Genomic DNA, 487,587 nt, shown 5'->3' with positions numbered 1-487,587 from the left:
ATTGATATCTCTAACCATTTCCATGTTATAAGCCATTAAATATGGCTCATTTAAAGTAAAAGCACAGTTCTCATAATTCAAAAATTTGTTAAATAAATAAATAAATAAATAAAATAAACAAATTCAAAATTTCTCAAAATTGTGAACAAACTTTGTAGATATTGTTGTCCTAAGGAAGCTACAATAAAAAATTTGTTTCATCAGAGATGTTTGAAGAAATTGCTAATGAAGACAACACCGGACACGACCTTCACAATAGCTCATGGTCTATTGGCCGGTGAACTAATAAAAATGGCTTATTCATCCATTTTTTACTTATTTTCTTTGCACTGTGACTATAAATACTACTTTGTGTGTAGACATATATATCTATTTATAATAATTTTACTTGTCTTATTTCCTAAAAATGTGATTGGCTATGTGTACAAACTTGTTAATATCATTATTATTATCCATTTTTTGTTAACTAATTTCCTTTTTTTGCTTTCTTTTTCTTCCTTTCAGTGAACATTATTGATATACCCTTCCTCCTTTACAAAAAAAACCCTGTACTTTATACTATAGTCCTGTATAATGTCTTATGAGACTGTTCTGAATAAAAATTTGAATAAAAAAAAAGGCTTTTTCAGCAAAATATGATTAATTGAATGTAAAAACAAATGTTTCCATTCACTGTCATTTATCCAGCTCCATGGGTTTTACTGGTGAATCAATGTTGTAGAAGATGACCATGTTTCCACGGAAACTACAGAGCCTCTGAACATCCACATGGGTCATATCTAATGACGGTGAAAAGATGACAAACTGTATTTTACACCATTTATTTACATGTATTAGTGGTTATTATTGTAGTGTAGTACTGTGTATAGTATTGCGTGTAGTATTTTAGGGTTAGTGGTTTGAGGACAGTTATAGTGACTCAGAATAAATCCACACTGAACACAGATCAAAAGTGCAAGTAGTTTAATTTAAAATGTATAAAAGTAAAAAAACAAAACAAAAAAAAGTTTAGCTTGTGTCTCACCAAAGAACATAAAAAAGCTGTGGTGTGTTATGAATCACTGTTTTCCGAACTGGAGTCGGTGGAAGTACTGGTGGCAGATTCTGAAGAACTGCTGCTGCCGAGATGGTGAGAAGCAGCTCGACCACTTTTCTCTGGACAAGAAAAAGAAAAGGAATTAAAACAAATACTTTTAAGAATAATAATGTCAAGCATATGTTTCTGCTCTTCTTGTTCCAGCCTTTATCTCACAGGTACAGCTACTGAATGAGTCATTAAAACTAAAACTTTACATAGTTCTTCATAATGGTCGACGTTTCTGTATGCTGTGTCATTAACTACCCACTCACAGCACCGGTACTGACATTTCAGTTTGTACAATGGTTTAGATGGTAGACTCAGGACAAGCTCAAAGAAAATAAAGTTAGATAAATAAGCATACATATTTATTTCTCATTCTGTTTTCTTCAGGTACAATCAGAAAATGCTGAAATTCTTTGAGGTATAGTTGTTTCTGTAGGTCTAGTTTGACCATGACATGGTACATACACAGCCCTGTGCGCGTCTTAGGCCACAACCACCTTTAGTTTTGTTGTTTTCAAGGATAAAATCTGCATAAGTATTCATTTCTCATTCTTTCTGCAATATGCAACAAGAAAATGCACACCATGTTTTCAGTCTTAAGACACACCATACAAAACAACAAATGTGTTGTAAAGGTTCAAGTCTGACATGTTGAATGAAACCTGGACTAAATCATCAGAAAACTAGAAAAGCACTCAGAGAGTGCAGACCTCCGCCAAGGCAGATCAGTCCCCCCCACCCCACACACACACACAGGTTGTTCTTAAGACGGAAGAAAAGTATAAACCAAAATCAAGCTGTTGCATATTAGACAGTTTTTAAAAAGCATCCAACTCCTTTGTTCATCAGCCAATCAGACAACATGCTGAATGAAATGAAACAAACATGAAAAAACATGAATACAAAAGGAAACTCAACACTACACCCAACAGTGACAAAATAACACAACATGTGTTCGTAAGTCACGACTTCATTCAGAACTGACTGCTTAAAATAACAGACAAAAGCTGTGAATGCAGCATCAAGAACTTGTTTGAAGCAAACATTTCCAGTAACCTTCAGAACCAGATGAAACATTGCTTTCCTTTTACAAAGATGGTTTCACACATGGTAAACTGGCAAACCTGACCACTTTCCTGTCGATCAGAAATGAAATAATGTCCCAATGCTGTGTTAGTCTGCTGACATTCTCTGATGGTCAGACATGAAGCAGGCTGATGGAAGTCATCAAGTGGTGAACAGATGTTTTAACGACGAAAACACTGTTAACTAGAAAACAACTTGGAGAGTCAAGACCTCCGCCAAGGCAGATCACCCCCCCCTCATCATCACCAAAATGTAATCTTTTGCTCCTTGTGCCTGTATCAACATTTCCTGAAATTTTCATCCAAATTCCTCCATAACTTTTTGAGTTATCTTGCACACGGACAGACAGACAGACCAACGCCGGCAAATACATAACCCCCTTGGTGGAGGTAACTAATGCAATAAATCTCATATTGTCTGAGCAAAAGGGTTAAAGACATGTTAGGTGCAAAGGGAGGTCAGACTGAATACAACCACTTAATTTTATAGAAGCTGTTTTTCCTGCTGTATATACTTTGCATATATCCAGATTGGATTGATATACAGAGACTGATAAATGCATGGGTGTGGACATTAGAACTTTACTAAACCAACAAACCCAATGTTGGACTAGGACTTTAACACAGGACTGTATTTGACCGTCATGTAATTATAGAATATAGGTGTAGGGTCATTTAAGTATAGTCTTCTTCCTGTTTTAATGTTACAGATATGGACATTAATTCAGGGTTTCTGCAGGTATCAGCAATTCTAATTCAATGCTTTTTAATGCCACTTTAAACAAATTTAATGCCCATGTCCAACTGCAGATACAGTTTTATATATACATGACTGTTTCCTTCGACAGGCGTTAACCAGGTTCTGAATAGTTCCTCCTCCAATCACTTCTGCTGAAATTTGCATTTTCCCAATTTTCCAACATTTGCTAATATTCCCTCTGCTCTTTTGCCACAGAATGCTGCATTCCAAACATCCAGTGTTGTGACTTCGTGTATCTGCCATAAACAACAGCCAATTAAAGGGTTCCGCCTGTCAATCATCACACTATGCTTCCGGTCAAAATTATTAAAAGTTTATATAATCAAACATCAAGTACATTTAATTTTTTAATGCCTCTGGACACCGAATTTAATGCTTTTTTAATACCATTTAAGGCCTTAATTTTCACAAAATCTATTTGTCTTTTTAATGACTCACAGACACCCTGTAATTCATTTATTTGTATACTAAGAATTTACCGTACGTTTACTCTCCACTTATTTTTTCTTGTTTGTTTTTTTTTTTTCCATATAATGTATAAATTATGCGCAAGTAAATCTATTCTAAATCAAAATGACTGGTCAGGGTCTGTGCCTTTCCATACTTAAATACTCGGATACAACTTGTAAAGAATGACTTGAACAGGCAGAGTCTGTGAGATAATACTAGAAACACTAAAGGGTATAAACACAATAACACACAGAGGACTTACTTTGAAACTTCCTGAACTTCTTGTACAGACACGACTTGACATACTGCTCCAGTTTCCGCAGAGTGGACGGCTTCAGTATCTCAAAGTCGATCTCAATCTCGTCTGGGTTGGCGTCGCACACCGAGGGCTCCCGTGTCTGAATGATGTGCACCACTCGACCCAGCTTCATGCCGGGTAACCTGTTGATGTCCAGGCTCAGCTGGTGCTTCTCATCGTACGTCATTGGCAATGAGTCATCGTCCGAATCGCAGTCCCTGCCTCCCCTCCACGAGCAGCTGGAAGTCAAAAACCAAGCCTGTCAGAGTCTGTCTGAATGATGGATGCTGCTGTGGCTGGAGTTTCACTGCATGCGCGTCAACATACCTGGAGTTGTCCTCTCTCTTTTCCTTCTCTTTCTTCTTCTTCGGTTTATTCACAGGGGCTTCAGAGAGTGCAGTGAGCTGGTCATGAACGACTTTGAGCTGAGAATAAAATCAAAAGACAAAGGCCAGCATGGTGCCGCCGAGTATTATTAGGGGATTAAAACTTATCCTTGTATTTTTTACTGGATCACCTGTTACATTTATTACCATTGTTCATTCAAGCTCCTTATTTTCTTCATTAAATTGGTCATCAGTAAGCGAAATAAAATTAATTACATCTACAATGTAATCACATACAAACACAGAAAATGCACTGGGGAAAAATGGGTGCTGCTGAGGACATTGTAAAAATGTCTTACCAAAACAAAAAAAGGTCGACAGTGCCACAGACTATTATTTGGGAATTAACACTCTTATAGTATTTTTTTTACTGGATCACCTGTTACATTTATTACCATTGTTCATTTAAGCTCTTTGTTTTTTTTTATTACTAAATTGCTTTTTTATTGCTTTAGTCACTGCTGTTTGTGTCCTCGACCTCAATACACTCTGTGATGAAATATAGGTTATAGGAGCCTCATGAGAAAAGAAGGAAAAATAATCAACCTGAGATATCTCCCAAAAGAGTGGAACAAAGAAGGAAAGAGTAGGAGAAAAAAATCATCAAATTAAATAATCAGTGAGTGAAGTAAAAATGATATTTTCAATTCTGTGTGTTTAAATCTATAATATAATGACATACTGTAAAATGCACAGAAAACGCATTGGAAAAAAACTGATGCTGCTGAGGACATTGTAAATATAGTTTCCATTTGCTTTTGTTTCAGACACGGGTTCATTGTTGTCAGTTGACAGATAAGCGAGTCGTTGGTTTGTGCATGAACCCACCTGTTTTATACCCACCTGTTCCTGCAACTCAGCGAGTCGACTGGCATTTTGCTCTGCAGACTCGGACTTATCGCAGGTCTTACTGGACAAAGTGGCCGATGGTGAAATATACACGGGCTCCTCGGGCATCTTCGCAAACCTCTGCTCAAACACACCCTGAGTGAAAAAAGACCAAAATTACAAGAACACAGTAAAGAAAACTTCAGGTCATAGAAGTGATTTGTTGTTTAGGAATTCAAACCACACCTGAAGTTTTTTAGCTTTAGCGACAACGTCAAGGTTTGGAGGGTTGTATTTGTAGCAGTTTGAAAAAATCAATCGAACATCCGCAGCAAAGGCTTGCACATCCTTGTACTCCCGTCTGTCCATCTTTTTCTGAAAATTAACAACTAGCTATTAGCAACCCAAAGTTAGTATTGAAATAAAATGAAAATGAAAGTAAATGTGACTGTGCATACTTTGATGGTGCTGAGATCCATGGGATACTTGATGATGTCGTGGTAATCGTGGAGCTGCAGCGCCTCAGCATCCACTGGATTGCGGAAAGGCCACGCGTAGGCCCAGTGTTTCCTCGAGAGCATTTCCTTTAAGATATCGTTGCAGTACTTGAGCTGTTCACTCAGTCTGCCCTGTGTAGCCTCTTGTTCCAGTGTCTCCCTTTCTTCAGAGTCATTCGTTGTGTAACCCAGGGCTCGATCGGCTCCTTCACGCCTCCTCTTGCTGTCTGATAGATAACCATCTGAGGGCAAATCAGCATCGTCGAACTCCTTCCTCTTAAGCACTTTCTTCTTCATTGGCACACAAAACACCACAATAAGGAAAAAGCGCACCATTGCTGTGTCATTTACGAGTCAGCATATGATTTGGGCTCAGCCGCACAAAGGGTGACTCACTTTCATGGCAATCTGTGATGACTGTTTGACTGATGAACTTGTCATCCCAGTTCCATCTTGTCTACCTGCATGTGCACAAAAAGGCACAAATTTAGGGAGACAACACCAAAATATAAGAAATACAGCTCGTATTTGTCATTTCTTGAATCTTATTTTTCTTGTACTATCACAATATTGGTTCCCCTGCTGTGGCTTTTCCATAAATTTATTTTAAAAAAAAACAAAAAAAAGACACCCCCCCCCCCCACACACACCAGTAGAGCTGTTTCTGTCCAATAGTGTGAATGTTTCCTCACCTACACAGCCCTATAATAACCATAAACTAAAGTGCGACATCATTAACGTGACATGAGAACCTGAACCTGAGTGGACTGACTCTAATTAAGGTTTTACCAGGAAAAGGCAGATAATGTGACTTATGTTTTGTGGAACCCAGAGCAGTGGCATTTCCAGCTAAAGTAATGGGGTCACCGATGCGGTTTATCACTGCTGCAGGCTTAAATGTCACAGACTTGATGGGTCACACTGGTGTTCATACAGGTCAAAGAGTGTCACAATGCATTTAAGGAAAAAAAGCTGTTTTAATGGCACCTTCTGACCTTTCTCCACTTTTTCCTCATTCTAATGGAAAATAGAGACGGAAAATAGGATCAGTGTAGGCTGATAAAACAGAAATGATGATGGGTCAAACAAAGCAAAAACATCCACACCTTTTGCTGGTCAAACCTATAACAACAAATAGTCAGTTTTCCATCTATTTGTTTACCAAAAGGCGGGATTAGATCTAGCCTCCAATTTATTTAAGGCATCCGGCATGAGGTTGCTAAACCATTCCATGAGGGGAAATTTATAGAGTGCTTTTTTTGTGCTAATATTTATGTGAAACTCCATGCATGTTGCATGAGTTCTGTTGAATATTTCTGCAGTTCTTAGCATCGCTGGCCAAAAAAAGTCATAATTATCTTTCAGTATTTTACAATTCCACTAGCCTGAGAGGATACAAGGCTGCTGCATCTACTCCTTCCTTGTGTTTTGCTGTAGAAAATCTACTCTGTGATGCAGTTTTTTTGTCAAATCACACCCCTTTTCAGACAGGTAGGAGGGTAACCTACATGATTGACAGCTGTAATTGCCAATCACTGATCTAAATTGGTCAGGCAGGATGTGAACACATTTCTACTGCTCTACTCCATGTCTCAACATGAAAGCTTGGAAAAGTAGCTACACTTAGCATTACAGGGTGAAACAGCATCAGGTTGTCTATCTTTGGATTTAGTCTTTTGGACTGAGAGAAGAGAGTTGTAATAGGAAGGTGTGTATTCTCAATTTCTAGTATTTTTACCTTCTTTCAACTTCTGCAGCTGCAAGAGAAAAAGTCACCTGTATTTACGTTACATTATAAAAAACAGGCAAATAATATAGAAATGAGTTATTTTCTGTTCGTTTTCTCTGTAGGCATGTGTGTAGATATGTCAGGCTACTGCGTCTTGTTTAGGGAAATTAATTCTGGAAATTAGACACTGAAATTAGCAACATAAACTGCATGTCACTGTCTATATTACTTTGATCTGAAATAAAGCTATAACTGTATGCTACAGTGAAGTGAAAAACACAAATTAAAATATTGCTCCAGTCCAATTTAGTTAAGTGTTTTTTAATGGAATGAATTAAACTTTCTCATACAAGTTTATTTCCACAATAACCAATTTGTGCTAACGACACCATTTCAGTGCAAATAGTTTTCACACATGGCCCCTGGCTGCTACGTTCAGCATGATAATCACCAATATCTGGATGTGGAAACAACATGGGAAGTATCTATGTGTAGCTCCAACAGAAATGATGTGTCATTACCTGGAATGCTACTTTTTTTGACCTTCACTTTACTGCCATGAGGTAAAAGCTCCACTTCCCCTTCTGGCATCTGGGCAACTTTTTTCAAGAAAATCTTTTCCAAAGCCAGAGCCATGAGCACTATGTCATCTGTAGGCTAAAGGGCAAAAGAAATGTGTCGGAATATAGTATTAGTCACAGTAGATCATGCTGCTTTTTCCTCTTCATTTAGTGACTCACCTTATTGTAGATGTAGCAGTTAGTGAACATAGTGTTGATGTCTTGCATACATTCAGAGGCACTCCAGTAATAGTTGTTTTCTAGTCGTTGCTTTATGGTTCCCAGGTCCATGGGAGATTTTATGATATCATGATAGTCCTGGTTATGACAAATAATGTGTCTTACAATCACTTCATGCAGTTAATGAACTGTCTGCAACACATTTCCAAGTGAAACTTTAGAATAAATGTTTATTAATACAATTCCTATAATTGACTTTCCACAAAGCAATACAAAACACACAGTACTCTAGGAATTGGGAGCTTTTTGTATATACTACAACACAGAAATACAACATTTTATTGCCTGTATATACAGGGGTTGGACAAAATAATGGAAACACCTTCTATGATGCCACAATGTTAGGTGTTTCCATTATTTTGTCCAACCCCTGTAGATGCCAACACAACTTCAGGGATTTAATGTTTGTTGGAATGAGTGCCTTTTAAGTTTAATAATATATATCTAAATGAGGTTTATCCACTACTTACTGGCAGTCCAAGAGCAACCGCATCAACCGGTTGATGAAAAGGCCAGGCAAACTGGTGACGCCATAGTGCCTTTATCACGATGCTCTGCATGTACTGCAGCTGGTTGGTCCTTCGGCCTGGCTTGTTGGGATTCGTCACCTCAGGGGGTAGAGGGTTCACAACCTGCGGACGATCCAGAGTAGAGCCATGAGCCGCGATGGCAGCAGGATCCGGCTTCTCCTCAGCCAGGTCCATTACTTGTGCTTTGTTCTGTAACTACGGTGTGTCAGTTCAGCCTTGGAGATGCTCCAGGTCTCTTCATACATAGTGTTAGAACCACCCAGCTCAACCTGTTGGCAGAGGGAACAGTTGATTAAATGAATTCTGAGTGTTAAAACATAGCTCAAAAACCAACAAGTTTGACAACTGACAACAACTTCTTTTAGGTGTCTGCAGGATTAAAGACTAGTGTGGAGAATATTGTTAATATATTGGTTCATATTTTAATTAATTAAAGTGTTGCAGATTTGAAATTGTTACCCCGGTAACAGTGACATTAAACAATAGTGCAAAGAACAAAAACAACCAAGACAAGCAAATTAATCACTATTTATATCTGTAATTCCACACAGTGTTACCATCTTGCTAATATGGTACAAATACATTAAAAGCTGGACTAATGTGTCTGATTTTTTTTTTTTTTTTTTTTGGTGGAAAAATAAAATCAAGCTAATCCTTACGATGCACGTGAACATATAAACTGTAAGGTCTGTCTGCACGTGCAAAAAGTTTAAGCCAAATGGACGTCCCTTAAAATGTCAACAAATTTTAAACTATTGCCCAAAACTCATCCTGTAGTCCTCCAGAAAATGTGCATATTAATTTGTTAGAAAAAGTATTGCTTAAATGTCACAACAGACCGACCGCAGGAAGAACTAGCTTAGAGAAGCATATGAAGCTAATGCTAACAAAAAGTGAGGACTGTTAGCTTTGATTAGCTAATTAACTAACTAGCTAATTAACTAACTAACCAACAGTGACATAAGTCGACAAAAGTGAGCATGAAGCACACAAAAACGACAGCTGTCATAAAATAAACAATAATAAAAAAAAAAACACGACTAAAATTTGACTGTTATCAGCATAATGTAATTGCTAGCCTACTTCTTGTTGCGTTTCCAGACAAAACGTGCTGGGTTAAATCCGAAAGTCGTGCTTGGTTTCAAGTCAAGTTTCTCCGTTAAAGCCACGGTGAGCTCTTGTTCATCAGACTAACAGGCCTTTTAGCGAAAACACGGTCACTTTTACAGATAATAACAGAGGCGACGATATGTATTTATTTCCGGTGAGTAGTGGGCGACACACGGGGTTTCAGGTAAACTAAGTCAACTTAAGGTTTGACGGAAATACATTGCTTTACGAGATAATGCTGATCTGAAACGCTCCACATACCCCAAACTTTGGCACAGTAAACTTTCTGATAACAAAAACAAACGTGGAGAATCAGACTCCTCCTCTGCTTCCGGAGGGGCAGGCCAGAGGTTATTTATACACACCACTGCCCCCTAGAGGACAGGAGTGTGACCACTATTTGCTGTTTCATGATGCTACACAATTGAACAACACTTAAAGAGAAAAAAAGACATCTATATTAGCAAAATACATAAAGAATTAAAAAGTTGTCACTGTAAAGCAAAATGGTCCCTGACTGTTTACTAATTTATTTGAAGTTTTTGGCTATAATATTACTGTTGCATACACTCGTAAAAAAAAAAAAAAAAAAAAAAAAAAAAAAATAATAATAATAACCCTCCGGTATCTGGGTGTGCTTTTTAGGCACACTTTGCACTTTATGTTAAAAAAAAACTTCATATTATTTTTCATAATTTAAATAAGGTTAGAATTCAAAAGTTGTTCATTTTTGCATGATCTTTAAAATTCCGGCCACCAACTAAAATTTGCACATTGTAAACAAAAGAAAATTACAAGACTAGCATCTACCTCCCAAGTGTGCCTAAAACACACTATTTCTTCCATTATAACCACTGTTTTTGATCCGTAAGCCATTAAGGCATAAATCATGCTTTTACTGATATCTGGGTTTCATTTGAGAGGTGAGGGTCTAAATTAATTTGTTACTGTTGTTAATGTTGCTGTTAATCATTGACATATGCCAGGCTGCAAAAATCAAATAATATGCAATCCAATTTTTATGTAGTATTTTGAAAAAAAAAATCCCAAAACATATTTTGTGTTTTTTTCATCAAAAAATGTAGTGACATCATGATGAAAAGAAATCATTTAAAAGGTTAAAAAAAAATCTAAAATGAATGATTATTTGATATGTATGATTAGGACTTTCCTTGATTTACAAAAATAAAATCAGATTAGAGCAGAAAAATAAATCAATATATAATATTTAATAGTTTGATTTATAGGTGTGCATTTTACGCTCACTTGGTGACAGATGCTAGTATTTTTGAACATTTGACCTAGCGCCAAAAATAACAATGCAAATTAACCAGTGTTGGAGTTAATCACTTACATATGACAGGCTGCAAAAATCAAATAATATGGGATCCACTTTTTATGTAGTGTATTGAAAAAAATTAATTTTTTGTGTTTTTGCATCCAAAAAAATGGTTTGTTTACATTACAAACACAGCATTTAAAGGGTTAAAAAATGTGCCATTTATTGAGTATTTGGTATTTTTATTTACGGCTCAAGTTGATGAAATAGAAAAAAGTGTAAAAGAATTAAAAACAAACTGTATGAACATTTTTTTTTTTTGACATTATTCCACAAGTGTGCCAAAATGACGCACTTGGTGCTTAGTAAGGGCCTTGCTGGACGGGATACCAGAGGGTTAATAATACATTTTATTTGTATAGCGCTTTTCATAGAACTCAAAGACACTTTACATGCAGCAGATAAAAACAGAAACCAGACATATTAAAAACAGATTAAAAGCAGGTGCAAAAGGCAGGCATACAAATATAAAACAGTTAAACATTAAACATAAAGATTAAACATTAGAAGTATTCTTAAATAAATGAGTTTTTAAAGGGGATTTAAAGGTGTTGAGGTCGGAGCAGTGTCGGACAGAAGGTGGGAGGGGGTTCCAGAGGGTTGGAGTTGCAATAGAGAAAGCTCTGTCCCCCCCTATGAGGTATTTATACACTGTTTAGGTTAATGTAATCTATTCCAATGCACATTACATTACATCTCTGTTTGTCCATGACTAATGTTTCTGCTGTTAAGGTCTCATATGTTCATTGATTGGAAGCTCTAGAGATGAGTTCAGGCTGTGTCTTGGTCTCAGTTCACAATTTATTTTGGTCACAGGCAAAATACAAACCATCAGTGCTGGTCTCAATATACAAGATCTCATGCAGGAACTTAAGCAGAAAGAGCCCTGATTACCAGGTCCGATTCCCAATTTTCTTCTTGGGCGATTCCACCCCAAACAATAGATTGGACTTTCACAACATTGTCCAACTCCATCATGTGACTAGACCTCACCTATTGACGCGACTTGTCAACCATCAGTTCACGTCCTGCTACTGGAATGTGCTTTGCAATGTGTTATGAGTGTTGTCTTAGACGTGTATCTGTTGGAACACAAGGTCTCACCTCCCTGTAGTTACAATGTTTCTTGCTATTATGAACAGTCAGTCCTTCTGGGAGAACAAACATGAGTTTATCTACAGGGAAGTGCATGAGGTTACTGTGAGGTGAAGGCCAGTGCATAATACTAGTAATACAATAATTTATAATTAATGCATTATATTTAACATAACACTATAATTATTCTTCATTGCTGCTGTTGTTTAAGCTGCTAAAGCTCATTTCTGAACCACTCCATCCATGAATGATAGTTGCAGGCTCCACTTAGTCCCATCTCCATTAGGTTTGAACTTTGTCTCCAGCTTTGTGACTATGTACTGTCCTATAGGGATTTTCATGGTCTGTATCTGGCAGGAAGGTGTTGAAAAAGTAATCTGAAACATGAATGAAGCTGTCATGGAGTATAATACTGCCAATGAGGTAATGAAAAAGTGTAATGTTTCATGAAATGGAAATACTTGAGAGAAAATCCTGAAATTTGCACTTTAATTGGAAGAAAGATCTTCATCACTGCCAGACGGGTTCAGATTAAAAAAAAAGGTAAAAAAAAAAAAAAAAAGAAACAAAAAAAGAAACAAAAAAACCCCCAAAAAACCCCCAAAATGGACACATGCTATTATCTGTATGCTCTTGTGTGGTCTGTTACCCATCCTATGTGTATTTTTTAATCATACTCATGTGTTTCCAATGATCCCTGCTTTTCTTCTTCACAAAAACCGTGTCCTCAAAGTCTTGAAAGCTATTGTTCACAAGACATTTGTTTACGTTCTCGACCGAAACACATTTAGTGAATTCAGAAAATAAGCTTGTTCTTGTGTCTTAACTGTTACAGTGAAACACTCCTCGGCAGCTGTTCGCTTCCCCTAAACATCATTCACTATTAAGACATACTCCTTACTGTATAAAATATTTATACAATGATTATAATTCATGATCACATGATTATTGATGGAGATGAATCAACCGATTATGCAGTAAATCTTTCCACAGCTAAAAAACTACAGAACATGGAATAGAAAATAGTTGTGCAACAGGTTAATGTCAAAATTTAGTTTAAAAATGTCTCAGAGAAAGTAGAGAAACCTTTCAAAGTAAAATAACAGGAAAATAGTTTTTGTTTTTTTGTTTTTTTACATTTACACTCTAATGAAGCATCTGTACACTTTACTTTTTATACTTTCAATACAGGCTGTTTTGCCTTTGAGGGGAATTATAGATTATTTATATATTGCATACGTTCCAGACCAAGGTATGTTTTTGTTTTTTGTTTTTTTGGTTATTAATGACACGTCCAGTAATTATTCACTCACTCACTTTGAGTTCAGTAAAGAAGTTAAATTGCTACTTTTACTAGTGTCAGATGAACAAATATCTGCACTTCTACTTAAACAAATGTGAAATATTGGTATTTCTGCTCCTCTTACATTAAGTTTTTAAGATATATAAATTAATATTGATACACATAAACACCTAATAAACAAAATACAAAAATCGGATGGGATTATGCATAAAATGAAAGAAACATTCACAAATTACAATCTCAAATATTCAATAAATTATGTCTTTTCACAGACACCATTCAGACAGTTTTTGCCTTTGACTTATTTGTCCTTTCTTGGTTTCCGTAAAGGTTGAGAATACTACGCATGCGCACAGAGGCACCACCGCACCACATTCCCCGCCTAGGCTTCCTCCTAGCAGGCAAACATCCAGGACCAAGCTGCAAGATTTATACGCTCTCCATGATCGTGTGAATAAAGGATACGCGGGTTTTTCTACCAAATCCAATCGAAGACGTCCGATCGTACCGAGAAACTGCTCTAAATAGCGGTGAGTGTGCGTTTATAGGCGAGTCTTCATTGTGTGAATGGAGGCCTCTCAGATCAGCCAATTTGTCAACAGCATCAGAGCGTTTTCATCCGGCTCCATGAGCAGCCTGATCAGAAACCCCCCACGAAACCCACCATCAGCCCTTCAACCAGTTATCCATCACTGTTTGCCATCTGAGGCTTTAGATCCATGGCGCAGACACGATTATTCACAGTCAGAGTAAACCTGCCCTGTTTGCTAACGGGTTATCGCTAGCTTTTTGTCTGACTTCGTTTTTTTCCCGATTTATTACCGAAGCACAGATTAATGTTCACATGTTTAACTGTGGAATATCAGCCATTTTCACGTGTGGGTAGGCTACATAACGGTTGCTTTCCTGTTTTTATTTATTTTGTCCGAGAGAAGCAAAGTAGCAGCACCTAGCTAGCTAAAATTAGCTAATAAAGCTAAAAATCAGCAGTAGGAGGAAGAAAATTAAGTTTTTTTTTCCTCCTGTCATTCGCATAATACATGGGTTTATCATGTACTTACTTGGATTTACAATGCCATTCTTACTGTTTGCATGGTTAAATGGTATACTAAACCAAATTAATACATTTAAACAACATATTAAGCAAGAAGTTACTGTTATTATATCTGTGAACTGACAGTAGTAGGCCTGAGCCACATGGATTTAAATATAAAAGTTTCTGGTCTTAAAATATGAACAAAATAAAACCTAAAGACCAAGTAAAAGTGCATTACAGTACTGTTAATTATTACGATGTAACATTATTTAGAAATAATTGTAGCCTTTGATTTCAAAGGACAATTTTCTCAATATAATACAATTAACACCATTGTTTTATTGTGTAAACCTAAAATCTGAGCCTATGATTATAGATAACTCACATGTGGTCTTTTTATATCAGGTAGTGTTTGCATGTCATCTGTTCACAATGGACAACATATAATATAATTAATTACTAATAACTATCAGTAATAGTTAATACCTGTTTATTTAACCATGGTTTTGTTGCAGTAAATATTGAGTTGAAGGCATAATTTTTTGTAGATCCTTAGTAACCACCATAAAATCAACATTGGTGATTAAAAAATGTAAAACAATAGACCATATGAATAATTGCCGCAATTAGAATACGAAACAAATGAATCAACTAAAATAGAACTGCAAGGTTTCTTTGTAATCTATTCTGGTGTGCAGGTGCAAAGTGACTAAAATGTGATTTCTCCTAAAAAAAAAAACCCTGCTTGCACAGCAATATAATACAGTCATTTAGGCTTGTTTATTAAGGGCTTTCAGAAAAAGAGCGCAGCGCATTAATACAGGAGTGGAGAAAACCAGTAAAGGGCTCATAAATAAATCAAACCCAGTGTCTTGCCTTGTACAGAGGGAGGACCAGTGAACCTCCACCAGCAGCTCACACAGATGAGAATTAGTGTTATCATCAGAAAAAAAAATTGTACTTCAGATAGAGGGATTAAGAGTCATAATGTGGTGTCAGAAACCAGTATTTTAATCAAAAGTATTTAATTTGTATTCAGAAGTATTTAACCTGTATTCATTTAAATGCCAGTAGTTATTCTTAGTGTAATGTGAAGATTGTACCAGAGTAGCTGACATTTTTTTTTTCCTGGGAGAACTGCTACAAAAAGACACATGCGCTAATGGAAAGTTTTCAGATCATGGTGGACAAAAGTACACATGCGTGGAAATTTTGGACATTCTGGGAAATAATTTACATACTCTAGGAAAAAGTTACATAGTTATAAATGAAAAGTAATAATGGGAAATAGTTGCATGCTGCCCAATCCAGACAGACACCAGTAAAAACTTACCCTATCGGAGATAAAGCCAAGAAGGAGGGCTTCTGACGTGACTAGATTAATGTTCAAAATATGGTAAAAAGGGAACATAGGAGTATGGTCTATACCTAAAACCCAACCTGTATTTGGTCAAATAAAAGCTGTCTCCCAGAGCGAAAAGTCAGTTGTTTCTGCAGATGTCAACTCAGTGTTTATTTTGTGTATAGATAAACACTTTATGCGGCTCGAATTCTGCTCGATTTCCGACTTTGACTTGACTCTGTGTGCAGTTACTCGATGAAGCTCCACTACATAGATGAGAGTACTGAGACATAAATTGAACTCCCAGAGTACAACTGGGGAAGACTGTCAAAGAGACCAGAGATGTCTTCCACTTTCGGCCGTGAATTTTACACGACAGTAGATAAAGCCTTTATGTGTAAATGTACAGTGAAGTGTGTGTGTTTCTATAGTTGATCCTTAGATTCATCCTGTGCTGTTATGTAATAACGTCTAAAGCCTTAATATCACGCATATTAGAAATGTATGACTTATCCGCTATGCCCTTCTTATATCAGTTTGTTCTGTTTTATAGTAAACTGTCGATGCTGATTTTGTCACCATGGCAACAGAAGACAAGAAACCAGAGACTGATACAAAACCTCCAGTTGTACCTTCAGCCTCTGCCAGTCAAAGCAAGGTAAGGGTGTCCTGAACGTACGCCCGATAAAGTCGGATAGATGTTACAGCATGTGGGCAAAAGCATTGGGACACATTGAATTCAGGTGTTTCTTTTCTAACAGGGATATGGGATACAAAACAATAATGACAAATGGCATAATATAGTTTTATATTGTGGTAAATATCATTGCATCGGTTAGTTTGGTTTACATTGTTATCTTTGTTTCCAAAATGCCTCAGAGATGATTTTTACTTCATTTCTCTAAACATTGATTTTTTTGTTGTTTTTTTTTTATCCATGACTTTGATTTTAAATGTTCTACTTCTAAATTTCTAAAATATTTTTCTTGCTCTGACTGTAAATAATAATTTTTAACCACAACCAACCAGCTACTTTCTTCACATCTCACTTAGGAAGAAAAAATCTCCCATTAAACTTTCAGAAAATATAGATGTTTCTAAACTATGTCTACTCCTTCTGATATTTGGAAATGTTCAATCAAACCCTGGTCCCATGCACATTTTAACACCTGAAAATTTGAAATGCAGATCAGGCCTTTAATGTGAGAAGTTTGCTGCCTAAATTTGACTCTATAAAGTTATGGGTTCTTCCAACTGATCCTAATGTACTGGTATTATTATTATTACTGGTATTATCAGAAACATGGCTGAAAAAATCTGTATCTGATAATTTAATTACCATTGACGGTTACAACGTTTTTAGATCTGACAGAGCCAGTAAAGGTGGTGGAGAAGCAGCTAATGTAAAATCCAAATTTTGTAGCTCTGTATCATTATCAATATCGAAAGCCAAACAATTTGAATTACTTGCTGTTAAAGTGAATCTAACTAAATCTCTTCACTTCCCCATAGTGGGCAGCTATAGACCACCGTCAGCGGAACCAGAAGCACTTGCTTCACTCTCAGATGTCTTACATAAACTCTATGACACCGAACTCATACTAATGGGTGATTTAAATTGGAATTGGCTGTCAGCGGTGTCAGATAGTATTAAGGAACTGTGGAATACTTTGAATCTTTCATAAATTATAGATGTCCCTACCAGATTATATCCAAATGATGTAAGCAAATCTACATTACTGGATCTTACATTGACTAACAAGACCCGTAAGTATACTTCCACCACAGTTTTTTTGCAATGTTGTTGGTGATCATTGTGCTATTGCTGTAGTCAGGGATGCTAAACTACCTAAACCATGCTACGTTCTTAAAAGACATTTCAAAAATTATGAATTGCAGGTGTTCACTCATGATTTATACAACAGCGATACTGACCGGGTCAGTTTAATCCACGATGTTGATTGTGCCTGGCAATATTTTCAAGACTCATTTTTGTTAATTTGCAATAAGGATGCCCCTTTGAAGAAATTTAGGAGATAGGGAGGAATAATCCCTGGATCTCCGAAAACTTGCTAAATATCATTAGAGAAAGCCAGATCAATGAATTCCACAGCAGACTGGGAAAAATTCAGAGCTCTCAGAAATACATGCACTCTTCTGATAAGAAAAACAAAATTAGAATACTATCTCAAATCTGTTTCAGAAAACTTTAATAACCCAACAAAGTTCAGGAAACAGATCAAATCCTTATCTAATCCTAACACTAAGTCAAACCTACCACAAAGTATCATTGTTAACTCAAGAGTGATAGGGGACAAAGGTGAGATTACTAAATGCTTTAATGAACATTTCACCTCAGCTGGTTCTGTCTCTGATGCTGCCCATGCTGAGCCTACCGTTTCAAATGATGTGATACATTTATTGTGTTCTGTAACATCTCATAGTGAATTTACCCTTCAACCCATCTCCACCGCTGAAATCAGGAAGGCTCTAAAAGCTATTGACTCTAAAAGGCCTCTTGGACCTGACAACCTAGACTCATATCTCCTAAAGATAGCAGTTGACTTCATTGCAGAGCCTATAGCTCAAATCTTTAATTTAAGCATTCAAACTAACATAATTCCCAAAATATGGAAAGCTGCTTATATACTGCCTCTGCTAAAAAAGTGGGGAGCCAGCAGATCAAAACAATTATCGACCAATATCTAAACTCTCACTACATGCTAAAATTCTGGAATCCCAAGTCAATTCTCAACTAAAGCAGTTCCTTATGGACTACAACCTCCTGTGTGAATCCCAATCAGGCTTCAAAGCTGGTCAGAGTACAATAACAGCCTCTGTATCTGTAACCAATGACCTAATCAATGCCTTGGATAGAAAACAACATTGTGCAGCTTTATTTGTGGACCTTTCCAAGGCTTTTGATTCAGTAGACCATCAGTTACAACTAGGCAGACTCAGGGATACTGGGGTGGGTGACTCTGCTGTTGAGTGGTTTAGGAATTATCTTTCAGATAGAGCACAGTGTGTTTGTGTTGATGACTTAAAATCTGATTTTATGGAGATTACTAAGGGAGTCCCCCAAGGTTCCATTTTGGCACCCACCTGGCAACCTGCTCCAGGTTTCCTTTTGCCATTTGAAGTTGGCCCTAAATGCCAAGAAGACAAAGTTTCTGACTTTTCCAAAAGCTCGTTCTCAAAACTTCAAGCATAACAGCATTCAGACCCTGGTAGGAGAAAACACTGAAAAAGTGTCACACTCCAAATGCCTGGGTATGTGGATTGATGACAAACTGTCCTTTACACCCCATGTGGAACATTTGTTAAAAAAAGCTTAAAGCACTAGTTGGCTTTTTTACCGTCATAAATGCTGTTTGAAGACTGATGTTAGAAAAAAGCTTGTACGAACTACATTTCTAAGTATGTTGGATTATGGCAGAGTTTCTCAAACTGTGGGGCGGGCCCCCCAGGGGAAGCGTGAAGACTTGCCGGGGGGGCACGGGATCACTCCTGGGTGTTTTTTTTCCTTCATGTTAGCAGTAGTACATGTAGCAGGTAAAACTAATGTTTTAGCGTTGGAACACCCTGGGCTCATTTTAGGGATGCACAACAAACAAATCTACTGCCATGATGATCTTTCACTAGACTAGACAAAGAGTTTAGGTTTGGACAGTGGACAGGAATTTTACAGCAATGTGTCTGTTTTTGCATAGTTTATACAGTTTGCACTTTAATGTTCTGAGATGTGCAGTGTAAATGGGCTCATTGCAGCCACTGATATTGTTATAATCTTTGTTACCAAAATTAGTTTGTTGTTCTAAAAAAAGTTACTTTATTGTCATAGTTGTAAGATAATTGCACATTTCTTATTTTTATTTGGAAAAATATTGCCTCAGGGAGCAGTCTGGTTGAGTTTATTTGTATTATTCAAGCAAAAATCTAAGTTATTTTTAATTTGCACACCAAATTATTCAAGGAAAAGCAAAAAGTATTTTTACGATACTGATGTTTCTTTCAATAAAAATTCTAATTGCACCACTGTTGCAATGTTGTTGGGGTTGAGGGGGGCCTGGAGATTTTTCGTCCTCCAAAGGGGGACCCGACAGAAAAAGATTGAGAACCACTGGATTATGGGGACATCATTTACAGGAAGGCAGCTGCAACAACTCTCCACTATCTAGACACAGTTTATCATAGCGCTTTACGTTTCATTACAAATGCTGCATTCAGGACCCATCTCTGTGAGCTGTATGCTCCGGTCTCATGGCCTTCACTAAGGCTCAGGAGGCAGCTGCATTGGCTTGTTCTTATCTCCAAGGCTGTATTGGGCAAACTACCCCCGCAAATCTGTCGCCTCCTGTCTCCATCCACCAGTGGTTACAACTCCCGCTCATCACATCAGCTCCTCCTTAGAGTCCCCAGAATCCACTCAGAACTTGGTAAAACAGCTTTTCCTATGATGGACCTTGGTTATGGAACAATTTGCAAAACTCAATTCAGCTTCAGCATTTCATTACCTTGGGTGAATTCAAATCTGTTTTGTCAAACTGTCTAACAGAAGTGAGCAACTGCTATGCTCAAACTGTTTTTCAGCTTTTTATAGTTTTAGCCATTTTATGTTCTCTTAATTGTATGTAAGTTTTATACTCTGTTAGTTCATTTGTATTGGACTGATGTGCCTCTTGATCAGGCCTCCCTCTCAGGGGACTTCCTGATTAAATAAAGGCTAAATAAATATGGACAAACATTTTGGGACGCATCATGGCTACAGCTGTAAGATGTCCTGTTCATGCTGATTTGAGATATAAACATCAATATTGTGTTGAAGTTTAATGGGAAATTTTTCTTCCAAAGTGAGATGTGAAGAAAGAGGATATAATAAAACTACATTATGTCATTATTGTTTTGTATCCCAGACCCCTGTTGGAAAAAAAACACCTGAATTTGACTAGTCCAAATACTTTTGTCCACATAATGTTAATTCCCAATGTCCGGTATGGAACAATTCCTGTTCAGACCTGAAGTAACCCTTGATATCATCTTATGGAATCCCACTGTCTGTGTCTTTTCAGTCTGCACCTGCCAAACCCAACTACAGCCTGAAGTTCACGTTAGCTGGTCACACTAAGGCCGTCTCCTCCGTCAAGTTCAGTCCTAGCGGGGAGTGGCTCGCAAGCTCATGTCAGTACAAATCCTTCTCATTTCTTTATGTTTTGACGTGTTTTGACTTTTCAAATTCAGTCACCTGTGATGATTTCTATTTCACTTTGTAACACTTTCTCTTATGTCTTTTTCTTTACAGCTGCTGATAAGCTCATTAAAATCTGGGGAGCTTATGATGGCAAGTTTGAGAAAACCATATCCGGACACAAACTTGTGAGTCCAATTTATCTTCGTCAGCAGTATATACTGTTCATTCTATTTTTAATGACAGTAGATGTTTGGTTTGTGATTTCTCTGACTAAGATGATCTCTTTTCATGTTTGTGGAAAATGTCAGTCAGTTATATCAGCGTTTGTTGGTCGTCATCTAGGGTTTTCTCTGGGTTTCTTTGAGGTTTGAGGCGGGTTTACAAAAGATGATGCAATGTTGAAGACAAACTCCCCTTTTTTTGTTCAGCTTTATTCCTCTTGACAAAGAGCTGAAGCTTGACTCTTAGATGATTCATTTCAGTAAGTTCCCAGTTTTATTAGTTTTCAGAGGGTTGAGCTGTTCTGTGGGGGTTTGGGAGAAGAAAAGTTGAGATTATACATTTTATTTACTGTTGTGGCCACAATTATTAGAACACTTGTCATATTTAAAAGGTTTCATCTGTTTTTTTTTTTTCCATTTGGCCATTAAAATACCCATAAAATGAATGAGATATCTATAAAGTTATCATTATGTTCTATAAACCGTAGAATAGAACCATCATAAGGAGATTTAGGTCAAAACATACATTTGGTTAAAAAGGAGTGGGAAGAACTACAACTTATTTATTTCCATCCCTATTCCCTACTTGTATATTTGTTAGTTTAAATTTATTCGGGTGCTTCCTTCAATAAGTAGAACATATATACCGTCTGTCATGGAGGCATAAACGACAAAGAAATTCGTGGAGAATGGATTGGTTGTCAGTCAGGCCTTCCTTTATTGTGCACAAGTGAGAAACTGACAGACGAAGCTTCGCCGTTTCTCAGAAGTCAGTTCTGACCTGTCCAGGAAGTCAGTCTAACTTATAGTAGCCTGCGCTAAGCTTAAATGTGATTGGTTAATATGATGTATGACGCTGTCGCTAAGCAGAAGAAAGAAAATAAGATAAAGACAGACAGAATGTAAGACCTTGGAGTTGTCCTGGGAAGTTTTGGGGAGTTGGGTAATGCTGTATCTTGTGGTATCACTAGAGATAAAGTAGCTTACAAAACATGCGGAATTGAGAAACTGACTGAGAGTAAACATTCATATCTAGGTCTGTGGTTAAAAAGAGAATGAAAACTGAAGAGCTATCATAGGTGTCGTATAAACTAACAGAAGACTTATGGTCAGTATTAAAATCAGTATTAACACATATTATTGTATAAGTCAATATTTCAATGATATTATTTAGATTGGAACAACCAATTTTACAGGTTGATTAACTTTAACTTGTGGGAATGGAATCATGGGAGTTTTGATGGAGTCGAGGTTCCCATTTTCTGGGTTTGTAAAGTGTGAGGTTGTTGTAAAACTCCTAAGTTGGGCTTTTTTCCATCTTAGTGTTGAGACAAAATCAAACTCATCGAGTATTATTTAGTTTTTATTGCCGTACCCATGTCTGTCCATCAGTGTCAGCGCGGTTACTCTTCACCAAATGACTCTTCCTCCTTCATATTTGGTTTTTAGGTGCTACTTTTGAAGCTCTGGAGCGAGTTCTTTAGGCATCGACCTCGACCTTCATTTTTAAGGTCAAATCGGGGTCGATGTGTCAAATTTAGACAGCCATGTTGATCTTCATTTTTCAGGTCTTTAGGGTCAGTGCATAGTCGTGGGGGCAGATAGGAAAAGTACTGATGGGGTGAGGGGATAATGGTACTGATAATACTGGTAGGGGATCAGGTGGGTGTAGGTCCTAGGGATGTGACGATATGAAAATTTCATATCACGGTTATTGTGACCAAAATTATCATGCTTATCATTAGTACCGCAGTATTGTTGAAATTGTGCTCAAAATGTTCAAAAAGTACTATACACACACTGAAATAATTTAACCAAGTTGTATTAAAAAAAAACAAAAAAAACCCAAATAAAATAATTGGCACAATGTACCTTCTGTTGGCAGAAACATTCAAATATTAACCCTTCGTGGTCTGAGCCTCTTTTGGCTGTTTTCAGTCCTTTTGATTTTGCCTTTATATACTATATAAACAAATGTTTACTATACCCATGTTTGGTATCTCTTTTTTCAGCACAACTTCATCTATCTCATCTGCGTATTATTTTTTCACTTTAACGTACTATATCAAAATAAAAGGCCAGAAAACACAAAAAAATATATAAAATCCGATTTAAAAAAATGTGTATACTTTATTGCATAAATAACACAAAGATACTTAACGAACCTTTTCAAAGACTTTAAAAGTGAATATTGGTTCCAAATATTAGGTATATACAATCAAAATTGTAATAAATTAAAACTATACTCAAATATTTGACATAAAAGCAGATCTTTACATAGACGTTTTCTCCGGAAAGGTGCGGTAATCAAACACAGTTATCATGATAATTAGAATTTAAACGGTAATACTAACCGTCTACAATTTTAGCGTAGTTTATCGTTATACCGGTAATCGTTACATCCCTAGTAGGTCCAGGGCAATTATGATGTTCAACGCTGGTCTTATAAGTCTTGGCTCATGCAGTCGGTTGTGTGAACTTTGTACATACTAGGGATGCACAATATTGGAAAAAAATTGACATTGCCATTTTTTTAACCCTGCGATATATATTGTGATATGAAAAAATACTCAGGAGGATATAATAGCTGTGTGGTAAATGGTCAAACAAATTATTTGTGTCGCGTGTCGTTGTGTCAATAGGTGCAAGGCACAGTCAACACAGAACATGTGTTTCAATATCATCCTTCTTGTAGCTGAAATAATTCCAGATAACAGAAGTTGGTTTTCTTTTTGGCACCAAGTATTCTTTTTTTTTTTGGTGATTTTCTCATGTTCATTGTTAATTTTTCAATGTTGTTGCCAGCAACTCATTCCATGTGCAGGGGCATGGTCTGCTTCGGCAAACTGATTAAGAACAATTTTGATTGGTGGATCGCTGTGCGTAGTGTGTGTCAGGTGGAAATTGGATGAGAACACATTAAGCTAATTTGCCTCCTACATTGCGATGTGACTATTGCGCACACATACATCGTGATGACAATGCTCAAACGATATATTGTGTAGCTCTAGTACAGAGTTATATCATATTTAAAAGTAATGAAACGATAACTACAACATCCAAAATGTAATTAAATATTTTAAACATGACATTCACAATTTAAAATTTGTTGTAAATTTGTTCATTTTATTTGGAAAATTTCATATACATAAAAATAAATATACTAAAGCACACCCAAATTTTTAAATCTTCCTTTTGGAATTTGAAAATTATATTAACTCTTTACAATTTATCTATAATAAAAAAAGCTCTAACACTCTGGCTATTTATAAACAATTCTTTAATATTGACTGAACTCTCTGTTGCATGTATTCATTTATTTTTGTTAGATTTGTTATTTTTTATTTATTTACTTTTTTATACTATTATTTGTATATTATACTTTGTGTCTTTAAATCTTTGCATTATTTTCTTAAACTTATATGTTCAAATGCTTTTCCCTTTTTGACATCTTGTTGTTTGTTCAAATTTTTGTGGTGTATACTCAAATGTTTTCAATAAAGTAGAAAAAAAAAGCTCTAGTACAGAGTAGGGATGTAATGATTACCAGTATAACGATAAACCGCGGTAAAATTTCAGACGGTTAGCATTACCATTTAAATTCTAATTATCATGATAATTGTGTTTGATTACCGCACTTTTAGGGGAGAAAACGCCCTTGCAAAGCTATGCTTTTTATGTCAAATATTTGAGTATAGTTTTAATTTATTACAATTTTAATTCTATATACCTAATATTTGGAACCAATACTCACTTTTAAAGTCTTTGAAAAGGTTTGTTAAGCATCTGTGTGTTATTTATGCAATAAATTATATACATTTTTCAAATTGGATTTTATATTTTTTTTTGTTTTCTGTCCTTTTGTGTTGATATAGTAGGTTAAAGTGAAAAAAATAAAAGACAGATGAGATAGCCGAAGTTGTGCTGAAAAAAAAGATCCCAAACATGGGTATAGTAAACATTTGTTTATATAGTATATAAAAGCAAAATCAAAAGGACTGAAAAACAGCCAAAAGAGGCTCAGACCACTAAGGGTTAATATTTTAATGTTTCTGCCAGGAGAAGGTACATTGTGTCTATTATTTTATGTTTTTTTTGTTATTGTTTTATTTTTTTTTCTTTCAAAATACAACTTGTTTAAATTATTTCAGTGTATGTATTAGTACTTTTTGAACATTTGAGCACAATTTCAACAATACTGGGATACTAATGATAACCGTGATAATTTTGGTCACAATAACCGTGATACGAAATTTTCACATCGTTACATCCCTAGTACAGTGTTGTGCTGGAACTGATGTAATAAGTAAAACACCTGATGGCAGATGTTAGATTTAACCCTTTAACAATGGCAGTCTCTCCGATGCTACATTTTGCACTTTACAGTATTCACATACCTGTAACTCCTGAACTGTTTGTCCACAAAATTCAAACGGCATCACAAAGCTGAGATCCTGAGCTTTCCGACACTATATAACACTTACTGGCAGCAATGTGGGACTCTGTTACAAGTAGAAAGGAACTGTTTCAGAGACTTCCACACAGGCTAAAAAAATGCCTGGAAATAACAAAAAACATGAAGCCATGATATTGATACTGAATGCTCAAGACCGAAAAGCATGTTTGAGCAGATGTAAAATAGTTGAAAGTTTATTTCTGCAATCTCAAAAAGTTTTTTTATGGACATTTACAGTTGTTTCTGATAATAAATATACTAAAAACTTCAAGTCAACACACTGTTTTAAGCATTTATTTTATATATTAATGATAATGAATGGCCAGATTTTAAAAGTGAAGTTCTTACTGAAAGCAAAGATGCAAAAGAATTGACAAAAAAGACATTTTCTGACACTTTTATTACAAAGAAAACATGAAGACACCTATGTGGCCTTGTATAATAGGTTTTTAATCATCACTGATGTTTCATATGGTCTGTGCGTGAGATGTTTGGAAAATGTGTAAGAACTGTGAAGACAAAAAAATGAAAAAAAAAAAAAAACACCTGCGTGTGATGAGTTCTTGACGTAATCTGTGAGATGATCAGTGGTTAAAGAGTGTTGAATGGATCTGAGCAGTGATTAGACGCGACCATAAATGATGAAAATACTGTATACTATATACTAGAAAATTCTCAGTATAGTTGTTTGTCTTTTCCTTTTTCATCAGATGCTGTGAAAACATTTAATGGTCGGGAAAAAAAAGGAACTGATATAAGATTGAGATCCTATAGACGATGTGAAGGGTTTACATTTTTTTTTTTTTTTTTTTGACTCTTACTTTACTCCTCGGGGCCTGATTAGAATCTGGAGTACTACCTTACAAGCATTTCCCATGATTCCACAGGGTATATCTGACGTGGCCTGGTCGTCTGACTCCAACCTGCTGGTTTCTGCATCAGACGACAAAACCCTGAAGATCTGGGACGTGAGCTCGGTAAGAGACGTGGATGTGAACTCGCTATCGCAGCATCAGAAAAACCTGGGCTCGTTTGTCTGAATCTGACAGTTTGACGTTCTCTCTCTCTCTCTTTTTTTAATTCAGGGAAAATGCTTGAAAACTCTAAAAGGTCACAGCAACTACGTCTTCTGCTGCAACTTCAACCCTCAGTCCAACCTTATCGTGTCAGGATCGGTGAGTGCAAAGCTTTTGGCGAGAAACAAACGTGAAATGGAAACCAGATGTTCAGAGTCTCTCATTCGTTGCTATTATTCATGTCTTGGTGTCCTTTTGAAATCGACTAACAAACGGGCAAAATGATGTTTTGATGCTCGCAGTTTGACGAGAGCGTAAGGATATGGGACGTGAAGACTGGGAAATGTTTGAAAACGCTGCCAGCGCACTCGGACCCCGTCTCCGCCGTGAGTTTGATTTTCATTCCAGGCTCTGGGTGATTCTGTTCCAACTTCACATTAGTCAGAGATGTAATATTTAAAACGCTTCATCTTCGCAGGTTCACTTCAACAGAGACGGATCCCTGATTGTGTCCAGTAGCTACGACGGCCTATGGTGAGAACATCAGGGTTTATGACGTAGTTTTACATCAGTTTAAGGAAAGACAGGATGCGTTAAAGCAACGAGTTGCACGAGTTCTGCTTGTATCGGCCTCAGTGCAGATGTCTTGAAGATCTTTAACCCTGTAAAACCTGAACCATTAAATCATTGGCAGAAAATTCCAGTTCTTTGAAACTGAAGCCTTTATTGGTCCTTCTGAACAATTCAGTTTTTTTTTTCAAACATCAATTTCCATGTATGAGTTAGAATTTTGTATCATATTTGATAAATCGGGTCTCAATGCTCAAATATGATTATTTTTGAACAAACAAAAACAATATAACACAAACATGTCTAACAAATTGGTAATCCCTTTTCAAAATTGTCAAAGTTCTGCCTCTTTCCTCATTAATGACAATCTTGTAGTGTCACTGGAAAGGCCTCTGGTGAATGAATTCCTCCCCCCCCCCCTAGTGGATTATCTGTGTATTGCATGTATCTAATTGTATACATCAGGTTTTTCAAGAAAAAATGTATCACTCTGATCATGTAGAGGGCTTCAAAACTCATGTATCAAACATGATACATTTAGTGCTATAGGGTTCAGAGCTCTGAAATTTAAGTTTTAGGCCTTAAAACATCTTAAGCCTGTAAAACCAGACCCATCAAAAACAATTTTTTGGAATTGAGGTGTTTATTAGACCTTTTAACAATATCCAAACAAAACATTCTGTTATATAATTTTGTTTACGATATATTTTTGTATCACGTTTGATGGGTGTTTTTATAAAATACCTTATACACCTGCAGTATGAAATTTGATACACACGTTTTTAACACAATTTAACTGCACTATAAAGAATCAATTATCAAGTAACTAATTGTTTCAGTACATGTAGTACTTATTTAAAAAAAAAAAAGAGCAACAATATAAATGTTCTTCTTAACCCTAACTTTTTAAAAATTACCAAAGACCTTCCTGCAAAAAGCGTGTGAATGATTTAGCGTTAGCGGCCATATTTAAAAAGGCAAAAAAAAGTCCTTCCACTGGCTTCAGTGGGATGATAATCCACCAGGGGGCAGAAAACACGTATCAGGTTACCTACGACAGGTTTCTAAGGCAAGTATCGATCTTGTGGATAAGATACAGGTATCAGAACCTGGTGTAGCAAATATGATACAAATGGTTTTATAGGGTTAAACGTCATCTTGAAGTTGATTTGAAACCTGCAGAATCCCTCCAGTAAAAAATATATATTGAAAATACTCGCACAATATTAAATGTAAACTTGATACGTCTGATCAAATTAGTCAATTCTGTGACGACAACATTAAGGATAAATAAATAGACTTACCTCACCTGTCAACCTGAGGGTAGATGTGGCTTTGTCTGATTGGCTGAAGGTTGACATGCTCAGTGTGATTCAGGTAGTTCTGTGTCACATGTTTAATATGAGCCGTTATTGTAATGATGATGAAAAACAACATGCTCATGAGCTCACATTATGGAATTCAAATATCAACAGTATTTATTATAAGGTGTTTGTAGTAGAACAGTTTTACTGTAGGTAATTATTGGTAGATTATTTTACATTGTGTTGAAACATGAATTTTATTTTACACTGTTGTGAATGTTACATTCAGGGTTTATCTCGTTAAAAACACACACAGTGCTTTAGGTTTTATTTTCCTTAATTTAACTTTATTCTAAATCTAATCTTACAAATAAAAATAAATATATATCATTATTATTGTTTTGAAGGTTATGCGTCTGTTCTACAGCCACAAATAACTTTCTCAGGTACTTAGAACCAATAGTCAGCCTTTAATATTGGACAGAAATAATGATCTTATGTTAATCCTGATAATCATTGATAAGTACGGTCATAACAGTTGTACTCTGTCGTTACAGTTCTGTCCAAAAAATAAGCAACAACTAAAGTTCAGTCTTGAATTCATCCTGTAATGTTTAGATTGGAATATTAACTGGGATCCTACATCATGCCATTTCCTGATGAAACCAAAGTAAAGTGCGTTTTTTTTTTTTTCCAGTCGGATCTGGGACACTGCTTCAGGACAGTGTCTAAAAACACTCATAGGTGAGACTGTTTTATGGTTTCGTTGCTTCATGCCTGTTATTTGAATCAGTCTCACATTCCATCTTTTCTCTAATCTCTGCTGTTCTCTGTTGCTCCGTTTGTGCCCAGATGACGACAACCCACCGGTGTCATTCGTCAAGTTTTCCCCCAACGGGAAATACATTCTCGCAGCCACACTGGACAAGTGAGTGATTATGACGTAATACCACCAGCAGAGGGCAGTAGAAGCCTTCAATAAAGACACAGTACAGTTTACATAGAAGTGGATATGACAGTATTGACTGTGTTTATTTGTTACTGGATTAACAATGTGCTGCTTTTGTTTCCGTGTCAGTACGCTGAAGCTGTGGGACTACAGCAAAGGGAAGGTAAGAGCACAAACCTGTGTGAATATTGTTCAAATTGCACATTTCAGGTTGTTCATCTTTGTTTTCATTTATGTATTTATTTGCATTTTATTGTGAATGAATAGTTTTATAAATGTAAATATTTTTACAGTGTAATGTTATTGTTTTCACTTCAATTTTTTCCACATAATTTTTCACAAAGAAAATTTGTAGTTGTCATTATTTCTGGGTTATTGTGTTGTTATTTTTACTGGAGATCACATTGGTCTGTATGTGGAACCTGAACCAAAACAATTGTGACAATCTGGACTGTTCAGCTTAATTTTTGCACTTTCATCCCACGGGCCGGAATGGAACCTATGGCGGGCCAGATTTGGCCCCTGGGCCACATGTTTGACACCTGTGCCTCAGACCATTTTAGTTCAGGGGCCACATACAGACCAGTATGATCTGAAGTGGATTAGACCAGTAAAATAACTGCATAATAGTCTAGAAATAATGACAACTACTCATTTTTCTCTTTTAGTTAAAAAAAGCATTAAATTATATTAAAAAATGACATTTACAAACTTGTCTAAAGAAAAAATATGCAAATAACTTGTAAATAACCCTGAAATTTCTCGAGAAAAATATGTCAAATTTTAACGATATTATGCCTCAGTTTATCATTTACATGTGTATTACAGATCAGATCAACAAAGGCACAAAACATTTAGTAACAGGCAGAATATTTGTTAAACTTGCACTTTATTTTCTGTTGACATGTCAGGTTCATATTTGTTCAAGTTAATCACATTTTAATATTAAAGAATAATTTGTTAATGTAAATAGTTTCATAATTTAATGTTATCTTTTTAAAACTAAGAGAAAAATTTGGAGTTGCTATTATTTATAGGCATAATAAAATATTGTTTTCACATTAAACCTGGAACCTGATTTAAAACCAGTTCAACATCCTTGACTGTTAATATGTTCAGTGTCATTTTTTCATTTCACAAATTCATCCCATTGGCCAGATCAGAACCTTTGGCTGGTCGGTATTGGCCAGATGTTTGACACTCCTGCCTTAGACTGTAAAATCCACTCTGACATGGCTGTAGCTTTTATTATTTGACATTATTTTACTTATGTACACCTATATTTAATATTTCTACACATCTATATCTTATTAGTAGTGCGGTTTACCTCATTTCTACGTGCACTAGCTCCCTGTTGGACACCAAACAAAATCTGATCTAGTTTTGCTTGTAGAACGTACAAATCTGTATTTAATACTTTAAAAAGTCTTTAAAAGGTATTAAATTTGATCCGGTAGGTCTTAAGTTATGTTGCCGTAAAGTTGTTCGCAAGTTGTTAGCGAAGACTTGACTTGGTTACACCCGTTCCAAACCGAGAATTTATATTGAAATTAGGAACTAGTTATTGCTAACTTTGCAACCTTTGATGAGAAATGACTTTTAATGGTGAGAATCAAGGGGTTGGAGTAACTAAATACATTTTCCTAAAGTCTAGGAGTCACAAATGTTTGCCAGTGTGGCTGTGAAATGGGCATTAAATCCTGTTCTAAGTCGCCTTAAAGGGTCAAAACACAGTAGTGTCCCGTCAGAGAGCGAACTTTAATTGATTACCATTCCGTCATTTATTTCAGTATAAAGTAAGTCCTTGTTTTGGATAATTGCTTGTGGTCCAACTAAAGCAAAAATGAATTTAACCCTTTCATGCATGAATTATGAGAACCTTAATCAAGAGGCCCCCCCCCGACTAGTTTTTATTCCTTTTTAGGCATGAAAACAAAACAAAAAAATGTGATTTAATTTTTTTTATGAACCTACTTTTCATGGACTTACAAAAATGTCCACTCAGCTAGACACTGTGTTTAATTTTAGAAGAACAGAAACATGTATTTACTGATATACTGTGTGAAAATTGTGAAATAAAAACATGTTTAATGCTGCTAATCTGATGTTTTCTCACATTTTAACGTACCTGTAATACTAGTTATTAGTCATTTCATGGAGATAATATGCAAAAATAAAAAAAAAAAGATTAAAAAAACCTGTTAATTATAGTCTAATAACAATAACAAGCAATTTTGTTTTTCAGAAGTTGCAGGAAAATGCACTTCAGAGGTAAATGATCAGTATGTCAGAATTTATTGCAAAAAGTTGTTGATCTCCCATTAACCCTTACTTGCACGAGTTATGAGGACCCTAATCAAGACACCCCCCCCCCCCCACCGACAGTGGTTTTTATTCCTTTTTAGGCATGAAAACAGAACAAAAAAATGTGATTTAATTTTTTTATGAACCTACTTTTCATGGAGTTGCAAAAATGTCCACTCAGCTAGACACCATGAGTTTAATTTTAGAAGAAAAAAAAACATGTATTTACTGAGATACTGTGTGAAAACTGTGAAATCAAAACATGTTTAATGCTGCTTATCTGTTGTTTTCTCACATTTTAACATATTCTAATCCTAGTTATTAGTCATTTCATGGAGATAATATGCAAAAAAAAACCAAAAAACTTTTGGTTTAAAAAAAGATATGAAAATGATATGAAACTAAAACAACAAAACCCATACATACGCAAGAGAACACCTTTGAACAGCTGTCCACTGTAGTGACTACTATGCATGAAAGGGTTAAAAGTAAAAATGTGTGACATTTAGCAACACTAATCTGTCAAACTGTCTCTAAAATATCCCGTCAGAAAAATTTCGAATATTGTGTTATGACCCTAAAAAGGATTTAAAAAATCTTAAATTGAACGTGTAGGAACCCTGATGAAATGTCCACATGTCGTTTCAGTGTTTAAAAACATACACCGGCCACAAGAATGAGAAGTACTGCATATTTGCTAATTTCTCCGTCACCGGTGGAAAGGTAAGAGCTCATCAGCCCGCCAGTTTCCCCCGCCTCTGATTATTATACGTCTATTCGTACACAGTCGAGTGAAATAAGCGTGTGTTTTGTCGCAGTGGATCGTGTCGGGATCCGAGGACAACATGGTTTACATCTGGAACCTGCAGACCAAGGAGATCGTGCAGAAGCTCCAGGGCCACACAGGTACAGACAAACACAATGAATGCACTTTTACTGTACGTTATCGGTCTTTGGTCCAGTAAAAACACAGGGGTTTTGGGTCTATTTTCATGGAACACTAGCTCTAATCGTACACGTTACATCAGGGGTCTCAAACTCATTTTCTTTCCGAGGCCACATCTCCAGTGGGCCGGACCAGTAAAATAATAACATAATAACCTATAAATAATGACAACTCCAAATTTTTGTCTTTGTTTTAGAGCAAAAAAAAAAACCAACCCATTAAATTATGAAAATACTTACTTTTATAAACTATCCAAACAAAAAAGATGTGAATAACCTGGAAAAAAAAATTTAATTTCTTAAGAAAAATAAGTGGAATTTTAACAATATCATGCCTCAACTTATCATTTAAATTGTTAGAATTGTGCTTAATGTTTTTTTTAGACATTTCAGGTTCATATTTGTTCAGGTTATTCTCATTTTATTGTTACAGGATAGTTTGTAAATGTAAATATTTTCATAATTTTATGTTATTTTCTGCACTAAAACAAAGACAGAAATTTGAAATTGTCAGTATCTATAGGCATAATGTACATTTTTTTTTTCCACATCAAACCGAGAAGAAAATACGGAGTCATTATTTTTTGAAGGTTATTATGCTATTATTATTTGACTGTAGATCATATTGGTCTGTATGTGGAACCTGAACTAAAATGAGTTCCACAGCCTTGACTGTGGAATTTTTGCACTTTGCAAATTCATCCCACGGGCTGGATTGGAACCTCTGGCGGGCCGCATTTGGCCCATGGGCCGCATGTTTGAGATCCCTGCTTTACATTATCGGTGATTCTTAGACCCTTAACATGTTATTCCCAGTGTGTCAGAGTGAATGAACCCACTCAGTTTCTAACATGGTTTTGTCAATACTTTAAACACAACTCGGTGGTTTCTTCACATAGACTTTATCACGAGATGTGGATGAAGTCGTACATTCAGACTCACTAAAAACATGAAGTTTCGCCTTTTACCTGCTACTATAAATACTACTGGGTCCGATCAAGTAAAAGTAAACATCAACATGAAAAGTTAAATTTGGACACATTTATCAACTGGGCTCATTTTTTTTTAGCTAGAAATCTGTTTTATAGAACTGTTATCCTTTTTAAAATACCACTTATCGATTGTACTGTAGAATTAGACGCTAAAATTGTATCTAAAAAATTTGAAAATCTATTCAATCTGTTGATTATATAGATCACAGGTGTCAAACATGTGGCCCGGGGGCCAAATCTGGCCCACCAAAGGGTCCAATCCAGCCCGTAGGATGAATTACTGAAATGCAAAAATTACACTGAAGATATTAACAGTCAGTGGTGTAAACATCATTTTAATTCAGGTTCCACATACAGAGCAATTAGATCCCAGTTGGGTCAGATCAGTAAAATAGTATCATAATAACTTATAAATAATGACAACTGCAGATTTTATCTTTGTTTTTCATGAAAAAAAGTAAAATTATATGAAAATGTTTACATTAACAAACTATCTTTTTACTAAAAAAATGTGAATAACCCGAACAAATACGAACAACCTGAAATGTCTTAAGAGAAGTAAATGCAATTTTACCAATATTATACCTGGTACTGTATGTTTTGTGTGTTTGTAATTGTAATGTAAGTTGTAACGCACATGTGTAAATGATAAACTGAGGCAGAATATTGTTAAAATTGCACTTGTTCTTAAGACATTTCAAGTTGTTCATGTTATTCAGATTTTTAAGGAAGCGTTGCAGATGTAAACATTATCATAATGTCATTTTACTTTTTCACTGTTATTATTTTACTGGTCCGGCCCACTGGAGATCATCTTGGGGTGAATGTGGCCCCTGAACTAAAATAAGTTTGACACCCCTGATCTAGATGAGTGTTAAATTTCAAGTATTAGATTTTCATGATTTTGTGAATATTATTGATATTTATGAGTTTGAACATTTGTGAGTTGCTTCAAAGGCCCTGTCCACATGTTACCACAAAAATACCACTTTTTAATTTTCATGTTACTTATAATTCAGATATTTGAGTGGAACTGTCAGAAAGTAATGATCTTTTGATACATTTTGGGTGATGCATACAATGGTAAAGAGTCGACCACGTGTTGCTATGGCAGCCTGTCCATGTGTTACCACATTCTAAAGTGAATAAAACAGAGACTTTTCAATATTTTACTCCAAAATGTATTTTCAGCATAGTTGAACATAATATCTAAAAGGTTTTGTCCTACTTATATCAGTTTCTGTCGTGAACCACGTTTTGAATGTTTGCGTAAAGCTTAAAAAATTGATGTCTGTTTCAAGTCCATGTGTTAGAGAGCAGTAATTTGACATTTTGCACCTAAAAATTTTATCTTCCCAAATTTTGTTCTACATAATGTTAAAGTGTTTATAAATACCTACTCAAATATGTATAATACATGCATGTAAATTACTCTGCTTACATGACAGAGACTGTTGAACATGTTTTGGCATTTGTTGGATCCGACTGGACTGTGTTTTTTTTTTTTTTATATCATTAATGTTTGGGATTTCATGCTCATTGTTATTTTAATATTGATCTGCCTTCATTTTAGCCATTTTTCTGGTTTATTATGGTACTTTTTTTTTTTTTTTTTTTTTGTTAAATTTGATAATTGTTTGGTTGATTTTTATTCCTTTGTGTCAATTTATTCAATTCTTTTGCTCACTTTCTTGATTATGTGATTTGTTTTGGTCTGTTTGTGTTCATTTGAACGATTTTTTTGGTTTATTTTTGTTCAGTTGCATCCATTTTGTCAGCTGTTTGTTCACTTTGGTCCTTTTTTTGAAATGACATTTAATGATTTATTTATTAATTTTTGTCCTATTTCTTTTGATTACTTGCTTTATTTTTCTGTTGAATTTGTCGATTCTTTTGTTCAGTTCTTTAATTATTTTGTTCATTTTTTTTCTTTTTCTTTTTGTTCATTTGGATTTGGCTTTTACAGCATCAAATTAAAAATGGACAAAATAAATCCAATCTGAGTTCTTATTAAACTTGTATGATTTTTTAAATTTTCTATTACAGTTCCTATTTAATTTTTAGTCTCTTGTGTGTTTTTGGAGCTTTGTCTGATGGGTTTATGAGTAACATGTTGACGCAGTAACACTTTTTTTTTTTTTTTTTTTTACCACCAGAGTTTGACAGTAGCGTTCTTTTGCAGACATAAAATGTCTCCTCCGTTTGGCATCCGAGTGTTTAAAGCAGGGGTGTCAAACTCATTTCAGTTCAGGGGCCACATACAGTCTAATATGATCTAAAGTGGGCCGAACCAGTAAAATAATATAAATAATAGGATGAGAATTTATAAATAATGTCAACTCCAAAGTTTTCTCTATATTTTTGAGTGAAAAAAGTAAAATTCCATTATGAAAATGTTTACACCTACGAACCGTACTTTAACATAACATGAACAAATACGAACAACCTGAAAATTCTTAAGAAAAAAAAGTGCAATGTTAACAATATTATGCCTTAGTTCAGGGGTGTTGAACTCATTTCAGTTCAGGGGCCACATTCAGCTAAATTTGATCTGCAGTGGGCCGAACCAGTAAAATAATAACATGATAATATATAAATAATGTCAACTCCGAACTTCTCTCTATATTTTATGGTGAAAAAAGTAAAATTAAACAATGAAAGATGTTTACATCTACAAACTGTCCTTTCAAACAATGTGAATTACGTGAACAAACTGAAAGAATAAGTGTAATTTTAACAATATCATGCCTCAGTTTATCATTTCCACATGTTCATTATAATGTACAGATCACAGTGGATTTACAAACACACACAACATTTAGTATCAGGCAGAATATTGTGAAAATTGCACTTACTGTTCTTAAGACATTTCAGGTTCACATTTGTTCAGATTATTCACATTTTTTGTGAAATTATACTTCATTTTAGTGTAAATATATGAAAATATTTACATTTACAAAGAGAAAAATGTGGAATTGTGAGTATTTATAGATTATTATGATAGAATTTTACTGGTCTGACCCACTGGAGATTGAATTGGTCTGAATGTGGAACCTGAACTAAAATGATTGTTAATTTCTTAATATCTATTTTTGCATTTCACAAATTCATCCCATCTCATAATTTAATGGTTTTTGCACTAATTCAAATATGAAAAAAAATGGTGTTGTCATTATGTATAGGTTATTATGATATTATTTTTTTACTTGCACTTTGCAAATTCATCTCGCGGGCCGGATTGGAGCCGTTGGCGGGCCGGTTTTGGCCCCCGGGCCGCATGTTTGACATCTGTGCTTTAGTTGATCATTTATACATGTGCATCACAACTTAAAGATTTAATAACAGGCAGAATATTGTTAAAATTCCACTTACTTCTCTTATGACATTTCAAATTGTTTATATTTGTTCAGGATATTCATATTTTTTTGTGAAAGGATAATCTGTGAATGTAACTTTTTTTTTCTCTAATTCTACTTTTTTACACTAAAACAAAGAGAAAAATCTGCAGTTTTCATTATTTATAGGTTATTATGATAATATTTGACTAGTCTGATCCACTTTAGATTGAATTGACCTAAAATGATTCGAACATCCTTGATTATTAATATCTTCAGTGTAATTTTTGTATTTCACAAATTCATCCAAAGGGGCCAGATTGGACCCTTTGGCGGGCCAGATTTGGCCCCCGAGCCACATGTTTGACACCTGTGGTTTAAAGTTTCTCAAAAATACCTACCAGTTTCAACCGTCGTGTTTAATCAATCAGAAAAACCTTTAATATCCTCAATATCGCGTCACGTCTCCAGAGGTTTTATTACACTGTGAGGACATCATGTGCGTTTTATTTTTCTTCCTGTATCTATAATTTGTAGTTTCCTTTGGGTGTTTTCTCTTCTAATCCTCGTCTGTTTCTTTTCAGATGTGGTTATTTCCACCGCCTGCCACCCGACAGAGAACATCATCGCTTCGGCGGCTTTAGAAAATGACAAAACCATCAAGCTATGGAAAAGCGACTGCTAAGCCCTTTGGAGCTTTTGGGGCCATTCATATTTCTTTTTTTTTTTTTAATAATTTTTTTTTTTTTTTTTTTTTTTTTTTTTTTAATTGTTCAATGTTTCATTGTAAGAAAAGAGAACTTTTTTTCTAACAGAAAGCCCCCGCCGGACGCCAGAGGGTCTTTCAGGTAATGTCATTCAGCAGAGACAACCAAATGAGACACTTACGAGCTGCACATTCAGTCTTTCACGCCCTGGACACGTGAGACTTTTTCACTTTTTTTTTTTTTTTCTGTGCCGGTCTGAGATGTCTCATTCGGGGGGAAAATGGTGATTGTAGTTAATCTTCACTGTAACGTCGATAATCATACCTGGTGCTTCGGTAATTTTTTCATGAATTGTGGCTTCATACCAGCTCATACATTTAATAAATTCAGTGTTTTTTTGGGCCTGTATGTTTAGAACCTGTTTAATGACCATCGGCAACGCACTGAGCAGATTTAACATCACACTGAAGTTAAAAGGTTCACTATACGGACAAAAGTATTGGGACACGTTGGATTCAAGTGTTTCTTTTCTAACCGGGGTCTGGGGTACAAAACAATAATGACACGTTGTAATATAGTTTTATTTTGGGATAAATATCACTGCATTGGTTAGTTTTGTTTAAATTGTTATCTTTGCTTCCAAAATGCCCCAGGGATGGTTTTTACTTATTTTCTCACACCAAAGATTTTTTTTTTTTTTTTTAATCCATGACTGATTTTAAATGTAAATAATCACAACAGTGATTATTATAATATTATAATCAAAACAGTAAATAATCACTTTCTACCACAACTAAGCATCTACTACAATATTTCCTTAAAGTTTAAGGAAATATTGATGTTTACAAACTATATGGACAAAAGTATTGGGACACATCATGGCTACATGCTGATTTGACATATAAACATCAATATTTCTTTTACAGTTTAATGAGAGATTTTTTTCTTCCTAAGTGAGATGTGAAGAAAGTAGATGGTTAATTCTGGTAGAAAATTATTATTTACAGTTAGAGCATGAAAAATATTTTAGAAATTTAAAGGTAGAACATTTAAGTCAGTCATGAATAAGTAAAAAAAAAAAAAAAAAAAATCAGAGTTGAGAGAAATTAAGTAAAAACCATCTCTTGAGGCATTTTGGAAACAAATATAACAATTTAAACCAAACTAACAAATGCAATGTAATGATATTTATCACAATATAAAACTATATTATGACATCTATCATTATTTTATATCCCAGACCCCTGTTAGAAAAGAAACACCTGAATCTAAAGTGTCCCAATACTTTTGTCCATATATTTATCCTACGTATCCTTCTGGATCTGTTATTTATTAAAACGGTGCCACCTAAGTGTTCTTTTTTGTTCGTCACATAAAATGTCACATCTCAGACTTAAGTGTCGTGTGCCATAAGACGCTGTATTTTCTTCGTTTCCATGCCTGTGCTTATTATTAAAAACAAACTGCAGTTTTACCAAGCCTGACAGCTCCAAAGAACAACCATTACTCAGCACTAACAGTCTCATGTAAACGCTATGTATAATTTCACAGATGACAGTTTGACATTTTCAGAAAATCACATCGAAATGAACCTCCTTCCTGTTCTTCAGCATTTAACCGTGTGGGGAAGAAAAAGAAAAAAAAAAAAGTTCTTTTGCGTTCCGGGGTTTGTACATATTCCATCAAACCTGTATGGTGATTCGTTTCCTCTGTCTTTACGTTCTCATTCTGCTTAATTAGCTCCTAGTTCTGCACACAAAGCCAGACTCTGTTCTCCTGTAGCCAACCTGGATTTTGTGGAATATGTTTGCAGCTACAACCTGTGATTGAATAAAAACCTGTTTTTGTACGTTTTACCAGGGCGTGGTGTTTGTAGTGCGAATCAGATGGAGTCAACAGTCCACTTGTACTTTTTAGTTTTTTAATAACCTTTTTTATGTCCATGAAAGAACATCAGAGAACAAACCACAAAGAACAGATGACAAAATTCCATCTCCTTTAAAAATAGACAAAAAAAAATATAATGAAAGAAGACACCCCCGACTTGCAGTGACGGGGTTGAAAATGACAAAAGTAAAAGGCGACACAGTTACCAAGGTGCCAAAGCCAACTTTTCCTCTCACCTTTTTTCAGTCTCTTGCCGAATAAGCTTTTCCACAACGTTTACAACAGCCCACAGAAGAAAAGGGAAAGAACAGAGTACATAAGCAGGGATAAAATTACCTTTGTACAAAAATAGATCTTTTCTAAGTGTTTTTTTTTTCCTTTTTTTCTCTCTTTCTTGAACATTTTTACTGCCAATGCAACAAAGAAAGCAGTGATTGTGTCACAAGCTCAGCTTTTTCCTGATAACATTTTTTTTTTTACATACATTTGCCAAGCAACACATAACATTTGAGGGTTTAAAGTCTTAACCATGTAGTTATTCCATGTATTTTTTTTTTTTTTTTTAATCTTTGATTGTTTTCTGAGGTCCCATAAATGGCTGAGAAGCTGGTTCTTCTGTGTTTAAGAGCTGCTGCCATTTTATTTTTTTTTTTGCTGGTTGATAAAGAGATTCATTTCGTAAAGTCGGATGCTTTGTGAAAGGGAAAAAAAAAAAAAATCCGTAAAAGAACGCCTGCTTTGTGGAACAGTTTGGTCTTAAAGACTTGTCTCCCTCTTTCAATATTGGAAATACTCAAGGAACAGATCTGCAGATATATATTTATAAATATATACACATATACATATTAACAAAATATAGCTTTATGTTATAAAGCATTCGTGTAAGTAATCATTCTACGTGGGTGATTATTTCTTTATCTAGTCGAGATCATTGTTCATTTCCTGCAGGGGGAGTGAGTTTGTACGACTTTATGGCTTTAGATACCTGCGGTCACCGATCACAGTAAACTAAGACGAGGAGACATCGGACTAAAGAGAAGCAGAGGTTTGGATGGTTTTATTAAAAGCTAGCTGGGGGGGGGGGGGGGGGTCACCCTGTCAAACACTTGGAACATCTGTTTTTCTAGATTTTTTTCATCTGGATTCAAAGCTGCAACTTTCCTCTTCAGTACGTTTTGCTGTTTTAAAGAGGAAAAGAAAAAAAAAATTTCCTCTTTGCTGAAAAGTTTGGAGCGAATAAAGTCAAGGATTAGTTTTTTTTTTTTCCAGAATATAAATACTGTAAACGGAGCTGAAGCTGGCAGTCAATACTGTCACCTGGATAGTTTTTTTTGTAGTAAAACAAGCCAATACGTCAAACTTATTGCTTACTTTCTCAGTCTCATTAAGCACAAACAACAACAGGAGCATCGATTATAATAGAAAGTGCCGTCGTCTTCTTTTACTTTTTTATTTTTCCTGTTTTCTAATTAAATACTTGTAGAAAAATTCAAGTATAACGTCGCAGTGCTGACTCTGCTCCACTAAGGGGAGCTCACAGCTGGTAAATAACCGCTGCGTCCCTCACATGCTCTCCTCATCTAAAGCTCCTGTGACTGAAAGGAAATGTTTCGTATCGAGACGACGCAGGAGATCATCTGAGGAAAAGAAAAAGAAAAGGAAAGCTGTCTTTGGCGGAGGCCTTTCAGCGTCACGGCCTCGAAAAACCGCCAATAACCGACATGTGGTCGTTTGTGTCATCGTGTCTTCGTTGGTCTGTGGAGTCGTAAGGGCGCCATGAAAATATTGTGTTATATTAGTCCACAGGTGTCAAACATGCACCCCGGGGGCCAAATCCGGCCCGCCAAAGGGTCCAATCCGGCCCTTGGGATGAATTTGTGAAATGCAAAAATTCCACTAAGATATTAACAATCCTTTTAGTTCAGGTTCCACATTCAGACCAATTCAATCTGAAGTGGGTCAGACCAGTCAAATACTATTAGAATAACATATAAATAATGACAACTTCAAATTTTTGTTTTTGTAAATGTAAATATTTTCATGTATTTATGCTAAAACAAAGTATAATTTCACAAAAAATGTGAATAACCTGAACAAATATGAACAACCTGAAATGTCTTAAGAGAATTAAGTACAATTTTAACAAGATTCTGCATGTTATTAAATGTTTTGTGTTTATAGATCCACTGTGATCTGTAAGTTCTAATGTACATGTTTAAATAATAAACTGAGGCATAATATTGTTAAAATGACACTTATTTTTTCAGTTTGTTCATGTTATTCACATCTTTTGAAAGGATAGTTTATAGATGTAAACCTTTTCATAATGTAAATTTACTTTTTCGCTCTAAAACAGAAAAAAGTTTGGAGTTGACATTATTTATATATTATTATTTTACTGGTTCGGCCCACTTCAGATCAAATTTAGCCGAATGTGGCCCGTGAACTGAAATGAGTTTGACACCCCTGTATTAGTCGCACCAAAGTGACTCGATTGGAATTCGATAGTTAATAACGATACATGCTCCGATCACACGTCAAAAAAAATCGAAAGTTAAGGTTTTTAACCCCAAGAGCCGGGTTTTCCTTCCACTGTCACCAAGGGTTTGGTCCTGGAAGATTCTGTAGGGCATCTGAATTTACTGAAGTCTGGTCCAACCAGCTCTAAATGTAAAATATCATACAGTTATGATGTGGTGCTATATAAATAAAAACCTGATTGAAAATAAAAAGAGACCCTTCATGAGCAACTTTTAAAGTAATTCTATGATGGATTGGCAGGTCTGGATGCTATAAATAGTTTGCTAGTTGTCATTAAATGCGAAAAATCCATTCCAGTGGGACACTTCAGACTCCACAAACCTCAGTGTTCTATGGTTTTTATCAGTAAACGGATGCACGCTGATGCTGATTTATTTACCCTTAAGTCCAGATAGCGACGAGATGCTTCTGAAAAGACTCGAAAGCAGATAAATGCACATTAATGAAAAATGTGTCCCATTAAACTCCACGAATGAATCAGCACTAAAATGAAATATCTGAATTAAAAAAAGGGCTGAAATCAGATTAAGTAAGGTATTTAGTCCTGGTGATGAGATCATTACAGCAGGCCCACGTCCAATAAAATCTGGTTTTGTCCTTTAAAACTGTCAGACTGTGTTTTACTTACACAAAACCGCTCTACGGAACAATCTTTGGAAAATGCACTCGATGCATAGATTTGCAGCAGCTGCAGCATTTAGAGAAGAAGCGGAAAAAAAGCATACTACGGGCATTAAAGTATATTTATACATAACGCAGAGATATTAACATTTCAGTTCGACTCGAGCGACGCTTGTTTGTCCAGAGAAGTGCAGAGAGAGAGAGAGAGAGCGATTGTGTGTCGGGGTTTTAGGAGGAACAGGTAGAAAAAAAAAAAAAACTACAAACGGTCCCCCTACTTGCTCGCTCAGAGGTCATTTACATCGACACCGGCTCCGTCCAAGAACCCGACTCTGTCATGAGGTTAAGTGCCAAGTAACAATACAAAACAAAACAAATAATGGCTCTGCTGCAACCACGAGCGCGTCTCCCCTCATACTGTTAATGGTTTGAGCATGAAACGGATGAAAAAACAAAACCCAAAAAAAAAAAAAAAAAAAAAAAAAAAAAAAAAAATGGAGGTATTTGTGCATTGCAGTTGTTAAAATGAAAACAAAAACATCAATACTGTATTCGGTTGTAACTGTACAGGTCAATATGAGGTGTTTTTTTTTGACTCCCCTGCGTTGAAACAAAACAAACAAAAAAAAAAGTGAGGATTTTTTTTTTTTTTTTTTTTTTTTGAGTGTGGAGGTGTAAATGGTGTGCTGAAAAGTCACGTGAAATGACAAAACAGGAAGGAAAGTAGCTTAAAAAAACCAAAAAAAAAACCCCTTAAACAAACCCCACATTCTACCATGGCTGAGTGTGAGTGTGATTTCTCCCTGGTGGATGTGACCGTGCACTTTCCCAGTCCAGCCAAGATCAACTCTGGAGGTCGTAACAAAGGCCAAATGTTGAAACAGGACGGTGAAAGTTGTTCCTACGCTTGCTGGTAGTTTCACCCCTCCCCGAACATCCAAGAACGTGAGTGATGTTCATGTGACGTAAAGCTAAGTCCAATTTCCAACAGTCTGAAACGAGCAGAAAAACCTGCGTAGATTGTACAGAACACGCTCTCCCAACTTTTTCATCCATGGTTAACTGAACTCTTTTCTGATTGGTGGACTATCACGGCGTCCTCCCCCGATGTCGCACAGTGCTAATAGAGTAAGACATGGTTGTATTTGTTGGAATTGGGTAGAGACCTGAGTTTTTTGTGTTTTTTTTTTTTTTTTGTTTTTTTTTGTTTTAGGTTTTTTTGCACACTTGCAGCCTGGTTTAACCCACCTCTGTTCAGACAAAAAGCTTCAAATCAGCTAGTGCAAGACCTGACGTGTTCAGTCGAGTCAGGCAGGAACAGTCGAGTTCCTTAAAGCAGACCCTCCCCCTTTTCCCCCCGCCCCCCACCGACAATTTTCCCCAAAGTCCCTCCTCAAAGTATGTTTAGTCCTGAAAGACAGAGAGGGCTCAGGTCCAAGTCTAGACTGCCTGAGGCTCTTTGAGTCCACGATTGTCCCGATTATCACAACGCTAGTGTCCAAATGTGACATCGCTAGTTTTTTTTGTTTTGTTTTGTTTTTCTTTTCTGAATATACCTGCAAGCATAAACTGTGGGTGTTAAAAACCTGAACAACCTTTTCTTGTCAGATGTGAGAAAAGTTCAGATGAAAACAATGGCTCAATGTTTTTCATCCTCATTCCCGGTCCACTGTCGTCACTCGTGTTGCCGTGTGATTTTCATATATATATATATATTTCTTATTTATATATTTTTACAAGGTATAAAACAGACCCATAGACATGATGAAGTCAGTGTTCAGAGACACGTCGAAGGGGGCGGATCTCCATTCAAAGTCATCGTGTGATTTGTCCGTTACGGAGATGGATCTGTTTGATAAAGGATCCTGCTCCCCAGTCCAGAGCTGGCAGGACGGCTGATATGAGGAGGAGGAGGAGGAGGAGGAAGAGGAGGGTGGGATGAAGGAAGAAGGGGCTCAGCTCTGTCCACTATTATGTCATTTGATGAGGGGCTTCTAGCATCTCCATGAGGAAGGTGTCGATGGGCGTGTCACCGATGAGCTTGAAGAAAAACAAGTGCTCCAGACACTTGAGGCCGATGGAGCGAAGCGCCGGTAACCGCAGCAACAGCTTAGCAAACCTGCAACAGCACAAAAAAACAAAATGAATCATCAGCATCTCAAATCAGACAAAAAGGATGGGGGGGGGGGGATCAGCCTGGACTGCTGTAGAGTCAGTGGTGTGGTGGTCCCTGGAGAAGTGAGTATACTCTCAATATTTGCCCCCTTTTTTTTTTTTTTTTTTTAAAGTAGTCCAGAAAAAACGTCCAGTTTTAGAAACAGTGACATGTCAGACTACTCTATTTACACTGTAAACCCCAATAGGTTAATTTAACTCAAAAAAATAGTTGAAACTGATTGCATCAAAATTTTTAAGTAATGTAACTCTAAACCCATTGCCTTAAAAATTTAAGTAATGAGTAGTTAAAACTTGAGTGTATTAAACTTAAATGCTTGATTTGAATGGAATTGCTATTTTTAGTCTAACATAATAAATGCCAAGTTAATTTAACTTATTTTTTTTTGCAATGTCAATTGCTTTGTATAATCTATAACTTAATATCATCAGTTCATTGTACTCAAATCCAAGTTGATTTAAATTATAATCTTCTGCAATATAAATTGCTTTGCATAATTATTTAACTTAATATATTGTAGCATGGATGGAAATTAGGCAGGGAATTAGCTTACTATAATTTACCAGTACAGGAAGTGCTATTACTGTGGCAAAGCATTAAGATTTACACTTATCAGAAAAACTTTTGATGAACAGTAAAGCCATTGTTCTTCTTATGGCTCTCACTCATGGTGCACCTCTACAAAAATACAAAAACAAACACAAAATGCCAATAAACATTGCCAAACACACATTAAGTCCAAATTAACACTAACACCACAACCCCGCTGAACCCCTGCACAGAAAAAGAACACATTTTCAACAACATGCCCAATACCCACAATGCAATGCAGAGATAAAAAAAAAAAAGGTGTGGTCATGACTAAAACATATTGATTTAAATCCATTCAACTTAAACTGTTTTTGTACTTTTGACTGTTAGCCTACTCACACAGTTTAACTACTGGTGACAAAATCTCTTCTCCTCTAAATGTGCAGTCATATGGTCAGTATTTTAACCCTTTCATGCATGAATTATGAGAACCTTAAATATTTTTTTTTTCCTAAGTGTTTTTATTCCTCTTAAAGCATGAAAAAAAATGCAATTGATTTTTTTATGAACCTATTTTTCATGGAGTTACAAAAATGCCCTCTCAGCTGGACACCATGCATTTGATTTCAGAAGCAAAGAAACATGCATTTACTGATATACTGAGTAAACTATGAAATAAAAAAAACATTTTTAATGCTGCTAATCTGATGTTTTCTCACATTTTAACATACCTGCAAGAAGACAATATGCAAAAAAACATTATTTAACAAAACAAACAAGCTAAACAAAACTTAATTACAGTCTAATAACAGTTAATTTTTTACATTCAGACATGTTACTGCAGATCAGGTTTATCAAGAACAGCTAAGTTACAGTAATGGTCTGAATGTCAGTGTATGGGATGATGCATAAGAGTCCACTGTGTTGGCTGATTTGCAACTAAAACAACAAAACCCACGAATATACAAAAAAACAGCTGTAGAGTAGCTGTCCACTGTAGAGACCAGTATGCATGAAAGGGTTAAAAAAGTGACTCATTCTGAAACCACCTTAAAACTTACTTTACATAAACCTTTATTTAACATACATATTAAAACTGAAGTGACATATTTAGCTAATTGCAGAGCATATTTGATTAATAACTGGATTGTACAGAACCTTTCTATAGTCTTGTGCTGTTGAATAATTAGTTCCGACAGATTCACAGACTAAAAATATCACTTATTAGTTAAAGTTAATGGTGCATTTACATATTTTAGTCTGTTTGAAGTTCATTTTATATTGCTTGTGATACTGAAGTTTTGTACAACAGTTCCATAAAATAGAGTTCTTAAGCTAAAAAAAATGAGCCTATTTGAGAAATGATAGGTGAAATTCGAATTTTTGACAATGATGTTCACTTTCGCTCGATCTGGCCCCAAAATGATTTCGACACCTTTAACTGCTAATATCTTAAGTATAATTTTTTGTACTTCCCAAATTCCTCTTGCCAGCCAGATTGGAACAATTGGTGGACGAGTTTTGGCCCACGGGCCTTGTCTTAAAGCAACAACAAAAGATGTAATTTAGTCACTGCCAGAAAGTGGAAAATCTAAGTGATGTGAGTCATGGATTCACATTATGTCACTTTATTCTGATGAAATAGCTGCAATAAGCTATTATTAATAAGAGTGGCCAGGTTACTTTGGTGTTCTGCATTAAAAAAAAAACACAATAAGTGACAGAGCACTAAGTCAGATGGTATTAGCTTTATTCAATACTCTATTCTGATTGGTTAATTACACTTTCTGGACACAAATGACAAAACCTCTACATTGTTTGCCTCTCGTCTCTGAGTATTGTACATTTTTTGGGTCGGGACTCGGCCTATATATCACTGATCACAGATGCAACTGTAGAATCTCAGCAGCATCCTTTTTAAGATCAGTATTTTTTTGTGAAATTATTGACTGTTTAAGTTCGGAGAGTTTAATTAAGTAGCAAATCAGTTATTATTGTGTCCAATTTCAATGATCTTTGCCACAGGTGTCAAACATGCAGCCTGGGGACCAAATCTGGCCCGCCAAAGGTTCCATTTCGGTCCGGATGAAAGTGCAAAAATGAACCTGAACAGTCAAGGTTGTCCAAATCCTCAATTTCGTTGTACAATGACAATAAAGAGATTCTGATTCTGATCATCTTGGTTCAGGTTCCACATACAGACCAATGTGATCTCCAGTAAAAATAACAACACAATAACCCATAAATAATGACAACTACAAATTTTCTTTGTGAAAAATTATGTGGAAAAAAATGAAGTGAAAAAAGTAACATTACGCTGTGAAAATATTTACATTTACAAAACTATTCTTTCACAATAAAATGCAAATAAATACATAAATAAAAACAAAGATGAACAACCTGAAATGTGCAATTTGAACAATATTCTGCCTGTTACTAAATGTTTTGTGCATTTATGGATCCACTGTGATCTGTAAATGTGTTAATAATAAGAGATGTAATATTGTAGAAATTGTTCAAATTTTAGTTCCAAACTCCCAAATTTTCACAATATTCTGCCTGTTACCAAATGTTTATGTAACATTGTGTGTAATGTACATGTATAAATAATCAGTTGAGGCATAATATTGTTAAAATTGCACTAATTTTTCAAATGAAATTTCAGTTTTTTCAGGTTATTCACATCTTTTTTTGTAAAAATGTAAATATTTTCATAATTAATTTTTTTTTTTTTTTTTGTACTAAAACTAAAAGATAAACTTGGAGTTGTCATTATTTATAGGTTATTAAATCATTATTTTACTGGTCTGGCCCGCTTGAGATCAAATTGGGCTAAATATGGAACTGGACCAAAATGAGTTTGACAGCCCAGATCTCTGCAGTGTGGTAGTAATGCTTCTGTATTACTGCTACTATCTGCTGTTTATTCCCAATTAAACAGGCTGTTGCACTCAAAAAAAAAAAGACATTTTTCTTTCAATCTGCACTTTATTGGAAACACTTGACGTCCCTACACAACTCTTTTTTTTTTTTTTTAATTATTATTTTTATATATCTGTCAATTTGTTCATTTTTATTTCTATTTGTTCCACTCATGATCATGTGCAATTCCACTGAGAAAGTAATATAGTGGAATCAAAACCCACTTGTAGTTTTATCCACTGCAGCTGTGCACCAGAGACTGGAGGTGTGCATGATAAGTGTGTGTGTGTGTGTGTGTGTGTGTGTAGATGTTCCCACCTGCCGGGCTGCTCGGGGTACTTCTGTTTGCAGTAAGCCTCTAAAGACGCATAGACTTTCTCTCTCAGAGCTTCTACCTCACCTGGGTTGGACAAACCTTTAGAGTCTATGGACAGAAATAAATAATCATTAGAGCATTCATTCACTGAAACTTTAGTTTAAGCTGAAAATCACACACATCACCTATTTACAATGATGAGATACAAAAATGAAATGTGCAAAATTAAAAATGTATAAATAACACTTGGTTAAGGTACTTCTAGTGGCTTGCACAAAAAGCTATTACAAGGAACTGAGGAAGGACGGAACCACCAACACAGGACCAGTGGATCGCAATAATTGAAGGAATATAGACACTGGAAAGGGTGACTCACAGACTGCAACTACAGGAAGCTCAAATGGACAAAAAGTGGAATAAATGGACTGTTTACAGAGCTCAGAATGGTGGAAAGACTGGATAATGCCAATGTAATGAAATGTGTGTAATGTACCCAAGCAATGTTGTTTTGTTCATTTTTTGCTGTTTTGCTGTTAAATATGTGTGTAGAAAATTGAAATAGAACTTTGGTGAAAAAAAAAAGAATGTATAAATAACTGGAAAACCACTCTGAGAGCGCAGACCTCCGCCAAGGCAGATCAGTCCCATCCCGTCCCCCCCTGATCACCACCAAAATTTTATCATTTGTTCCTTGTGCCAGTATCAACATTTCCGGAAAATTTCATCCAAATCCGTCCATAACTTTTTGAGTTATCTTGTTAACAGACAAAAAAACAAACAGACAAACCCCGAAAACATAACCTCCGCCGTTCCTTGGTGGAAGTAACTATGTAAATATTTAAGTTTAAATCTAAATGTATATAAATATTTATATAGATAACAGACTTTTCATTCTTCTCTTTATATTTTGTTTTGCATGTGTATATTTCTGTTTTTCTATCTTCCCTGCACTTTATTTCTGTATGTGCTGCTGTCAACTCTGCAATTTTCCCATGGTGGGATCTTATCTCATCTTACTTTATCTTATCTTAATAATCAGTAGAAACAGTTGTGAAATCTCTATAGAGCACAGGTGTCAAACATGCGGCCCAGGGGCCAAATCCGACCCGCCAAAGGATCCAATCTGGCCCGTAGGATGGATTTGTGAAATACAAAAATTACACAGAAGATATTAACAATCGAGGATGTCAAGATAATTTTAATTAAGATTCCATCCACGTACAGACCAATTAGATTTCAAGTAGGTCAGACCAGTAAAATATTATCATATTAAACCTATAAATAATGAAAACAGCAAATTTTATCTTTGTTTTAGTGTAAAAAAGTAAAATTACATGAAAATGTTGATATTAACAACTGTTATTTTACAAAAAATGTGAAAAACCTGAAATGTCATAAGATAAGTAAATGCAATTTGACCAATATTCTGCCTGTTATTAAATGTTTCGTGCATTTGTAATTGTAATGTAAGTTGTGTAAAGGATAAACTGATGCAGAATATTGTTAAAATTAGACTTGTTTTTCTTAAGATGTGTCCAGTTGTTCATGTTATTCAGATTTTTACAGATGTTAACATTATCATAATTTAATTTGACTTTTTTCACTGTTATTATTTTATTAGTCCAGCCCACTTCATATCATATTAGACTGAACTAAAATGAGTTTGACACGCCTGCTGTAGAGAATTTGTCCATCAAAAAAGTTGTCTTTGTTTTGCGCTGCATGATCACCTGCCTGTGCGCCAGTGTCGCTCCGGGTGTTTTACTAATACTTAAAGGTTAACTGTGTATACTGTGTATGTGAACTAATACTATGTAATGTGTGTGTGAACAATGCTATGTGATGTGTGGGTGTAGCCTTAATTTTTAAAATGTTTCAAATTTTATGAATGCTGGTATTTTACATTTGACCCAGGGACAACAGTTGAAAAATAGCTTTTTTGCTAATACTGGCACATTTACAGAAATGTTCATTAATATGTACTGTCCCTGCTAAACAAACAAATAATAACTAACTAACTAACTAACTAACTAACTAACTAACTAACTAAATAAATAAAATATGGACCATTATCAGTAAAGGCATTTTGGTTATGCAATGTAAATACTGTCAAATGAGTTTATTCGAATTTGGTATAGGCCTATTTTGTTCTATTTTGTTCATTGTTCTGACTCGAAGTCAAAGGACAGGAGTGAGTATTTAAAAGTTATTATGTTAAGTTATTTGAAGATGAGAAAGGGGGTGGGATTAAATAAGTTTTTCTTCTTCCCACTCCTTTTTGAGTATAAATGAATTATTTATTTTTTTTTTTTTTTGAATTTTGAGTTTTCATGTATTCTGTGAATGCTCGAAATAAACAAACGAATGAATGAATGAAAGGGACATTTTTAATATTTCAAAAATTCAAACAAATTTTGTAGACATCATCCATGGAAGCTACATATACAACTTGAAATAAATCCAACCAGTAGTTTCATCAGAGAAAATGTTTTGAAGAAATTGCTAACGAAGACAACAATGAAGACGAAGACGGTGCTTTCACAATACTATAATAGCTAATCAGGGTTTCTGGTGATAGTTTTCTCATGAAATTTGAATCGCAGACATGTTTCTTGTAAATATTTTGTGATAAATGCCTCCTTCTACAGCTCTACTAAGGATCTGACAACTTGAGTTTTAACCCGACAGGACATTCTGGGTCAGTCCAACTATAATTTCAAGGCTGTTCTAATTTAAGCTCCACTGTGAGACTGGGCTTTGACAATCAACACAAGCATGCCATTGATTAACACTTGTGATTAACAAAGCGCCGCAGAATTGATTAACAATGAATGAACATTTCATGGCACTGGCTGGAATAGATGACACAGTGTGGGAACGCAGAGACTGAGAGGCTTTTGAGTCGTGCCATCCGCAGCCCCCACATTTTGGTCTCTCATTTAGAGAGGCGGTCTAGTGAACCCCTAATTAAGAAGGAATCAGGCCGAGAAGTGAACCGGGGCCAGTAATGGCTGGATGTGGAATACAGAGGATCAGTGTGTGTCTGGGGGTGAACGGATTCACGGTGACCTCAGAGGACGGAGGAGGACTCCCACAACCCAGACCTGAACAGTCACATTTAGGTTTGGTACACATAGGTGCTAGTTAACCCTCTCAGGACCACCATTAGAACAGGCTGCTGACATTTCTTTATTTTGTTTTTGCAATACAAATGTCAGAAAATGTCTTTTTTGCCAATTCTTTTGCACCTCTTTCTCAGGAAAAACTTAACTTTCTAAATCTGGCCTTTAATTATCATTATTATGTGTAATAAATTCTTAAAACGGTGTGTAATACTAAAAAAAGAAAAAAAAAAAAAAACTGACTTGAATTTTTATCATTCAGTCATGGGAAAAATGATCAGACCACCCCTTGTTTTCTTCAATTTCTTGTTCATTTTAATGTGTGGTACAACTAAAGGTACATTTGTTTGGAAAAATATAATAACAACAAAAATAGCTCATAAGAGTTTAATTTCAGAGCTGATATCTTACCATTTTCCATGTTTTCTTGATAAAAACAAAAATCATTTAAGTTCTTACATCCATATCTATGGCATTGTACTGACAAAAACAGTGCTTTTAGACATTCCATGTTTTCTTTTCTGTCTGTTTTAGTCACATGATACACACAGGAGTTAGTACTTGATTGCATAACCATTGTTTTTGATGACTTTTGATGGTCTAATCATTTTTTCCACGACTGTATTTATCATGAAAAACAACTGTAAATGTGCAAAACAAAACTTTACGAGATTATACAAATAAACTTTCAACTATTTTACTATTTTACATGTGCTCAGACATTGTTGTACTTTTTATTTTTTATTATTTCTAGTCATTTTTAGCCTGTGTGATACTCTCTGTAGCAATCTCTCTCTCTCTCTCTCTCTCTCTCTCTCTCTCTCTCTCTCTCTCTATATATATATATATATATATATATATATATATAAAAACATACAGGGTGGGGAAGCAAAATTTACAATATTTTGAGGCAGGGATTGAAAGACAGTGTATGACCAATTAGTTTATTGAAAGTCATGAGAATTTATTTGCAACAAGAAAATTGACATAATAGAAAATGTTTTTATTCTATGTGTCCTCCTTCTTTCTCAATAACTGCCTTCACACGCTTCCTGAAACTTGCGCAAGTGTTCCTCAAATATTCAGGTGACAACTTCTCCCATTCTTCTTTAATTGTATCTTTAAGAAAGTTGACATTGCTGTGTGATGTTCTATTGGTAGCATGTTCTAAAACGCCCCAAATAGCATAATCCAGAGGGTTTAGATCTGGGCTAGAAGGCGGTCATAAACATGATTCCCAAAAATTGCTAAAGTTGGATTTGTTGCTGTTGTCAACAAGTGTTTTGGTGTTCTTGTGTACGATTTTAACTTCAAATCATATTTTACTGCATTTCTAACGGTCTTGTTGTCTACCTCAAGTTCAATTGCCATTTTTCTCATGGATTTGGTTGGATCCTTTAGGATTTTGGATTTGAGAGCTTTAATAAAAGCTTTGGTACGTTTTTTGTTGCTTCCTCCACTTCCAGACTTTCTCGTAATAGTTTTGCTCATAGTCATTCTCTTCTTTCCATTATAAACAGTCTTTATGGACACTCCAACTGTTTTTGAAATCTCCTTTGGTGTGACGAGTGCATTCAGCAAATCACACACTCTTTGACGTTTGCTTTCCTGATTACTCATATGGGCAAAAGTTTCTGAAAAGGTATGGATAATAGTGTTAGGTATGATTATGACATCAATATATGTTTGGTTTCAAAACAATTGATGTAGTGCCTGCTGAGAAAAAACAACTAAATGTTCATTGTAAATTTAGCTTCCCCACCCTACATATACTACCAGTCAAAAGTTTTAGAACACCCCAATTTCTCCAGTTTTATATAGAAATTTAAGCAGTTCCAGTCCAATGAACAGCTTGAAATGGTACAAAGGTAAGTGGTAAAGTGCCAGACGTAAAAAAAAAAAATAAAAGGTTAAACAAAACTGAAAAATAATGCACATACTACTTTCTGCATTACAGTACTGTTCAAATAATGCTCACAACGGTATGGTACCAAAGTGTGTTCCAACACTACTTTTCTGCAGACAGAGGGGGTTGGAAGGAATTCTCAAATGTTGGGACACCTGTAGGAATTGGTAGCACTAACTTTTGAGGCTTGATCAACCTCCATTGCTGCAGAACTGCTTTAAGTTGTTAACCCATTTCTTGTTCGCCTTTTTGTAGAATTCTGAAATATACACTATTTTTCAGTTTTGTTTAACCTGACCTTTTTTTTTTTTTTTTTTTAACCTCTGGCAGTTCACCGCTTACCTTTGTACCATTTCAAGCTGTTCATTGGACTGGAACTGCTTGAATTTCAACACAAAACTGGAAAAACTGGGGTGTTCTAAAACTTTTGACCGGTAGTGTATATATGTATATATATATGTAATTTACAACTAAAATACAACTATCAAAAATACAGATAAAAACAACAAAACTCTAAAAAACACGCAAAATACTAATACACAATACACTGTACAATTATTTACAAGAATTCACTGTGCAAACATTACTAAAAGCTTTCTAAAATGATGCTGAGAGTAATAAAAATCTATTATTCTCTACTGTGATGTGTGATATAGCAATGGTAAACTCTAAATCTCAGTTTTCAGATGCAGAATTTCAGATGAATTTTGTCCGTAGTGCAACACAGTTCAGGAGTTATGATAATTTGAATAACAGCGTGTGTACAAAAATTGTGTCGCTGGAGACACAATGGTCCTAAAAGGGTTAAATGCACTTTAATGAGTGGCTTAATGATATGACAGTGACAGGATTAACCCCGGTCTACACAGGAAACCAGACGTGACCGTCACAGACGAGCTTTGAAGCGTTTATCTCAGTCCATCACAGTCCGACCTCCGTTTGATTCCACGTGTCCTCAGCTGTCCGTCAGCCCCAAAGAGCCGAGGGGACGGACTGTGTTTTCGCTGCGTTGAGTGACAGCAGAAATGGACGGCGCCCTTAAAAGTTTCCCCCCTAGATCGTTTCCAACCACTACAGAAGAGGTTGTGTTCTAGTTCACAGACTATCTGAAGCATTTCAACCAAAAATAAATCGGTTCAGAACCTGCTCATGACCAAAACAGAAGTATGTTTTGCTTTGAACTGAAGTGTGACCTGTGGGGGCTGAGTCATATTGTACAGGTTGGGAAAAGGACAGAGGTGATGACGGCAGCAAAGTACAACGGAACAACGGAGAAAGGAAGTAGCTCGAGAGAGATGGTTTCACACGAACTCAGGAACAAATAATAAACTCAGGGAAAGACATTTAATGATTACAGAGACCGACAGAAAGTGGAGATGTTAGTAGGTCTGTGCAATTATGCGAATCACAGTTGTAATAGCAGTTATATAACGTGCAATTATATAAGAAAGGCTGTCATTTAAAGGTCCACATTTCCCAATTTCAGACTGTAGAAATGGAAAGGTTAAGTATTTAGTAACACAAAAGCAGAGAGGGGTAAAGTACAGCATGCAAAATGACAGACAGTTCTTTATTCTTTTGGAAGATTTTGTAGTTTTTTTTTCAGCTACTTTCAGTTCATTGGTTTGACATTTCTAAAAGATTAATCTGTATTTTTGTAGATTCAAACCGAAATCGCAATTATTACCTAGAATCAGCGCAATGTGTCCTTTTCACTAAATTGCACAGCGCTACATGTCGCTATTAACGACACATCCTTAATTACAACAATTCTATTAAAACCAGTGGAAATGTAGGTTCTGAAAACCTGAACGGTACCAGTTCAAGAACAAAATCTACAGGCATTTATTGATAAACTTTTCATCATTTTTAATGTAACCCTTAATAATCTAGAACTATTTTTGTGGCGATTTCCAAGTTTTCTCTACATTTACTCTGTCCTAAATGATTTATCAGATTTTTTTTTCTTTTTTACAATATTATCCTTTGCATGTTGCATTTTTCAGAAAAATCATGTATTTTCCTATATTTAATTTACTGATTATGTAGCTGTTCATCAAAATTAAGACGTAATTGTATCAAAACAGAGAAAAGCAAAGAAAACCTGGATTTCCAACAAACTATATCATTAAAGGATCCTAAAAACAAACTTCTCCATTCACCGTCATTGATCCAACTCCATGGGTTTTACTTTTACTGGTGAGTCAATGTTGTAGAAGATGACAGTGTTTCCATGTTCACTACAGAACCTCTGAACGTCCAAATGGGTCATATCTGATGACCATGAAAAGATGACAAATTGTATTTTATCTCAATTATTCAACATCATTTATATGATTAGGAGATGCTTTTGGTCACCAGGGGCTGTTTAGGTTTTTAATGGTTAATGATACTTTCTTGATTCTGACATGTTTCTAGACCAGGGGTCTCAAACATGTGGCCCGGGGGCCAAAACCAGCCCACCAAAAGGTCCAATCCACCCCGCAGGATGAATCTGCAAAGTGTAAAAATTACACTGAAGATATGAACAATCAAGGGTGTTGAACTCATTACCTTCGTTAGGAGGTATTGTAATCACGTTGCTTTGTGTGTTTGCATACGTGAATGTTTGCGTGTTTGTTTGTTTGTTAGCAAGATAACTCAAAAAGTTATGGACGGATTTTCATGAAATTTTCAGGAAATGTTGATATTGGCACAAGGAAGAAATGATTAAATTTTGGTGGTGATCGGGGGGGCAGATCTGTCTTGGCAGAGGTCTGTGCTCTCTGAGTGCTTTTCTTGTTTTAGTTCAGGTTCCACATTCAGATCAATGTGATCTAAAGTAAAATATTAGCATAATAACTTATAAATAGTGACAACTCCATTTTTCTAGGTTCTAGGTTCAACTGGACTAGTTTTGATCTTTTGAAACAAAGCTAGTCCAGTTGAACCTCGAAAAACTACCAAGAAGAACAATGACCTGCAAATGTAAATATGTTCATAATTTAATGTTTTTTATTGCACTAAAACAAAGAGAAAAAGATATCATTATTTATAGGTTATGATGCTATTACTTTACTGGTCCGGCCCACCTGAGATCCAATTGGGCTGAATGTGGCCCCTGGAAGAAAATGAGTTTGACACCCCTGTTCTAGACTGTTCTGTACATTTCTCAGACCTTGTTTGACAGAAAGCCTCTACAGTGTGTACATGGCTTTAATTTTTTTTATCAACCTGTTGCTTTTTTGCAGTCTTCCAGTCACCCGTTGCGTCTGCCTCGTCTAACTTTTGCTCAGTGTCGACTGAACAGCTTTGCTTTCAGTTGTACGCTCTAGTTTTCATCCTGTCTTCTACATCCATTAGCCTCACTCTTTCCTCTCACAGTGGGAAACATACTGGCCATGCTGGCAGCCAGAAAAACACTCTGCTTCCACCAGTATGTGTTTGGAAATTCTCTATTTCAGAAACTTTACATGCTCTAATCCTAACTTCACGTGCTATGGGAATCATGGTAAATTCTAGTTACGAACTCGAGAATTGTACATGAACGCCACCTCATGTCATATTTCCCACTGGAGAACTGGGAAAAAACAGATGAAAATAACCTTTGGACTTTTCAATATGGAGGACAGCAATGATTGATTCACCGCAAATGATAAACACTGCTTTTATCAACGTTCTGCTGCTGTTGGCTGATGATTCTGCACATTTATAGTATACACAACTTGCAGAAAAAAAAAATTAAAAATGCTGTAGCAGATAAACTAGCCCATCCAAAATTATTATAGCCATTTTTCATTTCGCTACGACAACAGAAGCACTTGAACACAACACACTCATGATTTCAAATTCACAAGTGGATCAATCATCTTTCCGATAGCACGTGAAGGCAACATTATTCCACACTTTTCATACCGTGCATAAACCATATATACTGACAGTCAATAGAAACTTTGAGGTAGAAATGTCTGCATATTTCTACTTGTAGGGGGGTTGTAATTATTCATTGTGGATTTATTGATGACTTAGTGCTGGGGTAGTTGAGATAATGATGAGTTGTCATGTTGTCACGGTTCATTGCACATGGGTTGCACTTTGCAAAAGTGGACCAAATACACATTGAGCAATACTCAGTGGGTATCTGCACAATTTGAGGATTGGTTTTGAAGGCCTATATAAAAGCCCAAAAAAGCCCACCATTGTTAGTCCAGTGAACGGCATCATGCCACGTCTATCACATGAACAACGTCTCCGGGCACTGGGTATGGTGAAGGCCGGTTTGAGCTCCAGTGATACAGCCAGGCGTATGTATGGGCTGTTCCCAACCCACAATTAGAAACCTGGTTGAACGCCACAACACGACAGGATCTGTTGATGACAGACCACGTCCAGGGCGAGAGAGCGTGACAACTGCCGACCAGGACCGCTACTGTTGTGACTTTGTGTTTGGCAGGTGCCATTTTCTTTTGTTAAGTTTTTTGTTTTGAAATTATTCTTGAAACTTTAGATTTTTGTTTCTGTATGCCAATATCCTAAACAAATGATTCATATGAAAAAATTCCAGTTTAGGATTTCAAAATAAAAATTATGTCAAAAAACATGGTCTCAACGTTTTCATTGACTGTGAGTGTATTTCTGACTATAGTTACTTATGTTAATTGCGTCATTATTATTATTTTTTTTTTCCTGTGGACCTGCTTGTGTGCTTAATAAAGATTTAATTGCATATTCATTTTACATATTTAGTGAGTGAAGTTCATAAGAAACTTGGTAAATTATTCAGATATGATTGAAAAGTTCATGACGCATTAGGCCACTTATCAGATCTGATGTTAACACTGTTACAACTATCAGAATCGTTCATCTTTTAATTAAAAATACACTCTGGCTCAGATCTAGCTAAATTATTCAATAGAAATCTATGCTTTATTGGTTTAACTTTGAAACTCTTATAGTGATCTTCATAAGAAATGCCTCTGAGTTATATGTGTTTCATTAGAAGAAAACTTTTGAACATTGTGTTGTAAGTTTTGTGCAGAGTTTATGTTATTATAAATTTGTAAACCAAGGTTTTAGACTACAAGTAGCTGTGACCTTTAAGTTTCATTGAATGTGCCAATAAAAAATAAAATAAATGCTCAGCTCTTAAAAACACATGAAGCCTCAAGTGCCCAAACTTAGGTTAAAATGTAATTCGGTCGGTTGTGTGAAATGTCCAAGGTTAAAAAAAAAACCCTGCATTTCTGTGCAGACTGGGATGCTCACTGTGTGTGTGTGTTTTTTTTTTTTTTTCCCTCTCAGTAATATGCAATAATGATTGGATTGGATTTTTGGATTGGACATGATTGGATTTTTTTTAACAATACAACTCCAATTCTGGTTAAATAAGTCTGAAGTTAAGCTCAAAGAAACCAGCACTTCATTAAAAGCACACATCTTTGACATCCAATTTACATCCTCTTTAAACCGCTGCGGCGAATAAGAGCTCACATGTCATCATAGTTACCTGGATTGAAGAGAACGATAGCTCGAAGGCACCCCAGTTCTGTCTTATCCATCTGCATGTCCCTCATCTTCGATACCAGTTCTGTGAGGACCCTGAACAAAAAAAAAAGAACAAAAAAAGCCCAAAAATTAAACACTTGGCTCATTAAAAATATTTGAGGTTTTTTTAATCCTTCCTGTCTACTGGCCTTTTGCGTTATCTAGTACAGGGGTGTCAAAAAGTCCAATATGACCTCCGGTAGGTTGGACCAGTAAAATAAAAACAGTGAAAATAGTAAAATTACATTATAAAAACATTTATATCTAACAGTAACATGAGCAACCTGAAAAAATTTAAGAAAAATATGTGTAATTTTAACAATATTATAACTTAGTTTATCATTTCCACATGTGCATAACAACTTACAGATCACAGTGGATTTACACTACAAACAAAAAGGTAAGGATATTTTCAATTTTTGGGCTATTTTTTTCAGTTGGGATTCTTGCACAGTGCTTTTTACTTTTTTGTAAGTGAACTGAAAAACATTTTTTAATGACCAGACATTGTTTTATTTACAAATGGCAAAAATGACAACAAAAAAAAAGAAATATCCTTAACTTTTTGTTTGTAGTGTACAAATACATAAAACATTTAGTAACAGGCCGAATATTGTTAAAATTAAGGTAAGATAAGATAAGATAAGATATACTTTATTCATACCTCAAGGGGGAAATTCAGATATCAGCAGCACAAGACAATGTGCATAATATAAAAATAAAAAAAATATAAAAAATAGTGCTGGGCAGCGATTAAAATTTTTAATCGCAATTAATCACGTGGATTTCTGCGATTAATCACATAGTTATATGTGGGGGGGGGGGGGGTGCAGGCATCAACAGTGTGTATTGCCTTTAAGTGATATTTCAGACTTGAAGTACTCCGGTGATAAAAATAATTTCACACTGCAGTGCCTCCAGACTTTAACAGATTTTTATACTTTTTATTAAAAAAATATAAAAATCTATTAAAGTGATTAAAAATGGTAATAATAATAAAAAATAAAGTAACAAGAGTGCAGTAGGTGACTGATGAATGTGCAAGTGAGTGACACTGACAGGTGAATTACATTGACTTCTCTTAAGATATTTCATGTTGTTTATATTTGTTCAGGTTATTCACATTTTTTGTGAAAGGATAGTTTGTAAATGTAAATATGTAACATTTAATTGAACTTTTCTGCACTAAAACAAAGAGAAAAATTTAGAGTTGCTCATATTTATAGGTTATTATGATAGTATTTTACTAGTCTGACCCACTTGAGATCATATTGGTCTGTATGTCTGTACATCATTGATCGTTAATACCTTCAGTGTAATTTTTGCATTTCACAAATTCATCCAACGAACCAGATTGGAGTCTTTAGTGGGCCTGTTTTAGCCCATGGGCTGTATATTTGACACTGATCTAGAAGTAAGCACTGGAGAGATCACAGGAAACCACTGGTGCTTTTTTGTAAATAACACACTACACATGTAAATTATCCAGATCCAGACTATGGCATTAAAATATGTTTTAACCACAATGCAGTTCAAATCTATTTAAAAACAAACACACACGAGCGCACGCGCAGCCCATGTCGGCGCAGTTAGATCAGTGGAAAAGTTTACAACCCTGCAAAGTCATTATATTTAGTACATGGTTTTCATAAAGGGAAAGCCGCAGAGTAAACACACGCTGTAATCCAACACTAGCGCTGTGACCGTCTGTGAGTGACATCACCGGTAGGAGTGTCGGAGCGTGGAGTCGCTCGAACTCCTCACCCCTCTTTGACTCGGTCACACCCTCTCCCCGGCGCTCTTTATTTTCCCTCTCACTCAGTTTCTCCCTCCTCCTCCTCCTCCTCGGATACTAAAGTCAATTGTAGCTCTTAGCTCATTCTAATTCAATTTGCTCCGAGGGACAACGGGGCTAAAAAAGAAAAGGGGGGAAAAAAAAGGAAAAGACTGGAGCGTTTAAGTTAATCAGTCTCTACATTCGTGTGGTGCAGAGAGAGTAGTAGATAAAGAAACATTATCGGTACTCTGTATCTTAATGCTTGCCACAGTTAATGCTGGGATGTAATACGTCCTGTAGGCTGAGGACTGAGAACGCCGACGCTGGTGACCACAGATCCACCAAAACAAAAAAAAAAAAAAAGAACAGATTCACAGTTAGAGACACAGTGATTGTCTCCACCGCCTCTTTTGTTTGATTAGTAACACAAAACTTCAATAAAACAGACTCATTCTGTTCAGATGGAAGTAATATAACCACGGGGTCTCAAACTCATTTTAGTTCAGGGGCCATATTCAGCTAAATTTGATCTCCAGTGGGCCGGACCAGTAAAATAATAACATAATAACCTATAAATAATGACAACTGCAAATTTTTGTCTTTGTTTTAGTGTAAAAAAAACAAACATTAAATTATGAAAATACTTACTTTTATAAACTATCAAAAAAAAAAAAAAAAAACCCTGAAAAAAATTGAAATTAAAAAAATGTAAGAAAATTTAGTGCAATTTTAACAATATTCTGCCTCAACTTACTCATTTGTCCATGTGTATTATGGATCACATCTACAAAGACACTAAACACTGAGGAACAGGCAGAAAAATTGTTAAAATTGTGCTGAATTTTCTTTAGACATTTCAGGTTGTTCATATTTGTTCAGGTTATTCCCATTTTCGTGTTACAGGATAGTTTGTAAATGTAAATATTTTCAGAATTTAATGTTATTTTTTGCACTAAAACAAAGAAAAAAATTTACGTTGTTAATTCTAGATTTTTTTTTTTTTGGCTTAATTGAAGATTTTTTTTTTTTTTACTTAATTAAAGATTTTTTTTTTGCTTAATTGAAGATTTTTTTTAATTAATTGAAGATTTTTTTTGGCTTAATTGAAGATTTTTTTAACTTAATTGGAGATTTTTTTTGGCTTAATTGAAGATTTTTTTTTTTTTTTTACTTAATTGAAGATTTTTTTTTTTTGGCTTAATTCAAGATTTTTTTTTTTTTTTTTTTTTACTTAATTGAAGATTTTTTTTTTTTTTTGGCTTAATTCAAGATTTTCTGCTAAATTTGAGATTTATTTTTGCTTAATTGAAGATTTTTTTTCACTTAATTGAAGATTTTTTTTTGGCTTAATTGAAGATTTTTTCCTTAATTCAACCTAATATTTTTTGCTTAATTCAATTCTAGACTGTGGAATTTTTTCACTTGGCAAAAACATCCCAGGGGCCGAACTGGACCCTTTGGCAGGCTGCATTTGGCCCCCGGGCCACATGTTTGACACCCCTGGTTTAACCCATAAACACCCAGTACTATTTTTTTGGTAGCTCCTAAATGAATTTTTCCTCTATATTTAACCATTTTTAAGTCATTTATCACTATTTATTATAATATTATCCTCTGTATTTTGTATTTTTCTGTGTAAATTATATATTTTCATTTTTTTAATTCACTGATCGTGTAGATGTTCATGAAAACTCAGATAAAAGTTGAGGGTACAATAATAACAAAATATAGAACATTATCTGAATAAGTGAATATCTAGTTACAACATAGAAGTACACATAAAATAAGATATTATTGTAATTAATTAATTATCATGATAAGAAGATATCACATTTATTGATCATTGTATTTGTAGTAAATATTTAAAGTGCATATAAATATTATAGTTTATAGTGTGTGAGATGAGTAAAAAAGTGTATGTGAATGGTTTGTATGGATGTTTTGTATTATTGTAAGAATATATAGAAAAAAAGTGTGTTAACAAAGCAGAGGAAGCAGATTTAATTTAATTATTCATTTGTAAAAAGGGGTGGGAGTCTATAAGTTATACTTCTTTCCACTCCTTTTCGAGTGCAGAAAAATTTTGTTTGACAATGTTGTATGGTTCTTTGTTGTCTATGTGTGTATGTGTCCATGTTGTTTGTCTATGTGCTCAAAATAAAACTACACTACTACTATTGAATCTTATTGAATCAGAAACAGAAAAAAACAGAAGAAAAAGTGACTTTTTCAGCAAAGATATCAATAACTCAATGTAAAAACTATTATGTCCATCCACTGTCACTGATCCAACTCCATGGGTTTTATTAATGAATCCATGTTGTAGAAAATGAAAGTGTTTTCACGGTAACTACGGAGCCTCTGAATGTCCAAATTGGTCATATCTAATTATAATTTACACCTGAGAAACTGTATTTTACCTCAATTATTTACATGTATTGATAGGATTAGTGGCTAAACAGGTATTAAACGGTTTCTGTTTGGATCTTTATGGGTTGGAGGATGCAAAATTTATGACTTTTTAAGATGTTTTCAAAGCATATTTGGTCAAATTTCAGTCCTTACACCTACATAATAATACAATGTACTAGAAATGATCTGCCTCGGAGACTAAATGTGTTAGGTCTTACATACTTTAATAAGACGAATTGGAAAACAAATGATAAAAGTCCTGGTTAGCTTATGTTTTCAATGCACATGATAAAGTGTTATTACACATATACATTGGTTCATGCACATTTATACAATAAATGTATTCATCTTTGAGTAAAGAACCTGTAAAGTGAATGTATTATAATGTGCAGGCAGTGTTTTAAAGTAGATGTAGAAGCTCTAAGAGACAGGTATGCACCCCGGGGGCCAAATCTGGCCCGCAAAAGGGTCCAGTCCGGCCCTTGGGATGAATTTTTGAAATGCAAAAATTACACTAAGATATTAACAATCCTTTTAGTTCAGGTTCCACATTCAGACCAATTCAATCTCAAGTGGGCAGGACCAGTAAAATACTATTATAATAACATATAAATAATGACAACTCCAAATTTTTCTCTTTGTAAATGTAAATATTTCCATGTATTTACACTAAAAACAAGTATAATTTCATGAAAAATGTGAATAACCTGAACAAATATGAATAACCTGAAATGTCTTAAGAGAAGTAAGTACAATTTTAACCATATTCCACCTATTACTAATAGTTTTGTGTGTTTGTAGATCCACTGTGATGTGTAAGTTATAGTCTACATGTGTAAATGATAAACTGAGGCAGAATATTGATAAAATTACACTTATTTTTTTCAGTTTGTTCATGTTATTCACATCTTTTGAAAGGATAGTTTGTAGATTCAAAATGTAAATGTACTTTTTCCGCTCTACAACAAAGAATAGTTTGGAGTTGACATTATTTATATATTATTATGTTATTATTTTACTGGTTCGGCCAATTTCAGATCAAATTTAGCCGAATGTGGCCCCTGAACTAAAATGAGTTTGACACCCCTGCTCTAAGGCAAACATTCCTCTGGAGTCAAACCCATTCTGTTATTAATTCTCATAATTTCAGAATTTAATCCAAGACTGGAAACTACTACTACTTGGAAACTACAGCCAACCAGCATTTTGACTTGTTTTTTCTTTACTACTGGCACAAATGTGGTAAAGTGTCACTATTTCTATTCTGGAGCTTTATTTTGCTCTTCAAACAGACCTCATAGTTATTGTTTTGAACGAGTCTTAATCATATTTCAGTCCAGCTAACGTTGCATTTCCATTTGTCCATGACTAATGTTTGTGTTACTGACGTTTAAGCTGCTCATACCTGAACCCCCTGCACCCATGAATCATAGATGGAGGTTCCACTCATTCCCATCTCCGTTAGGATAAAAAAAATCTCTCAACAGTATGCAATGCAAATACACCAATATATTTTACTAAGTGTCCAGTTTAAGCATTTATTATCAATTTTAAGGATAATTAAGGCATTAATTTAGCACAATGACATTTAAGACCTTTTAAGGACACCCTAGAATATACTGTAACATTCCTACATATGTTTTAACTGAACTAAACTCGCTATGTTTTACCTTAAAAGCACCAAAAGACATGGAAGGGATGTAGATCACAAACAACAAAAGTGACTGTAGAAGTAATGGACCATTAAATCAGTGCTGATGGAAACTATTTATTGCAGAACGTGGATCCAATTGTAGCTGATGGCTCATATTAGGCCTCTCAACTGGAATTACTGATTTTGAGGGAAAATAAGACATAAAAAACTCAACAGGCGTACTTAAAATAACCCGTTCCTACGGTTGGTTTGATGTTCAGCTTCAGATGTGTGATTAAGTGTTTGAGTTTGATGCTCCGTTCAGCAGTTCAGTTTCTGTTGCTGTTTTGTCTCTGGATATCAGCTCAACTGGCCTTGACATGGTACGGCTTGGCTCGCTTTGGCCTCCAGTGCGTTGCATTTAACTGTGGCTGGTTGTCATGGCAACATAGCGAAAACAATTGTTATGTTGTCTTCCGTGTGATTGCAGCTACATGTGATTCAACTGTGTAGGAGGATGAAACTTCAACTGTAAGTCCAAATATATGCGAAAAACATACATTTTCAGGTGAAAATTAAGGCTGGTTGTCATAGCAACATAGCGAAAACTATTGTTATGATGTCATCAGCGTGACTGCAGCTAGGTTTGTTTCAACAGTGTAGGAGGATGAAACTTAAACCGTGAGTCAAAATATATGCGAAAAAGTAATTTTCAGGTGAAAATCAAGGCTGGTTGTCATAGCAACGTAATACAAACTACTGTGATGTTGTCTTCAGCGTGATTGAATTTATGTGTGATTCAACTGTATAGGAGGATGAAACTTAAACCGTGAGTCAAAATATATGTGAAAAACATACATTTTCAGGTGAAAATTAAGGTTGGTTGTCATGGCAACATAGCAAAAATAATTGTTATGTTGTCTTCCGTGTGATTGCAGCTACGTGTGATTCAGCTGTGTAGGAGGATGAAACTTAAACTGTAAGTCAATATATATGCAAAAAATATAAACTTTCAGGTGAAAATTAAGGCATGTTGTCATAGCAACATAGCAAAAACTATTGTTATGATGTCATCAGCGTGACTGCAGCTAGGTTTGTTTCAACACTGTAGGAGGATGAAACTTAAACAGTAAGTTAAAATATATGGAAAAAACTAATTTTCAGGTGAAAATGAAGGCTGGTTGTCATAGCAACATAATAAAAACTACTGTGATGTTGTCTTCAGTGTGAGTACAGTCACGTATGATTCAACAGTGTAGGAGGATGAAACTTTAAGTTCAAATATATACAAAAAACATTCATTTTCAGGTGATTTTAAAGCTGTGGTGGATTATCAAGATAGCTGACTCAAAAATGTCTAACTTTTTCAGAGATTTCATGTTAGTTTGTCTTAGTGTCTCCCACTGCAACATGATGACACTCATATGCACCGATGTAACAACAATTATGGATCGATCGGTCTGTGATCAGCATGATTTTATGTTGTATTTAGGATCACTTTGGCCTGTTTAGAGTCACAGAGAAGGGGAAAGTAGAAATCCAATCCAGTTTTTAATCAGTGCTGTAAAAGTCATTACTGGGCCCAAACACTCCATTAGTAGTGGAACTCATACAGTCATTTACTGTAACTTCTGTCTTGAATGAGGCACCAGAGGGGCTAAAATAATTTATTTATGTTGAATACAGTTTTTAGTGTCCTTTTCCAAAGTCAGGGTTTTGTGTCTTAAACACAGTTTCAGCTTCTGGTCTGTTTACAGCAGTGCATCACTGTACTAAATGATAAATAATTACTTTCTTTACCTTCCCCTGAACTGGACAGAGCGGACACAGTGCTGACAAATGAAACATGAAGTGTGAAAACGTGGAACACCAATAAAAGCCTTATTCTATATCAGGACAATCCATAACAGTCTGGTTTGGTAGATGCAATGGGAACCAAGGTTTTAATAGTTTTGGATTTTTCATTATAGTTTAGTTTTATTTAGTTTTGACTTTTTTTTTTTAATCTCTAATTCAGTTAGTTTTAATTCATTTTTACAGCAGGTTTGCTTGTTTTTATTAGTTTTCGTTATTTTCTAAATGCTTATTTTTAGTTTAGTTGTATTTTTTTTTAACATCTTCTCTCTTCTTCTCCGTTGTATTCAAATAAATCCCAGACAGGACTCTACTGCTTTCTCCCAACTTTAGTCTCCATGTTTCCAGGTAGAGTGGGGACCAGAAGACGACTGTAAACCACAAGTGACCACAAGTGACGGACCGTTAAATATCATATGGTGTCAGCAGCTGAAAGGGCTTGAGGGAAATAAATCGATTTTATATCAATCCGACATTGACAAAGATAAAAACGAAGGGAATTTTATCCATAATTTTTATATATTTTAGTTAGTTTTGTAAACACACAACACGGTGTCAGTTAGTTATCGTTTTTTTTTCTTTTAATGATAATTTTTATTTATTTCAGTTAACGAAAATGTTTTTACAATTCTAGTTTTCGTTATTTCGTTAGTTTTCGTTAACGATAATAACCTTGGTGGGAACATAATGAAACTAATGTTAACTACTGGTAATCCTCATTTTTCCCCCCTCCTTTATCTCAGAGTTGTAACTTTACTCATCAACTGTATTCACTTCCTGTACTCTGTGTCATCACATAGTCAACTAATCACAACTGGATGTGTTTTATGAACTCAGTGATACAGAACTGCAGCAGATTGATAATAGAGGTATGAACAGATGTGGATCCTGAAGAAGGAAGTGAGTCAAGCTGATACCAACGGTGAAAAACAACATAATAAGGCCAAAGATTTCATTTCCAATAAACACGAGAATGTAAAAAAAAAAAAAAAAATGTCAGGGTGATATTGTCTGAATCATTGGCTATTGGATGTTCCTACACATTAAGTTTTTCCTCCAAATTGCAATAGATTATTACATTTATTTTGTAATTTACTCACTGTTATGCATAACTAGTTGCTCCCAACAAGACAAATAAAATAAAACACTTAATATTTTTCTGGTCTATCTTCTTTAACGTTGCACATTGCATCTCTCTGTTTCCTTCAGGATGTCTTTCTGTCAGACACGGTGATGCCCTGGAATGTCAATAACAGCCGGTAGGATAGATCCTGCACTCATTGCGCCTGACTTGTACAAGGATTTATTTACTTTATTTATTTATTTTTCAACATTTTCTGAGTTTTTCAGTGTTTGGCTGTGACTCCTGATGCATACAAATACGCTGTACATATTTAATGTAATGTTGTAATGTTGGAGTCAATACCAGTTCTGTTTTTTTTTTTTTTTTTTTTTTTTTTTTTGACAAAGCACAGGTGTAACTCACAGCTGAGGTGTAATATTTCACTGTAAATATATCAGGTATTATGGAGGAAATGTGACACAAACACATACAGTAGAGTTAAAGGAATATATAGGAACTGTGACAAGTAAACTGCTTTGGAATAAAGCAATATGTAGTGTATGTTTTAAGCTTATAACATGTTTTAGTAAAAAAAAATGATACCACTTCCCTTATAATATGCCTTATATTTAACATGGCATGTTATATTACACATCACCAATAAACCAGTAGCAACTTGTAATATATTTGTTAAAAACATTTCTTATTAACCCATAAAGACCCAAAGCTACTTTAGTGTCTGTGAATTTTTCTCTATAATGAATTGTTCTCTATATTTAACCTTTCTCATGTGATTTATCACCATTTATTATAACATAATCCTCTTTTTTCTTTTTCTTTTTTTGCATTTTTTCAGTGTAAATCATGTATTTTCCTATATTTCATTTACTAATCATGTAGATCACAGGTGTCAAACATGTGGCCCGGGTGCCAAAACCGGCCCGCCAAAGGTTCCAATCTGGCCTGCGGGACGAATTTGCAAAGTGCAAGTTAGGGCATCAAACTCAAAAATAATATTATAACCTATAAATAATGACAACACCAATTTTTCTCTTTGATTTAGAGCAAAAAACATTAAATTATGAAAATGTTTACATTAACAAACTATCCTTTAACAATAAAATGTGAATAACCTGAACAAATATGAACAACCTGAAATGTCTAAAGAAAATTAAGTGCAATTTTAACAATATTCTGCCTGTTATTAAATGTTTTGTGCCTGATCTGTATTGCATATGTATAAATGAAAAGTCGAGGCAAAATATTGATAAGATTGTACTTCTTAATAAATTTCATTTTTTTTTTAGATTATTCACATCCTCTTTGTTTGGATAGTTTGTAAATGTAAATATTGGCATAACTGAATGTCATTTTTTTGCGCTAAAACAATTTGGAGTTGTCATGATTTACTGGCTATCATGCTATTATTTGACTAGTCTGGCCCACTTCAGATTAAATTGGGCTGAATGTGGCTCCTGGAAGAAAATGAGTTTGAAACCCATGATGTAGATGTTCATAAAAAATCTGATTAAAGTTGAGCGTTATGTAAGAAACAGCGATAACTGAAGAAAAATTGAAATTAACTGAACGTAAACCAAGTTTCTCCATCCACTGTCATTGATCCAACTCCATGGGTTTCACTGGTGGATCAATGTTGTAGAAGATGACGGTGTTTCCACGTTCACTATGGAGCCTCTGAACGTCCAAATGGGTCATATCTGATGACCATGAAAAGACGACAAACTGCATTTTACACCAATTATTTACATGGATTGATAGAATTAGTGGATCGACACTTATTTAACATTTTAGATCAGTAGATGGTTTTGGTCAACGGTGGACGTTTGGGTCTTTATGGGTTAAAAGATAATTGCAAAACAGTGTTGCATTATTATTAATTATTTGTTGCTGCTACCTGTGAGCCTGCAAACATCACACTATGAGAATAAAATAGGTACATGCATGATATGAGGTGTACAAAAGAGTAACCTGTCAAAGATGGCTCCCACCCCGGCACTATGGGCGCTGTTACGGTGGACGTGCAGCCCGGTCGCCAGCAAAATCCCGTCTTTAACCGCTATCGAACGGTGCGAAAATGATGCAATGAGGAGTTCATTCCAACCTGAGATAGAGAGAGAGAGAGGGGGGGGGGGGTTGAGGAAAAGTATGAGGTTAAAAAAAAAGAAAAAAAAAAAAGAGCCAATTCCAGTACAAAAGTTCACACAGCATTCAGACAAAATGAAAGTGACAACAAAGGGGGAATTCCAATGAATCAATTAAGCTGCACGGTAAAAGCGTGCAGCTTTCTCAAGCGCAGGCATCAGGTTATTACTAAGACACTTGAATTATGCTTTCTAAAGAGACAAGCGTGTAAAAGGGATGAACTGCGCCTGCCATCACAATGAAGACAACAGGCTTGATGTGCCAAAGCAGGGGCTTGACACCGAGAGCAGCAAAGACACAAGACGGCGCCGTATGAGTGACAGGGCTCCTTTAACTGTTCTGCCTGGCAACACTCGCCTCTTCTCCCCAGAGTTGAGTTGGGTATGAGAGGAGCTGGGATGCTTTTATCTGTGATACAGCAGAACTAAAGCGGTTATTTATAGAAAACCTGAGAGCTGAGAAGAGACGAGCTCTCCAGAATAATGTCTCTCTCTCGTTTCCTGAAGTCTCTCCATCATTGTACGTGCCGGGGATAAGGAATGATGGCTCAACTTCTTTTTTTTTTTTCTTTTTTCCAGCTATCGGATGGGTGTGTAATAGCATTTTTGCTCGAGGTGGATTTAGTATATAATGGAGTAATTTGGAGCGACAGGCAGGCAACAAGGGCAATGTGTTGAGAGAACCCAAAAGACCTTCCTGCTTGTGATGTTACAGAAGGGACAGATGATTCACTTTCTGTTTTACATTACAGCTCCTGTGATCCTGCTTCCTTTTTCCCACATGAGGCACATGCTCTGAACTCAGTGCATCTCAATCTTTCAGTTGCCTCAGTAACATGACCTGAGCATCATCTTTGACTATGGTCACATTTGGTTGTGCACAAGACAGTCAAACACGTGTTTTGATTGTTTTTTTGTTGTTTTTTTTTTACATTTTACAGACATTTTATGTGTTTACCAGCACAAGCAAAGAAGCAACAACCACAGCCACTCGACGGACGCTCCAAAATACTGAACAGAAAATAGTGACAGCCACAATTTTTTTCAGAAAAAAGTGTTTTTCTGTACAAAATATAATAATTTAAGAAAAAGCTGTAATTTTACAGGATTAAACTCACAAAGAAAGGAAAATATCAGAAGAGGAGTTTGTTTCTTGTGTTAAAATAATGAATTTATGTCACGCATCTTGCATTTCCTCAAGTCAGTATAGGTTTTACGAATGACAATGTACTCAGTTTGGTAAAGATATTTACAGATTGTAACTTCCAGGGTTCAGCTGACGGTGATTTTTTTTTTTCCCTTTTACCCGCATACAAATATTATTTTTCATTCATGAAATGTATGTAACATTATGGCTTTTTCCTTCAAACTTTATTCTCATAAAACCTTTTCTTTTTATTACCCAAAAGCTCTCACTCTTCCCAAAATGGTAACTTATGGCCCCAAAGTAATAAGATTTATTCTACATATATACACTAATATTACTCTCTCTCACGTGTATTTGTAATAATTTGCAGGATTTAGAGTCAGTGACTATAAATGTATTTATTTATTTGTTTTTCTCAAAAGAGTCACATGAGCTAATAGCAGCTAATGGTTCGCTAATGCATTGAGACCGATGGGAAATTACAACAAAAGTTAAAACATTCAGAGATTTGTGGTTGTAGTCCTGCTTATTATTGCTTGTGTATGTTACTTTTATATTAGTACAGCCTCTTTTTATTATAATAACGTATTTTGCCTTATCTTTATTCTCGCAAATCTATACATATATTTAACGTTGATGTTCCAGTTCAAAGTGCACATAATACTTTCACATTTTGGTGTAAATATGGACTATATGATGATAAAGTTGTATTAAATTAACAGACAATGTAGCTAACAAATATCTCAAAAGCATCATATATTAGATACCCTGTAGAAGCCAATAATGTAATAACAACCGATAATGTAATAACGGCCAGTAACGTAATACATTTGTCATTTTTAAAATGTAACAGGCCAATAATGTAATATCTGGCCAACAATGTATAAAAGTCCTGAACCGATAACGTAACAGCTTTTAGCCAATAACGTTATAACTTATTATGTTATTGGCTCAGATATTACATTTGCAAAAATTTTTTTTTTACCAGGCCAATAACATAATAACCAGCCAATAAGTTATAACGTTATTGGCCAAAAGTTATTATGTTATCGGTTCAGGACTTTTATTACGTTATTGGCCGGATATTACATTATTGGCCTATTACATTTTAAAAATGGCAAATATATTACGTTATCAGCTGTTATTACATTATTGGCTTCTACATCCCCTTTACGACAGAAAAAAAGTGTATTTGGAACCTAGAATACATTATATTTTGACATATACCAATATATGACATTTAAGTGGCCTCTAAAGCGTTTATTTCTGTGAGAAATGAAAACATGTTTTCTATTTATACTTTGGAACAACTTTCATCGTCAGTATTTAGTGTTTTTTTTCTTTCCATTTTATTATATAATCTGATGGTGTTTTTCTACAGACCTGCTCGTAGAAGGATGACCTGGTCGTCCAGTGGCAGCTCTGAAAAGTGGGGGATCCTTTTGGCCCACTCCACCAGGGTGAAGAGCTGCTTGTCGGCTGCCTGACAGATATTTGTCACCGGGTCGTTGGGCTGCAGGGAAGCAGAGACAGACAAAGTCAGATTCAGGTATGCATGAAAGGAATTGGTGTCATATTTTTGTTTTGGTCTGAGTGTCTGTCTTCTGGCAGCGAGCCCGGTGTCAGGTTGAGCCACCAATCACTACACACAGAAACACACACACACATTAATAGGCCTCCTATCCTGTGAATAATATCCTCCGAAGAGGAGCAAGTAAGACAAAACAAACAGTGATTCTGTCCCAGCTTGTGGAGGAAATACCTGCAGTGAGCTGCAAGTTAAAAATGACTTTCACCTTCAGCAGACTCACTCTTTGGGGACCTTTTAGTCAGAGCACAAATCAGGCTTTTGGACAGTTAGTGGAGCTCCTGAGGCCGCTCCTGACAGTCTACTGACACTTCAGAACAGAACGAGCTCTTAGCAGCTCAAATGGGACTTTATTACCAGGCTAAGCATGCTGTGGAAAATGTGGTAAACGTTTATTTTTCTTTTAAATTTGACAACAAACCTCATCGTGACGGGTGAGTGACTGCTAAAGAAAGCTGAACTGAGACATATACGTTTTTTAACCACATACACCAACTATTAAAGTCTTTTTTTCCACCTGTTTTTACTCTTTACTTATGCTGACCCTGTGTATGTCCTTCCTAACCACCAAAAGTGTGTAACCTGCATGAAGCCAGATGTTTTTCATAATTTGTTTTTAACTTTTTTTTTGTATTTCATTCACTTGAGCCATAAACAAAAATACCAAATAGTCAATAATTGACATATTTACAACAAACCATACTTTTTTATACAAAAAAAGTTATAAAAATTGGATTACTTATTTTTGGATTTTGCAGCCTGGCATATGTCAATTATTAACGGCAACATTGGTTAATATGTTTCTTTTTTTTCTTTTTGTTATTTATTTATTTTTTTTTTTTTACTTGCTTCAGAGAAGGGGACTAGTGTAATAATTTTCCAACATTTACAATGTGCTGGTTTTAGTGGCTGGGTCAGAATTGTAAAAATCATGCAAAAAATGAACAACTTCTGAATTCTGACCTAAAACAAATTGCGAAAAATAGAATGACTTTCAATAACATGAAGCACTATTACCGGAAGGTTAATCGACTAAAATTTACTTAGGGGGTCAAATGAGTGGCCATTTTTGTCCAAAAAAAAAAAAAAAAAAAAGTTGTAAGAAATGCATAGAACTGTGTTGAAATAATGCTAATACATTTGTGCACAGACTACTGATATTATTTGACAGTGGAAGCTCTATTTTCAGAAATATTGGATTTTGAATAGCACGCGTATGTGAAAACTTTTGCTGGTGGACGGACGTGACATTACCCATGATGATCTGGTCAGTACCAGTACTTTATTAGTAATAAACTTATATACTTACTATTGCTAATTCTCCTCTTATTCATAAATGTTAGTATTGTGGATCTAAAACAATAACAGCTGACACAAAAACACAAAATGTGGCAGTGGACGGATGTGACATGGTTGTTATGGATCCCATCATACTGATGCTCGGCAGCCATGTCACCGTTTCCACAAATGATCCCTGTGCAAAAACTAGTATCAGAATTATTTATTGTATAGTTTATCATCATTCTAAAGAGTAAATAACAATACAGAATTGTTATTTCTTTATAAAAATGCTTATTATTAGAAAACTGTTGATTTAAAAAGTGACGTGTGACATTCTTAATGTATGTATGTGTGTAACATAAGCAGGATGGATCAGCACCATACTCCATATTGCAACCTGTAAAAATAAAACATGTGATATGTAGTATATAATCTTGTAAGAAAAACTGGGGAATCTAAAAGAATAGAATATTTGTTTTTCAGGTAAATTCAGTTAAAATATAACTTGGCCATTTGTGACATGAAAATATAGCATTAACTGTGATGAAATTAGACATTTTTGACCTGAAAACATAGTTCATATGACCATCAACATGTTGCAACAGAACTGAAATCCTGTAAATTTGTATAACTTGCATTTACCAACACAAAGTTCCTTTGGGGATTCACTTATATTGATTTCTTATGCACAAAGACAGAAATAAGACCTCTAAGCAAATTTTAGCCGTAATGCATAAAAACACAGGTCTTGATAGTAGTGGTGGATGAGTACAACTAAGTCCAGATGAATCAATGAAAAAAGCTACTTGAGATCTACTTAACCTCTGGAGGTAAAACACAGACTGAAGGAGGTCGTACATATGGACATGCTGCAGCTCTTATAATATATTTGATGTGATGTTCTATATGCTTGTAAAAAGCCTCTCTTCACCATGGATTCTAAATGGCTTTGTAAATGCAATCTCTGTCCTTGTGGAAACAGTAAATTAATTTTCTCATCACACTGCCATGTCGAGATTCCCAGTATTCATGTGGTTACACAATCATCCATCTATTACAAAACATAACCATGGGATGGAGTTTGGAAAGACTTCCTTCCACAAAGGAGACCTGACACAAGTCTCTAAAACATGTTCAGTTTAGGATCTTATTTCCCATGTTTATTTTAATTCCTCAGTCATTGGAAGCTATTTAAAACCACTTGTATGTCTTTCAGTTTCCATTCATGAACAAGTGGTTCTTTTTGGTCATGAAGTTTTCTTTGTCTCCATTTCTACAGTTCTACAGCTGAGGGAATTAAAATATAGTTATACACTGAATTTAAAAGCAAAAATATATATATAAAATATGTAAAATATATATATTTCTCAACAAATTTGTGTCAGTATAGAGTGAGTTATAATGTGTTTATGTACAAGAGGTTATGGTTGTGAACAAATTCACTGATAAAACCTGATTTTCATTACATTTTAATGGGATAAAAACCTTTAGAAAACAGTTCATAGAATGTGTACTTTAACACCACTGTAAGACATATTTCCACTAAGATCTCTTGTTTTATATATACATATACATATATATATATATATATATATATATATATATATATATATATATATATATATATATATTTTTTTTTTTTTTTTTTTTTTTTTTTTTTTTCCCCTAAATCATAACTGATATTAAAATAAAAGAATCTGGCATTTTTTGGAAACTGTATATCCAAGTTTTTAAGGTTTTTTTTATATTACAGAATAAAAACACTATAACAGCAGTAGACTAGTAGAAATATGTCCTTGTGAATGAATGAAAGAAGCTGCATTAGGTCTATTTAAACCTCAATCAATCTGCTTACACACAGGGACTGGATCATCAACAAAGTCACTGATGAAACATGATCTCTATAACGAGTAAAACACATTTCCTAAAAAGTTCATACAACGTCTATGAAGTTGAGGAAAGATGCAAACTACACGTCAAGTGCACTGGTTTCCCAAAAGGATACAAAATCTGAGATGTGTACAAAAGCCTGTCCTGTAAAAATTACTCACTTGTATTTCTGTGTAGTTTAAACACCACAGACAAAGACATGGTGTCTTAAACTGTAAGACTCAATGAGTCAGAGACCACATAGTAGTGACTTGGATAATGTACATTTTCTGCAGACTAGTTTTTTCCTTTAGTTTTTCAAGTCCTCAGGTCGCACAGTAACACATCATCACAATGTCACATGGCAACAGTTTATTTGATTCATCCTTTATTTAACCCAAAGATCCAGAGGGATGTCTTCTTCCAGGGACTGATGGTCAACATACAATATATGAAGTAAGATGAAGAATAAGACCTGGTAAAAAGAAGAACATACACTAGATGGACAAAATGTTTTTATCTCAAATCAGCACGAACAGGACATCTTACAGCTGTAGCCATGATGTGTCCCAATACTTTTGTCTGTATAGTTTATAAACATCAATATTTCCTTAAAGTTTAATGGAAGATTTTTCTTCTTAAGTGAGATGTGAATATAGTAGATGGTCAGTTGCGGTAGACAATTATTATTCACAGTCAGAACATATTTCAAAAATTTAGAGGTAGAACATTTAAAATCAGTTATGGATAAAAAAAAAAAATCTATGTCGAGAGAAATTATGTACAAACCATCTCCGAGGCATTTTGGAAGCAAAGATAACAATTTAAACTAAACTACCAAATGCAATGCAATGATATTTATCCCAATATAAAACTATATTAGGACATTTGTCATTATTGTTTTGTATCCCAGACCCCTGTAAGAAAAGAAACACCTGAATTCAACATATCCCAATACTTTTGTCCATATATTGTAGGCCATTCCAGTGAAATGCATAAGGCGTATCCTCTCCAGTCAAGGATTATGCAAAGCTGCAACATGTTTCCTTCATGACAAATTGTAAATCCATGTTCGTATCTTTCATACAGAACGGCGATGGGGTAGTAAAAGCCCAACGTTTCCGCCTCGAACGGGCTCTGGAAGACGGTTTGTTCACTGAAAAATGTAAATTCATCTTGAGTGTGTACCCTCGATATGTGTGTGAGCAAACAAAGACTTGGTACACACGCTCTGGTGCATAATTTTAAATCAAGTAAACATCCTTAAATTCTAAACGTCCCTCTGTGAACTCGCACTCTGACAACAGGAGTCGGAAACTTCTCCCCAACTTCCTTCTCTAAATCCCAACGATCGATGGTGAAAGCTCGGAGGATCCCAACATCAACTGGAGCTCTCAGGAGAAGATTAGCTCAAGATGAAGGAGAAAACTCACACTCACACTCTCTTTTTCTTTTTTTTTTCCCTCTCCTCACACACAGGCCAAAGACAATTGCATCTCCTCCTCCATGTTCCCTCCCTACGGTGTGAAACTCACAGTGACTGCAGTATCACAGATGTACAGCAGAAATACCGAAAAAAAAAGTTAAAGTAGACACAAAGCCTACACTGTTTTGGAAAATGAAAGTCTTCTTTTTTTTCCCCTTCTTCTTCTTCAGGGGGAGAAAAGAAAACAGGCATCTTATGAATATTTCAGCATCTGATCTCCGTGGGAGATGTGGACGGCACAGCTCAGCGCGACAGATTTCCTCTAAAAAACACATAAACAGAACCAGCTAATTCATTCTAAAGGGCAGCCAGAGCCAAAACAAAGACAAACAAATAGAAACAGGAGGGGTGGGGTTCAGTGGGTGTCATGGTCAAGACACCCCACCTCATAAGAATACAAATCCCAGGGTTCTCGTTAAACATGGCGAACCTCATGAATGTTGTATGGCTATCGTAGCCGTGTTTACACTGACCTGGTTTCCCTGCCTCTGTCTGTGGAGATGACAGGGGAGAGGAGCTTACACTTTCCTGCGACAATCCTCGGGCATCGCATTACTGTACTTACTGTTCAAGTCACAAAGCAGCATTTAGACGGAGGAGAACACTGTGACCTGAGCGAGAATAGCATTAACCTTAATGTACGGACTTCCACATGGGAATATTGCACAACTCAGCGAAAACAGATCCTATCTTTACTGTACAGACACGATAACTTCACAGGAAGGAGAGAATACCCAAACACCCCCTCCTTATACAGATACAGCCATAGGTAGAGGAATATTTTCACCATACGTCTCCTGCCAGCAGATTTCTTAAATGGCTGCCACAAACAAATCAGAGAGTTTACAGCCCGGGCTCTTTCCGCCGCCGTCCACGGACGATCGCTTCACAGAGGAATGCCAGGCTTGCATACTGTCCTATGAAATTTTCATCACTTGAGGAGGGGAGACGAAAGATTTGCCTTTCAATTTTTCATTATTCTGCTTGAACCAGACTATACTAGCGTGACAACAGACGGAAATTGGGTTCTCCTACAGATTGGTATTTGTCAGTATGGAAATGAGTGCCCCAATTTTTTTTTTTTTTTTTTTTTTTTTAGATTAAAAAGAAAAAAAGAAAAAGAAACAGTCCTCACATGTTGGATCTGGAGGATGAATCATCAGCTAATTATCATCTAAATAACAGAAACGAGTCCCGCTTCAAGTTAAGGGGACAACCTTTGTTTTTTTTTAATATAAATATATATAAATTAACAAACAGGCATCCCAGAAATATAAAGAAAGAGACGAAGAGGAAAATGGAAAGAAAGTCCCCTGGGATTGGCATTGATAGCATGGTCTCCTCCATGGAAGGGTCTCTCCTGGTCTGATGGGAGGGACATTACTAACGCCTGTTTAACTCCTGTTCTAGGTCACCATGAGATAAACAGACTTGATTCAGCTGGGCCAGACCCTGGCCATTAGACAGTGCTGGTGGCCTATTCATGCTGTACACTCATGACCTGAGCCCTGTGATTAATTATAGCACGGGGCAGCGCCTTTCAATGAGCACCTCGCAGGGGGGGAGGGATTTGCAGAGGAGGGGAGTCCTCTTGGCCTGGGCTGACCTGATCCTCTGCCAACCTTCTGAGACTCTGCAGGGTTAAAGGGTCACTGCACCCAAATAGAAAATTAAAACGTGTAATGATCGAGCTCTGCCTCCTGGTAGTCACGCAGGTGCTTCTCTAGATACAGCAGAACCACAGGTTTGGGTTTTTAAAGAACATTAACCCTTTCATGCATGAATTATGAGAGCGTTAATCAAGATTTTTTTTTTCCTGCGTGTTTTTATTCCTCTTTAAGCATGAAAATTATCTTATGAACCTATGTTTCATGGAGTTCCAAAAATGTCCACTCAGCTGGACACCATTTATTTAATTTTTGAAGCAAAGAAACATGTATTTACTGACATACTGTGTGAAAACTATGAAATAAAAACATTTTTCATGCAGCTAATCTGATGTTTCCTCACATTTTAACATACTCTAATACTAGCCACTACACACTTCATGGAGATAATATGCAAAAAAAAAAACAAAACAAAAAAAAACCCTTTTATTAAAAAAAATTAGTCTAATAACAATAACAAGCAACTGACTTATTTTCAAACATGTTACTGCTGATCAGGTTTATCAAGAACAGCAAAGATACTGTAATGGTATGAATTATTATTTCGATAAAGTAAGCCAATTATCAGTATGAATCTGAGATTTTGCTTAGATTATATTATTTGTTTTATTCTATTATTGTTTAAAACTGTGCCATGTTATCTTGTTTTGTTTCTGCAACTTTCCTTCTTGTAAATAGGGAAGGCATAAAAAAAGCTGCTGCTTCAGCCTATGCCTTTTCACCCGTTCAATATAGAAATCCAAACTGTATGTATGTATATATCATGTTCTGTTCAATGGACGAATAAATTACTACTACTACTATTAATTGCAGTGTATGGGATGGTGCATAAGCGTCCATTGCGTTGGCTGATATGGAACTAAAACAACAAAATCCATGAATATATAAGAGAACAGCTGTAGAATAACTGTCCACTGTAGTGACCAGTATGCATGAAAGGGTTAAACTGATGTTTAGGTGTATGGAATCATGCTAAAGCTAGCTTCTTAGCATTTAATTAAAATTCAGTTATTTTAACCCTTAGATGTACAAGTGTCTGGACCCTACACTATTCAGTTTGTGAGTTGAAAATGTCCTGTGTTAAGATGAATGTGTTTTATGCCACTTCTGTCATTTTTTTATGTTAAAAATAATCCTTTGTATTATATTTCGGTTCACCAAAAAAGAAAAAATAATTTCATGTTTGAAATATTTTTAATTATTTTTTTTATTTTTAACAATTAAAACATTTTTTTTTATATATTTTGAAACTTTAAGAAGCAAAGCATAGCATACTTCAGGATTGTACTCTACTCTGCACTATTTTATTCATTAGTTATAGTGCGGTGGGCATGTGAATGAACGTTTGGAGGAACACTGTAAATATTGTATGTTTTTATAATGATACAGTGTCAATAAATGCATTCTATTCTATTCTATTCTATTCTATTCTATTCTATTCTATTCTATTCAGTTTTACTCTGTAATCATCAGTGTATCGTTTTGTGATCCATGTGACACAAATAGCTCTTTTCTTATCTTCATACTTTTTTTCTCCTCTTCCTTTGTGTTTGTGTTACGAGTATCTGACGTGTAAGAAAGTGTCACCAAAACTGAAAATTACAGCCATAAAGAGAATGATTTGTGTGATTCAAAGCATATTTTTTTTTTTTTTTCTGTTTTCTGTCATATCACACAGGCCTGATAATGTCATTATTTCACCTTCAGTTTTTAATGAACACCAGCCTCTACCTCTACCTCGAAGCCTGAGCTGTATCTTGATTTTTACTCAGCTCCTTGTGGAGTAGATTAAAAGCGGAGTACGTTGTGTTGGTGTTGGGCCTGCATTAGGCATCGAGGGACCCACCGGAACAGAACCCAGACACACTCGGTGCATTAGTGTGTCTGAGCCGCCAGTCACTCCCCCACTCCTTCTCCCTCTCCCTTATGTCAACGCTCATCTCCTACATTTCCATCTGGCCCCCCAAAATAGCTCCCATTTACTCACATAACAGCCCTCACATTTCTACCTTTGCTTCACAGGACATTTCCCTCCCCTGAAGCAGACGAATCCCACAAGAACCCCCTCCCCTCCCCTCTTCACTCCCTCCCTCCCTCCTTCCTGCCTCCTTTGGTAGACTGCTGCACAGCTCCTCTGTTTCTCATGTTCCAGCAGAATTCCTGAGAAAGCTGAGGCTTTGTGGGATGCTTTCAGGAACAGTCTGGCTGTTGCATTATTCATCACTGTTAGTCTCCTCTGTGTCAAAGACAGCCCACAGTGCCCAGCTGATACTGAAGGGATAGATGAGTAGACTCACAGCTGACTGAAGAAGATAATAAAAGGTGAACAGGTGCCCGAGACCACAAGCAGCCGCCTCCAAAGGGACTCGAAAGGGGAGGACAAACAGTACTCATTCTCCGAGATTCATCAACAATTCTACAAATGAAAACTCCAACATCCACAGGCTTCATTAAACAGGACAAAAAAAAGAGGGAAAAAAAAAAAGGGAAAGAAACTCCTCATTCAGTTCAGTGTTCCTGAATACTGTCATGCAGTAAAAAGGCACAAATGATGATGGAGGAAGAACTTACAGCTGGGAAAAATTAAAAAAACAAATGGTAGACAATGGTGGAGCCGCTCCAGAAATACTTTGGAAAACAGAAAATAAAGCACAAGTCTTAAGCTATAAATCTGAAACACATTTATCTGTCTCTTTTGTGAGTTTTGCCTGTGGAATCACCGTTTGACTTACCTCCCCTAAACCAGGTATTAACTGGAAACCATTCACTTCTCCAAAAACCAAACCCAAAAGCACCATGTGCACAAAGTCATGTTCCACATATTTTATAATTAATTCTTACACTTCATGATTTAAAAATACTTTAAAATGCAAATAAACATTTCCCCCCCAAGAACCACTGCACAAACATTTCAATATTTCTCATTAAATGGAAGGAGAAAACAGTTGTATTTTCATGTGTGAAAACATCATTGTCTCTACTGTAAAGTAAAATAGAACTTGTTTCTTATAATGAAATTAGATGAGATTGAAATAGCTCCATTGTTCTTATTATTCTCACAGTTAGAGACCTATGTTTTTAAAGTAAATATGATGAAAAACTACTGTTGTTATGGTTACATGTTTTTCAGTAAACCTTGGCAAATGGAAGATTGTGCGAATGGCCAGAACTATGGGGAAATGTCCTGTGATGAGATCTAATTGATAATTCCAACCATTTTGAAGCCTAACGGTTAATGGACCAGAGCACAGAATAGTACTAGCTGGGGTAAATATAATGGAAAAACATATTTCCCATCTGTGTTGAGCTACATCTAAACAAGTGAGTTACTGAGTCTGAGTTTATGTGTATGTACAGGACAACACACGCACACAAACTGTTGCAAAGCACTAAGATTAAATCAAAGTATGAACTCACCGAGTTGGATGGCACACCAAGGTTGGTCTCAATGTAGGTCTCGGTTTTGGGCTCCACCGCCTGCTCTGCTTCCAGGATCTTCTCCACGGGCATGTCCTCGTTGGCGCAGCTGGTGGACTCCACCTCGTTCTCACTTTTCTCCTTGGCTCGCTGGCGCTCCTCCTGAACGGCTGCATGTAATAACACTGGTTCCGGTCACTACTGCTGTTTTTGGTTTTTTTTTTTTTTACAATGTCAACAAAGGATAACAGCTACGTTAAGGTGCACACATTCACCGTTTAGAAGCTGTACATATTAATTACATTTTAATATTCAGTATGGGCCTGATGAAGTGGTAGTTGTTCTATCATAATACCACTTATAAATATAAGTTATTCTTATGTAAATAAACAATACATGTTAATAAAATGACTCAAAATGATGTCTTTCTAAAGGGATGTCCATGCCACACTCTATAACTATAGAACTTTAAGTGTAAAGTTTTAAACATATTTCTCAATCAGAATCTACAACACAACTACAATGTTAATAATGACAGAAGAAGAATATTGTTGGTACAACAGTCACAATGATTTAATGAAAAATAAAAACACTGACCAGTGAGTTCAGCCACTTGAAGTTAGAAGGAATCATGTTCAGAATGTCATGTTACCAGAACATTTAGCTTTTACTTGTCTCAATAAGTGAAGTCAATGGCAATGGTGAGGTCAGACTGGAGGACTTCCTCACCCTGTTTTGGATTGTATTGGCTTTTGTGGATAACTTTTGTTGACTTGTATGTAATAAAAGGTGGACTTTGTGGATAATAGGTAAGAAACACACACAGTTTTCATCCTACAACAGGTGGTCAGTGTTTACTTACATACTTATGGTATGAATGACAAACTAAGAAAATATTCCCGATGCTAAACTAATTCACTATTACCCTAGTTTTGACTATTCCTTGTGTACCGCCATACATAGCATTAGCATTAGCATTAGTCTTCATCATTACCTCATATCAATATGCAGTAACTGGGCGATCATTAGGAGTTAACTGTTCACAAAAGGCCTATTCTAATAACATGTGCCAAGGAACTACTTAATGATGACTATGTGTATTTCTATATGAAATGTTAGTACAGAAAAAAAAACGGAATCTAAAAAGTCAAGAAATTAACCATTTAACCCATAGAGACCCAGTGCTTCTTTTGTGGTAGTTCCCAAATGATTTTTTCCACTATATTTAACATTTTTTAACTGATTTGTCATCATTTATTATAAAATAATCCTCTGTATTTTGCATTTTTCCAGTGAAAATCAGGTATTTTCCCGTATTTAATGTACTGATCATACAGATGTTCATGAAAGATCAGCTTAAAGTTGAGGGTTATTATATTAAAAAACAGAGAAAACTGAAGAAAAAGTGACTTTTATCAAACTCCATGAGTTTTACTGGTGAATCGATGTTGTTAAACATGACAGTGTTTCCGTGTTCACTACGGAGCCTCTGAACGTCCAAATGGGTCATATCTGATGACCATGAAAAGATGACAAACTGTATTTTACACTAATTATTTACATACACTGATAGGATTAGTGGATGAGCAGTTATTAAACATTTTACAACAGTAGGTGGTTTTGGTCGCTGGTGGATGTTTGGGTCTTTATGGGTTAAGGTGCTTTAAAGGTGCTCGACTGACCTGGCATTAAGTAGGAAGTATCTGAAACTTCAATTTTTAATAACAGCCTAAACTCTAGATCTTTTTCTAAACAAAGTGATGGATCATTAAGTCCCAACCTTTTTTTTTTTTTTTTTTTTGGTAAAACAACCATCATCACTGAGCAATTACTTCAGCTGTTTATTCATACATTTACCCAAATATTGGATAATCTACAGCCTTGTTTTCTTCAATTTATTGTTCATTTTAACGCCTGGTACAACTAAAGGTACATTTGTTTGGACAAATACAATGATAACAACAAAAATAGCTCATAAGAGTTTAATTTCAGAGCTGATATCTAGCCATTTTCCATGTTTTCTTGATAATAACCAAAATCACTTCTGTTCTTACATCAATAGCTATGGCGTTGTACTGACAAAAACAGTGCTTTTAGACATTCCATGTTTTCTTTTCTGTCTGTTTTAGTCACATGATACACACAGGAGTTAGTATTTGGTTGCATAACCATTGTTTTTGATGACTTTTGATGATCTACTAATTTTTTCTGTGACTATACTAGCATAGCCCTTTTAGCATGATTGTAGCTTGAGTTTGGAACTTGCAATGTTGTAGGTTATTCTGGCTGTTTGGATGTGGATGTAGATTTTTATTGTATTTACTTACTCAAATCTCCTTTATAAGTACATTTCAAGTGCTCTCTGGTATATATGTAACCCTGGCTGGGAATCACTAGTGTAGATATACTTGTACCTGCCTGCATGACTGAAGATTTCCGTGCCCATTTCAAGTGTCTACACGTGTAAGTGATGGCTTCTACAAAATCAGCGAACAGTGCATGACCTCGTATGTCTTATGCCAGTAAACATATCCAAGAGAGTTACATTACCAATAATTGCTTCGACGGTGTGAATGGAATATATTTTAGGACCTAAGACCTGCATTATGCACATCGCAGCAGCGTAGAAATGTTCAAATGTTCTCTGAGCTTCGTTATCAAAGAGATGTGTTTTTCATGTAGCGCTCAATCGTAAACAGTCGGCTCCTTTTATACACAAATCATTTATAGACGGATAAATAATGTATGGTCTGTCACTCTGACGTTACATTTCGCACGGTCACTGGATATTCAAGACAGAACAGTTTCAATAAAAAAAAAAAAAAAAAAAGTAGATCAATGAGGACTTTGTCTGTATGAAAATGTGTAGTTGTAGCAAAACGGCGTTTGTTCTGTCATCTGATTGGTTTGGCGAAGAGACGCAGGAAATGGTTTGAGCGCTGAGCAGACACTGAGGCTCACTGTGGCTGATGCAGGAGAAACCACACCACCGCCCTCAAGTGAGGATGGAAAAGACGCGTGTGTGTGTGTGTGTTTTGTCTTTTCTAAAGGCTATAATTTATTTAATTCAATACGCCACAGAAAAAAGTACTGCGGCTTTTTATAAGTTTGTCCTCCACACTTGGATTAATCAAGATTTATGGACGTAATGTGGCTACGTGAGAAAGGGCTTTCCTGGATGTAATATTAGCGTGGATGACGGAGAACACACCTGGAGAACAGCCCCGCTCTGCACACGCATATCAAACACACATACTGCAGGATGATCTTACGTCTTATGTTTCCCCCTTTACTCTGGTTTCTATTCCAAGTCCTGAATCAGAGAAGCCGTGGTCGTGTTTTTTGGGGGTAGGGGGTGGGTGGGGGTAAAGGAAGCAGGGGTTGTTAGAAGGAGGAGAGAGAAAGGGGCCCCACTTTAGAGGAACTGCTGTCTGGCGGTAGAGGTCAGCCCAAGGGTAGAATACTTGTGTTGGAGTCAGAGAGAGGTGAAGAGGGCTGAAATCATGTTAGCTTTATCCCCCCCACACCCCTCCTCTCTTCTCCTTACTGGGAGAGCATAAATTCATTTAATCCTGTTTTTCTGTGGATTCGCTTAGCCTTTTGGGCTACAACTGCCTTGTTCTCTAACCACAGCCCTCGGGGTGCATGGGGGAGGCTTAGGCAGCGCTGTGAGTGAAGCAAAAGGCAGTAAATGATAATATCCTTGAAAGGAGTAAAGAACCCCACAATGATATAAATAAAAGCGAAAGGAGGGAGGCAAGTAAAGGTCAAGACAAATTGGACAATGAAAGAACAGACTGTAAAGTTGATTTATTCCTAAAAGAGTCTTCTTCTTCTTCCTCTTCTTCTTCTTCTTCTTCTTCTTCTTCTTCTTCTTCCCACTGCTTTGTGAAATGGCCGATTTTGTCCCCAACACTTTTTTTGGAGCAGAATTGTCCAAAACGCTCTAACAAATACCATGCACCAAGAAAAGTTTGCTGACAAAATGAGATAAGGTTGTAAGGAGTGTGTTGGAAGCTTGTGTATGCTGTTCAGTGCTGCTGAAGAACTGATGGGAGCCTGAGTAAACACTAAAAAGTCTAAATACTCTAGTGTGAGCTATAATTCACGGCCAAGACCTGGAAAAGGAGCAAAACAGACTGAATTTTTTTTTGTTGTAAATTTTAGTTGTGAATTCATTTTCTTTTTTGATCTGTACTTTACAGAACGGAGGTTAACACTTGGAAAAGGAAAACCCTGAACATATTCAGGTTGTTGGGAATATGTTTAAATAAATATTTATTTTACTGCATGAAAATGTGTTTGTTGCCTCTCTGTTTGGGTTTAGGTTTTATGTTCATTCACTGAACACAGGTGAAGTAGTCCATGTTTATCATGTTGCATTCTTGGCGACCTTGGTTTTCAGTAGTTTCTTTTATTTTTCTTTTAGGTTAAAACAACTAACACCTGGCTGACAACAACTAACAAACCAAACCTGAGTTCATGAACTATCACTGTTCATGAACTCTGATTTCTGTTTCTCTAACACAGGGGTCTCCAAAAGTTTTTCTCCTCAAGACCCCGAAGACAAATCTGGCATCTCCTTGGAACTCAAACATTCAAGGATCCATTGTGAACTAATATGATATTTCTGTTTTTACTATTTCACCCTAAACAAGCATCCAGACATCTGAGATGAACCAGTGATGCAAAATACAACCTTTTCTGTGACATAGACAGAGGTGGAAAAGTAAAGGAAAATTAACCTTTATCACAGTTTAAGTAGAAATAATACAGATACTCACATAAAAGTAAAATTACTGATTTTGTTGCAGTATTTTAGTCAAAGTACTGGAGTATTTTCAGTGACATTTATTCTAAAGGATTTCTCTCACCACTGATTGTTTTCCCCCCCATGTCTATGATTTTAAATATTGTACCTCTAAATTTCTAAAATGTTTTTCATGCTCTGACTGTAAATAATAATTTTCTACCACTATATAGTGGTCCATATAGTTTGTAAACATCAATATTTCCTTGAAGTTTAATGGGAGATTTTTCTTCCTAAGTGGGATGTAAAGAAAGTAGATGGTTAGTTGTGGTAGAAAATTATTTACAAAACTAACCAATGCAATGATATTTATCACAATATAAAACTATATGATGACATTTGTCATAATTGTTTGTATCCCAGACCCCTGTTAGAAAAGAAACAACTGAATTCAATGTGTCCCAATACTTTTGTCCATATCGTGTACTTTCTATCTTGTGCTGACCTGAATGCACTCATGCTTCTATTCTTCCATTGACGTGTTTTTTTTTGTAAAATGTTATAGTAAATATCTCCTCTGAGGTCATTTTATTGCCAGGGGTCACATAAGTTCAGGCCAGGCTGTGGTACTTTAGTTGAAAGTCCTTTACTCGTCTGCGCTCTGATGCCCTTACGCACAAAACCGCGACCTTCAGCACAGTCTCTGCATTGGATCTATGTTGTGTGACTGATGTGACCGTCGTGGCGAGAAGCAGAGATTGATTTGTGCAACGCGCGAAAGAGTGCTTAACAGCACTGCTGAGAGCGCTAATATTTTTAACACCCTCACTAGGTGTTAGAATTCACACCTCACAGCCTCTTTTTCCTCTTTCCCCACTCGGTAATATTTCCTTCACACTATCACACAAGATATCTCTGCATTCATTCATTCATTAGTCATTAGTCAGGGCCAAACTAAGATCTGCTTAGTGACGAGAGAATGAAAAGGACAATTTTAAACAGTCGTAAACATGTTCGACAACTCCAGTCGCGTATCAAAGGCCAAGACACTGTAATTGTAAGAGTTTCTCAAGGTTTTCACTCGGGATCATGTTGTGTGGGCGATGAGTGAGCACGAACAAAAGAAGAAGGTTGTTATTTCTTTACCTTCTTAGTGTTAGACATAACAGTCATATGAAAGCACAGATGAGCGATAAATAAAATGACAGGAATAACCCAGGTCATGATGCTGCTGGTTTCTTCTAACTGACATGGAATAATGACATGGCATCTTAACCCTGGGCTTCTTTTTGGACAAATTCACTTAAAGCTGCAGTTCTGCACAGTTTTTAGTGTCATTCAGAGGATTCCTGTGTTTTCAGGCTGTAAAATCGAACCTGTCACATTCATTTTAGCCAATCACAGGTGTTTTTACACAGATACAGATGTGGTTAAATATGATGGACAGATGTAATTACTCATCACTGCTTAGATTCTATCAACTCTACTCTCAATAAGGAGGCTCAGAAAAGTGACTTCACTTTGTTTTGTTTTGTTAATGGCATAAAATCACACCAGGGTCATTTATCATTTTATTTTGATTTGGATCAAGAAGGGGGAGCTTCACAAGGAGGGAGTGCATTTTCAGTCTCGTTTTGTTTTTCCTTCTGATTTCAGCTGTAGGAAGTTAATTATTAAAAAAATAGCTATGTGTGCTTTGTCTCATAGTTATTACATTACCCACTACAGCTTTAACAATACTAAGACCACCTGTGATTTTTTGTAAAAAATGCAGAATATTATTGTTTTACATTTATTTCTTTAAATCCGGGTTAAAGATCCACCTGTTCTCAGCTGCATTTGAATGGAGTTCTTATTCAGAAGTTCAGATCTGCACTGTTTCTTTTAATCTTATTATTTTTTTTATCTGTTTATCTATTTATTTGTTTGTTTTTTAATGCCTATACTTTTTATTGCTTCCCCTACACCCCGTTGTAATGCTTTTATGTTTTATGTAAAGCACTTTGAATTGTCTTATATGTGACATGTGCTATATAAATAAACCTGTCTGCCTACATCACATAGTATTTGTTACAGAGAACTCTTCTGATGTTAATAGAAATACAAATTATTTTTGGTAAAATATTTCAACATTTCATGTCTTTTGCCAGGTATTTGTGTAATATTTGCACTTTTCATTACTTTTATCACAGTCATGCAGCAATTATTTCCAAAGCTGCATGTAAAGAAATGTTTCAATACCCATTCTGTTGCTGAATATATTGTATACATCATAGTTTTAACACTTATTCTCAATAATTAATTCATACAACTCATTTTTTATTGTCATGAATCATTTCTGAAGCACTATATGGACAGAAGTATTGGGACATGTTGAAATCAGGCTGTCATCATGTAATAACATGATTTTATGGTGTGATAAATTTGATTGGAACAAATGTCATTTAGTCTTTAATGATTATTTATACTGATATCTGTGCTTACAAAATTATTCAGAGCTCGTTTTTACTTTTTATTTGTCCAATGAGGACTTTTTTTTTTTTAAATCATTATAATTGTTGTTAATGTTCTACCTCTAGATTTCTGAATTATAAGTCATGTTCTGGTCGGAAAAACTCATCCTAAATCACAAATAACTACTTTATTTAACTAGGAGGAAAAAAAATCACTCTATAGACTTAATAGAAATTTTGATTTGACATTTATCATCATTATTTACATTACATGAACTGACAAGCACATTTCTTGTCATCATATTTCAAGACAACAAGAATGACAAGTCCTAAAATCTGAACATGTGATGTGTCCCAATATGTTTGTCCATGTAGTGTACTTTAAGTTGAAGGTAAGATGGGCTTCAGAATCAGGTAAAAATTACTCTAGTTGAATAAATCCTGTCATAGGAACAATGTAGACTATACCTGGCATTAAGCACTATAATGTGTTGATGGTGAATAAAACAGAATGCATGCTCCCACCTATGATATTCAGTCATTTGTCCAAGGTAAAAACAACATCACTTTCCAAAGTAAGATGTGTTTTGGCTAGTTTCAGATTGTGAACTAAAATAGACACCATAAAATCACATCCTTCTGTGTGTACTATGGTTGTCTATGTCAGTTTGGTGCTAATACATAAACCATGTTTACATGGAAACTGAACTGGGTTTAACTGGTGGTCACAGTGTGTATGTGGTGGAACTGTGAGGCTGAGTCCATCCCTAAACCCATGTGGTGGTGACAAGAGCAGTATGTGCTCTATATCCAATCAGTGGCTTCTAATTTGAAGAATGTGGTCCACATTTTTACCATACTAACCAATTACAATCCATAACCTAATTTGGGATCTTTGATTAAATTTTGAAACAAGAATCTTACAAAATAAACACGCAAAACAGGAATGTGAGTGTAAAAATGAGCTGATTTACTGTAAGTCAGTAGGTTGTTGCACCAATTCTCTAAGTGTATACAATTTACTAGGAACATAACAAAACCAGTAAAAGTTTGCAAAGCCCTTTGTTATATATTTCTATATTTTTTTCACTGAAATCCCTCAGGATTGACTATTTACACAGCTCCTCACTCCATTTCCAAATGTAGCATTGCTGGACTCTTAGGGCTTATAAAACTGAGTGCATTTTTTCCCTAAAAGTACAGCTTGGAGCCAAAAATTCTTAAAATACAATCGAGCCGATGAATGCAATGCTCAGCATTACGCAGCTGGAAGACTCAGCCGTAACTTTTAAAAGGAAAGTGGTAGAAACTGACACTGTCTACGGTGCTCTACTGTCAGGCTCTGCTTTTCCTGTTCATTTGTTTTCATCAGCCCAGTTTAGTTTAAATTAAGTCCAATTTTATGGAGTTTTTAAAAAATTCTATATGTAGTATTTCCTCTTTGACATATTAGAAATGACTGGAAATTATCATCAGAGTGTTTAGAATAAAGAGCTGTAAAGTTCAGTGAAAGATGCCAATGTATTGGATTGTAGAGATATGAACAGAATTGATTTCAAGTGATGGGCTGGGATGTATGTGACCACTAGAGGGAGTAGTGAGTGACTCTGCTGGTCTCCTATGGTGATTTAAACACCATCGGAGACAGGGCCTTTGACCAAAACATCACAAAGGGAGCAGATGGGGTGAGAACAATTAAGAAACCACTTTTAGAGTCCAAGAAAAGGAGTGTTAAAAATAGAAGCCATTGTTTTCTCCACTGGACACAGCTTTAAAGGAAAACTGATGCTCTTGAGTTTGATTATGAAGCTTGTGAAGGTATAAAGTTTTTATGTGACGTTATTATTTTTACTAAATTGCTGTTTGTTGATCCACGGTTCAGACTAAACTGTGACAGTTCTGGCTTTGTTCAATTCCAGATATTTAGCGCCGCTACTGACAACACAAACTGTACAGAAAACAGAGGTGATTAGTGGTTTTACTGTGGCTGTTTTCAGTTTAAAAATAGAGCTACACTAACAGAGCTATAATGTAAACTATCAGCTGATGTGGCACATGAAAATTATGTCACTTTTTACCGAGTGTCAAAAGTATCTATGAGTTTTAGTTTGAAGAAGAAAATTTGATGATATCATAATAAAGATGTGTGTTTATACTTTATTCAGTGAGTGATCCAGTCTGTGGATACTTAATGTTGATTGGTTGGTGGTTTTGGTCCAAGTTGTGTCCTGGTACCAGACTGCCCCCTGCTGGTGGGACTTTGGAACATCAATACTACTCATAACACCTCTGACAGGTTTATAACCGAAAGAAAGTCCCGCATTTTGCCTCTGAAACTAACAAGATTTGTAAACTTCCACCATGTTTCCATATTTTCCTCTGCTACAACTGACAAGCTCCTGTATTTGTTGTGGATGCATCTACTCAGAGGATCATATTCAACAGCATCAATAAAAACTTTAAGAAAAATTCAATCAATCTGGCTTCTCAGCAGTAAAACGCACAAAGTTAAAATGTGTCTTTTTAATCTGTTGACATTAAATATTATTCTGCAGTAATTCAACACACTTCTGCTTATCACTACACCAAACCATTTATGGACCTCTAACTGCACTCTACACCGCTACTGATTTGCAGAAGTAGGACAGTTATTTGAGTTTTAATGTGTCTGTGAGGATTAGATGAAATTTAGGGGCTGGGTAAAAGGGATATTATCCTCAACGGTATGTGCTGTACCTTCTCTCTTCATGCCCATGGCTAAACACTTCTGGTAGCGGCAGTACTGGCAGCGGTTCCTCTGGCGTTTATCGATGACACAGTCCTTGTTGTCGCGACAGGTGTAGGTCAGGTCCTTACGTACTGTCCTTTTGAAGAAGCCTTTGCAGCCCTCGCAGCTGTATACCCCATAGTGTTTACCTGAGGAGACAAACATTATGTCTGATACATGCTGTACGTAGTCATATTATACAGACATATACAAGTTTTAGTGTCTTTAGGTCTGATTGACACATAAGCTCATAATTTTGCTCACATCTGAGCAGTCAGAAAAAAACAAAGCAGTGTTTTTATGCCTTGGAGACGGGACACTACATGGGGTCACCTGAAATGTCTAAAAGTAGATTAAAAAAATAAATAAAAAATTTACTAATAAAAAATATATGGTGAGTTGACAGAGACAATCTCAATCCATAAAAGACATGACAAACGCTGAAGCTGAAACTGAAGCGCTGTGGTACTGTTTATCTTTCAAATGTTCATTGTGGTCAGTTTCAGATGCTGCAGCTCTTTCATAATTCATAGTTTGAGTTCTTGTTTGTTCAGTATTAATTGTCAGCCTTGTAAATCCAAGCTGGACTGACTGTACATATCCTAACCAAAGAAAATAAAAATCCTCACTTTGTGCAGTAATCTACACCTGGCTTTTCTTCCTCCGTTCATAATAATATACATTATATAGACTAAATGTCACAGAAAATTAACGTTTATTTGCAACATAGCATAGCAAACTGTTACATGATGAAAAACAAATTAATTTTAGCAAAAAAAAAAAAAAAAAATTACCGTTTTGAATGTCTGGGACAGTTTCAAATCAGTTACACATACGAGGGCCGTTCAATAAGTTCATGGCCTCACCCAGAAGAGAACAACACAGACTGATAATTTATATTTTATTTTTCAACATAATCTCCATCTACAGCAATGCACTTGGTCCATCAATGTTCAAGCATCACTATCCCATCACGAAAGAATGTAACATCCTGTATTATAACAACCAGTATTTCTGGGTGAGGCCATGAACTTATTGAACAGCCCTCGTATGACACATCTTATTGTGGTTTTACTTTTATTTTAATGTTTTAATGTCTGAGCATCTGTCTTGCATGTTTCACTTCAGCTCAGTGTGGTCTTATTTGTTTTGTGTGTCTTATATTATGTGTTGCATATTTTACGTAGTATCTGACAATATAAATCAAAAGTGCAGAGCGATGTTTTTATTCACATTAATATTCTTTTTATTATTGTTCTGCAGTTTTATACATTCTTTCTGTACCTTTATAAATTTGTCATTTCAATCTTTTACTCTGTTTTTATCTGTCCAGGCATGACATATGAAGAACAGCTTCTGGGATATTTACAGTAATTTTTTATTAAAGTGGTTGTGGTTAAATAAGGCAGCACATTACTAGGATACAGATAAATACACAAATAAAATGCCATCATTTGAAGTATGCATCACTGTGGTTTCACATGCTTCAAACTGGCAGTTTGGGGTTGTTTTTTAAACATAGTGGTCTGTTAGATGTGTAGGATTTAATGAAAAGAGTTGTGAGAAGTTTTTTTTTTTTTCCCCTCAGTATTTAGCTCTTCATTAGGATGTTTATGGCAGAAACCAAAAGTCAAAGTCTTACTGATTCTCAATTACTAATTCCTACTCACAAATATTTGATTAAAAGCACCTTATTTGTTATGAGTTTCTGATTTTATCTGTTTCATCAACCCTTTAAAATACACTACAAATCAAAAGTTTAGGACATTTTTAATTTTTGGGCTATTTTTTTCAGTTGGGATTCTTGCACAGCACTTTTTAGTTTTTTTTTGTTTGAACTGAACTGAAACACATTTTTTTAATGACCAGACATAGTTTTATTTACAAATGGCAAAAATGACAAAAAAAGACAAAAAAAAAAAAAATAAATATCCTTAACTTTTTGTTTGTAGTGTATAGTAAGTACCATCAGTATTAGAACAGCGGCACAAATGTTGTAATTTTGTCTGTACACCACCACAGTGGATTAGAAATGAAACAACTGAAGATAAGATTCAATTCAAGGGGTTTAACAAATGTATTGCATTAACCATTTAAGAATTACAACCATTCTAAAAGGAATCCTTCCATTTTCAGAGGCATATGTTGTCCTTTTCCCATTATGAGATAAAACACATCAACTTACTGATGCATCTTTGTCAAATAGTTTGATCACAGATTTAGAGATTTAAGGTCAGAGCCAAAAGAAACATAGCTTCTATTGATACAGATTCAGAGATGCACAAACCTGAAGAATAATAAGGTGGAGAAAAATATTCAAAGTGCAACAAAAGAAGCACAGAAAATCTGAAAAACAGATGTGTAAGAGTGCAGACAAACACAGAGTCTGAAGTGAGAATATCATAAAAATATGTGAAGAAAATGTAAAATTTAATAAGTTACATGTAGCCTGACTTAACTTACAACCCCCCCAAAAAGCAGAGAAAGTCGCTTATTAGGCCACTAAGGAGCAATTATAATCATAGTCATTGAGTGTTTGGGGTTAAGCTGAGGTCCTGGGGAAAGGAACGAGGGGCCCACTCAGGGCAAAGCTGCAGGGGGGTCCCGTGGATTTGCGTTACGGTCCTGATCACACATCATGTTGTGTTGCGCCATGTATGATATCTCTCCTCAGATTTGCACAGCTCCTCTTTGTTAATTATGACGGACAAAGTTTCCATTTGCATTTTCTGAGCTACTCACACGGCTTCTTTCTTAGCGTTTCACCGGCCAGACCACCATGGAGGATAAATAAAGCCCTCGAGCGTGGTTAAATGAAGCATGACTCGCTATTAACCATTGTTTTGATTTCACCCGCAGGTCCGTGTAGCTGTGATGACGCAGGACAACACTAAAACTGTCCAGTAAATTCGATATCCGGCTTCATCCCGGGGCTGAAAACTTTTCATGGTTATCCCCAGAAAAACTTTAAAACACAGGGTTATTTGTTTGTTGGATGTCTTTGCAAAAAAGAGCTGCTGTACATGTTGGAAGCCCTGAACTCATAGTTAGTAAAAGGTTAAGTGATACAGTGGGTAAAGTGGTTTTAACTTGGCCCCAAACCAATAGTCTACAAATAACTAAACTCTATTGTAAGCATGTGATGTATGTTAAAGGCCAAAAAAAAAATCTAGCAACTGATGTGAAAAATGAGGACTTAGAATAGAATAGAATAGAATAGAATCATTCTTTATTGTCACGAGATCAATTTAAAATTAGTTTAGCAGTAGTTTCTGTTTAGCAGCAAACACTTTAAGTGTAAAAAGACTGTATAAAAGTATCACACAAACTTATGCTTAAAATATATACTGAAAAATATTGACAATATAGAAAAACTACAAAGAAATACTAAAATATACAAAAAGCCAACTCTATACAACAGATAAAAGAAACATACACAATATATAAAGGTAGTATATAGTTTGGACTTATCTGGAAATATAAACTAGAAACAAAAACCTTGCACTAATTTTGGATGTAAAAGTAAATACTCAGCACTTTGACTTATTTCAGAGGTAAACTGTTACTATGATTATGGTTTCATATGATATGCAGCTGCCATTTTTTCTCTGTTCTAGTCTGATGTAGTACTGATGGTCTCAAAATTTAATCTGTAGCCTTTTAATAGAAGATTTTTTTTTTTTTCTTTAATTGGGTATAAAAGTGTTTGTACACATGATTCACAGTTATTTAGAAAGTTTAGAACTTCCTTGTGCTCAGTTATCATTTCCCACCATTATAGTTGAGGTAATACATGTAAGATCTGCCTGTGGATGTAATACTTTTAGTCAAATACTGTGTTTGAATTCACATTTGATGTACTTAGACTTTCCTTGTGCATTCCCTTGTGTTTCTGTCACAGAACCACTGTAACACCCAACTACATTTTGATTAACACAATGACTAATATAACACATTTTGTCAATAAAACACATTATTAAAGAGCAACATTTTGGATGTGTTGCATAAAGCAGTGGGTAGTTGGCTCACATTTCAGTTGTCCACTAAATACTGATTTTCTCAAGGGCAGGGACCTCAGCTCCAAAATGAAGCCAATGCTGAAGTATGGAAGTATCTTAAAGTTGTAATACCACTGACGGCCACTAGGGGTGATTCAATGAGCCCTGGCTCCTATAGACTCACCCTGAACTCCTCTACAAATAATAATGGGTCAAGTCACGCTCCTATTGACTTTGAATCAAAAAAATTAGAATTGAGATAATGATTTCAAACTTTTTGTAGTTCAATAGTACAACATCTTAAGTTTCTAAATCCATTAAAATTTTTGCCAAAAAAGGATTTTTAAGAAAATTACGGAATTTTTTATATGAACTAAATTCAGTCCCTCAGAAAGTTCCCCAAGAATGAATAATACCATAACTTATCACTGCTATAATTTGAAATCTCAATCATATATTTCTATTTTCAATATAGTTTTATGAACTTTTATACACCCTTATATCATTATAATAATCATTTTGTCTGAAAAATTGGTGTGAATTGCTTTTTTAAGCATTTTAATTTCAGATGGTGCCGGTTATGTAGGGAATTTCACTTTTCTCAAAAACATGTTTTTTTTTAAAATCATGAATTAATCAAATGGTGTCATCGGGTTCATTTGATGTTCATTTGATGTCTGTTGTTTTTAGAATTGATCAAGTTGGATCAGCAGAGCATCAATTTATTTATTAAACTGATGCTCTATTATTACCCCACCCCCTTAAGGAGAGGCAAGGGATATTGTTTTTGGTTCGGTTTGTTTGTTTGTTAACACTCTAGCAGTAAAACTACTGCTTGAATTCATACCAAATTTGGTTTATAGATTGCCAGTGACCCAGAATAGATGTTACATTTTGGGAAAAGTAGGTCAAAGTTCAAATTTTTTATGAATTTCTAAAATCTTTTTTTTTTTTCCCCCATTTACTTATAATGGGTGTAATTTCACATGTCTGTAGCAGCAAAACTATTAGGTGAGTTCATCCCAAATTGGGTTTATATGTTGCAAGTGACCCAAAATAGATCTGATTACATTTTGGGAACAGTAGGTCAAAGTTCCAATTTTTTTATGACTTTTTAAAATCTTACCCATTTACTTATAAAGGGGTGGGGTTTGTTGTGCCTGGCACCACTTGTTTATTTATTATTTCCAGACAGCTCCATTGTAGTTGGGGTTAACAGATTTCACTAACCAGACTGTAAAATGACTTTGTTACACAGCGCTTGATGAGGTCTCCTGTTTAACCAAGTCAGCAATCTAGCATTTAGCATACGCTCACTCATGACTCGACCCCACAGGCTCCTGTAGTTCCACCCCTTTTGTCCAAATATGGTCACACCTCACTCCAAAATGCCAACATGGTGACAGACAAATCACTTCAGCGGTTCTCAAACCAATGGGTAACGTTATGTATTCTCCATCTGCTGATTATTTACAGTCTGTGGATTTGTTTAAAGCTGTGTCATTGCAATGAAATCATTAAAATATGAAAAGAAAAAGGCAGAAACTAAAACAGCTAATGTATGACAGCTTTATTTTGTCTTTTTTCATGTTCCATTCATCAAGTCACGAGTCCTTAGATTTATCTGTTGTCTCTGTTCATAAAAACTGGAAATAAAGCTGTTCGATGTAGGTCCATTTCCCACAGAAACAACAGTAACATGCAGGGAAAACACAGATGGATCACTATTAATAATCTAATGATGTCATATATAATGACATATCAGTCAGAGGGAACAAACCCTAACTTTTACTTCAACACTTTAATTACATTTTGATGCTTAATTTACTTTTACTTGAGTGGGATTTTCCATACAATGGTGTGTTTTTACTTTACTGTCTTGGTATTATTACTTCATTAAAGGTCTTGAAAACTTCTTCTACCACAGTGTCAGATAACTACATTAAAGTATCTACAGCCTTAGTGTTATAAATCAAACTTGGGAATTGTGACATCTTTTTCTGAACTCATTCCAGAACAGATTTAACACCACATGTGCCATCATTGTCGCTTTGAAACCAGATTCACAGTCGAACTCCCCTTTTTCGTCCCCCTTTGAGATGTGCTTCCAGTCGTCATTTTCGCCCCCCCTGCCTATGGAGCGACTCCTTCAGAAAGATGACCACCCACACCCTGATGATGCCGGCGTCACCACGCTTCACGGTAGGGATGGTATGAGATGAGTGATGGGTTGTGCCTGGTTTCCCTCAGACACAGCGCTTCTCTATTTCAGCTCGGGCTGAATTGAGGTTTCATTTCATCAGACCGTAGGATCCTTTGCCTCAAGCTCTCAGCTCCTTTCATGTGCTTTTCCATCCGGGTGGAGGTTTAGTCCTCCCATAGGTAGCGCTAATAGATATAGATAGTCTTTTGTCCCATCTGTTATTGGTTTTTTAAACAAACTATAACCCCACATGTCATAGCGTTTCTCATTATTTTCTCTATGATTCACAGTGACAGCGTGGGAGTTGTGGATCTTGTACGTGTTTGTGCATGATGTATTGTATGAATTAGTAAAGCCAATTTCCCAATGACGACATGTGCGTTACTCTCTCTTGCTGCTGCTGTTGTTGTATCTGCTAGCTTCCTCAGGAGTAGCTCCTTTTGTGGCGATACTGCCATTTATCCAGATTTGTGAATAAATCCTCTGACTGTTATCCCTCCAGGAAAAGAACCCACTGAAAGGAGGAGCAGTAGTGTGTAGTTCTGCCAGAGTGGCTCTTCCCTGACCAAAGATCATCAATGCATCTTCTTTTGGAGGTTTTTCCACAGTGGTTTACAGCACCAGCTGTAGCAAGAAACTCTTTTTTTTTCTGTTCCTTTGGTTTCTACGGAGTCTTACGTAATCCCAACCCAGAAATTATTTTTACATTCTTACCCACATCAGTAGCTTCTTGCATTTCCGTCCCTCGACCCCATAGGTGCATGTGTGTGCATGTATACACATTATTCTTACACTAATTCAGACATTCTTGAAATAGTAGGAGCAGAGGAAATGTTTCATTTGAATGTTGTACTGTTCTACAACCTTTATAGAAACATTTGTGATTTGGATGACACTAATATATTGGCTAGACATCGCTATGAGACCATATGAGAAAACTTTTCACTGATGGAAATGGCAGATTTTTTGATATATTCAAGTTTTTTTGGATAAATATTTGTGGTTGATCTGTGTTCATATGAAGACAATATGACGAAGGACTGAAAAGACTTCAAAATAGCTACTATTTTTATATTTATAATGAAGATTTCTTTGTTAGGAGGAGGATAAATAATGACAAAAATAAAATAAAGTAACAGAAAATAACAATCCCAATGGGCTCAAATATTTTAGATATCAGTATAGAAATTGCAATTTGGGCCTCCCTATCATTCTGATGACACTATGTTCTGTACTATAATAATAATAATAATAATAATAATAATAATAATAATAATAATAATGGATTAGATTCTATGGCGATTTTTTGGCCACTCAAAGCGCTTTACATTATTGACCCATTATTCATTCGCTCTCACATTCCCCCTCTGTTTCATTTTTAATGGTGCTCTTTTAAGGTTTGATTGTTGTCACTTTATATATTTATTCTGTTTTAAGTATTTTCCAAACACCAATGAAATGAGGGGATGTACTCAGCGATATGAATAATAGCTGAATGATTGATTTTATTCATTAATACTTTAATGTTTGATACAAGTTTCATGGAAAATCTGCTATATAATCTAAATAAAAGGAGACAAACAATCAAATATGAGTGAATATATTGAATTTATCAACTATGGTACTTAAAATGTTAAAAGAAAACTGTCTTTTCACGTAGTCATTAAAGTATTTAGCATTGAATAATAATTTAGCACTCACCTGAGGAGCGGTCACCACAGATGGCGCATATGTGTTTAGTGAGCGACAGGGCGGTGCCAGACGGCTGGGCGGGCACTTTCATCACACCGTTGAGGCCCAGCGGGGGCTTTATGTCCTCCGTGCTACTGACCGAATTCATTGGAGAGTTCAGCTGGAACATCAACACACACAAACACAGACAAACTGGTCACAACGCACACTCATGAACAGCATACACATATTACATATTCTCAATGTTTGGGCGTTTCGTCCACATGCAATATTCTTATGAACTCCATTTTGTGTGTATCTTTGTGGAAAATGAGATGGTATCACACCCAAACTCTTGGACATTGACTGAACACGCACTTAAAACATCAAATATATGTCATATATGTGTATAAGTAAGTAGTACTTCATTTATATAGCACTTCTCCAGACAAAGTTACAAAAAGTTGCTTTACTAGGTTAAAATAACATCAACAAAAAAAAAGAAAAAAGAATCAATTCATGACATAAATACACTATGAAATAAATAACCAGGTATAGATTTAATACAGTCAAATTCAAGATATACATAAATACAGTATAAACTGCAATGGTTGAATGCAATGTCAATACATAAAACAGTCAAATTATTATAGAATACCGATTTAAAATGCAGTTAAAATAAAAACACCAAAGTGTGTTTTAAGATAACTAAAAAGTCTTGAGTGATTCCACAGTGATTCCATGGCCTGGTTTCTGCAGGGTTATGAGATCCATAATTTAGGGGCATGTTTACTGCAATCTAGTACATGTCAACCCCATCACATTAGTAGATGAAAACATACACTGAATCAGCACTTTTAACTTCAGTTTATATCAGAACATGCTGTTACTGCTCATCATCCTCCAGACTAAAACCTCTGCATCTGAATCCAATATTATCTGAATATTTACAGTGTCCATGGTTTAAGGTTCACCAGAAACAATGGTTTGTCTGAGCATTTGTAGGTGTTTTCGAGTCATATTGTTGACAGAGACATTTAGTAAAAACAAAGGCCATAAACAGTCATCTATCCATCCATCTGGGGTACACATGGACCTTTGGGTGACTACGGATATAATGTGGCTCAAATCCGATTTTTTTCCCCATATGTGACCTGTATCCAATCTGTCAAAGACAGTTTGAACAGCATAAATAAGATTTTTTTCAAATCCGACCCTGGCCACTTTCATATGTCGTCCTAAATCTGAAACATATCTGATACTTTGCAATACAACTTCAGTCTGAATGACCAGATCTGACCTTTATGTCATTGAAATGCAACAAACGTCACAATTCCGCATCCCAGGAGAGGTGGGAAAAACATATTTACCTCCGTAAACACAGTGCGTGCCTACGTGGTCACGTATTACATCAGAACCTTTTTTGCGCATGCGGGTCACTTCAGGGTCGCTTTCAGTTCAAAACTGATAGAAGTCGCATTTAATGTGTAATATCAAAAATCGGATATCACCAAAAAATCTGAATTGTGCATTAAGACCTGCTGTCTGAACGTAGCCTTAAACTGACCAATTAATCCACAGGTGTCAAACATGCGGCCCGGGGGCCAAAACCGGCCCACCAAAGGTTCCAATATGGCCCATGGGATGAATTTGCAAAGTGCAAAAATTACCCTGAAGATAATAACAGCCAAGGGCATCAAACTCAAAAATAATAGCATAATAACCTATAAATAATTACTCCAAATTTTCTTCTTTAATGTGGGAAAAAAAAATGTATATGACATTATTCCTATTAATAATGGCAACACCAATTTTTCTCTTTCATTTATTGCATTATTATTATTATTATTATTATTTCATTTATTTATTGCAAAGAACATTAAATTCTGATATCCTTTAACAATAAAATGTCAATAAACGAAACAAATATGAACAACCTGAAACATCTAAAGAAAAAAACATGGAATTTTAACAAATGTTTTGTGCCTTGGTAGAGCTGATCTGTAATGCACATGTGTAAATCATAAGTTGAGGCATAATATTGATAAAACTGTGCTTATTTTTCTCTCTCTTTTTTTTTTCGATTATTCACATCTTTTTTGTTTTGGATAGTTTGTAAAATGTAAAAAGATTCAGATTTTAAGTTATTCAAGTTATTTTTTGCACTGAAACATTTGGAGTTGTCATAATTTATAGGTTTTTATGCTATTATTTTATTGGTTTGGCCCGCTTGAGATCAAATTGTGCTGAATGTGGCCACTGAACTAAAATGAGTTTGACACCCCTGAATTAATCTATTAAGTGCATATCTGTGGATGGTGGGAGGAAGCTGGTGTACCATACAGACATAGGGAAAACCTTCTTGTTGTGAGGCGATAGTGCTAACCACTGTACCACCACGCCTCCCAAAAAATACCCACTCAGAAAAACGATTATTAGTAGTATTGGCGTAGACGTGACATAAATCTATAACAGAGCTGTCTCATGCAGCAAGCCCCAATTTCTCCAAAGACAGATCTTCTGATGTTCGCTGCAGACGGTCAGCAGGCGTAGCAGCAGCTCTATTTGCCTTCCTTAACTGCAACTGTCTCTCTCCTCCCTCCTGTTTTAGATCTAAATCTGGCGCAGCAGGATCCTGCACCACTCCACCCCAGGAACTCTTTTATTCATGCCCTCAACAAGCCCCGCTGGCTCCCAAATGTTCAGCGCCAGCATAACTCTGATTTAAAATGCAACAGTACAGCAGAATAAAGAGACACTATTTGTTTTAGCAGTGGCGCAACGACAGCCTTAAGTCTTACTTCAATAGCTGCCTCCTTTGCTCTAGAAAAGCTTTGATAAAATTTGTCTAAAAGTGACCTCCCTTTGCCTTTTGCCAAAAGTAGAGAGCAAAGAGAGAGTGATTATCATAACTAGCTACATACTGTTTCCAGAGGAGATAAATGTTAGAAGTCAGGGTATGAACTATCCTAAATTGCTAAATGCACGGGATAGAATTGAAGTTTGCAAACTATTAGCAATATCTGATTTAAAAGAAAAAAAAAAAAAAACAACTAAAAAAAACTAAAACAAAAACTGAAGGAGTAAAACGTGCGACACAGCAGGACTTGCAATGTGTTAAATTTACCAAGCACAAGGAGAGAAAAAATGGTAAAGCAATGGAATCTATTCAGACCCCTGTAACACATCACAAACAGACTGGCAGCTGGCAGAGCAGCAACACAGGCTCATATAGCAGACGTGTTTCATTAAGTTACCACATACGAGACATGTTTGATGGCACAAACACATCTCGCCTCTAAATTTAGCTGATACATAAACCCCGGCTTTGTCTGCAGAAATCCAACAAGACAGAAGGACCATTTTGTTCCTATTGCAACAGGACAAACAAGATGCTATAGGATCCAAGGATGCTGCCGTCAGCTGTGTTTACAGCAACCTGATGGTGTACATTAAGTGCAGCAAACAATGTACTTTCTCATATACAGAATGTAAACCCAGCACAGCCACAGAGCACATATGGTTTCTGGCATGTAACTGCACACAGAGCACATTCATTATTTCTATGCAGCTACTATTTATTACGTTCGTCATAACATTCTGCTGATTATTCTGACGACTTATCAAGTAACCGGACAGGATACACAAACAGAGGCATTCCAGATGTGTTAGTAATACAAATCTCTGAAAAGAGCTCAAAATGTGAGTATAAAGATGTATGTGTAGAATTAGGGTTGGACAATATATTTAATTAATTTGGGTTTGATATAAATAGAAAAAAATGTTCTAACTGGTTTTGTCTTGCCTTGTACTTATTAGTTAATAAAGTTTTATTTAGTCTTTAGGTTTGGTTTTTGGCTTCAGTAAACTTTTACAAGTACGTAGTTTCAGTTTAGTTTTGATTCAGCTTCATTTAGCTTTTGTAGATGTAGGCGGAAAGCTTAGATTTCTAAAAGCTGAAAAGGGTCTCTGATTTCACTTCAGTTTAAGAAATTCATCCATTCAACCTTCATTTAACCAGATAAAACCCACTGAGTTCAGGATCTCTTTCAAAAGGGTGACCAGGCCAAGAGGTCGGCAGCACATCATGAGAACAGTTAAGAGGAAGTGATAGTTTAGATTAAAACATTCATTTCAGAGGTGCAATAGTGTTTTCAATAAGAATTGCAGGAGCTATAATGAAACAACAAACAATAATTTAAAATTTAAAAACACAGGCATTGTCCAATGGTCTCATGCAGTCTGTGCATGGTTTTAGTTTAGCCTCAGTGTTATTTTCAGGTATTATGGGGAAATTCTGGATTTGTAGAAGCTGGAAAAGGCAGGATCAGACATGCACAGTATCACATATAATTTACAAAACCCGCAGGTTCCAAATTGTGCAAAGCCGTTCATCCTGAACACCATGAACCATTAAAACAAAGTGGAAACAATGTGATTTTAACTGAAATTCTATTTCACATTAATCTGAGCTGCAAAGTCCATTTCAGTTTTTACATTAACTTTCCTGTTTGAAAACTTTCAGTTAAAAAAAATCTTTTTACTCACATCTTTTCACAGCTCGTTTTAGCCTTTGGTTTCTTAATATAATAACGTAGATGGTAACGTAGACTATAAAAGTTTCCGTGCAGATGGTGGTATGTGTACATTTTGTGGTCGGTAACAAACTTGTGTAATTACAGCCCGTGAGGATGAGGAAACAATGCCAAAAAGAAAGTCATAATACCTCCATGATATAGAAAAGATTTGGTTGTGCAAGATCTGAAATGGGACAAAGCAGTAAGCTGTGTAAAGTTTGTCAGTGTCAGATTTATCTCAGAGCTCTCAAGAGCTTTACAAAAAAAAAAAAAAAGCTTTTTTTTTTCAAAAGGCAACAATTTCTGACCTTTGACCTTTGGTCTGAGTGAGGAAAACTCTTCCAAAAACTGGAACAGGGAAAAACTCATAACAAAAAACAGTTAGAGCTAAATGTAATTGTATGCCATAACAGCAAAGGCGTTAAAACCTATTTAATAAATAATGCAGCTATTGTAAGTATCCTATAATGGTGCTGCTTTCATGTTAGTTTTACACTGGACATTTACAGTGCATAGTTTTAATAAAGGAAACCATTTTTGAATAATTTCTTTTCATGAGTTCATATGCACAGAAAAGAACAACAGAAAAGCTATTAAAAACATTATTCACATATAACACTAACACAACACTCATCTCTAGCTAGAATCCCCCTTTCTTTTTTTTTTTTTTATTTTATTTTGTAGAATAACTCAAGCTACAAAGATCCTACATTTCCCAAAATGCAACCTGACTGCAGGTGAATAAGTATTTATGTATGTGATGATCTGTGTCATGTCTGGAAGCAGCTGGTAACACATGATGTAGTCACGGTGCATTTGGGGAAATGTAGGATCTTTGTAGCTTGAGTGATACTACAGAATAAACATGTAAAAAACGTACATACAGACTATCAGCTGGCATCCCACCCCAGCTCAAACCCTACCATGCTGCTGTCCCGCATGTCAACAAAGCCATGTAGTTGTACCTTGAAGCCACACTGTATCCACCCTCCAGTGGACGCACACATTAATATCCAAAAACAGTATGCTTTAACCTCCCATTAAAAACAGAAGATTCCAGATGTCTTTTGCATCATTTAATAGACCATGTCATCGAATTTTGCTTGCCAAATGTTCTGTCATGGGAACTTGACTAATGAGCTGAACAGAAAAAGCACATGTGGGTTTAAGTGTTTCAGTGGGTTTGGTGATCAATCTGCTTGTGGTTTTACTGAGTTGAAAAGGTTAAAACCCTTCATCACATGAAAATATTACCTTCACACCCTGATTTTCACACCTGGCCTGCTCTTCACACCATTTGACCATAAACACACATACAATTGCAACATCTTCTGAAAGTCTAAGCTTCGAGATAGATAAAAACATCACCAACAAAGTGTCCCATGTTGTACTTGGAACAGTACTTTGTTATTCAAAAGGTATGTTTTGCTGTTTGTGCAGGTATGATGATGAGTTACAGAGGCGAACTACACGGTGCTGCAAAAGCCTTTCTTGTCGACAACTGTTACAAGCGTCTCCACGACAAAAAGAGCTGCATCATTTGTTTGACACATCAGCTTCAGGGACGCGTGCACACACCCACATCAGTCCACATTCACATGTGCATGCAACAACATGAGGTCTTACCTCAGTTAAACGGCTGGATCTAGTCTTTTCCCCCTGCAGCGCACCACTAACAGAACTGTCTTCTTTGCTGAGATCGTCTCAATCAAACTCTCTGTCTGCCTGACAGGAAAGACTCTTCCACTCACAATCTATTTTCAGTAAACGTGCAACTCAATCTGAGAAACATTGCTCCCCACGGTGGGGTGGGCTGTCTGGGGGGCCTTTCTTTCTCCTCTGCCCGTGGATGTGGAGGCAAGGCGGGGGATTAAAGTGGCTCAGGACTGGCTCTGAAAATAGAATACATGCTCCCTCCCCTAAAAAACATACATGTGACCATTCAGTGAGGTATGCCAGCTGTGTGTACACCCATATTATCTTGGGAAACCCCTTGACACTCCTCTCCTTACATGTATCGGGGTCTACTTTTTTCAGCGGAGGAACAAGCCTGGCTCCAAACTTGAGAGAGAAACAAACGAGAGGCGTTGAACATCAAGGACAGCAAATGTAGGACGTAAGATTCCCTACAGTACAACATATAACACAAGCGCCTGCGCATGTTTCATGGGCTGCTGTGTTATGTAACGTGTTGTGAAGGACATACGACTGGTACATCCAGCACAGTGGGGGTCTCTGTTTGCTTGTGGGTGTCAGATTCTGCATGGAACTGATATATGTGATTATGAGTCCTGTGCCACCCACTGGCTTCTGCAAACTGATGGAATAATCAAACATGTTAAGGTGATGAATTAATACCTGTTAAAGGCTTTCAGCAAGTTGCACCGTGGTTGTTTTCAGATGATGCTGCTGTCCACTCTGGTAGATGGATGGATGTAAAAATAGAGGAAAAACACTGTGTTCTAGGGGTTGGACAAAATGATCAATATGGTAATAGAGTATGTTGTGTTACATGTTCTTGTGATGAACACAACAACATTGGCAGCAAATAGATGGTATACACAACATGATGGTATACACTGTGTGAGGTTAGAAATGCATCCAACAGTAGGAATTTAGTTGCACTGTTTCTACTGCAGAAGCTATCATCACTGATGCAGACTGTGTTGGATTCTCATATAAGTGTAAGACTGAATAATTCTTGCAATCTCCTGAATCCACCTGTATCATAAGGTACTATGTTTGGGCAGCAGGATGGTCGAGCATGTTCACATGTGGTGGAAAAGCACCTCTGAAGTGGTTTGAGAATAGCTGTCAGATGAAGTAAGTAAGGATTAATAAATACAGAGCACTAAAGCGTCATCTAAGGTAAGAATGTGAAAAAGAAGTAAAAGTATGGCATGTTATTTTAACACATCTATGGAATATATGCTATTTACTCACTAAATTTACATTAAAAGTACTGTATTATGACATAGAGCTTACTGGACCACTGTCTAAAACAGTGTTTTTCAAACTTGGGGTTGGGACCCCATGTGGGGTCACCTGGAATTCAAACGGGGTCGCCTGAAATTTCTAGAAATTGATAAAAAAACAACAAAAAAAACCTTACTAATAAAAAAAATATATGGTGACTTAACAGAGACAATCAATCCATAAAAGACATGACAAACTGTGAAGCTGAAACTAAAGCGCTGTGGTACTGTTTATCTTTCAAATGTTCATTGTGGTCAGTTTCAGATGCTGCAGCTCTTTCATAATTCATAGTTTGAGTTCTTGTTTGTTCAGTATTAATTGTCAGCCTTGTAAATCCAAGCTGGACTGACTGTACATATCCTGACCAAGGAAAATAAAATTCTCACTTTGCGCAGTAATCTACACCTGGCTTTTCTGCCCCCGCCCATAATAGTATACATTATATAAAATAAATGTCACCTAAAATTAACTTTTATTTGCAACATGGTATAGCAAACTATTATATGATCAAAAACATTAGTTTTAGCAAAAAAAAAAAACTCTCTGTTTTAATGTCGGGGTCGCCAAAAATTTGTGATATTAAAGTGGGGTCACGAGCCAAAAAAGGTTGGAAACCACTGTCTAAAATATGTCTTGTGTTGCCATCAGGGTTTTCTTGTGTGCAAATGTGATCAAAAAATCTGGCAAAACACATCATTTTTTCTTTTTTTGCAAATAAACAAATCAGCTTTGTTGAAATTAATTAACAAAAAGCCAGTTTTCTCTGTAACAAGTGACATAAAATGGAGAATATTTGACCCTTTCACAAACTGTTAATAAACTAGTGGTATTTTTGACATAAAACATATCAAACTGGATTACCTCTATATCTGATTTCTTTATCATAATACCCGAGTATTCATTGTAGTGGATTCCATGAATCAACAGTTTAAAATAACATTAATAGTATTCATTTTCAAGCATAAACACATCAATAAAGCTCTTTCCACATGGAAAACACACCGCTGATTTATGAAAACATATCATTTCAGTGTAATATGTAACCGTCCACTGTGAATGTCATGAATCAATGATTATATTCTGGGAAACTTCAGTCACTGAAAGAAAATGACCAAAACCATAAGGATTAAACCGTGAACAAACTATTCCTTAAACTGTATATATTATAAGCAATTTCTCTGTTTTGAATTCATTGAACAATATATCAGGATAAGATAAGACTTAATTTAACCCACAGTGGGGAAATTCAAGTGACACACCAGCATTTATGGTAAAGTGAGTGTAAAAATTATTAGAAAACGCAATGGGACAGCAATTAAGAGTTGGAGTCATTACTGCAAATAATGTAGCTTTATTTAAAGACTGAATAACTGTCCGGTGCAGTAATGTCATGCATGAAAGGATTAATTGAATTCAGTTCAGTTCAAAGGTCACACAGTAGATATTCCACATTTTAGCGCTGTTGTCTGACAGAAAGAAGCTGCATCCTTTCTGTGTAGACTTGACATGTTTTCCTTCTGTCTGCATGAGACCAATCCAGTTTCTGTCCACAGTCTAAAGACGTGCACCTCAACTCTGTCTAACTCTGACAGTGACCCACTGGTTGTCTCTAAATGTCCACATGAAGGGATGAATCTGGGATGAACAGGTGACCTGGTGCAAGTCAAAATAATATACAATTATCTCAAAGTACTTCACATAATAAGGCCAAAACCGTACGATAATTATGTTGAAAATTAATCAATATCACAACCAAACAGAATTAAAAAAGGTAATTATTACTATTATTATAATAATTATTATTATAAGGTAATTAATATTATCTGTTGTTATATTCTTACTGTTAATAACTACTCTTTTTAAAAGTACACCATTGTAAATACTGTAAATAATACTCTCTTTTAGTACTATTATGGCTCATTATGTAGCTTTGTAACCTGTTACTTGCTTCTTTGTTTTGTTTTGACTGTTTTATCTGCCTGTTAGGCTGCCTCTTGGCTAAATCATTACTGTAAATGAGAATTGGTTCTAAATTGACTTACCTGGTTAAATAATGCTTAAATAGACTTACATAAAAATTTTAAGGATTATTATATTGAATATCATAAAAAGGTGGGTAAACATATCACCCACCCACAGCTTTACTCCCGCCCCTTTCCTGTCATGCCCTGTGAAACCTTATTTCATAAAAAAAGAAAAAATTGTATAACAGTTGATGATCAGAAATCGGTTATTTTTTATCCTATCTGAATTTCGCATCATTTACACTTTTGCAAGTCAAGAAAGAAAGAATTGAAAATTATGTCTCTCCCCATGATCTGTTCAATCACTGAAGATGTCTCTGCAGCTTCAACATGACCAGACTGGAGGGATTTCATCTGTTTTTATACTTTTCACAGATAAAATGTATCAGGGAGATGGCATTTTGGTGTTGGTGATGTGTTTCAAGTGTGACTAGAGGTCAAATTATGGTAAGATTATATTTTAAATTGACACACATTATATGGTGGGGCAGTGGTTAGCATTATCCCCTCACTGTCAGAAAGTCCTGGGTTCCACTCTGTGTTCTCCCCATGTCTGCGTGGGTTCTCTCCCGGTACTCCGCCTTCCATCCACAGACATGCACTAGTAGGTTAACTGGTGACTGTAAATTGCCTGTAAGTGTGAATGTGAGAGTGAATGGTTAAGTGTCTGCATATGTGAACTGGCGACACATCCAGGATGAACCCTGCCTTTGCCTACTGGTACCTAGAATCGGCTCCAGGACCCCAGCAAGGACTGATGCTGCCTTCAAGTGCTATTGGGAAAATGATATTTGCCACTTGTGAATATGAAATAACGAGTGCGTTGTGTTCAGGTGCTTTTGTTTCAATTTAATCGTGACCTGCTACTTGTGTAAAAGAGTTTTGGATGGGTAAATTCATCTGCTATAGCAAATTTTTATTAATTTTTTTGCAAATTGTGTGTACTCAATAAATGTGCAAAATCCTCAACTAACAGCAGCAGAATGTTAATAGAAGTATTGTTCCCTTGTTGCTCTCTGCCATGTTGAAAAGTTCAAAGGCTATTTCAATCTCAGCAGCTTGTGTATTAAATTTTTTTTCCAGTTCTCCAGTGGAAAATATGACGTGAGGGGGCGTTTATGAGTTTTTAACTAGTATTTACCATTTCCATAGCACATGAAGGCAGGATAAGCAGTTCAAAAAATGGATGGAATGGATGGGATGGGATGGATGGATGGATGGACGGACAGATGATGGATGGATGGATGTATAGATGGACAGATGATGGATGTATAGATGGATGGATGGATGGATGGATGGATGGACAGATGATGGATGGATGGATGGATGGATGGACAGATGATGGATGGATGGATGGATGGATGGACAGATGATGGATGGATGGATGATAGATGGACAGATGATGGATGGATGGATGGATGGATGGATGTATAGATGGACAGATGGATGGATGGATGGATGGATGGATGAATGGACAGACAGATGATGGACGGGTGGATGGATGGATGGACAGATGATGGATGGATGGATGGATGTATAGATGGACAGATGGATGGATGGATGGATGAATGGACAGACAGATGATGGACGGGTGGATGGATGGATGGACAGATGATGGATGGATGTATAGATGGACAGATGGATGGATGGATGGATGAATGGACAGACAGATGATGGACGGGTGGATGGATGGATGGACAGATGATGGATGGATGAATGGATGGATGAATGGATGGATGAAGGAATGGATGGATGGATGAGAAACTTAGCTAAGACAAGTACAACATAGTAAATAAATAACAGTTCCAGCTGTTTGCCTTTTTAGACGTATTTAGAAGACTGTCTTGAAACCTAATAAGTCTCTGAATCACTGTAGTACGATACCGCTGTTATCACAACTTACTCTGATTCCCACTCCTGAAGAACAAACATGGAATAAATCCGCTCTAACGTGAGTCATAAAATGCTCAAAACTGACTAAAACATCCACGTCGATGTAAAAACAGCTCAACTCACTTCTGGTTCATTTGAATAGAAACAAAGGGCTCGGCAGCAGAGCGGCTCCTGTAAACTATTAGTATTCTACGACGACGCACACGGTGGTGGAAAGAAAAGGATGGGAGTCGTCCCCTGAGTGAACAGAGGAGAAAAGGGAAGAGAAGTGAAGACAGTGGAGGCCTCTGCTTAAGACGGGCTTAGCTCGATTCACAGAGTCAGAGCACAGACTTTGCTCATAAAGACACTTCAAAAGGAGACATCAAATCCTGGCGTACCACTCCTCCATGCGCAAACCCCATGTGGAACTTCAGTGCTTTTCAGTTCAAGGGCACCTTTTTTATAACACACAAAGTTATCTTCAGAGTATTCTCTTAAAACACCCTTACAGAATTTCCTCATAAGCCTTTCCATTATCCTGTGGCACAACATGTCCCGTGGCCAGGAATAGAGTGTGCTACTTTACACCCTGCCGTAATAGATCTCATTCCACAAAACTGTATCAGTCCCCGATCTATGTCAGTCTGCTTAATTTTTTTGTAACTTTCATTTACTTTTGCTGCAAGTCACAAATTTAAAAATGTCCAAAGCTAGAATGTGAGGAGTTAGGAAGCGTTGACAGGCCAAATCACCTCCCCAGCTGTCCTCGAAAAGGTGACGACAGAGATCGGGTCATGATGTAACCTAATGATAACCCCGGGTCACCTTTCACCCCCGACACCTCAAGGCACTCACTCTCCTCCGAGACCGAACTTATCAGTGCAGATCCGTGGAGTAGTCTGGAATGAGTGAGAACCTTATTCTTCATCCCTGTTGTGTGTTTGTGTGTGTGAGATCTTATCCAGACACATATCAGCAGAGATGAGGATTGGGTTACACACAGCGGGTGTGTTAATGGATCTGTTCTTCTATGGCCTTTGGGGTATATTCACAGTGAGACACCCTTTGGGATCAATAACGGCGCTGGTACAAGTGTGAAAGACACCTGTTTTAGCACATGAGGTTCACAGAGATGCACAAATTGACAGGAGCGTGGGCGTGAGATTTGGACGCAGAACTTCAGTTATATTTATGGATGAACTTAGGGGTCAACAGTAAATAGCTGCAACTTTTAACCTGAATTCATAGCGTGTATGCAGAAATATACATAGGATTCAGGTACTGTAACATGAATTCCACATGTACAAACTGCAAATACATTCAGTTATTGTTGATTAAACCAGTTCAGTAGTATTTATAGCATTAGGTCATTACAAAATCATCTCAAGGCACTTTCAAATTTAGAGGAATTGCATGAATGGTGTCATTAAATAAATATTTAAAGACAGAAATGGTTATTTTATACGGCTGAAGATGTACGCATGTATTTTTAGCGTGTAACAAAACTAGCTTTTATCAATTTAGCATGGATTAACCTTCCTCTTGTGTTAGGGTCAGACTCATTTTAGGTTTTCAATGCATAAATGAACCATATAAAATCTGTGTATTGCATCAAGGCTTTTTGAAAGTTAGGAACCTCTATTTCAATTAAAAAAAAAATTTTTTTTTTTTTTGAAAAATGCTGAAATGCTGAAATTATGACTTTTGTGTTATTAGGATCAGTTTTGACCCAGATATATAAAAATAAGATTATAAAGCAATAATTAGAGCCAAAACTGAAATCATAAGAGCACAGTCAGCCAACACACTGACAGTCAGCTCCTCTAACAATCATGTGAGCTTTTGGGGATTCTCATTTTGCCTTGTTATCCAGTTTACCTGCACAAAAACAAAACAAGAAAAGACAGGCACGTCCACACTTGTGAGGTCAATTCAGTAAAGAGTTGGTGACTGCAGAGTGCACATAGAGGGGTATACTGACCAAAAAAAAGGCCAAGAGGCCCACACAGAAAATATTAAAACCAGTATTTTCAAGGATAAGGAAGCCTAACAAATTGGATGATAAATAATTGTTTTTAGTGTATTTTATAGTCGACCTGTTAACATAAAACACGGTAACACAACGCTAACACAAGATGAAGGTTAAGTGCAATTATAGTGGCTTATTTTGTGTCTGTCAGCACTAAAAGGTTGGTAAATTGGTAAATTAATCTGCAGGAGTTTGTATGATGTTATTTGCTGTCACTGCAGAAATAAAGTCATGATGATAAGGTCCTGATTTTACAAAGCAAATATTACATTATTGCACAAATCAATTCATGAGCCTAAACCCCTTGAGATCTTATCATACAGTACAAGGAAATGTATACAAATATTTTAGGGTTCATTCAGAAACGATTCTCCAATAAACCAATAAATCACTGCTTTAACAGTAATTATCTACAAGGGAAGTGGTGGTAACGGAAAACTGAAAAGTGTAAAATAAAATGATATTGTGAATATATTAAATATTTTACCTTATTTTGAGTTTCTCTTACACAGGTGAGTTTGATTATGAGGCTTATGAAGGTATAAAGCTAGTATGTGATGTTATTATCTTTGCGAAGTTTCCGTATGTTAATCGAGACTAAACTGTGACAGTTCTAACTTTGTTCGATTCCAAACAGATCTTCAGTTCAGCTACTGACAACACAAACCGAACAGAAAACAGAGGTGATTAGTGGTTTTACTGTGGCTGTTTTCTGTCTAAACAGAGCTAAGCTAACAGAGCTATAATGTAAACTATCAGCCGACACAGCAGGTGAAGATTATAACACAGTGTCATTTTGACTGACTGTCAAAATAAGCGGCTCTGAGTTTTAGTTTGAAGAAGAAAACTTGATGATACCATTATACAGATGTGTGGAAACAATGACTTTTATACTTTATTCAGTGGGTGATACAGTCTGTGGATACATAGAACCACTTTAATGAATACTCTTGCTGTTTACAGACATTATGACTTGTATTTACCTGTCTTTATTTGATTTCAGGTGTTCCTTGTCTACTCTACATGGCTATTTATTATCATACAGGCTCCTTTGTGGATTTGACACTTTCATCATATTCACAAACTGGGAAAAAAATCTTCTTATTTCTGCCTCATCTGCCGTGTTTATAATTATTTCTGAAGCATTGTGCATTAATAAAACTGTCAGTGACAACTTCCTAAGTAGCCTAAACTCCTTCTAAGTACGTCTTATTGTAAAATGATTACTTTCGCTCAGTGCTAATAAAACACTTCCTCCGTCTGTCCCAATGGAGGGAATTTAGCAGAAACAGACATTATTCTCGACAGCTCTGAGCTTTGCAGCTCTCGCCCCATGCTGTGCCACACCAGATAAAATGAATCACTGCAAACACTGCTGGCGCTTGTGTGCGTACGTGCGTGTTTTGACAGAAACTTTTGTTACAATGAAAAAAAGGATATTAAGACTATCAGCGGCATGAAAAGCACGGAGCCTTACAGCAGTGAAATGGGAATACGCACAATGACATTCAGCTGTTGTCTCACCTCGATGTGGCAGTATGTGTGTGTGTGTGTCTAAGTGTATTTGGCATCGGTGGGAGTGTGTGCGCACACAGGGGCGGGATGCGTACATGTATTTAGAATTTTCCCGTCTGCATGCATATGTTTGTGGGTTTAATAGGTCTATGCATGTGTGAGTTGTTGTTTTGTCTGCGGTGGTGCGTTCAGGTGCGTCTTAGGAGATTTGTGTGCACTGTGCGAATATAAGAGTTGGCAGTGCGAGTCCTCTGGGCGTTGTGTTGAGTCTGCCACTGACGAAGCAGACTGTGCAACCCTCAAGTCACACACTTTACCTTTTCTACCCCTATTCAGTGTCATAAAACTAAAGCTAAAATTGGAGCAAAAAAAGCATATTTTACAACATACAAAAAAATGAGTAAAAGCTAAAGGAACGATGTGACTAAATGAAATAAAACAGCAGGTAAAATCTGCTTGAAATCCTAAAGATGTTAATGGTTGATAAGGTGAATAAACACTGGTTTTAAGGGATCTGGGCCTATTTTAGCCATGAATACTTCGGCTCTTCCCTTTACATACCACATTAAAATGTTAACCATACCCATATTTGTTTTTTTTTCTTTTTCACCTATATGATCTTAAAACAATAATTTTTTTCTTTAACCTACTTTACTAACATATTGGGCCCCAAAATACACAAAATCATAAAACAAAATCTTCAAAAATCATAATATTTGTAACAATAAAAACCAAAACAGCTCAATGAACTATTTTCAAACTTGAAAAAGCAAAATAAAGGCTGCAAAGACATTTAAGAAAGACATTTAAATCTGCACTTCAGGTGTGATCATAGACCCTGGGGGGGGTTAAGTGATGTTCTATATTTCATTCTACTTCTTTCAGCTTCTGTAAATTAATTATGTCAATACCAGAAAAGCAGTTGAATACAAACTCAGTTAAAACTAGTCAACTCTACTAGGGCTGGGCTACAAAACTATAATGATGAAAAATGTATTGGAATATAAAATATCAGATTTTTGTCTTTAGGGTTTAAGGTGTTTAGGTTCTGTTTAACTTCACGTCACTCATTGTCACTTGATTGAATTCAATTGCATTAGTACTGAGAAAAATATTAAATAACTTGTTCAATCATGATTTTGCTTTCTGAAAATTGCGGAAAATGCCCAATTCTCTAGTATGGGTTTTGCGGATGTGTTTCTCCAGTTATATGTATATGGCAGAGTTTTAATAAAGAAAAAAATCATATTTTTTACATGGGTTTTTCTTTAGTTCTTACAGCCAGATTCAATAAAGAAATAGTAAAACACCCCTGACATTGAAAAAAGATTAAGTTTAATATTTAATAATTTCATTTTCTAGTTCTGTATTGCATCATTATGAATGTTTTGAAAGTTTTACCTCTAGGTGTTTGTGAAATTTTACACAGCTGGAGAAGACTTTGACAACTTCTAATCATCAAAATAGTTCCAACCACAAGTAAAAATCACTAAATGATGACAGTGGAGATTACACAGTGCTTTTGCCCGGTTTTGTTTTGTCCTGTACAGCAGCTTTGTTCTTTTACATGTTCTTCAAATGACGTAAAACCAAACTGTCAGGCCTTTAACCTTTAAACTAATAGTGATTCAACATGTTGATAATTATATACATCAACTGATATGAACATTTTTATCCTACAGTATAATATCAAAATAACAAAAAGCCTCAAAACTCGACTTTCCTTCTTAACTCAACATTGTGTCACCTGATGACTTTTGTACAGAATGGTGCAGAATTTCTTGATTGATGGCTGTTATGTATTTAATTCAAGGTATTTCTTTAACTAGTCGATTCACAAACATTAACATTTACATAGATTTAGTGTTTAAATACACTCCAACAAGTGGAAGAAAAAAACAAAACATGTCTTAAGCCTTCTACAGGTGTACAATACTAGTAAATGGATTTCTTCCTTTCAAAATAAAGTGTAATATTATTTTAGTGAATGAGAAAACACAAAGAATATCCCAAACAGTGGGAAGTTATATTCTTCAACTCGAGCAAATTTTAGTGCGCTACTAAATTCTAAATCAGTGTAATCTAGGGATGTAACGACATGAAAATTTCATATCACGGTTATTGTTACCAAAATTATCACGGTTATCATTATTATCGCGGTATTGTTGAAATTGTGCTCAAAATGTTCAAAAAGTACAAATACACACATTGAAATAATTTAACCAAGTTGTATTTTGAAAAAAACAAAACAAAAAAAGAACAAATAAAATAATAGACACAATGTACCTTCTGTTGACAGAAACATTCAAGTGTTAACCCTTAGTGGTCTACACTTATTTTGTCCGTTTTTCAGTACTTTTGATTTTGCCTTTATTTACTACATAAACAAATGTTTATTATACCCATGTTTGGTATCTTTTTTTCTGTCTCATCTGTCTATTATTTTTTTCACTTTAACCTACTATATCAACATAAAAGGCCAGAAAAGACAAAAAATATATAAAATCCGATTTGAAAAATGTATATAATTTATTGCATAAATAACACAAAGATGCTTAACGAACCTTTTCAAAGACTTTAAAAGTGAATATTGATTCCAAATATTACGTATATAAAATTAAAATTGTAATAGATTGAAACTATACTCAAATATTTGACATAAAATCAGATCTTTACATAGACGTTTCCTCCGGAAAAGTGGGGTAATCAAACACGGTTATCATGATAATTAGAATTTAAATGGTAATACTAACCGTCAGCAATTTTACTGCAGTTTATCATTATACCGATAATCGTTACATCCCTAGTGTAATCCCATCTGTACAATCAAATGGACTAACATTAAGGCTTAAACACAGTTGGAAATGTGAGTTTTCATTTGAAACAGCCTGTGATGTGACTTTTCTGATAAACGTCTGTCATCTGTCAGTCATTTTCAACATGATACTGATTGATCACTTCATCCTTTTCCTTACACATATGGTTTTCACTGTTTGGTGCAATGGTAAACACCTGTAACAGCCCCAATACACAGTCTGTGGTTGCCAGGTCATTAACAAATCAAATGGCATGATACTTAATGTGGTGGGCTGCAGGGATGCCGCCGCATTACTCTGTGGGTGTTTGGTAAAAATGGTAAATGAACTGAACTTATATAGTGCGTTTTTTACACCTTAATGGTGCCCAAAGCGCTTTACAATTATTCACACACACACATTCATACACCAGTTGGCGGCTGTTGCCATGCAAGGTGCTGCCAGACCCTACTGGGAGCAATTTAGGGTTCAGTGTCTTGACACAGAGTCAGGATTTGAACTGCTGACCCTTTGGTCATCGGACAACCTGCTCTACCAACTGAGCCACAGACGTCCCAGTGAAGTTTAAAGAACTGTGAATTGCTTCAGCGAGGCGTGGCTTCTCAAAATAAAAGCATTTCCAGTGGGAGTGAACACATTAAAGGCCACTTCCTGTTATCACTGCCAGAGCGTCACTATTAATGTGGGCCCCCTGACGGCTGTGGGGGCCTTAAGTAACCGTTTACTTTGCTTATAGGATGGGCTCTGTTTGATTTAAAAATGCCTTTCTAAAATCAGTATAATCCCATCTGTACAGTCAAATGTACGGACATTAACACTTAAGCACACTTGGAAATGTGAGTTTTCATTTGAAAAAGCCTGTGACGTGACTTTTCTGATGAATGTCTGTCATCTGTCATTCATTTAGGAAGACTTCTGCTACATAAGTGCCCATCTACTTTCAATTCCATTGTCCTATAGAAGACAATGGTCACTCTGTACTTATTATTTCCATTTTTCAACAGTAAATCACTGCTGGAGTGTCATCTGCTGATTAATGCACTGGTGCTTCCACTGTCCGATGTCCTTGTGTGAGTGTCTGAGATCATTATTTATTGTTCAAACTACTTCATTGAGATGAATCAAGAATATTGAGTATCTAAAGAAGTATGATGTGATTCATTGTCAAATGTGTCCATTATCCATATGTTATACATCATGTGTCCTACACTTTCTTTTGTTTGATCAAATCTGACTCATTCGCTCTTGAATTATACAAGCGTGTGCAATCAATTTGTTTATTTCACCCTTGTTTTTTGTTCTTTTTTTTCATTGTTATACATGAATATGATGACGCTGATGGTGGATAGTTGAGGTCTGTATTTGAATGTTAAGTCTATAGAAAAAACAGGTGAACAGACACTCCTTTTTGAACATGGCACTAATTATTTTTATTACAAAAATAAAATAAATGCAAAAAAAGTGATATTTCCTTTTGCTAAATAGAAACTTTCCACTGGAAATTTTTACTTAACCCACCAAGACCTCAACAGTCAAAAAAAGTATCAACTGATCAAAAATGTTTAATAACTCCTAAACCACTAATCCTATTGATGCATGTAAATAATTCAGGTAAAATACAGTTGGTCATTTTTTCATGGTCATCAGATATGACCTATTTGGACATTCAGAGGCTCTGTAGTGAACGTGGAAACACCATCATCTTCTGCAACACTGATTCACCAGTAAAACCCATGGAGTTTGACAAATGAAAGCAGCTGAGGACACTTGTTTTAATGTTCAGCTACTGATATATTTGCTGAAAAAGTCACTTTTCCTCAGTGTTCTCTGTTTTGAAACAATAACCTATGAACTGACTGAGCTTTTATGATAATCAGTAAATTAAATATAGGAAAATGCCTGATTTTAACAGGAAAATGCAGAGGATAAGATAAACAGATAGATCACTCAGCAAAGCTTTAATGTCAAGACAAAATTACTTAAAAGTCACCACAAAAATAGTTTTGGGGCTTTCGGAGTTAAATAAAACTAAGGCCAGTTACACTGAAGAGACTTTCAGTGCATTAAACACTAGACTGTGCTGTGAGGGTTTCACAGATGAGAATTAGTCATACAGTAAGTATTATTACACTTGAGAGAAATACCACAGTGTGCATGTCTGTCCACACACAGTGTTCAGTTGCAGTAAGATCACACCACCAGATGCAATAAAGCCCTAAAGGCCTTATTTGAGGGTTTAAAATAAATGTTACCCCTGAAGCATTTCAACCACAGCCTGCGTCTGGAGGCCGGTGTCTGAAACTCTAACCTAATGTTGCTCCTTCTGTCCTTTTGAGCCGCCACCTCCTAAATGGCTTATCTCCAGTGTGTGGATTGACTCCGGCCACACACAACGTCCACGCAAAATCAGAGTTTATACCGTCCAAGAAAAAAAAAACAAAAACAAAAAAAAAAAAAAACAACCAAAAAAAAAAACAAAACAAAACACAAGCCATATGTTCTAATCAAAGTAATAAGAAGCAGTTGTTGTTCCATTGTTGGACTGCTGATTTTAACCAGTCACATCACTTCCTGCAGATGTTTTGTATTTTTTCTGTTTTAATAAAACAGACTAGAAATTCATTAGATTAATCCAGATTTTGCTCTGATATCCTGAAAAATGCCCAAATTGTAAAATCTAGATTATTCATCTACAGACATTTCTTTAAAATACATTCCAACAAAAAACCTTTAAACTGCTTTTTGTTAAATATCAATTGTGGATGTGGTTTTCCAGTTACACATATAATAATAATAATAATAATAATAATAATAATAATAATAATAATAATAATACTGAAAGGTCTCAGAGTGTCTGTGTGTGTTTGTTTATCTGCACAGTTCTGAGAAATTGAGACGTTTTTAACTGGCCAATGTGGTACCTACAGTTGAAGAATAGTCCCATCTCCACATTAAATATTTCAGGAAGTTGATCGGATATTTATTTTGGGAGATATTAGTAATTTTGGAAGACAATAGCATTACAATCACATTGCATTGCCCATGCCAGTTGATGGGAAGCACAGTAAAACGCTGCATGCCGGTAAATGAAGTTACAAACAGAAATTTACTAACTTCAGTCCCTTCATGCCAGTATTAATATGAAAGTGCTAATAATAATAATAATAATAATAATAATAATAAAAATAATAATGATCATCTTTATTTATAGGACACCTTTCAATAAAATTGTGACTAAAATGTAATCAAATCAAATAAATAACAAGGTAAACAAGCAACTCAGATAGAACCAGCATAAACTTTCCAGCAAAAGTAAATTTAAAGAGAAGACTTTGGAGCCAAAACAGCAAAGGCTTGGCCCCTTTTAGTTTTAATCCAGGACCCTAGTACAGATCAAGGGAGGGTCTAGGACTGAGCATTGATTCATATGGTGTTAAAGGTCTAAAATATATACAGGAGCCAGAGAATGATCAATAAAATCTTAAAATTAATCCTAAAACAAGCAAGGAACCAGTGTAAAGAGGCTAAAACATGTGTAATATTATAATTTCCTTCATCCTGGTTCAAAAATGTGCTGCTGAAATCAACAATTTGTAGATGTTTCATAAATTTTCAATTAAACCACTTGTGTAATAATAAACCTGAGGAGATAATCATGGCACCATTATTTCTGCATCTCTAAAAGTTAAACTGGGTCTAGTTTTTTTAGATGATAAAAACATAACTGTGTGAGTTTGTTTATGTACTGCTCAAAGCTTGGGTTAATATAAAAAGGGACACCAATTTTTCCAGCAAAAGGTATAGTTTTAGTAAAGAAAAAAATATTTGATTCATGTTTAATCTCCAGTTCATGAAGCCGGAAAACACATTAGAAAATAATCCATAACATTGTAAATCAAGTAATCAATCAAATCAATTAAGTAAATTAGGATGTAATTTTTTGCTGCATTACCTCAGTGATTTATAATCTGTTTAAATGCACCAACAAGATTATTTTGCAGTTTATTCCAAACAGATAAGTATAGCCCTTTGGTATGTATAGTGCTACAATTGAATACTGTAAGTGCCTGTAATTTTTTTTCAGATATACAGCACTGTGCAAAAGGCCTAGTTTTTGCTGGGTTGAAATGAGCATATATATTTATTTATCAATTTCTTCAGATACAAAAACAAATAAATAAATAAATAAAATACAGGAAATATATGCACAGGCTTAAAAAACACACAAAAAACTGAACTAAATGAGCTGTAGTTGTATTTAGTGTGACCCCTGAGCACAAACAGCACAAACAGTTATAAACATCTGACATGTAGAGGAAAACCTGGTATAAAATCAGAAAATGAATGCAATAGATCTCATATTGTCTGAACAAAAGGACTAAAGCAACTAAGTACTAGCACTTTACTGTACAAACTTCACATGTATCCAGATTGGATCTCACTAATGTTGGTCTTGGACTTTTGCACAATACTGTACAAGTAAAGATCTGATGGAAACAGGCCTAAATTAGACTTTTTAGCTTTAAAGGTAGGGTAGGAGATGTTTTCCTGGATCATTTTTTACTATATTGCTTAAAATTCCCTTCACAACCCGATTACAACCAATTAATTAAATGCTCAAACAAAAAAATTAAAAAATGTAGTCACCTGTGGAATGGATAGGACTGAAAAAACACCATCCAATCATTTTAACCGGCCCATCGAAATGATTGAACGGTGATATGTCTATCAAACTCAACTGCCATTTGTCCCTCCCCCCTCTTATTTTCAAAATGTAGCTTGCTAGAACTGTTTTTCCAGGATCTTCTACTCTACCTTTAAATTCAGAATAAAACTAACAAAAAGGGCAATTTTCAACTTGAATGAACAACAAAGGCAACAGAAAATTGAACTGCAAAGGTAAAAAGTGGAAAATTCTGAACTAAAATACAAGCTACTTGTGTGCTAATGGAAACTAAGTATAAATACATTTCCAAAAGAACTGCAGTCTGTGAAAGGCACAACTAAATTAATTCTACGCATTAGTTACACTTCCTAAACCGCACAGTCCTGGAGGGGGAGAAAAAAGTGGAGAGTAAAACTGCTCTTAATTGCTACCTGGAGACAGCTTTGGCCAAAAAACCCCCCCCCCCCCCAACTCCCCTCCATCATCCATTTGAGGGTTGATTGACATTAGAGAGTCTTAACTGTTCTCCTGGGATGGTACACACAGCCCCTTTGTGCTGCCATTAGAGCCATGCGACCATGATGTCATGCCGAGCAACTACAGCGAGGTCCGTCAAAGCCCAGAGCAGCGGAATGGACCTTTATTACTCCCACACAGGAAGGGGGTAAGCGGGTTGGGGGTTGGAGAACTCAGGTTGGTGTGTGTGTGTGTGAGTGTGTGTGTGTGTGTGTATGGGGGGTGTTAAAGTCTACAACCCTCTCTCACCACTCTCACATGTTGTGTTTCAGTCTCCTAGCGACCCCCGTCTAAACACAACATCCCCAAAACCGACGCATGACATCATAGCCGCCGCTCATTTATAACTTATTAAGCCTATGTTGCATTTCTTGTAAAACATTTACACCTTTTCTACTTTTTTTTTTTTTTTGCATTTAGCATCCCGACTCCAGAATCGCTCTGACTTTATATGCATTTTTAAGGTGGACTGAGGGGCGCTGGAGGCCTGGTGTTGGTTTAGGAAGGTTTCAGTGGGATGGTGCGGAAACCAGAGCGGCACCGCAAAATGGATAATGGGACTTTGGCAGCGCTCTGATGATAGAGAAGTTCTTTTTCCTGTTAAAAAACAACAGCCAAACAACTGCTCCCATTGTCGTTGAAAGTGTAAAATGTGTTCCACCGCTGCATGTAATCACTTCCAGCTGCGAGGAGAGCTGCGCTGCCTGTGATGGAGACATGGTTTGTTTCGCAGGAGAGTCCCATCCCACAGACGTACAACCACTGATGAGTTTAATCCTAATGGGCATGGCTGTGGCCCGACAATGACCCCCCCCCCCCCCCCCCCCCCCCCCTACACACACACACACACCACCACCACCACCACCACCACCACCACCATCCTTCCACCCCCCAATGACCAGTCACCAGGGAAAGACGTCTCACTGTTTGTAATAAAAGCCCGAGTATACATTTAGCGTGCTGTCAGAATAAGTTTCTGTGACCTTCTCCAAAGTACAAATGCTCCTCTGATCTTCATTAATAAAGCGGAGGCGATCGCCGGGACGCACCCGACAGATGCCACGAACTAATCTGCACCGCGTTGAAAAAAGAAACAAGCACCAACAGCGCAGCCACAGTGTGTCAGCGTGTCTGGATGTCAGGGACAAGCAGCTCAAGGGAAAGTACTGTACTCTTGTTTGAGATGTAAGAATTGGCCGATGATAAAGGACCGTCTCGCTCTTTACATGTGGTTTGGCTTTCGGAGGATGCAAAATTCCAGTAAGAATGGGAGTTTTGTTCATCCTGTCTCCTGTTTTCATCATGTTGTCATTTGTGTCTTTGATGTAAAAAGATGGTTAAGCCTCATTGTTTTCTGTTTTAACAGATCTACATTGAAAATTATAAGAACCAGAAAGGTTTTAGTCTGATTTTTTTTGTAGTTCCCATTGACATGTTTTATGCTTACCGCTACAAGAGGTCTTAAACAATACGCTTTTATTATTAAGTATGTTCAATAACAGGAAAGAGGACATCCACTGAGTTGCAATAAAACGAAAAGTGGTAAACAAGGCTGTGCTTTTTTTTTTTTTTCACATTATTCATTGCAGCATTTGTACTTTAAAGCCTAATTCTAATGATTCCATCTCTTTTCAAACAATGATTGTTCATAAAAAAAAAAAACAGAATGATTGGACTATTTTTAGAGGTCAAACAGCAGGACAGTGCCAGTTAGCAGAAAAACTCATATTGTGATTATTGTGGGTTTGAAAATGCATTGATTACTCATTCTGCACCGTGTAGCTACAAACAAACTTACACTCACATAAAAATTACACAGTAGTACTTCCATTTGCATGTTGTACATGAGGCTCATTCAACTAACGGCCTTTTGGCAATTTTTTGTGTCTCACAAAAAGCAGCCTATGAATCAGACATAAAAAAAACAACAACATATGGTTAAAGAAAAAAACAAACAAACAAAAAAAACCTCAGGCTCACCTCTGAGATACTCTGAGACATCTTTGCCATTTGTACAATGCAACCCATCAGTCAAGAACGTGAGGAACTTAAGAAAATTGTGATTATGGCAACTTCAGCTGTAAAATGTCCTACAAGTGACAGTTAATCAACTAAACTGGTTCATTTGACTGTATTAATCTGGTTTCTATATTTGTGGATTACAGTCCTGCATTAAGGCATGTCTTTGGAATTAATTCTAATAGAATTAAAGTAGAAAGAGGCATGTGTATGCATGTAGTAATGTATCTAACATTACAGTACAAACAGAATTTATTTTTTTCTCTGCTAAATCCAAATTATCACCACACAACAGAAGTAGGGTTTTGTTTTGTTTTTCCCCCCATTTCTGCAGTCATCTACGTCTAGACAGCCTTTGCAATTACATAATTGCAGAAACTTATATTATGACAAAATGTGCAATCCTATCATGAAACATAAATGCAAAAATGAGAACTGAAATAATGCTCCAAACCTCCCAAAAATCACCTGATGGATTAGATTAGAATACATGATATTATTCTCTATTCTATTTATTTAATGTCACCATGGTCTAAGTCTAATAAGAGTTTAATTCTACAAGTAAAACTTATGAGGAGGAAGCAGTTTATTAACTCTTCATAAAAGTGTTTCTCAATGTACTGTCTGTTATGTCAATAGGGAACACCCCCTCAGCTTTGGTGCAAGTATCTAAAAAACAGAACATAATACATACATGGGATGAAACAGACGAAGATGGGGCAGTTAATTACCATGGTAACAGGGATGCTATGTCTGCCTGTGCTTGAGTAAAATTGTGAATAATTTGATAGTGAAATATGTTAATTCTATAGTTTTGGTTAATATCGTGCAAACAACAGGTTGCATCTTAAATCTTTCAAGTGTAGAAAACTAATGAAAAAAGGTTAAATTAAAATGGTCTTAACCCCACCAGTATGAAAGCATAACAATTAACTTGGGTTCTGGTTTTTTCATGTACCTTCTGTAACATGTTAGCAGCGGATATAAAATAACTGTAGAAAATGTACACATCTTTTCATGCCATTTCTTTATATTTTGCACCAAATTCTATTTTCTTGAGACTATGTTTCTGTTTTACATCTTTTATATATCCTTGTACTCCTATGTCAGTTTTTTCTGAACTTGGGAGTATCTGAAACCTTACAAATTTCCCTCTGGGATTCATAAAGTATTTTGATTTCGGTTATAGAGAGTAGTATCAATAAGGGGATGGAGTATTAGTATCGATACAGTGCTAACTATACCAAACCTTACTTAAATTCTCACAAGCATTTCTTGTATTGACACCAGACTTCCCTCACGATCCTTAGATCCAAAAATAATCATGTTTGACACTTTGATGTGTTAGCCTATTAAAAGTGGAGGTTATTTTTAGTGATATCTTGGGACATCCTGAGGATAAGACATGACATGACATCAAACTTATTAAAATATGGCTGTCTTATTGGATTCAATCACAAGTCAAAGGTTTTTAGTGGCTACAAACTTTGATAAATCTTTACCAAACTTTGCACTGATCATCGTCAGACAAATCTAATGCCCTGTTCCCACAGGGCTGGTATTACCTGTGAACCTCCGAAAAAGCGGACTGCAGAGGTCATATGTGCAAATTAACCAGAAAGTCCATCACAAATTCTAATATACAAATCTGTCGCTCACCACTGCATTTTCTAAGACTTAGGAGGCTGGACATCATTAGCCATCTGTAGACAAAAACACTGGTTTATGTTCATCTATAAAGCTCTGCTGGGTAAACTCCAAAAATACCTCAGTAATCTTCTATTAGCTCTAGTAGTTTTCCTTTACGTTCCTCTAAGTCACAGGTGTCAAACATGCGGCCCGGGGGCCAAATCCAGCCCGCCTAAGGGTCCAATCTGGCCCGCGGGATGAATTTGTGAAAAACTGCAAATATTACACTGAAGATATTAATAATCAATGGTGTCGAAATCATTTTAATTCAGGTTCCACATAGACACATACAGTCCAATTAAATTTTAAGTGGGTCAGAACCAGTAAAATATTATCATTATAACCTATAAATAATGACAACCCCAAATTTTCTCTTTCTTTTTTGGTGTAAAAAAGTAAAATGACAAGAAAATGTTCATATTACCAAAAAAAAAAAAAAAAAAAAAAAAGTGAATAACCTGAACAAATATGAACAAACAGAAATGTCTTCAGAAAAGTAAATGCAGTTTTACCAATATTCTGCCTGTTACTAAATGTTTTGTGCGATTGTAACGCACATGTGTAAATGATAAACTGATAAACTGAGGCAGAATATTGTTAAAATTGCACTTGTTTTTCTTAAGACAATTCAAATTGTTCATACTATTCAGATTTTTAAGGAAACTTTGTAGACATAAACCTGATCATAATATAATTTTACTTTTTTCACTGTTATTATTTTATTGGTCCGGCCCACTGGAGATCAAATCAGGCTGAATGTGACCCCTGAACTAAAATGAGTTTGACACCCCTCCTCTAAGTGGTTGCTTTTGACGGTTCCTCGAGTTCTGGCAGACTTTGGAAAAACTGCATTTTCCTACCATGCACCATGGTCGTGGAATAATCTTCAAAAAAAGTAAAACTACATACATTCATTTCTATTAATGATTATAAAAGTATTATGGAGAATGCAGTGAAGGAGGAATGTCACTGTTTTTCTTGATGCCATTATGGTTGAATAGTTGTTATTGTGTTTTATTGTTCATTGTGTATCATGTATGTGTTTTATATTTTTTGGACTTTGTATGGTTGCTGCCTTGACCAGGTCTCCCTTGCAAAAGAGATTCCTAATCTCAAAGGGAATTCCAGGTTAAATAAAAGTAAAATAAATAAATAAAATAAAAAATCAAGTACCTTATTTCAGTAAACACAGAGGTCCTGTGCTAATATGAATCCACATATATTTGGATATTTTTGTTTCCTTTGCCAGTTCATTATACTGCTGAGACCCAGGAAAGTAACATAACGTGCTGCTCACTTTTAATACCTCCCAGCCAGAATGGACAGACAGACAGATGACAAAATAATTACAATACCCCTCTGGCCAGAGTTGCCTGAACCGTAAAAAAATATTGATTGGTTTGATTTGAGTTTTGATTGGAAACAGCATAATGTAGCAGTTTGTTTCAGATACATTTTTTATTCATTTATTCATTCATTTTTAATGGAATGTCTGTTGCAGTGGTCTTTTTTTTTTTTTTTTTAAGTAAAGCTCTTGTGACAAAAATGCATTACCGGGTCTCAAGAGAGTATACTTATTTCTTGGTCGAGGCTTATGATGGGTCTGCTGATGATGATAAATCAATGTTTTAAAAGTGTTTTAGGTGGAATCCAAGAGAGTGGTATCATGATATAGCAGGTTTGTTCACTGAAAGAGCATCTGAAAACACGAGGAGATGATCATTTACATTATAGAACACCTTTCTGTCTTATCTGTAAGCAGAGAACCTGCCCCTGACATCAAAACCCAGGAATAATGTCAATAAAATCTACACTAAACCCAGACGTGAGGCTTTACTTCCAAACTACCAGGCGTCCACATGTCTCCTGTGAATAGGGCTTAAGTCAGTGATCCAAAGTTAACATGAGCATATGTCTCAGTTAAACCCACTCTTTAGTTTATCGCCATCAAACTTACTATCACTTCTCACAGCCACAGTTTTAATGTGATTAGACTGGGTTGCCGTGGCGACTGTTTATCCACCTCATCACTGCTAGCAGCTATATTTAATAATTAAATCCATCGTGTAGTGATTCATCTGATATTGGTTGTTCTGTATGGGAACATGAGTACCAGATAAAGCCTTCAGATGTGTGTCCGTGTGTGTGTGTGTGCGTGTGTGTGTGTGTGTGTGGTGTAAAGGTGTGTGCGCTGTGGTTTACATAGGCAGGGGTCTGCGCTGGGCTCTGGCTGGTTAACTAGGGAGGAGGCTGACCCCGTTCCAGTCAACTGCTTCTGAAAACAGCAAGTCAGCCGAGTGTTAAGAACAAGTGGCATACGCCGTCTGACTCAAATCACGTCTCGCCGCGCCTCACAACCACAGGGCCCTGCCACCGCCATTAACCTCTGAGCTCCACATCAAACCGCCGCCCTCCACCCTTGGCGAGCAACCGTCTGAAACATCGTCCATCTCACTTACGCCTTAACAGCTTAAACACTAAACAACAGTAACAGTGGTCAGGGGCGGTAAGGCCAAAAACACAATAGTTTAAGTTATTTAACCCTTAGATGCATTAGTGAGTCAAAAATGACCCGGTGAGGTTGTTTTCTAGCAATATCTTTGTAATGAATAGTTTTTATTATTTCATATTCCAGGTATTCCTCAAAAAACATGTTAATGACATCTTGCCATTTAAATTTTCTACTTACCTTTTATGGATTTTATAAAATTGTAGCTTTTGTATTATTATTATTTTGTATTATGTAATATTTGTATTACTAGCCCAAGCTTCCATAGGTGGGTCAAAATGACCAGCATTCATTTTCAGTGGAATTTCACATTAACCTTTGATTCATTCTATGTTCATTCATTTTACAGCAAAACCAAACCACTCACTCACTCACTTACAAAATAGATGCCGACATTGTTCTATTGCTGTTATATACAATATATTATATACTATTTATACTTAACATGTCAAAAAAAAAAAACATTGTTAAAAATGTTAAAAAAAAAAAAAAGAAAAAAAAAAAAAAAAAAAAAAATATATATATATATATATATATATATATATATTTCAAATATGAAATATTCTTTTGTGGCCCAAAATATAATACAAATGACTATTTTTCACATAAAATGAAAAAAGTGGTATAAAAACACATTAATTTTAACACGGGTAATTTTTTTTTTATCAATTTATGGAAGAGTATAGGGGGCATACACTGGTGCATCTAAGGGTTAAATAACACAGTAGATCTGGAAGATAAAATCATAATGACCACAACATCATTACATGTGTTTTGTCATTAGTTTTCTTATGTAAAGCACTTACAAAATGTTTCAGTGTTCTGTTGTTCTTCTTAATGTACCACATGATTGTCAAATAAGGATTTGATCATTCTAACTTTATCCGGTGGTCTGTGTCTGTATTGGTGAAATCGCCATAAAGAGGAACGCTACAAATAATCTTTTATGTCATTTTTATCTCGTTGTATAACTAAGCTCCAAAAAGAACACTCAATAAAAATTAAAATGAACAAAATAAGCACTAAATCACAGTTATGTTTTTATTTCATGCTAAATGTAAATATTTTGTGTTGTTTTTGGTCTGTTATTGCTTTTACAACATTTTTGCCTCATTACATCTTTGATTTTGTCTTGCTCCATTTTTTGTGATAATTTGTGGGTTTTTTTGTCTTGTCTGTTGTCGTTGTCTCATTACATTTTTTCCTTTTTTCTTGTCGTTACATGCATTATTTTCTTCTTACTTTTTTGTGGCTTTTTTGGTCTTATGTTTCCTCCTTTTGTTTTCTTCATCTAATGTCTTTTACATTGTGTTTATCTAATTACCTTTTTTTGCATTATTTTCGTCTCATTATGTCTTTTGTGTTGTTTTTGTCAAATTGTTTTTTGTCTCGTTATATTTTGTGTGTTGTTTTTGTTCCTTGTCTTTTGTACAGTTTTTGTCTCATTTTTCTCTGATTACTTTTATTGTTTTATTTTTTCTCGTTATGCCTCATGTTCTTTTTACCTTCTTACATCTTTCATTTTGTTTTCGCCTTTTTATATCTTCTATGAATTAAAGATCACAAATCACCTGGTTTCTCAAACTTTCAGGCACCAAAACTCTGTCTTTAAACTTATAAGACATTAATATTTGACACCTGTTGCACCCATATGACCCAGGCCTAGAGTGCTGTGTTTAATATTTACTACTCCATCGTTTCTCTGAGCGCTCAGAGCGCATTAAGGATCAATACATATCGATGTAAAGGTAAATCAAGGGCCTCACATTCTCATGATCTGAGTTTGAGTGCTGCTGTCCATCTGTCTGCATCTACAACATAACATTGGCATTCTGAAACGGGTGGGGAGGCCTGACGATAAATGAGATGATCCACTCCCCACCCTTCACTTCACTGCTGTTAAGTTCAATTTTCAAGTTCTACTTTCAGCTCCTGAGTGCCAACTTTTTAAGCTGTTTTCTGATGCGAAATGTAGCATCTTAAACACAGTGTGCACACAAATACAGCGAGGTCAGTGGCCTCTCCAGATGCACACTCGATGACTAAAAAGCATGAACTCTGCGACAGTAGCGACTGTGCAACACAAGCAAACATACACGATGCCAAGTGTTTCTGTTACACTGAAAACAATAAAACAGTTATGACCCATCCCACACACATACTGTAACCACTGGGAGGAGATGAAACCAAACCAGATGCCTACTCCTACTTTCTGTTTTTATATGCATGTGTATTTTTATACACATACGTATGTTTTTGGTTTTTTTTACCCATAAAGACCCAGTCTTACTTTTGTGGCAGTTCCCAAATGCATTTTTCTCTTTATTTAACCATTCTTAAGGGATTTGTCACTATTTGTTATGATACTATCCTCTGTATTTTGCATTTTTCAGTGTAAATCATGTATTTTTCCTATACTTTATTTACTGATCATGTGGATGTTCATAAAAGCTCAGATTAAAGTTGAGGGTTATTATCTCAAAAACAGAGAAAACTAAAGAAAAAGTGACTTTTCAGCAAAAACACCCATAACTGATAATAAACCAAGTGTTTCCATCCACTGCCATTTATCCAACTCCATGGGTTTTACTGGTGAATGAATATTGGAATAGATGTTGGTGTTTCCATTGTAATTACGGAGTCTCTGAATGTCCAAATGGGTCATATCTGATGACCATGAAAAGATGACAAACACCATTATTTACATGTATTGATATAATTAGTGGATCAACAGGTATTAAACAGTTTATATCAGTGGATGTTTTTGGTTGACGGTGGATGTTTGGGTCTTTTGGGTTAATTTATTTACAAATGTTACAGTTCAGCCAAGTTTATCCAGCTGTTAAGTCTGACTTTTCTGTTTAATGAGGCTTCATTCTAGTTTAGAAGAGGTTAAATTAATTTCACTAAAATACAGTGGTTCGTGCATTTTTCCATCATCAGTTTTTACCTGCAATTTTAAAATCTTAAAAGTATTGAAAATGTTTACAGCAGTGGCTCACTTCACTTCATGCTCAGCTGTGTATTGGTATAAATCCTAACTTTATTTACCTTCCTCTGGACTGGACTGAACAAATAAAAGCTGACAAACCAAAGATGAAGAGTGAAGATGTGAAACACCCCATAAGAGCCTTATTTTATATCAGAACAATCCATAAAGATTTGGTTTGACACATACAGTGGGAAACAATATAACATAAATAACACACTAATGTTATCGTTTCTCCTTCAATCGAGACTTGTAACTTTACTTCTCAGCCTCATCCACATTCTCTGCTCTTTATTATCACATGTAAAGTGGGAGAATAACAACTAGAATTGTTGTAGCGACTAGATGTGTGGAAACAATATGACGACTTCAGAAATAGTTAACAGTGAAGCAGAGAAGCAAACATAATATGCTGCATACTTTTAATCGCCCTCGGCCAAATATAACGTAAGATTCTGTTGAAAGTTACTGCCCTATAATTTAGATCAGATTGTCTTTGTATAAAATGCATTACATACATATTTATATTTGAAAGTACTCAGATAATATAAATGCACAAGGCTGTTTAACCTTGAAAAAGTAGATCAAAGTGACCTATTTTTAATAGGCTTCTGCTCCATGCCAAGTTGCATCCACAGCAGAAATTTGGTGCATATATGTCAATGCATTCTTCAGATAATGCAATTATGTCATTGAATGGATGGACAGACAGACGACAAAACAATTACAAGCCCCCGTTTCTGGCCGGGGGGTAAAAATAATTACAACCTACATTCTATAAACTAAAACATCAACAATGCATTTCTGTTTGTCTGTCACTTTCTCATCATGAGTAAAAGTTTGTTTTATATGTTTCCTACGACTACTACTACTACTACAAATAATAATAATAATAATAATAATAATAATAATAATAATAATAATAATAATAATAATAATAATAATAAAATAAAGCACTTTATAAAAATATGCCCTTTCTAACTTCATTTTCAGAAACATAAATTAAAGAAATGAAAATCAAGCTGTTCTTTCAGGTCAGAAGTGACAGATACAACCTCTCTAAAAGAGCCCCATTTTCCTTCTCACTTTTTTTTTAATGAACAGATTTTCTATCAGCAATAAAGTGTGTTAATGCCATTACAGAAATAGACAACACCTTTCACTCTGACGCTTTCCATGGAGCTGAAAGAAGCACAGCAGGCAGCAGGAACCACTTTTCTATTTATTCAATGACAAATAAAAATGAATTAAATAAATGCTCTCAAATGTGAGCTCAGGTGTCATTTGCACAATGCTACCTTTTCAATACCCCATGCATACACATCTATATAATCTAAAAGTTCTAACATGACTACTGAAATAAGAGCGATAGGCTGAATTTTTTGTTTTTTTTTTGCTATCAATGTATCCAACCTGAGTACAATGTACACACCCCTGGGACAGAAACAGCACAGATAGAAGTGTTGGAATTAAAAGTGTAGAAGAATTAGAAGGAAAGTCAAAAAAGGAGGAGGAGGAGGGAGGGGGAGGGGGGGCTTTCTAGTAATAAAAGACTCTCCGATTTCTGAAAGTGGCCCTAATCCACTCTTAACTCCATTACATATGGGACACTTTCATTAAAGAAGGCGGCGATAAGCCCAACAATAGTGAAGAGAGTCCATCCCAAATAGCATCGCATCGCAGACATAGTGTAACGCAATTATTAGCAAACACAAAAAGGGGCAGCAACTGCATTTTAGAGGGGGAAACAATTTCAATTTCAGATACGGCTCCAGACGAAAACTGGGCCAGTGCAAGCTTTGATGTCTTAATTGTGTGCTTTTTTTTTATATAAAGCAAAGAAACTGAGGCTTATTGATGGAACAAAAACGACCCAGATGAGACGTGAGGAGAGGAGAAGAAGAGATTGTGTGGAAAAAAAGACAACAAAAAGGGAAAAGGGGATGGTTATAGAAAGAAGGGATGTAGAAGAAAGGGAAATGTGTAGCTGCTGAGAGTGACAAATACGCCTCAGATATGTTAGAATGAGTGGCAGAGCTGATGTACTGTGGGATCCCCCCTGAATAGGACTTGCTTAAGTATGGCATGGGGTCAAAGACAGGGGCCTCAATCTGTCGGGGCCTGGCTTAGGGAAATGATGAGGGATGTGCTCAACATGCACCAGTAAGTGACTATAATTTGCTCTTGTAAGACATGTGAATAAAGGTAGTCCAACTTCCATTTGGTTCGTTTTTGGTTTACTTTTTCTGTCCCAGAGCAGAATAGTATAAAGGTTTAATGTGACATCTGCTCAACAGCCAGTTGATTTAACCCTTTATAGGGCACTCATAGAAATAGTCTGAAATTCAAAATTGGGGGACCTAACAAGACTCCATTACTTTTGGGAAATTTTGCAAAAATTTTTATTGTTATGCACAAAATCAAGGTCAATGAAGTAACCACATTTGGTTCCTTATCCAAAAATGGCGAAAAAAAAAAAAAAAAATCCAAAAAATTACTATAAAAAATACAAAAAAACACATGTAAGGTGAAAGGAACATGTACACTGAACAAAAATATAAATGCAACACTTGTTTTTGCACTGAATGGTTTGGTTATACATCAGACACCTTCTAGTCCAGTATGAACCATCCAGACCACTCAGGTCATCTGGTGCAGGTCTGCTCTCTGTTCCAAAACTAAACATGGAGAATCAGTGTTCAGTTTCTATGCTCCATATATCTGGAACAAACTACCAGAAAATATCAGGTCTGCTGAGAGTCTGAGTTCTTTTAAGTCAAGGTTAAAGACTCACCTGTTCACTGCTGCATTTGACTAAAAGGCTTTTTACTTTTTAAATTTTATATTCTCTTTCGAAACTCTGCACTGCAACTCTTACTTTAATATGTGTGTGTTTTTATATTTTTGGATTTTATGTGTTGTTTTCTTACTTGCTGTTTTTAATCACCTTTGACATGTTTCTTTTGTAATGTTTTAAATGTGTTTCTTTTTCCCTTGTCATTGTATTTCAATGTCCTGTGTGAAGCACCTTGAACTGCCTTGTTGCTGAAATGTGCTATACAAATAAACTTGCCTTGCTGTGCCTCCCATTTTTCAAGAGCTGAACTCAAAGATCTAAGACTTTTTCTACGTTCACAAAAGGTCTATTTCTCTCAAATGTTGTTCACAAATCTGTCTAAATCTGTGTTAGGGAGCACGTCTTTGCCAAGATAATTCATCCATGTCACAGGTGTAGCATATCAAGATGCTGATTAGACAGTATGATTATTGCACAGGTGTGCCTTAGGCTGGCCACAATAAAAGGCCACTCTAAAATGTGCAGTTTTACTGTATTGGAGGGTGCGGGGGGTCAGAAAACCAGTCAGTATCTGGTGTGACAACCATTTGCCTCAGTGCAACACATCTCCTTTGCATAGAGCTCATCAGGTTGTTTATTGTGGCCTGTGTTGGAGTGTTGGTCCATTCCTCTTCAATGGCTGTTCAAAGTTGCTGGATATTGGCAGGAACAGGAACAAGCTGTCGTATATGCTGATCCAGAGCATCATAAACATGCTCAATGGGTGACATGTCCGGTGAGTATGCTGGCCATGCAAGAACTGGGATGTTTACAGCTTCCAGGAATTGTGTCCAGATCCTTCAACATGAGGTGATGGTCGAGGATGAACGGCACAACAATGGGCCTCATGATCTGGTCATGGTATCTCTGTGCATTCCAAATGTCATCAATAAAATACATCTGTGTTCGTTGTCCATAACATACGTCTGCCCATACCGTAACCCCACCACCACCACGGGCCACTCTATTCACAACGCTAACATCATCAAACTGCTCACCCACACGATGGCATACACAGTCTCTGCCATCTGTCCTGTACAGTGACAACCGGGATTCATCCATGTAGAGAACACCTCTCCAAAGTGCCAGACGCCATCGAATGTGAGCATTTGCCCACTCAACTCGGTTATGATGATGAACTGCAGTCAGGTCAAGACCCTGATGAGGATGACGAGCATGCAGATGAGCTTCCCTGGTTTCCGACACTTTGTGCAGAAGTTCTTTGGTTATGCAAACCGATTGTTGCAGCAGCTGTCCAGGTGGCTGGTTTCAGACAATCTTGGAGGTGAAGATACTGGATGTGGAGGTCCTGGGCTGGGGTGGTTACAGGTGGTCTGTGGTTGTGAGGCCAGTTGGATGTACTGCCAAATCCTCTGAAACGCCTTTGGAGACGGCTTATGGTAGAGAAATAAACATTCAGTTCACGGGCAACAGCTCTGGTGGACATTCCTGCCGTCAGCATGCTAATTGCATGCTCCTTCAAAACTTGTGCCATCTGTAGCATTTGTGCTGTGTGATAAAACTGCACATTTTAGAGTGGCCTTTTATTGTGGCCAGCCCAAGGCACACCTGTGCAATAATCATGCTGTCTAATCAGCATCTTCATATGCCACACCTGTGAGGTGGATGGATTATCTCACTTGCACGTAACTCAGTTGCATACTTTTATTTCGATACATTTTTAATGCACAGTATTGTTAGGTGTTACAAAAAATAAATTAAGGGAAATTTGATGTTTTCACCACTGAGATTACCGGTGACTGCACCAAAAAATCAGGAAGCTGATTTGGGCCTAATCGCATAATGCGCAAATGCAAACAACGGTCTACACTCAACCTGTTGATGTGAACAGCAGCGTAATATTCCAAATTCTGACTGCGTTTGGTTATTAACATTTACTTGTACTTTTGCTTTCACTACTTGAGGACATTTAATTGTAGATTACTTGATATATACTTAAGTACTTCAACTCAAGTGGGACTTTCCAGTACTTTATACAACACTGATTACTACCATTACTACATGGTACCTAACAAAGCAGTTACACTCACTGGTCATGCAGAGGTGGACCTTGCAGACCACATTTGACCTGAGATTGTTGCCTCACTGTCCTAGCTGTAACTGTTGCTGTCACTGTCTTGTAATGTATACAGACATTACCAAAAATAGTCACTTGCCCGATAAAGGGTTAAGGTGGTCAGGATCAGGACTGGTGCTAAGGTGAAGGGTTGAACATGTAGAATCCTAAAGTCAACCTTATGCACCTGCTTATAGTGTAGCCTAGTCCGTGGAAAGTGGATCCTTTAAATAAAAAAAAGTCCACATCTGGATTTAACTCTGCAAAAAAACACCCTTCCACTGGATAATCACTGCAGTTATTAATATGTTTAACCCTAACTGATGCAGTGAGGAGCTTCTCAATTCTTAACCCTCTCCACACACCATCAGTTTGTATAGAGCATAAAGACTGAACTGTATTTTGATGGAAAAAAGGTCATGTGGTCTGATGGGTCCAGATTTATCCCATTTCAGAGTGAAGGGTGCATCAGGGTGAGAAGACAGGTGGATGAAATGATTACCCATCATGCCTAGTGCCTACAGTACAAGAATGTGGGGGCAATGCAATGATCTGGGGTTGATTCAGTTGGTCAGGTCTAGGTTCAGCAACGTTACATGTGCAAAAATCACCTGAATAAATGTGGTGACACTGCATTAGCTTATCGAAACGATGCTAAGGCAGTCCAGTAAAATGTAAGCATGTACAACTTTTAAGGATGTGTTTGTGCATGGATATGGAAAGAAATGTAATTCCATAAAAATGTTGAAGAAACGACTCCAGAATTAAAACTAACTAACTGTGGATGTGTGATTTTATGGTCAGATCATTGAAATTCAGCTTGATTTACACCAATGTATTGTGTTAAAAAAAACAAAACAAAAAAAAACAAACAGCAATGCCTTTTTTTTTTTTTTTTTTTTGCTAAAGGCCTTTAGCCACAGGGGGTTCACATATCAAGATTGCATTTGTATCATATGTACTTTCTCTAAGACCACCTTTTCAGAATGATTATTCCCAGATTTTGTACTGATCCCTGATGATCTGCCATTAGGTCCACTTCAATCCAACTGTTTTCATTTGCATTTAAAAATACTGTAAACACAGACAAAAAAAATTATATATATACTGCCAAAAACACTTGAAAAACTGGCATGTCACTAAAGGGTACATGTAAATAGGTGCAATGGAAACAGCTTTAATGAATAATTATGTTTGTCTGTATCTGAGGATTAGTAATGATACTCTACAGCTCATCGAATTAATACAAGAAACGGCAATAACAGACAAAAAAAGCAACAAAAAGCCGTCATCTATGAAGAGCTGCAGAAACAAATGTTAAACAGAAGCTTCAACAAACCATGTGAGAGTCTGGAACACAATTACATGATACAGACCAGACGTTCATATTGGTTCAGGAGGCAAAAGCTAAAGGTTTTGTATAATATTACACTAATAATCTGCTCAAGAAACAGCTCCGGCGGCATGATTTTGTTTGGAATATTGCATCTAACAAACCTTTAACAGTTCTTAACACCAGTAGATGGAAACATGCATAAATTTGCATTTACTTTTTCAGATTTCCTGTAAATCCAGCTAAAATTTGCATCACAGCTACAAAAAAACATGCTTTATTTGTTTTGTTTTCTTTCTATCTGTCAGTTTGTATCCATCAATCTTTAGCAGAAAACCCAGCTGAAAATGGAGTTCATGGTCTATTGCAGTGTGACAGTTACTCAACAGAAACGTCTGTGTAACAAACTGTGGTTGAAGAAAACAGAATCCATTGCATCTGAAAACACCTTCACTTTTGGGTTCTCACCGCAAATAACCACAAGCCAACAAGCAACAGAAACAAACGCTCATTCTTACAGTCAGACCTGCAACTCCAACTGAAAGTTTTATATATTTCTACATGAGAACTCTACATGTTTGTTGTTGTTTTGTTGTATTTCACAGGTGTCAAACATGTGGCCCGGGGGCCAAATTCGGCCCGCCAAAGGGTCCAGTCCGGCCCTTGGGATGAATTTGTGAAATGCAAAAATTACACTAAAATATGAACAATCCTTTTACTTCAGGTTCCACATTCAGACCAATTCAATCTCAAGTGGGTCAAACCAGTAAAATACTATCATAATAACATAAATAATGACAACACCACATTTTTCTGTTGGTAAATGTAAATATTTTCATGTATTTACACTAAAACAAAGTATAATTTCGCAAAAAATATGAACAACCTGAAATGTCTTAAGAGAAGTAAGTACAATTTTATTCTGTTATTAAATGTTTTGTTTATTTGTAGATCCACTGTGATCTGTATGTTATAATGAACATATGTAAATGATAAACTGAGGCAGAAAATTGTTAAAATTACACTTATTTTTTCACTTTGTTCATGTTATTCACATCTTTTGAAAGGATAGTTTGCAGATGTAATCTTTTCATAATGTAAATTTACTTTTTTCACTTTAAAACATAGAGAAAAGTTTGGAGTTGACATTATTTACATATTATTATGTTATATTGTTGTATATGTTATATTACTTTACTGGCTCGGCCCACTTCAGATCAAATTTAGCTGAATGTGGCCCCTGAACTAACGTGAGTTTGACACCCCTGTTGTATTTAATCAATGGACTGGATGTTAGTATTACTGCTGAACAATAACAACTACAAAATTTCTGTTTGATTTGAATTTATTTTATTCAGTATTTGTGTTCTGCAATATCAGTCTTGTATGGATGGACATGTAAAGACCCTGTGGTATGTACTACAGCTTTCCATGTGAGTGCAGTCAGTCTGCCTGGGGCTCACCTGGGGGCTAACGCTGGGTCCGTAACCCATGCCGGGCGAGGTCATGGAGTGGGGGCCCATGGGCGAGCTGATGACGGAGAAGGGCGACGCCAAGCCGTTCATGGGCGAGCTCAGCGTGCTGATGGGAGAGTGAAGGGAGCCCGTGGGCCCCATGGAGGTCGGGCTGAGCAGGGACGGGTGCATTCCTCGGTGGGACGTGGGTGAACCCAAGGGTGAGGACACCTGGCCTGAAGAGTCTGTTCAGAAAAGAAGAAAAAGATGATGATTATCATGATTAGAGGATGATCACGATAAGGAAAAGACAGAAGGAAGGTTATGTTTTACTTTTTTCATTTTGGTTTGATTTAAAGGGGTTATATGTTGTGTTTCTACATTCAATTATTTATAAATACCATAATTATTACCAGAGTGTAAAGAATAAAGAGCTGTGAAGTTCTGCCAAAGATGTCAATGTATTTATTGTATTATACAGATATGGACTGAATTTATTTCCAGCAACAGGATGAGGATTTATATGACCACTAGAGGGAGTAGTGAGTCACTCTGCCACTCCTCAATTTCCTGTCCTGCCCAAAGGATCAGTAAAGCTCTATCTAATCTAATCTAATCTAATCTAATCTAATCTAATCTAATCTAATCTAATCTAATCTAATCTAATCCCCAGTGGTGAGGAAAGCTAACGCCACGGGGCATTTAATCAAAGCGACAGAAAGTGACCAGATAGGATGAGAATCATTAAGAAACAACTTTTAGAGTCAGTGAAAGCGTCAGTGATAAAAGCTAGAAGAGCTGCTGTTGTAGAATGGAGTTTGATGGTGAAATGTCAGCGTTTCTTCCACACGGGTGGGTTTGATTATGAGGCTTATGAAGGTGTAAAGTTATTATATGATGTTATTATCTTTCTCAAATTGCTGTTTGTTGATCCATGGTTCAGACTAAATTATGATAGTTCTGACTTTGCTTGATTCAAATAGATCTTTAGTTAAATTACTGACAACACAAACTGTACAAAAAACAGAGGTGATTAGTGGTTTTACGGTGGATGTTTTCAGTCTAAAAACAGAGCTAAGCTAACAGAGCTATAATGTAAACTATCAGCTGATGCAGCAGGTGAAGATTATAAAACACAGTGTTATTTTGACCGACGATTGAAATAAGCAGCTACGGGTTTTGATCTGAAGAAAAAATAACTTGATGAGACCATAATACAGATGTGTGGAAACAATGCGCTTTATACTTTATTCAGTTGAGTGATACGGTCTGTAGATACATAGCGTTGATTCATTGGTGTTTTAGTCACCATAAGTGTGTCCTGGTACATGACTTCCCCCTACCTGTGAGTTCTTAATATCAGCACTACATAGAACCACTTCAAATAAAACAAATGCTTTATAAGTGCTCTTAGTCACATCTTAGGATGCTTTTTTAGATTTAGACAGCAAAAGTGTTTAATTTAAAGGTTTGTGGTTCGGTTTAAAGATAACGCAATAAACATGAGTTTTGATGCCTTCAGGCCGGCGTTACCATGCACCGCAGAGGAGGACTAACAGATATTCAAAATCTTTTATTCCTTCGGGTATCACGCTTTTAACTCTGACAGCAGCCATTTTAGTCATTTCATATGAGATTTTTTCTTTTTTTATGTTAGCAGAACGAGTACGGTCTTTTAGTCTGCATTGGTATTTATTGATTATTTATTACTGAATATTTAAATGCATTTATTCGTTGTTGCTTTCAATGATCTTGTATTTGCACACTGGTTTATTGATTTATGTTTGTCACATTGCACTCTAGATGTGGGTTGATGTCTGTGGTAAGCTGCAAATGAATTGCCCGTATGGGATAAATAAAGTTTTTTGAATTTGAATCTGAATGAGTCATTTTTCATCACATCCAGGCTCAGATATTGTCTCATAACCTGAATTAAGAACTGTCAAGACCTAAACATAACCACATGAACCTGATGTTTGAAAAGCAGAATGGTCAGTTAACTTAAATCTTTACAATATAAATTTGTATCCAGAAGTGTTGCTATAAAACACAGTGGTTTGCACAAACACACAATGTCAACACTTCTTGTGTGTTACTTAATCTTACCAACTTGGGTGCTTAAACACACCACATTCCACTGATGCAGATTTAACAGATGGAAATATTTACAGAGCTCATGTTCACCATGGGCTCTAATTTACAGTATCACACACTCTGTCAGGCTTTTCGGACGAGATGGACACACATGGATGCAGCGGATAGATTTTCTCTTGTGCATTTCCCGTGATCTGGTTTATTTCAATTTGTTTTATGCTGGAGTTGGTTTTAGAGAAATGATCTTTACTTGAAATGACTCAATTTTATGTAAAACTAGAGGCAAATAATGGAATATATGCTTTTAACAACTCATTGCGATTTGAAAAACTGAATGAAAATGCATTTACGTTAATTTTTCTTAAATAAAAACCAGATTTTTGGATGACATATGACATATCTAGTACTGTGTTGTTATTTTGCTGTGATGGGTAATTCTTAGTGTAATTTATTCAGTTGGACGTAATTACATACTTAATATTGTTGCAGAATGAAGGTTAAATGCTCTAATTTCTCATGAAATAACTACTAACTACTGTTTTACAAGACCATATAAAATTGAAATGACTAAAAGGGCAGAGCAAGACAAATATACTCAAAACTTGTATATTTTTGTTTTTCACATACACATTTGGACAATCTGTTCACACCGGAGCTAATTTGTGAGTTTTTTTCTTTCCTGCAGACCTGAATTGTTGGCAGTGAAAATTAAACACATCTGCTAGAGTGTGAAAGCAGTTGTTATATTTGAGCGCAGTCCAGGAAAATGAACAATTCAGCAGAAACACAATTAAATCCAACACTGGTCTGTGTATAAAGTGGGTCCATTACCCGCTGCTGTACTTGGTCCGTCCCTGGCTTCCCCCTGGGGATTTGAGGACAGGACGTACAGCGTATCTATAATGTATGTGGCCGGAGAGTGGGGTTGGCGACCGCTGGGGAATTAAAACACGACCTTGTGCGATGGCTGAGGAGAAATCCGCAGTGTGATTAAAGTCCGAGATGGTGACAAGCATGAGGTCGCGTGTGCGGATATAAGATGCTGCTTCAGTCTTTCTCCGACTCCGACAGCAGTCCTGCATATTACCTTCAAAGGGAAGCCCTCCATGTCTTTAGTTGTCAACACACGAGATATGGGACGGGACAGCAGGGCGAGCAGAGAAGGAGGGCACTGTACTATGTCACTGAGCATCTGCTGAAAGGCCTGTATATGCACTGATAAGTCCCTCTACCATCTTTCAGCACCGTCTTTCACTCTTACTTACTTTTCATTTACGATTATCTGTCTTGTTCCTCTAGTCCTTGTCTTCCTTTGTTCTTCTAGAAACTTAGACATTTTATTCATACAGGGAAAAAAATCCAAAACTGAGTGTAACTGAAGTAGGGCTGCACGATATTGGAAAAAACTGACATTGTGATTTTTTTTTAACCCTGCGATATATATTGCAATGTGAAAAAATACTCGCGAAGATATAATAGCTGTGTGGTGCCGATGTAAATATTCAAATTAGTTGTGTTTCCTCTCGTTGTGACAACAGGTGTAAGGCACTGTCGACACAGAACACGTGTTTTAGTATCATCCTTCTTGTAGCTGAAATAATTCCAGATAACTGACGTTGCTTTTCTTTTTGGCACCAAGTGTTCGTTTTTGGTGATTTTCTCTTGTTCGTTGCTCATTTTTCAATGTCGTTACCAGCAACTCACTCCATGTGCAGGGGCGTGGTCTGCTTCGGTAAACTGATTAAGAATGATTGTGATTGGTGGATCGCTGTGCGCATTGTGTGTCAGGTACCCAGGTTGTAATTAAATGAGAACAGGTTGAGTTCATTTGCCTCCTATATTGCAGCAGCTGCGATGAGTCCATTGCACACACGTACATCGCAATGACAATGCTCAAATGACATATTGTGCAGCTCTAAACTGAAGTCACATACATATTTATATAAAATAGGACTAACGGCCCTGTATCTCACTGGCACGTTCTATCAAGAATAAACAACTTGAATGTGCGAGGTTACCAGGTTCTGCCGCTATGTTAGAGTCCTGTGGTCTTGATGCAGGAGATCAATCTCCCAAGAGAAGTGGGTGCTTTTCACTTTCACTCAGCTAATTAAATTAAAGTCAATATATGACTTCCTATTAGTGCTCAGTAGTAACTATACTGATATCTCTAACCATTTCCCTGTTCAAACCCATCAAAATATGGACCATTATGAGTAAACGCATATTTGTAATATTTCAAAAATTCATGAAAAATCCAAAAATCTAAATTTCTCAAAACTGTGAGCCAAGTGTGTAGACATTGTCTCAAGGAAGCTACATGAAAAATTTGCAATGAATCCGACCAGTTGTTTCAGAGAAGAAGATTGTTGAAATCTAGACATTGGTGACCTTGAGTTCGACCCTTCTAGGTCACTCAAGGTCAAAGGTCATGGACCCAAATCAAAGTCCATATATGACTTCCTATCAGTGCTCAATAGTAACTATATTGATGTCTGTAACCATTTCCATGTTATACACCATTAAAATGTGGCCTATTATAAGTAAAGGCCAATTTGTTTAATGTTTAGGAGCAGTTTTAATAAAATGTGATATGTGTAAGCAATTATTTATTCACTACCTTTTAACTGCTTTTATATATGATTTACTTGTGATAGATTTTCTATGGCCCAAAAGGTGGAAGAGGAAAGGTACATATCATATTATAGCTCCTGAATTACAATACAATAGTAACAATGGGCATCTTGTCCATTGATGTCAAAAAATACTTCTCCTTCCCTTCACACTTACTTTGACAGTGTTCAGGTCCATTTATGGTCACTTCATGCATGTAAATAGGTACATCCATTTCAAACAGCATAAACTAGTCTTGTAGTACTCGAGATTGGTCTTGGTATCAAAACCGCTTTTTTTAAGGTCTTGATCTCGTCTCCGGTCTCGGGTGGACTTTTACTCGGTCTTGTCTCGGTCTTGGACTCTGCAGACTCTGGATTTTAAGACGAAACCAGTCGAGACCACCACTGTTAAGTTATTTGCTCAAGCCGCTGATTAGAGCGGAAAGGGATCTATTTCAAAGCAACCACTTATTGGTTGCTTGATTTGTTTCCTGTGGCTCCCCAGCAATGGCTACATACAGACACATTGCACAAGAGACAACAGGAGAGACAAAAATAAACTAAGAATTAAGATTTCCTGCATTGTGGTTCTTTGAAAAAAGTGCAGAGACTGTTTGTCACCATTACTGTAAATCAATCTTAAAAGACAGAATTCTTATGTTGTTCACTCTTCTAATCCTTTTTCATTGTATGTACAGTCTTGGTCTTGTCTCGGTTTCGACCTGCCTTGGTCTTGGTCTTGTGTTGGTCTTGAAACGTCTTGGTCTCAAAACCCTCTGGTCTCGGAAACGTCTTGGTCTCGGATGGCGCGGTCTTGACTACAACACTAGAATAAACGTCACCGCCTTTACACTTACGCATGTTCATGGAGTTGGAATGAGCGTTTGTCAATCCATCCACCAGAGGGCACCACTCTGAATTAACATATTGGCCAAACACCAAGAAGTCTGTACAGTTTGCATATTTGGGTTGAGCATAAATGGGCCTTTAGTGTAAATCAGTAACAGATACAGGATTTTTTCAAGTATGTGCGAAAATACGTTAAATTACGCCTTCATTTTTTTTACCTGTTTTTTTTTTTTTTTTTTTTTTATATAAATACATTTTCTCTCAAAAAGGCAACATATTCTGAACCGTATGTTTGTAACAGCAGACATGTATTCCCCTCAGACAACTCATTTGTCCTAATGTACCCTCTACTTTGACACTACCACTTTACTGTGTATGTGTGCTGTGGATACGAGGTTGTTATGTAATAAGCAGGAGTGTGGTCTGTGCATCACATTCCCTCATTCATAAGTGACCAGGGTCTTCTGTTTCCACGCAGTGGAACAAAGATGATAGATGGCTGAATTCGCTGTCAGCAGTGCGGAGCGATTGTCCGTCCTTTCCACCCAGCCCGACTCCGCAGATTCATGTTGTGTTTTGTTGTGTGTTAAAACCGAAGGCATCTAACTTATTTGTCCCCGTATCAGCAAAACAAGCTGCCGACTCACCGAGCTAAACGCTTCCTGCACATCCTGCTCGCCTCGTGAGCACTTCCTGTAACCCGCCGCACGTCCATATATGCATGGGCCGCATCCTTTTGAAAACAAACACACATCCTTCTTAATAAAGGGCTAACAACAGCCCTGATCTGGCTCTGTTAGTTCAGTGTTTAATCCTCTGACTGATACCCCTGGAGCTTCTATCCTTCTGATTACATTTCTTTTCCCTCAACTAAAACTGCGCCCACACACATAATTCCTGAAAAAATTAAATAAATAAATTCAAAAAACCTCGCTCTGAGCCAGCAATTCCCATAACCCTTCTCCAATTGGGGTTTAATTCAGGCAGATAAAGAGAGCTCTGGAATTAGAGTTGCCAATCTGCCATTGTAGGTCTCAGCAGGGGGGGCACTCAGATGCCAGAGCGCCAGAAAAGCTCCACCTCAAGAGGGATAACAGGCTTGGAGGTAGATCAGACTGTTTATGTTACATTCTCTTTGCCGTTCATGCCTTATGTATCTGCCTTTCAGTGGTATAGAGGAGAAAGTTCCAAAAAAAACAACAACCAAACAAAAAAATCCACAGACGCACTTTGATATTATTTTTCCCACATGGTTCTCAAGCAAACTGTGGTCAAATTGGATGTGATTTATGCAAAAAAAAAAAAAAAAAAGGTCCTGTAATATACAGACATCTTCCAGTGGAGTGTGTTTGTGTGTGTGTTTATTCCGTTGGAGTTAGGTTGTCTGTGTAGGATTACAGCAGGATGAAAAGACTCGGACCAAATCCTCCCCAGAGATGAGACAAGAGACAGGAGTGATGGAAGAGGAACGACGGGAGATAAACGTAAAGGAAACAGGACGGAAGTGGAAAAAAACAAAACGAAACAAAAAAACTTCACATGTATTTCTGCAAATCATGGATACAAATTGTTGTGAACCCAAAATAGGCTTCTTATCCACACTTCTACATATTTTAGACACATATCCTTGTATTAATGTCATGTCTGCTCTGAAATAATTTTCTTATTAAGTCAGAAATGGTTCAGGTTGATGGTATATATTTTTAAAAATCCTGTACTTTGCCACCAGATTTTCTTTTATTTCTACGTTTAGGCTATGAAAGTGCTTTAGCTATGGCTAGGAAAAGACTGGTTTGAATATTACTAAATACAGTGTAAGTCATTACAGGTTTTGTTTTAGTTTTTGGCAATAAAAGTGAAAAGACTGTGGTTTCATGTAAAGGTACAATTTAGAAACATACATGAAGTCATTTACATGCAACAGGGATGAGGATTTTACTTTTGGAACTCGAATAATCAAACCAGTTTCAGTCTATTTGTTATGACTAGTTTATTAATATTCAATCCAAAGTAAAAAATAATTTTAAAAAAACTGAACCAGCAAGGAGTGGGTGATTTACAGGTATATAACATTTAGTTTTCAAAACTCTTTAAACATTTTCTTTCCTTCTAGTCAGTAAATAAAAATACTCTTGTCCAATAGAGTAAAATAATGTTATACCACAAACTAAAGCACAGATGCATTAACTGAGCAGAAAGTTTAACATTAGTCTCATCTCTCTACAAAGTAAAACACAAATCTCCTCGACCCAAACTCCAAATAAAAACAAGTCCAAAAAACAAATAAATGAATGAATGAATTAATTAAAAAACGATGTTGACTAGGTTACGGTTATGTATGGAAATTCAGTGTCTGCATTTTACCTGTCCACATACACTCAACATAGACACCAGCTCCACTATACATTAAACCCAGAAACTTCCAGCTGTTTGGTTGGAAGTACTAGCCACTATACCACTGCCCAACTCACCATGTCCACTAATCGAATATCGATCGATTATTGGTGCAAATCTGTAATGTGCTTGTGAATTTTTTCATCTCCTGGATTCTAACCTTCCCTGACTTTCTCTGGTTACCTATACCCACGAAAGCTTCCTATTCACTGATTTCTATGCAGACGACTTTGGTCCAATTTTCTGTGAACATTCAATTGCCGCTGTTTCAGCTTTATGATCATTGACTCTCCTGTGCTCCTCTACAGCAACAATAGTATGCAATATTCAATCAATCAAAGTTTATTTATATAGCACTTTACAACAACATGAAGAAGACCAAAGTGCTTTACATCTAAAAACATGATTAAATTATAAGATACAAACAGTTTAGTCAAATACCATAAATATGCATAAATCAATAAGACACAATACAGTGATAAAAAAGACCAGATAAAATATTAATATTAGTAGAGTTAGCTTAAAAACTGACCTATTTTATTCCCAGCATGTCACAGAGTCCAATACAAACTTAATTTATGCACATGAACATGTCCTAATATTATATTTTCTGCATTTCAATATTACTAAATACACTCAGTCTTTATTTTTTTAAGATCTTTGCAAACTTCTTACGAATTAACCTTTGTGCTGTGAGTACCTGAACTTCCTCACAAAATTAGTTCTGTTACATATTCAGTTACTGGATGTTTGGGAGCTGTTAGTGGTAAAATGCTTGATAACAGGTGTAGATAAACACACATATATATATGGATATGTTGACTTTTTGGCTCTTAAATGTTTAAATTATATATGCATGTGGTTTGCAGAAATGGACAGTGGCAGAATTTTCACTCCATAACTCATCTGTCATTTTATTGTTGCCACTTTAGCGTTCTATTGATTGTCTCTTCAATCCCTTGCTGTTTATAGTTATATTCTATATTTATGATTATAATCTATTTTTTCTTTGTTTAATTTTTTTTTTTTTCCAGTATTTTACTCCAAAATTTATTGTCAGCATAGTTGAACATAATATCTAAAAGGTTTTGTCCTACTTGATATCAGTTTCTGTCGAGAACCGCATGTCTTGAATGTTTGCGTAAAGCTTAAAAAATTGATGTCTGTTTCAAGTCCATGTATTACCTAGCAGTAATTTGACATTTTTCACCAAAAAATTTTATATCCCCAAATTTTGTTGTACATAATTTTAAAGTGCTTATAAATACATATTCAAATATGTATAATACTGTGAAGGTAAATTTGTTTCTCTATTGCTATAACCAAAAAAAATATTTTCAATCAAAAAAAAAACTTCACTTCAATCAAAAAAGCCCTGTTCAATCAAAGAAAAAACTGCCTGAATGCAAAACAATATTTGAGATTAAAAAAAAAAAAAAATTGTATTCAAACACTTTTTTTCCCAGATTGAAAAGGTTCCTTGATTGATTATTATTATTAGGGTCCGATCAAGCGGTAACACAAGGACACATTTTGTGTTCTGTTTAATATATATTTTTACTATGTTCCTGTTGCACTGTGGGTTTTAGAGTTCTGCAGTTTCAGTCTTCTGTATGTACTGTACAATAAAACTGACATTTTTTTCTGAAAAGGGTGGAGAGAAAATGAGAGCAGAACAGAGGAAGGGAATGGGAGGAAAAGGAAATGACAAGATATGGGAAGTAGAGGAAATCAGGGGACTGCTTTTTCTCATGTACATATTCATTCATACAACTGTCATATTGTCGTATATACATACGTCTCATTAAACCTGGTGAACTGGAATGTGAAACACTTTCCACAAGCGATCTCAGAAAATACAGCGAGACGTGGCGACCATCTGCGTCACCTGCAGAGACCATCAAATAAACATGTTCACCAGATTAGATAAGAGCGTGTATGAGGTAAATCAAAGTGTGGAGTTAAAGGAAAAATGACTGGAGCATCCAAAAAAGTGAGTGGCAGTCGTCCAGCTTCCCTTTGCGCCAGTACACAAAACAGGGACAGACTTATGTGTTTAGACTGGGACTTAGAAAAAAAAAAAAAAAAGCAATGCCAATGCCACTTGCAGAATCCGCCTCTTGACTGGCCTGAATCAGCGGGCTGAGAGAAGCACAAATGACAGCTACAAATGAGCAAATTAGGAAGCATCTTACCGGCAGGTGTTTTCCACTTATCACCTCTACACTCCATACAAGCATCTCCTGTTTCTAAACAATGCCTCCCTGCAACGTTCTCCACTTTCTCACTCTTTGTTCTGCCACTGGCTGCGGTTACAATCAGGAAATTTGCCAATTTGCTTCCTGGCAATAGTTGTATTATGTGTTTATGAAATGATAAAATGAATGTCTGAGATACAAATCAGCAATTACATAAGAGGAAAATGAAAACCCTCTGACAGATGGTCTATTGAGGTTGTTGAGTAATGAGATTATTGTTATTATTATTATTATTATTATTATTATTATTATTATTATTAGATGCAATGTGTAAAATGCTTCAAGTTTACATGTGTTAAAAGTTAGACTGGCGTTAGACTGGCGTGGTTGTGAGTCAGGTTTGGTCATTTGGGACAAAAAACGTGCGAAGTTGTGTTTCCATCAACGTATATTTAACGTGCATTTTGAAGAGTTTAGAAAGACAGAAGTACAAGGAAAGAAGGAGGAGGAGGAGGGGGAAGAAGACAAGATGATTTAATTTGATTTTTTTCCCCAAAACTATTTAATTACCTCCGCCAAGGAGGTTATGTTTTTGCCAGGGTTTGTTTGTCTGTCTGTTTGTTTCTTTGTCTGTCCGTTAGTGTGCAACATAACTCAAAAAGTTATGGACAGATTTGGATGAAATTTTCAGGGTTTGTTGGAAATGGGATGAGGAAGAAATGATTACATTTTGGTGGTGATCGGGGGTGGGGGGACCCACGGGGGGGGGGGGGGGGGGGGCACTGATCAGCCTTGGCAGAGGTCTGCGCTCTCCGAGTGCTTCTAGTTTACATAGTTGTCAAAAACATATCATCAATCTAAAATAAGACAATGCAAGAAGAAAAAGGAGGCGAAAAACAAGGAGAAGAAGAAGGGGAAAATTAAGGAGGAAGAAAAGTATAAGCAGGAGGAGGAAGAAGATGATGTTGAGGAGAAGAGGAAGAAGGAAAAGGACAATAAGAAGGAGGAGGAGAACAACAACTTTTCTCCTTTTTTCTTCTCAATTGCTCCTAAATAGTTACTGGAAATACTATCTAATTACCATTTTCATTTTGTAAAGTGTAAAAAATGTGACTGAAGTCACATGACAGTTGAATGAGATTATTTTGACAGGATTATTGGACTATTATTGGATGATGCTGGCCTTTGTCTGTGGCAGATCAGACACCAACCTTAACCCTCAAATATCCACGGCTGCAGTGAAAAACTGTAAGTATGTAATGTGTCCTTTGAATGAGTCAGATATTGTGTTCCTCCAGTTACACCGAGTCAGTGTTTCACTGTTGGTGGCATCACACTGGGAGAGGAACACAGTGGAGGGTCTACGATCTGTCAGCCCTACAGACCCCGTGGTGAAAAGTGACAGGATGTAAAGTAACAGAAAACCAACTGACTTTCCCTCCTCCCTTTAATTCCCTTTATCTGCATGTTTTACAAAAAAAAAAACATCTCAGCTGTTGAGTCAATGTGACACTCCGAACAACAACATGATGTTTTAGTTTTAAAAAGTAAAAGTTAACTTGAATTCAACTTATACTTTTTTAGGCAGTAAATAAATCATCTTCTGTTAGTATTGACTGGTTGTGTAGCACCTGGCAAAAAGATATGTGTCCTGTTTGAGCCAAGGACAAGATAAATATATATACAGGGTGGGGAAGCAAAATTTACAATGAACATTTAGTTGTTTTTTCTCAGCAGGCACTACATCAATTGTTTTGAAACCAAACATATATTGATGTCATAATCATACCTAACACTATTATCCATACCTTTTCAGAAACTTTTGCCCATATGAGTAATCAGGAAAGCAAACGTCAAAGAGTGTGTGATTTGCTGAATGCACTCGTCACACCAAAGGAGATTTCAAAAATAGTTGGAGTGTCCATAAAGACTGTTTATAATGTAAAGAAGAGAATGACTATGAGCAAAACTATTACGAGAAAGTCTGGAAGTGGAGGAAGCAACAAAAAACGTACCAAAGCTTTTATTAAAGCTCTCAAATCCAAAATCCTAAAGGATCCAACCAAATCCATGAGAAAAATGGCAATTGAACTTGAGGTAGACAACAAGACCGTTAGAAATGCAGTAAAATATGATTTGAAGTTAAAATCGTACACAAGAACACCAAAACACTTGTTGACAACAGCAACAAATCCAACTTTAGCAATTTTTGGGAATCATGTTTATGACTGCCTTCTAGCCCAGATCTAAACCCTCTGGATTCTGCTATTTGGGGCATTTTAGAACATGCTACCAATAGAACATCACACAGCAATGTCGACTTTCTTAAAGATACTATTAAAGAAGAATGGGAGAAGTTGTCACCTGAATATTTGAGGAACACTTGCGCAAGTTTCAGGAAGCGTGTGAAGGCAGTTATTGAGAAAGAAGGAGGACACATAGAATAAAAACATTTTCTATTATGTCAATTTTCTTGTGGCAAATAAATTCTCATGACTTTCAATAAACTAATTGGTCATACACTGTCTTTCAATCCCTGCCTCAAAATATTGTACATTTTGCTTCCCCACCCTGTATATTTTTTTTTAAATGGGAAGATAATAAACTAGACAATTCTTTGACACAAACAGAGGTAGCTATGCTTAAAAACTTCACCAAAATCTTGCCTTTGCCTTGAACTTTTCACGGGTCAAAAGCCAAAAAACAAGCTTCAAAACAGGCTATAAAGATTTGATGATAGTATTCATTATGTCAAATGACTCAGCTTACTGCACAGCTAACACTACGGCTGCTACAATGAGCTCCTGTTGCCTCCGCCACCAGCAGAGGATAATACATTATAGATGGAAACACCACCAGCACTCCTGCATGATATTCTCCACCATCGCCAGCCCGTGAAACCTCCCAGGACTCCTGTTTTTTGAGTTTCTTTTGCGAGTTACGCCCCTAGCTTGATTTGTTTCTTTTTGTCAGCGTCTCTTTCAGTTCTGTCTCTGGGCTACCATTGTGTTTGTCTTCCCTTTTTTAGACATATTCGAGTGCACAAGATAATAAGCATGTGCCCATGCATTAGGAGGCAGATGCTCATTTTTCACTGCACTGCTAACTCTCCTCCTCTATTATTCATCTACTACTGATACAGTTGAGATTTAGTGGAACACAAGGGTGGGAGATGCAGCAAACCAGAAAGGGAGAGTTGATAAATCTCAGAATATTACACGCTGTCCAATAACAACATTTTGCTTTAATTCTGCACAATAATGATCAGAGGGATTCATGGTCAAGGGGCAGAATTAATGAATTCAGGGAGAGTTTCAGCTCATGAAAGGATGCAGAAACAGCAGCGCCAGATTTAGGTTAATACCCGTATAGCTTCTAAACAATCCCGCGATCTCCTGAGACTTTGTTAGATCTTTCACAATATAGAACAAACAAAAACATTCAGATTTCACTCTGTGTAAATCCTCGCAAGGACAATGGGTTTTCTATACCGCCACTGCCACACCACTGGCCTTGGGCTGCTGAAGAGTGATGCCATCGGCGAAATGGCAGCCAGGAAAAAAAGCGTTTCATGGATTGACTTTGGCGTAAATGAAGCAGTTGTGAGTCACTCGCACCTATAACTGAAAAAAGTCACGGCCTGTCAACAATCGCAAAAAAAACCCCGTTTATTTTACTGCTGATGTGACGGGACAAGCAGATTATTTTTATTTGTTTTATTATTATTATTACTTTTTTAGAGAGGCAGGTTGGAGTACACACAGCACCGGAGCACAGTCAGGTTGAAACGCTAGTCATTAGCATTTCTCCGGATGTGTTCAGAGGAAGAAGAGAGAAAACGGGAAAAAAGATTTAACAAAAACCCAAGAGATTCATGCGGTTGCGTAAACCCCAAAGCCCAAAAATAACACTTGAGTCAGTATAACGGCTTCATTTTTAGAGATTTTTCTGCTGATGTCTATATCACCATGACGACAGCAGGATGGCATTTCATTCAATCTAATGGAGCCTCTGTGTGCATTTCTACAAGTGTTCCACCTATTCATCAGCTTTTTTAATGATGTTGTTACTCTGTGATTATAATTAAGTATCAACATGTTTTAAGGGCTGTGTGTGCATGTGTATTAATATGCATGTGTGTGCTTTAATCAGACTCTCTACTGTTTTCCACTGTGTAAACAGACTAATCTGGCCTCTTCAGTAAAAGGTCCAAAGAGTAAATATCCCTCTCTGGTGTGTTTGCTCTTTAGCAAACCAAGAGGTGGCGGAGTATGTGTGAACGGAGTAAGTCATAGGTCGATAACACACCAATACATAATGGTTTTAATGTCTGAGTGTTTTAGACTCAACTTATATACAGTTATTTTTTAATGATCTTCACTCAGCCTACAATAAATAGCCTTCTAAAGCATGAGGTGACATCTTTAATAAATGCTTATTTTTATGTTACGATCAGAACACAGCTGATCAAGACACATTTAAGTACAAGACAGAAAAATAATTACACAATTAAGGCAGAATACAGTGATCAGCCATGACATCATGGCCTTAACCCTTAGGGGTCTGAGCATATTTTGGCTGTTTTTGAGTACTTTTGATTTTGCCTTTATATACTATATAAAGAAATATTTACCATACCCATGTTTGGTATCTTTTTTTTAAGCACATCTTCATCTATCTCATCTGCCTATTATTTTTTCACTTTAACAAAAGGACAAAAAACACACAAAAAATATAAAATCTGATTTTAAAAATTTATATAAGTTATTGCATAAATAACACAAAGATGCTTAATGAACCTTTTCAAAGATTTTAAAAGTGCACATTAGTTCCAAATATTAGGTATATAAAATCAAAACTGTAATAAATGAAAACTACACTCAAATATTTGACATAAAAGCATATCTTTACATAGGTGTTTTCTCCGGTTTTCTCACCCCACCGGTCCTCCCGGTTTCCACATCCAGTTCAGGTGGGGGTCATCCTCACTCTTACCTATAATGCTAATGCAGTCTGTGGATTATAATCAGCAGATTTGGCCAATTTTTTCCATTTTGAAAAAGGACAAAAAAATGACGACGATATGGTCAGAAATATAACGCTCACCCTACCTCATTTTCATGCTTTTACTCACGTTTGTTTGCTCCGGTTTCAAACTGTCATATGTCTGGTTGTATTTGCTCTATCGACATCAAATAAAAAGTAGGAGAGTGTCTCAAGTCTGCACTTTCGAATGCAATTGTCCCCAAAGGTGACGTGACCAACTTCCAACACTATGACACATTGACAGTGTCAGTGGGTGGATATATTAGGCAGCCAGTGAACATTTAACTGTTAAAGTTGATGAGTTAGAAACAGTAAAATGGGCAAGACTAGGAGTCTGAGCAACTCTGACAAAGGAGAAATTTTGACATGCAAATCACTGGGTCCGAGCATCTCCAGATCTTGTTGTTCTTTCCCAATATAAAGTGGTTAAAACTGACTAAACGTATCTAAAGAGCAATAACCTGATCTCAACCAATCCAGGATCTATGGGAGCAGAACATTATTACCACCTTTCTAATATTGTGTAAGTTCCCCTTTTTCTGCAAAAACAGCTCTGACCCGAGGCCTAGACTCCACCAGACCTCTGACGGTGTGCTGTGGTATCTGGACCAAGACGTTAACAGCAGATCCATGAAGTCCTGGAAGTAGAGAGGTGGACCTGCATGGATTGGATTTATTCATCCAACACCTCTCACAGATGCTCAATTGTCAATAAAATGACCAAAAATGATCAAAAGATGATAAAAATGAACAAATACTGACCAAACTAACCAACAAAAGGATAAAACAATTAACACAAAAGAATATGATAATCAACAAAGTGAACTCATTGAATAAATGGACAAAAACAAACAAAAACTGACCAAAACAAAATCAAAACAAAATGATCTGGGTCCATGGATCAGAGTTATTCATTCAACATCTCCCATAGATGCTCAATTGTCCTGAGAGATGGGGATGTCCATATTTGGTCGGTACTAACCACTGCAGACCAGGAACACCCAACAATACCTGAAGTTGTGGAGATGCCCTGACCCAGTCATCATTGTTACAACCTTGGACCTGGTCAAAGTCACTCAGCTCCTTATGTTGATCATTTTGCTGCTTCCAACACATCAGCTTCAAGGACTAAATGATCTGTTGCTGCCTACTATATCCAACACAAAGAAAGATACCATTGGAATGAAATAATATTAATAAGTGGCTATAATATTACCACTTCTACTGTCAGTAGTTCATACATCCAGGTGTGTAGCTATATAAAAAAAAACTATAAATACGCCTCAATAGAGTTATTAAAAAAAAGGCAACTTTTTATTCTTTCACACAATGTACAATGTATCATAGGGTATTTCAAGGTGAATCAGCTCGTGTTAAATAAATAACCAAATATTAATCTTTCATTTGCTTAAATAAACACCATGAAAACTTTGATCAAGTCTTCAGAGGTGCACAAGTGGTTCGTGTCGATTTTCTTTAATCTCCACTATCTATTGACTGAAGCATAATCCGCAGAGAAAAACATTTCAGTCACGCAGTTCTCTTTCTTCAATTCATTGTGAACATGTGCGGTACATATATATCGTGTATGAGCTTTACACACAATTGAGCTCTCTGCTTTAATTATGAAGCTTAAATGGGCGAGAACAACAATAACTGAATCGATAAAAACATGTGATTCTGCGTGTATCGCATCACCTATGTAGGGTTATTTAGTTGTATTTTTGTCAAATTGACTATAATGAACACAGTTTCAGCCTAGGGGAAGCTTGATTCTTTTTTTTTTTTTTTTAAGTTTTGTTTTGTGTTTGTATGTTTTTTTTTTTTCTTTTATGGTGTTGTAGAGTCGGATTTGTTAGTGCATAAAAAGGATGGAAAATGACTGTTAAACCTGGAAATGATCAGAGTAAATCTAGTGCAAAACAACAGGCAAAGCATTTGATCAGCATCTTTACAAAGGACATCACAGACTTAGTTAATGCACAAAGGATGTTTGACAAAAAACAGGTTTTTTCTAATCCCTTTGTTTCATTTCAAGTTTCTTCTACTCCTGATGGAATCAATGATGCGCTACCTAGATGGTTTACATTTTTTCTCCTACCTTTACCCTATTATTATTTCTGAGCCTACATCCCTACTGTTGTATGCCAAGCTTGAGAGAGGTGAAAAAAGGCATGTAAAGATGAGGGTCTTTATTCTAACAGTGATTCCTGTCAACGTGAGATACGATCACACACAGCAGCTGCGTTCACAATGTAACTGAGCCTTTCTGTGTAGTCGAATCAAGGAGTATCCAAGGCAACTACCTGTTAAAGCCCCCATTCTCCTGGCATCTGTGAACTGACTTGTACACTCAAAGGGAGCATGTAAGAGCAAAAGCAAAATGCCTTAATGTGGGATAAGTGGCAGAAAGGAACCAAAACAGGCCACCCATAATTTCACAGTAGGTGGGCTGCTAACAACCATCATTTGATACACAATGTTGATATAACCCGATTCTTTTTGCCTGCTGAAACAACTGCCCTCATTAAAGACTTAATTCTTTCCCCTCCCTCCTCCCGTTTACTCTTTTCGGTCTCTTGCGGGCTCCATTTATTTTCCATCCCGTTTCTATTCATCGCGGCAATAGTATGCGGATGAACACGCCAGCTCCTGGGGCACGCCACTGCCCTCGGTGACTCTTAAGTGTCTGGAGAGGCCGTGGAGCCGTGGCTGGCTGTGGCGAGGTGCCAGCTAAACCGCAGATTACTGGCGCTATTGCTTACTGTGCCCCGGCTGCCAACTCTCTGATCTGCTGATATGGCCTAATTGTTCTCTTTAGCTCAGAGGTGATAAACCATCTCTCGCTGAGAAGCTCAGAGCGGCGGCCGGGTTACGAGCAGCGCCGAGCGGCACACGCGGCTGAGAAGAGGGTGCTGGGAGTTTCAGACTGGATCTGCTTCAGTGTAAAAGATCAAACCTGTTGCACATCCTACACCAGACTGCCTGTAGATGACTCACTTCCAAAAATGTGCAATAACCCTGTGTCATGTGAACTATGTGTAATATGCTCATGCAAAATCCTCTGTTTTTGCAATAACAATGTAATATTAATGCACTATTTCTATAGACTTGCTCATAGATATTAGGGCTGCACGATAGTGGAAAAAAATGACATTGCGATTTTTTTTAGCCCTAGATTGTAATATAAAAAAATTCTCAGGAGGATATAATAGCTGCATGGTGCCAACGTAAATGGTCAAACAAATTAGTCGTGTTTCCTCTCGTTGTGGCGACAGGTGGAAGGCATTATCAACACAGAACACATGTTTCAGTATCATCCTTTTTGTCGCCGAAATAATTCCAGATAACTGATGTTGCTTTTCTTTTTGGCACCAAGTCTTTGTTTTTTGTGATTTTTTCTTGATCGTTGCTCATTTTTCAATATTGTTACCAGCGACTCACTCCATGTGCAGGGGTGTGGTCTGCTTCAGCAAATGATTAAGAACAATTTTGATTGGTGGATCGCTGTGCGCAGTGTCTGTAAGGTACCTAGGTTGAAATTGGAGGAGAACACGTTGAGTTCATTTGCCTCCTACATTTCAGGACTTGCGATATGACTATTGCGCACACGTACATTGCAATGACAATGCTCAAATGATATATCGTGCAGCTCTAATAGATATAAATACTGTTAATATTGTTAATATTTGTCTATTTTTATTTTATTCCACTTTAGTTCTATACTTATACTTTTTGTAAAATTTTACATTATATTTTGTTATTTTACTTTATACTTTTTGTAATTTTACATTCGCTCTATCCTTATTTTCTAATGTCCTGGTGTTTTTTAGGCCCGAGCTGAGTAAAGCCGGCGCAAGGCCTATTGAGTCTGCAGTGGGCGCATGGGGACGAAATCGCCAGTGACGCGGTCGCCTTTCGCCACTGTCACCACTCTCACACATTTTCACATTCACGGCACTGAGACCTTTCCAACGATGTATATGACATGTGCACAAATCGCATATTTACACCTGCTCAGAATGAATGGGAGTCAATGGGACACGCCCACTCGGGGTTAGTCACGTGGGTGTAAGTGCACGACACGTGACATCTGACCCCACACACATGTGGGGGACCTCGAGAACTTTCAAAAAAGGGCAAATACGTGGTTGCCATAGAAACGGCTATATTGTTCTTGCTCAGATTATTATTTTTTTTTTTTTTTCTTATTTTTCTTTCTCCTGCGCTTTGAGCTCAATTTTGACCCTCTGAACATTTACGAAAACTCACCAAATTTTGCCTAAAATTCAGAAGTGCGAGAAATTGAATTTACATATAGGTTTCGTAGATGTCGGTAAAGAAATGTTGCGGCAGCGCCCCGTTAAAAAGTGAAAATGCATTGCGCCAATGGGAGTGCATCCAACATAAAGTTTGTCGTAGAGCCACGAAAATCGGTAGACAGATTCATCATGAGGAGACAAACAAAAAATATTATTATGGCCACGCCCCTAAACCAACCCTTAGTCGGCCATATTGGATTGAAATTTCCAAAATGCTGAGTCAGCGTTTTCGCTGACGTCGTATTTTAACTATCTCCTACTAAGCCGTTTGGCCGAATGAGCTCAAAATCGGTGTACAGTATCTAGAGAAGTGGGGCATCAAAAGTTAGCCGAATTTTTTGAATCGGCATCACCGTTTTTGTGTGACGAGGTTGCAAACTTTGCGAAGTTTTTTCGAAAATTTACCATCACAAAAATTGCTTCAGCTTAGACATACGAACACCGATTTGGCTGAAATTTGACTCAGACGTCCATCTCCCAGGCCTACACCCATTTATTAAAAGAAATTGAAATTTCGCACTATAGCGCCCCCTACAAATGTACATTTACAAAATGACATCAGTTCGGACATACGAACACCGATTTGGCTCAAATTTGACTCAGACATCTGTCTCAAAGGCCTACACCTATTTATCAAAAGAAACTGAAATTTTGCACTACAGCGCCCCCTACAAAAATTTTTAATATTTTTTATTAAAATTGCTTCAGTTCGGACATACGAACACCGATTTGGCTCAAATTTGACTCAGACGTCTATATCCCAGGCCTACACCCATTTATCAGAAAAATTTGAAATTCGGCACCATAGCGCCCCCTACAATGTTACCTTTACGAAAATTACTTCACGTTAGACATGCGAACACCAATTTGGCTCAAATTTGAATCAGTGTTCAATCTCCCAGGCCTACACTCATTTATCAAAAGAAATTTCCACTTCGCTCAGTAGCGCCCCCTACAAATTTACCTTCACGAAAATTGCATCAGTTCAGACATACGAACACCGATTTGGCTCAAATTTGACTCAGTGGTACATCTCACAGGCCTACACCCATTCAATGGAACAAATTTAATTTTTGCTCATAGCGCCCCCTACAGATTTATTTATACAAAATTTTGTTCAGTTCGGACATACGAACACTGATTTGTCTCAAATCAATTGTCAATGTCCCAGGCCTACACCCATTCATTAGAAGACACAAAAGTTGGGGCTAGAGCGCCACCTGCTGAACGATGAGCATACTTCCACTAGACGTGCCCTTAGCGAGGGCCTTTAGATGCCGCTTGCGGCTTTAATTATTCATATTCCTGCACTGAATGGAGTATCACTCCTAATTTCATTGCACACACAATGACAACAAAGGCTAATCTGATTCTGATTTTGATGATCTGAACACATCGGAGTGAGCAAAAGGCTACTTGTTCTGGTTGATGTGTCTACAATTAAATATGCACTTTGCAAGTTCTGCTACTTTTTCCACCCCTCCTTCATTGCATCTCAACTCCTATACATATTTACCGGTTATCTGCAGGTTTGAGGAATCCAAATTTACAACTTTCTGACATGTTTCATGCCGTTTGATCAAATTTAAGACCCGCATTCATAAAAATAACAGTACAATGGGGCCTCATAGTTATTGCCTTGAAAAATTTATAACCATGTTTCAATCCAAACTAATTTTACAATCAGTCTTTACAATCAAATTTAAGACTTTAATACTTTTCAAGGACCTGTGGACAATCTGTTTTTAGGTTTAGGTAGTAAATGCACTTCAGTTAGGGTTAGGAAAACAGCAGTAAATGATCTGAGACTTAAGGAGCTGGTCTCATTGGACACTTTTAAGAGCATTTTAATACCACCAAGGCAGAAAGACCTGGCAGGAGATGTTCGGCCTAATTTGTTAAAATATTTTTACTCATTCCTTGCATTTATCATTCTATACTTGCCTTGTATGTTCATGGGGTTTATGTTTGCCTGTTTGCTGCCCCTTAGATAATCTTTTCTGATTAAATAAAAAATTTTAAAAAAGAACTTTGAATTAAATATGATACATTCCAATAATCTGCTGCATTTCTTTCAAACATACTCAGTCCTTCTCAATCCTTCTAAGGTCAGTTGTTGCAAATTCGTATTCACTACAAACACTGTGATACCTCTATGGCACAGGTGTCAAACATGCGGCCCGGGGGCCAAATCTGACCCGCTAAAGGGTTCAATCCGGCCCCTGGGATGAATTTGTGAAATGCAAAAATTACACTGAAGATATTAACAATCAAGGATGTTTGAATCATTTTAGGTTATTTCAGTCTAAAGTGGATCAGACCAGTAAAATATTAACATAATCTATAAATAATGAAAACTGTAAATTTGTCTCTTTGTTTTAGTGTAAAAAAAAAAGTAAAATTACACCAAAATGTTTACATTTACTGACTAGCCTTTTACAAAAAATGTGAATATCAGAAATGTCTTAAGAGAAGTATGTGGATTTTTAATAATATTCTCCCTGTTATTTAATGTTTTGTGTTTTTGTAGATCCACTGTGATCTCTAAGTTGTGATTCACATGTATAAATGATAAACTAAAGGGTAATATTGTTATCATTGCACTTATTTTACTAAAGAATTTTCAAGTTGTTCATATTTGTTCATGTTATGTTCAGGTATAATTCGTAGATGTAAACATTTTCATTACAGAATTTACTTTTTTCACTCAAAAGTTCTTATCCTATTATTTACATTATTTTACTGGTCTGGCCCACTTCATATGCCCCTGAACTAAAATGAGTTTGACACCCCTGCTCTATGGGATCGCTTTTCTCAGTTTATCTATGTACATGTATCTGTCCCTATCACAAAAAACAAAAATGATCAGACAATTTCTTTATTAAACTATTAGGGTCTCCTTAACCCTAACAACATGCTATCAGTGGCTAAAACTAAAACAGTAAATATGAAGGCAATTTCTAAGACATACAGGTGAGAAGCAGCATGAGTGGTTGAAACACTAAAACTGGGATATACAAGCATCAGGGCATGTTGAGATTAAATGTATTTTTAGTTTGAAAATAAAGATCCACAATATAGACCATTTCGATGTTGGTAAACAGTGATGATGTATTTTGTGGGCGGGGCCTAATTGGTGGCAGAAAGTCACAGTTGTGGTATCAACAGTACACGGAAGTAGGTGTCAGAAACGCGAAAATCAGGACAGAAAAAGAGTAATGGAAGATACAGAGGCCTTCTCCGATCATTTTAATGGTCTGTCAACGAAAGACCAGGTGTAAACATGAATTGACCATTAGCAGCGAGGTGAGGTGGCCTCCTGATCTGCACTCATTGTCGGCTCAGTGGGTCACAGAGCTGACCAAATGGACCAACCTACAGTGGGCGGACATCTGTTTATATCTGGGTAAAAAACCCAGTGTTTACACTAAAGAAAAGCTCAAGGCATATAAACCCCTCCATGCCTAGAACTGTGTACTATATGGTCATGTCCGGGATATTGAATACAGAGTGTTGCACTGGACGTTTTTAGGGTAGGAATACCATGGTATTTCACACAACTCATGGGAGAAAAATCACATACGCAGCCATCGGTAACACTGAGCCCGTGTTTTTATTAGTGAACATCCTGTTTGACCCTTCAGTTTAAGAGCACAAACAACACATAACAGGTTGAATACAGAAAACTGAGATTAGTCTGATGGTTTTGGTGTGTTGAGGACCGACGTACTGCCTAGTCAGCGACAAGGACGTGGGCGATCCCGGACAAGTTGACCAACTATATACTGACAGACTAACTGCACTTGCACGGCTGGATAAGTGTTGTTTAATGTACATTAAAACAATGTCAGTCACTGCTGCTTCAGTCCGTTTCCTCAGTCCAATCCGTCTGTTTAAAGGCTTGCAGCCGTAAGCATCTAGGGCAGGGGTGTCAAACTCATTTTAGTTCAGGGGCCACATTCAGCTAAATTTGATCTAAAGTGGGCCGAACCAGTAAAATAATAACATAATAATATATAAATAATGTCAACTCCAAAATTTCCTCATGTTTTAGAGCGACAAAAGTAAAATTACATCATGAAAATGTTTACATCTACAAACTATCCTTTCAAACATTGTGAATAACATGAACAAACTGAAAAAATAAGTGTCATTTTAACAATATCATGCTTCAGTTTGTCATTTACTCATGTACATTATATATATATAACTTACAGATCACGGTGGATCTACAAATACACAAAACATTTAGTAACAGGTGGAATATTGTTAAAATTGCACTTATTTCTCTTAAGACATTTAAGAATGTTCACATTTTTTGCGAAATTATACTTTGTTTTAGTGTAAATACATGAAAATATTTACATTTACAAGGACAAAAATTTGGAGTTATGAGTATTTATAGGTTATTGGGTGGTATTTTACTGATCTGACCCATTTGAGAGTGAATTGGTTCAAATGTAAAACCTGAACTAAAATGATTGGTAATATCTTAGTGGAATTTTAGCATTTCAGAAATTCATCCCAAGGGCCAGACTGGAACATTTGGCGGGCCGGATTTGGCCCTCAGGCTGCACGTTTGACACCTGGGGTCTAGGGTTTACCTCAAATGGCATCTTTAACGGTGCTATTCGGTAACAGTGAAGGTTGTTTTTTTTTTTTTAGCATTTTAATTCTGATAACCTACAGCACAGCAAGACTTTTTTCCTCCTCTTTTCCCTCTATTCTCTCTGATCTCTCCATTTACCTCCGTTGATATACAGTAACACCACCGATTCCGGCCAAAAGTGTCGCTGCAATCCACTTTAAACAAATTATCTGCACAGGACCTTTAAATAAAGTCATGGAAAATGGTTTACGGATGAAAGATTAAATATAAAGTAAGTGTGAGTCAATTCCAACTGATTTTCTTCGGTTGTATTCTCCTATATTATTTAATATTTTGTCTACGATTAGTAGACAAAATACTAAGATTACACAAGATCACTTGATACATTATGCCGTACGCGTGTATTACATTTGCTTATAGAAAACCCAATGACCTCATAGGCAAGTGGTTATTCTGCTTGATTAACAAGGACGCAACAAAAATGAGCAGTGATGTACAAGGATGCTAATAGAAGGGGTATAAGGACAACAAAGGAGCACAGTAACATATGGATGAATGAGTGTCAGCATGGTGCATTCAGATTCTGTTTGCAGCTAATATCAGCAGAAAATGACAAAAGCAGCTGTTCAAAGACATGGCGAGGAGCGGCAGGTACCTGTGGAGTCGCCCTCATGAGAGAAATATTACCTTTTCAGCAACAAGGCAGCTTTTAAACTCCACGTAGAGCTGCCGAACAACAGGTTTTCCAATGACCTAACCTAAATAGGAAGCAGGCTTTACAGGGAGATTTTCAGAGTGTAGAACGACAGCGTGAGCGGATCCTCACAGAAGTTTGGATTAATCTCGCCGATGTGTGATATTCACGCTGTTAAAGTCCTTTCTATTCATGTCTGATACCATTGTGCGAATCTAAGTAACCTGGGAAATACGAAACGGCCAGGAAACTACGATTCATTGGGTTTCTTCTATTGTTGCGCCCAGAGATGAAAATCACAACACAGGGCCTTATCTTGCTCACTCACTGCCAAAACACACTTCGAAACACATGGCTGAGTATATACATGCACACAAACACAGAAAGATAACCAGAGAGGCTGCAAAAAAACAATACTGTGCAGATTATATTCCATTAGGAGGAGAAGCTGTGCATTAAAACTTCACTTTAGTACAATTATGCAGTAAAATGATTTCTGTTTATGGAGTTTTTGAATGAATAGCACTGCTGCACTGATGTGTGTTTTATTTTACTGGTTTTCTTGAAGGTGGGGTTCATTTTACATACTTTATATACTGCTAATTAGGAATAGACATTTCCAATCCTTCAGTTTAACACAAACATTCAAGATCCACATTTGAATAAAACTGGTTTTCACTGTCAGATTAATGCAATGGAATAAAAACTACTGTGTTTACTAGTAAAGTTGTGTAAAATGGAAACACTGGGTTACAAAAAAAATGTTTTTTGCAAGTTGTCTAGGTTTTTTCAACTGAATTAGGACCATTTTGCACCGCTAAATCCAAAAATGACATCTGTTTTTCTCAATCAGGTCAGGTTTTTTGGCTAATTTGATTTTGAAAAATTTGACTTTCTCACAAAATTGATTACATTTTTGTGACTTTATCAGTTGATTTTTTATATTGTTCTCACCCAAAATAGGTTTTAAGAGAAAAAAAATCATTTGATCACTTGATTCCTGTTAGGTACAATGGTGTATTCACCGCAGATGTAGCAGAATACGTCAGGCTTATTTTTACAAGATCTTCTAGTCGAAGCCATTTCATTCACCTGTAATATTAAAAAAAAACATTAATCACAAATTGGCAATAGTAAAATCTTCAGAACTTGTTTATTGCAAGAAATATGAAAGAATTTTGTATCATTTGATGTGAAAATGCCCATAAATGTAAGCAAAAATGTTAAAAAGCCAATATGTAGCATAGTTCAGAAAGTTGACCTGATTGAGCAAAATTAATGTGATTTTTGGATTCAGCACACCAAAATTATCCTAAATCAGCTCAAAAAACTTAAACAATAAATTTGTTGTTGACCAGTGAAATACTCCAAGTGAAATCAGGACTGATCATCTATGACTGACTTCAGACTTTAAGAAAATAATGCTATTGATTAGAGTACGTATCATACAAAATGTCAGTGATTGATTTTTGAGATATTTGGGGCATGATTCTGATTTTACTGTAAAAAGTGGTGGATGGAAAAGATGCTAATGTCAACAAGTTATTGCTTTGGAACAATTAATAATAAATGGATGTACATTTTCAGGAGTCATTTTATAGTACATGATGGCTTTAAACTATGTAAAAGAAGATCCACAGTTGCATACATTTTTTTGCAAAGCAATTTTGTCCTTGTGTATCTCCATATTGAAGCACATCAGATCTCTCAAATTTTGGTATTTATTTCACTTATTGTAGCACTACTGCGGTAACTAAATATTTTCCTAGAAGACTTTTTGCATTTATTTATGAGGCATTAAAAATGGAAAAAAATAAGAATTTCACATCTATATTTCAAATGCACAAAATACAGTGTTGCTATTTTACAGACTACAAAGTACAGCAATATCTACGGGAAAGATGGAAGGTCTCTCAAAAATAAATAATTAAATAAATAAATAAATAATAAATAGGGGGGGATCTTTCAGTCACTTCTGCACAGATAAGGCTCCCCAAAACTGTACACCCCCACATTTTGCAACTGCTATAGTTTTACAGTCCTCATTTTTAGGATTCTGGACCCAAATTAAAGTCTCGTTTGGGTTCAATCTGCCATGCAAAGCCACTGCAAAGGCTATGCTGAATATGCAAACATTAGCATATTTCCAGTCCCTGCCTGATAAAAGAGGAAAGTTCTAGTTAAAATGATCTGCTTTTGTAGCCTGATAATCAATCTATTTTGGTCTTTATCAGGAAATGTCAAACACTGTCCCCAAAAAACATGTTTAAGAGAAACTGAAAGCAGTAATTACGCATTAATAGCCGTGTGCAGCTGCAAAAACATGAGTGGAGTTCACATTGTGATGGCCCCTCCGCATGTTCTTCTTCTACTAAGATGCAAACCTTTACCGTACATGTTGCTATATATCGCAACAAAACAACAGCAAAACAAAACAAAAAAAAAGGGCGTTTCCACTTTTTAGAGACGCCCTGTATATTTATCAGTTTGGTTAGAAGTCACTGTGGCAGCTTTGAAACCTGGTTGAGAAACACATGACAAGAACTGATCACAGAGCAGCTTAAATGTCACATAGCATTCCCTTTCCATCCCGCCTGATGTTTAAGATGCTTGTTTTTATAGCCGTGCAGTAAAAAATAGATTAAATTACCAGCGTTATGAGTTTGCCGAGTTAAACATACTCACACTCCGATTTTTAATTAACTGTCAGAATCCTATTAATTAACCGGCTGACCTTAGTGTCCCTGTCTTTATTTTTATCCTAAACATGATAACTGCTTACCTTGGCAAGCACTAATGCTGTATTTATCACGTAAGCGGAAAAGGATGAGCATATTACGCAAAAAGTGTTTTACGATAGGGAGGCCAGAGTCAAAGTAATTCATCTCAAATGAAAGTTAAAATAAAGCGTGCAAATGCTCCTTGTTTACAGGGATGTAAACACGAAGCAGCAAAAGCAAAAACAGCCACTGAAGTGGAGGAGTGGAGGAATAAATTAAATTACACGACGCGTCCGCTCACTTTCGTGGCGTCTTGTTATGACTCAAACAGTCATAAAGACATCAGTCTGCGGAGATTAATTACGGCAATTACTAAGGAGGAAAAACAAACTGTCCCTTCCCGTTGGTGACATCAGGATGGGGAATTTGCCACTCGACGACTTGTTCGTGATGGACGGTTTCCATTTGTGTCGAGGAAGCACTGAAACACATCAAACGAGGACCGCTAAGAGTGTTTTTTTTTTTTTTTTCTTTCTTTTTCTGTGTGTGCTTGATCCTGTACAACACCTGGATGTGGTCCAAGGCAGATGTTGGCACCCCACGTCCAAATCCCTCGCTGGGCTTTAGAGAGAGACACTATCACGGCCCATAAAAACTGGTAACTGTTCTCCAACACAAAGCTGGACACGCCGACATGTGATTTACTACGACAGATCATTTCCAATTTGCGCTGATGCAAGGAGCTGCTTCGCGTTTTCATTTGAGGAACACGTTTTTCAACTGAAAGCTTAAGTTTATTGACTACATTACAAGCCTCTCAGACACTCCGCCCCCCCCTCTTTTCTTTTCTTTTTTTTTTTCTCCCCGCTGATTATTATTCTTTTGTTCTACGCTCCGAGGTGCTGGTCTGTTTGTAATAAAATCCAAATGGAGAAAGTTCTGGCTCCTGGCCCTGTGCTGGGATTGCCACCCCCCCCACACCCCCACCCCTCTCCTTCTTCCATTCAACTCTACTCCCTCTGGGGAACAAAACTGAGATAAAGGCAAGAATGAAGCCCAGATAGATCGATATAAAGATGGAAACAGGGAGATACATAGATAGATATGAGTGATTCTAAAAGGGAGGAGGAGGAAGAGAAAGTGCGAGAAGATAAAACTCGAGACCTCGGGGGCCGGTTGGAGATGAGGGTGTAAGGGGCGATGGGAAACTATGTGTCTACGTGCTACAGGAAGAAGCCTCGTGAGCCGGGAGGGGGGGCACACGCGTCTCATTTCCAAGGGGAGGTGGAGGGGTTGTATGTCCCAAAAAGCACATGTATGTTTGTGTTCTGTCCTTCATTGTTATTGGAGAGTGTACTTTGGATCGCCCCATCAACAAATAATGCAAATTCCTGCAAGACACAAGAGAGGGGTGAGGGTGAAGGCATGTAAGTTAGACGCCTTTCCAAGACAAATAAATAAAAAAACAAAAATATAGCAGCACTGACTGATGAGTTTCAACTTCACCTCTAAACACACACACACGATCGGTTGCCCAGTTTGTCCAGTACACACAGAATCAATTAACATTTGGCCCAAAATAAGTCACATGGACAACTGAGACGGTTTATGTCAACAGTGTAACATCATCCTTCCGACAGCTCCGATTCAGATGGAAGTAGTCGATGAGTGTGAAAGTGCTCAACACACCAGGAGGAAGCATCAACTTCATGTCAGGTCATAAAAAAACAAAAAAAAAAACTAACAAAAAAAAAAAACTGTGTTACAAACCAATCTTACCAAAGAAGTAGCATCAGACTGTTTCAGAATGGATTATTTTACTGCTGCAACTAATACCAGCATCATTTTTCTTCAAAGAAACTATAACGTATCCTTCAAATGGTGAAAATGCCACATGTGACCTGAGAGTCAAGTGATTGGGCTGCAGATCACATGGGCGTAAATGAGCCCCGAGCAGCGACTTCTAGAGACATGACACTGTTTCCCTAAATTTCCTGTCTCTTTTGCTGTCAAATAAAGGTAAAACTTAGAAAAAAAGGTAGCACTTTATAATAAGAACACACTATGAAGCATTAGTTAAGCATTAACAAATACTGAATTCATCATCTATAAAGCATATGTCTGACATGAATACTCATTAACATATGGTTTATCAGCACAGTTATAAATGTTTTACTCATTCATAAGCTCATCTACAATGTGCTTAATGATTATATTTTCATACTTTATACATGATGGAGTCAGCATTTAAACATTTAGTATTCAGACATGTACTAATGGTAAGTGAATATGTCAGTGTATATTTTATACTAACTCACACATTTATTTTCCAATAGATGTCTTATAAACAGTTATTGATACAGGAATTCACTATTTCAGGTCGTTATAAAGCACTTACTACTCATTAATTAACCATTTCATGCATGAACTATGAGAACCTTAATCAAGTTTTTTTTTTTTTGAGTGTTTTTATTCCTCCTTAGACATAAAAAAAACAATGTGATTGAGTGTTTTTTTTTTTCTATAGTTACAAAAATAACCATGCATTTAATTTTTGAAGTAAAAAAGCATGTGTTTAAAACCCAATATCAGAAAGTGATATGAAAACAATGAAATAACAACATTTTTAATGCTGCTAATCTGATGTCTTCTCACATTTTAACACATTCTAATGCTAGTAATTACTCACTTCATGGAGATAATATGCAAAAAAAAAACTTTTTGTCTGACAAATAACAATTGATTTACACTAAAACATGTCACTGCAGATCAGGTTTATCAAGAACAGCAAAGTTACAGTAATTTTATGAATGTACGAGATGGTGCATAAGTGTCCACTGTGTTGGCTGATATGAAACTAAAACAACAAAACCCATTAATATACAAGAAAACAGCTGCAGAATAACTGTCCACTGTAGTGACTTATGCATGAAAGGGTTACGTATATGGTGTGAGCTCATCTAAAGTGTGCACTATCTTTGCCACATAAAGATTTGCAAATGAGATTTAAAGGTTGGCAATGTCTAAAGACTCACAAAAGTTTCAGTTATTTTAACAAAGGAAAGACACAGCACATGGGATTATCAAACAAACTGCACGATTGAATGATGAATGATTACAAATGATAAGTAAAACCATTATAACTGTGCTGATAAACCATATATTAATGAGTATTCATGTCAGCAATATGCTTTATAAATGATGAATTCAGTATTTGTTAATGCTTAACTAATGCTTCATAGTGTGTACTTATTTTAAAAGTGTTACCGAAAAAAAATCTATGGATATAAACTACAACAATGCAACACAAATCAAAATGACAAGAATTGCAGAAGAAAAAAAAAAAAAATCAGCTTTGTTTTTGTTTTACATGTTTTTTCAAGTGTTATTTAATGAGCTCCGCTGTGGTTCATGGTTGTTCTTAGATCATAATCAACCTTAATTTGTCATGTGATCTACTTTTCAGAGGTTCAGCACAGATAGTGTAGTTCTGTGAAAGCTTTTCTACTCAACTAACATTGATTTTAAATAGCTGATTTACCAGTGTTGTTACAGGATTTTACAGAGAGCCCTGCACTATCCTATTGGTTTGTAGCATTAAGGTCACTAGCAGAGGTTGCCAAGCTAATGAGTTTATTTTAGTTCATGTTTAATGATACTTTAACATCTGTCTGTGTTTGGGTTTAGTCCATATTAACTTGTAAGGTTTGTGTAATGTGTTGTTTTGCTGATGCTTATAGAAATAGTAATGCAGATTTAGCATCCGTCAGCTGAAAGTCTGACCCGGGTCTGATTTACACAGATGTTTGACTGTTATGCTAATATGAAAATGTTTTTGATTCATTATAAAAAAAAAATATCTGGCTGCACATACTAAGTTGTCAAAATTCAAGGAAAATAATGGAAGAAATGAAGCTGTATGTAGAGGAAAATGTGGACTGTTAATCTAGATATTGTCAAAATATTGGAAATGATGCAAAAATGAAGCAGAGTTTCTGGTTCAATAACATCAAAAAAAGCAAAAACACAGACTAAACTTCCAGAGACTATTGAAAACTAGAAGAAATGTTAAAGTCTGAGAGTTTGTAAGTTGCCTACATTATATAAGAGGTGAGAAAATTGGGATTCAGATCATGGATTCTGATTCTACCCAAAAATGTCATGATCACAGTTCATAGCGTGCAAGAAAATACTTTGTATATCAAAAATTTTCTTCTAAATCAAAGCGTTCCTCATAATGACAGACAAAACTAAAGCTAAATATAAATGGAACTAAAATTATTCAATTCCTCAAAACAAAACTTAAACTATTTATGAACTTGAATCCAAAACCAAAGAGACTTAACTGAAAGTTTGAAGACTATAATAACATTACCGCATCGTTAGCCTCGTAGCATAATTGCCTTAGTCATATTTTTGGCCAAACTGTGATATCTGCATAACTTTACACTCTGAACACTACTGATTCATTGTTCATCATTGGCATTGACCTGAAAAAAATATGACCTGGTCAATAATGACTATGACGCTAACAACATATAAACATCTAAAAAAAAAAAAAGAGAGAGAGAGAATGATTGGCTTCTCTGGTTGGTTAACCACACCATGCATGGTTGTTTGACATCTTCTAGTTAAGAAATCCTTTTATGACTTTTACCTGCTTCTGCTGCAGGGGATGTTTCTGCACATGAGGAATGATTCAAACTGTCTGAGCCTAAAACGATTTTCAGGATGGAGTCAGATCAAACAAGGACGTGGCCCTCTGGTGTATTACCGGTACGGGCTGTCCTTAATGGGCTCCCAGGCACATTTTAAAGACAGAAAAAAAAAAAAAAAAACCCAAACACACATGGGCAGCCGAGGCGCTGTGAGCATCAGCTGACTCGTAAGTGGAGCTGACATGAACCACGTCCAAACCTACAGATGTGTGTCTCTTTACGTCTCCCCAGTGCTGGTGCTCTGACATTTAATTTTTTCTTTCCTCTGTCCCTGTTTCCTTCAATTTCGCTTCACATCTTTCCCTCCTGCCTTCTCGACTCATCAGCGGGACTCCCCAGAGGTGGAGGATAATCCCAGTTCGGAGCACGAGTCTTTCATGTACTGGGAAGACGTGATGGTGAGAGTGCCGCCAGCTCTCTCCACTCCCTATAGATACCTGCATCAGCTTCCCAGCACTGCCATTTCTCCTCTCCCCCCCTCCCTCTTCTCTCTCATGCTTTGTATTCCTCTCTGTTTATGTTCTTTATCATTACAGAACCCATCAGTTCTATCAGGGAACGCTGCTAACTAGTAGCTCATGTTTAGACAGCACATACACCAGGGAGTTCAATCCATCCTGCGTCTACTTATTGGTGTTTTAGACACTCTGGACACTATTGCGGAGGAAGAGGAGGGTCACTTTGGGTAGAGGGCACTGCAGTCTACCAAAACAGCTGCATTGATGCCAAAAGTTTAGTGTTTTCATAACCAGGACTTGAGTCTGACTGATGCTTTTTGGGGCTGATATTGATATTAGGCAGTAAAAGATTTCCAAAAATGACAGGAATGATAATTCAAATTGATAATAAAAATAAAAAATCCTAGATGAGTCCAGCACATCACTTCACTTATTAAAAAGAACTATAAAAACAGCACACATTTAGCTGGAATTAACTAGACTTTTTATATATTGGATGTAACAAGGACACGCATTAGTTCTTTGTATAAAAAAATGTAAGGATTTCATGTAGGAGGTGATGCTCTGATGCATTGAGAGTAGTCGAATAAAAGGAAGCCGCTTGCAATGATAATGGTTAAAAAACATAATATGGTAAATGGACTGAACTTATATAGTGCACTTTCTACACCTTCGTGGTGCTCAAAACGCTTTACAGTGCCTCACATTCACCCATTCACAAACACATTCATACACCAGTAGGTATCTGCTGCCATGCAAGGCGCTACTGGGAGCAATTTAGGGTACAGTGTCGTACCCAAGGACACTTCGACATGTGGACAGTCGGAGCCAGGATTCAAACCGCCGACCCTTTAGTCATTAGATGACCCACTCTACCAACTGAGCCACCCTAATATTAGGAGATCTGACTTTAGCTCATGATTCATACTCAACTCAAATACTGTGTTTCAGCACAGCCCTTCAGCTCAATGAAGTTGTTTCCCTGAAGCAGCTCAAACCCAAAAAGAAAACGCTATCATCACTGTGAACTGCCTCTCATCTCTCTCTCAATATTTATTTATTTATTTAACAAGCAAGCACCTTGCAAAACTGCATTTTCCATTGTGCTATATTATTCTAAATGGAAAAAAGTTATCAAAGTCAGTAATAATGAGTCTTTTCAGTTAAGTGTTCTCTTTTAACATGCAAACAATTGAAATGATTTCTGAGAGCGACATCCCTGTGGCTACGAAAACATTGTTATTTGATGCAGTACAATGTAGTAACTAATATGAAGCCTGTGAGTATGTTTCCACTCAGCTGATTGCATGAGGGTTTTGAATCTGTGCATAAAAGCTAAATAAAAACAACTTTGAATATTTCCAGAGTTGTCACGCTTAGAGGAAGTGGAAAGGTTGTCGTTTTGGCAAAATGCAAATGTAAACAGAGCCTGAAAATGAACAAACATATCCAGGTATGTGTGGATGCTGCAACGAAATAAACATAAATATCATAATCGATGGGAAACTGCATCTAAACACCAGAAAACAATGTTTGACAAAGACTTTGACAAACTGTGGTGAATTCTGAGAAGTGTTCAAAGGGCAAAGTTAAAAGCCAGCTTGTGATTTTTTGACAAAATGCATACATTTCTGGTTCAGACCCAAAGTTGCATCTACGCATTTGGTAGCAGTAGTATGTTACTGTATGGAAGATCACCGATTCAACTCTTAATATTCAGGTAACTGTCATGGATGAAACATCTTATTTTTTGAATCATGTTCTGATTTTGACCAATAGAGCTGCAACTTATAACTTTAAGTCCATACAAAGGATAAGTAAAGCTTTCACACTTTTTAAAGGCAACAAAATGAGTCATTCTCCCACAGTCTCACCACTGAACAATGGTCCCTCAGTCCAATCAAAAGGTTGCTTTATTACTCCAAACTTTTTCCGATGATGCAACGATGCAGGACACATTTGCTGTGACATTTGTGCTGGGAAAGTCATTTTCTGGAAGGTCCATTCCCCAGCGATAAAACCCATATTTCTTTTTGCCTGTGCCTCTCGTGGCCTGGATGCCCATGAATTACGTGTTGGGATTGGCCGCATGACAGAAGCCAAATAAAGTGGGTGTTATGATTGGCATCGACAGCCACGCTTGAGAGAAACAGGTGTTGTTCATTGGCTCACGCGGATATGCCCATAGCTGCGGAGCAATGCGATTGGTGGAGGGAAGACACCACCGCTCTGAGAGGAAGCCGCTGATGCCGGGCATGTTGGTGGGCATGGGGTGGGCGAGGTGGACGGAGAGAAGGGGGAGGAGGAGGAGGAGGGGAGGGTGAGAGGGAGCCACAGAGTACAGACCACCTGGATCACAGGCCTCAAAGGCCGGACTGACAGAGTCAATATGAACAACAGTGAACAGAAGACAGCCAGTCTGCTGACTTCCCCTCTCTTGCATTTTCACTGGCTGCTTTCCAACAAACACAAGCCGTCCAGCAAGACTTTCAAAAAGGGCTTCAGCTCGGGTTTTTCCACCATCTGAAGGGAGACTTATTTCTTTTTGCTCTGCCCAGTAAAAAGAGAAAGTGGATTAAAAGACTCAAACACCAAGAATGGACTAGAATTATTGGGTTATATTATTTGTTAACACAAGCTCCAGAGAATAGCAGTGTGTTAAGAGGTGAAATCTGAGCACGTGTTCAGTCAAACACCAGAACAATGACAAGAACAAGTAAACATCAGGCCTTGGAGCAACATCTCAGCTTACAATCAACAGAACACACTGTGGATATCTCTGGCATTTGGCAACTTGTGAAATATTCTTCCCCAAAAGTCATTAGAAAGCCATTTGTAATTATGTTTCACTAGTATTAATAAAAGGGGCAGGTAATATAAGTCCTTTCCTTCTCCAGACATACACTACAAACAAAAAGTTAAGGATATTCCCTTTTTTTTTTTGTCATTTTCTTGGTCATTTTTACCATTTTTTGGTCACATTAAAAAAATGTGTTTCAATTCAATTCACAAAAAAGGACGAAATGCTGTGCAAGAATCCCAACTGAAAAAAAAAAAGGCCAAAAATTGAAAATATCCTTAACTTTTTGTTTGTAGTGTTGTATAAGTAGGTTAAGTTACAATACATACACTAAAAAGAGTGAAAAAAAAAAAAAAATCCTTTCAGTGCATGCATCCATGTAAAATTGCTTAAAACTGCAAAAAAGAAGCATTTTGTCTGCACACAATTACACACTTCTTAATAGAAATGAGTATGAAAAGATGTCTAGAATCAAGAAAAATGATATGTAAGTGTAGCAAAAGAATAAAAGACTTCCTTTCAATGACATGGAAATTTTTATTTTTTTTTCCAGCTTTAAGAGATATGAAGGACACGGTCTTACGGGAATTTATTTTGTCAAGTGCATAAAGAAGGCAGCTGGTATGAAAGTGCTGCATTGTGTAAGTAAGAGGATGTATTCATGCTGTTTAAGGTCCACGTGGGCTGTCACACGTTAATCAAGCCTTAGGTTCTGTCTTCCCCCCTCCTCCCGACCCAGTCCTTTACCCTGACCTGAGCTGACCCAGACATTCGGCCTCAGTCACGTGTCGGCAAGGGCATCCGACAAGGCGCAAAAGGACCCATTTCTTCGCCTTTTTTCTCTCTTTCTCCTTCTTTTTTGCTGCAAATATTCATCATTTTCTGACGTCTCTTCTCTTTCTGTGTTTTGACATGACTTATTTGTCCTGCCCCCCTGACCCTGCATCCTCCTCTATGAGATCATTCTGCCATGACTAAGGGGCGTCCTCAGGGTAAAGAGGGTGTGGGATTCCTCTTCATTTCCTCGTTTGGCTGTAAGCGTACTGCGTGTGTGTGTGTGTGTATATATGGAAAGGAACAAGAGAAAACATCCAAACATCAACAGCGATGAGAGGCCGAGAGTCTCTGCCAACTAAAGGGAAAAGGGGAGGGGGGCACTGACAGATACTGTACTCACACAGCTCCTTATTACCACACACATGCTGAAATGCTCGGAAGCCAGGACCCCTATCTTTAAGCTGAGTGAGATTGCGTTGTTCTGCGGCGGGAGTGTCGAAGTGGGACGGCGAGGAGGACGGGACCCCCGCAGTCACACGCTGCCTCTAGAGATAAGTCATGGATCTTTCACAAACACACACATTCACACAGATATCCCACCCACAGAGACATGATTAACATGCCAATTAGACCAGGAAGCAGCGGGCCTGAAAGACTCCCTTTTTTTAAGCCATAAATAGAATTCAAACACACAAACAAACATTCTGTGTAGATACATAGTTGTGCATGAGAGCACATTGCACATGAATGCATACACACATACACCACGAAACCATCGACAGCATCTGATGCATATCTTAATTGTGTACGCATTTCCATCCACCCACACAATATATAGATTTAGCCTTAAGTTATGAACATCATTCTGTTTTTATATTTACTTCCTTCTACTGATAATGTGAAAAATTGAGTCAAACTGATACAAAGAGACACAACAACTACAACTAAAGTATTTAAATTCAGTGGAATATAATCTCTCAATGATAGAAGAAGTGAAGTTTTTACAGATCTGCTTCCATTTCCAAGTGTCATAAACATAAGTCTAGTTTTTGCATAATTCTGTTGTCATTTAACAGGAGGTCAAAAGGCTTTTTTGTGTCACCCTTTGCACATATGCTATTTGTTATTTAAAATTAATTTATCAGCCAACAAAGCCAAGGTTTAACCCTTTCATGCATGAATTATGAGAACCTCAATTAAGTTTTTTTTTTGTTTGTTTTTCCTGAGTGTTTTTATTCCTCTTAAAGCATGAAAAAAAAATGCAATTGATTTTTATGAACCTATTTTTCATGGAATTACAAAAATGTCCTCTCAGCTGGACACCATGCATTTGATTTTAGAAGCCATGAAACATGCATTTACTGATGTACTGAGAAAACTATGAAATAAAAACATTTTTAATGCTGCTAATCTGATGTTTTCTCACATTTTAACATACCTGCAAGAAGATAATTTGCAAAAAAAACATTATTTAAAAAAACAAACAAGCAAAACAAAACTTAATTACAGTCTAATAACAGTTAACAATTTTTTACACTCAGACATGTTACTGCAGATAAGGTTTGTCTACAACAGCAAAGTTACAGTAATGGTATGAATTACAGTGTATGGGATGATGCATAAGCGTCCACTGTGTTGGCTGATTTGCAACTAAAACAACAAAATCCATGAATATGCAAGAGAACAGATGTAGAATAGCTGTCCACTGTAGTGACCACTATGCATGAAAGGGTTAAATAAACTAGTTTTGTGTTTAAAGCTGCGTATGACTTTCATCATCAGTTTTTCATCAAATCTGTAAAACCCGAGTCATAGCCTAAGTATCACTAATCTGTAAGTCTTTCCGTGATTTTTGGGAATTTCGAAGTGTACTCCACCATAAACAATCCATTTGTTTACAAACAGAGCTGCAAATTGGTAGCAACATGCATTGCGGGAAGCGGAGCTCCACACAGCCGCATTATGGTCGCAGCAGCAACAAACACGGAAATGGCTTCATTGCCTCTTGCTACTGCAGCTGCGTGGAGCTCCGCTTCCCACAATGCATGTCGCAACAAATTTCCGAAAATGCCAGAGTGACCCACTGGCTCTGTTTGTAAACAAATGGATTATTCATGGTGGAGTACACTTCGAAATTGTTCACCGTGAAGGAAGAGATTTAGGTGTGTAATCACAGAAAGTCTTATAGATTCGTGATACTTAGGCTATGATTCAGGTTTTACAGATCTGATGAAAAATTGGCGACAAAAGTCATACAGAGCTTTAAAAGACTGAATGGAGTGCATCTCTTGTTACACGTAATACACGTCACCAAGACCACAATGGAACACTTTACATTGATCTTCAAGAGTGAAGTGAAAAGACTTTTATATGATGAGAAAAATCACTATAGTTTGGTCATGTTGAAGTTACAGAGACATCTTCAGACAGAGACAGAGTCAATGTCATTGTCACCTCCAAAACTTACAGGTATGTAGTCTTTATTTTTGTGTATTTCTACAGTGATGCTTCAACAGTTTTATAAAAAAAAAAAAAAAAAGTGACTTTCCTGATATGTAAACTTGTCTTTAAATTGACAAATACCATATGTGTAAATGATGCATAATTCAAATGGAATGAAAAAAAAAAATCATTCGTCTCTTGCCATTGACTGTAACAATTTTTTTTTTCTAAAATAACATCCTGGGGGTACAATCAGAAAGGGCCAGACTTAAACTCTCTACACCTACAATGACAATGCTATCATAATACAGCAATACATGAAACACTGCAATGACAACCACCTACGATGCATCATGACATCTGAGTAACTGAAGCACTAAAAAATACCCCCAAATACAAAAAAAGCAGCAGTCGTTTGTTTGTTTATCCATTTCAGTGTGGTGTCAGTTTCACAGAATTTGACAAATGAGATGAAACGATGCTTTGTGTGTCTTTAACACACACATACACTGACAGAAACTTCCATGTGTGCCATCATTCCAAGAGGCAGTGACACTGTTGAGGTGGTTTTATAGGATGCTGCTTGCCTGTAACTTGTGATATCTGATGCCAGTGTGACAATTTACCGCATGGAATAAGAGGGTGTATTCCTGTATGGAGAATCTGTTCCACCCCAAGCAGCCATGCAAACATAAGGTGGTCAAAACTAATAAAGTGATTTATGAAGTACAAAAACACCTTTTGGGATGTGTATTTTGTATCAAATCTAAGGTGCACACAATGTCTAATAAAACAGTAAAATATAAAGAGAGCAATAAATCGTCATATTAAAGCCAGTGAATGTTTACCAGTTTGGCTTGTTCTGATTCTGATAATCCATATCAAAGGTGATTGACTGCCTAATTAAACCAGTAATATAATCTTGTAGAGTCTAAATAAGCCCTAAGCAGACAGCCTCTTCCACATTCCGAAGTTATTTACCCTGAACGTACATTTTATGGATTAAACTATTCAATTAATCTGGAAATACTTAAAAGATTTATCATTAATGAAAATAATCTGAAGCTGCAGTCCTGTTTCCAAGTGGTTCAGAGTGACATTAGTAGGATCATCTAACGTACGAACCAATCTGAGCTCAGAAAGCAGCGCTGTGCAGCTCGGCCTGACGCTGACTGATGGCTGGCTGTGGATCCTGAGGGGCATCGGGAGTTTAATCACCCATAACCGCAATTACAGACGTACACGTCAGACTCATAAAGCACTGAAACAAGATGAGCGCCTCCTCCCTCTCCTCCCCTCGGTGCACATCAGCCAAATTCCACTAAAGCTCAAGGAGAAGCCAGGGAGCTGAAGGCGCAAGTGAAGAGAGAAAGACATCTCTACCTAGTGTGCTGCACAGGGTGAATTGCAGCACATTAATTAGTGCTTTCGATACACTTATGAGCCATAAAACAGGTTGTTGTGCACTCACTGTGTAGCAGCGTTGCCTTGTTGACGAAGTAAAGAGGTGTGTTGTGTTCTTACTGAAGATCCTGAAGAGCCTTGAAATACCACATTCAAAGGACTGAACTACTGCATCAGTGATTGTGAAAAAAGAATGCATTAACATATCAAATACGCAAACACACACACACGGTTGTACCTACTGTGTGCACACCGCTGTGCATGCCAGCACACACTTTTAATGATCACATAAAAGCTCATAGTACACCGTAAGACAGGCCTTAGGATGGATTAAGATGCAAGCCTTTATCAGTGGGTTCCCACAATCCCCTGTAGAATATCTCTGCTCTCTCTGTTTTTTCTTCTTTTTTTTTTTTTAGCTCCATTCCATCTTTCCATTTCCACTATACCTCAGGGAAAGTGCTGGAAGAGGAAAGAGAGGAGGAAGAGCACGATAGAGGATGGGAGAAGAGAAGGGAGGCATAGTTGAACAAGTATGCTAATGGACAGGCTATGGACAGAAGGTCAACTCTCTGCACAATCCCAATACTTGACAGCGGAGTAGGAAACAACATCCATAGTCGTCCTTATGGTCAAAATAAGTCAAGTGAAAAAATGTATTAATGTAAAGAACGTAGGATTAGCAGTAGTGAGTGAACAGATAGGCTCCTGCGTGTCGACAGGTCAAATGCTTGTCCTGTGCAAAATAGAAAAGCAGGCGTCACATGCTTTTCTACACCAGCTGAGCAGGGAAAACGGTAAGTCAGCAGCAGAGGCAGAACGCCGTCAGTTTCTCAACCACATCCTCTGATGTTTTGACAGTGCTCAGGGCCCACAAACAGACTTTTTTTGTGCCAAAGTGAGGAAAAGAAAAACTTCAAGTCAAAAAAAGCTCCAGAAAATATACAGTATATTCTTTCAATTTCTCGCCTTGACAAAGGGAACAAAATGCTATGAATGTGAAGCCATGACTGTCTATTCCTGAACCCAAAATCATTCAATTTAGATTACTAAAATAATGGGGCAAATGTTCCAGGTTTGGATTTAGCTTCAAAATTCACTCTGCTACCCTTAAACTTGCATGCAGCAGATTTAACCGAGTGAATGTTCTTTGTTTTGACTTAATAACACATCTTTTGCAGTAATCTGGACAAAAGTCACTGCTGTTTATGCTGTGATGTGGTTGAAGTCTTAGGGCCTGACACACAAATATAGCAATATTTAGACAAAGTTTTTTTCTGTTCTCATTTCTTCTGGACCTCCATTGTTTGAGGAATATCAGAACGTTGGGAGAAAAAGATAAATTACTCCCAAGCCTCATCAAATTTGACTACACATCCGTACTTTTAACATCTGTGCGTATTAGTGTTTACTTCATGCATGACAAGTTCTTCAATGCTGCAAACAAAACCAGCAAAAGCCACAAGTGTTTTTCATTGTAGTTGATGCTTTGTTTTTATTCAATTGATCGTTTGCATGCTCTGCATTGTTGCAAAACCACTTTTTTTTTTTTTTGCAAGAGTTGTATGCATGTTTTGTATGTTTTGTGGTTGGTGTGTAGAGTCTAGCCTCAAATATCCAGTTTCCTCACTGACTGCAATGGGTGGCAAACCTTTAAGTCACTTATATTCATGTATTTCTTGAGTTTTGTGATGTATAACCAGTCTACAGCTGACAGAGGGGTATTTTACACCTTTCCTCTATGATGTTGAACTGCACATTAGAGACAAGCCTCAGAGGTGACCTTTGAACTCCAGGGTTGACTGGGGGGGGAAGCTGGAGGTCACAAGGTCACCGGGGCACTCGATGCATGACACAGCGGCTGCACAAGGCCGCCTCTGTCTGCTACACATAACCACTTCAATGAATAAGCTCTTTCCAGCAGGGGCAACAAATCTATACATATGTACATGAACATCAGAGGAACGCATCCTCCCCCTGCCCACATTTTGCCCCCACCCGTACAGATCTGAGTGTTTTTCTCCGCCGTCATCAGAAAAACCCTCCCACATGATCGGCCCTGATTGACTTGTCAGCTGCACAATGACGCGAGATAAAGAGGATGATCTGCCCTATGTGTGAAAGGTCAATGTCCCTCTCGGGCACAAGCAAGTGCACATTGTGTAAACACGATAGGCAGAAGGATCAGTCACATAGAGCGTATTTATTGGCTTAGTTGGCTGAGGAGTACATCCACCGGAACATGATTCACGACTAATCGCATGTAGAGAGAGAGAGAGAGAGGAAGAGAGAAAGAGAGAGAGAGAGGAAAATGCAAGATGAAACCAAAGAAGAGTTATGGAGAAAAGAAAGGAAAAGTGGTGGGGACCTGAGATGAGACCGTTTTTCTTTTCATGCGTAAAAGCATTATTCAACATTTGCATAAAGGTAGTCGATGAAACACAGCGCGTGTCGATCTTAGAATAGAGGAGCAGCAAGTGGGATGGCGAGTACTGTAATAAATGATAAGCGACACTTCAGCCAGTTAGTTACACTGAGAAATTACTCAGCAATTCACAAGGCAATGAGAGAAAATGAGAAGTGATATCAAACGGTTTGTCACTTGGTGCAGATTTCACAGCAGAGTCACATTTAATGGGGGTAGATTATGAAAAGATACATTAAACCAGTCTCTTGGAACTTGGTGTAAACGTGTTAACTGTCATGCATTTATGAACATATGTGTGTCCACATGGCCTGGGTTTGATTCTAATTTCCCCTCATTTCTTAGGCAGGTCTTCCCTCGAGCTTCCCGAAGGTGCACAAACAGGAAGTTAGGAGCCTTTGTATTCCTGGTGTGTTGCGCTAAGGGACCCGTGATATGAACATGGAAGTAAACACGCATAAATACTACAGAACTGCGCTGACTTATCCTGTATGCTACATATGGACAGTCAGGTCCTGCATTATGCATCGTGTGCTGTGTTTTTTGCGCTGGAATCAGCAGAAAATCGAATACATGTTGAAGAAATCTCAGAAAATGATAGAAGGTTTTTACAGCTTAAGAAGAGTGACATCCCACAATGATAATAATATTGATAATGTTAGCAGTTGAGAAAAAAGACAATTAACCCTTTATCGGGCAAGTGAGTATTTTTGGTAATTTCCGCATACATTAGAAGACAGTGACAGTGACAGTTACAGTGAGGACAGTGAATCAACAATCTCAGGTCAAATCCACCTCTGCATGAACAGTGAGTGTACCTGCTTTGTTAGGTACCATGAAGTAATGGTACTAATGTAAGAAATGATGTTCAAAGGGATCATGTGGATGTGGACAGGGGTCTGGAGCAGCACTTATGGTGGTCTAATGCTCTAAACGTGATGTTCTAATGTTCTAAAATACATGTTCCTTTCACTTTACATGTATTTTTTGTGTGTTTATTATCCTATATACTTTTTGCATTTTTTTGATTTTTTTTCTTTTTTGCCATTTATGGGTAAGGAACCAAATATGGTAACTTCATTAACCTTGATTTTCTATGTAATAATAGAAAATGTTTTAAACATTTCACAAAAGTAATAGCCTAAAGTCTTGTCATGTCCTCCAATAGAGAGAGAGAGAGAGAGAGAGAGAGAGAGAGAGAGAGAGAGAGAGAGAGAGAGAGAGAGAGATAGATAGATAGATAGATAGATAGATAGATAGATAGATAGATAGATAGATAGATAGATAGATAGATAGATAGATAAGTCTTTATCATCGTTGGACAATCATACACAGTATAAAATGCAACAAAATTAGGGCTCAATACTTTTCGGTGCAGAGGAAGATAAACATTTTTATAAATGTATATATATATATATATATATATATATATATATATATATATATATATATATATAAATATACGCAGGGCAATTAAAAAGTAGAAAGATGTAAAAATATATTAAAACATGTTAAAAAGGTAATACAAAGTGCAAGAGCGATTCAGACTGCGCAAAATAATGCAAGTTAATGCACATGGCCCACCATATGACTATAAGTCAGGTGTTATTGCAATAACAATGAAGTTGAAATGCTTTAAAAAAAAAAAAAAAAGAAAAAAGAAAGAAAGAAAGAGTTAAAATACACTGGAAAATGCATGCAATTGGTATCCCTGCATCCACAAAAGTCACTGAAGGAGTTAGAAGGTTAGAAGTGCAGCTGACAATACAAAACATTGACACTTGGGATGAAGAGGAAATATGAGATGTTGTTGTTTGCAGTCCCTTTTCTTCCTTCAGAGTCCACTTCACCAAATTTATCGGCTCACAAGTGTGTTTTGACAAACGTCTCCAATAAAAGACAACCTCCTGTGTTGTTACACACCAAGTGCCCGCAGCGACTGATTGCCTTGTGCCGTTCTTGATAAAGCGAATCAGGACATTTAAGCTGCAGCTGCACTGGCACCTCTCTGGACATCTGAACAACTCCCTCTCAGTATTTTCTGTTATCTTACCCTGCTGCTGCTGTTTCTGCCATCAGTCCACACATTGTTCTGCTTCGCTGCATGCTCTTAAATATGGGGTTTTTTTTCTGGAATGTTTCAATGTTTAATGTGGCACAGTCTGTGAAAACTCCCCTGCTGCTGTTAATGATATCCATGTACATTTCTTGGCATACAATGCTCTGAAATGTTCCCTCGTCTGCCTTTTATGTCTTTTGGATCCGTGACAATCCTCTGCCAAATCTTTGAAGATATCCAAACATGTAGACGTTATCTTTGCTATCTTAGCATATGTCTGATTGTGTTTTTGCATGTTTGATGGACAGAAATACAACACATGTAGCTGAACCAAGGCTGTCTTATTTCAGAATCATTATATGACAACAAATATTGACATACTAGGTTGTTTTTTATGTGCTTTATACCTAAAACATGATTAATCCTGGATTTTAAACAGCAGATCTGTGTTTATTGATGTAAGGGGTATCTTGTTATAGGTGTAACAGTCATAAAAAAAGCCTATCCACAGGTTGTGTAAGGTTTTATGAAAATCTATATCTTTGTTTTGCATTTTGCTGACATACAAACACCGCTTGCTGACAAAGTGGTTACACATTGGGTAACATCCTGAGAGATAAAAGATCAATCACACTTTTTCCCAGCCATTACAGCCGGCCAAAGTCAACTTCTCATCTCTCTTATTCAGATAGCATCGACATCTATGCTGATAACTCCTGCAGTCAGATAACAAAGAATTGTAAAGCCCTGTTATAAAAACTGTTTTATCAGGCTGCTCAGAGAAAAAGAGCATTTTTCAGGTTAGCATTACATAACCTACAGCGCTGTTGTGTTCAGGCATTAATTTTGTTCTCCCACGTACTAAAAGTGTCGGGTTCACGAAAAATAATTACGTGTACAGGTGCTGAGAGGCAAATCGACAATTGCTTAATTATCATATAACATCACAGCACCATCAGTGATAATAGACTTGTTTGTTTTTCCATAAGCTCTTAATGCTCTTTTAACCTCCGTGACCTTTGGCAGACAGATGGAGGCAGAAAAACACCACTATCTCTTGTGTTATTAAGTCAACATACATTGTCCTACACGGCTGCTTGGTTGACACGTTAATCTTGTGCCTATAAGTGCAGTGTAGGCATGTGCACGCTCATCATAAAATGAGGATGACTAGGAGGCACTTTTGATGTCTGACTATATTTGAGACTTGATAGTGTCTGTCTGCTTGTCTCTGTTGCAATTAGCTGTGTCACTGAGAAAAGTCTGAATAATGGAATCTGTGTTGGTGCTGGTGTCGGGTGAGATGCAGCTGAACCGGCCCGGCTGTTGTGTAATCATGAGTCTCATGCACACGTGCCCTGACAGAGTATTACAATACATGGAACAGATGGCAGGGATGGTGTTAAATAAACAAAAAATACATACTCATTACCAGCTTGGGTTACAGGCACCTGCTGCAGCTCATTTTTCCTTTTTGACATACATGTTACAGGAAAATCACACTCTGATGAATTCACTTCTTGTGTGTGAGCTGGAGGCTGGAAAACAAGTCACAGTGTAGAAGCCAAACACAAGGGGTGGCTCAGCTTTTCCTAATCACATGGATGGGTGGTACATGCTAAATCCAGAACACTGTCAAGCACAGCTGGCAGGACAGACATGAAAAGCGCACAGCCTTTTAAATACATACATGAACACAGATATCTGCACAAATACACTACACACACATATAGTGCCTAACACACACAAGCTGCGCCTGCAAAAAGCAATTGCAGTGGCATTAGGCCCGTGGCAGCTTTTCACTGTGGAATTAAACTGTTTTACTGATACCACTGGGAGTAGAAATCTTTACATGATGAGCATTAATAGAAAGGAACTCAATGTTCCAGGTTCTCTGGACTATTCCATAATATATTATTAAAATTCCACTGATGTTTAACTACTTGTTGGGTAAGTGCTATAGCCCCTGGGAGAAGCAAACAAAGTAGGTTAGAATGTCAGTAATGTACACATACAGTGTCCTAAAAACAGTTCAAAGTGCCTGCAAACTTTGCAACTACATTTCCATATAGTGTGCCTACATTTAAACCTAGAAGTCTCTTCCTAGAACTAGAAGATTCCTTCATACTCCAGGTTTGCATTCTAATTGTCATGAAAACCAGCAAAAATTTGGCAAATGATCAAATCAATGGAACTTTTAGCACATCCGTTGCTTCCAACTATTTTGACCTCATTGTGAAGTCTGAATGTCTTGCCAGTAGGGATGTAACGATTACCGGTATCACGATAAACCGCAGACAGTTAGTATTACCGTTTAAATTCTAATTATCATGATAACCCTGTTTGATTACTGCACTATTAGGGGAAAAAATCCTATGTAAAGATCTGCTTTTATGTCAAATATCTGAGTATAATTTTAATCTATTGCAAGTTTAATTTTATATACCTAATATTTGGAACCACTATTTACTTTTAAAGTCTTTGAAAAGGTTTAGTAAGTATTTTTGTGTTATTTATGCAATAAATTATATACATTTTTCAAATTGGATTTTATATTTTTTGTGTTTTTTGTCCTTTTGTGTTGATATAGTAGGTTAAAGTGAAAAAAATAATAGGCAGATGAGTTAGATGAAGATGTGCTGAAAAAAAAAAAAAAAGATACCAAACATGGGTATAGTAAAGAATTGTTTAAATAGTATATAAAGGCAAAATCAAAAGGACTGAAAAACAGACAAAATAGGCTCAGACGGTACATTGTACCTATTATTTTATTTGTTTTTTTTGTTGTTATTGTTGTTTTGTTTTTTCAAAATACAACTTGGTTAAATTATTTCAGTGTGAGTATTACTACTCTTTGAACATTTTGAGCACAATTTCAACAATACTGCGATAATAATAACCATGATAATTTTGGCCACAATAACCGTGATATGAAATTTTCATAATGTTACATCCCTACTTGCCAGTAATAGTAATGTAACGCATTGGAATATGCCAAAAAAACTTCTAAAAACGATGTGCTGACTGAACAGTGAGATATGTTCAGTGATGCCTGCCCCACTGTTAAAGAACCTGAACTGTCAGAAAGCACTAGCTCTGAGCAGGGACTTGGGTAAACCAAGTCCCAAATACTAAATTTAGTTTCTCCAAATGCTCTGAGTTCCTGGAGAAAATTCCTGCGGTGGAAACACTGCTTTTGTTTTGTCTGGCCAATAGTACAATACCCCAAAAAAATTCATACAAAGTTCAAACAAGCCTAAAACTAATACTTTTTTTTACTGAATTATTTTTTGCATTTGACAGATAATCAAAACTGTTGCTTAATTAGTGGTTTATCAGAGTCTCTCAAAGCAGGATGACACCAGTCTTTCCCTATTAGGCTCTTTAGATCTTAGCAACTTGTTGGCATCATTTTTCAGTTGTCATTTTAACCCTGTAGTCGACTTAAAGGTTTGTGAACCATCTTATGTGTATGACTCATCAAGATCTGGTCCACTGAACCATGGAGCTGAAACAAAAACAGCCGGCTGTATGCCAACGATGAGCCATAGACGTTTGGCTTTGACTGCCCCTCTCCCGATCCCCTTCCTCATTTCAAAGTCATACAACTGTCCCACAACCATGTAAGTCAATTACCTCAATGTCAGTGGGTGTAATTGACTTGTGGACATGATGCCCCTGTGGCGTTTGGTGTGCTCTTTCACACAGGCTCGACTCTATCACACAGTTGCATTGACTGAGCAGCCTGAATGGGTAGAACTAAAGGTCAACTTTCTGCTACAGTTACCCAACCGGCACTCCAGGTCTGGCTACACCCGGGGCTCAAGGAGGAAGGGCAGGGGTACGTATGACTCGGATCTTTTTATTGTAATATTGGCTGTTGATACCATCAGTGATATCATTTCAGGTCTGAGATTCTGCTTTACAAAAGAAAGATGAGCATGTTCCACTGATGGACATTGATTGATATCTGTGTTTGCAATTAGGATCCGTTCAGACTTGATAAGTGGCTTAGCCGGTGCATATATTACCATATTAGCGGCTAGCATCTTGGAAACTTGGAGGTGGTCATTTATAGATAGGCCTGTGTATTGGTTCAGCATAGTGCTCTGTATTATGATATTATAAGCAAAGTGAGAAATTGTGATTTTCTTGCTAATTTTATGACAACAGTTAGTATAAAGTATAATATATATATAGTATAAAGGATACAGCAAAATATTGGTTTTTAAGAATCAAAACAATATCATAAAATGTAATACTTTGATATGATAGTACTGACATTCTGTTACACCTCTGTCTGAACTGACAGTGGCCCCAGGATTGAACCTTGGGGAACATCATTTTTATTGCTTATAAAAAAAACAGACTTTTCTTTGTAATCTTTCACACATTGCCGTGTAGATTAAAGAGTCAAACCGATCAACTACTATGAGAGTTGGGTGATCTGGCCAAGAGATCATACAGCAATCTTTTGATGTATAATCATGAAGCACAATCTGAATTACAGTTTTTTAATCCTACAAAATACAGGCAGGTTACAGATGAAGTTTTTCTAAACTTTATTCTGGTTTCTGAAGGCTTAGTTTCTATGTGATGGCTTTTTGATGTTGCTTTCAAACAAGAAGCTGCATACTTTTGCATCAATGTTTGCATACTGTTTTGACAATATTTAGATGAAGTAAACACAAATACCCAATTTTACAAACACACTGCTACAGTGCTTCCATTAATTACATAGATGGAGGCATCTTATTTTGTCCCACCTGATTTTTATAATTACTCAATAACTTTGCACTCTAACACAACTCTAAAGCATGTGGAAGTCAGACTTGCTGCATATCGGAGATCTGTAACTGACAGATTGCCATCACTTCTTTGACAGCAGCAAAACAACACGTTACAGAGTCGAAGTTAATGCAGACTGAAACAAGGACTGAAATAAAGTCACTAGCTAAATTACAGTAATACAACAAACCAATAGGGGTTTGTGCAAAATACTGTAATTACACTGATAAATAGACCATTTTAAAGAGCATTTGCTAAGCATGAAAGCTTTGAAAGCACTGTTATTTATTTTCCCAATCTGCATGATCCCTCTGAAAAGCAGATCATATGCCAAATCTACCCCAATCTAGATTATGAGATCACCCAGCCTTTAGTGTTGTATCGCAAAACTGAAATGAGATGTTTTAGAAATCTTAAATTTTAGACTTTGAGGAACGTTTTCGGAGTCAAAATAACTGTGTCCAACAGAGTGCAACTTCCAGCATTTCAATTGTTGCCCTATTTGTTTAGTAAAACAGGAACTAAAGCTTTAGAGTCACCACCACAGCCACAGTCTGTTCCTCCAGGGCCGCCAGTTCCTTAGACCAACACAGAGTTTCGACAAGATATTTCCATTAGGCGCTGCATTACTACCCCCCCACCCCACCCCCCATCCCAACCCCCCACTCCTGCCGTGCACCTCACGAAGCAGCTCTACGAGAAAGCATAAGGGAGTTGCAAACACTTCTCCCCCACTCCTGCCTCTCACATCCCACAGTGTACCGACCTGCATTAGCACACTCGGGTGGGCCTGTTGCTGTGCAGCTGAAACATGTGACATTGGGAGGTTCTGCCACCCTCTACACCCCCCCACCCACAACAACCTATGCACATACACACATCTTCTGAGGTCGTCTTTGACCCTTCATCCTCTACCCTTACACCCTTCAGTTCCTGGTTTGCCCTTTGCAGGAATGCAGGGGCGGAGCCAGCATGAGCAGGGGCAGCAGGTGCCATGTTTCTGACCTTCCACTTCATGAAATCAGCTGCAGTGACATTCAGATCATGCGCTCGGTTTTGCTGCCTCTCCCTCCCTCCCCCCACCACCAAGCTGGCTATAATGCCAAGCGTGTCAAATCACTTTAGCATCAAAATACAGACAGTCGTCTCTCCCTGGGCTCAGTCCTCACCCATTTCTTTGCTCCAACATCCCTTTCTGTCTGCTTCTCCTTCTTGGGCACACAGTCTGTAGCTGCTTCTGCCCTTCAAATTCCCATCGACGAGGACTGAAGTAAATAGTGAGAGGAGGAACAGGAAGAACTAACAACAAGCTCCCAGTCTGTTCTAAAAGGACACCTGAGGTCCCTTGACACCTACTTAACACACAGGCCAGTGAACAAACAAGAAATGGACTGGGATGGATGCGTAGAAACTCAGCCGCTAACATAACGGTAGGTCTTAATACAGTTAAAAAGGGGACAATACATAAAATAAAGAAAACAAAGAGGGACTAACGCAACCAAATGATATGACTCAAGCAACATTGAGCTCCAAGTGACATTACAACTGACCGCAGCCAAGAAAAATGTTCTTGCATTCTTGTGTTGTTGTTCTTTAGAGTTACCAAAGCAGCATTAGACACGAGTGTTGCAACCAAGTGTAACAACCGGGAAACGCGTGGTTTTGAGACAAAATAAGACTTTATAAATAAATCACATAAATTGGCGTCTTCCTTTAGTCGGAACTCATCCAAATATCTGACCCTGCTGATCCAGATGTTCAATATAAACTTTTTAGATTCTCCATCATCTCAGTGAAAAGAGGCACAGAGGAAACTTCTCAAATTCTTGTTTTTATTTTTGTTCCAAGTAAATAATTTGTCTTCCTTATTGTATTTTTTATGATTTATTCCTGCTTTTGTGTGTTTTATTTATTTTTTTTGCAACCGAAGAACACATTTCCACCTCGGTGTTTGTCAAAGAAATTGCACTGTGTCACGAACCAGATTAGATGCTTGAACATACATGCAACTTTTTCACATCCCAATCCTCTTACATTTATTTATGGTTAGAGGAGGCCACCGCCCCTCAACAGGTAGTTTAGCACACACGTTTACTTGGAATCAGGCTTCAGCAGAAAAAAAAAAAAAAAGTTTAAGCAACACTGCAGCTTCTGACTCAGATGTTTCTGTTGGCAGAGATAGAATCAGGGCAGAAATATCTAGGTTAAGATGTATATATTCATTTATATTCATGATATTCTTTAATTTGTCCATATATTCCAACAGATAATAATGCGCTTTGCCATGATTAACATACTCCTCCGTGTTCGGCAACGTGGGGCCCAAAGAATGAGAACTTGCTTATTCATGTTTAATTGATGTTAATAAAAAATGCATGATTTCTTTTTTCTTTTTTTCCCCTGTGCAGATGCGAGCCTCTGTCTCAGAAACACATACTGTAAACCTCACTCATAGGGTCAGGATAAATTCTGAGGAGAGCTGGGATCTATGGCAGAAAGAAATCGCTCATCTGCGTTAAGTGCCTCTGAGCCAATATATTATGTTCAAGCTAAATATATCTAACAGTAGCAACAAAAATGCATTTTAAAAACAAAAGCTACTACTCTCTGCTTGAGATCTTGCAAAGAGGGCTCTCTGATTTCAAAAGGGAAAGAGAACAATAGAAACATTTGTATTCTGCTCAAGAATTCATTAGACATTAAATTATGCTGTACTCCAGATAATCTTAATTTAAATATTGTTTCCTGCATGGTTTAAGGCTAATGATGGCCTTTGAGAATTGTGGCTCAACTCTCAACTCTCCCATCCAAAACAATACAGAGATGACAATGACGGTGAGATGGGAGGGAAACGGGCACTTCCTGTCCTCTCCCCTATGTCCCTGGCTGCCTTTTCGCCGCGCTCTCTGCTGGGTTTGAACTGTAACAATGAGATAGCATTTCACTCTGATGGTGCTGCTGAGGGATTATAGGCTCAGAGAGTTATCAAAGGCTTAGTCGCTCTGATTTCTGGTGACCTGCCGTGGATGGCTGCTGCCACTCTGCCAGCACCAGGACCTCCCCCTTTACAGATGCATCACAGCCGCTGACGCCATGGCAGCTCGCCCTCAGGGCAGTGCCACGTGGGGAATCCCACTGAAACACATGATGGACAGGTATTAAGAGTCTAGAGAATTCCCACGAGATAAAAACTATTCATGGCAAAAATGTTCACATATTAAAAGTTGGAAAGTTTACGAAAAACAGCCAAGATCTCTCTTGTAAATTAGTATTTCCCTATTAACCCATAAAGACCCAGGGCTACCTTTGTGGTAGTTCCCAAATGAATTTTTCTTTAGATTTTGCCTTTTTTTTTAAAGTGATTTATCAGCATTTATTATAATATTATCCTGTGTATTTTGTGTTTTTTCAATGAAAATTACGTAGTTTCCTAGATTTAATTTATTTTATCAGAAACAGATAAAACTGAAGAAAAAGTGACTTTTTTTTTGTGGCAAATTTAGCAGTAACTGAACACAAACCAAGTGTGTCCATCCACTATCATTAATCAAATTCCATGAGTTTTGCTGGGAAATCAATGTTGTAGAAGATGTCTGTGTTTCCACATTCACTATGGAGCCTCTGAACGTCCAAATGGATCATATCTGATGACCATGAAAAGATGACAAACTGTATTTTACAACAAATATTTACATGTGTTGATAGGATTAGTGGATCAACAGTTTTTAAACAGTTTATATCAGTACATGATTTGGGTCACCGGTGGATGTTTGGGTCTTTATGGGTTAAGATTTAGAGACCATCTTGCAAAATATTATGACACAATACGACTTTTTGAGCTCATGTCCCTCTTTCGTTCTATTTACCCACCAGGCAGTCCAGCTACATAGAAAAGCATCTTACATCTGAATACAGCGTCATAAAAGTTTGTGTCTGGCATACAGGCTATCTCACCCTGCAGCACACATGCAAAAAGAGATATACTTAGAGTGATCACAGTTGATATCTTTCCCCAGGGCCAGTGCCATCTGGTAGATACTAATGCTGGTGTTAAGGCTGAATACGGCAAGTACCAGATGCTTGTGATGCAATGCTCTGCAGCGATACTGGCAAAGCACAGAGAGAACTGGGATTTTACAAAGAAGAAATGTGCCGAGTCAGTATTCAGAATCAGATTGGTCTGATGTCGACCAAAAAAGAAATGGCATTGTAATTTCATCTGACGCTTGTATACACAATCTGAACAACACAGCCTAAAGCAGCAGCAGATGTAAAACATAATACACAGTAATGCAGGTCATAGTAACACTCCCACAGGTTAGTAAGAGCTAAAGAGTCACATAGAAGTATGGAGTGATTCACTGTAAGAGACACTGTAAGAAGCTTTTAAAAAGTTCATGCAAGAACTTCTGCAATAAACAAGCAGAGTTGAAAAATAGCACTCATTATAAAATGCTCAATTTAATGATGAAGAATGAAGATGCTACTTACTTTTTAATGTTTTTTAATGTCTCAAACATAAATTACGTTGCGTTATAGTAGAGTGTAATTTAGTGAAAATGTTGTTTTTTGTCATTTTTGGGGTAGATAATGGTTTACATTTTCTCCATCTTGACTCTTCAGGCTGGTTTATTTGCATACTGAATCAGTAAATATCCAACTAGTCAACATTTTTTTTTTTTATTTTTTTTTTTAGGTTTGTGGTACTGGTATTGGTATTGGTGTCAGACATGAAACGTGGTAATGAGTCAATCTTTTTTATTGTCAACCACAAGTTGTGTTGTTTTGTTTAGACAATAAGCTAAGTGTTTCCAATTAGATGGGAGTTTTCTCAATGATGAGCATGATATAGCAGATGGAAAATAATCTATTCCACTTTTGTCATATGTTATTGTTCAAATGTTTGCACAGAAGATTCCAGGACAAGGATTAAAAATTTCTCCCGATATTACCGTGTGATCATGTTAAACGTTTGCTTCCCACCGCCTTTTAGTTTTCAATAAATGCACCAGGCGGCAGAGCATCTTGGAACCCTCAGTCAGTACAACAAACACTATCTGATAAGCTTAATATAAATTCAAACAGCCAATTAACTGAACAGATTGGCAGTTCTTATCCCTGTTATGACAAACTCCAGTCCTCTGGCCTTAAAAAAAACCCCATCATTAAAATGAAAGCAGAGATTAGCTGGGTGCTTCTTGAGATGAATCATGTTGGTCAGAGTTTGTTTAAAAACAACCTACAGAAAATGCGTTAATGAATGAGGCCCAGGGTCCATAATCATCAGCTTGGCGTCTTCTGCCCTCTCTGGCTCCTGACCTGGCAGGAAGCAGCCAGTGAGAGATCAGACTGTCCAGCCAATTAGAAGCCAGGGAGCGCCGAGCATGTTGAAGCTAATGAGCTCCCTCTTAGTGACCCTCCTCACCTCTGCAGGACCTCACGATGGGAAATATGAGGAGCTGGAAGCCCCTTTAACTCTGCAGAAACCCCCACTTCTCTGTAGCCTCCTTTGCTGCCCCCCCCTTCCCAAGCCAACCAACCTCTTGTCTCAAACCCCGCTGTGTGACCACAAGGTCTACAAACACATGCTGCCTCTCTCCGGAGGCCTACCACATGGATTTTTACTGCTGCACTAATGCTAAAAAGCACTGCACTGAAAAACAATGAGTGCACACACACACATGCACACATTTGCATGCACACATTCCTTGTGTGGAGCTGGAGCTGTGTCAGTTGCATTTCCCTGTAGTTTACTCTGGCCCGGTTCTGGGTGGAGGGGCAATGGAGCCTCTTTCCAAGTGCTCTGAATAGTAAATGGGTTCCAAATTAATTGGCAGGATTTGTAAGGCAGTGAGATAATTCTGAGGCACATAATGAAGTGGACTGCCGTGAACATTAACATGGCTTGGCTTTGGCCGTAATTGCTATTTATTTAAACAAAACACCATCAATGAAGAGTAATGGATTAAAAAAAAAAAAAAAACGGTATGTCTCAAACAGCTATCTCTACAGGTAGTGGGAAACTGTGATATCGCTGATGTGTTTCCTGGGGCGCTAGTCAGCAACATTGAAGGCTAATGAAATAAAAAAGAGGGGGAGCCAGTAATAGTCATCTACATCCAACACCCCCACCCCCTTTTCTCTCCAGGCAGAATTGGTCCTGTCATTTGGACCCTCTAAACACAGACCATATGTGAGTTCAGCCCTGGCAATCAGACTGCATTGTGAAGCAGGCGGCTGAGTTCATCAGGAAAAAATTAGCCCGCCGCTCTGCAGGCTTCGCTCCCATTGGCCAGTCACATGGCCCGCTCCGTTTGAGGGCACCCCAGACATTCCTGTGGATAATCTTTTCCATTCCTCTGCTCAGCTCGGTGAGGACAGACCAAATCACAGCACAAGGCCTGCATTGTGAAGGCCTTCCAAAAAGCCCTGTTTTCTGTGCTGTCGCTCTTTTTACGCTTTTCCTCTCTCACCTCATACACCGCAATTCCAAAAACGTTTTTCCCATCATGCCTCCTTATTTCTCATAAAAAAAAAAAAGAAGAAACACTAAATGATTGCTTTTTTGAAATGATCCTGCGGAAAAGCAAAATCCCGAATGCTAAGTTTCTCACGGTCCCTTTCCAGTAAGAGTTTGTTTTTGAAAAGCCCAAACAATGTAAAACCGCTGTAACCGGAGCCTGGCCACATCAGTGTGCGGCCTAGAGTTCAGCAGATCGCTTCTGAATATGGCTCCCCGGGCGAGGCTAGCAAGCCTTCCCAGAAACCTCCTGCTTGGTCACCATTACATGCCTTGCACCTCCCACTGCAGCTTGTCATTGTGGCCATATTCGAGTGGTTAGAACATTGAGATTGGAGGACAATCATACGATCTAGGGACTCTGGTGGATTTATAGTAACACGTTCCATAATTAGACCCATGATTATTACAGGGTCTATAAAGTTAGACTCCAGAACAGCTGTCCACCCTCTGCTGCTATGACTTAACATTTACCTCAGGTCCTCAAGTACTGCACATTCTGCTCCCTACTGCTCAGGATTCATTCACATTTGTTTAACATCTCAGAGCACAGGGTAGACAAAATAATCTGGTGCGACTTGAATAGTAGATTTTTTTAAATTTTTTTTTACAGGTCTTAAAATAACCATAACACAAAGAAAGACAACCTTTGGCACATGTTTAGTAAGACTACACTTCTAACCCAGATGCTCCTAATTGTTCTGGAAACACATTCTAACTTACTGCAGGCTGTGATGGTTACAACAAAATGTTGCAATCAGTCATGACTGCTCTATAAAATGCACAAGGATTAGGGGTGAGGTTGGTGGAAAAACTGTGCATCTCACCTGTCATGCTCAAACTTGCCCATGAAAAAGTATTTGCCTGTGTAAGACAGGGTAACGGGTTCTCCTCTTGAGTCACTTTTAACAAATCCGTGTTTTTCCAAGCCGAAATAAGACAATTGGATTAACACTGAAGCTGCTTTAAAGAGGATTAAAAAATAAGGTAGTGACAATGGATCCACAAATCTCAGACAAACACAAATGTAGTCATTTCTGCAGTTTTCATTCACATTTCCCTTTTTGCAGAGATTTAGTTCTATAAAGTCGTTGAGGTTAATAAGCTTTACTGCAACTTGAGGGCAAAACTCTTAATATAATAACAAGGAATAAAGCAAATTATTTGCAGTAACAGATCTGATCAGTCTAAAGATATTAGGAAATCTGATTGTATCATTTAAATATGGCCTAGTATCAAATATACTGGGATGATCTCAGTTAGAGAAAAAATCTCAAGGCAGGTTTGATACAGACTTTCCCTGATTCTCCTCACTTTTACTGCCTCGGAATCTTTTTTTTTTTTTTTTTAAATTGTATTTTTTTTTTTTTTTTTCCTGTGATTGGAAAATTCTGATGCAAGGCTGCAATTTCTAAAGGTGACCATGAAAGTACCTCATTCATTGCTAGAAAATCCATTCAGAAACCTTCACAAAGCTTGTTTAGCAGACCATTTAATAATAACTACTTCAACCGTTAAATGGAATAAAACACTTTAGCAAATTCTACTAAAGCACTTAGGAATATTTGAAATAATGTATGAGGAATGAGGCTGATTGCTTTCTACAAACTGGAGAACATGAAGATAACGAGCACTCAGCCTGTCTGATATATATTCTAATACAATATCATACAAGGCCACTGTGCTTTTTAAACAGACCTTCCAAAGGAGCAAGAACACCCAAACAAACCATAGACTGAATGAAGAGAGTGACCACAATAGCAAGAAAAAAATCCATTATTTTCTGATAGTTTTCACATCAATTCTCCTCTAAAGCACATTTAAACTTGCGTTCACTGTTTTCTAGTGTATGTGGGTGCTTTGCCCAGGGTTGTGTCTCTGAGGGCCTTTTCACACTAGGCATCTGAGTCGATATCCATGTACGCTGGACCCCAAAGTCCACTTAATTTTATTAACGGAATGGAACATTGCCATGTGAAAGCAATCCGTACCTAATCACCACTCCGACAACGGAAGTGATTTAATCAACTCAAGATGCTCCTGTTGTCTCTAAAAAAGCCTCAGATCCACGCAGCCCATGCTCTCCTTATCAACCAAACCACTCAGTGATATATCAGGGATAACGAAGGTCACTTTTCTACTCGTTGCCTCAAACAGGCTAACAGATTGATTAGTATTCCCTGTGAACAGAACAATCACTCGGTTGATGACGTTAGGGTTGTCATTTCCGCATTTGTTGGATAGCTACAGAATTCCTTCCACACCGCCACCTACTGTTTCAGCCCTGTAACACCCACTCGTTCTCGGGCATGAGCCGCGGTACATGCTTGTGAATGTAACATCTCCGGGAAAGGTGTGAGCATATCCAGGTACAGCACGGATTGGGATACCCAGTCTGAAAACGCCCTCAGACAGAACTGCAACTATAGAGCAGCTTCATTTCTATGTTATTCCACCTGCACACAATGCACACTGACGTTATTGGATATAAGTATAAAATCACTGCATAAACACAATGAACATAAAAACACACAGGTAGAAGAAGGGTTTCTGCAGGTAAATAATCCACCACACACTGGCAGAAGATCAGATGTGATGATTGCATGAGTCTATGGTTTTTTTTTTTTTTTTTTAAGGAAAACATTGAATACTTTCTGTTTAGTATGTAAAACGTTCATATTTTTGTGACTTTCATATCTGTTAGGGTTGTCACTATCACCAATAAAACTTTTTGATGAGGGTGAAAGAAGAAGTTATTGGGGAAATGGTAGCAAACACCACAGCCGATCACTGTTATTTAAAAAAAAAAAAAAAAAAAAAAAAAAAAAACAACTTTTAATACAATACAAATAGAAGTTCTATTTGGTGAGTAATGCAGCACATAATGAACAGATTAAGTTTAATGGCAGATCTTCTGGTGGGCGGTAATGCTACACCGATTAACCATTATAAAGCTGCAAAAAAGAAGGCTGGGATGTAAGCATACTAATGGAAGTACCCGATTGGAGACAGTGTTTGTCTTACCATACAAGTCATGCTCTCCTTACATGACCAAAGGAGCGACCTATCACATGGAGTGATATCCATCTGCATAAACCACATGTTCTCCACAACTCTGACCCCTATTCATTAGCCACATACCAGACAATTCAGTTCAGAATATCCACTGATGTCAGAGCCTGGTTGTGTGTTTCACAGAGGAGAAGGAGGAGGAAGGGGACTGAGGTGTTTGGAGGAAGGGGCCGGCCTCACAGCACCTCTGTTAAACCTGTCCATCACAGAGGCTCCACATGCAAAGACACCATTAATCATAAAACCAGACCGCATGCAGCCTCCAAAAGGCCCCCCAGCCACACCTCTGACCGGAGGCGGTGGTGTACATGTGTGTTTGTACAGCAACACTTTCCACTGCCTGATGAATCCACTTACATTCAATTAGTTAAAAATCTAATTGCTGCTATTTGTTTTTAAAGTGATGGTTTTTAATATACGAAAATACAGGTCCAAATACTTAACGTGATAGAACATGGTGAAGCAAAAGTCCTAGAAATATTGTAAATTAAATAAAATGTTACTTTGAATGATTAGTCTCATCTTAGCTACAATACATCATGGGATCTGTTAAAAAAAAAAAAAAAAAAAAAAAAAAAACACAGACTGCTCATGACTTATTTTCTGGAGAAATAATGACTACTGATCGTGACCTGTATCTGTTACTGTAATCTGGGAATGTTGGGTTTGCGGGGGGTTCGTGTTTGTTGCATTCTTCAAAGCTTTGATTTGCATTAAGAATGAATCTGGGACTGACAAAGCAATGAGTCTGGACCGTCAAGAGTAAACACAGACAGACTGAGATCATCACGAACATCATGAATGAAATACAACAGGCAAGGAAATTTGGACTGTCTTTTCAAAGCAGGAGTAAACATGTTTGTGTTCATATGCTTAGTTGGCTGCAACAACTAGAACCCTTTTCTGAAAAATATCACATAAAACAAGAGAAGATGGTCTTGTTTGACACTGAAACATTCAGCTTCAAGAGCACAATGTGTAGTTAACATAAGAATTTAACTCTGCATGTGTACATCCAATTATCTTCTGAAGAAGGTGTAAATTTGGCGTCAAGCTGCCCGATTCTTGTTGAAGTACAAGTTTGATTGAGTACATTTCGTACCTGGTAAATTACTGATGGGACATACATTACCCACCTAAGAACTATTGTTGGTATGTGTTATGACGTGAAGGAAAATATTAGCAACAGATATGTGTATACAGTACAGTGTCAGTGTTACCTGAGGACAAGCGACGCTGATGAAGGGGGCACATGCCACTGAAACAGGAACAAGCCTCGCCTGAGCGGCCTCGTTGCATGGGAGGAGCCAATGAGCACTGGGGCTTCAGGAACCCTGTAATGACAAAGACAAATAAACCTTTAGGCAGCAGAAGACAAATATGGGCTAACGCGTAAAAATCTGCCTGCACCATGCCACCATTAGACCTCGTCGACCTCTCACATTTACAGACATGTGGTTGGATGATTCTTGTTTTAACCTCTTCACTGGTGGCACCACATGGGTTCATCGCTTGGGTCTGAACTGTGGTTTTCCACAGGCTTGAGGATTTGAGAAGATGGACAGAAACAGAGTACGTCTGGCCCAGAAGGAGGCAAAAAGAGCGGCTGGGCATAGGAAGAAGGTTAGCAGCTCTGTGCAGGCAAAATGCCAGATTGGGCCCAAGGTGCCTCGAGGGGCTGAAAGAGACCGTCTTACTGTCTGTCTCCGGGGTCATTAGGGTCATTTTCAATAGGGAAGTCATTATCCGGCACAATGGGGACCACTGAGCAGAGATTACCCCCTCTGGTCTAGCATGGACCCATCTCTGACATCAGTCTCAGCAGAGGAACTACAAGTCGAACTAAAATTCCCAAAAATAGAAGTGATTTGAGGGAATATATCTACCAGCACCTTAAAAATAATAAAATAAATGCATAACAAAGAGGAAATTCGCAATCATTCAACTGATCAATTAAAAACCTGCCGAACGCTGATCCCTTAGATATATTGTATTAGCAAAAACCTTTGGAAATATCTCATAAATAGACATCTGGCATTTCACTTCATGACTGACGCTGTATCCTCCAACCGAAGCTGGGAAACTTCTGCGCGCACTTCACAGTTAGAGGATTCGCTCTCGTCTTTATCGACTGGGTAGCTCATGCGGATCTCATTGGCATCGGCAGATCTCTGCAAATCCAAACTTTATTTATTCCTCATGAGGACCTTTAGATTTCCATCAAACATCAGAGCAGCAGGCGGAGGAGCCCCCGTCACTCTATTCTGAGCCCAATAAAGCGCCTTTATTTCCACCATGAAAAACATGTCACTCCAGATGAGCTCAGAGAATGACATTTAAAAACGGCAAAGGGATATTGAATTAGTTCCCCATGATAAGCTGTCTGGGATGCGTTCTGCTTATAAGTGTGAGTGTGCGGCGTGTGCATGTGTATGTGTAGCAATGTGGATATGTTGGGAGGAGGGGGTGGGGGTTCATGTCCGACGCAGTCTTCAAAGCTTTGATTAGCATTGAGGATGAATCTGAGGCCGACACAAACAGTCTGGACTCATCCTGAACATTACGAATGAAAGCAAACGAACAAACTGCAAAGAAATATAGGATAAATAAGTCTCTTTTCATATGTTCTGCAGCACTGGGAGATGTTTCTCTGAAAACTTGTGACTCAAATAATGGAGAAAAAAATGGCTGAAATATTGAGTTTTAGCATTTCTCCTCAGTATCCAGAGTTAGTATTAATATTATGTTACTTGCTGTTAATATTCACTGTAGACTGCAACACACTAAGGACCTGACCTGTGTATGTGTATATCAAAGACACGTACATTGATATTTATTTCTATTTTTATTGGGAAAAAAAAGGAGAGAGAAATTGTAGAGCTGCTAAGGATACACCAAACCAACAGAGGATGATGCAAATGATCTAAACTTAACCCTAAAATCATGTTGACAAATAAGAAGCCTGAAAAACACTATGACTGGTTCCATTCAGACACCCTTTTCCATCAGTGTAGCTGAAAATGACTATATTTATGTGTTTCCATGGTTTACACCAGCATTATTTCGATGGTGTCTACCGCTGCACGAAAATCACCTTATCTACAAAAAGGAGATAATGGTGACTTTGCAATCCCTTCTGTTTTCACTGCCCACATAACAACACAGGAAATGGAGTTCCTAAATATCATCAAAGTGCAAAGAATTCTCTATATTCTATGACCTGAAACTGTGTCTTTAAATGGATGAAAGGTTCTGTTATGAAACTGTGGCCAAGTTCTATACAAAAGGCTTGCAGGATTCGTTCACACGTTTAACTTGCATGTTCAAAACCAAAGACAACAACGGGAATTTTAGAACACAAATGGTAAATCAGTTGGGCTACAAGACTTGGTAAAAAAAAGTCACTAATGTGCTCCATATTGTGTTTTGTGCTTGCAATTTGAATCCATGTTTGTTTTTTTTAATAGAGGAAATTCCACAAATTAGCTATGGTTCTTTTATAACTCAAAAATACAAACAAACTGGTTCCAAAATGTATAAAAATTTTGGAACAATAAATTATTGTGCATATTTTACAGTGTCACTGAATCCCCAACATCACACACATCGGTCCTTTGGTAATTACAGCCTTTTGCACATAATTACACTAGCAAATGTGTTGAGAAATAAAAAGCAAAATCAGAAATTCCACTCAGAATTGTATGTCAGTTATAATAACAGTCTGAATTAAGCACATGTACACCAGTAAGAGCAGAACAAAGGAAATCCTGAGAGCACAATTTGATTAAACAACAAGCCCTTCCTCTACTTCCTCTTCAACAATCAGCCACGTTTTCCTAATTTTCTGCGTTCTCTAGGAATATAGCACATTCCTGGTTGCATAAAGGGGTTGAAGGGCAAACAATGACACATGGTACAAAGCTCTAAGCAACGTCACTGAACATTAAGGTATTAACATATGAGCCCAGGCTTCTAGTCAAGTTGGACTTTTCCAAAAAGTGGGATAAACTAAGCAGACAGCAGCCCCCTCAACACTGCAAGCTATCCACTGGAATAATGTTCCCATGGGATGGAACAAAGCTGAAGTACAGTGTGGGATTTGGACTTTGAACATTATTGATAGCTTGAAAACTTGAGAAATGGAACAAATTAGTTCCAATGAGGTCTCAGCCCTTCAAAAAAGAAACCTTATCCTTCAGTATTTTTTTTGTAATTAGCAAGAAAATAGGTCTATAAGTTGGGTCATTTAGTAAAGTTTCCAATTCAGGTCTTTTGAATCAACCTGGACTCTCATTAAAAAAAAAAAAAAGCGTCTTCAACCATTCATCTCCTTGACAGCTACAGTAAAAATATTTGAGAAGCTTGCCCGTGTGTTTTTCCTGTTGGCAACATAAATCATTTTCAATGAAGGGCTTTACTTTTTTTTTTTGAAGTAAATGATGAAAGTGCAGAAGTAGTTTGGGCATGTCCGTGCATGTTGAGTATCTGCTGTCATGAGCGGTGAGGTTGGTACATGTCTTGTCATTAAATCTCCAACTCATCATTATGTCTATATGGCTCCAGTGAAGGACCACGATTGCAGAAATGTTTGATCTGCTCACTTCTGATCTCATTGACTTTAATAACTGCGTGATCTTATTTTTCGACAGGAATGCTAAAACGCTCCAGCCAATCAGCGCCGTCCTCGCCGATGATCAGAACAGTGTAAACACGCTGGGGGTTTCCTCATTAAACAGACGCTGCTAATGAAATGGCATCCAGTATTTACAACCTTGTGCTAATGAAGGAAAGCCTTTGAGATGTTCCACTAATGAAAGACGGCCTCTTTATTGATATAAGGCTAATAAAAGGAAGGCTTAATGACAAGCCTCTAATGAAACAAAGGTGTGTAAATTTGCCATTGTGACCAAACTCTAAGATCGGAGCGCTGCTGAGGTATTTTCATTAACGGACACTTCTCATTCATCACAGATACATCAGTGAAAGTGCCTCCAGACTTTACAAGATCCCACAAACTCAAGCCTTTTGAATGAAATACATTCAAGCATTTATGGGAGTTTAGGAGATTGCAGCTGAGCTCCTCTTAAAGCGTAACGATTGTTCATGGTCTGCGTTGCCAGGGTGATCAAGCCCAAGGTCAAAGTTCATTGGGCCCTTAATGTATCTCCCAGGTGCAATAAAAAGCCTTTCCCACATGGGACTCCAGGGGATAAGGTCCTGTAGGGCGCGGAAGGACGGACCAGCAGAGGAGCAATCAATCGCTGTGGTAACTGTCGTGAATGCCATTCACCTTCGACGGTTTTCTACCGGACTGGAGGAAGGAGGCAGAGTCCTCCTCTTCCTCCTGTATATCCTTCACTGCAGTTTTCAACACTCTGTAGTGTATTCTTACAGAGTCCGCCCACATGTCCTTGAGGCATTTTTCTGTTGGATTTGTCCTCAAAACACTAAATGTACATATGACCAACTTATAAACACATTCAGAATATGTTTAACATTTTGATATAACATTCATATCAAGAAAAATTATATGTACTCTTTAACAGTATTCAACCAACTCCACTTTGGCAAATCTCAATTGAAAGAGGTACAGAAAATTCTATTTAAAATTCTATTTAATAATCTATTCTATTTTTTAAGTGTCCTTGATCACTCCTACAGAGTCTAAAGTCAAACAGCATTTATTAGGTTCATGCAGCTGTTTTTTGGGTTTTTTTTTTTTTTTTTTACATAATTTTTAACTTCCTGTTTGTTTAAAGCCACAGTGCTTCAGTTTTTTTAGCATCACTGGGCAAGAATTCAACAATTTCCTTTCACACGGGACTCCTATATTCACTTCTTGGTCTAAACTTTACCCTGTAACACCCTGATTGTGTCCATTAACAGCCATTTTTATGCAGGTAGGGGGTTAAATATGTGGGTGACAGCTGTAGCTACCTATCAGTTATCAGACTGTCCTAAGTGTGTCACCAGGGAAGCTGGCAAACATGGTGCCACTGCTCTAAAAACACTATGTAATGTCATTGGGTTCATCTAACTTTATATTTAGTCTTCTGATTTGGACTGAGAGGAGACAGCTGCAGAAAGAAGGTATGTATTTTCATATACTGCTGATTTTATTCCACCCTGAGTTCAGCTTTTCAGGTCCTGCAGCTTTAATCATGTCATTTTCACTGACAGAAACCACACTGATGTGACTGTTGTTGGTATCTGCACTAAATCAGCACATCCCAGACAAAAGGGTGAGAGCTAATAAGCTATGCTTCTTCTCACTCCTTTTCGAATATGACTCCTTTTTCTTTTTTTTTTTTTTTGTGTGTATTATCATTTTTTTGCTTCCTTGAATTTTCATTTCTATATTATGTTGTGCAAAGAAGTCAATTAGTAGCAATCAAGAAGCCTGCATCATTTCCATATTCGAAATAAATCAATAAAAAAAAAAAAAAATCCCCTTATATCTGCTGAAAATGATAACATGATTATAGGCTGGGGTATGTCTATAACATCATGATGCTTCATTTATTGTTGACATTGCACCGTTCTAAAAGAAGCTGCAGCTCCAGCGATTTCCTTCAACCTTAATTTACATATCCATGAACACATACGTAACAGACAGGCTACTGCTTTTGCAAATTTGTGCTTTTTTAGTCACAAACTTGATTAAAATGAATAAATTAAAATGAGAACACTACACAAGGTTCCAGAAGTTTCATCTGTTAACTGTTTAGTCAAGATTGGACATTAATGAAAGCAATAGTTACCGCCTTAATCAGCATCATGTCAGCTCCATTTGTGACAATGTGATTGTGTTTCATGTTGTTTCCTATTAATGAAAAGCATCATCACTTAATGATCCTCTGATGTTTACTTTCCTCCCCAAAGAGACCAAATCCCACGCAGCACCGACTCATTACTACGTCAATTAGCGGTGTGATAAAATGTGTGCACTGTTCACATAAGCTTCAGCTTCAAAATACTTCAAGAGCAACCCCTCAGCTGATAATCAAACGTTCTCCTGAGCGTTGCACCTCTTTCTGATCCCTATCATCGGTGTGGAAAGCATCCAAACTGCTCTTGAGCATATCTGCTCCATCAGCAAACTGTCTTCCCTCCCCCCAGACGATATCCATTTTGAAGTGAAAAAAGCCACATTTAACCATGCCTCCGAGCTCTTATTTATCGCAAGCAAAGCCTGAGCAGATTCACCACGACAAAAAACAGCCAAAGATTACCGCAGGCAATACCTTAATGCTGATCATACCATTATAGATGATTAAAAATAGCCTTGACATCCACTTCATGAGTACTTTTCTTTTTATATATTTATTTATTTTTTGCATGACTCTTTGATCTAGAATAGATTACATGTGTTCTTTTAGGCCCTGTTCAGACGAAGACAGTTTCGGTCATATCTGCAAAAGTTTTGTATCGGATAGGCCTTTCGTCCTCATGAAACCGGTGTTTTCATTTACTGAAACCTCAACTTTTTGAAACCGGGGCCTCGGGGTGGATAACTGTGAAACTGCCGGTTTCACGTCTTCGCCTGTATGACCAAACCGTAACTTTTCTAGCACAATGATGTCATAGCCCTGCCTCTTTAACCTTTCAGCCCGAAAGTAAGACGTCACTTCACAGCCACAACAACAATGGTGGACTACAGAGTAGTGCTGGTGTTACAACAGCTATTGAGCTTATTGGAAATATTGAAACAAAATCTTCGGCTACTCTTTCATTACAATGAGCAATAAACAACCATAGCTAACAACATTCACTACATGCTCTTGGATCTTCCACGGAGAGGGGCAACCAGAAGGAAATATTAGATCAGACCCAGTAGAACCAAATAAACTTTATGCGTATGCTCCACGTCTTCTTCTCTGTTTTTTCCTAGCGCATTACAACGCCACATACAGGCCTGGCATCAGTACCACATCATTTTCTGTCGTTTTCAGTGGTTTCATGTGGACACAGATATTTCCTGAAATGACTCCATGTTTACAGAGCACTTTTTTGAAAATGACAAAGAAAAAGATCAAATAGGAAAAGATGCGGTTTCATGTGGACATGGCCTCAGTTTCAGACATAATAATGGGAGCTGAAAGTCTAGACTGAGGGTCTCTGGACTGCCTAAACATAGTGATGAACTGGGTCTAAACACACTCAATGACCCCACATGAGACCACGTTGCTTATTTCATGTGATTCATAGCATCAAGCCTAAAATAGGATCACACAGCTAAATGTGGACTGAATGCAAAGCAATGCTAAGATGCATTTCATTGTTGCTCCATATTCTTTACAGATTTGCTCTGCTTGAATGAACCACCAAAGTACCATCATCACCTGAGGGCTCCTTTAAGTCATAATGGAATTTTAGTCAAAATCTAAGGAAACAGATGCCCATGGAGACCTTGGCAGGAAGACATAATCTTCAGGTTCAGCCACAACAAACATTTTCAGTTGCACCAAAACTTCCTTTACCAAACTGACTAATAGGTCCTCGCCCTACTGGAAAACAAAAGTGACTAAAATCTGCAGCTCGTATTTGTTTCTCGAGTTGTGACTCACAAACCCAACTGCTGTTGAGGTCTGGCCCAGCAATAAAAAGTTAACTGGACAGCTTTATTGAATGACTTATTAAGCGACTGTGTTTTGCGAGACCTAAACTGAGGCGCTTTTGAAATGAACAAGAGCACCTTTCTGTAACGGCTCTTTCAGAGAAAAAAAAAAAACACATGCCTTCTTACTTTGTCTGAAATTGAGTCTGCACTTTCACCCAGTCTCAGGATAATGAAAGTGACAGTTGCCCTGGTGTGGCATTTGAAGCTGCAAGACATCTGTAGAGAAAGGTAGAGCTGACAAAGATGACCTTTGTAAAACCACAGCTTTAGGATTGTTATTATTGAGCAGCACCTGTCTATCGACTAGTGCCATGTTTCATTTTCATCATTTTCAGAGATCTATTAGAAACCTCTGATGAATAAAATACCAAAAAAAGTCACAGGACGGGACTGGTTTTCTCATTAATGTTATACATTAATAAGAAAAAACATTAGATAACAAATACATGGAAAAAGATTATGAAAAATTGTTGTGCAATTGAATAAATTAGGGGATTTTGCACTTGTAAATGTATCCCTTTAAGCTCTACATTTTCTTCCTCAATCTCCCCCCTTGGCTACGTATTTTTTAAGCCTACAATGGCCCTAATTCACTGTCTCCTGATCTAAAATGTTTAATAACTTCTGAACCACTAATCCTAACAATACATGCCAATAATTCAGGTAAAATAAAATTTCTCAGCTTTTCATTGGCATCAGATGTGTCTTTCTTTTTTGGATGTTCAGAGGCTCCACAGTGAATGTGGAAACACCATCATCTTCTGCAACATTGATTAAAACCAATGTACTTTGACATGTCACTGTTTGTAAACGGCTGCTTTTATGTTCAGTTATTGATATATTTTACTGGAAAATTCACGTTTTCTTCAGTTAACTCTGATTTATGTAATAAGCTTTAAATTTACTCTAAGCTTTAATGAATATCTACATGACCAGCAAATAAAATACAGGTAAATACTTTATTTTCACTGATATATTTTACAACAAATGGTAATAAATAGGAATGGTTAAGTGGAGAGAAGACAATTTAATTAATTTGCCGCATAGTTCTAGATCTTAAAGCGTTAAGCAACAGAAAATTCAGCAATTACTATTTTCTATGTTAATCAATTAATTGGTTCTTAAAATCTCAAAAAAATTGTTGAAATATGTGAAATACCCATCAGTGTTTCCAAAAACCCATGATGTCATGCACGAATGCCATGTTTGGTCCAAAACTGCAAAAATGTTTAGTTTATTATCATAGTGAAGGACGGAGATCGGAAAATATTTACATTGAAGTGAAAAGAATCAGAGAATTGGACTTTTTTATCCTTCAATCATCGCTGACTGATTGATTAAACCTTGCAGCTCTACACCTCATGCACTATTTTCTTACACTTTAAGGAACACAATTTAATAGGATGCAGAATATGTCACAGTTTTATAGAGATATACAGTCTTGACGCATAGTTTTTCAGTCTTACTACACGAAACCTCACAGTCATTGTTAAATCATTCTGTTCTGTCACTGCCCTTGTTGACACTGGAGGTTATGACTTCTTTTGCAGAGCCAGACATAATTCTCTCACTTGGTGAAATGAACACACGTCTGGAGACAACTAGTTGAAAATGTGGTTGTGGTTGTGGCAAAATCTTCCGCTAAGAAAGCCCCGCCCACAAGTCTTGTTCCAATTCAGTTGCAATTTCTGGTGTGAAAAACCAACCTCGCCGCACTCACAAGTACTTGAAATTTTTAATGTTGGTTTTATTTCCCCACACACAGACACTCACACACACACATTATTAACACAACCCAACACCAAACTAGACCGCTTCCAGACGTGAAACACACCTGCGCACATGAGGCCTGGAAACTTATGACAAAAGTCTTCTAGGAGTATTTAAAGTGGAGTGATAGATGGAGGCATTTGGCAGTGGTTGGATTTTTCCCACTCTCCAGACCTGGGGTTCACCTTTCCCACAGAAATGTATCGCCTCCTGAACAGAAAACTCTGCTCTCTAAGCACTGGTCTAAGACATTACACAGAGCTGGGGTTAAGCTCAGATGACACCAAAAGAGGAGTTTTTGATAATTTATAACAGTCATTTGTCTCACTCGCCGTGACGTGATGAAGCCAAAGGCAGGCCACTGGTGAACAGCTACAGATCGACTCCGGAGGGGGCAGGACGGAGGACGCAAAATACAGAGTGTGGTAAATGAAGTTAGATGGGAGGAAAAGAAGGGGCCGGTTCAAAGGCTGGGTGTGAGCGTCAGAGTCTTTCTCTGGGGCAAATAGGAGAACAAGAGCCTCAGTCGAGAGCAAGTCCTTAGGCAAATGGCTCTAATCAAATTTGTGTGATTGGACTGTGAGGGTAAAAGAGGCTCCTTTCACACAGGAACAGACACAAGGAAGCATTTAAAAAACTACTATCCCGCTGCTGATCTTTACAGTAGCCATTCACATGATGAAGTTTCTGCCTACGCCAACCGCCCTTGGCACAGCACACACTGGCCCCTTCTCAGCTGTGAAACATCAACACCACAGAAGGAGAGATAAAACTTTACTCTATGCGCTCCTTCTAATGGCTTCAGAGTGAAAATTTAGTATTTTGCAGGATTCACGTCAGTCTGGATAGCTTCAATGTAGTGTCAAGACTGTTATTTTTAGCCCTGATTAACGGGTGTCTATAATTGGACACAGTTCTGGCCTTAGTTCACGGCCTCGACTTTTCTTGATCGTGCTTGATGTTTTGCAGTGATCAAAGAGAATTACCTCCTGCATGGTATGGAGATTAATACACTTAAGAGGTTTATTCTACAGGGTGTATCAAAAAAAACAAAAAAAAAAAACAAAACTCAATTCAACTTGTTTAGGCCTGAAAATGTCACTGAGGACAGGCCAAGTTAGGGTTAGGGCTAACCAAGGTTATTATTGTTGACGAAAACTAATGAAATGACCAAAACTAGAGTTGTAAAAACATTTTCGTTGACTGAAACAAAATAAAAACTATATTTAAAAGAAAAAAAAACGATAACTAACTGAAACTGCATTGTGTGTTTACAAAACTAACTAAAACGTATAAAAATTCTGGATAAAATTCCCTTCGTTTTCGTCTTTGTCAATGTCGGATTGATGTAAAATCGATTTATTTCCCTCAAGCAATTTTAGCTGCTGGCACCGTATGATATTGTATGAGATTTAACGGTCCGTCACTTCTTGTCACTTGTCGTTTAGAGTCGTCTTCTCATCTCCACTCTACCTGGAAACATGGAGACTAAAGTTGCGAGAAAGAAGCAGAGTCCTGTCTGGGATTTATTTGAATATGACAGAGAAAAAGATAAAAGATATTAAAAAAAAACTAAAACTAAACTAATACTAAGCATTTAGAAAATAACGAAAACTAATAAAAACTAGTAAACCTGCTCTAAAAACTAATTAAAACTAACTGAATTAGAGAAAAAAAACCTAAACTAAATAAAACTAAACTATAATGAAAAATCCAAAACTATTATAACCTTGGGGTTAACCCTAACTTGGTCTGTCCTCAGTGACATTTTCAGGCCTAAACAAGTTGAATTAACATTGAAAGGCAGGAACAGCTGCCATGGGTAAAGAAATAAAATTGACATGGTGACCAAAGTGTTAATGCTGTAACCTGGCAATTTTGTGGAAAACTAGATGAATGCCCATTGTGCCCTCTCATGACCTTTGATTGGATTTAAATCCCATCGCTACTTCGCGCAAACCAGTTTTAACTTGGATTGCGCAATTTGCCTCTGCTCACTCATGCATGAAAACCTGGGTCTGTAAATTTGGACGAATATCCACCAATCCCCTACCTACCGAAGTCTGTAAAAGAAAATTTCAAAAATTATCAAATGCGGAACTGGGGGTAATTTTTCAAAATGTATAGTTTGTTTTTGATACACCCTGTAGAGCAGGGGTGTCAAATTCATTTTAGTTCAGGGGCCACATACAGCCTAATATGATATAAAGTGTGCCGGACTAGTAAAATAATATAAATATTTTGAGTGAAAAAAGTAAAATTCCGTAATGAAAATGCTTACATCTAGGAATTGTACTCAAACTTAACATGAACAACCTCAACATTCTTATGTAAAATAAGTACAATGTTAATAATATTATGCCTTAGTTTATCATTTATACATGTGAATCACAACTTAGAGATCACAGTGGATCTAAAACATTAAATAACAGCCAGAATATTATTAAAATTCTACATACTTCTCTTAAGAAATTTCAGGTTATTCACTTTTTTTTAATAAAAGGACAGTCTGTAAATGTAAACATTTGAGTAATTTAACTTTTTTTACACTACAGCAAAGAGAAGAATTTACAGTTTTGATTATTTATAGGTTATTATGATAGAATTTTACTGGTCTGATCATTTTTAGACTGAAATAACCTAAAATGATTTTAACATCCTTGATTGTCAATATCTTCAGTATAATCTTCACATTTCACAAATTCATCCAAGGGGCCGGATTGAACCCTTTGGCGGGCCGGATTTGGCCCCCGGGCCACATGTTTGACACCTGTGCTGTAGAGCATCAACAGCAACTTAAAGGCATAACAGTTGAGGTGTGGTGCAGCTCAGCGACCTGTGTCCCACTCTGTCGTGGTGGAAGGTCCCGGAACACGCTTCCTGTTCTCCTGCTAAATTGACTCCACACGCCCACGCTCCCATCGCTACAGGAGCACACAGTCTCCCATTAACCTCCTCCTGTCACTTCAGCCTAGTACATCTTGAATCTGTGTACAGAGGATGTAAACATGTACAAAACACACAAGGACAAAACACAGGGAAGGGGTTGCGCTGCCACCCACGTCCTCTGTCCCCCCACCCCACCCTCTGAACAATGTGTTCTTTAGTCTCTGGCCCAGATTCACTAATCAAGGTTGATGCATACTAAAGTCAGGACTTAGCATTCACTCATTTTGCATTCTCTATATCCTGTGGAAAGTAAATTTACCGTTAAATCCAGAGTAAAGATTTATTATGGAACACTTAGCAGTAAAAAATATTACAGGTGCTGTACAGAAGAAGTACAATTTTCAAGCTGCAGTTGAGAAAAACAAGACGCAAATATGTTGATCCACTGAAAAATACCAATCAGCATTTATACAGTAATGTGTAAAAGTCTTACTCCACCATTTGCTTTGTTGATTTTGTGGTGTTGAAATGACCATCGATATTAAATTCTCAATCTATTTTCTTAAGATATAACAAGAAAAATACAGGGAATATGTGCACAGCCTTAAATGACTCACAAAAAAACTAAACTAAATGGGTTCTAAGGGTTGAAGTCACTAATTATTGTGACCTCTGACCCTGTGACAAGAAGCAGCACAAACAATTAGTAACATCTGACATGTGTTGAATGAAACTTGGTATAAAACATCACAAAATGAATGCAATAAATCTCATATTGTCTGAACAAAAGGGTTAAAGACATGTTAAATACAAAGGGAGGTCACACTGGTTTATAGAAGCTGTTTTTCGGAGTTTTTTTTTCTGAAACTGCTGTACATACTTCCTATATATCCAGACTGGATGTTAATAAAGAGACTGAGAAACACATATGTGTGGTCATTGGAACTTCACTAAAACAAAAACTTAATGGTAGACCAAGACTATTGCACAGTACTGTACATTATGAAGAAAGAAACAGAAAAGTAGTAAAACTATCATAGCTAGAAACTCAAATCGTCATGTTTGAAACGCCTTCAGACCATTAATTAGAAAATATCTCAAATGAAAAAGAATACGTCTTTACAAACAGAATATGGATCGCCTGGTAATAGCATATCATTGGTTAAGTAGAAATACAGCTCCTTTTTGGCAGTAACACATCCTGAGAAACAGCGTGTTTGAGGCTGCTATGTGAAACATATTAATATGAAGTGGTACATAATTCAAAACCTGAAACAAAAACATCTGGAGCTGCAGCTGCTCTAACACAAGTGCGCATTAAAAACCAGAACAACACTTGCATTGAAGTAGGCTACATAACAGTAAAATAAGAACTATACAAGAAAAGCTCAAAGATTAAGTGCACTCTTTGACTCTTTGACTAAAACGATCCCTTGAATTGGAGCCATTAAAGATGAAGAAGGGATTCAAGTGTGAAAAGCGGCATTAGATAGTGGACTGCAGAAAGGAAAAATATCGGAACAATTCAGTCCAGGGCTTTGCATCTAAAGTGAACTGACGGTGAAGTGCACACACCTCTGATTCGGGATCGCGACATGACACAGAGCCAGGTCGGACTGTGGAGGACTTGGACAGGAAAACAGCGCTTACAGAGCAAAGGCAAATTTGGAATGAAGAGTTTTTGCCAAGATAATGACTGGAGACAAGAAGGTTCTCTCTCTAGGTAAGCCTTCAAGTATCAGCATTTCAGACCCCGTATTAATAACACGGGCTAAGACTGCTATACCTCGAGAAAGAGCCTGTTTTTTCAGACTTGACTCTTGAAAATAAACATACTTTGACTTGGCATCTAAGTAAGATAGATTTTTTTTTTCTGTTTAAGCAATGCTATAAGTTTGCAAAGTTACATTATGTTCTAGCACAGGCACTATTTATTTGGCCAGCCAGTCAGAGGCTACAGAACCGAGTGAATTTGACAGTTGGGTGTAACATTTCTAAACTACCAATACATATGGATTATATGGTGTACACTTAACTGTACTTACAATTAAGATTGTAGCAGGATGACTGCATGTCTTTTAGTTCATAAGGTTCACATTATTTTGGTACTTGGCAACTTTTCTTCCCAATGGCAAATGTAAATATTAAATTTCTGCCTACAAATATTATAACAGAAACAATCCATAATGAAGATTTTTGTAAAACCTAACAGCTGAGATGCATAAACTGATAAACACCGGGATCTTTAGTGAACTCATGGAAAGTTACAGGAAAGTCTTGGAATATAAAGTGAAATCAAAACTAAATTGAAACTGATGAAACCACTAGAGGAACGAGACTCAAATCAAAGAAAAAAATCAGATTGAATCCAAAACTATGAGCAGAATAAAAACTCAGTTGAAAATGGAAAACCATTACTGGCAAAGAGTTGAGTCTTGCAAAGTCTTTATGGTCGGCAGTAAAAATAAATACCAATTTGGAGAAAAGGTTCACAGTAATGGTCTATTCATGAATAAGAATGCCAGAAGTCACTATGAATCTGTGAAAATCTTCCTTTCTTTGAAAGAAGATGACATTTCAATGAGCAAAATTTCTACTTTTCTGTAACAGTACAGCTTTAGCAGCCAAGAAATACAAGCTTTGAAATAACTGACAATGACCCTAGTGGCAAAACTCTGCAATAATGTACACTCATATGACAAAAATAGCCAGAGTGTGTGTAAAATCACTGATGTTTACTGTCTTACTGTGAGTGCGGCAGCTGTATGTATATAGTTTTGTTAAGGGTTACTGTATCACTGCAAAGCCTGAGTGATCTCTTGTGCTCTTCAGGAATGGATACATGCCACACATTCCAGGAGGCGACCAAATCGGTCCACTTGAGGCAGTGCCAAGCCGGCTGCATGCAGCTGCACCAACACAGACATCCATCTATCTTTGCATCTATGTATTTAACTACATATCTATCCAGCTAAACAGCCTGTTCTCAAAACCATGTTCAGCAGAAGACAAACAGTGCATTACACACATTCCCCTCCATTTGTCTTTCATCTCAAGCAAAAGACAAACCTTAACCTGACCATCGCTCTTCTAATCTTTCACAAAACCACTGCTGCACAAGATCTGCTAGGTCTATTAACCTTCAGGTGGAAACTGGATTTTGGATGGATCAAAAATGCCTCATTAGACTGGGAGAAATCTGATTCTTGTCAGATGGAAAACCAGAGAAGAGATCAAAAGTGTCATCTGAAATTGTTGGATGACACTCAAGAGAGAGGATTAGAGTGATTTTACATATCTCTAGTATTGAATTAATTAAAACAATAAACTCTGCAGAGGTGAATAAGGAGCTGACTTGTAAAGTTATAGAAAAGATTAGAGACTATTCCAGGATTTCAGTTCACACTTTAAGGAATTATTTTATGAACATAGGCCAAAAATTCACAACATTTGACATATCAGATTAAGTCCACGCTACAATCAGAGTTGTGTAAATTAGGAGGAGGCTATCGGGTATGTTTGTTCATTTATCAGATTAAGTCAAATGGTCCTTGCAACACTGCAATACACTGCAGACCTTCCTTATAATGTGCAGGCCTATTCTAAAACTTGGTCAAGAGGAAGACGAATGGTTATAACCCATCAAACAAAAACCAAACTGTTTGCATTCCAGGAGTAGTATAAAGCACCTGACAGTCGTGTCAAAGACTGGTGGAGTGCATGCCAAGACGTGTGAAAAATGTAACAGAGAAATTGTGAAATTGTGATTTCTCTTCACTCTTCCTGCAGTTAAACATTGTGCTGTCAAATGTGTTTTGTTTTGTTTTTGTTTGTTTTTTAAAGTTTGTATTACTTACAAGGTTTAAGAACAATGCATTTTTCAAGTATTTTCAGCAAATAAATGTTGTAAATTTTTTATTTGGAATTCAGGAAAAATGTCTTCAGTAGCTTCATCGTCCTCAAACACACATTCACGGCTCTTAATCTCATTCCAGATGAGTAAACTGCACAACAATTAACTCATGCCTCCTGTCACAAAGGTTTAGTTTACCTTATTTACTGCAAACAGTCACAATAACAAGAACACGACAGTGAAAGCTTCAATTAGTTTGCAAACTGAAAAGACGCATAGGCTCCAAGATCAGGAGGAAGGTTAAGGCTATCTGACAGAAAAGGAAAGTCAAGGACAAACTTCTTCAACAGATGCTCACAAAGCTGCTTATTGAAGACAGAGGTGAAGGTGTACACAAAGTCGTATCTGCCACAGTGGATACTCATCACCGTAGCTGTGAGTAGAAACTGTGAAGGTGATGAGATGACTCATGACTTACAAGCCATATTCTATGCTGACATTTTGGCTGACACATCCATATAGTGTCGCTGCATGTTGTTGTACGAGCCTACAATTAGGGAGGGAGTTAGTGGCCACACAGTCACAGATATTAATACATCACAGAAAATGACAAATCCTTGGATCAGTCAAAAAAATAAATAAATAACAGGAATACAGACTGCAGCCAGCATGGGGGTGAACAAAAGGAAGAAGGACAGATTGGGAAAGAAATGAGAGAAAGGGAGAATCAGCGCTCAGAGACTGAAAGAGAGAGTGAAAAAGAGAGGAAGAAAGAGACGAAAAAAGGAAAAAAGAGAGGAGAGAAAGGCAGAGGGAGGCAGACAAAACTAGGTCAAGTCACATGACTGGGATCGACTGCAGGCAGGATTAAATATCCTACAGCATGTGGTCATTTACACAACAAATGTAGATTTCATTTTATAAATTATTTCTCTTCCATGGGGGATGAGGCTCAACATAGAGAGTGTGAAGCTGCGCTGTATTCTGGATGGGAGCGAGGGCTTTTCAGTGAGCACAAAAACAGAGCATTAAAGACTCGAGCGAGCCGTTCCCTCTGAGACAGGAAACAAAGAGCGAGGCTGAGATAGCATGAAAATGATCATAGCAGGAGGGAACACGGCTCCAGTACAAGACAGCTCCATTGTGATGAACTAATGGCCGTAACATATACTGTCCATTATCCTGTGTTAAAAGTAAAGGACAGTGAAATGTCTCCTGTTGTATTTCAAGTTAACTTACACAGTGACAAGCAACAGTGTGTGTTAAAGTCGGCAAAGAACGACTCAGAAAAAAGAACGAACATATTTTTCGGATGTCATTATTTGTCATTTCCTGAAAGAGGGCAAAAATACACAAAATCTCAAGAATCTCATAGCTACAAACAGTTAAACAGCTAAGATACATCTATAAATCATCATAAAATACACGACTGACACAACTACACTGAAACCTGTCAAACAACCAACATTTCCCACAGACTACAGGAGGCAGATACTATCTAACACTTACAGAATGTGGCATCACGGGATGGTTGGAGCATTAATGTTGCTAGGCTAGCAAGTTTGTTTTCACTATCACTTGTTTGTTTGTGGTAAGGACATTTCAACCTGCAGGAGTTTGTGCAACGTCTTTTACTAGGGGTGTTAGAAAACATCGGTTCTGCAATATATCATGATATTTCATTTCACAATACTGTATCAATATTAAAAAGTACTGTATCAATATTTTTAGGTATTTATTCAAATGCAGATATGGCGGAGGTTCATTTTTGTTTTTCTTTATTGTTTATATCTTATTATTATTGAACACTGTTTTATTGAATAATGGTTATTTGATGCATCTTAAAAGCACTTTTTATTGTTTGAGAGGCAGATGTTAGTTCCTTTGTTGGGATCGCACAAAAATAAAGTTATGATGTTAGTTATGAACTAATAGAATATGAACATTTGAACAGGGTCTTAAACTGTAATGTCTGTAAAACATCATTTAAGTTTTAACACAGGAACATTTTGTGATATAGCATTAGATCCTGTTGTGATCAAATAAAAATGTGTTTAATATTTGTGCATATTTCTGGTGTAATTCAATTCTTCCAGGACATAATCATTGTTTAAAAAAGAAACAAACAAAAAATTGCCTTTTTAACAGTATCATGATATATCGTGATATATCGTATTGTGATCCTAGTATTGTGATTTGTATCGTATCACCAGATTCTTGCCAATACACACCCCTATCTTTAACTATCTTTTATCTACCAATTTGGTCTCTATATATTATACATCCTACACACACACACACACACACACACAGTAACTAGCATTAGCACACACACATTAGGAACAGTGAGCTGCCATTGAAGGCACTCAAGCTCCACCTCCAAATCTTCGTCAGCCTCATGGTCAGGGGCATTAACAGGAGAATTAACCTATACGTACCATATTTTAATGACAGGGGAAATTGCATGAAACAGATAAATCAAAGCCGAAGCTGTCTAACTGTGAGACGGAAGTGCTAACCTCTATGCCACCACATCGTCCGTCAAGACAGTGAACTTGGAGATGATTTCAGATTATATACGGCTGCTGCTTTGACATCATTCTTTGCCAAAGCACAGAGAGCTTTTGTGCTACTATAAGACATGTAAACATATTTTAAGATTCCTGCAGTTAGAGTTCCTATATCAGTAAGTGAAATACTGTTCATCATTTTTAATATTCGTTTAATCGTTTTATGCATTATTTGCCTTTATGTTGGATTTGAGGAGTCTGTGTCAGTGACTGTATGGGATTGAAGATGTATCTCTGTGTTAGCATAGACAGAGTGTGTATGATGTGATGCCACTTCACTGTTCAACATTAAAGCACCGAACAAAAGATGTCAAAGTTGTCATGCTACTAAACTGTAACTAATACCAACTGTATGTCTGAAAATGACTACAAAGTCCAAAACAGGTTGAGATGGAGGCAGACTGTATCCAGTCCCTGAACTGATGGGATTTTTATTACCACCTACAAAGGGCCTACCTAAAATAAATAACTATCCATTTCAGTGTGTGCCATATTTGCGATTTTTTTTTAATGCTTTTTCTTGCCATTACAGTCTTTTTCCGCAGTGAACTTAAGCCCCGAAGCCTCTTGAACCTTTTTTTTTCTAATGCTCACCATCTAACCTGGACACAGGCAAAGTAGGGCTAGGTATTTGTGTAATAAAGGTAGAGGGAAAAAAATAACTATTATGTGGTGATGTGATTAAACGGAGGATGACTAGAAATAGAGGGAAACTTCCGTGAAAATAGAAGTCTGAAGATTGCATGAGTCGAGCTGATGCTCAATCATTTGTCCTGTGTATCGCCGCTATACCAGAGAAACGTACTGAAACAAACACATATGTGACAAGTGCAATTTAATGTTTTGTCCAGTGCCAAAAAATGCAGACATGTCACTTTAAATTGTGAAAATTCTAAAAGTCTAATTGGCACGCGTTTAACTTTTCAAGGTCAGTCAAGGTCAAATGTCATGGCACCAAATGAAAGCCCATACGTGACTTCTTATCTATTGCCGACAATAATTATATCAATATGTTCAACTGTTTTCAAGTTATAGTACTTTTAAATTTTTCCCATTAAAAATCAATGGTGATTTTTAAAATTTCAAAACTCAGTAGGCATATTTCTCAATTCTTTGAACAGACTTGGTAGACCTTGCCCCAAGGAGCCACTGCTATGAATTTCAACTGATTCTGGCTTACGATTTTGAAGAAGAAAATTCTTAAAAAATTGTCTACGGATGATGGACGGACAAGGGACAGACGACAACTGATACCAATAGTCCATCGAACCCTTCGGGCCGTTGGACTAAAAATGGCCACATAGTGAGGAAACAGCGTGGTCACATCACTGGTGTTGCTCTTTTTGTGACACCAAGCCTGTCTGTGTGAAATCAATGAGTGAGATGGCCGGATGACATGCTGTATGATGTGAAATGCCATGGGTATCCCAGCATCCCTCCCGGCCCCATTGAAAGAGGAAACTATAGCTGCCAATCAAGCCGAGGACTGCGGGCTAAGCTGGTCATAAGCTTAGTCAATCCCTCGGAGCCTGGCTAGGAGAATACCAATCATTCATTCATATGTGCGGTCAGATCGGACAGAAAGACACGCAGGAAATGTACGTATATGTTTGACGGACATAGAAATAGACATGTGCACCATAATCTGACGTTTGCTTGTCGTGATTTCATTAAGTGAACTCTAAGTGGAGATTCCCCACCGGATCGGAGCTAATCAATGTGCTATGGTGTCAGTGATGACCCAGATCAACATGCCGATCGCTCCGACGGCCAGACCTCCAGGGTACCAGGGATCAGCCTGGTGTAGTTCGCCCTCGGTACTTTAAAGTGCCCATAAACCAGGCAGCTTCTGAGACAAAGATAAGATCTGGAGAGTTTACAACACAGAAATGATATAGTAATCATATTACACGGCAGGAGCATCCATAAGGTCTGACTGATGCCAAGTGATTATGATCAATCTTTAAAAACTCTACCATAAAATCTTACTTAAGACTACATATCAAAATATAATCAACTACAAGCCAAGGAAAGCCTCAATATTGAATAATAGATAGGAAAGGAGAAACATCACTTTTTTTTTTTTTTTACACACAGAACTGTAAAAATGCTTGATATCAGATCAGATATTGAGCCAGGCCAGCGATGCAGTTTACATTCATTCATGCATTCATTTTCTGAACCTGTTTTATCCTCACTAGAGTCATGGGGGTCACTGGAGCCTATCCCAGCTACTTATGGGTAAAGGGGGGGTACACCCTTGACATCTCACCAGTTCATCGCAGGGCTGACATATAAAGACAAACACATTCAGACCAATGCGCAATTTAGAGATTACAGATGAACCTATCAGTGCATGTCTTACGATGGTGGGAGGAAGCCGGAGTACCCGGAGAGAACCCACACAGACGCAGGAAGAACATGCAAACTCCACACAGAAAGGTCCCATCCCCATCGACTGGTGTTGGAATCTAACCCAGGACGACCCAGGACATGTGAGGCACAAGTGCTATCCACTGCACCATCATGTCGCAGTTTACATGAATGTTTAAAGAATATTAAAAACTAATGTAGATAATTAATCTGAAAACATTCCTCTATTACACTATCTGTAAACCCATACTGTACACCATAAACCAATATTAATTAATTATTTATTACTACTGTTACTTTTAATAATGTTATTGTAGTTACGTTAAATAGGTCCACGTTACATTAGTTCATTTGTTGTCATCAATAATCAATTAATCAATCAAATTTTATTTATATCAATCAATCAACCTTTATTTATATAGCACATCATAACAAAAGTTATCTCATGACATTTTACATTTGGAGCATGTCAAACCAGACTCTTATTAAAACGTTTGAATGTCTTGTGGTATTAATTGGCATACGAATTGAGACTGCATTTATTGTTGGCTGGTGTCAAAACTGCATGAATATCTACTTGTTTTTATGTAGACACTAGGAAGAATAGTAGTCGCTGCAAGAATAACTACTGGGGATCTAAGTAAATTAATAAATAGTACTTTTTTAAATATATGGACTGACTTATACTTCTGCTGGTCTGTAATTCAGTGGGTTCACAGTCGTCCAGAGCCGATAAATACAGCAGCATATATTAGGTTTGTTTTGATACTCTAAAGAGACCCAGGTCAAGAGATCTGGCACCTTTTGAGGGCTTGAAGCAAACGCTGTTCGCTGAAATGTCATTGGTGACGTCACTGCGCATCTACCTGCAGACACTGCAATGACGCGATAAGTCTGTGAAGCATAAGGCTGCTCCAAAAATACAAAAACTGCCTCCCGGGGCCTGAGACTCTTATCTCAAATAACAATTACTGACCAAGAGAGACAGACCGTCAGATCATGTTAGAGCGGGGCAACGGTGCACCCTCTAAAAAAAAGCCCCATCTAAAATGGCTGTGATAAATTGGATCAAAAGACAGCCATGTGGACAAGCCATACGAGGCCAGTCTGCACACAGCGACCTAAAGACACAGGTGAAAGGCCTCCCAGTGCAGTCTGGAAGAAGTCGTGTCTATTACCCGGCCCTCGGGCGCTTGCGTTTATGTTGTAGAGCAAGAAAGACCGCCGTTACACTGCCATGATAAGTCCTAGGTATGAGGTTTCTCTTACTATTATTATGCAAGCATGTGCACTGTGAAAGCATAGCTACCAGTACCACCTCTGTTTATTTACTCAGGAATTTGTATGATGTAATTTTCTTTTTTTTAACCTCAATTTTAACATGTGGTTTTCACAAATCAAAATCATTTTAGAGTCTTTGAGAACGCATACCTCCATCAAGGCCAACAGTCCTGTAATTCAATCAGAGGCTTGATCTCGTGATGACAGAAAAACTGATACTGCCCTTTTCATGCATCTGCTGCACAATCCAATAGATTTGTAGGAAAAGAGTACATCCTAGACTTTCTTTTGGACTGTCCATATGGCTGTTAATATCCCAGAATTCCAGACATATACAACATATGTTTTCAGCATGTGTTTTAAATAATAATACTGTCAAGCCAAAGTGCAGCCACACATTTAAGCTCTACAGGAGGTCTGCATGGCCCTTCTATACAGACATTGGCCATAAAATGTGTATATATATATATATATATATATATATGTATATATATATATATATATATATATTTTTTTTTTTTTTAATTACACTTTGGTTATGCAGGTTGTGACTGTAGCTGATTAGCAGTTTAGTTCTCTGAGATTCAGCTTTTATTGTCATTGAGGTGTTTTAACATTTTCTCAGAAAAAGACCGACTCAATGGGTGACAGAAGTGGGAAAAGTAGCAGCATATGAAAGAATGTCATATAGGATGAAGGACAAGACAGAAAAATATCTTTTGAAATGGAGCAAATACCTTTCCACTGTAGATGCCATAGACTAAAGACCAAGCGGATGTATGCTGAAAATACAATGATCCCATGCCCTACGTATGTATGCATGTATATTATGACTAGACATATCTGTGTAGATATTTAAGGTGTATGTATGGACACTCAAAGTGGGTGTGTGTAGGATAAAAAGCCACTATATTGATATGAAGACCTCTTCTTGTTGCGGGTGGGTTACCAGTGTTCTAATTTTAATGTTAGATGTGTGATGATGTGATATGTTTGTAAAAACAATATTGGAATATGCTGACAACAACAGAACTCAGGAAAGTAAATGAAATGACACATCATTAGATAGATAGGTAAATATTTTAAAATACGTTTGTAGTTGTTTAGAATATCTTTAAGATTATAATGTAAATTGTCTTTCTCATCTCTAGTCTAAGGGTGGATATGTAAATATTTTAAAATATGTTTGTAGTTATTTAGAACTTTTTAATTTATTAGATTATAATGTAAGTTGTGTCTCTTATCACACGTTTAAGGGCCCCCATTTATAAGCTGAGGACTGCTTCTGGGGTGTCCTATTACAAAATGTATCTTGTAAACGAATTGTCGATTTTGACTATGTGTAAAATTTTTTGTAATAAATTGATTGATTGACGAAAATTAAGAAATGCTAGTCATTAAAAAAAAAAAAAAAAAAAAAAAAAAAAACAGACCGGCTGAGGTGTGTGCTCAGGTAAAATCGATATTTCGATAAAGGAGTCTTGTGGCATTGAGGAGAGCAATACAATGTCTTCAGATCCCTGTCACAAAGAGCTGTCCAATGGCAAAGAAAAGCAGTTAAACCATGCTTTTGCTGCTATCCCCGTCCACCGTAAGTCCACGCTTATCCTGTGTGCACCGTCTGTGTATAAGAACCTCACACAACCCCGCTTAAAAAAATCTGAACGAACCCTTTAACATAGCTAACACTGTTCTGTTTACATTATGCATGATCTAACATCTCACTGACAAACACACACAGTATAGTGGGCTATATCATCATCCCTAGAAAGGGGTCCAAACTGTCAGCTCAGTCAGGCAGAAAGATGTAGGCCAACGGCAGAGCAACACAGGAAAAGAGAAAAAAAAAAAAAACACTAGCTCAATGTCATTACAGAAAGAGAGATGATAGTTCAACTGAAACAGCTTGTTCGTCTCTTCCTTCAGGTGGAAAGATATAAAAGAAAAGAAATCTGATTTATATTGAAACAAAGATCTAACTTGTCGCACATTCTTTGCTTATTTTTCCTAAATTTCTCCCTCCATCTGTCCCCGTTTCTGTCATTCAACATCATCCGTCCCTTCCTATCAAAGCGTTTCAGTCTTCCCCTCCTCTTCCCATCTCTGTAACCCATCCTCCCTTCATTCTCCGTCTTTCTCCCTCTGATCACAGCCCAGCTCCTGCCTCTGAGTACTGTAGCTCTCAGGGGGGCCGGGCATCAGTAAGCCCATCAGAGGCAGACCATGATGCATCTCTTTTGATCAGCGCAGTCACTGCATTAGCATGTACCTCTGCGCTCTGCCGCTATCCTCTCCACTCTGGGTAAAGCTACCTGCCTGTCAGCGCCGCCAACCCACAAGGAGCCTCGCCCAGGTAAGACAGAAGGCGCTCGGAGCCGGACTGAATCTTAATCGCTAATGAAGCCCGGCTCGCTCTAGGACTGATGAATGGTGGGGGGTGGGGGGGGCTTCTGATCTCACTGTAGCAATGGACAAAAGCCTCACTATGCATCTTTAATGCTGCTCCTTCCAGTTGCTGAAGGTGTTGATTCAATACTGAGGCTTTTTATTAATCCCTCCTGGGAGTTTACCTCAAAGGGATGCTTATGAGAACACTCCTTATATGTCCTTTTCAATAACAACAAGCTAACAAATGAAAAAAAGTGTTTTTTAATAACACAAAGGAAGTCTATAACACAAGTCTTTACAAATTAACTTTTTTTTCTTCCAAACTGATGATAAAACACCACAGATAAGTTTAATCTCAACATACTGTGGATCTTCTAGTTTCCTCAATAAGCAGGAGAAGTTACCATCTCAACTCTTACAAGGTCTTAGGTTCAGGCCATAATGCTATTTCCAAACCACTGGCGATCACAGGAGACACACCTGATCCTACCTGATTAATTCCCATTTGCACATCTGATGGGTTCAGGACCACAGTTGGCCATTACAGCTGTAAATCATCCAATTGTATAACGTCAAATAACGTATTAAAAGCAAAAATGATCAGAAAGATGACAACGTTTGACAACTCTACGGAGAAGACTACTCTTGGAAAGACTGTACTGAAAGTGTATTTTGAGTTTTTAATTTGGGAAAATGCAGAGTGGGGTGGGTTTTATGACCTATTCCACAGTCAGCCGCCAGGAGGAGATCAACACGTTTAGGCTGTAAATGTTGACATATTCCCTCAAAGTTCATTAGAGATACAGTTTGCGGGTTTCGGCAATAAAGACAGATCTGCTAAACACATTGTGAGTCATTTTTTAAACATCAATACAGACTTTCAGATTTTCATTTTAAGGTGCAAACATGTTGTGTAATGGTTGGAAAAAGTCTTTGAGTTGGTTTAATGTTACTACATCTTTCTAAATGTAACTTAACACACATTTGCAGGAATCTTTGTACCAAAAAGCAAGCCTTGGTACCGTTCCTTAAATCAAACCAAGCGATCTCAGTGCCTAAACCTGATTAACTTCACATGTGAACTCAATTTCAGATGGTTATAAAGAGGCATGACCCATTAAAACACTATATAACCTAGATACTGACATATCAAGAAATGTTGACAGTTCAGAAATGTTGATTATATGTTTTTGTGGTGTGTAATGTTTCACTGACGGTGACGGGGTTGTTATTTTAGAAGCGGTGAAAACAAACAAAGAGGTTATTTTTTTGTGCTGCAGTATGATTAAAATTTATTGTCTACATACGGTGGGGGACTTTCTTTGTTTTTTTTTCCTTCTTTCTTTTTATGAGGGGTTGTATTTGGCCCATGTCTGGAATAGGTCTGGGCCCACAGCCGGGTGCCCTCTCACTTCTGTGCCACTCAATTAGCCCAGCCCTTCACAAAGGGGAGTTGGTCACATGGGCCCAATTTGGCCTGCTATAAAGTCTGCAATGGCTCAACATGCATTACTACGGGAGTATTTACGTGCCTGCCACACCGAGGTAGGGGACTTTGAAGATGCAGAAAACAGGGCAAAGAAGAAGAAGAAGAAGTGAACAGAAGAAAAAATAACTGAAATGAAAGGAGGGGACCCTTAAATTCCAGGACTTTTTCCAGATGTTGCACAAATATTCTGCTGAGGCAATCCAGATGTGCTCACTCTGTTTATTCCCTCCCTCTGCTCGCGGATCCAAGGACTTCTTTCTTTCCCTTTCTTCTCTCTTTTTTTTTTTACTCTCTCTTTCTTTACAACCCCCCCTTCTTCCCTCGAACGGCCCACGACAGTGTTCCCTGATAGAGGCTTTTAAGTGAGGACTTTAATAGCCCCTAGGGCACCTTAGCATCCACTAGGTTCCTGTAATAAACATCCACTTTCATTCTCCACAGCACATGTGTCAGAGACTGTCAGATAGAGGGAGATTAGGTGCCTTGTTTTATCGCTCTTTGGATCAATTAACAATTAACTCTGTTACTAACAATAGATGCTCTGCCATGAGAAGAAAAAAAAAAACACTCAGAGTGAACCACAGACCCAAATAAAAACAACATGCTTCCTTCTCTGTTTTTTTGCCAGCCTCCACACTGATCTGGTTTCGTTTCCCCCCCTTTCCATCTCCCATCTCTTTACCGCCATACGAACTGTCATGTCTGCTGAGGGGTGCTCCTCTCCCACAGAGCATGACCCAGCCACAACCCCTGACCTTCCTTCTCCCAGACAGAGCATTGCTTCTCAGCTGCTCCGCTCGACGCTGCTCCAGATACAACAGTTCATGGATCATCTTGTGGGGAACTCCCCGCCACTACTGGTTCAGAACACATTGTACATCAGCTAATCATACTCACAGTATGTGAACGGATACTGCACATGTGCAGGCTTGTAAACAGTACCTGTGAACACATGCATACCCCTCATACACATACCCTAATGATACCCGCTATTACCTGGGTTTAGAAAGTCAGTCAATTAACTAGTCAGCATTTCATGTGCTTTTTCTGCTCTAACTACGACACTGTGGAAGAGGCTCCCCTCAACATCAAGGCAGGACACAAGGAATCAGTTTAAAGAGCTTCTAAAAACACATTTGTACTAATGGAATTTGAATTATTACTTTATCCCGCAACTTTTGTTGTTTCTTCTATTTTAATTATGCTGTTCTGCTGAATTTTATCTTGTTTGAATTGCATATGATTCACCGTTTTTATATTGTGCAGTATTTTATTTTGTACTGCACCTTGAAACTCTGGTCCTAAAAGATTCTGTCAATATAAAGTTACTATTATTATTATTATTATTATTATTATTATTATTATTAGAAACGGTTGATAGAAATTTTTGCAATTTCTGCGTAGTGTATTCAGTCATAGAAAATTAGAACAATCAATTTCTATATAATTCCCATTTCTACATCTTGTTTCCTTTTGTATTTGTCCCGACTAGACTTTATAATGTTTCAAAATTTTCTACGTGAGACTCTTAAAACTTCCTTTTCATGGCATCTTGTTATTTTAGTGCATGGTGTCATTTATTTTTTATTCTTTTATCTAACATCACATGCCTTATTTCTGGTTTTGATAGTTATATAACATTGTGCATTTAATATATTATGGCACAAGAATTATCTGCAGAATAAATTTAAAGAAGAATAAATATAACATTTTGTCGTTATTCACTCCAAACCAGCTGATGAAAACGTGCAGAACTTACATTTCCTTGTTCATAATTTGATGTTGTGACATTTCACATACGGCCACTGAATCGTCATTTTAACCTTTTTTTTTTTTTTTTTTTTTTTGAGAATTAACTTGCTTCTTTCTTCTCGTAAGCCGAACATCAGTATTATAACATCACTTCAGTCAATATGTGGTGAATATAACCATTGTGGATATCTGGACACAAACACACACACCAACACATAAATCCACACAGCTGCACACAGTCCTGCCAACATCAGTTCAGTTCCACCAGCCTCAGCGCTCAGATCTGTCCTGTTTAATCCACATCCGTCTCCCATTTCCCATTCTGGGCTGAAACAGAAGAAAGCATCCTAAATGTGACACTTGAACTTGTCAGAGCCGTTTTGTGCAGGCAACTGTCAGCACTTTGGTATGTAGAACGCTGATGACAAAGACATGGCTAGTGTCTGCCTGCCTGTCTCTGTCTGTCTGGTAAACCTGGTTGCTCAACGTTTTTTCTATCAAACTACACAAACAGCAGATGTTTATAGAAGCACGCTGAATTCTAAAGTCATTATGCCGCTAGAATCGTGATGAAATTATACATAAAAGCGATAATGAGTATGGATTCTACGTATGTTTCTTTTCATTCAGTGGTTAAGACATTTTCCTTGTTGGCGCACAGCGTGAGTTTTCAAGGTCTTAAATGAAGGTTGAACATTTCTATAGCCAATATAAAGAGGCATTCAGCATTAATCATCTCTTAATGTGCTTTCTACATTCTTACTGCCTGAAGTGACTTAAGCAGTGGTGCTTTCTTAAGAAGAAAAACAAAATAACCTGCATTTACCACAGGCAAAATAAGTACAAATTGCAGTAAATTATTTGTGACTCTTATTACTCTGTCTTATTGTTTGCTACTATCTGGCTCTAGTATTTTACACCCCCCAAAAAAAATCTCCCTTATGGGGCAATAAAATACTTCAACAAAGTGGTGAGATGACACTCCTCAAAGTTATCTGACATGAGTTGTTTGCAATGCTCTCCAAAGCAGAATGATTGGTACAAGCCATTCATTTGTCAATACCGAAAAGCTCCACGTTGCCGGTGTCGTTCTTCCAGTAAGATGATGGCCCCTCCCCTCCATCCCCCCACCCCCCGCTCTCCTTAACACCCTTCTACCTTCCTGCTGTTGAGAACATTCCTCAAACCAGACGGCCACAGCGAGGTGTCTACCCGTAGGTGACAAAACCCTCCAGACTTCTGTACACTTCTGTGGGCCGATCTGCACATGTGTGTGAGCGCACATACATGCAGGTGTGTGTGTGTGTACGTTGAGGGCTAGGGGCCACAGTCTGGGCGGATGTATGAACGCGCTAGACCTGCAGGCGTCAACAAACAGTTAATCACTCTTTCTCGACTCTAGGCAGAAGAGAAAAACCCACAAAGCGGCCCTGTTATCTCACATATGATCTTTTTTTCTATATTCGCTCTCATGCATGGTAATTTGTGAGAATAATGTGACAGTTACTACTCGTTTAGCATGTACGTATTTGGACTTGCTGAATGTGAGATGAGGTGTGTCAGTCCCTTTCCATTTGCTAATGTCTCTCCGTATCGTACATCTCATCAGTAATCCCGACTGTTTTGTAGCCCGTGTAATGGATCTTCTGTTTATCATAATTACAGTCATAACCTCTAATCACCAGGCTGGTTTAAAAGCCTCCTTCCAAGTTGAACCTGAGTCCAATGATTGCACTGTGAAAAGGACACAGAAGTTGCAGAAAACTTTCTAATAGAATCTGTCTGTTATTGAATCTGGAAAGTCTATTTGGGGTTGAACAAAAGCAGTTCTGTCCACAATCTCCACCATCAAAACAGACAAATACTTTCAGGGTTACCTTGAACTATTCTTGCAACTGTAAAAACTCAATGACTCTCAAGTTACTGTTACAATGACAGCGTCGGTCACATTATGAACAATAAATTGGACACTTCTTAAGCTTCAAAGTTCTATCCTTGAAGAGATCCAGGTGTTTTAATCCACCGAGTTTTTTTTAACTTTTGCCCCACTGTAGCACTTCTCTTTTTTTTTTTGACCAGTCATTCAATGGTAAGAAACAACTTTCTCTCTCAAGCTTTTAATTGAGACTTTGACATAATAATTTATTTTCACGTGTACAGCCAAGTGTAACACTATGAATTAGTTTCTAAGGAAGACTGGAAATGCGTGTGGAAATGCATGCTTTAACTCACACACTGTGACCTTTTTTTCTCTCACTCCATCAACTTGCATTTAGACGGCTGCAAACTACAAGAGCAATGGAAACGCTGAAATAAAAAAGTCAAATCTAGCAAAATGAAATGAGTCGATAACGTTGCAACTGAAACATATTTGTCGTACTACAAGGACTCTTATCTCTTGTGATGTGCGGTGTAATGGCGTATTCTTGAAAACACTGCACTGGTAATACTGATGAATGAAGGAAAGGAGATCTGAAGTGATTATTTTGAGACAGGGAAATAATGTTCACACTAGACATCGTCAACAACAGCAATAGCAGTTGATAAAACAGAAATCAGTGTGAAGATCTCTGAAGGATTTGTGGGATGACTACCACAACACGGGATTGGAAAGTTTTAATCACGTAAAACTGCTTAATAAAAACAAAGACCATTCAAAATCGTGTCTCTTCAATTTTCTTCGATGGAAATACGACTTATGACTGCTGGGTTTTTACCTTTGACTTCTCATTATTGATTGTGTAAATTACTATTTTCTATTTATGATCCAGGCTTTGTTATCACCCAGATACTGTAACAAGCAATTTGTCAGGAAAGCGAAACTGCAGCAAGGGAACAGTAAGGGATTTGTCAGCTCTTAATGGTGTAAAATAACAGACAGACAATAGTGGCTTATAATGACACTCAGATTCAAAGCAAACAGACTGAATAAAGGTTTGTGTGGAACTTATGTTTAAAGGTGAAATGATCTCACTGGGGATGTATATATATTATTCCCCGCGATGAATCACTCTCGAGTCAATAAAGCTACTGCTCAGCCTCCGACTTTTTAATTCTGTCAGGATAAAGTACCTCATCTTTCCAGACATGAAAACTGATCAAATGCATAAAATACAGCAAATGCTTGTCAACGCGGAGCATCTGAAAACATATGTGAAAGGTTTGTCATTAAAGATCCCATCACGGTCTAAAAGAGACATAAAATTGTATTTTCTATGAGGAAACTTGCAGTCGTACATGAGCATCTGCTTGAAAAGAAGCAAAGTTTGGGACATCGACTCTGAGTTGCATATTGTATTTGTGCCACTTGCACCTCATTCCATTCAGTTAATCCTGAATAAGTGAAACTAAGAAAACCTTTGTGTGTAAAAAGCAGGAGAAACAATGCCACCTTGATGAAAAATTAAGAGGGAAAATTGAATTAGAACTCCTTGAATTTAGCAGTACGTGGCAGACTGATGTCAGAACTTATTTTCATGCGTATGCTTAGCTCTTCCTTAGTGTAACGTTGCGTTCCAGGCAGATTTTTGAGCCCGTAAAGCACGACTTCAAACCACGACTCACAACTTTGTAACGTTCCAGGCAAGTCACGCCAAACTGCCTGAGCGCAAGGAATTGTGGGAGCTAGATGTGAACAAACCAGCATGGTGGACTGTACAGGGCTTTTGGTCAGGGAGGGAAACAGAGGAGTAAAAATGGTGCATATGGCAAGAGAAGCTGTTATACCTTTTATGTTAAGTTATTTGGATATGTATTTGGCATTAATTTATTCTTGCACTGAATGGACTGAAAACTAGCTAACACTAGAGTAGCTGCTGATTATGCAAAACATTTGCGGATAAATAATGTTAGAGCAATACCTTGTTTTAATAAACAATTTGCATAAACACCGCATCCATGGGGGCCGCCATTGTTGTTTCAGGGACTACATGACATCAGAACTTGAAATTGGGAGTACATGGATCTAGTACAACTTCACGGGTGGGAAGTCACTGGTTTGACTGCCATTCCAGTGCATTTTCACTGGTAGAAGGTTAGAAAAATACGAGTTACAGGTTGCCTGGAACGCAGCATGAGAAAAAAAAAATTAGGTCTGCCTGGGAAAACACTATGAATTTGACATTAACATTAGCAGCGATGATGTTAGAAATGTCAAACAGCATTACTGATCACTCAACTGACATACCAACTTATCATGGTTACGATACATATTTGTGTGTTTGCATTTGTAAATGTTCAGACTGTGCAAGCTGCACTCCCAGTGCAGCTGCCTTATTTCTTGATTACACCCAGACACCCACCGCACACACACAGTAACACATACAGAGGTGTTTTGCATGCCGTGGGATTTCCGTGGCCCGGTGCCCAGCTGTGCATGAAAACCCCACCCCGCTGGCATCTGGCAAGGTGACAGACTATAGTAACGGCGGTAGAGGTGATGCCGAAGGAGGGAGGAGGGCATGGGGGAAACACTGAGGTGCATTTCTTCCCTCCTCGTGGTCACAAAAAGAAACAATGATAGAGTCGTGGAAGACACCGCGTTAATTAGGCTGCTCTGTGACCGACCAGACGAACAGTGTTTACATGTACATACACGCTGTTTTGTGTACGTGTGAGAGGAAAAAACAGTCAGGGAGAGCAGGGCAGCGCTGTGAATACACCTGAACATACAGTTTTGCACAAACAACATCACAGTTGGAGTCCGTAATTTAATTCTCCTTCTTTCTCAAAGGAGTGGAGAAACATCAAACGTATCATTTCAGCTTTTGATCATGTTTCTCTGTGATGATATCGCAACCAGTGTAACAGATACATACATTACAACATATAAAGCGACGATGAGTAACACCAAATCTGTGTCTGCGAATGTGTCTCATAGCAGAAAGTATGTTTTATTGATCTATTAACTACTACTGTATTGTAAAATTAATCAGCACTATTTGTTTAACCTATAGCCCCTCATTTTCGGCCAATTATAATTAGTGTATAAAAATGTATGCAGAAAGAAATATAATGACATGAAGCAGCATAGGATATCTAGGATTCACTTGATTCGTCGTCTCTCTCCAATGAATACCCATCAAAGCTTATGAGCTCATAACTTAACTACAAAACTCATCACAGCTGCCAAACAGCCGAGATATCTTCATGTGTAATGCACACTAAAAAGGAAAGATGTTGTTATTATTGAAAGTATTGCAACTTGATAGAAGAGGGTTGTTTTCCCTTGGCAGCTACTGATTTTCAGGTTGTTTTTTTTTTTTTTTACTTTTAAAAATTACATACATATCCTGCAACTTCTTACCATTTTTTTCTCGCTCACAGTGTTTCTTCTCTAGTGTGTTTAGTGTTACTAGCGTTTCTCACCGATGTGAAGTGCTCAGTGCACAGAGAAGAGTTCTGGCTTGAGGAGGGCAAATCGACCTTCCTCTCAATGCGAATTATGAGTGTGATCTGGTCAAATCCCCACAGAGCCTACGTTTCCACTTCAAAAGAGTGGCGGTACGCACCCTGAATACTGCCAGCCCACAAAAAGCCATTCAGACGTTCACAGGACCCGCAATAAACCCTGAGACTAATGGTGCTCAGATGATTCCAACACTCAGGCGTGAAAGTGCAAGCAGTACTATCAACCTTCTGCAAATTCAATATGTGGATTTACATTACCGCACTCAATCATTTAGTCGAAACAAATTATTAGCTGTCAATTAAGATCATCAATTATTCATTTAAGTGTGCAATTGAGCAAACATGTAAAGAAATCAGCCTTAAGCTTGGTGCGCTGCTTTTTCTGTGCTGTAACTGGATTTTAATCTTAGTTATCTTTTAAGACACTGTGTCAAAAGATAACAGTAAATATATAAGCATCAGATAATCAGTAATTGAAATAATTACTAGCAGCAGCTGTAATAGAAATAACAGACTGGTGAAAAGTCAGGAGTGAGCAGATAAAAAAAGAAAGTACAACAGCAAGATAAAGAAAGAAAGACATGACAACGTGCTACTGTTTTTAAATGTTTTAAACAACAGGCCGAGCGCCACGGGCAAATTCCTGAAATGATAGAGCATATGGGGAGCAAAGGTCAAGGTTTGAGGTGCAAAGTTCAGCACAGCCGTTATCAATAAAGACCTCCTGCGAGCGAGCAACTCCTTACACAAATAATTAACGAGTCTTTGAGTCATTCTATGATTTCTGCTCCAAGAACGCCTTCCAGCAGATTCTGATTCGTCCTATGTTTAGAACATAAACAAATGTGGGCTGCAGAGGAGCGAGGAGGGAGCACGACAGGCTAAAATATTCAGCGTTTTATCGGAAGCCAACAAGATTTCATCTTAGTCATAAAGTATAATTAATGCTCTGTACTGATCAGAAGAGATATTGTGCAGAAAGAAAAAAAACATGCACTCTATGCTTTGCAGTTAACTAATTAAAATAAAAGACTCATACTGTGGCCATAAATCCTTTTTTTTTCCCCCTTAAGTACAGTTTGGTTTGGATATTTGCAGGGGTGAGGGGTGGGAAAGTGGAGGGTGGGCACATAGAAAGCAAGCAAGTTTTCTTTGATTTGCTTCAGGTTAAAGGCCTCATGGGCAAGCTCGAGAGAGAAAGAAGAGAAAAAAGAGAAAGGAGAGAGAGGCAGAGAGAGAGCTGTCACTTTAAGCCATTAAGTCTCGCTATAAAACTCCTCCAATAAAAATGACAGCTGCAGCCCCTTTTCTCAAAAGGGGAGCAAAAGCATCACATCGGGAACACAAAACTGGACGGCTGTAAAAGACAAACTTGGCCAAATGCTTTTGGCAGTGCAATTCCAGCAGCCCACTCCCACCACACAGACACACACACACCCCTCCCGGCAGATACACACCCTCTCCCAGTTTTACCTTTGTTCTTGAGTTACTGCCAGAAAAGGAATGTAGCTCTCAGTTTTTCTCACACACACACACACACACACACACACACTCCACCACCACCATGAATCTCACTTTCTCATCAAAGACAATGAACTTCATTGATCTTGGGAGGAGTGTGTGTAATTGTGAGTGTATGCTGGGGGTACCTTGTGGTCCCACAAATACAGCATCAAGAGTTGAACAGAGGGATGTTTAAGTTGCAGCAGACTCAGGTAAAACAACACGCAGCAGGTGGCAAAACAATCATTTGGAGAGAGCACATTTTTACCAGGCGTTCAGGTTGTCATCCAAAAAGTTTTAGATAGAAAGAAACTGGATGTGCAGATCTCCTCAAACTACCTCATTTGAACCAGACACATCATTTGTGTTTAAGGCTAAGTGTGATAGTTGTGCCCTTGTTGGGTGTTTTATGAATTGTAGTCATTTTCAGGACTTAAGACGGATGAAGGTCATTGTATTTCACTGACATACACATAGTAGAGGTAGAAGTATTACATGGAAATAGACTTCTTATTTCTGCACTCTTAAGTTGAATTAAAGTTTTCAGAATTGTGCTTTAAAAACCTGCTGGTGACACGAACAAGTTGGAAACAGAAAGATCAAATAATCCGGGCTACCACTAACTACTACTCTGTTGGCTAATTAGTTAATTATTTTCCCGATTAATCCATTTTCAAACAGTTTTTCGTAAAACTCAAGATGATGTCCTGAAGTGTCGTGTTTTACTTTCAACCAAGAGGAAAGAAACCAGAAAATATTCACATTTAAGATACTGAAAACATCTTGACTTTTTTTCTCTGTAAAAGTACTCAAAACCATTGAACAAAACTGTCGTCTAACAGTTAACAAATAATTGATCGGGTTTGAATGTTCATTGGAGCTCGACAGTGAATCTAGATGCATTTCATTGGTTTCATATCATATAAACATAAAACTCTCATATGTCACATCCTGCTCCATCACATTTGGTCTTAAATGGATCATTATGCATCTGGCCTTTATAGATTAATTGCTAATGATTTTTTTTTTTTTTACTATTTACCTTGAATTTATTTTAAAAGTTGTGATCAACATCAGTACTTTAATGTTTTGAAACTCCACCTTCTACTTTACTTTAAAACTGGCCATGATTCAATTTGTTAAATTTAAAAAGGTTAATACATGCTTGAGGTTAAACTTTTTCTGATTATTTTTTGAGGTATATACATTTTCCTTCCTGTTTGGAACATAAGAGCCCCTGGTATCCTAATAGGTGAGGTGCAAAACACATGAATGCATCGTCATCATTATCATCATCATCATGGACCTTCGTTGCTAGGTTGCTTGGTTGAATAAGACCTGTACCTGTGTAATTTAACAAAGGCAAATACTAAAAAAAAAAAAAATCAGTAACACACACAAAGAAATGCAGCAGCTAATTATGCTTCTATTTAAAACTAATACTAAAAGTAGAAAGCTTTTCTTTCACGGTCAGTCCTTTCATTTCTTTCACTGACAGAGGATCAGCCTTAGACTCCTACTAGAGAAGGACGCTCTCCTTTTCAATGTCAACCCTTGAGTTTACATAGCTTAATGTCAGATATGAAGAGGGGCGGAGGTGGTCCTAGACAGCCCAGCATCATGTAGAACACACTGTGCCAAAGGGGGATGTCGTCATCAGCGCCAAAAAGCCATCTATAATTGTAAAATGTACTTGCTGTCATTTTAAACAGTCGCATGTCAGAATTTCTAATGCAGCACGACAGATAATTACAGTGAGCGAGCGGCTAATCGATACGTTCAAGGACTCGGTGGATAACGCTGTCCTTGAAGTGGCCAATTAACAATCAGCACTCAAATGGACCTTTGATGGAGGAAGTTTAAATAGAAATTCTGATTTAAGAACTGACAAATTAAGGCTATAGGGAAAGGAAAAGCTGCTGATAAGGCATGTTGATGGAGAAGTGCCACCACACTTCCTGTATGTTATGAAGAACTGAGCGATAGGGGTTTCACGATGGAGTTTATTGTCTGTACATAATGCAGACTGTCTGCTATACTCTGTGTGCATTTAAACAGACTGAAACCTGAATCACTTTCAGTCTGGACACACAATACGGCGCACCTGTAATAACAGCCTGTCGGTGTGTGTAACTCTGGTGGTTTTAGCGTATTTCTGGGAAGCCACAAAAAGGACGTTGTGACAACAGTGCAAGTGAGCGGGCCTGTAACTGAAGAAACCCACCGGGTGTCTCAGAAGTCCCCGTGAATCTCCTCAGTGCGTACAGGCAGCCGATGATACGTGTCGAAGTGTAACGTGATGCCCTCATGAAAAGAGCTGCAGACACAATAACAGGGCTTTGCCTCCAGCTCGGTGCTGTATCTTTGCTGGAGGGGACAAGGGTCTGCTCTGTTCACTCTGAAAAACTCACAGTAGCGTTCGGTATTAATGATTTACAGTGAGGCGTGCTTGTGTGGGGTGCATGGAAGTTTAAGAGTGGAAATTAAAGGGCTCTAAGACAGACTGGACTGGGTCTGAACCTAAGAGGGTTCATTTAACAGGAAACTGAGTGGGCTATTTGTCCAGTTTCGCCTATCCTGCATGCACATCTTGTATTGTTTTAATGTATTATTGTGCTTTTTGTGCAGCACTCTTATGCTTTAATGAGCTTTATAAATAAATTTGAACTGGATCAAAGTGAGATGTGCATTAACTGAACTTTTTTTTTTTTTTCCTGCAAAAATTCAGTTAACAGTGCAAATCATCTATTTTTGTTAATTCGTGCATAGAATAGATAACAACATTAACTGAACTTTTTGAGATTTCTCCTGCAAAAAATCAGCTTACAGTGCAGATCATCCCTATTTCTGTTTCTATTCATGCATAGAGTGGATAACAGCTCAATAATCATGGTGCATTCCCAGTCTTTCTCAGCAACACACAAAAGTGGCTGCAATACCTACAATTGTGTTCTGTCCTCTGGTTTTTATACAAGGACATGTTTACATCCACATAAGATTGGATACTGTACAACAAAGAAGACATATAGGTCTACCTGTATAAATGCACACCTGTTTTACCTGTTAGTAGTCCAGCTTCTGTGGATTTGTTCTTGGTCTAACCGTTTCTGGAGCCTACTAAGAGACATTGCAACTTTTTTTCTCCTTTCTTTCGAGCAACTTTAACCCTAGATTTAGCCAAATGCGCCTTACTTTCCTAAACCACTATAGCTGCAACATACAAAGTCAAGTCAAACGGAATGAGTAATTTTAACCGCAAGTTCCACCGAAGAAGTCACGTGAAAAACAAGACAATAAAACAGCGTAAACAAGTGCTTCTGATGCGTTAGCATTTTAACTATAAAACTTCTAGAGTCACTAGCTTTACGCACGCGACATGTCACGCACGAGACGAGCCTGAACATAGTGAAAAAGTGCAGAATATAAGTACTGGAAGTTGCAAAGCGAGTACTGAAGTACAAAGTGTCACCAGTATGAAGAGGTTAAGTTTGGTTCGTAGCTTTTCGGTGTAAAAAAACAAAAACAAAACATACAATATTGGAGCTAAAACGCGTCAAGTTAAAAGTATTTGATCGCAGCGCACGAGAGGAATGCGCGCGGTGTATTCCGACAGAGATGTCACATCGTATCAGAGTGAAATGTCATCAACTCAGAAAGTGCAACAAGGTGACGGTAACATTTGGTTTTAGATGGAGATGAGAATAAAAAAAAGGGGGGGAAAAAGGAAAAAAAAAAAAAAGAAAGAAAGAAAAAAAAAAAACGATGATGTTTAGGCGATATTTCCGATAGCAAACGTCCGCTCGAGCTCGTCAACAGCTCGCGTTTATGTTGATGCTTTTGGCAACTTGCTTCCACGCGCTGTCAAAAAAAAAAAAAAAAACAGCGCGAGGAGAAGAGAAGAATGGGGTAAAAAAAAAAAAAGAAAGAAAGAAAGAAAGAAAGAAAAAAAAAAAACACAGCGCGGCGTGGACACGGTTTTTTTTTTTTTTTAAACTAATCACAACATTCATAACACAGCGAGGCTTTTGTCATTAAACAAACAAACTCACCCAATGACAGGAATGGTTTGGTTTCCATGTCTGTGTGGTAGGTTAGCTCATGCCAGCTGAGGCGACCGCGTTTGGGAGTTTTTCACCGGAGGCTGCCGCTCCAGCACACCAGACCAGACTAGACCCGACCGGGGCGCCGCTACTGCCGCTGCCGCCGCTGCTGCTGCTGCCCGTGCCGGTGCTGGAGGTGCGGTAGTGGCGGTAGTAGTGCTGGTGGTGGTGGAGGAGGTGGAGGTAGTGCGGTCCTCTTCAAACTCTAAGCTGTAAAAGTGACAGGTCGATGTATGGTACTCTCAGAAGATAACCTAATGTTTCTGTCTGTGTTTGCTCACTCAGCTGCTCCGCACTCGAACCTCTACTCTCCCTCTTTCGCTCGGTGTACAACAACTCCAACTACTGGATCTGCACTGCAAAAGGGACCTGAGCAAGGGGTACTCCCACCAGCCGACACTGAGCTGCAGCGACGCCACCTACACGCACAAAAAAAAAAAAAAAGAAAGAAAGAAATACAAAAACACGAACCTTCAATGCAAAGTTGGAAATTAAAAGCGCAAAACACGCACAGGCGCAGATCTAGTGTTTATTCCGTCTTATGTAGGAACTGTGTGCGCATTTGCACCATGTTTCCAGGTCGTGTGGAGCGCATTGAGCCGAGCTGCAGCTACTTCTTCTTTTCACTGCTTATCTCCTGTTATTTTAACCTGGTCACATCTGTTGAACCAGGGGCTGCTGGCTCGGATAGATGTTTCAAATGCGCACCCACGGCTAGCAATTAGCCTATCTCTTCCCTAGAAGCCCACGCAATCCCCCGAAATAAAACAAACACACTCAACTCTAACACTGTTACATTTCCTATTAAATCAACTCCTTGAATGTGATTTACAGACGTAACTGCCTATCTGCCTGTTGACATCTTTTACAGATAATATCAGTGGTTTTCAACCTTGGGGTTGGGACCCTACCTGGGGTCGCCTGCAATTTCTAGTAATTGATAAAAAATGTAAATAAAAACTTACTAATAAAAAATATATGGTGAGTTGAGAGAGACAATCCCAATACATAACAGACATGACAAACTGTGAAGCTGAAACTGAAGCACTGTGGTACTGTTTATCTTTCAAATGTTCATTGTGGTCGGTTTCAGAATTCATAGTTGAGTTATTGTTTGTTCAGTAACAATTTGCAGCCTTGTAAATACAAGCTGGACTGACTGTACATATCCTAATAAAATTCTCACTTTGTACAGTAATCTCAACCTGGCTTTTTTGTCTCCGTTCATAATAATATACTTTATATAGACTAAATGTCGTCTAAATTCTTATTTGCAACATAGTATAGCAAACTATTACATGATCAAAAACAAATTAATTTTAGCAAAAAAAAAAAAAAAAGTCTCCTTTTGAATGTCTGGGGTCACCTGAAATTTGTGATGGTAAAATGGGGTCACAAGCCAAAAAAAGGTTGTGAATCACTGCCTTAAACCCAGGTTTAATCCAGGGAGATGCTTTTTAACTGGAATAATTTAATCATTTTTGCACCAGCATAGTCAAATGGCACACTTCCAGATTCGGATGTTGCATAAAACTATCACACACATAATACAGTTTGATCTAGTGTCTGCAGTTAATGAGTATGTCCATTATTAATTCATGTCTAACAATTTCAAGAGCCATTTGAGTCACATTTTAAATGGGTTAAATTGTTTAACATTAAAAACACTTGAATCCAAAATTTTCTTGAAAAGTCCTCATTTTAGTGTCACTGGAATCTAATTTTATCATGCAAAACACAAGAGGAAAAAACCTACAGCAACAAGTTAAGCTTATATTTTATTTATTAGGGGTAAATTCTACACATCTTTCATTCTTTACCTGGATCCACTTAACCCATAAGGACCCAGTGTGACTTTTGTGGCAGTTCCCAAATTAATTTTTCTCTCTCTTTAACCTTTCCAAAGTGATTTATCACCATTTATTATAATGTTATTCTCTGAATTTAGCATTCTTTCCAGTGAAAATCATTTATTTTCCTAAGTTTAATTGACTGATTATGAAGATGTTCATAAAACCTCAGAGTAAAGTCAAAGGTTATTATCAAAACAGAAAAAAAACTGAAGAAAAGGTGATTTTTCAGTAAACTAGAAGCACTCGGAGAGCGCAGACCTCCGCCAAGGCTGATCAGTGCCCCCCCCCGTGGGGCCCCCCACCCCCAATCACCACCAAAATTTAATCATTTCTTCCTTATCCCATTTCCAACAAACCCTGAAAATTTCATCCAAATCTGTCCATAACTTTTTGAGTTATGTTGCACACTAACGATCAGTGGCCCCCCCCTCGTGGGCCCCCCACCCCCGATCACCACCAAAATTTAATCATTTCTTCCTCATCCCATTTCCAACAAACCCTGAAAATTTCATCCAAATCTGTCCATAACTTTTTGAGTTATGTTGCACACTAACGGACAGACAAACAAACAAACAAACAAACAAACCCTGGCAAAAACATAACCTCCTTGGCGGAGGTAAATATAGCAATAACTGGACATAAACCAAGTGTCTTCATCCACTGTCATTGTTGTACTGGTGAATCAATGTTATAGAAGATGACAGTGTTTCCACATTCACTACAGAGCCTCTGAACGTCCAAATGGGTCATATCTGCTGATCATGAAAATATGACAAACTGCATTTTACACCAATTATTTACATGTATTGATAGGATTAGTGGATCAGCAGTTTAGATCAGTAGATGCTTTTGGTCAACAGCGGATGTTTGGGTCTTTATGGGTTAAAGTTACACATTTAGGGTACATTACACACATTTAGGGTATGAGGGAACACTTGCTACAAGCAATGGTAAAGCCATGTGCAATCATTACTGTGTTTTCTGAGGCGTTCAGCATTGTCCACCCTTAGGGAAAGCCTTAATTAGCACACTTCTAGATTCAGGTTTTGCAAAACTATCACACAAGTGGTGGAAATCTGACAATGAAAACACAAATTCAGTATGTTTCATGGGTTATACAATAAAAAAAATATCAGATATCCACATATTTTACCCATGTGGAAGCACAAGCAGCCTATCATAACCCAACCCCAATAATAAAATACTGTGTTTATATTGTGTGAAACAACAAAAAAGTAAATCCAGATCATGAGAGTTGCACAACATGAATGTTGCTCAGTTACAATATCACTGTTTTGCTTTAAACATCCCTTTCTACATCTGTTAATGTTTACCATATTCATACTCTGAGCTGCCAAAATGTCACACAATAAGAAAATCAATTAATTTATTACAGATGCAAAAACACAAGTGGCAGAGTTTTCCACATCTCGATCATTGTTGCCTTTGTTTTTGCTTTTCTGGACAGTTTGTAACTAATTCAAGCCATGTACATCTTGCACACAGGCACATCCCATCAGTCAACATATAATACTGCACACATGGAGCAAGCACATGTTTTACAAAAGTGAAAATGTTCCATCTTTGGCGTGGATCGAAGTAGAATACCACAGATAGGCTTCTCATTTTCCGCCTACTGTAAAGTGCTTAATGCAGAGAATGTAGGGAGTGAAGTAGAATGTACTGTACGTACAGCTCCTGCAGCCATCCTTAAGGCCCCTGTGATGAGCCTGCTTCTATTAAGCTGAAGGTGTTCAGCACATTTGTACTGAGGCAAGATGCATAATTAATGCAATGCATGGCACATCACAGATCAAAGGGAGTATGAAGGAAAAAAGAGGGAGTGAAAAAAGTTAAGTATGACTGTGCGCTGATTCAAGGTGTGAGAGAACGAATCGGCGTGGAAATGTGCGAGGAAAGCAAAAAATGAATCCTGAAAAAGACGATTATTCCCAATAATTATTCTCCACGAGTTCGTCTTTCATCTGCTGCATCTTCTGAGTAAACACTTATCAATCACACGGGTGGTGTCATGTTTGTGTGATGATGTTAAGTGACTTAATTGGGTATGTAAATGCTCATCAGGGAGCGTAAGAGGAGGCAAGAGCACCAACTGGACATCCTATTTGTCTCCAGTTCAGAAGGCTGTTTCGCCTCGGGCCTTCACTCTGTAATAGAAGACAGACACAACAGGGTCTTTTTAAGCGCTTCGATCAAACCGGGCTCTCTCATCTGCCCGCAAGGCCCAGCTATTTAATCCTCAACTTGGGCCATGATTAATAGTGGTCTGACCTTTAACCTGCATGCTTATAAATTCTCAGGAGGCTGTTTTGGCTCTCCTCAACGCCTCACACCTCTCCTCGCAGTGGCCTCGAGCTTTCCGTTAACTCCTAATTATGATATCTGTTGGCTCGGCTCATTTTCTTTCTTCTTCTTTCTCTTTTGCTTTTCGTCTCTTCGCTTTAAACAACGCGTTTGGGCCTCAGGTGATGAGAGACCACCACTGTTACGATACAATCTGCCACGGTTGCTTTGACAGCCCCCCTCCTCCTCTTTCTCCCTCACTTAAAGTGGGTGATAAATGAGACAAGGGCCTTTTGGTCTCCTTTGTACTCTGACCATTCACAACAGGCTCATCCGTAAAAGTTATTATACCCTCTTTCAGTGGCAATGACAATGGTTTTCAATCCTGAGAAATCTATGCATAAATATATACTTCAACCTAGTGTCTGCAGCTAATGATTATCTTCATTATGAATTCATTTTTAGCAGCAGTGACAACATTTCGAGAGCCGTTTGAGTCCCATATTTACATAGATTGATTGATTTGATTGACTGTGTGGGTTCGCTTGAAAACATACTCATTTTAGTACTAATTTTATCATATAAAATCCAGGAAAAACGTCATAGCAACAAGTTAAGCTTATATTTTGTTGATTAGAGGTAAACTCCAGACATCTTTTCCTTTCCACCTGGATCCACTCAAATGCACATATGATAAAGGGATGAGCAAAAAAGGTGTGCAACAAGGAACAAAAAAGCTTGTGAGATCATTAGGGCGTTTGCTGAGGTGTTCAAGATTGTCCACCCTGAGGGAAAGTCTTGATCGTCACAGGCCTGGGTTCACATTCCTTAACCCCAGAGGTCAGGGCTTTGTCTGAGGATAGCACTGAGGCAACTTCCCCTGCGGAAATCAACAAGAGCTGACACAGTGAATACTGTAGACGCACACAGAGGCAGGAAGAGGGACCACCACACACAAAGGCAACATGCATGGGCCTAAACATGGCTGCTTAGAAGAAATAAGGAAAATTGTGCACAGAAGACAGATGCTGCACTTGCAGATTCCGAAATTTTGGAGGGGTTTTCTCCAGTGGTATGGGCTTCTAAAAGCACAGTGTAAACCATGGCAATATGGGGGGTTACATCTTTTGAAGGCTCCATATTATTTTGAAAAGTAATTCTCAATACATAAACCAATCAAACATAGATCTGTGAAATCTTTTCGGGTTGGTAAATGGCGTGCCTACAAAGCACATTCTACCACAGAGGCACACAGGGCCTGTTTTCACAGAGAGAGTTCATTTCATTGGAGGCGATAAGAGCTTTGTGGATATCTGCCCATCAAATTGAACTGATGGATGGCATGAATCCAGGCACGGGGCCAAGAAATGGCACTAAAAGAAAAAAAAGAAAAAAGACCCACAATATTTTCCTAAATGATCAGAGCCCATTCCGCTCAGGGCTGTTATCAATATTGAACATTACATCAGCTGTATCACTGGCTCCCATTGCTGAGTTTGAAAGCTGCCGTGTGCAGACGAGACTCCCTCAACAGCAGCATCTACAGCCGAGGCATGCATCATTCTTTAATATCATATTAAAGTGAAATTGGCTACATTTAAACAGACATGGCAATAAATCCCATCGGCACTTGGCAGAGGCTGGTTTTATCATGGAAGGGAGAATCACCATCCCCGCAGAGCATCATCTTCTTACCTACGATTGAGTCCAGCATTATTGCGCGATGATGGAGCTACCGTGCAGCCTGAGCAGACAGATTGAGAAGTTGAGTTATGTGTGGGCAAAGGGTTGAAGGTGTTGTCAAGTATTTTTGAGTAGAAGTTCAGAGAGGGTGGGCAACATTTAAAGTACACATTGACAGGTTAATTTCAGAATAGAAAACATGCCACATATGTTTCGGCCTTATATCAATCAGAAATAGTAACAAGGCATTAATGTTGGTCAGTTACAATGAACATTCAATATATCCGGCAAAACTGCTATGCAAAACAGTCAGACAGCGGTATTAATGTTACATTAAGGGAAATGCATCTAGCATTCAGGTGTTAGTCCTTATATGGAGTTTATGTTGGAGTCTGTATTTGTGCAGGAACAATTTTTTTTTGCTAATATACGGTATACAGTATCTACTGCTGTAGAAGAGCAGAGGAGATGAATTAAAATAAGCATAATTTCACAGCGTATTGAAGTTCAACAGAGAATATGCTGTTCCTTCACTACAAGCTCAAAACATATGACCACCATGAAACATCAGCTGTGAACCTCAGCCAGTTTGGGTTGTGTTATTGCTGATTTTGTTGATTGTGGGCAGAAATCAAGAGCAGAAAAAGCCAGTATACACACCCTTCTCCACCACTTCTGTCCTAAGCATAGACTATAAGGATAAACAACACAACTTTATTAGAGTTAAAAGAGTTGCCATGTTGTATTTTCGGGGAGCCACAAAGTCTGGTGGGTTCTTGACAGTGATTAGTCATTACAGATGTCTATCAGCTGTTTTTGTGTCCTACCGCCCCTTCTTAAAAGACCTGTTAAACTAGGTTCAGAAGTGTACTTCCCCCTCAGATGCATCAATAACAATGCACTGAAAGCTTATTATGTACTTTTTTGCCCAATGATGCCAAACAATATTGCCTGCTGGAGCTTTAATCTTCTGCACTGCAGCATTGCTGCTTGCAAATCAAGTGTAATCTCCAACAAAAGTGATCCCAGTTTACTCTCAATGGGATCAAAAAGTGTCTGTGTGCAAACATGTCTATGTTGAGCAACTGAGTGAACCGAAACATTTCAACACAGCACTCATTTAAAACCAGACGCTGCAGTGAAATAATTTCAGAAATGCCAGAAATAATCTTTCAAATGACACTTTAGGGGGATTAATAGTGTTGCAAAGGTTGCTCAGTCTGGATGCATTATCTGATATTGGCCAATAGATGTGTCCTAAGTGACAGCCAGTACAGTACAGCTGAGACAGAGTACAAGCCTGTTGGACTTCAGCTGGGTAAACATTCCCTGCTGAGGCCAGAGATCTTGTGTACACACAGGGCACAGCGCACGTTCGGCGAGGGGGCCTCACAGCCGTTGCAAGGATTGATGGTCCAACCAGGCCAGAGTCCATGTGGGCACAGCGGTGGAAATGTGACACACAAGACCACCTCATCTACTAAAACCATTAATCTGTGATAAGCAGATACGAGCGGATACGGGGGCAAACCTCAACACCTCTCGCTGCTCCTTAGTGTGCACACATGGGTGTTTGTAGAGATGGGCATAAGCATGCTTTTGCTGGCACACTCACACGGCATGATTAAGTGATCCTCAGACCGCCTGTGAAGGAAATAGACTCAATGGTGCTTGAAAGAGACAGAGAGAGTCATTTCACTGAGAGGAACATTAGAGTGAAGTGGAGTAACAGGACACCTCTTATGTGGCTTCCTGCATGCTACACCTACAGATCAGCAGTGACAGTCACACACACACACGTGCAAGACAGCAGCTAATAACAAACTCCTATGAGTCAGACATGGAGGATGTGATAGTGGTCATAAATTTCTGTTTGCTGATATCAAAGATATTTTTCTTGTGTTTGAATGGAGGCCTGTGGAGATATCAAGGATAGACATTATTGTGCGTGAAGCCCAGTTAGCCTAGGGGACACAGAAACAGAGCTGCTATTTGTCTGTATTAACCCTCTTCATATGAGCTTATCTCACGACTGCAAGGCTCACATGCAAGCCTTTGTGTATTTATATACTGTACTCAATGTGATCTCAATAACCCGAAAATACATTGTTGTGGCTACGTCTAAATTTTGATGACACATGCACAGGCTTTGAAAACAAAACCAGCCAAATGCGGGTAGATTTTCAAGACGGCTATCTGCCACATTTGTGGCAAAAGGATTGATCTAAAATAAGTATGTAATAAAAACCTATGCTCAGTCTCGGCACATTGTGGAGTCACAGATGAGTTATTCAAGGCCCTAACTCCAATCACTTAACCCTAATTAAGCAATGAACATTAGCCTATCAGAGAGAATAGAGGTGGATCTGCTACTGCTACTATTAAGATAATTAAATACAGATTATATGGCGATAAGAGTAATCCAACCTTTAAAACAAAAGCTCATCAACAACAAGGGGGGTAAAGTACACACAAAAATAAATGTACTGAAAGCAGTAGTTTGTAGATAAAGGAGTTGGAAGAGGCTGGTTAGTGTAGGGTGATAAAAATATGAATGGACGGTGCCAGTTTTTTTCATCTTCCAGTCCCTCTGGCTGGTGAGTTGAGTTAAAGCATTAATGCCAGACAGTGTGCATACATCAACTCTATATGTTCCTTTTGAATCTGTTAACATTTTACCGCATGTGGCCAAACATGAGGGAAAAGTAATACATTTTTGCACAGTATAGATGCATATTCATGTCATGGGCATGGGTGTTTTCTAATGAGCAAATGTTCAATGTGTAAGATTTGTAATGCATAAACATTCAGTATGTACGATTTGTGCATACTTATATAAAGTCTGGTTGGTGCTCCATTTCTAAGCCTACATCCATGATATCAGTCTGTAGATTTATCCATCCATCCATTTTCCAAATTTAGAGTTAAGGGGGTGCTGGAGCCAATCCCAGCTACCATTGGGTAAAGGTGGAGTACACCGTGCAGGTGTTGCCAGTTCATTGCAGGCCTGTAAATTTATCTACACTGATTTCTATGTAGATAGTCACTGAGCACCCCTCCCATTCCCTCCACCACTCCTTCATGCTGCTGCTTTCAGGCAGACGCTACAGAACCCCAATGGCCAGGAAAAGCATCAACAAAACTAGAAAAGTACTCGGAGAGCGCAGACCTCCACTAAGGCAGATCAGCCCTCCACCCCCGATCATCACCAAAATGTAATCATTTATTCCTTGTGCCAGTATCAACATTTCCTGAAAATTTCATCAAAATCCGTTTTTAGCCAAGGAGGTTATGTTTTCATTGGGGTTTGCCTGTCTATCTGTCTGTTAGTAAGATAACTGAAAAAGTTATGGATGGATTTTGATGAAATTTTCAGGAAATGTTGATACTGGCACAAGGAACAAATGATTACATTTTGGTGGTGATTGGGGGGGACGGACTGATCTGACTTGGCGGAGGTCTGCGCTCTCTGAGTACTTTTCTATTTTATGTGTTTTACTTGTTTTTATCCATTGTATTGTGCTTTGGAGTGTTTTAATGCCTGAGAGTGGTTTTTAAATTTTGTCTTACAGCTGTGACAAAAGACGAATTTCTGTTTTTACTTGGAACAGACAGTAAAGCTATCTATCTATCTATCTATCTATCTATCTATCTATCTATCTATCTATCTATCTATCTATCTATCTATCTATCTATCTATCTATCTATCTATCTATCTATCTATAGAATGGTTTCCATGCAAAAACACACAATCCTAGCTAGTTAGTGGAGTTAGGTAGTGAAGATATGCGGCACAAAACAGACTCCAACACAAACTTCACTGAAGTGCACAAATGCATCTAAATCTACTAAACTCAGAGAATTCAAAAATGCACCATTTTTCATTTTCTGAACTGCATAGCCTTTAACAGGGGTGCCAGAGCTTATCCCAGCTACCAATGGGCCATCCAACTATTTCCCACGTTCTCCCAATGTCTGTGTGTGTTTTCTCCGATCATTCCAACTTCCTCCCACCGTCAAAACAACTTAATAGGTTAATTGGCCAATGTAAATCACCCACAGGTGTCAATGTGAGGGTGAATGCTTGTTGGTCTTTATATCTCAGCCTTGCATTGAATGGCTGGCATATACTCCATTGCCCAGCCAGCATGTCCATGTGGGCCCCAGAGGGGTTACAATTGAGCTGCATATAAGGGTCCCATGTGGGTTTGTCTGCAGTTTCCATGGTGGCCACAGGTGTTTGCCCATATCAGAATCAGACTCAAAATCAGAATCAGAATCTCTTTATTGTCATAGTACCAAGTACAACAAAACTGAGTCGAAGCTCTCAGGTTCAGTGCAAGAATTTACAGACAGACAACAAATAATAGTAAAACAACAACACATATCAGTAAAAGGCACAGTTATTTACATTAAAAAATAAAAAGTATTGCAAACTAAGATATTTGTAAAACATAGAATTTAAGTAGTGCAAATGACATGAAAGATAAATATTGTGGGATAAATAGTGTGAAGAATAAACAATATGAGACATTAAGATCTCTGATTCTGATTCTGATATGGGCAAACACATGAGGGGCCACCATGGAAACTGCGGACAAACCCACATGGGACCCTTATATGCAGCCCAAATGTAACCCTCGTGGGGCCCACATGGACAGGCTGGCTGGGTGGTAGCCTGAATAGGCACCAACATCCTCGTGACCCCTCACAAGGATTGAGCAGGTCAAAAAATTAATGAACCAGGATCATGCATTTTAGCCTGGATGAAAATCTATGAGGTGGGGATGGATTTTGGTTTAATTGTGAACACTGACATCTTTAAGTTTCAGTCTGGTCAGAGGAACTGAGCTGGATCCACAAGGCTGAAAAATTTCCATGAGGAGAAGGACTTTTGCAGTTCTGATACAAATAGGGGCCATACTCGTTGCAGAGCTAGCTCAGAAGTTTTCCTCAGTTTGACATTTTTAAAGTTCGAGCGATTTGTTATGTGATAAAATGGATTAGTGAGACCTTTTTTGGTGTAACACAATGTCTACACCTTTATGGTTTCCAAGCAGTCTGTCTACCAACAGTATAAAAACAAATTCAAAAATGAAGTGGTAGGTTTTTAAACTCCATTTGCATATATTGAACCGTCATATTTATGAAATTTAGAGATATGTAGAGGTATTTTAAGGTTCCTCTTTTTTTTCATTTTATTTCATTAATTGAAATAAAACAATGCTCTTTTAATCGGATTGTATAGGGCTTTGAATCATAAAAAAAATGACTTGAGTCGCTCATGTTCTTGGACATCAAAGTTCAAGTAAGAACAAAAAAACTGCCTATCTCTGAACTATTCATGCAGAACAGCTTTATCTTGTCAGCCGACTACTGGAGAGCTGCTGTTCCTTCACACATTTTCTGCCTGTGAACTGAGAGCGTAGGGCTCAGTGTGTTTGTGTGTCTGAGCCACACTCTCCCTGTGATTTACAGCTTTTCTCACACTCTCCCCTTGCGTCTGCTGGTCAACTGCCATGGTGAAGGCGGCTACAATGGCCGGCTACGAACGACCATAAATTTGGACACTTCCTACTACTGTCTCTGACTTCAAGGGGAAGCCTTCATTAACTCTCTTCCTCTCTGTCCACAGCCCCCCTTTGCACACACCCACCAATGTTCATCCTCCTTTCCCCAGAAAGAGGCCCCATTGCAGGAAAAAAAAAAACAAAAAAAAACAGGGCCTCCTTCACACCTTCGGGGCAAAAAGCGTAGGGAGTCTTCCAGATATGTCCTTCTGTGCCCACACCCCCATGAATGCAACATCGACTGTGTTTTTCACATGGTATGAACAAAAAGAAAATTAAGGATAATTGTAGAAAGAAATGTTAACGTAAAAAAAAAAAAAAAAAAATCAAACCTAAAGCTGTTGATGCACCAAAGAAAAGGTACAAGAAAAACACCCAAAGAGATCAAAGCGTAGATATTTAATAATGTATCTGACATATCAGGAGTGTAAATAGATAAAAAATAAAGATTTAAAAAGCAGGTCATGCTGAGAGTTACAGTATTCCTCCCACACAAAATGCCGCCTATAAAAGCTAATGTTCTTTCTTAAAGTTTTTTTTTTTTTTTTTATGAAAGTGTCCCTCTTCTTACAATGACAAAGTAAGAAAAAAAAAAGTTTTCAAAAGGCTTTCAAACTACAAAAGGCTCGTTCAAGATGAGTGAAGCGATAGTCCTAGCATGCCAATTTGCAGCTTAGTAAGGAAGTTTGCTCGGCGCTGGGAGGTTTAGAGCAGGAATAGAGACGTGTTGTCATTGAGCTGCCCGAATGCATCAATGAAATTTCAGATGAAAAGGGGGGAGGTGGGGGTGATGGGGATGGGGGTGCTGTCAACAGAGAGCGAGTCCTTCAGTGAACTGTAGCAGCCGACTATAACATGAGCCTTCAGCTGAAGCCTGCAGTCTGCTCCCGCCCAGAAGAAACACACAGTGGAAAACGTACATAAACACACAGTCATGATCACCCACATGGACGCAAAATGAACCACGCAGGCCTGCATATAAATCAAGCTCTTCTCTTCAGCTGCATCTGAGGACACTGATGTAACCCATATATTTTAACTTTATATGGTCGATTAAGTGGAACCAGCGAACATTCTTTGTCTGATAAAGCCAAAAAAACAACTCCAGACAAATATTTCTAGACAAGCATGTCACATTACAATCATTCATTCACTGGCAGTTTATATTATGTTTCCATCAACAGCATAAAAATGTACAAGAAACTAGTACATACTTGGATTGTGATGTCCTCTAAAGTGGGGGAATAGAGCTCAAAATATCCATACAAAAATAAAAATTTAAACAAAATAGTACAAAACATCCAAACATTAGTATATAAACTGATGACACTTTCATTTTAATGCTATAACATTATCAGCAAACTGATAAGACAACACACCTGACCTGACAAAGTCTAGAAAACTACACTCAGCAAGTTTATAACTGCTCTTATAAGATGAAGAAAAACATTAAAAATAACCTTGGGGTCGGGACCCCCCGTGGGGTCACCTGGAATTCAAATTGAGGTCACCTGAAATTTCTAATAATTGATTGAAAAAAAAAAAAATTACCAATAAAAAATATATGGTGAGTTGAGAGAGACAATCACAACCCATAAAAGACATGACAAAGTCTGAAGCTGAAACTGAAGCACTGTGCTACTGTTTATCTGTCAAATGTTCATTGTGGTCAGTTTCAGATGCTGCAGCTCTTTCATAATTCATAGTTTGAGTTCTTGTTTGTTCAGTATTAATTGTCAGCCTTGTAAATCCAAGCTGGACTGACTGTACATATCCTGACCAAGGAAAATAAAATTCTCACTTTGTGCAGTAATCTACACCTGGCTTTTCTGCTTCCGTTCATAATAATATACATTTTATAGCCTAAATGTGATCTAAAATTAATGTTTATTTGCAACATAGTATAGCAAACTATTGACATGATCAAAAACAAATTAATTTTAGCAAAAAAAAGAAGTCTCAGTTTTTAATGTCTGGGGTCACCAGAAATTTGTGATGTTAAAATGGGGTCTCGAGCCAAAAGAGGTTGGGAACCACTGCCATAGACAAACATATGTTTACAAAAGTCTGGTAGGTGTGTAGAGACAAAACTGCAATATTTAACACAATGATATTAAAGCAAAAATGGAAACTTGTGTCTACATTAATATATTACAATATGTTCAAAATGAATCAAAGATAGTTTTCCACATGACTTTAAGTCTTATAGATGCAGAACACTGGTGATTCTTGTCACCATGTAAGAAATCAGAATGTTAAATCAATTGAGAGAGCGTAAAAAATAAATGGCATCCAAATTTATTGGTTCATTTCTAGGTTTTTCCAAATGTTTGCATGCATTTTGTTCATTTTTGACAAGACTGACTGTGTGTATGTCGATTGATTATTTATTTCAAGCGTGTGAAAGTGGAGAAAAAGCACAAAAAATGTATAGAAATCTACACATATACATATACATACACACTAGATTATGTTTATCCGAAACATAGTGGGAAGAAGGACAACTTATTTACTCCCGCCCTCATTTCATTCCATACTCCTTAGTACATATTTATTCAGCTGCTACCATTAAGTATAGCGTAGCATATTATAATATATTTTCTTGTTAATATATCAATAATATTACCTATGTATTAACTGGTTTCATTTGTGATCCATCTATATTATCATATATATTATATTTTGTATTATTTTAGTCATCATTATTCACATCCCTATTTTATAATGTAAAACGTTTTTATTACTGTCATTATTATTACAATCGCCACATCCCTATATCAATAACAGCAGTAACAATAACAACAACAATAGAGCTGATGTCATAATTTATACTAATTTTAAACAGATTATCATAAGTATCACCATATTAACTACCATCATGTCTTCTACAAACTTGAGGTAAATGCTATAATAATCTAATCTTATGAGAAAACCTGTGCACAGTTTGATTACTTTCCATGACACCCCCCAATAGCAACCACAGCATACGTCTCCTAGAAACACTAGGAAAACCCTGTTCATGTAAGACACTGAGACAACAAAAATAAACCTCACTGGAGATTATTACACATACGCTGTTAACCCTGTGAAGCCTGAACCATTAAATCATTGACAGAAAATTCCAGTTCTTCGAAACTGGAGCCTTTATTTGTCCTGCTGAGAAACCAGAACAAATGTTTTCAAATATTAATTTCCATGTATGAGTTTAAATTTTGTATCATATTTGATACATCGGGTCTCAATCTGCAAATATTATTTTTCAACAAACAAAAACATAATATAACACAAACATGTCTAATAAATTGATAATTCCTTTTCAAAACTGGCAAAGTTCTGCCTCCTTCCTCATTAATGACAGTCTTGTAGTGTCACTGGAAAGGCTTCTGGTGAATGAATTCCTCCCCCCTGGTGGATTATCTGTGTATTGCATGTATCTAATTGTATACATCAGGCTTTTCAAGAAAAAAAATATCACACTGATCATGTAGAGGACTTCAAAACTCATGTATCAAATATGATACGTTTGGCGTTATAGGGTTAAAACAGCATGTGAGTGAAAACTAAAGTTAGAATTTCTATTTCCATCACATATAAAACAGCTATATGCCTATAATACCAGATTTTGGGCCCACATATATAAGTAGAATGCCCAAAAATAAACATGTGTGAGGTTAAAGCTAATACCAAGTCTTTTTTAGAAACATCCTGATGACTAATCCTCATATCCTGTTTTCTTTGAAAATGAGAGTTGTGCGTTGGGGGGAGGGGCATGCTCCTCAGCTCGAGTGTTTGATCATGAATTGTTTAGTTGAGACAGACTCCCCCTGCTCTCATTTACCACCTTGTCTCCGCTAATAGAAAAACACTGATGTCATGAGCTCATTAGCCATATAATGATTTAAACCTGAACTGAACCGCCACCTGCTCCCGTGCTTCTTTGACCCCAATTTTCCCCCTCGCACACCTACATCTAATAGCCCAATGAGGTCATTATAACGCTAATGTCTTCATCGAAGCCCCAGCCCCGCTAACAACACCTGTTTGACACACCCATGGGACATGTTCTGCAAGCATCCGCCGTCTTTTGTGCCTTTTATTTTTTTATTTTTCTGCAGCCGAAAGGAGAAAAATAAATAAATGACGGAGCAACACTGTTTATGCAAATCTCATTTCACATGCGTCTTATGTCCTGCCACGCTTGCTTGGCAATGCACAGCTGAGATTGCGGGGCAAGTGACAGCACAGAAGCTTAATATGACTGATTTGCTCTGTAATGATAATGCGATTGAGCACACTGTTTGTGGCGAGCACAAAGAGGCACATGAATAAGTAAAGGTTTGGAGTTAAAGTGCAAACGATCAGAGCCAACCACTCTTATAACCCAGAGAGTTTGCTTTACAGAAAGAGCACAGTCTCCTCTGTGTGCCGACGTACAACGCACCATATGGAAGCGTTTAGCAGGAGGAGTCAACTATTGTACTTCAGTGATGTATGAGTCTATCAATCTAATGCACTGCTGTCGACACACTGCGGTATTTATTGTATACAGTATGGAGTGTCGCTCTGGCTCTCGCTCACCATTGTTTGCTTCACACTCCTCTGTCTTTTTAACATCTGGCGAGCACAGACACTGTGAACAACCCAGCAAAAGTCTCAACATTCAACATTTAGAAGCATTAAAATGTCATATTACTGCTGATGACCTGTACATGATTTATGAGACACAGACGTTGGTAGAAGAATAATTCCAACACTGATTTAAAAGAACCAGTGTAGCAGACTAAAAATACTCCGTTACAAGTCGAAATCTTACATGAAAAATCAAAAGTAAAAGTAGATAAGTATTAGTTTTGGTGCTTTGACAGACACATCATTATATAAGACATCATTTCATTATTAACAGTGAAGCGTCAGTGTTGTGGCAGCTGTTACTGTTGTTTCTTCTTAAGGTGGAGCTAGTTGGAACTGCTCTATATCCGGTTTTATAAACAGGGACGCCAGATAAATCTAAGGGCTCCTCACATGATTAATGAGAGAGAAAAGAAGAAAAAACACTGTTCTGACACACAATCTGCTTTCAGTTCTTTTACTTTTCTCTGATGATGTTTGGAGAGACAATTTGAGTGTTCATTGAAATGGAACTATGTAAGGTATTTTAGAGCAAAAAGTCAGTGTTTGGTGGAGCTGTTTGTGAATTGTCAGTGAAATCTGAAATGTGACCTTGGCTAATTTTCATCTTTAGCAGCGTGGTGTGTTTTAAAAGCTTGTTGTGTTATCCTTCGTATCAAATAACATAGAAAAATGTAAAATGTTAGAGAGAAAATGTACCATTTTAAGAAAGAAAAAAAAGGGCGTTTTGATTTTGATGGCAGTGTCATCTCCAAAACAGTTGGGGACAGTGGTAATAAAGGCTGGCAAAGTGTGTGGTACTGAAAATAAACTGTTGGGAGAACAGTTTGCACCAAATTATGTGACTTGGCAACAGGTTGACTTGGTACAAAAAGAGCATCGTAGAGAGGCAGTTTCTTAGAAGTAAAGAGGTTTGTAGAGAGAAACTACATCTGCAAATTGTGGAACAGTGTCAGAATAACCATCATCACGGTACAATTAGGAAAACCTTGAATATCTCAACTTCTACAGTACATAATATAACAAAAAGAGTTTCAGTTTGGAGAAATCTCTATGTGCCCAGGCTCATGGATGGCCATGATCTTCAGGCCCTCAGGCTGCACTGCATTAAAACCAGACATGATTCTGTGGAAATCACTGCATGGATTCAGCAACACTTCCATAAAGCATTTTTGGTGAATGCAGGTCAAAGCTCGGTCATGTAAAGAAGAACATAAATGACCATGATCCAGAAAGGCCACTGTCGTCTCTTCACCGAAACTTATTTAACGGACTGAAGAAAGTGGAAACAGTGGTTTATCTGTGGTCAGATGAATTGAAATGTGAAATTGTTTTTGGAAACCAAGAGGAGGGGGACTGTCCAGCTTGATATCAGCGTTCAATTTAACCCTTTCATGCATAGTGGTCACTACAGTGGACAGTTATTCTACAGCTGTTCTCTTGTATATTCATGGGTTTAGTTATTTTAGTTCCATATCAGCCAACACAGCACCATCCCATACACTGCAATTCATACCATTACTGTAACTTTGCTATTCTTGGTAAACCTGATCTGCACTAACATGTTTGCTAATTGTTTTTAGACTGTAAATAACAGTTTTCTTAAACAAAGTGGGTTTTTTTTTTTGTTTTTTTTTTGTATATTATCTCCATGAAGTGAGTAACAACTAGTATTAGAGTATGTTAAAATGTGAGAAAACATCAGATTAGCTGCATTAAAAATGTTTTTATTTCATAGTGTTCACACAGTATATCACTTTCTAATATTGCGATTTAAATACACGTTTCTTTGCTTCAAAAATTAAACACATGGTGTCCAGGTGACTGGATATTTTTGTAACTCCACAAAAAATAGGTCTATTAAAAGATATTAAATCACATTCTTTTTTTCATGTCTAAAGGAATAAAAATACTCAGGAAAAAAGTCTTGACTAAGGTTCTTATAATTCATGCATGAAAGGGTTAATCATGCATCTGTGATGGTATGGGGCTGCATTAGTGCCAAAGGAATGGCCAGCTGCACATCTGTATCATCAATGTAAAGAGTATACAGGGTGGGGAAGCAAAATTTACAATATTTTGAGGCAGGGATGGAAAGACAGTGTATGACCAATTAGTTTATTGAAAGTCATGAGAATTTATTTGCCACAAGAAAATTGACATAATAGAAAATGTTTTTATTCTGTGTCCTCCTTCTTTCTCAATAACTGCCTTCACACGCTTCCTGAAACTTGCGCAAGTGTTCCTCAAATATTCGGGTGACAACTTCTCCCATTCTTCTTTAATAGCATCTTCCAGACTTTCTCGTAATAGTTTTGCTCATAGTCATTCTCTTCTTTACATTATAAACAGTCTTTATGGACACTCCAACTATTTTTGAAATCTCCTTTGGTGTGACGAGTGCATTCAGCAAATCATACACTCTTTGACGTTTGCTTTCCTGATTACTCATATGGGCAAAAGTTTCTGAAAAGGTATGGATAATAGTGTTAGGTATGATTATGACATCAATATATGTTTGGTTTCAAAACAATTGACGTAGTGCCTGCTGAGAAAAAAACAACTAAATGTTCATTGTAAATTTTGTTTCCCCACCCTGTATAAAGGTCTTCGAGCAACATACACTGCCATTAGAACGACAACTCATTCTGTTTATTTATTTTTTATCACTGTATATTGTGTCTTATTGATTTATGCATGCTTATGGTATTTGACCAAACTGTTTCTATCTTGTATTTAATCATGCTTTTAGATATAAAGCACTTTGGTCTTCTTCATGTTGTTGTAAAGTGCTATATAAATAAACTTTGATTGATTTATTGATTGACTGATTTATACTTTCTACATAGCATCACAATTTTTCTGGAATTGTCTTGAAGCTATTCTTACAGTGAGTACATTCAGTACTTGAGTAAGGGTATTTAGACTGCGGACTGAAAACAGGCAGCTTCACATAGGGTACATGATGCTATGGAGACATTTTAATTGTAAAGCAGCTTATTATCTGACTTATTCTTCATTCCAGTCCCCCATTATACAGTTACGTCAGAATATTAAAAGCCTGAGAAAAGAAAATGTAACACAGGCCACATTATAACTCACTTCTGGTATTGAATTTATAATTTAAAAATCACAAGTGAGCAACCTTAAATCCATATCATGTTGATTTTAATCTTAGTCATTAAAGTATATCAAATTCAATGTCAGTGAATTTGCTTATGAAGAGGAACATTAAATGAATATCACAACGTGCTTATCCCGTCTCGCTGCAGATCCAGACCGAACCCCAACATCAAAGTGTAATCACCCATCACACGTCCACATGTTGGACAGATACCTCCACTCTGACAGAGCTGCTGTCATTTAAATAGCCCAGCAGAGAGACTGAATCAAACGGCACAGACATCAAAAAGCTGCCAAGAATTTCTTTTCTCATCATTTAATTTCTGCCTTTCCAACCTCTCCATCCCCCTACTCCCAATCGTCAACCAAGCGGATTAGCATGTCACTGCTGGGTATCCCATTCTCCTTCAGAGGGGCCCCAGACATTTTTTTCTCCCTCTTTCTCTGCCTCTTCTTCTGGGGAATCTGCCGTTTCATGAGAGTATGCAGGAGTCACCAGTCGGCTAACTTCATTGTACAGATGGGGTCAGGGCCGGGTCAGCTCCCAGGATCCTCTATGGAAAGGCCCTGGCCTGGCTGCACACCCTCACCCTAGTCCTGGCTCGTCCCCCATCTTTCGGCCTCCCCCCACTCTGACCACTCAGGATCAGAGATGCTTCGGAGGTCAGCAGCCCATTTGCGAGGACACTTGGCTCTCCACAGGGGGGTGAGATATCCTTTACAAGAGCCCCTGTCATCTGGACAGTGACTAATGAAGTGAGCTCAGTGACAAGTACTGATGAGCGGCCCCAGGGTCTGTTGCGTTGGTGCTAATAACACCAACTGTGGCTCTGACTTCTGCTTTTGCAAGTTTCTATGTGGTTTAAGTCAGCAGAATAAAATACTTCCATTCTATAGTTCTGCAAACACAACAGACATATACAAATAATTTGAGCCATTGTCAGCACTTCTTTATATGTGTTTATGTTCATGCCACTATTCTAAAGGGTGGGGATGATTTTCAAGTGTCTACAAAAATATGTCCAATCCCAGAAAAGTTGGAACAGTGTGCAAAATGTAACCCTTTCATGCATAGTGGTCACTACAGTGGACAGTTCTTCTCCAGCTGTTCTCTTGTATATTCATGGGTTTTGTTGTTTTAGTTCCATATCAGCCAACACAGTGGACACTAATGCATCATCCCATAAACTGCAGTTCATAACATTACTGTAACTTTGCTGTTCTTTTATCTAAATCAATTGCTAATTGTTATTAGACTGTAATTAACAGTTGTTGTTGTTTTTTTTGCATATTATCTGAGTGAGTAATAACTAGTATTATAGTATGTTCAAATGTGAGAAAACATCAGATTAGCAGCATTAACCTCCTGAGACCCAGGAAACTGAAATTTTTAGCTTTTTTCCATTAAACAATTGTCTTGATTGGAAACCGCATAATGCAACAGTATTTTTGTTTGTTTGTTTGTTTGTTTTTCAGATACATTTTTAAAAATTATTTTTATTTATTTATTTATTTTAATGGAATGTCCTTTACAATAGACAGCATTTTTTAAGTGAAACTGTCTCACCTTTTTTTTTTTTTTTTTTTTTTTTGCATTGCTGGGTCTCAGGAAGTTAAAAATGTTTTTATTTTATAGTTTTCACACAGTATGTCAGTAAATGCATGTTTCTTAGCTAAAAAAATTAAAAGAATGGTGTTGAGCTGAGTGGACATTTTTGTAGCACCATGAAAAATAGGCTCATAAAAAAATAAAATAAAATAATAATGAATCACATTGTTTTTTTTTTGTTTTTTTTTTTGTTTTTTTTTCATGCCTAAAGAGATAAAAACACTCAGTAAAAAAAAAAAAAAAAATCTTGATTAAGGTTCTTATAATTCATGCATGAAAGGGTTAAACAAACAGTGTATTGTTTTGCAATCTCAAAACATCTTAAATGTTAAAACTAAGATAATCTACAATATTAAGCCAAAAATAAGGTCATTTGATGGCAGAAACATGTCTCAAAAATGTTTTCATGGGGGCAAGAAAGGGTTGGAAATGGAAGTAAAACTAAAAAGAAACAGCTGGAGGAATATTTTACAACTAATTTGATGAATTGGCAACTGGTCAGTTACATGACTGGGTATGAAAAGAGTATTTTAGAGAGGCAGAGTTTGTCAGAAGTAAAGATGTGCAGAGGTTCACCAATCTACAAAAAACTATCTGCAAATGTGAGAACAATTTCAAAATAATCTTCCGAAACAAATACTTTAGGGCAGGGGTGTCAAACTCATCTTGGTTCAGGGACCATATTTAGCCCAATTTGATCTCAAGCGGGCCAGACCAGTAAAATAATGACTTAATAACCTATAAATAATGACAAATCTAAGTTTTTCTTTTTGTTTTAGTCCAAAAAAACCCCCAATTAAATTATGAAAATATTTACATTTTACAAAAAAGATGTGAATAACCTGAAAAAAACAGAAATTTCATTTGAAAAATTAGTGCAGTTTTAACAATATTATGCCACGACTTATTATTTCTACACGAACATTTACACACACAGTGTTACATAAACATTTGGTAACAGGCAGAATGTTGTTAAAATTTTGGAGTTTGGAACTAGAATTTGAACAATTTCTACAATATTCCATCTCTTATTATTAACACAACTACAGATCACAGTGGATCCATAAATGCACTAAACATTTAGTAACAGGCAGAATATTGTTAAAATTGCGCATTTCGGGTTGTTCATCTTTGTTTTTATTTATGTATTTATTTGCATTTTATTGTGAAAGAATAGTTTTGCAGATGTATATGTTTTCACAGTGTAATGCTATTTTTTTCACTTAAATTTTTTCCACATAATTTTTCACAAAGAAAATTTGTCGTTGTCATTATTTATGGGTTATTGTGTTGTTATATTTACTGTAGATCACATGATTTGGACAACCTGGACTGTTCAGGTTAATTTTTGCACTTTCATCCCGCGGGCCAGATTGGACCCTTTGGCGGGCCAGATTTGGCCCCCGGGCCGCATGTTTGACACCTGTGCTTTAGGGATTCCATCATCTATATTGCACAATATAATTAAGAGATTTACTATTTATTGCGTTTTTTCCTGTAGCTTCAAAGCGACTTTAGACTATTCTTATGGGATGTAATGACAGGACTACTATTCTCCTTCCATCTACTATTACCATGTTACCATTTTGAAAGAACAGCAGCTTCCAAGTTGCAACTGCACACTGAAAATAGCAAGTTTTGAAAAAGACGCATCTCCTTAAGTAGCATTTTTTAACATAATTTTGAAAGCAACTTTTCTTCCAATAGTGTTTTGCAAAAGCACCACCCTGCTTCCTGAGCTCAGTGGTGCCCAAAATCAGTGATTTGTTTAAAGAATTACCCAAACCCAGAGATCTTGAAGTGCTATCCCAAAATGATGGTGGAATCAGACACAACATTCTTTCAATGGTGCACATGACAATAACACACTATAATAACAAAATATCGAACATTATCTGAATAAGTGAATATCTAGTTATAATACAGAAGTACGCATAAAATAAGATATTATTGTAATTAATTGTAATTCAAGCATACTGGTTACTACAGTGGACAGCTATTCAAAGCTGTTCTCTTGTATATTCATGGGTTTTGTTGTTTGAGTTCCATATCAGCCAACACAGTGGACACTTATGCATCATGTAACTTTGCTGTTCTTGATAAACCTGATCTGCAGTAACATGTCTGAGTGTAAATCAATTGTTATTAGGCTGTAATTATCATTTTTTCTTTAACAAAATGTTTTTTTGTTTTTTTTTGCATATTATCTCCATGAAGTGAGCAATAACTAGTAATAGAGTAGGTTTAGATACGAGAAAATATTAGATTAGAAGCATTAAAAGTATTTATATTTCAAAGTTTTCACTGTATATCAGTAAATACATATTTCTTGGCTTCAAAAATTAAACGGATCGTATCCATTTGAGTGGACATTTTTGCAACTCCATGAAAAATAGATCAAAAAAAGCTGTCAGTCGCATTGTTTTTTTGTTTTTTTTTCATGCCTAAAGAGGAATAAAAACAAGGGGGAACAATCATGATTAAGGCTCTTATAATTCATGCATGAAAGGGTTAATTAATTAGCATGATAAGAAGATATTATCCCATTTATTGATCATTGTATTTGTAGCAAATATAATATAATCAGTGCATATAAATATTGTGGTTTATATTAAAAAAAGTTGATTACACAAATCTGATTGTGTGTGAAGTGACTAAAAAAGTGTATGTGAATGGTTTGTATGGATGTTTTGTGTTATTGTAAAAATATACAGAACAAAAAGTGAGTTAAAAAAGCAAAGGAAGCGTATTTAATTTATTAGTTTGTAAAAAAGGGGTGGGAGTCAATAAGTTATACTTCTACCCACTCCTTTTCAAGCACAGAAAAATTTTGTTTGACCATGTTGTATGGTTATCTGATGATTCTTTGTGCTCAAAATAAAACTTAACTACTACTACTACCACTACCACTACTTCTAAAGACTCTCAAACATGTTCTGGTTCATTTTTATTTCAATTTTATGGTGCAGAACTTGGTAAAGCAAAGGAAAGGTCTTGGTTTAAGACAGAAAAAGTTCACAAAGATGCATTAAATCATTTTGCAATTAATCTTCCAAAACACGCTGACCACTAAATATTGCACTTTTATGGTCTTTACCCAAAACCATCACCATCTCCACCATCTCTTCCTTAGCCACTGAGATCAAGACAAAAACATAGCAGATTCCTCAATGATTCAGCTGAGATTACATGTATCCATGCTTTGCAGACGCATAATGCCAATATTTTTTTTTTTTTTTTTTTTTTTTTACAAATTCCAGTGAGTTTCTATGTATCTGTGGTCTCCAAGTGTGTGCGAACAAAAAGGTAAAAAATGTTTTCCTGGATACAAGGATGTTTCATCATCTGCAGGATCTCAGACCTGTCTATGACTAAAGCTCAGGTTCATCCAGTTACATGCAAGTAGCTGCTGGCTCTTTAGAAACACTGGGTTCCCATGGCTTGATGCCTCACTGGCAGCCACACAAAGGAGGGTGATGAATGGGCCCAAGAGGCCTGATAAAACATTAACATGGACAGTTGGTCCGATGGGAGAAGGAGCAAAGATGACTCAGTTTTTTGTCAGGCAAATTTAATCCTTATGATTTTTCTTAGCACTGGGATGAAAAAGTCTTCACTGGGGAAAACCGATCTTTAAAAACAGACATTAATGAAAAACAGCATGTCATCACGTTACTGTCTCATTATTTTGTGTTTGTGCACTATAACTCACATATGTAGAGCAGAAACACAACCTGTGGTGTCAGTGTTTGGTTTTCAGAGATGTAAAGCTGGACACAGAACAGCACTGTTCCACCTCTGGCATCACATCAACTGGAGCAGAAACATTCATTATTCACAAGCTCCATGCATGAATTATGTAATGTGATAGGTCCTTCCCAATGCTTTAAATGCAAGAGATGCCAAAACACTAAATAAGCCACTGTTTTGTTTTACACCCTTGTGTCACTTACCTTTCTCTAATAGTTTTCTTACCCAAAATGCAAACATTTTTAACCTGGGGACAAATTTGTCATCAGATCTTTTTACATTTGTCTTCCAGTGTCTTCCAGAAGCAATTACATTTAGAGTCACCATATTCAGATAAAATGAGACACAAAAAGTAGAAATAAAACACTTTTTTGGAAATATGTTGGACACAAAACAGAAGAAGTTAACATTTTTTTTTTTTTTTTTTGTTATTTCTAAGTAATTGTGGAATGAGATATAAAATCAATGAACAACAACATGTTTACTTGTTAGTTGTTTAAGCCTACACATTCTCATTGTAATGGTTGGTTAGAGGCAATTATTACAGAAATGGTATCTCTGCAGTGCTCATGGGGGGGTCCAAGATATGACTGGAGGATGCCAAACAGTACAGACTTACAGTGTGGTTGGGTCTGGCAAAGAAACAATGAAAAAAAAACAAAAAAAAAAACATTAGGGGTAGATCAGGGCAAAATTGATCATAGGAAGGGCTAAAAGAAAAACGACTGAAAATGCAAAAATACACACAATGGACCAGGGTTCATCCACCATAACAATCCCAACCCCCTCAGTCTGGCTTTTTTCTCCTTTCTTAAAAGTGCAGAGATTGATTGTCTTTTAGCATCATTAGCCAAAATTTCCAGAATTACCTTTTAGTATATTGAAATTCAAGTGGCTTGAGCTGACGTTAAACTAATGCATTTAGTTCTTTACGGTGTTTTGAGGCTGAAGAATATCCACCCTGTGATGGTCAGATTTCAGCTAATTACTGTCATTCTCAGAGAGGTAGGTGGTATAAATAGGTGATTGACAGCTGTTACTACCATTTGCTTATTAGATTCTATCAGAGTCCACCTAGACTTTATTCAGCTTCATTTTTCCATAATAGTATCAAACAGTAAGGTTAATTTATCTATATAGTAAATGTATTGTTTAGTTAGAGGACAGTGCTTTAAAGCAAAAGTGTGCGTTTTTGCCTTTTGATTTCAGCTCCTGCAGCTTTAACAGCCTTTTCTGGCCCGTGTTGTTAATTTGCCACATCATCAAATTGACTTGCATCTTATATATGTTATAGCAGGGGTGTCAAACTCATTATAATTTAGGGGCCACATTCAGCCCAGTATGATCTCAATAAAAGTGGAAAAAAGTAAAATTAAATTATGATAATGTTAATATCTACAAAAATCTGAATAACATGAACAACTGGAAACATCTTACGAGAAACAAGTGCAATTTTAACAATATATAATTATTATTATTAGATTTTTTTTTTTTTTTTGCTTAATTCAAGATTTTTTTTTTGCTTAATTCAATTTTTTTTTTCTTAATTCAAGATTTTTTATTTTGCTTAATTCAAGATTTTGTTTGCTTAATTCAAGATTTTTTTTATTTATTTTTTTTTGCTTAATTCACGATTTTTTTTTTTTAAACATCTTCAAAAATCTGAATAACACAAACAACTGGAAACATCTCAAGAAAACCCAGTCCAATTTTAACAATATTATGCTTCAGTTTATCAGTTTATCATTTACACGTGCATTACAACTTAAATTATAATCAAAAATACTCAAAACATTTAATAACAGGCAGAATATTGGTCAAATTGCATTTACTTATCTTAAGACATTTCAGGTTTTTCACATTTTTTGTAAAATAACAGTTTTTAATATAAACATTTTCATGTAATTTTACTTTTTATTTACACTAAAACAAACATAAAATTGGCTGTTTTCATTATTTATAGGTTTAATATGATAGTATTTTACTGGTTCTGACCCACTTGAGATCTAACTGGTCTCTATGTGGAATCTGAATTAAAATGATTTTGACATCCTCGATTGTTAATATCTTCAGTGTAATTTTTGTATTTTACAAATTCATCCCACGGGCCAGACTGGACCCTTTGGCGGGCCAAATTTGGCCCCCGGGCCGCATGTTTGACACCTGTGTGTTAAAGGCTTGAAACCAAATGCTATGGAGTCATGTGCAATATGTGACATTTTGGGACTGAAAACAGCCTCTTAACACACAGTGGCTTCATACTTTTCCTAATAAAATGCTAAATTTATTAAAATTCTGTTTAAGCAGATGAGTTTTTCTGCATGCAAACCTGTTTTTACATAACTGACCTTGAAAAGATTTCACTGAAAACTGGAAGTTATAGGAAGAAGGTGATATAAATGACAAATTGGTTATGTCAGAGGCTCACGGAGAACAAGTTATAATTGCGCAGACTTCGCTGTAAATATTTCAGCAGCTATGAACTAGCCGTTCCATCTGTGTCTAAGTATCCCTCCCTGCTTTTCTTTCCTTGAACTGTTTTCTCATAATGTGATTTATCAGGGGTGGGATTTTGGTCTTTAGCGATCTCTTTCTCTACTTGTCTTTGGTGTCGAGGGTTTTATTCTTTAATGTGCCTATATTTAAATATATCTAGTTTCCTAAAGAGGGGGAGGAAAAAAAAAAGAAGCCCACTCTTTTTATTCCCTCCCTCCCCCTTCCCAACCTGAAGCGCTTATGGCTGCACACCAAGGATGAGAGAGAATATTTAATTCTGAAAGATGAAAAAAAAAAAAAAAAAAGACTGTGTGAGACCCTGTGCTGTGCATGCAGCCGGGGAGGCCACTGTTCCTCTTATACTCTCCTGCTGTGAGCAAGTATGCCCTATTCTTTTTTTTTTTTTTTTTTCATTTGTCCGGAAACAATAAAACTGGTCAGAGACTGTGGAGATAGCCGAAATGTTTGCAGTGCTTTGTAGTCTTTTTTGCTATACTAACAACTGTATTTGCTCCCATAATTTATTCAGTTATTTCTTGTTTGGTTCATTGTAAACCACAAGTTAATGAATGCCACAAGGCTCATATGTACAGTATACGGTGTAGCTGCTGCGCTCTTTACATATGATTTCCAGTTGATTTGTTGTCTCTGCATGTATTTTCTGTAAAGAGACGATGACTCAACCCCGCAGAAGCTGCCTTTTTTTTGTTCCCACCTCCACCTCCTCATATATATGCAGGGTACATATATCCACATGCATCTGATCTACATGATTAAGCTGCAATTAAATGTAAAGTCAAAGTGTTTTACATTTTAGATTTAGTCCGGCACCTTCGTTCGCCCACTTTGGATCCTTTTACTAACGTATAGATATAAAAAGAGCTACAGTTACAACATCAGGCTCACTTTGTTCTTCTGTCTCAAAAGAATGGCGAGAAATGGAAAAAGAAGCTTAGGCATAATACAGGGGAACAATAACGTATGCACAAGGACTTTAGGACAAAAACTAATCATGTTTTCCACAGTGGGATGGAGAGCAGAACTGCATGACTGAATTTTAACCCATTTTCTTTTCCACTTTTTTTTTTTCTATCCAGAGACTTGAGTGTGGGGGTGGGAGAGTGGGACCCTATGGGATTCTATTTAGATTCCTTTACAGTTGGACTTGCATCTTCGTCTTACACAGCGTCTGCTCATTGTTCACTAATAACATCTTAAAGACTGAGTTTGTGTGAAAAAGAGCAGCCACGCTTGGGAGAAACTTTCCGTCCATTTTTTTCTTTTTTTTTTTTCTTTTTTTCACTCCTGCAAACTGACAACACCGAAATCACACATCGAACATATGGAAAATTCCTCTAAAGTGTGACAGAAACATATAAATGGCCACTAAGCTCACAGCAATGAATAGGGCACAGACAAGGCAGTGTGTGCACAAGTGTAGGCCTCATGAAGCAGCGCTGTGTCTCAGCCTTGTAAAAACTCTTCGTTCAGGAGTCTTTAAAGCCTCTTGTCACATATACAGTACAGTCCACATAAGGGAAAGGGGGCCATGCAAAAGAGGAGGGGGGGGGTTGTGTGTGTCCTCTGCACATCTCCCTGTGAAAACAGATAATTTCTCACGGTCAGATAAAGGAAAATGACACTGAAGTATAAAGATACAATGAATTAATTCTCTGTCGCAAAGTAGGAAAATATAGTCAAGGTGAAAGGTTTTGGCAGTGACAACAATTTTATTTTATTCTGTTTATTTCAATTTTTTACTATGTGTTTCTGAGGTGCACTGAAAAACGACTTTTATTTGCAAAAAAATAAAATGCAGTCAGATTCTGTCATGGCCAAACTTTTGGCCATGACTGTAGTCAACTGTTTTTCTGTTGATGTATTATGTTTTTTTAATATATAAAAAAAACACTAAAAGTCAGTTTTTCACTTGCAACAACTTGTTGCAACAAACCATTTATTTCTACAGAGGGAGAGAGTCACCATTTCCAGAGTTCACCATTTTAAAGTAATAATAATAATAATAATAATAATAATAATAATAATAATAATAATAATAATAATAATAATAATAATAACTAGAAGCACTCGGAGAGCGCAGACCTCCGCCAAGGCTGATCAGTGGCCCCCCCCGTGGGCCCCCCCACCCCCGATCACCACCAAAATTTAATCATTTCTTCCTTATCCCATTTCCAACAAACCCTGAAAATTTCATCCAAATCTGTCCATAACTTTTTGAGTTATGTTGCACACTAACAGACAAACAAACAAACAAACAAACAAACAAACAAACCCTGGCAAAAACATAACCTCCTTGGCGGAGGTAATAATAATACATTTTATTTGTATAGTGCTTTTTATAGAACTCAAAGGCACTTTATGTACAGCAGATAAAAACAGAAACCAAATATATTAACCCTTTCATGCATGAATTATGAGAACCTTTGTCAAGATTTTTTTCTTGAGTGTTTTCATTCCTCCTTAGACATGAAAAAAAATGCACTTGAGTTATTTTAGTTACAAAAATGTCCATGCATTTAATTTTTTAAGTAAAGAAACATGTGTTTAAAACCCAATATCAGAAAGTGAGATAAAAACAATGAAATAAAAACATTTTAATCCTGCTAATCTGATGTTTTCTCACATTTTAACATAATCTAATGCTAGTTACTACTCGATAGAGATAATATGCAAAAAAAAAAAAAAAAAAAAAAAACTTTATGTCTTACAATAACAATTGATTTACACTCAAACATGTTAGTGCAGATCAGGTTTATCATTACTGTAACCAAAGTTACAGTAATGGTATGAATGTCAGTATACGGGATGATGCATAAGCGTCCACTGTGTTGGCTGATATGGAACTAAAATAACAAAAACCCATGAATATACAAGAGAACAGCTGGAGAATAACTGTCCAGTGTAGTGACCACTATGCATGAAAGGGTTAAAAACAGATTTTAAGCAGGTGCAAAAGGCAGGTATATGACTATAAAACAATTAAACATTAAAATTAAATATTAAAAGCAATGTTAAATAAATTAGTTTTTAAAAGGGATTTATAGGTGTTGAGGTTGGAGCAGTGTCGGATAGAAGGTGGGAGGGAGTTCCAGAGGGTTGGAGCAGCAATGAAAAAAGCTCTGCCCCCCCAGGTTTGGTGTTTGGCTTTGTCAGACTTAGTCAGACTCCCGTTTGCAACTGTTTGCTAAAAATATTATGTAATAACTGGCAACGGTATTAATACATCCATAAATCATTTGTCATTAGAAAGATACTCATCATGACCATGTTTTTGTGTTTGACAATAAAAACTTGGTTTTAAAATCAAATTTTATGTGGGTTTTTGTTTTGTGTTTTAATGCTACAACATTTTAACACAGTTGGTCACAGTGACAAAAAAAAATCTCTCAGGTCACATATTTCTTGTGTTCGGTAAAAGAACATTAGCATATCTAACCCTCCAAGACCGATAACATCATCTGTGGTTAAAATGGCTTTTTCTCAAAAATGTTCAATAACTTTTGTACCATTTATCATGCCCATCATCTTTAAAACAGTCAGGTCAAATAGAGTTTCTCTCCTTGCTAGTGGTAATAAATACAGTATGTCCTTTGCACATTTAGAGGCTTCATAGTGAATGTATTAAAGCCCTAATATGGAAGAATTAATTTGTCATATTCTCTTAATTTTAACTGATAAATTGCTCTGACTTGCTTAGGAAAGGTTAGATATCTAAAACATGCACATATAACTTTCTAAATAGGACATTTAAAAAAAAAAAAAGTCCCTAAAGGTTCCACAAAATACAGTATTTTTTACCATAATTCTTTGCGAACATTTCTTGTATATGTGTCTGTTCTCAAAATAAGCAAGTGTAAAACTGTAACATTAAATGAACCAGAAGAATCTGATGTTTTCCTGAATCAAATGATGTTTCACATCTGATTCCGGCTGATAATATAGAATAGAAAAAACATAAAATAAGAAAAGTACTGGTCTGACTGGACTCTGAGGGTTAAGTATTTTCTGCTGTATTGTATATACGCAAGGATTAAAAATGTTAAAATAAAATATGGCACCAAGTGTTTCTGGAGAAATTCTTGCCTTTCCGGCCACACAGTTACGATATGAAAAAATAAAAATATGACAAAAATTCTGCTGCAAACTGAATATACAGTTGTTGAAAGAATTATTAGTCCATCAAAAGTCATCAAAAACAATGGTTTTGCAATCAAGTACTCACTCCTGTGTGTATCAAGTGACTAAAACAGACAGAAAAGAAAACATGGAATGTCTAAAAGCACTGTTTTTGTCAGTACAATGCCATAGATATTAAAGTAAGAACTGAAGTGATTTTGGTTATTATCAAGAAAACATGGAAAATGGTTAGATATCAGCTCTGAAATTAAACTCTTATGAGGTATTTTTGTTGTTATTATTATATTTGTCCAAACAAATGAACCTTTAGTTGGACCAGGCATTAAAATGAACCAGAAATTGAAGAAAACAAGGGTGGTCCAATAATTTTTTCTGTGACTGTATACTTGACTTTTGGACTTTGAGATTTTTCATTGCATTACTAAAACAGGACTAAATTAAACCGTCACTTAAATATAAACTGATATAGGGCAGGAGTTTAGCATTTGTTCCATTCTTGGATTAGACAGAAGATGTGAGGTTTTCATAGATACCAAAAAGCCCGTTGAAAAATCCATTATTTCCATGTTCATGAACCGAGCTGGATCAATCAGTCGAAACAGAAGAGGGGGTTTTATGTTGTGTTTGAGATGAGGCCGTAACATTGGTCCATCTCACCAGCCCTGGTTCCAGCGCCGGAGGAGGAAGAGCCACAGTGAGACTTGTCAGCGGCTTTGTGCATAATTACAGCTGAGATGGATGGTTCAGTCCTGTCTGCGCCCAACTGCTCCTGTCCATTTTTCTTTCTGATGAACGAGGAGTGAGACGGCGCCCTGTCATCAGCTTCAACTGCTACCGGCAGCGACATTAAATCTCCCGCTCAAAGTCACCCTTGGTTTGATATGTCTGTGGGTGATAGGGTGGGGTGAGATGGACCAGGGTGCATGCAATGGATGGGGACTTCCTCTCAAACACAGACTCCCAGAATCCAACAGTACTGTTCCTTATGTATATTTATTTAATTATCATATTGATAATATATTGTCTTGTGCATATTGTGCAAATTGCTGTCCTAATTATGTTTAATAGAGTGTTTGAATATGTATATTTGGAATAAAAATATTCAGTTTTATATACACCAGTAGTTTTCAAAGTGTGAGGTGCGCCACCCATGGGGGGCACCAGAGGATTTCAGGGGAGGCACGACGCAAGAAAAAATAAACCTGAATAAAAAAGAAAAGTGTAAACATCTGGTTAGCTAACTACAGTACATGTGAGGGGCAAAATGCATTGATTTGTAGTACCTCAAGCCAAAGTGAGAGAGGACAAAGAGTCCGGGGCGAGCAGAAAACAGCGGAAGTATGACCTTAGATTATTTAAAGTTTGGCTTTTCGTGTTTTGGTCCTGACGATGCTCCCCTGCCAAAGTGTGTAAGTTTCAAAGAGGTGGTAGCTGATGACAGTACGAGGGGCGACTGAAAAGTTTTGAACCTAACATGGAAAGGATTAAGATATGAAGACCAAATTTGGTCCATGAAATCTTTCACATATCTTAATCCTATCCACTAAATTTCTTGGTCATAGCAATCTTTTTCCCTGTTTTACAGGTCCCTGAACTTTCTGTATCAAGTGTTTCCTGAAAAATGGACAAACTTGAGTATCAGGCTGTCATCAAGTACATGTACGACCTTTGCCTTCTTTGGGGTTGGTGATATGGGGTGTTTCCATTGTTTTGACTGCTCCTTGGTTTCAGGCTGATAGTGATGGACCCAAGTCTCATCCATAGTCACAAATCAGCCTGATACTCAAGTTTGTCCATTTTTCAGGAAACACTTGATACAGAAAGTTCAGGGACCTGTAAAACAGGGAAAAAGATTGTTATGACCAAGAAATTTAGTGGATAGGACTAAGATATGTGAAAGATTTCATGGAATAAATTTGGTCTTCACGTCTTAATCCTTTCCATGTTAGGCTCAAAACTTTTCAGTCGCCCCTCCAGCGTCATATTGAAACTAAGCACCAAAGTTTGAAATGTTAAAAACACACAAAGATGTTAAGATGTGTTAAAAGAGCCGTTAAAAAACCTACACATATGTTTAAATGTATTTAAAAAGATGTTAAAAACACACAAAGATGTCAAAATGTGTAAAAAAGATATGCTAAAAACACACACACAGATGTTAAAATGTGTTTAAAAAAGATATTTAAGCACATACACAGATAAAGATGTTTAAAATGTTTAAAAAATATGTTTAAGAACGTACAAATATGTTTAAGATGTTTAATAAATAAAAATGTTTATAAAATGTATTGTTGAAACCTTTATTTATTTTTTAAGCCTGCATGAAATATACAAAGCAACAACAATAACAGTATAATAACAGTAATAAGAAAGGGGGGTGGGGGGTGCTTTTGAGTTCTCTTAGGTGAGGCTCACTATTCCACACTTTGAAAACACCTGATATACACTACCACTCTAAAGTTTGGACTCACCTTCTCATTTAAATGACATGAGATGGACCACAGATGACCAACCAGTGGGAACTCCTTCAAGACTGTTGGAAAACATTTCAGGTGACTACCTCATGAAGCTCATCCAGAGAATGCCAAGAATGTGCAAAGCAGTACGAAAAGGAAAGGATAGCTAATTTGAAGAATGCAAAATATTAAACATGCTTTGAGTTATGTCACACTTTTTTTAACTACATAATTTCACATGTGTTCATTCATAGTTTTGATGCCTTCAGTGAGAATCTACAATGTAAACAGTCATGAAAATAAAGAAAAAACAGGTGAGTCCAAACTTTTGACTGGTAGTGTATATCAAATATACACAAAACACTCTATTAAACACAAATACAACAGCAATTTGTACAATATGTACTAGACAATCTATTATGAACTTGATAATTAAATTATATTGATAATTTCATACTACTTTTTTATTATGATTGAATGGAGCAAATTTCCCCCGAGGACAAATACATTATTTTGATTCTGTTTAATTAAACAGTGAAAAACTGAACTCAACACCAGTAGCTTCAGTGGTCAGCTGTCTTCTCCCATCTGAATAAAGTTCTAACATTACAAAAAAAAAAAAAAAAAGCATTTGGATTGATTTGTGTTTTTTTTTTTTTTTTTTTTTTTTTACTCAGGGCTGTGGAATTAATCCATAAAGACCCAAACAACCGCTGTGACCATAATCATCTATTAATCTAAAATGTTTAATATCTTCTGATCCTCTAATTCTATCAATCCATGTAAATAATTGGTGTAAAATGTAATTTTCCATCTTTTCATGGTCATCAGATATGACCCATTTGGATGTACAGAGGCTCCGTTGTGAATATAGAAACACCGTCATCTTCTACAGCATTGATTCACCAGTAAAACCCATAGAGTCTGACAAATGCAAAGGTTGTAAATGGTTGTTTTTGTGTACAGTTATCGGTATATTTTGCTCAAACAGGTCACTTTTTCTTCAGTTGTCTTTGATTTCATATAATAACCTTTGAATCGTCCCTGAGCTTTAATGAAAAGCTACATGATCAGTGAATTAAAAATAGGAAAACACATTATTTACACTGAAAAATGCAAAATACAGGAGATAATATTATAATAAATAGTGACAAATCAGTTAGGAAAAGGTTAAATGGAGAGAAAACTTCTTTCAGGAGTTGCCATAAGAGCTTAGTGTTGGGTTAGTATCCACTGATAACACTGGTCAACAACAAATTTATTGTTTAAGTTTTTTGAGCTGATTTAGGATAATTTTGGTGTGCTGAATCCAAAAATCACATTAATTTTGCTCAATCAGGTCAACTTTCTGAATTATGCTACATATTGGCTTTTTAACATTTTTGCTTACATTTATGGGCATTTTCACATCATATGATACAAAATTCTTTGATATTTCTTGCAATAAACGAGTTCTGAAGATTTTACTTTTGCCAATTTATGATTAATGTTTTTTTTAAATATTACAGGTGAATGAAATGGCTTCGACTAGAAGATCTTGCAAAAATAAGCCAGACGTATTCTGCTACATCTGCGGTGAATACACCATTGTACCTAACAGGAATCCTGTTAGAAAATGATTTTTTTTCTCTTAAAACCTATTTTGGGTGAGAACTATATAAAAAATCAACTGATAAAGTCACAAAAATGTAATCAATTCTGTGAGAAGATCAAATTTTTCAAAATCAAATTAACAAAAAAAAACATGACCTGATTGAGAAAAACAGATGTCATTTTTGGATTTAGCGCTGCAAAATGGTCCTAATTCAGTTGAAAAAACCTAGACAACATGCAAAAAACATTTTTTTGTAACCCAGTGAAATAAATTTTAATAATTTACATGAGTTGAATTTATTTTGCTAATGTTTTCCTGGACAGTACTTGCAATCACACACATTAGGGGTTTCATATATAATATAAACAATCTAAGCCCCGTATAAGACAAATACTAGCACGGAGCTAATAAGGAAATCAGATATAGGGTAACTTCTTATGCTCCCTGAAGTGAAGTGAGTGGAAGTGAAGTGAAGTGAAGTGAAGTGGGTGGAAGTGATACTAAATGCAGTCAATCTGGAACTGTTGTTGTATCAATACAATGGTGACCGAAACCATTAGAACACCTGGCAAATCTGAAAATATTGACCTTTTTTTTTTCCCCTCCAAAGTATGATTTCATTTCATAATGCTGATGAAACACGCGGCTGGTTGCTCTGAGCACAACAAATATCAGATGAAGTGAGTCCGACTGTTTTATTCACTTTTAACTTTAATAATAAACAGAATAGGTGCTGTACATTCTAAAGAATCACGCAATTGTGTCCTTACCCACTATCACCATCAATTTAACACACATACTTACATGACAATGATAGACAAGGAATTTGAAGGAACATGATTGTGTGAAAAGGCCTAGTTTGTTTCTGGAAGACAAATGACTCAAATCTCCTTACGATGGCTCTGTTCTATGGTTTATAGAGCAGAATGATGACTTTGTAGATAGTTCATTCATTTTATGGGTATTTTAGTGGCCATTTACAGTAAATAAATACATGAATGAATGAATGAATGAATGAATCAATGGATGAATCAATCAGTCAATCTCAAATATTCAAATATTTTTGTACATTGTAAGTGTGTCATGGCAAAACATGAAATGCTGATCCAAGCTATCAGGAAATCTTTGAAAACCATGTTGTCTGTATCTTGATAAAACGTATAAACAACTACACAGTAAAAACAAAATGTCAATTTAACTCTTAGATAATTGAATTTAACTCTGTTTCATTGTGTTGCATTTGGTCCCACTCAAAATCAAAGTAAAATTTATTCTGTGGCCAGTGTTAAATTTTCAGAGTTAATTCTACTCAATTCAGTGTCAAAACTAACAATGAAATGTGCAAAAATATTTAACACTGGTGTTTTCAGACTGTTGCGAGTAATATGGTTAGACTCTATAGAGCTAGTTTAAAATGACTCTATAATGATTACCTCCGCCAAGGAGGTTATGTTTTTGCCAGGGTTTGTTTGTTTGTCTGTCTGTTAGTGTGCAACATAACTCAAAAAGTTATGGACAGATTCGGATGAAATTTTCAGGGTTTGTTGGAAATGGGATAAGGAAGAAATGATTAAATTTTGGTGGTGATCGGGTGTGGGGGGGGCCCACGGGGGGGGGCGCAGACCACAAAATTTCATCAAAATCTGTCCATAACTTTTTGAGTTATGTTGCACACTAACGGACAGACAAACAGACAGACAGACAAACAAATAAACAAATCCTGGCAAAAACATAACCTCCTTGGCGTGGGGGGGCCCACGGGGGGGGGCCACTGATCAGCCTTGGCGGAGGTCTGCGCTCTCCGAGTGCTTCTAGTTTAATATTTATTTCTTTGCAGTGTTATTTACTTCATCATTTTGCATCCTACACTTATATTGAATCAGTGCAGAATTTCAGGGTTCCCAAGATGGGGGGGGTCGTAAGATGAGTCTAAGAAGTAATTCTTGGGGTACAAAAAATAGAGTAAGCGTGTTAATGTTACACTTATAATTTAAAGGGAAGTAATTTGCACTATGAGTATTAAGCATCACAGAAGATGCTTTTGTTTTGACAGAGTAAAGGCCTCTTCCTTTGTACAACAATTACAGCCTCACAGCAACAACCAGGTAAGGCATTGTTCTGCCTACAGGTTTGACTAATGGTGTCACATTAATAAAAACTAGAAGCACTCGGAGAGCGCAGACCTCCACCAAGGCTGATCAGTGCCCCCCCCCCCCGTTGGCCCCCCCACCCCCGATCACCACCAAAATTTAATCATTTCTTCCTTATCCCATTTCCAACAAACCCTGAAAATTTCATCCAAATCTGTCCATAACTTTTTGAGTTATGTTGCACACTAACAGACAGACAAAACAAACAAACAAACAAACAAACAAACAAACAAACAAACAAACAAACAAACAAACAAACAGACAGACAAACAAACCCTGGCAAAAACATAAAAAGGTAATAAACATAAAAACATAAAAACATAAAAAAAGATGTAAACAGACACATTAACCCAATGGTTCCCAGCCTTTTTTGGCTCGTGACCTCATTTAAACACCACAAATTTCTGGTGACCCCAGACATTCAAAACGGAGATTTTTTTTTTTTTGTTGCTAAAATTAATTTGTTTTTGATCATGTAATAGTTTGCTATACTATGTTGCAAATAAATGTTAATTTTAGATGACATTTAGTCTCCATAATATATATTGTTATGGACGGAGGCAGAAAAGCCAGGTGTAGATTACTGCACAAAGTGAGAATTTTATTTTCCTTGGTCAGGATATGTACAGTCAGTCCAGCATGGATTTACAAGGCTGACAATTAATACTGAACAAACAAGACCTCAAACTATGAATTATGAAAGAGCTTCAGCATCTGAAACCGACCACAATGAACATTTGAAAGATAAACAGTAGCACAGTGCTTCAGCTTCACAGTTTATCATGTCTTTTTATGGTTTGGGACTGTCTCTCTCAACTCGCCATATATTTTTTATTAGTAAGTTTTTTTTGGGTTTTTTAATCAATTACTAGAAATTTCAGGCAAACCCATTTGAATTCCAGGCGACCCCACATGGGGTCTTGACCCAAAGGTTGAAAAACACTGCATTAACCTAAATAAACATTAACACAAACCCTGCCTTGAACCCCTGCACATAAAATAGAACACAATGAGTAAAATGTCCAGTACCCACAATGCAATGTGGCAGACTGGCACTAATCATCACTCTGTAGAGTTGAATTCTACACTGCATCTGTGTACAACTTTACACTGACTTTTAACTCCACTGTTAGAGCTGGTTTCCTCTCCATAGAGCTATAAATATTCCATAGGTTAAAATAGCCTGACACTGCATTTTTTACTGTGTACAGTCTTGCTGGAAAAAAAAATGTATTAAAGCATTTCATTTTGGAAATTATAACTTACAGTTCTACTTTGCATCCTCCTCCATCATTGCATTGCTCATTGCTCATAATAGTTACCACTTTGTCACTATGACAACCAGCCACACTGACTGACAGGACTATACCTGACATGCTGAGATGTTCCATGCTAGAAGGGACAAACCAAGCCAAGCTGATGCAAGTTGAGCCGATACCGACAGTGAAGAATCAGTATAAAATCTGTCACTGATTCCGACAGTGGGCCCTCGGTATTACACAGAAAAGAAAAGCCCTTACAGACCAAACCTTTTTCCCCGTAGACCACAATGAAAAAATAGATACATATGTACAGCTGCTGACAGTCTGAACAGTATGGGCACCAGTCTGGGTCCAGAGTCCAGTTGTAATAACCCAACACTTCCATTTGAGTTCTCAGTGGATACTTTATGCTACTATATCAAACAATATCTGTAGTGTTTAAGGTGACAGATGTCCCCATTTGACTGTTGTATGTATGACTTGCGTTTCAGCCCAAAGATTTATGAAGTGATGAGCTGCAACGTGCAACTACTTGCAAAGCTCTGGTGTGCAACATTCTGAAACCTGGCAGTTCAGACAAATCCATCAAGACAACCTGGTGTGTTGTTTCAATAATAACAACTCTCTTGTATGCTCTAACTACTGGCTTTTCAGCCTTTTTCTTTTCTTTTCTTTCTTTTTTTTTTTTTTTTTTTTTACTTTTTTCTAAACCTGCATCTCTGGTTTTTAGTGACACGGCCAAATGATTCTGCGGGCAGTTCTGGTGTTCAGAGGAGTTGGTGTGATTTCTAACAGGGAGAAAAACAACAGTCCAGTAAGAAAGGATTTACCAAGGTGATATTAAGAGCGTATTTGGTGATGATGGGTGAGATGGTTTTCAAACAGCTTAATATCCTTTACATTTTTACTTTAAATAAACCCTTCTCTGTATATTTCTTTACAAAATCATGATTCAACCTGCTACACATTCTTTGCCGTAAAGTCTTCTTCCAATTTAATAGAGATGTACATAACTTCCATACAAGACATGCCTATTGGTTGTATCTGCCAGTGGTCCACACAGGAAGCGGTCAGTTCTGTCTGAGGTTCAGGGGGGCTCAGCTATGGAACAGTTATATTCAAATCACATCCCAGTCTACTTCACTTAGTCATTTTAAGTAGGCTTAGGACATATCTGATTAAACAAATGTAACCCTATAAATGTATCCTATTTGATACATGAGTTTTGAAGCCCTCTACATGATCAGTGCGATATGTTTTGTCTTGAAATAATCCACCAGGGGGGAGGAATTCATTCAGCAGAGGGTGAAGTCAAGGGAAGGTTAACATCTGGTCAAAAAAAATTAAATTACAATAATCTACACCAAAGTTATATTTCTGGGTAGGTAATTACTTATATTTTCAGGAAAATGTATTTTAAAATGAGAAAAAATTTGTGATAAAAAAAAAATGAGAGGAGTTTTATGAGTATGAATGTTTGGAAAGTGACAAAGTTTTCTGCCGTCATTCTGGGTTCATTTTATAAAATAAATAAACTAAATTTATTCTAAATACATTGATATTTGACTATTATATTATTTATGTCATATTGTAAACACACAGTGTTTAGAATTAATAAATGCAAATATCTATGCAAAATACATTTGAATATAATGTTAATATTATTTGTATGTTGTAAATATTGTAAAAAAAAAAAAAAAAAAAAAGTATATAATATTGATAATTGAAATAAAAAAATATTAAATTTGATATTTACTTTTGTTCTCCATCCGTGATGCTGCTATTTGTCAAAACTCTTGCTATTTAGGTATGATAAAATATTGTTTTCCTTGAACCAATTATTAGGTTGTAAAATAGAGGGTTTAAGGTATACACTGAATACATTTTAGGATGAAAATATCATAGGAACTTCACTTTTGAGAACTTCGTAATTCTTCCCAAAAATAAACATAATTTTTTGTCCATCTGTGACATAGTAGTTTTTGATATTTTTCATTTAAAAATACTTGAAACTAAATTTTGCTCTTTGAGTATGTTTAAGATGGCATTTAGACCTTTCCAATTATGTGTAATATTTGTCTTAAACTTGTCTGGTTCAAAAGTTATGAATCAAAAAGTAGTGGGGTGTCCATTCGTGATGCCCTTGATCTCTCCCCAGAGGCCTTTCCAGTGACACAACAAGATTGTAATTAAAGAGGAAGGAGGCAGAACTTTGCCAATTTTGAAAAAGGAATTACCAATTTGTTAGACATGTTTGTGTTATATTATGTTTTTGTTTGTTTAAATGAAAAATATCTGACCATTTAGACCTGATGTGTCAAATACAATACAAAATTGAAACTCATACATGGAAATTGATATTTGAAAAAACAAAACAAAACAAAACATTTGTTGGGTTGTTCAGAAGGACCAATAAAGGCTCCAATTTCAAAAAACTGGAATTTTCTGTCAGTGATTTAATGGTTCAGGCTTTACAGGGTTAAATATTCCTCATACAAACACTCTCCCACCCTTACACACATTAACACATGCTCTTTTTGTTTTATTCTTTTATATTTTTGTTGTACTTAGTCTATTATTGCTTTATTTTTTGTCTTTGTTTTTGCTAATGTTGTAATGAGGTGAGATTAATTTTATAAATCTCATGGGGTTTTGTGATCTCACCTGCATAATCTGCTTCTTTGCATGTCTGAATATTTGAATTGTTGTGTGCAAATAAATAGATAAATAAAAATAAATAAATACAACACACAAAACACAAACAAACAAACAAACAAACAAACAAACAAACAAACAAACACATAATACAACAAAACACCCAAAAACCAGTCTGATAATTTGACAAGGTAAATCCAAGGTGTCTGTTAGAGTCAAGGTGAGGTAATCCTGTTCACACCACTGTAATGTCTACCTGTGATGTTCTAAACAGGTTTTGCCTTGTCATGAATTTTTGATCTGGACTGGGTTGAAGTATACAAACCAGTAACTAATGGTTAACAAGCTGAACACCGACACTTCTGTCAAAATCTGAGCAGAGGCCACTCAGTGAATCAGTCTGTACTGGACCCATCTGAGCATTTATGGACATGACATTACATGACCATGAAAACTCTGATAACTGGGAAAGATCAGATCATTGTAATAATCAGATCTGATGATTTTACATGTACTTCAGAAATGCGATAATTGAAAAACCGTGCTTAGACCATTTATTCCATTACTGGGTAATGATGGAGACTCAAACTTCCTGTTATTGTCTTCTGCTTACATTTTATTACATCGCTACCATTTTCTATGATTTAATTGAGCCTGTTTACATGACTATAAAAGTCGGATAACTGGTAGTAATCAAATAATTGTAATAATTAGATCTGACATGTTTACAAGCATTTAAGAACTCCAATAATTGAAAAAAACTGGTTTAGATGTTTCAGTCCATTACTGGATTTCCTTCAGAATATGGACATATATAATAATGATACTTAGACTCAAACTTCCTGTTATTGTCTTCTGCTCACGTTTGATTACGTCACTTCCATTTTCTATGATTTAATTGCTTTTGCACATGCACAGATGTAAAGGAACAAAATAAATCAGATTAACCCGTATACATGCAGGAAGAATTCAAAATATTGGGGAGAAATCCAGGTGTGTTAATCCGATTACTTATAATCAGATTACTGCTATCTGATAAAACATATCAGATTATGCTGTTTAGATAATCACTAGAATAAAAAATAAACCTGGCAGAGAGAGAGAGAGAGTAGAGCCTGTCTACATGACCATAAAAGAACTGATATCTGGGAGTAGTCAGATAGTTGTAATAGTCAGATCTAATGCGTTTACATGCATTTAAAAAATGCGATAATCGAAAACCCTGGTTTAGACGCTCCAGTCCGTTATACATACATACATACATACATAGTGATGGTAGACTTACACTTCCTATTGTTTTCTGCTCACATTTGACCACATAACTACCTTTTTCTATAATTTTAACTGTTATTACACATGCACAGTTGTAAAAGAATGAAATTAATCAGATTAACCTGTATACACGCAGGAAGACATCAGAGTATTGTGGCGAAATCCAAGTGTGTTAATCCGATTTTTCATAATCAGATTACTGCTACTGATAAAACATATCAGATTATGCTGTTTAGATAATCACTAGAATAATCTGATAACTCCAAAAACCTGACAATGAGCCTGTCTACATGACCATAAAAGTCTGATATCTGGGAGTAGTCAGATAGTTGTAATAGTCAGATCTAACGCATTTACATGCACTTAAGAAATGCGATAATCGAAAACCCTGGTTTAGACGCTCCAGTCCATTATACATACATACATACGTCGTGATGGTAGACTTAAACTTCCTGTTGTCTTCTGCTCACATTTGACCACATAACTTCCTTTTTCTGTGATTTTAACTGTTGTTACACATGCACAGACGTAAAAGAATGAAATTAATCAGATTAACCTGTATACATGCAGGAAGACATCGAGTATTGTGGAGAAATCCAGGTGTGTTAATCCGATTTTTCTTCATCAGATTACTGCTCTCTGATAAAAACATATCAGAATTTGCTGTTTAAATAATCACTTGAATAATCTGACAACACCAAAAACCTGACAATGAGCCTGTCTACATGACCAGAAAAGTCTGATGTCTGGGAGTAGTCAGATAGTTGTAATAGTCAGATCTAACGCATTTACATGCACTTAAGAAATGCGATAATCGAAAATGCTGGTTTAGATGCTCCAGTCCATTATATACCGTAATTTCCGGTCCATAAACCGCTACTTTTCTCCACACGCTGTGAGCCCGCAGCTCAAAAATGATGTAGCTAAGTTATGTTTTCCGGGCTGACGATCGATCCGGTTGTAGAAGAAGGAAATAGAGCTGCTGCACGTAAGCTTGGCATCAATGAACCGATGGTGAGACGTTGGAGACAGGGTGGGTGCGGCTTATAGTCAGGTGTGGCCGATAGTCCAGAAAGTACGGTATACGTACATAGTGATGGTAGCCTTAAACTTCCTATTGTCTTCTGCTCACATTTGACTACATAACTTCCTTTTTCTACTATATTAACTGTTATTACACATGCGCAGACGTAAAAGAATGAAATTAATCCGATTAACCTGTATACATGCAGGTACTGGGGAGAAATCCAAGTATATTAATCGGATTTTTCATAATCAGATTACTGCTATCTGATAAAACGTATCAGATTATGCTGTTTACACAATCACTTGAATAATCGGATAACTCCAGAAATCAGATAATGATCAATCAATCAATCAATCAATCAAGCAAGCAAGCAAGCAAGCAATCAAATTTCAAAAGTTATCTCATGACACTTGACATATCGAGTTGGTCAAAACCAGTCTCTAAGCAAATTTGCAGAAACCCAACAGAATCCTCCAGGAGCAAACACTTGTGACTGGTGACAGCGGTGAGGAAAAACTTCCCTTTAACAGACAGAAATCTCGAGCAGACCCAGACTCCTGGAGGATAGTCATCTACCTTGACCTGCCTTGAGGAACTTTGATCAGCGTATTAGTGTGAATGTAAACAGATTCAATAGACGACTGACAAAATTGGACTATAGTCTTATGCGGCAATGATAGAAACAGACCCTCAGGAAAGTGGGGGAAATCTAATCTCTTCCTTTGTCCACACTATTACATAAGTCTTAACAGACACATAAATGGTACAGATATACTGTTCAAAACTATACATTTTGGACCTTTAAAGAATTTTGGTCTAGTTAAATCTCTGATGTTGAAAAAGATCAGGTGTGGGTGATAAAAGGAAACAGTGCGTTTTATTTCATAACTCTGTCCAAAAACTACAACATCTGTATTAAGTCGATACAGGAGTAGGAGAAAACCCCAGCCTGACCCAGATCTGGTGCAGGGTCCTTTCACATGGGTCTCTTTGAAGGTTTTTTTTTTCCCCTCTTTGTGCTTCTAGTGATGCCTCTGCCTCCCCACTCCCCTTTGATAGGTGTTTGTTCTGCGTGGCTTTGACGAGTGAAAAAGGAGGCAGGACGTTAAAGTCTAGAAACATTTTCCATACTGTTTTTCTTTCGCTGAAACTTGCTCTGCGTCTGACTGAGTGTGACCCGGCGCCGCCTCCGATGCAGAGTGGATGTTTTTGTTGTGGAAATGGGAGTGTGAAAAGGTGGGACAGAGACTTACCACAATGGGCTGTGTTTGTGTTTTGTTTTTGCTTTGTGTTTTTGTCGCTTTGGGTTGTTCCTTTCCTCCTGTTCGTTCCCTCAGCGAAGTCTGAGCAAACTTGGACCCACCTCTGTTTCTCCCCTCTCTCCTTTTTGTTTTTTTCTCTCCTTTTCTCCGTCTCCCTACTCACTCCTTCTCTGCTTCACTTCTCAGGAAATAACCTTCTATTGCCTTTTCCAGTCCCAGAGGACTGAAAGATAAAATCCCTTCTCGGTCTAGAGGGCTCTGTGAAGATAGCGTAACAGTCTTTTCTCACAGTCACAGCTCGAGGCTCTGTGAGGAAGCCTCTTCCCAACCCCCCCTCCCTCCCCTCCCCAACCCCCCCCCCCACCCACTCCCTCCCCTGCCTCTTCCCTTTGCCCTCCCTCCCTTCCTCCTTCCAGCTTTTCCTTTACCATAACAGAGCGCTTCTCAACAAGGTGTGATAGTTTATGACGACTGGAAATGATCAGCTACACAAATCTCCCTCGTGTTTTCATGCTTACAGTGCCGGTAACATGATAACAGCTATTACTTCCATCAACTTACGACAAAAATGGAAAATGTATTTGACTAAATCTTGTAATAAATCTCAATATAAATTTTTTTTTAGAAGTACAGGGTGGGGAAGCAAAATTTACAATATTTTGAGGCAGGGATTGAAAGACAGTGTATGACCAATTAGTTTATTGAAAGTCATGAGAATTTATTTGCCACAAGAAAATTTACATAATAGAAAATGTTTTTATTCTATGTGTCCTCCTTCTTTCTCAATAACTGCCTTCACACGCTTCCTGAAACTTGTGCAAGTGTTCCTCAAATATTCGGGTGACAACTTCTCCCATTCTTCTTTAATAGTATCTTCCAGACTTTCTTGTAATAGTTTTGCTCATAGTCATTCTCTTCTTTACATTATAAACAGTCTTTATGGACACTCCAACTATTTTTGAAATCTCCTTTGGTGTGACGAGTGCATTCAGCAAATCACACACTCTTTGACGTTTCTGAAAAGCTATGGATAATAGTGTTAGGTATGATTATGACATCAATCTATGTTTGGTTTCAAAACAATTGACGTAGTGCCTGCTGAGAAAAAACAACTAAATGTTCATTGTAAATTTTGCTTCCCCACCCTGTATATATGCGTACAGATATTACCTAAAGATACCTGCTAAGAAAAGAATGTGAATGTAAATTAAAAGTAAAAATGAAAATTGTACTCAAAGTTATATAAAAAAAACAACAACAAAAAACTACACTACATACTGTATGTCTAAGACAGGGGTGTGAAACTCGTGTTAGTTCAGGGGTCACATATAGCCCAGTATGACTTGCAGTGGGCTGGATCATTAAAATAATAACATAATAATACATAAATAATATCAATTCCAAAATGTGTATGTCTAATTTCTGTTTTAGAGTGAAAAAAGTAAGATTATATTATCAAAATTTCTACATCTACAAACTATCTTTTAAAAAAATATGGAAAAACATGAACCATGACCAAAATTAAATTTATTTTTTTTTGTATTTTTTTGTATTTATTTTACCTTTATTTAACCAGGAAAACCTCACTGAGATTAAGAATCTCTTTTTCAAGAGTGTCCTGGCCAAGACAGGCAGCAGTACATTGAATAGTTACAGACAGACTTCCATACATAAAACAAATACACAAAAAGCACATAGACAAGTCAAACCTTCCAAAGTCAACTCTGCAAAAAGTGCTCATGAAATGTAGACAAAAGCACGTCAGGTAAAACATCTGCAGCCAGATATCTCCCTCTCTAAGTCATACAACATCCTCTTAAAAATGTCCAATGAAACCAGATCCTTCAGTTTCAGGTCTTTTTGTAGTTCATTCCAGGTGAATGGGGCCTCATACCTGAAGGCCTTTTTCCCCTGTTCAGTTCTAACTTTAGGAACAGACAACAAGAAAAGATCCTGAGAACGCAGATCATAAGCGTCTGTGGTTCTCCGACTGATGTAGATCTGAAGGTAGGATGGGAGCAGACCTAGAATAGACTTGTAAATTAAAATACGCCAATGACTCAGTCTGCGAGCCGACAAGGAAGACCATCCTACACGATCATAAAGCAGAAAATGATGGGTAAGAGATTTAAAATTGCTGATGAACCTCAGAGCTCCATGATACACACTGTCCAGTGACCATAAACTATGGGTGGAGGCATGCATGTACAAGACATCACCATAGTCCAACACAGACAGAAATGTAGCTGAGACCAGTCTCCTTCTTGATTCGAAAGACAGACATGATTTAATTCAAAAGAGGAAGCCAAGTTTTAGTTTTAGTTTTCTAACAAGCTGCTGAATGTGCACAGAGAAAGAAAGGGAGCTGTCAATTAAAATGCCTAAATATTTATAGGTCGGGGTGAGTTCTATCTGTGTTCCCTGGGTAGTGATCAGTGAAGGCAGGTTTGACAGTTTGGACCCTGAGTTTGAAAACATCATGACTTTTGTTTTATCTGCATTTAAAACCAGTCTGAAGTCATGAAAATTTTGTTGGACAGTATGAAAAGCAAGTTGTAGCTGGGTAAGGGCTTGGACAGGAGTGGAAGCAGAAGTGTACATGACTGTATCATCAGCATAAAAATGAAATTTTGCGTTTGATATATTGTGATTGATGTTATTAATGTAAATTATGAATAAAAGTGGCCCCAAGACTGACCCTTATGGCACACCTTTTGTCAAGGTGAGTGAACTGGAAGTACAACCATCTACCTGCACACTGTGCTTCCTATCTGTCAGGTAATTTTTAAACCAGCCAACTGCGTGTTCCGATATTCTTGATTTAAATAATCTATGTAAAAGAATTATTATTAAGAAAAAAAGTGCACTTTTAATAATTTATGCCATTATTTGGCCTCAGCTTCTCATTTTTACATATTCATTACAACGTACAGATCACAGTGGATCTACGAATGCACAAAACATTTAATAACAGACAGAATATTGGTACAATTACTCTTAAATCACTTAAGATATTTCAGGTTCACATTTGTTCAGGTTTTTCACATTTTTTGTAAAAGGCTAGTCTGTAAATGTTAACATTTTGTGTAATTTTACTTTTTTTTTTTTACACTAAAACAAAGAGGAAAATATGTGGTTTTCGTTATTTATACTTTATTATGATAGTATTTTACTGGTCTGACCCACTTTAGATGGAATTGAACTAAATTTATTTTGACATCCTTGATTGTTAATATCTTCAGTGTAATTTTTGTATTTCACAAATTCATCCTGCGGGCCGGATTGGACCCTTTGGCCCCGGGCCGCATGTTTGACACCCCTGGTCCAAGAGTTTTTGATCTCTGTACTGTCCCAGTGAAAATTATGTATTTCTAAACATGCTGATTTCCACTATTTGTGACAAACCAAAAATTCTCCTCTACAAATTAAGTAAACTCTCTAAAACTCCCTTGGATTTCATAAAAAAAAAAAGAAAAACATGAAAACTGGCCAGTTGTTCTGAGTTTTAGATTAAATGAGATTCAATGTATCGTCACTGCACAAGTACTAAACAGTGAATTACATGACAAATCAAACTAAATGAAGAAAAAGTGATCACTTCTACAGTTTAAAAAATAAGTGCAAGTCTTAAATATGGATATAATTCAGAAAGGTGCCAGGCTTTGCACACATACTCAGCATACACATTATGAAAAATAGCCTGGTCGGCGATATTACAAACATATGCTGGTTTCCTAGAACATGACGCACTGGCGAAGGATAAAGAGTGTCCAACAGTTTATAAAGTAGTCCAAAGGAACTGAGCCTTGAACATGTGCAGCAGAAACCCTATGGAGATGCTGAAACACTACAACTGGTGTAAAAACTGTCCAACACATTCCTACAACCTGAAAGGATAATGTTGAGGAAGACGTGTGGTCAAAAATGACCGTGAATGGAAATCACCTAAAATTATAGTATAAACAGATAATCAAAAATCAACAGTAGAACTCACAGATATGTATGGCCTCTCAAACACCTGGTAAAGGGGGCAGCCCTGTTGCATGTGTGTTGCCATGGAAATGCTTGTAGGAATATACTCACGCTCTACATCCGCGTACCCAGAAGAGCATCAGCTAAAAGCTCAATAAAACCATAGTGCTGGAGAACAGAACACAATCCAAACAACACGCACTTAAATGGGCAAATATCAAAAACAAGCTAATAGTCTGAGACCAGAATATGTCATGAATAATTTTAGAAAATTACAGACCAATGGGACAAACTTTGCACCGCTAAGCTAACACTAAGCACATTCAACAGTATAAGTGTTATTTCTCTGCTGCTAAAACTCACTGAAGAAGACAAAGAAGAGCAAAAATAAAGGTGAGGCTTAATAGAAAACTAGACCTCAGTTTACGTGGAATCATAAACATTGGACTGTGTATCAGTGGAAAAGGGTCATGTGATCTGATGAGTCCAGATCGACCCTATTACAGAGTGATGGGTGCATCAAGGTGAGAAGAGAGGCAGCTGAAGTGATTACCCATCATACCTAGTGTCTACAGTACAAGCATGTGGGGGCAGTGTTATGATCTGGGGTTCATTCAGTTGGTCATGTCTAGGATCAACAATGTTATGCGTCCATAAAATGAGGTCAACTGCCTGAATATACTGAATGACCAGGCCTGAACATTAGTGGATGTCTTTCTATGCTGATGACGCCTTAATTTTCCAAGATGAGAACACCAAAAAAGAAAGAAAGAATGGTTCAGGGAAGCTGTGACATCATTTACACACATGGATTGGACACCACAGCGTCTGGAATGTATTGAAGTACCAGCCAATCAGAACACTTGTCACCTGAATGCCATTGAGAATCTTTGGGACTTAACGCAGCAGTGCAACTCTTTACTATCAATACAAGACCTTGAAAAAAAAAAAAAAAAAATTGCAACTCTGGATGGAAATAAATGTTGTGATATTGTATAAACGAAGCAAATACATTAAAGATGGTGCCTTGAAATATTGTGTGAATGGGTGACTTTTATTTTAGCTAGACTGTTTGCATCTAGGGTGTTAAACTCATTTTCTTCTGGGGGCCATACTCAGCCCAATTATATCTGAAGTGGCCCAGATCAGTAAAATAATTGCATGACAGCCAATAAATAATGACAACTCCAAATGGTTTTAGTGCAAAAAATGACATTAAATTATGCCAATATTTACGTTTACAAGCTATCCAAACAAAAAAAGATGTAAATAACCTGAAAAAAATTTAATTTGTAAAGAAATTCAAGTACAATTTCATCAATATTATGCATTGACTTATCATTTATACATATGCATTACAGATCAGATCTACAAAGGCAGGAAACATTTAGTAACAAGCAGAATATTGTTAAAATTGCGCTTAATTTTCTTCAGACATTTCAGGTTGTTCATATTTGTTCAGGTTATTCACATTTCATTGTTAAAGGATAGTTTGTAAACATAAACATTTTCATAATTTAATGTTTTTTGCACTAAATCAAAGAGAAAAAAAAATTGGTGTTGTCATTATTTATAGGTTTCATGATATTATTTTTGAGTTGGATGCCCTAACTTGCAATTTGCAAATTCATCCTGCGGGCTGGATTGGAACCTTTGGTGGGCTGGTTTTGGCCCCCGGGCCGCATGTTTGACACCTGTGGTTTACATGAAAGTGGCTGTCGTTTTCAGCAATCAATCAATCAATCAATCAATCAATCAATCAATCAATCAAAATGTGGACAGGAAACAGTGTGGGAGGAACTACATACAACAATACCACCCAGAATTATTGAAAACTGTGACTACTTAATTTGCTTATCAATAAAATCCAAATATAACAGACCCTTAAGCAAAGTAAACTACTCCTCTCAGCACTGCACACACAGTGTCTGTAGCACCTGCAGATGTAAACTGTGATACACAGCGACTGCGATGACTATCAGCGGCCAGGGAGTTTGAGCATGAGCAGTTACAGGTGACGACACACCATGGCTTAGCAATGGCCGTATGCGAACTGCATGTGAGTTTCAGTAGCTCTGTGGCTCGCAGCGGATAGGCCATGGTGTTTATTTAACCTTATCAGGGGTTGTCATCCACTCAGGTCGGCGTAGAGTAGATTTCCAAAAGGAAACCCCATTTATTACCTTCATGTGAAGCTCACTTCCCCCCAGAAACGAGCCTCTCGCTATGAAAACAACCATTCATATGCAGTGTTATTTGAGCAGGTTTTAAGCCTGGCCTGGTTATGTAATCCTGACTTATCTTAAACTCTTTGTATTACTGTAGTGTCCAAACAATCCTGGATAAATCTAAAGAATATTAAGACAGTTATAGACAGCTACAATATACTGGAGAATAAAAAAAGTCTCTTCCTGTGATCTCTCAGTGGACCTTCATTCATCATAAAAACTGTCATATTTTGGCCTGAAGAACTCATTTAACTCATTTATTCATTTTTTTTTCCCCCTAAAAGATTTATGATTGGGGAGGATGATGAAGAGGCAGTGACCTAATGGTTTGACCTCTATTCATCCTCTCTGCTATTTTAATGATTCAGACTCATTCTGACACGTGGCAGCACTGCCTCCAACAATAATCACAGAGTTAAATGCCCTCGGCGGGAAAAAGAGGGAAAAAATAAAACAGCCCTGTGATAAACAAGGCAGATTGGCAGCAACCAGAGAAGTGGATGTTTCATGTGGAAAATGTTGTCGTCAACAAATTCACATTCAGTCATTAGTACTGATTGTTCTTGATTTATATGAATTAATCTCTGAATAAAACATTTTCTGAGCTGAGAAACGAGCTAGCTCAACATGACTTCCTACCAGAGTACCCAGGCCTTGTATATTAATAAGTGTATATAAATGAGAACAACTGTGCATTTATTTATACTGCATTGATACATGCTTCAGTTGATTTATCAGTGCAACCTTATCTCTAGAAATTACATTCATATTAAATTAAAGTGCAGTTACGACTAGTATTTGCTTCAATTCAACATAATTATTGAATATGGCATGTTGACTTTGTTCCCAAGTGAGAAAAATATTGATCCTGAATGTAAATATTATTGTTTACATTGTCACGGTGTCTGTTCTGTTTTTTTCCACCATAATGAATCGATAAATGATCATTATACGAGCATATTAAAATGGTTTATGACTATTTATGGTCCAGTTCTGGGGAAGAAACCAGGGCTTTGCAGGAAACGTCCACAAATATGTGACCAAAAATGACTCATAGTGTATTTACTTCTATTTCAACCAAACCACACACTTTTCTTAATCATAACCAAAGAGGTTGGTGTCAAAGTCCAGAATTTTGTGCATCTGATGTCCACAAAAGAAGCAGCAGATTATTGAATTACAAAATTATCTGTTGAAATCAACGGACCAACTACAATCGGTTGCTTTTTTTGCTTTGGAAATCATGTTGTTCAGGGATAAAATGGGCTAAATCATCCATCCATCCATCCATCCATCCATCCATCCATCCATCCATCCATCCATCCATCCATCATCTTGGAAGGACAATGACAAAATACTGACTGGCTAATATTTCAAGATATTTCTTAAACAGTACAAGTGAACAAGTTCGGATGTAGCTTCTTATTTAGTAGTTTTTCTTTGTTTTTTCTACTTTCTACTTTGGTGATTCATACTGAAGACAATAAATCTAAGAACGAACACATATACAGTAGACCCATGTGGTGAACTCAAAGTGTAAAACAAACCAGCGTGTGTTTTATATTTTACATAATAATAATAATAATAATGATAATAATAATAATAATAATAATAATAATAATAATAATAATAATAATAATAATAGCTTTATTTATATAGCACCTTTTAAAACAAAGTTTACTAAGTGCTTTGACAGACAAGTAAAGGGCACAACAGCAGGATACAAGATGTAAGTAAAAACACTAAAACAGAAGCAACACAATAGGAGAGATGTGTACAACAATGCAGAAACATGACACTTCGAATAAATTAAATGAATCGGAATAAAGAGGGCAGGGGTAACGTAACATGATGCTGTTAAATCAATGCAAAAATAGAGGTGTGAGATAAAACAACATCATGTATGAGAATATAAACCAACAATCAAACAGGATAAGATTCAAATTTTTAAAAATTAAAAATTAAAATTAAAATTAAAAGGGACAAACATCACATGAAAGCAAGTCTATAAAAGTGTGTTTTAAGAAGTGACTTAAAAGATGCCACTGATTCTGCAAACCTTATCTCCTTGGGCAGGCCGTTCCAAAGTCGAGGGGCCCTGATGGAAAAGGCCCGGTCACCCTTAGATTTAAGCCTCGACTTTGGAACAGCCAGGAACCCTCTGCCTGAGGATCTAAGGCTGCGTGCTGGCTTGTAGGTAACTAACATGTCATCTATATAGCTTGGGGCCAGACCCGTTTGGGCTTTAAAAGTAATCAGTAAAATCTTAAAAAATCAATTCTAAAACACACAGGGAGCCAATGGAGGGATGCCAGGATAGGGGTGATGTGATGTCGCCTGTTAAAACCAGTGAGAAGCCTACCATTCTTCAGTGTGTCCACCTTTTGCTGTTATGTCACCTTCAAATATTCCAGTTTAATGAAATTCATGAGGTCATCTTCAGTCTTAATCTAGAAAATATTAAAAGTGATTAAAATCAACTGAGGGAGAAGGTGTGTCTGAACTTTTGACTCGGACTGGATATATTTATATAATAGATGTGAATGCATTGTAATGTGTGGATAGTGTTTTTCAGTAGTGTTCATGTTGCATTGATTATCGCCTACATTTGCACCAGAAACTAAATTCAAGACTAACTCATGTGTTGTGAAATGGTAACAGCTTCTTACATAAACACCCTGTATTTGATTTACATGCATTTTGAACACTCACCCCGTCAGAGCGAGAGCTGTAAACTTGGCCAAACAAGAAGATGCTATGTGTAATGGATTGACTGATTGGATTTTCTGATGAAATCCCACTGGTTAAATGACCTTTTCCCTCTGATTACACACATGTAACTATTTCCGAATTTACTTTGAGCAATGGAAATGACCTCAATGAAAACTTGAACGATGTCTCTACAAATTACAGTCATATGCAACTTATTTGTACATACATTGCTCGGGAAATACAGCACAACAAGGAATGCATTCACAGCCATTGTTTTTCTTTTAATGAGCCAATATCTGTTTAACCTTTTCAAAATTAATTAACTGCAGTGTACAGTGTTTATCATAACACTTTGCATTGGCGGCTCAGTTTGAGTTTATTACCATCACTATGCCAAAAGTAACACGATAGATAGATAGATAGATAGATAGATAGATAGATAGATAGATAGATAGATAGATAGATAGATAGATAGATAGATAGATAGATAGATAGATAGATAGATAGATAGATAGATAGATAGATAGATAGATAGATATTTCAATAATATATTTAAGTGGTGTGGGTGGTGCAGTGGTTGGCAGTGTCATCTCACAGCAAGAAGATCCTGGATACGATTTGATTTCTGTGTGGAACTTGCATATTAACTGGTGAATCGCCCATAGATGTGAATATGACAGTAATGATTGTTTGTATATTTTGGCCTTATGATGAACTGGAGACACATCTAGGGTGTACTACGTCTTTGGCAATTGGTAGTTATGATTGGGTTCAGAAAATCTATCCATATTTAAGAGGTTTTCAAAACAATATGAAACCGACATGCAATCAAAAAAACAAAAACCTGTTCTGAATGCTGCTATGGTTGCTGCTAAACTATTATTATTATTCTTCCTGGAGGATTCTGTTGGATGTGAATTGGCATACGAGCCTGGTTCGATCAGCTCTAAATAGAAAGTGTCGTGCGTTAACTTTTGTTATGGTGTGGTCCTATATAAATACAATTTGATAGATAGATAGATAGATAGATAGATAGATAGATAGATAGATAGATAGATAGATAGATAGATAGATAGATAGATAGATAGATAGATAGATAGATAGATAGATAGATAGATAGATAGATAGATAGATAGATAGATAGATAGATAGTACTATTAATAAACTCTGCAACTTGGCATTTTAGGTGGCATAAGATGCATTCTATTGTTAAAATGGAACAGCTTAACACATGCAACTTAGAAAAACATTTTCAAAAGTCATGGAAAGCATTTGGCATTGCTTGATGAGACTGTATAACTGCGATTTAGGAGTTGTGTGGCACTCACCTGTTTGACACTTTATTTAACCCTTTCATGCATAGTGGTCACTACAGTGGACAGTTATTCTACATCTGTTCTCTTGTATTTTTCATGGATTTGTTGTTTTACTTTCATATCACCCAACAAAGTGGACGCTTATGCACCATCCCATACACTGACAGTCATCCCATTACCGTAACTTTCCTGTTCTTGGTAAACCTGATCTGCAATAACATATTTGAGTATGAATCAATTTCTAATTGTTATTAGACTGTAATTAACAGTTTAAAAAAAAACAACAAAAAAACAAAAACATGTTTTTTGCATATTGTCTGAGTGTGTAATAGCTAGTATTATAGTATATAAAAATGTGAGAAAATATCAGACTAGCAGCATTGAAAATGTTTTTATTTCATAGTTTTCACACAGTATGTCGCTTCAAAAATGAAACACATGATGTCCAGCTGAGTGGACATTTTTGTAACTTCATGAAAAATAGGTTCATAAAAAAAATTTCAATCACATTGTTTTTTTTTTTTTTTCATGCCTAAAGAGGAATAAAAAAATAGTCAGAAAAAAATCTCCTAATTTATGCATGAAAGGGTTAAAGATGTAAAGGTTAGGTTCATATTAACTTATTTTATTATCCCTGTAGAGAAATTCAGTCTTTGCTTTTTTACCCATCCCAATAATAATAATAATAATAATAATAATAATAATAATAATAATAATAATAATAATAATAATAATAATAATAATAGCGCTTTCGATCAAAGTGCTTTACAACACAGCAACAATAAAAGGCCAATAGCACAGTAAAAACAGATTCATTAAAATAGAATATAATAAATAAAAACATTTCTAAATACAATTTTAGTAAAAGCAGAAGAACAAGTTAAGATCAGAGTTACACCATATGACTCTGAAAACACGCCTCAGGGCTTATATACAACAGTAAACAAGTGGGTCTTCCGCTTTGCTTTATACTTCTACAGAACATGTGTATCTAATATCGAGGGCAAACTGTTCCACAGAGTTGGTGCTTGAAAAGAAAAGGCCCGCTCATGGACGGTCTATTTCCTGACCTTGGGAAAGTAAACATACAGTACAGTACTTAGCATTAGCATTTAGCTCATAGCACACATTAGGAGCAGTGAGCTGCCATTGTAGGCGCTCGGAGACCAAATCCAGATCTTCATCAGCACTGTGGTCAGGAGCACTGACAGGAGAAATAACCCACATTATTAAATACCTGTTTTTTTTAATGGTGGGGAAAACCAAACCACCTGGAGCAAACCTACAGGGTGTGTAGAGAACAGCTAAACTCAACACATAGGCTACGTTCAGACAGCAGGTCTTAACGCATAATTCAGATTTTTGGGTTAAATCCAATTTTTTGTGTGCTCGTTCATATTGCACATTAAATACAACCTCTATCAGTTTTAAGCATGAACTGAATGCGACCCTGAAGTGACCCGCACGAAGAGGTCCTGATGTATTTCGTAACCACGCAGGCACGCACTGTGTTTACGAAGGTAAATATGTTTTTCCTGCCACTCCTTCTCCAGAAACGTAGAATTGTGACATTTGTCGCATTTCGATAACGTAAAGGTCGGATAAATGCGATCTGGCCTCTCAGACTGCAGTTGCATTGCAAAATATCAGACACATATTGGATTTAGGACCACATATGAAAGTGGCCTGGGTCAGATTTGAAAAAATCAGATTTGTGCTGTTCAAATGCACCTCCAGATTTAGCAGCACGTTTTACCCAAGTGCAATACAGGCACTGAACACACTACAGTGACAATACCTCAAAGAAAGATATATATTTAACATATAGCCTTAGTGTCCAGCCAGGGTCATAGTGCAATATATATTTATCTCTTCTGTTTGTTGGTTGGTTGACATGCTTGCTTTTATTCTGTATTTATATTTATACTTTTCTTTTTCTTTTCTTTTAAACTGTTTTGCACTAAACACCACTAGAGAGTTGTCTCTTTGAATTTTGTTGTACATATGCATAATGCAGTGGCGGCTGCTCGTCTTTCAGACAGGGGAAGCTCATTGTCGGCTTACATCAAAAAAAAAAGAAGTGAAGTTATTTAAACATAAATTTGTCCCTCCATTCCTTTTTAAGAAAATGGTCAGTGACCTTATCGTACCAAGTAAACAGAAAAACGTTGAAATTATGTTAAATTGAAACAAGGAAGTACAATGAGTGTGTTTTATTTACAGTGCAAGAAATGAACAAATAATTTCATAGTGGTTTCTCTCTCGATTTCACAGCAGAATGTGCGACGGTGTTAAACTGAACTGTGTCAGTGAAGGAGTAGATCTCAAACTAGCTGTCAATCAAACGGGATTCAGCCTTTTGACCGATCCTCCAATCAGCACGTGGAAGCCTGGCATCCAGCCCGGCCGAGCTCCGCCCACAGCTCCATTCACCCCCAGAGATGCCGAGCGTCCGGGGGTGGGACAACATCGTGGCATTTATCCAATTACCGTCCAGTTTTGAGGCAATGAAAAAAACTGTTCCACTCAGTCCCATTGAAGTGCATGGACGCTGAGCGTCTGCGGGCAAATGCACTGACCATAGATCGTATGAGAAAACAGCGCAACGGGAATGTATGAGAAGTGAACAACATCGAATCCGTTGATTTGTGATAAAGCTGATTCTGAACGAACTCGTCTTTGAAATGAACGTGTTCTAACACATTTGTAGTCAATGAAATGTCAACAGGACCATACTTATTTGACCATTTAATTTTCATAATTGTAGGGGAAGCCGAGCTTCCCTTGCAGTCTATGAGAAATTGCCACTGGTATAATGACTATAAAGGTATTCTATTCTATTCTAAACTGTCTTTAACAGATCGGATACAGGTCACATATGGGGAAAAAAATCGGATTTGGGACACATTTACCTAAAGTCTGCATGTAGCCATAAAGGCTCCGATCCAACTGAACCTGGAACCTTCTTACTGTGAGGTGGAAGCGTTAACCCCTACTCCACCACGCCACCCCTTTAATTTTTTTTGCTATCTTCTATACATTTACACCGGTTGTAGTGTACATTAATAATTAATTTATCTCTTATTATGCATTGTGTGTACATTACATACTGTGTGCTTTTCTGTAAAAAACCCAAACAATAGACTATGCATAATAATTAAATCAAAATAAAGATATTTCCTGACAGCATGATCATTTCGTGACATTCCACGCTACTCTTCTGCTTTTCTGTTCTATTCTACACATCATCTCTGCTGCACACCACTCTATCGTGCAGATTGCTCTCAGTCTGTAGCAGCAGCAGCAGCAGCTTCCCCCAGACTGTGGACAGAAGCTGCACTGATTCACAGCTCCTACACTGTCGACAAAGGCACAAAACAGGCGCTAACTGGAGCTGAGTGGGAATCTCAGACAACAATTCCCAGTGTTTGGTGTTGTTGCGGCTGATTAATAATGTTGTTGTATGGCTTAAAACCTGCGGCGTGGTCACATCAGTGCTGCTGTTGTCCCGCTCATTCCATCTGACAATGCAGGACTCAGGCCAAGGATGCCTTGGCTAAATGCCTGGAAGAAAATAAGTGAGAAGCGTGGTAATTGTATTTTCATTGTTTACTGTATAATTCGCCACCTCAGGGGTGGGGTCTTGGAGTTTGTTTTTCCTTTTTTTGTTTTTGTTTATGGAGTATAAATTTTATATGATTATCCAAAATTAAAGGGGACAGGGCTTAAAGCATAAAACTCAATGAAATGCAAATACAACATGAACAAAATCCTGCGGGTAGGTTGCATGAAGGTATTTGTTTTCAACTCTAAGAAAAAAACATGAGGAAAATGTTTTGTATGCAAGCATATTTTGTACCTAAAAACCTCCCAAAGTTCTACGAAAGGAGGTGTTTTGCTTCTGAACAGCCTTGACCATAACCCTGACTACTGTTTACATATTCCTGCAGTCCTTGACTCACTCTGCTGTCTATGTATGTAGATATACTATGTCTGTGTTCATCATATGCAAGGTCAAAGTAAAGTTCAGTGTGTCATGCTAATACAGGTTAGACTACACAACACAACTGCAAAGAAAATACCATATATCATTCGGAGTTCTGCAGAAATGGTACTGACATCTGTCTAGCATAAATTAGACAGAGCTGAGCATGTTTGGTATACTTCTTAAAAGAGTGATATTTTGCTCTTCTTTAAAAATGGAATTATACATTTTAAAACATTTCCCTGTGGTCTACATGAACTGTAAATGCTATGCTTCGGTCTGAATTTTTCATTAATTCAACTCCACAGGTCCATCTTCAACCCTATTTCTGAGTAATGACACCAGAAAGGTGGTTTTGAGCGCTGGCCCTTTAAATGCAAATGAGCCACTTCACGCCCCGCCCCCTCCAGGTTGTTGGCTGTGCTGCTCTGTCCTGTTCAGCCAACAACTGAACATATTAGGTATTCAGCTCGAAGTGTGAACATATTTTCAGTATGGACTACAACCGCTGCTGCTGACAAACAATTATGTCGTACTCAGAGAAATGTTCGTCGGAAGTCTCGACCTTATATGTGCAAATATCGTGACACAACTAGTTATAGATGCAACAAATTAAGCAGGAATTCAAACGGGTTGTAGAAATCCACTCAGATTTTGCCAAAATGAATATAAAGATAGCTTTGCAGTACCTGGAGGGTTCAAATTCAAACTTCATGAACTATTAGGGTCCAAATACACAAATAAATGAACCAAAGACTAATAAAGGTAATGATAGGAAATGACAGTTTGCACATGTAAATATTTTCATTTTGTTTTCTTTTTTTTTTACTAAAACAACGAGAACTAGAAGCACTCGGAGAGCGCAGACCTCCACCAAGGCAGATCAGTGGGCCCTCCACCACCCTCACCCCCGATTACCACCAAAACGTAATCATTTGTTCCTTGTGCCAGTATCAACATTTCCTGAAATTTTCATCCAAATCCGTCTGTAACTTTTTGAGTTATCTTGCACACAGACAGACAGACAGACAAACCAACGCCGACAAAAAACATAACATCCTTGGTGGAGGTAAAAATTTGGAGTTGTCATCATTTATAGATTATTATGATAGTATTTTACTGGTCTGACCCATTTGAGTTTTAACTGGGCAGCATGAACTAAAATGATTCTGACACCCTTTTGATCATTAATATCTTCAGTGTAATTTTTACATTTCACAAATTCTTCCCACTGGCTGGACTGGATCATATGATGGGCTGGTTTTGGCCCATGGTCCATATGTTGGACACCCCTGCCTTAAACTAAAATGTTATATTGACAAAGAAAGTGAATTGTCTTGCTTGGTTTCATATTGTGCCTTTATAACTCTGAATAGACTCCTTTTCCCCACTGCATAGCCATTGGCATCTAATGTTAAGTTGTATTTTTGTCTCCTGGTGTGGACCAGAGTGAATATCCCCTTAAACTAAAACCCCTGTCCATCCGTCTGTCCAGGTCGTAGGGTCACCCTCCTAAGCTGAGAAGCCCGGTCATCCCTCTTCCTGAACACCTCCATCCTCCAGCATGTCCAGGGTCTGTTCCAGGGGTCTCATCCTGGTGGGAATATTCTCTTAGGAGGTGTCCAGGAGGAGTCCACTTGGAACCACAAAGCCCAAAATCAGAACACTAATGAGGTTGTTTGGTGTTTTAGCGACAACTGACAGTGATGGTTATTGTGAGGGTAGATCTTTAACAAGTGGTAAATAAATATTACACATTAAACCTTTAAAGTGACAAATCTGACTTTTTATTCATTCATGTTTATGTCATATATTCTAAAACACATTCTGAATTCCATTATTTCACACTCATAGATATTAACCCTTTCATGCACTAATTATGCAGACCTTAGTCAAGATATTTTTCCTGAGTGTTTTTATTCCTCTTTAGGCATGAAAAAAAAAAAAAAAAAAAAAAAAAAATGTGATTGAGGTTTTTTTAAAATTTGTTTTTGTTTTTTTAAGGAGTACAAATATGTCCACTCAGTTGGACAGTATGTGTTTAATTTTTGAAGCAAATAAACATGTATTTAAAACCTTATAACAGAAAGTGATATGGAAAACTATGCGATAAAAACATTTTTAATGCTGCTAATCAGATGTTTTCTCACATTTTAACATACCCTAATACAAATTACTACTCACTTAATGGAGATAATATGCAAAAAAACAAAACAAAAACAAAAAACCCTGTTATAATTACAGTCTAATAACAATTAGCAATTGGTTTCCACTCAAACATGTTAGTGCAGATCAGGTTTATCAAGAACAGCAAAGTTACAGTAATGGTATGAAAGTCAGTTTATGGGATGGTGCATGAGCGTCCACTGTGTTGGCTGATATGGAACTAAAACAACAAAACCCATGAATATACAAGAGAACAGCTGGAGAATAACTGTCCACTGGAGTGACCACTATGCATGAAAGGGTTAACTCACTTTTTACATGACTTGGCACAGAGGTTTATTGAGAGACAGAGATGTTTTATTGAAATTAGCATTTTTCTGATGAACTTTTTTTTTTTCCTGGTTGTACTTTAACCCTTTCATGTATACTGGTCACTACAGTGGACAGTTATTCTACAGCTGTTCTCTTGTATATTCATGGATTTTGTTGTTTTAGTTCCATATCCGCCAACACAGTGGACACTTATGCACCATCCCATACACTGTGATTCATACCATTAGTATAACTTTGCTTTTCTTGATAAACCTGATCTGCAGTAACATGTTTTAGTGTAAATCAATTGTTAATTGTTAGATGGTAATTAACTTTTTTTTTTTTTTTTTTTTTAACAAAAAGGTTTTCTTTTTGCATATTACCTCCATGAAGTGAGTAATAACTAGTATTAGAATATGTTAAAATGTGAGAAAACATCCGATTAACAGCATTAAAAAAAATTTAATTTCATTGTTTTCATATCACTTTCTGCTGTTGGGTCAAAACACGTTATTGGAAATCTCTCTGACAGGACATTTTAGAGACAATTTGACAGATTAGTGTTGCCAAATGACCCACATTTTTACTTTTAAATTCATTTTTGCTGTAGTTGGACCAAAAGGGATTATCCAAAACAAGGAGCTACTTAACATTGAAATAAATGTTAGAATGACAATCAATTAAAGTTTACTCTCTGATGGGACATTACTGTGTTTTGACCCTATTGGGTTTTAAATAAATGTTTCTTTACTTCAAAAATTAAATGCATGGTGCAGCTTAGTGGACATTTTTGTAGCTACATGAAAAAAAACAAAAAAAAAAAACAAAACTCGATCACATTGTTTTTTCATGCTTAAGGAGGAATAAAAACACTCTAGACAAAAAATCTTGATGAAGGTACTCATAATTCATGCATGAAAGGGTTAATTTCAAGCTTCCTTCAACATTACACCTGGAAGGGACGGGACTTCAGCACTGTATAACCACCAATCATGTCTCAAGGAGATGACATGGGCGATGGCAAACTGGAAGAAAACTCCAAGGCACTATGTTTAACATTAAAATGCCTTTATTACCATGGCATGGTCATATCTAGACCTATTTTTTGCATTTTTGAGATGAAATAGGCATTGGAAAGTGGCCAATCATACCAGGGCCGGTGCTTTAATTGACTTCTGCCTCCAAATGGTCAAAAGTCGAGCAGAACTCAAGTAAACCTGTGAAAGCTTTTGTATCCAACATCAGTTGCTTGCTGTTTACATCCATAAACTACGTTATTTTTTTGTGTCTGTACGTTTGGTTTCTTATTTGAAGACTGCTATTGAATTTTGTGTTTAACCCTTTCATGTATGAATTATGAGAACCTTAGTCAATATTTTTTTCTGGAGTGATTTTATTCCTCTTTAGGCATGAAAAAAAACAATGCAATTAAAAAAAAAATATAGTTCTATTTTTCATGGAGTTAAAAAATGTCCAGCTGAGTGGACATTTTTTAACTCCATGAAAATGTAAATAATTAGTGTAAAATACAGTTTGTCATCTTTTCACGGTCATCAGATATGACCCATTTGGATGTTCAGAGGCTCCGTAGTTACCATGGAAACACCGTCATCTTCTACAACATTGATTCACCAGTAAAACCCATGAAGTTGGATCAATGACAGTGGATGGACACACTTAATTTATGATAGATTTGCTGAAAATGTCACTTTTTTTCTGTTTTCCCTGTTTCTGATTTAATAACCTTTGAATTTACTCTGAGTTTTAATGAACATCAACATGATCAACAGATTAAATTTAATAAAATACCTACTTTATACTGAAAAAAACACTAAATACAGAGGATAATATAATAATAATTGGTGATAAATCACTTAAGAAAGGTTAAATAGAGAGAAAAAAAGTCATTTGGGAACTGCCATCAAAGAAGCACTGGGCCTTTATGGGTTAAATATTAGTAACATTTTATTTCCTAGCCTTTATATTCACTCATGCAGATATTATGCAGGTACTGTAAACTACATTATAGAATAGCTGTCCACTGTAGTGACCACTATGCATGAAAGGGTTAATGCCTTCTATTGAGCAAGTTCTGCCAGTTAATATCATGTCATTTGCTTCTGTTTTATTGAGTTTGGAACATAAATTGACATAAATTTTCCCTTGCTTTATGTAAGTAGTAACTGGATTACAGAGTGGGCTTTTTGACCTGTTTAGTGGGTTTATTTATAAATGTGGCTGCACTGTCACATCTATTTAACATCCACTAGTGCAACAGAAACTACAGCACGATACACTGACACAGAAGGGCTTCTATATCCTCAAAATCAAAGAGGGGATTGAACTACATTTCGTGGGTGTTGCTTTTCTGTTTGACCTTTTAACCGCTTCCCTCCCCAGCCCTGAACCTCCGATTCATGCCCAGGAGTCCACCAGGTCAAGTAGAACAAAATAAACAGCAAACACACACCGTGACCACAGCACCGCTCGGAGACTCAGCCTTTCACTGTCGCATTCACAGAAAACCGCCAGTCAAAATCCACCGTCTTCACAAAAAAAAAAAAAAAAAAACCCACACACAGACACACAGCCAACCACAGACAGACCAGCAGATAACATCCTCTACTCAACACGACGGAACGCAGTCACTGAAACACATTAACACTCCTCTAAAGTCACGGGATATTGCAAAACTATTTTAAGTTCGTGACAATCGTCTTACTGTAACTTCAGTCCATAAATGTTTCACAAAGCAGTACAGGAAACTGTGCAACCCCTCTGAGGCATTTAAAAACAATGCATAAGACAGAAAACAGTCATGAGAGCCGGGACTACAGCTCCAGCTCACGTAACAATAGTAATAATAGTAGATAATAGATGAGTGTTTACAGAAGAAAATCCAAACACAACTTAGAGTCTTGTCACCCGGGGTCACATCCTTCACTGCTTCATCTGGAAGACACAATGATTTGTTTATGCATAAATAGCCGTTAGTTTACTTAAGACTCTGACCTTTCTCTGGACCTTCACTCATTATTATTTCCCTTTTGTGAGCGTGTGTTTGTGATGGATTTTTACATGCAGCCGCACAGACATTTTAGCATCATTAACAAAAGACCTCAACTAAAGCATCTACTGATCTAAAATGCTTTGCATTTGGAACACTAATCCTATTAATATGTATATATAACTTCTGCTTCATTAAGGATGTTTTTGTTTTGGTAAAACAGTGTCTCTTTAACCAGATTTTAAGATTTTAACATCATTCTCCCAAAAACACAACCATAAAAAACAAGTGAAACCGCATTTTTATTTTTATTTTTATTTTTTTATTTCATGGCCATTAACCCTTTCATGTATGAATTATGAGGACATTAATCAAAATTTTTTTCTTTATTCCTCTTTGGGCATTAAAAAAACAATGCAATTATTATTATTATTTTTTTTTTATGAAGATATTTTTCATGGAGTTGCAAAAATGTCCACCAAGCTGGACACCATGTGTTTAGTTTCTGAAGCAAAGAAACATGTTTTTACTGATATACTGTGTGAAAACTATGAAATAAAAACATTAAATGCTGCTAATTTGAAGTTTTCTCACATTCTAACATACACTACAAACAAAAAGTTATGCATATTTTTAATTTTTGGGCTATTTTTTTCAGTTGGGATTCTTGCACAATGCTTTTTATTTATTTTTTTTATGTGTGAATTGAATTGAAACACATTTTTTTTAATGACCAGACATAGTTGTATTTACACATGGCAAAAATGACAAAAACCCCCCAAAAAAAGACAAAAAAAAAAAAAAGAAATATCCTTAACTTTTTGTTTGTAGTGTACTCTAATACTAGTTATTACTCACTTCATGGACATAATATGCCAAAAAAAAAAAAAAAAACTTTTGTTGTTCATTACAGTCTAATAACAATAACAAGGAACTGATTTACACTCAAACATGTTAGATCGGGTTTATCAAAAATAGTAAAGTTACAGTAATGTTTTCAATGTCAGTGTATGGGATGGTGCATAAGCGTCCAATGTGTTGGCTGATATGAAACTAAAACAACAAAATCCATGAATATACAAGAGAACAGCTGTAGAATAACTGTCCACTGTCATGACCACTATGCATGAAAGGGTTAAAATATAAACTGTATTTTAAGACTTTCAATCTGGCATAAGGTTGTTACATTTTTATTAGATTTTAGATTTTCTCATGTTAGGGGTAAGTGCAGTAATTTTCCTGGTTTTCAACATGTTCCTGCAACAAATCCAAAATGACAATATGTTGATATAGCTATGATAGAGCAGAATGTGAATTTAAGGAATAATGTAACTGTGTGTACGAATATATTTCATATGGTTATAACTCTTTAAACTAGAAATGAAAAATCTCCATGTAGCATAGAAGTCTCTCCAAACAAAACAAAAAAAAAATATGTTGGGTGCTAGACAGGAAAAGGGCTAAATTACACCTCAATCTCTCAAATTTATGAAGTATTTAACATAAATGGGAGAGGAAAAACCCCCAGCTGCTCACTTCATTGCTACAAAAAAAAAACATATAATCAGACCACACTACAGACTTAAGACTTAAGTTGCTCACTTCTCATGTTATTAAATCAATAATTCACAATTTTCAACACATAATCATCATCAAAACACTTCAAAATATCCATAAACTCAAACAAGTATTAAATCAGGATACAGTAAATTAAACAAACATTAACAATTCAAGAGAAACACTTGGTGACACTGTAGAAGGCTGTTTAGCCATACTGTAAGGTGTGGGGGTTATGGGTGAAATATGAATTATGAAACAGAGTAAAGCACTAAAGGTTCATTCATCACATCAAACAAATATCAAATATCATTTCAAATCAGCATTCAACACATTAAAACACAAAAATCAACAAAACAGACCAAGAAAATGGATATACAGGTGAAATAAATTAGAACTGACACTTTAACTTAATATTATTAAGGTTTTATAGCTCACGGCTCCACATTGGGTGCCATTTCTGTTTTAACAATGTATAATCAAGACTGAAGTTGATTAAAAGATTGAACTCAAAGTGGAAAATAATATTAATACATACCATTTTTGTGGGATATTAACCCTCAATGACTTAGAACTATTTTTAATATCAACTTTCAGTGGTGATAAATCACTTAAGACTCCTCAACATTTATTATGATATTGCTCTCTGCATTTTGCATATCTGATATTTTAACTTACTGAACATTTCGATAGTCATAAGAGCAAAGAGTAAATTCAAAGGTTATTGTATGAGAAAAGAGAAAACTGAATAAAAAGAGACTTTCAGCAAATTATATTAGTAATTGAATATGAAAACAAGCGTCTATAACCACTGCAACTCCAACTACATGCGTTTTATCAATGTTTCAGGTCATATCTGATGCCCCTGAAAACCTGACAAATTGCATTTTACCTGATTTATTTTAATTTTTTGATAGAATTAGTTGCTGAAAAGTTCTTAAACATTTCAGATCAGTAGATGCTTTTGGTTGTTGTCGATTATTTAGGTCTTTGTGGGTTATTAAGCCCACAGGAAGTTTTGGAAGTGAGGCACAAAGGTTAAATATCCAGGTAAAATACAGTTTCTCAGCTTTTCAGCAGCATCACATGTGTTTTATTTGGATGTTCAGAGGTTTGGTAGTTAATGTGGAAACACCATCATCATCTGTAACATTTATTCACCAGTAAAACCCATGTAGTTTGATAAATGACAAGTGTTTTCTCTGTTTTAATATAATAACCTTGGAATTAGCTCTGAGTGTTTATGAACATCTACATCAGGGGTGTCAAACTCATTTTAGTTCAGGGGCCAAATCCTCCCAGTATGATCTGAGGCGGGCCGGACCAGTGAATTAACAACATAATAATATATAAATAATGCCAACTCCAAACATTTCAATGTGTTTTATAGTGGAAAAAAAAGTAAAATTACATTATGGAAACATTTACATCTATAAACTGTCCTTTTAAATATGTGAATAACATGAACAACCATAAAAAAACTGAAATTGATTAGGAAAAATAAGTGCAATTTTAACTCTATTCTGCTTCTGCTTATCATTTGTAAATGTGCATTACAACTTGCAGATCACAATGGATCTGCAAAATACACAAAATATTTTAGTAACTGGCAGAACATTTGTAAAATTGCATTTATTTCTCTTAACGCATTTCTAGTTTTTCATATTTTTTGTGAGAGGCTAGTTTGTAAATTTACACATTTTCATGTAATTACACTTTTTTTTTACACGAAAACAGAGGAAAAAATTTTGAGTTGTCATTATTTGTAGGTTTTTATGATAGTATTTTACTGATCTGACCCACTTCAGACTAAAGTAGGGCTTTATATGGGCCCTAAAGTAAAACGACTGAGTGTTAATATCTTGAATGTAATTTTTGCAGTTCACAAATTCATCTCAGGGGCTGGATTGGACCCTTTGGTGGGCAGGATTTGGTCCCCGGGCTGCATGTTTGACAACTGTGATCTACATGATCAGTAAATTAAATATAGCGAAACCCCACTGAAACATGCAAAATAATGGAGCTAAATCTTATCACAAAAGTACTTCTAGGTCTTAAAGGGTTAATAACAGTGATTCTTGAAGCGTGTTTGACTTTATCTGTGCATCTTTCTTCTGTCTTTAGGTTTACACTGTAAATGAGGCAGGAGTTAAACAGCAGTGTCAGCCTCTCGTGGCATCCTGCGCACAGGATGTTGAAAGTGTAAAACAACAAGCTGGCAGAGGAAACATGAATAAATAGAGTGTATGACTGTTGCACAACAACCAGCGCAGCCGTGCAGAGTGCTGGAGACAGCGGTTTCACTTCAGCTCTGCGATCTGGTGAAAAAACCCAGCTGGGATGACCAAAACTTCATTTACGAGGAGCCACTCTGTCAATACCGGCTAAAATTTATGTGCTTTTCTTATTTTGTTTTTTTCCCCTCCTTTCTACAAGCCAGACTTTCAGTTTTGTTTATACATTGTCAGTTTTCTCTATTTTTACATGCTCTGTACAGTTTGTTTTTCTGTGGCAGAAGTCACACTTTCCACACAGCACTATTTCCGTCTATAGGGTAAAGTGCAGTGCAGACAAAAGAAAGAAACCACTCAGCTGGTGAACTTCCTGTTTTCTTACATGGTGGCTGCTACTTCAGAGAATAAGCAAAAAGGTAGATGGCGTATATTACACACGGGTGACTTAAAACACACCACAAAGAGCTCTTTATGTTATTACGTGCACTTTTACATGGTCAGAAATTGAGTAATTAACAAGAAACAGAATAAGAACATATCCCAGGCAGACTGGAAGAAAATAAAAAAAGTACAAATACTGCTCTGGTTTCCAACGCTATTATTTCTACGTACAGGCTGCATTAAGGAAAGGTAAAAGTGGTACTGCACCCTGGAGAGCTTTTAAAGTTACTGTGTTTTCTCATGGCTGGGAAATAAATGGAGTATTTCATGAGAGAGAAAATGTTTCCGTTTCCAGGAAATTTTGCAAACAGCATCTGTGATCATGCACTCTGCCTGTTTCTGTCTCTCTCTCTGTCTCTCTGTCTCTCTTTGCCTTAATCACTATTGTAATAGGTCTGTTATCCCGTTCATTATCCCTCTGTTACAACGCTGATGAAATGGGTAAATCACGGGGGAGGCTTTTGGGTTTGAGTACGAGCATCACTCTGACATGTCTCTGGTGTTTAGTTAGATAGCTCTCTTCCGTTTTGTAAAACAGTAGTTGGGAAAAAAAAAAAAAAAAAAGAAGAAGTCATCTTTCATCTTTGCAAAAAGCTGGAGCAGCAAATATAAAAAGTCAGAAAACTATAGAAAAAGTAACAGTTACGACTAGAGCTCCAACAATTAGGAGAGAAATTACCTGTTAAGTTACTCACCAGTTCAGGTATTTATTTATTTATTTATTTATTTATTTATTTAATTAATTAATTATTTATATTTGTGGATTTCAGCCTTGAGGTCTTATTAAGAGCATAAACATCAGAATTTTATCAGAAATCCAAGAAATTTTCATTCATTGAACCATTTTTAGTTACATTATTAAATGAGTAAAATGAATAAAATGTGATACACCATGCTCTATTCATCTTCTTCTTCTTCTTATTATTATTATTTTAATTTAGTGATTATTTTATTATCTTCAATATTTAAAGTATTTTATGGAAATGTGTAAGTGGTTTTTGTTCACTTTGTTGATTATTTGTTCATTTTTTGTCATTTTTGTTAAGTTTTTATGCTATTTTTTGTTTACTGATTACTTCAATCAATCAATCAATCAATCAATCAATCAATCAATCAATCAGTCAAAGATTATTTATATAGCACTTTACAACAACATAAAGAAGACCAAAGTGCTTTGCATCTAAAAGCATGAGTAAATTGTAAGATAGAAACAGTTTAGTAAAATACCATAAATATGCATAAAACAATAGGACACAATCCACAGTGATATAAAAAAAAGGCCACAGATTAAAACCTAATAGTGTCTCAGCGCTAAGGGTTAAAAGCCAGTCTAAACAGGTGTGTCTTTGACCTGGATTGATTGATTGACTGATTGATTGATTGATTGAAATTTTGCAGCCATTTCTTTGATTTGCTGATTTTTTTCTGTTTTGGATAATTTTGTTCATTTTTTAAAATTCTGATTATTTTAGTTATGTTTTAAATGTAATATTTATTTTGTTAATTAAAAAACAATAATTTAGTTGTCTATTACACTGGGTTACAAAAAAAATGTTTTTTGCAAGTTGTCTAGGTTTTTTTAACTGAATTAGGACCATTTTGCACCGCTAAATCCAAAAATGACATCTGTTTTTCTCAATCAGGTCAGGTTTTTTTTTGCTAATTTGATTTCGAAAAATTTGATCTTCTCACAAAATTGATTACATTTTTGTGACTTTATCAGTTGATTTTTTAAATAGTTCTCACCCAAAATAGGTTTTAAGAGAAAAAAGATCATTTTCTAACAGGATGTATTTATTATTTATTATGTATTCACCGCAGATGTAGCAGAATACGTCAGGCTTATTTTTGCAAGATCTTCTAGTCGAAGCCATTTCATTCACCTGTAATATTAAAAAAAACATTTACCATAAATTGGCAAAAGTAAAATCTTCAGAACTCGTTTATTGCAAGAAATATCAAAGAATTTTGTATCATATGATGTGAAAATGCCCATAAATGTAAGCAAAAATGTTAAAAAGCCAATATGTAGCATAGTTCAGAAAGTTGACCTGATTGAGCAAAATTAATGTGATTTTTGGATTCAGCACACCAAAATTATCCTAAATCAGCTCAAAAACTTAAACAATAAATTTGTTGTTGACCAGTGTTATCGTTTAGCTATTTTCTCTTCTATTTTTGTTTCTTTTTTCTACTACGAGTATTTGCTGTTTTAGTACTTGTAAGTTTGCTTCCAGAACAGAAATAAATGAATGAAATAAAGTTCAATCTTACTGAACAGATTTTTTAAGCAGCTCTGAGAACACAAAGTAAATCTATGGGTTGTGGAATAAACCAGACATTTCTTGTCATCTTGATTGTCATTTTTCACATTTTTCTGACATTTTAGAGCACAAAAAACTAATGAACTGACAGAATAGTGGACAAATGAATGGACAATCACCAGCTGCAGCCTGACACTTGGCTATAAAACCCATTTTCTTCATGTGCGCCAACAAAAACTCAGTGAAACTTGCTACAATATAAGGATGTATAAGTTATTTGTATATCTTTTAAATGTGATGATGCAGTGATGAAAACAAAGCTTCATGAGTTTACATCAGGTAAAGTAAGTAGCGTATAGAAAGTGAAAACCTGTCACAGAATCTATATATGTGATGTTGACTTGAGTGCATGTATAAAAAAAATAAAAAAAAAACATATTTCTTCCACACTGAAGCTACTCCCAATAAAAAGTCCAGAATAGAGTATGACACATAAAAAATAATAAGAGGTTTGAACAGAAAAAACAGAACTTATGAAGCTTTTCTCATTTGGATCTAAATTGCAGCTGATTTCAGTCAACCTGTACAAAAAAAATAAAAATAAAAAAAATCACGTGTACAAGTACAGTGATATTTTCCGATGATGGAGCTGAGATTTACATGATTATAAACACACCACGCTGCCCACACCTGAGCTCATACACCTGCACTTAATCCTTCTCAAAACATCTGACTGCAGACTTTTTCCAGTTATATGATGGAAGTGCAGCTCATACTGGGTCTATGCATCACACACTGCAAATAATTGTTTGGTTTCTTTTCCCAGAATGTTCCACCCAGTCGTTGGTCGGCGCTCCTTCCTGCCAACTTGGTGACATACGAGGTGTGGCTATTGAATAAGGAGCCTGAGCTAATGCAAGTCCAACCACAGAGAAAACCACATGGTATACATTGACCAATGGATGAACATAAACAGCCTCTGAAAGTTTGGATCTACTGGCGTCTTTACTTGGATATTAAATATTACTTGATACTTTTTTCTGATGGGATTAGTTTCATTATTTAATAGCTACCACTCTTAACGTATATTATATGTTGTATTTTCTGGAACAGTATAGTTATTGTTAGCTATACAGTTTGGTTTTAGTGTGTCGTAGAAAACTGCTGGATTGGCTTGTGACTTAAGTTTCTCCGGTTTGATTGCCAGGATCCTCAGAGAAATTGTTGGCCCTTGAGCAAGGCACTTAACCCCCTATTTCAGTAGTTTCTAACCTTTTTTGTTTCATGACCCCATTTTAACATCACAAATTTCTGGCGACCCCAGACATTTTTTTTTTTTTTTTTTGCTAAAATTAATTTGTTTTTGATCATGTAATAGTTTGCTATACTGTTGCAAATACATGTTAATTTTAGATGACATTTAGTCTATATAATGTATATTATTATGGACGGAGGCAGAAAAGCCAGGTGTAGATTACTGCACAAAGTGAGAATTTTATTTTCCTTGGTCAGGATATGTACAGTCAGTCCAGCTTGGATTTACAAGGCTGACAATTAATACTGAACAAACAAGAACTCAAACTATGAATTATGAAAGAGCTGCAGCATCTGAAACCAACCACAATGAACATTTGAAAGATAAACAGAACCACAGTGCTTCAGTTTCAGCTTCACAGTTTGTCATGTCTTTTATGAATTGGGATTCTCTCTGTCAACTTACCATATATTTTTTATGAGTAAGTTTTTTTTTATTTTATTTTTTTTATTTTTATCAATTACTAGAAAGTTCAGGTGACCCCATTTGAATTCCAGGCGACCCCACACGGGGTCCCGACCCCAAGGTTGACAAACACTGCCCTATTTGTTCCTGACAGGAAAACCCACTGTTCCTAGTCTACAGTTATTGGTGTGTTCCTGCACGTTTAGCAAGTGATGTGGTTCAATTTCGGTGTGTGTTGCATGTAAAATGCTGACAAATGAAGATTCTTACGTCTTAAAATGTACTATTTCCAGTATCTGGGCCTGAAAATAACCAATAAAAATGCCTTTAAATTTGTCATTTAACCAAGAAGTCCCCAATTTTGGTATAATCTGTAATAACTGGGGAAGAAAATGTGTTTGATTAATATGGGGTCATGGAAGCTTTTTCATAGGATCACTAGTTGACTCAAGTAAATTTATAAATTTTTTCTTGGTTTGATTTAAGCATTTGCACTAAATTTGAGGAAGATTTAGGTGCAAGTATGTGGAGACTTCAACGTCGTACAACAAGAAAAATTATACTCATCCCAGTCAAAAACATCACACACATAATATTTCCTTGGACCACCTTAAGCTTTGATTATGGCATTGTTTATATCATGCATTATAACAATAAAGTACATTAATTTCCATCCTGAGTTGCATTAACTTTTTGCCAAGATCCCGTACTAATGATGGAGGGGTAGACTGCTGTGTAGAGTTGCCTTAATCATATCCTGGAGATGTTCAATGGGGTTCAGGTCTGGACTCTGGGGTGTCCAATTCATGTGTCAATCGCTTTCACAATCTGATCCGGTTGAATCCTGGTTTTGTCATGTTGGAATATGCCACTGTCATCAGCATAGAAAGAAATCCACTGATGTTCAGACCCAGTGTTGGGAGCAATGGCGTTAAAAATAACGGTGTTACTAACGCTGTTATTGTTTTCCTGTACCGGGTAATCTAATTAATTACTATTTGAAACATTACAATGCCGTTACTGGCAGTGAAATGTGGCACGTTACTACACACTTATATCTAACAGCTGTTATCCGTCCTGGCTCACTCAGGCAGGCATGAGAGGTGTGACGTTCGTGGACGAGTCGAGTCTTTTGAGTGAACGATAAGAACCAATTTGTTGCGAGCCGTTCGTTTATGAGCTGTTCTTATATTCAAATTGCCCACACTGCCTTCATGCTTCACCTGTGTATTCATGAGTCTGAGGTGTCCACGTTACCTTCACCTGAATGACTAATGACATGTCTGAGTTTGAGTTGTCTGCAGCACACACCATTCACTTGAATGCAGCTACGTTTGCAGCTAATTTAGGGGAGGAGTTATCAGTGAGAGTCCGACTGACTGGACTGAAGACATTTACTGCTGTATCAGGGAGGAGCGACTGAAAAAAATGGAGATGTGGGATTAACTGGAGGAGCATCTTCTTCCTATAAATGCAGATATGCACTTATGTGGTGGAAAAGCCAGGTACTGGTGGACCCCAGCCGGGCCCTGGTGGACCCCAGCCTCACCACAGTTCTGGTATGCGGTACCTGTCTGCTGTTCTACTCTATGCAACTGGCCCGTGAAACACGCAAAAATCAGTTTCCTTTTACATATTTGAAGGTTGTTTTTTTTTTTTGTAAATTAACACAATAATTACTTTTCCTGGTAACTAATTACATTTATGAAGGAGTAATTCTGTTACTAATTCAATTACTTTTTTGGGAAAGTAATTAGTAACTATAATTAATTACTTTTTAAAGATAATTTGCCCAACACTGTTCAGACCTGGTCATTCAGTATATTCAGGTTCAGCTGACCTCATTTTATGGACACATAATGTTGCTGAATCGAAATCTGACCAATTGAATCTACTCTCATACTGTAGGCACTAGGCATGATGGGTAAACACTTCATCCACCTCTCTTCTCACTATGGAACAGGGTCAGTCACATGACCTTTTATCCATTGAAACAGTCCAATCTTTATGCTCCATACAAACTGATGGATGTTTAAGAAATGAGAAACTCCTCACTGCACCAGTTAAACCTGCGTATGACGTTCGTCACCAGGTTTTCATCAAATCTCTAAAACCTGGGTGATAGCCTAAGTGTCATGAATTTGTTAGTCTTTCTGTGATTACACACCTGATTCACTCCCCTCACGGTGAAGAACTTCGAAGTATACTCCACCACAAACAATCAATTTGTTTACACAGGAAAACGAGACCTAAATGAAACCGTCACTCTGGTTTTTTTGGGATTCCACGCAGCCACAGAGGCAAGAAGCAATTGAAGTCATTTTTTGTGTTTGTTGCCCCTATGGCCATACTGTGGCTGCGTGGAATCCTGGAAAAACCAGAGTGATGGTTTCATTTAGGTTTCGTTTTCTTATGTAAACAAATAGATTGTTTGTGGTGGAGCACCCTTCGAGGTTCTTCACTGTCAGGGGAGTGATTCAGGTGCGTAATCACGGAAATACTAACAGATTCATGATACTTAAGATATCACTTGGGTTTTACAGATTTGATGAAATATTAGTGATGAACGTCATAATCAGCTTTAAAGGGTTAAAGAACATGTTGCAGCTGAACTGTCTTGATCACTGTAATAAATATCCGATGATACTGAACTATTTACTTGGTAAAATCCAGGTGATTACTTTTTTCTCATATAATTTCTGTCCATTTTCATCTTATTTTAGCCCAAAAAGTTGGTAAAACTTAAATAAATGGTAAAATAACAAGCATCAAAAAAGGTGACTTTACTTTTTGGGAAGCCTTATATAATAGTAAGGGAGACACCATAATATATAACATACAAAATAAAGCAAGAGTATGATACTGACAAGTATTTCCATTGTATTAAATACCAATACTTCTACTATACATTTACACTACTACTACCACTAATAATAATAATAATAGTAATAATAATTTTTATGAATTTGTTTCTCTTTACTTTTATACAACTATTCTACCCAGTACTATACAAATGATCTAAACCAGCTTCCACATTAAAATAGCTGATAAAATCATTATAAAATCAATAATCTATTAATCCACAATAACATAACATGTTAAAAAAGCAATAGTGAGTGGGCCCTACTTCTATCTTTGATACTTGGATGTATTTTGTTGTAAATACTTGAGTACTTTTACTAAGGTAACATGTAGAATCCAGGACTTTGGTAAAGGAGTATCCATATGCTATGATATTTATGTTTTTACTTTGAAACTAAATGATCTGGATACGTTTTCCATCTAAATCAAACAAATCCCTTTTGTTTCAGTGGTCACTTCTTCTCAGATGTGTGTACAGTGTTTTGATGGTGAAGAATGGGTACATAATGTAGAGGTTTCAGCAGTTCTTGAGATGTTTTGTAAGTTTGGGTTCTGTGGAGGTTTGTGGGGTTTTTTGGGTCTGGAGTTGGCAACATCACAAAGTGATTCATGATCTGTTTGATAAATGAGTTAAGGGTTTAACTGAAGGCCAAAGTCACAGTTTCATTCATTTATGTTGTAGTTCTTACAAGTTTTAGCAGGATATAGACACAAGAACACACTGTAATGCTGCTTGCCAAAATGCACATAGTAAAAGTAATAACATTCTGACCATGAAATACATACACACAGAATGAAGAGGAAGAAAAACCCTGCTCAGCATTTCACTCTCCACTCCATAATGCCCTGCTGTCAATCACACAAAACCCCGGCTCAAAAAGCCATCAGCTGACTGCACACCGCTGCAGCCTGATGTTCACCAGACTTCACGACAAATTACAACCTGCGATCGCAATCCCACAAACAAAATCTGGACCCCGGCTCCTCCAGATTCTCAAACTGGAGGTGTCTCCCGTCTGTGCCGAGGCGTCTCCTGTCAAGTAATCACCCCTGTGGTTTTGTTGACTCTGAGGAATGCTGATAAGGACTGTCGGTAGTGCGATTCCCTGAGCTGCCAGGGCTCGGCACATGAGCGGAGATTCATCAAAACATATGTGAAGTGGACTCGAGGCTGATTGAGAGGCCGATATCCTCTCCTCTGGTCTTCATTAGACAGAGGAATGGGGGGGAAGCAGGGGGGTTCCACACCACAGGGACTGGAACGCACACAGCTCTGGTTCCCAGCAACTGGGTCAGGCAGCGTGGAGCCGCCACATTTAGTCTATTTAGTCATCAGATCTGGCAACCCTGGCCTGTTGTACTGGATGTGCGACAGCATTATTAGGGGCCCTTAAGTTCATGGTTTGTTTGACAGTGGAGTCTGAGGGTAAATCAGGGTTTTTTTATTGTTAGTGTGGTCTCGGAACACTCTGCACGCATAAATATAGCTATGGTTACACTTCGATTAGTTGTGAAAGTTTCTGTCAAAAGTTATATGTGTTTTTGTATCTCAGCTCTTCTGTCATAGCATTATAGTACTATCCAGAACTTTAGAGTACTTCAGCTGATATTACAGACAGAACAATGAATCCATTTAACTGATTAATTGGCACCAATAGGACATTTTACAAACTATCAGTATCTGGAAACTGATGCAAGTAGTGGTCAGTAGTTAATATAAGGCTCCTCAACTGGAAATACTGACCCAGATGGAAAAATAACAGTCAATTTTTCCTGTTTTAAATTATTGCTGTTATTATTATTAATGTTATTATTGCAGGGTGGCAGTGGTGGCTGCTCGTCTTTCAGACAGGGGAAGCTCTTTGTCGGCTTACTTAAAAAAACAAGTCAAGTTATTTAAACATAAATTCAGCCCCCCATTCCTTTTTAAGAAAATGGTCAGTGACCTTATCGTACCAACTAAACAAGAAAATGTTGAAATTATGTTGAACTGAAACAAGGAAGTACAATGAGTGTGTTTTATTTACAGTACAAGAAATGAACAAGTCATTTTGTAGTGGTTTCTCTCTCGATTTCACAGCAGAATGCGCGACAGTATTAAACTGAACTGTGTCAGTGAAGGAGTAGATCTCAAAATAGCTGTCAATCAAATGGGATTCAGCCTTTCGACTGATCCTCCAATCAGTATGTGGAAACCTGGCATCCAGCCCAGCCGAGCTCCGCCCACAACTCCATTCACCCCCAGAGACGCTGAGCGTCTGGGGGCGGGACAACATTGTGGCATTTATTCAATTACCGTCCAGTTTTGAGGCAATGAAAAAAACTGTTCCACTCAGTCCCACTGAAGTGCATGGACACTGAGTGTCTACGGGTAAATGCACTGAGCAGAGATCAAATGAGAAAACAGCGCAACGGGAATGTATGAGAAGTGAACAACATCGAGTCTGCTGATTTGTGATAAAGCTGATTCTGAACAAACTCGTCTGTGAGATGAACGTGTTCTCACACATTTGTAGTCAATGAAATGTCAACACAACCGTACATATTTAACCATTTAATTTTCATAATTTTAGGGGAAGCTGAGCTTCCCTTGCAGTCTTGAGAAATCGCCTCTGCAGGGTGGTGCCTTCAAGCACTCCAGTTTCCCCACCATTCAAACCAGGTATATATAAAGTAGTCTTCTTGTTTTGACCCCTGACCACAGTGTTGATGAAGATCTGGAGTTGGCTCCTGAGGGCCTTCAATGGCAACTCACAGTTTCTAATGTGTGCTATATGCTAACGCTAATGCTAGGTGTGCTGTGCATTAGAGAGCAACGAGCATTAGCATTAGTGGAGACTGAATTTTCCTAATGGGGATGACAAAACCATTTCACCTGTAATATAAGCCTTTAGAATCCACCATTGGTTGACCTCCAGCTAAAATAAAAAGGAATATCGACCATGCCTTATTGAAATAATAATGATGATATTACATTTTAGTTGTGGACGCCTTTCAAAAACAACGATGCAGGTATGTGCAAGAATAATTTGCCATAGTAAATATTCAAAATATGACGAAGTAAAACTATTAATTGTAGTAAAATCAGATGTGATTTACCATTTTGAAAAGATGGGTTTGATGCAGGATTGTTGTGTATGCCATTTCACATTTATTTGCAGAAACAAGTTACATAGAACCAAAGCATAGGCTGAACTTTTACCTACTCATTCAGCAGCACAAGGTCCTTTGAGGTCCTTTACTTGAACACTTTCATTGCATATATTTTTTGAACCTGTTGCTTATGTCATGGATTCTGTCACACAGAGCACAAATATTATGCAACACGAAAACAAGGATGATTTGTCTGAACGTTCACAGCATGACTTTGTGAGAAAACAACATCACATGATGGACCCAAGCCTGTTGATTTTTAACCACAATGCATCACACAAATGATAAATATATGGGAGTTAAGGACATGGACTTAAATCAATTACACTTTGCATTATTTGTTGGGTGTTTTTACATGTACATGACAAGGTTACATGGAAACAGAAGATCCTGGATCAGACACAGATGCACAGACTTTAGATGATTTTAAATCTATTATATCCTGAATATATTTAAATCTTTAATTGAATCGTGGCAACAGACACAACCTGACATCACTATCACAAAAACATTTGCGGGTGAGTATTTCACTCCTTTGTGTTATTTATTTGTTGTATTCCAAGTGTGAAAAGGATTTTATACTGCACCAAATCTCAGAGGCAAATATTATTTCTTCTACTCCACTACATTCATCACTCCATCCCCTCCTTCTCCAGCTAAAAACCACATATTCATTTTTATGTCATCACCCTGAAGCTTTAATCTCCTCTCCTGCTGAGAACACATGGACAAAGTATCACGATGACTCAACATACTTCATTCCTTAGTTTCTGGTTGCCTCATACCTGGTTGGAGCTGTTAGCTCAAAGTTGGCAAAATGGCGAATGTTTGTATATCAAGAGGGATGAAGAGTTCCATTAGGGCAGGGGTGTCAAACTCATTTTAGTTCAGGGGCCACATTCAGCCCAGTATGATCTCAAGTGGGCCAAACCAGTAAAAAAATAACAGTGGAAAAAAGTAAAATTAAATTATGATAATGTTAACATCTACAAAAATCTGAATAACATGAACAACTGGAAACATCTTAAGAAAAACAAGTCCAGTTTTAACAATATATAGTTATTATTAGATTTTATTATTATAATTTTTTTGCTTAATTCAAGATTTTTTATGTTGCTTAATTCAACATTTCAACATAATTCAACTGTATTTGAATTATGGAAAATTACCATATTTTTATGAGATGGTTATTTTTCCATTATTTAACAGCATTTTTCGGCACCCCTGCTGCCGGAATAATACTGTTTTTTCACGATTTTTTTTTTTTTTTTTTTTTTTTGCAGTCTGTCTTTCTGTCTATCTATCTATCTATTAAACCATCCATAGAGTAGCTGAAATGATCTTAATCGTAGACAAAAATGTAACCATTAATACTGTGGCAACATGAATCCAAAAACATTGTAAAACTATTACTTTTATACTTTAAGTATATTTTATTTGTATTTATGTTTTTACAATGTGATGTCAGACCCTTACTTTGATGAATACTCCTTAAATTATCACACCATTTGTGCTGATTTTGCTTTAAGATATTGATAATGAATGAAGATAATGACAGACAGCTTTGTGAATATTCACACATTTATCTCCAAACATCCAAACTCTTGTGAGCTAACAAATATAACTACATATTTGATTTGAAGTATGGATTTTTTTTTTTTTTTTTTTTTTTACTCATAAGTGTTTTACTCTGAAACAACATGTTTCTCTGGTTCCTGTCGTTTGTAAAATTGGCTCAGGATGATGAGGCAAGTCCGTCACAGAATAATGGAGTAGCCTCGGTCCTCTCTCTGGCTGAGAGCGCATGGAAAAAGTATCCAGATGGCTCACAGAACCTACTTAATTTCTTAATTGTGGCCGGTTGCCTGGTACCTGGTCTGAGTTTTTACTACAATAATGACAAAATGGCAGAGGTTAATTTGCTAATGTCCACTCTGCTGAATTTTACAACATTAAGTATCTTGTTGTTTGTGCATGTCCAGAGCTTTAATGGACAGGTGGGCAGTGGAAAAATGATGATTATTACAAAAAAGAAAGGTAATGAATGTTTTTTTTAAGGTAAACGTCAGGGCTTTTGCATATCCTCACATTAGATATCATCAGATCTTTCAAAAATTCACGTTTACTTTAACTAAGCATGCAGTGACCCCTCCATAGTGCAATAGTTTGACCTTTACTACCCTATTTGTTTATTTATTTATTTATTTATTTATTTATTTATTTATTTCAGTGCAGTTTTTAATATTTTATCATATATATGGGTTGTTTTTAGTTGGTGTTTTTAAAATTTTTACTGTGTTTTATTTTGTGCTGTACATTTTGCAATTTCGTTCTGTAACAGCATCTGGGATGTTTTTATTGAATGACAATTAATAAATCTGAATTTGATTTAAGATGTAAAAAACACTATATTTACTTCCTCTCTGGCACATATTCACACATTTATACCTGCTTGTGCAATTTTTTTAAACTCGGTTCTTGGGATGTAACGATTACCGGTATAACGATAAACCGCGGTAAAATTGCCAACGGTTAGTATTACTGTTTAAATTCTAATTATCATGATAACCGTGTTTGATTACTGCACTTTTCTGAAGAAAACACCTATGTAAAGATCTGCTTTTATGTCAAATATTTGAGCATAGTTTTAATTTCTTGCAATTTTGATTTTATTTTTCCTAATATTTGGAACCAATATTCACTTTTAAAGTCTTCAATAAGGTTCATTAGGCATCTGTGTGTTATTTATGCAATAAATTATATACATTTTTCAAATCAGAATTTTTTTTTTTTTGTGTGTGTGTTTTCTGGCCTTTTATGTTGACATTGTAGGTTAAAGTGAAAAAATAATAGGCAGATGATATAAATGAAGTTGCGCTAAAAACAAACAAACAAACAAACAAAAAAAAAACAGATCTCAAACATGGGTATAGTAAACATTTGTTTATATAGTATATAAAGGCAAAATCAGAAGTACTGAAGAATGGCCAAAATAGGCTCAGACCATTAAGGGTTAATATGTTTCTGCAACAGAAAGTACATTGAACCAATTATTTTATTTTATTTTATTTTATTTATTTATTTTTCAAAATACAACTTGGTTAAATTATTTCAGTGTGTGAATAAGTACTTTTTGAACATTTTGAACACAATTTCAACAATACCGTGATAATAATGATAACCGTGATAATTTTGGTCACAATAACCGTAATATGAAATTTTCATATCGTTACATCCCTACTCGGTTCTATCAGCAGCAGCCACAAACAGTGCACAGGAAGTTGATGTGGTGTAAATGGGCTCCTATATGTATCAATATTCATGGCTTGAGTGGCCAGACTGTTTGCAGTCATTAGTGCACTTACTGCTGTCTCTTTCTGCCATCTCATTACAGAGCCAGTCACTCAAGATGTGCTCCCCCTGCAATAAACATGAGCCTGTCATTTTCATTTTGACACCCAAAGTCAGCCCCTAACTGCCAGGAAAGTGATTCCCCCCCTCGTGCATTATAGTTGCTAAAATTAGAAAGGTAATAACTTACATATATCAAGACGTGCACAGCCTGAATGAGGTGACGGTGTGTGTATTACTGTATGTGAGAGACAACCGACACTAGTTTTTTATTTTTATTTTTTTTTTTACCAAATTCAAGAAAGGAAGCTGTTTTTATTTTTAGCACTGTCTCAATTTTTCATTTTGTGACTTTTACTTCTAAAATCTGATTAACCTTTACAGACCTAGAACTATATTTGTGGTGGCATCTATACATTTAACCTTTCCTAAGGGATTAATCACCATTTAATACAGTGTTTTTCAACCCTTAGGGTCGGGACCCCACGTGGGGTCACCTGGAATTGAAATGGGGTCACCTGAAATTTCTAGTAATTGATAAAAAATTAAAACTGACTAATAAAAATTTACATTATATAGCCTAAATGTTGCTTAAAATTAACATTTATTTGAAACATATTATAACAAACAATTATACGATCAAAAACAAAATAATGTTAGCAAAATAAAAAGTCTCTGTTTTGAATGTCTGGGGTCGCCTGAAATTTGTGCTGTTAAAATGGGGTCACAAGCCAAAAAAGGTTGGGAACCACTCGGTTAGACTATACAATGTAAATTTTTATCAGTAAGTTTAAATTTTTATTTTTTTTTTGAATAAAATATTAGAAATTTCAGGCGACCCCAGACATTCAAAACAGAGACATTTTATTTACTAAAATTGATTTGTTTTTCATCATGTAATAGTTTGCTATAATATGTTGCAAATAAACATTAATTTTAGACAACATTTAGTCTATGTAATGTAAATTTTTATTAGTAAGTTTTAATTTTTTAATTTTTTAAAAAATAAATTAGTAGAAATTTCAGGTGACCCTAGACATTCAAAACAGAGACTTTTTTTTTGTTGCTAAAATTAATTTGCTTTTGATCGTGTAATAGTTTGCTCTAATATGCTGTAAATAAACTAGCAAACTATTACACAATCAAAAACAAATTACTTTTAGCAAAAAAAAAAAAGAAAGTCTCTGTTTTGAATGTCTGGGGTCACCTGAAATTTGTGATGTTAAAATGGGGTCACGACCCAAAAAAGGTTGGGAACCACTGATTTATTACAATATTATCCTCTGCATTTTTAAGTATTTTTCTGTCAAAAATAGGAATTTTCTGACGTTCAATGAAGTTATGTAAATGTTCATAAAAGCTCAGGGTAAAATTCAAAGAAAAGTCTCTTTTCCTGCTAAATATATCACTCATTGTGGTTACAATAACCATCTACTGTACAACCACTACCTTTTGGGTGCATATAAAGCTGGATATGGGGGCTAAAAATTCAAACCAGATGTAGACTAATGTTATGAAGCAAGTTTAGAAGCACTTTGGGTCTATTATAAAAATAAATATTTACTGAGATAAAAGAGAAACTATTTTTCAGATAAAGCACATTTTTATATTATTTTACATTATATTTAATACAAAAATCTGTATGTAACAAGGTCAAAAGGACACGAAAATTACGCAGTACTATTTTTTTTTTTTTTTAAATATCTCTTTATTCTCTCACAGGTACATTTTGGGAATTGAACTAATTATGCAAGGCAGAGTGTTTCACAAAAATGACCACTGTTGCAAAATCATTTGCAATTTATATGTGTTTAAATGGGCAGGTTCAGCATGTAATGCAAGTGGACACGATGGGTTACCTACAAAACCTGGAATGAGACTGAGATTCATGAAAAATCCACATGTCTAGATTAGAAAAAAACACTAGGATCATCAAATTTAACACAGTGTCTTTATTTATAGTGCTATACAGGGGTTGGACAAAATAATGGAAACACCTTAAAAAATCAACAAAATATAATTTAATATGGTGTAGGTCCGCCTTTTGCGGCAATTACAGCCTCAATTCTCCGAGGTATTGATTCATACAACTTGTGAATTGTTTCCAAAGGAATTTTAAGCCATTCTTCAGTTAGAATACCCTCCAACTCTTTTAGAGACGATGGCGGTGGAAATCGACGTCTTACTTGAATCTCTAAAACTGACCATAAATGCTCAATAATGTTGAGGTCTGGGGACTGTGCCGGCCATATGAGATGCTCAACTTCATTAGAATGTTCCTCATGCCATTCTTTAACAATTCTAGCTGTATGGATTGGGGCATTATCATCTTGAGGTGAAGGTGTTTCCATTATTTTGTCCAACCCCTGTATAAGACCATTTCAAGCCACATTTCCAGATCAAATGCACTGACACCTAGGTAGCTTTTTCTGACCCAGTTTTGGTTCTATTTTTGGCCCCAATATTTTATTAAAGATTCATTAATTTTGGGATGGCTCTGAGCAAGAGCATAACTTTTTTTTGCATTTTATCTCAGCTCATATTAGGTACATCCTGGAGGGATATGTGTCTAGATTTCTCTTTTATTATTGGGTCTAAAAAGCTGGCAAAGTGCCAGGTACCAAAATGAACCCAGTTTCATAGAAGCACCCATTTATCAAACTACATGGGTTTTATTGGCAAATTGAAGTTGGAGAAGTTGACAGTGTTTCCACATTCACTTTGAACATCCAAATGGGTCATATCTGATTCTCCCAAACAGCTAAGAAACTGTATTTTACCAGAATGATTGAAATGTATTGATAAGATTAGTGGTTTACAAATTATTAAACATTTTAGATCAGCAGATGCATGTGTTCGCCAGCGGCTGTTTAGGTCTTTGAGGGTTTTAACAGATCTGAGAGAGATGATTGTACGTAAGAGTGCAGACACTCTTACAGAGAATAATAGAATTGACTAGTGTGTTTTTTAAAAATAAACTATGCCTGAGACAAGCAGAGCAACTACACAAAACGTAAAACTTGCAGACTGAGATATATATGAAGGGAAAAAAATCAATCAGCAGCTGCTGTGTGAAGCTGTGAGTACAGCACTGACCTGACAGGTGAAACCAGGTGAATGCCATCATTATTGATTTAATCTATAAAATGTACCTCCAGAGCCACGAGGCAGGGATGTCAATACACTTCAGCTACAAAACAATTTTAAATCAGCTGAGCATTGGCTGAGCTCAACAGTCCCAACCATGCACATGCCTATGAATTCTAACTTGTTTACTTAAGGAAAACCTGAACTTAATGTTGCCCCAGTTTGGTCCTGTGCAGACAGACAGGATGTGTTATCATTCAGTCAAACACTGACTCTACGTTTCTTAAAGAAACAGAAAGAGATGGAAATGCTATACACTGTAAGCCCGGACTTTGTATTTACTAAAATGCTTTGAATACAATGTGATTAAATGATTTCAGTTTTATTACATACTATAAAATGTTAAGTATATTCTACTAATTTGTAGAAATAGTCGAAAGTATGAAAAAGTTGAAGTTGAATGGATTTAAATCACAAGTTTTAGTGATGACCACACCTTTTTATCTCTGCATTGCATTGTGGGTATTGGGTATGTTGTTGAAAATGTGTTAATTTTATGTGCAGGGGTTCAGCGGGGTTGTGGTGTTAGTGTTAATTTGGACATAATGTGTGTGTATGGCAATGTTTATTGGCCTTTTTGTGTTTGTTTTTGCATTTTTGTAGAGCTGGACCATGAGTGAGAGCCATAGGAAGAACAATGGCTTTACTATTTATCTATAAATAATCTAATGCACTATGAAACTGTAAGCATTGTCAAATTAAATGCACTGTTTAAACTGACTCTTTACCTCAAACTGACTATACCTTTACTTCCAGATGCACTGCAATATAGTTACTGTAATTTGAGTAATTTAACTAAGCAATTTAAATTGCAATTCATGTAATGTAAATCATATCAGAAGTGAGTCCAATGAACTGATGATATCAAGTCTAATGATTATACAAAGCAATTGACATTGCAACAAATTTTAAGCTGAATTAATTTGGCATTTAGTGTGTTGTACTTAAAACAGCAATTCTATTCAAATCAAGCATTTAAGTTTAATATACTCAAGTTTTCATTACTCATCACTTACATTTTTTAAGGCAACGAGTTACCTCAGATTTTTTAAGTAAACTCAGCTTTCCGGTCTTACAGTGTAGCTTTTCAACGCAAACTATTTTTACCTCTAGATATGTGGATATTAGCATATTTTTACAACATTCATTGTGTTTTGGTATAAATATGAATGTCAAGCAAGTCAAATGATGTTAGAATTAAAGTAGTGAAACCTGACCAAGTTTGGGTCACTGATAATGAGTAATTAAGCCAAAAGCTTAATTAAACCTGGACTGAGGTAGTTTTCAAGATACAGTTTTGGAACAAAATAATCTACTGGAAGAAACACCAGAATTTATAAAAACCTTCCCTCTGCAGCTTTCTCCTCTCAGTCCAAATATTATTATTATTATTATTATTATTATTATTATTATTATTATTATTATTATTATTATTATTATTATTATTATAAATACTGATGAAGCCAGTTTTCTAACCTTCCAAGTTAAAACCCGGAGTACACCAGTAGAATCCATGTTGCGTCTGACAGAATCTGATAATTGAGTGGTAATCACACCTGTCAATCCCCTATTTGACCCTCCTACTCATTTGAAAACGTCTGTAATTAGACAAAACCCTGCATAATGGAGTAGACCGTACAGCCTTAAAACACATGGAGAGCGTAGATGCACGAGTCTCATGCCCCCTCAGACCACTTGAATCAGAATATTCTGGAATTTTGACTCTTAAACATCTACCAAACAACCTGTTCTACTTCAAAACACTGCCTGCACATTAGAATACATTCATTTATGAAATTCCTTCAAGTATAAGATTTATACATCTATTAAGTGCACATAACCATAGATGTAATATAATTTCATATATCTAGAAAACATGAGCTAAATAACATTTTTTGTCATTTGTTTTGCAATTTTTCTTATCAAATTTTTTCAGATTTAGCACATTTTATCTCTGAATCAGAATTATAGACCAGTGATATCTGTTGACAAAATACTTCATATATTAAACTTTTAAGAATTGGGTTTAGGCAGAAAAAGGTAACACACTTTAGTTTTACAGAAAATGAATGTTGATGTATTTAAACCAGCTCCTATGTTTTAAGAAATGGCTAAAATATTCACTGACAAATGTACAAATGGATGTTGGCTTCTGTGGCTGTGCATCGTTTTTTGCGTTGTCATGTTTGTTGAAAGATGTTGGTTTTCAGATTTAAGTGGGAACTAGTTTGTTTGGCACATACTGTTCAGCCATTCAGCCGACGATGAGAAGAAGCTGGAGAGATGAGGTGATTATTTAATCTTAATTAGAAAAGAAATGGGAAATTACAAACTTCATTAAACTTCCTAAACTGTGGCTTATGTGAAAAAAGAAGATAAATGGCAGGATTTAAAGTTTTAAACAAGAAAAGACAAAACTATTTTTTTCTGTCACTCTACTGTTGGAGTAGCTCAAAAGTAGGGGTTTCAAACATGTGGCCCACGGACCAAAACTGGCCTGGCAAAACTTCCAGTCCGGCCCACTGGATGAATGTGCAAAGTGCAAAAATTACAGTGAAGATATTAACAGTCAGCAGTGTTGAACTGGTTTTAGTTCAGGTTCCACATACAGACCAATATGATCTCAAGTAAAATAACAACATAATAAATAATGACTTCAAATTTTCTTTTTGGTTTAATGTGTAAAAATATTTACATTTACAAACTCTCCTTTAACAATTAAATGTGAATAACCTGAACAAATATGAACCATCTGAAATGTCTAAATAAAAATAAAGTGCAATTTTAATAATATAATGCTTGTCACCAAATGTTTATGCCTTTGTAGATCCAATCCATTATGCACATGTATTAATGATAACCTAATAATGATAACCTAAATGATAAGTTAAGACACAGACATACTTAATTTGTCATTCCAGATTTTACATCAAAAATTCAATTTCAATGCAGTTGTTTCAGGAGGCAGCTGCAGTAAAAAAAACAGGCACTATATACAAAGGATGGAATAAATATGCATATGAAAGCTATGTGTGAAGGATGAAAAACTATGGTTCTATGATAAAAAGAAAAACATTTTCAGTACTGAATATTGCACAGATTATATTGTATACAGCATAATATTGTTGAAATTGCACATTTTTTATTATGATTTTTTTTCAGGTTATTCACATGTTTTGTGAAAGGATACACTGTAAAAAAAATATGTAATTTAACAGAATTTTCACTGTTTATTTTTATAGATTTTTTCCTGTATTTTTAAGATACAGGACAATATCAATGAAATGACAAAAAACAGACTGTGATTTTACATGTCAAATGTAAAATAGCATGAAAAAACTGTAACTGCGAATAACCAAAAAATGTAAATTTTTTTAAAAGAAATTTTTTTCTTTTTTCACAGAAAAATACAGTTAAAATACATTTGCAAACGTATCATAATTTCACAAATATTTATTTTCTATTATGAGATTAAACTGTTAATTTAAAGTTTAATACTGTAAAAAACAAAACAAAACAAAACAAAAAAATAAGATAAAGTTACTGACAATTAACCGTAAAAGAAGTATTTGTTGTGTAAGTTTAACAAGACTTGTTTGTTAATTGACAAATATCTTGTGTAATTTCGGAAGGTTTCACAACAAAAATGTTGAATAAATGTGTTTTTGTGAATGTATAACATTTATAAGCACTGATAAACTGTCCAAATACAGTTTTTATCAGTGGATTGTACAACTGAGTCTCATTGAAAATTATTTACACACACAAACACACACACACACATACATACATACATACATACATACATATATATATATATATATATATATATATATATATATATATATATATATATATATATATATGTAATTTGATTGTTTTAATATATGTCAGTATTCTTTATTAAACATTAAAAAGTCCCAAAAAATATGCAAAATCTCATGTAAAGTTGGGGCAAAAAACTGTATGTTAATTATGGAAAATTACCGTATTTTTTTAAATGAGATTTTCTGTTATTTTACAGTACTTTTTCGACACCCCTGCTGCTGGAATATTACCGTTTTTTTTACTGTTTTTTTTTTTTTTTTTTTTTTTTTTTTTTTTTACAGTGTAATTTTGTTTTGTTTTTAAATAAAAATAAATAAATAAAATAAATAATGATAATAATAATAATAATAATAATAATAATAATAATAATAATAATAATAATAATAATAAAAATAATAATAATAATGAAGGATAATTTGTAAATGCAAATATTTTCACAATTTAATGTTATTTTTTTGCACTAAAACAATGAGAAAAATCTGGAGTTGTCATTATTTGGAGGCTAGTATGCTATTATTTTAATGATCCGTCCCTCTTGACATCAAACTGGGCTGAATGTGGCCCCTGAAACAAACCCAGTTTGACACCCCTGCTCTAAACTTTGACAAATACTTCATCAGTTCCAGTAAAACCGAGGGTTCTCCAGTTCCTCCTCCCTCCAAAAGTCCAAGTTGAAGTCCTGAGCCCCTTCCAGTGACCAGCTGTCCGTCACCCTCTGCCTTTCTCCTCCTCCTCTTTGTTTGTCGTCTGGCTTTGGAGTGCTCCGTGACACCATTTGTCTCCATAACAAGTCTCAGTAAACAGTGTTTTTTTGGTGGGCCCACCTGCAGGAGCCCCGATGCTGGTCGCCGCTCACCATGGGCCTCCCAGGACTACCCACTGAGGAGGAGGCAATTAAAGCCTGGGGAAGGAGTCATAAATCTCCATAAACTTCAACTAGCCGCTCTCCCCCCCACTTTCGCTGGACTCTCAGATAATGCATCTCCTCCTCAGCAGCCCCCAGACGGACTCCAGAGAAGACAAGGAGATCTCCTTATTTCCCACATCGATCTCACGGACCGTGTGCAGTCAGCGCTGTGATTCATTGGGCGAAGACTCAGAACAATGCTGCTGGGCAGTTGGTGCTGGGGTTTACTGAGGTTTGGATTCTTGGAAATATTTATTTTCAGCCTTGGGTTTATTTTTGTGTTTTCTGGTTTTGGCACCATTACTCATTCAGAGTGTTGTGCAAGTTACTTCCAAACTGTAATACATTACAGATTACTTGTTACTGTTATTTAAAAGTAATTCCTTACCCTACAACACAGGTGTCAAACATGCGACCCGGGGGCCAAATCCAGCCTGCCAAAGGGTCCAGTCCGGCCCTTGGGATAAATTTGGGAAATGCAAAAATTACACAGAAGATATTAATAATCCTTTTAATTCAGGTTCCACATTCAGAACAATTCAATCTCAAGTGGGCAGGACCAGTAAAATACTATTATAATAACATATAAATAACGACAACTCCACATTTTTCTCTTTGTAAATGTAAATATTTTCATGTATTTACACTAAAATAAAGAATCATTTCGCAAAAAATGTGAATAACCTGAATAAATATGAACAACCTGAAATGTCTTAAGAGAAGTAAGTACAATTTTAACAAAATTCTGTCTGTTATTTTAAATGTTTTGTGTATTTGTTGATCCACTGTGATCTGTATGTTATAATGTACATATGTAAAATGATAAACTGAGGCAGAATATTGTTAAAATTACATTTATTTTTTCAGTTTGTTCATGTTATTCACATTGTTTGAAAGGATAGTTTGTAGATGTAAACCTTTTCATAATGTAAATTTACTTTTTTTGCTCTTAAACATAGAGAAAAGTTTGAAGTTGACATTATTTATATATTATTATGTTATTATTTTACTGGTCCGGCCCACTTCAGATTAAATTTAGTTGAATGTGGCCCCTGAACTAAAATGAGTTTGACACACCTGCCTTACAATATTACTGTCAGAACTGTAATGCGTACATGACTCCTGTATTACTTTTGAGTTACATACAGACTCTAGTCAGAAATGGAACATGCACTGTAGAACCCCACCCCCCACCCCCCAATACAAGAGATAGGAGAGCCTTGGGACGCATAAATTTGCGCCCCGAAGTACATGTGGACGGATAGCTCGGAAAGTAATGCTATGGTCTATAATGTTCGAATCCCAGCAGGAACGCTTGCATTTTTGTCAACAATTTACATGTTCAAACAGGGGGTGGGGCGTCGAGGACGCCGGTAGATAACTCTGCAATCGGAAAAGAATTCTAACTAGTCATTAGAAACGTTAGCTTACCTTATCATTGCTGATCACATGGATCATTTTATTTATTTTATTACCTTGGAATGGTGGAGGTTATGTTTTCATCAGGGTTTCTCTGTTTGTTTTTCTGTTTGGTAACTAAAATGACTAAGATAACTCAAGAAGTTATGGATGGGTTCTGATGATATATTCAGGAAATGTTGATACAGGCACAAGGAACAAATGATTAAATTTTTTTTTGGGGGGGGCACTGATCTGCCTTGGCGGAGGTCTGTGCTCTCCAAGTACTTTTCTAGTTTATACTTTATTTTACCAGATAAAATCAATTGAGAACAGCTTCTCATTTATGCCGCGTTTCCACAACATAGTATCGGCTTGACTCGACTTGGCCTTTTTGCGTTTCCGTTACAAAAAAGGACCTTGAATCTGGTACCCGGTACTAGTTTTTTGGTATCACCTCCGCTGAGGTTCCAGGACTGGGGACCAGATACTAAAACGTGACGTGTAAACACTGCAGACCACTGATTGGTCAGAGAGTCGTCTCTGTGACCCGCTGTTTTACAAAAAACTGATGCGGAAGTTGACGGTAGGTTAATCCACATGATGACAGCCCGCAAAAATACACCACGGTTTGTCAAGGAGGTTCAGACATAAAAATTCAGCATGAGCTTGAGGAGACAACACGCAATGAGCAACTTTATCAGCAACTCTCTGAGCAGACGACATGGCAGTAACGCACTGCATCGCTATGACGTCCAGGTACTGTAAAGTCGGTAGTATCCAGTAATGTACCCGAGTCGAGCCGAGCTGAGCCGAGTCGAGTCGAGCTGGTTCCATGTAGTGAAAATGCAGCATTACAATGATGACCTGGCAAGAGCCCCCAACAGACAAAAACAAAGACAAAGACAAAACAACAGAAAACAGTTAAAATGAAACAGTACAGATGAATCCAAGACTCACAACCAATGGTGAAGACACTATGAACTTAAAAACAACATAAATAACTACTACAGTGTATGGGGAGAGAGCAGAAGGGGAGTCAACAGAAAACTAGGAAATGTTGTAGTTTCTGTTTCAATGTATGGAGTGATAGGAGAGCTGAAAGTTTAAAGGAGTTTTGAAGGGACTTCCAATCATCTGCTGCAGCAAAACGAAAGGAATTCTGGCCGAAGACAGTGCGGGCTTTTGGAAGAGATAGAGTAATGAAATTTCTGGACCTCAGGTGTTAACTAGCTTCTGTAAAGCAGGGTTAAGGCCACCATACACTGTGCGATTTTAGAGACGATTTCTCACTCGTGCGACTTTTTCTGGGATCGGGCCAGATGTGCCTCTACTCGTGTGTTGTGCTTCATGCAGTGTACATGGGGTAAGGAGAAGCGATTAACACTTAACGACCATCTTACGACCAGCAATCGAGTGTTCGCAAGGAAAATGGAGCTGTTTGAAATCCTGCTCACTCCTCGTGAGGGTATCGCACCGTCAAAGCAGCGCCACGAGCCTCAAATTCTCACACTGTACATGCGTGAACACAGAAGCGTACAGTAGCGTACAAGCTAACTGTAGCTGGCTATTGGCCTAGTGCAATTTAGCTGTCTTTGCTGTAGGACTGACAGCCTCTACTGTCCTCGTCTGGCCAACCAATTCCTGCACCAAACACATCATCGTCTTTTCTTCTTTTTTGATTCCCCGCGGATAATGGCACATATTACCAAAGCAGCTCGTTGGTTTTTGTTTAGCACTACCATTTCGTGACTCACGCCAATACACAATCCTCTGTGCACTTTTACGGATTCCTTGGTATTTTAACGTTGTATTTCCAGATGCAACACTCGAACGTGTGGTGCGTCCTCTGGTGTATGGTCCTACAGTGTGAGCAGTCAGGTCGCATACAAGCATCGGTCCGTACAGTGTGAGAACATGAATCGTGAGCCTGACTTTACGATTGATTCGCACATGTTGAGATGGAGCTGCGTGCAACGATCGAAATAATCGCACAGTGTATGGCCGCCTTTAGAGTTAGTAATGAGCAGACGTCCATGTGGACAATGTGCTGTCTTTAGCCATCTTCATCCATTGGATGAACACCAACAGGAAATAGAACTGTCCTGACTGTCACGGTCTTGCTGTTTTGTTTTTTTCATTTGAGGAATTAAATTAGGGGTGAAAAGTGTATTGTAACAAAAGCACTATTGTCAGGTAAAATATTACTGAAAATTGATTAGTAATGTCTTAAACCAGTGGTTCTCAAACTTTTAACAGTGGGGTACCCCCTGAAATATATATTTCTAGCCAAGTACCCCCAACTCTTGCTTCAGCATTTTGGATTGAAAAAATTAGGCAAAATTTGTTTCTGTGCCAAAGGTGTCTGTTTTTATTTTTAAAACTTTGTAAACAAACAACATATATTTAACTTTTATGTATTATAAATAACAAATCTTAATAAGCAAATTTTGTGCTAAATATAAACTGAAAAGTGCCCTCTTTCATTGATAAGAAAAACAAATTAAATGGTCATTATTTTTTGAGATGAAAGGTTCATTTATTCATGAATTACTTAATTACTTAAACTCATTTTGAATAATATAAAATAGAAATATTCTCAAAATGTTACCAAAGCTTTAAATTGATGACAGACAATATTAATATAAAAAATAAAAATACTGAAATGAAATAAGATCAGGAGTGTCAATTTTATTATATGAATGTATTTATTGTGTTTTAGATTTCAGCATTAATTCTTATTATTTATTTGATTTATTTAATGTATTTTTCCCCAATAATTCCAAGTACCCCTGGGGGTGCGCATACCCCATTTGAGAAAGACTGCCTCACACTACTGCGTTACAATGAAAAGTAATCTATTACTGTACTGCATTACTTTTGTAATGCGTTACTCCCAACAATGCCCATTTATAGATCTACAACAAACTATCCCTAATGGGCCACTGTGTTTATACATCATAAAATGCCACAAACCAACCTGAGCCACTTAAAATGAAACGGTCAGATCTTCTAAAAGCCGATGCGAGACTTAGTGATTGAGTACAAGCTAAAGTCGAGTTATGAATAATAGACATATTTCTGTCTGAATGCATTGGAGAGCGTTTTCCCCGACATGCTGTAAAACGTAGAGGCTTTGTTCTGTAAGTGGGTGGTAAAGGAGTTAGTATCGGTGCTGTTCAGGGGAAGAGTCTCACTTATCAGACAGGACGTACAACGGAAAACATCCCTCTCAAGGAGGAAAAGCCTGCTTCCTCTTTATCATATTCTTAAGGACATGGTCTTCTGTAAAAGCTGCTGATGTGTGGCTTCAACACCCCCCCACCCACTCAAACAAAGGTGTGTGTATGTGAGTCTGAGTGGAAAATAAAGACAGATGCGAGGGTGGATCTGTTTCAGGCTGAGGTTTAAGGGAACTTATTTTGACTATTACTGTTGAGTGTTTTCCTCCGTAGAGATTAATGAGGAGGTCACCTTTGTCCAATTTTGTGCCACCTTCAGCTCTCACTAGCATCTTCAGTTTATTTTAACCCTTTCATGCATAGTGGTCACTACAGTGGACAGTTACTCTACAGCTTTACTTTTGTATATTCATGGGTTTTGTTGTTTTAGTTCCATATCAACCAACACAGTGGACACTTATGCATCATCTCATGAACTGCAATTCATACCATTATTGTAACTTTGCTCTTCTTGATTGGTTCTTGAGTGGAAATCAATTGTTAATATTTATTTTTTGCATATTATCTCATGAAATGAGTAATAACTACTTGGTGTCCCATAAGTCTCCATACATAGGAGACAGAATACATTCCATACATATATGGTTCTAACATGTATTTCTTTATATTTCTTCTTTATAGTTCTTCAGCAGTGAAGGACACGTGTTGAAATGTGTTCCCGACAAAATGGCAGTCATATAGAGCATACTATATAAATAAAAATGGTTTATGTCAAGAAACGTTTATTTTTCCTATGTATGGAGACTTATGGGACACCCTGTAGTATTAGAATATGTTAAAATGTGAGAAAACATCAGATTAGCTGCATTAAACATGGTTTCATTTCACTGTTTTTATATCACTTTATGATATTGGGTTTTAAATACATGTTTCTGTGCTTCAAGAATAAAATTCATGGTGTAGCTGAGTGGACATTTTTGTAACTCCATGAAAAACAGGTTGATTTAAAAAAAAAAATTCAATCACATTGTTTTTTTTTCATGCCTAAAGAGGAATAAAAACACTCAGGAAAAAAAAAAATTTGATTAAGGTTCTCATAATTCATGCATGAAAGGGTTAAGAAACAGTGGCTTTACTGATGTTAAAGCAGGGTTCTAAACGGAACCAAGAATCAACCCTATTTCTTCATTTACAGCAAATGTTGCAGTCTTTCTGTACCTGCTTTTCTCCAACTTGGAGTTGAAACCAACAGACCCAGAGCTCCAAATCAAAGCTAGAGGTAGAAGAAATATCTACAACAGGGGTTTCAAACATGCGGCTCGGGGGCCAAATGCGGCCTGCTAAAGGTTCCAATCTGGCCCGTGGGATGAATTTTCCATGTGCAAAAATTCCACAGTCAAGGCTGTCGAACTGTTTTTTGTTCAGGTTCCACATACAGACCAATATGACCTACAGCAGGGGCGTCAAACTCATTTTAGTTCAGGGGCCACATACAGCCTAATATGATATAAAGTGGGCCGGACCAGTAAAATAATATAAATAATAGGATAAGAACTTATAAATAATGTCAACTCCAAACTTTTTTTCTGTTTTTAAGTGAAAAAAAAGTCCAATTTCGTAATGAAAATGTTTACATCTACGAACCTTACTTGAACATAACATGAACAAATATGAAGTATGTGGAATTGTACCAGTATTCTGCCTCTTACTAAATGTGTTGTGTATTTGTAGATCCACTGTGATCTGTAAGTTGTGATGCATGTGTATAAATGATAAACTAAGGCGTAATATTGTTCAAATTGCACTTATTTTCCTTAAGAATTTTCAGGTTATTCACATTTTTTGTAAAAGGCTAGTCTGTAAATGTAAACATTTTTGTGTAATTTGACTTTTTTTTTTACACTACAACAAAAAGAAAAAATTGTAGTTTTCAGTATTTATAGGTTATTATGACAGTGTTTTACTGCTCTGACCCTCTTGAGATTGAACTGACCTAAAGCGATTCTAACATCCTTGATTGTTAATATCATCAATGTAATTTCTGGATTTCACAAATTCATCCCAGGGGCCAGATTGGACCCTTTGGCAGGCCGGTTTTGGCCCCAGGCCGCATGTTTGACACCTGTGATCTACAGTAAAATAATAACATAATAACCTACAAAAAATAATGACTACATATTTTTATCTCGGTTTGATGTGAAACAAATAATATTACATTATGCCTATAAATAATGACAACTTCAAATTTGTATCTTTGTTTTAGTGCAAAAAATAACATTAAATCATGAAAATATTAACATTTACAAACTATCCTATAACAATAAAATGTGAATAACATGAACAAATATGAACAACCTGTAATGTCTAAAGAAAATTAAGCACAATTTTAACAATTATCTGCCTGTTACTCAGTGTTTAGTGTCTTTGTAGATCTGATTCATAATGCACATGTAGAAATGATAAGTTGAGGCAGAATATTGTTAAAATTGCACTGATTTTCCTTAAGAAATTTCATTTTTTTCAGGTTATTCACATCTTTTTTGTTTGGATAGTTTATAAAAGTATTTTCATAATTTAATGGGGTTTTGTTTTACACCATAACAAAGACAAAAATTTGGAGTTGTCATTATTTATAGGTTATTATGCTATTATTTTTCTGGTCCGGCTCACTGGAGATCAAATCAGGCTGAATGTAGCCCCTGAAAGAAACTGAGTTTGAGACCGCTGATTTAGAAGTTGTAATACCACTGATGGCCACTGGGGTCATTCCAAAAAAGCCCCGGCTCCCATTGACTTTTATTGAACGTCTCTAAAAATACTAAGTTTGTACATTTCTTCCCCAGGAGTCATTCTGGTCTCATTTGTAATCTCTAATATGTCACCTGTAATTTTTTCCTCTGTTACAAGGCCTCAGGTTTAATGTCTCTAGAGTTTGGTTTTGATTGACAGGTCTGTATGACAACATACTCTTCTGTCAGGTTGATTTATTTCATGAAAAACATTTTTTTATTCCTAACGGATAATTGTGGTTAATGGCTTTGTTACATAATGCATGTCGAAATCACCATTTTACAAAGTCAGTAAAATAGCAATTAGCTTTTCCTCGTAACTTGCAATTCTGCCCTTTTTTGTCCAAAAATGGTCACTTCCTGCTAAAAAACCTGACAGCAGCCAAATCACAAGCTATTGTTTTCAAATGACAGTTGAGAAACCACTGAATGATAATATGGTCTTTTCATCCATTAATTATGGAGCTGTTTTTGCTGTCAGTGTAAAATATGATGTAATATTTATGTATTAACCTTTATTTAACAAAAAAAAAAAAAAAAAAGACTCATTGAAATTCAAAATATCTTTTTCAAATGTGTCTTAGCCAATATATAAGCCATGTGGATTCAGCTGTGTTCTTTCTAAAAGTTTATCATGGTCATCTCTGTCACCTGGGTCATGTTTATGTTCCCTTAGTGTTCACTTTGTATTTCCTGTTTTATTTTATTTCAATTACTTATTAGAAGATGAAAACCATATAATTCAATTTACTTATATGATAGTTATATTATATATTATGTAACATACACAAGTTTGACAGAAGGCGCTCAAAGCAAAAAATCTAAAAGATGTTACAAGACAAAAAAAAACAAAAAAAACATGGAATTTCAACACTGTTTCAACATAGACATTTAATAGAAAATTCGTAAAATGTGGACAAACTGGCTGTTTACTTCTGTAAATCTGGGTTGTTTGGTCTAAACTATTGCAGATAATGTGATAAACAATGAATCTCTGATGATAAAGTAACAGTGAAAGCACTTATCATCCTGTTTACACATGATACATGTCATTTTCCTTCTAATCATTTAAAATAAATTGCTTGTAAAACGTCCCAGTACACATATTTCCCATGGGCCCCACTCTACCTCATTTCAAGCCTGGAAAAACCCTGTTGCATATGAAATATTCGCTGACATTTCATCATGTTAAATTACTTGAGTTCATGCGTGACACCCCCCACCCACAAATACAGATTTGTGACTCCTTCACATTCTACCGTACTGTACTGTCTGTCTAATTGTTGTTTTAATGTGTGTCGTTTTGCATTTTATATGAGGTTTTTTAAAGCCTCTACATTTTTCACTTGGCTTCCCTAAATAGGTTTCACATAATAGCATCAGATCAAATCAGACTAGGAAAAAAAAAGCATGAATTAAACATTGTCCTGTGTCATGTGGAATGCAAACCAGTCGGCAGAAATTACACTCATATACTAAACAACAGCTGCGTTTTCATAAAAACATAATACCTCTTGCATAACATCTATCTATCACCATATTCAACACCTTGATTTTGTTGGTGGGAAACATGATTTATAATTTAAGGATATACTTTTTGTTGCTCTTTTATGAACAGGAAGAGGTTCATGGTTTGCATCCTGAATCCTATGAGCGCTTTGGTGGGAGTTAGAAAAATTTCATGGTTTGGTTATTTATAAATACATTATGAGTCTTTTTTTTCTGTCACATTGTTTTTTTTTTCCTGTACTAAACCAAGCCCTAGTACATTATGTCTTTGCTGTGTTAATGACTTTAACACTCTGTGATGTAGAGACATTGGTAACAGTATTTTGTAGGATGTTTTTATACATTTATACATCCTTGAAATCATGTTTTATTACATTGTGTTTTCTGCCACTTCTTTATTTATGTATTTTTATGTTTTGCATGTCTAAGACGTATTTCCTCTTGTTAAATATACATGTTTAAAATGTTAAATCTACAGGTTTAAAATGTTAAATATACATGTTTAAAATGTTAAAAATATAGGTTTAAAATGTTAAATATACATGTTTAAAATGTTAAACATACAGGTTTAAAATGTTAAATCTACATGTTTAAAATGTTAAACATACAGGTTTAAAATGTTAAATATACATGTTTAAAATGTTAAATATACATGTTTAAAATGTTAAATATATAGGTTTAAAATGTTAAATATACATGTTTAAAATGTTAAACATACAGGTTTAAAATGTTAAATCTACATGTTTAAAATGTTAAATCTACATGTTTAAAATGTTAAATATACATGTTTAAAATGTTAAATCTACAGGTTTAAAATGTTAAATATACATGTTTAAAATGTTAAATATATAGGTTTAAAATGTTAAATATACATGTTTAAAATGTTAAATATACATGTTTAAAATGTTAAATATACAGGTTTAAAATGTTAAATCTACATGTTTAAAATGTTAAATATACATGTTTAAAATGTTAAATCTACATGTTTAAAATGTTAAATATACAGGTTTAAAATGTTAAATATACATGTTTAAAATGTTAAATATATAGGTTTAAAATGTTAAATATACATGTTTAAAATGTTAAATATACATGTTTAAAATGTTAAATATACAGGTTTAAAATGTTAAATCTACATGTTTAAAATGTTAAATATACATGTTTAAAATGTTAAATCTACATGTTTAAAATGTTAAATCTACATGTTTAAAATGTTAAATATACAGGTTTAAAATGTTAAATATACATGTTTAAAATGTTAAATCTACAGGTTTAAAATGTTAAATCTACATGTTTAAAATGTTAAATCCACATGTTTAAAATGTTAAATCTACATGTTTAAAATGTTAAACATACAGGTTTAAAATGTTAAATCTACATGTTTAAAATGTTAAATATACAGGTTTAAAATGTTAAATATACAGGTTTAAAATGTTAAATATACAGGTTTAAAATGATAAATCTACAGGTTTAAAATGTTAAATATACATGTTTAAAATATTAAATCCACATGTTTAAAATGTTAAATATACAGGTTTAAAATGTTAAATCTAAATGTTTTAAATGTTAAATCTACAGGTTTAAAATGTTAAATATACATGTTTAAAATGTTAAATCCACATGTTTAAAACGTTAAATATACAGGTTTAAAATGTTAAACATACAGGTTTAAAATGTTAAATCCACATGTTTAAAACGTTAAATATACATGTTTAAAATGTTAAATCCACATGTTTAAAACGTTAAATATACAGGTTTAAAATGTTAAATCTACATGTTTAAAATGTTAAATCTACATATTTAAAATGTTAAATCTACAGGTTTAAAATGTTAAATATACAGGTTTAAAATGTTAAATCTACATGTTTAAAACGTTAAATCTACATGTTTAAAATGTTAAATGTGTTTTTTACAGTATTGTTCTGGGAACCACAGCTGCCAGTTTTTTTTTTCCGTAAAAACAACAGGATTTTTTTTACAGTGTATGTGGAACCTGAACTGAAATGAGTTTGACAGCCTTGACTGTGGAATTTTTGCACTTTGCAAATTCCTCCCATGAACCGGATTGGAACCTTTGGTGGGCCACATTTGGTCCCCAGGCCTCATGTTTGAGACCCCTGGCCTAAGGTGTCTCTTCAGTCTGGTTCTGAGCTGCTGTGTTAATCGATGTTTCTTAGAAGCCGCAGTTGAGTGAAACGTAGAAGGTGTCGACCTGATCTGTGACCTACCCCCCCCCCCCCTCCCCGAACAAACAAGCCAACCGTCTGGCACGTCTCACGCACACATCTGGAGGAAAAGTGCTGTTACTGCACCAGTGTGTCACCGGAACACTCCACCTTTCACTGACCTGGAGGACGAGTGTTTACTGTGTGGTAGAAAAACCACATGTGGAGGTGGCAACACAACTCATCAGATCCGTATACCTCTGTACCGTTCTTCCCCTCCCTCCTCCCCTCTTTCTCTTCTTTGATGGTGTGATATCACTTTACTGGGTCACCAGATTTCCCAGAGTCACCGAGGGGACATGTTGTTCACCTCTTGACTTTTTTACCTCTTGAACCAGGCAGAAATTTTCCCCCGAAATACGACTGAGACTGCCAGCTGTCATTCTCACCTCCTACTTATTAGAGACTGAAACCAAGAACAGGAGAAGGTGCACAATTTAGTGAAAGTAAAAAGGCACGTAACAGAGGAAAGCTGATAAGTATCAAGCTGTACTTGTAGAGCAGCTCATCTAACATTAATGGTAGAGTAATTGGTTTGTAACAGTAACACTTACTAGGCCATCAATAATGACCAGGGAGGTGAGTGTAGAGTTACTTGGTGGGGATAAGGGGCCATTGTGCTGAAGCCCAAGCCGCGGGATCAGCTGAATGGGCCTGCAGTTATGTCGGACAAATATTTATACAGTGTCGTGTTACTGGAACATTCTAACTAGGAGAGACAAGAATAGGCAGGGTGATTGAAAAGTCAGATACACATGTACTACATTTGGACTTTATCTGAGCATCTACTATTGGTTCATTCACTGATCAAAGCTCAGGAAATAGAATAATTACAGGGGTTCTTTACACGTGGAGGGTTTATATGATGGATGTGATCAAAGCTTTTATTCTGACAGGACTTTATTCTTTATTTTGTTCACGTATTTTAACATAGAAACATAATAGATCTGCAAATATAAGATCTACCGATTCATATCTTCTATTATAAAATGAATGAATGTATAAACAGTGAATATTAGAGATAGGCTGAATAATTGGTTTGGCTTCTAATAAGACTTTAGTATTAGCAGAAGTTGCTGTGATTGACTATTCTAAACTAGAATAACAGAGGGAAAAGGGCAGCTCCAAAAATAAAAAGTCACATTCAGATTTATTTATTTATTTAGGTATTAATGACTTTAACTCACATGCTCAGTTCAGTCGTTACCCAGGTTCTAATAAAGTAAAAATTATTCAGAGTTTACTTCAGATATATTTGCAAACCCTGTTTTCATACTATTGGTTCATCAAAGCTCAGGAAATAGAATAATTACAGGGGTTCTTACACATAGAGGGTGTATTTCATGGATGTGATGAGGGCTTTTATTCTGAAAAGGCTTCATTCTTTATTTTCTTCACATATTTTAACTTAGAAACGTAAAAAATCTGCAAATACAACTACAGATTCAATCTTCTACTATAGTATATATTAATGTATAAACAGTGAATATTTGACATTAAATGGTTTGGCTTCTAATAAGACTTTAGTATTAGCAGAAGTTGCTGTGATTGACTATTCTAAACTAGAATAACAGAGGGAAAAGAGCAGCTCCAAGATAAAAAGTCACATCCAGATTTATGTAGTTATTTAGGTATTTATGACTTTACCTCACATGCTCAGTTCAACTGTTACCCAGGTTCTAATAAAGTAAAAATTATTCAAAGTTTACTTCAGAAATAACGCATACCGCGTTTTTGCTATTGGTTCATTCACTGATTAAAGCTCAGGAAATAGAATAATTACAGGGGTTCTTACATGTGGAGGGTTTATATGATGGATGTGATGAAGGCTTTTATTTTGTTTGTTTAATTTTGTTCCCATATTTTAACATAGAAGCATAACAGATCTGCAAATATCTATTATAGTATACATTCATGTATAAACAGCGAATATTTGAGCTGATTAATTAGTTTGGCTTCTCATAAGAATTTGTACAAACTTTGGTATCAGCAGAAGTTGCTGCTGTTTGTGAGTGATTGACAAATATAAAGTAGAATAACAGGAAAAGAGCAGCTCCACAGATAAAAACTCATGTTCAGATGTATTTCTATACATATATGCATAATGAAGTTGACTGTTTTCATACTATTGGTTGATTCGCTGATCAAAACTCAGGAAACAGAAAAATCACAAGGGTTATTTTATGGATGCTTTTATTCTGAAAGGCTGTTATACCTTTTACTTACATATTTCAACACTGGGACATATCAGCTTGATCTGCGGATGTAAGAGCTATTGATTAATTCTAATGTTACAGTTACATACAGAACATTTATGTCATTTTCTCTGTCTTTTTGGTCAACATTAGAGATCCCATTAGAAAACAGCCAATGGGACCTTTTACTAATGTTGTTGCCAGAAAAAGTTGCTGCTGTTCGTAACTGGTTGATTATTCTAAACTATGGTAACAGAAGGAAAAGAATTGTGCAAAAGAAAAAGCAAAACAAAACTGAGATTGAGTTTGACGTTCAGTGATTCACATTTATTTATTTGGATATGCAATACTTTGACTCAACAGTCAGTTTCTATTAAAGTCAAAGCTTATTAAAAGTTATATAAGACATTTGCATAATGTATTTTCACTGTCCAACTGTTTGGGGCCAGTTATTTGGTTATTAGCATTTTTCTTCTCCAAACTATTGCGATTATATCAGCCTTTAAAAATCCAGATGACCTCCAATAAATATAGTGTAAACTTTTTAGATTAAACACAGAAATGCATGCTTTTAATCATGATTAATAGTTGAGGAAAGAAGAACAGTTACTCAAGCAGTGAAGCATTTGTTCTTTATTGGATTTATGTGCTACTTTTTTATTTCTTCTCCATGACTTAAGAGGGGATTGTTGTGGTTTTTTACTCCACTTAGAGTTATTTGACTTAAATCACTGCTAAGATGATTGATGATTTTACAGAAACTTTGAGTTAGTTTTAATGTTTTGTTCATCATTTACTCATGATCATCTTATACAGAATCTTCTCCTACTCTTGAGTTTCTCTTTTGGGCTGAATTTTAAGTCTATGGTAGAGTTTTTTTTTTTTACTCTACTAGAGTTATTTGACAACTTCAGTCATTGCTCGATGACAATTTTACACAAAGGTTAACATATCCAGCTTTTCTAACTGTTGAAGATTTAACCGTTGATCTTCAGCCTTATGGGCATCAGGTCCAGTTTCAGATTTCTACCACTCGTTAAAAAGCTCCACCGAACACTGATCCTTACCTCTAAACTCATCACATACTTTCATTTCAATAAACGCTCAAAACATCCAGTTTCCAGTTCCCAGTATCTCCAAACATCAAAGATTAGAGAAGAAGTCCACAGACTGGAAACAGATTTGTGTATCACAACTGTTTTTTCTTCCTTCCTCTGCCATTAATCATCTCACGAGCCTTCTGATTTATCTTCTGTCTCTGTATAAACGTCACATGGACCGAACCAACACTTTTACATCTTAACTCGCCATTAAACATATGTACTTTGGTGGAATTCTCCATGAACGACTGTTAGTGTAGAGTCTGAATACTTTGAGCACTGCTTTTAATTTAACTGAGACACGTTCCATCCTGGTCACAGCCTGTTTGAGCTGCTGCCATCAGCCAGACGGTATAGAAGCATCAAAGCCAGAACAAATAGACTGAAAAACAGCTTCTACCCCACTGCAGTAAATGTACTCAATGCTGCTAAAAGACAGTGCAATAGAATGTGATTGTGTCTGTGTGTTTTTACTCCTTAATCTAATTACTATGAATGTGCTTGTGTCTGTATTTTATTTTATTTTTTACTTCTTATTCTATTTATTATGCATTGCAATAATAAATAAAGCAAAGAAGGTTTTGAATCACAAGTCACTTCACACTCTATTGTTCCCTTGTTTCACCATATTTACAGTACTGTGCTGAGATCTGGGGTAACAACTACAAGACCTCACTACAGCCACTAACTATTATTAAAAAAAAAAGAGCAATATGGATCATTCATAATGTTGGCTACCAGGAACACACAAACTCATTATTCTTACAGTCAAAATTACTCAAGTTCACAGACATTGTGGACTATCATACAGCTCAAATAATGTACAAAGCTAAAAATAATCTTTTACCAACAAATATACAGAAATTATTCAGTATTCATGAGGGGGGGTTATGATTTAAGGGGGGAAATTAACTTTAAAATTCCCTTAATACGCATGACTAGGAAGGGTTTTTGTGTTTCTGTCAGCGGGGTGAGACTGTGGAACAGATTTAATATAGAGTTAAAGCAACATCCAAGCATGAAAGAATTTAAAAAGAGGTACAAAGACACAATTTTTCAGAGGTACAGGGAGGAGGGAGGGCTTGGGAATCACTGGGTGTTCTAAAGATGTACAAGTATGTGGTAAGTGTGTGTATATGTATGTATAGGTGTGTATGTGTGTGTGTGTGTATATGTAGGTGTATATGTGTGTGTATAGATCTGTGTATGAATATGTATTTACATATATGTGTTATTGTATTATGTGTTTATGTAAATCATATTATATTTGTTCATAATAATATGAAGCCAGAAACCTAATTATTTACTAGTAAGTATTAGACATATTATGGCATAGTGTATAGATATGATTAGACGAGGAAGGTTATTGTTGTTATTAATTATATAAGGAGAAGGGGTGGGAGTTTATAAGTTGTACTTCTTTTCACTCCTTTTCGAATATGTATTATATGTCTTATGTTTAAGTGTTTTGTTTTTATTTTCTTCTGTTTGACACTCATGTTTGAAATAAATACATCAATCAATCAATCAATCAATCAATCAATCAATCAATCAATCAATCAATCAGTTATGTGGTTTGTGTTTCTTTTTACAGTGTTTTTATGTCAGATGAATGTACCTTTTGGGATTGCACTTTTTAACCCTTTCATGCATAGTAGTCACTACAGTGGACAACTGATCATAGGTGTTTTCTTGTAGATTTATGGATTTGTTGTTTTGTGCATCATCCCATACCCTGCAATTCATACCATTACTGTAACTTTGCTGTTCTAGATAAACCTGATCTGCAGTAACATGTTTGAGTGTAAAAAAATTGCAAATTGTTACTAAACTGTAATAAACACTTTTGGGTTTCTTTTCGAAACAAAAAAAGTTGTTTGTTTTTTTTGCATATTATCTCCATGCAGGTATGTTAAAATGTGAGAAAACATCAGATTAGCAGCATTAACCTCCTAAGATCCTGCTATAGGTTTTCTGTCCACATTTGTGGACAAGAGTTTCACAACTTTATACAAAAAAAAAAAAGAAAACTGTCCACCACAAAGGACATTCCATAAACATTTTAAAAACTGCATCTGACAAAACTGTTGCATTATAATGTTTCCAGTAAAGGCACTTATTTAATAAAAAATGAAAAAAAGCTTGTATTTTGCTGACATTTCCTGGGTCTTAGGAGGTTAAAATGTTGTTATTTCATAGTTTTCACGTAGTATATCAGTAAATACATGTTTCCTTGTTTCTAAAATTAAACGCATGGTGTCCAGCTGAGTGAACATTTTTGTAACTCCATGATTAAAAAGATTCATAAAATATCCACTGTATTGTTACTATTATTTTTTTTTCATACATAAAGAGGAATAAAAACACTCTAGAAAAAAAATCTTGATTAACCCTTTCATGCACTAATTATGTGAAATTTAGTTAAGATATTTTTCTGCAGTGTTTTTATTCCTCTTTAGACATAAAAAAAACAAACAATGTGATCGATTTAAAAAAAAAAAAAAAAAAGTTACAAAAATATCCACTCAGCTGGACACCATGTATTTAATTAAGCAAAGAAACATGTATTTAAAATCTAATATCAGAAAATGATATGGAAAACTATGCAATAAAACATTTTTAATGCTGCTAATCAGATGTTTTCTCACATTTGAACATACTCTGATACTAGTTATTATTCACTGCATGGAGATAATATGCAAAAAAAAAAAAAACAAAAAACAAACAAAAAAAAAAACAAACAAAAAAACTGTCAATTACAGTCTAATAACAATTAGCAATTGATTTACACTAAAACATGTCACTGCAGATCAGGTTTATCAAGAACAGCAAAGTTACAGTAATGGTCTGAATGTCAGTGTATTATGGGATGGTGCATAAGTGTCCACTGTGTTGGCTGATATGGAACTAAAGCAACCAAAACCCTGAATATACAAGAGAACAGCTGGAGAAGAACTGTCCACTGGAGTGACCACTGTGCATGAAAGGGTTAAGGTTCTCATAATTCATGTATGAAAGGGTTAATCTCATACAATGTACAATGACAATAAGGATCTATTCTATTCTATTCTATTCTATTCTATTCTATTCTATTCTATTCTATTCTAATTAAACACCAAAAAAGAACTATTATCTTATTATACAGATGCAAAAGTCCAGCTCACTTAATATGAATGATTTAATACATTTATTAAAATAAACATTGAATTTCCTTGTTTCTTCCATTTCAGAATTGCCTACAGAATGTGAAGCAGAAAAAAAAACACCCATCCACACTAATGAGAATATTTTTTTCTCCATGATTTGACAGGGCATGAAAGAATATTATCTCCAATGGATAAATAGATGAATAAATAATCACTTTGAATTAGTTTTAGTGTTTTGTTTGGCATTCAGACATGATCATTAAACACATCTTTTTATTTTCCACTTCTTCTCTTAAGTGCAGTTTTAACAATATTCTGCCTGTTACTAAATGTTTTGTGCCTTTCTAGATCCAGTCCATAATGCACATGTATAAATGATAATTTCAGTCATAATATTGTTAAAACTACATTTTTTTCCTCAAGATTTTTTTTTCAGGTTATTCACATCTTTTTTGTTTGGATAGTTTGTAAATGTACACATTTTTTTTATAATTGAATATTATTTGCATAAATAATAAAGACTTTGAATTAGTTTTAGTGTTTTGTTTGGCATTCAGACATGATCATTAAACACATTTTTTTTTTTTTTTTAATTTTCCACTTCTTCTCTTCTGGGCTGATTTATACATCCATGGTGTAATATGGATATTTAGTCTTATATTATACACTACCAGTTAAAAGTTTGGACTCACCTGGGTTTTCTTTATTTTCATGACTATTTACATTGTAGATTCTCACTGAAGGCATTAAAACTATGAATGAACACATATGGAACTAGAAAAGCACTCGGAGAGCGCAGACCTCTGCCAAGGGAGATCAGCCACCCCCCCAGTCACCACCAAAATTTAATCATTTGTTCCTTGTGCCAGTATCAACATTTTCTGAAAATTTCAACCAAATCTGTCCATAACTTTTTGAGTTATCTTGCTAACAGACAAACAAATAAATGTTATGTTTTCATCGGGGTTTGTTTGCCTGTCTGTTAGCAAGATAACTCAAAAAGTTATGAACGGTCACCCTTTGCTTTTCTTACTGCTTTGCACATTCTTAGCCCTCTCTCGATGAGCGTCATGAGGTAGTCACCTGAAATGTTTTCCAACAGTCTTGAAGGAGTTCCCAGTGATGCTGAGCACTTGTTGTTCATTTCATTTAAATGAGAAGGTGAGTCCAAACTTTCGACTGACAGTGTATTACATAAACATTTACTGTGATTTTTTTCCCTGTATTGAAACTATTGATATCTGACCTTAAAGCTGCATATGATGTCCGTCACCAATTTTTCACCAAATCTGTAAAAACTGAGTGATAGCCGAAGAATCAAGAATCCGTTAGTCTTTCCGTGATTACGCACCTGAATCACTTCCCTTACGGTGAACAACTAATAAGTGTACTCCATCACAAGCCGTCCGTTTGTTACATACCAAACTGAAACAGAAACTAAACCGTCACTCAGGCCTTTTCGGAATTCCACGCAGCCACAGCAGCAAGAAGCAATTCAGATTCAGATTCAGAAAACTTCATTCATCCCATACATTCATTTGCAGCTTACCACAGACATCAGTCATCATTCAAAGTGTACTATGTCAAACAGGAATCAGTAAACAAATACAAGATAGGTCTTTGGAAGAATGAAGCCCTTTCCGTGTTTGTTGCTGCTGCCGCCATACTGCAGCTTCGTGGAATTCCCATTCCCACTATACATCTCACGACAAAATTTCCAAAAAGGCCCGAGTGACATATCGGTTTGTTATGTAAACATACTGCTAGACTGCTTGTGATGGAGTACACTTTGAAGTTGTTCACTGTGAGGGAAGTGATTTAGGTGCGTAATCACGGAAAAACTAATGGATTCGTGATACTTAGGCTGTCACTCAGGTTTTACAGATTTGATGAAAAATTGGTAACAAACACCATACACTGCTTTAAGCCTATACCTGCTGTAGTCCTGCGCTGACATATACAATCTAAATACAATACAATACACATGATGCTTGCTCTTTATCTAAATAAAAATTCCAGACTTTTTCAAAACTGCTATTTTATCCCCCAGACCTTGACTTTATGTACTTTTACTTGCGTGCCTACTTTTTTGGTTGAGATTGTACCTGTTGTATGCAGTAAAAAAGTCCATTTTAATAAACGTGTGAATGAATGGATACATAATTTGCAGTAAACTATGTTTTACTGACAGAAACGTTCTCAAAACATATGAAAATCACAAAAGTGCATGAATATCACACAAACAAGTTTCACTAGAATCACTCCAGTACCAACTGGTTATATATTTCTTATGTTACAAGATTATGTGCCTTTAAACATACCCTAAAATTTGACTATGACAGAAACTTATTTCCATACTTTATTAAGACTTTCGCACAAAATTCCAGATTTTCAAGGTCTGGAAAACAGTAGGGATGCACTGATACAATACCAATATCAAGTCTCAGGTCCGATACTCAGTGTTTATATTTGTACTTGTACTCGTGACAGTACTTCGATACAACCACATTGATACCTCTTACGGCAGCAGGTACACAGTGGAGGAGTAATGTCAGCAGTGTGGAGATTTTTCAAAATAAATGACGGAGACAAAAGTAACGCTGACTGCAAGTAATGTTAAAGACATAGACAGATATAGACGGAGTGTCCTCTGCGTACATCCCATCCATTTTCCAGGTGTTCGTAGATGCGAACCCAGACGGAGAATTCCACCGAGAACCGTGGAGGTAGAGGATCTGTTCAAAGAGTGATTGTGGGAGTTAGAGAGAAACTACTGACAGGTTTATGACAACTACCCTCATCAATATCAACATTAGTATCCACATTAGTGTATAAACATGGAGGGTCGTTAAACTGATGTCCCATAAATACTGTGTCTTAAATGTTAATGTGTGCTTGTTGTTCCTCATCTAGTTGGTCTGTGTTGTCCATTACCATCTGGTATTGTTCTTATCATTGCTAGTATGTGCTGCTCTTTACCATTAGTGCTGTTGTAGTTTTTTGGGATTTTTTTCCTTACCATTGTTGGTATGTAAGTATTGCTGTTCATTACCACTTGTGGTATTGCAGTTTTTTGTTTTTACCATTGTTGGTATGTAATTATTATCATGTAAGTTGACGGTTAACTGTTACCTATGGTAACACCACAAGGAATGTACTTTGTTTCTATTTTTTACACACATTTTGGTTATGCAATGTAAATGCTGTCAAATGAGTTCATTCTAATTTGGTATAGGCCTATTTTGTTCATTGTTCTGGCTTGAAGTCAAAGGACAGGAGTGAGTATTTAAAATGTTATTATGTTCAGTTATTTGAAGATGAGAATGGGGGTGGGATTAAATACGTTTTTCTTCTTCCCACTCCTTTTCGAGTACAGATGAATGATTTTTCGGGGGGGAATTTTGAATTTGCTTGTATACGATAAATGCTCGAAATAAACATCCATCCATCCATTCTCTTCCGCTTATCCGGGGCCGGGTCGCGGGGGTAACAGTCTAAGCAGGGATGCCCAGACTTCCCTCTCCCCAGACACCTCCTCCAGCTCTTCCAGGGGGATCCCGAGGCGTTCCCAGGCCAGCCGAGAGACATAGTCTCTCCAACGTGTCCTGGGTCTTCCCCGAGGTCTCCCCCCGGTGGGACATGCCCGGAACACCTCCCCAGGGAGGCGTCCAGGAGGCATCCGAAACAGATGTCCGAGCCACCTCAGCTGGCTCCTCTCGACGCGGAGGAGCAGCGGCTCTACTCCGAGCTCCTCCCTGGTGACTGAGCTCCTCACCCTATCCCTAAGGGTGCGCCCAGCCACCCGACGGAGGAAACTCATTTCGACCGCTTGTATCCGGGATCTTGTCCTTTCGGTCATGACCCAAAGCTCATGACCATAGGTGAGGGTAGGAACGTAGATTGACCGGTAAATTGAGAGCTTCGCCTCTCGGCTCAGCTCCTTCTTTACCACAACCGACCGGTACAGCGACTGCATCACTGCAGACGCTGCACCGATCCGTCTGTCAATCTCACGCTCCATCCTTCCCTCACTCGTGAACAAGACCCCGAGATACTTAAACTCCTCCACTTGGGGCAAAGACTCCCCACCGACCCGGAGAGGGCAAACCACCTTTTTCCGGTCGAGAACCATGGCCTCAGATTTGGAGGTGCTGATCCTCATCCCGCTCGCTTCACACTCGGCTGCAAACCGCCCCAGTGCATGCTGAAGGTCCAGGTTCGATGAGGCCAACAGGACAACATCATCTGCAAAAAGCAGAGATGAAATCCTGTGGTCCCCAAACCGGACCCCCTCCGGCCCTTGGCTGCGCCTAGAAATTCTGTCCATAAAAATTATGAACAGAACTGGTGACAAAGGGCAGCCCTGCTGGAGTCCAACATGCACCTGGAACAGGTCTGACTTACTGCCGGCAATGCGAACCAGGATCCTGCTTCAGTCATACAAAGACCGGACTGCCCTTAGCAAAGGGCCCCGGACCCCATACTCCCGAAGCACCTCCCACAAGATACCACGAGGGACACGGTTGAACGCCTTCTCCAGATCCACAAAACACATGTGGACTGGTTGGGCGAACTCCCATGAACCCTCGAGCACCCGATGGAGAGTATAGAGCTGGTCCAGCGTTCCACGACCAGGACGAAAACCGCATTGTTCCTCCTGGATCCGAGGTTCGACTATCGGTCGGATCCTCCTCTCCAGTACCCTGGAATAGACTTTCCCCGGGAGGCTGAGGAGTGTGATCCCCCTATAGTTGGAGCACATCCTCCGGTCCCCTTTCTTAAAAAGGGGAACCACCACCCCGGTCTGCCAATCCAGAGGAAATGTTTTTTTTTTTTTTTTTAATTCATTTTTCATTTGTTTGTTTATTTCGAGGTAGGTGGTACCACCTACCTACCACCTACCTCGAAATAAACAAACAAATGAAAATGAATAAAAAAAAAGATAACTGTGTTGGAAAATAAAAGTGTGTACATAAAAGGCCCTGTTCAATTCCATCTGTGTTCTATTTGTTCGAACCTCTAAGATATTTCACCAGAAATACAGATTTCTCTCCATAAACCTCTGTCACCTCAATGTTTATCATTACTGACTTTCTTCTTCTTCTTCTCAAAAAACTTTACTCTTCTTCATGGTATTTGTCCAGTATGGTTAATCAAGAGCGGCGCCCCCTGGTGGATTGATTAAGAAATGCTCATTCCAACACATTAAATGTCAGTAACAGCACTTTGTTCCAGTGAGACTAATGACAATGACAATAAAGCACATTTTCAAAAGTAACTAAGAACTGTGATAGGATTATTAAGTACTCATATCGGTACTCGGTATTAGCAAGTACTCAAATGTAAGTACTAGCATTTGTACTTGGTCTGGAAAAAAGTGGTATCAGTGCATCCCTAGAAAACAGCATTTCAAAATTCCATGCTTTTTAAGACTTTCAAGACCTGCACAAGCACTCTGAATACAATTTGCCGAAACCTTCAATTAATGGGAAAAAGTGAAAATATTTCAGTGCGGACAGATATGTTTTCATGTACATGGACCTGTGTGCTGTTCTTGGGTAAATACATAGATTTGATTAGTTTCTAACACAAATTCATATGAACATGTCGCTTCTATGAAAGCTGAAGGACAGTCCAATAGCCTGCAGTGCTGCTTCTGCATGTGCCGCTGTAACTCAATATGAAATTGTCAACAGCAAACACTCCGATCCGCCCACGCGACGGACAGGTGTGTTTACATGGATGTCAGCTTTTGATCACGTCTGCCAACAGCCATAGACAGGCTGGTTTTCTGCAGCTACAACTGGAAAAGCGAAACCTCATTATTTATGTGCTCGTGACATTGAAATTATAACCAGCACAGACGCTATATTATTACTTGTAGCTATAACGCTGCACAAAAAATGCTCGTTTACACGGACAGAAAAAAAAAATCTTCTTTACCTTAGATGAAGGTTTGAAGCCTCTCATTGTCACGTTTCCTGGCAGCCATGTGACTGTAAACAAAAGACAGCATGCAGGAAAGGAAAGAAACAAACAAACACGCTGGCATTTAAGAGTAACAGAAGCAAACCCAGGCAAAGACAGCTCAACCGTTTGGCCATGACAATAATCTGTAAAAGCAACAATAAATGTGAAAGCTAGCCCACACCCCCTATAATTCCACATGTTAATTATTTTAGAATAAACCAGAGCAAGTAACAGAAATACTGTGAGACAGAGTAATACAGAGAAATGCATGTAAATACGTATGTCATTTATAAACCCTTCCTTTCAGATTGGGCTGTAACTCTGCCACATTTCTAATAAGATATTCTACTGATCCAGTAACTGTGAATATAAAGTCTAGTCCTGTTTCCTCAACAATTTGCATCTTAGCTTTTAAAGCAGGGGAGTCAAACATGCGGCCCGTGGGCCAAAACCAGGGCCAAAATGCAGGATGGATTTGCAAAGTCCAAAACTTACGCTGACGATATAAACAGTCAAGGCTGTTGAACTCATTTTAGCTCAGGAGCCACATACAGACCAACTGTGATCTCAAATAATATCCTTTAAATAATGACTCCAGAATTTCTTCTTGGTTTAATGTGAAGTAATAATATTACATTAGGCCTATAAATAATGACAACTCAAATTTTGCCTTTGTTTTAGTGCAAAAAAAATAAACAAAACAAAAGAAAATCCCATTAAATAATACAATTATTACATTAACAAACTATTCTTTAACCCTTTGATGCATGAATTATGAGAACCTTAGTCAAGATGTTTTTTTCCTGAGTGTTTTTATCCTCTTTAGGCATGAAAAAAACAATATGATTGAATTTTTTTTAAATGAACCTATTTCTTATGGAGTTACAAAAATGTCCACTCAGCTGGACACCATGTGTTTAATTTCTGAAGCAAAGAAACATGTATTTAAAATGCAATATCAGAAAGTGATATACTGTGTGAAACTATGAAATTAAAACATTTTTAATGCAGCTAATCTGATGTTTTATCATATTTTAACATACTCTAACACTAGTTATTACTCCCTTCATGGAAATAATATGCAAAAAAACCTTTTTGTTTAGGAGAACTGTTAATTACAGTCTAATAACAACTAGCAATTCATTTACACTCAAACATGTCACTGCAGATCAGGTTCTTCAAGAACAGAAAAGTTACAGTAATGGCATGAATTGCAGTGTATGAGATGATGCATAAGCATCCATTGTGTTGGCTGATATGGAGCTAAAACAACAAAACCCACGAATATACAAGAGAACAGCTGTAGAATAGCTGTCCACTGGAGTGACCACTATGCATGAAAGGGTTAACAATAAAATGTGAATAACCTGAACAAATATGAACCACCAAAAATGTCTACAGAAAATTAAGTGCAATTTTAACAATATTCTGCCAGTCACTAAATGTTTTTTGCCTTTGTAGATCCAATCTGTAATGCATGTACATAAATGATAAATTCAGTCATAATATTGTTAGAACTGCACTTTTTTTCCTTTAATTTTTTTTTTTTTTTTTTGTCAGGTTTTTCACATCTTTTTTGTTTGGATAGTTTGTAAATGTAAACATTTTTTAATTGAATATTATTTGCACAAAAAAAAAAAGAGAAAAAATGGAGTTGTCATTATTTATAGGCATAATATAATACTACTTTACTGGTCTGATCCACTTGAGATCAAACTGGGCTGAATGTGGGCCCTGAACTAAAATGAGTTTGACACCCCTGCTTTAAAGGAATGCTGCACAACAATTCCATCCTTAAATTTTTAATCCCATGTTATTCATCTGAGAAATGCCAGAGCATGTCTCCCAAGTCATGTCATCAGTCTAAGTCTGAGCATGTACAGTAAAAGCGCTGCATTCCTGGTGATGAAATCATAGCAATGCAGTATTTTTTTTCTCTCTTTCTCTCTGAAGGAAGTATTCTGGGGTCTTAAGGTGAAAATGTAGAAATCAAGACAAACGCAGCAACTTGGGTTCTTGAGGTCAGATTAAGTTGCCATGTGACCCTAAACCTCCCCATTCCTCTGAACCTCCCCTGAGAACCACAGCTGTTGGGGACCTCACTTTGAACTCGCAGCAGGAGGTCTCGGGCACCCCCTGGACCTAAGCTGGCCCTCCTCTACTCCGCTACTTAGACTCCGCGGCCCTGTAACCGTAGTCAGCACGGACCTTTAAGAGGGCTCCAACCTCCCACAGCAGCTGCTTGGCTGGTAAACGGATCCACGGAGGCGGATCACCTGGGAGCGCCGGGGTAGATCTCTGAAGAGCTCCTCATGTGTCTTACTGGCTGCTCCGTACAATGTGGGATCAAAAAGGAAAATGCCACAAGGACCCATGAGACTCAGCCAAAGAGGAAGAGTAAGAAAATAGAAACTTTGAAGGTGGCCCCATTTACTAAAAGGCCTTGAAACTGGTGTACACAACAGGAGAATGTACGGTGTGTTTGATCAGCTGATAACAAGGATGGAACTATTATGTACTATGAAAGGGAAATGCAAATTTTAATACAAGATAATGAATTATATTTCAATAAATTAAAATTAATTATTTGTTTTTGGTTCATAAAAGTTAACCCTTTCGTGCATAGTGGTCACTCCAGCGGACAGCATTTCTCCAGCTGTTCTCTTGTATATTCATGGATTTTGTTTTTTTAGTTCCATATCAGCCAACACAGTGGACGCTCATGCACCATCCCATACACTGACATTCATACCATTACTGTAACTTTGCTGCTCTTGATAAACCTGATCTGCAGTGACATGTTTGAGTTTAAATCAATTTCTAATTGTTATGAGACTGTAATTAACAGTTTTCCGAAACAAAAAGTTTTTCTTTTTTTTTTTTTTTTTTTTTTTGGCATATCCTCCTGAGACCCAGCAATGCATTGTGTCCTCTATAGGGGACAAAAGTTTGACAGTTTAACTAAAATGCTGTCCATTGCAAAGGACATTCCATTAAAAAATCAATCAATAAATAAAAATTATTTTAAAAATGTATCTGAAAAAAACTGTTGCATTATGCAGTTTCCAATCAAGGCAATTCTTTTGTGTAAAAAAGCTAAAATTGTCAATTTCCTGGGTCTCAGGAGGATATTATCTCCATGAAATGAGTAATAACTCGTATTTGCGTGTGATAAAATGCGAGAAAACATCTGATTAGTGACATTAAAAATGTTTTCATTTCATAGTTTTCACACAGTATATCACTCTCTGATGATGAGTTTTAAATACATGTTTCTTTGCTTCAAAAATTAAATGCATGGTGTCCAGTTGAGTGGACATTTTTGTAACTGCACGAAAAATAGGTTCATAAAAACAAAATTCAATTGCATTGTTTTTTTCATGCCTAAAGAGGAATAAAAACACTCAAGAAAAAAATACTAAGACTAAGACTAAGGTTCTCATAATTCATGCATGAAAGGGTTAATTTTGTTTGAACAGCAGAAAACTATTGACTGTGGTTTGTGGAACGCACATGGTTTGGACCATAGTAAAAGAACAGACTTAAAGGGGTCATATTTTGTTAAACCCACTTTTATTAGTCTTTGGTACATTTATTTGTGTATTTGGGGACCCTAGTTCAAAAACATTGAATTTGAACCCTCCAGGTGCTGCAAAGCTATATTTATATAATATATAAAATCAACACCTATTTCTTGAGACGTACAGTATTTAATAATGACAATAAGGACTGTTTGTTTATGGATGATGTTGTACTGCTAAATAAGCTGTAATTACTGAAGATAATGGTTGAATTGTTGAGTCTGCTTGTATGACTGTACTGCCAAGATCATATTGTTGGGTGTAATTCAGTTACTGCATTATGTATTTGTTGTGATTTGATGTTAAAATTAGGAAAATATTATTGTTTGACTCTTGTATCAAGTTAGTGATAAAGGTGTAAAAGCACTGAGGGGTAGGATTAAGTAAGTTCATACTTCTTCCTACTCCTTTTCAACCATGCAAAATTCAGACTTGTATGTACTTGGAGATAGATTCTGTCCATTTGAATGTTTTACTTTGTGTTGAATGTTTCACAGTCTCTGCATTTTACTCATCCTCGTACACACAGCACCTAGCATTAGCATTTAGCACATAACACACATTAAGAACAGTGGGCTTCAGTTGAAGCCACTTAGGGACCAACTCCAGATATTCATCAACACTATGAGGTTAGATTAGAGGGTTCAAAAAAAAAAAAAAAAACAAAAAAAAAAAAAACATGGTTTGCATTTTTAAGGCAAAGATCAGTCTAAGGCTGTGGCCTCTTTAGGACAAACATCTAGTGGCCATCTGTGGTACTACACATTAAAATACTTTCCTGTTGAGTCACAGCACTTGTTCCTTGCTTGTGGATTTGTTTTCATAAAATTATATTTTTTTTATGCTAACTTCAAAAATAGCAAAGAGGAAAATGCAATTACATGCCTATTCAAGCCTTCATTGTGTCACCAGCACCTTATGGCTTTAGTAAATAGAAACAACCAGGGTGTCTGCAGATCCTTAAAAGGTCTTAAATGTGATTTTCCTAAAACAAGGCTTTAATTATCCTTATAATGAATAATTAATCCTTAAATCTGACGCTCATAGGTCTTAAAATTTGTAGACATAACAAATGATATTGAATATTTGCTTTGTAAATCTTTGTAAAGAATTTTTCAAATATGTAATTAATGTTGATCAGTTTATCATAATGGAATTGGGAATGAATGGAGCCTCCAACTATCACTCATGGTGGTGGTGGGGGGGTTCAGGTATGAGCTTTAGCCACTTGAACATAAGTAGCAGAAACATTAGTCATGAACAAATGGAAATGTAACGTTAGTGGATTTAAACATGGTTAAGACTAGTTCAAAACAAACACTCTGAGGTCTGTTGTAGTGATATTACTGTGAGTTTAACCCTTTCATGCATAGTGGTCACTACAGTGGACATCTATTCTACAGCTGTTCTCTTATATATTCATGGATTTTGCTGTTTTAGTTCCATATCAGTCAACACAGTGGATGCTTGTGTACCATCCCATACACTGCAATTCATTGTTCTTGATAAACCTGATCTGCGGTAACTTGTTTGAGTGTGAATCAATAGCTTGTCATTGTTAATAGACTGTAATTAACAGTTGTTTTTTTTTTTTTTTTTTATGTTTTGATTTTTACAAAAAGTTGGGGTTTTTTAAAATATTATCTCCATGAAGTGAGTAGTGACTAGTATTAGAGTATGTTAAAATGTGAGAAAATGTCAGATTAGCTGCATTAAAAAAAAAAAAAAAAAGAATTTCATAGTTTTCACACAGTATATCAGTAAATATGTTTCTTTGCTTCTAAAATTAAATGCATGGTGTCCAGTTGAGTGGACCTTTTTGCATCTCAAATAGGTTCATTAAAAAAAAAAAAAAAAAAAAAAAAAAAATCACATTGTTTTTATTAATCCCTAGAGGAATTAAAACACTCAGGAAAAAAAAAATCTTAAGGCTCTTATAATTCATGCATGAAAGGGTTAAGGTCATAAATTTGACAAAAGACACATTGAAAAATGCCTTAAAAACTCATAAATTCAGTTTCCTGAAACCTGCAAATACAATGAACAACAACGTAACTATGCTGTGATGTCTTTTTCCTTAGATGAGATGAGGAGACAGCCCCATCACGCAATATATATATATATATATATATATATATATATTTTTTTTTTTTTTTTTTTTTTTTTTTTTTCCATTTTCTTTATGAATATTTCCTTTTTTTGGGATGAAATTCAGGTTTTCCTTTTTTTTTTCTACAATGCAAAATTTCTATGAACATTAAATACGTTCATGAAGGCACCTGCAAGTCTAGACAAACATAAACAAGCATAAGGGTTTGATTGAAAGTAAAAGTAATAATGTGTGTATTGTGGCTGTTATCATGGAATTAGGCAACACAGAATGAAGACTGACTCCATGCTTGATCTAATTACACCGTTACACTGCCATATGTTAAATCCTTCAAATCCTTGCCGTGCTCTTACAGGTTGCAGCATTCCTCCGGTGTCATGATATTGACACAAAGAAAGCGCAGATGACTGGTGTGGAGGCAGCTGGGACGCACCATGTGGGACTTCCACTCATTAATGAGCAGTGACTAATTGCTCCGTGTTTCCGGGGGAATACTCGGCATCTCTACGGGACTTGTTCTGTGCTCAGTTCCTCCCATCAAACAGCCTTTATGCCACAGTCTTCTCTCTCATCTGGGTTTAAAGTTCTCCACCCTTACAACACATTGCCAAGGAGATAAATTAAAGACTTTCTTCAGGGTTTGTCGTAAAATATACTGTATGTCTCATCATTTAAGATTGTATTACATGAAAATGAATGAAATTGGAAAATTGACTGAACAGAGTAAAAAATGCAGAGAGAAAGGAGAAAAAAATACATGAGAGTTGTTTTTGGTATACAGTCACAGGATTTCACACTTTATGTAAGCCTTTATTGTGAGCAGCTTCTCTGTAGTTGCCAGCTGGCTACATATGCCATTCAGGAAACCAAGGACCAAGGTCTAATTTTTCAAAATGCCACATTTATCACTATTCCGATAAAAATACCAAAAGACACAATCTGTCAATAAACCACCCCCTTGTTGAGCTGAATGACACTTTTCTTCATGTCATTTATTATTGATTCATGTCAGTGTGAAAGCATTCATCTCTGTGTTAAATGACCAAGGTTAGTTAAGACAGAAGAACATACCAGGGAACAAGGTTAGAAGAGTTTTGGATTTTTCATTATAGTTTAGTTTTAGTTAGTTTTGACTTTTTTCTTTCTCTAATTCAGTTAGCCTTAATTAGTTTTTAGAGCAGGGTTGTTAGTTTTTATTAGTTTGGGTTTTTTTTTTCTAAACGCTTAGTTTTAGTTTAGTTATAGCATTAATTTTGTAAAAAAAAAAAAAAAAAAGATTACCAAGTAATATACAAAAAAACTTAATTTGGGAGAGTACTCATAATTTGAGAGGCTTTGGAGATTTTGCATTACCCAAATTTCGAACCACTTGTAAACGTTTTTGTGTGTCTGTATGTGGCGTGAAACTTTAGAACAGTCTGGACATCCAACACAAGCAATGCCAAAATATCCACCAATTTAAACTGTTATACAAAAATATGATCTGGTCCCAGTATAAAGATGGAGGGTCTTAAAACTGATGTTACATCAATATTCTGTCTTATATGTTAATTTGTGCTTGTTGTTTCTCATCTAGTTGGTCTGTGTTGTCCATTACCATCTGATATTGTTCTTACCATTGCTGGTACGTGCTGCCCTTTACCATTAGTGTAATTGTAGCTTTTGTTTTTGTTTTTTTTTTTCTTACCATTGTTGGTATGTAATTATTGCTGTTCTTTACCACTTGTGGTATTGTAGTTTTTTTGTTTTTACCATTGTTGGTATGAAATTATTATCATGTAAGTTGACGGTTAACTGTTACCTGTGGTAACACCACCAGGGATGTACTTTGTTTCTTTTTTTTTTTTTTTTACACACATTTTGGTTATGCAATGTAAATGCTGTCAAATGAGTTCATTCTAATTTGGTTTAGGCCTATTTTGTCCATTGTTCTGGCTTGAAGTCAAAGGACAGGAGAGAGTATTTAAAATGTTATTATGTTCAGTTATTTGATGATGAGAATGGGGGTGGGATTAAATACGTTTTTCTTCTTCCCACTCCTTTTCGAGTATAGATGAATGATGTTTTTGGAATTTTGAATTTGCATGTATTCTGTAAATGCTTGAAATAAACAAACAAACGAATGAATGAATGAATTTTAGTTTTTCATATTTTTTTTTTATCTTCCTCACTGTTGTATTCAAATAAATCCCAAACAGGACTCTGCTGCTTTCTCCTAACATTAGTCTCCATGTTTCCAGGTAGAGTGGGGACGAGAAGACGACTCTAAACCACAAGTGACAACAAGTGACAAACCATAACGTGTCGTACGGTACCAGCAGCTAAAATTGCTCAAGTGAAATAACTCGATTTCATATCAATCCGACATTGACAAAAACAAAGGGAATTGTATCCATAATTTTTATACGTTTTAGTTAGTTCTGTAAACACACAATACAGTTTCAGTTAGTTATCATTTTTTTTCTTTTAATTGTAGTTTTTATTTATTTCAGTTAACAAAAATATTTTTTCAATTCTAGTTTTTGTCATTTCGTTAGTTTTCGTTAACAACAATGACCTTGCCAGGGAACAGTAAAGCCATGTGAGAACCTGAATTTTTATTTATGAATTATGGGATTAAACCCAACTAGCGCATTGACCCATGGGGATCCACAGGTTGTAGATGTGGTAGTTTTTATGGTGTAGTGTATTTATGCAGGGGAGACACGGTGGTGCAATGGTTAACACTCGTGCCTCACAGCAAGAAGGTCCTGGGTTCGATTCCAACACCAGTTGATGTTCTGTGTGGAGTTTGCATGTTCTCCCCATGTCTGTCGTGGGTTCTCTCTGGGTACTCCGGCTTCCTCCCACCATCCAAAGCCATGCACTGATAGGTTAATAGGTTAATCTAAATAACCCATAGGTGTGAATGTGAGAGTGATTGTTTGTCTCTATATGTCAGCCCTGCGATGAACTGGTGACATGTCCAGGGTGTAGTAACTGGGATAGGCTTCAGTGACCCCCATGACCCTAGTGAGGATAAAGCGGGTTCAGAAAATGAATGAATGTATTCATGCATGCTGTACCGCATTTGTCCAGCAGTCACCGCCGAAGTGTTCTGTGATTGTAAGGCTATTGTATTCCAAAATTCCTAATATCTCCCAAAATATTGGTCCTATCATCTTGCCGTTTTCACTAGTCTGTTCCTTGACCAAAAATACATAAGTATGCCAAACTGCAGCAGTCAGCTCTTTCTAGGTTTGTGTGAATCCTTAGACACGCACACAGAGGCCACTTAGCTTGCCTCATTTCCTGAAATCGGATAGCATTTTTCCTTAGCTATGAAGTTGTGATAGTAACAATAATCACTTTTCCATTGAACATCTGCACAAAACTTTACCGATATTTACTAAATGTGAAAAAACAGACGTGAGTAATATCAGTTTTTCCATTAAATCACAGATGCAATGATTTGTTTATTATCGTGAGATGACATGAGAAGTCATTCTATAAACATGGCGATGAATGTAAATATGGTGTTGATTTACAGATATATTCATTTTTATTTCATATTACCCCTCTATCTTGTACTAAATTAAAAAATGATCGGGTTTCCTGGTGTGTCCACACATACCGCGACATGTTTCTTCTTCTTCTTCACTTGTTGTAATGTCCATCAACATCTGTTTTTTTAATTCACCTGACTCTAGTTGCAAAAAAAGGTCTTTCCATTGCATTTTTGTGTGATATACCGTGTACGCTACACCCAAAAAATTACACCTCTTGCCAGTGCAAAAACTTTTAATAGAAAAATGGGACTTTTGGCGAACTTGTCATTTTTCCATTGGGTAAATTTTATGTGCAAGTTATATTTGCGCAATTTGAGGGTCAATGGAAAAGTGACTAGTGATGGTAAACACTGGTCTACAAGGAAAATGCTTCCAGAATAAAAGTAATAAAATTTTACCACATGAGAGTCACTGATAAAGAAAAATCAAGTCAAAAATGCTGGTTGGCTGAAGTTTCCAAGATACAGCCTTGGGTCAAAATATGAAATTCAAGAATTAACAAGAGAATGGGTTGGACTCAAAAGGAATATTTGTCTCAGAGCTACAAGATCTACTTCAAAACACTGTCTGCACATTAGAATACATTCACTTTACAGGTTCTATTTAATGGAAGATTTATAAAACTGTTATATAAATGTACATAAACCAATATATATGTGTAACACTTAATCATATACCTTGAAAACATCAGCAAACTGGCACTTTTATCATTTATTTTCCAATTAATCTTATTAAAATACGTAACATTTAGCATATTTAATCTCTAAAGCAAATCATTTCTAAAAAATTGTAGACCAGTGAAATCGGAGGCTCAGCTCCTGTATAAACAGACCAATGATAGATTCAGACCGCTGCTAAAAGGAGCCGAATCTGACCTTTTTGCTCATATATGACTCAGATCTGTTTGTTTCATGACAGTGTGAACAGTGCAAATCTTATGGAATCTGATCTTTTTCATTGTAATTAAGGTCACTTTCACATGGGCCCTGAGAAAAGTATGAACTCAAATTTAAACATGTGCAAAAGTAAAATTAATCCAAAACATCATATTTTAGAGTAAAACCATGTCAAGGACTTTTTTTTGTCATTTTGCAATGACAATGCATTTTTTTCCTGAAAGATTATGAATGAAGTTTTATTTGTAATGGTGCATTTTCAGTATGTATTAGCACTTAAAGAATTGGTTTTAAGTGTTTTTGCATGTGTCTCATTTCTCAATCTTAACTTTACATCATGGATGGAAAAATAATGTGCAAGGCCAAAAATCTGTTCTGAGCAATAAATCTGAAATGAGTGCTAAGCGAATAGGTATGATCCTTCCACTGGGAAATTACGACTATGATTAATATGTTTCAGTTGCAACAAACCCTTTAACACTTTAACTGATGCAGTGAGGAGCTTCTCATTTAGTAAACAACCGTCAGTTTGTAAAGAGCGTAAAGATTGGACTGTGTTTCAATGGAAAGGGGTCATGTGGTCTGAGGAGTCCAGACTGACTCTCGTCCAATGTGATGGATGAAATGATTACCCATCATGCCTAGTGCCTACAGTACAAGTCTGCGGGGCCAGTGTTATGATCTGAGGTTGCTTCAGTTGGTTCAGGTCTAGGTTCAGCAATATTGTCAATCAATCAATCAATCAATCCATCAAAGTGTATTTATATAGCACTTCACAACGACATGAAGAAGACCAAAGTGCTTTATATTTAAAAGCATGATTAAATTATAAGATAGAAACAGTTTAGTCAAATACTGTAAATATGCAAAAAACAATAGGATACAACACACAGTGGTTAAAAAAAAAAAAAGACCACAGATTAAAACCTAATAGTGTCTCAGTGCTAAGGGTTAAAATCCAGTCTAAACAGGTGAGTCTTTAACCTGGACTAGAACAGGGGCAGGTCGGTGAGGTCTTGAAAGTCAGGAGGCAGCGAGTTCCCCAGTTTTGGTGCAGCCACAGCAAAGGAAGAATCACCCCATTGTTTATATCGGGACTTGGGGACATTCCAAAACCATCTGAGAGGTTGATAGGAGGGCTCTGCTGGGGCGGTGAACTGTTAAAATCTCAGATAAATAGAGATTAAATTAGAAATTAGAACATTATGTGTCCTGAACCTGAATATATTTAATGACCAGGTCTGAACATCAGTGGATTTCTTTTTATGCAGATGACACAGGTGTATTCATAGATGACAACACCCGGATTGATCAGGATCAGATTGTTTCAAGGAGCATTAAATTTGGTTTTCACACGTGGATCGACCACCGCCAAGTCCAGACCTGAACCCCATTGGGAATCTTTAGGATGTGATCGAGGAGACTTTACACAGTGGTCTCATTCTCCATGATCAATACAAATAATGTAATTCTACACAGAAATTACAGTTGTGATATAAACTACCCGACCCAAAAAAACTTGTACATATGATATTTCACAGCATCAACTTTAGTTTTGATAACCGGAAAAATTCACTGGATTTAACTAAACAAATAGTTCAGATCCTTCCATGGGTAAGTGCTGCAGTTGTTAATAATGTTTCAGCTGTAACAGGTTATTTAACTCTATCTGATACCATAAGTGTCCTCTCATGTCCCTAATGTCAAAAAGATTGGACAATGCCAGGGTGGATCAGGATCATCAGGCTTGTGACAGAATGGTTCAGGGACAATGAGACATCATTTTCATATGTGGATTAGCCTCCATAAAGTCCAGACTCTAATTTGAGATGTGATGAAGACTTGATGCAGTGGTCCCATTAATGCAACTATTGATGGAAAAAATATTATGAACCTTATTGTGATACTACAGAAGCATTATGTGGCAAAAAAGACGTCACGGTGAATGTCTCTTGTAATCAAAACCAAAGGTGATGCAGTCAAATATTGCAAGTGTTTTTTTTTTTTTTGGTAGAACATACATTATTGATTGATTTTATTATTTCTTTTTTTTAACAGTTTTGATGGTTTCTTATGTATTAGATCAGGGATGTCAAACTCATTTTAGTTCAGGGGCCATATTCAGCTAAATTTGATCTGCAGTGGGCCGGACCAGAAAAATAATAACATAATAACCTATAAATAATGACAATTCCAAATTTTTGTCTTTGTTTTAGTGTAAAAAACAAACAAACATTAAATTATGAAAATACTTACTCTTATAAACTATCCACAAAAAAAAAAAAAAACTGAAAAAACTGAAAAAACTGAAATTTAAATTAAAAAACATAAGAAAATTTAGTGCAATTTTAACAATATTCTGCCTCCACTTCTCATTTGTCCATGTGCATTGTGGATCAGATCTACAAAGACACTAAACACTGAGGAACAGACAGAAAATAGTTCAAATTGTGCTTAATTTTCTTTAGACATTTCAGATTGTTGATATTTGTTCAGGTTATTCACATTTTAGTGTTACAGGATAGTTTGTAAATGTAAATATTTTCATAATTTAATGTTATTTTTTTGCACTAAAACAAAGAAAAAAAAAATTTAGTTGTTAATTCTAGATTTTTTATTTTGGCTTACTTCAAGATTTTTTTTACTTAACTGAAGATTTGTTTTATTTTATTTTTTGGCTTACTTCAAAGTTTTTTTTACTTAATTGAAGATTTTTTTGGGTTAATTCAAGATTTTTTTTTTTAACTTCATTGAAGATTTTTTTTTTGGGCTTAATTCAAGGTTTTTTTTTTTTTTTTTTTTTTTACTTAATTGAAGATTTTTTTTTTTTTTTTTTATTATTCATGCTTTTTTGCTAAATTTGCAAAAAAAAATTTTTGGCTTAATTGAAGATTTTTTTACTTAGTTGAAGATTTTTTTTTTTTGGCTTAATTCAAGTTTTTTTTTTTACTTAATTGAAGATTTTTTTTTTGGCTGAATTCACGATTTTTTTCCTTAATTCAAGCTAAATTTTTATTTTGCTTAATTCAATTCAAGACTGTGGAATTTTTGCACTTGGCAAAAACATCCCAGGGGCCAAACTCGACCCTTTGGTGGGCCGCATTTGGCCCCCGGGCCACATGTTTGACACCACTGTATTAGATAAAACACTTTGCACATTTTCCTCACAAATTTTCTGTTTTTTTTTTTTTGTTTTTTTTTTCCCCTGTTGATTTGACAGATGGGGAGGGGAACATAAGGGGGGGCTCTGAAGGAGAGTGAGGGTACGAGGGAGAAACCACACAAAACACATTTGGAGGTAATTATACAGCCAGTCATGCTGAGTGACTCCTACAGGCTGAAACACTGCTAACAGTGTTTAAAGTGGATTTGATGAAAGCTTTCATTCAGTCCAGCTCATTAGTTTGAGCCTTGGATAGTACACATTCTGAGATTACTCACTGTAGGGCTGAACGGAGCTGCCAATGCCTGGAGGTTTGCTTTTCATTTATTTCTACATAAATCACTCAGTAGAAACACAAATCTGAGGCAGAACACCTAATATGTCCAGAAAACAGCATGCGTAGAAATGAAACAAGCACAATTTGGTCTAAGAATAGTGGAAACTGTTGCAGAAGGATGGAAATATACAGAGATGATGATTTGCCTCTTAGAAATTAGAGACTCATTAAATGGTCAATATTTCTTTCTAATCCATCAAGTGAAAAAAAACCAGACAAAAGAAGGATCAATTTTCTATTCTACCAAGAGACATTCACAAACAGCAACAGGATGACTATAGACACAATATGTTAAATACAATCAAATACAATAGGCTGTATTTTTTTTTTTTTAAATGGAAATGAGAACTGGGCTTTAGAGCTGTACAGTACAAGAGGGTGTGAAGATACTGAAACAGGGATCTATTTGATAGTCAGGAATTTAATGTTTTCCATAGATTCTCTCAAATATTTGACTGTGTCATTGTCATAATGTAGGCTTTACATCTTACATCTTAAATCAATGTAAAGGCCAAGACACACCAACCTGATTTTCGGCGGTCGGACATTGTCGGGCAATCTAGCGAGGTTGGTGACATGGGTCTGGTTGGCGTGTTTTGTGCGATCGGTCATCGTAAATGCCGTCGCCAGTCTTTTTCAGCCAATGAATCAGTGAAGGAGAAGTTTACATGTGATTACAGCTTCGCCAACGTACTTCACACTATTATTGTCTTCTATAATAGGCCATTCACTGCCCATATCGTATCTGAATGAGCGCCAGTCAGTGTTGCCGATGGACGTCATTCATTCCATGAAGTGAACACTATTAGCATTGTTCGCATACTGCGATTTCTCCTTAGTTTTCGCATGCGACATCTTTCTTCTTCCACAAGAAGAAGCCAGAGAACTGACAACGCCAGTATCTTCTTACTAGCCATCCATTCAACAAGTACAACAACCCTTCTTGACTACTCAACACTCTCTGCTGACAACAACGACTGATGACTGCAAGTTCTGTGTTTTGGTCTAGAGCAATGTTTCGTCATTTTCCAGATTTACATCTCGCACAAGCGCAGAACGTATGCTGAAGTCGTTAGTCGATTTGGTGGGATCTTCACACTTTTTGGACTGTGTTGGGGAGACGGTGGCTGACTGATTAGTTGGGCTGCCTTTTCTGGCGACAGTCAGCTGTCGGGTTGGTGTGTCTTCACCCTTAAACTATATTAAAGTTGTAATACCTCTGATGGCCTCTGGGGTTGGCTCCAGAAAACCCTGGCTTCCATGTATTCACATTGAATTTCTCTACAAAAATACTAAGTCAACCATTTTTATCAAGGATTCATTCCGGTCTCACATGTTCTCGTGGTAATAATCTTGTGGTTCTTTCTTTAAAAATGTCGTGTTTTATGAAGACCTCAAGTCAGATAGAAATTTTGATATTCATCAGATTGTGATTGACAGGCCTGTACCACTGCTCTCTTGACCACTGAGTATGATTTGGGAAGTTTTATTTTTCAGCAAAACACTTTTTCTTCCTGACAGTTCCACAGTAGTTGTGGTTAATGGGTTCTACCGACAAGTCTGTATAATTAAAATGTGCTTTGCAATGTTTGATAAAATTTTGCGGCATCACTAAACTAGTGCTTAGCATTAGCTCATACATAATCCACAGTTCCATCCTCTTTATTCAAATGCAGTGACTTCTGGCTCCAAAGAAAACAACATGAATACGACCAAATTGTAAACCAATGGGTGACAGGTCTTGATTCTTCCAATCTGGTTGGCTCTAGTGTTCCACTGGTAAATTGCATCTGCCTTCATCCAAGTACGATTCATTAATATTAGTATTATTATATTTTAGTTGCTATAAGTCCGGGATTCCCAAACTTTTTCAGCTCAAGACCCAAAGGAACTTCTCTTGAGGACACATTTCATTTCCTAGACCCAAACTTGCCATTACATCTATATTTTTGCTGATTCTTTAATTGTCAAAAGAAAAGTTGAGTAATTTTATGGTCAATAGAACCACAAGTTCAGGCAAGAATGTCTACATGTCAATCACAGCTGGTAAAATATGGCCAGTGATCACTTCTCATACTGATAATAATGTTAGTAGCAGATTAGGTGTTGTAATGACCATCTAACCACTACCAGGCAGACAAAACAAACACACACACAAAAAAAAACACAACACAACTAACTCACTGTTCCACCATCAAAACTCTAGACGTGTTTCCATCCAGTTTTTTTATTCTCATTTCCTATTCAAAATGAATAAATTTACTATATTGCACAACGATGTTATACTTAGGAGAGCTAGTATATCGATAAAAGCTAAATGTGAGTAAATTTCCTTTATTAGAGCATTATAATCTATTTAACTTTGCTGAATCATAATAGAACTAAAACTGGTCCGTGATCCATTTTGTGTCCAAACCATAATTTGGGGAAACACTGCCATAAAGGAAGGACATGACGCCAAAATAACATGACGATAAAACACTTGAGCATCACATTATATGGAATTTGTTTTGTACAATAAACCTTGAAATCCATCTCTGTCACATTTCTGCAGCCATAGTCAATGCCAAAAACTAGTTTTGGTTTAGTATCATTAATTTCCCCGGTCTAAAATCAAAGCCTAAAATGAAATCCATTTACCACAGCCAAACACATTAGTGTCTACAGATTTGTCATTTCTTCCCAGAAACCAAATCTCCTGATGTTTCTGAAAATCCATTAGGTGCTTACGAAGGCAGAGTCTGGGCGCACCGAGTTATTGTGCAGAGTGTTCTCCTCATTACAATACATCACTGGAAAAACAGGTTGATATTTCCAGAGCAGAGACAATGTGCTCTGCTTTCCAAAACAAATGCCAATGCAAATGTTGCACAAATTCACACAGGATGATATCCAGCATGGGGAAGGAAACTAAACAAAAAGTACAGTATGGAAGATTTATGTGTAATATCATGGATGAATAAATAGTAAGACATTATTAGATTTTTTTTTTTTTTTTGGCATTTTTGCTGAATGTTGAATACGAATGCATCTATTTTTATGAAACCTGGAATGAATATTGATGGAGTGACCATCTAGAAGTTTGATTTTGGTGCATTAAAAATGAAAGATATGGAATGAAACAGTTCAAAGTGCCTGTGAAGCTTGTGTGTTCTTTATTGGATGCCTTTCAATACACATATGTAACTGTGAGCAGGAATGGCAGAGCTCTGAAATAAGTACAAAGTGCAACCAGAGTGCTACATCATCAAGATCAATTTCATTCTTCAACCCTAAAAAGACTTGGACCATGGCCAACAACAGCACAGGTGGAAAAAACATCTGATCTAGACTAAAATCAAGCCTTTTGATTCCAAATTTATAATCTAAACATATTCAGCATAATAGGGGTTGGCGTTACGTGAACATGTAAAATAAAAAAAAAAGTAATAATAACAATAATAATTAAATAAAAAAGAAAGAAAGAAAGAAAGAATAGAGAAGATATCTGAAGATGTCATTCACTAAACTTACTTCTAGATATAAACATCTGACCAGTGACAGATTAACCTAAGTATCCAAATCCTTCATCTTGGATCAGAGATGTTCTCAAAAGTCCATATATTTCAGGTAGTTGCAGTCTCAGATAACATTTTTTTTTTTAAATTATTTTTATTTATTTATTTTTTAATGGCACAGCATTTTTTTTTAAAGTAAAACTGTCAAACTTTTGTCCCCTACAGAGGACAAAAATGCACTGAGGATATGACAAAATGTTTTGTTCAGAATATGTAAAAACATTGTAAACATGTAAACATTTTAAATTAAAAAAAAAAACAAAAAAAAAAACAAAAGGAGTTTTGTGACTAGTTTTTAATGGGTCAGGTTTTACAGGGTTAATGTTTTTTTATTGTGATTCGAACTGATGGAATATGTTTGGGAAGCAAATAAATACATGAGAGATGCTCAAAGAAAAAAAAAAGAGGGTCAAGATTTGTCTAAATGCATTTTTTTTGCTGTGAGAAGGAAATGTATGAATTCACAATCTGAGGTGATAGATAATTTAGAGTATTTGGGTTAAAAACAAACAAAGAAACAAAACAAAAAAAAAACAATACAATAACATCCAGACTCACTGCACACATCAGTCATTCTGTGATGTCAACATATGCTCTTTTCTAAATGTTAAAGATTGGAATCGCCTTTTTCTTCCGCTTCCATCCTGCATCTCCTGTTCCCGGTAGCGTCTGTGTTTAAGGGCATTCATGTGCACAGTGAGGGGGGTGGGAGGGGTGGGGGGGTGTGGGCTTTTGCCAACGTGACCCTGAGCCCTTACAGACGCAGACAGAGCAGACTCCTCTCTGACTCAGCTCACACAGCAGGCTGTCAAAGCCCATCACCGTCATACACTCCTGCGATCAATACTTTACAGCCTCCTGACAAAGTGTGTTAGTGCAACACACTCCTCTGTCTTTCATAAAGAAAGTGAGGAAAGGAATGTAAAGAGCAAAATTTTAGCTTTTCAGTAGCAACAAAGATATTTCTTTGCTTTCTTTGGTGTAGCAGGTTTCATATCTTCCAGAAAATTCCAATAGCTTTCGTTTCACAAATGCCTTTGAGCCCTGACTCTGCATAAATGAACCCTTTATTTTCTATCATCAGTTGAAAGCAAGCAGGGGTATTTAGTAAATGGTACTGGTTATTGCTGCAATTATTGCCCAGACCATGATTTATAACTTGGAACTTTAACACTAAAGGCTTTCCAGACAGTTTTGAAATAAAGCTGGACTTAGGCAACACTGGCACTGAGTCTTCACAATGGAGCTACTCATTCTGTCAGCCTTTATTTTTTTCTTACCCTGATGTGTCAATGCAACTTCATTTTATACAGTTCATTATTTTTGAAATACTGCATATATTTCCCACTTTTGTATCCATTCTGAGAAGCAGACACTGCGAAAAAAGACAAACAATGCCGAGACAAATTTCTGAATAAGTAATCGGCTGAAGAAACTGGGACCATTTCACCAAAACCAGCAAAAACCTTGTTTTTCTTTGGAGTGTTCATTTTCCTCTGGGACCATGGGGGCCTGAGTTGAGCCCTTGTACTGCTATTGATCCTTTCACTTAGAGCTGGAACTCAGGAAAAATCTATGTGAGTTAAACAGAACTTTGGATGATCAATAAGTAAAATCCACTGATGATCTCGGCAAGCTGAAGACAGGATTATTACAAGTACACGTCCAAAGAAAGCTGAGATGCAATTTTCGACACATTAAACGTTTAACCCCTAAAAACCCAGTGGTATTTTTGTGGTAGTTCCAAAATATATATTTTTCTCTGTATTTAACTTTCCTATAGTGATTGATTACCATTTATTATAATATTATCCTCTGTATTTTGTGTTTTTTCAGTGAAAATCATGTATTTTCCTAAACTCAATTCACTGATTATATAGATGTTCATAGACGCTCCAATTAAAGTTGCAGGTTATTACATCAGAAACAGAGAAAACTGAGGAAAAAGTGACTTTTCCAGCAAATATATCATTAATGGAACATAAAAACAAGCATCTCCATCCACTGTCATTGATCCAACTCCATGGGTTTTACTGGTGAATCAGTGTTGTAGAAGATGATGTTTCCATGGTAACTACGAAGCCTCTGAACGTCCAAATGGGTCATATCTGATGACCATGAAAAGATGACAAACTGCATTTTACACCAATTTTTTTTTTTACATGGATTGATAGGATTAATGGCTCAGAACTTACTAAACATTTCACATCAGTAGATGCTTTTGGTCTCCAGTGGTTGTTTGGGTCTTTATGAGTAAAACTGAGAAATAGTAGAAAATAAAAGAAAAAGAGAAGAAAAGAAAAGAAGCAAAAAAGAAAAAAAAGGGTAATTTTGAATATGACAGCACTAATGCATCTCAGCAAAAGGTAGGAAAAGTAGAGGTACCAAAAAGAATAAGGTTGAGGACTACTTTAGAAATAATTACATTAAGTTACTAGGCAACAGGTCAGTAACATATTGGGTATAAAAAGAGTCGCTTGGACACAAAGACAAAGGCAGAGGTTCACCAATATGAAAAAAAAAAACCTTGAATACTCCTTGAACCTCGAATATCTGATCATCTACTGTACATAATATAATCTAAAAAATAAAAATAAAAATAAAAATGAGAGAATCCACAGAACAAGGGACCATCCTGAAAATCAGAGTTGGGCAAATTACTTTTAAAAAGTAATTAGTTATAGTTACTTGTTACTTTCCCAAAAAAAGTAATTGAATTAGTAACAGAATTATCCTTTCATAAATATAATTAGTTACCAGGGAAAGTAATTATTGCGTTACTTTTTTGAAAAACCTTCAAATACTTTGGTGAGGTTGGGCTCCACCAGGGCCCGGCTTGGGTCCACTAGGGCCTGGCTTTTCCACCACATAAGTGCATATCTGCTTTTATAGGATGAAGATGCTCCTCCAGTTAATCCCACATCTCCACTTTTTTCAGTCGCTCCTCCCTGATACAGCAGTAAATGCCTCCAGTCAAGTCAGTGAGACTCTCACTGATAACTCCTCCCCTAAATTAGCTGCGCACGTTGCTGTGTTCAAGTGAATGGGCTGTGCTGCGGACAACTCAAAGTCGGAGATATCATTAATCGTTCAGGTGAAGGCAGCGTGGACAACTCAGACTCATGGACACACAGGTGACACATGAAGGCAGTGAGGGCAATTTGAATATAAGAACGGCTTGTAAACGAACGGCTCGCAATGAATCGGTTCTTATCGTTCACTGAAAAGAGCCGTTCAAAAGACTCGACTCATCCGCAAACATCACACCTCTCATGCCTGGCTGAGCGAACCAGGATGCATAACAGCTGTTAGATATCAGTGCACAGTAACGCGTCACATTTCACTGCCGGTAATGGTAACGGTGTTGCAACGGTTCAAACAGTAATTCATTAGATTACCCATTACTGGAAAACAGTCCCGATGTTAGTAACGCCGCTATTTTTAATGCCGTTATTCCCAACACTGCTGAAATTGAATATTAGATGCCCATGATCTTCCATTCCGTATACAACACTGCATGAAAACCAGATATGATTCTGTAATGGAAATCACTGCATGGGTTCAGGAACACTTCCAGAGATGACTGTCTATGAACAAAGTTAAGAAACTGTATGTGAACATGTTCCAAAAACACCACTATCTTTGGATCCAAACTCATTTAAATTAAACAATAAGAGGCAAAAAGCAAAACTCTTCATGGTCAGAGCAATTCAAATGGGAAATTTTCTTTGGAAACCATGGATGCTGTATCCTCTGGACTAAAGACAAAAGGCTCCATCCAGCATGTTCTCAGCACTCAGTTCAAAATCCCACATCTGTGATGGTATGGGGTTGCATTAGTTCCTATGGATGGGTTGCACATGTGGAAAGACACCATCAATGTGAAAGATAAAAACAATTTCATGCTTCATCCACACACTTTTTTCCAGGAAGGCCTTCAGTATTTCAGAAAGCTGACGATAACCCACATACTGCATGTATTACAACAGCATGGTTTCATAGCAGAAGAGTCCAGGTCCTGAACTGGCCTGTCTGCAGTCCACCTTTCACCAACTGAAAACATTTGGTACATCATGACAAAAAAAATCACACCAATAAGATCCAGAACAATCCTGTATCAGACAAGAAGGGGACAATATTCCTCTCCCAAAACTCCATCTGGTCTCCTCAGTTCTGGACCATGTAGAGCAGTGTTTTTCAATCTTGGGGTCGAGACCCCACGTGGGGTCACCTGGAATTTCTAGTAATTGATAAAAAAAAAAAAAAAAGTACTAATAAAAAAATTGAGTTGAGAGAGACAGTACATAAAAGACATGACAAACTGTGAAGCTGAAACTGAAGCACTGTGGTACTGTTTATCTTTCAAATGTTCATTGTGGTCGGTTTCAGATGCTGCAGCTCTTTCATAATTCATAGTTTGAGTTCTTGTTTGTTCAGAATTAATTGTCAGCCTTGTAAATCCAAGCTGGACTGACTGTACATATCCTGAGCAAGGAAAATAAAACTCTCACTTTGTGCAGTAATCTACACCTGGCTTTTCTGCCTCCATCCATAATAATATACATTATATAGACTAAATGTCATCTAAAATTAACGTTTATTTGCAAAAGAGTATAGCAAACTATTAGCTACATGATCAAAAACAAATTCATTTCAGCTAAAAAAAGAGAAAGTCTCCGTTGTTAATGTCTGGGGTCACCAGAAATTTGTGATGTTAAAATGGGGTCACGGGCCAAAAAAGGTTGTGAACCACTGATGTTAAAAGACTGTTATTAAAAGACAACAGGATGCGACACAGACGTCAAATTAAAAATAACCTTTTTTCCTTTGTTCTGCTGTGAATCAAAAATGAGTTTATGAGGTTTGCCAGTCATTGCATTTTATTTGTATTTACATTTTACACAGTGTTCCAACTTCCAACATCTACAACAGAGAGATGTTTTAAGATTAAAGGGGGACAGATTTGGACTGAAAACTGAATCAAAGCAAGATGCAAATTAAGTGCAGGGAAACATATAGGAAGCTTGGAGCTATACAGATCCACCAATAGTAGTCCATATGTGGGTGAAAGCAGCTAAAAAAAAAAAAAAGTGAACAGAATTACCTCTGACCTACAGTACAAAATCTCTCCAGAGACTTAATATGTATGAAGCAATCTAAAGTACAAAGTTGGTGGGTGTACTCTAGCTCGCCTTCAAAATGGCCATAGCTGTTGCAACAGCAACTGCTCACATTCCAGGAGTTTGTGCCAGCACCCTCTTTAAACACACACACACACACACACACACCCACCCACACACATACAGTTAGACACATCACAAACACATAGACAGAGCAGAACACACGCTGACACACACACTCACACTTCAAATCAATAATCTTCAGTCCCGCTTGATAAACAAACACACTAGCTTCTCTGTGGAAAGAAGGCTTTGGAGTCTGCCAAGTCTCAGTCTGCTACTTATGTACAAAATTCAATCAACTTGAAACTTTTTTTTCTTTTTTTTTCCCCAACGTGTGAAATCCAAGAGTTTGCTTACAGAGCCTTCGTATGGCTCCACAACGCAGCCATGTCAAACAAACATGATAGTGTGGGTACACAGTATTGTACTGTGGTAGCAAAATACTGAACTACATCTGAAATGTACAAAGTGCATGAAGGCCAAGCCAAAATAAATGGTTAGTGCCATCAGTTATCGGCTTCTAATCATGTTCCAATTTAGACCAAGTTAAAACTACACTGATGTTTATTAGGATTACAGACATGCTGAAATTTCCATTAATGTTTTAAAAGTGGTTCTTTTATATTTACCTACAAGCCTCTATGATAGTGTCATTAGAAATGTAACACACTGTGATGGAAAAGTAATGTTTAACCCTTAAAGATCTAGAACTGTTTGTGTAGCGACTTCCAAAAGATTTTTTTTCTCCACATTTAACCTTTCAAAAGTGATTTATCACAATTTATTACCTTCTATATTTGGCATTGTTCAATGAAAATCAGGTATTTTCCAATATTTAATTTACTGATCATGTAGAGGTTCATAAAAAGTCAGAGTAGATTCAAAGGTCATAACATGAAAACAGAAACAACTGAAGAAAAAGCTACTTTTTCAGCAAATATATCATAAACTGAACATAAAACAAGTGTTATTTGTCAAACTCCATGGATTTTACTGGTGAATTAATGCTGCAGAATAGGCCTGTAACGGTACACAAAATGTTCGGTTTGGTACGTTTTCGGTTTTGAAAGCCACAATTTTTTTTTTTTTTTTCCGGTTCGGTACGGGAAGAAAGAAAACCCCTCAAAATGTTTTTAATGCATTTCCGAATTTTTGAAAAATTTTCCCCAAATTTTTGGAGACAATAGAATATACAAAAACAGGAATAATATAATTCTGCTGCTATAAATCAAATAGAAAATAAAATATTACTAAATGTATTTTAAATGTTAGTATTGCACTTTTCCCTGAAAGGTAGTTTTGAACAAACAACAAAAATCAAATCACAGTTCTGTCAGTTCACATTCTGCATTAAAGTAAGAAAAAAGTTCCACATGAAGCGCAACATTATCAAACTGAAGAGCAACAATGACAACAAAATTAACCAAATTATTTATTTTAAGACAGCTATCAAACTGTTTAGGCCACTTTGTGCGTGTGTGTGTGTGTGTGTGTGTGTGTGTGTGCAGGATGCAATTTGTCAAAAACACAGTTTTGTTTTGTTTTTTTTTTGTCGGAGCTGGGGGGGGGGGGGGGGGGGGGGTGCAGTGCAGGTATGTTGGGGTGCGGTCCATAACTAATGTAACTAATGCTGGCATGAAACGAAAGTGAAACTTTACATACTTTCACCGTCCAACTCCTGGGTTCTATTCCTCTATTATACAGCGTGTGTGTGTGTGTGTGTGTGTAGGTGTGTGTGTGGGTGTGTGTGTGGGTGTGTGAGACAAACAGACAGAGCTAGTGTAAGTGTTTTAGAACTACCATAGTTCATAGGGGCCCAACAACGTCCGTCTTATTAACGTCTCTTTCCTCGTTGTTGTCTTTCACTGGGACCCATAGTGGTCCCAAACAGGACTGTAATGATAGCAGAGGGTCTTCAGTCTCTTCCTTCCAGATTGACATCATATTTGTTGTTTTTTTTACCTTATATCAGCTGCTATTTCGTATTTCAGGTCAATGTGCACTCCTTCAATATGTCCGTGTGGAATTTGAGTGGATTTAAAGTTCCGCATCGACCAATGTCTTTAGTTACTTTTTCTTTTTCTCAACATACTCTGCCGTTTCGGTACAGCTGTGTACCAAACAAGGTTATGATAGTTTTGGATTTTTCATTATAGTTTAGTTTGATTTAGTTTTGACTTTTTTTTCTCTAATTCAGTTAGTTTTAATTAGTTTTTAAAGCAGGTTTGCTAGTTTTTATTAGTTTTTGTTATTTTCTAAATGCATAGTTTTAGTTTAGTTTTAGTTTCTTTATATTTTTTTTTATCTTCTTCACCGTCAAATTCAAATAAATCCCAGACAGGACTCTGCTGCTTTCTCCTAACTTTAGTCTCCATGTTTCCAGGCAGAGTGGGGACGAGAAGACGCCTAAATGACAAGTGACAAGAAGTGACGGACCGTTAAAAATCATATGGTGCCAGCAGCTAAAATTGCTAGAGGGAAATAAATCAGTTTTATATCAGTCCGACACTGACAAAGATGAAAACGAAGGGAATTTTATCCAGAATTTTTATACATTTTAGTTAGTTTTGTAGACACATACTACAGTTTCAGTTCGTTACTGTTTTTTCTTTTAATTATAGTTTTTATTTATTTCAGTTAACGAAAATGTTTCTACAATTCTAGTTTTCGTCATTTCGTTAATGATAACAACCTTGGTACCGAACTGAAGAGGTGCATACCGAAACGGTTCGGTTTGGTATGTGTAGCGTTACAGGCCTACTGCAGAAGATGACGGTGTTTCCTTGTTCACTTCAGAGCCTTTGGACGTAAAAGAAGAGACATCTGATGGTGCCGAAAAGCTGAGAAACATTGTTTTATCTGAACTGTTTACCTGTATTGAGAGGCTTAATGGTCAGACAATTATTACACACTTTAGATCAGTAGCTATTTAGGTCTTTAAGGGTTAAACAAAAAAAGAAAATGTCCATGAAAGTAAAAGTCTGTCCACCAAACACAGCTGTCCACAGAAAAGTAAAGCATATTATGTGTGATTTCACAGTGAAAGCACATCCGACTCACCCATACTGCAGTCCTGACAGAAGGGGTCCATAGTGAGCTACCTGGCAGACAGACAGATCCACAGATTTATTTCTTCCCTCGTCAGGTGCAACCTGCCCTGGAGATCAGATGAAGACTGTCTCAGACTGTTCTCCCACCAAACCCTGCTCTGAGACAGCTCAAATCCAAAGAATGGACGGTCCCCTGATGCAGATCAATCTGTTGAGGGCTCCCCATTCTCAGCGTTAGGAAATCCTGGCTTTCTTTACTTTTAAGGCAATTGAAAGAGAGCAGAGCATGGCTGAATTCCTAAACAGGACTTTCTCATGCTGCTGGTACCTTCCAGGACAATGCCGCTGCAGTTTTCTGCTTGTTTTTACAATTTTAGGTGCTTCAGACTACTTTGTTTTGTGGCTGCTGTGCACGGCATCATTCAAGAACAGGATTTCATTTCAATAGTATCAGGACTGTGCACAGGTAGCACATGTTCAGTTACATTCCCAGCATAAATCACACAAAGTAAGCTATTTATATTATTGATTTTTGTGATTATCATGACGTAATTTAACTGGCAAATCCTACTATGACTCATAATATAGAGAACTGTCCAAACATGTACATGAGGGGTGTCCAACTCCGGTCCTCGAGGGCCGGTATCCTGCATGTTTTAGATAATTCCCTCTTCCATCACACCTGGAAGCCATTCCATCATTATCAGGCTTCTGCAGAGTGTGATGATGAGCTGATCATTAATTGAACCAGGTGTGCTGGAAGAGGGAAACATCTAAAACATGCAGGATACCGACCCTTGAGGACCAGAGTTTGACACCTGTGATGTGCATGATGTCAAATGAAATGGGCAGTTGTTGGAATGTGATAAGATTCAACAGTTTTGGCAAACCATATGTGTTGAGGTTAGTGTGGTCATTAAGCATCACTTACAGCCTAATCCATTATTATGTCTATTGGGATGTATCCCCGAATCACTGAGAACACATAAGTATACTGTTCAGTTTTTGTTTATGTTGGGCTGAAAGGCTGTTATGACCAAATGGGTTGGTGAGGAACCTCCTTCAATACATCTGTGGAAGTCTTTGATATCAGACTATATTCCTCTGGAAAGACTAAGATTTCATATTAACGATCAGAAGGACGTCTTTACAGCAAAGTTTGGAAAAGTGTTAGAATAGCTGGGAACTCAGACTGCCACTACCTGAAATAGACTTAATACAGACTTTTGAGATCATCGCTGTGGACATATTTTGGATCTGCTTTACATTTCATACAACCTGTATGTACTGCGCCGGACTGTGTAATTCTGAAAATGTTCAATAAAAAGAATGTTAAAACAAAAAAAAAAAAAAAAAAAAAAAAAGAAATAAAATGGGCAGTTGGACATGCAGTAACACACAGTCTATTAAATATTATGATACAGCACATTATTTTCCATTCACAGAGAGGTATAAATCAAATAAACTACTCTGTGTTTAAAAGAAATTGATAATATTAATAAAACTAAATGTTAGTTTGGAGTTGCCCTGGTATCTGTCGGATATGACTAGTGGTTATATTCAGTGGGAACCTGAAGGTAAAATATTTAAAGAATAACCTGCCTTGCAAGAAAGAATTAGGCATTTTTGCAATGTACAAAAGTAGGACCAATGTCCCTGTATCTCACTGGCATGTTCTGTCAAGAATCAATAACAACTTGAATGTGCGAGGTTGTCAGGTTTTGCCGCTATGTTAGAGTCCTGTGGTGTTGATACAGGAGATCAATCTCCCAACAGAAGTGGGTGGTACTTTCACTGGAGGAGAACTCAACTAATTAAATCAAAGTCCGTATATGACCTCCTATCAGTGCTCAATAGGAACTGTAGTGATATCTCTAACCATTTCCATACTATAAGCCATCAAAATATGGACCATTATGAAGAGTACTATAGAATCTGGACCCCATTCCTGACTCATATTGGTACTAGACTAACTACCATTGTGTTGAAGGGCCCTGTGGACCCTAAGTGAGAAAGTACAGTATGGATCAATACATAGAAGGTTACCTGAATTACTATGCACTTGATGATAATGTAAGGCTCAGAAGTTAAAATTATGTTGAAGGAATGTAAGGTTTAACAATGGAGTAAATTACAGGGAATAAGTTAATTCAGGTATTTGTTAAAAAAATTTATTGACAGTGTTTACACAAATAACTATTTACATTTATGTTGCAGAATTATTATGTACACATGTATACATTTAATTATTTTCATTTGTTGTCTATAAGCAGCTAAAATAACTTGAATATGCCTTTCTAAATCACTTAACATTTACCGATTTAGGTACTGTTAGTTCCTGATTGGCTGGTTCGATTATGTGGGATGATGTTTCAGGAAGTGTTGTGGTAGCTGTTACGGCACATGAAAAGTAAAGCACTGTTGTAAGAAGAAATCCGTCTCCATCCTGCAGTCTCATTTTATAAAGAATGAACTATTAACCACCAACGAACCCTCATGTTACAATAATGACACTACTTTGGTGGAATGAAAAAAAACAAAACAAAACAAAACTGGATGCTGTCGTTGGGGGGATTCCCCCTGCTCTCATTTCTATGTATTATATATGATTTTGGTTTTGTTACCTCTGCCAAGTGTAACGGCGGAGGTTATGTTTTCATTGGGGTTTGTCTGTCTGTCTGTCTGTCTGTCTGTCTGTCTGTTAGTAAGATAACTCAAAAAGTTACGGATGGATTTTCATGAAATTATCAGGAAATGTTGATACTGGCACAAGGAGCAAATGATTACATTTTGGTGGTGGTGGGGATGGGGGGACTGAACTGCCTTGGCGGAGGTCTCCGAGTGCTTTTCTAGTCTACATTGTGTCTCAGTCTCTACTTTCAAGCTTGACAGCTTCTTTTGGTGTCCCATTTTCCCAATTCCTCTTTTTATTTTATAACTGATTTTGTATGTTATTTCTATGTGAATGAAATGAAATGCGAATGTCACTTATTGACATTTTACCATTTTCTCATAAATGAAGGCAGCTGTCGCTCTTAATAAATGACAATCAACTTCCCAGCAATCCTGGAGAAGATCAATAATTGAGAGCACATTTTCATGTCTAAATCTGCCATATTTAGGTATTCCTGATGCTAATTACCCCACCCCTCGCAGGGGAGGCAAGGGGTGTTGTTTTTGGTTTGGTTTGTTTGTTAACACGTTCGCAGCAAAACTATTGGTTCAATTCATACCAAATTGGGTTTAGAGATTGCCAGTGACCCAGGATAGATGTCATTACATTTTGGGAAAGGTAGGTCAAAGTTCCAATTTTTTTATGATTTTTAAAAAAAATCTTCCCATTTTCTTATAATGGGCGAAATATGTAAGTAAAGTAAAGTAAAGTAAATTTTATTTATAGAGCACTTTTCACAGACAGAGTCACAAAGTGCTTTATCAATTCAAATCAGAATCAAATTAAGTTTACAGAGACCCAACAGAATCCTTCAGGGGCAAACACTTGTGATTGGTGACAGTGGCGAGGAAAAACTTCCCTTTAACGGGCAGAAACCTCGAGCAGACCCAGACTCCTGAAGGATGGCTGTCTGCCTTGACCAGTTGGGGTTAAAGAGAGAGAGAGAGAGTAAAGGAGGAGAAAAGAGAGAGCGATAGAGATATAGAGAGACTGGGGGGGGGGGTGACACATGGAGTATGTTATGATGAATACATAGAGTGTAATCAGTCTGTGGTGGTCCTGGGTCAGGTGGGAGACTAAAAAGCCTTTTTGAACAGGAGGGTTTTGAGGTGTTTCTTAAAGCTCTCTACAGAGTCCATGGACCGTAGGTGTAGAGGCAGGTCATTCCATAGACGTGGTGCCACAGCTTTAAAAGACCTGTCACCACGTGTGCTAAAACAGGTCCGTGGAACCATCAGCAGGTGCTGTCCTGAAGACCTCAAGCTACGAGTCGAGCTGTAGGGCTGGATCAGGGAAGCAATGTATGCAGGGGCCTGGCCATGTAGGGCCCGGAAAGTTAGCACAAGAATTTTGAAATGAAGACGATATAGAACAGGGAGCCAGTGGAGAGATTTAAGGATGGGAGTGATGTGGGTTCTCCTGTTTGTGCGGGTCAGAAGCCTGGCAGCAGAGTTCTGGACAAACTGTAGACGGGCCAGTTCCTTCTTGTTTAAGCATGTAAACAGGCTGTTGCAGTAGTCTAAGCGAGAAGATACGAAAGCGTGAACGATCATCTCGAGCTCATTTGTGGACACCATAGATCTGAGTTTGGAGATGTTGCGTAGGTGGAAGAAACAGTTTTTGACTAGGTGTTTGGAGTAGAATTCTAAAGACATGTCCTGGTCAAAGATGACACCCAGATTCCTCAGTTTTGTCTTTACCGAGGAACTCAGGTCTCCAAGGTGATGTTTGAGAGGCGGGGTTTGTTGTGCAAGGCATCACTTCTTTATGTATGATATGACCCCATCCCCTGTTGTTCTGGTTGTTATGGTTGTTTTTGTCTACGACAGCACTGTTTGTTTGTTTGTTTATGTGCTTATCTATGCTGGTTTGTGTCTTTGTATATTTGGCTGTTCATAATGACACGTTGTATGTGTGAAGGAACAGAAACTATTTTATTTTTTTGTTACATATGGCATAACCTTCCATTCATGTTTCTCCAGCCTCTTGCTTTATATTTGTATTCATTATTTTTTCTACATTTTTTGTGTGTTATATGAAAAACTCACTAAAGATACTGAGAAAAAAATATGGCCCATCATAAGTAAAGGAACATTTAATATTTAAAAAAAAAATCATAAAAAATTTGATCAAAATTGCAAATGAAGACAACGACTCCAAACACAGAACCTTCACAATAGCTTATGGCCAATTGGCTGATGAGCTAAATATATAATGTCTAGATTTAAAAAAAAAAAAAAAAAAAATTGGTTACATATCAACATTTATAGATATATATTTAATCATAATATTCATTGACATTTTTTAGTTTAGTGTTTTACCCTTCAGTACTTTTATAATTAGATTCATGGAAAAATTTTAGGACCTAATTTACAACCATTTATTTTTTCAGTGTTTTCCAACTTTTTGGAGTTGTGTCGCTTTTCTTAGTTTAAACATTTGATATATTCATGACGTTCCACTGGGAATAAAATATTGGTATAAGATTTGGAAATTCTGATTCTCTAAATTGTACACAACACTACACAACTTTTTTGGGGTTTTTTTTGCAACTGGGCTGGTACTTAAACAAAAATAAACAACTCTTTAGTGTATTTTTAAAAGTCAAAGTCCTCAAATGTATATGTACACTATATCCACCATCCACTTAAACTTTTTTCTTGCCAATTTAGGAAAAAAAAAAAAAAAAAAGACACAGCTACTGCAGTTACAATTTACAATGAGATTTCACTTATTCATGTACAAAGGCTTCTTTCTAGTAAAAAAAAAGAAAAAAAAAAGTTTTTCACTGAGTCAAGAACACAAACTTTAGATGTTTATAAAGGAATCAGGCATTAAAGAAAGACTGGACTGGGATGCATGAAAAACAGAAGAGCAAAGAACATTTTTATTCTGTTTATTACATTCTTTTCATTTTATAGATTTAATGTCTGTGATCACTGAAATGAATGGATGAAATGGTTTTGACTTTTGGATGCAACTGACACTGGCAAAATATATGTCATACAGTATTTTAATATGTCAAAATTAACATGAATATCTACATAAGTGTTTTTCAACCTTGGGGTCATGACCCCACCGCCTGGAATTCAAATGGGGTCACCTGAAATTTCAAGTAATTGTTAAAAAAAAAGACTAATAAAAAATATTTTTTAATGAGTCACTATATATTTCATAATAATTAAAGCACCACACACTTTTCTTAATAAAAATCAAGTTCAAATAAAATGCAGGATATAATTTCGGAGAGGGTATATCTTGATTGGCCTGATCATGTGACTGTGTGCGTTACTACCCATCTAACACATTTACACTAACACATCTCCAAGAGAAACTGAGAAGCAGACACCAAAAAGGTGCATTATATACATTATATAGTCTAAATGTCATCTAAAATTTATGTTTATTTGCAACATAGTGTAGCAAACTATTACATGATCAAAAACAAATTAATTTTACCAAAAAAAATGTCTGGGGTCGCCAGAAATTTGTGATGTTAAAATGAGGTCATGAGCCAAAAAAGTAGGGAACCACTGATCTACACAGTACATTAAAAAAAAAAAAAAAATAGTAGCAGGTATTTTAGCGGGTCAAAAACACTAAATGTAGATGTATATAAAGGAATCAGGTGATCATCAAGCAAAAAGTGCTGTTGCAAAAAATCAACAATCAATACTCCAAAAGTGAGTAGTAAAAAAATACAACAAAGCACTGTGATATAAAAATAAATCCTGTGTAAATGTTCTTTGTTACCTGTAAAGAAACCTACACTGATATATGTTTTGACTGAGTCTTCTTCAGAACACGATATAAAAACCATGTGCTCTCTTTGAAAGCCTCAGTGCATCATGGGATGTTGATCATGTGACACCAAACAACTGCCTTCAAGTATGTTTGTACAAATGGCAAAATGTATCTGGTGAATTGTTTGCGAAGCAGTCAGACTTCCCAAACATTTTTTTTCATTCAACCTCATCGAATATGACGGCCTCTGCTTTACCTATCAGCGAATTTCAGCCTTTTTTGCCTTTTTCTGTCCCTGCTCCTTCAGTATCGCATACACTGACTGTCACTATTACACAAAGCAAACACGAAAATCCCAAAAAGTACACATTTCTCAGCAATTTAGCAGAGACTACAAATCCACAGCAAAACTCACAGAGAGATTCATCTGCTTTGTATGTGTTGAGCCCCAAGGTAGAACATTCATCCAGTGTCTAATCAGATGCATTTACAGGCTGGGAGATGTCTACAGCATCATTCAATCACATCCAGCTGACAGGAGGCCATGGACATGTATGAACCTATTTGATATTTGGACATCTCAGGGTTAGCAGTTCAGTCCCTGAACTATAATGGATCAATTCAGAGAGTTCATAATGGCTTTTTAGAGCTCTCATTGTGGCACTGTTCATTTTGTTCAGAACACAATATTTTCTACATTGAAGAAAAGAAATAGTTTAGCTGAAAGAATTTTCTGTTTTGAAAAATGTTTCATCACGTGGTGGAATTATACATAGAGCAGAGGCGATTTCTCATAGACTGTAAGGGAAGCCCGGCTTCCCCTAAAATTACGAAAATTAAATGGTTAAATATGTTTGGTTGTGTTGACATTTCATTGACTACAAATGTGTTAGAACACGTTCATCTCACAGACGAGTTTGTTCAGAATCAGTTTTATCACAAATCAACAGACTCGATGTTGTTCACTTCTCATACATTCCCGTTGCGCTGTTTTCTCATTTGATCTCTGCTCAGTGCATTTACCCGTAGTCGCTCAGCGTCCATGCACTTCAGTGGGACTGAGTGGAACAGTTTTTTTCATTACCTCAAAACTGGACTGTAATTGGATAAATGCCACGATGTTGTCCCGCCCCCGGATGCTCGGTGTCTCTGGGGGTGAATGGAGCTGTGGGCGAAGCTCAGCCGGGCTGGACGCCAGGCTTCCACGTGCTGATTGGAGGATCAGTTGAAAGGCTGAATCCCGTTTGATTGACAGCTATTTTCAGATCTACTCCTTCACTGACACAGTTCAGTTTAATACTGTCGCGCATTCTGCTGTGAAATCGAGAGAGAAATCACTATGAAATTACTCGTTCATTCAACTGTCGGCTAGGTCGGAGTGAAAGGAGCATCTCTTGTTTAAAAAGGCTGAAGTCTTACACCCACAACACAATGGGCCAAGGCCGTCTAAGCAGCCTAGCTCTGCTGGACATTGAGAGGACACTGGTCCAGTCCTTGGAAAAGACGCCTACTTGGTACGATAAGATCACTGAGCATTTTCTTAAAAAGGAACGGAGGGCCGAATTTATGTTTAAATAACTTGACAATTTTTTTGATATAAGCTGACAAAGAGCTTCCCCTGTCTGAAGGACAAGCAGCCGCCACTGACATAGAGAAATGTTGTTTTCTGCCATTAGATGAAAACTCTTTCATATTCTTTAACCATCATTGTACAATATGTTTAATACACAAGGTCTGTTAACTGGAAGAACACAATGATCAACTACAATAAGAAACCACCATCACTGCAAAAGTAGATCTTCCTTCAGAACAGCCTGGTATTACTTCTGCAGTTAATGTAATGTGTTAAAAAAAAAAATACAAAGATTGTAAGTAATTGAGGAAAATTACAATTAATTTGTATATTGTTAAAAATTAAATTATTCCAATACAAACTGTACAATTACTCCAGTGTCCCAGTGCACTGGAATTGTTCATAAAATATTTATAAAATAGAAGCAAAAGAAAAGAAGGAAAAATAATTGAAAAACTGGAATGATATTAAGCAACTGTGAGATATGACATTGCATTACAGGAGAGAAAAGTAAAAAATGTTACTATGGTAACCCCTTAAAATACCACAGTAACAAGCAATGCTGAATGTTTAGACGGGTTACTAACACACATGTAGGTGTGTTTTAAAGGTACTCCTCTGTCAGATCTTTGATGCATTTAGTGAAACTAGAATGTAACTGTGACATGAAGAATTACAGCGTATGTTTTATGCCAAAGCCTTTTTTGCTTTAAAGAAACTCAGCAAGATTTTGTCTCTTTTGGTTGAATTATTATACTCTTACAGTGGGATTCAGAGGGATTATAGATTGGAATTTTACTTATGTTTTCAAGTTTTATTTTGTTTTCACACGTTTTATTTTCAACATGAGGAAATGACTAATGTTAGTTTAATTTGATCTATTATATCATGAAGAAAGCTTTGATTTAAAGAAGGTAAAACTGTAGGATGAGAGAATTCATGCACTTTGACATCCTGTGGGAATGTTCCATTAATGCATCATCTTTATTCCAGATGCTTCTAATTAAGGCAAAGGAATAAAACTATACAGTGAAAATGAAAACAAAACTAATGTGTGTGTGTTTTTTTCTTTTTCCATTTGTCCCTGTAGTCTTTATTCAGTTTTTGGTTCTATTTATTTTATTGATTACAGCTGATAAATGTATTTTCTGCTGCTAGCTGTGAGTTTAGTCTTATTTTCTGTGAATCTCTGTACCATAAAATTAGCCCAAACAACACTAAATGCACGGCACAGTGCAGTGATTCACCGACTACCACACACTAACCTCAGGGAGCTTACATTATACCATCCAATGAGTGACGTGTTTAAACATTTCCATACCTATGCCGCCCACAACCCGACCCCTTGGTTGACCCTGAGGTCACAACCCCTTCACACCAGCTCTGGGTAAATATTTCCTTCCTGATCCGACAGAACACACTGAGCTGGGTGGGACAGACTGGCTGAGTCATGAGAGAAAGAGATGGTGTGAGAGACAAATTCGACAAGAGGAGAATTAAAGGGAAATACCGGCCGGCTGGTTGGTTGGTAGGTTTACGGGTAATGGGGTGGGGGGGGGGACTGGGGCACACCAGGCCTCTACATGTCGATCATTTTAAAGTTTTTAACAGGCAGGGTAAGTATAGAGGTCCATCCTGCTTTAATTAAAATATCTGTCCTGAAGCAGAGCTGAAGCACCGCTCGAGGCAGCAGCAGGACACGCACCACATGTGCAACTGAAAGAAGGTGGAGGTTGGAGATCGGGGACTGCTGGGGGGACATTTGAGACTGTTTAAACAAATCAGTGAAGAATATCAGTCACTGAGGACCCTGCGGGAGATGCTTTTGGTTTGTTCCCCCCGCTGTAGAGGCATTTGTCTCCCCTTAAGAGACCTTTGTGTCATCCATAGAAAGAAAGGTGGTGGTGGGGGGGGGGGGGGGGGGGGGGGGGGGCAGATTCTAAATGCAATAAGGGGGAAAGTACTGCTCCGAGCATAAAAGCATTCAGACAAATTATGGCAATCACGTGTCGCTGACATTTAAGTTGAATGCGGCTAATAAGCTATCGGCTGTCTGCAGGACCTCTGACCTGTGTGTGAGTGCACGGATGTGTGCAGCCGTGTCCGACAGACATGCACGTGTAAAACCCAGATGGTCAGATGTAATAAACATGGTGAGTGTTTTTGGCTCACATAAAGGGCATGGCGCTGGTGTTTTATTTCATCTGGGCCTCGGGGCATGAATGTGTTCACCGAGCGTCTCAGGCGGGCTTTGTGAGGGTGGGGCGGGAAGCCTGTTTCCACCGTTTTTAAGATCTTTTTTTTTTAACTTTTTTTTTACTTTTTCCAATGGGGTGTGGCGTTATAAGGAGTTGCTGGAATAATAGAGGACATGCCGAGCAGGGAGGGAAATCAGGTGGCCTCCTGGTGCCGGATGTTTTAGTAAGACAACATGGCGGAGAGAACCTTGTGACAGAGGTCTGTTCAGAACCTCCGTCAAGAAGGCTGCACCACGGAGCAGGAAAACCACATCTGTTTTCACTCAAAACAATCAGGGGCCGGCACTGCAGGCAGCTTGAGCCTGTTATTAAAGGCTTTCTGGGGCCTGCTGAGGGACGGCCCAGACGGAGTGATTTATCCACTCTTTGCTGAGTGGACGAGGATCGAGTGTGATGTACATGAACATGGAATTCCAATCAGTCATCCTCGCCTGGACACCTACCCAGAAGGTCTGATGAATGTGGGCTGTCTTTTGCAAAACGATGTGTGCTTCGCATCCCGCATTAGAGAGACAAATTCACCATTAAAGGTTATATATGCAGATTGGTTTCTGCCCGGACACATAGAGCAGTGTATCAAATCTCAGTGACATGAAAGGTACTGATGGTCCTGCTATGGGAATTCAATTGTCATGCCAACCCAGCTGCCAGAATAAATGTTGCCATTGTACATTTCCGCAAACCACAGTTTCGTTGTAATTTGTCATTGGAGGATCTGAGGTGGTCGAGGTGTATGGTGCAAGGTTCTAATAGTTTTGGATTTTTCATTAGTTTAGTTTTATTTAGTTTTGACTTTTTTTTTTCTCTAATTCAGTTAGTTTTAGTTAGTTTTTAGAGCAGGTTCGTTAGTTTTTTTAAAAATTAATTTTCATTTTTTTTCTAAATGCTTAGTTTTAGTGTTTTTTTTAAATATATTTTATCTTTTTCGCCATCGTATTCAAATAAATCCCAGACAGGACTCTGCTGTTTTCTCCCAACTTTAGTCTCCATGTTTTATCAGGTAGAGCGGGTACAAGAAGACGACTCTAAACGACAAGTGACAAAAAGTGACAGACCGCATGGTGCTGCTAGCTAAAATTGCAAGAACAAAATAAATTGCTTTCGTATTAATCCGACGTTGACAAAGATGAAAACGAAGGGAATTTTATTCATAATTTTTATACATTTTAGTTTGTTTTGTAAGCACATAGTACAGTTTCAGTTAGTTATCGTTTTTTTTCTTTTAATTATAATTTTTATTTATTTCAGTTAACGAAAATGTTTTTTTGATTCTAGTTTTCATCATTTCGTTAGTTTTCGTTAACGACAATAACCTTGCCAGGGAACAGTAAAGCCATGTGAGAACGTGAATTTTTATTTATGAATTATGGGATTAAACCCGACTAGCGCATTGACCCATGGGGGTCCACAGGTTGTAGATGTGGTAGTTTTTATGCTGATGTGTATTCATGCAGGGGCGACATGGTGGTGTAGTGGGTAGCACTCATGCCTCACAACAAGAAGGTCCTGGGTTCCATTCCAACACCAGTTGATGTTCTGTGTGGAGTTTGCATGTTCTCCCTGTGTCTGTGTGGGTTTTGTCCGGGTACTCCGGCTTCCTCCCACCATCCAAAGACATGCACTGATAGGTTAATCTAAATTGCTCGGTTTCAGTTAGTTATCGTTTTTTTTCTTTTAATTATAGTTTTTTTTTATTTCAGTTAATGAAAATGTTTTTTCAATTCTAGTTTTCGTCATTTTGTTAGTTTTCGTTAACAATAATAACCTTGGTATGGAGGATGTACAAAATCCAGGAATTTGCCACATGACACTAGAGTTTGCATCCCAACTCCTGTTCCAACAATAGAAGAGCTTTGATCACATTAGCAAAAAACTTATTTGATTTAAATATTTTGGAATAGGTCGTGACATTAATTGGACCAAGCTCTCTGTTTGCGGCATCTTTCTCTAATAATGTCCAAGTTAATCATAATTGCTAAATAGTTACTTATGAGGCTATTTTCAGGGACATAGGGTTGAAAAACACAAAGGATAACTAAAACAAGTGATGTATACTTATGTGTTTTGGATATGAATTGAAGATTTCAGGGTAATTAACAGAAAAGCTGGAGTTTTCCATATCACACAACATCAGTTATAATCTCAATATTTTTGATTATTTTTTTTCAACTCGTAGGCTTAGGTATGGATTGGCTAATACACAAGAAATCATGCAAAGATGTGATGAAGATGAGTACATAAACTAACCACAATTTTTTTTACTGTCATCAACTAAAATCATTTCCATCTCCTAAAACCTAATAACTTGTAAAAGATGACATTAAAACTCTCCGGTGGTCCTGATGGTCCATCACAACCATGTTTATTTATTGAGAAAAGACTGCAGAACATAGCAGATCCTTCACTGACAAATTCCATTAAAATATGCATTTGTGGTTTTCGGAAAAGCACGATGTCACCATTTTAGTCTAATACGTTGTATTTTCCAGTTAAATAAAACTGTACTAAATTATGAATACTGAACTTTTCAGTTTCGCGCCAACTACATGAGCCACGTATATAAGTCAACACTCTATTAATATGCATGGAAGAGGTTTACTCAGCGATATGAATGCTGAATGCTTCAATAAATACGCTTGACTCATCAGATCATTTTTCGCTGAAGGCAGCTTTGTAGAGTCGTTTATTATCTCTCTGGGTTTAGGGCCTTGAAGGATGGGGCTAGTACTCATTGGAACCTAAAATACAACTTCGAGTACTTTTTTGGGGCTCTGCCTTGTTCTTCTGAATGCCAGAGCAGGCTTTTAAATTATTTGGGGAGAACCCTCTGGAAGCTGAATAATTCACTGCAGCATGATGAAGTCTCTAGCCAGCTGGGTGTTCCATTAGTAGACTCACTACTCGACAGCCTTGCCTTGCAGGCCAGTAGAGAGAACGAGATAAGTATTTCTGTAGGGGAGGGGGGGGTCATCCCGTCCTCGCTCTGCCCACTTCAATTACATCAGCCACGAGCTCTCTAAAAAGAGAATCGGGCACCGTCTGCCGTTCCTGCCTCAGACGAGACTCCATCCACTACAACCAGCACCAGAGAGAGACAACACAACCTCACAGGACTTCGGTGCTGGACATTTTGACCGGATGGCAAAAACAGAAAAGGGTCTAATTTTGCCTAATTTTGGGAATTCTATTCATAATCCTGAACAAACTTATTCATCATGGAGGAAAAATGTACTGTTGGACTGATCTTAAAGGATGAATGTCACAGAAAGATTAGGCTGGCCAGCATCATAAAAATTCTGGGAAATCTTAGCGACATTTATGTCATTGACCCTGGTGAAATTGGGTCAGCTGACCAGCTCCATCCAATTTCCGAGAAGTCTCTACTACAGGCATCAACCTGAGCCAGTTCTGGGAAATCTATAATTATTCTATCTGAACCATCATACAGTTCCACACCCTAGTTCAGATATCTCAAGTATTATCATAACTTGTGCAATAATCAATGCTATTATACTGTTAAAAATGCCATTTACACCTACGTGTGTGTACAATTTGAAGAAAATATAGTTATGCAGTAAACAAAAATATTAAAAACAGAACCAGTTCTATCCCAAAGCTAAAATTTTGTGCACAACATCTTGAAACATATATGAAGACATGGTAAAAATGTCCAAATTTTCATTAACTGGCCACAGGGTAATTTGGGTGCTCAAATAAAGAGTATTTTTGTGAAAAACTGAAATTGACCCATTTAATTCATCGCCTCACAGCAACACTTTTCATTGAAATATAGTCTTTTTGCAGTATATTGTTGCATCTTGACCATAAGAATCCATGCAAAAAAAAAAATTAGGTCTCTACATTCGTCCATTATGGCACAGTGCAAGCCTGAAGAGAGAGGACATTTTGAAGAATTAGCCTTTTCGCCTGATTTCAAGGCCTCATGGACCAAACATGAAGGCATCTACAATTATTTTGATACAAAATATGTTTTTTTCAGGGGGATTTCACCCCAGACTGTAAGTTTCAGCAGTGTGGCTTGAATACCTAAGGAGATATAGCTCCTCAAAGTTGGCCGAAAAGCAAATTTGCAAAATTAAAAGAAAAAAACCCATTAATTTTCGAAGGGTTGTATCTCCTAAACTATTACAGATATGATATTAAAATGTTGGATGTGTTCATTTATCTGGTAGGTGAAGGAGTGTAAATTTTTTCAGAATTTTCTGAGGGGGTCATGTGGGGCACTTTCTGAGATCTGGTTGATTTGGGATGGAATGACCCTCTGAGCATTTGACATTCAGACTCTTGACATGTAATTTCTTCTGCTGTATGACCTAAATATACAGTTTCAGGTTGATCGGGCTGCAGCACAGAATGACCTTCCTCTCATCCAGATGGCTGCCATTGTCGGGCTGCTCTCTCCACTACAGACCAGTTCATCCAATCCAATAATCTCCCCTGGCAAAGATGGCAATGAAATGAATGGTCATAGCTGATCAAGTACTGCTCAGCTGTGACTAAAATCCACTTTTCCTCAGACATCAAAGCAAAATGGGATTTTACGCTGAAGGATATCTCTGTGCTTCTTTTCTTTATTACTTATCTGATAACTTGTGATAACCAAGGTACCAAATATGAGGTGCATACCTGTTACAATGGGCACTGTCATTACAGCTGTCAATACATTCAGTGTATTACTCCATCATCTTCACACTCGGGTCAGTCCAGACACATAGAGGCATATTTGTTCTCCTAAATTTAGCCCATCTATATTGGTGTGAATTATGCAACAGTGACCTCTGCCACAGATTTTCTCTTAAATGGGGATATGGCATTTGTAGCAGTTTCCCCATTGGTGTCAATGGCTGTTAAATCACCATGAGTCAGTGGTATCAGTTCTCAGTTTCAAGTTAGATCTTCAGTGTTGGCATCACAATTTGCTGTTCTATGGAAAAGCAGTTTTTGCCGCACATGACCTGTAATAATTTGTTTAGTTTTTCTTAGCAGAGCATGTGATTCAGTGCCTCATTCATCTGGTTCATGTAGAGTCATTGTTTTGCCCTTTTTAACTGTATTTTAGCTATTAAAACCTGGATGGCAGAAAACTTCTTACAGCTCAACCAGGGCAAAGAAGTTTTAGTTACCGATCCTGAGGCTACGATAGAGAAATACTTACCAAAACTACAAGCGTGTTCTTTTAACCCATCTGAACAAATAAAAAACCTGGGCGTTATCTTTGACTCTGAGCTCACTTTTATCCCACATATTAGATCCACTGTAAAAACAGGTTTTTATCATCTGAAGAACATAGCCAGAGTCTGTCCAGTTCTCTCTCTCAAGCCAACACGGAGATGCTGATGCATGCTTTTATTTCCAGTAGAATCGACTACTGTAATGCCCTGCTTTCTGGTCTTCCCAAAGATAGAATTTCACAACTCCAACTTCTTCAGAATTCAGCTGCTCGAGTGCTGATGAAGACCAGAAGGTGGGCTCACATTACACCGGTTTTAAAATGACTGCATTGGCTCCCCGTGTGTTTCAGGATTGATTGATTTTAAGGTCCTTTTAATAGTTTTTAAATGTCTTAATGGTCTCGCTCCTTCTTATCTTTTAGACTTGCTTTTACCTTATGAACCCTCGCGGACCCTGAGCTCCTCTGCCACTGGCCTTTTAACAGTTCCAAAAGCTAACACAAAAACTCATGGCGAGGCAGTTTTTCAGCATTATGCTCCTTGCCTGTGGAACAGCCTGCCAGGGAACCTCAGGGCCGCAGAGAATGTAGACACTTTTAAAACCAGGCTCAAGACCCACCTTTTTAATTTGGCTTTTAACTAATGCCTCTGTTTTATCCACTCTAAGGTTTTATGTGTATATATATATATATATATATATATATATATATATATATATATATATATATATATATATATATATATATGTATATATATATATATGTATGTATATATATGTATGTATATATATGTATATATATATATATATATATATATATATATATATATATATATATATATATATATATATATATCTTAAGATTCTTTTAACCAATCCTTCTGTTTTATCATTTTAATGTTTAATATTTATATTTATGTCTTACATTTAGTTTCTTTTAATCAATTCTTTTATATCTTTTTAATGTTTCTTATCTATATTCTCCAGTGTTTCTTCAGAGGGAGCCCTCCGTGCCGGGGGGGCTGTGGACTCTGGTGGCTGTGGTGCCTTCTTTCACTGGGGTCTGCTCCTTTCTGGTGGGTGGGGGTCCCTGCCGCTGCGATGCGGTGGCAGTTGGCCTTCTCCCACTGGTTGGGATGCGGTGCTGTGTTGCTGGCGCCTGGTTGCCGGGGTCGGCGGCTGCCTCCTGGTGCGGATGGCTCCCTGAGACAGCGCCTCCTCTTTTACTTTTACTTTCTGGTCCTCTCGTGCTCAGTTAGTCTTTTTAAGTATGTGTGTGCTTGTGGGTGTGCATAAGTGTGTGTGTGAATGTGTGTGTGTGTGTGTGTGTGTGTTTAGGTGTGTGTGTGTGTATGTGTGGGGGGTGGTACTGATTTTTAAACTTATATGTAAAGCACTTTGTGCTACATCCTTAATGTATGAAAAGTGCTATATAAATAAAGATTGATTGATTGATTGATTTACATTTGTATTGTTCAAGATACTCCAAAAAAATATGTTTGACTTCCAGTTCAATTTCTGTCTACATATTACACAATTTACAGCAATTTATTGACTCAAATTATGAAATTTTATATGAATAAATGCAGCTCTGTGATTTTATGATACAATGTAAACACATTCACAACAGAGATGGATGCCCGAAGAAGAAAATGTGGTCCCACCCGGAAAGCTGAGAAACTCCACTTTATCTAACTTTTTTAAAACATATGGGTAGGATTAGTTACTTAAAAATGGTTGTATTTAAAATGAAAAATATTTCTGAATTGTAATGTAACCTTTCTTCAGCATGGAAAGACATAGAAATAAAGAGCGTCCTCACTGAGATGGACAACATCACAGTAAAAGGTCATATAAATTGCATGCCAATAAAAATACATTACTGTCATAAAATATCAACTAGTATCAAGAAATGTTTGTCATGAGTCAAAGAAAATCAGGCAAATGTCTATAGACAGATGTCTCACCCACGGTCAAACTCCTTCCAAGGTGAAAATACCTAACAACATAAATATAGTCTGTTTTTATTAAATCAGCTGTTTTCATGGGAGAACCATCTCTGGTATCCACTAAAAGATCCCAAAGCCATTAAATGTCCTTATTCAAAATGGATATCTGTGTTTCAACACAAAAGCCTCTACCTCCATCTTTTCCCCTAAACACAGTGGATGACTGCATATTTGCATGGAAACATCCTGTTAAAAATGTTACCACCAACACTATTTCAGTCACATCACTGCCCACATAAGTCATCAATGCACACACTGATGATACCATCCATATTCTATTTTAACTGTCCACACATCTCTATGAGCTCATTTACATGACCACTAATATGGATCATTATCTGATTTCTGGAGTTATCAGAAGTGATCAGTTATGTAAACAGCATAATCTGATATGCTTTAAGATCAGATAGGACTTTACTAATTCCACTGTGGGGAAATTGCAGCATTAACAGCAGCAAAAACAACAAAAAAACAAAAACAAAGTTTATACAGGTAGAAACATTCAAGAGTGAACAGGAAAAAAAATGATAATGGGAGTAATCTGATTATGAGAAACCCAGTTAACATACCTGGATTTCTCTCCAATATCTTAATCTGTTTTATTTCAATCTAAAATCTGTGCATGCCTAAAAACAATTAAATCGTAGAACAGGGGTGTCAAACTCATTTTAGTTCAGGGGCCACATACAGCCTAGTTTGATATATAGTGGGCCAGACCAGTAAAATAATAGGATAAGAACTTATAAATAATATCAATTCCAAAGTTTTCTCTGTGTTTTTGAGTGAAAAAAGTAAAATTCCTTCATGAAAATGTTTACATCTACGAACTATACTTGAACATAACAAAAAAAAAAAAAAAATGAACAACCTGAAAATTCTGAGGAAAAATAAGTGCAATTTTAACAATATTGCACCGTAGTCTATCATTTATATTTGTGCATCACAACTTACAGATTATAGTGGATCTACAAATACACAAAGCATTTTGTAACAGGCAGAATATTAGTAAAATTCTACATACTTCTCTTAAGACATTTCAGGCTGTTCTTATTTGTTCAGGTTATTCACATTTTTTGTAAAAGGCTAGTCTGTAAATGTAAACATTTTTTGTGTAACTTTACTTTGTTTACACCGAAACAAAGAGAAAAAAATAGCTTTTTCATTATTTATAGCTTATTATGATAGTATTTTACTGGTCTTACTCACTTAAGATTGAACTGACCTAAAATGATTTTAACATCCTTGACTGTTAATATCTTCAGTGTAATTTTTGCATTTCACAAATTTATCCCACGGGCCAAACTGGATCCTTTGGCGGGCGGAATTTGGCCCCCGGGCCGAATGTTTGACACCTGTGTCGTAGAATGTGGAAGTAATGTAGTCCAATGTGAGCAGAAGGCAGTAATAGGAAGTTTGAATCTACCATCACTACATATATATGACCTCCAAACTCTGGTTTTTCCATTATCGTATTTCTTTTTTTTTTTTTTTTTCCTTTTTTTTTATTATTTCAAACTATACATTTACATAGACATATACTTATACATAAGGAACCACAGAGACACAATATATAAAAACAAATTGTACAACAAACCTACAAACCCATTAAACCCCCAAAAAAGAAGAAAACAAAAACAAACAAACAAAAAAAAAACACAACAAAAAAAACCCCCAACAAGATAATTAATGTTATCACCTCCTCTTTACAATACTCAGGGCTGATTAAGAGTTAATATAATGTAAACTAACAACACATTACTCCATCAAGAGGACACAGGAGACAGCAGGACGCTCTTGTTGACAGTAGAGAAAGAAGGATTCCATTGCAGATAAAACAAATTAATTCGTCCACGAACGGAAAACTTAATCTTTTCCAACTTTAAAAAGAAAAGTAAATCATGCACCCATTATTGTATTTCTGAAGTCCATGTAAACATGTCATAATTATCTGACTAATCCCAGTTATCAGATGTTTACGGTCATGCAAACGGGCTCATTGTCGTTACCCTCAGAAGAGTTTTTCTAAAGGTCTATACTCAGTTGCCCCAAACTTCAATTACCTGCATATGAAGGGTCAAAATGCATAGACAGAAATATGTTTTCGAAAATTATTGTGTATGTGTGGACTCGGCTCCAGATATCATTCAGTATAACCTTGCCTGCATTTCCCAAGGCCTGTCTCCTTGTCTGAACAGGGACCCTGTCAACTCTTGCCCTGAGTGACAGAGTGGCCAGCCTTACCTTGTGCTGCCAACCAGCCTCATTCATAACATCATCACCTTCACTTGGCCGTGCCATGCCTCTTATGGGAGATGGATGTCTCAGGCCCAAGGACAGCTGGGTAATGGCCCTCATCCTACGCCAAAAATCACCTGTCCTTCTCAATCTGTTCGCCGCTGGTCAGAACAGACAATGCAACGGGAAGGGGAAGGGACGTGCACGAATGGATAACATGATTTAGAGTGCACACAATTAGACAGTTTAGGGAGTTTTCTGACTTCTCAGAGATCAGAATTAACAACGAAATCCAAATTATCTGTGAAGTGACAGGTTTCTATACTTGTATTCTGCAGCTTTCAGCACAATCTAATCAGCTAAAATTTGCTTAGAGGTCTTATTTATGTCTTTGTGCTTAAGAAATCAATATAAGTGAATCCCCAAAGGAACTTTGGGTTGGTAAATGCAAGTTATGCAAATTTACAGGATTTCAGTTCTGTTTCAACATGTTGATGGTCATATGAACTATGTTTTCAGGTCAAAAATGTCTAATTTCATCACAATTAATGCTATATTTTCATGTCACAAATGGCCAAGTTATATTTTAACTGAATTTACCTGAAAAACAAATATTCTATTCTTTTAGATTCCCCAGTTTTTCTTACTAGATTATATACTACATATCACATGTTTTATTTTTACAGGTTGCAATATGGAGTATGGTGCTGATCCATCCTGCTTATGTTACGCACATACCTACATTAAGAATGTCACGCGTCACTTCTTAAATCAACAGTTTTCTAATAAAAGGCATTTTTATAAAAAAATAACAATTCTATATTGTTATTTACTCTTTAGTATGATGCTAAACTATACAATAAATAATTCTGATACTAGTTTTTGCACAGGGATCATTAGTGGAAACGGTGACATGGCTGCTGAGCATCAGTATGATGGGATCTGTAACAACCATGTCACATCCGTCCACTGCCACATTTTGTGATTTTGTGTCAGCTGTTATTGTTTTAGATCCACAATACTAACATTTATGAATAAGAGGAGAATTAGCAATAGTAAGTATAGAAGTTTATTACTAATAAAGTACTGGTACTGACCAGATCATCATGGGTAATGTCACGTCCGTCCACCAGCAAAAGTTTTCACATACACGTGCTATTCAAAATCCAGTATCTCTGAAAATAGAGCTTCCACTGTCAAATAATATCAGTAGTCTGTGCACAAATGTATTAGCATTATTTCAACACAGTTCTATGCATTTCTTACAACTTTTTTTTTTTTTTTGACATAAATGCCTACTCATTTGACCCCCTAAGTAAATTTTAGCCGTAATATGTTTTATGTAAACATCAGCAGCATTTCTTGTCATTTATTATCCTTCAGTAAAAAAAAAAAAAAAAAAAAAAAAAAAAAAAAAAGTTGCTTACGTCATATACAGACAAAAAAGCAGATTAAAAACACAACAGAACCGCCTCATGCGAGGTTTCTTATACCTACAGTAAGAAGTCGCTCTTGAAAGTGTATCAGCTCTGCTTGTACACTGTGACCAAACGACTTCCTCCTCAAGCACAGGACTCACATGGCATGAGTCTAGACCTCTCTGATTAAAATTTAACATCTGCCAAAGTTCTGTGAATCTTTCATTTTCCTCTGGGGTGCAGTAGATGATGAGTCTAGCGAACACTAATGAACCCGTAATGAGCTACAAATAGCTCTCCAAATGGTCTGGTTCCTACGCTGCTTCCTGTGTCCTTACATTCATCTCAACTGCGGAAAAAGCATCAAAACAATGAAATGTTATTACTGTATTTGGTTGGAGACTGGTATGTAAAAACAAAGACTAATATTTTAGTTAGTGGTGTGATTATCGGGAGGAATGGTCGACATCTGGTAGACATTACAAGTAAACCAGGAACAAACTCTGGCATGACTAAAGTGAAGCGATGAGGCATTCTTTTATGTGTCTTTTGTGGATAATGAAATGAAGCACACTATGTCAGACTGTGTTCAGGGTGGGAATCTTAGTCGAAAAACTGCTTTCTTTGTAAAGCGCAGCACAACTTTTGCTGATTTAATCCCTCGTGACTTTATTAATAACGGTGATGACAGCATATCCATGACTAGGGGCGCTTCCTCTTTGGAAGATTACCTCTGAAATCTCTTAATCCATCACCGGTTAGCTGTTTTCCAAACACCCCAAACAGTCATGTGTGCAAGTGAGACACAAAGCTTTCTCTGGCTTTTGAGCTCACTGTAACACTGCGTAATGGAAGAAGAATTACAAAGGGATCAAAGTATGGCAGAGGAAGAGGTTATTATCAGGTTTTATCATAAACTTCACCTAATCACTTCTCCATTGTTCCTTCTAGGCTCTTTGAGAGAGAAAAAATAGCATTCACTCACTAAATGTATACAGGAGTGTCTATTATACACATTCACCACAAAGTTCCATCACATTCAGATCACAATTTCCTCACCTCTTACAAAAACCATCTGGTCTCTGGAGGTTTAAGCTCTGTGGGATGACTTTTTGTTGTTTTTATCTGACCAGAAATACTGCAGTTGTTGCATTTTGGACTGACATGATTCGGCCTGATCACAATCAAGGGTACCAGAAAGGGTGCACATATAGATAAAAAATAATAATGCTCTATCAAAAAATCAGACAGGCCATTTTATTTGTCTGATATTTCTCTTTTAAAGTCCAAAATATTTTTGTATTATGGTGTCTACTAAAAATTTTGCAGGCTTGCCCCTGTCAAATCAGAAATTATTGGGTGTAAGGACACTACAGCCTAATAGCCTCCATATTTAATGCCTACAAAGATATACAAATGTTTCAGCACTCAGGATAATCATGCATTGTTTATTGCTTAGATGTTGTGTCCAAAGCATGCGTGCTGAAAATTCCATATATTGACAGAAACAATAAAATTAGACCCACACATTTTTGATATGGTGTACGGACACTACTTGGTGTACGGACTCTACAAGATTGGAATGGAAATCTGTCTGACCACATGGTCGCATCTCTGTTAGATCTGTAACTAAGTCTTCCTGGTACAGGAGTAAATAAACATTTGTGAACAAGTTATAACAATATATCTATAAGGCATATACGTGATATTATTGATGGAAGTATATTGATGTATGGACACTACATGAATTTTGGTGAACAACGCGCCATTGAAAACATGCGGTTCGACGTAAACATCCGTTTGCCACATTGTTACCAAATTTTCCACAGCCAGGGAGCATACGAAAATCTGTCTAGTTGTGCATATTTAGTCATAATAAAACTTAAATAACAGGTTCCCATTCTATTATTACAATTAAAGGGCTGTAAAAGAAGGGTTTTCAGAACAAAATGGTTGATTGTCTTAATACTGAAAATAAGAATTGATAATCAAACAACTGTTCAACAAAAATGATCAATAAATGAAAAGTAATGTGATGTGTGTATTTTGTAATAAAAAAGACACAGGAGTTGAGTAGTAACTATTTATCGTGTTACAAAACATTATGTACAATAATTTTGCTCTCTTATAACAATAAAATTGTGCACATGTTTTCACACTCATTGGGTCACCATTTTATCAGTTTTTATCCTATTTTCTTCAAATTTGGAGGATTGCAAGATCTAGTAATAAGATGGCCAAAGAAACATTTTGGGGATGGTTTTGGGGGTACCTTTTTGCAATACTGATTAATAACTGATGCAAATATACTTGTACACCTTGACTGTGATCAGGCCGATTACAATATTGACAGTAATAAGAAGGTATGTAGTATTTGTGTAAATCAGACTTAATACATGTTGTAGTTCAGAGCCTGGTTCTGAAATTCTTTCCCTAACAGGCTGGTCTAAACCAGACTCTCAAACCAATTTACAGAAACCCAACAGAATCCTCCAGGAGCAAACACTTGGTGACAGTGGAAGGAAAAACTTCCCTTTAACAGCAGAAACCTGGAGGAGACCCTGACTCCTGGAGGATGGACGTCTGCCTTGACCAGTTGGGGTAAAAGAGAAATGGTAAAGGAAGAGAGAGAGAGACTGGGGGAGGGGGAGAAGGGGGAAATAGGGGAAGACGCATGTATGCACAGCAAACTGAAATAGAACTGTTAAAAAGTAGAACAGCTGGTACTATCATAATTACTAATAGCTAAAACAAATATCCATAACTGTTAATACTACTACTACAAATACAAGTATTAACAGTGGATATACTAGTACTAGAAGTAATAGAAACCTCTACCATCTAATGAACACTATCATAACTAGAAGCACTCGGAGAGCGCAGACCTCCGCCAAGGCTGATCAGTGCCCGCCCCCCCCCCCCCCCCCCCCCCCCCCCACGCCAAGGAGGTTATGTTTTTGCCAGGGTTTGTTTGTCTGTCTGTCTGTTTGTCTGTCCGTTAGTGTGCAACATAACTCAAAAAGTTATGGACAGATTTTGATGAAATTTTCTGGTCTGCACCCCCCCCCCCCCCCCCGTGGGCCCCCCCACACCCGATCACCACCAAAATTTAATCATTTCTTCCTTATCCCATTTCCAACAAACCCTGAAAATTTCATCAAAATCTGTAAATAACTTTTTGAGTTATGTTGCACACTAACGGACAGACAAACAGACAGACAAACAAACAAACCCTGGCAAAAACATAACCTCCTTGGCGGAGGTAACTATATGGACAAATGAGTGATGGCGAGGAAGGCATTAGAGAAGAAGGACCACAGCAGCAGATCCAGAGATGATCCAGGGAAAACCTGTGAGGACATAAAACACAGAGACTCCAGGGAAGAAGGAGAGTCAGTACCATGGATTTACTGGGGGTTGAATACAGGAAAACATTAGGAGAAGAGGAGGTCAGAGAAGAGGAGGAGCAGAGAGGAGGGCAGAGAATAGAAGGAGCAGAGGGGAGATCAGAGAGGAGGAAGAGAAGCAAAGAAGAGGTCAGAGAGGAGGAGGAGGTCAAAGAAGAGGAGGAGCAGGGAGGAGGGCAGATAAGAGGAGCAGACGGGAGGTCAGAGAGGAGGAGGAGCAGAGGGGAGATCAGAGAGGAGGAGCAGCAGAGAAGAGGTCAGAGAGGAGGAGCAGAGGAGAGGTCAGAGAGGAGAGGTCAGAGAGGAGAGGTCAGAGAGGAGGAGGTGCAGAGAAGAGGTCAGAGAGGAGGAGCAGAGGGGAGGTCAGAGAGGAGGAGGTGCAGAGGGGAAGTCAGAGAAGAGGAGGAGCAGAGGGGGCATCAGAAAAGAGGAGGAGCAGAGGGGAGATCAGAAAAGAGGAGGAGCAGAGGGGAGGTCAGAGAGGAGGAGGAGCAAAGGGGAGTTCAGAAAAGAGGAGGAGCAGAGGGGAGGAGCAGAGGGTAGTTCAGAGAGGAGGAGGAGTAGCAGAGAAGAGATCATAGAGGAGGAGGACCAGAGGAGAGATGAGAGAGGAGGAGCAGAGAAGAGATCATAAAGGAGGAGCAGAGGGGAGATGAGAGTGGAGGAGAAGCAGAGAAGAGATCATAAAGGAGGAGCAGAGGGGAGATGAAAGTGGAGGAGGAGCAGAGGGGAGGTCAGTGTATCATGATGAGTCTCCGGTCTAAGTGGTGATTATAGTGAAAGTACTGGATAGTGTTGCGGTGTTTGGATGATGAATATAATAGTCAAAGGTCTAAACTTTGAAAACAGCCACGTCCAACTGTAACCAACGCAGAAACAGTGTCTCTGAAACTACAAGATAGTGAAAGACTTGTGTCTGAACATGGTTTTCAAATAAGGGACAAACACACAGACTGACAGATGCATACTGGCAGATATAAAGATGTGCAACAAGTTGGAACAGGGGATGTCAGGGTGAAGTCAGAGTTCTGAGATGGAAGACAGTGTCATTCTTCATGTGCTGTTAGCTGAGACAATCCAGGACCCAGGAGCGATCACAAAGAAAACATATTAAGGAGGACAGTCAAAACCTGAACCAAAAGCCAGCTCACATGGGTGCCAAATCCCTCTGGCTCTGCCTTTCATAGCCTGCCTCCTCAATGAAAGACCTCAGCTGAAAGTGGGAAAAAAATCAGAATGACAAGAAATAATGTGTGTACTGTATCGTTACTGACTGAAAATGCAAATGTGCTTTGAAATAAAAGTGGCTTAAGTTGCTGATATCCTGTTGAAAACATGCATCTGTGTCTCCTTTAACCTTTAACATGGGGAGATCATTTTGTTCTCGGTTAATTTGATCACCTTCACAGCGAGTCAAAACTAGAAACTGTGTCACTGTAGGAGCCCACACAACTGACCCCAGATCAGCAGAACAGACCAAAGACAGCTACAGTACAGAAAAGCAGAGAGAGGGGAGGTATCCACTACTGTAAAAACATACACACAAGTCTGCAACGGCAAATGTTTTGCCAGAAACATGTCTCAAATGATAAATACTAAAACTTTACTAAAACATTAGGTTTCTGTTAATCATGAACTCATTTTTCATTTGAAACAAAGAAAGGAAATGACACCATGCAGCTGTTAAATTGCACTCTGATATAAAAACAGAAAGTGAAAGCATTTGGATGAAAGTTTCAGACTCATTGTGAAAATGTATTTGACTGATCCTGAGGGTGTATTTTACATGTGACACATATTAAAGATATTCCACACCCCCATCAGCAGGGGGAAGTCACATACCAGAATACACTTAGGAACAAAAAGACCAACAAATCAACACTACATACCTACAGACTGTATCATTCACTGAATAAAGCATAAAGCTTGTTGTTTACACACATCTGTATTATGGTATCGCCAAGTTTTGTTCTTCAAACTAAAACTCATACTCTGTTATTTTCAGGGTGTGATTTGTTGGAGGGGATGGAGGGAATCAACCCCCCCTCTGGTTTTTACATCCCTTCTTCTGCTCAGTGAATTTCATCTTCAGGACGGACAACCAACCAATTGAAATAACAGACAGTTGTAACAGTTATGTTACACTTATATCCTACATTAGTGGCACTAACGTTCACCTGAACCGAACTGTCAGCAGTCTCAGAAATAGCAAATGTCCCCATGCACTGGGGCGTCGTACAAGGGGGGTAAACGTGACAAATTCCCGGGGCCTAGCATTTCTGTGTCCAGGGGATACAGGTTAGAAGTTGTGAAGATTTCATGTAAGATCTGCTGTATGATAGAGGAATACAACCCAGGAGTTGGAAGTTCAAAGTATGTAAAGTTTCACTTTCGTTGCATGCCCCAGCGTTACTTGCGTTATTTATGGATCGCACCCCCACATACATAACTACAGCTGCCCCCCCAACCTCCCGCTCCCAGAAAAAACAAAAAAAAACCCAAAACATAGCCCCCCCTCCTCTGGTTTTTTGACAAATCACACCCTGGTAATTTTGACAATTACTCAGAATAACACCATGTCTTATAATCTTCACCTGCTGCTGCTGATAGTTTACATTATAGCTCTGTTAGCTTAGCTCTGTTTTTAGACTGAAAACAGCCACAGTAAAACCACTAATCACCTCTGTTTTCTGTAGGTTTGTGTTGTCAGTAGCTGAACTAAAGATCTGTTCAGAATTGTCTAAACAAGGTCAGAACTGTCACAGTTTAGTCTGGACCGTTGATCAACAAATGACAACTTAGCAAAGATAATAACATCGCATAATCAATTTATAGCTGTGGTTCCCAACCTTTTTTGGCTCATGACCCCATTTTAACATCACAAATTTCTGGCGACCCCAGACATTCAAAACAGAGACTTTTTTTTTCTTTTTTTGCTCAAATTAATTTGTTTTTGATCATGTAATAGTTTGCTATACTATGTGGCAAATAAACATTAGTTTTAAGTGACATTTAGTCTATATAATGTATATTATTATGGACGGAGGCAGAAAAGCCAGGTGTAGATTACTGCACAAAGTGAGAATTTTATTTTCCTTGGTCAGGATATGTACAGTCAGTCCAGCTTGGATTTACAAGGCTGACAATTAATACTGAACAAACAATAACTCAAACTATGAATTATGAAAGAGCTGCAGCATTTGAAACTGACCACAATGAACATTTGACAGACAAACAGTACCACAGTGCTTCAGTTTCAGCCTCACAGTTTGTCATGTCTTTTATGGATTGTGATTGTCTGTCAACTCACCATATATTTTTATGAGTAATTTATTTGGTTGTTGTTTTTTTTATCAATTACTAAAAATTTCAGGTGACCCCATTTGAATTCCAGGCGACCCCACATGGGGTCCAAACCCCAAGGTTGAAAAACACAGTGCTAGACACCAAGGTTATTATCGTTAACAAAAACTAACGAAATGACAAAAACTAGAATTGAAAAAACTTTTTCGTTAACTGAAATAAATAAAAACTATAATTAAAAGAAAAAAACGATAACTGAAACTGTATTGTGTGTTTACAAAACTAACTAAAACGTATAAAAATGATGGATAAAATTCTCTTTGTTTTCGTCTTTGTCAATGTCGGATTGATACAAGAGCAATTTATTTCGCTCTAGCAATTTTAGCTAGCGGCACCATACAACACTTGACGGTCTGTCACTTGTGGTTTCCAGTCGTCTTCTGGTCCCCACTCTACCTGGAAACATGGAGACTAAAGTTGAGGAAAAAGCAGCAGAGTCCTGTCTGGGATTTATTTGACTACGACAGAGAAGAAGAGAAAAGATATAACATAAAAACTAAAACTAAACTAAAACTAAGCATTTAGAAAAAAAAAGAAAACTAATAAAAACTAGCAAACCTGCTCTAAAAACGAATTACAACTAACTGAATTAGAGAAAAAAAAATGTAAAAACTAAATTAAACTAAACTATAATGAAAAATCCAAAACTATTACAACCTTGCTAGACACTGATGAAATGATCATTACTCTCCCCACCCACACCACCCCATGACACCTCATCTCCCAGAGTAAATCTTTGTTTTCTCAACAAATGTAGGGCACAGTGTTGGGAATCTGACATCCACCCCCCTGAGTGGTAAACACCCCCCCAAGGAGTTGCACTTACAAGCACTGGAATTAAACACATGAGACATTATTAAGATGAGAGAGTGGGGTGGAGGTCTGTGTGTACTCAAATCTGACATCCCACTAAGGCTCTTAAGGAGGAGCGTGGATAATTAGCATTTACAGAAATCCTGGCTGTGTCTGGCACCAAATGTCTCTCAGCCCAACACTGAGCTGTGGGTATGTTTGTATGACAGTCACCGAGTGGATGCGCGACCAAGTGTGAGTGAAAATGAGTAAGTGGGCGACTGGTGGAGCATGCAGCAGAGTAAATTAGTAAGTCAGTATCTGAGTTAATATACTGCATATGTGAATAAATTAGTAATCCGCTAGGTGAGTCTATGAATAAGTGTGAAATAGTGAGTCACTGAGCAAGAAAGTTAAATATCAGTAGGTAAGTGACCAAAGGATAGAGCTGTCAGTGAGTGAATGAATGAATAAATGAGTGTGAACGATGCCAGATGTGAATTTACCCAGGATGCATTGAGGACATTACATGGAGGAGCATCAAGACCATGCACTCAAGTGGCATTGACTGCATGAGTGGAAGTACGTAGTCTTTTGCACAGTGATTGCGTTGTGTTAGAAGTGTACTGAAAATGTGTATTAACCCCCCTTATGAAACAAAAATATATGGCAATATATTGAAAAATATAATGCATTATATTAAAAAATACATTTCCATATATGGGAAAGTAGCGCATATATTTTCCAATATACTGCAATATATGCTTTAATCATATATTGATACATATAAACATATATTGCAATGAAGACAAAAACTGCCCTATATTTTTACACATAGTTTTATTGAAACTCAATTTCTTTCCATTGACACAAGTTTACATAAAGCAGATATTTATCAACACTTACATTACTTGGTATGCATAATAACATATTTCATGAAAATATGCATCGTGATATACATGAAAAAAGTGTTAACTGAAAAAAGATGCCTTCTTAGTCATTTTGGCAACATAGGATGAAAAAGATGTACATATATACATGCATATTTTTTGAAGTGTATTATTAAATATATAATTACATATATTTAGTAATGCACTAGACAATATATGTATGTATATATGCACACATGCATTATGAAGTGTATTACTAAATATATAATGACATATATTTGCATATATAAGTAAATGTATTGTCATATATGTTTCAATATATGGAAAGCGGCAATTCCTTATGTATTTTTCAATATATTGTAATATAATACAAAATATATTGACACAATATATTATTATATATAATATATATTATACAGTAATATATTTTTCAGTCAGTAATATATTGACAGTCAATATATAGAGAAATATATTTTCTTTGCATAAGGGCCTTTAACCCCTGAGACTTTAAGTGTTTTAAAGGGCTCTATAAAAAAATATCGACTGATTAATTCAGACATTCATGCTGTGAATTGTCTGTTTCAGTGTCATAAAAGCTGCTGTGAGCATGTATTTGTGTTCTTTTTCTTCAGTGGTTTTGTTTTACGGTGTGTTTTATGCTCAAAACAGGTGGAATAACAGAAAAAGACAAAGAGAGGGGTTGAAGTTTGACAGGTTTGGACTAAATAAGGCACTCAGAATTAACATCAATAAGAGATTTAGGATGTTGAACATATACCTATAGGCCTACTCTATCAGAAAAATGATGTTAACATGAGATTAACCGGTTCACACTATCTGTATTTGACCTTTGTAATATCGTTACATCACCTAAGTATAGATTGGTAAACTAGGGGTAGGGGAAATAAAATTGATTATATTTTACATTTCTATACTGAACCTCTAGACCAGTTATTTGTCATTTTAAAGCTCTTGAACAACTCTATACAATAACACCAATCGAAATGGGGATATTATCATTGATAAACAGATTTAGGTTAAAAGGTCATGTGTACTCCAAGGAAAGTAAAATTGTCACCTTTCTCATTTCAGAATACTGTTTTGGCAACAAAACCTAAACATAATTAATAGGGAATTTTTAAATATTTTATTGCACAAACCAAATAAAGTTTTTATAATAATTAGAGAGAATGGATACGCGACAGCAAGGGTGAAAAGTCCTGACACGGATATATTTTTCATCCTCCTTCACCATGCCCGTCAACTGAGTGGATTACAAACTCTCTTTGAAACAGGGAAGGGAACTCACTAAGTGATGCACCGATATCAGCAAGATGGCAGAATCCTACAGCCCCTTGTTCACCACAGCATTACTTGGACTTCATGCCTTTTCAGCCTGTGACAGTATGAGTGCTTTTTGACACCTGGTTAAACTCCAAAAAGCAGTTACATGGACAAAACTCAGTAAATACACAGTAAAAAAAAAAAAAAAAATCAACACAACACTGCAAAAAAAAAAAAAAAAACAGTAAAAAAAAAAAAAACAAAAAACACAAGAAAAACAATGTTAAAAAAAAAAAAAGTCCAAACCATCTATTTTTATCACTGCTCTGTGTTTTGCCCCCCCATTACACAGGCGACATGGGGTGCACTGAGCATGCTCAGATGTCTATGGAAAGAACAAGGTCTATTCCATCAGCACATTTTGAAATTTTGACTATTGAGCAAACGGTTTAATTTTTATGAATATTTAAAATAAATCCATTCAGAACGCTCACCACAGACATGTCAGGGGTTAAAGGGTTCACATTTAGAAAAGCCCATAGAGAGCTGAAGTCCAGCAGATGGGGTTCCAATTGTGCCCCACTGAAAAGAAAAAAGACAATCAATTTTTTGGATCTTACTTGAATATGTTATCTTTACAAATATTTATCATTTTAAAAGATCATTTTACAAGATGAGAAAGATACAGTTTGTAGTAAAAGTGTTGAACGATCAGGCTGAAAATACACAAAGTTGTATAAAGTTGTGATAGATTTGTGACCGACAACACGACAAACCATCTTACTCAGAAGCATACTGACATATGCATGGTTAATTTTGGAAATACTCTTGTGATTTCAAATGCAGTGTGTATCAAGACACAGAAGTAATGACGAATGCAGCGATTATTAAAACACCACCTGTTGTTCATGTCGGAACCTTGTAATCGATGGGTTGACTTTTAAAGCGGGATGAATCATTAGAAGTTCATATGTCTTGACTTGTTCTTTGACCTGAGCAATGTCTTGATTTGTCTTTGTTGGCTTTTTGCAGGGACTCGACTTGACTCTGTTTTCACCATAGAAACTTAGGACTTACTCGCAACTTAACCCTTTATCAGGCAAGTGACTTTTTTTTTTTTTGCAATTTCCGCACACATTACAAGACAATGACAGCAACAGTTACAGGTACAGTAAAGGAACAATCTCAGGTCAAATGTGGTCTACAGCAGTGTTCTCCAACCACTTCTCAGGTACCAGGTGTACTGTGGAAGATTATCCAATTTCACCTGATTGGTACTCTAAGCGAATGGCGTGATATAGATACATACGACTGTGTACAACAATAATCCACTCTACAACAGTTTCCCTTTGCAAAGTGAAAGTGCAAGTAAACCGGCCCCGATGTGGTGTGTTCTACTGATAACCCCCCCCCTTACTAGTGATGTGTGGATCAGCAGGGCAGGGGGGGGATATACCTGTATTATACTATTATACGACAAACCTCAATTCGTAATCTGGGGGTTCTGTCTGAGGGGTCGCTGAAGCACCCCTCTCGGCTTTCTCATTCCAAACGCCCCACAACAATGTCACCCCCCCATGTGCTTGTGCCCCCTCTGGGAGAATGTCCAGTGACTACAGCCAAGGAGTTCCCCATTCTGGAAAACAAAACTATTTCAGTTCTGTCCCCTTTCTCCATAACTTATCTATGTGAAGTGGGGTTTTCAAGCATGACTGATATAAAGACAAAAAAATAGGACCAATGGCCCTGTAGCTTACCGGCCAAATTAAAAGTTTTGGGAAATGTATCCAGATACCATGTATTATCACCCAGGTCTGTGTATTTATTATATTACAGAAATAGCCCATGTTTTGGTCATATTCCAATTAGATCTGTAAAAAATTCAAATTCCAACTTGATATCATTGATATTTACTGATTTATTGGATCAATCCACTTCCTATCTGTTACAATGGGAAAATTTTTCAAAGTTGCACCAAATCCAGAATCAGATCTGGATCGAAATAATTTCAATACCTTGTGTTGACATCATCATAAAGAAGCTGTATACCAAGTTTGAAGTCAATCAGAACTGGAGTTTGGATGAAAAAGACGATTGAAAAGTTTTCCCCATAAGAGCCGATGTTAAATTTTCCGTAAGTTCCCGAATCCAGAAGAAGATCCTGATCAGCATGTGGCCATTATGTTTTGGTCATCTGCCCATCAGGGCTGGACTGTAGAAATTTACACTTGATATAATTTATATTTACTGAGTTATTGCATCGATCCACTTCCTATCTGTTATAATGGGGAAATGTTTCAAAGTCGCACCAAATCCAGAATCAGATCCAGATCCAAATAATTTCACTAACTTATGTTGACATTATCATAAAGAAGCTGTATACCAAGTTTGAAGTCAATTGGAATTGTAGTTTTGGAGAAGAAGACAATTGAAATTTTTGCAACGGATGACAGACGACGACAGACGCCGCCGGATGCCGCATGACGATAATAGCTTACGGCCTGTCGGCTGGTAAGCTAAAAAGAGAGAAGCTCAGAGCTGTTGGGGAAGATCTTCGTGTGTGTCTTTCTCCAATTCCTGCAAGAATATCAGCTTTGTGTTCAACTAAACAGGCCCAGGTTTCACACTGAATAAGTAAACTGGAACTAGATTTGCATTATATTTCAATAAATCTACTTTTGAGACATTTTTGTTTGGTGTTGTGCCTTGTGATTTTTCTAATGTAAAATATGTGCTGTGGCTCAAAAATGTTGGGAAACACTGGTCTACAGGGTCTGTAAGGTCCACCTCTGCATGAACAGTGTGTGTACCTGCTTTGTCAGGTACCATGAAGTAATGGTACTAATGTAAGGAATGATGTTCAAAGGGATAATGTGGATGTTAGTCTAATGTTCTAAAATACATATTCCTTTCACATTACATGTATTTGCTTGTATTTTCTATATATATTTCCTGGATTTTTTTTTTTTTTTTGCCACTTATAGGCAAGAAACAAAATATGGTAACTTCACTGACCTTGATTTTCTGCAGAACAACATTTTTTGGAATATTTCACAAAAGTAGTAAAGTCTTGCCCCTAAAGAGTTAAAGACTTTGGTGTTGTTTGCACATGTGTGAGTTTCTCCCACCTCTGGTAATAACTGTAAAATTGGAAAGAATGGCATTATGCTGAAACATTTTCCTGTGAAACATGGGTTAAATTCCAGGAATGCCATGTATGTAACACTCTACACACAAGTACCAGCAGTTCCCCAGTGGCCAACATGCCTGTTACTGAAGGTAATAAAATAACATTACAATAACATTAACATACACAGACTTAACAGATTATTATTATTATTATTTTTTTTTTTTTAAATTGAAAATGGATGCTGTACAAATATTCATTCTGCAAAAGTAACAGATCTGACCACAAACTGTTTCAGCTTGTAACTAAGATTATATTCATTTGTTCAGCTTGTACTGCAAAAAAATAAAATAAATAAATAAAAAACAAACAAACATGTCCTTCACTTCCCCAACCTCCTCCTGAATTAAGCAAAAATGTATTCTCGTGTACAGTAGGTTCAATTATTCATATGCACCCGTGGAGTTCAGGTTCTGTTGGGAGGGTTTCTGATCCCATGGACTGTATGCATGATGCGTCCATAGATGTTCCAGAGCTTCGCTGTGGCAGAGTCACTGCCAAATACAAGTAAATGCCATTTAACATTAGTAGTTAAATCTGTCATGATACTGAGAACCTGCGTGAGTCAACTTGTTTTTCCCCCACAGAGAAGACTGATCAGGGATTAAACAGAACTGATACAGGATCAAACTGAGACAGAATCAATAATGATATTTGAGCTTATTTAGATTTTTTTGCCCAATTTGTCCTGAACCTGTCTGGATTTTATTTGTCTAAAGGTTGAACCTAGATGCTCTAAGTGTTGTGGTCTGTTTTTTTGTTTATTCTGTATGCTATAAAATTTGAATAAAAAATAAAGTATAAAATTAAAAAAAAAAGGTATTTGAACTAATTAATTAAAGCTTATCAATTACTCATCCTGGTCAAGAAGCATGTTAATGCCAAATGTGGACAAAGGCTTTGAGTGAAGGAGTAAATGGACAAAGTAATGTGATCTGATTCATGTATATGCTGGACTGGGGGTGTTCTTTGGCCTGTTACACATGCACACATGAGATACATGCACACACAGTTTTCCATAACACTACCACCTGAGTGAATGACCCAGAAAACAAGCTTGATTGTTTTCATGGTTTTTTTTTTTATGTATTTGTTTTTTTTTTTTTATATGTACATATGATGCACAGATTGAACAGCTCAGGGGTGTCAAACTCATTTTTTTTCAGGGGCCATATTCAGCCCAATTTGATCTCCAGCGGGCCGGACCAGTAAAATTATAGCATAATAACCTATTAATAATGACAACTCCAAATTTTTTAGTGCAAAAAAATAACATTAAATGATGAAACTATTTCTATCCAAAACAAAAAAAGATGTGAATAACTGGAAAAAACTGAAATTTCTGTTCTGTTCTGAGGGAAAATTAGTAAATTTTTTTCAATATTATACCTCAACTTATGATTTATATATGTGCATTATAGATCAGATCTACCAAGGCACAAAATAGGCAGAATATTGTTAAAATTGCACTTATTTTTCTTTAACCATTCCAGGTTGTTCATATTTGTTCAGGTTATTGACATTTTATTGTTAAAGGATATCAGTATTTAATGTTCTTTGCAATAAATCAAAGAGAAAAAATGGGTGTTGCCATTATTTATCGGCATAATATCATATTATTTTTCTCACATTAAACCAAGAAGAAAATTTGGAGTCATTATTTCTAGGTTATTATGCTGTTATTTTTGAGTTTGTTGCCCTTGACTGTTAATATCTTCAGGGTAATTTTTGCATTTTGTACTTTGTAAATTCATCTCGCGGGCCAGATTGGAACCTTTGGGGGGGGCGGTTTTGGCCCCCGAGACGTATGTTTGACACCTGTGGAATAGCTAATTCTGTTGTACTTGTTACAATGACATTCTATTCTATTCTATTCTATTCTATTCTATTCTATTCTATTCTATTCTATTCTATTCTATTCTATTCTATTCTATTCTATTCTATTTATGTTGTCATCAGAGTTTAACTTTAAACATTTATACTGTAGTGAGGACTAGTCTTAGAACTTGAAGTTTCAGGACTTTTATTATACAGTCTACTCTCGTTATACCGCCAACTTCCATTCACGGCCAAATTGGCGGTATAGCGAAAATGGCGTTACAACGGGTTGCGTCCATAATGTGCATGTCTTTACTATATGATGTCTATGCTGCCTCCGTTAACCCGTTCTAATTGCGTTTCGAAATAAATCTTGCTTCTGTTATGTTGTAAGGGATCATTTAAAGTGGGGAAACATTTTAAGCATTATTATACACCCCATCATCTTGAGGCTTTGGCTTAATCCCACGTCCTCTTCCCGACATCCTGACCTACTGAGTGTTCTGCGATAAATGAACGGTGGCCGTTCCGTAGACCTACTTGTAGCTTGTCGCGATCAGCGTCTGGTGTGTTTGTTTCAGTGCATTGTTAAAATTTATGTGTACTCGATGGCAATCACGCTGGCGGTATAACAGTCGGGAAATCAATGGTATAAGTCAGGGGTGTCCAAACTTTTTTTAAAGAGGGCCAGATCTGATAATGTGGAGACTGCCAGGGGCCAGTGGTCCCTTCGGATGTTTTTCGAACAGTAAAAATTACATATAAAAGCACTGTTCTACAACAATTTTATTTTCATTGTCACAATATCATTTTTTTTAAATGGCAATGTAACCAAATCTAAGCCACTCAGGTGTGAACAAGTTAAAAAAAAAACAATTCTGCCTTCCTTTCACACTGGAGTCAGATAACGTAGAACAAACGTCCAAGAAGTTGATAAAAATCTTAACCCCACATTCATTTTAAACATGACTTATATGAGTAATCATTACTCATATATTACTCAGTAATGTAAAGTCTGTTAACATTTAAGATGAAAACATATGACTCTTACTCTTGTCTTTCACAAAATCATTCAGAAAGTAATATTTGTGTCACATCTACAAGTACATAACACCAGCAGTTAGAGGCAACTAACCTGGCAACTTGGTAGCCTGCCTTGGTGGTGAATTCATTGAACTCAGGTTCACATGAAGAGTCACTGCTGTGAGTTTAAAGCAGCTTGAATTTGCTTCACTTTTTCGGAGCGCTCACTCCCTGCTAGCTTGTCGTATGCGTTAGCATGTTTTGTCTGCTAGTGTCTCTTTACATTGAATTCCTTAAACAAGGCAACAGTCTCTTGACAAATTAGGTAAACACAATCGCCTCAATTTTCAGGGGAAAAAATTGTAATTCCCATTTCTCCTGGAAGCGGCGGCCCTCACTGTCAACTTTCGTTTTTTTATTTACAGGCGCCATGGTTAGAAATTAGCGAAAAGGGTTCACGGCAAGGTCACAGAACCAGATAGAGTTAGAGTGGTGCTGCCACCATGAGGTGAAAGGAGAAACTGCATTTTGAACCTTTTATGATTCATGTACTCGGTTCAACAGTCCAAGCGGGCCATAAATAATACATTATAAAGCCGAAGCTGTGGGCCGTAGAAAATCGGACCGCGGGCCGTGATTGGCCCCCGGGCCGGACTTTGGACATGCCTGGTATAAGTGTTGTTTGTGCATGGAACTGGGCTGGCGGATGGCGATAGGCGGAAATGGCGGTATAATGGCGGGTGGTTTAACGAGAGTAGACTGTATAATGAACTGTCAGATTCATTCAACATTATATTCCACTTGCATTATAATGTTTTGTTTTTGATGTGCTTATTTTCAATGTGGAAACACTACTGAGAAGTGTGGAAGTAATCTCTGATTTTTGTTGAAGTCTAATATTTTTTGCTGATTAAGGTACTTCTGGTTGAAGTAATAACGGTAATTTAGAGTTTGAAGTTTTAAGTCAGTTAGTTTTCCTCATTTCACCTACCTAAATGTTGAAAAATTAAGTCATTCTTGTGTATATTACACAACACTACTGATATCATGGGGTATAATCTGGCCTAGGCTGCTTTAACTCTAGGTGTACTTTGGCCTGTTACACCAGGGCTTGAAAATATATATTATATTATCACAATGTACGACATACATTGCAGTATTTATTTATTTATTTTTACAGAGAATCAAAATTTCTCTTAGAGCCCAAAATCATCTCACAGGATCAGACTGAAACAGAATCACAAGGTCAAAGTACATGACAAAGAATATATGCTATTATAAATAACTTACATGTCCTTCACGGTGGTACCGAAACACAAAAGACAAATGCCAGCAGGTTAAAGTTGATAAACAGGACACTTTTTGTGTTGTACAGTGGTTAAAAAAAAAGACTCTCAGCAACATCTTCGAACACTCGCTTGAGTCTTTCAAAAAACAACTGAAGACCTTCTTGTTAAGACAGGCTTTTAGTTAAATGTGGGTTTTATGACCTATACTTTTATGTTTTTATGCTTGTGTATCTAGCTTTTTTCCATATGTATTTTACTTCTGATTTTATTGTAAAGCACTTTGTGATTTTTTTTTTCCTGTAATAAGAACTATATAAATAAACTTTATTATTATTATTTTTATTATTATTATTATTGTGACATACACTACCTGGCCAAAGTAAAGTCCCATACAATATTTCATTTGACCACCTTTAGCTTTGATTACATGCATTTGCCGTGGCATCGTTTACACCATTACATGCATTGTGTTTCTGGAGTGTCTCAATAAATGTCACAACACTTGTTTCCATCCTGACTCTGCATTAATTTTGCATGAAATAACATCAGCTCATCTTCACTGATACCAGTCTTCAGATGTAGACCAAAAGGAGAGAGCTGCAGAAGGAAGTTGTTCTTTTTTTTTTTTCCTTCTGACTTCAGCTTCTGCCACCACAAATTCCCCCAAAAGACATTATTTCTGAAAATTTCAGGCCCTTCTGTAAATTATTCCACAGAAAAACTATGTTTTGACTGTGGGGGCTGACATATTCCCTTATAGTAGTTTTGTAAATTTGACACCTCAACTCTTTTTATGCTGTATTTTTGGCCTTTCTTTCTGACTACAAATGGTTGAAGATGTATATGTCCTGTTGAACACTAAGTTACAAAAATCCTAACTGTCTCTATAAGTTCATTGATCATTTTAAGCACCACTAACAGATAAAAAGTTAAACCGGAGCATTAATCCTGACAATATGAGAACCATAGAAACAGTATAGTCTAGTTCTATACATTTGCAGTTGTGTGTTGTAGCTGTAGAGGAAACTCCAGTAACCAATGGTCCATTAGCCCAGTGTAAACAGCCTGTGTAAACAAATGGGATGAGCCTTTGAATGCAGCTTCACTCTGCTGAAATGGTCGGTTGCCGTTTTGTGTTTACTTTAATAAAATATTTCATCATCTTGAAAGTCAAAGATAAAATGCCCTATTTTTCAGTTGTGTAAACAGGGCCTGTGCACGCCCCAGATCCTGACCAATGCAACTCTGAACCAAGATCAACATGAAGACTGTACACGGTGATGCGTTCAGTGTAAACAGAAAGGTTCCTCATGGCACAGAAAAAATATATTTATTCCATTCACATCATTGACCTGTGTACTTCCATTTCACCCCATATGTGTCAATTTACAATTCAGATGGTACTATTTTATATACTATTTTGTATTGAATAAACATGATCCAGACAATTAGCTTAAATGCTAAAATATAAAATAATATTCAATTCAATTTTATTTATAGAACACATTTCATGCACAAGGCAGACTCAGTGTGCTTCACAAGAGGTATATAACATAAAGTATGGAGATGAAAACAAACAACAGTCAAATAAACAGTAGAACAGTGGTTTCCAACCTTTTTTTAGCTCGTGATCCCATTTTAACCCTTTCATGCATAGTGGTCACTACAGTGGACAGATATTCTACTGCTGTACTTTTGTATATTCATGGATTTTGTTGTTTTAGTTTCATACAGCCAACATGCATCATCCCATACACTGCAACTCATACCATTACTGTAACTTTGCTGTTCTTGATAAACCTGAGCTGCAGTAACATGTTTGAGTGTAAATCAAAAGCTTATTTTTGTTATTAGACTGCAATTAGCAGGGTTTTTTTTAAACAAGTTGTTTTTTTGAGTATTATCTCCATGAAGTGAGTAGTGACTAGTATTAGAGTATGTTAAAATATGAGAAAACATCATATTAGCAGCATTAAAAATGTTTTTATTTCATATATTTCACTTACTATATCAGCAAATACACATTTCTTTGCTTCAAAAATTAAACCCATGGTGTACAGCTGTAACTCCATGAAAAATAGGTTCATAAAAAATTTCAATTGCTTTTTTTTTTTTAATGCCTAAAGAGGAATAAAAACACTCTTGCTCTCATAATTCATGCATGAAAGGGTTAAAAATGTTTTTATTTCATAGTTTTCAAACAGTGCATTACTTTCTGATATTGCATTTTAAATGCATGTTTCTTTGCTTCAAAAATTAAACACATAGTGTCCAGCTGAGTGGACATTTTTGTAACTCCATGAAAAATAGGTTCATTCAAAAAAGAATTCAATCACGTTATTTTTTTCATGCCTAAAAAGGAATAAAAACACTCAGGAAAAAAAAAAATCTTGACTAAGGTTCTTATAATTCATGCATGAAAGGGTTAATATCACAAATTTCTGGCAACCCCAGATATTCAAAACGGAAACTTTTTTTTTGCTAAAATTAAATTGTTTTTGATCATGTAATAGTTTGCTATATTATGTTGCAAATAAACATTAATTTTAGATGACATTTAGTCTATATAATGTATATTATTATGGACGGAGGCAGAAAAGCCAGGTGTAGATTACTGCACAAAGTGAGAATTTTATTTTCCTTGGTCAGGATATGTACAGTCAGTCCAGCTTGGATTTACAAGGCTGACAATTAATACTGAACAAACAAGAACTCAAACTATGAATTATGAAAGAGCTGCAGCATCTGAAACTGACCACAATGAACATTTGAAAGATAAACAGTACCACAGTGCTTCAGTTTCAGCTTCACAGTTTGTCATGTCTTTTTTATGGATTGGGATTGTCTCTCTCAACTCACCATACATATTTTTATTAGTAATTTTTTTTTTTTTTTTTATCAATTACTAAAAATTTCAGGTGACCCCATTTCAATTCCAGGCGACCCCACATGGGGTCCTGACCCCAAGGTTGAAAAACACTGCAGTAGAAGAAGGGAATGGATTAAAGTCCCGGGCATCCCCCATCCTTAGACCCCCCTTCTCAGCAACAAAAAACTCCAAAAACCCAGTGGGAAAAGAAAAACCTCAGGGAGAACCACAGTGAAGGACAGATCCACTCCTATAGACAGACAGGCTGTAGATGCACCAGGACTGATGGACGTCCATTTACAGATGTAGTTCCAGCCTGTAAAGATGCAGTAAGGTGGGGGCATATGAGGGGGGTCCATCTAGTCAGATGAGACAGGTGAGGGGGAGGACGTTGTATGCATTTTGTGTTTGTGTGGTGCTTAATAAAATGTTACTTGATTATCAAAGCAGATGGTAACTGGGAAATATAACATGAATCCAATGATGTAATTTTCATCTGATAAACCAATATATTGTATGTCCAAAAGTCTTTAAAAGGGTTCAACGTAGTACTGATATTTCAAACTCTCACCGGCAGGGGAAGTCTGTTACCAGAACACACTTATGACCAAAACCACCAACAAATCTACACTATGTATCCACAGACTGTATCAGTCACTGAATAAAGTATAAAGCTCATTGTTTACACACATCTGTATTATGGTAACATCAAGTTTTCTTCTTCGAACTAAAACTCATAGCCACTTACATCACAGTCCATCAAAATAACATTGTCTTCTAATCTTCACATATTGCATCTGCTGATAGTTTACATTATAGAAACACTGACATTTCAGCATCAAACTCCATTCTTTTCATTCTGAGCTATGTCCTGTAGAGAAAACAATTGCTTCTATTTGTATCACTTCTTTTCTTTGACTCTAAAATGTGCTTCTTCGTGGTTCTCATATCTGATGACTTCTTAATGCTTTGGTTAAAGCCCCGTGGACAGAGTGACTCACTATTCCCTCTAGTGGTCACATAAATCTGAAATTATATTCAGTTCATATCTCTATAATTCAATGTATTGGTATCTTTGGCAGAGCTTTTCAACTCTTTATTCTAAACTCTGTAATGATCATTTTTGGTCATTTTAAAAACATTTTAAAGTAGAAATATTACACATAGGCCCTTTACCTCAGCTTACACTGCCAGAAACTTGTAAGTGTACACTCCCAATTGAGAATATATTAGAATATGTATAAAAACTCACCAAGTGAGCAGGACTTATAATACGTTTTCTTCATCCTGAAGTTATAGTAGTCAATTAAAGTGATCAAATGTGTGATCTAACCTGGGTGTGTTTGATTAAAAAAATATGTATGGTATCATCACATCTACTGACACATGCTGCATTATGGACAGATCATCAAATAAAGTTGTAACTGTGATTAAATGGGTGATGGTTGACAGTAGGATGTCTCATGTTAACCCATAAAGACCCAAATGTTCACTGTTGACCAAAACCATCTACTGATCTGAAATGTTAAATAAATGTTGATCCACTAATTTTATCAATACATGTAAATAATTGGTGTAAAATGCCATTTGTCATCTTTTCATGGTCATCAGATATGACCCATTTGGACATTCAGAGGCTCTGTAGTTACCATGGAAACACCATCATCTTCTACAACACTGATTCACCAGTAAAACCCATGGAGTTGGATTAATGACAGTGGATGGAGACACTTGGTTTATGTTCAGTTAATGATATATTTTGGTGAAAAAGTCACAGTTTCTTTGGTTTTCTCTGTTTCTAATATAATAACCCCCAACATTAATCTGAGCTTTAATGAACATCTACGTGATCAGTAAATTAAATGTTGCAAAATACCTGATTTAAATAAGGGAGATAATATGACAATAAATGGTGTTAAATCACTTAAAAAAGGTTAAAGATAGAGAAAAATTAATTTGGGAACTGCCACAAAAGTAGTGCTGGGTCTTTATGGGTTAAATCCTTGTGGTTTTGGCTCCTTTCTCGATTCCTCTGTTCACATCTCGAGTGGGAGGGATTAAAATGTGAGGCGAGGAGTCGAGGAGCTACAACTTGAGAGTAGAGAAAAAGAGGCTTGAGATGAGCCAGGGATTGCCAATTTGCTTTCAAGTACATATAAAGTCATTACAAGGTATCAGAGGTCGCAGTTGAGTACACACATTTTTCACTTGAGTAGAATTGCTGATACTTGGTAAAAAAAAAAAAAAAAAAAAGTGAAAGTACAAGGTCAAAAATGTATTTAGAGTTGATGTTTAAAATATTTCTATCGTCTGTTTCTGTGTGAACCTACTCAACCTCACATCATTCATATGGATTTTATTTCTCCTGATCACTTCATTAGACCAGGGGTGTAAAACATACGGCCTGTATGTCCAAAACCGGTCGCACAAAGGGTCCAGTCTGGACCTTCAGTGTAAACATTACATGGAAGATATTAACAGTCAAGGGGGTTGAACTTGTTTTAGTTCAGGGGCCACATACAAAACAATATGATCTCAAGTGAATAATAAATAACCTACTAGTGCATTGACCCATGCAGTGTAAAAAAAAATCTGTAATTTAACAGAATTTTCACTGTTTATTTTACAGATTTTTCCTGTATTTTTAAGATACAGGAAAATATCAATGAAATGACGAAAATAGACTGTGATTTTACACATCAAATGTAAAATAACACGAAAAAACTGTAATTGTGAATAACCATAAAATTTCCATTTTTTAAAATAATTTTTTTTCTTTTTTCACAGAAAAATACAGTTAAAATACATTTGCAAATGTACCATAATTTCACAAATATTTCTTTTCTATTCATTAGATTAAACTGTTAATTTAAAGTTTAACACTGTAAAAAAAATAATAAAACGAGATAAAATTACTGAAAATTAACCATAAAAGAAGCATTTTTTCTGTACGTTTAAAAAGACTTGATTGTTAATTGACAAATATGTTGCGTAATTACGACAAAAATGTTGAATAAATGTATTTTCGTGAATGTATAACATGTATAAGCACTGATAAACTGTTAAAATACAGTTTTTATCAGTGGATTGTACAACTTAGTCTCTTTGAAAATTTTATACATATCTATCTATCTATCTATCTATCTATCTATCTATCTATCTATCTATCTATCTATCTATCTATCTATCTATCTATCTATCTATATGTATATGTATATACATACACATATATATAGGTAATTTGATTGTTTTAATACATGTAAATTTATTAAACATTAAAAAGTCACACAAAAAAAGAACAAAATCTCATGTGAAGTTAGGGCAAAAAACTGTATTTTAATTATGGAAAATTACTATATTTTTCTGAGATGGTTATTTTCTGTTATTCTACAGTATTTTTTCGGCACCCATGCTGCCGGAGTGTTACTATTTTTTTTTTTTACAGGGTTTTTGTTTTTTTACAGTGTGGGGAACCATGGGTTCTAGATGTGGGTGTTTTTATGCTTGGCAGAGCTGACTTTTGGGAAAAGATGTCAGTTTATTTTTTATAAGTACTGACACAATTGTTTGGTAAGTCATTCTTTAACATTTTAATGACAATTAATATATGAATACAGATATCAAGGGACTAAAGTTGTTAAATGCGTCATTCCTGTTTTAAACTTCATTTCCCATCATGCAGCATGGTACTGCACTTCCTGTCAATCGTCATGGGCAATGCAACGTGATTGTAAGGCTATTGTGTTAATTACTAATATCTCCCAAACTGTTGGTCTTATCAACTTGCCGTTTTTACTAGTCTCCTCCTTGACTGTAAATGCATCATTCCTGTTTTTAACATCATTTCCCATCATGCAAGGCTGACAGGAAATGTACGGCTGCTTCCTGTCCCTCCCCCTGGCAACAGCTTAGCAACATGAATTAAATCAGTCCCTCCTGACTTTAAAAAAGGGAATTTAGAAGAAAAAAGATGTTTAATGTCGAGATGGGACACTTCTTCAACTGTAGGTACCAAATTGGCCAGTTAAGAACATTTCAATTTCTCAGAACCACACAGATACACACACACATACACATACACACACATATAGACAGATGCTTCCAGTATTATGGTAAAGATAAATAATGACAACTCTAAGTTTTCCTCTTGGTTTATTGTGGAAAAAAGTTAAATTACATTATGAAAATACAATATTCACAAACTATCCTATCTCAATAAAGCATAAATAACCAGACGAAATATGAACAACACAAAATACCTTAAGAAAAACAATAATTTTACCAGTATTATACCTGTTACTGAGTGTGTTGTCCACTTATACATTCACCGTTGTTATAAAGTTGTGTTAACAATAAGTTGAGGCGTAATATAGTTAAAATTGCAATGTTTTTCTTAAGATGTTTGAGATTATGCATTATTTCTCAAGTTTATTCACATTTTAATAATGTAATTTTCCTTTTTTTTTTTTTTTTTTTTTTTTTTTACACTAAAACAAAGACTAAGATTTGGATTATTATTTATAGGTTATGCCTATTATTTTACTGGAGCATATATGTGCTGAATGTGGCCTTTACTCAGTAGTTTATTCAGTTTGTTTTCATATGCACTGCTCATATACTCTACAGACTGATGAAAACTTTCATTTTTAAAGTCTTGTTTGTGCCATAGTTTATCAACTTCAACTTTCAACTTTATGCATCTTTAATAGAAAGGAAATTCAGTGTGTAGCAGGGATCATAAACACATCCACAGTAACAGCACCACCAGATGCCACCACAATAACATGACACAACACAGCACAACACACAATGGAGCCACTCCCTCCCCAAAACAAATGACAAGGGTCCAGTGGACAGTACGGAAGTTAATTGCCATAATGACCATGAGCATTAAAAGATAAATAAATAAATAATCACATCACAAAAAATGTGCAGATATCAGCCAAGTGACTTCAGATTCCTAATAGCCACAAATATAAAAGAATCTCTAGCACGTCTGGTTCTCAATTCACAACTCTTTTTTGCTGAAAACACTTCTGCAAAGCTTGACTGAGGATGAACTTGTGTATCCTCCCAGTCGCCGTCATGCATCGAGGAGCCGAGGAGATGAAAAATAGGGAACTGGGAAGAGGTTTAAGGGTCCTACTTAGCTGCTATTCCTTGAACATATCACAGCTGTATTGTAGACATAAACCACTCAAATTAATAAGACATTAAATTATTATTCTCTAACTAACTAGAAGCCAGTTTAAATATTTTAGACCTAGTGTCATGTGTTGTTTCTGACTGAACTGCAGCTGTTTAACCCAAAAAGGCCCAGTGCTACTTTTGTGGCAGTACCCAAATTACTTTTTCCACGTCATTTAACTTTTTTTTTTTTTTTTGTATTATTTATCCTTTTTTAAGCAATGTAACAGTACACACAAAGAAGGGAAATTACAGTGCATACATTATACATTCCCTTTTATATAATTTCTCCCCATGCCCAAAACAACCCCAAGGCCCTCCGAGAAGGGGCAACAGCAGGAAAAAGAACATTATAACAACGCATTTAACCTTTCTTAAGTGATTTATCAACATTTATTATAATATTATCCCCTCTATCTTGCCTTTTTCAATGTAAATCATGTCTTTTCCTATATTTAATTCACAGACCATATAGATCAGGGGTGTCAAACTTGTTTTAGTTCAGGCACAATAAGGCAAGTTTGATACCAAGTGGGCCGGACCAGTAAAATACTAACATAATAATATATAAATAATGTCAACTCCAAACTTTCGTTTATGTTTTAGAGTGAAAAAGGTAAAATAAATAAATACATTATGAAAATGTCTACAAACTATCTTGTGAATAACATAAACAAACTGAAATTTCTTAAGAAAAATAGGTGCAGTTTTAACAAGATTATGCTTCGGTTTATCATTTACACAGGTGCATTATAACTAACAGATCACAGTGGATCTACAAATACACAAACATTTAGTAACAGGCAAAATATTGTTAAAATTACACTGACTTCTCTTAAGACATTTCAGGTTGGTCATATTTCTTCTGGTTATTCATGTTTTTTGAGAAATGATAGTTTATTTTAGTGTAAATACAGTAAAATGTTTACATTGATAAAAAGAAAAACTTGGAGTTATCATCATTTATAGGTCATTAGGATTGTATTTTACTGGCCCTGCCCACTTGAGAAAGAATTGGTCTCAATGTGGAACCTGAACTAAAATGATTATTGATATCTTAGTGTAATTTTTGCATTTCACAAATTCATCCCCCGGATTTGGCCCCCAGGCTGTATGTTTGGCACCCCTGATGTAGATTTTCATAAAAGCTCAGCATAAATTCAAAGGTTATTATATCAAAACAGAGAAAACTGAAGAAAAAGTGACTTTTTCCAGCAAAACATATCATTAACTGAACATAAACCAAGTGTCTCCATCCACTGTCATTTATCAAACTCCATTGGTTTTACTGGTGAATCAATGTCGCAGAAGATGACGGTGTTTCCTCGGTAACTACTAGGGCATTAACAGGAAAGCCGGTTTGACGTCTGTGGCACAAGTCAACGTTACTTTGGAGGAGTCGACTAGTTGTGTGTTATTCTTTCTCTTCCTTCCATCACCTGCTAGTCTTCATTCAGTGCATGTCACTACTCTCATCGTTATACATGAAAACATAGAGCACCAGGTAGTGATGTGCAGATCAGCGGACCCGGGTCGGGTTGGTGCGGGTCCAAAAAATGTCCCTTTATTTGCGGGGCGGGTCAAATAATTCCACAAAAGCAGGTTGGAAAAAAAAAAATTAAAAAACACGCATCACTAGCGCAAGGCCAAAGCTGAAGGAAGAAGACGACTGTTGATGTTTTTTATTCTGCTCTTTACTGTACATTGTTATTGTTCCAGTGAACTTCATTACAATTTGTTCATTGTTGAACTGCTGTGTGTCTGTGTTGTTCCTCCGCTGTCAATGTGATGAGGTCATCATACAACTAGTCGACTCAACTTCGACTTTATTGACAAATAAGTCGATCTGAAAAAATCTGTCAGTAATACTCTAGTAACTACGGACCCTATGAATGTCCATATGGGTCATATTTGACGACCATGAAAAGATGACAAACTGCATTTTACACCACTTATTTAGATGTATCAATAGAATAAGTGGTTGAACAGGTGTTAAATATTTTACATAAGTAGATGGTTTTGGTCGACAGCGAATGTTTTGGTCTTTATGGGTTAATGCTTTTTTTGGGAAATGTAGGTAAACCATTACAGCAGTGCTTTTCAACCCTGGGGTCGGGACCTCATGTGGAGTTGTCTGGAATTTCTAGTAAGTTATAAAAAACAAACAAATAAAAAAACATACTAATAAAAAATATATTGTGAGTTGACAGAGACAATCCCAATCCATAAAAGACATGACAAACTGTGAAGCTGAAAACTGAAGCACTGTGGTACTGTTTATCTTTCAAATGTTCATTGTGGTCAGTTTCAGATGCTGCAGCTCTTTCATAATTCATAGTTTGAGTTCTTGTTTGTTCAGTATTAATTGTCAGCCTTGTAAATCCAAGCTGGACTGACTGTACATATCCTGACCAAGGAAAATAAAATTCTCCCGTTGTGCAGTAATCTACACCTGGCTTTTCTGCCTCTGTCCATAATAATATACATTATATAGACTAAATGTCATCTAAAATTAACGTTTATTTCCAACATAGTATAGGAAACTATTACATGATCAAAAACAAATTAATTTGAGCAAAAAAAAAAAAAATTCCCTATTTTGAATGTCTGGGGTTGGCAGAAATTTGTGATGTTAAAATGAGGTCACGAGTCAAAAAAGGTTGAGAACCACTGACTTACAGTAATCTACTCTCCTGTTTGAACATCATCCCTGAATCTACACCTTACAAATAGAAGTGTTTTTGCTTCCCTGATCTTTTAACTGAACTACTTGTGCTTTTTAAATTGCCTCTTGGGGATAAATAAAGTTATTTTTATTGAATTTGAAGGTGAATAGGTGGTGTTTGTTGCACTGTGGACTTGACCTTTAGAGTGGGTGTGAATGGCTGGACTGGATGGGTATTTGCAAATCAAATAAAGTTGACCAGACCTAACATTAAATTTGCTTTGATAGTGTCAAGTAAATTTCAGCTTTTTTTTTTTTTTTTGTCGTCTCTACCATCACAGTTTTTCTAATTCTGGCATTGTGCATTATTCTTCCAAAGTTCATACTGAATTTGAACTTTTTGTCAGTTTTCTGGGAAATGAATACAAGGTCTTTGATTTTATATTACGCATAATTTAGACGTGATTCATACCGTTCGCTATCCACTATCGAGACATATGGAGAGAATGAGGTAAGATGCCCTCTCTTCTATTTCCTCCTGTTCAGTATTGATTTAAATGAACATGACATATGCAGCAGAATCACTTTTCCATTCATCACGGTGTGGATAAGAGTAATGCTATACACACCACAATTGATCATCTGGCAAAAGGGGGAAAAAAAGCATCGCAAAGCACCTAAAGGAGTACCGCACAGGCCCAGCTCAGTCATTGCAATGTGATAGATGACTTAATAGATAAATTAAACAATAAGAATGGAACTAATGCATGTAATCGTTATGAGATATGACAGTGAAATGTGTGCCATAAAAAGAGATTTATGGAGAGAGTCATGCTGCGTTCATCATTCCCATGATCAAAATCTGCATGCTTTTATAATTTCCCTCGAGTGTCAAATGCTATGATTTTGCAAACGCTCACTCTTGGCATCTTCCTCTTTGGTTTGTACTGACTTCAGGCATCTAAATCGAAGGAAAAGGTTTCTGTGGTATTGGCAGAGGAAAGAAAGGGTATAAAAGAACTTCATGTCCAAAAAAACCAGGGGTAAAAAACAGTGAAACACATGTGGTTCCAACAAGAGGCCCACTCCATAATTGGCCTCAGGAATTACATGAAAAGTTGTCGAAAAAGAACAAGAAAAAAAAAACAAAAAACTACAAACTTGGACGGTGGTTGTGCCGAAAGAGACGAAGATATATGTTTTCCAGATGAGAAATAACCTCTATTCTTAGTTTTTGCGACTACTTATGTGTGGATGTGTAAATGAGGCCGTGGCGTTGAGCTCTCTGTGTGGCGGTGTGGAGTCCAGGAAGGTTGGAGATGCACAGGAAGCCACTGCAGCTGGAAAGGCAGGGAGGCTTTAGCTGGAACTGCATCCACAAAGGCAGGGGGGGTAGAGGGGGGGGATCCTCTGGGGGCATTGATCTCTTTGATAAACACAGCGTTTGTAGATCTATACCCTTGTTCTTTTTTGTTCATCTGCACCTATATGCCCATCACAACCCCTTCATGTGACTCCCTTTAGATACATTGTTTTTCCTCCCTTTGCTAATTTCTGTTTTTGTTTGTCTGTGTGTGTTATTCTGATTTTTTCCATTTCTTTTTGGTACTTTATGATGCTAATGAGTCCAAGTCATGTTTGCATGCAAGTGCAGGGTGAACTACAGGTATACAAATAGAAGTCTTTTGATTACGCATTCGCTAGCTTTGGCGTGTCCTGCTTTTATCGGTACGCCACCAGAAGAAGTGCACCCTTGTTAAAACCGGCGCCAATTAGGAAGACAGTGAATCGAGTCTGATTGTATTCGTGTGAATCAGTGAAGTCAATCAAAAGTCAAATGCCGAGCAAGCAAATCCAATTGGGTTTTAACTTGCATCTGTCTGCTGGACCGTCTGTTACATCTGATGCTTCTTAGATTCTTTTCAGCATAAACATGTGTCTGGATTCAATGGAGAGGAGGTCAAGCTGACACGCTCATCTTAAACTGTTAATTTAATGAGATCATTTACAGCGGAGCCACTTTCTGCTTAGACAAAGCACAGATTCAACTGTTCTCTCCAAGAAGGTAGGACAAAATAAAGTGCACACTGAGAGTCCTGCATGAAATCTCACTTTTTCACATTTGTCAAGGTCTTATTCGCATAAGCCAAGTCAGCCAAGAGCAATTACATGAAAAGCCATATGGTCTGATAACTCAACTATTAAGTTTCATTGTGGTCTACAAATGCAACTGCTGTTTCTCTGGATAGAATAAAAAGGACAGAAAGAAGAAAATCCTTATTGAAGTAGAGCATGTAAAGAAGGGGTATTCAAATCTGGTCCTCGAGGTCTGGTATCCTGCATGTTTTGGGTATTTCCCTCTTCCAGTACAGCTGGTTAATGATCAGCTCATCGTCAAGCTCTGCAGAAGCCTGAAAATGAGGAAATATCTAAAATAGTGTTTGATACTGGCACAATGAACAAATGATAAAAATTTTGGTGGTGATGGGGAGAGATTTTGATGAAATTTTCAGGAAATGTTGATACTGGCACAAGGAACAAACAATAAAATTTTGGTGGTGATTGGGGAGGGGGGGGGGGGAATAAAATTTTCAGGAAATGTTAATACTGGCACAAGGAACAAACACTAAAATTTTGGGGGTGATGGGGGGGTGATAAAATTTTCAAGAAATGTTAATACTGGCACAAGGAACAAACAGTACAATTTTGGTGGTGATCGGGGTGGGGGGTGATAAAATTTTCCGGAAATGTTGATACTGGCACAAGGAACAAACAATAAAATTTTGGTGGTGATGGGGTGGGGGGTTGATAAAATTTTCAGGAAATGTTAATTCTGGCACAAGGAACAAAATAAAATTTTGGTGGTGATGGGGGGTTGATAAATTTTTCAGGAAATGTTAATACTGGCACAATGAACAAATGATAAAATTTTGGTGGTGATGGGGGGGTTTGATGAAATTTTCAGGAAATGTTAATTCTGGCACAAGGAACAAAATAAAATTTTGGTGGTGATGGGGGGTTGATAAAATTTTCAGGAAATGTTGGTACCGGCACAATGAACAAACAATAAAATTTTGGTGGTGATGGGGAGGGGGGAGAGATTTTGATGAAATTTTCAGGAAGTGTTGATACTGGCACAAGGAAGAAATGATTACATTTTGGTGGTGATCGGGGGTTGGGGACTGATCCGCTTTTGGCAGAGGTCTGTGTTCTCCCAGTGCTTTTCTAGTTTTTACTCTTAAATTCACAACTTGTACTCCAGACCTGAGTTAAATCTCAGCTGCCCTCAGCTTTACCTCCTCCACACTCTGCATGAACGTCCTCATGTTTCCTTCCTTCTTCTCCCACAGTGGAGCTCTGGCCAGCACACATGTGGTTAATGGGATGATGGTGTGCAGACCTCAGAGGAGGGTTGGGTGGGGTGGACGGGGGGGTACAAGCTCCAGCCGACTTAAATAACCAAATAATTGGAATTTCTAAAAACAATGGTTTCCTGACTTCTCTGCGACCCCTCACCTTATCATTTTAAGGTCGTGAGGCCTAAACTTGAACCTAAGCACTCTGGAGCGTTTGGCTACCTGCCACTTCAAGTTAACCCCACAGCAGCAGCCAGCCTCAAGACTCACAGGCCCGTCAGCGAGCGACTCAACAGATGTGGACTGCTGAGATAAACTCTTCTGGTAGACAGCTAGAGCTTTTTATTTCTTTTCATTCTCCTCTTTGGTCTTATGGACAAAATTTGTAAAACCAAACTGTCTCCTTTTTCCACACTTCAATCAGTCACTAATCTAGGTGTAAACATCAATACTGTAGTGTCAACACATTAGTGTTTCAGAATGTGAAGACAAGCCTGTGGTTCTAGGTTGGTACCAAGGAAACAGTTACCTTGGTTACACCTCTTTTTCCAAGGTCTGTCTCAGATGCTATTCTATGGGGGAGCAGGGATGTGGAAAGTTGTCATGCCTCCACAAAATGCAACTACAGCAGAAAGGAAAACCAAATTCTTTCTTTATGTTAATGCGACTTCCACCACCATGGTTTTGCATTTCTTTATATAAAGGGAATAGATGTCATGTTTGCGAAGATGAAAAGATTAAAACATAAGGACATAAATACCCACTTTGGGTTATTTTTATGTTTGAAAACCGAACTACAAGGCAAACTGCATGTGTTAGAATTCATATGAAAGGGAACATCTTGTAGCTTCTGTGTTGAACATGTGGCCAATACAAAACCCAAACCACGAGTGTAAACATAATCTCAAAGCCTCAGAAACCCTGATCACTGCTCTATGCATCATGAGGCTGTCATGTGTAACTGGTGGATGTGTCGTTGGAAAAGAACACGCTTCAGTGCTTGAAAGAATCCGAAATCAGAACAGGACTCTTAACGTATCTGCACTTTAGGTAACAGCCTGGTGTAAATGTATGCTTTTAGACTTTCCTACTTTATTTCCCAATGTAATTTAACATGTATTCGAAACCAAAAGTAATCAAGTATAATACTCCAATTATATAATTAAAGTAGTTACAGTCTCAGAAAAAAAATGTTAGACCACCCCTTGTTTTCTTCAATTTCTTGTTCATTTTAATGCCTGGTACAATTAAAGGTACATTTACGTGGACAAATATAATTATAACAACAAAAATAGCTCATAAGAGTTTAATTTCAGAGCTGATATCTAGCCATTTTCCATGTTTTCTTGATAATAACCAAAATCACTTCAATCCTTACATCAATATCTATGGCATTATACTGACAAAAACAGTGCTTTTAGACATTCCATGTTTTCTTTTCTGTCTGTTTTAGTCACATGATACACACAGGAGTTAGTACTTGATTGTATAACCATTGTTTTTGATGGTGTTTGATGGACTTAAAGTTTTTTCCACAACTGTATATTGGAGAGAAGCCATCTGACATTGTGGACTTCTTCTTCTCCATGGGAACCATCATCACTAAGCTCATTAAGCAGCAGAGGATGTACAGGGTGGGGAAGCAAAATTTACAATGAACATTTAGTTGTTTTTTCTCAGCAGGCACTACGTCAATTGTTTTGAAACCAAACATATATTGATGTCATAATCATACCTAACACTATTATCCATACCTTTTCAGAAACTTTTGCCCATATGAGTAATCAGGAAAGCAAACTTCAAAGAGTGTGTGATTTGCTGAATGTGAAAACCAAAGCTTTTATTAAAGCTCTCAAATCCAAAATCCTAAAGGATCCAACCAAATCCATGAGGAAAATGGCAATTGAACTTGAGGTAGACAACAAGACCATTAGAAATGCAGTAAAATATGATTTGAAGTTAAAATCTTACACAAGATGATTTTGGATTTGAGAGCTTTAATAAAAGCTTTGGTACGTTTTTTGTTACTTCCTCCACTTCCAGACTTTCTCAAATAGTTTTGCTCATAGTCATTCTCTTCTTTCCATTATAAACAGTCTTTATGGACACTCCAACTATTCTTGAAATCTCCTTTGGTGTGACGAGTGCATTCAGCAAATCACACACTCTTTGACGTTTGCTTTCCTGATTACTCATATGGGCAAAAGTTTCTGAAAAGGTATGGATAATAGTGTTAGGTATGATTATGACATCAATATGTGTTTGGTTTCAAAACAACTGACGTAGTGCCTGCTGAGAAAAAACAACTAAATGTTCATTGTAAATTTTGCTTCCCCACCCTGTACTTCCTGTTGCACATGAGAAAGTTCAGCATGCTAAAGTCAACCACATTTTCATACTGACATCTTTAAGTCCAACCTCACCTCCTGCATCACCATCCTCTATACCACAGGTATCAAACATAAGGCCCGCAGGCCAACATTGGGTCTAATCTGGCCCGTGGGATGACTGTAAAATGTAAAAATTACACTGAAGAAAATAACAATTGATGATGTTAAAACCCTTTTAGTTTAGTGGTCACATACAGACCAGTAGGATCTCAAGTAAAATAGTATCATAATAACCTTTAGATAATTAGATAAAGACAACTACAAAATTGTCTGTTTTTGTGCAAAAAAGTACATTTCCATGAAAATGTTTACATTTACAAATTATCCTTTCACTAAAAATGTGAATAACCTGAACAAATATGAACAACCTGAAATGTCTGAAAAGAAGTAAGTGTAATTTTAACAATATTCTGCCTGTTACTAAATGTTTTGTGTATTTGTAGATCCTCTGTGATCTATAAGTTGTAATGGACATGTGTAAGTGATAAACATAAATTGCAGTTATATTTCTTAAAGGAGTGATATTTTACTTTTTTTTTAAATGGAATTATGCATTTTAAAACATTACCCTGTGGTCTACATAAACTGTAAATGCTATGCTTGGGTCTGAATTTGTCATTAATTCAACTCCACAGGTCTGTCTTCAACCCTATTTCTGAGTAATGACACCAGGAAGGTCATTTTGAGCGCTAGCCCTTTAAATGCACATGAGCCACTTCATGCCCCACCCCCCTCCAGGTTGTTGGCTGTGCTGCTCTGTTCCGTTCAACAAACAACTGAACATTTTAGGTAATCGGCTCGAAGTTTGGACATATTTTCAGTATGGACTACAACCGCTGCTGATGACAAACAATTATGTCGTACTCTGAGGAATGTTCGTCAAAAGTCTTTACCTTACACGTGCAAATGTCATGACGTAACTAGTTATAGACGTAACAAATTAAGAAGGAATTAAAACAGGTTGTAGAAATCCACTCAATTTTTGCCAGAATAAATATAAAGATAGCTTTGCAGCACCTGGAGGGTTCAAATTCAAACTTTTGTAACTATTAGGGTCCAAATACACAAATAAATGAACCAAAGACTAATAAAAGTGACCCCTTTAATACATTTTAGGTTGTTCATGTTATTCACATTTTTAAGGAAACTTTGTAGATGTAAACATTTTTATAATGTAATTGGACTTTTTTCACTGTTATTATTTGACCGGTCCGGCCCACTTCAGATCATATTGGGCTGAATGTGGCCCTTAAACTAATAAGAGTTTGACACCCCAGCTCTATGTCAGACAAGTATAGACTCTGACATACAGTATGTGAGCAGGTGATTGGCTGTAAACTCCCAGTTTTTCATGATGCCTTCAGGGCCCCGAGGTAAGAAGTAAAGATCATGGCTGACCACTCCCACCATGGATACAAACCTCTTTCAACCTCTCCCTTCCAATTAGTCATTGACAGTGACTTTAATCCTATGTTGTCCATTGTATATTGGATTTATCAGTTTTTCCTTGCTCTACATTCGTGTTCCAATATATTATGTCTGAAAGCTGTAACTTTTTGCAATTTGTTAAATGTTAACAGACACACTGTTAACCCCATCAACCCGACCAAAGCAAATTTCTGGTATTGAAAACCCATCTGGCAATAAACCTGCAATAAATCTGTTTATGAAATTAGTTATTTTGCTATTAATAGGTAACTAATGATCTGTACGATGTGATTTTTTAATGCAAATTTAAATGTCATACTAGGCTCGATTTGAAAGGTCAACAAAGTTAGCAATCTGATAATGGTTGATTCAGGTTATATTTACCTCCGCCAAGGAGGTTATGTTTTTGCCAGGGTTTGTTTGTTTGTTTGTTTGTTTGTCTGTCTGTCTGTCTGTTTGTCTGTCCGTTAGTGTGCAACATAACTCAAAAAGTTATGGACAGATTTTGATGAAATTTTCAGGGTTTGTTGGAAATGGGATAAGGAAGAAATTATTAAATTTTGGTGGTGATCGGGGGTGGGGGGGCCCACGGGGGGGCCCATTTCCAACAAACCCTGAAAATTTCATCAAAATCTGTCCATAACTTTTTGAGTTATGCTGCACACTAACGGACAGACAAACAAACAGACAGACAGACAGACAAACAAACAAACAAACCCTGGCAAAAACATAACCTCCTTGGCGTGGGGGGGCCCACGGGGGGGGGGCCACTGATCAGCCTTGGCAGAGGTCTGCGCTCTCCGAGTGCTTCTAGTTTATACTGAAAAACACTGAATTCCTGTTTAAACAATACATTTTACTTGCTGAATAAACACTGGGTGTTAAGTATGGCACATTTCTGTATCTCTGATTAGAGGTCTGTATTAGCAAACAAAAGGCTGCACAATATATCGAATAAATTTACTTAATTATGGTTTTGCTCACTGAAAACTAGTCTGAATTGCAAAATTGTTTGCTCAGTTAAAAAGCTTGTGAATATGTTCCTGCAGTTGTATTATACACATAGTTTTTCCATTCATCTATTTGTCAAACTGTTTAGTCTTCATGAGGGTTGCACCGCTGACAGGACCCAGGACTTACTCACTAGCTGTGAGGCGAGAGTACAAACCACTGCACCACCACCGCCCACATGCACTTTTATAGAACAAAACTGTTTCTGAATCATGTATTTGGGGTCAGAAAATGTCCCAGTCCTAGTCAGGACCCTGATTTCAGATGCACAATCCTTTAATCCTTGACTAAACCCTATTAAATTGTGAATTTCAAGATAAATACGTGGGATGAGGAGAAATAATCACAACAGTAAGCATGGTCGAGTTTATTTAACAGTCGACGAATTTGTTAAATTTTTACATTAATAACAGCCTTGATTGGAAACAGCATAATGTAGCAGTTTTCTTTTTCAGATATATTTTTCCATGTTTTTTTTTTTTTTTTTTTAAGCTATACCTACTGATCTGGCATTTCACACAGCACTGAATAAAAATTTGAATATGAACAACCCGCCTATCTCCAAAGCCCCGCCCACTTCCCCCTGCCTGAGCTCTGACGCTCCCCTCCTCTCACCTGATGCACGTGGTGGAAGTGGAGGCGTGTCCGCGGACCCCTCCCTTAGTAATCAGATGCATCATCCACCTGCTGCAGCTCCTGTTTCATCAGTAGACCCTGAATTAAAGGGTCTGGTCTGTGCAGTGCTGGATCTTTGTCTTTACTGCCAATGAGGTGCCCAGGCGATGGGCGCACATAGGCATGCGCAGGCTCTGCAAATTTTCCGTGGACATTTGAGGTTTCGTAGTACATACATTTATCATCCTACATCAGGGGTGTCAAACTCATTTTCTTCCGGGGACCACATTCAGCCCAATTTAATCTGAAGTGGGCCGGACCAGTCAAATAATAAAATGATAGCCAATAAATAATGACAACTCCAAATTGTTTTAGTGCAAAAAATAACATTCAATTATGCCAATATTTACATTTACAAACTATCCCAACAAAAAGGATGTGAAAAAAATTGAGAAAAAAATTGAATTTGTTAAGAAATATAAGTACAATTTTATCAATATTTTGCCTCGATTTATCATTTATACATGTGCATTACAGATCAGATCTACAAAGGCACAAAACATTTAATAACAGGCAAAATATTGTTAAAATTCCACTTAATTTTCTTCAGACATTTCAGGTTGTTCATATTTGTTTCGGTTATTCACATTTTATCGTTAAAGGATAGTTTGTTAATGTAAACATTTTCATAATTTAATGTTTTTTGCACTAAATCAAAGAGAAAAAATTGGTGTTGTCATTACTTATAGGTTATTATGATATTATTTTTGAGTTTGATGTCCTAACTTTCACTTTGCAAATTCATCCCGCGGGCCAGATTGGAACGTTTGGCGGGCCAGTTTTGGCCCCCGGGCCGCATGTTTGACACCTGTGTCCTACATAATCCCACATTGTGTGACACCATGTGCGTGACCTGTCTGTACACTCAATTCCTGGACTTCATCTCCATCCTTCATTCATCAGACTCTGACTGTTGCAGCCAGGGTTGTTCTGTTTGTTCCTCTTAGTTGTTGTTTCTGTTAATAAATCAGTTTTTTCCCTTCAATATGCATTTGAGTCCTATCCATTCACACTATAGACAGTAGACTGTGGTCAGTGACAGGAGGAGCAGCACAAATCAAACGTTAGATTCAGAGGTACCGGTATCGGACGACGGTAACGGATGACTGACAGAAGGCTCGGCCAGGCTCGGCCAATTATTTCATTCAGACCGAATAAAATGATTGGTCAGACTTTTATCAGAAATATATGAGAATTAAACATTTTTGAGCTTCAAAATCTGGTGGATTTTTTTTACATTTTAGTTTGACGGACGCTTATTAGGCGCATTTAAAGGTTACAAAAGAAAAGTGTAAAAATGCCACATCATATGGTATAGCTTTAATGGAATGACCTTTGCAGTGAATGGAGTTTTTTTGTTTTTTTTTTTTTTTAGCTAAGGCTGTGAAATTCTTGTTCCCTACAGAGGATAAAAATGCATTACTGGGTCTCAAGAGGATAAAGATGCAGAGCTATTGCTAATGCCACTCTTTTTGCCTATGAATCATATATGTTCAGTCTGAAAATGTATTAATGATGACTAACCAACTCATTACCATATATTGGGTTATTTGACTTCAACAAGTAATTCAAATACTCATTCTTATTGTATATGAAGCAAGACTTTTCAGCCTTTACCACAGAGCCAGGACATGCAGGGGAAAATAACGGAATAACGGAGGAATGACGACCAGTCAGATGGGAATCGAACCAGGGACTCGTCGCTCGGGGCGTTTCATTGTCTTCCATTGTACTCAGTAACTCCTACTGCCAACAGCCGACTGTATTATACCCCTGAGAGCAGACCTGCACCACCTTTTTATTCCGATAAACAGTATTCTTCGCAGCTTCTCTCACCATTTTCTGCTGCATTATCAGTTCACATTTCATATCTTCATTTCTTTGATCTCCAAACCCAACGACGCACACAGGGTTTGCATTAGAATATAGACACATCTTTGATCTTTGTTCTTCACTCAAGCTAAAGATGCCTTTTATGTGTTGAAAACAGAGTATTAACAACAGATTAAAAACATAGCAGGTACCAGATAAACACCAATGAAGCGCTGATCATGGATTTGACTACAGGGAAACATGTACAAAGAATCAAGATGTGGAAGGAGTAGTTTACAAAGTGGCTGCTTGTGTGTCGAGGACTTAATCAAACTATGACGAAAAATATGAAAAGAGAATGTTAAAAAGAATACCTGTAAATGTTGGGGGAAAAAGTCCTTAGGGGATGAAAAACTATAAGCCATAAAAAGTGCAACTAATCTTAAAACCAGGACTAAAACTACCTAAGGCTTGAGTTGGTATTTGCAGAGCACAGTCATGAATGTGAGAAGAACAGAAAGCTCAAACAAGTCATATTTGAGTTTGCTCGGCTCGCTAACGTCTACCTGAAGGTTCCAGCTCATATTCTGAATGTTAAATGTGCAATGAGTCCTGCAGGATTTCTAGCGTGTGCTTTGTGAATGTAAAAGCCTGAATTCAAGCAGTTATGACAGATCGCAGTTTTATTATTTCGATCCCGCTGTGTCAAAGGGAATTGGATCAGATGAAAAATAAAAAATAAACAAAAAAACAAAAGGAGAAAAGCGAGTTAAGAAGAGTAGCACTCAACAGGTGAATAAACATCTGTTTTGACACACAGTAGTGCATGTTTCTATCACATTTACAAAATCGAAACAAGGAGTGATTGGGTGTAGCAGAAGTGTTCCTAAAATATAAATCAGAATACAGGCGGAATTATAGTGGATTTTAAATGCAGATATGATAGTTCAGAGAAGGTAAAAGTCAATACAGAGGCTTCCCCCTTCCAGTGGGATTTAATGGTTAAAACTCCCTTTATTATAACCATAGAGGGAATCCTTAGTCGCTTTTCCATTGACCCCCAAATTGCACAAATATAACCTGTGCATAAAAATTTAGCTAATGGAAAAAAACGTCAATTTTGCCCAAACTCTTGTTTTTTGATTAAAAATTTTTGTGCTGGCAGTAGGTGGTTTTTCGGGCGTAGTGCAATTGGTATCATGCAAAACTGCAATGGAAAGACCTTTTTCCTGCAACTGGAGTCAAATGAATTAAAAAAAAAACCCCGGATGTTAATGAACATTACAACAAGCGAAGAAGAAGAGTTTTAAAAGAAACATGATGCGGTATGTGTGGACACACCAGGAAATTATTTTTTAATTCATTACAGGATAGAGGGGTAACATATATATGATAATAATGAATATATCTGTAAATCAACATGATTTTTATGTTCATTGTCATGTTTATGGAATGACGTCTTGTGTCATCTTGCGATTATAAACAAACAAATCATCGCATTTGTGATTTAATGGAAAAACCGGCATTTTGCACTTCTATATATTTTTTTACTCTTAGTAAATATTGGTAAAATTTGGCACAGATGTCCAATGGAAAATCAACTAGTGTCTGCATTTGACTCTTCCTGACCTAGCGTTAGTACTTAGCTCAATAACTCATCTGTCACTTTAATGTTGCCACTCTATTTTTATTTATTTTTAAATTGCAGCATGGGCCTTAGAGTTTTACTTGTTCAGTCTTCTGTGTGTGCTGCACAAATGGTAAAACTGTCAATAAAGCTGATTTTGACTTTGACTTAGCATGAGACCAGGAAAATTCAACACAGAGAAGCTCGAGACAGACAGGGCATCAAACCTGGAACCTTCTAGCTCTGAAGTGAACGTGTGGATAAAATGTAACTTATAAAAACAATATTTACAGAGACAAAACATGAATAAGTCCATTCACTCACCTGATGTGTGTCTATTTAAAATACAATTATACACATGAAGAAAGTTGCAGTTTGTTCTAAGCACAAACTCACTGTAAATGGCCTCGCTAGTGGCTAAACCAGCTGTCAAACTTCACAAACTCCGGGGGATGATCAGTGGAGTTTACTGAATTATTCTTTTTGTGAAACTGTAACAATACAGAAAAATGGAAATATCCATATCAGCATTCATGTCAAATAATGACCACAGGCTACAACCAGTACATCCACACAAGTACAACAACGAGTTGACTCCGCTAGCATCGGAGTTAGCATCGCGGTTAGCAGAATGATTAGCATAGCGATTTTATACATTTTATAGAGCATTGACAATGTTCCGACCCTCAAATGTGCAACCAAACAACATTATATAAAGAGTGCAATCACTTTTACCATATAATACTTACAGACGATGCTTTAACAAACACCAAAATGAAAGAAACGCAGGAAACAGGAGCTGCCATGTACTGCAGTGAAAACATTTTTAACGACTTCCTGTCTGATTCTTCTTCTACTATTCTAAACAAAGTGGACTGACCATGGCCACTAGATGGCGTATTTTGATAAGCTATGAACAACATTATCTACAGTGAACATAACAGTCACATTTGTCTTATTAAGAGTCTGGTTTAGACCACCATTGTCATGAGATAATAATAATAATAATAATAATAATAATAATAATGATAATCATGTTACGTGCCAGGAGGTCTAGGGTGCTGACACATAACAAAAATTAAAAGAAAGAAAAAGATGGTCCGGGAGACAGCAAAGGAAAACGTGGAGAGCAGGTTGCTTGTAGCAAAAAGACTGAAAATTTATTATAGAAAAAAGAAATTGTACATAGCCAAAATTACTTATAAATAACAAAAGTTACGACAAACAAAAAGTAAACTGCAGCTGTGGACCCAGTCTCGTCTTTATGGTCGGAGCTCCAGGCTTTTATAGGCAGGCGGTGAATTGAATTCAGGTGTTCCCAGTTGGCCCCAGATTGAAGGCGGAGACAAGGCAAAAAAAACAGAACAACCAGTGGCCCCAGCCGTAACAATCATAATAATAATAATAATAATAATAATAATAATGGATTGGATTTTCTATAGCACTTTTCAAGGCACCCAAGGCACTTTACATTATTGACCCATTATTCATTCGCTCTCACATTCCCCCTCTGGTGGTGGTAAACTACACCTGTATCCACAGCTGCCCTGAAGCAGGCTGACAGAAGCATGGCTGCCATTTCACTCCTACAGCCCCTCTGACCACCACTGAACATTCATACACGTTCATACACCAGTGTGAGTGACACTGGAGGCAAGGAGGGTGAAGTGTCTTGCCCAAGGACACAACGGATAGACTAGGACAGAGCAGGAACCACCAACCCTTCGGTTACTGGACAACCTGCTCTACACAAGATAACCTTTGTTATGATGTGGTGCAATATAAATAAAATTTGATTGATTGATAATTGATCTAATTTTGTGTGAAACAACTCACTGGACTGCATCCCTAACTGCATGTAATACGTGACACAGCCACCAAGGCCAAAATGGACGTTACCTCAGCCTTTTTTAACCTAGTTCTTCCAAAAATTGTGAAAAAGTATTCGTTAGTAACAGGTAGAATATTGTTGAAATTACACTTTCTTCTCTTCAGACATTTCATTTCAAAGTAAAAGAGGTGGAAATCATTACAAGTCAGGTCATAATGATGCTGAAGAGACAGAGGGAGATGATTACGATGACGTCACTTCCACAACCTCCGTTAACTCCTTGAGTAGTGAAGTGAGCTTACATCCTATATGTAAATGTTGACATGTTTCAAAGAGGACCAGGAATCTCCATGTGTCTCTCCATTGGACTGTGATACACTTTTATTCACTAATGACTTCACCTCTCTGCTGACTGATCATTCTCAAAACATTCTTACAATGAAAACACATCATACACTCAAGGAAAAAGAAACGCACCACTTTCATTTTCTCAATTTTTTCAGAAATATGACAGTTATTGCAAAATTGCAAACTACAATGAGTTCAGTACTATTCTGAGTCCAAATGAAATGATTGTTTTCCTGGTTCCGGTTGATTGATTTTGATTAGCAATAAGAACTGTATTTGTATATTCCTCATCCATGTCTGCTCATGAGTGAAACTCACAGATGAATTGGACCTCTCCTCAATTGTGCACAACCATTCCCTTTAAAGTGACACCAAAATGGAGCAAAAACACATTTGTCCACAATGCCACGACTACTGCAACCAGAGTGAGATCGGGCCATTGGCATGCTTCAAGATGGACAGAGCAGACGGGCCATAGCCAGGGTGTTTGGAGTCCACCACTCTACCGTTGTACGCCTTGCTGAGCGTTACCACACCACTGGCTCCTCCAACGACCGTCCCAGATCTGGTCGACTGCGTGTTACAACCGCTGCACAGGACCGTGCCAATCAGCTGTCACATCTCTGTGACAGGTTTCGGCTGGCAATGGCCCAATCTCTCTCCAGTTGCAGTAGTCGTGGCATTGTGGACAAATGTGTTTTTGCTCCATTTTGGTGTGTTTTTATAGGGAATGGTTGTGCACAATTGAGGAGAGGTCCAATTCATCTGTGAGTTTCACCCACGAGCAGACATGGGTGAGGAATACAGAAATACAGTTCTTATTGCTAATCCAAATCAATCAACTGGAACCAGGAAAACAGTCATTTCATTTGGACTCAGAATAGTACTGAACTCATTGTAGTTTGCAATTTTGCAATAACTGTCATATTTCTGAAAAAATCAAGAAAATGAAAGAGGTGCGTTTCTTTTTTCCTTGAGTGTACATGAGCACAAGTGACAACTTTTGGTTGAAATTCTCAAATTCCAACTTAAAAAAAAAACCTCTTTCCTTATTAAAAACAAAGTAAAAAACTTTGTGGAGTCTATAAATATAAGTTGAAACCAGCAGGATTTAATGGAAAATGTATCAAAAAGAACATGTGTGCATGGAACTGGCGCGAAACTGAATTTTTTTTGCTCAGTATTTCTCTTTTATAACCTCTCTACACTGCTCCTTTTGGCATGTTCCAAACTCATTTTTCTCATTTATGCTAGGATCGGCCGGGAAAGTCCAACTTCATTTACCACTTTCAGCTGGTATCACTTCAAACACCTGTAGCAGCAGCAGCAGCAGCAGCAGCACTTCTTGTTAATTCTTTGCCTGCAGCGGTAGTGCTTCTTGTTAGTTTTTTGGTCGGTAAAGGCTGTAAAACCACTGCTACCGTCCTCTGGTGCCCATCTGTACACCACTACAGTATTTCAGGACTTGTTGCTGGTGCTAGACACGCAGCGTTCATCTGTACTCGACTGCAGAACCACAGCTCATAGTGCATCTGCAGTTCCCAACAATACTTATGCTTTTTCTTATCTATAAATATTAATGTACATATGGTATGTCATATTAACTGACAATAGCATGGTGGTTTAACACAGTGTAGTACATTTTTGATCATAAACATAAAATAATAAATACTTAAACCTGAATTGATCAGAATCACTTAACATCAAACTCAAAGCAATTAACTCATAAAGACCCAAACAGCCACCGTCGGCCTAAACCATCTACTGATGATCCACTAATTCCATCAATACATGCAAATAATTGGTATAAAATACAGTTTGTCATCTTTTCATGCTCATCAGATATGACCCATTTGGACATTCAGAGGTTCCGTGGTTACCATGGAAACACTATCATCTTCTACAACATTGATTCACCAGTAAAACCAATAGAGCTTGATAAATGACAGTAGATGGAGATACTTGGTTTATGTTCAGTTAATGATGGAGTTTACTGAAAAAGCCATATTTTCTTCAGTTTTCCGTGTTTATGATACAATAGCCCTCATCTGTAATCTGAGGCTTTATTGATTACACTGGTCAACAACAAATTTATTGTTTAAGTTTTTTGAGCTGATTTAGGATAATTTTGGTGTGCTGAATCCAAAAATTACATTAATTTTGCTCAATCAGGTCAACTTTTTGAACTATGCTACATATTGGCTTTTTAACAGTTTTGCTTACATTTATGGGCATTTTCACATCATATGATACAAAATTCTTTCATATTTCTTGCAATAAACAAGTTCTGAAGATTTTACTTTTGCCAATGTATGATTAATGTTTTTTTTTAATATTACAGGTGAATGAAATGGCTTCAACTAGAAGATCTTGCAAAAATAAGCCTGACGTATTCTGCTACATCTGCGGTGAATACACCATTTGTCATACCTGCTGCCAGATGCTAGTCTGGTCTTGTCTGTCTTTTATGTTTTGTTTGTCACTTCCTGTTTTATTTTGATAAGTTTTCCCTCATGTGTCTTGTCTGTCGTCTTTACTTCCTGTTCCCTGTTCATCCTGACCTCTGTTCTGATTACCTGTCTCCGCCCTGATTTGCTTCACCTGTGTCTAGTTGTCTTCCCTCCCTTTTGTGTATTTAAACCCTGTCTCTCCCCTAGGTCATTCGCCAGTTTGTAACTCTAGCAGTTCAGACCAGCGTTTTGACCTCGTTTGTTCGTTTGCCTGCCTGTTTTTTGACCTGTTTTTGGATCCCTCGGTTTTTCGCCTTTTGCCTGCTCCCTGTCTGGTTTTGTCTGCCTCTCCTGATTCCTGGTTTTGACCTTCTCGCCCTGACTATCGGTACGTGAGTTTTGTCTTGTCCTTATGTCCTGTCGCCCGAGTATTTGCCTGCCTGTGTATGACCTGTTTCCATCCCTGACCTCCCTTTGCTTCTCCGTAGTCGGGAGAAAAACCCCAAACACCGTACGGGGAGACGGGCTGTCGCCCCCGATCCAGAGAACGAATCAGAGAAGGATATCAACCACCATTATCCTCAAGATTCTGTCACTGTTCATTATTTTTCACCTGTGTGTGATAAATAAATCTTTTGAATTATATTTTTGGCGTTTGAGTTCTGCATTTGGATTCTGGGTTTGTACTAGCACCATTACAGTACAAACTGGCCAAAACATGAATCCAGCAGAACTCTCTCAGGTCAAGGAGGCAATTCTGTCCCAGGGGCACAGACTAGGGGGACATGATCAGGCTCTCCACACCCTACTCGACAAAATGAACCAGCTAACTACTCAGGTCACCATGCTCACTAGTACCCAAGCCGCGGCCGCGGCTGTGTCAAGCGAGATTAGGTCCAACCCTCTGCCTGTTCGAGACTCGGCTGAGCCGAACATTCCGGCACCTTCCAAGTACTCTGGTAATCCTGACACCCGTCGAGACTTTTTTACTCAGATTCAGTTAATTTTTGAGTCCCAACCTGTTCGTTTTGCTAAAGACTCTGTAAAGATTGCTTATTTGGCCAGTCTGCTGGAAGGGCCTCCTCTCAGTTACTTTAATGCTCTTTTTGAACAGGGTTCTCCTGCTGTTCATTCTTTTTCGGCCCTGGTTTCCGAACTTAAGCGGGTTTATGACCACCCGGTTCGGACCCAGTTTGCGGGTCATCAGATCATGAGGCTCAGACAGGGAGAGCGAACCATCAGGCAATATGTGAGCGCCTTTCGTTCAGTAGCAGTGGAATCAGGGTGGAACAACCAAGCCCTGATCACTGCCTTTTTGTCCGGCCTTAATCGCTCTGTCGGCCGGGAGATGGCGCTCCGCCAACAGCTCACCTCCCTAGACGATGTTATCACCGAGGCCATCCGGGTCGCTGATCAGGAATCAGTTTGGCAGGTCATGGAACCAGAGGTCAGCTCTTCATCCAGCAAGGGACCGAGTCGAGAGATGTTACGACTTCCGACAGCTGAGACAGGAGGGGGTAAAGAGGAACCTATGCAGTTGGGAAGGACTCATCTTTCGGCCGAGGAGCGCCGCCGACGCATGACGGAGGGGCTCTGCCTATACTGTGGACAAGGTGGCCATAGAGTCAGCAACTGCACCCTTAGACCCGATGCCAAGACAGGTGAGGGGTCGCTGTTGAGCAGGACAGTGTGTTTGTCTACTGTTTCCCGCCCGTTTCCTGTGGTTCTGTTGTGTTCTAATTCTCTCTCTCTCCAGCACCCCGTCCTGATCGATTCCGGGTCCGACGCTAACCTTATGGACCAGAACCTAGTAACAAAACTCGGACTCATCTCGACCCCAGTTCAGCATCCGTTGGAAGCCCGAGCTTTGGATGATCATGTGATCTGTCGCATCACTCATTGTACCGAGCCAGTGACTGTGCAGTTTATTGATGGACACACCGAAAGCATTAGTTTTCACATATACAACTCTGATACTCAGCCACTCATTTTGGGGTACCCATGGTTACAAATCCACAAACCATATATTGATTGGGATACTGGGGAGGTTTTTTCATGGTGTAAAGATTGTGAGACTCGATGCAAGTATGTTAATTTACCTGATAATCCTCCTAAGATGTCACCTATTGCTGTAGCTCCTGTTAGTGTTCCTATGGAGGAGAATAAGGATTTTCCTGATTTTGACAAGGTTCCCCGGTGTTATCATGATTTAAAAGAGGTTTTCAGTAAATCTAAGGCTACAGCCCTGCCACCTCATCGCCCTTATGATTGTGCCATAGATCTGCGCCCTGGTACTTCTCCCCCTAAAGGGAGATTATATTCTCTGTCTGGTCCTGAGAATCTGGCTATGAAAAAATACATTGATGAGTCCTTGGCTGCTGGGCTAATTAGGCCCTCATCGTCGCCTGCAGGAGCAGGATTCTTCTTCGTTGACAAGAAGGATAAGTCGCTCAGGCCTTGTATTGACTACAGGGGGCTTAACGATATTACTGTCCGCAACAGGTACCCTTCGCCACTAATGTCTTCCGCCTTTGAACTGTTGCATGGCTCTAAGATCTTCACCAAACTAGATCTTCGTAATGCCTACCATTTAGTTCGCATCAGGGAAGGAGATGAGTGGAAGACGGCGTTTAACACCCCTAGTGGCCATTACGAGTATTTAGTGATGCCTTTTGGTCTGACCAACGCCCCTGCGGTCTTCCAGGCGTTGGTCAATGACGTTCTCAGAGACATGCTTAATGTTTTTGTATTTGTGTACCTGGACGATATTTTAATTTTTTCTTCAGATGAGGAAACCCACATTCAGCATGTTCGACAAGTGCTTCAGAGACTCCTGGCTAATCAACTGTTTGTCAAGGCAGAGAAATGTGAATTTCACCAGTCCTCGGTGTCCTTTTTGGGCTTCATCATCGCCGAGGGTAGCGTCCAGATGGACCCCGAAAAGGTTAGTGCGGTCAGGGAGTGGCCGACTCCAGCTTCCAGAAAGGATGTACAAAGATTTTTGGGTTTTGCTAACTTCTATAGGAAGTTTATTCGGGGGTTCAGCAGTGTGGCTGCCCCCCTGCATTCTCTCACCTCTTCCAAGTCTGTGTTCAGGTGGAGTCCCGAGGCTGAAAAGGCTTTTAACCACCTGAAGAGGGCGTTTTCCTCGGCACCCATCCTGTCCGTTCCTGACCCAGCTCTGCAGTTTGTGGTGGAGGTCGACGCCTCCGATTTGGGCGTTGGGGCGGTTATTTCTCAACGCTCTCCTTCTGATAACAGACTCCACCCCTGCACTTTTCTCTCTAAGAGATTGTCACCGGCCGAAAGGAATTATGATATTGGAAATCGTGAACTGCTGGCTATTAAGGTGGCGCTGGAAGAGTGGCGCCACTGGTTGGAGGGGACGGACGTGCCATTTCTTATCTGGACGGACCACAAGAACCTGGAGTATCTACGCTCGGCGAAACGCCTCAACTCTCGTCAGGCCAGGTGGGCTCTTTTCTTCACCCGTTTTAACTTCACCCTTTCCTACCGTCCTGGCTCTAAAAATGGGAAGCCGGATGCTCTCTCCAGGGTCTTCTCTCCTGACATTTCCCTGTCTGAACCTGAGACTATTCTGCCTAGCTCCTGTGTGGTAGGGGCTTTTCAGTGGGGGGTTGAGAAATTGGTCATGGAGGCCCTTAATGACTGTGAAATTCCGGATGGCGTCCCGCCAGACCGTCTGTTTGTTCCTCCGCACCTTCGTTCTCAGGTGATCCAATGGGGCCATGCGTCAAAGATGGCGTGCCATCCCGGGGTGAAGAGGACCTTGTTTGTGGTGAAACAGCGCTTTTGGTGGCCTGCAATGGAGAAGGAGGTTGCAGAATATGTGGCTGCCTGTCCTGTGTGCGCTGCCTGTAAGGCCTCTAATAGGGCTCCCATGGGGGAGCTGTGTCCTTTGCCTGTCCCCAAAAGACCCTGGTCGGACATCGCCCTGGATTTTGTGACTGGTTTGCCCCTGTCTAATGGTAACACGGTGGTTCTCACCGTAGTGGATAGGTTTTCCAAGATGGTGCATTTTATTCCCTTGCCTAAACTGCCTTCGGCAAAAGAGACAGCGGAGGCGCTATTGACTCATGTTTTCCACCTGCATGGTTTCCCCAGAGACGTGGTCTCCGATAGGGGGCCTCAGTTCGTTGCCAGTTTTTGGAAAGCCTTTTGTTCTCTTGTTGGTGCTTCTGTCAGTCTGTCTTCTGGTTTTCATCCGCAGTCCAATGGCCAAACTGAGAGGCTGAACCAGGTCCTGGAAGTGGGCCTCCGTGTGCTGGCTTCCCAGAATCCCGCCTCCTGGAGCCGACATCTGTTGTGGGTGGAATTCGCCCATAATTCACTGCCCAGTGCTTCCTCTGGGCTTTCACCTTTTCATGTGGTTTATGGTTATCAGCCGCCCTTGTTTCCGTCCCTGGAGAAGGAGGTGGGCGTGCCCTCGGCCCTGGCTCTCATCCACCGTTGCAAGAGGACCTGGACTCGAGCTAGACAAGCCCTGTTGAAGGCGTCAGGCCGTTACAAGACCTCGGCGGATGCCTATAGGACCCCCGCTCCTGTTTACCATCCTGATCAGAGGGTTTGGCTATCCGCTAAACACCTCCCTCTCCGGATAGAGAGTCGCAAGTTGGCACCCAGGTTTGTTGGTCCATTCCCTATCTCGAAAATTATTAACCCTGTTTCTGTTCGCCTGAAGTTACCAAGGTCCATGAGAATCCATCCCACCTTTCACGTCAGCCAGATTAAACCCGTGAAGGAAAGTCGTCTGGTCCCACCCACCCAACCTCCTCCCCCTCCTCGGATGATTGACGGGGATCCAGCTTACACGGTCCAGCGTTTGATGGCAGCTCGGCGCTGGGGGAGAGGGTTCCAGTACCTTGTGGACTGGGAGGGTTATGGACCTGAGGAGCGCTCCTGGGTGCCAGCATCCCGCATCCTGGACCCGGACCTTATCCGACAGTTCCATCGGAACCATCCTGATGTCCCTGGTCCGTCTGGTGCCGTCCCTAGGAGGGGGGGTACTGTCATACCTGCTGCCAGACGCTAGTCTGGTCTTGTCTGTCTTTTATGTTTTGTTTGTCACTTCCTGTTTTATTTTGATAAGTTTTCCCTCATGTGTCTTGTCTGTCGTCTTTACTTCCTGTTCCCTGTTCATCCTGACCTCTGTTCTGATTACCTGTCTCCGCCCTGATTTGCTTCACCTGTGTCTAGTTGTCTTCCCTCCCTTTTGTGTATTTAAACCCTGTCTCTCCCCTAGGTCATTCGCCAGTTTGTAACTCTAGCAGTTCAGACCAGCGTTTTGACCTTGTTTGTTCGTTTGCCTGCCTGTTTTTTGACCTGTTTTTGGATCCCTCGGTTTTTCGTCTTCTGCCTGCTCCCTGTCTGGTTTTGTCTGCCTCTCCTGATTCCTGGTTTTGACCTTCTCGCCCTGACTATCGGTACGTGAGTTTTGTCTTGTCCTTATGTCCTGTCGCCCGAGTATTTGCCTGCCTGTGTATGACCTGTTTCCGTCCCTGACCTCCCTTTGCTTCTCCCTAGTCGGGAGAAAAACCCCAAACACCGTACGGGGAGACGGGCTGTCGCCCCCGATCCAGAGAACGAATCAGAGAAGGATATCAACCACCATTATCCTCAAGATTCTGTCACTGTTCATTATTTTTCACCTGTGTGTGATAAATAAATCTTTTGAATTATATTTTTGTTGTTTGAGTTCTGCATTTGGATTCTGGGTTTGTACTAGCACCATTACACCATTGTACCTAACAGGAATCAAGTGATCAAGTTATTTTTTTTCTCTTAAAACCTATTTTGGGTGAGAACTATATAAAAAATCAACTGATAAAGTCACAAAAATGTAATCAATTTTGTGAGAAGATCAAATTTTTCAAAATCAAATTAGCAAAAAAACCTGACCTGATTGAGAAAAACAGATGTCATTTTTGGATTTAGCGGTGCAAAATGGTCCTAATTCAGTTGAAAAAACCTAGACAACTTGCAAAAAACATTTTTTTTGTAACCCAGTGTTATAGATATATCTACATGATCAGTGAATTAAATATAGGAAAATATCTGATATACACTTTAAAAAATGCAAACTACAGAGGATAATATAATTATAATACATGGTGATAAATCACTTAAGACAAGTTAAATATAGAGAAAAAAAAATATTTTGGAACCATGAAAGTATACACTTTGGCTTTTTTTTTTTTTTTTTTTATTAAACAATTGCCTTTATTGGAAACAGCCCAGTGCAGATGGATTTTTTTCACATTTTTATGGAATGTCCTTTACATTGGATAGTGTTTTTTTCTTTCTTTTTTTCTTTGTTTCTTTCTTTCTTTTAAATAAATCTATGAAACTCTTGTCTCCTACAGCCAACAAAAATGCATTGCTGGGTCTCAGGAGGATATTATTTGCATTATTTCCAAACCAAGTTGCCTAATATTAACTAAAACTAACTTCACCTGATGGATAGTATTATTAAAAATGCATGTAACTCTGCATTGTGTTACTGTGTACGGGTGAAGATGAGATTTTTCTTACAGTTTATAAGCAAAATACGGACTTGTGTTGAAGAGAACATATCATAAACAACGACATTCATAAGAAACTTTGCTGCTAAGTGTGGTCTTTTAAAAATTTTTAAGTTGTTTACAGTGTTGTTTGATGGTTTGTTTACTGCCTAAGGATGACTCCCTACTCTCTGCTAATGCCATGAGTCCTGTTTCTTAGAAATGCAGCTTATGTTCAACAAACAGCACTATTTTAACATCGGACGGCCCATGAAAAAGGATGTGTAAAACATTTAATGACAGCACATTTTATTTATCGTCCTAAAATATGTACTTCCACAGGAACTCGACTATGTAATTACTGTCTTTGTGGTTATGTTAAGGTAATTACAGTATTTGGATTACAGAGGGAGGAAAAACATGATCCTGATCAAATAATGAAAAGTCTAGTCAGATGACATATAGGAGACAGGGCGTGTTTACTTTATTCACATGTACAGACCAATTCTTATGTTGCCTAAAACAAAATATGTGACTAAATTTCTTCCCTCGAGGACGATCTAAGAGGATCTATGGTATTATCACGTAGCCCACATAACATCCTCTGGATTATACCATAAATGAAATATCCATAAGAATATGTATGATGTGTGATGGAGGATTATTTTTATACTGTATTATGTGATATCTTGATGGCTTACATAAATCCATATATGAAATTAAATGTGTGATAAATATAGCTCATGCATATATGTATATTCATTTTCACTTGTTTTCATTTCAAATGTAGAAAAATCTGTATATGTGCAAGCACTTCATTTGTATCTGGGTGCTTCTATGAAACTGGGTTCATTTTGGTACCTGACACTTTGCCAGCTTTTTAGACCCAATAATAAAAGAGAAATGTAGACATATTTCACCCCAGGATGTACCTAATGATGACCTCAGACAAATGCAAAAAAAAATTATACTCTTGCTCTGAGCCATCCCAAATTAATGCATTTTTAATAAAATATTGGGGCCAAAAATAGGACCAAAACTGGGACAGGAAAAGCTACCTAAGTGTCAGTGCATTTGATCTGGAAAACATGGCTGTAAATGGTCTTATATAGAGCTATAAATAAAGACACTGTGTTAAATGTGATGATCCTAGTGGTTTTTCTAACCCAGACATGCAGGTTTTTCATGAATCCTCAGTCTCATTCCAGGTTTTGTATGTAACCCATTGTGTCCATTGGTGTTACATGCAGAACCTGCCCATTTAAACACAAATAAATCGCGAATGAGTTTGCAACAGCAGTCATTTTTGTGAAACACTCTGCCTTGCATAATTAGTTTGATTCCCAAAATGTACCTGTGAGAGAATAAAGATATATTCCAAAAAATAGTAGCAGGTAATTTTTGTGTCCTTTTGACCATGTTACATATAGATTTTTATATTAAAAATAATGTAATATAATATAAAAATGTGTTTTATCTGAAAAACAGTTTCTCTTTTATCTCAGTAAATATTTATTTTTAACATAGACCCAAAGTGCTTCCAGACTTTCTTCATAGCATTAGTCTGCATCAATATATTGTTATCAATATATTGTTGAAGGAGATACCAAATCTGATTAAACTGGCGTAGTTCATTAAACAATGAGATTATCATTTATTTCATCATTTATTTATTTCATTCATGGTTGTGCATTTCATCAGTAAACATTCAATAATCATCAAGTAAACAAACATGTACACACCCATGCTCGAAAAGGAGCAGGATGAAGAAAATCTTACATTTCCTGCCCCCTTCTAAATAATAATAACCTTAATGGTTAGCCATACACAACTAGCTTTCAAATCATACTGTATAAAGTCAGACAAATCAACTAAATACATCCAAGATAGTACCAAATGAATACAAAACCAAGTGCAAAACTACATGTCCAGAAAGTACAAAACATAGGTAAATATAAACCTGATGAAATGATGCAAAACATTTTACCAGTCCAAAATAAGTAAATAAATATGTCACAAAATACAAAACAAATACAAAGCCAAATGTAAAACTTATAACTGTTCATATAATCTCATTGTTCTTTCTTTCTACACTTTTTTCAGTTGGAATATGTTTTTACAGTCCTTCAGCTCATTATAAAGAGAATTCCAGAGTTTAACACCAACCACTGATACACATCTGCTTCAAAATTGTCCGTGCACACTGGTGTTTGAAATGACCTTTTCTTCTATGCTCTTCATTCTCTGAAGTGAAGACAAACAGTTCTTGTAATTTAGCTGGTAGTGCTTTACTTTTGGCCTTGAACATAACAAGTAATGTCTGTAACTTAACTAGCTCCTGCCATTTCAATAATCCAGAATTAATAAATAATGTCTTAGTGTGTTCCTGATAATGAGCTTTATGGATAATCCCGATTCTCTCCAGGTGAGAGAGTTTAACCCTTTCTTCCACCAATTTAACTGAAGAAACTTCTGATTTTTCTCCAGAACAACCAAATACGCTTTTTTGTGTCTGAGCATTTCTGATTTTGCATATTTAGTAAAACCAAGCTGGTCGGATCTTTTTTTTTTTTTCTTTAAACAAAGTAAGAAAATCTGTGTAAATGTGAAAGGAGCAAAAATCTTTATGAACAACTGATTGCATTGCCTGGACTACAATATAAAGACAATATACACGCAGGGTCACATGGGTCTGTTGTCAAAGCTTTATGCCTCCAGATAAATACCTTGCGACAAAAACAATGCTATGCAGAAAATGAATGTCATGAGGCTATTACTGAGGGAAGAATGGAAAAAAAAGTCATTTCAGTACAAAAAAAAAGACTCCAATCAGCAACAATCTCCATTATTTCATACTGATTTAAACACAGATACTACATCATTACTGCTTCTGAGCAAACACCACTTACCATTCAAGTATTTCTGTGAGTGAAACAAAGAGGGTTTTGTGTTCAGAGCTGCTCTGCTGCCAGAGACAGAATAGAATGTGGAAGCACTACCTGTCTACACACTTTCAGACTTGTGTTTGCTGCTCCTATTTACAAGATAGGGCTGGTTTTGGATCACTTGTAGGTAATATGATTAATGTGCCCACAGGCTTCTCCCAGGACGGTACAGAGTGACTTGCTTTGATTAAAAGGCTGCGACTGTAACTAGGCTCTGGCTCCTGGCGATATTGTGGAGAGAAAAGTGGAGGGTTTGTACGACTCTGTGACGCAAGATGTGTACAATGAAAGAGCCAACTGTGAGAGTGTTGAGGGGCATGAATTCACATGTGCTCTGAGCCTTAGATGTACACTCATATATCATACGCACGTCTGACGGAGGAGGAGATCATGCTTTAAAATCACACATGAACACACACATACTGTCAATACTGTTTTGGTTTCTGCATGCTGATGACCAGAAAGATATATGTGTCTCTGAATCACAAATATAACATTTTTAACCTCAAAGAAATACTCAATGAAGGATTCAGTTCTGTTTTGGTCACAAGAGTTTGCACACTGACTACCAAATGTTTTATAGATGTGAAAGTGCTTTGGTTGGAGATAGGAAAAGATCACGGATTGGTTTAATAATAAATGTTCATCATTAAGTCATTCATTTATAGGCATTGTGAGTCATTTTGTGTAACATCTTTTGCAAAATGTGTCTGTGTTCATACATTTAGGCTATAAAAACATGTTGCTGAGAGTTGGGAAGAGAGGTCGCGTTAACCAAAAATTTTCTGTCCAATTAAAAAAAAAAAAAAAATAATAATAATAATAATACATTTTATTTATAGGCGCCTTTCTTGGCACTCAAGGACACCGTACAGTAAAACAGGAGAGTTTAAAACAAGCAATAAAGCAGAGTAAAAATAAAAGGCAGGTTAAAAATTTAGACAATACAATTGTGTTCACAAAGAGAAAGAGGTCCTAAACAGATGGGTTTTGAGTCTGGATTTGAAGAGACATTAACATTCTTTTTATTGAACATTTTCAAAATTCTACAGTCCAGAGCAGTACATACAGGTTGTATGAAATGTAAGGCAGATCCAAAATATGTCCACAGCGATGATCTCAAAAGTCCGTATTAAGTCTATTTCAGGTCTTATTTCACGTATTAAGTCTATTTCCTCCAGTGAAAGTACCACCCACTTCTGTTGGGAGATTGATCTCCTGTATCAACACCACAGGACTCTAACATAGCGGCAAAACCTGACAACCTCGCACATTCAAGTTGTTATTGATTCTTGACAGAACATGCCAGTGAGATACAGGGACATTGGTCCTACTTTTGTACTTTGCAAAAATGCCTAATTCTTTCTTGCAAGGCAGGTTATTCTTTAAATATTTTACCTTCAGGTTCCCACTGAATATAACCACTAGTCATATCCGACAGATACCAGGGCAACTCCAAACTAACATTTAGTTTTATTGATATTATCAATTTCTTTTAAACACAGAGTAGTTTATTTGATTTATACCTCTCTGTGAATGGAAAATAATGTGCTGTATCATAATATTTAATAGACTGTGTGTTACTGCATGTCCAACTGCCCATTTTATTTCTTTTTTTTTTTTTTGTTTTAACATTCTTTTTATTGAACATTTTCAGAATTCTACAGTCCAGCGCAATACATACAGGTTGTATGAAATGTAAAGCAGATCCAAAATATGTCCACAGCGATGATCTCAAAAGTCTGTATTAAGTCTATTTCAGGTAGTGGCAGTCTGAGTTCCCAGATATTCCAACACTTTTCCAAACTTTGCTGTAGAGACGTTCTTCTGATTGTTAATATAAAATCTTAGTCTTTCCAGAGAAAAATAGTCTGATGTCAAAGACTTCCACAGATGAATTGAAGGAGGTTCTTCTCCAACCCATTTGGTCATAACAGCCTTTCCCGTCTGATTTTTTTTAAAGATGACGGAAAATTCTGAAGGCCATCTGTCATTTTGACGGATTCAAATACTGACCGTAATCTGCCAAAGAAAGTTTTCACACAACACTGAACAGAACCTGGAAGGGGATCGCTGTCTGTTTGTCTCTTAACAAGGCCTCAGACAGTCCATAACAGCATCCTACCTGTGTATATAGAACCCTACAGCACCACTGTTCACAACTACGCTGAATACAAAACCGCTGAGTCCTGTACCGGGTCAGGTATCCAACAGGTAACCCACAAAACCATACGGGGACGGGTAAAAAAAAAAAAAAGAATTTTCAGGAGCGCGGGCCCAGGTAAAATTAAATGAAATGCAGGCGAGTAGTGGGCAAGGAAGTGAAAAAATATAAGAAGATTCATGGATGAAACCGTGGAACCATGGTTAATCCACAGCCGGTTTGTTTTATTTTGAAGTGAGCTTTACATCCGCCCACAGATGTCACTGAGCAGCACTGATGGGGTTTGTTTTAACCAAAAATAAAGCCCTTAAAAGTGAATTACTGTGTAGACAATGTGTTTAATCATGGGTCAGGTTACGAGCAGGTTTGGAAAGTGGACCTGTGCAGGACTCTGTAACACTGTTAACCTTACTACTTTTTTCAAATGACTTACCGTTGGCTCACCTGTAGTAGTACGCCCCCCCCCCCCCATCCAGTTGATGGCAAGTGTGCATATTAACCCTTTCATGCATACTGGTCACTCCAGTGGACAGCTATTCTACAGCTATTCTCTGGTACATTCATGGATTTTGTTTTTATTTTCGTTGTTTTTTTTTTTGTTTTTTTTTTTTACATGTATCTTTATTAAAGTTTTAAGACACTACATATCTTTTCTGACATGAATTGGTAACATTATGTAGATCTCTCCTGATCATAAACCCCCAGAATTACAAGCCCTCCACATAGTTCTCACACAGTTTATCAGTAAATACATGTTTCTGTGCGTCAAAAATTAAACGTGTGGTGTCCAGCTGAGTGAACATTTTTGCAACTTCATGAAAAATAGGTTCATAAGAATTTTTTTTTTTTTTATTATTATTTTTTAATGTATTTTTTGAATTATTTTTATTTTATTTATTTATTTTTATTTATTTTTCTGAAGACAATTTTCAATCACATTGTTTTTTGCATGCCTATAGGAATAAAAACACTCAGGAAAAATTTTGATTAAGGTTCTCATAATTCGTGCATGAAAGGGTTAATCACTCATTGTCAACTCTTGTCTCATTGTTTAGCTGACTTATAGCTAAAATTAGATGTTACTTTGCTAGTCCAAAATGTCAAGACAGCCAAGTCTGCTTAGTTATTTTAAAAAGCCCAATAAATGTGATTGTATTAATAAACACAGTGAAAAAAGAGGGATTAATACGGTGGAGGATGACGATTATCAGCCTGCAGGAAGTACAGTTACTGCATCATTGAGGTGTTTTTGAACATGAAACACTACTAAATATGTCTAATTAAAAATTACATTTGAAATGACGGATAATAATGTGCTATGATGGAATTTTTATGACCCTGTCTGTCAAAATGACAGACAATAAAAATGTCTAGCACAGCATCTGGTTGGGAACAGATTGAGGTTTGTTTTTTAGACATTTACTGTACTAAACCTGTCAGCTTTTAGGTTTACGCCAAGGGTAAAGGTACTTAAAGTTGTAATACCACAGATGGCCACTGGGGGTGGCTCCAAAAGGCCTACACCGGTGTTTTTCAACCTTAGGGTCGGGACCCCACGTGGGGTTGCCTGGAATTCAGATGGGGTCACCTGAAATTTATAGTAATTGATAAAAAAAACAAATAGACAAACACATAATAAAAATATATGTTGAGCTGACAGAGCCAATCCCAATCCCATAGCAGACAAACTGTGAGTGTGAAACTGAAGCACTGTGGTACTGTTTATCTGTCAAATGTTCATTGTGGCCAGTTTCAGATGCTGCAGCTCTTTCATAATTCATAGTTTGAGTTCTTGTTTGTTCAGTATTAATTGTCAGCCTTGTAAATCCAAGCTGGACTGACTGTACATATCCTGACCAAGGAAAATAAAATTCTCACTTTGTGCAGTAATCTACACCTGGCTTTACTGCCTCCGTCCATAATAATATACATTATATAGACTAAATGTCATCTAAAATGAACCTGTACTTGAAACAGAGTATAGAAAACTATTACGTGATCAAAAAGAAATTAATTTTAGCAAAAAAATGTCTATGTTTTGAATGTCAGGGGTCGCCAGAAATTTATGATGTTAAAATGGGGTCACGAGACAAAAAAGGTTGGAAACCACTGGCTTATACTCTCATAGACTTGCACTGAATTTCTCTCTAAAAATACTGCACTAATATTTTTTTTTCCAGGCCTCATCATTTACTCGGACCCTTTAATTATTGATCTGATGGTGTGGCTTTAATTTGTTCCTCTATTAGTCAGATCTCAGGTTGAATAGAAACTGTCGGGCTTTCAGATTTTCAGAGAATTTTTAAGTTCCACAGTCAAGGCTGTGGAACTCATTTTATCAATCTATCTGTCTGTCTGTCTGTCCGTCCGTCCGTCCGTCCGTCCGTCCGTCCATCTATCTATCCATATATAAGCAAATACGTTGTTATTTCAACATTGCGGTTTTGCAATTTAAACGACACCACATTGTATTTCAATTTACAGTTTTATTTTCTAAAAACAATAGAAATACATCATTTCTACATCTGTATCTGGTTTTGTTCACATACTCTTCCTGTAAAAACTACAGCTATATTGGATTTAATTGTTAACACAGAAATCTTTTTTTAATAAACAACTTTTCGTTGTTTTGTCACTTACAGTTTTTTAATGTTGCAATTTTACAACTTTTTGGTGTTAATTCTACAGTCACTTTTTACAGTGTACTAATAAAACCTGTTACATATGCATTTTCATACATTTTCTGATACATATCTTTGAAGTGTCAAAGCTGATAAAATCTAACATGAATATACACACATTGAGAAATGATGATATGAAACACATTTTGGTTTGATGTTGATAGTCTACATCTCCACCATTTGAACCATAAATTGACACCACTTTATTTTGGGGACTCAGTTTTCTCTTCTATCTCCAAGATGTCCATGTTCCAAAAAAGTAAGAAAAGCAACTTTGTTCGTAGTTTTACAACCGTGCAATTTTGAGTTTAACCATGCTTGAAGGTTTTTGCATTAACACAACGTTTACGCAGCGGCACCGAGTCTCTCACACAAAAACACAGGATACAAAAATATGACTTTAACCTATAAAATCTATACTTTCACTCATGAGAAGCCAAGTCTTATACCGCAATCTGTTTGACAGACAGTTAACTTGGCTGGAGATGATATTGGCTGTGAGTGGAAATACTCCTCTGCGTCATAGCATTTACCTCAAGTCATCATCAGGAAAACGGACGCACAATGGTTGGCAGCGTATTTTGCAGCATGAGCTGTGCCTTGCTCTGTTATTAAACATCATTAGACAGGCAAATATGACAGATGATGAGGAAGACAGTGCAGCAAAGCCCACCCGAAAAGAAGCCTTTTAAAATCCCATCTCATTTTTGCCCACTCCACAAAACCAATTTCTGCAGCAGTATTAAGCTGTCAGTTGTGAGTGTGGCGCCACAGTCGGCCTCCAGAAAGTGGGGCGGGGGGGGTGGGGGTGGGGGTGTGTGTGGGTGATGCTAAGGAAGGCTGGACAGACTGTGGGTGAGTGTGTGTTAAAGTAAGCTGATGGTGCTGTTCACATTATGCATTGCTGGGAATGGAGGCATGAGTATTTTACGATAAGTCACCCATAATTTTTTTTTACAGCGTTTTTTTCTCCAATTGATACTTTTCCCACATGCCCTAGAAAGTTTTATTTCTGGTGTCCTGAAGTCCTCTGTTCTCTGCTCAGATGGCAGAAAAAAAGCTGCTGCCTATCAACTCTCTCCTCTCTGCTACTTACATTAATAAATAAAACATTATTAGGGAGTCTATTTATTATTCCCATTCCTCCCCTCTTTCACACTCTTTCACCAACTTCCTCCTCCAATCTCTCTGTTATCTACTCTGGTGATGATTAGTGGAGGAAGGAACAGCGACTGCATATCATCAAGTCATCACTGATGCAAGAGTGGAAAGCACACACACAACTGGTATCATGGGAAGTTTATATGTGTGTGTGTGTGTGTGTGTGTGTGTGTGGGGGGGGGGGGGGGTTCATGTTAGACTGAGTATGGATTCTTTTACCAAAACTGATCAATGCCAGTTTTCTCCTCTATTGTCTTGACAGCTATCTGTGTTTTGCTTTATTTATCTGACTTTATTGTGTATTTTAACTGCACTTGTGCTGCAGAACAGGCTTACAGTAAACTAAGTTTCACATGTTACTTTTAAGATTTTTCCATATGACTAAAAAAGGAAATGCCATGTGTTTTACACTACCAGACAAAAGTTTGGACTCACCTAGTTTTTCTTTATTTTTATGACTATTTTCATTGTAGATTCTCACTGAAGGCATCAAAACTATGAATGAACACATATGGAATTATGTAGTTTAAAAAGGTGTGACAAAACTCAAAGCATGTTTTATATTTTAGATTCTTCAAAATAGCCACATTTTACTTTTATTACTGCTTTGTGCATTCTTGGCATTCTCTTGATGAGCTTCATGAGGTAGTCACCTGAAATGTTTTCCAAAAGTCTGGAAGGAGTTCCAAATGATGCTGAGCTCTTGTTGGCCATCTGTGGTCCATCTCATGTCATTTAAATAAGAAGGTGAGTCCAAACTTTTGCCTGGTAGTGTACATCTATGCATATTATTGAAATACTGAAACTGGTACATGTAGCAAAGCGTTGTTCTAGATCAGGGGTGTCAAACTCATTTTAGTTCAGGGGCCACATTAAGCCAAATTTGATCTGAAGTGTGCCAAACCAGTGAAATAATAACATAATAATATATAAATAACATCAACTCCAAATTTTCTTCTATGTTTTAGAGGGGGAAAAAGTACAATTATGCAATGAAAATGTTTACATCTACCAATTATCCTTTAAAACAATGTGAATAACATGAACAAACTGGCATTCTTCAGAAAACTAAGTGTAATTTCAACAATATTATGTCTCAGTTTATCATTTAAACATGTAAATTACAACTTACAGATCACAGTGGATCTACAAATACACAAAAATATTTAATAAAGAGGCAGAATATTGGTAAACTTACAGTAAAGATATTTCAAATTTTTCGTATTTGTTGAGGTTATTCATGTTTTTTTTTTGTTTTTTTTTTTGTAAAATGACATAAAAATGTTTACATTTAGAAGAGAAACATTTGGAGTTGTGAGTATTTATAGGTTATTATGATAGTATTTTACTGATCCGACCCACTTGAGATTAAATTGGTCTGTATGTGGAACTTAAACTAAAATGATTAATATCTGTTGTGTAATTTTTGCATTTCACAAATTAATCCCACGGGCCAGACTGGACCCTTTGACGGGCCAGATTTGGCACCTTTGTCCTAGATTGTCTCAAAATTCCCAAGCATGACTTATTGGATATTGAGGGGCTTTTTGTATTTGGAAAGACTGCCACCTTGTGGACATATAAGAAAGTTACTCCAAAACAGAACAGGGAAAGTGATAGTTTCTAATGTTTGGTTTGGTTTGTACAGTCACAATCAGGAGAACAAGCACAGAGAACGACGAAAGCAGCTAAAAAAAAAAACAAAAAAACACCAGGTTTGTTTAAAATACAACAGAAAAATATCCCAATATGAACAACTTCACATTCTTGGAGGCTTTTAAGAAGGTTTATATCTGCTCATGGAAAAAGTAATACACCCAAGTGTATACTATGAATTGATCAGTTATTGGATATTGGTCATGAACCTGAGTTGACCCCATCTGGTCCTCAAATGGCAGGGTCTAGTCCACTGGGAAGTTTACAATGTGTTGAGTATTTGGGGCGTTTGAGGGGTAGGATTAAATAAGTTTATACTCCTTCCTACTCCTTTTTGACCATGCAAAATTCAGACTTGCACATACTTGAAGATAGATTCTGTTCATTTAAATGTTATTTTGTTTTTGTCTTTTATTTAGCTTCGTTTTGTTTTATTTTTTTTTCTTTGCATGTTTGAAATAAATACATTTCCTCTGCCTCATTTCAGATATTCAGTGTCATTTTGGTCCAGTTGTGACTTCAATCTATTATCAGACAGTGCTCAGTTGTTTTTTTTTTTTTTTTTTTTTTTATACATAAAATCACTTCAACAATGAGGAAAGGAGCTTCTGAGCACTTTGGGAGTTGGATCTACTAAATGTAAGATAAGAGGCTTTTCATCTCATTTCTAATAGATGTCTTTTTAGGATTTGTTCTACAATTTTTCTAGAAAATTATAGATGGAACTATATCTTAGGAAACTTTTTGACATACAAAGTTTTAAAGAACACTATTTTTTCAGTATCTCATCAACTGTCTTATTAGGAAAACCATTCCATGCCATTACCGTTTTTTAAATCAGGCACAATTCCCAACTTTAGATCGTCTGGGCTTTTTGGACTTTGTGATTCAATGCGTCTGACATAAGACATTTTATATTTCCATGGTACAAACCTGGTAAAATGAATAAACTGCACCCTGTCTTAAGAAATGTACAAAAAAAAAAAAAACATGTATGAAAAGAAACTGAGGGTGAAATACATTTATGGAGCCTAGGATTATGAGGAAATGTAGCCAGGAAGGACAATAATATCGCCTAAAAATGGACACAGAATTGAATAACTCCTTCCTTTTGAAGTCTTATTATAATTTGTGGACATGCTCGCACTTGATTCTTGATTAAAAGCATGTCTGATTCTCACCGTCCTGCTCTAAGATGCAGAACGCCTCTGATAAACCACCTGCAGACTGAAATAACTAAAAGAAACCTTTTTCTTTACATGAAGATCTAGGCTTACACAATGCATTACAGCCATTTATCCGCTTTGTTGCTCAGAGATAGAAGAGGGCCGAGGTTTTCCAATACACTTTCACCCTCTTGTGGGAATAATCTGCATTGCAATCTGTTTACAACCCACACCACTTGTAGAAGACCATTTTACACTGGCAGAACTGTGTAGATACTGACAGCAGAAAGGAGGAGACCTGGAACGGCTGTTGTTGCTCATAACATGCTATAATTAATATAGTTTTTCTTTAGTATCATTCTGAATCGGGCATTAAACATCATCAGATTTAGGAGAAATGAATGTTTCATTTGAAGTTACTATTTTACTTTTGCATCGCCTGAGATTTATCAGAAATTGAGAAAAGCTGTTGTAAAAAAATAAAATAAAATAAAATAAATAAATAAAAGCAGTGTTTTACTGTGTATCTCACACAGAACCTTTAGGAAGTTGACTTTTTTTTGTTTTATAATGCTGAATGTAGTTGTTTTAGACTTCCAAATAATTTTCTGTCTATATGTAACCTTTACTACACAAGTTGTACCCATTTAACCCTTTCGTGCATGAATTACGTGAACCTTAGTCAAGATTTTTTCTTGAGTGTTCTTATTCTTCCTTAGGCATGAAAAAAACAATGCATTTGAGTTGGAGTCATGGAGTTACAAAAATGTCTATTCAGCTACACCATGCATTGAATTTTTGAAGCAAAAAAAACATGTATTTAAAACCCAATATCAGAAAGGGATATTAAAACAATGAAATAAAAACATTTTTAAAGCTGCTAATCAGATGTTTTCTCACATTTTAACATATTTTAATACTAGTTATCACTGACTTTATGGAGATAATATAAAAAAAACCCCAAAAACAACAACTTTTTGTTTAAAAAAACAAACAAAAAAATGTTAATTACAGTCTAAAAATTAGTAATTGATTTACACTCAAACATGTTACTGCAGATCAGGTTTATCAAGCACGGCAAAGTTACACAAATGATATGAATTGCAGTGTATGGGATCACGCATAAGTGTCCACTGTGTTGGCTGATATGGAACTAAAACAACAAAACCCATGAATATATGAGACAACAGCTGGAGAATAACTGTCCACTGTAGTGACCACTATGCATGAAAGCGTTAATGACTTAAATGAAGGAATTATGATGAATCATTACCACACCATGTTTGGAATTAAACATACACCACAGACGATCTGGATGTCCAAAGAAGAAAACATGGTGGGACTTGAAAGTTGAGAAAGTCCATTTTACCGGACTTTTTAAGGATATTGGTATATTAGTAAAAATGGTCAAATTAAAGAACAAAAAACATTTAGCCACAGACAGTGGTCTTGGAATTTGTGTAAAAACATCTTAACCCATGAAGACCCAAATATAAATCTACTGATGTCAACTATTTAGTACCTGTTGATCCACTAATCCTATCAATACATTTAAATAACTGGTGTAAAATACAGTTTGTCATCTTTTCATAGTCATCAGATATGACCCATATGGACGTTCAGAGGCTCTGTAGTTACCATGGAAACACTGTCATCTTCTACAACATTGATTCACCAGTAAAACACACGGAGTTGAATCAATAAAAGTGGATGGAGACACTTGATTTATGTTCAGTTAATGATAGATTTGCTAAAAAAAAAGTAACTTTTTCTGTAGTTTTCTCTGTTTTTAATGTAATAACCCTTGAAGTTACTCTGAGCTTTAATGAACATCTACAGGATCTACGAATTAAATATAGGAAAATACATTATTTACATTAAAACATGCAAAATAGAGAGAATAATATTATAATAAATGGTGATAAATCCTCTAAGAAAGGTTACATAGAAAGAAAAATTCATTTGGGAACTGCCTCAAAAATAGCACTGGGTCTTTATGGGTAAAAAACGTCGAAGAGCCAGGGATCAAACTGCCAACCCTGATCCACAGACCTCCCAATAAAAATGACCCTTCTGGTTGTAGACTTGTCAATAACAGCATTTACACCTTAAAATAAGAAAATGTCAAACTACAGTGGTCTCTGTAGTGGAAAGGCTTCGTTGTAACACCAGATACAGGGATGTCAATCAAAAACATGATCGTACATATTACATGTTGCTTCTCTCAGCAGCAATCACTTAAACTTTCCTTGGTCATTGCAACATAAAACATCCATACATGTAATAACCTTGAGAACTGTTTATTCACTGTAAGGTAAGGTAAGGTAAGGTAAGGTAAGGTAAGGTAAGGTAAGGTAAGGTAAGGTAAGGGAAGGTAAGGTAAGGTAAGGTAAGGTAAGGTAAGGTAAGGGAAGGGAAGGGAAGGGAAGGGAAGGGAAGGGAAGGGAAGGGAAGGGAAGGGAAGGGAAGGGAAGGGAAGGGAAGGGAAGGGAAGGGAAGGGAAGGGAAGGGAAGGGAAGGGAAGGGAAGGGAAGGGAGGATAAGATAAGATAAGATAAAAAATAAGATAAGATAAGATCAGGTAAGATCAGGTAAGATAAGATCAGGTAAGATAAGATAAGGTAAGATAAGATAAGATCAGGTAAGATCAGGTAAGATAAGATCAGGTAAGATCAGGTAAGGTAAGGTAAGGTAAGGTAAGGTAAGGTAAGGTAAGGTAAGATAAGATAAGATAAGATAAGATAAGATAAGATAAGATAAGATAAGATAAGATAAGATAAGAATTGCAGAGTCATTTGGAGCAGTTTCTGTTGTGGAGCTTGACCCCTGCAGGAAGGAAAGACCTGCGATACCTCTCCTTCACACACTTGGGGTGTGTCATCCTATCACTGATGGAGCTCCTTAGTGCAGTGAGTTTGTAAGATCATTATTTAACATTAAATATGATTCTCTGACACTTACATGACAAGGTCACCATCATCAGTAATGGAAATGAAACAGTTATGGAGTTTTACGTGAACAGGGCTGCATCATTAATTCAGTCAAACTTACTATCAGTCCATCATCTTATACAATTATGTAATCACAAAAGGTCCACAGTAGGGCAATTTTATTCCAGGAATTGATAAAAAAGAAACACAATCAAACCTGATATATGGTTGGTATTTTAGAACACTGCACAGACAAATGTACAGCTATGGAAGTTTACATTTGTATGTTTGACTTTTCTATATCATCTGAGAGTAATCTGTGTATTTCCCTTAATAACTGAACATGTAGACTCACTATCACATTATCACCAATAATAACAAAAGAATAACTTACATACATATACATATTGTGCAGCCCAGTTCATGAGACTCTTAGAACAGAAATGTGTTCCTTTTAGCTTTGACAGTGCTGTGGCTGTTCTTGCTCAGTCAACAGATTTTATAGACACTGAAAAGCTATTTGATTGTATCAAATTACACGTTAATTTATAATGTATGTTCTGGGTTCTCTTTGGGTACTCCGGCTTCCTCCCACCATCCACAGACATGTACTAGTAGGTTAACTGGTTCATCTAAATTGCCCATAGGTGTGAATGTGAGACTGATTGTTTGTCTCTATATGTCAGCCCTGTGATGAACTGGTGACATGTCCAGGGTGTATCCCGCCTTCGCACATAAGTAGCTTGGATAGGCCCCCGTGACCCCCGTGACCCTAGTGAGGATTAAGGAAAATGAATGAATGAATGAATGAATGTATAATGTATGGCGTACTCAGTGGTGTAGTGGTCCCTGGAGGAGTGGGTACACTCTCAATTTTTTCCTTTTTTTTTTTTTAAGTAGTCCAGAAAAACGGCGTTTTAGAAACAGTGACATGCCAGACCACTATGTAGTTTACCCAAAAATCTATCAGTAGTATTTGCTCACTGTTCTAAAATTATCGTGACTTCTGGAGAAGTTTGTAAGTATTACTGGTCACACAAGCAACTGCATGAATGTAAGTGTGTTCAACATGAGGCAAACATAGGATAACATTAGCCTTTCATAACATTAGCCTACTCACACAGTTTAACTATTGGTGACAAAATCTCTTCTCTAAACGTGCAGTCATATGACCAGTAGTTTAAAACAGTGACTCATTCTGAAACCACCTTAAAACTTACCTCAGAATTATGTATTCCATGAAAGTAGGTTCTCTCAATATGTGTCACTCATTTGAAAGACATTTATTCTGCCTTTCTTGTTTGCATTTCCAATAATTGCACATCTTTCAATGAGACATAAAGTGACCTGTCAATCAACTGGGGTGGCACAGGCAAGTGTCCTATTAGCAGAACCCTGTTGCTGAGTTAGCAATATTTTCCTCAGCATGACCTGCCCTACTCTGCCTCTGATTGGCTCATCAGTCCTCATGCCTAAAGTTAACCAATCTAATCAGTGAAGGTACCAAGTACTAGCCAATTAGAGAAAGAGTAGGGAGTAGGGAGCATGTCCAAAAAACTCTAATCTGTAACATTATTAATCCTCAAACAGCTGCCAGCAACCAAAATAGAATAGAGTAGAATAATCTTTATTGTCACTGTTACAGGAATAATTCAATTCAGAATAGAAAAGAAAAGACTGTACATAAAAAATGATCACACAAAATTTTACTTAAAATACACTTAAAAATACTGAAATTTACAAAAGGCCAACTCTTTTACGATAAAGAGAAGAAATATATATATATATATATATATATATATATATATATATATATATATATATATATATATATATATATATATATATATATGGGGGGGAAAAAGTATCTCCCGATGTAAACTGTTGTTATAATTTTTGATCCACTAATTCTGTGAATACAATGAAATAATTCAGGGAAAATCCAGTTTGTCACCTTTTCATGGTCATCAGATATGACCCATTTGGACATTCAGAGGCTCCGTAGTGAACGTGGAAACACTGCCATCTGTTGCAACATTGATTCACCAGTAAAACGCATGGAGTTTCATAAATGACAGTGTCTTGTTTTGATATTCAGTTAATGATATTTTTTGTTGAAAAAGTCACTTTTGCTGCAGTTTTCTCAGAATTTTCTTTTAGCTTTTATGAGCATCTCCTGATCAGTAAATTAAATATAGGAAAATAGTTCATTTTAACTGAACAATGCAGAAGATAAAATAATTAATTATAATAAAGCCCTTAGGAAATGTATGAGAAGACAGATGTAGAGAAGAAGTACTACAGAAATTGTACATCTAATTCTAAGTGTTCAGGATTAAATTGTATCTTGTGTTTGTAAAATGTCCACAAGTAACATCATAATTCACAGACTATTCAGTTCAATTCAGTTCAATTCAATTCAATTCAATTCAATTCAATTCAATTCAATTTGTAGAGCCCTACATTACAAGAAGGTTGCCTGACAGGGCTTTACAGAATTGGCTGAATATGAAAACAAAAAACAGTCAAATAAATAGTAGATGAAGGAAATACATTAATGTCCCGGTCATCCCTCGTGCTTAGACCCTCCTTCTCAGCAAAAAAAACTCCAAAAACCCAGTGGGAAATGGCAAGACTATGGTCCCATCACATGTACAGTGGTAATTTGCTGTTAACCCTTTCATGCATGAATTATGAGAACCTTAATCAAGATTTTTTTCCCTGTGTTTTTATTCCTCTTTAGGCATTAAAAAAACAATGCTATTGAAATGTTTTCATGAAGCTGTTTTTCATGGAGTTGCAAAAACGTCCACTAAACTGGACACCAAAGAAAGCAAAGAAAACAAGTATTTACTGATATACTGTTTGAAAACTATGAAATAAGAACATTTTATTGCTGCTAATCTGATGTTTTTTCATATTTTAACGAACTCTAATATGAGTCATTACTCACTTCATGGAGATAATATGCAAAAAAAAAAAAAAATCTTTTTGTTGTTAATTGTTAATTACAGTCTAATAATGGTAACAAGCAATTGATTTACACTCAAACATGTTAGATCAGGTTTATCAAGAACAGCAAAGTTACAGTAATGTTATCAATTGTAGTGTACTGATTGATTGATTGATTGATTGATTGATGTATTTATTTCGAATATGAATGTCAAACAGAAGAAAATAAATACACAAAACACTTAAACATAAGACATATAATACATATTCGAAAAGGAGTGAGAAGAAGTAGAACTTATAAACTCCCACCCCTTCTCCTCATATAATTAATAACAATAATAACCTTCCTAGTCTAATCGTATCTATACTATATACCATAATATGACTGATACTTACTATTAAATAATTTGGTTTCCGGCTTCATATTATTATGAACAAATATAATATGATTTACATAAACACATAATACAATAACACACACATGTAAATACATATTCATACACAGATCTATACACCCATACGTATACACCTACATGTATATATACACACATACACACCTATACATACATATACACACACTTACCACATACTTGTACATCTTTAAAACACCCAATGATCCCCAACACCTCCCTCATCTTTGTACGTCTGAAAAATTGTGTCTTTGTACCTCCTTTTAAATACTTTCATGATTGGACATTGCTTTCAGTCTATATTGAATCTGTTCCACAGTCTCACCCCGCTGACAGAAACACAAAAACCCTTCCTAGTCGTGTATATTAAGTGATTTTTAAAGTTATATGGGATGGTATGGGATGATGCATGTGTTTGCAGATATGAAACTAAAACAAAACCCATGAATATACAAGAGATCAGCTGTAGAATAACTGTCCACTGTAGTGACCACTATGCATGAAAGGGTTAGTCTATAAAATAATGTGTTCATTTGTTTATACTGTGTTTCACCCAAAGGCATAGGTTTGCACATGGTCAGTAGGTTTTCAATGACTGAGTTGTGTTTGTTACATTCTGATGGTTGTCTGTTACGCCCCGGCCTAGGGGTTCACCAGGGCGAACATAATAGGCTCAACTTTTGTCCCCTCCCAGCTCCCAAGCACACACGTCAGTCAAAAACTAAGATTCACAATATTTATTATCAGTATTTTTGTTTTAACAACTAAGGAAGGGTTAGGGGAGGGAGCGGCTAAAACAACAAACAAAATACCTTCTTTTACAATTTACTAACTTTCCTAATCCAAAATAAATGCAAGAAATAAAATACAGAAAACTTACCTAACTATCTAACCAAAAACAGGAGAAAATGGGAAAACAAAAGAGCCGACCTCCCCTACCAGAAAAAGGTTTGATTTAACAAAAACTATTTACAAATACAAACAATCGGAGTTTTCCACGAGCACGAAGACTGACGGTCACACACGAACACAGGGTTGGGAGCTGACAGGAGGCAAGAGCGAGCAAGGATGGGAGCTCCAGGGCCATCTTTAAAGGGCCGGGCAATCATGCTCCACCAATCAGCAACCTGCAACAAACGGAAACAAAAGGGGCACAGCACACCTACAGGACGGGGGGAAAACACACACAAAACAGAAAACACATACATATACATATAAATAGACAAATTATGACCCAGGGTCATAACACCCCCCCACCTAAGTTTAAACATTTCCGCCCCTAAGGAAATGTTTAAAACCTAAAACCCAGAACAGAAAAGGGCTTCCATGGATTCAAATAAGTCCTAACAAACAGGGAACTAATCAAATTAAAGGGAGGAGCTGGCTAAGTTGGCCAAAAGGTACAGCTGTTGAAGTCTATGACCGATTGCACTTTCGCCACCAGGCGGCGCATCTGCCGCAGCCGCACCCGGCTCCTCAGATAGGTGGCAACGGCTTTTCCTTGGATACCTTTGGCTGGGTGGAAAAGTAATGCAGCCCCCGCTAACCTATGAGAAACTCCACTTGGTGTTTTTGAGTTTTTCAACTGGGCACACGGAACTGAAACACACTGTCCACTCAAACAGTCCTCCTCAGGACTATAAGACGGGGTGGACACCCTCTGAACAGGGGTGACGCAGGACAACGGGGCCATGGCTGTCCTAACTGCGCCATCTGTAACATAAGACCTCAACATATTCACCTGGAAAACACACTTTTTCCTGCTATCTGGTTTTTCAATAACATAATTGGTGTCACGCACTTTACACTCCTCATAAGGACCAGAAAACCTTGTGTAGAAACTTAAAGCAACAATAAATAAAACAAGAAACAGATCACCTGGCTGAAACAGGCGGTTACGCGCACACTTATAATGTCGTTTCAACATAGGTTTGGCAGCAGAGAGAGACTGATGGGCCGTCTCACAAGCAGTGGGTAACCGCTGTCTGAATGAACTGACATGGCCCAGCTCAAATGGTTCACCAGTAACTGGGACCGGATGTAAAGGAGCTGGGGGAATGGCCTGGTTATGCTTCTCACACACTTGGCACACAGAACAAGAACGACAGAATTGGACATTTACATGCAAGTTATCTACATCTGGTTTTACATCGATACAAATAGTTTTATTCAACTCAGAAGGAGGGCTGCTCGATTCACGCGGCGCGCACAAAAAGGAGTCGGACAGATCCGGCAGATCACCCAGCCGGCGAGCCTGGGCACGCGTTACGGCGCACACCGGAAAAACGGTTGGATCACTGACGGCAGTGGAATTACCCTCGTCAGCAACGGGGCAGTCGGTTACTTCAGGTACAGCAGGAAAAACTTTCTGACCGGCCAAATCATTTCCGAGGATCAGATCAACCCCTGCCACGGGCAGCTGATCATGCACACCAACGCGCACGGTGCCAGAGACCAGCGGACAGGTGAGTACAACAGAGTGCAGCGGCATGCGTAACACACTCAGTTTTATTCCCCACACCAACAAATCAGAACCACAGTAGGATTTATCTGAGAACGGCACCACGCCGCGACGGACCACAGAATACTTCGCACCGGTATCTCTTAAAATGGTGATGGGAACCTGGTCCCCCTCACCCAGCGACAAAAAACCATGTGAAATAAAAGGGCGAAACTCCTCATCAAAAATAGGTTTTTCACATTTTGCCGGTTTTGTGGAAGACGCAGATTTACACTGTATTAAACCTACAGCAGAGGGATTTCTGGTTTTCGTTTGCTCTTTTTTCTTTAAAACCGGGCAAACCGCAATTAGGTGGCCTGGCTGCCGACAGTAAAAACACTCCCGGCTCTCACCATCCTCAGCCAAAAACGTACGCCGGGCGTTCTTAGGAGAACGCACCCGTTCACTATCAGAAGCGTCACGGCGCACCGGAGTCATAAAGACACTTTTGTGGGTCAAAGCAAACTCATCTGCGAGAACAGCAGCTTCAGAAAGTGACCCAACTTTCTGCTCATTCAGATACACAACTATGCGCTCCGGCAAACACTGTTTAAATTCCTCTAAAAGGACGAGTTCTCGCAGCTGCGCAAAATCATATACTTTACTGGCGTGACACCATTTGTCAAACAAAACACCTTTTTCCCGCGCAAACTCCACATATGTCTGGTCAGGGGTTTTTACACACTTTCTAAATTTTTGCCGGTAAGCCTCCGGCACCAACTCATAAGCACGGAGAACAGTGGCTTTAACAACCTCATAATCCAAACTCTGTTCAACCGTTAGTGAGGAACACACCTCTTGCGCCTTACCGGTCAGCTTACACTGGAGCAGCAGAGACCAAACTTCCCGTGGCCAGCTCAGGGTGCCTGCTATGCGCTCAAAAGCACTGAAATAACAATCCACCTCCGCCTCTCTGAACGGAGGCACCAGTGCTATATGCCGGCTCACATCGAAGCTGTCACGGGGAGAGTGTGGGGCTGTGTGTTGGACAGGTGAGTGGGGAGTAACAGGCTGACGTTCCAGCTCCAGGGCTTTCACCCTCAGGAGCATGGCCTCCACCTCCAGCTCTTTGTGTCTCACCTCTACCTCCTTTATGCGCAGAGTCAGTCGGAGTTCTTCCGCCGACATCCTCTGCACAACCGGAGGTTCCGCTGATGCGGTGGGTGACGACGGCTGAGGCTGACGGAGCTCCTCCTCCACGTCACCAGCTCCTGCTGTTAACACACCCCTCTCCCCAAGCTTCTCAATGAGGAGCTGCCTCAGCTCCTCCTTCCTAACATTAGTAGGAAGCGGCACACCAAAACGAGTGGAAATGAGCATTAAATCCACTTTCCTACAGGCGTCTAATCGCTCCAGTGTAGGACACGCAGCAAACGCCTCCAAATCAAAATCCATTACACCCAGAAAAACCACAGACCAGAAATATGTACAAAAATACTCACCAAAACTTACCCGGAAAAATCACACACTCACAAAAACACGCGGGAAAAATCGGACGAGCCCCCAAATTATGTTACGCCCCGGCCTAGGGGTTCACCAGGGCGAACATAATAGGCTCAACTTTTGTCCCCTCCCAGCTCCCAAGCACACACGTCAGTCAAAAACTAAGATTCACAATATTTATTATCAGTATTTTTGTTTTAACAACTAAGGAAGGGTTAGGGGAGGGAGCGGCTAAAACAACAAACAAAATACCTTCTTTTACAATTTACTAACTTTCCTAATCCAAAATAAATGCAAGAAATAAAATACAGAAAACTTACCTAACTATCTAACCAAAAACAGGAGAAAATGGGAAAACAAAAGAGCCGACCTCCCCTACCAGAAAAAGGTTTGATTTAACAAAAACTATTTACAAATACAAACAATCGGAGTTTTCCACGAGCACGAAGACTGACGGTCACACACGAACACAGGGTTGGGAGCTGACAGGAGGCAAGAGCGAGCAAGGATGGGAGCTCCAGGGCCATCTTTAAAGGGCCGGGCAATCATGCTCCACCAATCAGCAACCTGCAACAAACGGAAACAAAAGGGGCACAGCACACCTACAGGACGGGGGGAAAACACACACAAAACAGAAAACACATACATATACATATAAATAGACAAATTATGACCCAGGGTCATAACATGTCACAGACCTGGAGTCACCGTGTCCATGCCAACACATTCTGTTCTGTCATGACACCAACAAATTAGAGAAGAGAGAGCAGGAGCTTTTGCACCACACAGGGCATCAGCAACAGGTAACAAACAATGTCAGAACAGAAGCTACATTGTTATGTGACATCCCCAGCCATTAACCATGTTGGCTAGCACCAACGACCAAGACAACCCTAATGTCTGTTTCCTGGAGGTAACTGTCAGATTGTCAGCAGGAGGAAAGAACGAAAGAAAGAAAAAAAAAAAAAGAGTCCATGTATCAAATTGTGAGATGAATCCCATGAAAGTGTCATTAATGAATCATTTTGTTGGCAGGAAACACAGCAGTAGGTTGGAGAAGTAGAGCAGACTGACGAGGAAACAGACTGAGCAGCTAATTATGAATAATAGAAGCGTCCTCATTTAGGATGTACGACTAATAGAACCTTTGAATGTCATTTTAAGTGTTGATATAGAGTCCTCGTGTTTGAGTCAGTGCATTAAAGCAGGAGGTACGGGGGGGGGGGGGGGGGGGGGGGGGCATTGGTGGGGGTTATGACGCGTGCATCGCAAAGACTGAACCTACAGCCTTGGATTCACCTGGAGTTCAGAGGGTCCTGAGTATCAGGACCTAAGGAATAAACTGTGGATGGAGGAGGGCAGCCAAAAAGAAAAACTATATGATACCATGGAGGACCTTCACCAGACGGCAACTTACATCACAGAGGAGGAGGAGGAGAAGAAGAAGAAGAAAAAGAAGAATGAGTAGGAGGAGGAGGAGGAGAAAAAGAAGAGGAAGAAGAAAAAGAAGAACGAGGAGGAGGAGGAGGAAGAGGAGAAGAAGAAGAAGCAGAGGGTAGGGGGGGGGGGAAAAGGAGAAACAAGAAGAACGTAGGAGGAGAAGAAGAAGAAGAAGAAGCAAGACAGAAAGACCGAGGAGCGAGGAACGGAGACGGAAGGAAGAGGAAAAAAGAAGAAAGAAGAGAAAGAAAAAGATGCGGGAGAGGAAGAACAAAAACGAGGAAGGAGGAGGAGAGGGAAGAGAAACAGAGAGCATGAGAAGAAGCGCAAGAAAGAAGGAAAAAGAAAGATGGAGGAGGAGGAGAAGACGAAGAAGGGGAAAAAGAAGAACAAAGAACAAAGAGGAGGAGGAGGAGGAGAAGAAGAGGAAGAAGAAAAAGAAGAATGAGGAGGAGGAGAGGAAGAAGAAGAAGAAGAAAGAGGAGAAGGAGGAGGAGAAGAAGAAAAGAAGAAGAAGAGGAAGAAAAGAAGAATGAAGAGGAGAAGAAAAAGAAAAAGAAAAGACGAGGAGAGGAGAGGAAGAAGAAGAACGAGGAGGAGGAGGAGAAGAAGAGGAAGAGGAAGAAAAAGAAGAATGAGGAAGAAGAAGATGAAGAAAAAGAGAAGAAAAGAACAAAGAGGAGGAGGAGGAGAAGAAGAAAAGGAAGAAGAGGAAGAAAAAGAACGAGGAGGAGAAGAAGAGGAAGAAAAAGAAGAACGAGGAGGAGGAGGAGAAGGAGAAGAAGAAGAAAAAGAAGAAGAAAAGACGACGAGGAGAAGAAGAAGAATGAGGAGGAGGAGGAGAAGAAGAAGAGGAAGAAAAAGATGAGGAGGAGAAGAAGAACAAAGGGAGGAGAACAAAGAAAGTGCAGGAAAAGAGGAGAGGAAGAAGAAAAAGTAGAGGATATTTTAAACATTACAATCTTTTAGAAAAACACACAGGTGTGAGTGTGTTTCTGTTTCAGCTCTACAACATTAAATTAGGGATTGCACCGATACACTTTTTTCCAGTCTGAGTACGAGTACTTACATTTGCGTACTTGTCGATACCCAGTACCGACACAGAGTACTTAATAATCCCATTCCAGTTGTTAGTTCCTTTTGTAAATGTGCTTTATTGTCGTTGTCATTAGTCTGACTGGAACAAAGTGCTGCTACTGACATTTAATGTGTGAATGAGCGTTTCTGAATAATCCACAGGGGGCACCGCTCTGAATTACCATACTGGACAAATATACCACGAAGAGGAGTAAAGTTTTTTGAGAGGAAGAAGAAAGTCAGTAATAACAAACATGGAGACGACAGAGGAACACTAATGTGATATACGCATCGCCAGCACCTGGAAACGGATGGAATGTACAAGAGGACGGACAGAATGCTGCGTCCGTATCCTTCTGTGTCTGTAACGTTACTTCCAGTCAGCGTTACTTTTATCACTGTCATTTATTTGGTTAAATTTCCACACTCTTCACCACTCCACACACATTATTCCTCCTCCTCGTACCTGCTGCCCTGAACTATGAATGTCGCACGGCTGTAAGTGGTATCGCTGCAGTGTATCGGATTACTTTTACGAGTACAAATACGATTACACACCTGAGTATCGGAGCCAATGCCTGATACTCGTATCGGAATCGGTACATCCCTAATTAAAATATTGTGTTTAGTGTTTCAGTAGTTTTGCTCCAAATCCCACCTTTCCATTTCAACAGTAACTCTGGACCCAGGCCCATGTACTGACTCTGTTCAACTGATGATACTGTCAAATACATACATATGTATGTATGTAAGTTTATGAATTATTTATGAAACTTTCAAAGCTCAATATATTCTTTTTCCAAGATGTGACGGTGAATCATCAGTGTTTTTTGTACATAGTTTTTATTGGACTATTATATAATAATTTGATGATTTGTTATAGTTAATTAATAGATTTGAGATCAGGAAAAGACCCAGTAGACGAGTGTGAGAACAAATGTATATAAAGCTGTTCACAGGCTTTCTATTCAGTATGGAACAAAACTTCCCTCTTTTGTTGAGTTTCTACTATCAGTACTTTAATGGGCATTTTTTTTATCTGTTTATTCATATAGAGACAAGTATGTTGCACAGATCACTGCCAAAGGCTACGGTATTTGAAGTTAATTTGGTGGAGATTTACATACACTTGTGTTTTCTTCTGGAGAACTTTTCAAACTTTGGGATACATTTGATGGGAACTGGAGAATGACATTTACGATAAGAAAAAAAAAATGAAAGTGACCTGAATAAACCTACAGACTCGGTCTACAACAAGCAGAGGCAGATAAAAAGAGTGGGCTTCATTAATTTTAAGTGTCTGCTTAAAAGTCCGATTAGTTGATTAGGTTTTTTTTTTTAGTATTGTACCTTGTGATTACTCACAACACTTCATCAGACATTAGATTCTTCTGAATGCTTCAGGCTTCATTCATCAGTCAGTGCTTTTACCAGTGGAAGCTTGTGTTGTTATCTACATGTTATTTTAAAGTGTACGTCCAGAACAGAATAGAAAGAGAATGTGGAAGAAACAGAGGGTCTTAGGTTTGAATCAAAGTCGATCTTACGATTGTAATTTCCTGTTGGGAAAACAAAGTCCATCTGTCCGGCCATCCGTCCATCCATCCATCCCATCCAACCTTCCCCTCTATCATCCATTATCCAACCATCCATCCATCCATCCGTCCATCCAACCTTCCCTCCTATCATCCTCTATCCATCCATCCTCCATCCATCCATCCAACCTTCCATCCGTCCGTCCGTCCATCCATCCATCAACCTTCCCTCGATCATCCATATATCCAAACCATCCAACCATCCATCCAACCTTCCATCCATCCGTCCGTCCGCCCGTCCGTTCATCCATCCATCCATCCATCTGTCCATCCGTCTGTCTATCCGTCTGTCCATACATCCATCCATCCATCCAACCTTCCATCTGTCTGTCCGTCCATCCATCCATCCATCCATCCATCCATCTATCAACCAACATTCCATTCATCCATCTGTTCATCATCCATCCATCTTATCCATCCAATCTTCAATCCGTCCTTCCATCCTTCCATCCATCATCCATCCTTCCTTCTGTCCATCCATCCATCCGTCCCATCCATCCATTCATCCATCCATCCCATCCATCCATCCATCCATCCATCCATCTGTCCATCCATCTGTCTATCCATCCGTCCGTCAGTCCGTACATCCATCCATCCATCATCCATCCAACCTTCTATCCATCCATCCATCCGTCCATCCAGCCATCCATCCATCCATCCATCCATCCAACCAACCTTCCATTCATCCATCTGTTCATCCATCCATCCTTCCATCCATCATCCATCCTTCCTTCTGTCCGTCCGTCTGTCCGTCCATCCATCCATCCATCCATCCATCCATCCATCCAGTAGTGAAAACGACAGAATGAAGGTCACCACTGTTTATTTAAAGCACACTGTTCTTGTTGTGATCGGAGTTACAGCTCAAACCTGATTGTTTCATGTGCAGTGTCTGTACAGTTTCCAGGAATCCAGCATTTTGTACCGTAAAGCTCTGATACAACGAAATTAGAGGAAAGTGCGGTTATTTTGTGGTGTAATGAGGGATTTATTGAGTTGTAGATTTTGATTGGATTATGTTTGAGACAGATGCAGATTTATTTTGTGTGGCAGGTTTATCAGAATCAGAGATGAGTAAATGCACTTTCCAGCCTGTGTTTCATTTTCGTGTTACATACTGTACGTTGTTATGTTCAAACATTACTTTCCTGTGTTCAGTGTCACTGGCAAGAAAATGCATCAGTTAACCCTTAGATGCACAAGTGTCTGGACCCTACACTCTTCCATGAATGACCTGTGTTAAAATGAGTTTTTATGCCACTTTTATCATTTTGTCATGTTAAAAATAATCTTTATATATATATATATATATATATATATATATATATATTTTGGTCCAAAAATAATGGTTTTCCTGTTTGAATTTTTCATGTTTTTTTTATATTTTGAAAATTCACAAGCAAAGTATATATAGTGTATAAAAATATGTAGTATATAACAGCAATAGACACAATGTCAACATCAGTGAGTGAGTGAGTGAGTCCTTTGGTTTTGCTGTAGAATGAACGAAAAGTTCAGATTAAATTCTATTGAAAAGGAATGCAGGTCATTTTTGTACCCACTTCTGCAAGCTTGGGTTAGTAATACAAATACTATAATTTCATAACACTATAAAAGGTAAGATAAAAATATAAAAATGGCAGAATGTCAAAATATGTTTTTTGAGGAATACTTGGAATATAATAAGTATAACAACTTTCATTACAAAGATGTTACAATAAAACCTCACTGTGTCTTTTTTTGACCGACTTGTGCATCTAAGGGTTAATGAATGAATGGATGAATGAACAACAAACTTTTTTAAAATATTGAACAATGAACACTGAAAACATATATACATAATAATATCAGAGTAGAATATAAAAAATAGTCACACTTCACAAATAGTTCACATTTCCAATATAGAATATAACTGTAGGTAAAATTAAAAAATAAATCAAAATAAAATAAAAGAGCTCGAGGTGTAAAAATAGAAATTATTCATTCATTCATTTTCTGAACCCGCTTTATCCTCATTAGGGTCACGGGGGTCGCTTGGAGCCTATCCCAGCTACATAGGGGCGAAGGCGGGGTACACCCTGGACAAGTCGCCAGTTCATCGCAGGGCAAAAATAGAAATTATATAAATTAAATAAGATTAGATACTTGACATAGTCTCTGTTTTACTCGCTTTAGAATTATAATGTTCTTCAAATTACCTAAATAATTGGAAAAAAGTGCTTTAAAAACAATAATGTTAGGATGCTGGTGTGTAAATTTAGTGCAATGAATGTGAAATTTGGCAAATATTACTAAGAGGTTGATGATATATCTTTTTCTGAATTTATTTAATCAATTTTTGAAAGGCCAAATAAAACATGTTGAAAGTTCAATTTACATGAAGGGTCAATTTTGGTGTTTATGACATTATTTAAATCAATCCAAAATACATGCGAGTAGTTGCAATTCCAAAATAAATGACATGTTGTTTCCTCTGCGTTGCTGCAAAAAGAACAGAGTATCGATATTTTTCTTGTATTTAACAAGATAGGCCTTTACCGGAGAACATCTGGGGATAAATTTAAAAGTAAGTGAACAAAGAATTAAAAGTAACTCAAAACAAAATCTTGCCAAGGCTATATCTGAATTGCAGTTAACTCTGACTTTAAAAAAAAGTCGATCAAATATTTTTTAAAAATTGTAACAAGAAGCTGCTTAAGGGAGGTTTTACAACTAATATGAAACAAATGACATATTCACCTACACACACTCTGATTTTCCAAACACAAAGAGAGAATTTACGCAGGGTTTTAACTCACACAGCTACATTTACTACTTTTCCTTTCACAACTACTACATTTACTCGTACATCTCTCTGTGATGGCCTATGTTTGCCTTTACCTTGAAGTGTAGCTATTGTACAGCCACAATAAACCATTATTATGTCCAGTCCTGTGATGCATTATACCGATGACAATCAATTCACATGTCAGCTCATGTGAGTACAGCAGGACAGGTAGAGCCATATCCATGATCTTCTTTCACCTCTAATAAAATGAAGGTGGCTTAGAATCAAACTAGTTTTTAGGGTGTCTGGAGGCTGTGCATAATGACTTCAAAATCAGCATTTCCACATCATTTTTTACAATTATGACAATATCATGGACATATTTAAATGCAATTAGAGTCCAAAGGTTCCTGTACTTAAGTCTGTGACAGCTGCAGCATTTCCATTAATTACCTAGACTAATATGTCTGGCTGGAGTTTAGTCATTCATCTAAAGTGTTTTATCCTCTTATGTAACTCTAAAGCATCTGAGACTGGGAGTTCCAAAAGCCAGACCTGCAGCTGACAGACTTATGGTTATTCTAAACCATATGAAAACGTCATTATTACTTAAGCAGCGGCAAATCAACACATTACTCATTACTCTGTTTGTGTGGTCAGACACTGAAGAGATGCTATAAATGGACTGAAATCAAGTCTCTAGTGGGGATGTGTGTGAATAATGAATTACTGAAAGCACTAAGAATAGTTGACATGTTATTTTGACTCATTTCTATACATGGTGGGGGTGGGAGGAGATGGAAGCTGTATTTTGTAGAGACATGAAACTAATGCTTATGGCACTGGATCTGCCCACATGTCACATATGTGTGGAGTCGGAAAAAGTGTTTATATATGCAGTATGTATGTATGTATGTATGTATGTATGGATGTATGGATGGATGGATGGATGGATGGATGGATGGATGGATGGATGGATGGATGGATGGATGGATGGATGGATGGATGGATGGATGGATAGATAGATAGATAGATAGATAGATAGATAGATAGATAGATAGATAGATAGATAGATAGATAGATAGATAGATAAAAATCAGATTAATCACAGGGTTCCTGTGGATTAATTTCAATTAATCACAATTGAATATCATTCATTACCTCCGCCAAGGAGCTTATGTTTTTGCCAGAGTTTGTTTGTTTGTTTGTCTGTTTGTTTGTCTGTCCGTTAGTGTGCAACATAACTCAAAAAGTTATGGACAGATTTGGATGAAATTTTCAGGGTTTGTTGGAAATGGGATAAGGAAGAAATGATTAAATTTTGGTGGTGATCGGGGGTGGGGGGGCCCACGGGGAGGGGCCACTGATCAGCCTTGTCGGAGGTCTGCGCTCTCTGAGTGCTTCTAGTTTTTAATCTATATTAATCGTGTTACATTTTGCATGAGCAAATAGACTCAAGAAAGAAGGGAATATATATGCACTTAGCATGTTTGTCACAAGCTGGGCGACGCATTAGCTGAAGTACAAGCAGAATCCCCGACTGACGTATGCTTTGGGTTGACGTGACATTCGAAGCTGGAAGTGCTTCAGTGGTAAGAGCTCCTTCCTGCAGAGTCTGTATAATACTTTATGTCAGTCAGCTGTTCTGTCTTGTTTTTTTTGTCCTTATATTTCCATCCAGAAGGCCAACATACTGTTTAGTGTCCTCCATCTTTATGAGTTGGTTCTGCTGCCTGTCACCACCGGATCAACTGCCCATTTGTACATGTGCAATGTCAACTCTACTTGGACAAACTGCCCCAAATGCGTTGGCGGAGACATTCAGCGTTACTCTGCGCTGCAGATGGGTTAATTGCATTAGAATTTTTAATCAGATTAATCATGAGGATGGATTAATCTGCATTAATGCATTAATTTTGACAGCCCTATGTCAGCCATATCTATCTATCTATCTATCTATCTATCTATCTATCTATCTATCTATACAGATAGATATATAGATATAGATATATATGTGTAGGCAGAGGGCTCATGTACAGGGTGGGGAAGCAAAATTTACAATATTTTGAGGCAGGGATTGAAAGACAGTGTATGACTGATTAGTTTATTGAAAGTCATGAGAATTTATTTGCCACAAGAAAATTTACATAATAGAAAATGTTTTTATTCTATGTGTCCTCCTTCTTTCTCAATAACTGCCTTCCACACTTCCTGAAACTTGTGCAAGTGTTCCTCAAATATTCGGGTGACAACTTCTCCCATTCTTCTTTAATAGTATCTTCCAGACTTTCTCGTAATAGTTTTGCTCATAGTCATTCTCTTCTTTCCATTATAAACAGTCTTTATGGACACTCCAACTATTTTTGAAATCTCCTTTGCGTGTGACGAGTGCATTCAGCAAATCACACACTCTTTGACGTTTGCTTTCCTGATTACTCATATGGGCAAAAGTTTCTGAAAAGGTATGGATAATAGTGTTAGGTATGATTATGACATCAATATATGTTTGGTTTCAAAACAATTGATGTAGTGCCTGCTGAGAAAAAAACAACTAAATGTTCATTGTAAATTTTGCTTCCCCACCCTGTAAGTGACGACATCATGACATGATTACAAGACTTATAGATGTAATTACAGTGCCCATCCCTACACCCTAGCCAAATGACATAACTCCATAGAAAGAAATCCAGGGCAGTGACATCTGGTGAATGAGGTGTCCAGGGTATTTGGCCATCCCTTCCAATCCATCGGTCTGGAAATGTTTGATTTAGGAACCCACCAACATGCAGTCCTTGATGTGGTGGTGCACTATCTACATGGAAAAGGACTGTTGGTTGAAGGTCATCCAGTTGTGGTGACACATGTTCAGTGAAAAAGTCAAGGTCAACATTTGCACTAACTGAATCTCTCGTTAATAAACCACTCAGTATACTAGAGTACATAGAACAAATCTGATTCAGAAATCTCGTCAACTGCTTTTGTAATACATTTTTAAACTGTAAGACCCTCTGTGGACACCCTGTACATGAATCTGCATGACTAGTAGAGTCTATCTCTTAATATTTGCTGATAGGGGATTGATCAACTCATTTCCTCAGAACATTTTGTCAGGTGCACTTGAGCAAACAATTTTAACATATTTCAGTTTGCAGTGTGACTATTTTAATAACTGCTGCACATGTGCCATTAGGAGACACAGCTGCAATACCAGATGCATATGGCACCACATATTGTAATTTCCTTATGGTTACGTTGTGTATTAACTGATTCTCTGGGCTTTTCACTTACTCTGGGTCCTGCAGTTGATAACTACATACAAAATGCAGATGATATTTAAGTCTAAGTAATATATTTACTCTTGCAGCATAACTTTTTGTTGTTTCAATAGTGTAAGATTATACTATTTCATTGATTTTAATCATGATTATGTATTAGGGCGATCGGACTGAGAGAGGAGTTGTGTTTTCTGTTTGTTTAAGATGGACATTAAAGTGTTCTCATCGAGCTGGAGGACATCCCTGCGATGTTGTTACCCATAATCCTAATGAAGTTTATCGTTATACGACACGAGGCCCCGACATAAACCTAGATTAAACAGAGAATGAACAGCCTCTTCTCTGTCCAGATTACTTTCTCTTAATAAAGAAGTCTATGCTGAAATCTGAACTAATATCTTGCATCATGTTAAATGTTCGGTCTAAGTGAGAGGAGTAGAGTACGGCAGAGAATTAATAAGAAAATGATTGGGGTGTTGACACTGTATACAAAGCAGTTTGTGGCAACAGAAGCAATTACGCCAACCATTAAACTCAAAAGATAATTGTTATCGAGTGAGTACAATTTAAATGGGCTGTTTGATTCACTCATTTTGTTAAAACATTCATGGAAACACATACTAGACGTCATAATATACGTTCTTTCCTTACTGCTCATGAATACAAATTAAAAGGTTTTCCATAACCACGGGGAGTTAAGAGTCATAATTGTCCTGAAACGCACACAAAATTAACCCATGGCATATCTGCTATTAAAATGTATGCTGCATGATTAGACTGGGCTGGCAGGTGGTCTAAATATATAGAAATCTAAATGCAAATGCTGCATTCAGTGCATCGGAAAATTCAGTCCTTTACAGTTGAGGTTATTGGAAATGCTTTTTGGTTTTATTAGCAACCACATGCAGACAGAATCACAATGTTTAAATGGGAAATGTTTGAGGAATCCAATAAAGTAACAGCAAAATGATATTTAATAAGGCTTTTAAAAAGCAGATGAATTTAATGTGGATCTCATTTTCAACATTTACTACAAAAGCATTGGATGCAAATCAGGTGTTTTTAGCTCACTGGCCGATGACTGGACATGAGCTCTTGTGAAGACACTGTTTCCTGCATCATCTTTGTCTTCATTTGCAATTTCTTCAAACAATCGTGACAAACTACTGATCAGATTCATTTCAAATTTTATATGTAGCTTCATTGGGAGAATGTCTACAAAATATGCTCACGGTTTTGAGAAATTTCGATTTTTGACAAATTTTTTTTAAATATTAAAAATTTGCCTTTAGCCATCAGAACTGTGCTATATTTTGATGGTTTATAACATGTAAATGGTTAGAGATATTAATATAGTTACTACTGAGGACTGATAGGAAGTCATATATGGACTTTCATTTGGACTTCGACCTTGAGTAACCTTGAAGAGTCAAACTCAAATTCAACAATATCTACATTTCAACAATCTTCTTCTCTGAAACTGGTCAAATTAATTTAAAATTGAATATGTAATTTCTTTGGGACAATGTCTAGAGTGTTTGTTCACAGTTTTGAGAAATTTGAGATTTTTGAATTTTTTAGGATTTTTCGAAATGCTGAAAATTTGCCTTTACTTAGAATGGTCCGTATCAAGGTTATTATTGTTAACAAAAACGAACAAAAGGACGAAAACTATAATTGTAAAAAACATTTCTTTAACTGAAATAAATAAAAACTCAAAAGAAAAAAACAATAACTAACTGAAACTATTGTGAGCTTACAAAACTAACTAAACGCATAAAAATTATAGATAAAATTCCCTTAGTTTTCGCTTTCTGTCGGTGTTAATAGGAGTAGAACGTGAAAATTTCGTCCTAAGGTCAGTGGTATAACAGAGGTATAGTATTCGGAGGCCAGTATGGAAGTATGGGAAGTTTCAGTTTCATTTTCCACATAAGTGACGTTGTGTATGGATTGCAACCCCCACCTACATTGCCCCCTCCAACCTGCTATAGGGAATTTATCCATCATACTGTACATATGTTTGTGTCTCTGCTCAGTCAATGAGCCGCAATAACCTGACCCCCCAAATAAAGTGTCCAGGGTAGCCTCACTAATTTCTTTGAATAGTCCTGGTGAGGAAGATAAAATATATGAAAAAAACTAAACTAAAACTAAGCATTCAGAAAAAATGACAACTAATAAAAACTAGCAAACCTGCTCTAAAAACTAATTAAAACGAACTGAATTAGAGAAAAAAAAGTCAAAACTAAATAAAACTAAACTATAATGAAAATCCAAAACTATTAGAACCTTGGTCCATATTTTGATGGCTTACAACATGGAAATGGTTACAGATATCAATATAGTTCCGACTGAGCACTGATAGGAAGTCATATATGGACTTTGATTGAACTGAGTTCTCCTCCAGTGAAAGTACCATCCACTTCTATTGAAGATCGATCTCCTGCAGACCTCACCTTCAGACCACAGGACTCGAACTTAGAGACAGAACCTGACACCTCACAAATTCACTTGTTATTGATTCTTGATTGAACATGCCAGTGAGATACAGGGACAAAGGTCCTATTTTTAGGGAATGTCGGACTGTTTTTTTTTGCAACTGAATGACCAAAGTTGCATTTTAAACTTTACAGATGGATTTTTAAAACCAAAACTAGGAAAAGTACTCGGAGAGCGCAGACCCTCCGCCAAGGCTGATCAGTGCCCCCCCCGTGGGCCCCTCCACGCCAAGGAGGTTATGTTTTTGCCAGGGTTTGTTTGTTTGTTTGTCTGTCTGTTTGTCTGTTTGTCTGTCCGTTAGTGTGCAACATAACTCTAAAAGTTATGGACAGATTTGGATGAAATTTTCTGGTCTGCGCCCCCCCCGTGGCCCCCCCACCCCCCGATCACCACCAAAATTAATCATTTCTTCCTTATCCCATTTCCAATAAACCCTGAAAATTTCATCCAAATCTGTCCATAACTTTTTGAGTTATGTTGCACACTAACGGACAGACAAACAGACAGACAGACAGACAAACAAACAAACAAACTAGAAGCACTCGGAGAGTGCAGACCTCCACCAAGGCTGATCAGTGGCCCCCCCCGTGGGCCCCCCCACGCCAAGGAGGTTATGTTTTTGCCAGGGTTTGTTTGTCTGTCTGTCTGTCTGTTTGTCTGTCTGTTAGTGTGCAACATAACTCAAAAAGTTAGGACAGATTTGGATGAAATTTCAGGGTTTGTTGGAAATGGGCCCCCCGTGGGCCCCCCCACCCCCGATCACCACCAAAATTTAATCATTTCTTCCTTAATCCCATTTACAACAAGCCCTGAAAATTTCATCAAAATCTGTCATAACTTTTTGAGTTATGTTGCACACTAACGGACAGACAAACAAACAGACAGACAAACAAACCCTGGCAAAAACATAACCTCCTTGGCGGAGGTAATAACTTATGACATGTGCTACATTGAGTCTGTTATGATCATGCAGCAAATTCACAAAATACCAGCAACCAGACTGAACTCATGACGTTGTAAGTCACGCCAGTTCTTATGGCATTTGGCATGCTATATGTACGCATTTTCATCCTTTCGCGTGTTATTTAACGCCATCTGATCGTGCGTCAAATCTCCGGTTTACATATCCGTAAACCTAATCCTAACCCTAACCACTAACCGTGTGGCATTTTACACCACGTGAATATACATGCGGAAACCTAATAATGTGTATCGATAACACGCCAGTTAAAGCGGCGTGTTATCTGTACGCAATTCATGATATCACATTGCAGCAACAGATACCGACAGTGTGCCATCATGCAGAGACATTTACATTTATCTGCACTTGTAAATTACTGTTCATCATGTTGATAATGGATAATAGGTAAACCTGATAGCCACTGTGTCCTGTTGATGTAAATGGAGCATCAGTGCAAGAAGGAAATAATTACAATGCATGCATTCATATTTTAATAAATGTAGTTGAATTACAGATACCACCTTCATATTTTGTGCACATATTAATGCACACATGCACTTTCCAGTCACATTGCTTGTACTTTTACTCAAGCGCAGTATAGATTGACTGCTGTGACTACATCCTTAACCCTCAAAGGTCCAGAACAGTGTTTTAAACCTCTTTCTCTCCATCATTTATTCTGTTTTTCTATAATTTTGCATTAGTCAGCATCAGGTGTGAATCGAAGGTTTCATACGGCTCTTTTAAAGCATACATTTGACATTTTCTTTGACTGAGAATGGATCATTTTAGTGACATTTCTACCGTACTGTCTTCTTCCGCTTATCCAGGTCCAGGTTGCGGGGGCAGCAGCCTCAGCAGAGGAGCCCTGACCGCCCTCTCCCCAGCCACTTCCACAAGCTCATCCGGGGGAATCCCAAGGTCTGCCCAGACCAGCTGAGAGATAGAATCCCTCCAGTGTGTTCTGAGTCGCATCCGAGGTCTCCTCCCAGATGGAGATGCCTGCAACTCCTCCCCAGGGAGGGCATCCTCACTAGATGCCTGAACCAGCTCAAACTGGTAACATTTCTGATAATGGCAAATAAAAGTAAGATATTTTTACTGTGAACTCTGACAGGAACCACAGTATTTCTTTTTTTTTTTTATTTAAGAACTCAGTTTATTCTCAGTGTCCAATGATATTTGTAAACATAAGTAACTTTTATTCTGATATTATTATGGTTGTTTTTGTGGTATTTATGTATATTAATTAACCCTATTACACCAAATGAATCATATTGAGCATCAGTTTTGAAGCCCTCTACATTACCAGTGTGATATTTTTTTTTCTTGAAAACCTGATGTATACAATTAGATACAATGCAATACACAGATAATC

General features: G+C 36.9%; 3 protein-coding genes and 1 long non-coding RNA gene across 12 annotated transcripts; 2 read left to right on the top strand and 2 right to left on the bottom strand.

Annotated features, from left to right (window-relative positions):
• Nucleotides 1-934: 934 nt before the first annotated feature.
• Nucleotides 935-9,900, bottom strand: LOC115430652 (bromodomain-containing protein 3-like). 5 transcript variants are annotated; one of them, XM_030150785.1, is made up of 11 exons: nucleotides 9,819-9,900; nucleotides 8,388-8,716; nucleotides 7,858-7,995; nucleotides 7,639-7,774; nucleotides 5,785-5,849; nucleotides 5,350-5,682; nucleotides 5,138-5,266; nucleotides 4,892-5,047; nucleotides 4,005-4,102; nucleotides 3,642-3,916; nucleotides 935-1,155 (listed from the first exon to the last, which is right to left on the bottom strand). In XM_030150785.1, the coding sequence occupies exons 2-11, from the start codon at nucleotides 8,619-8,621 to the stop codon at nucleotides 1,052-1,054; spliced, it is 1,668 nt and encodes a 555-aa protein (XP_030006645.1). In that variant the 5' UTR covers nucleotides 8,622-8,716; nucleotides 9,819-9,900; the 3' UTR covers nucleotides 935-1,051. The 5 variants fall into 5 exon arrangements, with proteins under 5 accessions (XP_030006645.1, XP_030006644.1, XP_030006648.1 ...); XM_030150784.1 differs by having other exon boundaries at nucleotides 9,531-9,871; XM_030150788.1 differs by having other exon boundaries at nucleotides 4,907-5,047; nucleotides 9,531-9,871.
• A 3,753-nt stretch (nucleotides 9,901-13,653) lies between these two features.
• Nucleotides 13,654-38,070, top strand: wdr5 (WD repeat domain 5). Its single transcript, XM_030149310.1, has 14 exons — nucleotides 13,654-13,824; nucleotides 16,226-16,330; nucleotides 20,745-20,853; nucleotides 20,975-21,048; nucleotides 26,428-26,517; nucleotides 26,626-26,715; nucleotides 26,859-26,942; nucleotides 27,035-27,090; nucleotides 29,128-29,174; nucleotides 29,283-29,358; nucleotides 29,509-29,542; nucleotides 32,332-32,406; nucleotides 32,502-32,589; nucleotides 37,540-38,070. The coding sequence occupies exons 2-14, from the start codon at nucleotides 16,253-16,255 to the stop codon at nucleotides 37,638-37,640; spliced, it is 1,002 nt and encodes a 333-aa protein (XP_030005170.1). The 5' UTR covers nucleotides 13,654-13,824; nucleotides 16,226-16,252; the 3' UTR covers nucleotides 37,641-38,070.
• Nucleotides 38,071-43,349: 5,279 nt separating this feature from the next.
• Nucleotides 43,350-239,644, bottom strand: rxraa (retinoid X receptor, alpha a). Of its 5 annotated transcripts, none has more exons than XM_030149305.1 (11): nucleotides 239,256-239,644; nucleotides 200,530-200,643; nucleotides 140,315-140,550; nucleotides 100,436-100,595; nucleotides 92,503-92,682; nucleotides 82,564-82,748; nucleotides 72,639-72,768; nucleotides 69,936-70,068; nucleotides 59,170-59,261; nucleotides 48,659-48,764; nucleotides 43,350-44,830 (listed from the first exon to the last, which is right to left on the bottom strand). In XM_030149305.1, exons 1-11 carry the CDS (start codon nucleotides 239,281-239,283, stop codon nucleotides 44,683-44,685), a joined length of 1,512 nt encoding a protein of 503 aa, XP_030005165.1. In that variant the 5' UTR covers nucleotides 239,284-239,644; the 3' UTR covers nucleotides 43,350-44,682. The 5 variants fall into 5 exon arrangements, with proteins under 5 accessions (XP_030005165.1, XP_030005167.1, XP_030005166.1 ...); XM_030149307.1 differs by having other exon boundaries at nucleotides 82,564-82,733; nucleotides 239,256-239,643; XM_030149306.1 differs by having other exon boundaries at nucleotides 100,436-100,586; nucleotides 239,256-239,643.
• Nucleotides 114,549-126,035, top strand: LOC115429670 (uncharacterized). The gene is made up of 3 exons (XR_003936818.1): nucleotides 114,549-114,674; nucleotides 120,738-120,742; nucleotides 126,025-126,035. It is a non-coding gene; the product is annotated as an uncharacterized LOC115429670 (long non-coding RNA).
• Nucleotides 239,645-487,587: the final 247,943 nt, after the last annotated feature.

This window comes from Sphaeramia orbicularis, chromosome 12, assembly GCF_902148855.1.
Source record: "Sphaeramia orbicularis chromosome 12, fSphaOr1.1, whole genome shotgun sequence".
Classification (NCBI taxonomy): Eukaryota; Metazoa; Chordata; class Actinopteri; order Kurtiformes; family Apogonidae; genus Sphaeramia; species Sphaeramia orbicularis.
Note: the sequence above shows the minus strand (reverse complement) of the source record. Positions and strands in the feature narration are given on the sequence as shown.

Coding starts and splice junctions, on each gene's coding strand:
- LOC115430652 (XM_030150785.1), bottom strand. CDS start 8,621: ATGGACCTGGCTGAGGAGAAGCCGGATCCTGCTGCCATCGCGGCTCAT. Junction 7,775..7,857: donor ACTGCTACATCTACAATAAG/GTGAGTCACTAA, acceptor TTTGCCCTTTAG/CCTACAGATGACATAGTGCT. Junction 4,103..4,891: donor AACAGGTGGGTATAAAACAG/GTGGGTTCATGC, acceptor TTTTATTCTCAG/CTCAAAGTCGTTCATGACCA.
- wdr5 (XM_030149310.1), top strand. CDS start 16,253: ATGGCAACAGAAGACAAGAAACCAGAGACTGATACAAAACCTCCAGTT. Junction 16,331..20,744: donor CCTCTGCCAGTCAAAGCAAG/GTAAGGGTGTCC, acceptor GTGTCTTTTCAG/TCTGCACCTGCCAAACCCAA. Junction 26,518..26,625: donor AGATCTGGGACGTGAGCTCG/GTAAGAGACGTG, acceptor TTTTTAATTCAG/GGAAAATGCTTGAAAACTCT.
- rxraa (XM_030149305.1), bottom strand. CDS start 239,283: ATGGAAACCAAACCATTCCTGTCATTGG. Junction 200,644..239,255: donor CAAACCATTCCTGTCATTGG/GTGAGTTTGTTT, acceptor TTGTCATTACAG/GGTTCCTGAAGCCCCAGTGC. Junction 100,596..140,314: donor GACCCAGCGTTAGCCCCCAG/GTGAGCCCCAGG, acceptor TTGTGTGTGTTG/ATGTTCCAGCTGAACTCTCC.